This window comes from Acinonyx jubatus, chromosome B2 (assembly GCF_027475565.1).
Source record: "Acinonyx jubatus isolate Ajub_Pintada_27869175 chromosome B2, VMU_Ajub_asm_v1.0, whole genome shotgun sequence".
In the NCBI taxonomy this organism is placed as follows: domain Eukaryota; kingdom Metazoa; phylum Chordata; class Mammalia; order Carnivora; family Felidae; genus Acinonyx; species Acinonyx jubatus.
In genome coordinates, this window is record NC_069385.1 from 109,839,878 (window position 1) to 110,404,009 (window position 564,132).

The 564,132-nt window shown below is 48.9% G+C and overlaps 17 protein-coding genes, 3 long non-coding RNA genes and 1 other non-coding gene across 62 annotated transcripts; 12 read left to right on the plus strand and 9 right to left on the minus strand.

Annotated features, from left to right (window-relative positions):
- Window positions 1-476: 476 nt before the first annotated feature.
- TRERF1 (transcriptional regulating factor 1) lies at window positions 477-40,676 on the plus strand. Of its 8 annotated transcripts, none has more exons than XM_027057750.2 (14): window positions 477-2,067; window positions 3,533-3,579; window positions 4,436-4,586; window positions 5,644-5,943; window positions 9,405-9,792; window positions 10,484-10,550; window positions 12,456-12,595; window positions 12,724-12,827; window positions 14,340-14,415; window positions 22,543-22,631; window positions 24,498-24,608; window positions 30,909-31,112; window positions 33,660-33,907; window positions 36,952-40,676. In XM_027057750.2, the coding sequence occupies exons 1-14, from the start codon at window positions 628-630 to the stop codon at window positions 37,274-37,276; spliced, it is 3,690 nt and encodes a 1,229-aa protein (XP_026913551.2). In that variant the 5' UTR covers window positions 477-627; the 3' UTR covers window positions 37,277-40,676. The 8 variants fall into 8 exon arrangements, with proteins under 8 accessions (XP_026913551.2, XP_026913552.2, XP_026913553.2 ...); XM_027057751.2 differs by having other exon boundaries at window positions 33,696-33,907; XM_027057752.2 differs by having other exon boundaries at window positions 5,644-5,883.
- A 4,529-nt stretch (window positions 40,677-45,205) lies between these two features.
- Window positions 45,206-65,051, plus strand: MRPS10 (mitochondrial ribosomal protein S10). The gene is made up of 7 exons (XM_015071260.3): window positions 45,206-45,301; window positions 56,754-56,818; window positions 56,912-56,984; window positions 58,988-59,124; window positions 60,962-61,070; window positions 62,784-62,873; window positions 63,346-65,051. Exons 1-7 carry the CDS (start codon window positions 45,254-45,256, stop codon window positions 63,427-63,429), a joined length of 606 nt encoding a protein of 201 aa, XP_014926746.1. The 5' UTR covers window positions 45,206-45,253; the 3' UTR covers window positions 63,430-65,051.
- Window positions 65,052-71,385: 6,334 nt separating this feature from the next.
- On the plus strand, window positions 71,386-82,678 carry GUCA1B (guanylate cyclase activator 1B). Its single transcript, XM_015071150.3, has 4 exons — window positions 71,386-72,461; window positions 79,797-79,946; window positions 81,469-81,589; window positions 82,332-82,678. The coding sequence occupies exons 1-4, from the start codon at window positions 72,255-72,257 to the stop codon at window positions 82,457-82,459; spliced, it is 606 nt and encodes a 201-aa protein (XP_014926636.1). The 5' UTR covers window positions 71,386-72,254; the 3' UTR covers window positions 82,460-82,678.
- Window positions 82,679-84,212: 1,534 nt separating this feature from the next.
- GUCA1A (guanylate cyclase activator 1A) lies at window positions 84,213-91,696 on the minus strand. Its single transcript, XM_027057758.2, has 4 exons — window positions 91,352-91,696; window positions 85,924-86,073; window positions 85,453-85,546; window positions 84,213-85,175 (listed from the first exon to the last, which is right to left on the minus strand). The coding sequence occupies exons 1-4, from the start codon at window positions 91,550-91,552 to the stop codon at window positions 85,006-85,008; spliced, it is 615 nt and encodes a 204-aa protein (XP_026913559.1). The 5' UTR covers window positions 91,553-91,696; the 3' UTR covers window positions 84,213-85,005.
- Window positions 90,088-95,778, plus strand: LOC128315636 (uncharacterized). Of its 2 annotated transcripts, none has more exons than XR_008298611.1 (3): window positions 90,088-91,720; window positions 91,961-92,066; window positions 93,283-95,778. It is a non-coding gene; the product is annotated as an uncharacterized LOC128315636 (long non-coding RNA). The 2 variants fall into 2 exon arrangements; XR_008298610.1 differs by lacking the exon at window positions 93,283-95,778 and having other exon boundaries at window positions 90,088-91,448; window positions 91,560-91,720; window positions 91,961-92,787.
- Window positions 95,779-99,282: 3,504 nt separating this feature from the next.
- Window positions 99,283-105,595, minus strand: GUCA1ANB (GUCA1A neighbor). Of its 2 annotated transcripts, none has more exons than XM_053222797.1 (2): window positions 105,338-105,595; window positions 99,283-99,804 (listed from the first exon to the last, which is right to left on the minus strand). In XM_053222797.1, the coding sequence occupies exons 1-2, from the start codon at window positions 105,344-105,346 to the stop codon at window positions 99,475-99,477; spliced, it is 339 nt and encodes a 112-aa protein (XP_053078772.1). In that variant the 5' UTR covers window positions 105,347-105,595; the 3' UTR covers window positions 99,283-99,474. The 2 variants fall into 2 exon arrangements, with proteins under 2 accessions (XP_053078772.1, XP_053078771.1); XM_053222796.1 differs by lacking the exon at window positions 105,338-105,595 and adding an exon at window positions 100,506-100,639.
- Window positions 105,596-116,692: 11,097 nt separating this feature from the next.
- On the plus strand, window positions 116,693-150,708 carry CB2H6orf132 (chromosome B2 C6orf132 homolog). Its single transcript, XM_053222798.1, has 6 exons — window positions 116,693-117,116; window positions 127,362-127,468; window positions 142,720-142,795; window positions 145,226-146,910; window positions 147,061-148,466; window positions 149,123-150,708. Exons 1-6 carry the CDS (start codon window positions 116,972-116,974, stop codon window positions 149,238-149,240), a joined length of 3,537 nt encoding a protein of 1,178 aa, XP_053078773.1. The 5' UTR covers window positions 116,693-116,971; the 3' UTR covers window positions 149,241-150,708.
- Window positions 150,709-170,469: 19,761 nt separating this feature from the next.
- On the plus strand, window positions 170,470-175,444 carry LOC113598866 (uncharacterized). Its single transcript, XR_003419622.2, has 2 exons — window positions 170,470-174,240; window positions 174,275-175,444. It is a non-coding gene; the product is annotated as an uncharacterized LOC113598866 (long non-coding RNA).
- Window positions 174,275-193,352, minus strand: TAF8 (TATA-box binding protein associated factor 8). Of its 6 annotated transcripts, XM_053222819.1 has the most exons (10): window positions 193,200-193,352; window positions 192,277-192,433; window positions 188,190-188,288; window positions 187,783-187,845; window positions 186,616-186,740; window positions 183,031-183,178; window positions 181,503-181,645; window positions 175,597-175,773; window positions 174,987-175,126; window positions 174,275-174,681 (listed from the first exon to the last, which is right to left on the minus strand). In XM_053222819.1, exons 1-10 carry the CDS (start codon window positions 193,242-193,244, stop codon window positions 174,669-174,671), a joined length of 1,110 nt encoding a protein of 369 aa, XP_053078794.1. In that variant the 5' UTR covers window positions 193,245-193,352; the 3' UTR covers window positions 174,275-174,668. The 6 variants fall into 6 exon arrangements, with proteins under 6 accessions (XP_053078794.1, XP_026913563.1, XP_053078795.1 ...); XM_027057762.2 differs by lacking the exon at window positions 175,597-175,773 and having other exon boundaries at window positions 193,200-193,351; XM_053222820.1 differs by lacking the exon at window positions 174,275-174,681 and having other exon boundaries at window positions 174,983-175,126.
- A 1,086-nt stretch (window positions 193,353-194,438) lies between these two features.
- On the plus strand, window positions 194,439-290,767 carry CCND3 (cyclin D3). 4 transcript variants are annotated; one of them, XM_015071265.3, is made up of 6 exons: window positions 194,442-194,661; window positions 257,472-257,551; window positions 284,812-285,027; window positions 288,021-288,180; window positions 288,925-289,061; window positions 289,561-290,767. In XM_015071265.3, exons 3-6 carry the CDS (start codon window positions 284,857-284,859, stop codon window positions 289,726-289,728), a joined length of 636 nt encoding a protein of 211 aa, XP_014926751.1. In that variant the 5' UTR covers window positions 194,442-194,661; window positions 257,472-257,551; window positions 284,812-284,856; the 3' UTR covers window positions 289,729-290,767. The 4 variants fall into 4 exon arrangements, with proteins under 4 accessions (XP_026913579.1, XP_014926751.1, XP_014926750.1 ...); XM_015071264.3 differs by lacking the exon at window positions 257,472-257,551; XM_027057777.2 differs by lacking the exons at window positions 194,442-194,661; window positions 257,472-257,551 and adding an exon at window positions 282,159-283,948.
- On the minus strand, window positions 260,117-260,189 carry TRNAK-CUU (transfer RNA lysine (anticodon CUU)). The gene has a single exon. It is a non-coding gene; the product is annotated as a tRNA-Lys (tRNA).
- Window positions 290,768-291,875: 1,108 nt separating the features above from the next.
- Window positions 291,876-301,572, minus strand: BYSL (bystin like). Its single transcript, XM_027057770.2, has 7 exons — window positions 300,944-301,572; window positions 297,336-297,498; window positions 295,125-295,263; window positions 294,643-294,776; window positions 293,912-294,072; window positions 293,643-293,745; window positions 291,876-293,121 (listed from the first exon to the last, which is right to left on the minus strand). Exons 1-7 carry the CDS (start codon window positions 301,206-301,208, stop codon window positions 292,776-292,778), a joined length of 1,311 nt encoding a protein of 436 aa, XP_026913571.2. The 5' UTR covers window positions 301,209-301,572; the 3' UTR covers window positions 291,876-292,775.
- Window positions 301,573-301,605: 33 nt separating this feature from the next.
- On the plus strand, window positions 301,606-312,607 carry MED20 (mediator complex subunit 20). The gene is made up of 4 exons (XM_015071266.3): window positions 301,606-301,763; window positions 304,371-304,525; window positions 308,675-308,928; window positions 310,756-312,607. Exons 1-4 carry the CDS (start codon window positions 301,750-301,752, stop codon window positions 310,969-310,971), a joined length of 639 nt encoding a protein of 212 aa, XP_014926752.1. The 5' UTR covers window positions 301,606-301,749; the 3' UTR covers window positions 310,972-312,607.
- USP49 (ubiquitin specific peptidase 49) lies at window positions 311,107-415,595 on the plus strand. 13 transcript variants are annotated; one of them, XM_053222801.1, is made up of 9 exons: window positions 318,349-318,413; window positions 321,880-321,961; window positions 345,934-346,007; window positions 389,673-391,038; window positions 392,358-392,562; window positions 396,801-396,909; window positions 397,404-397,609; window positions 398,777-398,978; window positions 400,286-405,352. In XM_053222801.1, exons 4-8 carry the CDS (start codon window positions 389,701-389,703, stop codon window positions 398,965-398,967), a joined length of 2,049 nt encoding a protein of 682 aa, XP_053078776.1. In that variant the 5' UTR covers window positions 318,349-318,413; window positions 321,880-321,961; window positions 345,934-346,007; window positions 389,673-389,700; the 3' UTR covers window positions 398,968-398,978; window positions 400,286-405,352. The 13 variants fall into 13 exon arrangements, 12 of the variants coding, with proteins under 12 accessions (XP_053078778.1, XP_053078782.1, XP_053078781.1 ...); XM_053222810.1 differs by lacking the exon at window positions 400,286-405,352 and having other exon boundaries at window positions 397,404-397,458; window positions 397,541-397,609; window positions 398,777-398,954; XR_008298612.1 differs by adding an exon at window positions 415,460-415,595 and having other exon boundaries at window positions 318,350-318,413; window positions 398,777-400,409.
- TOMM6 (translocase of outer mitochondrial membrane 6) lies at window positions 405,353-406,790 on the minus strand. Its single transcript, XM_015071269.3, has 3 exons — window positions 406,519-406,790; window positions 405,901-406,005; window positions 405,353-405,676 (listed from the first exon to the last, which is right to left on the minus strand). The coding sequence occupies exons 1-2, from the start codon at window positions 406,644-406,646 to the stop codon at window positions 405,909-405,911; spliced, it is 225 nt and encodes a 74-aa protein (XP_014926755.1). The 5' UTR covers window positions 406,647-406,790; the 3' UTR covers window positions 405,353-405,676; window positions 405,901-405,908.
- PRICKLE4 (prickle planar cell polarity protein 4) lies at window positions 406,987-414,242 on the minus strand. Of its 7 annotated transcripts, none has more exons than XM_053222815.1 (7): window positions 414,107-414,242; window positions 410,867-411,010; window positions 410,228-410,335; window positions 409,385-409,522; window positions 408,904-409,128; window positions 408,114-408,303; window positions 406,987-407,591 (listed from the first exon to the last, which is right to left on the minus strand). In XM_053222815.1, exons 2-7 carry the CDS (start codon window positions 410,996-410,998, stop codon window positions 407,233-407,235), a joined length of 1,152 nt encoding a protein of 383 aa, XP_053078790.1. In that variant the 5' UTR covers window positions 410,999-411,010; window positions 414,107-414,242; the 3' UTR covers window positions 406,987-407,232. The 7 variants fall into 7 exon arrangements, with proteins under 7 accessions (XP_053078790.1, XP_053078788.1, XP_053078787.1 ...); XM_053222813.1 differs by lacking the exon at window positions 414,107-414,242 and adding an exon at window positions 413,472-413,562; XM_053222812.1 differs by lacking the exon at window positions 414,107-414,242 and adding an exon at window positions 412,898-413,037.
- Window positions 415,464-423,459, plus strand: FRS3 (fibroblast growth factor receptor substrate 3). The gene is made up of 6 exons (XM_027057766.2): window positions 415,464-415,603; window positions 416,893-416,981; window positions 418,064-418,250; window positions 420,683-420,844; window positions 421,706-421,863; window positions 422,140-423,459. The coding sequence occupies exons 2-6, from the start codon at window positions 416,916-416,918 to the stop codon at window positions 423,052-423,054; spliced, it is 1,488 nt and encodes a 495-aa protein (XP_026913567.2). The 5' UTR covers window positions 415,464-415,603; window positions 416,893-416,915; the 3' UTR covers window positions 423,055-423,459.
- Window positions 423,460-444,222: 20,763 nt separating this feature from the next.
- Window positions 444,223-452,672, plus strand: PGC (progastricsin). The gene is made up of 9 exons (XM_015071270.3): window positions 444,223-444,281; window positions 446,306-446,456; window positions 446,742-446,859; window positions 447,974-448,092; window positions 448,585-448,784; window positions 450,398-450,520; window positions 451,155-451,302; window positions 451,713-451,811; window positions 452,504-452,672. Exons 1-9 carry the CDS (start codon window positions 444,223-444,225, stop codon window positions 452,654-452,656), a joined length of 1,170 nt encoding a protein of 389 aa, XP_014926756.1. The 3' UTR covers window positions 452,657-452,672.
- LOC113598868 (uncharacterized) lies at window positions 444,948-455,574 on the minus strand. Its single transcript, XR_003419624.2, has 6 exons — window positions 453,255-455,574; window positions 452,543-453,056; window positions 451,803-451,958; window positions 448,015-448,207; window positions 446,751-447,204; window positions 444,948-444,984 (listed from the first exon to the last, which is right to left on the minus strand). It is a non-coding gene; the product is annotated as an uncharacterized LOC113598868 (long non-coding RNA).
- On the plus strand, window positions 454,365-508,666 carry TFEB (transcription factor EB). 5 transcript variants are annotated; one of them, XM_027057787.2, is made up of 9 exons: window positions 454,366-454,610; window positions 501,469-501,706; window positions 501,792-502,046; window positions 502,710-502,787; window positions 504,664-504,784; window positions 504,879-504,935; window positions 505,557-505,632; window positions 506,214-506,361; window positions 507,508-508,666. In XM_027057787.2, the coding sequence occupies exons 2-9, from the start codon at window positions 501,491-501,493 to the stop codon at window positions 507,994-507,996; spliced, it is 1,440 nt and encodes a 479-aa protein (XP_026913588.1). In that variant the 5' UTR covers window positions 454,366-454,610; window positions 501,469-501,490; the 3' UTR covers window positions 507,997-508,666. The 5 variants fall into 5 exon arrangements, with proteins under 5 accessions (XP_026913586.1, XP_026913588.1, XP_053078799.1 ...); XM_053222824.1 differs by lacking the exon at window positions 454,366-454,610 and adding an exon at window positions 456,213-457,358; XM_027057784.2 differs by lacking the exon at window positions 454,366-454,610 and adding an exon at window positions 477,074-481,184.
- Window positions 508,667-540,991: 32,325 nt separating this feature from the next.
- MDFI (MyoD family inhibitor) lies at window positions 540,992-557,173 on the minus strand. Of its 3 annotated transcripts, none has more exons than XM_027057790.2 (5): window positions 556,951-557,173; window positions 555,249-555,335; window positions 547,348-547,530; window positions 544,195-544,419; window positions 540,992-541,812 (listed from the first exon to the last, which is right to left on the minus strand). In XM_027057790.2, the coding sequence occupies exons 2-5, from the start codon at window positions 555,322-555,324 to the stop codon at window positions 541,556-541,558; spliced, it is 741 nt and encodes a 246-aa protein (XP_026913591.1). In that variant the 5' UTR covers window positions 555,325-555,335; window positions 556,951-557,173; the 3' UTR covers window positions 540,992-541,555. The 3 variants fall into 3 exon arrangements, with proteins under 3 accessions (XP_026913591.1, XP_026913592.1, XP_026913590.1); XM_027057791.2 differs by lacking the exon at window positions 556,951-557,173 and adding an exon at window positions 556,227-556,296; XM_027057789.2 differs by lacking the exon at window positions 556,951-557,173 and adding an exon at window positions 555,482-555,690.
- Window positions 557,174-564,132: the final 6,959 nt, after the last annotated feature.

Genomic DNA, 564,132 nt, shown 5'->3' on the forward strand with positions numbered 1-564,132 from the left:
GGCGGAGAAGTTGATAAATGAAGTGTCCTAAACTTCTTCCTATCCCCTGCAGGTCCTAGGATAGTGCTGGGCTTTCAACAGCCGAGTCCCAGAAGAATGGATGAATTAATCAGTGAGCAAAACAATGAATTAACAGATCAATAAACTAATGAGCCATTGAGCAATGGCTTGAAAGGAAGAGAGTTCATGTCTCACATGGGGGTCCAGATCTGCAGAATTAGTGTAAAGGGTGTGCAGTGTATGAAACAGGCTATTTCTAATCAAGTCTCCTGTTTTGTATTTAATTCTGTAACTGGTCGTGGTGGATGTAATTGCTCGCGCAGAGCATCCAAGTAAATCCTGTCCTGTGCTTTGCATCTTGTCTTGCAGGTGTGAGCGTCATCTCTTCGCCACGGTGGTGTTTGGTCCATACCTCAGCCCGGGTGAGGATGTAAAACCCCCCGCTCTGCACATGAGTGGTACAGGCCAACAGGAACATCTGGCTGCAGCCACGTCCACAGACATGTCAGCCGTGGAATAGTGTGGACGCCTCCTCTCAGCTTCTCAGGGTTTCAGTCCTTTTGGGTTTGTCTCATTGACCTTTTTTTATGGTTTTGTGGCTGGACGTTCACGACCAAGGCAGGCGCCATGGGGGATCAGCAACTATACAAGACCAATCACGTGGCCCACAGTGGTGAGAACCTTTTCTACCAACAGCCACCACTTGGCATCCACGGCGGGCTGAACCACAACTATGGGAATACAGTTGCCGGGGCTGGAATGGATGCCCCTCAGGCATCGCCCATCTCCCCCCACTTCCCTCAAGATACTCGGGATGGTCTAGGCTTGCCTGTTGGTTCCAAAAACCTTGGCCAAGTAGATACCTCGAGGCAGGGAGGGTGGGGAAGTCATACAGGACCCGGAAACCACGTCCAGCTCCGTGGCGGCCTGACCAACTCAAACATGATGTGGGGGACACCGGCCCAGGCTGAGGCCACCGATGGCTACCAATATACCTACTCCCAGGCCAGCGAGATCCGGACCCAGAAACTCACCAGCGGTGTCCTGCACAAGCTAGACTCCTTCACCCAGGTGTTTGCCAACCAGAACCTGCGAATTCAGGTCAACAATATGGCCCAGGTGCTGCACACCCAGTCGGCAGTGATGGATGGAGCCCCTGACAGTGCCCTCCGCCAGTTGCTGGCCCAGAAACCCGTGGAGCCCCCAGTACCGGCTATTTCTTCTCGCTACCAGCAGGTGCCCCAGCAGGCTCACCCTGGTTTCGCTGGCGGGCTGTCCAAATCAACTCTCCAGGTAGGGCCGCACCCTAGCCAAGGGCATCTGTATTATGACTACCAGCAGCCACTGGCGCAGATGCCAGTGCAAGGCGGACAGCCACTGCAGGCCCCACAGATGCTGTCCCAGCACGTGCCACAGATGCAACAGCACCAGTATTACCCACAGCCACAACAGCAGCAAGCTGGGCAGCAGCAGATGGCCATGCAAGAAATGCAGCAGCAGCAGCAGCAACAGCAGCAGCAGCAGATTCGCCCAGCACAGCCTCAGCAGCCGCAGCAGCAGCTGCAGCTACAGCAGCGGCAGGGTTCCATGCAGATACCTCAGTATTACCCATCCCAGCCCGTGATGCAGCACTTGCAAGAGCAGCAGCAGCAGCAGCAGATGCACCTACAGCCCCCTTCTTATCACAGGGACCCCCACCCGTACGCCCCAGAGCAGGCGCACGCCGTCCAGCTGATTCAGCTGAGCTCCATGCCCCAGTACTACTACCAGGAGCCCCAGCAGCCCTACAGCCACCCCCTCTGCCCACAGAGCCACCTGCCCCAGCACCAGCAGCGCGAGGACGGTCAGCCCAAGACTTACCCAAGCGACAGGCAGGCCCCGGCCATGCTGAGCTCCCACGGCGACCTGGGGCCTCCTGAAGCAGGAATGGGAGACCCGGCCAGCTCAGACCTGAACCGGCTCAGCAGTGCCCTCCCTCATCGGCCACTCCTGTCCCCCGGCGGGATCCACCTCAACAACATGGGGCCTCAGCACCAGCAGCTGTCTCCCAGTGCCCTGTGGCCCCAGGTATTCCCATGGGGGGAGTTTCTCTTGGTATCTCGGGGTGCTGCAGGGCCAGCCAGGGCTGAGTGTGTGCGGAGCCCCATCCTCTCTGCCGCCCCTCCAGTGCCTTTTGTTCTTTTTTTATTAGCCCACGAACGTTAACCTACGTGTGCCAGGTGAGTGAGATCCGGGCCAGGCATGTGGAATACAAAATCAATTTCAACTCAGTCCTTGTGACAGAGGTGGCCAAAATACCACGGGAGGTCCCGGATGATGTATGTAGCAGTCAAGGCCTGAGTCAAGGGTCCAGGGATAATCCAGCAGGGGTGTCTGGCCCCCTTCGATCTGAATCCTCAGGGAATTCCTTGTGAAATTGTTTCCCCTTTGGGAAGGAGACCACGTTATGACAGCATTGCTCAAAGTATATTGCTCTGAAGAGAACTACCATAGAACGTTTAATAGATATGGCTGGGGGGATGGGTTCTCCAGATGAATAAATGTGGCGGCAGGGGTGGGGGGGTTCTTAAAGTGAGTCAAGTTCTAGTGCTGAGGGGCTTCTCAGAGGCTTTAACAGGCCCATGTGCGCTGTGAATCTCCCAGAGGGAATACCTCCTGTAGCTTCAGAGATGAAAATCTTAGCCGCCCTCAGGATCCAGGCAGTTAAACTGAGTAAGCAAAATGACTTGTCAGGAGACCATCAGGGATGGCGCCAGCTGTGCTGGCCTGGAGGACAAATGCCCCATCTCTTGGCATTCTTATTCAGGACTTTTCAAATCGGTCTAGCCAAACAAAAACTGTCTGCAGGCCTGTGGGCCGCTGTCGCTAACCTTTGATAGTTTCCCAAATGGATTTGCTGCAAAACGGCCCCCTGTGTGCTGGGCACTACTCATGCCTTGGTATGTTCCAGGTGCTACACCCATGCTACTCCCAGGTTCACGGGAGAAGGGAGCCTTGAATGGGACCAGGATAGGTGGAGAGAGGGCTCTGATGGAGGTTGGAGGCTGGAGATGAACTTCCCTTGACCCTGTCTTGTTTGGCACTCAGGCCCAGTGGTAACTGAGAGCCTTTCTGAATATAAGAATAAGGTGACATAGCCAAAGCTGACCTGACCAGCAGGCGGCCTCCGGGCATGCTGCTGTGTCATCCAGCTCTCTGTTCCATGTCTCTCTTGGGAATGGAGCCTGTCTGTGCACAGAGTGGTGGACAGGGAGAACAGGAAGGAACAAGGTGGGGGACAGTCCTGGTGGGCTGGTGGCTGGTGGCGGCTCCCGGAATGGGCATGGTCCTGCGTTGGGGGGCTGGGGAAAGCAAGGGAAAGAAGTGTGAGGTGCACCCAGCATCCGGACATGAACTGCCAGCCCCTGTGAGCTCAGGAAGCATTCTAGAAGCGCAGACCCTGGGGGTCCCTCAGCTCAAAGACTCCTTCCATCAAAAACACACTTTTTTCTCTTTCTTTTTTCTTCCGGTGTTGTGCATGGCTCAAAATTAGATGCATCTACCTGATGGCAGAGCCCAGCCAGGGTCCCCCGAGTCAAGGTAGGATTGATGCAACGAGGCATGTGGGCATTTGGGGAGACTGGGAGGTTTTCCGGGATTGTCTCTCGAGATTCATTTTCCAAGTCAATTACTCAAAGAGGTTTGTAGGAATAATAATAGCAACTATTGTGTTTGAGCACTTACCATGTGCTAGGCACTCTATATTTTGTGTGATAAAGCCACTCAGTGAGGGTAGGTAGGATTACCATGTGCCTAGCGCATAGTAAGCACTCCGCCATTGTTAGCTTTATTACTATGACTTTACAGAAGAGAAAACAGGCTCAGAGAGCTTAGAGTTGTACGGCAAGTAAGTGGCAATGCTGGGATGGACTCAAAGGCCATGTTCTGTCCACTGTTCATTCGGTCAGTATTTAGTGAGTACCTACCATGTGCTGGGCATAGAGCTAAGCTTTGAGAATGCAGCAGTGAATAGTACAGACTTGCTCCCCTCATCATGGGCATGGTAAATACTGTGCCAGAACCTGAGAAACTGCTAAGTCTGGAGCCTGAACCAGAGGACTTAGACACGTGTCTCTAAGGGAAGGCTTCTGGAATAGGCGGCCCAAGCTGACCCTAGAAAGGTGATTGGTCAGAGGAGGAAAAAACCCAGCACTCGATGGCCTAGAACGAAGCAGGTTTTGTTCAACTCTTGCACGGTTTTGAGCAAGCCCTTTCCCACTCTTGAGCCTCAGTTTTCCTTCTGTAAATTTGGCTTAGTTTGGGACAGTACACGTGGGGCCCTGGGAGCACTAGATAAATGAAATGGGTTCATTGTGGGGTGTGAGGTCTTGTGATAAGTCGTTCTTCCTCTTTCTCAACGTGTGTGTCCTCTTCGTTTGGCCCTACCCTTGAGCAGTGGCCAACCAAAAGGAGTGTTTGGGGAGCAGTTTGATGCCAAGAACAAATTGACGTGCTCCATCTGCCTGAAGGAATTCAAGAGCCTGCCTGCCCTGAATGGCCACATGCGGTCCCACGGGGGAATGAGAGCCTCCCCCAGCCTCAAACAGGTTAGCAGGAGCCAGCCCCCCAGCCCTTCCCAGGCCATGTGCTGCTTGCTTTGCTTTGCTGCTGTCAGACAGAGAGTGATGTGAACCCCACGCGGGTACCTGGGGAGGCACAGTCCTTCCCTGACGGGAGTGCTTAAGCTTTGACGCTAGGAGCCGGCCAGGTCAAACAGACCCCGCTTGCACCAGTTCCATGAACAAGGGTCAAAATCAGAGGGACTAGAAGTCTTTTTTAGGAGATCCCAGTCTCCCCACCTCCTAGAAAAGACAGCAAAAGAAAACATGTAGATTTTTAACTTCTGCTGCTTGAGGCACCCAAGACCAGCGTTCTCTTGGGCCTTCCAAATTAGTAGCCAATGGCCCCGGGAAAGCTAACGTGACCTTCAGGCTCTCAGCCAGCATTTTCTATTCATTAGTGCACACTAGCGTTAGGCTGTAGCAATGGAAGGTCTTTAAATACGCTCAGGAGTATCCCGGGAGGATATCCATGTGGTGAACTATCCGTGCGGTTTTAGAGTTAGATTAAAATCCGACGAAGAATTTCTTAAATTCTTTGGATATTATTGATCTGAATTTAAGTCTGTGGGATTAACTCTCTGTTCTCCAAAATTTTGGCTCACCCAGGTCACTTCCATTGCCTGACCATACCAGATAAAAGAGCTTTGTCTTCCATTTGCCAGATGAGTAAACTGAGGCCCATAGAATTAACAGGTCCTACACAAGAGCTTATGTGTTCTGTTTTGTGCCTGATCACCAGTCCATATTCTTTTCTTTAAAAGCAGTGACAACAGATGTTTAATATCTGTTTTAATTATGCGAGTGATAACAGTCTAGATTTTTTAAATGTAGAAAATAGAATTGCATGGCCTTGTCCACTGCCAACTGGCATCACTTGAGCAAGGGACTCAGGGCCTTGCATCCTGAGTGCACCACCCTGCAGTGGTTCTCTGTCACCCACGCATGATGTACTAAAACATTTCGAAAAAGGCAAAGTGCATCCCCCCACCCCCTTGGGAAGGCTGCTCTCAGCCCAGGATCAAAGCCTTTATTGTCTGTGTAGGAGGAAGGAGAGAAGGCCCTGCCGCCTCAGCCCCAGCCGCCACTGCCTCCGCCTCCGCCGCCACCGCAGCTCCCTCCCGAGGCAGAAAGCCTCACGCCTATGGTCATGCCCGTGTCTGTCCCTGTCAAGCTTCTCCCGCCCAAGCCAGGCTCTCAGGGCTTCGCCAACAGCATCGTTGCCGCCCCCTCCACCAGAGACAAGCCAGCCAGCTCGATGTCGGACGACGAGATGCCCGTGCTCGTGAGGATGACCCTTTCTCCCCCACACTCACCCCAAGGGGCTGCCCCCCACCCGCCTGCTGTGAGTTGCTGCCCTGCCCCGCCCGTCTGGGGTGGGAACATCGCTTTGCTTTCCTGGAGATGGGGCAGCTCTTCCAGGGTCACTTGCCTGAGCTCCAATGTGGCTTGGCCTCTCAGGTTGAGCACCACCCCCCGCCCCCGCAATCATGGCTGCCTTGGGAATCCCATCCTTGTCCACACTGGCTGCTACCCAGGCAAATTGTCTGTTACTCTACCAGGCGAATTGTCTGGGTTAGATTCTGAGAGACCCGAAAGGGTTCCAAGATTAAAACAAAGATGATAACTCAGCTGGTAATCACAGCTATTAAAATACAGAAATACTGTCCCAAGTAATAAAAAGCTGTTGCTCAGGGCCCTGGCTCCTCCTTCGAGATCTTCGAGCCTCCTCAAATTCAGAAGTCAAAGATGTAACCCCTGGCACAGCAGAACCTCCACACAGCAGCCCTGGCATCCGTTCTGATGGCCAGCCTAACCAGATGCTTGATATTTTCGGTATCACACCTGCATAAATATCCTGGGAAGATATTTACTAAGGTTCCCAAAATAATTCCACTGAAAGGCACCCACCCCCAATCCCAGGAAAGCAAAGAGATTTGTGTTTCTCGCTCACTGTTAAATTCTCCTTCTCTCTCAAATTCCAATTGCTTCACCCAAGCAGCTTAGCGTGGCTCTGGGGCAGAGATCTCTGTCTCCGTCTCTCTCTCTCTCTCTCTCTCTCTCTCTCTCTCTCTCTCTCTCTCATTCGATCTCTTCCCCCCCCCACTTCCTTCCTTCCCTCCCTCCTTCGTTCTTTCTCTCTTCCTTCCTTCTTCCCTTTTTCCCTCCCCTAGGGAATCTGTAACCCACATGGTTGACGACATCAGACTTGTGTATGCTGGGTCACATTTGTCCTCAGAGAAGAAGTGGCTGCTGGGATACCAGGTGGCATGAGGGTGGAGGTTGGGCCATAATAGGGGTAGGGAGAATAATGAAGAGAACTAGAAAGGGCCAGAAAGAATATTCTTTGTTCTCTGTGTAATACCAAGGCCTCAGAAGAGGAGAAGCTAATGGGGAGCCTCTGGGGGTGAGGGTTCTCATAAACCAGAAGGACTTGGAGGCCAGCAACAGGCAGAAAGATGAAATGACAGAGCCGGGCTCCCCCTTTGCCCAGGGAAGTTCCTGATTTGGTAGGAGGGACACGGTTGCTACCCCTAGAGAAGTGTCAGCCTGAAGCTGGACACAGTAAGATGCCTAGTCACATGGGGATCAGAGCCCCACGCAGCACCCCCTGCTCCAATTCAGACAGTGAGAGAAAAGCCAGGGCAGAGAAGAAACCGTGATCCCCTACATGTGGCTGGACGGGAGCACCCCTGGGCAGCTAAAGTAACCAGGGGGCTGGGGAGGTGCGAGGGAGTTTGGTATGAGTTTGCTCAGCAGATAACCATGAGGACAGTTCTGAGCAGGGTTTTAAAGGCATTGATGGAGCTGGCTGCGTGGAAAAGGTGAAAGAGAACTCATAAGTAAGGAGATACGCTGAAGAAGAAGCATGTAGCTGGGATTGAGCGAACACAAGCAAGGTCCTGACACTTGACTTAAAGAAATTAAAATATCTCGGGAGGACCCCTGAGTTCTAATCCCCACTCTGCTACTAGCCAGCTGGGGATGCAGGCAAATGAAACCCTCCCCTCACGGAGCCTGGGTTTCCCCCCTGAGCTTGGGTTTGGACTCATCATCTCCCTGTTCTGGGGGAGCTTTTAAAACCTCTGTGAGTGGTCCCGCCTCCAGAGTCTGAATAGATTGGTGGAAGTGGAACCCTGCAAATGCTTCCTGTCAGGTGACATCCAGGTCTGACATTCTGGGTGGCTTCTCTTGCCCAGGTTCTCAGAGCCTTGCCTGGAGTTGAGAGTTGGAGTGACAGGACCAGAGGCTCAAGTAGAGGGAGCCCAAAAGGGACCTTTGACCCTGTGATCAGAGGTCTGGATTCCGGTGCAGGGTTGAAGTCATGCAAGGTCTGCATGTGCTCAGATGGCCTCATCAGTTACCCGGGAACAGGATATATAAAGCCTTAGGATTGCTTCCCAACTTGGGGGGCATAGATGTCCTCTCCCCATTCTCCTCAGACCTCTTTCTCTGCCTCAGCCTTAGATGGTGAGGAGCCCTCTGGTGGGGAGAGGAGACAGGTTGTGGCACTCTGGCCTAAGGAGAGCCCCCCCCGGGGGTGAGCTGGGAGCCTGAGCCGGAGGGGGGCGGGACTCTACCCCCTCTTCTTTCCTCACCTCTCAGTTTCTCTGGACTTCCTTCCCAGGGGCTGGGATAGCACTCCCGAAGACAGTGAAACTAAGGGACAAACAGGAGGGGTGGCAGTGGGAGCCCAGAGCTGAGGGGTGACTGGAGCATGTCAATGGCCTGCAGGCAGCTGGTCACATGACCATGGCCAGCCCTTCCCATCACCCCTTGCTGCCTCCTACTCAGATGCTACCCTGGGCACAGGAATTGCCAGGAACTACAGCTGTGACAGGCACTGGCCTGCAGGGCCTGGGAGGGTGCCACAGACTGTCCAGAACTTTTCTGCAGGTATCCCCACTGCCTCTCCCAACCCCACTGCGTGGCCTCCCCAGCCACACCCAGCTCTGGGTTCTTCTGGGCCGATGCTGGCACACAACCCACGTCTGTTTCTGTTTGGCTTTGGCATGCCCTGCTTATCTATTTGTGTGCATATGTTTACTTATTAGTATATATGTATCCACGTGGCAGATCTTCCTTCCAGACCATGCTTGGTGCCGCTGCCATAAAATAAACGAACGCTGCTGACAGGAAGCAACACAGGAGAAAGGCTTGCTGCAAATGAGCTACCAGGCCTGGGAGCATAGTGAGGGGTGGTGAGGGGGGAGCTCGACCAAATCCATTTTGAGGAGAGCAGAGGGCCTTAAAGACCATAGATGGCTCTCCCTCAGCTCGTTACCTCGCAGGAGAGCCTGGTGTGTGGGTCACTGGCCCTGGGAGCCTTGGCTAGGCCTGTCCCCCTCGCCGCAGCCTCTGCCCAGCTTCCCTGCGTGGATTATTCTTGTCCCCTTCTCAGAACATGTGTTATCTGTCCCCGATGTCTGTCCCCTGGGAGCGGTGGGGAATTAAAGGGCCCACTCAGGCTGGATTCCGCTCACCAGATGGGAATGCAGTGATAAGCAATAAAGAATGTGAATTTATTCTTTCTTGCCCACCCACCATTCCTTCCACCCCCATCTCTCCCCAGACATTAGGGATTTCCTCCCAACCCAGAGTTTTCTCCCCGGTCAAGCCACGGAACTCGCCCTGTGGGAGACGGATGGGGCTGCTTTTCAAGGGAGGGGATGCGGGGGAGGGGGGACGGCGGACAAGTGGACAGGCGGCCCCCCGTTAGCGCGGAGGGTCCCCTTCCCTCAACCTGTGGAAACGGCCTGCGGGGAAGGCCTGAGTGTTCGAACGGGCCCATTCTTTCCGTTCCAGGAAATTCCCAAGAAGCATCAGCCGGCCCCGGCCAAAGCCGAGGAACCCCTCAGGACGTTGCCGGAGAAGAAGAAGTTCCGGCACCGGCCCGAGCCGCTCTTCATCCCGCCACCGCCCTCCTACCCCGCCAACCCCGCCGCCGCCTCCTACTCGGGCGCCACCCTCTACCAGAGCCAGCTGCGCTCCCCGCGCGTCCTCGGGGAGCACCTGCTCCTGGACCCCGCCCACGAGCTGCCCCCCTACACGCCCCCGCCCATGCTGAGCCCGGTGCGCCAGGGCTCGGGGCTCTTCAGCAACGTCCTCATCTCGGGCCACGGCCCCGGCACCCACCCTCAGCTGCCCCTCACGCCCCTGACGCCCACGCCGCGGGTGCTGCTGTGCCGCTCCAGTGAGTCCCCGCCGCCCCTCGGGGCCTGGCCCTGCCGGGTCCCCGCCGCTGCGGGAGGGGCTCCCATCCTGCCGTGGGGGCGCATGTACCCCACCAGCTTTTGCCGTGGCCCCGCTCCATGCAGCACGCCCTGGGCCGGGTGCCAGGGGTAGAATAAGTGTGCGGCGCTTACCCTCGAGGCAATCCCAGTCCAGCTGGGGAGACCCCAAAGCCGTGATTACGGTCTCTTTGGCCTAAGCGGGTGGTTCAAGTGTGCACACGCTGCCTGAGCCTGTGCCGTGGATAATCGTCTGAGGCACCCCCGCATCATTGTACTAAGTAGATCTACGAATGGGGTTAGGTAGTATTTGCAAGGCCAGGCTTCCACATTTTCTGAACATGCTGTGTAAAGATCAAGCACCGAGAGCCCGGCAGCCGGTATGTCTTTCTAGGGTGTGAATGGCTTCCTAGAAACAGTGAGCTTGGCAGACCAGAGTGGGGCCGCTGGCTTCCTACCCTGTGTGAGAAATGAGTAACCCTAAGCCATTTAACACCACACACCAGCCAGTTCCTTGGAAACTGCAGGGGGTAACTCTGGCATGGGTTGGGCGCGAGAGGGGTCCCAGTATGACTGTTTAGGTCGCTGCTCATTTGCTTTAGTCTCTTCGGTACCATTTCTTGTTGACCGTTAACCTCTGGTTTTGTGCTTCAGACAGCATTGATGGCAGCAACGTGACAGTCACCCCAGGGCCTGGAGAGCAGACCATTGATGTTGAACCGTAAGAAAAAGCCAATTTTATTTTTAATGCTTTTTTTTTTTTTAATTTTTTTGACGTTTATTTATTTCTGAGACGAGAGACAGAGCATGAGCAGGGGAGGGGCAGAGAGAGAGGGAGACACAGAATCTGAAATAGGCTCCAGGCTCTGAGCTGTCTGCACAGAGCCCGATGCGGGGCTCGAACCCACGGACCGCAGGATCATGACCTGAGCTGAAGTCGGAAGCTTAACCGACTGAGCCACCCAGGTGCCCTTAATGTTTATTTATTTTTGAGAGAGAGAGAGAGAGAGAGAGAGACCGGGTCCATTGATGTTGAACCGTAAGAAAAAGCCAATTTTATTTTTAATGTTTATTTATTTTTGAGAGAGGGAGAGTCAGGGTGTGAGCAGGGGAAGGGCAGAGAGAGGATGACACAGAGTCTGAAGCAGTCTGCAGACTCTGAGCTGTCAGCAGAGCCCGATGTGGGGCTCAAACCCATGAACCGCGAGATTATGACCCGAGCCGAAGTTGGACCTTTAACCGACTGAGCCACCCAGGCACCCCCCAGTTTTTTTTATTTTTTATTTTTTGTTTTAGAGAGAGAGAGTGTGTGTGCGTGTGTGCACAAGCGGGAGGAGCAGAGTGAGAGAATCTTAAGCAGGCTCCATGATCAGCGAGAAGCCAGACACAGGACTTGATCCCGTGACCCTGGGATCGTGACCTGAGCTGAAATCAAGAATCAGATGCTCAACTGACTGAGGATGAGGAACTTTTTTTTTTTAAGTTTATTTATTTATTTATTTATTTTGAGAGAGAGAGAGAGAGAGATGGGCAGAGAGAATCCCAGGCAGGCTCTGCACTGTCAGCACAGAGCCCGATGCGGGCCTGGACCCACAAACCACGAGATCATGACCTGAGCTGTTCAACGGACTCAGCCACCCAGGCACCCCAAGGATAAGGAACTTTGAGAAGTATCACTTAATGAGAAGTTGTAGAAATTATAGGATCATGCTATTTCTCAAGTACTGGTGTTTCAAGGCTTTTGCCAAAGACTAACTGCATAATAAAAGCATGAAGCCCGGTATTCACTAGCTCTGAACCTCGTGTCTCTATCTCCGGCTGTATGAGCCAGTTGGGTTGTGGCCACATGCTTGCACATCCCCAGTGACATTGAGGCAGCCCTCTCAGGGTGCCCAGCTCTCTACAAGGCTCCATCCAAATGCCCTTGCTTTCCCATCCCCTCCCTAAGATTTTTGGCTGGTCGTCCAAACAGGCTTGTTGAGTACTTAAGTTGTGGGGTGGGTGGTGGGGGGTATAATGGAAGAGAAAGGTGCTGTTTTCATAGATGAGCACAGAACGTACCAGGCGGTGGCATGGTGAATACACTGAGTCAGGAATCAGAAAACCGGAGTTCCAACCCCATTTTGTTACTTGACCTTGATCAAGTTAACCTTTCTAGGCTTTAGTTAACTCACCTATTAAGTGGGAATAATTGTCACTGCCTTGCTTACCTCACAGGCGTTTGTGAGATTCACATGGGATAATTTAGGTGAAAGTGGTGTGAGAGGGATAACAGATGTCACCAGCACATTGTATTTGTTCCATTTTTCCTGGTTAAATGGTGCCATCGGCCATACTCTGGGCAGCTGTTGCCTTGCAATTAGCACCCTCCCTGTCTCAGTTACAGCATGCTGTGACGATCCAGGCGGGCTTCTCCCCTGCTCCCTGCAGTATCTCTTCCCGATCTTAAAGCTGTTCCTCATCCCAGTGAAAAGGCCATGCCTGGAATCTTAGGATCACACAGTGAGGAAATGCCCCTGCATTCTTCCTGCAGAAGGAATTGGTTTCCTTCTTTTTCAAGTTCCTGACAGTTGCTCTTGAGCTCAGATTGAAGACCACTCTGTTGTTTTCCTTCTTGTCATTAAAGACGCATCAACATTGGCTTGAGGTTCCAAGCAGAGATCCCAGAACTTCAGGATGTCTCCGCCTTGGCCCGGGACACACACAAGGCCACACTGGTATGGAAGCCCTGGCCAGAGCTGGAAAACCATGACCTCCAGCAAAGAGGTATTGGCCCATGGGAAGAAGTGGGAAAGGCTTGATCCTCTCGCAGGGGTCTCTGACTCCAGGATCATTCTGTTTGTCCATGAGACTGAGCTCTCTCTGATGCAGTGACTTCTCATTGTTCCCATCAGTGGAGAATCTCCTGAATTTATGCTGTTCGAGTGCGTTGCCCGGTGGAGGGACCAATTCTGAATTTGCTTTGCACTCTCTCTTCGAGGCCAAAGGTGATGTGATGGTAAGGAACCGTGGAAAGAGGGTTCACAGTTAACATTCTTCGTGTCAGAATTCTGGAAAGTATTTTCCTGAGTTTGTGTTGTCCCACATACCATAAAACCAGTTGCTAAGATCATGACCAGTCAACATGCCACCATGTTCGTTAGCTCGTTGAGTAGGTGAGGACTTAAAGCCTTCGGGGGAGACCTGCGGTTGGACTTCTGCTTAGACATCTGTTCCTAAGTAATAATTATGGTCACATCTGTCTAGAGAAATGAGAATTTCGTTTCAGCAGTCTTATAATTCCCATCAGAAAACTGGCCTCCGGTGATGGGAGGTAGAAAGACTTACTGAAACAAGACGTGACCTATTATGCCCTGCTGATTCTTCTTCCCTCCTATGGAGTCAGCCAGTTTGGTGTTCATAGAACTGTTTTCTCCCCTAACCAAAGTGAAATGTCGCCTGTGCACCAACTGGTGTCATTCTTCCCCCTTTTGCACAGGTCTTTGGTGTCCCCAAACCAGCACTTTGGTGCCATTTTCCTAGGATCCAGAGCTGTTTGCCTGCTCCCCCACCCCCGGATTCCTGGCAAGAGCACTCCGTCACTAACCTCAGTTTCCCCTTTAGTAAACACAGGGTTTTCGTACCAGATCTAGCCTCCTCCTTCTTGATTTTATGAAAGTGTGCAAGTAAACAAATGTCCCAGTCCTGTCTTCTCTTGAGATTATTGGTAGCCTTCGAGGATTTTCTAGAATGTTAGAGAACTCTCCTTAATCCTTTAAGCTAAGTGTGGCAGTAAAGCACTACTCGAACTTTCCACATGCACACAAATGACTTGGGTCATCTTGTTAAAATGCAGACTCTTATTCAGCAATTCTCAAGGCAGGGCCCAAGGTTCTGCATTTGTGACCAGCTCCGAGGGGAGATGCCTGTGCTGCTGGTCCACGGACCACACTTAGAGAAGCAAGATTGTAGACCTTGGCTCTGCCCCTAACCCATCTACTGTCCAACTCGATGTGCGCCATTTTTTTAAAAAGTCAACAAGGCTAAAGGAGGCATATTTCTAGGCTTCTCTGGAAAGACAGTGTGTAGTACAGTTATTACTAATAAAACTGTTTATGTTAAGTTGTAATTGAAACATGATTTTTCTGCAAAAACAGTTCCAAACCACCCACTCATTTCTGTGGAGCCTCTCCCCCGAGATTCAGTCTCCATTCAGAGGAGGCCCCACCACCTCTCAGAGGCCAGGGCCTTCACCAAGGAGGGAGCGGGGTCTCAACCACTGCCTGTATTTTTTTCTGACATGACCAACTGGCCGCAGGCACGGGCTGGGGGAGATGTTCGAGTGGTGAGCCCTGTGGGGCGCTGGCCTGAAAGGGAGCCTCAGTTAGGGGAGTCTCCCTCTGGGTTTTGCTTCTGGCACCCCAGCTCCTGCCTCTGCAATGCTGACTCCTTTTCCCTCTTAGGTAATGGACTTCCTAGGACACACAGCCCCGTTACTGACTTTCGCCTTTTCTCTCCCATGGGTCTGCAGGCTGCTCTGGAAATGTTGCTGCTGCGGAAGCCAGTCAGGTTAAAATGTCATCCTTTAGCAAATTACCACTATGCCGGTAGGTCGCCAGGAGCCTTGTGCCCCATTGCTTCCTGAGAGCGGGCTCTTTGCATGTGTGGTGGTGTTGCTTTTTAATAATAAGATAGACCAGTCCTGTCCTAATCGCCACTCGTGAGCTCAAGGCCCCCTGGGACGCTGCTGGCAGGACAGCTGTGTCTGTTGGCTGTTTGTCTAGGCTTGGCCCCGCATGGTTGTGCCAAGGGCTGGGTGATAGTGGTCAGTGCCTGCACGTGTGGCGGTGAGACTGGTGTACTGGGGAAAGGAACCACAGAGGGGACAGCACGGAGACAACCACACTCAGCAGCCCCTCAGCTTTGGAATCTGTAGACGTGGGTTCACATCTTGCCTTCTGGAACCTTGGCTTCCTCGCCCATGAAATGGGGCTCCTACTGCGTCCCTTGCAGCATTTTTTGTGACAGTTAGAGATAGTAGGTGTAGCACAATGCATGGCACGTTCTAGTAGCTCTTGTTAGTCATCTATTAATTATTGTTTGCTGTGTACGAGAAACTGTGCTAAGTGCTAAGATGAAACCGTGACTATGACAGACATAGACAGAGTCCTGCCTCATGCAGTTTGGGGGTCTGAGGAGGAAGCAGTCGTTCAATAACAGATCACACTCATGGCAGGAGAAAGCTACTATAAATATGCATATACGGTACATGTGCACACACGTGCGTGCATATGCACGTGTGTATGCGGGTACAGGTAATACGCACATTACAGGCACATATACGGAGTGTGTCCTCTGAGGGTATGGGTTAATGATGGCATCACCAATAACAGGGGAAGGAGAAAACACGTTTGAGAGTTGAGTGTAGTGAGAATCGTGAGGAGAGAAGGCAACAGATGGCTGGGGGGCCTGCGGTGACAAAACGAAGTTGAAGTCCACATCTTAATTTCCGGTACCTGGTAGACCCATCCATTCCGGGGGTCTCCACGAACCTGCCTGGGTTCTCTATTTCAGAGGGGGCTGAATCCTCTAATACTCCCTTGATAATCATTTGAAGGTTCCTTTAGAGCTTTGGCCAGACCCTGCATAGTTAGGTGCTAAGTCCTTAAGTGGGCTTGGGGACCTAGTCATACCTTTTCTAGTCCTTGGTCCCAGTGGCCAGATGTGGCCTAAGGTGAGGGCTGCTTTACATACCAGCACATTCTTGATGGGCCTGCCCCTGCCCCCCCAGCCACCTATGCCCACCACCTTTTGCCTCACTCAGTGTGCTTCTCCCATGAGCCGGCCTTCCTGCCTGTCATCAAAGCGGGGAGTGGCCTCAGAAGCCACCCACCTGAGCACAGACAGCCCTGGATGTCCGCCTGTGGATCACTGTCAGCACACAGGCCACTACTGGAACTAGACAAGCACAAAATGGACACACGGATAAGAAATCCATCATTTAATTGGGGCCTAAATGAGCCAGTTTCTTAATATTGTCTCCATCATTTCCTGCTTGGTGTCTGCCCCGAGTGTGGGTAGGAAGATGTGGGAGTTCTCTCTAATCTGCCATGGAAACAATTCAATCCTCTTAATTCCCAGCGTCATCTGCTGCCCATTAAACCCTGACAGGCTCTCCAGCCTCCTGGAGCCTGTCTCAAGCTTCTTTATATAGTGGGCGAGATGGTTGATGACAGGGAGCTTCCCAACCATCTGCTGCGACTGCCCTCGGCCCTCAGGGTGACCGGGATGGCCGTCACCTCTGGGCTGGGGCAGCTCCAGCTGTGAGCAACCTCATCTGAGACCCAAATCCCCTCCAGTTCTCCCCAGCGTACTAAGCAAGCATTACATTGTTTTATATGTGTCATGACATAATAAAATTTGGAAAGCTACGGACTAGAGGCCACCCCCCACCCGTGAACAAAACAAAATAAAAACACTAAGATAATAGTAAGAATTTTGAAACTGGAAGCCCCTCAGCTCTGCTAAGATTACTGATCTTTTGGGGTCCCTAGCTAACATGTTCCCCATCCACGGCCTCCTTCCCCCACAGGCAGACCAGGAAACCCTCTGTTGCCTCCTGGAATCTTTTGACAACTAGGGGCAAGAGAGGTGGAGCTGAGGTATGAAGGGTTGGTATTCCACTAGCTGTGTGTCCTCAAGAAAAAGGAACTCACCTGTATCTGCCAGACATCTGCCTTCTCCAGGAAGTGATCACAGACTGAGACCCAGAGAATCTTGTAGAACTTACGAGCCAAAAGGTCAGAGGTCACCAGTCTCTAAAGTCTGGCCTGACTCCATCCCTTAATAGTTTCCTTCCAGGCTACAGAGGAGGCCCCAGAGGATACCCCTAGTTACCAGCCACTACCTCCTTCCTTCGATTTGGTTCCAGGGTGTGAGTGAATCCCATCCCCATGGCCCTGTCCTGCCTTGACCTTTGTACCAAGCCCTGTAGGGTTGCTCTCTAGTAGGACTCTGTCAGGTCAAGTCAGCATCACCCAGATACTGTCTTCTGGATCGCCTTTCACTTCGGCTCCATAGCTATGGCCAGTGTCACCCCATCCCAACTCCCCGCCCTGGAGGCAAGGCAGAACGACTGAGCTTGGGGACAGAGGCTACAAGTTTGGGAGAGACAGAGACCCAGGCCTGTGAAAATCACTTCCCTTACTTCACTCCTGACTTCTCCCATCCCATCTCAAGCCATTCAGTAAGAAAAGGAAAAAGTGACCAGTGCTGGGGCCCAGGAGAGACTCCAGTGTGGGTGGGCAGCTCACCCGAATCGGGAGACTGCTTGCCGAGGCCAGGAGAGCCCTGTACAAGATCCGTGGAGGAAGGTGCTGTTGCGGGGGCTCCCGCACACTAATCCACACCCGAGCACTGGGCCCAGCCCTCTCTCAGCACCCTCCACCCATGTGTGGGTAGCAGTTTGCAGAGGCTCTCCCTGTCAGCAGTTGGATTGGGTGGGGACGGCTTGAGCATCGGGGAATCAGGGTGAGGAAGACGCCTGGTTGTGATTAAGGGGCTTGCTGCATCCTTGGTTTTTCCATCGAACTGGTCATTCTTGCAGATGGGTGTGGACACTGGCCTTAGGCTTCCTGGTAAGAGTGCAAAAGAGGCCACTGTCTGGCTCCCACACAGCCCAGGTGGGCCCCAAACACCGACCCAACTCCCGACTCCAGACTTGCAGGATGCCTTGAGGAAACACCCGCTCAGTTGGGGAAGGCCTGTTTGCAGTCTTGGAAGCAGTTTGACGAGAAGACAGAACTACGTACTCAAGAGAACACTTTGCAAGAAACACAGCTGTAATGCCATTTTCCAGGCATTCTTAGCTCATGTCTCTGGCTGGAGAGTGGTCACCTCAAGGACAGAACCTGATACTACTTGCCGGCTTTGCCTGATACAATCCTTACAAAGAAAGAGGCAGTGGACAAGCTTGAGGTCTGGATTCGGATGGAGGCCTCCCTTCCTTCTGCCTCCGGGGGGCTCTTTGGGGTCAGCCAACTACACCCTCCACCCCCGAAAAATCATTCATCCTTTTACCCACCGCAGAAAACCTTTCACAGAAATGAAGATCTGATTTAATTTAATTTTTAAAATTGTTTTAAGTTTTTATTTATTTATTTTGAGGCGGGGGACAGAGAGCCAGAGAATCCCAAGCAGGCCCCACGCTCTCAGCACAGAGCTGGACATGGGGCTCGATCCCAGGAACCGTGAGATCATGACCTGAGCTGCAACCAAGAGTTGGACGCTCGACCCGAAGATCTGATTTAAAAACAATCCTTTTCCTGCAGTGAACATGTCTTCCTTGTGTATGTACAATAAGAGCACCATCACAAAAGTTTTTTAAGTCTCGGGAGGATGACAGAAGGGCCCTCTTTAGAAGATTCTGTGCCCGATGCTCTCATCCCTCCAGTTCTCCTTTTAATTGCCCGGGTTCGCTATAGATCACCCCAAATTTAGCCACAGTCCAGAGCCTGTTTCCCAGCAACTGGAGTTCAGAATATTTTTCCTCTGGATACTGTTCAGCACCAGTTTCCTCAGTTAATTAGACCCCTTGTAATTAACCTTAATCGGCTTGTTAGGGACCCCTGCTGATAACAGCCCGATAGCCAGGAATCCCCAGGTAGTACAAATGTGCTGGGGGAATGTCAACCCACTGACCCTGTGTGCATGCTGACTGGACAGCAGGGATCCTGAAGAGGAAGAAAGGGCAGAGCAAGGGGAGGCTTAGAGGCAGCTCCCTGCCTCAGTTTCGCATTTTATCCTGGGCTTTGCCCAAGACACGGTATCCAGCGAGGGCTGGCTTAGAACCTTGTCTACAAATAAGAAAAGTGCTCCCGTCAGAGACTCCAGGAATGAGACGCCTGAGCCTTTCCTTGACAGGATTACAGAAGGAATTCAGGGACCGGGAGCGCCTGGCAGCCGAGTAAGGCTGTGGGATTACACGTCCACAGAACAAAGAATACCAGCAAGGACCCACAGTCTTCACCAGTGCCACTAATGCATGTCAGCAGGGGACAGTGCGTGTCCCGTAGCCGTGAGCTGACTTGGAATCTCCTCTCCAAGTGGCCGGTGGCATTCATTCTGCACCTACTTAGGACTGGACGCTGCAGCCCCAGTCACATAAGAGGAAACCGAGACCCAGAGAAGTTGAGTACGTTTGCCTGTGGCGGCAGGAACCGTGAGTGGCAGAACCAGATTTGCAGCCTGTGGTCCCCTGAGTAAAGCCACCCCTTTTTATCACACCACAGTGACCTTATCTGAGAAGAGCATACTCCGGTGTTCCCAGGCTTTGGCAAGGGTGGATTCCCGGCTCCATGGGCAGTCTCGTGATCAGGAGGTCATGAAGACGGAGCCCGCTCTCGTGTGAGTGTGAGAATGGACTTGCTTGTCTGGCCCTGCCTCTGCCTCTCACTTCACAGACGCCCTTGCTGGACAGACATCCGTACACAGCGCTATGTTGCGCACTCAAGCGCAGCCCCGAGGACTACTTAGAGGAGCCGTCTCTTTCTGCCCGGCCCCTGCGGCCCTCAGAGTGGGAAAGTGCAGCCCGCTTCCAAGCCAGGGCTGGTGGAATAGAACGAGCGCTTGGGTGGGGGAGACCAAAGAGCCCATCACAGAGCAGCAGCCCTAAAAACCACCGAGGAGTCAGCAAGACTAATTCCCTTCCTCCATGAGGCTTGGGGTCCCCCATAACAGATGGGCCAGGAAGCAACTTCATGTTCTGTGGAGTTGCAGCTGGCGAGCCATTTGGGGGCATGCAGGGATTTGCTTCCTAAAAGTAGATCTGGGCGGGGCACCTGGGTGGCTGAGTCTGTTAAGCGTCCAACGTCGGCTCAGGTCATGATCTCACGGTTCATGGGTTCAAGCCCTGCATCGGGCTCTGTGCTGGCAGCTCAGAGCCTGGAGCCTGCTTCGGATTCTGTGTCCCCCTCTCTGCCCCTCCCCTTCTCCCTCTCTCTCTCTCTCTCTCTCTCTCTCTCTCTCTCTCTTAAAAATGAACAGAACATTAAAAGTAGACCTGGTCATGTAACACTGCTGCTTGGGCAGTAATCACATGATGACTCCACTCGTGGTGTGGTGTGGTGTGGAAGGAAGTGTGTCCACCATAGAGACTGGGTGCTGGCCTGAGAAGGCTGCGTGGCCCTGTTAGTATCCCACCAGGTCTTAGAGGCACTCTAACTCTAAGAGATGTATAGTCTGGCTGAGAGCAGAAAGGATTCTTCTTGATCTAGTTGGGTGATTCCCCATCTGAGCTGCAACTGAGAGCTGCACGGGCTCTGGACCTGCAGTGGGATAGCTTATCTAGGGACAGCTGCTGTGACATGTCCCCATCATGATCCTCTTCCACCATTATATATCTTTTAAGTTTATTGATTTTGAGAGAGGGAGAGAGAGAAAACCAGCAAGGGAGGAGCAGAGAGAAGGGTGGGGAAAGAGGACCCTAAGTGGGCTCCGTGCTGACAGCAGAGAGCCCAATATGGGGCTCAAACTCACGAACTGTGAGATCGTGACCTGAGCTGAAGTCAGACACTTAACCGACCAAGCTACTCAGGCACCCCCTCCATCATTGTGTTTCTGATTCCTATTACCTCTTGGCTATTTTGATGGATATCTAAAAAGAACCTTGACTGCTCTTTGGCCATTCAGCTAAACTGTTGGTTAATCCTTTCTGTCTCTTTCTACCTTTGCTCCTGAGCAAGGGGAGCGTATGGGAGCTGGGACCCCATGGCCTTGAATATTAGACAGAATTTGAGGAACACTGATGGAACCATTCCAGAACCCCAAATCCCACTAACCTCCTCTGTTCATGTCCACTCCAGCAAAACTTCTCCAACACTCAAACTCTCTTCTCCTTCCCGTTGTGACAGTTGCACAACCGGATATGTCCCAGCCTCCAGAACTTGTGGAAGATGCTTCTTTCTGCTGGGGATTAATCAAAAAGCTGCTTTCCTTCCGGAAGTAAAGATAACTTTACAAACCAAAGAAATCAGGCAGTGGTGGCCCTGTGCTTTAGATGTCTGAGCCAGCCCAACCCTGCAGAGCATATTCTGAGTCTGGAGCCAGAGGCTCTTGGCTTGAGGACCTATCACCAAGTCACACAGGGAAGGTGTTTATTTCAGAAATCTGAGTTTCTGTTACTGACTCACACATTCTCTCCAGGAACCTGATTCACTAATTTTGGCTGAACCTTCCAAGGGAAGGAACAATTCAGATTTCCTGCAATTTCAGCTTCATCAGTCAACCATAGCAAAATGGAAATCCTGGGCTTATTCTGGTTAGGAGGGAAAGTACTGCAGTTTGGGGGATTATAGCTCTGAGAAGTGGAGGAATGTCAAAGTCAAAGGCCCAGCCATGCACCATCCAAAGAATCAGAGATGTGGCAAATTCAAAAAACCAGAAAAATGAAGCCAAGTTTTCTGCAAAACAGCCACGGGGACGAGCCTTCCCTGGAGCCCCCAGAAATAGGACTTATCTTAGGAATAAGCCTCATTTCTTATGCAACACAAGCCAGTACCACTCAGCGTGATCATCTGCACATCCTGCTTTCTCATTTATGGAGGGAAAAAGATTGTGAAAATCAAGTTCAGCCCCCAAGGCAGATGCATCAGCTCAGCACTGCGGGGGCCTCTTCCTCATCGGTCTGCAGCTCTCTCAGGGGCTGGTCCCGCTCACCTCTCCAGCCCCATCTGCTTTCTCTTTGTCAGAAGCCTGTAGTTGAACCCTACTGGATTACTGCTCATTCTCTGAGCACCCCCGTTTCCTTATCTGTAAAATGGGTAACAGTGATCTTGCAGGGTTATTGATGGAGCCAAATAACTAATGTCTGTGAAGTACTTAGAACCTGGCACACAGTAAGCACTTAGAGATGCTAGGGTTTTTGTGCTTTGTTTTTTTTTTTTCCTAGCTCAGCGTCTTGCATGTAGTAGACACCTAAAAATACCTGTTGAATGAATGAATGGATGCAACATCTTACTCTTGCCTCTCACTTTTGCCTCAGCCCCTTTTCCTCCCCAGAATTCCCTTCCATCTCCTCCTTGCCTGAATTGCTTCTTGGGGTCCTTTAAAACTCAGCTCAGGTGTTTTCTCTGCCTGGAAGCCTGGCCCTCACCCGAGCGTGATGCTGCTCCTTCTTTGTGCCCCGTTGGTACATGACCTCTACCTCAGAATCGCAGCCATCACTTTGAACACCGTGGCCTCCTGGTTTGTCTCCCCACTAGATGGTGAGCATCTTGAGGGTGGAGATGGCCAAAACTGCCACATTTCAAGGAGCACATGCTGCATGAATGCTTGCACCCGTGAACATCATAATTGCATAGAAACTGTAGCCACCACGTGTTGAGCACTCACTGTTTTCCAGTTACTAAGCTAAGCCTTCTTGTGGATTATCTTCTTTAACCTTCCCAAAGATCGCAAAAGCCGAGGGCAATTAGAATTGTTCCCCTTTGTAGGTAACAAAACTGAGCCTTGGGTTCAGTAACTTGGCAAGGCCAAGGCCCTAGCTGGGATTTGAACCCAGGTGTCAGGATTGCTAACCGTTACACTACGTTGATTTTTTTGTTCAAACGGGAGTTGGGAGTTGCATATGTATTAATATCACATGCTAACCAGTTGTGTTTTGGAACTTAACGAAGTAAGCCAGCACCGACAAGTAAGGAGAACTGTGCTCTGTTCTTACATTTGTTTTGTTGTAGGCTCAGACAAGTGGACCTCCCTAGAAAGAAAACTGTTTAACAAAGCACTAGCCACTTACAGCAAAGACTTTATTTTTGTACAGAAGATGGTAAGTATGCCTTTTCCCTTCGCTCACTTGAAATTGAATTGGGGAAATTATACACCTTAAAGACACACAGAAATACTTGGTTATTGGTTTAACTCTCAGGAAAAGAATGTCTTCCACTCATCTCTGGTGAAGGATGGTATTTGTTTCAGGGGTGGCATCGCCCAGTGTCAGGGCTGTGGGGGAGAAGGAGGACCTAGATTATTTGGACATGGTGGGGAGTTATTTTTATCTTAATAAAAATGTGTAATTTATACACTCTATCAGAATAAATAGAACTGAGGCTGTTGGTTTACAATGTACATGATTTATTTCGTGTATATTTGACAGATTTATCATGTTCTTGACAATTCTTTTTCTGAGACATTAGAGAAGGGAAGATAACGTGCCTTCCCCCTAGCCAGTAGCAGAGTTTCTGGAGTTGGGCCCCTAATCATAACGACAGTCATAATAAAAATAATAATACTTTGTATATACAGCATCTCACAGCAAAATAGAACTCTTGTACACAGATGAAGTAGCACTTTTCAGCAGATAATGAACTTAACAGGCCTTAATTGGCTGAGAGGTGGTTGAGGCTAAAAGTGAAAATGATTCAGTGTTTCAGAAAATCAATGAACAATGGAGCCATATTGTGTCATTAAGGTCATTAAAATGTTCAGGTCCACTGAGAACGGAGTCGCGGGCAACACCTCCCACTGGCTCTGGGCTGGCCCGATGCTACCCACCAGGTGCATGTCTCCTGTCCTTAATCTAGGACTTTCCTTGGTGGGACAGGTAGACTTTTCTCTGCTTGCCCGCCCTCTCCAGATCTGTATTCACCCCTGCCTTTCCCTACCTTGGAGGCCACCATGCTCTTTGCTGCCCTGTAAACTCAGTAGCCTCCGTGCTCTCGTGCTGTCCTCTTTCTTGAGTCCCCATACCCCAGGACTGATCTGCCCTGGGCCTCACCCCTTGCAGGCCTGCACCCTGTTGATTGGTGTGTCGTGCTTGCCAGGCGACACAGCCTTTCCATCAAGTACCCTCTGAGACAGTGTCCTCACTCCCTGAGCGACTAGTGTAGAAACTCAAGAAATCAAGTGGTGGAAAGAGGGGCACTTTCAGAAGGAGACAACTTCTGGCAGGACCTCTCTCATCTCACAGTTTGGGTGGCTGGTCTCCCACCTCCACAAGTATGGCCAGCCTTTTATCTGCCTCCAGAAGCCCACATTATTGAACCCCACCTTGAGCTTGGAGATCTATGAACTACACAAAGGCATTTTTTTTTCTCTTTAAAATACATGTACCTTTGCCCCCTTGAGGGAGGACAGGGCAAGGCTTGTTTCCTGCAGAAACTAAGCTCTTGTCATCCTAACTTTTGCCTTACATTCCTGTTCGATTACTAAGGAACATTTTTCATAAATAGATTTTGAAGGTCAACCAGTCGGAGAGCCAAGTACGCTCAAGCACATTAAATGAAAAAGCATGCTGCTCTATGGGTTAAAAAAAAGGAATGAGCTCTCTATGGGCTGACATGAAAAAAATCTCCAGGCTATATTGTGAAGAAAAAAAAAAAATCAAGGTGCAAAACAACGTATGCAGTGTGAGGAGAAATATATTCTCGTGTTCTTTAGTATGTGCGTGAAGAGATTCTGGAATGACACCCAAGAAATTAAGAAGAGGGTTTAGCTGTGTGACAGGGGTGGGGAGGGTGAGACCCAGATGGAGGGAGAACAAACCGCGTGGGAAGGAGGTTTTTCACTGTATACTTTTTTTTTTTAATTGAATCGCACGCACCTATTCCCTATTACAAAATTAAATTTTCACAAAAGCATGTGGTTTGGCACACTGCCCACTGCTGAGCTGATGTGGAGCTGGCTTTCCCGGCAGGTGAAGTCTAAGACGGTGGCTCAGTGTGTGGAATACTACTACACGTGGAAAAAGATAATGCGCTTGGGGCGGAAACACCGGACACGCCTCGCAGAAATCGATGATTCTGTGGTGAGTGAAGCCGCTTCCGTGCACCCAGCCCCCACCCTTCACCCAGGTTTGTAAGTGGCGGGTGTTTGGCTCGGCTTGGCTGCCAAGGTGACCACGGTGAGCGGGTGACAGGCTTCAACTTCCTGGCATAGAAATGCAGAAGGAAGGTGGCTCCGGGTTGGCCCCATAGCTCAACACTCCGTTAAGGAGGTAAGGGCTGGCCTGGGTTCCAGGGCAGGCAGGGAGGGAAGCCAGAGTGGTCCCAGCCTTGACTCGATGGCTTATAAGTGGGCACCCTCGGCCCCCTGGGACATCCTTTCTGATCCGTCCGTGTCACAGATGCTGCTGACCAGAGACCCGGAGCCCTCGGGTGTTACCACAGCTTCCGTTAAGCGTGACCATGGAGGAGCCTTGGCCTCTAGATAGTTCCAGGAACTCTCAGTTATCGAGGAACAGGTAGCAGCGTGTGTATTAGTCTAATCCTTGATCACCATTTATCCCCGAGACTGATTTCCTTCATTGGCCGATGATCCAAAGTTGTCTGCATGTCAAGTATGCACTAAAGATGCGACACGCTAAAGCTAAAGACATCGAAATCTCCAAATCCCTAGTGTGCGGCTTCAGTAATTACTATCACTTTGTCCTTGTGGTTAACTCTTTTTTTCCCTGGGTCTATAGCCAGGGAAAGTCTCCTTTCCACACATGGTGGAAAACGTTACCTGCCGTGCATGTGTATGTAAAAATGGCACGTCTTACAACAGATTAGTAAACTCTAGGCTGTCACCACTCGGGAAAGTGTTTAGAATTCATGAATGTGATGGATGTCTGTGATATACTTTCATTCCCAATTGTGCCACGGTTTTGTTAGCACCTGTGTGGGTGGTTTTATTTAACTGACACGTACATGGCACTTTCTGTGTTCCGGGCATCGTGCTAGGCCCTTTACCGATATTGACTCATTTAATCCTCAGAGCCAATCTGTGAGGTAGGGAACTGAGGCACAGAGCCTAAGTAACTGAGCCACGGTCAAATGGAGAGTGTGTGGTCTGAGCCTGATTCCCTGTCTAGTATTTAAGAGCATTCAAATGCAAATCCTCTTAGAGAAGTATAAAAACACTTGGACTCATTAATACCTCAGGGCCCAAGTTCCTACCTGGCCTGGGAGACCTAAGAATGATTCTAGCTGTGAAATATATGCACATGTTTGAATTTACATTTAGACCCACAGGTCAGGAAAAAAATCGACATCTGTGTCAGAGATGACGATGGTACTGTGTGTTTGGGGTCTCCTGTGACCCGGGCTTTCGTGTGAGTCGTTTAAGTAGCGCTGTCTCGTATCTGAATAGCATTGTTCTCACCCGTGCCTGATGTTTAAAAGAAACAACGTGGCCTCTCCTGGTTTAGTCAGCTAAAAGCAGTCGAGTTGCCGTGATGTAAATATCAATATGCGTGTAGTGCTGTGGGCGATCAGGGATGTTCACTGGCCTCTGTCCCCCCCGCCACCAGGAGCATATACTAAAGTTGGGAAGATGTGGCACACACAAGTGGAAGCTTTAGCATGAACCCCAAGAGTGTTTACAAGCAGTGTAAGACGAGAACCAAGAAAGGCTTGGATAGGGCCTTAGGGCCTCTCCCTCATCCAGCTCCATCATTTCACAGGCAGGAGGTTGAGGCCCATAGAGGGGAAGGGTTTCCCAAGGTTACACAGAGCATTGCTTTCCAGATGAGTGGATGGACAGTAAACAAGGAAGCATGAGGAATCCTGGCCTTGGAGACCTAGGACTTGTCTCCTAAAGCTTACTGACCTATAAAATGGGGCAGATGGTTTAGATGATTTGGAAAATCCCTTCCAGTTCTGAAATGTTCTGGGCTCTGTCAGAGTCATGTTTTGGAAAAGGGCAAAATCTGAGGATATGGCTTCCTGAGGCAAACTGATGCCTTTCCAGCTTGTGTGTTACCAAGTGCCTAGGACAGTGGCTGGCATAATATAGGCCTTCTAAATATTTGTTGAATTAATTGAGTGAACATCACTCCCAGATAGGAGTCACTGTGGGTCACAGCAGCAATCCCTCTATGAACTCAACTGCAGGGAGATGAAGTGCACAAGGGGATTCAGAGCAGGGTTTGCTGCTAAGGAAGATGTTACTACGCAAGGAAGAGGTGCCATCTTGGGCCAGCAGGGCTTTGGAGATGCATAGAAAGACCTAGGCTGGGACGCATGGCTGGCACAGTCTGTGGAGTGTGCGACTCTTGGTCTTGGGGTTGTGAGTTCAAGCCCCACATTGGGTGTAGAGATTACTTAAAAATAAAATCTTAAAAAAGGTAAGAAAGGCCCAGACCCGCATGTAGCCTCAGACTAAAGAGGAGAGGTTAAGACGATGCCCAAGGAACCACACCTTCTTGGGCTTACTCACCAGGAGCCAGTATTTAAGCTGGGTCAGGAGCATCCCCACCCTTGTTACCTTAAGGAGAACCAAAAGCAACATGCAGAGATGACTCAGGCCCACAAAAAAAAAAAAAAAAAGTCTTGATTTAAGGCCAGCATGTAGCTCAGTAACTCCCTTTTGGGCTCTGTGAAGGCACAGCCAGCCTCTTGAGGGAAGTTTGTAGAGGAGAGATGAAAACCTGGGACCATGCAAGAAATGGGGAGGGTGCAGAAGGCACAGTCCTAGGACAGGAGTCCTGCCCTTTGTCCTCGGGCCTGCCTGGACACTTGGGACCACTCTCCCGATCATAGGTCCTCAGTGTTTTCATCCCAGATGGAACATGATGGAACACGCTCAGGTCGTTCAGGGACTTGTGTGGGGAGACGGGAAGAAGACAGTTGGTGAGGAATGGCTGTTCTTTAGGTAGCCACAAGGCTAACACAACACAATAGCCTCCTCCGCTTTGGAGACTTCTACCCGGAGGTCATCATAGGTCCTTCCACCTTGGAGGCAAAAGAAGGGGACCAAGGTGGACTCCGTTAAGGATATGGGAAGGAAGTGTGCTGATCACATCTTCCTGTCCCCTGCCCGTGCTCATGCTCCCACTCAGGACAGATCTGTGGATCTGGTTTTGCCCAAAATTCAGCACAATTCAAGAAACCAAGTGACAAAAGTGACTGACAATGGAAGACAGCAGTCAGGACTCCGAGGGCAAAGCTCACCCACGGTCTAAGCACCTAAGTTACTCTAACACAGTCCACCAATGGGGCGGTGGCAGGGCGGGGGGGGGTGGTGGCGGGAATAGCCTGCTGCTCTCTGACATTGACCGGCAGCTGTTTCCAATGGTTGTGAGGGGTTTAGGATCTCCTGTCTTTGGGCTGAAAATCGAAACTATGTGCAGATGGACACACATTCTCCTGTGGACATCTGCTGCGGGGCCAATAGATGAAGAAGGCTGAGGTGTTGAAATCAGACGGTTTAGGTTTCAAATCTCAATTCAACTTCTTTACCAGCCGTATGACCTTGGGGAAAGTAGCTCGCTGGCCAGTTTCGTCGTTTGCTTAAAAAAGAAAAATTTGTACAGGGCTATCGGAGCACTAGAAATTATGTGTGTGTGTGTGTGTGTGTGTGTGTATGTGTCCACGTGTGTGTGCGTGCGTGTGGTACCTGATTCATAGCAGGCATTCAACATGCTTTCATCCCCGTCATCCTCCTCCTCATCATTAGTGATGGTGACACTCAGTTTTGTGTCTCTGAGTACATTTGGGCTGTTGAGAGTTTGTATTTTAACTTAACAAGTGTCTCACAATGCAAATTCCATTTGCATGCCTGAGAAATAAGAGTATCGTCCTCCTCAAGAAACCCTTATTGCAGACACTTAAGGCTTTAAGCACCATGTTAAATATATAACCACCTCCTCATCCCGTATTTGCCCACCTTCTACCAATTTTGGAATATTACTCAATGTTTCATTTCACAATACATCATGAAATGGCCAACTTGTTGATACAAAGTTGTACATCTTAGGATTTTTGTCCTCCTATCTTTGTATCTCTTAGTCACTTTGGTAAGCCCATATGGCTTGATGATACGTCATCTTGTGAACGTGTATAGATTGCCAGTTGAAATAAAACCTATCTAAATTCCAGAGACACGTGTAATCACAGTGCAGTATAATTTAATCTGTGATTTTGTGGCTCTATGGCATGTCTCTTCTATGAGTTTTTAAGCCCCCCAAAAATGGTGTTGTGAGAAAAATTGTAATTATAAATGGTACTGTAAAACAAATGCCATTGCCAGTGAAAGTTATTGGATAATCTAGTTTAAGTGCCACGCTGTAGGCCCTGACCTGCTTACTAAACTGATTCTTGAGTCCACAAAGTTCCATTTCTGTAAAGGAAGGGAGGGAACCATTAGAGTTCTACATACTGTGGTTTGACCTGAAACTCCTTGAGGTTGAAAGATGATGGATTCATATGGGAATGAGACCATTTAAGGAAAATCCACCTGTGTGTTCTATGCGAATAAGAGACCTACAGCTTATATATGATGAATCACTCTGTAAAATAAAGTGGGCCTACGTTTGTACTCATTGAAGTCTTTCAGCACATGTAATCATCACTACTTAATCGTAATTAACCCACTGGAAACTGAAGCCATTTCTCAGGTACACCTTGTTGCCACATCATCTCAAATATGCATGTATATGCTATCAAATGCAGACAACAATGAAACCATGATAGAGTGTTAAATGCCCCCTATTTACTGGCATTGACTTTCTCCCCTGCCCCCAATCCAAACTGGAGAGAGACAGCTTATTGCCTCTGGATCCCAGGATCCCACTATACTCTTAGAAATCTTCACCCTTAAGGCACCTTGGTGGCTCAGTCGGTTAAGCGTCCGACCTCAGTTCAGGTCATGATCTCACGGTTTGTGAGTTCGAGCCCTGCATCAGGCTCTGTGCCAACAGCTCAGAGCCCGGATCCTGCTTCGGATTCTGTCTCCCCCTGTCTCTGCCCCCTCCCCCCTCTTAAAAATAAATAAACATTAATTTTTTTTTTTTTAAAGAAAGAAATCTTCATCCTTTTCAGAAATTCTCCCTTCTGGGCTCTGACAATCATAGGCTGACCCAGAGTTTCATCACTGTCTGGGATCAACCAAACTGGAGCCTGTGTCGTGCTTTAAACAGAGCCTGGCAGACACAAATGACCTGCCAGGGTCAAGGGCAAGCAGGACATGCCATTTGTTTCCTCGTCTGTAAATGAGGGTGCGTCCATGTCATTCAGCGATCCAGCAAATACAAAAATGCTTTGTAAACTGTGAAGGGCTGTGAAATAGAAGCTGAAATGAGGTGGATGTAACCTAGAACTGGGTTCTAGCCCTTTCCCTGGTCCTCGGTCCTCTCTCAGCCTAGAGGAGCCAACATCTTTCCATTAGAACAGAGAGACCAGAGTAAGGTGGTTAAACAAGAAGTAGAATGAGGGCCTCCTCCGTCCCTGCCTTCCGTCCCAATCCACCCATAGTATGACACCAGGCTGCTCCAGTGACTTCCTGTCTTGGTAACCCTTGGGAAGGCGGGACCTTCTTTGTTCTCCACCTGCTGCTGTTCTGAAGGAGGGGGAGGGGACACAGTAGCCACAAGGATATTTAGTCACAGAAAATACTTTTCTTGGTCTTTTTCATAGAATGCCTGCGGAAGGCATTTCTCCAAGCATGTGATGACAGACCAAAAAATAAATAAATAAGGGAGGGGTCCAGGGGGGATATCCCTTTCCCCTTTCTCTCCTCAAAGTCATCGCACTTCACTCTTCCATTCTGTTTTCTGACAAGAGCAAACAGGGGTGCATCGGAGCACTGTGGGTCACATGCTTTCCACAGGCCACGGGTCAGAGCAGACATCTGGGGCATCTCGTGTGGAAGCGTGTCATAAGGCCTGTAGACAAATCATTACATAGGTCTTTAGTCCCTCTCCAGTGGGGTTTCCATAGTATCATTACTGCTTGAAAACCCTGCTCACTGCTCCGGGGAGACAGAGTGGCTCACAAGCGAGTTTTAATCCTTTTCAAGGTCTGCTGGTCTTGAACAAGGGGGAGAAAGTCTACACACAGAAATCTCTCCTCCCTGCTTTAGCATATTTTGTAGAAGTGGTAAAGGGATCCAAAGTGAGGCAGGGGGACTCTTTTGACCTCAGAGCCCCAAGCTCTGGTAGAGACCACCATAGCACTCCCCAGAGGACTACGTGGGCCGTTCCTTAGACAGAACCCCCATCCCACCCCCACCCCCACCCCCACCTCACATCCAGCACCTTTCTCCTCTCCTGGCTGGTGACTCTGTTCATCACTAAAAATGCTATTTGGGGCTGTCCCCCCTTTTGCTTTTATTGCCTTAACACCAGACGAGTGAAGAAGAAGAGGAGTTAGAGGAAGAGGAGGAGGACCCAGAAGAAGATAGGAAATCCACGAGAGAAGAGGAGAGTGAAGTGCCCAAGTCTCCCGAGCCCCCGCCAGGCCCCGTGCTGGCTCCTGCGGAGGGGCCACCCCTGCAGGCCCTCGGCCAGCCCTCCGGCTCCTTCATCTGTGAGATGCCCAACTGCGGGGCCGTAAGTATCTCTGCATCCTCTGTCCTCCCCAGGGAACCTGCGACTAAGAGGGCAGTGGGCTGTGCCTGGCTTTAAGGACCACGCATTTTAGAAAGGGTGCACTTTCCGCAACGAAAGCTTCACAGAGGGGATTCCGTGTTGCCGGGATTTTCTTGCTTTGTTTTCATTTACTTACTCAGCTCGCACACACTGCTATGCTGTGTGCTCAGGGGACACAGAGAAGATCCCTGCTCTCAGGAAGCGTGGGATCCAGAGCTCTTCAATGCTGCCGCACATGGCTTCGCAGTGAGCCTTGGCCTCCAGAACTTATGCCCCATGTTTCTTGGTGCCTCTCCACCCCTCCAGGCCCTGTGAGCATGCATTTTAAATGCCCCGAGTGGGGAGCCCACTGAGAAGGCTTCGCATTTCCTATCACATAAAGTGTTACTCATTCAAATGTCATTGATTTGAAATTTGAGAGAAATGTTACAAAGATTTGGCTAAAGTTTACCTGGGTACTTTTTGGGGAGAACAAAAAAATCTTACTAAGCAAATTAATCATGTAAACAGGCTGAAAGGGAGTCTGTATAATTTTTTAACCTAGTGCTTTTCAAGTACATGGGAAATAACATTTAGCTAAAATAAAACAAATTTGTTTCATCATTCTTAGCCCTATGGCAGGCCTTAGAGAGTCCGTGCTGGTCTGTTCTAAGGCTCCCAGTATATTTTAAAGGACGTATTTTTTTTTAAATTGTTAACTTTAGACTTTCAGTCCCTCGTTGATCCCCCTCGAGTCCAAATTGTTGACCTTTTCCTGAATCGGATTTCTTAAAGCCCAGCACACCTGTACAGGCAAATTCTAGAGGTGTTCCAAAGACGAGAATGTTGCTCCTTTACAAGAAGTCCTGTTTTTCCCAAGTTACTTGGGTTGATCTTTGCTTGTGCATTATACAGGACAATGGTGTCTTCCAGAGTGTATTGAATGCTGCTTAATGAGTCTGTCACGTAGGTGGAGAAGGCAATAGGCCTTATAATATTTAGATACTAACACAGAAGTTCACTTGATTTACATTTGATGAAAAAAAATGAAAAAGTAAGAAAAAAGGGATCTGCGTTTTGCATCAGCTTTGAAGAAAACATGAGAAATTGCTAGCTTGTTTCTGTCTTTGATGTTTAATGACCTGGAAGAGTCACTCCCTTATTTCCATTTTGTATAGAGCGCTTCCGTGCAGGGATGATTAAGATGTGACTTTAAATGACAGTATTTCTGGGTGAATTTGTTTAGAAATTGACTGTTGCCTCAATTCACAGTTTTGTGTACGGCAAATTCTTCACTGAGTGGGGAGTCCTCTTTCGCTTGTTTCGAATCAGAAATGCTCAGCAAGCTGGATATATTTTAATGATTTTTAAAACGCACAGAGAAAAAGCATATTGGTTTTATTCCTTGCCTAACCCTGAAGGTTTTGGTTGCTAAATCAGCCATAGATTTTTTTTTTTTCTCCCTGTCAGACCATAAACAGAGCTCATGAACTTAACACAGAACGAACCACCTGCAAAGCAGTGGGTACTGATGTGTTTCACAAGCTGGAAGTCGGGGCTCTTAGAACTCAAGGAGGTGGATTGCATCCCTTGTCAGCAGTGGTGCTCAGCTGGGAATGATTTTGCTCCTCAACATTTGGCAATGGTGTGGGGACAGTTAACGTCACAACTGGAGAGGTGCTGGTGGCTTCTCCTGGGTAGAGGCCAGGGATGCTGTTAAACATCCTACTCCACACAGCCCCCCTCCAACAAAAAGTATCCAGCCCCAAGTATCGGGAGTGCTGAGGTGGGGAGAGCCTACTTTATGGCAAGCTTCAGCTGTCATCCTGCAGTAAAATTTGGGAGTCTTCAACATTGCTTCAACAGTTGGCCACTGATGGAGGCTTGAACGTAATATACGGGATTTATCAGGTCAACGAATCAGTCTTTCCAACTGTGTTTCTTGGGGCTCTAGGACTTCCTGGGTGGGGAGATAGAGCTGAGCAAATGCACTTACTTCCAGGGTGCTGTCTCTATTTCAGCCAGAGCATCTCTGCTTTTAACTGAGAGCTTTTGAGCAAGACCCGATTTGTCATTTTTTTTTTTTTAAGTAAGGGGGGAAAAAAAAGGAGAAAAGAAAAGGGAGAGGGTAAAAACACCTGGAAGCCAGTCAACTCCCTCATCTTACAGATGGAAAAAAAGTAAGGCGTACAGAGGGGAAGTGGCCCAATGGCCTTCCCTCTCAAAGGTGCTGGGTCTGGCCCCCCAGTCCCCTGCCTCCTGGACAGTTTCTCTGTCCTTCATACTGTGCATCTCGTCCTCGGGTGGTAACAACAATGTGTGTGTGTTGGGGTTTTTTTTGTTTTTTTTTTGTTTTTTTTTTTTTTTTTTTATGGGCTCAGTGTTTGTGGTTGTAGTATCTGACCTCGGCTTTTAGCGCATACACCCAAAGTTTGCTTACGTAAAACCCCTGCGCCCCGTCATTAGACACTGTTTCAAATATCATGTGTTTTACCACTGAGTAACTAATAACCCTAATTTCCTTTTCAGGACTGTAGATGTCATGTCACTCCCTTTCTTCCCCAGGTGTTCAGCTCCCGACAGGCACTGAACGGCCACGCCCGTATCCACGGTGGCACCAACCAGGTGACCAAAGCTCGGGGTGCCATCCCCTCTGGAAAGCAGAAGCCTGGCAGTGCTCAGAGTGGATACTGCTCAGTGAAGAGCTCACCCTCTCACAGCACCACCAGTGGCGAGACAGACCCCACGACTATCTTCCCCTGCAAGGAGTGTGGCAAGTAGGTGACAGGGGACCAGGGACTGAATCTAAGTCCAGGATGAACAATTGCTCCATGGAGGCCAGGCCAAGATGGTCTGAGGTTTCTTGAGCGAGTAAAAGAACCTGGAGGTTCCAAAAACTCCCTTCTATCATCTTGGGGTCTGCATGGTGCCTCAGGGTGGGTGGACCTCGTCTCTGATTCAGAATATGGTCATTCTGATACCCTAAAAGCCCTAATAAGGACAGACATCTTCAGAGCAAACCTCTAGTGACAAAACTTGACTCTTTTTCGGAAATGGTGGATGGGACTCGGATTCCCACTTCATCCCTTACACCCAAACCACATCCACTCGCGTCGCTCTCTTTGCATTCCTGCTGAGCGATTTGACAATGGCTCCAAACACCTAACAGGAACTCTCCTTTCCCTACGGTTCATTCCTGTGCCCGGGGCAGACATCACTAACCGATTGCTACACTCCTCTCTATCATCTTAAAGCCTTGCCATCGGAATGCTTCAAGCAGGCACAATCAGTTGATCGGGGTGACCCAGGAGATGAAGCCTATCTGTCATCCCTGCCCTTTTAAGTATAATATAAAACAACTAAGAGAAAAAAACTGACAGTGGGTAGTAATAATAGCCAACATGTACTGAGCACAGAAACGCCAATACTGCTTTTATCCTTGTGATACAAACAAAGATTGAATGTTAGGTAAAATCACCTGCCCCAGGTCACATCCCCAATAAGAGCAGAGCTGAGATTTGAACCCATCTCAGCTCCTGACCACTGCTCCATCCTACTGGTTTGTTTATTTTAGGTCGAAAATATCACTGGTGGTAAGAGGTACAGGGTTCCCTCCCCCAGCCTCCTGTGTGGAATTTCACTCTGCTTCTCAGTGAGTCTGCCTGACTTTGGTTGTCATGACTGACTTCCTTTAGCATCCCTAGTTGTGCGAATGAGGCCAAGTGGTTCCTCTGCTTATAACATGCATCCTCATTAGGATATTTTAGGCAACTTACTAGTACCTGCCATTTATCAGGGCCAATTTGCCTGGCACTGTTTTAAAGGATATTTACGTGTATTGATTAATTTAACCTTCAGCGAAATATGGTAGGCACTTTGAGTAGCTTCTTTTTTCCAAGCAGAGAAAATGGGCACAGAAAGGGTAAAGTCTTTGTCACGGCGCCCATCCGAGTTTGGATTCGAGCCACGCAGGCTGACCTGGGGCTGGCACTCTCAGCCTCTGAGCGAACCTAACTCCTTTTGGTGGCTCTTGCCGCAGGGAGCTGGAACTTAGCAGCAGCACAGAGATCGGGGAGATGGCTTTTTAGGTATAGCTCCCCTCTGTGTTCCGATACCCTTCAGAGCCAGGACAAGATATCCCCTTCGTCTTACCACGGAAAAATGAGCCCCCAGATTGATCATGAGGCTCAGTGACTTGAAGTAATGAACCGTCCCACCTGTCCCCAGAGAGGAGCCAACACCTCCACTCACAGGGCTACAAGCAGGCCACGACTCCTTACTCCACCAGGTGGAGACAAAGAACATTTTAACAAACAAAAATTAGCATTTCGAGCTTTCTGGCTGTCTTTCAGTGACATCCATTAAGTGTTTTTCTTGTCTTGTTTTTATGTTGCTTGTGACCTTTTAATACCATAACTCCAGTTAAAATGAAGATATTTTCTGTGGTTTTCTGGGGTAGAAATAATAGGCAAATGTTTGCAGAATGCCTGTTTTAGCGGCTGAAATCATGTTCATCACATTAAACAGTTTCAATATGTGCAATTGTGATTCATCAGCTCTGCTTGTCTTAGGAATCAGAGTTGTTTTTTGTTTTATTTTGTTTTGTTTTCCCTTTATGGGCTCAGGAATGAATGCCAGATATTTGTATCACCCCATCTCTAGAAACAGGCAGTCTCACATCTGGGCAAACTGTTTCGGAAAAAGGTTCAGATAGAAATATTTTAGGCTTTGCAGGCCATACTGTCTGTGTCCCAACTACTCAGCTCTGCCATTGTGGCCAGAGACAATACATAAACAAATAGACTTAGCTGTGTTCCAGGAAAACTTTATTTATGAAAATTCAGTGGGCTGAATTTTGTCCACTGGCCATAGTTCGCGGGCCCCTTATCCCAGAGTTTCTCAACCTCAGCAGTGACATTTGGGTCTGATAAGTCCTTGTTTGGGGAAGATGGGCCACCCTCTGCATTATAGGGTATGTAGCCACATCCCTGGGCTCTTCCCCACTAGGTTGGAAAAATACCATGCCCCCCTCAAGTTGTGACGGTCAAAAATATCTCGCCAGTTGTCTCTGGGGAGGCAAAATCACCTGCAGCTGAAAACCATTCTTTCATTCTAAACCTAAAAGTAGGAAATTATAGTAATACGATTGCCAATAAGAAGGGGTCTTAGGTGAAAAGAAGTGGTGGGTGCAGCTCAGAAGTCAAGTATAGTAAAGACAGAACGGGGCTGGTGGCATTGGATTTGGCCACAGAGTTACTGGTGACCTTGAGAAGAGGGTTTGGGCTGCAGGGGAGGGGACAGGCGTCCAGTTGGAGAGGGTGGAAAAGAGAGGAATTTACCAAGTGTGTGATATACCAAAGTGAGAAGGGTCAGGCAGAGCCTTCAAGAATTTTGACTGCGGAAGACAGAAACCACAGGCAGGTGATGGGTTTTGTTACGAGTACCATCAGAGCTCGGCAGCATGAGTGGGGGATTCTTGGGTTGTGCTGAGAGAGAGGGGTAAGCTAAAGGACGAGAAAGGGCATGAGCTGCAGACCACAGAGGGACAGGAAGGCCTTTGAGAATCCATCCTCCATTGCCACAGAGAGGAAGCCTGACACCCTATACATGTGTTCCTGTCCCCATCCCCTTTCCCTTGTAATGCTAGGAGAGGAGAGGTGACAGGTCACAGGGGCAGGAGGTCCTAGGTGACCAGGGACTCTGTCAAAGCCACCCAAACCAGACGTTAGGCCACACGGCCCCTGGTCCCTGTAGGACGCCCAGATTTCCAAGAACTCAGATCTCCTGAATTTCACAGTGCTTCTTTTTTCTTCATTCTCAGAGTCTTCTTCAAGATCAAAAGCCGAAATGCGCACATGAAAACGCACAGGCAGCAGGAGGAACAGCAGAGGCAAAAGGCTCAGAAAGCAGCTTTTGCTGCTGAAATGGCGGCCACGATCGAGAGGACTACGGGGCCCGCGGGGGCCCCGGGGCTGCTGCCCCTGGACCAGCTGAGCCTGATCAAACCCATCAAGGATGTGGACATCCTCGATGGCGACGTTGTCCAGCAGTTGGGAGGCGTCATGGAAGAGGCCGAGGTCGTGGACACGGATCTCCTCTTGGACGACCAAGATTCGGTTTTGCTTCAGGGTGATGCAGAACTATAAAGCCCCGCTTGTCATGCGGAGACCGCGAACACCCACGACCTCCGTCTTCGTTAATCAGGAAACCTGGACTCCCTGCTCGTTTGTAACCATTTTAAACTACCTGTTTAAAAAAAAAGTGGTCGTTTCATTCAGGTTTAGAAGAATTTTTTTTCCAGTTTCTTTTCCTTTTATTTAAAAAAAAAAAGTTTTTGTGGGAGGTTGGAGGGAATAAATAATTGGCACAACTCTATTTAAGAGGTGTTTCTCATCTGGGCTACATTCCCACGAGCTCATTCCTGGCAGGGAATAAACCTGACCTTCATGTTCTTTGGCTTTCAGATGTCAACCATCCTTGTTGCCTTTTATCCCAAAGCTTGCCGTGAGCGTGTGTACGTGTATGTGTGGGTGAAGCAGGCTTACCTTCTTCGAGTGGGGGCCTTGGGCCATCCTTTCCCACTGAGAGTTATTTTTGTTCTGACCTCATTGTGTAGTTTGCAGCGAACTCGGAGTCTTTGCCAGGAGATTCTGTGCTAAGGGGGTAACTTTTCCAGGGAGCGAAGCAAGCCCTCGTGTTAACACGGCTTTCCTCTAGCACACGCACCGTTTGAAAAGTTGACCAAATGTGAAAATAAGTCTTCTCCCTGCCTCGCCTGTCACCGTTAGCCTGTTTCCAAAAGTACTGTATAATTTCAGGCTTTCACTCCCCGGCAGTGCTTTCCTGAGGACCTGGTTCAGAGAGGAAGTGCACCCTCTTCCGTGTTCCCGGGGGACCAGTGGCTCTGATTTGTGGATTGGCAGAGCCGTATCTCGGCATGAGCCCACGCCGGCTGGAGGTAAATAACCCCCACTATTAAGTTGCCAGGACTCTTTAGGGAGGGTGGTTGAGGGGCACCCATTCAGGAAAGCGCAGAAGCATTCTTCGGCCCAAAAACTAGACTAGAGGAGCCCCTGCTCTTTTTGGCAACACTGTGAATGGTTTTGTGGAGTTCTGAAATTACTTTGTGCCACTTGGAAGTACCATGAAACCTCATTCACTGGGGTTTTGCTGTTAATTCACCTTTGCCAGACTGTTTCCCAACACATTGGATAGCAAATACAAGTGCAGTAGCATTCAAGGCCAACAGAAATGGTTTCAGATACCACTTTAGCTCCAATGTTTGCATTCAAACAAGGAATGTATTCATTCAAGTCATTTACCAAAGCACTTCTAGAATTCTCCAAGCTACATCACTCTGCTCTGCTTCCTCCTGTCTGTTGTAGCAGGGTTGCTGTTTGTACTTGAAGGTAATAAGCCTGTAATCCTTCAAAAATGGCATTTAGCTCAGGCTTTTGAACTGAGTCAGACTGCCCCATCCCCCTGTTAGGGCAAATGAGCACGCGTCTCCAGAGTCTGAGTCAGTCAGCCGGGGCAGGGAGGACAGCCCCTGGCAGCTCCCCCTTGAGCTTTAAAGCTGCCCGGCTGCTTCGGAAGCAAGGGCTTTGAGGCCCCGCCCCACCCCGGGGAGGCTGGTTCCCCAGCCTGTGTAGGTGTGGCCCATCCCCCCAGGCAACTTGGCTGGCCCACTAATTAATAGCTTGACATTAGAGAGAATATCAGCAGAAACCAGAGGACAGGTCCTGAGCGTCTTTTAAGTTTGACTCTGGCAGAAGCATTTAGCACCCACTCATGGCCCACAGCAGCCCCACCTATAGGCAATGTTCTCTGAATCTCAGGAAAGCCATGGGCAGAAGAGAAATAATAAAGGTTTCTTTCCATTTCCATCATTCTGTTTTCAGACAAAGAGGTCTTGGAGGTTTCATTTCATCTTTTCTATTGGCAAAAAGGAAGGTTTTATTTGCTGCCGTTTTAGGTTATTCTCATAGGTTTTGAGTTAGAACTGCCTAGGCAGTGTGCATCAACTTTGTGGCAGGACTGTTCCAGAACCATTCCAGCGGTCACATCAGCTGACTGCATCTGTCCCGGTGACTGGTGACTGCTTCCCTCTGCGTGCTGGTGTCTGAGAGATGCTGGAATGGTTCTGCTATCGGGTCTATGAAGGCTTATCTATCAAAGGAGCAAACACCCAGAAACATGTTTATAAAGCAAATGTACTTGCTGCGTTTGGAGACTTGCCCAGCCGTTCCCGTTTTAAACATTAAAAATAAACCGAGTTGCCAAGGCAAAAATGTAATGCACAACTTAATTTTGATTTTTCATGCAGTATAACGTAAGCATTTTTGACTCGAAATAACCAAAGAACTCCTCCTTCCCGAGACAGTTCAAATTCCTGAAGTAGTATTTCTTGACAATATCAACTTAAAAGAATTGACTTCATGGTAAAATATTGCACTTACTTGTTTCTGAAATGATTCTGCCTGCATGTATGTGTTGTGTTTTTGCTTCCCTCACCCCTCCCCACCCCAAGAACTTCTCTTCCTTAAGATTGATGTCTTCAACACCATTACTGTTTACTATCAGATGGTTTTTCATTAGTGAATTTAGACCTCTTTGAGAAAGCTTGTATATAAAAAGTTAACAGATATATTTTATGGAAAAACCCATCTTATTTTCAAATATATTTAACTGCTGTTCTATTTTATTAGAGGAAGGTTGTAAATATTTTCTAGGAGTTCTATTGTAAAGAAAAGTATTTTTGAAAAAAAAAAGTAATGTAATAAAAACGAAAACATTTTTAAATAGTGATTGCTTCCTGTTCTGGCTTCGTTATGTTCTATTCTCAGCAAATGATTTGCATGCCTTCCCATTTCAGGATGTAATTTATTCAGGTTTGCACTATTATAAGTTGACATCATAATATTTAGCGTACTTAACTGTATTTTCCCCGGAATGCAGGTCCCTTGGTCCATATCAGAAGCACTATGTATAGCATCTTCATAATTGTTCTTTTGTAATGTGTGTATTTTTAATAAGGATTTTATGTAACATTTTGGCCAAAAGAGGACAGTATTTTCTAGTGAATTTTATAATACATTTTGCTAAAAATGTTTCTTCCTAGGTCAGTTTTTGTTAAGGTGAACCAAAAGTCTTATTTTACCAGGGGTTTAAAAAAAAGTTTGAAGCTTGAAAGCAAAGTTATATTTAAACATCATATGTAACAAATAAATAAAGATGTTTTATAGACTTGTCCTAAAAAGGTGCATTCCTTCAAAACAAAACTGAGGCATTCTAGGTTGGTTTTCCCCCTGAGTGAAAAGCATTTTTTTAAGTTACCACAATCCTTTTTTCCGAAAGAGAGCCAGAAGAATTTTACTTCAAAGGTTCCAGTCATTAGCCTTCTCAGAAGTTTATTACAGTTCCTATAGATAGGCCTTCATTAAATAGAGATGTAACCAAACAGACACTGTCCTATTTATTTGTGAAAACCTGATTCGATATTGCATCAGCTGCTCTGAAAATAAAATGTTATCTTTTTGAGTTTCATTTGGCTTAAACATTCCTTCTTTCTAGCCACTGAAGTGACTTCTCAATGCTGGATAAATGCTAACTTACCTGTTCGTTGGTTTCTGAAGAGCGATTTAGAGGTCTGCTGATGAGATTTAATGCTCGTTAGAGTGTCCCCTATGCACATCCTGGAGGCCAGGACATAACATTTCTGCTACGAAGGGCAGACAAGCCCCTTGGGTTGGCGGTCTCCACACCATACTTCGAAGACTGCAGCTTAGGGAGCTCGACATTACCCACGGGCGGCCCTCGGTGAACGCACCACGAGGTCCCATCCACCCTGGCGTACATGCATCGCTCGTCTGGATTTCCAAAGTCTAGACTGTGTTTACTTTCTGATGATTAAACACAAACTTTAGGAGAAATCTGAAATTCTGGGTTTCCCACAGAATTTGCTGTAGGGGGCGGGCATGCCTGTGCAAGGACCTTGATCTAGGTTCTTTTGGGGGCTTTTCACTCAACTATTTAGCCATCAGTTTTAGACAGTTCTGTATAAATAAAACAGCACTTCCTCTAGAAGCAGTGTGCATTAAGCCAGTCATTTAAATTCTGCTTCCAGAGGTTCACATGTCCAACCTGAAGACTTTTTCCTATGTTTATATGTATTCATTCAGTACTCGTGAGCCCCATGTGTACGACACTGTCCCACGCATACAGGAGGTGGGGACTTGATCTAATTCCACTGTTGGGAAGAGGAAAGGTCATGTTTTACTAATATTCTGAACCCCCTTATCACTACTGCCTTTTCAGGCAGAGTATATCGGGTACTTAGCAACTATTTGTTAAATTGGCTAATTACTACTACTACTAATTAATTAATTAATTAATTTCTTCTACTCTTCCAGGTATGCTTATCCGTGTGTGTGTGTGTGTGTGTGTGTGAATAAATAAAGCCTCTTGAGTTTACCTAAAGTCAGTTCTGAATTTCACAGATTCCCAGTCTACCTTCCCCAGCCATAGCCAGCCAGTTGTGGTGTTCTAGGAATAAGGATGAGTTTTAATGTTGACACAAGCAAAACACAATGAGGAAGGCATGTTAAAAATTCAGTAACGTCTTTCTAACTGAACCATACCCCAAGGTAAGTGTGCAGTGTTTCTGTTGGAGTTCTAAAGGCCAGAGCAGACATACGTGCTTATTTTGCATTCCAGCACACATATTCTTAACACACCACACCAATGTTTGCTTCGGACTGTTTTAGGTCATTACTTCCTCCGCTTGTGTGGCTTTATTTTTGGCAGGAATCGGCATTTTTAAAAGCCACTTCATTGAGATACCGATTGGCATATAAAAAGCTATACGTATTTAACATCTACGACTTGATGAGTTGTATCTTTGGAGATAAGTGTATACCTGTGAAACCATCACAATCCAGGGACAGGGGATGTCTTTTAAAACCGAACCGCTGGTGCAATCAAAATATGGTAGAAGTTAGAAATATATGGCACACATGCTTTTATTTTTCCCGGACATAAAGCAAAGTGTACTTGCATCAACTATCCAGAATCATCTGGCCTCCTACTCATCTACAGTAGATCAGATGTGTGGAAGTTTAGGTAGTAGGGAAGAGACCCATAATGGATAGGTCAAGCTTAAGAACACTGTCCTCGCCTACACGCCAGGGCGAAGAACCCTGTCTATGGCCCCACTGCTGGCCAAGACCTGGTTTTGCCCCTCACAATGATCCTCCCCGTTGCCCCCAGTTAACCGGGCCTGGGTTGGCACCTGACCCCATGCTATTAGGCCCATAGACTGGTGGCACACAATACCCACATTTGAGAGTATGAATGGAGACAGTGAGCCAAAGGCAGCGAGCAGTGACCATGTGCAAAGCAGAGTTCTGGGGGAGCAGAAACTATTCATAGGCAGGGAAAGCCCACCATTAGGGAGACCATATTTGGCCTCAAAAATGGAGTCAGTATTTAATCCCTAAGGTTACTTTCAACCCACTTTTTCAGTTCCAGGAGCAGTTCAGGCCACATGTCTTTAAAAATAAAAATAAGCCCTTGGGGCGCCTGGGTGGCTCAGTCGATTAAACGCCCAAATCTTGGTTTTGGCTCAGGTCACAATCTCACGGTTTTGTGACTTCGAGCCTCGCGTTGGGCTCTGGCAGCATGAAGCCTGCTTGGGATTCTCTCTCTCTCTCTCTCTCTCTCTCTCTTTCTCTCTCTCTCTGCCATACCCCCACTTGCACTGTCTCTCTCATTCTCTCTCAAAATAAATAAACTTAAAAAAATAAGCCCTTGTCTCTTGCTGAGAGGTGGGGGCAGTGGGGTTCTCTATTCCTCAAGTCCACAGAGACTTCAATAGAACTTGACCTCAGCATAAAGTCAGCAACAATCCACTGCAGGGGTAGAAAAGGGACTGAGCTGGGATTTTGAAGATTATTGGGATTATTGGTTCAGCTATAACTAACTCATACAACTTTGAGTGGGTCATTTCATCTCTGAGCCTCAGTTTCATCACCTATAAAATTAGGATAAAATTCGTGTCCTCCCGTGAGGATCAAATTAAGTAGCATAGGTGAAAATCATTGCCTGGCTATAATGTCACCATCATTGTGGCTGCAGAACCCTTACCCAGCTGGGACTACTCAAAGGGGGCAGGAGGCAGACTGAAAATCCGTCACAGAAGTGCCATAAGAGAGAGTGATGCAGGGGCTCCTGGATAGCTCAGTCAGTTGAGTGTCCAGCTTCAGCTCAGGTCATGATCTGATGGTTCATGAGTTCAAGTCCCACGTTGGGCTCTCTGCTGTCAGCGCAGAGCCTGCTTCAGATCCTCAGTCTTCCTCTCTCTCTGCCTCTTCCCTGCTCACACTCTGTCTCAAAAATGAGTAAACATTTATTTAAAGAGAGAGAGAGACTGATGCAAACTTCAGAAGCAACAATAGAGCTGGAGAGCTATTGGAGAACCCCTTCAGCTGAGAGAGACAACTTTGAATGTCATGATTCAGAAAAAGCTCTGAAAAGGGCACTGGGCAGCCTGCCAAGGTTGGGGCACAGCTGAGGACAGTGGAGGTGCACACAAGCGAAGTATAGTGTTTGCACAGTCTGATGTAAAAACACCTGCCTCTCTGCCACACCTCCACATGGACAGAATTCTGGTGAAAAGAGACCAGTCTCAGGGGCCAGAAAACTGGTGTCGGTTCCTTCCTATCTTCATCAATTTGTGCAACGTTGGGAAAGTCATTCTACCTCTTCCCTGGTTCTCTTGCCCGCAAAGTAGAGTAAGTAATACCTTGTGGGGGGAAATGTCTTTGCACAGTACTTTAATTAGACGGTATAAAATGTTCTCATAAACTTGATCTTATTATTTTTAATCTGCTCAACAATCTTAGAAGGCAGGTGAGGTAGCAGCTTTATGTTACAAATAGTGGATGACATTCATCTTGCATCATTATGTGCTGGGCATTATACCAAACATTTAATCTGCCTAGCAACTCTTTGAAGTGAGAACTATTTTATCATCTCTAGTTGATATATGAGAAAATTGAGGCTCAGAGTGGGCAAGATACTTGCCTGAGTTACTGGCAAGCCCAGTCACTCAGCTAAGTGGTAAGTCTGGGTTAAGAACCGAGATCTCCCAATTAGAAGTCCAGAGTTTTCCATTATGCTGAATTGCCTATGTGAAAGCACTTGGGGAGAATAAAGCTTAGAGAACTGCACAAATGAAATAAATTTTTACTATAACAAACCCAGGTTATAAGCCTTTTTACTTGCAGCTAAATTATGGTGGACATTAATAATGACATTTTTTGGCTATAATACTTTTTGGTTTCTGGTACTGGATAACAGCAGCTATTGTAAATTCTGAAATGCTACAGTAACACAAGGAAATGAAGACAGGAAGACTGGTAGGATGGTGATGTACAGGATGGCTGGGTCACAAAAATGTCATTTGTTGTGGGGAAGGAATGTGGGCTTAAGGAACACAGCAAGGCTATTTTAAGGAGGTAAAGGGATGGGACCTAGACTCAGTGCAGTGGTACATTTCCTTTTTTCTTTTTCTTAAGATTTCATTTTTAAGAAATCTCTACACCAAAGGTGGGGCTCAAATTCATAACCCCAAGATCAAGAGTCACATGCTCCACTGAGCCAGCTAGGCACCCCTGGTACTTTTCCTTTTAATGAAATAGAAATTTTGTTAAAATTTTGAAACATACAGAAATAGGAAAATAAATCAACCATTAATCCACTACCCAGAAATAACTGCTGCCATTATATTAACTATATACATTTTTCAAAGCCTGTGTTCTGTTACCTCCAACCAAACAGGAACTACATAAGCAAACACGATTTGAAGAGGAAACACTGAAGGAACTTGGTAACTATCTACACAGGGGCTGATGCAATGTGACCAAGACCCGGCGTCAGCCAAGCAGCCGACCCTAGGGAAGCCAGCTGGACTCTCAGTCCCACCCTCAAAAAAACGTGGAATGACGTCTCTATGGTTGTTCCTGTGCCGGAACGCAAGGCTACGCTCTCTCCTTTTGCGGAACTCTATGGTCTGAGGACGCGACTGTGCCCCGGAAGCAGTCCTAGGGGCCTGGGACGGCAAGATGGCGGCGCGAGCGGCGCTTGGGTCCATGTGCCGGCGTCTCTGGCAGGTATCTGGCGGGTGGGGGTACTAAGCTAGCTGACAGGGCAGGAGCCGTAAAGTCTTGTTGCCGCTTGTCGTTCCGACCATCTGGAGTTTCCCCCGGTATTTATTCCGCCCCTTGGCGCATTGTTTGCCGGAAGGTGGCGGGAAAGGGGCTGGTTTTATTTCGAATCCTCTCATGGGATAAAACGTAAGAATCAGGGCAAACACGGGAACAAGAAGAATCGTAGGATGTCAGAGCTGGAAAGAATGTTGAACAGCGTATGTCCCGCACCACTCTTTTCAGGTTTGCAAAATAAACTGAAGCTCAGAGAAGGCTTGCTTTGGTAAAAATCAGGGGCTGAACTGGTACCAGATCTTAGACCCCTCCCATGGAACCAAATTGGGATAGCTTTGATTCTGACATTAGATGAGAGTCGCGGAAGTGGTAGGAATGGGCTGTTCCCTGCGCCTTTCTTTGGAGAAAAAGCAAAAACCGTAAGCAGTGGTTCTCAAGTTATTTGGCCTCAGTATCCCTTTAACACTCTAAAACTGGTTGAGGACTCGAGAGAGCTTTTGCTTTTGTCGGTTTTAGCTCTGAATATGTAACTTTTTAGAAAATAAAACTGGAAATCTTAAAAATGCTTGCATTTAGAAGTAAGACCAAGAAGGGGCGCCTGGGTGGCTCAGTCCATTAAGCGCCTGACTCTTGATTTCAGCTCAGGCCGTCATTTCAGGGTTTCTGAGTTTGAGCAGTGGGTGGGGCTCTGCACTGTGTGGAGCTTGCTTAGTATTCTCTCTCTCTCTCTCCCTCTCTCTCTCTCTCTCTCTCTCTCTCTCTCTCTGCCCCTCGCTCGCGCGCATCTTCTTTCTCAAGAATAAATAAACTTAAAAAAATTAAAAAGAAAAGAAAAAAATAATGCATTACGTATTTTATGGAAAAATAACTAAATTTTTCAAAACAAAGTTAGTGACAAGAGTAGCAGTGTTTTATGTTTTTGTAAATCTCTTGTTAACCTTAAAAGTATATATTATTTTACCAGCAAAAATGAATTTCTTTGGGAATAACAGAATTGCGACTCGGGACAGGCAAGGTATGGCAAGACCATAGGTAAGTCCCCAAATAAAAGAAAGGATTGTTTTAGAAAGGAGGAGGAAGTTGAGAGGGGCTGTTTTGAGTGGAAGTGCTTTGGAGAAAATCAAGAGTTCAGGGTGATGATGGTTTCTCCTTGGCTGAGTTGCAGTGTAGTCAGTTTCTTGTAGAAGATTTATTATGCATCTTTTCCTTTGGGGGCCTGTAGTTGATCATACTTTCCTGATTCTGATTCTTCTCTTGAGGTCTGTAATTGACAGTTCTTCCAGTAATTGATGTTAAGTGATGTGGGACCCCCTTTTAGCCTCTGGACTCTAGTGAGGTTTCCTTTTATTTTTACATTTCCTCCTTTTGATCAAGATATTTCTCCAAAGGCATTACTAATTGGGAGTCAGGTTTCCATATTTAGTGGTTTTGTTCCTCTGTGCCAGGAAGGACTTTTCCTGGTTGTTGTGTCTTATGTCAGAGAGAAAATACAGATTGGAAGCATATTGAGAGGTTGGGGCACCTGGGTGGTTCAGTTGGTTGAGCATCCGACTTTGCCTCAGGTCCTGATCTCACAGTTCGTGGGTTTGAGCTCTGCATCGGGCCCTGTGCTAACAGCTCAGAGCCTGGAACCTGCTTCAAATTCTGTGTCTCCCTCTCTCTCTTCCCTCCCCTGCTTGCACTCTGTCTCTCTCAAAAATAAATAAACATTAAAAAAAAATTTTTTTTAATTGAAAGAAAGAAAGAAACATCCTGAGGTGACTCAAGTAACAAGTAGGGGTGGCAGGGAGAACTCTTAGGCACTTCCCATTTATCAAGACATAAAGCTTGTACCGATTGAAGATCATCTCTTTATTGGGTACATCATTTTTACAAAAGCTTGACAAGCTAAGTATAAAACTTTAAATAATTATACAAAAGAAGTAATGTAACAATTCCAAATTACATGGTGGTTCTAAACTTGTCCCCTAAGTCTGAAGGTAGCAAACTAAAATATTTATTGGCACGTATTGTGACTTGGGGGAGGAAACTTCCCCCCTACAGAGGCAAACACGGAGTCATGTATGCCTCCTGGAAGTCCCTGCTTAAAGTGGCCGTGAAGACAAAATAGTGAATATTGCAAGAACACACTGAAAGAATTAACTGGGTGCATTTTGGAAAATACGGTGTAGTTATAAACCTGAAGCAATAGCTAATGAACTTTTTGCAAAAGTAGCAAAACTCAAAACAATATTGGTATCTCAAAAGAATTGTTTGGAACCAAATGTAATCCAATAACACAGCACGTAAGGTTGCAAATTCACGCCATAAATCTGGATAAGATTCCAGAGTCAGTTAATAGTCCAAATGGAAAAAAGAGACTTGTGAATGCTGAAACCTCTCACCCTTCAGAAAAAGCAGGTGAAAGGTTAATTTGTCATAGGTTCGTGATAAGGCTGTTTTCAAAAGGCCATCATCAAAAGAAGTGGTTTCCCCCTTTCACGGGGTTTGGGAAAGGTGGACAAGGGCATTTTCTTTCTTCAAAAGAAATAGAAGTAAATAGTGAGGAAAAGATGTATAGGCCTGGTCTGGACATCTTGAGAAAGCTGCGTCTTCAGATGTCATCTGCTTCAGTTCTGGGAAGCCTTTACTTTTAGGTCATCAGATGGTGTGCAGGTCCAGTTACGGTTTGTCGCTTTCTTTAGATGTGTCATGTGAGTCTAGGATTCTGTCCCTTGGAGTTTGGCAGCACAAGGGATGGTTAGCAGTAGCCGATGAGGGTCCTTCCCACAAGGTTAAAGAGAGTCTTTCTGGATGTATCTTTTCCAGTAGACGAAATCTCCATATTGCAAGATGTGAAGGTCTGTCTCCCAGGTGCACTGTAAAGAGATTGCTCTACCAAAGCATAGTTGTTTTTAATGGAAATAATTAGGCCTTGGGGCCCCTGGGTGGCTCAGTCAGTTAAGTGTCCCACTCTTGATTTCGACTCAGGTCATAATCTCATGGTTCTGAGTTCAGGCCCTGCGTTGGGCTCTGCACTGAAAGTGCAGAGCCTGCTTGCGATTCTCTCTCCTCCCTCTCTCTCTCCCCTTCTCCCTCTTCTCTGCCAACCCCCCCCCCCCCATAAATAAACTTTAAGAAAAGAAGTAATCGGACCTTTACAGTATGAAATAGATCTCCTTTTATCAATTGTGGATCAAGGAGGCAAGGGCCAGGTGCATTGCACGTTCTGTGACTAGCTCAAAGGGTGAGAGTCTGAGTACCAAAGTGGGTGGATCTGAGAGTGAGAAGGACCAACAGCAATGCTTTCAGCCAAGGTATTTGGAGGGTGTCTACAAAATTTGTCAGTTTACTCTTAACCTGACATTAGTGAGTTTGACTAACCCTGAGGATTAAGGTTGATATATACAATAGAAGTGTTGTAAAACCAGCCACACAGCACAGACTTGTCAAAGCACCTGACTGGTAACATGGGTTCCCCAGTCACTATGAAGTTCAAGAGGAGTTCCCCGGGTAGGAATAATCTTTTCTAACAGAAGTTTAGCTACAGAAGAAACAGTAACCTGTGTATAAGGGAAAGCTTTAGTTCAGTGAGAAACATACAGACCATGACTAAAATATATTTATATCCGCAAGATGGGGGAGCTATATGAAATTTGTGCAAACCGGTTTCTTTACATTATACTTTGGACAGGTGGGATGAGCGGGATAGACACTGTTTGCAGCCTTAGTAATATTTCCCCATGAATATGGGCTCATGACACTGTCATTTTGTCAGTAGACATGTATAATGGTAAGTCATGGGAATGTTAAAATTTCTGGTAAGGCCCGATTGTTATTTGGTCCAAACCACAGTTCTCTTTATTGAGCCAACAATTACTCGATTTCCAATATTGTTTTTTCCTCTCTGGGGCCAATTGTTGGGTATCTCTGGTTAGTTTTTCCAAATTATTATTTGGAGGAACATCCCTTTGGACCATGACAGAGTTTGGCTATTGATTTCCTTGAAAGCAGCTCTTTTGGTGGAAGTAATAGCAAGGTGGTTTCCTTTTGGTACCCAGGGAGTTGAGTCTGGAATGCTTGGGAACCTTAGTAACAGCCAGTGCAGTCAGCCAAAGCATAGTATCGAATAAATTTTGGATATAGATGTTTTCAATTTTATCCCCATTGGAAACTTCTTGACTATTTCCTAACATTCCAAAATCATGAGCTACCCCAAAGGCATATTGACTGTTATAAATGTTTGCAGCTTTACCCTTAGCCAGAATTAAAGGATAGTTAAAGGGGATTCCGTGATTATTTCTTCAGAGGGCTTCAGTGCAGTGGCAGGAATGGTTAGGAATGCAGACGCTAGGGGAATATCCCCGTGCCACAGGGTCTGGTTGTTGGCTACGATACTCCATGGGTCCATGATGGTCCCCATGTTTTAGGGTGAGTACTCCAAGGGTGTTCCTCCCCCCTCACATGCAACGAGGGAAGTTGGTAATTAGGACATCTGGGCTGTGGGCTTTATTTATTAGGCTTTTCTTGAAAGTCCCCAAAGCTATGTCTTCTCGATTTTTCCAAATAATAGAATTAGGTTGGCCATTTCTTTTTATTCTTTAGTAAATCATATAGAGATTGAGCCATGAAAGAAGCTTCAAATCCAAATTCGACAGTAGCCAGCCAGTCCAAGAAAACCTCGTAATTGGCACTTCGTTTTAGGTTTGAGGAAGTTCAGGATGGCACGAAGCCTACCTGGATCCAGATCTGGTCCTCATTCTGAGGTCAGGTGCTCTAAGTATTGAAGCAGAGTTTGAACAAACTGCAGTTTTTCTCCAGAGACTTGATGTCCTTTTAATGCCAAAAGCTTTAACAGATAGGTGCTGTCTTACTGAGAAGGGATTTGAGAAGGGCAGCAGAAAAGCAAATTATCTACAGATTCTAACAAAGTAGAGCCTATAGAAAGTTTTTTATCATCCACATCTGTTTTTAAGGTTTGTAAAAAGTAAGGACTCTCTGTGCTGCTCTGGGGCATTATTGTCCAGGGGTCTTTCCATCCTTCCCAAGTGAAAGCAAAAAGATACTGGATATTTTTACACTACATAGATCAATTACAGTGACAAATCTGCTTTCAGTGGGAATGGATGTCAGTAACATATGGGGGTTAGGAACAACAGGGTGCCGAGGGATAGCAATGTATTGCTCAGAGGTCCTGGATAAACCTCCATCCTTGGCCATTGAGTTTTCTCACAGGTAAAATAGGCGAATTACTAGGACTAGTACAGGGGATAATGAGGCCCTGAGCTTTGTAATCTTCTGTTACCAGCTTGATGCCTTGCAGGGCTTCTTTATTTATAGAGTATTCATGCATTCTGGGGAGAGGTTTTGAAGGAGCTGTTGAATCTAAATGGAAAGTATACCTGTGGATTCTGCCAATCAGATGAAGATTTTGCCCAGAAAGAGGATTTGACCCAGTCCATCTGGGGACAGTGTCCCCAGATGCAGCTGTAGTGCTGTCAGACATGGAGCAAATAAAAGATGTCAGAAGGTCATTTAATCTCCCTGGTTGGCTATCTTGAGTACTACTGTCAAATTCTAGAATTACTTCCCTCTTTTTGGGAGAAAGAAATTCCAGCATGATGTATTTCTGAAAAATCTCTGCAATCTGTAGGAGCAGAGGAACTAAGGAGAAAAGGGTGTGTGTCTCCCAAAGGGCCTAGACTAAAGAGAACAGGGTCAGAGACAGGAAACTGGTGAAGTTTATTAGAGACCCCAGTGTTTGAACTGTTTTAATACTCCAAGCAGGGGCTGCTTTATAGCACTGGGGTCACGCACCAAGCGTGTAGTTCTTGTGTCAATAAGGAAAGAGAAAGATTTGTTCCTGATCTGAACAGTGGTTTCCCTTAGCCAAGTAAGAGGGAGGTTTGGGAAGAACTCCTGTGGTTTCCTGGAGGCCTGTCTTGGGAATGAGGAGGACATTGGAAAGGCTGGCTATAGAGGGCTGAAGGCAAGATGGTAACGATCTTTTTTTCCTGTGTTCTGACTCTTTGCAACAATAATAGAAACCAGGAAGTTTTTCGTCTTGTTTAAGGGCCTTCATTTGTTAGAGTGAAAAATTAAGCATTTTAGTGGTCTTTCTTTTAGGTGATTCCCCTAAGGTACTAGCAAGCTGGTTTGCCAAACCAACTAATCAGGAGCGGGCACAGTTTCCCATTCCATCATAGTCCTTTTAACTAAAAAAAGAGTTAGCCCAGTTCATCCCGTTAAGAAACATAGTTAAATGCTACCCCAATGGATTCAACATCAAAAGGAAGACCAGAATTTTCTTTGAAAACAATCTGAAATCAATTTTAATAGTCATGAATAGGTTCATCAGGCTTTTGTGTGCAAGACTGAATTTTGTTCCAATCAGCAGGCTTAGGAAAAGTCTACTGTAATTGCTCGGTGGAGATTTCCAGGGAATGTTCTAGCGTCTTGCCAAAAATCAGGGGTCTGTTTCTCTAAATTCTTTTCAAGATGTTCCCATTGGGCTACTTACAGCCAGTGTCTGGTCTGGCCCTCTCCAACATGAATGTGGACTAATTGCTAAAAAAATCTGAGAAACTGGGTTGGCAAGTTTGCAAAACTATGGGAAATGCTTCAGCAAACCTATGGGGGTTCTCAGTCATTACAGGGAAACTCTTTTTAACTATGGCTCGCAATTCAGCATTACTCCAGGGAACATAAGAAACATAAGAAATTTGGGGGTTATTTGGAACCTCAGAAGATTTAACTTTAAAGGAGCAGATTTTAGTGGGTTCAGGGAGGGAGCAGGGAGAGGTTTGGATGAAAAGGGAAGTTTGGTGAGAAAATTAAAATGGGGAAACTGAGGGTGTAGAGGGGATGGAAGCCAACAGGAGGGAAGGAGGATGATGTCACCACAGGTGGGGCTTGAGCATAGGTGGCTGCTACAATCCTGGGGGCCTGAGAAGCCTTTCCATCTTTGTCTCAGTCTAGAAACTATATTTTGCAGAGAACCAGTTTTAGATTAATTGGTAATGTTTGGAAGCTTTAAGACACAGGCATCCCATGAGAATGCAAGCTGGTGCAGCCACTCTGGAAAACAGTATGGAGGTTCCTCAAAAAAACTGAAAATAGAACTACCCTACGACACAGCAGTTGCACTACTAGGCATTTATCCAAGGGATACAGGTGTGCTGTTTCGAAGGGACACATGCACCCCCCATGTTTATAGCAGCACTATCAACAATAGCCAAAGTATGGAAAGAGCCCAAATGTCCACCGATGGATGAATGGATTAAGAAGACGTGGTATATATATACAATGGAGTATTACTCAACAATCAAAAAGAATGAAATCTTGCCATTTGCAACTATGTGGATGGAACTGGAGGGTATGATGCTAAGTGAAATTAGTCAGAGAAAGACAAAAATCATATGACTTCACTCATATGAGGACTTTAGGAGACAAAACAGATGAACATAAGGGAAGGGAAACAAAAAGAATATAAAAACAGGGAGGAGGACGAAACAGAAGAGACTCATAAATATGGAGAACAAACAGGGTTACGGGAGGGTTTGTGGGAGAGGGGATGGGCACTAAGGAATCTACTCCTGAAATCATTGTTGCACTTTATGCTAACTAATTTGGATGTAAATTTTTAAAAATAAAAAATTAAATTAAAAAAAAAAAAGACACAGGCATCCCATTCAAGTTTGACAAGTTTAGAGACATGGCTGTCCGGTTTGGTTTTGAGAAAAGTAAGTTTGGGGAGATCAAAACTTCCCATAATGGCCAATTGAAGTTCTAAATTACTTTCGATTAAGTCAGTCCATTTAGTTAGAAATGGGCATGAGAAGGAACCACAGTTTTTAAACATAAAACCAAGGTCCCAGAAGGAGTGCTGCCCTTAAAGCATTTTGATGACTGGGGTCCTGTTTCTTAGAGGTTTCTCTAGAGCAAAAAAAGAAAAATTCCTAAACAGCAGAGTTTCAACAGGAACATCCTGGTTCCAAAGGAATCTGACCAAAGGTCAGCACAGAACCAGTGGGAACAGCCCAGTTCTGGAAAGGAGGTGGACCAAAACTAACACAGTTCCAAACAGGGCACAGTTCCAACAGGAACTGTCTGGTTCCAGAAGGGAGTCAGACCAAAGGTCAGGCAAGTACTCTGAAAGGACAAAGCCTTAAAACAGATCCCAAATAAAGACTGGAGAGCTCAAAGCACAGAGAGAATAGAGCTCGAAGTGCAGGAGAAACTTAGCCTCCAACACCAGGAATGAGCTTACCAGAAAGCAGTGAGCTTAATTGCCTCTGTGGGCCCTGGCACCTGTTTGCTCACCAGCCTCAAAGCTGTTGGGGTTCATTTTTGGATCCCACTTCTGATCACCAAATAATGTTAACCTTAAAAATAAAAGTTATTTTACCAGTAGAAATTGGTTTATTTGGGAATGACAAAGAAATACAGTTTGGGACATGCAAGCTATGGCAAACCGTAGGCAAGTCCCATAAACAAAGGAGAGAAACATTTTATGGAGGAAAAGGAAGAAGTTGGGAAGTGCTTTGAATGAAGGTCCAGTGGAGATAAGCAGGAGTTCAGATAGTTTTTCATAGGCTGAGTCACAGAGGTAGTCAGTTTCTTATAGAAGATTCAGTGAACATCTTTTCATGTTGGGGCCTGTAATTGACAATTCTTTCCATAATTGACATTGAGTGGTATGGCTCCCCCTTCTAACCTCCCTGCTTCATGAGGTTTCCCTTTATTCATTTTCACATTCTTTTAATGTCTGGCTTCATGGAGGGCAGCTGGATTCTCATGTTTGTTTTGCAGTCTTGCTATATCAGCATGCAGCTTCTAGAAAACCTCACTGTACACGGTTGAGAGTGAGAGTGGAAAAGTTGCAAATAACGGCTATTATTAGGAAAATAGTTTTAATCTCTTGGACCCCTCAAGTCCTCAGACCACACTTGGAGAACCATTGCTCTTAAAGTCAGATGGTGGGGGTGCCTAGATGGCTCAGTCAGTTCAGCGGCCAACTCTTGGTTTCAGCTCAGGTCATGATCTCCCGGTTTTGTGAGTTCAAGCTCCACATCGGGCCCTGTGCTGACAGTGCAGAGCCTCCTTCGGATTCTCTCTCTTCCTCTCTCTCTCTGCCCCTCCCCCTCTCATGTTGTCTCTCTCAAAAATAAGAATAAACTTTTTTTTTTTTTTAACGTTTATTTATTTTTGAGACAGAGAGAGGCAGAGCATGAACGGGGGAGGGTCAGAGAGAGAGGGAGACACAGAATCAGAAGCAGGCTCCAGGCTCTGGGCCATCATCAGCCCAGAGCCCGACACGGGGCTCGAACTCACGGACCGTGAGATCGTGACCTGAGCTGAAGTTGGACGCTTAACCGACTGAGCCACCCAGGCGCCCCAAGAATAAACTTTTAAAAAAGGAAGAGTTAGGGGCGCCTGGGTGGCTCAGTCAGTTAAGCGTCCGACTTCGGCTCAGGTCATGATCTTGCGGTCCGTGGGTTCGAGCCCCTCGTCGGGCTCTGTGCTGACAGCTCAGAGCCTGGAGCCTGTTTCAGATTCTGTGTCTCCCTCTTTCTCTGACCCTCCCCTGTTCATGCTCTCTCTCTGTCTCAAAAATAAATGTTAAAAAAAAAAAGAACGAAAAGTTAGATGGTGGAAGAAGTTGAAACTTTGAACTACTAATACAGTGCACACTCAGACTCGGTTCTGTCCCTTAAAAAAACAAAACAAAAACCTTAAGAACTTCTTAAGGTTGATTTGTGGATATAACAGCACTTTAGGCTCCAGCTTTTAAAAGCAGAGGTTTATACTGGGAGAATATGACTGGGAAGTGTCCTGTTCCTTAGACCTGTGGTCCTTTTGCACAACTGGATTGTGGGGTCTCTGGCATACATGCAGGGAGGGGATTTCCTCTGTGATTGTGTGTGGGGAATGGCACTCACCTCCAGCTGCCTTGTATTGTGCCTGATTTCCTATCTTTTTGTTTTTCTCCCTTCATCCAAGGGCGAATATGAAAGTTTTGGTTTGCGTCCATCTTGGGTACAGAGGGAGGACAGGACAATAAGCTAAGAATAGGCTTTTAAAACATACTTAGGTGACCCTCAGTTGGTTTAAGTTTTACTTGTACTAAAGTGTTATTTTCATCTTCTAAGTATTTTTAGGGATCTTACTGTACTTCTCCTTTCTCAAGTTACATTTTTAAATCTCAAGATAGCTTAAGGGGAAAATAGAAGGCAAATTGCTATATATAATAGTACCATAGGTCTCCTAAAACTAGAAGTTTTGTCCACTAGGGGGAGCTGACAGTAAAGGATTTGGAAACACTGGATTGTTGGGAGTATGAAGTACAGCAGTGGTAGAAGATGGGTGTCAGTTTCACTGTGTATTTCGATTTATTTATAAACTAAGCTAACCCAGCCAAGCCAAGAAATACATATGCTAGAAAAGATGTAGGAAAGCTTCAAGAGAAGGTTACTTTAGAATTACTGTCCAGCTCTTGATTATAAAGAGACTTACTGTTCAGAAATATTCAGGCAAAATAAATATTATATTGAAGTACATTTAATCTATAAAAACCAATGGAAGAATGAAGTCACATTTTTTTCCTTGATGTCCACATATTTTATTTATTTATTTATTTATTTATTTTTAATGTTTATTTTTGAGAGAGAGAGAGAGAGACAGAGCATGAGCAGGAGAGGGGCAGAGAGACAGGGAGACACAGAATCCAAAGCAGGTTCCAGGCTCTGAGCTGGCAGCACAGAGCCCAACATAGGGCTCAAACCCATGAGCTGTGAGATCATGACCTGAGTCAAAGTCAGACACTCAACCGACTGAGCCACCCAGGGGCCCCTTGTTTTTCTTTTCACATATTTAAGTCATAGGTGTTCTTTTAATGTGAGAATTGCGTGTGTGTATGACAGAGAGAGAGAGAGAGAGAGAATTGCTTTTTTTTTTTTTTTTTTTTTTAATATTTGAGAGAGAGCACAAACAGGGAGGAGCAGAAAGAGAGGAAGAGTGAATCCCAAGCAGACTCTGGACTGTCACTATAGAGCCCGACGCAAGGCTCGAACCCACGAACCATGAGATCATTGCCTGAGCTGAAATCAAGAGTCAGACGCTTAACCAACTGAGCCACCCAGGCGCCCCAAGAATTCCTTGTTTGAAAAAGTTCTTACTCCTGAGCTTTAAAAGACACAAATTCTCTACTGTTTTGAGAGTCTTTTTTGATTATCCACTCTGTCGTTGTTCTCTTGTTTTAAAATGAAATCTAATCTGGCATTTTAGTTACCTCAGTGTCTTCATTTGAAATAATGAGATAGCCCATTATTTGAAGCATTGTACACCTTTTGATTTTTTTTAGTGGAAACTATGAATGATTTGAATACTGACTTTAATTCTAAAACATGCTCCTCATTTTTAGGGTTCCAGGAGTTTTTCTGTAAACAGTTCTAAGAGCAGTACAGCCAGAAATGGTGGCTTTCTCCTGTAAGTATATAATATAATTGGGTTTGCTAAATCGAATAAGGAAATGGGCTTTTGTGCTGTTTTACTTAGGTTTCTCTTTGTTTCCACACATAGCAGTACCAGTATGAAGTGGGTGCAGTTTTCAAACCTACACGTTGATATTCCCAAGGATTTGACCAAGCCCACGGTATGTACTCTCTGTTTCTTGGTAAGGAGCTATAATATAACTAATAGCAATAAATTTTCCTCATTATTTCCTTTGGGGCTGTTTCCCGAGCACTTTAGAGTAAAAATACTTTGTTTTCGAATACTGGCACGTGCACGGTGTGCCTGAGTAAAGTACTCTCTAATGTCCCTGGCTGCTTGTATTATGTTTCAGAGAATCAGGGAATCAATTATTTACCCCAAATAACTGTGGGAATAAGCAGTCGTTTGCTTTAGCTCAGCATAATGTGAAGGGTTGTCATAATTAATGATGCAGAATACTTGTTATTACATTAGGGAAATTTTTTTTCTCTTTTAGGCTTTCAGGTCTTTGTTTTCATGTTAAGACATTGAACCTGGGCCTGGACAATCCTTTATTGTTCACAGTGAGAAAGCACATTACCACAGTAAAGAAAATCTAGAAGTAGCTGTGTAACCTTTTTTCCTTTAAGTAAAAATCATGATTCTGTGAGCCCAGTTTTTGTGTAAATTTGTGGTTTAAAAAATCCTTACAAATTCTGAAACCTTTCATTTCCACCCCTCACAAATAATCCCCTTTAACGGTTTGTCATGAATCCTTTAGACATTTGTCTGTATGTAATCATCTTGTCTGTGCACATGCACACCAAAATGAAATTGTGTTCTACATAATGTACTGCTCTTTTGATTTTTCTTTCACTGAATAAATACTGGGTATATTTCCATGGCAATACCTATAAACTCTGGGTCTCCAAGTCAGATGTTTGCCTGCGCCAGGCCTGTAAGGAAAGGTGGCAGGGTGGGCACGGTGGCAGGCTATGCCCTTTATAAGCGAGACAGCTGCTACTTACTCTAGCCACTTGTTGCCATGTGGGAAATCAGACCTAGTGATGTCACATGGTCTCAAATTTTCCAAGCTAAACTGAAATCCAAATTTTTATTCAAGATCTCTTGATTTTTTTATACCACGACAGACTCAAACTCTCTTTAAAACCCTCTGAGGACCAATCAGAAACACCTCTTAGGGCTATATTCCCTCTCCCTTGTGCCCTAGGTTATGGTGTAGAATATCCGTGTACTCTGTTCTTTCCAGCAACCCTACCTAACCTTGGGGATAATTGAGAGTAAATGTCTAGCTTGCTTCCTGGTTAGTAAGTAGATTTCCTTTGAGGAGCAAAGTAATTTAACCCTGAATCATTGGATTAGTAAGATAAATTACTGATCTAATGGATGGATGAAGGTGAAGGTAATTCACCCCTTGGAGGAAAGTCAGAAATGTCAAACCCATTATTCCTAAAATCTTTAAGCATTAGAGTGGAAGAAGTACAAGTTAAATGTACAGTCAGTGCCATAACATTTTAATTAGAAATGAGTAATTTTTCCATTAGGGTAGGCAAAACATACATGAATAAAACTAATAAAAATATAAATAGCAATAGCTTCCCTTTGTAAAACAACGTTTTATGACTTATAAGCACTTTAATCTGTGTTTACATGTTAGCTCCCTACAGAAATGCCATGAGTGGTGCTGTGAGCTCTAGCATGGGTATTCTTCCGTTTTATGCATAAGGAAACTGAAATATGGTGAGATGGTATGACTTGCCCGTTGTCATTCAGCTATAAGAAGCAGAGTTTAATTCTCAATCCAAGTCTCCTGCCCTTCTAACCAGGCTACTTGGTTAACAGACCCCAGAATCCTTTCCCATGGTGTATTTGGGGCCCAATAAATATTAAGTTAGAAGGTCTCATTGGTGATTTTGTAGGTTGCTTGGAAGTCCTTTTGATTTAAAGTATATTTTAACAGATTGTAAGCGTCATTGTGGAGATCTGAATGTGTTAGTATCTAGCTACTTAGGCTAACAGTATTAAGATGTTGCTCAGCATTTTTCTCCCCATTTATTAGTAAACTCTGAAAGTGTTCAATTGAGGATAATATGTTAAATTTTCCAGTTATAAATATTGGAGGAACCACAACTGAAACTTTTCTTCTTGATTTGAAAATTTTAGATAACCATTTCTGATGAACCAGATACATTATATAAGCGCCTGTCAGTTTTAGTAAAAGGCCATGATAAAGCCGTACTGGACAGTTACGAATATTTTGCCGTGCTTGCTGCTAAAGAACTTGGTATCTCTATTAAAGTGTAAGTATTTATCTTTCCTAATCTGACCTTTTAGCTGCTGTAACATGATCAACCAGGAAAATGGTGCTCATCCCAACTAGGTGTGAGCTCTTTTTTTTTTTGAGCGTGTGGGGGAGGGGCGGGGGGGGGGGGACAGAGCATCCGAGGTGGGCTTCGTGCTGACAGCAGTGAGCCCGATGTGGGGCTCAAACTCACAAACTGAGATCATGACCTGAGCCAAAGTCAGACGCTCAACTGACCAAGCCACCCAGGCACCCCAGGTGTAAGGTCTTACAACAGCATAGAACCTCATGGTAGATAGAGCTTAGGTTTGTCATATTATCAGGATTCCTATCTACTAGAATTTTTAAGTATTAGAATGAGTGAAGAAGAAAAATAGAGGAAATCCTTTCTTTAGCAATTGCATAGACATAGGAGACCCAAGAAGCCCTCATGTCTGGGCTCTCCATGGGACAGGGAGGTGGATTAGGCGGACAAGCAATCCTTTTAGATTCTTTGGGTTTGATGGTCTTTGTCTAATATAGCCATTTTAAAACCAGCCTTCAGAAACACTAGTCACCCGGTAATTTCATGCAGGAGTCAGGTGAGCTTCATATGGCCTTGAAATCACTGCCGGGTCAAGTGTAACTATAGTTCTCTCCCCCTTACCTGTCTAGGATACTTCCAAGACCCCCAGTGGATGCCTGTAACGACAGATAGCACTGAACCCTATATGTACTGTTTTCTCCTATACATATATACCTGTGAGGAAGTTATTTATAAATTAGGCACGGTAAGAAATTAACAACTAGTAATGAAACAGAACAGTTGCAACAATATGCTGTAATAAAAGTTATGTGAATGTGCTGTCTCTCTCCCTCTCTCAGAATTTCTTACTGTACTGTACTCACCCTTGTGATGAGATGAGACCATAAAATGCCCACGTGATGAGGGGCACCTGGGTGGCTCAGTCAGTTAAACGTTGACCTCTTGATATTGGCTTAGGTCATGATCTCATGGCCCGTGACATTGAGCCCCATGTCAGGCTCTGCAATGACAGCATGGAGCCTGCTTGGGATTTTCTCCCCACTTGCGTGCATGCGTTCCCTCCCTCTCTCCCTCTCCCTCTCCCCCCACCAAAATAAATAAACGTTAAAAAAAAATTGCCCATAGGATGAGAGGAAGTGAGGGGAATGATGTAGGCACTGTGATATATGGTGTAATGTTAGGCTGCTACTGACCTGACTCCCTCAGAAGGAGTTCTCATCTGCTTCTGGGCCACGGTTGACCACGGGCAACTGAAACTGCTGAGAGCAAAACCGTGGATAAGGGGTGATTCCTGCAACCCTCTTCTCTCATCACCTGCTCCTGGTGCTAAACAAGGCCCATTTGGGGCTTTGCCAGCCTTGCCTTATAACAAAACAGAAGGAACCCACACGTTTCCCATAACAGACTTTAGTTTTGTGGTTATCAGTGTCTCTGCAGGTTTTTCTAAAACAATACACAAACAGTAGCACATGGCTGCTTCTCCTCACAGTTCATATATTTGGTCAGAAAGGGAGTTCAGGGTTGTAAAAGCTGCAGGTGCATGTGTGTGCCCTTGCATGCCAAGGCTCATTTTTGAGGCTGTGGAATAATGTTCCCATTGCTGTCTGGGGTGTTTGTTTTGGCCTGAGCTTTATGACAGCGGTTGTTACACAGGACATTCTTGACAAATGGAAGTCTGTAAATGGTAGCTAATGCCTGTAATTGAGTATGAGCCTGACCTACAAAATTGTGCAATCATGCTTTGATATCAGTGACTCAGGTTTTAACATCACTTAGCTTAAGCATGTTGTTTCGCCCATTAATTTTTCAGACATGAGCCTCCAAGAAAAATAGAGCGATTTACTCTTCTCAAATCAGTGCATATTTTCAAGAAGCACAGAGTTCAGTATGAAATGAGAACACTTTACAGATGTTTAGAGGTGAGTTTATTTCAGACATTCAAGCATTTTTGAAATATCTGGAATTTCACACTAGCACATTGTAACTTTCCCTTGATGTTGACCGGGTTGACTTCTTTCAGTCTGCCCATGACTGATAGTTGTAGAGAAGGTAAATGATAGGAAATCAAACTCAAATAAACCATCCTTAAGAGCAGTTCATACTTTAACTCAGCAATGCAAATTATGCTAATTTTCATACAATAATATGGCCTTGGAATAACTTTACTTCTATTTCAAAAATGCTAGGTAAGTTTTTATATACTTCTAGCGATCCTTTTTACATGCTAACTGGGTTTTCCATGTCTGTGCCGGGCAACATTAAGGTTTTTCATTCATCTGTTATTCCTTTGTGCATCCAGTAGGGTCAGCATAGTCTTGTGGTTAAGAAGAGTGAGCGTTCTGGAATCAGACAGATCCAAGTACTGGCACATACCAGTTGTGTGATCTGTACCTCAGTGCTCTCATCTGTAGAATGAGAGTAATAATGGTACCCATCTCATAAGGTTAGTGAGAAGATAAAATGAGATATTTATCGAAAGCACTTAGAATACTGCCATCACATAGTAAGTGATTAACATGGTAAAACCTTGGATTGCGAGTTACTTGTTCTGCGAGTGTTCTGCAAGATGAGCAAACATTTCTAATAAATTTACAATACAAGTAGTATGTGATGCCGAACATCACATGATCACAACTGAGCCAATGGTTCTTCTCTCTCTCTCCCTCTCTTTCTCTCTCACTCTCTCACTCTGGGATTGTGGGTGATCATCTCACATGCTTAGATGCTTGGTCTCAGGCTGCAGTGTTTGGTAGAAATCAGTGATTTTTCAGAACGTTGGAAGGTGCCCACAACTGGCACTAGTGTATGTTTTGTCCCTTCAAAGCACCTATGGACAGTCCTTTGCTCTTCCATACAAGAGGAAGCTTAGGAATGTTTTGCTTCATTCTTTGTCAGGCTGCCTGCACATATAGGCCCTTTCCTCTGCTGCCTGATTGCCAGTTACATAAATACAGTATGTGACAAGAGTTTATTAATACTGTTCTGTTGTCAACATCTGAGCATATACAGTGGCCCCCATGCAGAAGAAGATTCCACTGAGTCAATAGATAGCAGTGATTCCACTAGTGATAGTGAAAATCGTCCTACACAGTAACCCTCCTCTCTATTGTCTCCCTCACACCAGCCATGAAGGGTTTCGAAGGTAAGTGCAGGTGAATTTGTTTATTTTTCTTTGTATTTTGTATTTTCTTTATTATTTTGTATTCTATTACAGTATTGTAATTATTTTTATATGAGTATTTTTGAGGTAGAACGAATCATCTGAACTTCCATTATTTCTTATGGGGAAATTCACTTTGATATACAAGTGCTTTGGATTACAAGCATGTTTCCGGAACAAATCATGCTCACAAACCAAGGTTTTACTGTAAATGTTAAGGAAACAAATGCAGGTATACTGCTTTAACATCATGCTTGTCGGGTGGGTTCCATAGAGCCCTGATTTTAAGGTGTTCTATGCCATACTCCCCCTTCCAGTCAACCAGAGGATCTATATACTCTTTTCCTTTTAAATTGGAATTCTGTGTAAGATTTCATGAAGAAAAGGCTGTACTGCTTTTACTTAAAAACAAAAACTTAACATTTCTGCTTTAATGGCATATCATGAACCAATTTCATGTTTGACATTTTAGTTAGAACATCTGACTGGAAGTACAGCGGATGTCTACTTGGAATATATTCAGCGAAACTTACCTGAAGGAGTTGCCATGGAAGTTATAAAGGTATGATTCAGATTTCCACCTCTGATCGAGGGAGGCCTGTATTGTTTTGCCACATCGCGGGCCTGTCTCGGCCCACCAAGTAGGCGGGATGGCCCGTGGCAGGTGTGGAGGCAGAGCTGGGGTCCCTGCCCCTCTGTGCAGCAGTGGCAGCTGAGCGGAATCCCGCCACCACAGCCTCTTCTTCCTCCCCGAGCCACCTCTGGAGTCTTCCTCCCGCTTAGCAGTTGCCTAGATGTGGGGTCTATGTTAATTGGCAGTGTCCCTGGAGATCACCGGGGATCAGATCGACCATTTGTGAGAGTGTTTTGTATACCATCCGGTTTCCTTCTGTTTCAGAACCCTACAAAAAGGTGAGAGGGGTAAAAGGAAGAAAGAAGGCAAGAGGATTTGAGGGAACAGAGTTCATCCAATTTGTGGCTAAAGAGTTGGGTTAAGTCCACATTATGTTATAGTTTTGTTTTTCTCTTTTTAGACAAAATTAGAACGGTTACCAGAACACATCAAGGAGCCAATCTGGGAAACAGTACCAGAGGAAAAAGCAGAAAGCAGGTCCTAAGGTCTCAGCCAGTCTACTTGCACCGGCATTTGACCCAAGGGTGGCTCAAACACGTATGTTGAAATAGAGGCTTCCAGTGGGAACGACCGTGAGTGCACTTGACCACTCTGTTGAGCCCACGTGCCCTGATCAGCTCAAAGTGGGGGTGCAACTTTAACGACACACTGGACCACAGTGAAAACCACTTCACCTTACTCTTTTGTACACATCATTGTTTCAGTTCCGGTTTTAACAAATGTGAGCAAGCCACTTTGACTACTGTGCACCAAAAGAATCAGGTTTCTGTTTTGTCATTCTGTTACAGTTCAGTTATCAGTTTGCACTGATTTTAACTTGTGTCACTTCATTTGTCTGAAAGTGAATGTTTGAAATAACTCCTTACACACATTTTTTCCTTTTCAACTACTTAGAAGGAACCTTCAGTTAATCTGGTTAATGTAACAATGTAACGCCAAACAGTTTTTGATAATTTACCTAGTGCAAGCTGGAAAATCCTGGTGTGGAGGTGGTGACCTCCAAATTTCACCTCATTTAAGCGTGACATTCTTGAAAATGAATGTACTGTGCAGCAGATCACGTACACTTGTGGCCCACACTGAACTCTTCTTGTCGCCCAAACCCTTGCCAGGCTGCCAAGAAGGAGCACTGTAGTGGAATTTAAGCTCTCAAGAAATGACTGTCTGCATCACTTTTTTCATCCCGTGATTCATTCATTCAACAGGCTTTTATTTTGTTAGCTCTGTAACCAGCACTGTAGTAAATACCAAACATTGAATGGAAGTATGGCTTTTGAAAAACATGCAGGGCACAGATAAATATTTTTCCTTATTAAGTCCCACACGGATAAGGCCTCTTTGTTTTGGTAAATGGCATTCTTTTTGTTTCGAGATGGCTACTTTTCCATGAAATTAAATCTTAGTTAAAACCCTGAAAGAGGCAGGACTACAATGTGCTGAAACTGCTGGCGTATCATCCCCAAGGGAGTGATTCGTTTCCTTTTTTACAGCAGATCAGGTCCATGTCTTTTACGGTTTCCTTCACATCTTTGGGGTAGTTATGACTCCTCAGTTTTTCCTCCCTTAAACTTAAGCTGGAGTCCCTGTTCTCTTTTCCCTGACCTACTATCAGGTGTCAATGTTTTGAATGCATACTGCTTATGTATCAGACTTCCATTACTGTCATTAACATGAAAAGAATTACAGCCTGTGCCCTGTGACCTCACTCAGCTCACAGCTCAGTTGTTGACTGTGTCATTCACAAATGCCTAAAGCATGCTTATCCCAGGTGTAAACCTCGGGATTAAGAACTAGTCAATAAAACGAGCGATATAATAGAAGTATATCTTGCAAAGCAGCGATCTGTGACCCGTTTTTACTTTAAAAAAAAAAGTTCCTTAAATACATATCCACATCTAAACTTTTTTACAGACAGTATTAATCACTGTATCATAAGATGATTTATGCAAACTTGGCTTCCATTGACTCTCCATGTGAGTTCCTTTCAAGATGTGCAGCTGTTTTCAGACTGAATTAACCTGTAAACCAGATTACTTGGCACTTCACGTTATATATTAAAATCTTGTTTTAAGGTAAATATACAAATAAACTACACACACAACAGAAGCTGGTGATATTTCTGTGACAGAAGCATTTGGTATACTTGAAGCCTGTTTCCTGATAGAAACAAGAGGATTTCTTCATCCTGACAGGCTGAGAAATTCATTTTTTTTTTTTTTAGTTGGGTCTCCTGAGCAAAATGCATAATCTGAAAATGAGAATTAATGCCCAGGTACCACTTGTCCATGTGGGGAAGGGAGGTAATGAGAAAAGTGGATCTAATGGAATGAACTGGAAGGCACGTAGGAAGTGAGGTTATTTTTTTTTTTTACTGAGGTATAACCCTGAGTTCATCGTTGCTATCTCTGATTGAGGTATATTTTCTTTTCATGTGAAATAAAATAATGTTATGGTCTGTTTAAAATTATTGGTAGACCTCCACAGATGAAACCCATTCAAGGGCTTAGTCTTGATGCTTTCGAAGCAAATCACCTGTCTGTTCCTTTGGCCACTTAGACATGCCACAGTAAGTACAGACAGCAAATTGGGGCGCCTGGGTGGCTCAGTCGGTTAGGCATCCGACTTCAGCTCAGGTCATGATCTCACGGTTCGTGAGTTCGAGCCCCGCGTTGGGCTCTGTGCTGACAGCTCAGAAGCCTAGAGCCTGCTTCAGATTCTGTGTCTCCCTCGCTCTCTGCCCCTCCCCCACTCACGCTTTGTCTCCCTCCATCTCTCAAAAATGAATAAACGTTAAAAAAAATTTTTTTTAAGTACCGACAGCAATTATTTTAAGCCAGTATAATTTCTTAACACTTCTACTTGTTAAAGCTACTCTTGCTCCTTTCCTACATTATATTATTTAGTTTTACTGCAACATTAATGAGTAGCAGAGTAGAGAAAACAGACTTTGGAGTCAGGCCTGAGTCAGATAAGAGTTCAAAGTTAACTGATTTAAACTTGGGCAGGATACTTCACCCTGTCAGAGCCTCCGTTTACACATTAGTAAAATGTAGGAAACCTCCTACCTACTAAGGTTGGAGTGTTAAAATAGATAGCTTATAAAGCACCTCACACTGACCCCAGACAGATAATGGACTGACTAAATAATAGCCGGTAGTGGAGGCAATACAAATTGGGTGCTACTCCAGACGCTCGTGTGCTGTATGTACTGTTTAAACACCAGCTGGAAAGGACCTGAGAGTATCGCTAAGGTGTGGACAACCCTTAGAGCAGCTGCGAAGTTTCATTTACTTATTTGCTTACCGAAGTTGATGCGAAGCTTAATTGAGATGAGAAAACACATAACGTGCTTATTATAATCACCACCACACATGATGCCAAGCATTTTACATAGTCATTTACAGATGCTATCTTACTTCATCTTTATAACAACCCAATAAAGTAGTTATGATGATTATCTCCATATTACAGAGCAGAAAACCAAGTTATGACCAGCCCACTTAGTCACCCTTCCAGTTTACAGATGAAGCTGAGACAAAAAAAGGTGAAACTGATTTGTGTGTCAGTTAGAGGCAGGGACAGCCCAGAACCTAATTTCCAAAGGCTAGGAGGTACTCAGAAGTCCACATATATGTTTTTTTAATTTTTTTAATGTTTATTCATTTGTTTTTGAGAGAGAGAATGAGTATGAGCGAGGGAGGGACAGAGAGAGACACAGAATCCTAAACAGGCTCCAGGCTCCGAGCTGTCTGCACAGAGCCCGAGGCGGGGCTTGAACCTACAATCTGTGAGGTCGTGACCTGAGCCAAAGTCGGACGCTTAACTGACTGAGCCACCCAAGTGTCCCATTAACTTTTTTTTTTTTTTTTTTAAGTTTATTTTGAGAGAGCGGGAGAGAAAAAGAATCCCAAGCAGGCTCCACACTGTCAGCACAGAGCCCAGTGCAGGGCTCGAACTCATGAACTGAGCTCATGATCTACACCGAAATCAGGGGTCAGCCACTTAACCACCTGAGCCACCTAGACATCCGTCAGATGTCCCCGTATTCAGTGCAGATACTCAGACCTAAAATCCAGACTTACCTCCCCTTGCACTTGAGCAGAATATACTCGTTTCCCCTAAAGCTTAGAAGTAAAGAGATTGACTAGGGGGAAAAATATCTAAGGAATAAAAGACATGATTGTGTATGAATAAAGACAAGAAGCATAATACACAGTGCAATCCTTAGAGCCTCAGGGCTGACACTGGGCCTGAGTGTCCGAGGGGGAACAGGAGAGTTGAGGCTTCAGAAATGCATGGAGGCCCAGTCCCACAGGGTCACAAGAACAACTGGCACAGAGACGATTTACATTAAGACTTGGGGCCGAGGCTCAGCAGACTGGTTCCTTGCTCTCAAACATTTCTCTTCTCCTAGAGCCAGGCTTATGGCTGACCACCTGTGATCCCCAGGGTTCTCTATGCAAATCCCTGCTCAATTCCTAACCCTGCCCTCCTTAAATCCCCGCTATTATTACTCACTTCCGGTTATCATTTCTCCATATGGCTCCTAATCCTCTTTAAAATGATATATTTATACCTCAGTAGCTCAGCAATAATTAAGGGCAGGTCATGGGCAACTGACCCACGTGAAAAGCCAATTGATTTTTAGATTCCTTGGCCAGGGGCTACATCGAGTTCCATTTCATTCATACAGTTTCTTAACTTGAGCACGGGTGCTGTGCTTTAGTCACTCCTGGGTGTTGCTTAAGTATCAGTAGATGTGAAGAGACAGGGATGATGACACTTCCTCCACACCAAGCCAGTTAGGGTGCCGGTGGCACAGAGCCACAGCAGCTGCTGGGCGCATGTTGTCTTCCGGTGTGAGGAGATGGAGAAAAGGTTGGAACTCGTTGGGCTGGGAGATCTTCAAGGCCCATTCCGTTGCCATTTCACACCAACAGGGATCTGCTGGCCCAGGCACTCTCAAAGGAACCAAAGGATTGTCCTGTAAAATTAAGCTCTGATGGCTCTCATTCATTCAGCCCTGACTGTGTGCTGAGCTTTGTTCAGTTACTCAATAAGTATTTGAGTTCCTTGCCAAGCACTGTTCTGGACCCTGGGAATTCATTGTGTATGGTGAAGTCCTCTCCTCAAGGACGTTGGACTCTGGTGAAGACACAATAAATGGGGGGTGGGGGGGTGGGGGCGGGGAAGAATAAGATTTAGTTAAGTTCTGTGAATAAAATAAGATAGTGTCAGAATTACTTGAATGGCTACCTGAGGTGGGGTTGGGACATTTCCAAGGAGAGGAGAGTGGTCCAGAAGACAGCCATGTGAAGCCACGGGGGAAGAGCAGCGGGAAGGTCAATGGCACGGCCTCTGTGTGTGTGTCTGGGGACCAGGACAGAGGAACATGAAGGCCAATCAGGCAAGGACTAGATCACATACTGCATCGTGGCTGCGGGAAGAGTGCAGATTTAATTCTGAGTGTGACTGGGAAGCCACAGGAAGGTTTGGGGCAGGAGAGTGACCGATCTGGTTTAGGCTTTAGAACATACTACTGTCCAGGGGGCAGAAGCACCAGGTAGGACCTGCTGCTGGGGACCAGGTGTGAGGACATGGCCTAGGCGAGAAATGCAGTAACGGAGGCAATGAGAAGTGGCAGGATTCAGAATATGGTTTGGAGATAGAGCTGACGGAATGGCCTACTAGTAGATTGAAATGAGATCTAAGAGAAAGAAGATTGAAGAATGGGTCTTAGTTTTGGGACTAAGCAACTGGGTAAATGGTAATGCTATTGCTGAGGTGGAAAAGGGTTGGGGAGGAATCTAGGGAGGGAATCAGGAGTTTGATTTTGGCCTTGCCATGTTTGCAATCTGAGTAGAGATGTCTCTTCGGCAGCTAGTTGTTCTGGGGAGAGATCCAGGCTGCAGGTACAAATTTGGAAGCGATTAGCCTGCAAATGGTATGTAATGTGATGAGTGAACTCCCCTGGGGAGGGCATAGGTGGGGAGGTGAGAAGAGAACTTCCAGAACAAGCCTGGAAGCCCCAAGCACAAAGAGATTTGTTCAACAGGAGGAGGTGCTAGCAAAGGAGATGAATAGTCAGTGAGATTGGAGTGAACTCAGAGGAGTGTGGTTTCTTGAAACCTAGAGTGTTTGAGGAAAGAACTCGTTGATTGAACTGGGATGAGTCTGTTGACAGACTGAGTGAAAAAAAGCAGGTCTTTGGTGACCACTTCTCCATGGAATGACAAGGATGAGCATCCCACTGGAGTAAATTGGAGAGAGAATAAGAGGAGGACATGGGGCACCTGGATGGCTCAGTCGGTTGAGCGTCCGACTTCACTCGGGTCATGATCTCGCGGTTTGTGAGTTCAAGCCCCACGTCAGGCTTGTTGCTGTCGGCCTGTCAGTGCAGAGTCTGCTTTGGATCCTCTCTCCCCCTCTCTCGGCCTCTCTCTGCATGTGCTCTCCCCCCCCCCCCAAAAAAAATACTTTAAAAAATGTTTAATTTATTTCAAAATAAGGAAGGAAGGGGAAAAATAAAAAGGGGAGGAGAGAGGGAGGGAGGAAGGAAGGAAGGAATGGAGGAAGAGAGGTAGGGAAGGAAGGAAGGGGGGTAAGGAAGGAAGGAAAGGGAGGGAGGAAGGAACGAGGGAAGGAAGGAAGAGAGTACAGTCCAGACTGGATTATATTCATCTTTATACCAATGGGTGACAAAATATTTTTAATATTTATTTACTGAATATTTATTTTATGATTCGTGAAGGCAAAAGCATATGAAAGTCCCATAATGGGACCCTGAATGTGGAGTCAAGGAAGGAGTTTTGTTTTTTGTTTTGTTTTGTTTTGTTTAATAAAGGTGATATTAAGGCCGTTCTCAGGCAGAAATGATCCATTAGAGAAGGATAAACTGAGGATGGAGAAGAGAAAGGGAATAACTGGGAGTGAAGTGCTTGGATAGGCAGAGAGAGGAGACCTAGCTGACGAGCTTACAGGTGGAGAGGGAAAGGGCCACTGCTTCCATCAACCCAGGAAGAAGGTCAAGTGTGTGGGCACAGGTGCAGAGAAATCTCCTGGGAAGATGAAGTGGTCGTCTGATGCATCTGTTTCTCTGTGAAGCAAAGCTTGTAACAAGGTCATCAGCTGAACGCGAGAGTGAGTGAGGTCTGAGGGCAGGCGGCTTGTGGAAAAGTCATCTCAGGAGGGGGAGAGTGACATCAGCGGGGACTAGCATGTACTACCGTCACCTCCTGGGTGCAGGTGAGCTGTTAGCGAACGGTTAGTGGCTTTAGCCAAGGTTGGGTTTTGCCAACCAAGTACTTAGAGGGAGAGAGGAGCACAAAGGTCAAGGTCATGGCAAGGAAATGGCAAGAGCCCTGGGCCGTGGGTGAGGATAAGGAGGAAAGCGAGGATACGAACAGGGTGACGGATGTTAAAAAACAAAGAGATCAGCAAGTTGCAAGTCTCCGGCTGGTGCGTTGTTGGGTGAAGGTGTTAGAGCTAGAGGGAGGCCACGGTGATGTTTGAATGTTTCGGAGGTGGTTCAGAAATGCGTGACTGCGAGGCCTATGGTAGCGGTGCCCAGACGTCAGCGTGCGTTGGAAGTACGTGGAGGGCTTGTCCAAACACAGATCGCTAGGCCCATGCGCAGGGTTCTTGGTTCAGTAGGGGAGAGGAGACCTGAGAATTGGCATTTCTAACAAGCTCCCAGTTGCTGCAGCTGCTGCTGGCCCAAGGGCCAAAGTGAACGGGAGGCCGAGGTGGGGTGGAAGAAGAGCTCAGGGACCTTTGAGGCCGGAGCGTGGGATGGATCCACTATCTACCTGGATGTCACGTCACCAAGCTGGTGCTCTGAGACAAAGCAGTGAAGTCACCAGTCAGGGCAAGTGGGTAGAGTCACCCGTGGCTTTAAAGAGATTGGCATTTTTGAGGGAGAAAAGAGGAAAAAATGGAGGCAACAGTTAGGAGCAGGGAGGCGATGAGCCGTACTCTCCTGACCCCAAAGGATGTGGCAGAAAGATCCATGAGTGCTTGGAAGGATGACAGGAAGTGGGGCTCCTACTTCACGAATGGCAGTGAGGCACTGGGCGGCTCAGTCCCTTAAGCATCCGACTTCAGCTCAGGTCAAGATCTTGCGGTTTGTGGGTTCCAGCCCCACGTTGGGCTCTGGGCTGACAGCTTGGAACCTGCTTCAGATTTTGTGTCTCCCTCTCTCTCTTCCCCTCCCCTGCTTGTGCTTTCTCTCTCTCGCTCTCTCTCTCTGTCTCAAAAATAAAAACCTGACAAAAAATGTTTTTAAAGGAATGGCAAAAACTTAGAAGAACTTCAAGAGATTAGGGATGAATGGAGGTGGGGGGCAGGGGGGTACGTGCGCGAGGGAGTCAGGCCTGGGGGTGTACAGAACAATTCGGGAGTGACTAGTCAACGGGAGACAGGCAGTGTCACCCCTGAGATTACAAGACCCCCTGGAACAACTCCTAAAATCTAGAAAAGTGCATTCGATTTTCTGGTTTCTGGAAGGTATCATTTTAATATTACATTAAGATAAGCACGAATATATAATTGATTCGGAACAAATTCGCAAACATAAAAGTAAGAGCCTTCAGAGATCTTTTAAGCCGCGCTCACAGATCCTTCTCACATATTCACACTTAGGAGAGAAAGTAGGGAACGCCTTGTTTCTAGGTCTTGGGTGAAGGGTGTTGGAAGGAAGCATTTGTACTTTAAGTTGGAAAATGGAAAACTTGAAGACTCAGGGGTGTCTGGCCCTGAGCTCGGGGACGGAACTGCCCACCTGGAGGCCTTCACATCGTAGAATCTGCTGCTTCTCACTGGCCCATGTGAGTGAGGCCCAGGTCACCAGCGGGCTCTATCTTACGGGCTAGGAGTTGGTCTCGCTCCCTCTCTGGACTTCAGAGTCTCCTGTGTCTCCAAGATGGGCCTCTCTGGAACAGCACGGTGCCCAACTAATGGAACAGGGAGCATGTGTGAGATGGTAGGGTGTCCGTTTCCTGCCCTTCTCCCCCCTTGAGAATCTGCCAGGGTGGCGTAGTCACGGGGTTGACAAGAGTGAAGGGAGGGGTGAGGCTGGGGGAGCTTAGCTGACTGGGGGTCAGACCTTCCAGGGGAATCTTCTAATGATCTTAGGGCGCTTAGCTGGCCCGGCCCCGCCCCCTGCCGCCTGCCCCTGCGCTGCCCAGTGGCCAGGAGATGAGGAAGAGGCCGGCCAGGCAGAAGAAAGGGAGGAAGAGGGCCCCGGCCTAAGGCATCAATCGGCAGAAGCCCAGGAAGAGGCACAGACCCCCGACATCCCTCCAGGCCGCGATGGGGCAGCAGTTCAGCTGGGAGGAGGCGGAGGCGGCCGGCGAGATGGACGTGGCCGAACTCCAGGAGTGGTACAAGAAGTTCGTGGTGGAGTGCCCCAGTGGCTCTCTCTTCATGCATGAGTTTAAGCGCTTCTTCAAGGTCACAGGCAACGAGGAGGCCACCCAGTACGTAGAGGGCATGTTCCGAGCCTTCGACAAGAATGGGGTAAGGCACTGAAGGGGGTGCGGGGGACAGCTTGTTTCCCACTGAGCTGAAGGAGCATCACCGGTGGGAGGGAGCGGCCCGTCCCCAGTCCCCCTGCTCTGCTCTCCATTTCCTGCTCACGTTTCCTGTCTCTCTTTCCCCAAACTCTTCTCTCTCCCCATCATTTGGTCCCTTCCCGTCTTTCCTTCTCTCCTCCCCATCTCATCTTCTCTCCCCTGTCTCTCTGCTCTTCTGCCTCCCTCTGTCCACCTGCTGAGAGGAGGTGGGCTGGGCAGAAGGGCACACAGTCCAGTCCTCAATTGGTGTATTTTTGGCCAAGGCTCTACAGCCCAAGGACCTGGTCTCCCACACCCACCAGAGCCCCTGTCACTCTAAAGATAAGGAGCTAAAGAGCTGTCCCAAAAGGATGAGCTCTCTTGGTATAGACTGTGATCCCCCTTCGTTGGGGTCCTTGGAATTGAGACTGGTCAGGTCTTCCCTTCCAGCATGCTGGGAGGGCCTCCTGCACTGACCGGGCAGTTGAACGGATCATGTAAAAGTCCCTTACAACTCTCCAAGCCATGGAAGATTCCATGAGATCATTCCACCACAGGATTTCTTTAAGCCTTCCAGTGGCACCTGCAGCTGAGAAGATACTGCATTTTGTCAATCCACCCCTGGAAATAGAATTCAGAAATGGAAACCCGTTCGTTATTTAAGGCTTTCAGTCCAGGGCCTCCACGACCCTTCAAATCATTCGATTTGCCTCAAGTACCTACTTCAGCCCCCCCCACCGAGTTGAGGGGGGGTGGTTGTTGGACCTAGATAATTAATCTGGGGAAAGCCTCTGTACTTTTTATTTATTTTTTATTTTTTTTTAACATTTATTTATTTTTGAGACAGAGAGAGACAGAGCACGAACGGGGGAGGGGCAGAGAGAGAGGGAGACACAGAATCGGAAGCAGGCTCCAGGCTCTGAGCCATCAGACCAGATCCTGACGCGGGGCTCGAACTCACGGACCGCGAGATCGTGACCTGAGCTGAAGTCGGACGCTTAACCGACTGAGCCACCCAGGCGCCCCACCTCTGTACTTTTCCATGCGTGGAGAGCTTCACTTTCTAGGCTTAATCACTGGGAAAGCCTGTTAGTATCTGACCTTGTCCGGGTACCAGTTAGCATGCATCTGTAAGGGGATGGAGGGTGGGGTAGCGTCAGGGCAACAGAAACCTCCTTAGAGATAAAACCTATGGACTCCCTCGTGGGGCACAGAGTACATTCAGACTTCTCCAAGCTTCTCTTCTGCCCCCTCTCCTCCGAGCCTTCTGCAGCCCATTTAATGATCCAAATGAAATGAAGAGAAAACTGGGACAAGAGGAAGTGAGCTGATTTGCCCAAGGTCGTATACTCAAGGGTCCTGACTCCCAGTCGAGTGTGCCTGCTTAGAAGGCAGTTTGTTTTGTTTTGTTTTGTTTTTAAGAGAGAAAATGGTTTTAAAACAAACCAGATCACACACAAGATTTGCTATCATAAATGTATCAATCTTCCCCACATTCACCTAAAAATTCAGTAGGATAGCAACTCAAGATCCAAAAGGGATTGTCAAGGGACACCTGGGTGGCTCCGTCAGTTAAGCGTCCAACTCTCGGTTTCGGCTCAGGTCATGATCTCGGTTCGTGAGTTTGAGCCCCGCGTGGGACACTACACTGGCAGCATGGAGCCTGCTTGGGGCTCTCCCTCTCTCACTGCCCCTCTCCTGCTTGTGTGTGTATGTGCCCTCCCTCTCTCTCTAAATAAAGAAACTTAAATGGGGAGGGGGGATTGCCAAGCCTGTGGGCCTGGTACAGCTGTACTCCAAATTATATTCATTGTTGTTTTCCTTTCTTTAGAACTTTTATTTTTGATGGTATTTCAAATGTATACCAAGTTGAAAGAATAGCATAAGTAACTCCTATGTACAATTTGTCCAGTTGTACCTTTTGCCTCATTTGCTTGATCGTTCTGTGCGTGTGCGTGTCTGTCTTTCTTTGGAGGAAGTTGGAGACATCACATCCTTTTACCCCTAAGTATTTCAGTGTGTTCTTTCTAAGAACAAGGACGTGCTCTTAAATAACCTAATACAAAGATGAAAATCAGGAAATTCAATATTGACCCAATTCTATTAGCTAATCCATATTCAAGTTTTGTCAATTTGACATGTGATGTGTTCTCTATATTGCTTGCTTGTTTTTCTTATTTGGAGCGGGGGGCGGGGGGGTGGGATCTGATCACGCATTGCATTTACTTGTCCTGTCTCTAGTCTTTAATTGAGAACCTTCAATGCTTAGCTTTTGTCTTATTTGACGCTGACATTTTTGAAGATTGCAGGCCAGTTAATTTGGTAGAACATTCCACAATTTGGGTTTGTTCAGTGTGGCTTTGTGATTAGACTCAGGTTTTCCATTTCTGGCAGAAATGCCCCAGGAATGATCTCATGTCCTTCTCAGTGCCCCCTGTCGGGGGCACATGATGTTGGTTTGTCCCATTACAGGGGTTGGTTACATGATGTCTGCCAGGTTTCTCCCCCGGAAAGTTACCATTTTTCCTTTGTAATTGACAAGCATCTTATAGGGAGCTACTTTGAGAGGAGTCAATATCCTGTCGCTCCTCTGATTTTCATCTGCTAGCTTTGGCATCCATCGATAGTTTTCGCATTCTATCATCCCTTCTCCATTTATTAACTGGAATTCTGTTGAGGAAAAGCTTTCCAGAGGTGTGGTAAGTTCCTCTGTCAGGGACTGAGCCTTCTTTCTTTCTTTTCCCGCTTAGTTTCTGTCTCCAAACCCACACCCGTCTCCACTCCCCACATTGGCACCATCTTTAGGTTAGTGAGTCCGATTTCTGGGCAACTGGTCTGAGCTTTTGGAGACAAATGAAATCAGGAGTTCGTAGATACAGCTCACATGTCCAAATCTGAGGTGACAGCGTGGCGCCTGGGTGGTTCAGTGGGTGAAGCGTCCGACTTCGGCTCGGGTCATGATCTCACGGTTCGTGGGCTCCAGCCCCACGTCGGGCTCTGTGCTGACAGCTCACAGCTTGGATCCTGCTTCCGATTCTGTGTCTCCCTCTCTGTCTCCCCCCTCCTCCACTCATGCTCCCTCTTTCAAAAATGAATAAACATTAAAAAAAAATTTTAACCTAGGGTGATAGAAATGGGAGTTTGGTGGAGGCAAAGAGGCCAGAGCGCCTCATCCCTGCTACGCCTCTCCCTTGCCACACTCTTCTCTCCAGTGGTTGCCCTGCGATGCACTGGGATGGAAGCAAAGGGAAGGTGAAATCAAATGTCATTTGGGATCCTTATGTAACGTGCGCTAAGGCCGGGGCTGGTGCACAAATGCAGCCAATTCAGGGAGAAATGGGGCAGGTAATCCCACAGAGCAGATCACACGCCTGTCACTTCTGCTCCTACTCTTGAGTGGACAGAGGCATTTCCATCATCTTCCCATTGCTCTGTGGGTAATTGAAGCTGACGAGGGCCCGGCACAGAGCGTGAGATGAGTCCCAGCTGGGAGCTTCCCAGGACTCGTCCTGGGGTCGGAGCAACTTTACAGCTGAGGTCACTCCTCCGGAAGGGCTAACTCTAGTGTGCCTCATGGGAGGCAAGGGCTCATTGTGGTAACCGTGTCATGTTGAGGGAGGATGCTGTCAGGACAGAATGTTCTAGACGAAGAATGTGGGAGAATCCATAGAGCTGGAGAGGAAGGATTTATCAGTGGTTTTTGGTTTTTTGGTTTTTCTCTCTGTGGTGCTAGATACAAGGCTCTTTTTTTTTTTAATTTTTTTTTTTAATCTTTATTTATTTTTGAGAGAGAGACAGAGTGTGAGCAGGGGAGGAGCAGAGAGAGAGGGAGACACAGAATCAGAAGCAGGCTCCAAGCCCTGAGCCGTCGGCACAGAGCCCGATGCGGGGCTCAAACTCACGAACCATGAGATCATGACCTGAGCCGAAGTTGGACGCTCAACCGACTGAGTCACCCAGGCGCCCCAAGGCTCATTTTTTTTAGACAGTCATATACCTTGAGAGGAGTAAGAAAGTTCTCAACTTGAACTAGAAAAGACATGTAGCTTGAAAGGCTCTGCCATTTCCAGAGTGGGCTTCCCTTGAGCAACTTATTTAACCTCTCTGAGTCTCAGTTTCCTCATCCATAAAGTGGGTATAACAAACCTGAGAGAAATGGTGTGTGTGAAATAGACGGTTCCTACCAGCCATTTTGCTTTCTTTCTTTTTTATTTATAACCCTTTTTTAAAGTTTATTTATTTATTTTGAGAGAGAGAGAGAACACGTTGGGGAGGGGCAGAGACAGAGGGAGAGAGAGAATCCCAAGCAGGCTTCTCACTGTCAGCGCACTCGAACTCACAAACCGTGAGATCATGACCCGAGCCAAAGTTGGACACTTAACTGACTGAGCCCCCCAGACACCACTACCAGTCATTTTGCATACATTTTCCTACTCTTATTTAAAAAAAAACATAAGGTTAATTTTTAGCAAACTTAATAAGTAACAATTACTGATGAAAATAATCTTTTAAAGAACAACCAATCATCACGGCGTATACCTTAAACTTACACAATGTTCTTTAAAAGGCCATTAGGCAATTATATCTCAACAAAGCTTGCGGGGGAGGGGCGGTTGTTGGAAACAAGCCGGATAACCTTCAATGAGTGAGTAGAATAAACGGGGGGCTATTCATGCAGTGGAGGACCACTCAGCAATAGCAGGGAAGGGAGTGCTGATACACTCAACAGCTTGGGTGACTCCCCAGGGCTTTTTGCACTGAGCACAACAAGCCCACCTTAAAGGGCTACATACTGTGTGATTCCATTTGTATACCATTCTTCAAGTGGATACGCTATAGTGATGGAGATCAGATTAATGGCTGCCAAGTCTGGTCGGAGGAAGGAGGTAACTCTTAAGTGGTAACAGAGAGCGTCCTTGTATTGATATTTGATACTACTCATAGCTTCATGTGTGACAAAATCTCATAGAATGATAGACTGACACAAACAGCGGATTAAACACTAGTGAAAAAAAAAGAAAAGAACAGCCATTGCTAAGAACCTACCCTAAAGAAATTACCAGAGATATAAGAAATATATATATATATACACACACAATATATATATTGTAAATACATATATACACACAATATATATATTGTAAATATATATGTACACACACAATATATATATATTGTAAATATATATATATACATATATATATATATATACACACACACAAAGATGTTCATTGTGTAACATAAAATATTTAAACCAGGTTCATTCAGCACAAGGGACTGCTTGAGGGGAGTACCCCTCAAAAAGATAAAAGGTATGATTTCAATTAATTTTAAAGACATGGGGCATTTTAAGATAAAAATCCAGGAAATAACATAGCTACAGTCTGACCTCGATTAGGTAAATACATGGTGGGGGGTGTGGAAGACCAGAAGTAACCGCATAAAAGATGTTGAAATAGACACTTTGGGGGGCACCTGGGTGGCTCAGTCGGTTGAGCATCTGACTTCGGCTCAGGTCATGATCTCACGGTTTATGAGTTCGAGCCCCATGTCGGGCTGTGTGCTGATAGCTCGGAGCCTGGAGCCTGCTTGGGATTCAGTGTCTCCCTCTCTCTCTGCCCCTCCCCCATACTCTCTCTCTCTCTCTCTCTCAAAATAAACATTAAAAAATAACTTAAAAAATAATGATGGCCAACATGATATATATATGTATATATCTATATGTATATGTATATATGTATATATACATATATATATCATGTTATATATATAGCTATATATATAGTTCTATATATATATGTGACATGACACTTTGGGTGTTGAGGTGGGCTCGTTTTGTTTTCTTCTTGGTTTTTCCTTAGGCTTTCTAATTTGCCTCATGTTCTGCTGTGTTCTGTGGTTTACTTGTTGCTCACCCAAGCACCCCTTGATCTGGGGGTGGGGCCGCCTGAGTGGCATGACCCAGTAGGACAGAGGCGCTCTGGGCCAGTGATGTCATTTCTGATGACAAAGTCCTGTGAGCGACAGCCACTCCTGGGAGAGTGATGACTCAGCTTCTGGCTTTGGAGAGCTGAGGTCCCCACCCTCAGAAGACGGGAGGAAGGGACGCCTGGGTGGCTCAGTCGGTTGAGCATCCGACTTCGGCTCAGGTCGTGATCTCGCGGTCTGTGGGTTCGAGCCCCGCGTCGGGCTCTGTGCTGACAGCTCAGAGCCTGGAGCCTGTTTCAGATTCTGTGTCTCCCTCTTTCTCTGACCCTCCCCTGTCATGCTCTCTCTCTGTCTCAAAAATAAATAAATGTTAAAAAAAAAAAATTTAAAAAAAAAAAAAGAAGACGGGATGGAGCACCCATAAGCGGGAACACCCTTGTGAGGCTCACCCTGACCAGCCCACTGTGGACACCATCACCGCAAGCCTCTCCCCTCACACTCGACTGGCGTAGAAGGGCAAGAAGCAGGTGTGCCCCCTGCCTCTTGTTGACTGCTTTTCGAGTAATTGTTGCCACATTTGTGTTAGAAGGAGTTTCAGTGACCTGGTCAGAGTCGCCACAGAAGCAGACTGTGCCCGTCTCCTACCTCTGGGGAGTTAGCACCTGAGCTCTGTCTCCCGCCCTCCTTCCTGGGTGGGGACAGGGGGTGCCTGTCCTTCAGGGAAGGTAATGTCCACACGGGGCTGGAGCCATCGCCTGTCTGCCTCCCCTCGGGCTCGGAAGGTGTAAAAGGATAAAGGACATTTTTGCCATGAGCACTGCTTTCTCATCTTCCAGAGGTGCCTTAGTCCCAGATTGAAATTAAGTCAATCACGTATTCGTTGATTCATAAATACTTTTGAGACCCTGACTCTGCACATAAGTGGCGCCATGCTAAGCACAAAGGGGAGACAAAGGCAACGTAAGCCCCTCTTTTCTCCAGGAGCATATGTAGAATACAGCTCAAGAATGAGACTTACGAAACGGCCAAAAGGCGATGCCAGAATAAGGCCCAAACTGTGCGGATTAAAGTGTAAGTGTTGTGAATGTTAGAAGAGGGAGCAAGAGAGACAGAACACTGTAGGTGGTCAGAGAAGGAGGGCTTCCTGAAAGAGGGGACCCTTGAGCTGGGCCTTGAAGGACGGGTAGAGTTGAGTGATCACAGAGTGGGAAAGGATGCCGGGGTGGAGAACAGTACCAGCGAGGCCATTGAAGCCACATGGATGGCCAGAAGCAAAGCCTTGGATTTGTAGGCACGGACGGCCCAGCATAGGGCCCTCGCCTGAGCTCTGGGGAAGGCGGGAGGGACCTCACAGCTCCCACTCCCGCTGCAGGACAACACCATCGACTTCTTGGAGTATGTGGCCGCCCTGAACCTCGTGCTGAGGGGCACCCTGGAACACAAGCTGAAGTGGACCTTCAAGATCTATGACAAGGACCGCAACGGCTGCATCGACCGCCTGGAGCTGCTCGACATTGTGGAGGTCGGCATCCGCCCGTGGGGCCTGGGCGCATGAGCACTACTGGGCTCTGAGGCCCGGCCCCTCAAGTGGGGGCCCCCGGGGCTGGGGTGGGGGAAGGAGCACGGGGATCATTCGGAGGGTGCTTTCTGACAAAGGTCAGAATTAAGCTAGAAATCCACTACAAAAAGACACCTTAAAAAAATCCCCATCTGTTTGGAAATAAGGCGGTACACTCCTAACTCCTCCATAAATGAAAGACGTTACATCACATGCATATACGCACCAAGTGCACGGAGCCAGATTATAATGCTCACGTAACATAATCGGCTGTGGAGTGCGGCCGACGCTGGACTTGTAGAGCATTTTAGCGCCTTAAAAGGTAGATGTCAGAAAATTAAGAGGCTGGAAATCGCTGATGTTAGAAGTCATCTCAAGAAATTAGTAAAAAGAAGAGTAAATTAATGAGAGGCAATTAAGAGGTGAGAGGCATGAGGCATGAGAGGTGCCAATGAGAGGCACCTGGGTGGCTCGGTCGGTTAAGTGTCTCTGACTTCGGCTCAGGTCATGATCTCACAGCTCGTGAGTTCGAGCCCCGGGTCGGGCTCTGTGCTGACAGCTCAGGGCCTGGAGCCTGCTCCGGAGTCTGTGTCTCCCTCTCTGCCCCTCCCTGACTCATGCTCTCTCTCTCTTTCTCTCTCTCTCTCTCAAAGTAAATAAACATTACAAAAAGTTAAAAAAAAAAAAAAAAAAAGCAATGAGAGTAGAAGAAAGAACCTACTATAGCACAGACTGACCCCTGACCTGCGTCACCCTGTTACCGCCCTAGAACTGCACTCCCAGGGGGCGGTTGTCTGCCCATTTCACAAAGAAGTCGCCTCGGGGCAGTTCTGTGGTTTGCCCGAGTTCATCCATCCCAGGAGGCACTGCGGCTGGCCCTAGCCCCGGGGCTCTCAGACCCGGGTCAGTGGGACCCACATTGTGCCAGGCACTGCACTGGGCAGTGAGGGCCTAGGGATCGACAAGACAGGCTCTGTCCACGGAGCTCCCCATCAAGGAACTGAGGAAAACCCTCACATTTGTCTGTCTCTTCCCCATTTCACTTCACCAACGCCGCCTCATGGGGAGAGGAAACAGGGCAAGGCAGAAACCTGTCCTTTCCCTCGACCAAACGCCGGTATCCCCCCTCGTCCTGTTTTACACACACGTCCATAAGTATCCTCTTTTCCCCTCTGGGTCTCCATCTCCTCCTGGGCAAAGTGGACTTGGGAACATCACAGTGCCGGGTCCATCCCTCACTGAGGGTCTTGGGTTTCACTTTGACAGTCACAGGGCATCAGGGTGAAGTGGCCTATGAGGCCTGACACTCTTCAGCTGGAACTAGGCCAGTGGGACCCTGAGAGAGCAGCCTGAGGACAGGTGGATTTTTATTTGGGTCTGGGGCCTGTGGTCCTACAGTGCACAGGCTGGGGGGCAGCGCTGGGGACGCAGGGCTGAGGGCCTGGCAGAGGGAGGGAGGGAGGGAGCTGGTGGTTTTCTCTTGCAGGCAATCTACAAGCTGAAGAAAGCCTGCAGGGTGGAGGAGGAGGCCGAGCAGCAAGGACAGCTGCTCACACCCGAGGAAGTGGTGGACAGGATCTTCCTTCTGGTGGATGAGAACGGAGATGGTAAGGGGGCGGGGCTGCCCACGCCACAGCACCCCTACTTTCTGGCCCTGCGACCTTGGGCAAGGCCCGCCACCTCCCAGCCACTGTTATCCTCATCTGTGAGCCGGGTGCAGAGAGGAGGACGCAAAATAACAGGGGCGTAACTGGCACATGATGCGATGTTCGCCAGAGTGATTTAAGCCCCGGCCGGAGTTGCTGATGCTGGCCCGGCAAGCACAGCAAGAGAATAGGAGCTTTGGACTCAGGCAAACCATTTAAACTCCTAGCATGGCCTCAGTTTTCTCATCTGGAAAATAGGGATAAAAAATGCTCCAGAGGAATAAATAGGGTAAATGTATTTGAGAGATGGGCATAGGATAGCCCCCCCTGCCCCCCAAGGCTATTTAGGCCTCCTCCCTGCAGCTGGACGCACCAGCCCCAAGGCTGTGGAGGGAGGGAGCTGGCTGGGGACACACCCGGAAGAGCCCTCAGGACCATTTTGAAGGCACCGTGGGCAAAAGGAAAGCTTAAATTCCTTTGCAAAGCAAGCCCCTTAAAGAGACCCTTGAAGCCTCCGGGAGACTCCTGGAGAATTGGAGAGTTGACAAGCCCCGAGTTTGGGCCCTGGGACTGCAGGCCCGTTTGTATACGAGGCTTAGGTTTGTGCAAGAGGACGCGCCCTGGGAGGGAAGGCCTCTCCTCTCGCCCCCGACCCCATTTCTTCCACTCTCCCGCATGACCATCTCTCCTACCCCTTGCCCAGGCCAGCTGTCTCTGAATGAGTTCATTGAAGGTGCCCGTCGTGACAAGTGGGTGATGAAGATGCTCCAGATGGACATGAACCCCGGTGGCTGGATCTCTCAGCAGAGGCGGAAAAGCGCCATGTTCTGAGGGGTCTGGGGCCTTCGGGAGTCCACAGGCCCCTCCAAGACTCCGGGTTCACCAGGTTTCCAGAGTAGTGGGAGGGGCCCTGGCTCAGCCTGTGTATGCTCACTCTTATCTGCCCCCCCCCCCCATGAAAGGGGTTGGAACCAAGCAGGGGGTAGGGGCCGTTGGGCTGAAGTGGCCAATGGGAGACGGTCCACTGGGAGGATGTACTGGGGTGGTGAAGGGAACTGGTTTCCTCTGTCTCCCTTCAACTGCTTCTGGAACAAGTATGTGTTGGCGGCGGGGGGTTGGGGGGTGGGGGGGCGGTTTCCACAGTCTCCTACAGGGTTCTCAGCCGGAAGCAGGGGGATACTGGGAGGGTGGGGCTGGGGGGGTCCCAAAGACCAAATTAGCAACGAGAGTGCCCACACAGTGTGACACAGAAATAGGAGTCGGGGGGTGAGTGTGATAATAATTACACCCCTCCCCCAGGATCCTGAGGAGTTCATGGGGAGGGCTCTTGCCTCCCCCTCCCCAACCTGTCCTCACCAGGGGTGTCAACAAGGGAAAACTGTATCCTGTAAGGCCCTGGTCTTCCTGTCCTTGGAGGGGTCGGCTGTGCTTAAAGGGGCTGTTTCAGCTCTGCCCTGGTGCTGCTCCCCCAGTCCCTGCTGTCAACCCACACCCCCACACAGTCCTTCTGTCCCTGTCCCTACCCCTCATCCACACTCTGCACCCCCCCAACCACACCCCCAGCCCCCACCCCCCTGCCTCCTGCCCCCTGCCCCCTGCCCGTGCATGGACCTGCCAGGATTCCCAGCCACAAGCCGGATGTGTCTCCTTGAAGGCTGGGGAAACCTCTCTCTGTCTCTGGGGAGAACTGGTCGTAGGCCCGGCTTTGCCTCCAGCCGCTATGTGACCCAAGGCGACCATTTCTCTCTCCCTAACCTCAATTATCTCATCCGTGAGCAGGTTGGACTGAACAGGCAGTGCTCAGATAATTATTTGTTATAGATGTGGAATTGTTTTGTTATACAAACTCTGTATGCGACCCTAGTGTACAAACTAGATTTAAAGGGAGTCCCTCTGGTTGAAGAGGGGTGCTGAGGAACTCAGAACAGGAACTCGTTCGAATACATACGTTTTTATGTTGATGGAGGAAAAATAAAACTCACCTACTGAACGGCGATTTCATAGGTATGCCATTCATATAAAGTTTGTTTTAGAAACACATTTTAGGTGAAAAAGGGTTGATTAAAAAATAATAGCAACCCAAGTGGGACACAGATAAGTCTGCAAGTCATGAAGGTGGTATGTGACCGACTTGGGGAAATGTCCTAATTCTGTTCAAATACCCTCCCCCCCTCCCATCTTCAGGATGTTCCAAGAGGCAGCCACCCAGAGAAGCAGAAATGTCAACTCCCTTTTCCCCCCAGGCTGCCCATGACATTGATCTCCATCTTCTGTCCCTCCACGTCCGTGCTCAGGCCCTGGCTGACTTTCCAGCCTGGGGTGGCCCAAGTGATGGGTAGGACCCTCCCTTCCCCTCGTGGGGCTCTCCGCAAGCTGGAGCTCATTCCTCTTGCCCCTTGTTTTCTCTCTCCTACCCTTGGATTTTTACTCACTCCTTGTACTTCCCCCACACCCAGCTGATGTGAAGACGCAAAGCCCAGAAGAAAGAGCATCTTAGAAAAGATGATCACAACTGCTGCAGCCTGTGTCTCTCCCCAAGTTCTTGGACAGGTATTCCTAAAGTTGGGGTATGCAAAGAATGGGAATGGGGCCCACCTGTCCCAGACTGCCCCACTTCCCAACTGGTGTCACAGCCCTCGAGAGGGAGTTAGGTTAGACGAGGGACGGTCAGGACGCTGGCCACAGTCAATGAGTCACACAGCTGTGGCACCACCCCCCACTGCGGAGCCAGCAGGGGAAGTAAGGGTGTTGGGCAGCCTCTTCTGAATAGATACCGATTTCCTCCGGATAAATGAGGACTTTCTATAGTGCCATACCTTCTCTTAGCATGTTTTATTATAATGATGCTTAGCCTGTGAGTTCCTTGGGGGTAAGGACTACCCTTTTCTTGGCATGTCTAATATCTAGCATTCATACCAAGGAGGTGTTCAATAAATGCTTGTGGAAGGGAGGAACAATCAACGCACCACACAAGTAGGCTCCGGGGTTCCGGGGTGCGGGTTCGGTGTGTGATCGCGGCACCCACGTGGAGGCTGCGGCCACCGGGTCTGTAGGATTCCATCAGAGTCCGTGAAAGCCCAGCTCTGCGTCAGAGCTCCCCGCTCTAGAAGAGTGGGACTCGAGAGAGAAACTCGGTGGGAAAAGCTGGGCCTAGGGACGGCCCCAGGGCCGCCCAGCAGGGGGCAGTCACCACCAGCTGAGTCCTGCTCAGGGTTCAGGAACCATCCTTTCCGACTCCCACCCCGGCCCATCTGCCGCCACTGTGCACCCCAGAGGGGCGACCTGAGCTTTGAGTTCAGGAGCCTGTATCTAGTATGACAACAATGATGACCCCAGGCACCAACATGCATCCCCTCCCCAGCAGCCGGGCGGTGGGCTCAGCCTGCCGCCTCAGTCTCCCCGCCGCCGGCCCCTTCCCCCTCTTCTTCGTCCTCGCCGTTCTGGAGCCTGCGCACGATGCGGGTGAGGTCCAGGCTCCGTGTCAGCGTGTCCAGGAGCATCTGGTCCTTCTGGACGCCCTCGATGAACTCCTCCAGGGAGAGTTCCCCTGGGGCAGAGAGAAAGGGAGTCACGGGGAGGAGGTGCTCACGTCTCCCTGGCAGCGTTGTACCGGGGCCCAGAGCTGGAGTCTTGCGAGGGGGACAGAGCCAAATGCTAGGGGAAGTGGCTGCGAGGGGAGCAGGCAAAGCAGCCAGAGACCACAGTCCGGTCCAGGGGGCCCTAAAAGCCAACCCTTGTGGCTGGGGCAGGGGCGGCTGGAGGATGTGGCCTCCCTCTGCCCTCCCGCCCCTCTGCCCTGGCCGCCCCCGTCCAGGCCTCCTCACCATCCCCATTGACATCAATCTTGGAGAACACTGTATTGGTGAACTCTTCTGCACTCATGGTCGTGTCGCTGCAGGGGTTAATGGCTCGGATGGCCTGGGGAGAAAAAGAAGTGTGGGGGCCTGTCCTAGTTCTGTCTCCGCGGTACCCGAGCAACAGAGTGGGCACTAGAGGCAACGAGGGGATTTAGGAGTTTGCCTCTTGGTACAGATGGAGGAAACAGAGGCCCAGAGAGTGGATGGCACGTGCCCCGGGTCAGGCAGCTGGTCAGGGCCACAGCTGCTCCCCACCCCCACCCCCGGACCCTCAGTCCCAAGCCTGTCCCGTTGTGAGATTGCGGTTCCGCCTGCTGAAGTCCCAACTCGCCGTCCCTCGGGCTGTCAGCTCCGGGGGCGGGCCGCCCAGGGCGCGGCCCCGCCCTCGCCCCCGCCCCCGCCCCCGCCCCGGGCCCGGCCCTCTGCACCTGGAGTTACCCGGATGATGGTGAGCAGCTCGTCCCTGTCGATGCATCCGTTGCCATCGACGTCGTAGAGCTTGAAGTACCAGCGCAGCTTCTGTTCCACCTTCCCCTTGAGGACCAGGCTGAGCGCCGCCACGTACTCCATGAAGTCGATGTAGCCGTCCTGGGCGAGAGGGGCGGCCGCCTTGAGCCCGCTCCCCGGAGGCCCGAGGAGAGGCCGAGCCGCCCGCGCCCTTCCTGCCGGGGCCCGCCCCGTCTGTCCCCGACCCCTGCGCGGCCCTCCCCGCCTGCCCCAGAGGCTGCCCCGCCAGCTCCCGTAAACCAGCCCCCAGGGGGTGTCCACGGTGCTGCCGCCTCTTCACTGGCATTTCGGTGCCGGCGGTCACTGGCTGCTCCCATGTGATTCTCAAGCCTGAGCCCCTTCCAGCAGCAGGAAGGTGTGTGTAGGCGGGGGAAGAGAAAGCGAACCCCCAGGGAAAGGGGGCATGGTTCGGCTGAGTTTTTCAGAGCTGGGGAGAGGGCAGGAGGTAGATGCGGAGGCAAGGAGCACCGTTCTCAGTCTTCCCTTCATTCTTTGAACTTTACTGAGCACCTACTACGCGCTGTGATAGAGGCTTCGGAACCCAGTAAGACATGAACCGGCTCCCGATGGGAGCGCAGTGTTGGGGGTCCGGTTTGAATCCTGGCTTCACCCCTCTCAAAGCTGTGGAATCTGGGACCGAGGACCCGCTGTCTCTGTAAGTTCCTCATCTGTAATATTATAATACTACCTGCCTCTGTGGGACCGTGGAGGGATGAAACGAGTTTATGTAACTAAAGCAGGCAACACTGCCTGGCATATAGTAAGGGCTCGGTAAATGTTTGCTATTCCTGTCACTACCCTTACTGTGGTTCTTTTTACAAAGAGGTCACGATGCCATCACGATGTAATGGCAACACATCTGGACAGGACATTATGGAACAAGAACACACAACTCTGCTTGGGCAAGGGCCAGAGGAGAGGCTCGGGAGGCTTGCCCGGGAAAGGTGATGTCTTCTTGAGTGTCAGAGGGGTTGACCGTGGGAGAGGGGGGCACAAGACATGCCTGCAGGCTATTTCTCCAGGGTCCCCCCGGATTTCACAGGCCGCACCAGTGGGGTCAGGGAAGCACAGAACATAGGCCTGCCTCTGCCCATCTCACCGGCAAGCCCAGTATGGCTGGGAGAGGGAAGCCTGTGTTTTGCAGAAAGGCTGAGCATAGGACTCGGAGTGTGTGAACTTGGAATCCAGCCTCTGTTCCTCCATTTATTCACAGCCCTGACTCTGGAACCAGGAAGTTACCCAGAGGCACATTTGGGGTCAGCGGGAAGAACTCTAACAGGCATTTGCCCATGGTGGACAGGGCCAGCCTCGTGCAGTAATGAGCTCCCTGTCACTGAAAGCGAGCAAGTAGAGGCTGGAGCGCTGTTATTAAAGATGTGGCAGAGGCTGGGCAGGACGGCCTCTGAGATCTCCTGGCCCAGTGTCAGGCCTGGGCCTCAGGTGAGGCCTTGATGAGCCGGAGCTCACTGTGGAGCCCCACGGTGGGTGTCGTGATCACCGTGAACATTTGCCTGGTGCTTCTCTGGGTTGCTAGGCTTTCACATACGCCTTGGCTCATCCCATTTTTGCCCACCCCACCCCCCCAGGGGTGTCCTCAGAACAGAGCAAGCAACCCCCACCCATGCCACAATGCTCAGAGAAGCAAGCAAACAGCCAAGGAGGTTTCCCCTGGGCAAGAGGACACAGGGTGAGGATACTTCCGCTTTTCATGTTTTATCTCTCTGGATTGTGGGAAATGCTCACAATGAGCTGTACAAAATTACTTCCACAATTTTTTTGAATGGCTAAAAATAGGCAATAGAAAAGGATGGGAAAACAGTATGGAGGTTCCTCAAAAAGTTAAAAATAGAACTACCCTACAACCCAGCAATTGCACCTCTAGGTATTTACCCAAGGGATATGGGGGTGCTGATTTGAAGGGGCACATGCACCCCGATGTTTATAGCAGCGCTATCAGTAATAGCCAAGGTATGGAAAGAGCCCAAGTGTCCATCGACAGATGAACAGATAAAGAAGATGTGGTATATAAATGCAATGGAGCATTACTCGGCAATCAAAAAGAATGAAATCTTGCCATTTGCAACTACGTGGATGGACCTGGAGGGTATGACGCTAAGCGAAATTAGAGAAAGATAAATATCATATGACTTCACTCATATGTGGAATTTAAGAGACAAAACAGATGAACATTAGGGAAGGGAAACAAAAATAATATAAAAACAGGGAGGGAGATAAAACAGAAGAGACTCTTAAATACAGAGGACAAACAGAAGGATGCTGGAGGGGTTGTGGGTGGGGGGATAGGCTACATGGGTAAAGGGCATTAAGGAACACACTTGTGGGGTGTTATACGCAGGGGATGAATCACTGGAACCTACTGTTGAAATCGTTATTGCGCTATATGCTAACTAACTTGGATGTAAATTAAAAAAATAAATTAATCGATTAATTGATTAATTAAATTTAAAAAATAAAATAAACATTGGGAAAGACAAAGAAAGGTAGGGGCTCTTGTGCCAGAAAGATAATGGACATCTTAGGAGAGGTGTGGCCTTGAACAAGCACAGGGCCTCTCTGAGTCTCGGTTCCTCCCCCCGAAGCTGAATGCACACTTTTCAAGACTGTGTTTGGGGTGAGATTCAGTAATGATACTACAGTCATACTAACTTCTTTCTAGTGCCTCTCGTGCCGAGTATTTTCATTTGCTTTACTCATTTAATCTCACCACCATCCCTAGAGGTGGGATTTTTGTCCCCGTCTCCAGACGAAAGCTAAAGTTGAGAGGAGGGGTTAGACCAACAACCGATGAATGGCCAGACTTTGCCTAGAAACCGGGCCTCCTAAATCCTACCCGGCGCTCAGACGCAGGAGTGAAGATTTACATCGATTTGTGTGCACCTGCCTGAGTTCCAGGAGCGGCCAAGCCCAGGCAAAACTTTGAAGTAAGCCAAGTACCTGTTTATCCCCAGGATCACACTCCCACTCACACTGCTGCACCCCCCAGCCTCCCCCCCACCCCGGAACAGAACGCTGGGCCATAACTGCCATCTACTCAGGGGCTGGCAAACTTTATCTATAGACGACCAGATAGCAAATAGTTCAGCTTGGGCAGTATGTAAACAAGTGGGTGTGGTGCGTTCTAATAAAACCTCACTTATAAAAATAGGACCACGGGCCATCGTTTGCACACCCCTGTTTAACTTAGCGCACACTCTGGTGTCCCATCTCGTAGCCAGTCTGCTCTGTGCTCATGACAATGGGTAGGAGGCGGTATTGCCCAAAGTGTGGTTTACACCGTGGATGTATGCAAAGCCCTTTAGATGTTACAGAGATACTCTTCATTTTAATAATTATGTATTTAAATGAATGTGTATTGTAAAATACGTAATTAGCCTATTGAACTCATGATTGCTCATCGATCCATTCACTCGTATAACAAACATTTGTTCAGCCCCTACGATGGTCCAGGCACCGCTCTAGATGCTGGAGATACGGAAATGAGTCAGCCAGACAAAAATCCCCGCCCTCATGGAGCTCACACTCCAAGAGGGGAGACACAACAAACATAGTGGCCACGTGTTGTTCAGTATCAGTTGTCAGAAGATGAGGTACGCTCTGGGGGGCGGGGGAGGGAAGGTGGGACAGGAAATGCAGGGGTAGGGGCTAGTCCTGGTGAAATAGGGTTTCAATCAGGAAATCAGGGCAAGTGCCAGTGGCAAGGAGACATGTGAGCAGAGACTTGTAGCAGGGAAAGGTGTGAGCCAAGCAGAATTCTGGAGGACAAGGGTCCCGGGCATCACAAAGGCCCTGAGGCAAAGGTGTGCCCGGCTCAATCAAGGAAGTCAGGTTGGGGACAGTGGAGGTGGTGCTTGCAAAATCCAAGGTTGATGGGTTGTTCCTCCCTGGTGTCATATATGTGATTTTCGGGCGTCCCTTTGGAGATGTGTCTTGACCCAAAGGGTTTCCTTACAGGTGAGAAGCTGAGATACCTCGGTGTGTTTAGGTGTCAGGTGTTGAGGCTCAACCACTGACCCTTCTCCCTCCTGTTCAGGAATTATTCCTTCTCCTGGAGCATTGGGGGGGGGGGGGGGTGTCCAGCATGCTGATGCCATCCCTTCTGGTCTCCATGACACAAGCTCCAGTGCTCCGCTCCCCCGCGCCCCCTTCAGGAAAGCCAGTGGGCACCTTGAGGTTGGGACTCAGAGCCCATAATCTGCTTTGTCCCCTTAACCCTAAATATTAGTGAGTTTTAAATAGCCTCTGAGCCCCAGCTGTCCTTAGAAGCCCCGTCCGCAGTGATGTTTGGACCCTCCGGGCAGCGAGGGGGGCCGGGAAAGCTCTGGGCAGCCTCCCCCGGCTTGCAGTGGGCACATGGCAGGGTGACATCACCTCCTCATGCTTCCAGGTGAGCGCCGGGGCGGGGGTGGGGCCCAGCCAGGGTGGGGAGATGGGTTTGTAGCCTTGGGTTCCCCTCCCGCTGCATCTTGACTCAGTTGCTCCAAACAAACGGAAGATTTGCTCTTGGCACCAACAACTACCTTAACCCATGCTCTCAACCTCTGTGGCAGATGCAGGGCAAGGAGCAGAGCATGGGGGGTAGATCTTGGGCGCGAGGCCACCCAGCTGATGAGAGCTAAGGGCCCTAACTCACTGTACCCAGCACCCCCCCCCCCCCCAGCTGATCAGGAGTCCTGGTGATTACTCGGGGAGATGACAGTTCGACCACCGTGCAGACCTTCGGACCGACTTGAGAGAAGGTGAGCTGAGGTCATTGGGCATTTTGGAGTTGGGAGCAGTCTGGACGTCCCAGCTACCAGGCAGCCTTGTCTGTCCCCAGAGCACCGGGAGTGACCCATGTAACACGGGCCTGCCTGTGCCAGGCTGGCCAGGGCTACAGACTTATCACCCTGCTCTCTCCTCTCCCCTCCTCCTCCTCCTGCACCCCACGAGCATCCAAGGGCCTGGGCAAAAGCGCCAGGTATAGCACCCAGCACTCAGTAAGTGCCCAACAGCTGTCTTGTAAGTGTTTCCACTCGGTTTGGAGTAAACCGAGAGGAAGCCATTAGACTGGGCCTCTGGGTACACTAATCCGTGGACCCCTCTGTCTTCCCCTGGAAAAGTGAGGGCACGGACAGGCTCTGGTTCGTTTCTGAACCCCCAGTGCCTGATCACAGTAGGTGCTCAGTGAACATTAGATCCACGGACTCCCTAACACAGCCCCAGATACACAGAGAAGCGCGCCCCCTCCTCCGGGAGACGCCACTGTTCTGGCACCTGCTCCTCGCAGCCCCGCACTGGCCAGGCCTCCCGGGGCGGCCCTCCAGCGCCCACCCACCCCACCCCAGGCCTCCCTGCTCACTTTGTTGAAGTCAAAGGTCTCAAACATCTGCTCCACATACTGGCTGGTGGACGGGCTCAGGTTCTTGAGGCCGAAGAACTGGCGGAACTCGTAGAGGGTGAGCTGGCCGGAGGGGCACTCGGTCATGAACTTCTTGTACCACTGGTGGCACTCGGTGCTGCTCAGCTCCTCCACCGACTTACCATCCATCACGTTGCCCATCTCCCAGGCCCCACCTGTGGCCGGCGCCCAAGGTGGATGGATCCTGCTCCCCGCTGCCCCTGCACAAGGGAGGCTCGGCTTTCTAACAGCAGGCCCTCCTCGCTCACAGCCCGGAGTGGTCCAGAGCTGAGCAAAGAAGATCTGACGAATCAGACAGCACAGGAGGAGGTGAGCAGAGAGACAAAGGTAATGGGGGGCTGTGCAACCCCACGGCCAAGTGCAGGAGGAGCCAGAGAAGTGGTGTTAAGTCCCCACTAAACCCTTGCGGCCAATGGGGACTGCTCCTAGGAAAGAAGAGTGAAAATAGAACAAAGCTTAGGGAAGCAGAGGCCCAGGATTACAGCCTTGAGCTGATAGGTGAGAGGATTTTCTTACCCGTTTTGTAATCTCGTTATCCCTTCTTACCAGGGCCGAATAGGTGGCTGTTCTGATCCTGTGACCTCCATTCCCTTCTTCTCCTGTTTTCAGTGGGCTCTCAATGTTTTTGGTTCCTGCCCTCCGACATGGAATTGAGGTACGTCTGAGATAGAGCTGGTGCCTCTTCCAGAGCTGGACCAACTGTGGGCTTTTGACAGGACTGCTGTGTACGGTTATACATACTGTGCACTGCACTTGACCATCACAACTGAGGGCTTCCAGTCACACCGTGGGTAGTTAATGTATAAGCATGCCTGAATCATGCAGAGTTTGTGGGCTTCCAAGACGAGTCCTGAGTAGCTAGAGGGAACCCCCTTCTCCATTAAAGTGTACAAGTTCATGTAGCCATGCATACACACACACTCACTGGTCCTCTTCTGACCACATTCTTACATTCCCAGAGACTGTATCTCTCTCATCCCAGGAGGCTTGAATTCAACCTTCCATCTGACTCCACACCTGACACCATCAGCTCCCACGGGCATGGGGATAGGGGACGTTGAGCGTGTGCCTTATGGCCTGGGGTGTGTGTGTGTGTGTGTGTGTGTGTGTGTGTGTGAGGGCACCACCACACAGGTGCATGGTGAACTGCTACAGCTGATCCTGGAAAGTTCCTAGACCAAGCCTAGGGGCCTGTCGGTGACAAAGGTTGTCCCTGTCACACGACACTGCTGTGTACATGATACGTGTAACTAAAAGGAAACAACCAAAATGTGAACAGGGCTCTTTCTGGGTCATGACATCACCAGCGATAGTATAATCTTTGCTTTTTTTTTAATGTTTATTTATTTTTGAGAGAGAGGAAGACAGCATGAGCATGGGAGGAGCAGAGCATCGGAAGCAGGCTCCGAGCTGTCAGCATAGAGCCCGAGGCGGGGCTCGAACTCACGAACCGTGAGATCATGACCCGAGCCAAAGTCTGATGCTTAACCGACTGGGCCACCCAGGCGCCCCTAATCTTTGCTTTTTAAAACTTATCTGTATTTTTTAAATGATTCACAATGAACACATACTGCTCACAAAAAACAGAGGTCAGCTGTTTTTGAACAAGAAACCAAAGAAGACTGCTTTGCTTCTCCTCTACCTAAAGAGGTGAATGCAGGGCACACTGGGCAAGTGGCCGCTGGGGGCCGCCTGGCACATGGCTTGGATATGGGGCCAGAGAAGCTCCTCCGGTGAACTTGGGGCCCAGGCTCACGTCCTTGTCTTCGGAGTCCTCTCGGCTTTGGGGTTTGGACTGAAGGAGTCGAGGGTGAGGTGGCAGCTTATCTTTCCAACGCTCCCGGTTTATATCCTCCCCACTCTTCCTACAGACACACCCTCCTCCGAGAACCTTTCCGAATCTCAGCAGAATTCATTTTTCTTGCCTCGGCGCACCGATGGTTTGCTGATGTGTTATAATAGCTTTCTAGGCTGCTTAAACACTACCACAGAGTCCGTAGCTTCAAACTCTACACGTTTAGGGGCGCCTGGGGGGCTCAGTCGTTAAGCGTCTGACTTCGGCTCAGGTCATGATCTCATGGTTCGTGGGTTTGAGCCCTGTGCCAGGCTCTGTGCTGACAGCTCGGAGCCTGGAGCCGGCTTCGGATTCTGTGTCTCCCTCTCTCTCTGCCCCTCCCCCGCTCACACTCTGCCTCTCTAGCTCAAAAATAAACATTTTTAAAAATTAAGAAAAAATCCTACATGTTTATTATCACACAGTTTCTGTGGGCCAGGAGTCTGGCTCTGTGCTGGCTTTCACTGGGTCCTCTGCCCCAGGTCCCAAAGGGCTGTGATCATGGTGTCATCTGGGGTGCGTTCACATCTGGAGGCTTGACCGGGGAAGAATCCACTTCTGCCTCATTCAGCGTGTTGGCAGAATTCATTTCCTGGGTATAGGACTGAGGGCCCTGGCTTCTTGCTAGACATTATCTGGAGCCCACTCTCGGTTACTAGAGGCTGTCTGCAGTTTCTAGGACTTTCCAAAGTTCCTTATTACACAGGCTCCTCAGTGTGGCTGCTTATTTCATCAAGCCGGCAAGGAGAATCTCTCTCCAATCTGCTAAAATGGAAGCTTATATTGTGTAACTAACCAAGGAAATGCCATCCTGTTACCTTTGCCACACTCCGTGGGTTAGTGGTGAGTCACAGATCTCAGCCACGCTCAGAGGAGGATTGTGCCAAGGCGGGTACAGCAGGAGGTGGAAGTCATAGGGGTCACCACATCTAGGACAATGTTCACCGTTCTTTATTATTATTATTATTATTATTATTAAACATTTATTTATTTTTGAGAGACAAAGACAGACAGAGCAAGAGTAGAGGAGGGGCAGAGAGAGGGAGACACAGAATCGGAAGCAGACTCCAGGCTCCGAGCTGTCAGCACAGAGCCCGACGCGGGGCTCTCACTTACGGGACTCGATCTCACGAACTGTGAGATCATGACCTAAGCTGAAGTCGGACACTTAACTGACTGAGCCACCCAGACGCCCCAACAATGTTCACACTTCTATTTATAACATACATGAGGTTCATTGATTTCTCAAATTATACGCAGCTGTTTATTGTCAGCCTGTCGTCAGGAACTCGGGGTGGAGGCCTCTGTGTTATTCATCTCGCGCACCCTCCCAGCACCTAGTGCCAACGATTCCACATGGTCATGCGCTGGTTATCCCGTTGGCCCCATCCCCACCCATTCTCCACCTTCCTCTGTGTGCTCTGAGTGCCAGGAGGCTGACCCCTGTGGACTGGATCACTCGGGCTCCCCGGGGCCTCTGGCTTCTGGCAGGTCATCCCCTGGGAAGCAGTGGAAGGAGACTGGCTAGTAGGAAAAGAGAAGAGTCTGGGCGTTTGCTCCCCACCCTCCCTGCTGGGTCGTAGTTTGAGCCCTGATTCCTTCTACCCTCAGCCACAGCTCCCACGAAAGCCTTCTCTCAGCTGCGGTGACAAAGCCACCTCCCTGTACCTCTCAGGCTTAGAAGTAGGAAGGGCTTGCCTCTGTGGCCACTCTCTGGCCATGTCACCAGCCCTCAACTGTGCCCACTTCTCTGTAAACATGCTCCTCAGTACCTTTGTGAAGGTAACACTTGACTGACGGACTTGAGCCCAATAAAACACTGAGTGCGGGGCGCCTGGGTGACCCAGTCTGTTAAGCGTCTGACTTCGGCTCAGGTCATGATCTCACGGTTCATGGGTTCGAGCCCCACATCAGGCTCTGTGCTGACAGCTCGGAACCCGGAGCCTGCTTCGGATTCTGTGTCTCCCTCTCTTTCTGCCCCTCCCCAACTTGTGTGCTCTCTCGCTCTCTCTCAAAAATAAAAACATTTAAAAAATTAAAAAATAAATAAAACACTGAGTGAGTGAATGCGTACATGCATGACCGAAGGAAGAATTCAGTAAGGCTAGAGTAGGGTGGAGCTGTCATCCAATGTCTACTGTGTTCAAGGCAGCACGCTAAGCTTGTGGAATCGGCTTACAATAGCCCTGTGGGGGTGGTATTATTTCCACGTGACACGAGAGGAAGTGGGGACAGAAAAGTCATTGTGAGGTCCACAGAAATTCAAAGTGGTGGTACCAGAGTTTTCTACCTCATCACCAGGCTTTTGGCTTAAGCCTTTAAATCTCGAGGGTCCAGCTGGAGGGCCCCTCGAGCCCCTACTCCAGCATCTTCCCTGTGGCCCTTCTGCCTGGAAAATTCCAGCGACGGTGAGCTCAATCCCTTTGGAGGTGGCCCAGACCCAGGATGGGAATGGAACCCCCCAGCCTCCCAATCCCAGAGCCCAGCTTCTCCCTCTTCCATGGCCTCTCTCAGTCTTGCTCTCCATTCTTCTCCCAGACATGGATGGCCAAGTCAGAGAGGGTTGGGATCCACACCAAGAAAGGTATGGAGGAAGTGGGTGGACAGCTCGTGTGGTGGGACACGTCAGAGAGAGGCCGTGTGGCTTCCCCAGGCTGCTCTGTCTGCAGGAATCCCTCCTGGGATAGATCGCCATATACCAGCGTGAGAGGATCTACCTGGCTGAACGGTACCGAGGAGAGGGAGCGTGTGGGGCAGGTGTGCAGAGGTGGAAGCTAGGCTGGGAAGAGATGCGAGGGGCAGCAATCCCAGGCCCGACTGGTTCCCCTCCAGAGCTGCCCGACCCCCACTCTCCACCTCCGCAGAAACAGAACGGAGCTCTGAGTGCCAGGTCTTTGCCTCCTGGGACTATCCCACCCACACCGATGCGGGACTTGGGCCAGCTTCTTTAAAGGTTCCTGGAAGCTTCCATCAAGGCTGCTCTACCAAGGTGAACCTCAAGGGGGAGACCATTCTCCAAGGGAGAGGAGAAGGTGTCAGTTGGGGGAGTGAAAATGCCGGGCCCCCAACCCCACCCCCACCCCTCCCCGCAAGGTTCTCAGGTCTGGGAGGGCAGAGATGGTTGCAGCCTAAGGACCCAGTCTTCGGATGTTCAGCAAGGGTCTGTTGGATGATTGACTGGACATGGAACTTTTAGTTACACATACACTGAAAAATTTATCTCTGCTTTTCAAAATCCAGCTAAAATGGCAATAACGTTTTTTATTTTTATTTTTATTTTTTAGTGTTTATTTATTTTTGAGAGCGAAAAACAGAGTGTGAGTAGGGGAGGGGCAGAGAGAGAGGGACACAGAATCCGAAGCAGGCTCCAGGCTCTGAGCCATCAGCACAGAGCCCGCCGCGGGGCTCGAACCCACGGACCATGAGATCATGACCTGAGCCGAAGTCAAGACACTTAACCAACTGAGCTACCCAGGCGCCCCACAATAACATTTTTTAAGCCCACCAGTCCACAGAGACAAAGAGAAAGAAGGAAATAGGTGAGAGGTTCTAATAAAATTTTGGACAACAGAGGGCAGATGGACGACTGTAACTGTCTCAGCGCAGGAAGTGGAAACCCAAACACTCTGAAAGAGGAGGGTGTGGAGGATGGTACAGACGTGATGCCTATGCCTGCCACAGAACTGTGGAGGCTCAGACATGGGGCAGAAGGTGCCCTACAGAGTGGGGTGCAGGACAGGGGGCAGAAATAGGACGGGTGGAAAGCCTGTGTAAGGAGCCACGCGCTCCCCAGATGCCCTACCACACCTATCTCCTGCCTCTGGCTGGAGGTTATTCTGGACATTTGGACTGGAGGGCCCCAAGGAGAGAGAAGGGTCATTCTAGAAGCCGGGAGTGAAGGGAAAGTCTGCAAAGGAAGAGACCCCCCCAGCTCTTTCCCATGCTGGCTCCTCAAACACTGACAATCAGGTACAGATGCCAAATGGCCGACCTCCAGCCCAGGATCGCCAGGCAATTGAGGAAAGCCTCTGACTTTATTTTATTTTTTAAAGTTTATTTAGGTGCACCTGGGTGACTCCGTCAGTTAAGCGTCTGACTGTTCATTTCGGCTCAGGTCATGATCTCACGTGTTCATGAGTTTGAGCCCCGCGTGGGGGTCTCTGCTGACAGCATGGACCCTTCTTGGAATTCCTCTCTCTCTCTCTCTCTCTGCCCCTCCCCTGCTCTCTCTCTCAAAATAAATAAAATTTTTTATTAATAAAAAAATTAATTAAAAAATAATATATTCTGAATATATAAATATATAATATAAATAATATATAAAATATATTTTGATATTTTAAATTAATTTTTTATTAATAAAAAATTTTATTTATTTATTTTGAGAGAGAGAGCAGGGGAGGGGCAGAGAGAGAGAGAGAGAGAGGAATTCCAAGAAGGGTCCATGCTGTCAGCAGAGACCCCCACGCGGGGCTCAAACTCATGAACACGTGAGATCATGACCTGAGCCAAAGTCAAGAATCAGATGCTCAACCGACTGAGCCACCCAGGTGCCCCCAAAACCTCTGGCTTTTGGTTTTTTTTTTAATTTTTTTTTTTTACATTTATTTATTTTTGAGAGACAGAGAGAGGGGCGCCTGGGTGGCGCAGTCGGTTAAGCTTCTGACTTCAGCCAGGTCACGATCTCGCGGTCCGTGAGTTCGAGCCCCGCGTCGGGCTCTGGGCTGATGGCTCAGAGCCTGGAGCCTGTTTCTGATTCTGTGTCTCCCTCTCTCTCTGCCCCTCCCCCGTTCATGCTCTGTCTCTCTCTGTCCCAAAAATAAATGTTGAGAGACAGAGAGAGACAGTGTGAACAGGGGAGGGGCAGAGAGAGAGGGAGACACAGAATCCAAAGCAGGCTCCAGGCTCTGAGCTGTCAGCACAGAGCCCATGTGGGGCTCGAACCCATGAACCCTGAGATCATGACCTGAGCTGAAGTCGGATACTTAATCGACTGAGCCACCCAGGTGCCCCGCCTCTGGCTTTTGAAAGAGAGCCTCCAACAACAACAACAACAACAAACAGAAAAACCTAGACTCTATCTTGTGACACAACCTTTAGGAGGGCTCATGTCCCTCCTCCCTACTCACCATCTTCTTTTCAGAGAAAGGCGTCCGAGGAAGCGTGGCCAGTGCACTGGCTGCTTGTCTGGGTCTCCAGACATCCTGTCCCTCCATCCCAAGCCAACCCCAGACACTTAGGCTCCAAAAGTATGCTCCACTGAATACCCCACCCCAGCTAGAATGAGCTGTGAGTCCTAGAAATGGAACCAGCTGGATCCACCTAGTGGTGTGATGGCAGATATTTAACAATGAGCTCTCTGGAAAGAAGAAACCCCAGATGATGGGCGTTTGCTGGTTTCAGTGGTTACCAACACGAAGTCACTGGCTGTGGCATTGGGAGGAGATGCCCACAGTCGGATCCCTCAGGACCGCCTGAGCTGGCCCCGGCATAGCGCCGGATCTGCCTCTAGGTGGCGGCGACCGGGGACTCAGGCCACTGCTTTGGGTCAAGTGCCCTCTGCCTTCATCACCCGTCTTCATGAACCATGGCCCGTGAGCCTGACTAACCCGAGTCAGCTCTTCTGGACCAGAGGAGAGACGAGATGGGAAATCCGTCCCACCACCAACAAACGACAAGTCAGAAGAGACAGGTGGATGTGAAACTAGGGCTGGAGAGGAGGCCCCCCAGAGACTGCGTTGCCCCCTGTGCTGCTTCCCATTTTCCAGGGGTTGCTCCAACCCAGGCCACCGCCAGCTGACTTCTCTCTTTCTTGACTTTGGCAGGCTTGCCAAGCTTGGCCTATGGGGAGGGTGTGACCAGCATGGGCTTTGCTTGGGACTGAGGCCCTAGAGGGGGCTTGAGGTCACTCCTGGAGGTGGGGGTGGGGGAGGGGGAGGGGACTGAGAATCAAGTGCTTCTAAGCCTTGGGCATCTCTGGACGTGACCTGCCGTACGACACCCCTGTGGCCTCAGTTTACCCACCCACAGCCACCCATTCAGATGGCAAGGAAAGGAAGGACAAACTTTAATTGCTGCCGAGGACAGAGACCTCCCTTTGCCACTGGGCGCAGCACAGCTGTCTCAGGCCGGGCATGGTCTGCTCCTCCTGGAGCAAGTGCCCCTCCCCTCCTGGACCCAGGATTGTGGCGGGGGAGGGTGCAGGTGGCATCTCCTGACTGGCAGGGGCCTAGGAGCGCCACAAGACCAGGTTGGCAGGAGGCACGTCAAAGCGTTTGCGGGTGTGGTCCATGTCCCTCTGGTACAGGTAGCCACAGGTAGGCTTCTGCCGGGTGTAGAAGGGGTTCAGGGAGTTGGAGTACTGGGAGGTGTAGAACTTGAACCTAAGCTTGTCCAGGCTCTGCCCCTTCGGGTCTACCACCACCGGCACGTAGGCCGCCACCAGGGTCTGCTCACGGTCCCGCTTCCACGACTGGGACAGGGGAGGGCGTGGAAACTTCAGCTTTTTGCCCGACGGTGTCTTCGGCTCCTGGCTGGGTGCTGAGGGTTTCTTTGAGTCCTGTGGGGATGGAAAGCAGGCCAGCGCTGAGGCATCAGACACCGGGGCTTCCACGGCTAAACCCGAGGGTGGGAGCGGGGAAGGGGCCAGCAGCCGTCAGAAGCTTCCGGAGCCACCCCAAGACAGCTCTGCTGGCTGTGGAGACAGTCACCTCCAGGTGGGGGGCGGCCTTCGGGGCCCGACCTGACTCGTGCTGATGCAGACCTCAGCCTGCTTTCCAGAGGCCTCTGCCAGCTCAGAGGCTAAGAGCCGGGCTCATCTTCAACCCGCCCCCCCCATCTCCCCCACGTCCAGCTGTCTGTCTGTCCCTGTCCTCCAAGTCACTCCCATCTGGCCCTCCTCTGCCGCTGTCCCGCCAGGCCTCCCTCCTCTCTCCTGAAGGGTTACTCAGCTTTCTACCAAGCCCTCCTGTCCTCCTGCCTCCCAGCCTGTGCTCTGTTGCTCTCTACTGCCTAGACATCTCAAGGCCCCTAGCCTGGAAAGCAAGAACTCTGAGGACGGGGCTCCCCTCGCCCTGTGCTCTAGCCGGACCTTCCGCCGATCACCCCTGCTGGCAACGTGTCCTTCCAGGCCTCCTTGCCTTTGTCCGGGGCCGATCCCCCAGCCCGGCATGCCCTCCCTCCCTCCCTCCCATCCATCAGGGAGATTCTCTTTCCCTTTTGGCCCCGAGCACCTTCAGGGCCGTGCTCTCTCAACCTTACCCTTGACATAATGGCCTCCAAAATCCTATTCCTTGTTTTCCTCCAGACCAAGGCATTCAGTGCGCGCTCAATAAAGGCTGGTTCAATTGAACTGGGTTCTAGTAAGGGGTGTTCTTCCAACCAGCCAGCCCATTCTATTTTAGAACACCTCTCATTGTTACAAAGTGACAATGCCAGCTTTTCATAATCGCCATTCTTGGCTGACTGGGCGTGGAGGTCTACCCCTCGAGGAGGCCCCCAGTGCCACAAGGATCCCACTGTAGGGACATTTGTTTACCCCCTGGACTGAATTATTTTGTTCACCTTTGACCCCCACACCGTCTCCCAGGTACCAGATATTCATTTTACTAGGGGCCTTCACAGTCACAACAGCACAGCGCAAAGGACCGATGCCTCGGTGCCAGGCTGGCTTTGTCCCGCTCCTCCAGGTGACAGCTGGGAGGGGAACCCACTTCGGCTCGGCCCAGCCTCGCAGTCCTCCTGGCCACCCCGGGGAACCGGAACCGGGAAGGAGCCCTCGCTACAGAGCTCCTAGAAGTTGAACCCCTGCCATCTTACAGAAGAAATCCCTGGTACCCAAGAGAGAATGTACGTTCTTTCCTTCTGCATGTAATTTACAAACGCCATGCCCAACTCAAACCTGCCCAGGGCTTTCTTCCCAAGCCAGCTTTGCTGCCGTAGGTTCCTACCCAGAAATGTGTGTGCCCTCAGCTGTGTGTTTCAAAATTCTTCCTCTCCTTCCAAGCCAGCAGCCCTCTTGACACCTCCTCCAGGAAGCCTCTGGTGCTGCAGCCCCCACCCCTGTTTCACCCTCCTCTGGGCCTTCAGGCATTCCTCTTGGGACGTGATCCTTTGTGAGGCTGGGACTGGGGGGAGGCAAGTGCACATTTTAAAGAGGTGCGCCGAACCCCTTTTTACATCTTGCTGCCCTGGGTGCTGTGCTCGCCTCATGCCAACCCCAAATCCTGGTCCTTCCGGGCTCCTGCTAATGGTTCAACAGCCTATAAAACGCTCCCAGTGTTCAGGACCACATCCTAGTCCCCTTTGTGCCCCTGGGGCTTCACCCAGTGCTGGCACACAACCATGCTGGAGAACAGCGTGGAACGGCCTTCCCAGAGCCCTTGAGGCCTGGCCGTGGGGTTAGGAGCGGGGCGGACCACACAAGAAATGAGCTATGATGGCGGTAATCAGTGATCGTTCTTCACCATGGGCTCCAAGCACAGCACCAAACTCTTTACATGGGTTATCTCTTCTAATCCTCGCATTACCCTTTAAGGAAGGTATCGTCATGCGTCCTATTTATAGTTGAGAAAGCTGTAGTAAGGATGTCCGTCACAAGTTTAGGGTCAGGCGGCTGGTGAGGAGCCAGGCTGGGACTGAACTCAGGCCTGGCTGACCCCAGGGTCCACACCCTATACTCCATGACTCCATCCTGTGTCCACCGCCCTGGGAGGACAGGGGCTGCCAGTCTACTTTTGCCCTCATGCAGTCAGCTTGCTGAGCTCCTGATGGGGGTTCTGGGCAGCAGGAGAGCAGCCAAAGAGAGGGGCAGCCGGATCTCCCAGTTTGGCGGGAACGCTGCGGGGCCTTGAACGCTGGAGTCTGAAGTTACCATCTCCTAGCACAGCTGAGGATATGACATTATTTGCTTCACTGGTTCACTCGTTCATTCAAAATGATTCCTCTTATACGCCAGGCTCTGAGTGTGCAGGTAACAGACACCACAACGTAAACTTGTACAAATCGGAGCTTCCTGCCCTCAGCGCCACGGACACTGTGGGCTGATAATTCTTTCGTTTTATTAAAAATGTTTAATGTTTATTTGTGAGAGAGGGAGACACAGCACCCAAAACAGGCTGCAGGCTCTGAGCTGTCAGCACAGAGCCAGACGCGGGGCTGGAACTCACAAACCATGAGCTCATGACCTGAGCCGAGGTCAGCCGCTTAACTGGCTGAGCCACCTGGCGCCCCCAATGACTCTTTGTTGTGGGGCAGTCCTGGACATTGCAGGATGTTTAGCATATTAAGTATGATTCTGAGGATGTGGGGTTCCGGTCCTCTCGACACTGCAGAAGGGCTCAGCCCGTGGCCACGGATCTGGAGATGAGGGAACCATAGCGCATCCCCCCACCCCACACCCCGCCTCAGTCTTGGCCATCCGGATCCCGCACCTCAGGCTTGCGAGGCTGGTGTCAAGAGTGACAGAGGCACGTGCTTTCAGAATGGCTGGGGGTTTGACCAGAGAACCACAGAGGGAAGAGCGATAATGTTGCTCTTGGGACCGAGAATCTCCCCAGCTCCAGGCACTAGCCGCTCAGCTCTGCAAAAGCTCCTAAGAGCCATCTGAGGTGTTACTCCCATGTCTCAAATGTGGAAGATGAGGCTTGGAGGCATCGAAGCACGTTTAAGTTCACATCGAAGCACGAAGACCCCCCCCCCCCCATAATTCCCGCAGCTCCAGACTAGTTAGTGGGGGAACCAGGATTTGAACACTCCCCTCTCTCTCTGCCCCAGCCCAGGCCCTGACTTGGGCCCTCCTGGGTGTACCTGCCAGTTATGCCCCAGTGGCTGCTACGGCAACATTTGGGGCCTTGGGGTGAGGGGGACCCAGGCCTTGAGCACATCTAGGGATGAGGCCCTCACAGAAACTAGGGCAGAGGGACCGTCCCCGGGGAGGAGGAAGAAGGGGAAAGGGAGGAGGAAGAGAAGATTCAGAGCAAGGAGGAGGAAGAGGGGGAGGAGGAGGAAGCCCAGGCAGCACAGTTTTGCCCTGCCCCTTCCGAGGGCCCAGCCAGGCTCCAGGTGACTAACCCCAGAGGGCTGAGAACACCCCATCGCCTGCCCAGGGCCCAGCACAGCCAGCTCTGGGGGGGAGGGTGGGGCCCGGATGCATACTTTCCAGGTTAACGTCTGGTTTCATTTAACCGGCTCCTCCTCCCAGTCCTCCCATCAAGTGCAGGGGGTTGGGGGGCCGTGAACATTTGGCGATGCCTGAGGCATTTTTGGCTGTGGCAATGGGGATGCTACTGGCCTCCAGCGGGGAATAGCATCCCCATTGTCACAGCCAAAAGTGGGTAGAGGCCAGGGATGCTGCTGACCATCCTACAGAGCCAGGACCGCCCCGCAATAGAGAATTAGCAGCACACGAGTCAAGTGTCAAGGTGGAGATGCCTGCTTTAGAGCTTTGGGGAAGACCCCTAACTCCGTCCCTGCTTCCTGCCAGCCTTCAGGCCGGAGGCTTAAGGCCTCTGGGTCCACGGAGCAAAGTAGCCTAGAGGGCAAGTAGAGGGTCTCCCCAGCCCCTTCCCTCCCTTCCGAATCCCACTACCCTATTTCTCCTTGGGGTTCCAGCTGGAGCCAAAAGAAGGATCCCGAATAGACCTCTCCCTCTATGACCCCTCCACCCGCACCCCACAGGCATAGTGTCTGTCCTTGCTGCCAGGGCCTGGAAAGGGGATGGGGGTGACTCGAGAGCGGGGCTTTCCGAGGAGGGCAAGAATATCTCATATGCGGGTCTGGGAAGACACTGTCGCCTGGAACACTTCAGGCACAGCGCCTGCCATCCGCGCCTCACTCTCTGGCGGGGAGGCCTCGGGCCCTGTTGAAATGCAAACAGAACAGCATCGGGTGAGGCCCTTAAGCCTCCCAGGGCACCCGGTACTAGGGAATGTGCCCGGGCTTTGGAGTGTGAAGGCCTGAGCTCAGGGCCTCATTCTGCCCTACAGGTCAGGCAACCTTGGGCAAGTCTCGGAACCTCTTTGAGCCTTGGTGGCCTCACCTGCAAAATGAGGATAATAAGGCCATCTGCTTCACCAGTGTGTCGTGGGGGTGCGATGAGTGTGGGAACTTTCAGGGCACAATACAAATAGTAATTATTATCAGCCTCATCCGGCAGTTCCTTGCAGGTTTCCAACAAGCTCATCTGAACCTTTATGAGAGCCTGTCTGTGTGCGGTGGGGCAGAGGGGCCGGGGAGGGAGCAGATGAGGAGGCCGAGAGAGCTTGGCCTTAGCTCCCTTGTGAGGCTGTGTAGCCTGGGGGCTTGGAGTTCAAATCCCAGCTCCACCGCTCACACCAAGTGCCTGAGCTTTCAGTACTTTATAACACTCTGTACCTCCGTTTTCCCACCTCTCAAGGGGGAACACCTGAAGAACCTATCTCGTAGGGACAGGGCGCCTGGGTGGCTCAGTTGGTTGAGCGTCTGACTCTTGGTTTGGGCTCAGGTCGCGATCTCATGGTCTGTGAGTTCAAGCCCCACGTCGGGCTCTCTGCTGCACAGAGCCTGCTTAGGATTCTGACTCTCTCTCTCTCTCTCTCTCTGCCCCTCCCCTGCTCTCTCTTTCTCTCTCCCTCTCAAAAATCAATAAATAAACATTAAAAAACAAAAAGCTTGCCGCGTGAAACACTGTTCTAAATTCTTAAAAAAAAAAAAAATAGAATCTATCTCATAGGGTTACCACGAGGATTTAATGAGACATTCTACATAAACTGCCTATGCCTCTTGAGCACTCAGGAAGCTTCAGCTGTCACTGTTACTTGTCACAAGTTTGCCTAGGAGACTGGGAAGTGCAGGCTAGCAGCCCAAGAAATGACTCTGGGAAGTGAAGGGGCAGAGGAACGGGAGGAGAGGAATGGTGGCCTGCTTCCTGCTCCCTCCCCCGGGGGATTGGGGGGGGGGGCTCCACAGCAGCACTGGTCCCTAAGCCTTTTGTAAGAGGGCCCCAGCTCGCAGCCATGCAGGTGGGCCAGGCTGGGGCCTTCATACTCTCTCCTGTCAATCAGACTTCCTGTGACCTTGGGCTGCCTTGATGCAGCCCTGTAAGGTCATCCCACCTGGGACATCCTTGACCAGGGCCTTTCTTGTTGGTGAGATGGAACTTCTGGTGGTCAGGGGCTCCGGAGCTCCCGGGGACTCTTGGGAGGTACTGGGAGTGCCCAGGTGGGGAGAATTTGCGTGGGCTGGGGCATTGTGACACCCCTTTGACAGCACAGTTCCTTCTGTCTTCCTAAGGAGACACAGGGCAGGGCTGGGGGCTGAAGTCTCAAGGCCTGGAAGGGTCTTTTAACTTTGGCACTGACCCTGTCTGCAATTCCCTCTTCCCACAATCTCCCAGGGCCTGTGAACTGTGGGTGATGCGGTGAATAGAGAGAGGAGGAAATGATCCCACTTATTCAGGTACCTCCAGAAGTCCTAATTTTCCCCCCAGGGGTCCAACATGTCATAAGAAATTACTGGCAGGGAGGAAACATACCCAACCAACTCTCCATTCTCTCTCTCTCTGTCTCTGCCTTCCAAATTACAGAGATGATGGATGGAGGGAGGGAGAAAGGGATAGATGGATGCATGCATGGATGCATGGACAGACAGAGGATGCGTGGACAGAGTCGGTGGGCAGGAGGATGAGTGTTGGTAGGCAGACAGACAGTGGATGGGCCAAACCCCCTGATTGGAGCTCTGTTCACCTTTCTTGCCCCATTTCTTGCTATCTTTTCCCTCACTCTACGCAGTAGCTAATTTCTTAAGCATGCCCCGCTCTTTTCCATCTGAGCCTTTGCATATGCTGTTCCATAGACAGGTGTCTGGGTAGGGTGGCTGTGGGTGAATGAATGGATACATAGGTGCTCAGTAAATGGCTAGACTGGGGCGCCTGGGTGGCTCAGTCTTTAAGCATCTGACTTCGGCTCAGGTCACGATCTCATGCTTCATGAGTTCAAGTCCCACATCGGGTGTGCTTGAGGCCCACTTCAGCTGAGCTCAAGCTCCACTTCAGGTGAACGTGAGCCCTGCCTCTCTCTCTCCCTCTGCCTCTCACGCCCTCTCTCTCTCAAAAAAAAAAAAAAAAAAGGCTAGATTGGCGGGTGGTTGTGCTATAGAGGATGGGATAGCAGGCCCATATATATATATGATATATATATATAGTATATGTATATACTATATATATATATATAATTTTTTAAATGATTACTCATCCTTGAGGCAGAGAGAGCTGGAGAGACAGAATCCAAAGCAGGCTCCAAGCTCCAAGCTGTCAGCACAGAGCCAGACACAGGGCTCGAACTCACGAACTGTGAGATCTTGACCTGAGCTGAAATCGGACGCTTAACTGACTGAGCCACCCAGGCGCCCCAAGAGTCAGACTCCTTGAGCTTGACTCTGGCTCTACCATTTTACTCGTTGTGTGACCTTGGGCAAGTAATTGATTCTCTGTAGTTCCATTTGTTCATCTGTAAAATGGGTAGACTACAGGTCTCTACCTAATAGGGATGAGCAAAGCACTCAAGACAGTGCCTGGCACAGGGTAAACACTCAATAAATATTAGCTATTATTATGCGTGGGCAGATAACTAGATTAATGGGTAGGTGGCTGAATGGGCCATCCTGTCCCCATCTTCAAAAACCTGAGCCTCCCCCCTGCCCCCAACACCAGAGTTAGTAGCACCTTCTGGGAATGTGTCTGAAATCCCACATGCGGGAGGGATCTGAGCTTCTCTCTGGGGTCAGAGGAGGACCAGTGGAAGGGAAATAGAATGAGCCAGTGGCTTCCTGCCCTCTGCCACATTGGCTTGGGCCGGGCCCAGAACTTGTTTCCTTCCTGGCACTGTGTCAGCACTGACTGTCGGTTACGGGGTGGACTTTGGGGCCCTGTGGCAGATTGAGAGTTGGGGTGTTGATGACTTAGCACCGTGCTCAGATTTCACACCCTGATGGTAATGACCCCTAATTTCTGAGCTGGTGGGAGGGCCCAGGAGGGGAGTCTGGCAGGGAAGCGGGAGAAGGAGTGGCAATCAGGGCTGGCCTCGAGGAGGCTCTGCTCAGCAACTGCCAAGGCTCTGGGGCGATGGTATCTTGCTTGAGAGAGAGAGAGAAGGTGGGAATGTGGCATTCTGGAAGGCGTGGCCAGCTTTGCTGGCTCTGGGGAAAGTGGCTTGGCTCCCAGCCCTGGGCCTGAAGGAGCTGTCAGGAGGGAGCCCGGGAGGTGGGCAGGGACTTGGGGGGAGCGGGGGTCCCACAATTTAGCACACGCTACACCTGGTCTCAGCCAGAGGGGGAGGTGCTGGGCCGGTTGCCCCAAGACCTGAAACAAGTCCCATTGCCTCTTTGGGCCTCAGTTTCCATACGTGCACCGTGAGGATATCGGGTCTCTCCATCTTGGACATTTGAAGGAAGGGGAGTTGAATCTCACCCTGAGAACTTCAGATAGGGACCCCTCCCCTGCGACTGACCATAGGACTGGGTCCTGCCTGGTGTGTCCCCGGCCCGGACTGTGCCACCCTCCCCATGGGAACCTCAGGAGGGGTCATGGCTATGGAGACCTCCTTTAGGAAGGCCTGGCCGGTCAAACCATATCTGTCATATTTCTTTTGTAAATCACAGAATGGTTACGATCACGGCCTCTGGACCCCACTCTGCCTGGGTTCAGATCCCCCACTGCGACTTCTCAGCTGTGTGGCTTGCCTAAATCACTTAACCTGTGTGTGCCTCAGTTCCTAATCTGCAAAGTGGGGATAATAGAATTCACCTAGAAGGCTCGTGTGTGCCACGTGAGCTCAGAGCAGTGCCCGCTGGGAGGTAGGAGCTAGGAGTTACCTTGGAATTGCTGTTTCTAAATTCCAGATGACACTGATTAAGTCTTGCCTCCTGGAAGCCCCCCTTTCTCTGACTCCTCTGCCACGTTCCAAGCGTGATCTCATTTTGTAGGTCATCAAAGTTCCCGGAGGGTGAGGACTGACTTGCACCCCTCAGGGGGCATTTGGGAAGGACAGGGAGAGCTGGTGAGGGTCAGAGCTGACCTGGAGCACAGGAAACTCACCAAGCACACACCTTGCCACACACACAGCCTCCCCCCCTGCCCCCCTGCTGCTGAAGCATCCGGCTACCATATCACTGTAAGGAGGCCTGGTTATTTGGACACCCTTTCCACCCCTCCTTACCTACTGTGTGATTTGGACAAGTTACTTAACCTCTCTGATCCTGACTTATTTTTTTCCTTTGCTGGGCTTAAAGTACAGACAACTGAGTTATTTATACACCTTGGCTCATGGTGCATTATCCTCGTTGGTCTATGAAGCCTCGTCTCTCTCCTCTCGCATTCATTCTCCCCCTTTATCTCCAACCCCGTTCCCCACCCATCCTAGCCAGAGGCAACCATTCTAATGTACTTAAGGAGCCTCTTCTTGTGCATATGTTCTTGCCAAATAGATATATTGTTGCTTGCGTGCAGGTAGTTTTCATTTACATAAGTAGCACTGTGTGTTTTAGATCTCCCACTGTTGTTAAGATCCATCCATGTTGCTGTACCCGCATCTGGTTCCTTGCTCCCCATCACTATGTCCATGGAGTGTATCCACCACATTTGATGTCTCTGCTCCCCCCCAGGACCCCCAGGGACCTCCAACCCCCCCCCCCCATCCCCACAAACAACACTGCAATGATATTACACCCATGGCCCTCTGTGGACCTAGGTGGCTTCTTTGGGGAATATTCCTGGAGCAGAATGCAACAGTCATAGACCATGAGTAAATATGCCTTAAAGTCTCCTTTTCTCCATCCCTAAAATGAAGGTATTGCCCCATCCCTTCGCGGGGCTGATGATGGGAGTGGGTTAATGCATGCAATCCACTCGGCCCCATGCCTGACATAGAAGAGACGCTTGGCGGATGGGAGACGTGGCTGCTGTTCCTTCCAGACCTCAGGGAGAGCGGGAGATAAGCCAGACCCAGGAGGGCTCGCAGAGAAACGCACCCAGGGCTCAAAGTCCCAGCTCAAGGGTTGGTCTCCAGAGCCCGTGAGAAGTGTGCGGGGGGCTATGCCAATACCTGCAGGGTCTGGACTGGTCTTGAATGTCACAGGGCCTGGTGCAGGGAGACGGCTGTACCTAGGAAATGGCTCCTGCATCCCATTTCTCGCCCTTTCCTCAGAGCCAGAGTAACCTCACACAGGAGGTCCCAGACAGCTTTCTTTGTTGTTCTGCCTCCACTCTGCCAGCCACCGGGCATTTCAGCCAGATGTAAAACCACACCCGAGTACTGGGTCTCACCCTCCCGTTTTACAGACGGAGAGACTGAGGCTCAGGAGAGCTCCATGGTCTCACTGGAGATTAGTGGGGGAAGGGGCTCTAGAATCCGCATCTCCGTACTCCTTAAAAGAAATGCATTCCACGTTAAATTATGTTCTTATTATCTATGGAGTTTTCAGTTAAAGCAAATGACCAGCAGAGCACATTACTAAAAAGTAAAAAACCCCACATGTAGTCCTGGCATTCCAACTGAATCATCTCCGTGGTTCTGTTGCCTTCCAATCCCTGGCCATTTACAAATACACTTTATATATCTATAGTCCCAATCCACATGGAATTTTGTTTTTTGCTTTTTGTACTTAGCAACCTTTTTTTAAACACACAATCTCAGACAATGGGATGTTTTTTGCCTGGTCTTCAAGGTGACCTTGCAGACGCCTGCCCCACCCTGTCTCCTGGGCCCCGGTGAATTTTCCTTCTTGAGGTTCTTTTGTTGAATTGTCACAGCCCTCTTCCAGCCTGTCAGGGCTCTTTGCTGTTCTCTGCTTAGCCTCTCTATGCCCAAAGTCAGGGCAGGGAACAGGGGCAGGAGCAGGTAGGTACTAAACACCTACCATGAGTCAGACTCTCAGATACCTTAACCCACTATCTTGTTGAATCTCATAATAACCTTACATTAATAGCCCCTGTTTCACAGATGAACAAACCGAGACTCAGAAAGGTGGTAGCTTGGCCACGGTCACACCCTTGCTAAACAGCCGAGTCAGGATTCAAACCTGTTCCCCATCAAGGACCCTTCCCACTATGTCATGGTCCTATCAGTAGAGCCCATGGTTACCAAGGGAAATGAGTCTCTCCCCAGCACCCTAAAACACTCCACCCCCTAGCCAGGGCTGGACTTGGGTCTCCACACCCTCGGGCACCAGGTAATGACTTCCTCTGAGCCCCTTCTCAGGATGTGGGAGTCCACACCAGCAGGACCTCATCTTAGCCTGACCTCATTTCCTGGCACCCTCCCAGCTCAGAGGAATGTCAAAGTCAGGGGGATTGGAGCCCACCCTCCCCTGCAGGCAGAAGAAAACCATTTCAGGAGCTGGTCTGGCATAAGGTGTCTCCAGCCTGGAACCAGAGGCTGGACAAGATGCTCTGTCGCTCAGTAGCATATGGGAGTTGGGAGCACTGACCTTTGCCCCTGGAGAGCCAGCTGCAGAGACCTGGGTGGGGATGCAGGAGACCTCAGGACCTCTCAGCCTGCCCTTCCCCCATTCAGTGTATTCTCCCAGCCAGGAGTGCCTTGGCTTTGCTGGATGCAGGAAAAAGCCACAAACCTGACAAAGTCCTAGCTGGGTCTCTGGGAAGACCACAGCTTGGGGGCCCCAATCCCACCCCACGGACCAGAAGAGGCCAGTAAAGTCGGCTCGTGGAAGTTACTAAGTAATTGCTCAGCCAAGATTTAATTACAGGATTGGGCTTTGACTGTTGCGAGGGGAGCCTGTTATTTGGCTGTTTTCTCTTACTGGGGGAGCAGATTGAGATGTTGTTATGAGTGGAGTGGGGGCCCTGCATCAGGAGCACAGGGCACCCAGCCCAGCCGGACCCTCCCCAGGGGCACTCGGCCTCCGAAGCTGCCGGGCAGACAGGGTACAACGGTGGGGGGGGGGGAGACAGCCTGCTCACCATTGAACCCAGGCCTTCAAGAGATGCCCCCTCGCCCAGCTCCGCCATCATGGGACTGAAATCGGGGTGAAATGAGTGGGGGAAAGGCAGAGAGATCCCTCCCATCCAGACTCCACAGCCTGATGTCCTCCTGGTGCTTGTGATCACACCGTTCCCTCTCTTCCTCTATTCCCAGCCCAAACTAACTCAAACCGCAAGGGGACCAGAAGAGGGAAGAAATGAACAAACACTTCTGGAGTGCCCTGTGTGCACCAGGCCCTTTGCTGGCACTCCACCTCCATTATCTTACTGAATCTTCCTGTCAACCCCAGGAAGGGCACTATTCCTCCCAAGCTACAGATGAGGAAAACGGCTCTGAGTATTTTTTACTTGCCCTATATGCAAACTGCCCATCAAGACCTTCCTCTCTTCCTAAGAAATGTCCTGCAGACATTTTTCTACCTGTTTCTACCACCAGCACACTAGTCCTGCCCCTCTCCTCTCCCGCTTGTATTCATTAACTAAGGAACCAATGAACTGATCAGTTGAGCAGCAACGCTTAGCCCCTTAGCCTACACTTTCTTCTTCCCATCATCCTTCATCCAGCTGCCAGATGAAACCCTTAAAACACAGCTGTTGAGGCCCACCTGGCTGGCTCAGTCAGTGGAGCATGTGACTCTTGATCTCAGAGCAGTGAGTTCGAGCCCCGTGTTGGGCAGAGAGATTACCAAAAAAAGAATCAAAAAACAAAAAAACATCCACTGCTTTTACCAGGCATCAGTGCCTGCTCTGGTGACCTCTGACTCCAGGCCAGAGCTCCTCAAACCTTAACGTGATCCTGAGTCACCTGGGGCTTTGTCAAAACGTAGATCCTCTGCTGGGTACCTTAATCCTTCAGCTCACTGAATCTCATAACAACCTGAAATTAATAACCTGTTTTATAGACAAACAAACCAAGGCCCAGAGAGGTTGCCCAATGTCTGGGATGGGGTTTCTACAGTTCTAGTAGATTCTACAGTTCTAATAAGAGTCCAGGTGATGCAGCTGCTGCTGGTTCATGGACCATACTCCTAGACTGTCCTGCCTACTTATTTTTCTTTAATTTTTTAATTATTTATTTTATTATCTCACTTTTATTTTTAATTCTTTTTAATTTTTTGTAATGTTTATTTTTGAGAGAGACAGACAGAGTGCAAGCAGGGGAGGGACCGAGAGAGAGGGAGACACCGATCCGAAGCAGGCTCCAGGCTCTGAGCTGCCAGCACAGAGCCTGACGCGGGGCTCGAACTCACGGACCGCGAGATCGTGACCTAGCTGAAGTCGGACGCTTAACCGACTGAGCCACCCAGGTGCCCCTATTATCTTATTTTTAGGGAGAGGGAGAGAGAGAATCTTAAGCAGGCTCCATGCTCAGTGCAGAGCCCCACATGGGGCTCAATCCCACGACCCTGGGATCATGACCTGAGCTGAAATCAAGACTCAGACACTCAACTGAGCCACCCAGGCTCCCCTCTTTATTGTTAATTGAAGTGTAGTTGACACACTTTTTTCTCTAATTTTTAAACAGCAAATACATGTACATGGTTGGAAAATAAAAAAGTATAAAAAGGCACTCAGTCAAAACTCTCCTTCCCATTTTTGTCCCCCTCCTCTTTTGCGCAGTTACCCCCACCTCCACCCCAAGTAACCACTTCTGTTAGTTTCTTACATATCTCTCCAGTTTCTCTGCGCCGATACAAACAAGATCATACTTATCTTGCCCCAAATAGTAGCAAACTACACACACCATTTTGTCAACAGTTTATCAGTTTATCTTGGAGATAACTGGACACAGTCAACTGACTCATTCTTCTTTAGAGTTGCATTATTATTCCACTGTGTGGACGTGCCATAATTTATTTAACTAGTCATCTCCAGATGGACAACTTAAGTTGTTTCCAATCTTACCAACCGGTCTTTTTTTTAAGCTGTTTATTTATTTTTTGAGAGAGAGCACGTGCAGGGGAGGGGCAGAGAGAGGGAGACAGAGGATCGGAAGCAGGCTTCAGGCTCTGCGCTGTCAGCACAGAGCCCGACGCGGGGCTCGAACTCACGGACCGAGAGATCATGACCTGAGCCGAAGTCGGCCGCTTAACCGACTGAGCCACCCAGGCGCCCCGAAACTGGTCTTTTTAAGCGCATGACACTCTGGCCAACTTTGCTGTGACCTCCTTCCCACCCTCCAGTTCCCAGCTCCACCATGCTGAGTTCCTGCAGAATCCTTCACGAATCCGAATCCTGAGAGTGCTCCCCAGATGCTCCGGCCCATCCTGACTGCTGCTCCTCTGAACCTTGTCCCCTTAGTCTCCTTCTCCTCATTTACTTCCCCTTTTCATCTCTCCACGTGTCTCTGTGTCCAAAAAGGCTAAAGCAACTTGAACTTTGATGCCATGTCTTTGATTTCTCTGGATCCCTCACAGCTTGTTACAAAAGTGGAAGCTGCATATGAATGAAGCCACTCCCTGGTGGGTCTGCTGGGCTGGTTGGGGGGGGTGGGGGGTGGGAAGGGGGCGGGGGACAGCTACCCAAGGTGGGAGAGCTTCATGGCTCCAAGATCTCCAAGAAAGAAGCCTCTATTTGGTGCCGGAATGTCTAGAGCACTCGGGCAGGTTATGATGATGTCCAGGGCACAATGGGGCATCTGGAGTTCCCTTGTGCCCTCCCTGTGTAGGCAGTGGGAGGAGCCATGATAGGAGCCATAATAGGTATGTGTGCATACCCTAGAATGGCTCCTTCCCTTCTCTATTAACATCCTTGTCATCTTCCACAGACCAGCTCCAGTCTCAATTTCCTGGACTGCTCCAGCCCTTGCTGACTTCCTCCCCTCTGAATTCCTGTTATGTGTATGGACACCAATCACCGTTCTGAACTTAGTCATCCGTGGCCTGCCACCTTGAATCACGTAATCTTTATCTCCCTCATGGAAGAAAGAAGACTTCTGTAATTCTCTTATTTTCCCATGGACCCCCCTCCGCCCACACGTAGGCAATTGGGAGAGCCTCCACAACTACTCCTTGAATGAACAGCAAGAGGTTCCAGGAGTGCCGTGGTAGTGGGTGGGGTGGGACAGGGTTGACCACAGGCGTGTCTCCAGCCAAAAACATTTGGGGAACACAAGTGTTTCTAAAGATGCTCCTGCCTGCCCCCCCCCCTCCAGTCTGTTCTTCAGTCCCTCCCCTCCTGCTGGGGAATCAGTGACCTCATATCCACAAGCCCTGACAGCCCAACTCATCCTGTCCCTTAACCTGGAACAAGTAAAAGGAACTTTTAAAAAATGTCACCCTAAGGGGTGCCTGGGTGGCTCAGTCTTTGAGGGTCCTACTTCGGCTCAGGCCATGATCTCATAGTTCAGGGGGTTCAATCCCTGCGTCGGGCTCTGTGCTGACAGCTCGGAGCCTGGAGCCTGCTTCGGATTCTGTGTCTCCCTCTCTCTCTGCCCCTAACCCACTCGCATTCTGTCTCTGTCTCTCTCAAAAATAAACATTAAAAAAAATTTTTTTAATGTCACTATCATGAAAAACAGGGGCGCCTGGGTGGCTCGGTCGGTTAAGCGTCTGACTTCGGCTCAGGTCATGATCTCATGGTCCGTGAGTTCGAGCCCTGCGTCGGGCTCTGTGCTGACAGCTCGGAGCCTGGAGCCTGTTTCGGATTCTGTGTCTCCCTCTCTCTCTGCCCCTCCCCTGTTCACGCTCTGTCTCTCTCGGTCTCAAAAATAAATAAACATTAAAAACAAAATTAAAAAAAAAGAAAAAACAGGGGATGGTACTAAATCAGAGATTAAAGGCACCTGACAAGCAAATGCAATGTGTGAATCCTGATTGGACTGTGGATTGGAAAAAAAAAAAAAAGAAACGAAAGTGACATTTGGGGGATAACTGGGAAATTTTTAATGCTCGAGTGTGATAACTGTATCGTGGTCATTTAGGAGAATGTCCTTATTCTTAGGCAATGGATATTGAAGTATTGGTGTGTGTGGGGAGATGGGCCACGATCTCTATAAGTTTCCACCTTCAGCAAAGTGGAAAAAAAAGTGTGTGTGGAGAGAAAGCACAGAGCTCATGCGCGGAAGTGTGGCAACCTGTTCACAATGGGCGAAGCCAGGAGAAAGGCGTACAGATAGTCATTTTACTAGTCTTCCAAATTTTTCAGAATTAAAAGTTGAAAAGAATCACCTTTGGTACCTAAGAGCCATGCCATTCCATCTTCTGGGGACCTCAGGGAAACCATGCCGACTCTCTGTGACTGGTCCCCTCCACCCAGCTTCCACTCCTGCTGCCAGGAAGCATGAAAATCTAACACCTTGACCTGGCTCTCCTCTCCTCTCAGCATCTCCCAGGACCCTCTGGGGGCAGTTATCACGTCCCATGCCTGCCCCTCCAGGATTGTCCTCTCAGCACCTTGAAGGGCCACCGCCCTCTCTCCCTGGAAAGCAAACTGAACCCTAAGCAGGACAAACCTGCCTTGAGTTTTTAAAAATTCTGTTTACTGAACTCACCTTGAGTTTATTTTTTTTAATTTTTAAATTTTTTTTAACACTTATTTATTTTTGAGACAGAGAGAGAGAGAGAGAGCATGAACAGGGGAGGGTCAGAGAAAGAGGGAGACACAGAATCTGAAACAGGCTCCAGGCTCTGAGCTGTCAGCACAGAGCCCGACGCGGGGCTCGAATCCACAGACCGCGAGATCTTGACCCGAGCCGAAGTCGACGCTTAACAGACTGAGCCACCCAGGCGCCCCTCACCTTGAGTTTTTAAAAATCATATTCACTTAACTTCATAGAAAAGAAAAAGAGAATTTTCAAAAATCTATTTATTTTGAGAGAGAGAGGGTGTGCCTGAGCAAGTGAGCATTCAAAAGTTGGGGAGGGGCAGAGAGAGAGGGAAAGAGAGAATCCGTGCTACATCACTGCAGAGCCCCAGCAGAGCCCCAGGAGGGATTGGAACTCAAGACCCTAGCATCATGACCTGAGCAGAGATCAAGGGTCAGACGAGTTCCACCGATTGAGCCACCCAGGCATCACCCCAAAAGAATCTGATGTAAACAAAACTGCCAAGATTTAGTCATCCCACGATTCTCCTTGGAGCTCGGTCACTGTGGATATTTTTCCATCTTTGTCATCAGATAGGGACACTCGTTCATTGCTTTCCCCCCTTTACCTTTTTTCCCATGGGCACCTCCTTACATCCATCGAGGGCTCACGGCCCACATTTTGGAGGGCCTGTAGGACCCTGCAACCTGCTGGCTTTGGCCACCCGTTTCCCCCAGCTTTGGGCACCCACGTTGACCTGGTCATGAATCTCTTTAGAGGCAGGAAACTTGCCCGCCTCCTCCTTTCCCCAGGAGGAAAAGAGGTGGAGGAGGAGGGCCAGGAGGGGGACCTGAGGGAGGCCGGTGGCTCGTCTTCCAGGCTGGGCGTGGGCTGGGCGAGGTCCCCAGCCCACCGGGCCGTGCCAACAATGGCCTGTTGTAGAAGGAGGCAGGCAGGAATGCGGCCTGGGGAGTTGGGCGGCGGGGCGGCCGCTGCGGCGGCGGGGCGGGGCCGGGTCTCAGCGGCAGCCTCTTACCTGTCCAGGTAGCTCGCATTTCCAGGCGAGCGGCGGCGCCCGCAGCACCTGTCGCCGGTGCGCGGGCCGGGAGCCCGGCGGGGGACATGGCCTGGTAGCGGCCCCTGGGGGAGACGGTGCGGAGTTCGGTCCGGGACAGGGCAGGCCGAGGGAGGGGAGGTCCTTCCCGGGGCCGCGGGGCCGCAGGCAGCATGAAAAAGAACCAGACGGTGCAGGGCACCTTCAGCAAACTCTTCGGCAAGAAGCACGCCAACCCCCCCAGCACCTCCCTCTACGCCACCAACCCCCCCTGGATTTTCACCCAGGAGGCCCCGGAGGAGGGGATCCGGGACTTCGGTAAGCGGGCCCGGGGTGGTGGCCCGCGGGCCGGCAGGCGGCCCGCGCGGCGGGAAGGGCGGGAGGCGCGGCTCGGCGCGGAGGGAAGGAACACGTTGCAACCTGTGGACGGGCCGGATAGGCGCTGCCGGGAGGGGGAGGCGGCGCGGCCCGGCTGTCCTGGGAAAGGGCCGGCGGGGCAGAGGTGCCGGGAAGGGGGAGACGCTTGCCTCTCGCAGCGGACGCTAGCTCCTCTTCCGAGGTGATCATCCCCTCTCATCCCCTCTCCCCCTCCCGGTGGAAGTTAGGTCTGTGTTATTGTCAGAAAGGCTTCCTAGGGTTTGTAGTGCCTACCCTCCCCTGGCAGCGCTGTAGAGTCAGAAACGTACCCCCCCCCCCACCCCCACCCCGGGCTCTGGCTGTGGGTTACCTTATCTTTGCATCTTTTTGCAATTTGCATCCCCTGTAACTGAGGGGAAACCAGTGGGATGGGGACAGGAATTGGCTTCTTGTGTATGGGCTGAGGCTCTGGGCCCAAAGAAGACCCCCCATCCCTGCTTTAGCTCACCTGCCTTCATTGTCACCCCGTTACCTCCACTGACCTTTATGGCCACTATACCACGGCCCACAGAGGAAGTTATAGCCTGGGCCCCTGCTGTTGGATTCCGCTCAGCACCCAGGTTGTCATAGCTGAGACACAAAGCACCTGGACAGGAGCAGGACAAACAAAATGTCACCTCTTCCTGGCCCAGCGGGGGTAAACAGAGCTAACCATATGCCATTTAGCCCTTTCTGAGCCTTTGCTATAAAAAATTAGGTGCCTAAGGAGCAGAGGAGAGAGATGACCTCTGATTGGAACTAGCATTTGAGCTGAGAGGGAAGGGCATCCAGTATTTTGCAGAACAAACAGCAGGAGGAGAGGCTAGAAGGGGCAGAGTGGTCTGGAGCCGCAGCTCAGGAACTTACTAACACCTCTGCAAGCCTGTGTCGCAAACACTGACCCCTTGTCAGGTGCAAGGTACCATTCTAAAGTTCTTACGTTGTTGACTTGTTGGACCCTCATCTAGGACTCCCCATCTGGTCAATGATACAGGTTTAATAATTCCTGTTTGTCAGATGGGGAGACAGAGGCACGGCCAGATTAAGTAACATGCCCAAGATCACACAGCTTCACGTGGCCGAGCCAGGATTTTGTTAAGTGTACATCTCAATGATTATTAGTAGATTTACTGAGTTGTGCAACCATCACAATTCGATTTGAGGACACTTCCGTTACCCCAAAACTTCCCTCAGGAGGCAGAGCCGATATTTGAACCCAGCTGTTGTGCTCCAGAGACCACACTCTTAGCCGGCTTGAAGAATTTATTTAGTGGGAGGTGAATTTGACTTGAGGGGCACCTGCTGGAGAACGTGTTTCCCACCATGCCTCCCCCACCACACTCCTTTTCTAAGGGGAGACCTCAGAAATGCCTTAGACACTTCCTCTATTTTTGCCTGCACTGCTCAGGCTGCTGGTGGGGATGGGTTGTGCTGGTGAGAGAAGTGGGGGCATCATGCCCAGGCTTCACCAGCCTGGGCAGGGCTGGAGTGCAAGGGGGTGGGGGGGCAGCTCCTCCCATCCCCAGGACAGGGCAGGGCCTCCAGCTGACTCAGCCTGGTTGCACCCTGCATGTAGAGGCGTGGAAACAAACGTGCCCCCAGCAGGATGGCTCCCCAGTGTTTCCGGGGGTGTTCCCCAGGGTGCTGGTGGGTGTGGCCAAGGTCCTCTTCCCTGCTGAACAGGACAAGTGCTTAGAGTTGGGACAGGAGGGGCCAGTGTTGGGGATTCCTTGATGGGATGGAGATATCAGACCTGCCCTACAGTCATGCCTCCACCCACTCCCTGGGCCTCGGTTTTTTCTTCTGTGAAATGGGGATGATGGCCAGCCTGTCTACAGAATGGCTGCTTGACGTTTGTACACAGCAGTGCTTTGAAGACCCTTAAAAAGAAAAGCCCTAAAGCAAAAACTGGCAAATTATAGCCCTGGCTGAAATCTGGCCCTTGGCCTGTTTTCATAAATAAAGTTTTATTAAAACAGCCAGTCATGCCCATCATTTACATATTGTCTAAGGCTGCGTTCATGCTACGATGGTATTTTCTAGTAGCCTCAGCAGAGACTGTATGGCTCACAAAGCCAAAAATATTTACTAGCTGGGTCTTTACAGAAAAAAAAAAAGATGACACTATTACATGCTTTATTATTATCAGTTATCAGGTCATCTGACTCCGAGCACTTCCTGCTGTTGCCTCCTTTAGCTCCTCTTCCTAACACTGCCGTAGACCAGAGGAAACTGAGGCATGAAGTGGCCACCTGAAGGTCTCAGAGGGCTTGGGATTCGTCTTCCATAGCATCCCTAAGTCTGTAACATTCTCTGCGATGCAGGTGGTATTCGGCCTTAGAGAGCCGGTGGAATGGAGGGGCAAAATCAGTGTGGAGGGATGTGAGAGGATTAAGGCGTAAGTGATTGCTCTGTGACTACAGCCATGTAAAAATCTGTTGGCAGAAGGGTAGGCACGGTGCAGTGGGTAGAATGCAAACAGTCATGTGAAGGTGGTGACCGGTGTGTTTGTCTTTAAACAGTTTCCTTAATGTATATTCTAATAACTATCAGGAGAGTTTCACTTAATGCAAATGCAGTCCTAATTAAGCCTACTGCCTCCCCACCCCCACCCCCCCAGGGATCCTTAAAGGACACACAATTGTTTTTTTAAGTGTCTGAGACAGCAGAGATGTGGATCTTTGCAAATTCCTTGATTAGGGTTGGACTGCAGCAGCCAGAAAGAAGGCAGTCTTAGCTCTTGGATTAATTAGCCAAGCTTCTTTATTCCCCACCCTCACCCACCCCACGCCAGACAGCAATGGGTCATTCCACTTGCTGGAGGACTCTGTTTCTTGCTTTGTTCCTCTAAATGTAAATTGTTTTTGTGACAACCACCTAGGACACTTATTTAAAAATGCAGATTCCTCGGGGTCCTAGTCAGGCACACAAGTCAGAATTGCTGGGCTAGGGCCCTGGGTCTCGATGTTTCACCAGCTGTCCGGTGATTCCTTTGTACAGGGAGACTTGAGATTTGTGGGGTTTCCTTCCCTAGATGGGGCGCGGCTATTCTCTTTCCCCTTAGGACTTTCTGCAGGTCTAAATAAATGCGTAGGGACTGTAGCCAGCTCCTTGTCAGGAGAACCCTAATGCTCCCTACTGTGGCTGCTGGTTCCGGCATCCCTCTCCTGGGGTCCCCTGACCTTGTGTCTCAGGCCAGACTAAAAGGTAGGAAGCCATGAACCCCAGGATCTGAGTACATACTTCCTGTTGGGCCAGGCTGGCACCAGGCTCCCAAGAGCTGACCTGAGAGTTGACCTGTGCCTTGCAGGGGTGTGAAGGAGACTGTTGTTTACGCCTGTCCCCTGGAGGTGTGTGTAGTTTGCTGGTAGGTCAGTGCACACACACACACACACACACACACACACACGCCCATTATATAAGCTTCTCTTGTCCCTGTGGTTCAACTCCAGAAAGCCACAGTAGACCAGCTACGGGGTGCTCCTTCTCTCCCAGCCAGTGAATTGGTAACAATAACAATAATGTCACGATGATGATGATGATTATTTACTGACCTTACTTGAGGAAAAATGACACAAAGTCATTTCAGCTCAGGGCAGCTCAAATACTAAAGCGCATCCAGTCACCTGGGACCTTGTTAAGATCAGATTCTGATGTGGTAGGTTTGGGATGGGGGGAGACTGCATTTCCAGCGAGTCCCCAGGTTTGCAGACCTTACTCTGAGTAGCGAGTCCTAGCTAGGAAGCAGAGGGCTGGCCCAGGTGCCGCCCCCTCCAGTCCCCAAGGCCCCTCCCTCTCTGTCCCCCGCTCCTCTACCTGTGGCTTCCTGCTCCAGCCCAGCCCAACCTTCAGCGTCCCCTCTGTCCTTGGACAAAGGCCTCTCTCTGGTGCCTGGGTCAGGCCTGCTGGGGCTTGCTGGGGCAGACTGGCCTTTTCAGGTTCCTGTCATGTGGACCTGTTAATTAGCAAGGAAGGGGCCTCATTAACGTCATTTGTGGGTTACCTTTGTGGGGCCCACCTGCTGCTTCCCTGAAAGGCTGGGGGTCTTTAGTGGCCAAGGATTGGATGCTCCACCTCAGTGGGGCAGAGGAGGGGGGTCTGTTTTTGGGTTCTGGATTATTCTGTGTCAAGGCAACAAACGCCCTCAGCTACAGCCCCACCCTTCCTAAACCTCTGGGATCAGACCCGTGCCAGTGTTCTCAGGGCCATTCGGGGGCTCCTGGCAATTTGGAGCCCCGCACCATCACTCCAGCCCTCCTCTCGTCCCTGCCAGCTCCTTTCCCTCCTCTGATTTTGGGAGGCTTCTTGCAACATAGGAGTAATGATCCTCATTTGACACGTGGGGAAACAGCCTGAGAAAGGGCTCAGAAGTCCTCAGGCAATACATAGGGGGGCTGCCTTGTGACCCCAGACTGATACCTAGGTCCATTTGTTTCTTTTAGGCGGCACTGCATTTTGAGTCTCTGGAAAAACAGGAGACAGAGGGAAAAGATGCTGGATCCCTGCATTCTTTCCCTGCTGTGCTAGCTGTGACCAGAGGGATTCTACAGTCAGGTTGCCTGGGCTTGACTCACCAGCCGTGGAACCTCAGGCAGGGACTTAGCCTCTCTGAACCTCAGTTTCCTCATCTGCAAAATGGGAATAATAAGAGTGCCTCCCCCAAAGCTTGTGAATGGGCATGTAGAATCATGCCTAGCTTATAGACATTTGCATTTTTATTATTAATTTTACCTGTAGTTTGGACTTGTCTGGGATTTGGGGAAAGAGAGAAATGGTGGTCCCAAACCTCGCCTTCATAGAGATCTCCAGGCAGCTTTGGGACTAAGGGAGGAAGGGCATTTTACCAGGCTTTCAACCCTGAACTCCATGAGCGAAGAAATGCCAAAGAGCCAGTGAGAGGCTGCTCCTCTGGGCAAGAATGGGAGAAAGCGAGGCCTGGCAGGGAGGCAGGAGCTGTGCCCAGCCCGCAGCTTCCCCAAAGCTGGCCACCCCGCCTCCACCCCACTGCGCGGGCACGCGCACACACATGCACACACACGAAGAGAACCAGTTTGGGGAGAGGCAGCAAGCCATGCGAATGTAAAGCCCTGCATCATTTGTGCCCCGAGCCCAGCGCTACAAGTCAGGCACCTTGTTTGGGTCCAGGCATCACTGATGATTCTGTGACCCTGAGCCAGCCCCGCCCTCTCTGGGTCTTCCATATGCAAAGAGCAGCCCCAAATGTCTGGACTCAGAATTCTCTTCAACAAGAGAGCAAAGGGCCACCCTCCCCGTGGCTGTCACCCATGGATACAGGTTATTTACCCTTAATTTGCCAGTGACACACCCTGATTCAAACTCAGAGCCAAACCCTTGGTAGAGCCAGCTAAGGTGGGGCAGAGGGAGTGCCTTGATGCTAATAGTGATGATGATGATGATGATGATGATGATGATGGTGATGATGGTGATGATGATGGTGATGGTGATGGTGATAGGCAGCCCTCCCAGTTACTGAGCAGAAACGGTCTGCTAGGTGCTGTGCTAACCTGTTACACAGTTTATCTGTCATTCAGCCTTACCCCAGCCCACCCGGCAGGGATCATTGCTCACATTTACAGACATGAGGAAGCGGCCTTGGGAGATCTAGCGACATGCCCAGGGCCCCACAGTTAATAAGGGACGGAGCAGGGACTGAGTCACGTTCATCTGGGCACTAAACCAGCAGCCTGGACCCCACACCATTCTGCCTCCCCCTCCCGGCTGAGGAGCTGTGGCCTGCCTGGGTGTCTCCTTGCTTTGCCTTGGCCTTCTCAGAGCCCAGGCAGCCTCAGCCCCATGTAAATACCCCTCGGCCCTAATGGCAGCGTCGGGTTCTTCTAGGGGGCGCCGTGGAGAAGGGGAGCTGCCGTCCCCGGGTTGATGTCTGAGGGGAAGTCTTCCTGCTGAAACAGGTGTGGCCACCCAGAGTTATTTTTGAACCAGGTTTTTGGATATTAGGTGGTATTTACGTGAACTCAAATCCTTGAGGAAGTGTAAATGAAAAGCTGCCTTTGTTTCCTGTCAATCTGTGAGAGAGAAATGTAACCAAACGCAAAGGGATCCCGTGTCCAATCTTCTTAGAGGCTTTCATTTGGAGGGAGGCTGGGACTGTTTTCATGATGAAGTCTGGGTACATGGAGGCAGATCGGAATTTCCTCCTTTATCACTTGGTTCTCTTTAGAGGAGTTTGCCAAACACAGAGGCTTGTTTGTATCTTGACAGGGCTGTGGTCCACCTGGGGCTCAGGCTCTGCTCAGAGCCTGCTCCCAGGGTCTCCCAAGGCTTCCTGGCTGCTGGAATTGCTCCTGGGGTTTCCTGAAAGTGCCCCCTTTCTCTGGAAGCTTCTGGGTCTGTGGTGGTTCTCTCCACTTTCCTGCCTTCTGAGTCCCACTGGGACTCAGGTGTATCTCTGGGCTGTGACCTCCGCGATCCCCAAAGACTCTTCCAGTGGGTAAGGGATCGAGTAAAAAGACAGACAGGGAGTTTCCAGGTTTCAGGGGGGACAAGACCCTAGGGTAGCATCTTTTCTTATTGAGCAGTCTCATTGTGTCTTCAGAGGGCACGTCGTCCACCCTCCTCTTTCTCACTCCCTTCACCTCCTCACTTTCCCTTCCTGCTTCAAGAGGTAGCCTGGCCCTCCTTTATCTTGTCAGTTGATGAGGGGGCTGCTTCTCAGGAAAGCCCATTCTAGCATCACCGATACTGTGATTAGAGCCAAGTTCATTTACTTCAGAGGAAAGTCCCCAAAGTTGGACTCAATTGTCCTTCTGTTTAGTTTGGACCTTGACCTTGAGGTTTGGAAAGGCCTAGCCCTGACTTGAACTCGTGGAGGGCCTAGCTCATGGTGGTGGCCACTCTTGCTTCACCTGCTGGTGGGCCTTTACCAGTCAGGAACGGAGCCCAGGTATGAGGGCCCCAGGGAAAGTCTGTCAGATTCTAGCCACATCTCTCTTTTTTTTCTTAAAACAACATAAATTTATTATCTTAAGTTCTGTCGTCAGAAGTCTGACAGTGGTCTCACTGGGCTAACATTAAAGTGCCCACAAGACTCTTCCTTCCTGGAGGTTGTAGAGGAAAACCTGTTTTCTCAGCTTCTCCAGCTTCTAGAGGCCGCCTGCCTTCCTTGGCTCGCGGCCCCTTCCATCTTCAAAGCCAGCAATGGCCAGTGGAGTCTTTCTCACATCACACCGTGCTGACTCTGCTTCGGTCACCACATGTCCTGCCCTGACCCCAGGCACACTTCTTAGAACTGGGGAATCCAACTGGATTTCCAAGAGGTGCCCCAGTCTGGCACTTGCCTCCAGCCCGCCTTGTGAAAACAACCACAGACCAAGACAACAGTGCCTCCCAGTCAGGGCTGAGTCATGGAATCTATGAGGTAGTTAGAGCCGTGGAATCTGCGAGGTGGTTAGGGTGTCTGCGCCAGAGTCCGCGTGGGGGTCAGATTCGGCTCGGCCCTGGCCTGCGCATGGCCGGGGGCAAACTCCTTCACCCCCAGAGCCGCTCCGGGGCTCCAACCAAGCCTCCCTTACCCTCAGATAGCCCCGTGCCCCTCACAGCCTGTCCTCCCATCCACACCCTGTACACGCAGGATTAGGATTCCCTGCTCTGCAAGCAGTGCCTGTAATGGTTCGGAGATCAGCCCTGGAACAGAAACCCCCGCTTCACCACTTACTCTGAGACTTTGGGCAAGTGATTAGACCTCTCTGTGCCCCAGTTTCCTCATCTGTAAAATGGGGATGATGATTACCAATTGCACGGAACTATTTTTAAAATTAAGTGAATTAATGATGAGCAAGATGCTTAGAACCGTGCCTGGCCCATTAAAATTGCTCTGTAAGGGGCTCCTGGGTGGCTCCATTGGTGAAGCATCCGAGCCTTGGTTTCAGCTCAGACCATCATCTTATGGTTTGTGGGTTTGGGCCCCGTGTTGGGCTCCTCGCAGAGCCTGCTTGGGATTCTCTGTCGCCTTGTCTCTCTGCCCTTCCCCTGGTCGTTCTCTCTCTCTCTCTTTCCATCTCTCTCTCTTTCAAAAATAAATAAACATTAAAAAAATGAAATTGCTCAATAAGTTTTATCTAATATTATATTATTACGACTATTACAGTGATCTTGCCAGGTTGCTCCCCTTCTAAAGCTCCCGGGCACACAATAACACTAGCCACCGATATCCTGATAATTCAGCTGTAGTGAGGAGGCTGCATAGATCCCAACACGAGTGCAGAGATGAAATGATTAGAAAAAGGTCAGCCTGTGAGATGCCTCTCTCACTATCCCTGTGTTAACCCCACCCCACCCCTAGTCCTATTAAGGGCCCAGCAGCCATATCACACACGTGGAATTTAGAACTTTGGTGTCCACACAGCACTATCTAGGGAATGTCCCAGGAGATCCTAGTGTCAACACACAGACTCTCGGAAGCCAGAGAGAATCAGGCGGGCTTTAGTGGGAGCTATTGAGTTTTCCCATTATCTCTACTTCTCTGGTTTCTGACTGGGCCAAACCTGCACTCTTATCCCTCCTCTCTTTTCCCCCCACCTGCTCCCTGGGAGCTTCATCTCTGGTCTCAGGTGTGGAGTCTGGGAGGGAATAGACAGCCGTGTCTGCCTGGAGGGTGTGGGGCAGGGCACTGCTGGGAACTGCAGTTTCTGGGACATGCGGGGCGCGCAGCACAGAGAACTCACCATTTAGACCCCTGTTGAGAGGTGGAGAATCTTGAATGCACCAGCCACTCTCTGCCTGATAGGGCGGCACCCCAAGGGCTCTGTGTCAAGTTCCTGTGACATTCTCAGGAGCCTTTATGTCACATTCAAAACCCAGATCCTCACATAGAGACAGGGCTGTGGCTGTAGGTGTTGGAATTTGGGGTGAATGTATTCTGATCTCGGGACCCCCCTGAGAAGCCCAGTCTTTCTTGAATAAATCTTTTGGCCTTCTTGCAATTTTTGCCCCTGAAGTCAAGTGCAAAGGGAAAAGTAATCACAATTTGTTCAAAGTTCCAGTTGTAGGATTCTGGTTACTCAGGATTTTGACCTTTCTTCTCTTTCCCCTTTGGCTGTAAGAGGAACAGAAGGTCCCTCGTGCCCCCTTAAATGGGTGAAAGCCTTCCTTGCTCATGACCGACAGAGTCGGGCGTCCACAGGGACCCCTGCTTCTCAGAGGTGACAGTGTGAACCTGGGGTAGGCTGTGAAATCCTTTTCTTTTTTTTTTTTTTTAATTTTTAAAAAAAATTTTTTTTAACATTTTTATTTATTTTTGAGACAGAGAGAGACAGAGCATGAATGGGGAAGGGGCAGAGAGAGAAGGAGACACAGAATTGGAAGCAGGCTCCAGGCTCTGAGCCATCAGCCCAGAGCCCGACGCGGGGCTCAAACTCACGGACTGTGAGATCGTGACCTGAGCTGAAGTCGGACGCTCAACCAACTGAGCCACCCAGGCGCCCCTGTGAAATCCTTTTCAATGAGCATTAAGGGTCATGAGGAAGGTTGGTTGAGAAAATATGAATGGCTTCTCACACCCTCCCCACTGCTACAGAAACAGCCCAGAACACAGACCCAGGAACTAGAGGAAGAGAAAGGCCTTTGCAGCATCTTCCTACAGGGGAAGGGACCCTGTCTGTTGAGCACTTACTATGTGTTGACCACACCGACTCCTCATAACAGTCCTATAAGGTTGGCACTAACATCACTCCCATTGCACAGGTAGGAAATCTAAGGCCCAGAGAGCTTAAACAACACTGCCAGAGAGTGGCTGAGCTGGGGATTTGTACTAGGTCACATGGGCCCTACTGTCTTTCTGCCCTGACCTCGACGGTAAAACAAATGGAACCATGGTCACACCGCTGATGGTTTGGGGTTAGGGCTAAGGAAATCTTGTGTTAGAGGACCCCAGAAGGTGGGCCCCAGCACCCCAGTCCAGAAGGTGCTGGGGCCACTGGGGACAGCAGGTGACCTCACCTGCTCTGCTGGTTCCAGATTAGAAGTTCAAACACTTGACAGGATCTTGTTATGTAAGAGGTGCTGAGCTGAGTCAGATGGGCCAAATGCAGAGCCTGGCTCTCCTCCCTCGGAACTGCGGGGCAGGCTGACTCAGTTGTCCCACATGCCTTTGATCTCCAGCTCACGGCCTCCTGCACTTGTCTCCTCCAGGTGGGATCTATTATGGAGATAATCGGTTTGACTCTGTGAGTGAGTCAGGGACAGCCACGCTGAAAGCTCGGCCAAGAGTTCGGCCCCTGCTGACCTTCCTTCCACTTGTGAGTACGGTTCTGCACTGGGGTGTGGGGGTCTGCTCTGGACGGGCCACAGAGGAGGCAGCCCCACCTGCCCTAGCCCAAGCGGACATCAGCCTCACCCTCTGTCCATTCGCTTCCTTCCTGCTGCCAACCAGGGTGGCTTCTGGGAGGAGGCGTGGCTGAGACTCATAGCAGGAAGGCTGAGATTGGGGCGGTGGGTCTGCTCCTCCATGTTGAAACCCAAGGAGAGGTTACGGGGACTTTGTGTGCAGTGGCAATGCAGAGATGGGTGCCTCTAGCCAAGCAGGATTCGTATTCATGCTCTGCATCGACCACTGCCTGCTCCGTGCCAGGCCTTGCATTGGACGGAGGCACACAGAGGTGACTGAGCCAGCTCTCAGGGAAGGACAAGAATGAGTAAACATTGTTGGAACATAGGTCAGAGAACAGGCAGCCAATCCAGCCACAGGTGGTCAGGAGGACTTCCCGGAAGAGGTAACACCTGAGCTGTCTTAAAGGGCAAAAAGCAGTGACCCTTGGGAGAAGGGCATCGGGGACAGAATTGTTTGTGGGTCTGCAATCACAGGAAACCAAAAACTCCCTTCTGGAGCCGTGGTTGGGCTCTTTTTTTTTTTTTTTTTCCTTTTTTCCCAAGAGAGATAGATTCAAAATAACTGCTGACTGGTTCTATTTACTGTGATACAAGTTCCTGGGTTTTCTGGGAAAGTATAGACCAGCACTGTCCAATAGAAATATAACGCAAGCCCCATATGTCATTTAAATTTTTCTAGTAACTGGGGCACCTGAGTGGCTCAGTAGGTTAAGCGTCCGACTTTGGCTTGGGTCATGATCTCATGGTTCATGAGTTCGAGCCCCGCATTGGGCTCTGGCCTGATAGCTCAGAGCCTGGAGCCTGCTTCGGATTCTGTGTCTCCCTCTGTCTGCCCCTCCACTGCTTGCACTCTGTCTCTCGCATGGTCTCGAAAATAAATAAATGTGAAAAAAAATTTTAATAAGGTTTAAAAGAATAAATGAATAAATAAATAAAATAAAAAATCAAATGTTCTAGTAACTGCACTGAAAGTAAAAAGAAATAGGCAAGATTAGGGGCGCCTGGGTGGCTCAGTCAGTTAAGCATCCAACTTCGGCTCAGGTCACGATAACACGGTTTGTGAGTTCAAACCCCGTGTCGGGCTCTATGCTGACAGCTCGGAGCCTGGAGCCTACTTCAGATTCTGTGTCTCCCTCTCTCTCTGCTCCTCCCCCACTCATGCTCAGTTTCTCTCTCTCTCTCAAAAATAAATAAACATTGAAAAAAACTTTTAAAAAGAAATAGGCAAGATTAATTTTAATAATATATTTAACTTAATCCAATATATTCAAAAGATTGTCATGTCAACATTTAATTGGTGTTAACAAATACTACTGAGATGTTTTACATTCATTTTTTCATACTAAGTCTTTGCAATGATGTACTACACTTAGAACATGGGGAGCCTGGGTGGCTCGGTCAGTTAAGCCATCACTCTTGGTTTCAGCTCAGGGCATGATCTCACAGTTCGTGAGTTCGAGCCCCGCGTCAGGCTCTTCACTGTCAGTGTGGAACCTGCTTGCGATTCCTGCCCCCCCCCCCCAAACCCCCGTCTCTCTCTCTGCCCCTCTCTGGCTCAGGCTCACTCTCTCTCTCAAAATGAATAAATAAATTAAAAAAATATATATATGCATCCCACTTCTGACTAGTGACATTTCACTGGGGCCAGTGGCTACTGTATTGGACTGTAGTATAGTGGCCCAGGTCTAGAACCTTAACAGCCCCATGAATTCCAGGTTGGCTCCTGTCCGTCAGGACTGGTTCCTGGTTGGGGCAACATTATCACTGCGGGCCATGAGGATTCGTGCCACGGAGACTAACAAGGCATCTGATCGCTAACACTTCCTGGCCAACTACCTCCCTCTCCATCACCTGATTTTTTTGGTTTGTCCAACCTTACCAACCCGACCCTGAGATTCTAGGTGGGAGAGACCGAGTCTTATCCTCCTTGCGGCAACCCCAAGGCCTGTATGTGGAGGGCTGACTCACAGGCCTCTGAGAATACAACTTTAGGTAATTTATTTTCTGCAACTTGTGGACGTTATAGACAAATATAGGAAGTACAACACCACCGACAAAAAGGTATAAAGCAAATGAGTCAGCCCCTATGTTTCTAGAGATGCATAAAACTGTCTACAGGGGTCATTGCCCCCATAAATGCAGATGAAATAATTTTGAGATCTTCGTTGCTGATGGTGAATTAGATCCTCTCCCCTCACCCACCCCCAAGACACAGACCCACCCATACCCGTTCTGGTTGTTAAAATACTGAAGGAAATGACTGTTGCCCATGAGGGGCTCCAGCCACTGAAGAGTTATAGTAAATGCTGCACAGTGAGTTTGTTCTGATTGGCCGAAAGCCTCTACCCGACACACCCACTTCCGGTCCTTCAGTAATAAGGGCGTGTCCCAGCCGTTCTGCCCGCCTCTCTTCTGGTTTGGGCCCTCCAAGGCGTGCCGGGGGACTGCAGCAGACCTCAGGCTGAGCCGAAGGCTGGGGGGCATGGGAGGAGTTGATGGAGGGCAGGGGGAGGGGGAAACACTGGAGTGGGCTTGGCTGGCTGGTCAGGCCTGGAGATCCAAGACCGTTTTCTGGGGCCCAGTCCTCCAGGCCAGGCTAAGCCAATCAGGAGACGGGGTGGGGGACTTCTCCCCAGCAAATCCACAGCCCCTAGCTGGTGAGGGCAAGAGAACAAAAGTCCTGATGAGTTGACGACAGAAACTCATCGGGTCCACACCAGCCTCATTTCACAGAGGCAGGAATTCAACCCTAAAAGGGGAAGTTCACTCCTTGCCTTCAGTGCCAGCTGAACAGGCAAAAGCAGGGGAAGCAGCTTGCGAGGTCCCATCCAGGGGCATGACCGTGTGATCCGGGCTAATACCCCCCGCCCCCCCCCCCCCCCCAGCACTTACGGTGTCTCGGGCACCATTTCAAGTGTCTCCAGTGTGTTAACAGAGTCGACAGAGCCACCCCGTCAGGAAGGCGCTGTTGTTAATTCCCATTTTACAGATGGGGAAATTGGAGCACAGAATGGGAAAGTAACTTGCTTAGGGTCACACAGCTCATGAGCGGCAATGCTGGGATCTGGAGCCCCACAGCCAGGCTCCAGGATCCAAGTTCTATTCAGGCCCTCCTGTTCTGCCCTCCACCCACAATCTAGAAGCTTTTGTCTTCTCTCCCAGCGCCAGCCTGCAGGCCACCTGCATCTCCCCTGCCTGCCTCTCTGAACCCCTGTCCAGCATCTGGGGCCTGCTGGACACCAGGGTCTCTTGCCTCTTTGGGGTCATAGACTCCTTTGAGACCTTGATGAGTCTGTGGACCACATAAGTGCAATTTTGCTTACAATTTCAGCAGAGGCCCCTCTGGGGCCCCCAGAAGCCCCCCCAGTGATGAACCTCTAGATTAGGAACCCTTAGCCTGATGGCTCATATCCTGGGGACATCCCTGTGCTCCTGATCCAGGTCACAAGATAACAGAGCAGCCTCAACCTAGTCTTTCATCATCTGCTCCTGGATGCAGGGGCACCCAACTCCTCTCCCTTAGGCTCTGGACACGGTCGTTTGCTTTCTTCCAGCTGGGACAGGAGGCTGTGAGAATGAGAACCAGGAGGACGAGGTCCTCGTGGGTGTGGGTTCACACACAGATACACACGTGTGCACAGCCCGCCCCCACAGCCCCACCAAGTCAAGGTGGGTGGGGAGTTGGGCCGGTGCCCAAGCCCTGCCTGACACTGTCCCGGCCAGGCGGGCCTCACCACTCCCCAGCTTCCCTTCCCATACTCAGAGGGCACCTCCTAGGCCAGGCTACCCCGGGGCAGGGGAGGCACAAGTCAGCAGTGCCCAAGAAACCAGGTAACAGGCCCAGCAAGGCCCATGCTCTTCCTGGCGTTTCCTCACTCTGCTTGAGACGGAGGGGCAGAGAACTAAGGAATACTTTCGCAGGCAGCTGGTAGCCAAAAGCCAGTTATGAAAAGCACCTCTGGATCCCTTGGTGACTGGGATGGGACCCAACTGATCCTCGAGTAGCTGGCACTGGTCTGGCTCTGCCGCTGGGCTGCAGGAAAGGCCGAGACCTTCCTCTTCCTGGGCCTCTGGCTCCTCCCCCATCAATGGGGGTTATACCACGTGGTCCTTCGGGGTCTCCCCAGCTGTGACTTTCTGTGTTAAAATAACTCCTAATGGTGATGCAGGAGGCCCCCCCCCAAGAAGCCAGGCCCCTCACAACACATGGACCACTGCTTGAGCTCTGTTTCCACTGCTGAAAAGTGGGTGTTCCAGCCACCCTGCTTCCTGCTCTGAGAGCCCTGAGATGTGGGTCAGTATCACCAAGCTTCAGGGGTGCCTGGGTGGCTCAGTCGGTTAAGTGTCCGACTTCTGCTCAGGTCATGATCTCGTGGCTCGTTTGTTCTAGCCCCGCATTGGGCTCTGTGCTGACAGTGTGGAGCCTGCCTGGGATTCTCTCTCTCTCACTCTCTCTCTCTCCCCCTCCCCCATCTGTGCTCGCTCACTCCCTCTCTCTCAAAATAAATAAACTTAAAAAAAAAAAATCACCAAACCCCAGAAGCGGGGAGGACCCTGGCACTCATCAGAATGAGAAAACCTGGGGCGCCTGGGTGGCTCAGTCAGTTGAGTGCCCGACTTCAGCTCAGGTCACGATCTCGTGTTTGTGGGTTCGAGCCCTGCATCAGGGTCTGTGCTGAAAGCTCAGAGCCTAGAGCCTGCTTTGGATTCTGTGTCTCCCTCTCTCTCTGCGCCTCCTGTGATCATGCTGTCTTTAAAAAAATAATAACAAATAAAATAAAATAAAATAAAATAAAATAAAATAAAATAAAATAAAATAAAATAAATGAGAAAACTGAGGCCTGGGATAGGGAGGGTCCTGCCCAGGTTACACAGCTCAGTAGAGGCAGAAACGAAACCTGAGCCTTGGTTTCCTCCCAATCCAGTCCTGTCCATGCCACCATGGACCTGGGCTGAGTGGAGGAAGGATCCTTTGTCTCCACTTACTGCTACCCCTGAGGGGAGGCTGGACCCAAGACTCAAGCCAGAACTTGCCCAAGCTTTCCAGAGCTGAGCTGATCGAACAGCCAGTAGTGAGAAGCTTGTACTTCTCTCTGGGGCTCCCTCTTGCCCTCCCCTAGTCTGAATCAAACCATCTCCAGGGTGACGCATATGAGGAATTAAAAATTAAATGTCAGTGTGGCAAATATAGGGAAACTGGCTGGACAGGTCCCCAGGGGTGCCCCAGGCGGTGAGAGCTTCCTGGGTCACTCCACCCTGTGAGTCAGGCAGGCCTGGCTGTGCCTGGGGAGGTGTCAGGCTGGGCTCAAGGGAGGAAGCTCTACCCGCTCTGGGTCCCTCCCCCCTCTTCCCCTGCACCTGGAAGCTCAGAGTCAGCTGGATTTCTGCTTTCCACTCTGCCCCCCTTTCAGCTCATCTCTGAACTCAAGGCCCAGGCTCCCTTTGGGGTTGGGGCTTGAGCTCCTTGGGGTGAGCCTGGCAGGGCAGTCATGATTGGTTTTTGGCTGATTCATGTGGCTGATGTTAGCTGGAAGGATTTCGAGGTGAGGGAGGACTATTTGGGTGGGGGTACAGGATGGAGCCTCCCACGCCCATGGGAGCCCACTGCCTCCTCTACCCACCTGGCTCCTTCCCTCACAGTGAGGGCCTTGCCCTGAACCTTTCCACCCCCCTCCTCCCCACAGACAGCACCCCCTTGGCCACTTTATGGGCTCAGGGATATGCGTAGCCCCCACTTGGGCCACACTCAGGAGAACTAACTGGGGAGGAAGCCTAGAAGTGGACTCGGGGCCATTTAAGTGGGCATGGGGGCGTGTCTAGGGGCCTTTGTGCCTGGAGCAAGGTCAAGATGGGGGTGGTATGGGCTCCAAGGGCATGTCCGCCTGATCCCATGGACTCTTCTCCCTGTAGAGAACCAAAGCAGGGCCCCCACAGCACAGAGTCTAGGGGCAGGACCCTGCGTCCAAGAGCAGTTTGGGATAGCTGGTAGGCTCAGAGAAAGATCACCTCGTTAGTAGAGATTCTTCTCTGACCCCCAGGAGGGAGTTTGAGCTGTGGCAGAAGGTAGAGGCCACAGTGGAGGAAGAAATCAAGCTCTTTTAGAAAATGCTCACTGGCGTCCCACTTCAAAGAAGCGTCTCTGTGGAGAACACACAGTTGACCTTCTTGACCCTCTACGTCCTGCCCCTGGCCAGCACCCCCTACCCTCACACTGCTGGTCAAAGCCAAGCAGCAAGTAGCTGGGCTTCACCAGCTGGGGGCTTTGGGTACCCGGAGGGGGTTTCCCTATGGCTCTCACTCTGGGGTTCCATCCCCCTGCTCCCGCAGACAACAGTGGTTCCCTCAGTCGTGGCCGACTCTAAATCTGACTCAGGGTCATTTCCCTTACCCCCTGCAGATCCACACCCCACTTGTTAGGTGCCCCAACCAAGCTCCAGGAGCACTGTGGTGAGGAGGTTTGCATTATTACCACAATGTGCAGCTAAGACTCAGAGCTGGCCCACGCCCAAGGTCAACCATGTGTTGCCCATTGGCCAAGCCCTTGGTGACCCACCCTTGGGGTTTGGCTGGATTTTGAGGAATCCCAGGCATGAGGATGTATGTGTCCCAGGCATGAGGAGGGCAAGAGGGTAGGGCTGTAGCCGTCAGTGGGGCGAGCCCTGTCCCCCTGAGCCCTTGGTGGGGCTCTGACTCCCTAAACCTTTAAAGGGAAGATAACCTACCCTCAAATAGTGAGTGTTTTTCGCCCTTCCTCCTTCTCAACTCTGAAACATTTGTAGTCAAGGGTAGTAGGGGACCCTAACCCAAGGGAAGCACCTGTCTCAGGATTCAACTAGAGACACCCTGGAGGCTGTGCCTGGAGCAGTCTCCAAGTTCTTGGGCTACCGCTAACCCCTGAGCTATGTTAGGACCTGAGAGAGGAGAGGCTCGGGGAAATTACCTTTCTTGACTACTAACTCTGCAGGATCTCTTTAGGTATGTGGTGGCCTCTGGTGTCCTAACAAACCCAAGGGAAGTGGGACATCTCCATCTTACAAATAAGAAAGCCGATCCTTAGAAGGCGAGAGAGGGGCACACTTATTGAGCACTGACCGTGTGTCAGATACCACCTTTGATTCCTTTGAGATGATGGAGTTAAATTAAGATTGCCAGTCTGGTCTGCCTGACTCCAAAGTTTATGTTATGTTTTTTGTTTTGTTTTGTTTTGTGTTGTTTAAGTAGGCTCCACTCCCAACATGGGGCTTGAACTCATGATCCTGAGATCAAGAGGTGGGGGCGTCTGGGTGGCTCAGTCGGTTGGGTGTCTGACTTTGGCTCAGGTCATGATCTCGCGGTTCATGAGTTCTAGCCTGGGTTGGTCTCTGTGCTGACGGCTCAGAGCCTGGAGCCTGCTTTGGAGACTGTGTCTCCCTCCCTGTCTCTCTGCCCCTCCCCTGCTCATGCTCTGTCTCTGTCTCTCTCAAAAATAAATAAGCATTAAAAAAAAAAAAAAAAAAAAAAAGAGTTTCATGCTCTACCGACTGAGCTAGTCAGGTGCCCCGAGTTCATATTTTTAAAAAAATAACTATTGTATTGGATTTTTTTTTAATTATGAAGGAAACAGAAGTTCATTGTTAAGAACTGAGAAATAGAGACACGTATAAGGAAGAAAAGAAAAAGAAATATTCTTGGAGTGGTGCCCCCGCCCCCAGCCTCCCCGGCAACTAATCATTGCTGGATAACTTTCCAATATACTAGGCTGTGATGCTTTGGAAAGGGCTGCTTGACTGAGCCACGGAGCTGACTTGCACCCTGTGTGAACAGGGCGAGTGAGATGATCAATGATCTTAGCTTCTAGGCGTTGTCCCGGTGTTGGGACAGGGAGGGGCTGAGGCCCAGTTTCAGGTGGAATGCCCCACCTGGCAGAGCCAGGGCTGGACTCTGCCCCAGGCATTAAAGCGGGGACCACTCTCAGGCTGCTGAGCAGGGAGGGGCGTGGCCATGACCGGGGGGCGCGGTCACGCCGGGAGGGGCGTGGCCATGGCCGGCTGCCCGCGGGCAGAGGTGCTCAGAGGGTCTTTCGCCTGCCTCTGGTTGGTTTCTCCGCACACGAGTCGGTGTGCCCCTCTCTTGATGTGGGCTGCCATCCTCGAAGGGCCACACGCCCCTCTCCTCCGTGTATGTTTGAGACGCATGCCAGCCTCCAACGTCAACAGCACCCTGGGGCATGGGCCTGTCATTTTCTCAGGACCAGCTCGCCGAGTGGCGCGTGGCCAGCTCAACTGACTGCCGCAGTCAAAGTCCCTTGTCTGAGGTCAGCGGTGACCTCAAGCCCAGCCCTGCCCGCTTGGCCTCACCCTGTGGCTCCAGAACTCCTCCTTTATTCCAGACGGAGAACCATCTGGAGACAACGGCGCCTCCTGTCATGGAAATGCGGCCCCGAGTGCCTAGGCCACTGCCCACCAGGCGGAGGGTGAGCCGAGTCACAGGCAGGACACCTTCTGGGCCTGCATTCGGAGCACCATGGTTGAAGCGACCCTTAGCAGCGGTTACAAACGAGGCAGGGAGGCCCAGAGACAAGTGACTTTGCTCGGAGTTGAATGGGGGTAGGGTTGGCTCCAGAACACAGGCTTTCCACCTCTCCTGCACTCTTCCGACCTTTCAGTCATGTAACAAACTTGTTGCGTTGTCCATTCTGTGCTCAGCATGAACAAAGAATTAGCTGTTACTTGACCCAACAGGAGACTGGGCTTGGACAGCAGAGACTACACTCACCTATGACAGGTTCCGTCTGTGCTGGAGAAGCGTGAGGGCAATACTATGGTGGCAAAGAGGGTAGGCCCTGACGTTCCAGTTTTGGCCCTGCCGCTGACTAGCTGTGTGACCTTGGGCAATGCTCTTACCCTCTCTGTGCCTTAGATTCCTCTTCTGTAAAATACAAACAACCTGCCTCGTAGGGTCACCATGGGGACTTACTGGGCTGCTACATGTGAGGTACTCATAATCATGCCTAGCACATAGTAGGCACCTAAATAATTGTCAGCTGTGATAATAGTGCACACAGGAAGACACGGGGTAGAGAAATTAACTCCAAGGAAGGCTTCATGGACAAGGGGCATTTAATCTGGGGTTTAAAGGGTAACTAGGAGTTTTTCAGGCCAAGAAGAGCATCCTAGGCAACGTCAGGGCAAGAGCAAGGCTCTTGCTCTCAGGAGATCCAAGAAGACATGGGAATGAATCCCAAGCAGCTGCAGTGGTTCTCAACAGGTGGGGGAGGAAGGTGTGACTAAATCATCTAGGGGCTTTTTCAAGCTATTCACCGTCCCCCAGAACCTCCAAAGGGTGGTGTCTCTGGCTTACCGAGGATCCCTGCTGCGAGGAGCCCACTTGCTCATGAGTGAGTCGGGTCCCCATGTGCACTGGAATGGGAAAAGGATGAGAACCACTAGCTGGAGCCCAGGGATTGTGGGGTAGATGGGGAGAAGACGGCAGGAGCTGCAAAGGGGACAGCTTACGAAAGGTCTCAAATGCCATGCGAAGGTGCTTGAATTTCATCCTCTGGACCAATGGAAGGCTTCTGAGCAGGGAAGCGGCTTGCTTTGAGATCCATTTTGGAAAGAACATCCTGGCATCAGGTTTGAAGAATGGAGTGAGGCAGAGGCCAGGGAAGTATCTGGAGATGATGACAGTAGTCTGTCTATCTGTCTGGGTAAGAGAAAGACAGTGAGGACTGAAGAAGGGATGAGCTTGAGGGGTGGCAAGAGGGAGGGCCCCAGGAAGTGCCTGGCAAAGTTGGGTGACAAGCGGGGTGTGTGGGTGATGACTGGGTTGCCTGGAAAGACAGTGATATAACTGGCTGTGTGTCCTTGGGGAAGTCACTTAACCTCTCTGTGCCTCTTTCCTTTTCTGTAAAACGGAGGGAGCAATAACAGCACCTATGTCATCAGGTTGTGATGGCAAGTAAATGAGTCAAGAGACAGAAAACACAGAACGGGGGCATCTGGGTGGCTCAGTTCATTGAGCATCCAACTTCACCTCAGGTCATGATCTCACAGTTCCTGAGTTCGAACCTCACCTCTGCGCTGTCAGCGCAGAGCCCTCTTCCAGCCCTCTGTTCTCCTCACTCTCTCTGTCTCTCCCCCATTCACAATCTCTCTCTCTCTCTCTCTCAAAAATAAATAAACACTTAAAAAATACTAAAAAAAGAAAACACAGAAAGAGCACCTGGTGCAGAGTAAGTGCTAGGAAGTCAGCGGCTGCTGTTATTATTGCTGAGACTGGAAGGACTGGGGATGGTGGGAGAAGGTGTGAGGCGCTGATATCCGGTGGATAGAGATGCTCTGAGGCCCTCTCTGCACCTTCTCTTTTTGATGGTCTTATCTTTGCTTGTAACTTTTTTTTTATTTTAAATTTTCTAAGTTTATTTATGAGACAGAATGCAAGCATGAGCTGGGGAGGGGCAGAGAGAGAGGGAGACACAGAATCCAAAGCAGGCTCCAGACTCCCAGCTGTCAGCACAGAGCCGGACGCAGGGCTCGAACTCATGAACCCTGAGATCATGACCTGAGCCGAAGTCTGACGCTTAACTGACTGAGCCACCCAGGCGCCCTTTAACTTTTTTAATTGTGAGCTACATCTAACATAAAAGTTACCATTGCATTGGCAATTGGTTACCATTGCATCACTGGCATTAAGTAACTTTTTCTTTCAACCAATCCTAGTGTGCGGAAAAGTTGCGGGAAGAGTAGGAAGAACTCTCTAGAGCCTCCGCCCAGATTCCCGCATTTTGCCAATTGCTCCCTCCATCCTTGATGTAGACACATTGTTTCTTCCTGAACCATCCAAGAGTAAGCTGAGACATTGTGTCCCTCCGCTCCTAAATACTTTAGCCTGTGTAGCCTAAGAGCAGACATTTTCTGCACAACTACCAAATTCAGGAATTTAATATTGATATGATACTATTGCCTAATGCATGTTTATATTGTTATTGCCAATCCTCTCGATAATGTTCTTCAGGGCACACACTCCCCACCCCCACCCCAGGATCCAATCAGGATCACACACTGCACAGAGGTGTCACCCGCAAGCCCTCTTCTTAAGGAGGCTTTTCCTCGGTTCTCACATCGGGGAATTCAGCGCCCACGGAGGTGGATGCTGTCTACACCTGTGCATTTATTTGCACACTGAAACAGGGCACCATCCAAGCTGGGGCACTCAATGCCAGCTGCCTGGGTCTTCCTGGGGAGAAAAGGGAGCTCACCTCCTGGGTCTGTTTTTCTAGGATGAAAGTTAACATGGGTTTGTATTTGCCTCTCCTGGACACGCATGGCTGAGTGAGCCTCTGGGGCTATGTGGGCGTGAGTGGGAAGGGGCAGGGCCAGCTGGGGCTTGGAGCTGCTGGATGGAGATGAGGTTGAAGTCAGGCACGTGCCCTAGGGTGGTGAACAGTGAAGGGCCATGGCACCTGGAACGGTGCAGTGAGATGGTGGGCGTGTCCTGGGACCCCCATGTCGGTGGGAGCAGGGGGACCTGAAAAGCCAGACCTCTGCCCGCACGGCTGTTGCCAAGGCTGCTCATGAGACAGGCTTTCATCCTCTGGTCTTGGGAGTCTAATGCATTTCCAGAGTCCCTGAAGATCGAAGGGTAGGGTGGGCAGTACTATCTCTGGCCCATGAAGTCCGCCCATCCCCCTCTTCTACGCACAATCATACTTAAGCACCTGGCGTGACCCAGGAGGCGTTTCAAGGATTCCAGAAATATTTGTTCACAATTTGTTCACGTTTGTGGGAGAGGAGGATTGGAAGACATAGCCCTTCAACTAACCCCGGCTTCCTGGGTTAGGAATATTATCTCATTTGATCCTCAGAATGCCCTGCAAAGGAGGAAATATCTCCATTTTATAAGCGAAGAACATGGGTGATCTATAGAAAAGGTAAGTCGGGAGGCCTAGGTTTGCACCCTGGGTCTGTTAAGGGACTGGAGATAACATAGGTAAAGCTCCTAGTGCTGGCGCACCGTGGGTGCAGAAATGATGGTTGGATATTGCCGTCGCCACTGCTCGGCCAAGGTCACACCCCTGGCAAAATTCAGAGCACAAATGGACTCTCGGGCTTTCTATGCCGAGTCCCCATGTCTTTTTATTTTTCAATTATATTCAAAAGAGTAAACAGAAGTCTCAACCATGGCTTTTGAAGGTCTGGCCCCCACCTCATCAAAATCAGAGGGTACATCCTTGGTGAAGGTTAGTAGACAATTGGTGGTGTGTGTGTGTGTGTGTGTGTGTGTGTGTGTGTGTGTGTGTGTTGCATCTCAGAAGGTCTTAGGAGACACTCCTCGGATGGGCTGGCCCCCGTCCCTGCCCCGGGTTCGGATCGCTGGGTTTGAGAGATGTGAAAACAGGTGTGTGGCCGTGTGAATCAAGTAGAGGCAGAAAATTACCAAGAGGCAGACAAGAGATGATGGCTCAAGGTTATTTCAGCTTCAGAATTCTTTGAGAATGAGATGAGTTGTTTGTGGCCCCCAGATGGCCAAAGGGTAATTCTGAGATTGCCCTTTGTAACCCAGGTTCTCATGGATATTTTCAAAACATCTTTCTTGAATCTCCTGTCTTAGATCTGAAGCTATTAGGTCATTAAGCCCAGAGAGTTAGCACCATTGGCTCATCAGTGAGTAACGACTTGGCTTACTAAGTGTCCAGCTTTGGGGGATTCACATTGGTCACATAGGTCCCTGGGCTCCAAGGTCAACCTCACCTCACCTCACGAGAGAGCAAACAAAAATCTTCCTTTGAGGGGCTTGGCTGTAGGTTGCTCCGAACAGCATCAGGTCAGTGAGGGCTCCTGGTGGTAACGTTTGCTGGGCTCACATTTAATGGGCTTTCGCTACACGCCAGGAGCAGAGTGCTTTTTGTGTGATCCTCCCACCTGCCCTGGAATAGGTAAATTCTATTTTTATCACTACCTCATAGGGAAACTGAGGCACAGAGAGCTTAACCAGTTGGCACAGTTCTACAGCTAGTTGGTGGCAGATCTGGAATTCAAATCCAGACAGTCTAGCTCCAAAGCCAGTGCCCTTAGCCCCTTTCACCTCTGCCATCCAATCGGAGGCACTCAGCTAATCCTTGAAGAATGAGAGATTTTAGAGAAACAAAATACCGAGGGATGGGAGCACCACAGACCTGGGGTTGGTAGTGCTAGTTGTGTGACTATAGACAACTTAGGAAATACTTCTGAGCCTCCGTGTCCTCATCTGGTAGATGGGCATAGCGTCTTCTTCATAGAGTAGTGTGGTGGAGATAACGTGTTTCGAGCATGGAGCAAAGGGGTATTATTGTTAGAAATGGAGGGTGGGAGGAGGGGCACAGCCTGACCAAGCATTCGGGATGAACATGAACTCGTGTGTGGTTTGGAAGGACGGTGGAGAGGGAGGTGTCCAAGCTAGAATGTGAGATGGGTGTAACAGGTGAGTGGTACGTAAAAGCTGGGGCTGGGAAGTGCAAGGCCAGGTTGTTGAGGGCCTTGGAAACTACCGTAAAATGCTACACAGCTCTCCAAGGCACAGGTGTGTGGACTTTGTCGATGTATGGAAATGTGTGTTTGGGGGAAAAAAAATAGAACGTAAAATAGTATGTTCTAACCGACAGTTGTGCATACACATTGTGGTCTGTTAGGCTTAAGATCAGAAGGGCATCTGCAGCACTATAAATATTCCAGTTCACCACTTTTAATTAATTTAGTTTCCTGGAAATACCTAATGAAAACCAAGAGTGAACAGGAGGCCAGGCTGAGGAATTTGGCTTTTAGCTTGTGGATGTGCCTGGGCGCAAGGCAGATTCGTTTGTTTTGTTTTGTTTTGTTTTGTTTTGTTTTGTTTTAATTGAGATAGAATTCATAGACAGTCGATTCTCATTATTTGCTGATTCTGTATTTGCGAATTCGCCTACTCGCTAAAATGTATTTGTAGCCCCCAAAGCACTACTCAAGACACTTTGGACATGTGCACGGCTGTGAAAAATTGGAGTCACCTGATGCGCATGGTCCCGGCTGAGATCAAACGAGACATTTTGCCTTCTAGCTTCAGCTCTCATACTGTAAATAAGTGTCCTTTGTTCTTTAGTGCCATATTTTTCATACTTCTTTGTTTTTTGTTGGTGATTTCACTATTTAAAATGGCCCCCAAGCATAGCACCCATGTGCTAACATTCCTAAGTGTAAGAAGGCTGTGATGTGCCTTACAGAGAAAATATGTATGTTAGATAAGCTTTGTTCAGGCTTGAGTTATACTGCTGTTGGCCCTGAGTTCAATACCAATGAGTCAACCAAACATTAAATAAGGTGTCTTTAAACAGAAACACACATAAAATAAAGTTATGTATTGACCGGTTGATGAAAATGCTGTGATGGAAGTTTGCAGGAAACTAATCTGTTTCCCTTGGGGCACTGATTCTGCATTTTCTTTCTTTTCTTTTCTTTTCTTTCTTTCTTTCTTTCTTTTAAAATTAATTTATTTTTGAAAGAGAGAGAACACAGGTGGGGGGAGCGAGGGCAGAGAGAGAGGGAGACCCAGAATCCGAAGCAGGATCCAGGCTCTGAGATGTCAGCACAGAGCCCGACGCGGGGCTTGAACCCACAAGCTGTGAGATCCTGACCTGAGCTGAAGTCTGACGCTTAACTGACAGAGCCACCCAGGTGCCCCAGATTTGGCGTTTTCTAAATCAGTGTCTGAAGCAACTTTAGGAACCATAATTTGTGCAAATAACAAGACTCACCTGTACATAAGATTCACCCTTTTAAATTTTTTTTCAACGTTTTTTATTTATTTTTGGGACAGAGAGAGACACAGCATGAACAGGGGAGGGGCAGAGAGAGAGGGAGACATAGAATCGGAAACAGGCTCCAGGCTCCGAGCCATCAGCCCAGAGCCTGATGCGGGGCTCGAACTCACAGACCGCGAGATCGTGACCTGGCTGAAGTCGGACGCTTAACCGACTGCGCCTCCCAGGCGCCCCAAGATTCACCCTTTTAAATGAGCCCTTTTATATTTTAGTATATTCACAAGGCTATGCAGCCATCACCATCACTGCTGATTTTCGAGCAGTAAAATGACCTCCGAGAGCAGCAAGTTAAGAATTATTTATTTTGTCTGTCTTTCCCCGTTCCCTGATCTCTCTGCCCTCTTTCAGAATGCCCAGGAGAACCATGGACTGGCTGTGCCCACCCCCTCTGTCCCAGGAGACTTTGCAGACAAAGAAGTGACAGGTAAGAGGACTGTGGGTTTGGGGCTTCTCCCATCTTTCTTTCCTCCTTTGGCCCAAGCATCTGACCCACCCCAGCTGGTGATAAAGCCGGAGTCCCCAGGCCTCTTGGCTGCTGGCTGCAGCCAGTGGGGGTTGAGCAGAGCCAAGGCTGGCTAAGGCCAATTCCAGTGGGGGGAGGATGGTGAGGGCCAACACCAGAGCAGGGTCAAGGGCAGCAAGAAGTGGTGGAAAGAACCCGGAGTCAGACCCACCTGGCTTTCAATCCCAGCCTTCCTACAGATGAGCTTTGTTCCCTTTGGGCAAGTCATTTAACCCCTCGCACGTCTGTGTCTGCAAATGAGCCATGGCAAACCTAAATCCAGTTCTGGAGGAGGCAGTGACATACTGGATGGGACTTTGGTCACTTCTTGTCACACTGAGGCTCAAAACCCACCAATGACTTCCCATGACGCTCAAAGCAGAGGTTCTTGCCAGGACTTCCCGAATCTGGCCTCACCTGGCCTCATCGCCTGCTTTCTCTCCCGGTCTCACGCTGCTCCCGCCAACCCGGTATCCTTGTTGCCCTTCAGCACCTGCACATTTCCACCCCGGGGTCTCTGCGCTGCAGTTCCCTCTGCCTCGGCTGCTGTTCCCCTGTACACGTGTACAGCTCCCTCCTGCCCGAACGCCCTCTGTGCTCAGATGCCAGCTTCTCAGTGAGGTCTCCTCTGACCACGCTATTCAAAGTGTCACCCCAGCACCCCTGGGCTGTTCCCACATATCACTCATCATCTGATGTGTGGCAACAATTTATGGATGTATTATGTTCATTGTTTGTCTCATTGTCCCATTAAGATGTAAGCTTCAGGGGCGCCTGGGTGGCTCAGCCGGTTAAGTGGTCGACTTCAGCTCAGATCATGATCTCACGGTTTGTGAGTTCGAGCCCCACAGCATGGAGCCTGCTTGGTATTCTCTCTCTCCCTGTCTCTCTCTGCCCCTCCCCTGCTTACACACTCTCTCTCAAAATAAATAAACAAACTTTATATATTAAAAGAGAAATAGTAAGCTCCAGCAGGGCCAGTATTTTGACTATTTTTGTTTTGTTTGCACTGCTGTCTCGCAGCTCCTACTGCTTGGGTGCTTAATGAATGTCAGTTTTTCCTCCTCCCCACTCTCGTTTTGTCTTGAAGTCAGACAGCTGGGAGGAGCCCTTCAGAGCTTCACATTCCCCGGGCTTGTGCTACGAAGTGGAAGGAGGGAGGCAGAGGACAGGCCACCTAAGAGAGAAGTAAGCAGGCCTGTTGGTGGCCTGCAGACTCGGGGTGTTGGGGGTGGGGAAGGGCTGGGAACCGGGTCCAAGAAGGGAGGGGTATGAGCCGCTGGGGCCAGAGGTTCTCAGCATCTGTCTAGTGCCCGCGACTGTCGGTCAGGTCACCTTCTTTCCACATACCCCCATCCCGCCCCGCAGGCCAGACTCTGTTCCAGGAGCTCTCTGTGAGGCGGAGAGCTGGCTTCTAGGTAGACTCGGGATCTTTGGAAAGCAGGGGTTCCATGTTTTCCATGGAAAGACCATGTTCCCTCCTATGAGTCTTTCACCCAAAAGTTTCTACTGAGAACGTCTCCAGGCCCCTGACCCACGACTTCCCGTCTTCCTCCCACTTGTCCTGTCTTACAACCTAAACAGTTCGGTGCAGGTGGTTAGTAATCCGAGCAGTCGCCATTCATAAGGTGCCTACTATGGGCCTAGCACCATGGTAAGCCCTTTACGTCTTTTTACACGAATCCTCTGGTTATTCCTCCCAACAGCTTTACGTGGTAAGCGTTGACATTATGCCCATTTTACAGATGATGAGACTGAGGCTCGGCAAGGTTAGCTGGTGTGTCCAGGGTCACACATCTGGTTAAGCAGTAGGGCTGGGATTTGAACCCTGGCCTTTCTGGCTGTGTATCAGCCAAGGCCCCCGTGAGAAACAGATGGCATACTCAAAGGGTTTAACGAAGGGATGATATGCAAGGAGGGGGGCAGCGTTCGGGGACTGGAGTGGGTGGTGACACAAGCCCCAGAGGCCGAGGGAGCAGTGGGGAGCTACTCCTGTATCTTTGAGCTGTGGGACGGGGCTAACCTGCCAGGAAGGCAGCCTTTGGCGACGTGGCCCGTCAAGAAGGGAGGGTGGGGGGATCGATGCCCTGGCCTCTCTGCGCCCACCCTCTGATTTGCCAGCAGCTCCCATCGGCTGAACCCACCTGGAGCCAGAGGATAAGGGAGCCCCCGGGCCAGAGCAGGGCAGGAGAGAGTGAAACAAACGGAGAATATTCAGTGCAGGCTCCCGAGGAGGCCGAGCCCAGGATAGGCAGGGGTCCCCTCCCTGGAAAGGAGAGGCTCACTCCCAGGACAGCTCAGGACCTCATGGCCTCCCGGCCTCCCTCTTCTTTTGCTTTTCCCTTCTTTCAGGTACCAGCTCACTCGTCAACGGCAACCTGCGCCTGTACAGCTCTGTGGGTGACCTAAGGCCGGGGCACTATGGGCAGGACCAACTCATCCCTCCCCCTCCCCCAGGCCCGGCCCCGGGGCCACCCCCAGGCTTTTCACAGCTTCGGGAGGAATCCCCCCCACCTCCACCTTCCATGGCTCCCCCACCACCTCCCCTGCTGCTGGAACCCCCACCCCCACCCACCACGGCCCCACCTCCGCCCCCAGTATTGGGGGCCCAAGCCCCCCTATCCACCCTTTCCTCCCCATCCACACCCACCCCTCCTGACTTCATTCCTCCTGCCCCACCCTTGGCCTCTCTAGCCCCACCTCCACCCCTTTTGCCGGCCCCAGCACCCCCAGCATCTCTTCATACGACGGGGACTCGCTTCTTTCCCCCTGGGGGTGTCACCAAGTGGAAATCAGAGGTAGCGCTGAACGGCAGGCAGCCGGAGACCCCCAGAACCAGCCCCCCCCAGAGCCCAGCTGAGCCAAAGGGGAGCCTTCTGAGGCCTAAGCCAGAACCCCACCTCACTTTCCCCCGCTCATTCAAGGTGCCTCCCCCAACCCCAGTCAGGACTTCGTCCATCCCAACTCAGGAAGCACAGGGGACGCCTCCAGAGGAGGAAGGGGCCACCAAGAAAGCTCCCAATCGACTCCCACTGCCTCCCAGCTTCCACATCCGCCCCGCGTCCCAGGCCTATCCGGACAGGGCCCCTGAGCCTGACTGCCCAGGGGAGCTCAGACCTGCAGCACCAGCCAGCCCCAGGCTGGGCCAGTCCCAGTCCCAGTCCCAGACTAAGGAATGTACCGAGACTCCTCCGCCAGCCCCTCCCCTGCCCCCTCCTGCACCCCCACTCCCTCCCCCAGCACCGCCACTTCCCCCAGCTGCCCCTCCTTTGCCCACTGCTGAGAAGGCAGCCCCTCCACCTTCTAGGTTTACAAAAAACCCCAAATCCAGCCCCCCAGCCCCCAACCCCAAACCTAACCCCCCCAGTCCGGAGGACACAGCGTCTTCAGCGCCTGTGGACTGGCGGGATCCCAGCCAGATGGAAAAGCTGCGGAGTGAGCTGGCAGCCTATCTCTGTGGCTCCAGGAGGGAGGACCGATTTGTCAGCCACAGGGCAGGCCCAACAGCGGCTTCGCAGGAAAAGGAGGGCAAGAAGGGCCCCAGCCTGCCAGAGAAAGAGGCTCCCCCCAGCCTGCCAGAGAAGGAGATCCTCCCAAGCGTTCCAGAGAAGAGTCCCTCCAGCCTGCCAGAGAAGGTGGCTGCCACCAGCCTGCCCCTCCCCCCTGTGGACTACATCTCCCAAGACCCCCCAGCTCCCAGTGTCCGGCAGATCCGGAGCGAGCTGGAGGCCCGGCTCTCCTCATCAGCAGAGAAGGAAGCCAAGCCCAGCATAGGGTCTCTGCCGCCCAAGCCTCGGCTAGAAGCGGGAAGAATCTTTGAACATACGACGGATAATGGCGAATTCTCTAAGCCTGTGGCCAGGAATCTGCCGCCTCCAACCACCACCCCTCTGCCAACCACACCACTACAGTCCAAGGCCACATCTGTGCCCGCCGCACCACCTAAGCCCACACCTGGACCGGCCACACCACCCAAGGTCACGCCTGCGCCAGCCACACCACCCAAGGTCACGCCTGCACCAGCCACACCACCCAAGGTCACGCCTGCACCGGCCACACCGCCCAAGGTCACGCCTGCACCGGCCACACCGCCCAAGGTCACGCCTGCACCGGCCACACCGCCCAAGGTCACGCCTGCACCAGCCACACCGCCCAAGGTCACGCCTGCACTGGCCACACCACCCAAGGTCACGCTGGGGCCAGCCACACCATCTAAGGCTGTGCCTGAGCCAGCCACACCATCTGCAGCCACAACTGTACCCACCACATCATCCGACCTGACAGCAGAGAAGAAACTGGTCCCCGCTGGGCAGTGGGAGAAGCCAACCCCCCAGGAACTTACAGTGGCCCCCCAGACAGAGGCAGAAGGGCACCCCTCAGAGGCCAGTAAGCCTCCTGCACTGGGAGCCCTCTCATCTCCAGCCCTCCCACCAAAGAGATCCCTGGGTGGCGAAGGGGTAGCATTTCTCTACAAGCCCCATCGCAGCCAGGAAAGCCCCAGCCAAGAGGCTGCTGTGGCAGTGGGCGCGCTGGCCACAGGGTCGGTGGGAGGGTCACGGGAGCCTGTGGAGGTGAAGGAGCCCCAGGGGCTGCCAGCTAAACCCCCAACCTCAGCCCCGCCTGTCGATGAACTGCTCAGGCACCCGGTGACCGGGGAGGTGGTGCAGCCCGGCTCCCCCATGGCTCTGCTCCTTGCGGCCAGGCAGAGGGCACAGAAGGGAAGGCCGGGAGGGGCCGCCCTGGGCCGGTCCTCCCTGCCAGGGAGTCTCCGGGGCCACGGCAGCCAGCCCCAAGCAGGCTCTGACAGCATCTTCCACAAGGAGGGCCAGCCCAACTCCTTCACTGTGGTCCCCAAGTCACCCAAGGAGGCTGAGAAGGACCCCCAGCCGGCCTCCTCAGCACAGCCTCCGGTACCCAGTCAGTGGAAGCCCCAGCACCCCGGGGACCCAGAGGGCACTGAGCCAAACCACAGACAACACAACGGGACAAAGGCAGGGGCAAAGCCGGCGTTCTCCATCCTCCCCCAGGGCCGCCTGCTGCCCAAATCCTTCTCGTCCCCCCCTTCTCCTTCCTGCAAGAGGGAAGAGGAGGAGGACGACGACGACGAGGGGGAGTTCTGCTTTGAGGTCATCCCGCCGCCGCCAGAGTTCAGCAACGACCCGGAGCCCCCCGCCCCGGCCCTCCGGTATCTGGGGCGCCGGGCATCCCCTCCCCGGAACAACTTCTTAGACTTGGGGCAGCCCTTGGCGCCTCGGGGCTTCTCGCGCTTTCCAGCCGGGGCGCACCACGCCGGGGCCGGGGGCCTGGAGCGCTTCGCCGGCGGGGGCCGGTCGCTCATCAAGAAGCGCCTGTACGTCGGGGAGCCCCAGCGCAGCCCCGGGCAGCCCCGCGGCAGCACCGCCCGCAGCCTGAGTTCCCCCAACTGCTTCGGGCCGCCGCCTGGGGGCCCGGAAATGCGGCGCGTCAACTCGGCGGGCCGCGCGCCCACCGGCGGCCTGCACGCACAGAGGCTGTCCATGGAGGGCGCAGCCCGCGGGGAGGCCAAGTTCAAGGCGCCCGGTGGAGATTATGGCTTCTCCCCTGCGGCCGTCAGGTGAGTTGGGAGTGGGGCGAGGGACGGACCTGGGGTGGGAAGCCAGGTGAGGGAAGGGTCCGCCCTCGAGCCACAGAGAAGCCCACCAGGCCATGGCCACCCGTCCCGCGACATTGGGTTGTCTCCTCTCTGGTTCTCTGGACAGAGAAAGGAACACGAGGAGCACTTTACCTGGAAAGGGTTTCCCTGACCTGCATCCTTGTTTCCCACCATCTCACTTGTTCTCTCTTTCCCCATCCTCCTGCTTTCCCCACCAGCTGGCTCCCCCTCTTCTGCTTCCTCTTTCCCATCCCCCAGAAGCTCAGGGCTTCAAGCTAAGAGTGGTGTGGGTGGAGACCTGAGTGGTCCTTGGCTGTGGGGATTTCCCAGCCGCACAGAGAAGGATCCAGACTCAGGCTAGGAGTGAAGAGTTCTGAATACAAGGGTATTAGGCAAGTACTCTGTGGCCAGCCAAGCCTAGACAGGAGGAGGAGCCCTGTGTCTGTTGAATCAATACTGCTGGACTAGGGTTCCACCCTGTCCACCGGGGCTTGTGTGGGCAGATACCATAGCACTGAGCTATATCTTTCCCTCTCGCGCCCGGAAGGAGATGGGAGGGCTGTTGGTTAACCAGCTGCAGATATTAACCTCACCTCTCTCCCGCTCCCCCTCCCCAGGTCTCCCCACGGAACCCCCCACTATGGAAGCCCCATCAATACATTCACCGTGAGGCCTGGGACCCGCCATCCTATCTCCTATGCCTACTCGGGGAACCACCGGAAAGCCCCATCCTGAGCCCAGGGTGTTCTCAGCTCTACTCCAAGGGGTCAGACCTGGGCACTTGTTTTTTGCGGGGGTGGGAGGGACGCAGCAGGTGTTAGGCGGCCTGACTTAAACATGCAGGAGTCTTTGTTACCCGAACACAGACGGAGGACGAGTGAGGAGCCGTGGGAAGATGCACAGTGGGTTTCTGTTTCCCAAAGCACTGGCGTGGCTGTGGACTGTCTGCACATGGGGATGGGAGGGGGAAGGAGGGAGGAGAGGAGGAACCTTTAAGGGCCTGGAGACCGAGTTTCCGCTATCTGGTACTGTTTGCTTTAGCACGACTTAAAGCAGTTTTACCAGCGTGGACTCCTGAGCAGGTCCTGAAAGCAAGGGGTGGGGCACTAAGTCTGAATGGGAATCCATCCCAATGGCTGTGATTGTCTGTCCAGTGCTCCCAGAGGGCTGAGGCCCAGCTCCATCTGGGTAGGGGTGTGGGGCACTACACGTTGAGCTCTTTAGCCTCTGCCGGCCCACCACTTGTCACCCCAAGAGGTGATTCCTAGGTTCCTAGCATAGAAGCCACATTGAGGTGGGACCAGGAATGTGCACATACAACCTGTGGAGCAGGTACTGGAACAGAGGTCTTTGCATTGGCCAAGGGTGGGGATAGCGGGGTGGATGGTTCATTTTCCCTGGCTCTGGCCCTTAGCCACAGGGAAGCCTAGAGAGAGAGAAGGAAGACTTGGCAAGTACAGGATGGGAGACAGAGGATTAAGTCTTGTTTTCCTACGCAGACCCAGACAGCCATGATTTGGGGGATTGGGCCCAAGGAGCCAGAAGACCTGGGAGCTGGACACCAAGGCCTAACCTAGGCAGAACCCATTTGGGATTTGGAGGGGGCATCCTACCCAACCACCCCTCCCAATCCCAACACTACAGGTCCCCAATATTATTGGGCTTCAAAATGCATAGCGAAGATGCTGAAAGATGGGGAGTGGGAGGCGGCAGAGATGGGCAGGCCCAGACCCGAATTCTTGGGACCAGTCAAGGCAGGCTGCCTCGGTAAGGAGGAATGGGAGGGAGTGGCCACCCTCAGAGAAGCAGGCCGGTAGGACAGCCAGGAAGCAGCACCCTGTGGGGGCACAGTGTTGGACCTTTAGGACTTGAGGTCACTAGCCAAGATACAGGTTGTGGGGACAGCAGGAGAGCCACTTCAGGGAAGGACAGCAGGCACCCCGATGGCACAGGATCTGGTTACCTGTGTTCAAGAAGCGAACCCCGCCCCAGACCAGCACTGGCCGTCTATGTATGTATGTGTTTTCCCTGTACAATGTTTTATAAAAGAGTTCACTAATTTATCTGCTGTGTAAGGTTTGAAGGGTGAGGCATGGGCTCCCAGCTGTATGTTGCTCTGGAGTAGGAGGGGAAGGACTGGCTGTCACTTGGCTTGGGAAATAAACAGGCCAGTGTGGACTGGCCTCAGCTCTGTGGCTGTGGATTGATGACTGGGAGCTACCTCGGTGTGATGAGAGGTTGGGAGAGCTCTGCTGGGGAAGCCTGAGCACGGGGTGGGGGGGAGGGGGGGTGTGCCTGACCGGGTGAGCCATTTTGCGGGGCCCACGCTTTCTCTTCTGAGCCTTAGGTTCTCTCTCAAAAGCCTTCAAGGGGAAGAAGCAGAGTTACAGTCTGGTGATAACAAACTGTGTCCTTGAGCAAGTCTCTTGGACTCTCTGAACCTCAGTCTCTTCTTCTGTGTAATGGGCATGATGATAACGTGGACCTAACAAGGCTGCTGCGAAGATCAGAGACAGTCGTGCGCTCATTAACGAGTATTTGAGTGACTCTTGGTGGCAGACGCTGTGCTTAGCGTGGATATACATGACTCCTGCTCACGGCAAGTCTGGTGGAGGAGGGAGGGGCTAAAAAGAACACCCAGAAGCATCACACATTGTAATAAGCGGTGGGAGGAAAAGGGACAGGGTGCGTGAGAATAACCAGAGGGCAGGGAGAGAGGAGTGGATCTACTTTAACCCGGTGGTCAGGGAAGGCCTCTTGAGGTGGTGACATTTATGCCAATTTGGGCAAAACACCCAGCAAGTGTCTGGCGGTCAGTGGTTGCTCAGTAAATTGCATTTTTGGCTCATGACTCCCTTACGTTTGTGTGGGCCCTTCCACAGTTTCCCGTAAAGCTTTGACGTGGTACCTAAAGCTTTTCCAGAAAACAGAACCAGAGTCGTCATCTCGAGACAGTGTCCGAGAGAGAGTTGTGTTTCCTCCTCTGTCTGAGTCCTCTGTGGCAGGTGGGGGGCAGGGGAGACCAGGAGGGGTCTCCCAGGCCTCCCCTATCCTGGGGCTTCCTCCTCCTCCTGTCCTTTGGCCGTGAGGCCCTCATCCTGGTAACACAGAGGACAGGGGCCCCCACTCCCAGTAGGACTTAGGGCTCTGCCTCTAGCTGCTCACCCCTCCCTGATCTTCCTAACTTTTCTCTCCCCTCACCTGACATGGGAGGGGCAGAGGGGAGTCGTGGAGGGGCCCTGGTCTCCCACCTACGGCACTCCCTCTGACAAGCTGTGTGACCATGGGTCTCAGCTAACTCATGTGAAAAACGACAGGACAGACTTGTGCTGCGTGTGGGTCTTAGACTTTGTAGGGACCCAGACTTCTTTACTCTTTATTTTTTTTTAAAGAGAGAGAGTGTGAGCAGGGGAGGGGCAGAGGGAGGGGAGAGAGACTCTCAGGCAGGCTCCATGCTCAGCGCGAGCCCAATGCAGGGCTTGATCCCACAACTGCAAGATCACTACCTGAGCCCTCCCACATGAAGAGTCGGATGCTCGGGGTGCTTGGGTGGCTCAGTCGGTTAAGCGTCCGACTTCGGCTCAGGTCATGATCTTGTGGTTCACGAGTTCGAGCCCCGCGTCGGGCTCTGTGCTGACAGCTCGGAGCCTGGAGCCTGCTTCCAAATCTGTGTCTCCCTCTCTCTCTGACCCTCCCCCCATTCATGCTCTGTCTCTCTCTGTCTCAAAAATAAATAAATGTTAAAAAAAAAAATTAAAAAAAAAAAAAAAAAGAGTCGGACGCTCAACACATTGAACCACCCGGGTGCCCTGGGACCCAGACCTCTTCAAAAAGCTGCTGATGGGAAAGAGAAGAAAATAGAAATAAAATAAAAAGCTGCTGAGAGCTATGGATCCTCACCCCAGAGAGACGCTCCCCACATGCATTTTTACACGTTATTTCAGGCAGTCCCCAGATGCCCTCCAAATAGGGCTCCACAAATTTCACTCCTGAAAACTCCTGATGTAGCAGCGGTCACGGAAACCAGCAACACTTGACCTTGACAGTTTGAAAAGTTCTTTCATTCTCTGTTTATTCACAATCCTCTGAAACGCATTGGCCTTGTCGCGCTCCTAATTCCATTGCATCGATGAGAAAATTAAGGCTCCAAGAAGAAAAGTGAGTTGCTCAGAATAGCCCGCCAGAGTCCAAACTGCAAACTTCATTACAGCCGCCTCCCTTCCGGCTGTATCCACTCACCGCTCCTCCCTCGCCCCATCATGCCACGACCCCAAACCTATGTCTTTCTAGCAGAGCAGGGGGTGGGAGGGCCTGGGGAGGGAACAGTGACTCTGGTGCCAGAAAAGGTTAATTGGCGTGGGTGGCACGGGTGTTCCTGGATCAGGTTGGCCACACCTTGGTTTCTGGAACCTCCCAGCGGCTCCTTGGGTGTGGCCCGAGCCCCAGTGGCCAGAACCCCACCTCTCCTGAGAGGCCCTGCCCGGCCCGGAGCAGCAGCAGGGAGGCTGTGCTGGGAGTCTGGGGCCTGCCGTCAGCAGAGCATGAAAGCTCTATCCTCTGCGATGCAGTACAGCTCTCCCCAGGGCCCCACTTCCTTACGGGGAAAGGCTTCTCCCCCCGGGGGAAGCTGTAGGACAGAGGTGACTTGGGACCGCTGGGTGCAGGAGAGAGGCCACCCCAGTGCTGGGCTGTCAGGCAGAACTGCCCCTGCGCTCACCCCACCTGCCTACCCACCCCCCAGCAGCCGGTGGCCACTTTCATCTCCGCAGCTCAAAGGCAATGCTGGCGTCCCATCATTAGCTGTCCAGGACGGGCAGCCGCTGATACGAGGCAGAGAACCCGGGCCTCCTCCTTCCAAAGCCCCAGGGATGGCTGGCTAGCTGCTGCAGACCTGGTGTTGGGGCCTCTGGGGATATTTTTAGCCAGGAAGGAGAGAGAAGGTGCACTTCTGGGAGAGGGGTAGAGACCAAGAGAATGCATTACGAATGCTCGCTCATTTCCGTGAAGAATCCCATGCTCCCCTGCCAATTCCCAGAGGCCCGAGAAGCTTCCTTAACATTTGGCACAGAGGAGCCCCTCCCCCTTGCCCTCCTGGAGAACCGTTCTCTCTCTGAGCTTCTTACGGGCTTCTCTGTCTTCAGGCTGGCCCCCTTCCTCCACCCAGGTGTCTCAGCACCCTGACCTTGGCCTCCAGTCTGCCTTGTCTATAGTGTTCTTCTTCAGAAGACTGAGCCGCTCTGCACCACGTTTCCCATATGAAATTGCCCCCGTGGACATTTCCATGTGGATGCCTGGCCTGCCATTCCAATTCGGCCTTTCCAAAAGGGATTATTTTTCCCTTCCTTTCTTCTCACACAATCGTGAGACCAGAGCAGCCAGGCCCATGGCCCCGCTATCCCTAAATCCTGATTCTGGCCTTGCTGCTTCTCTTCGCTCTTCGGCTTCCTCAGGCTGACTCCAGATTCAATAAGAGCTCCCGCAGGAAGCCCCTCGCAGCCCTGCGCTGCTCAGAGATGCCTCCCTCCGCTGTTCTGCACCCACTTCCCTTAGCTGGCTCTTTCTCATCCTCCAGGCTCAACTCAGACATCCCTCGCCCCCTAGGCCACATCGGCTCCTCCTAAAGGCTCCCGGGGCCCCCTGGTCCCTTCCCGTTGGCATTACTCGCTCCTCATCTCCCTCCCCCTGCAGCTGGCAAGCTTCAAAATGCAAGGACTGCCGGCCTTATTCAGCACGGTATTGTTGAACGAATACATGTGAGTATTTAATCAAGTTCTGTCAAGCACTCTTTAAGTTCCTTGAGGGCAAAGGCCAGGTCTCCCATGGACTAGTGACCACATAACTGTCTTGTTTCTAGATGTGTGTAACCTGGCCTAATGCTGAGGTTCTCGGGTGGCACAAAGTTATGGTTTTAGAGATGGCTTGGGTTTCAAAGGTGTCAAGATGCCTTGGAGCAGCTCCTGCCTGATAGGCTGAGGCACCCTGCCCTCTAAGTGGAGACAGGAAGAGGGACGCCTGGGTGGCTTAGTCGGTTGAGTGTCTGATTTCGGCTCAGGTTATGATCTCACGGTTTGTGAGTTCCCGCCCCACATCGGGCTCGCTGCTGTCAGCGCAGAGCCTGCTTTGGATCCTCTGTCCTCCCCACCCCCTCAAAAATAAATAAACCTTTGGGGGGAAAAAAGAATTCTATAAGTGGAGACAGGAAGAGCTGGGGGTGGGGGGGGTGGGGGTGATGCTACCAGGTGAGGCCGTTCTGGTCCTTAAAAAGGGCCAGGATGTCAGGCAGTCCTCTTATCAGGTCAGGGCCCCTGCCCTCCCTGCGAGTGGGCCAGCCTCGCAGGGAGCTGTCAGCTCCCAACTATCCAAAGGACTCTCGCTCTGCATTTACTCGTCTTTTGATTTTCTTTAGTCTCCAGTAATGTTATTTGGACCTGCAGCCTATCCTGCCCATGTATCAGGGACCAAGGGCAAAGGTTCTGCCCAACTTGTGCCAGAGAATGAGAAGGAACAGCACCTGTTGGCCGGCCCTCCCCACCGGGAGAGCCCTCCCTCAAGAGGAAAGCCTTACAGTCGCAGGTCTAGTCTTCCTTCAACAGCCAGCTGCCTGCGCAGGGTAGGAGGGATCTAGGAGCAGAGTGGGGACCCACCAGCCTCACTCTTTTCAGTTTCTTCCACTTCTGCGTTGGCATCCTTACCCCTACCTAGTGCTACTCTGGGAGGTGAGGCACAGCCTGCACTCTCTGCGGGACGCGCCCTACTCATTCTCCAAAACGAGATTCCTTGAGTCACGTCTTCTGCACACCGAGCCTCCCCGTTCCTTTCACCTTTCCTCACGGCCCAGGTGTATCTCCTGCCACTTCCTGTCATTGTTACGTATTTTCTGAGCTACTCGAAGAAGATTTGGTAGGCTTCGGTGCTCGTTCTCTCTCTCTCCCTCTTTCTGTCTCTCCCCTACTCTGTGATCTTTTCATGTTTGGGCTCAAATACCTAAGGTTAACACAAAACTCAATCGAGTCCATTCAACACTGCTAGGGGGCGCTCTTCAGTACAAGCCAAAGAGCCTGGCAAAAGGCTCACAGTGGAGTTCAGGAGACACACACACACACACACACGCCAGGAATATAAAGCAGGAGAATACAAAGTTCTCCCAGCCAGAGAGCTGGGTGGCCAAACAGAGCAGGTGACCACATGGGACACTGTTGGCCTAGCATTGTGGGTGGCCCCTCTTGCTGGCCTATGACCAGGTCATCAAGGCTGCTCTCAGCTCTGTGACCCCAGTGGGAGCACATGGATAAGCGGGGCAGAGGAAAAGTGGCTGCCATTTGTTTGCTTTTCCCTACAGAGTGTTCCGCACCCAAACCCTCCGTGAGGAGTACTGTTATCACCGACTCACACACGCTGCTGTTGTCTTTTGGTCACCTCTCTTGGCCATTGAAAGCTGCCCTAGACATTCGCTTTAACCCGATTTCTCCAGGGAGCATGGAGGGGCGTGAGGAGAGGACGTCTGTGGAACGGGCCCTGGTGTCCCCCACGGCCTTCCTCGCTCACGCGCGTAGCTCTCAGAGCGCGAAGCTCCGTGCGGGAGATCCTTACGCGTGCACGCCGGCCGTCTGTAACCAGCAGGTGGCGCTGTGCTCACAGGGGCCTGACCTCAAGCCTGGCAGGTGGTCCGAGCTCAGGTTCAGACTGAGCTGAGATTGATCTGGCTCCTCCTAGGATCCAGGCTCAGAGCTAAGTGCTAGTTGGCGCACCAGTAATTCTCAAACCTGAGCGTGCAAGTCCTGGAGGCTTTGTCAGAACACAGATTCCTAGAACTTGTTCCCAGAGCTCCTGATTCAGTGGGTTTGGGATGGGACCCGAGAATTCACATTTCCAACAAGTTCCCCGGTGGGGCTGCCCGTCCCGATGGCCCAGGGACCACACTTTGAGACCTGCTGCTGTGCAGTATCCCATTTAATCCTCTCTCCCCACTCTGGGTTGACAATACCACTCCCAACATACCAAGGAAGAATCTAAAGTCCCCACAGGCCAAGTGACCTAGCCTTGGTCTCACGGCTGGGGCATCGTGGCCAGGGTGGGCGTGGCCATGCCTCTGGATTCTGCCTGCCCACCCTTGTCCCAGAGGGCAGTGAAAGATTGCGGGCTTGGGATAGTAGGGTACTGGGAGCGGGCATGGGGCACTATTAGTCTGGCACTAATTCCTCAGATGTCCACAGTGATTTAAAAGCACTTTAGGGGCACCTGGGTGGCTCAGTCTGTTATGCCTCGGACTTTGGCTCTGGTCATGATCTCTCGGTTGGTGAGTTCCAGCCCCAAGTCAGGCTCTGTGCTGACAGCTCTGAACCTGGAGCCTGCTTCAGATTCTGTCTCCCTCTCTCTCTGCCCCTTCTCTGCTCTCTCTCTCACACACACACACTCTCTCTCTCTCTCAAAAATGAATAAACATAAAAATTTTTTTTAAAAACACTTTAGCTTTGGGGCGCCTGCGTGGCTCAGTTGGTTGAGCCTCCAACTTTGGTCAGGTCATAATCTCCCGGTTGGTGAGTTCGAGCTCTGCTGCCTGTCAGCGCAGAGCCCGCTTGGATCCTCTGTTCCTCTCTCTCTGCCCCTCCCCCGTTTGCGCTCTCTCTTCTCCCTCTCAAAAATAAATAAACATTTTTTTTTAAAGCACTTTTGCTTCTATTCAAATTTAGTCTCACAATCCTGGCCAATGTGCACTCTCCCCCATGGAGGTTGTGCTGTGCCGCACCCCACCCCCTTCTGTTTTCAGGACTGAAGTTCACTCATCTGAGTCCCTCCCTGGGGATGGTCCGTTCCACCAGAGAGCTATCTTTGCCCAAGGTCCCACCTGCTCCATGGGGGCAGCTCACGTTCACTGATGGAGGCGTCCCACCCACCAACTCAGGACAACTCAGAAGGGTCACCCTAGCTCCGGGACTTCTGATGGCCTCTGTCTCGAGCAAGCTCAGACAGCCCCGCTTCTCCCCGCCTTTCCTCCACCCGTGTGCATTCTGAAGGCACGCCCCAATAAACTTCTGCACACAAAAATCTTTGTCTCCCAGGGAACCTGTCCTGCAACGACTCGTCATGTACTGTTCCAAGCATTTACATGTATTGTTTCATGGGAACCTCGCAACAGCCCCAGGAGGTAGGTATGTTTGTTATCCTCAGTTTATGGATGAGAAACAGAGGAACAGAAAGGATAAGTAGCTTGCCCAAGGTCACAGAGCTAGCAAGCCAGCAGGGCTGGGGTTCCTGTGCAGTGGTCAGACTCCAGAGCTCCAAAGTATTACATAACACTGTCTTCCAGAACATTCCTGTGGTCTAGCCTCAGGGAAGTTAAACAAAAGAAACAGCTGAAGATACACTCTGATTTGAACAGAGGAAAACCTCTGTTGTCCCCAGTTGTTTTCCAGCAGCCTATTGCTGGTGCCTAAACATACACTGCCTTGGTGCTTAATTTTAGTCCAAGTGTTCTCATCTGGGGGCAATTTTGCTCCCCAGAGGGCATTTGTCAATGCCTGGACACTTTTGGTTGTCGGACCTGGGGGAACTGTAAGGGTATTTAGTAGATGGAAGTCAGGGATGCTACTCACGTCCTACAACACACAGTGCAGCCCGCCCCCCCCCCCCCCGCCCCAAATCCAGCCCAAAGTGTCAGGTTGAGAAACCCTGCAATCTACGTTAAAGCCTGGTCTCCCAGAAGTCCCAGTGAAACCAGGCCTTGGTCAAGGTGACCAGAGCTACTTGAGTCTGGGGGTTGATAGAGAGTTTGGAGGGCAAACCTCCTACCTTGCAGTCCTTGAAAAACATGTATTATCCCCAGTTAACAGGTGAGGAAACTGGAGCATCAAGAGGGTATATGAGTAGTGAGAAGAGAGGAACATGTTCTTTCCCTCCTTCATAAGTTAACCACAGGTCAGCTCAGCAGGCCCAGGTTGGTTCAAGGAAAGATCACAAGGCTACAAGACCCCACATGATCCACTCATCCTTCACCTTTGACCTTCCTCCTGCCACTCTGTCCCTTACCTCTCCCTGCTGGCCACACTGTACTCCTTAACATGCCAATGCCACTCCTGCCTCAGGGCCTTTGCACCTGCTGTCCCTTCATCACTGAATAGTCTCTTCCAGCTATCTGGTCTCAATCCAAATGTTACCCTCTTGGAGAAGTAAGGCCTCCCCTAACTGCTCCACAAAAGGGCAATAATACCCTGCCTCCTCCTTATTCTCATTACCATGTGTTATTTTTTCCTCAGCACTTATCACTATCTAATGTACAATAGATTTATTTGTTTATCCTCCTCTCCCTTACCTCCGCACTGATTTATTTTTATTATTATTATTATTATTTTTAATGTTTATTTTGAGATGGAGAGAGACACACACACACAGAGTGCAAGTGGGGGAAGGGCGGAGAGAGAGGGAGACACAGAATCCAAAGTAGGCTCCAGGCTCTGAGCCGTCAGCACAGAGCCCGATGCGGGGCTTGAACTCAAAAACCGCGAGATCATGACCTGAGCCGAAGTCAGACGCTCAACCGACTGAGCCACCCAGGCGCCCCCACACTGATTTATTTAATGCCTTTTTCCCACTGGTCCTGTTTTTTTTAATCTTTTTATCGTTTATTGTGTCTGTTATCAACCGTCTCTAATCCATTGTGGAATAAAAAGAAATACAAAAAGGATCTAGCTCGTGATCACATGAACCATTCATTAGACTAATCCTTCTAATATTTTTCTATCAAGATTTCCAAACAGCAAAGTGGAACAAACAGGATGCCATCCCACCTTCTCAAGCTTTAGGGGAGAAGCCTGAAGCTGCCACTAAATTTCCTGGGGCACCAGGGTGGCTCAGTCGGTAAAGCATCCGACTTCGGCTCAGGTCATGATCTCACGGTTTGTGAGTTTGAGCCCCGTGTCCGGCTCTGTGCTGACAGCTCAGAGCCTGGAACCTATTTCAGATTCTGTGTCTCCCTCTCCCTGCCTCTCCCCCACTTGTGCTCTGTCTCTCTCAAAAATAAATAAACCTTAAAAGAAGGAAGGCTTAGTTTATTTATACTGGGTATCTTCTTCTACCTTTTGAATTTGGTGCTGTGTCCACTTATCATTTCTTTTTCGAAGCCACTTTTTTGGGGGGCGGTGGGGAGAGCAAGCATGAGTGGTGGGGAGGGGCCAAAGGAGCGAGAAGAGAATCCCAAGCAGGCTCTGTGCTCAGCACAGATCCTGACGCAGGGCTCGATCCCATGACCCTGGGATCACGACCTGAGCCAAAATCAAGAGTTGTACGCTCAACTTACTGAGCCACCCAGGTGCCGCATAAATATTTAAATAGTACCTGGCCCATAGTAAGTACTACAGAAGTACGACTTACTGTCACTCTTATTTAAAAATCATATAAAATTATTCCGAGGGGGGAGAACTTGGGAAGGAAGGGAGAGCAGAGCTCAGGCTGTGGGGGTGGGGGTGGGGGTGGCCCAGTCCGGGTGGATGGGTTGCAGATGGCGCTACAAGGAGAGCTACTGGGGGCAGCGGTGCAGGGTGCTCCTGAGAGCTCAGGAAGGATGCAGGCTTCCCTCGTACAAGCTGGGGACACACTCCCTGGCAAGATCTCAGAGTTTCCAGAACATTCCATGAAGCCAGAGGAACACTTCAGGGGAGACAATGAGACCTGGTACATTCGGGCCTCTGAGAGAAGAAACTAAGTACTTCAGAGGACACAGCAGGACTAGCCTTGGGCTCCTTGAGGACGGGGTCTACATCCTCTGGGTTGGTTTCCAGAGGGCTGTTGTTGGTCTTGTCACCTGGGCGATCAAGAGAGGGCCCAAGCCCAGGAACCGCTGTCTCTCACAAGCTTGTGGTGACAGTATCCTCCACCAGCAAGGGTTGGAAGGAGTAGAAAACTCGGGCTTGCTTACATGTATGTCTTTTTTGACCTTTTTGTTCTCCTGGAGACTGGCCAACTTGAGAGAACTCGGTAGCTTAGGACAATGTCTAATCATTCTCCAGAATGTACCTGGCCCAAGAAACATGGAAAAAGGGAGAGGAAACACTGCTTTGGTAATCCTATTTGGATTTTCAGGGGAGAATAATCAAGGAAGGGGGCAGCTTCTGGCGTTGGAGAGGGATGGACAATGTAGCTGGGGGCAGCAGCTAGGATGATTTATATGGAGTATCCCTCCCTCTGAGAATGCAGAGTTTCAGAGAGAATTCTCGCTTAACTCCTGTGCGTGCATGCACACCAGGACGATTTGTAAATCGAAAGGACTGACAGGTGTCCACAGCAGCTCAGGGACAGTGGAGAAAGCTGTGTTCCAGAGAACATCTTGGGTCCCTCCTCAGCAGGGATGTCGTGCTGGGAACACTGTATGCTAAAATCCACCATGGAGGGGCTCCCGGGTGGCTCAGTTGGTTGAGTGTCTTACTTCGGATCAGGTCATGATCTTATGGTCTGTGAGTTTGAGCCCCACATCGAGCTCACTGCTGTCAGCGTAGAGCCTGCTTTGGATCCTCTGTCCCCTCTCTCTCTGCCCCTCCCCCATTCACACACACACACACACACACACACTCTCTCTCTCTCTCTCTCTCTCTCTCTCCCTCTCTCTCTCAAAAATAAAGCATTAATAAATAAAACAAAATCCACCATGGAAAAGTTTACCTCAGCTATAATAGAAACGGAAGCTAAAGCTATTCTAAAATACCGTTTTTTCACGTAGGTTGGCAAAAGATCAAAAGTTTGATCACACACATTGTGTTGATCAGGGTGGAAGGAAGCAGCCTCTTTTTCCCTGGAGGGAGGGTAAAATCCCTGTGGGAGAGCATTTGGCAATAGCTACCAAAATGCTAAATGCATATTGTGGGCTAGGAGCACCGCTTCTGGGAAGTTCAGCGACAGCAATCCCAGCAAAATGACATCATGCCATGGCAGCATTGTTTGCTGGAGAGAGTCTCAATTTCCCTAAATAAGTGGCAATAAATTAGAAGAAAACAACACAGTGGCACGCTCTACAGCCATCAAAACCAACAAGGACGCTCTTTATGAACCGATACGGAACGAATTCCAAGAGATATTAAATGGGGGTGGGGAACAAATGCAGAAAAGTGGATGCAGCATGCCAACATCTGTGTGAAAAAGGGAAAGACGCGTGTCTGGATTTGCTTGATGCGCACGGAGATCGCTGGAAGGCAATTTAGACGGCGGGAACCACAGGCCGCAAGTTGGGAGGGGGCCTGGTGTCCTGGAGCTGCCTCTGCTCCCTGAGAAGGTTCTCGTCCCCTTCAGGCTCCACCCTTCCAGGAAAGAGCCCAGCCTGCGGCTCCCAGAGGGGGCAGACAGAGGTTGGGAAGGAGCAGGGCTTGAAGCCCTTGTAGCCACTTGGGAGTCTGGGGACCTTACCCTCGTTCTTTAACCTCTAAGCCTCTGTTTCCTCTTCTGGTAAGCAGCGAGAATGATGGTGCTATTAATAAATGAGGCGGGACGTGTGTAAGCAGGGAGGATAATTGTACCACCTTATCAGGCTAGTGAGAGGATGCACAGACTAATCCAGGCGAAGAGCTTAGCACGGGTGCCTGGCCCTAGCACTGTGTCAACGGATTGGTTCCAAAATATATCTTGGTTTCTCATTGGCATTCTGACCCTTACAGGATCAAAAGACACTCCTCGGCAAGGCCAATGAGGCCCTTAGGGTCCACCTTACTTTTAACCTTCATTTCCACATTCAGCCTCGCGTCCCCCTCATAGGAAGTGGTCTCTGTTCTCTCTGCCTGGAATGTCCTTCCTTCCTTTGCTTGACTTGGTCAACTTTAAGGGCCAGCTCACGTGTCACCCTCCCTGGAAAGTCTCAGCCCAGAAGGCGTTTGTGATGCCAGAGTGCCTGGGGTGCCCCTCGGTGGGCACCATCACACCGCATGGTGATGAAGCCCCCGATCCTGGCTGGTACCCACGCACTTGCTTGCCACGATAAAATGGACAGGAAAAGATACTGAAGTCCACTCAAACAAGCCACAGCAAGACACCATCTTCTACCGCTCGGACTGGTGAACTAACCCCAACAGGTTTGGAGACACGGGAGGTGGATCTGTAAAAGGCAGGCACGGAGGCGAGAGCGTAAGTTGCCATGACTCGCGGGGCAACCGGGGACCCCTGTCCACATTTAGCAGGTGCGCACAGAGAAATGACCTACGCACAGATCTGCTCACTGCATCCGCGTGCAACAGTAGAAGGCTGGAGACTCCCTACGGGCCCATCCCCTGGGGACAGGTTGACTAAGTTACGGTAGAGCCACACTATGGAACACCACGCGACCAAGAAACAGAACAAAGAAACTTTTTATTACTGACATGGAACCATTGCCAAATGATACACTGAGAAGTGCCGGAGAAAGCATGGATAGTTTGTATAGTATCCGCCACTGGGTAAAAAGAGGAGCGAGTATATACAAGCATTTGCATTTGAAACACAGACTATTTCTGGAAGAATAGGTAAGATAATATTGATACTAACATACTGGTAGCCTCCAGGGAAGAGAACTGGGAGTCTGGGAAACAGGGAAAGAAGGAGATGCTTAGTCATCACTTAGATCTTTTTCCTGTCTTTTAAATTTTATACTGTGTACATATATTTATTCAAAATTAAATAAAATAACTTTTTTAGGAAAGAAGGAAAAGCTAGTAATAAAATGGAGTTGAGGCTAAGCCACTCGCTCCAGGAGGAGGAAAAATACCTTGAACGTGTCTCCAGAAGCGAGAATGTCCATGGGAAATCATTCCCTCGGGCCGGCTGCCCCCTCCACCGGCAATGTGAGCTGACGTTCAGAGAATTAAGAACCTGTTTCAGTATGAGCCTGAGTAAAACAGAAGAACGATAAACTCACGATCAGTAGTCAAAGAAAATTCATAAATGAATGCATAATGAAAACCTAAAGAAATGAAATTAGAATTTGCCCCCCCCCCCCCGCCCCCCCGCCGCCCCGCCAGCCCCGGCCACCGGCTCTTTCATGATGGCAAATAACAGGCAAGGCTCAGCTCATGCTTCTTTTTTTTTTTTTTTTAAACATTTATTCATTTTTGAGAGACAGACAGAGCACGAGTCGGGGAGGGGCACAGAGAGAGGGAGACACCGAATCTGAAGCAAGCTCCAGGCTCTGAGCTGTCAGCACAGAGCCCAACGTGGGGCTCAAACCCAAGAACTGTGAGATCATGACCTGAGCTGAAGTTGGACGCTTAACAGACTGAGCCACGCAGGTGCCCCATCAGCTCATGCCTCTTATACCCAGGGCACAACTAGTCCTAAGATTCTCTGAGCCTCCTGATCCTTCTATTAAGCCTCACAGATCATCAGGAACTCACTGGGTAAATGCGCGCGGGAGCAGGGCCCCCTTCCAGCCCCAGACCCCACCAGTTCAAATGACCCCTTTTCTGGGGAAATACTGTTGTAGAGCTGGCAGACATGTTCCCAAACCCAACCTACTGAGCTGGGGTGCTACCTGAGGACCAATGCCATGGAAGAGACCTCTGCCAAGGGAGAGAACTGGTTATAGCTGACACCAAACTAGCCTCCAAAGACATTACAGGAGGGGCACAGGAGCCTGGGGTGGGGGTGCTGTGCAGGAGCAGGTGGGGCTTTGGGGATGGTGGGGACTTGAGCACCTGAGTGCTCTCAGGCAGGGTCACCTGCCCTCCCGCCTTCCCTCAGGCCATCTGGGCTCTCCCCTGTCCCTTACTCACCTCTTCCAGAAGCTTCACTGGCCAACCCACCCCACACGGGCAGTCTTCAGCCCTCAAGTCTATCCCTGTCCTGACAGTTCCCCCATCTTGAGTTAAACAGGTTCTCGTGTTTCTTTGTCTCCCTGACTACAGCGTGAGCGCCTGGGGGAAGGGAGTTTACTGTGTGTTTGTTTCCTCCCTCTCCCCTCAGTCCAGGACTCTGACGGCAAGGGAGAGGTCACACTCAGCCTTGTTGGCTCTCTCGGGGCCTCCAGTTTTGGGGGGCACTGGCTGTCCCTCCAGTTGAATCATGTATGCTCCATGCCAAACTTTGCAAACATAACTAAAGACAAGTAGTCTCATGCCCCTCCAGCGGCCAGAATGAGCCTGACGCTCCCTCTTTACCGATCTCTGAATAACACCCAAAGCCCTTCCTCAGGCTTGGGAGGCTATGTGCCAGGTGACCCCTGCTCTTCCCCAGCCTCTCTTCCTTCTGCAGGCACACAGCCTCTCACTGCCCGGGGGCACGGACACTCCTGCCTCAGAGCCTGCATGCTTGCTTGCCTTTCCCTCTCCCTGGAATGCTTTTCCATGGGTGGCTGGCCTCATGGATGCATTCAGGGCCCTGCTCAGAGACAGCTTTCCTCCCTCACCTTTTCTAAAATAGCCACCCCTGAGGCGCCTGGGCGGCTCAGTCTGTGGAGTGTGGGACTCAGGCTCGGGTCATGATCTCGCGGTCTGGTTCGTGGGTTCGAGCCCTGCATCGGGCCCACTGCTGTCGGCCTAGAGTCCGCTTCAGATCTCCACCTCTCTGTCCCTCCCACGCTCATGCGTGTACTCTCTCAAAAATAAACAAAATGTGACCCCTTCAGCACCTAGGTCCTCTCATTTGCTCCTCCAGATCCACTCACTCCCACCTTCACCCTGCGCTGTGCCCTGGGAGGCTGGCCCTCTGGCTTCCAGCTTCCATTGGGCAGAGAATGGGCAGAACACTGGAAGTTTGGAGGGAGGAGGCTGGGGTCAGGCTATTAATTTCCCAGCTGGCTCCTTCCCTGCAGGGTTGCTGTGTGTGACCTGGCACCTCAATGACCTAAGGCCTCGGCTCTTGGCAGAAGGTGCCCACACAGGCCTCTCTCCGGGTTCTGGTAGCTGCTCCCCCCACCCCCCATCCCTGTCATCCAGGAAGTACACCCAGGCTAGTGGCGCCCTACCCTCTGCCCACACTGTTGGAGGTAATCCCTTTATTACATCTTCTTTAAATCACCCAAAGTACACTCTCGCTTTCCCTGCAGGCCCCCACTTCACCACCCGACATTACATGCCTCTTGTTTGTGGGCTGTCTGTCCCACAACTGGACCACGATGTCAGAGGAGGTAACGGCTTTACTCTGTGCTGTATCCCAACGTGTGGCTCAGCCCCCGCACGCCGTAAGTAGCTCGGTTAAAGTCTGCTGAACGAATGAATGAGGAAGGGAAGGATCAATATAATCCGGAGAGAGGATATGGAGACTGGAAGGACAGGTAAGATTTTAGGAGGTGGGAGGCAGGAAGCACATAAATGAAGGCCCAGGGGGCAGCGGTGATGAGAATGGCCTTCCCCCTTCAAGGCATAAAGACCCCCATTAAGTCCTTCTCCACTTTTCTCCACAATCTCTAATGCGATGGGTTTTGTGTCGCTGGAATGAATGCCCTGGGGGCAGGGGTCATGCCTGTCTTGTTTACTGTGGAATCCTTTGAGCCTGGCAGTCTCTGGCCTACACCCAAGGCACTAGGTCGGCCTTTGTTGAATAAATGAAAGCGATACTCGTTATCCAAAAGAAACAATGAACTGACACTGGACCTGGGAAGCCAGATTGGGCAGGCTGGGCTTGGGGTAAAGAGCAGGGTAGGGAAGAACTACAAGGCGTCCTGCAGGGAGGGGAAGGGCTTGTAGGAAGACGGGCCTTCAGGGGACGCAGGCTGGGGGAGAGCAGGGAGGTGCAGCATCAGACTGGCCAGGAGGGGAAGGGGTGGCAGAATTTGGTGACCGACCGGATGCAGAGGAAGAGTGAAAGCTCCATAGTGTTTAGCCGGGTGACTGGCAGGATGGGTCGATGCTGTGAAGCCTGCCATCATGGCCCAAGGCAAACACTAAAGGGCCAGGTGCTCTTGGCCTGTTTCTAACTTCCTGCGGAAGTGGGAAAACTGGGGAGCGGATGCGGTTTGAGGAGACACTGAATCAAATGCAATCTGTGTGGCATTGGGAGTATGGTCAGACAGCTCGGTGGAGAGCGAGCTACAGACAGAAGATGCTGAGGACCCCTGGGGGTATCAGCTGGAGGTGGAGGAGTAGATGAGCCACCTCCTTGTGAAAGCAGAGGACCATTTGGGACCGTCCATAGCTGGGTGGGTCGGGAGGAAGAGCCGGCAAAGAAAAGGGAAACCCGGAGGCAGACTAACAAGGAAAGGACAGCGATGTCATGGAAGCCAAGGGAACAACTCTGAAAGAAGGGGCAGCCAACAAGGTCACAAATCAAGGGCGAATGCTGGGTTAGACTTCACTGAGGGCCCCATCCTAGAAGAGCAGCTGACTGATGGCCTCTGGCCTGGCTGGGAGAGCCCAGGGTGCCAAGTCAGGTGGCCTCCATGTTCGGGAAGCGTTTGTTGCCTGTCTCACCAAGGCATTCCCCGGCACACGGCCTCCGCCTCATCTGTGGCAGATTGCCACTTGTCCTCCAAATGCATTCCTTTGTTCTCTCCAGGGGGGCATAGCTCCCAAATTTTACCCAGCCGCTCCGCTGAAACCCACATTTCCTCACTTCCCTTGCAGTTCGGTGGGGCCATTGACTAGGATGGGGCAGCTTCTGGGTGTTGAGTTCTCCTTTACATACACCTCCTGTCGCCTCCTTCCCCCAGGCTGCAATGCACACCCAGCAGACAGGGTGGCAACGGCCTTCCATCACGTGGGTGTGAACGTCACCTGAGGTGATGGAGGAGCCAGGACAGAAGGACAAGATACCATCAGGCCATCAAGCCAGACTGCACCCACCTACTCAGGCTTTCATAGAAGGCATACTTTTCTGTCTTACACCACTGTATTTGCGGATTTTTTTTTTTTTAAGAGCAGCCCAACTCATATTGGAACACATCATTTAATCCAGTAGAAATACCACCTTAGGTCACACCAAAAGTTTGATCAGGGCCGTGAAAGGTGCTACAGGCACTTCCCCCTGCCTAAGATCCTCGTTCTCCTCATGCCAGGGCATCCTTAAGTCTCCTTAATAATCTGTTACAGATCCATCTATTCATAAACTGCTCAAAATCCTTCATAAATGTTTTTGACCCTTGGTCTATTCATCAAGGAATGGATAAGAGCAGTGATTAGCAGCCTCAGCCTGCCTCACTGTCACCCTCTCTGCCACTGGTTGTTTCTAGCTCCCTCCTCCCCCCACCCGCAGGCCAACGACAGTGTGGGTGTGCGGTGGGGTATCGCTTCGTACAAAGTAGTGCTCAATGCATTTGAGGAACAGAGGCATGTAGGGTCAAGAAGCAAGAGCGAAAGGTAAAAAGCATGAGCTTGGGAGGAGAATGCTGGGCACAGACTGCAGCTTTGTGACTCAGCAGCCATGTGGACTGCGTTGTCACCGACCTCCCTGGACCTCCATGTCCCCACCTGAAAATGTAGACGGTAAGAAAATCTGCTATTGAGGTAACCGTGAGGAGTAAATGAGTCAATACGTGTAAAACAGTGATCGGCAAGAGTTAGGATCCCAGTTAGTATGTTTTTTTATTTTTTTAATGTTTATTTTTGAGAGAGACAGAGCATGAGCAGGGCAGGGGCAGAGAGAAAGGAACACACAGAATCCAAAGCAGGCTCCAGGCTCTGAGCTGTCAGCACAGAGCCGGACGCAGGGCTCAAACTCATGAACCGTGTGACCATGACCTGGGCTGAAGTCAGACGCTTAACCGACTGAGCCACCCAGGCGCCCCAGTATCAGTTTTTATGCGTAATTTTTAAAGCAACAGAAAAAGGAAAGGTCTGGCAATGGAATAATAGTGTCATTTATAAGCCACAGTTACAGACATTCTCATTACACCTTCCTGACAAGGTATCATAATTATCCCATTTTATAGAAACCGGTTTTGTAGTTTAGTGATTTGCCCAAGATTTCACAGCTGGCAAGTTGAGGGGGCCATAAATACAAACGTCAGCAAGGTTTGTTCTACTGAGTCATATGGCCTCTTAGAGCAACTCTAGGATTGTAGAAAAACGAAGCTTAAGTCTGTCAGTTCTTTTACGCTTGTTCCCCGAGGCCAGGCCATGTTGTTACTGGTTTCTGTTTTCACTGCTCACTATGTAACTACCCCTTAGTCAGAAACAAAGACAAGGGGACTGCTGAGTGTCCCTGCCCCCGCCTAGACTGGGGCTGCTGATGGAGGTGGGGTCGAGGAAGGGGTATACTTCTCAGTGAACAGTTGAGGGACTGGTGTATACTTAAGAGACGAGAAAACCTGAGGTGCCTGGGTGGCTCAGTCAGTTAAGCGTCTGACTTCGGCTCAGGTCATGATCTTACAGCTTGTGAGTTCGAGCCCCACATCGTGCTCTTCGCTGACAGCTTGGAGCCTGCTTTGGATTCTGTGTCTCCCTCTCTCTCTCTGCCCCTCCCCCACTCACACTCTCTCAAAAAATAAACATAAAAAAAAAAGAGAGAGATGAGAAAACCAAGTGCAGTGTGTGGATCTTATTTTGATTTTTTTTAAATGTTATTTATTTTTGAGAGAGAGAGAGACAGTACAAGCAGGGGAAGGTCAGAGAGAGAGAGGGAGACACAGAATCTGAAGCAGGCCCCAGGCTCCGAGCTGTCAGCACAGAGCCTGATGTGGGGCTCGAACGCACGAACCGTGAGATCATGACCTGAGCCGATGTCTGATGCTTAACTGACTGAGCCACCCAGGCACCCCTTATTTTGATCTTGAGTCAAGCAAGCCAACTATTAAAAACAAACAGAAACATTTTTTAGACAACCGGAAAAATCTGAATATGAACTCAAATGAAATAATGAAATCACTGTTCATTTGTTAAGAATGATATCGACATGGTAATTATGTTTTAAAAAAAGTTTGGGGTGCCTGGGTGGCTCAGTTGGTTAAGCATCCAACTTTGGCTTAGGTCATGATCTCGCGGTTTGTGAGTTCAAGCCCCACATCAGGCTTTATGCTGACAGTTTGAAGCCTGCTTCAGATTCTGTCTCCCCTTCTTTCTGCCCCTTCCCTGCTTGCGCTCTGTTTCTTTCTCTCTAAAATAAATAAAATACAAATAACAAAAATAAAAACAAATAAATTAAAAAAAGTCTATCAGGGCACCTGGGTGGCTCAGTTGGTTAAGCGTCTGACTTCAGGTCATGATCTCATAGCTCGTGGGTTTAAGACTCCCATCGGGCTCTGTGCTGACAGCTTGGAGCCTGGGGCCTGCTTCGGATTCTGTGTCTTCCTCTCTCTCTGCCCCTCCCCGCTCACACTCCCTTTCTCAAAAATAAACATTAAAAAAAAATTTTTTTTAAATAAAAGTCTACCAACCCATACAAAAAAACTAATTTTTGACAAAGGTATAAATGTAATTAATTCAATGAAGGAAAGTAGCTTTTCAACAAAAGGTGCTGGGTCAATTGGACATTTATAGGCAAAATAATGAACTCAAACTTCATATCTTAAAAAAAAAAAGATATGAAGGGTTTGAGTTCATTCTTTAAAGATGTAAAAAATATTATTTTTATCATTTAATACTTTAATATTTTAGTATTTAAATATAAATACAAATTTATAAATATATAAATATTCATAAAATTATTTATATTTAAATTTAAATATTTATGCATATATTTTATATTAACATTTATAATTTGTTTAAATATTAACATTTAAATGTTATTTAAATATAAATTTACAAATGAATATAATATATAAAAATAAATACACATATCTTTTAAAAATATAAATATTAAAAAAAAAAATTTTTTAACGTTTATTTATTTTTGAGACAGAGACAGAGCATGAACGGGGGAGGGTCAGAGAGAGAGGGAGACACAGAATCCTAAACAGGCTCCAGGCTCTGAGCCATCAGCACAGAGCCTGACGCGGGGCTCGAACTCATGAACCGCGAGATCGTGACCTGAGCTGAAGTCGGCTGCTTAACCGACTGAACCACCCAGGCGCCCCTAAAAATATAAATATTTAATATTATTTAAATACTTTAAAATTTTTTAAGTTTTTTTTTTTTTTTTTTTTAATAATCTCTGCACCCAACATGGAACTCAAACCCACAACCTCCAGATCAAGAGGTGCATGGTTCACCGACTGAACCAGTCAGGTGGCCCTAAACCTCACATCTTAGATAAAAATATACTCAAAATAGATCAAGAACTAAAATGTAAAACATAAATCTATAAACACGTTACAAAAAAATAGAGAAAGATTTTTGGGAGCTAGGGCTTTGGTGAATAGATTTTAGACCTAAAAAACTCAATATGCCTAAAACCTAAAACCTTTTTATACAAAAAACGAAAAATACCCATAAAGGAAAACACTGATAAATTGGTCTTCAAAATTAAAAACTCTGTGCTTTGCTGAAGAGCCTGTGGAGAGGACGCAAAGGCAAGCTGTGGAGTGGCAAAGTGTTTGCAAACCACACCTCTGACAACGTTGTTGTATCTAGAATGAGGAAATCTCAAAACAAAGAAACAATCCAATGAGATAGTTCAAATTCAACAGGCAAAAGACTCAAATGGATTCCACCAGCTAGGAAATAAGCACATCTAGCCATTAGAAAAATATAAATTAAGGTCACAGTGAGATATTACTACACACCTATCAGAAGGGCTAAAGTAACTAAAAAGTGTAACACCAAATATTGGTGAGGATGTGGAAACTGGATCACTCATACACTGCTAGGAGGAATGCAGAACGTCACAGCTACTCTGGGAAAGAGTTTCAGTTCTTTTTAACGTTAAGTGTGCCGTTGCCACAGGGCCCAGCAATTGCATTCTTGGATGTTTATTGCAGAGAAACAAAACTTATGTTTACCTAAAAACCTATACACAAATGTGCTTAGCTGCTTTATTCATAATAGGCCCAAACTGGACACAAGTCTCAATGTTCCTCAAAGTGCAAATGGTTAAACAGACTGTGGTATATCCATACCAGGAAGTATGACTCAGCAATAAAACCAAAGGAACTACTGAAACACACAACCTCAGATGGCTATCTTACATGCTGAGTGAAATTAAAAGGCTGTAACTTTATGATTCCATTTATATTAACAATCTTTTTTCCCCCAGTAAACTCTATGCCGAACGTGGGGCTTGAACTCACGACCCCTGAGATCAAGAATTGCATGCTCTGACTGAGCCAGCCAGGTGCCCCCATTTATATATTAATAATCTTTATATAAAATTATAAAGATGAACAGAAGAGTAGCCACCAGGGGTTTGGGATGGGGGAGAGGTGGATGCGGTTATGGAGAAGCAGCATAATGGGAGTAGTGGTGTTGACAGAAATGTTTTGCATCTTGATTGTGGTGATTGTTAATGTGAATCCACACATAACCAAACTGCACAGAACTGTGCACGTGCGCGCGCGCGCGCACACACACACACACACACACACACACACACACACAGGACAAGATGGAATCCGAATAAGCTCTGTGGGTTGTACCAATGCCAATCCCCTGGGTTTGATTCTGCACTTGTTATACAAGATGCTACCGCTGGGGGGGAACGGGGCAAAGGGTACATGGAACCTCCCTGAACATTTTTGTTTGTTTGTTTGCTTGTTTTTGAGACAGAGACAGGGGAGGGGGGCAGAGAGAGAGGGAGACAGAGGATCTGAAGCGGGCTCTGAGCCGACAGCAGAGAGCCCAATGCAGGGCTTGAACTCACAAACTGGGAGATCATGACCTGAGCCCAAGTTGGATACTTAACCAACTGAGCCATGCAGGTGCCCCTGAACATTTTTGTTTTTGCCAACACCCTGTGAATCTGTAATTTTAAAAATAGAAAGAAAAAAGGTCCATCAGAGTGAGATGCCTGATGACCTAAATGACATAGGTCTTGGGTTTGCTTTAAAAAAAAAACCTCTAGTTAGAAAAAATAAAGGAAAAACAAGTGGGAGAGATCGATGAAACAGAACTGAAAAGATGTCAGTAACTGTTGATGCTGGGTGAAGGATATTCAGGGAAAGCATATATACTTTCCTCATTCTGTATTTGAAAATTCCCAAAATAGAAGTTTTATATAGTTCCCAGGAGTACGTGGTTCAACAGAAGGACTAAACCTTATCTGTCTACAGTCTTACTCATTGCTGGAATTTCTGAATACAGATTAAGTTCAAAGTATATCATTCTGTTTCATTTGCAAAGTTTTTATTAGGACTTTTTATTTATGACGTTTAGAGCTCATAAATCACATTCTTAATCTGGCTCTGCTTACTACTTTTTCCCTCCAAGAAGTCTCCCAAAGTTATAAAAAAAATAGAAATTTATAAATACACATTGAGAATTATGCACAGTTTTTACACAATAATAGTCGGGTCAATGTTTCCAGCTGTCTAATCATCTCCCAGGACCTCTCATCCGAAACAGAATGACGGACTCCGAAATCTCTACAGCAGAAATGGCAACTCTGGCCCCAACCCACCATCCGTCCTCAGCATCACGGCACTGGGCAGGCACTGGGCAGGTGTTGGTTTTGGACAGTCATGGCAAAACAGGAACTGCAGAAATGCTAGTTGGGATGGCGGCGCTGTGAGCAGAGGACAGGAAGCCGGGAAGGTTTCAGCCCTGTATCTGCCACAGCTCATACCTGGGACTGTATTTAAACTCCACAGCCCAAGAATCGCCAAGAGCTGAACCACAGACTCAGCATAGGCCCAATCTGACTGCGGCCAACTGGAAGAGTTCCAGGCCATTACAAACCTGAAAAACGCTTCCTTGGTCCAGAGGTGGGGAACCCAAATGTCTCCTTAGTCTGTCGTTTTCAGTCACTAACAAGCAGCTCTTTCCTTCCAGACAATGGGATGGAGTGCCTGGGGCTACAGTGAGGCCAGAGGGACATGGTGGCTGCTGTCAAGTTCAAGTTTTCAAATTCACCAAGAGCATAGAAAATGGAGAGATTACTCTGGAAGAGGAGCATAAGGAAAGTTCAATATGGACCTTAGGTCACTAACCCAGGGAACGCCTTGGTCATCCTGTGTTAACTTCCAGGTGTCACTGGCATTTTTCTTCTTTGGACTTGATTTTTAAATCTCTTCCTTTGGAGACCAGCCAAAGGGTATCAGCTTGCCCAGCATCTTCCTTAAGGAAGATTTTTTTTTTTTTTTGGTTTGTAGGGTACATCAAGGATAAAGTCTTCTCTCCCCAGGAGGAAAGGAGGTTGGACAGATTCAGACCTGCTTCTGGAAGAACACCCTGGCTTGGCCTGCAGGCTCCTCTGAGCCCACCTCCACCATAAGGTGGGGCCACAGCCTTCTGAACACGCCAGCCTTCCAGCAGACTGGCCAGGCCCATCCTTCAAAATCTCACCCTCCCCTGACCCCCGCCATCAAATCCCTTTCCTATTGCTTACAATCGCTGATTCTTCTACAAGTCACAGTATAATATAGCCACTGATTTAGGCTCTTGTCAGAGAAAACTTCTTTTCCTGAGATGGGGCAGGACTTGGCAGTTCCCAAGCATGCATCCCACAGAGGGACAATAAGTGACAAATCTCTCAGGAGAGAGTGCTGCCCAGCTTTATGGGGGCGTTCAAGTGCCAGTGAGAGTCAGTGCTGCCCTTATTCTCCTCTGCCTTTAACATGCCTGCACACGCCTCCTGACTCCTGCCAGCCCCAGATCAAGACTGTGATGGGTGGGCCTCCTGTTTCCAACGGGTTGAGGGAGGACAAAGTCACCTTCCATCAGCTCGCAGGGCACTTGGAGCCCAGGTGAGGAGAGAAGTAAGATTGAGGTTCTGGGGCAATAAATTGGTGCCACAAGTTATCTGTGAGTCAGTAAGAGGGGTCCAGGTATCCTGAACTACAAACGAGGCGAGGGGTCCAGGTATCCTGAACTACAAACGAGGCAAGCGGTCTTTCTGGCAGTAAGCACAGCAGGCAAAGAACCCTTTCTTTCCTGCCACCTTCCCTGGCCTTCCAGGTTTCAAAGGAATCAAGTCCTGTGATAATAACTGAAGTCACTGGCTGTTCCTGCGCCCCACAGCATGGCCAGGTTGATTAGGAGAAGCTGATCATTACCGTCCCGTCTTCCTCCACCCAAATATCCAGTGAAAGTAGGTAATCTTAATATTGAGTTTGCTATTAAAATCATGTCCAGTCACATCCGGCTGCCTGGGCTTGACCTCGAGGAGGCCACCCTCTCTTCTTCCTTGAGTGGCTTTAACGGCCCCGAGAGAGTGGTGTCCGCGTCTCTGTACAAGGCAGGCTTCCTTCTCGGCTCACGAGAGGGACCTAGAAAGAAGAAGAATCCATGGAGCCTGCCCGGTGGGGGCCCCACCTGCTTCTTCTAAGGGGGACGGCTCCAGGGCTGTGAAGGCTTGTCCCCCAGCTGCAGGATGCTCAACCTCTTTGCAATAAGAGGTACATTGGGGGAGGGGGGATGAGTGAGGTGAGGAAAAGGGAAAAGATTTCCTCTCGCCAGAGGAGCTTTCCCCACGTTTCAGACCTGCTGGGGAGCCTCTCTTTCCTGCCAAGGAGGAGAGAAGGCCACCTCGGTTGGCCAGACAAGCCTCTCTGCACCCCAGCCTCCAACTCACTTCTTCCTGCGAATCTTGGGTTTCTTCACAGGTCGCAGATAAGGGTTATCGATGATGTTCTCCTCCCCATTCCGGCTTCCCGACAAAGAGGGGTTCTGCTGCAGGACAGAGGTGTTCTCCTTCTCGGCTCCAGAATCATCCTTTGAGCAGAAGCCGAAATAAAGCAAAATACCAATGGCATAAGGAAAGAGATCATGCCCATCGTAGGAACTACTATTAGCATCCCTTTCGTCAAGAAATTAGAAGCCCAGGGACTTCTTGCTAATGTACCTATCCCTGCCCCAGATGAGATGAGGCCCAGGCAGGGGCCGGCTATCAGAGGAAGACGAGACCAACCGCCTGGACACAGGGGAGCACAGAACCCAAAACTCTGAGCCTCTCGAGAAGACAGGGACATGAGTTAGAATAGAGTCTTGGCAGGGAGTCAGGGGCTAACAGTTACATGTTCAAGGAGGAAACCCAGTCTGTGGGGAGATAAAGACAAAGAGAAGTGACCCCTGATGCTTTGCAGGACACAGGGCCAGAACAAATCATGTGCACAGGGAATCGCCCGGACCAAACGGAATGAAAATCATGATCAATTTCCTCCATATTCTCAAATGTCTGGTACCTGCAACAGGTACCAATGATCATATTGCAGCAGAGGCCAGAAACTTCTTGAGCCCTGAGGGTTCCGGCCAAGGCAAAGCAGGGCATATGCAGGAACCAACACGGGAAGAGCAACGATAATCCCCATCAGTGACCTGTGGGTCAGGTCTTTCGTTGTTTGCTTTTTGAGGAAAGCGATCTGGGAGAAAAGTTTATAGGTTTACATGTATCCAACGTGATCCCAATTAAAACATTTTATTTGTAATGTGTGTAGACATAGAAAAAATAGGTTGAAACATTTGAAACTGGTTCTAGGAATATGGATGATTGATTCTCTTTTTCCTTATTTATACGCTCTTCTATTTTCCAAGTTCTTTAAAATGAGCACAGGCTGTAGGGGAAGGGGGAGAAAAAATCACACAACCATACCGAGGGCATGACCTAGAACTCAGGCCTGAGAGACTGTAAGTGACCAGAAGTTGGTGGGGCTGCGCCCCCTGGTGACAGGCCAAGGGTTCTGCCGCTGAGGTTCCTGTCAGGTAATGGAGGCAAAAAGAGGGCCTGACCTCAACCAGGAAATTCTGTTGTCAGGAGACAGCAGGGTAGAGGACGCTGCGATTGGATAAAAGGAACAGCAGGCTTTCCCACAAGGGGCAGGAGGCCTAGGACAGGGACTCCTGTCCAGGTTTAGTGAGCCTGAAGAAAACGGCTCACTTCTAGGTTCGGCTGCTCACCCCTCACTGTCCCGCCAATTCTGTTCTCCCCGAAGACCCAGTTCCAATCAGGGTCCCTGGGCTTTCCCTCTCCAACACCTGGTCTGGTGGGACCACAAAGTGACCCAGAGCCACTGTGGACCTTCTGGAGGCTCTCTTGAAAGCTAGTGCTCCAAGGTCAACCTAGCTCACGCCAGACACAAGGTCTGACCATGACCAGACCTGCCTGGGATGTTTGGCTCCCAATCTTTCTGAAGTTCTAAACAGCTTGATTTACTTCCCTACTGTCCTCTCTTTACTGCAACCACTCTATCCTCAAAGTTGCTGAAAGTTCACTTCAACGCTGCCTTAAAGTGTTTCCTGAGATAATATGGATGGAAGGGGAGAGTCACGGGCATGGAAAAGCCAGCCCTGGGGACCTCTGCTGGAGGCCACTAGGCCCTCTCCACGCGGCTCACTTGTCTCACAAGGCCAGGATGTGGGTCCCGAGTCACGGGACAACAGCTTCTCTTCTCCCAAGTAGAGCTGGAAATGCCACTTTCTTGCCTCCTTCAGGGACAGGCAGCCTTGAGATAGGGAGGGACAGGAGTAGATAAAAGTAAAGTACCAAACTGACTGAGATTTGCTTAAAAAAGGTAGGAGCGGAAGAGTCCCTCGGGAGCCTGCGGAGGCCAGAGCACGTGAGCTCCGGTGAGCCCCACACGTCCTGGGGGTGACCGAGGTGCCTCTCGCCTTCCAACGCCGTGTCCACGCCAGCAACTGCCACATGGGCCTCTCTGCCCTCGCTGCTCTCCTGACTCCCAGGCTGGCGTAGCCACCTGCTCCCTCGACATCTCCACCCGGTGTCAAGGACGCACCTCAAACTTCTGTGCCAGAAACTGAACTCCGGCCCTTCCCCTGTGCCCGGTCCTCCCACAGTCCTCCAGGGCGACTCCATCCTTCTAGTTGTTCAAGCCAAAACTCCACAGTCATCCTTGCTTTTCTCAGACCCCCCGCACATCCAATCTGTTAGGATAACTTGTTGGCCTTACCTTCAAAGTAAGGCTGACTACCACCACCCTCTCTACTGCAGCTGCCCTGCTGGACCCACACTCTTTCTCTGAGACCACTGCAGCAGCGTCCTAACTGACCTCCCCATAGTCAGCGATCCCTAGGGAAGTCAGACATGTCCCTCACCTGTTCCACACCCTCCCACCACTCCCGTCTCACCCAATTAAAGACCAGCTCTTAAAGCTGCCTGCGGGGTCCTACCTGGTCTGACCTCTGCCTCTCTCCCTCTGCCTCCCTCAGCCGCAGCCACAGCCACACTCACCTCTGTGTTGTTCCTCAGGGCCTTTGCACTGGCTGCTCCCTTTCCAGAACACTCTTCCCCAGATATTTACAGGGCTCACTTGCTCACTTCCTTCAAGTCTCCTGTCAGATGTGTCCTTCTCAGTGATGTCCACCCTGATCACGCTATTTAAAACTGAAACTTCCATCTTTCACCCTGGATCTTTCCCTACTTGGTCCCCTTGCGCCGACAATAGCAGCTTCATCTTTAATATACAGTAAATGATTTATTTATATATCACGTTTATTGTTGTCACCCCACTGCCGACACACGGGCTTCCAAAAGGCAGATGTTTTGTTTGCTCTGTTGGCTGAGGTCCCCCAAGCACCCACAACACTATCGGGCACACACCTGCACTAAGCAAATACTTGTTGAGTAAATGAATGGCACATTGTTCGTAAAAGAACAAAAGTTGAGATGTTGGTATCTGGCGTCGGCAGAAGGCCGCTAGTTCAAACGTACAAGAAGAGAAAATTCTCTTATACACTAATTTAAAATGAACAGTCCCTTTATGTTCAAGCAGATGGGAAAAACCAGAACCAGGTTAAAGGAAGCAACTCCCTGGCAACAGTCTTTGAAGGAAGTGCCGCCCTTGACACGTAAAAGAATAACTTACAATACTAGCTATTTAATGCACTGTAACAATGTCTGTAAACGCTATTGACGGAAAACATAGATGTGTATAGGGAGCTGGTTAAATTCGATGGTTACATCCATTCAATGGAATATGTGAAGCCATAAAGAAACAGCCTGCTGTACACAGATGGAATGATCACTGAGATACAGCGATAAGGGCAAACAGGAAGGGAAAACCGTTCGTGGTTTGCTATTTGTGTTGATAACAATGAGGAGACTATGTCTCTAGAAGGACACACAAAGCTGGTGACACTGGCAGCTTTGTAGGAGAGAGAGTGGATGAACAGGGAACACGGATGGCATAAAGAAATTCTTACCAAACATTTTTTTCTACATCGTGAATTTTCAAACATAGGATTATGGGCGCCAGTTCAACAAAGTAACACTGACAAGTCCAATCGATTGTGTATAAATTGTTGCTAGAATCCTCTCCTTGGGGTCTTCTTATTCATGTATTTACTTTTAACAGAAGAGCAAGTGTTTGTACAGCCTAAAACAGTGGGGGCGGGGTAGGTGGTGAGGGAAACAGCGAGTGCCGTGAGCTGAGCTGCTGGACACCTGAAGTTCATTGCTGAGTTAGGTGTTCCTATTCCTGCTTGAACTTGTGAGGAAACAGACTCACGTTAGGTAAGGCCACCAAAGTCACAGTCTCTGGAAAGCAGCGCGGTCTGGATTTGAAGGCAGGCCAGTCTTTGCTGTCTGACTTGACCTCTCGGCCACCCCGCAGTCCACGGGCAGCTCCCAGCATTCTTTCGGCCCCGGTCCACTCACTGCCATGACCTTGTCTATGTCATGACCTGGGGCGTCAGATAACACATCTGCGGGCCCTTTTAACTGCTTTGTACTTACAAAAGGATGGTGGTGTCTGCTTAGAAGATTCCTCCTTCTCCTAGGGTGAACCTCATTTGAGTCCATGACCCCATCACCATATCTCAGACCAAATTAACTGAGTCCAAGACAGAAGTGTAGAATATCAAGTTCCTCTGCTTTATGTAAAGCCATGGGCTTCCAGCCCTAATTCTGAAAGGAATAATCCAACATTAAAGAAACGTGTGTCCAAGCAAGGAGGCCCATCGGCACATCACAGAGAGACCGCAGGCACCTTGCCCCTGCATTCTGGAGCTGCTGGCTGCCACAGGCCTCACGGAATCTTAGAGAGCACGGGGAATGCCTGGTCCAACGACAACCGCCAAGATATCCTTTGCTCCGAAGCCAGGGCCAGTCTTAAAGGATGGATGTGACTATGGTAGGCTGACCACAGGGTCCCGCAGGCCTTAAAGGCATTTGAGCTCCCAGCCCTTCTTTGGCTCTACTTGGCTCTTTCTCGCAAAGATGCAGGAACACGAGTGGGGTCTCAGCCTCTTATGTGCAGAGCACAGCACACGGCTAACCAGATGAGAACACCCACAAGCTCGGAGGAGCACATCTCACCTGCCTTGGTCTCTGTGCCCACGCACTCTCATCTCCTCCCCTGGAAACAAAATGCCCGTAACCAGGCCAACCCCGCCACCGCGCCTCGTCCCCTAGGTCCCTTACCCTCTCACCTACCAAAGGACATCACTCCAAAATGTTTCCTTCTCTCCTGCATCCACTTTTCCTCTCTACCAGACCATTCCCGTCAGCGTACTGACATGCTGTTGTTTCTTTAATCTTAAAGAAACAAACAAAAATAAATAAACCTCTCTCAACTCCTTAATGTTTCCCCTTTGGCCACCACTCCATTCTTCTCCTTCCCTTTACAGCAAAATTCCTTGAAACGCTTGTCTATATGAGTGCTGTCCAGTGGAACTTTCTGCAATGACATAAACGTTCCCATCTGCACTGCCCTGTAGGCTAGCCATTAGCCACAGGAGGCTATTTGAAAAGTGGCCAATGTGACTAAAAAACTGAATTTTTAGTTTTATATCACTGACATTAAGTTTCTTTGTTTGTTTACTTATTTATTTAGATTTTATTTTTAAGTAATCTCTATACCCAACATGGGGCTCGAACTCACAACTCTGAGATCAAGAGTCACACACTCCACAGACTGATCCAGCCGGGCGCCCCGAATTTCAGTGTAAGCAGACGCGTGGCTACCGTAACAGATGGCACAGTCTATACTTACAGAGTCCAATTTTTCTTGTCCTTTTCCACCTCACCCACACCCAAGGCGCTCTCATGGTTTTAAACACGATCTACACGCTGATGACCCCAAATTCCCATCTCTAGCCTTAACAGCTCCCCACACAGCAATCCCTATATCCATCTTGCCACCCGACATCACTGCCTGGCTGTCTAACAAGCATCTCAAAGCTCCCCTGTTTAACCAGAACCCATGCCTTTTCCCCATCCCTGTCCCACCCAGGTCTTCCCGATCTTGGCTGAAGGCAACTCCATCTTGCCTGTTGTTCAGGCAAAATACCTTGCATTTCTCTTTGGCTCTCTTTCTCACACATCTCACACCCAAACCATCGCTTGGCTCTGCCCTGAACATAGTCTAGAATCTGACCAAATCATCTATCTGACCACGTCTCATTATCTTCACTTCTACTACCACCTTTCCGTTTACTGCGGAGCCTCCTCACTGGTCTCTCTGCTTCTGCCCTTACCGTCCACAGTCTATTCTCAACATAGCAACCCGACTGACCCTGTTAACAAACCTACACCAGACGCCTACCCTCCTCTGCTCAGCATTCCCAATGGCTCCCACCTTACTGAGCAAAAGCCTAGTGTTCAAGACAGCCTTTAAGGCGTGGCCCCCTCCCCCCCCCCCCCCCGGAGCTCCCCTTTGTTCATGCCACCCTGATGGCATTGCTATCCTTCAACACAACAGCTCCCACCTCAGGGCCTTTGCATATCCTGTGCCTTCTACAAGGAGTACTCTACTCCCTGATCTGTACAAGCCTTGTTCCCTTCAGGTCTTCACTCTGATGTCACCTTCTCAGGTGACCTTCCCTCATACTGTACTACTTCCTATCTCCTAATTTATAATTTTTCCTTAGCTACATGAGGGCAGGAAATGCTGTCTATTTTGTCTCCTGCTACTTCCCCAGCACCCGGAACTGTGCCTGGCTGGCAGACACTTGTTCAATATTTGGTGAATGAATGAATGAATGAATGAATGAATGAATGAATCCCCAGGGCATGGACTTGTCTCTCAAGCAAGAGATCATCACGAGCCTGATCTCAGGCTTGCAGGGTGACAGGCTGAGGGCAGCACGGGCAACTTTTGGGGGTACCGTGAAGTGGGTAGAAGGCAGGACCCACCGTGCTGATGTGCAGAGGGAGGTTCTCGGTGTCTGTCTGCTCATCCTGCTCCGAGGAATCCGTCTCTTCCATCTGTTGCATCTCCAGCTCCGAAGGAAGGAGGGCTGTCAGGTAGGGGATGGTGAAAGGCCTAGCAGCGATCACTGGGAAATCGGAAGAGGGGCACAATTCCAGTCACGGCGCCCTCGCAGTGGGCCGAGAGCCTGACAATCCCACCAACAGCAACGAGTAACAGTAATGGCTAACGCGCTCCAAACACTCAGCGCGGGCCATGCCGAGTCCTACACGTTATCTTTAATCCTCGCCTCCACCCTATTGAGTACAATTGCCAGCCCCGAGGCATGGAAAAGCGACCTCCTCGAGCACACAGAGAGCGGCAGAGCGACATCTCAACTCGGGCAATATGACCTCGGAGCCCACTTTTACCAAGTAGAACCAGACTCAGACAGAAATGGGGCTGCATCTGAGCAAAGAACCAGCTTAGTGATCTTATACCCCAGGTCAGTTAGCCCCGCTAAGCCTCATATCTGGGCAGGGATATCGATCTCTTCACCGGAAAGGACTCAAGTCCAAATACTGGACTTGAGAACTCTCTGCATGTAAGTATATCCACTGAGATAACAGTAAGCGAGCATTCCACTTCTTCCAAAAAGCATTGATGAAAAGAAATTTTTAATAAAAAAAAAAAAAGAAAAGAAACCACCTATGTGTACTTCTATGGCAGAATGTGATTAGCAGAAGACACTCTAAGATTATTTTGGCTACGGCTCAGACGTGAGGTCCTGTGGTCCAAAAGAGCTAGGTTGAATTCTATCTACCAGCTGTGTGACTTGGGGCAGATGACCTCATTTCTTTTCTCTATAGGCCTCGGCTTCCTACGATGGTGGGGACAACAGTTCTGAACTCATAGGTTGGCTCACGAGAGGATTTAATGAGATAATATAAGAGAGATGACTGGCGCAGCGTCTGGCCCTTATGAACTGTTAGCAGCTAGTACTCGAGGGCCAGGCAGGCAGCGAGCACTCAATAGGGCTCAATAGGACTAACTGAACCAGTCGCCCAAACCAATCTCTCTGTTCACCTCTGAGAAAAGCGAAGCCTGTGGAGATGAAGTAACATGGGCACACGGTGTCATGACCGTGCGGAGATGAGAACTGCAGGGACATGAAGGGCAAAGACTGGGGGAGGTTCTGTAAGTGCCCCGCTCCTGATGCCAATGTCCCTTCTACTACAAGGGCTGTTGCTTCTACTGTATGAGTCTCTCTGATATCTGGGGCTCAGAGTCATCCTCGAGGTAGCTTAAACTCAACCTCAAGCAGCTGATCCCAACAGAGGCCGTAACATTTTGCATTTATCAGTTAGGGACAGGCCCTGAAGACCTGGGAGAAGGAGCCAGAAGTGCAAAGAACAAGGGGCACCTAAGACAAAGCCAGGGCCTTAATTTCTTCCTACCATGCCAAGAGAAAAGGAAGATGGTGTGATTATTTCAAGTGACAAGACAGGGTCCACAGAGGGGAGAGACTCTCACATGGAAACGTGCTGACGTCGTCTTTGAAGAGACTCTGGGTCTCGCCTGTCTTTGCCATAAAACGGGTGAGTGCCCGCTCCACGTCTCGTCTCTGGGACGCAGCCTTCTCCCGTAGGACCTGGTAGTCTGACACGGGCTCGCGGTACGTCTATAAAGAGAACAGCAAAGACACTAGATTAATATCGATGGACCATCCTTGCTGCTGCTATGTCCTTCCACCCTCACAATGACCCAGTGACGTCAATGAGAGCCGAGACACCCCCCCCCCCCAACCAGGGGCAGAACGAAAATGATGAAACTATCGCTAATTTATTTTGAAGTTTAAAAATTAGAAACATATGAACATTTACTATAGTGATTGCCCCTGGACCTTCACTTAGCTGCTGTGACATAAGGCATAGGAGACGCCATCCTGAAGGAAGGGTAATCCCCACAGGGAAGCCCTGACAGGGAGCACCCAGCCCCACAGGTGGAAGGTGACATCCTACAGGATGTGAGTGGCTGCTTCAGTATCCCCTTGTTTTCTTAAAGCAAACCTCACACAATGGATACGCTGTCCCAAAAGAGTCCCTCCAAGAAACACTAAGGATATTAATGTAAGTGTAAATGAACAAGAAAATGGTGGGCTGACACTCCTCCTGCTCCTAATTACGAGCTCTTTGGCAATCACATCACACAGTGAAAAATGACCAAGATCCCATCAGAATGAGAAGTTAGCCAAAACATTTTAAATTGTAATGGGAAAGCTGACATTTTAATAATGACCAAAAAAGCACCTACTTTTCGTGCTATGGAGAGAGGATTTTTAAAAGAGGCATTGTAGGGGCGCCTGGGTGGCGCAGTCGGTTAAGCGTCCGACTTCAGCCAGGTCACGATCTCGCGGTCCGGGAGTTCGAGCCCCGCGTCAGGCTCTGGGCTGATGGCTCAGAGCCTGGAGCCTGTTTCCGATTCTGTGTCTCCCTCTCTCTGCTCCCCCCCGTTCATGCTCTGTCTCTCTCTGTCCCAAAAATAAATAAACGTTGAAAAAAAAAAATTAAAAAAAAAAAAAAAAAAAAAGAGGCATTGTAGGGGCACCTGGCTGGCTCAGTCGGTTAAGCGTCCGACCTCGGCTCAGGTCATGATCTCACAGTTCGTGATTTCGAGCCCTGCATCAGGCTCTGTGCTGACAGCTTGGAGTCTGGAGCCTGCTTCAGATTCTGTGTCTCCCTTTCTCTCTGCCCTTCCTCCCTCCCCACTTGTGTTCTGTCTCTCTGTCTCTCAAAAATGAATAAACATTAAAAAAAAAGAAAAGTCACCTGCTCCACTGACTGAGCCAGTCAGCTGGCCTCTATGGTGTTTTTGGTGGTTTTATTTATTTGGTTTTTTTTGAGCTCTGGGTACTAGTTCAACATGTATGTGCACTTTTTAAAACTTCACCAAACTGTATATTTATTATTTGTGCTTTTCTGTATATTTGTGATACTTCAGTAAAAGTTTACTTAAAAAAAAAAGGTATTGGAATCATTCCCACTGTTGTCAATGTTAATTCAAGTGCAATGTTAATTCAAGTTAATTCACCTATATGTGCAGTTCCCCTGTCCACACTTAAACACAGAAACAAGTAAAAAAAAAATGAGTGGATTGTGAACATACTTGTTAAACACATTAAAATGCACGATCCCACAATTATTTAAGTGTTTATTTATTTGGAGAGAGAGAGAAAGAGACAGAGACAGAGAGAGAGAGAATTCCAAGCAGGCTCTGCGCTGTCAGCATAGAGCTCGATGTGGGGCTCAAACCCACAAGCTACGAGATCATGATCTGAGCCCAAATCAAGAGTCAGATGCTTAACCGACTGAGACCCCCCCACAGGAGCCTCAAGATCTTACAATTATTTTTAAGATGACTGTTTGACATTCAAGAAGCTGGACATTTAATAGGAAGCTTTAAAAGAGATTCTTGAAATAATTTGTAGATGAGAATGAAAAAAATTAGTTTTATGATTTTTTTTTTTTAAATGACTTAGATTTAATCATCAGAAACAAACTAAGTGGAAAGTTTACAACAGAGAAGAATTACACGTCAGCGCCTTTTGCAAACCGAGCTGGGACAGAAAGGGGCTGGGGCTGCCTCTCAGCCTTCCAAAGACATCCACAGTGTCCCTGGCAGTTTGGCTCAGGGAAGAGGGAGCCTCTGCTGGCTCTGTGCACTGAGGAGTTTTATGATTTCTTAAGGGCAGCTGACGATGCTGCATATCTTTGTAGTGTGCCCTTTTCAACCATGAGAGCTATGAAAGTACCAAAACAAACTAATTTTAGAATCAGACCTCCAGGGGGGCCTGGGTGGCTCAGTCGGCTGAGTGTCTGACTTCGGCTCAGGTCATGATCTCATGGTTTATGAGCTTGAGCTGCACATCGGGCTCGCTGCTCTCAGCACAGATCCTGCTTCGGATCCTCTGTCACCCACCCCTCCCCTCAAAAATAAATAAATATTAAAAAAAAAAAAAAGAATCAGACTTCCAACTTACTGGTCCACCAAGTATTAAAGATTTCAAAAAATAAAAAGCAGAGGCAATCCCATGGTTGTCATTATAAAAGAGGTAATACATTTCCTGAACCTTTAATATGGGTGAGATAATCTTTTAATGTATATTATTTTGGTATAGTGTTACATTATAATATTTGTGTAATAAGCAAATACTGGAATATATACTTAATATTTTTACTGACCGAGATATACTATAAAAGAGTGAGGGACTGCTGTAGGTTGAACGGTATTCTCCCTTAAAAAGAGATTTGTTGAAGTTCTAACCCCAGTACCGCAGAATATGATCTTATTTGGAAATAGGGTCATTGCAAGATGTAATCAGTTAATGTGAGGTCATACTGGAGTACAGTGGTACTAATCCAAGGTGACTGGTGCCCTTATAAGAAAATGGCCATGTGAGGAGAGATCCAAAGAGAATGCCACGTGAAGACAGTTGGAATGATGTATCTACAAGTCAAGGAACGCCACAGACTGCCCACAAACCACCCAAAGGTAGGCAGAGGCAAGGAAGGATTCTCCTACAAGGTGAGCCTGCTGACACCTTGATTTTGAACTTTTAGCCTCTCGAACCATAAGACAATGTATTTCTGTTGTCCTAGGCCACCTAGTTTGTGGCACTTTGTTATAGCAGGGAGCCCTAGGACACTAATACAGAGACTTCCGGTCAAGGACAATGGCTGTGTTGCAATGGTGGGTGGCTGTCTATTCCTAAGGTGTGGAGAGATGTTCTGGAGAACTTGCCCCAACAGCCTGCGTGATGGCCACATTTGCATTAGTGTATGATGTGGAGGGGAGGACAGAAGAAGTATGTGAAGACCCCTGGGCACATCACACCTTCCCAAGGGGAGGTGAAACTGCTAGTGTGGCAAATGAAAACACATTCGAACGCTGGAGACCATAATTCTCCTTTGCCAAATTGTCTGTCAACGAGGAAGGACATTCTGAGCTCCGAACTACCCTTTGCCAACAAACTTTTGGACTCCAGTCTGACAGTCAGGAGGAACTGACTACTTTTGCATCCGCATTGGCCCCTGCCAATAGGGGGGTCAAATCACTCACCGGAGTTTTGATGTAGGTGTGAGGGTCAGGGAACTCGGGAAAATGGCTGGGGATGTGCGGCGGGTGGGGTCGGTTCTGCCCCGCAGTGAGGGCCTTGGGGGTCACTGGTTGATTGGTCACTGGAGCTGCAACAGAGTCACAAGCGGTTACTCCTCCGCCCCAGGCCGCGAGTCTCTACCCCGTCCCTCCTTTGCTCAAAGTAAATGCTGGACCTCAATGTTCTCCTTGTAGAGCAGACACTTTATATTTCTATCTATAAAAGTCCTTTCATGCCTTGAGGACCTAAGAAGGTCACCCCCACAATGCCCGGCCCTGCTGTATGATCTGCGTGGGGAGACAGTCCCACATACAGCCATCTGCCATCATGCCTCCTAGGTAGGTGAGTGGGTGGCTGTGACAAGCACTATATAAGGAAGCACGCTGAGGAACTAAGGAAGTTGGGTGGGCTAGGAACAGTCTTTTCACAGAACCCAGATAACAAAGACAGACACTGGGCCAGGGTATGTCAGTGTGTGCTAATGGAAGCAAGAGGGGATTGAAAATGGCCTCTTCTAAAAGGGTGCCAGCATGAAAAGAGTGCTGAAAAAAAATCTAGTATATTCTCCCTAAGGTCCTACAAGCCCAAACTAGTTACTCCCAAGTCAGTTTATGGCACTCAGTTTAGTGAAGACAGAGGTCTTCAAACTTTTTGCACGAGGAACAGAGAGTAAATATTTTAGGTTTTGCAAGCCATATAGTCTGTGACGACTGCTTAACTCTGCCATGATAGCATGAAAGCCACCATGGATGATACGTAAACATGGCTGTGTTCCAATAAAACTTTATTTACATAAACAGGCAGTGGCCCACATTAGGCCTACAGGCCATCGTTTTCTTGATTTACGGAAGAATGAGAACTTTTGCATTTTTCAAACGGCCCTCTTCTGGAGCTAAAGCACAAGAACCACAGCAACACCTCCAAGATGGTTTACTTTTCTGGTGACTGAATTTTGCACCCTAATCCTGTTAATCTAAATAGAGATCATATTGCAGGCAGCCCCAGATAATGGAAGGGAGCGAGCCTGTAACAAGCAAGTAGCTACAAAGCGATCTCCATCCTATTCAATTAATTCATTCCACGACTATTAATTGAGCACTTGCTGAGTACCTCAGTTCACAGGCACTTACGGGCAGTGATGACCATTCTCTGAGACCGTTTTGCATAAGCAGGGAGAGTGTCCACGTTGAAACCTAAGAAACAGGAAAGCTAAAATCACTGCCCAGACCACTGGCTATTGACCATGGAAGGGGAAGTCATACAGCAGTGGAAAAGGTTCAACTCCCAGCTTGAGGGCTTTGCGGCCACTCGAAAGCAGCTCCAGCAGAATCCTCCAACAGGGAAGAAGGGGATCTGTGAAATGGGTTCAGAGGAACCCTCTTTTGAGAGAGCCCTCTCTCAAGCTAAGAGCAAACCAGGAGACTCACGAGGGAACTCAAGAACACTCGGCAGACGTGGCTGACTCCTGGGGACTCTTCTTTCTCTCCTAACTCCAACTCAGTTGCACTGAAGAATTGGAAACTGGAGGTGTACTCACCCATCTCGACCAGCGTGACCACAATATCTGACAGTGTGGGCTGGGTCCGGGCTGTGTGCTCACAGTAGGACTTGGCACTCCTCCCAATTTCTGAAATGTCTAGGAAAGGATCAAAGGCATAAAATCTTACTCTCAGTTCCCAAGAAATTAAGTACAAAATTATCATAAGAGCCAGTAGTTCCACTCCTGGGTATACACCCAAGTGAACTGAAAACAGATATTTGTGCACCAATGTTCACTGCAGTATTTGCAATGGCCAAAAGGTGGAAACAGCCCGTTACTCATCAGCTGATGAATGGTTAAGCAAAATGGGGTCCACACATACAATGGAATATTATTCAGCCTTCAAAAGGAATGAAATTTTGATACATGCTACATGGACAAACCTTGAAAATGTTATGCGAAGTGAAATAAGTCAGACACAGAAAGTCAATTTTTTAAGACTCCACTAATATGAGGTCCCTAGAAAAAAGAAAATCCACAGACATGAAAAGCGGATTCGAGGTTACCAGGAGCTTGAGGGAGGGAGGAATGTGGAGTCAAAGCTATGGATACAGTGTTTCTGTTTAGATGATGAAAAAGTTCTAGAAATGGATAGTACTGACAGTTGTACAGTTGTACATGTATTTACAGCTGTGAATGTATTTAATGCCACTGAATTGTTCATTTAAAAATGGTTATGGGAGTGCTGGGTGGTTCAGTTGGTTAAGCATCTGACTTTGCCTCAGGTCATGTCTCGAGGTTCATGAGTTCAAGCCCCGTGCCCGGCTCTGTGCTGACAGCTTGGGAGCCTGGAGTCAGTTTCAGATTCTGTGTCTCCCTCTCTCTCTTCCCCTCCCCCATCCATGCTCTGTCTGTCTCTCTCTCTCTCTCTAAAATAAATAAACTTAAAAAAAAAAAAAGAGTTAGTGGAACATTTGGCTGGCTTAGTTGGTAGAGTATGCGACTCTTGATCTCAGGGTTAAGTTCAAGCCCCACGTTGGGATTAGAGATTATTTAAAAATAAAATCTTAACGGGCAGCTGGGTGGCTCAGTCTGTTTAGGCATCTGACTTTGGCTCAGGTCATGATCTCGCGGTTTGAGCCCCATGTCGGGCTCTGTGCTGACAGCTTGGAGTCTGGAGTCTGCTTCAGATTCTGTGTCTCCCTCTCTGTCCCTCCCCTGCTTGCACTGTCTCTCTCTCCCTCTCAAAAATAAAGAAGCGCAAAAAAAAAAAAAAAAAAAAAAAAGAACTAAAAGTTAAATAAAATAAAATCTTAAAATAAAAACAAACAAACAGAGTTACACCAAAGTCCTTCAGGGAAAAGGGGAGGTATGAAGCTGGGCTCCATAAATGGGCTCTGGAGGTGGGTGGGTAATTCCATCAAAGCTCTTGAAATTGTGCTGCACTTTACCTACAGAAAAGCCCTTTTCCAGGAATGGGTCCACAGATCTCACTCTGCCTGATGCTTATTACTAACACGAATCCTAAAACTTTGTATCCAGAGCTCTTTTATCTTTATTTTTTAAAATTTAAATTCAAGTTAACATATAGAGTAGTAGTGGTTTCAGGAGTAGAACTCAGTGATTCATCTCTTACCTATGACACCCAGTGCTCATCCCAACAAGTGTCCTCCTTAATGCCCATTCCCCATTTAGCCCATCCCCCCACTTACCTCCCCTCCAGCAACCCTCAGTTTGTTCTCTGTATTTAGGAGTCTCTTAACTTATTTTTTATCCTTTATCTTATTCCTTTCCTTCCTCTATGTTCATCTGTTGTGTTTCTTAAATTCCACATATGGGTGAAATCATATGATATTTATCTTTCTCTGACTGACTTACTTCACTTAGCATAATACCCTCTAGTTCCCTCCGTATCCAGAGCTCTTGACAACATGGAGGTGCCCAAGTCTCAGCAAGACCCCGGCATAAGCCATCTATCCTTGGTATTCCTTGGAGTGAAGCAGCAGACTTTTATGCTCTTTTCAGACCTTTTAGTTTCAATATTCACATTTTTCCAACACAGCTACTTCAGCTTCATCCCTCTCAGTGGCAACCATTTCTTCTGAGAGGAAAAAAAGGCCTCTTGCCCAGTGGTATTAGAAAGAACGACCTCAACCATGATGACCTTTAAACTCTGAATTCCAAGATCTTTTCAAGAACTGAATTCTCAGGGCGCCTGGGTGGCTCAGTCAGTTGAGCGTCTGACTTTGGCTCAGGTCATGATCTTGTGGTTCGTGAGTTTGAGCCCCGTGTCAGGCTCTGTGCTGATGGCTCGGAGCCTGGAGCCTGCTTTGGATTCTGTGTCTTCCTCTCTCTCTCTTTGCCCCTCTCCCACTCACGCTCTCTCGCTCTCAAAATTAAACACACATTAAAAAAAAAAAAAAAAGAGAACTGAATTCTTCTCTGTTGGGAACTATTAGTCCATTCCTTTAGGACAAAAGTTCTCAACATGTGGTCTGGGAATCCCCAGGCAGCCCTGAAATCCTTTCCAAAGTCCACAGGCCAAAACTATGTTTATAATAAAGTGAAGACATTCTTTGACTTTTTTACTCTCATTTCTCATGTAGTTTTCCAGAGGCTATATGGCCTATGATGATGATATCATGGGTCTGAGGGATAATGGAATGTGGGCCTGCATATGTATACGTTCGAAATTTTCTCAATTTTACTTTCTAATGTGGCAAAAATCTCTCAACATAAAGCCCATGTAGACAAAACTCCTCAGGTCCTCGATATTTAAGAGTCTAATGAGGTCGTAAGACCAAAACATTTGGTATTTAAAAGTTCCAAACATCAGCTGCAGAGAGCCACCTCACCCCAGACCACGTCCTTCCTGGGGCAGCCCACACTGAGTGCCTGATCAAGATCTGAGTACAAAGGCAGGGCCTTTTCAGCCTGATGTGGCCTACTCTGATGGAGGACAATTGCTCCAGAGCTCCCCAGTGAGGTGACCAATTCTTTATTTGGCCTGAATTGCGGTTAACTTCTCCCCCTGCCTAAACTTTTCTCTCACATTCGTAAGTGTTGATCTCTCAAAAGACACCTTAAATACCCTCATCTCTCATTCCATCCTACCTCATCCCTCCCACCCGAAATAAAACCCAAGCAGGGAAATACATGGCATACGCAGAAAAGGCTATGTGAGACCATTCCAGGCTCTTAAACCTCAACATGTTTCCTTTATTTATTTACTTATTTTAATGTTTTTACTTATTTTTGAGAGAGAGAGAGAGACAGAATGTGAGCAGGAGAGGGGCAGAGTTAGAGGGAGACACAGAATCTGAAGCAGGCTCCAGGCTCCAAGTTGACAGAACAGAGCCCAACGCGAGGCTCAAACCCATGAACTGTGAGATCATGACCTGAGCCGAAGTCAGAAGCTTAACTGACTGAGCGACCCGGGTGCCCCAACATGTTTCCTTCTAAAAGTGTTTTTTTCCAGAGGTGTCTGGGTGGCTCAGTTGGTTAATCATCTGGCCCTTGATGTCGGCTCAGGTCATGGTCCCCACGTGTGTGGGATTGAGCCCTGCGTCAGGCTCTCCACTGACAACATGGAGCCTGCTTGGGAGGCTGCCTCTCTCTCTCTGCCCCTACCCCCCCCTCAAATATAAATAAAAAATAAAAGTGTTTTTCCATTCTATAAAACTTCTTTACCGTTCCTCTTTGAATCACATACTATAGCATTTGATTATGCAGTGTGTAGCATCTATTTCATGGGAATTAATCATAGCTCTGCAACAAAACTATAACTTCTTTGAGCACAGAGAACAGACAGCAGTAACAGCACCTACAAATCATCATGAGCTTACAATATTCCTAACATCATGTTTTACATATGCACCTCATTTATACTCACAACTCCATGAGATACAAATTATTATCCTATTTCACAAATAAGGAAATTGAAGTTCAGGAGGTTTAGTGACTTGCTCAGGCTATGAAGGGGCAGAGCAACAACTTACACCCATGTCCATCTGATTCTAAAGCCTGTAAGTCACTTTACTGTGTTCTTCTTATTCCTAAACCCTGCCTTACACCATCACATTGCAGGACACAGAACAAGATGTCTGGTTGACTTGAAGAGGGCCGATTGTTTCCTGGTACTTACAGCTCTGCAGCATCTCTGTCAATGTTTCCACAGATGCTTTCTCGGCACTCTCAAACCCTGCCTCTGTCAACAAGGAGCTCACGACCACCTGAAGGGTTCGCCTCCGGGCTAGATGGTAGTTATCAGCAGGATTAGTGGACTGTTTACTTCCTGATCTCTGCAAATCAGTACCATTAAAATAAATAAATAAATAAATAAATTTCACCTACAGGACAAGGATGCAATGAAGTAGTTCACATATCATCAATGGTAAGCAAAAGTTCTCTTGCTAAATATTTATTTATCAGTGCTTAATGAAAGGTAGTAACCTCTGGCGTTTAGACTTACAAATCTCAGCCAGCTGAGTAATCAAGTACCAAGGGGCTACCCTAAACTTAAAATTCCAATAACACAAAATATCCATTTTTTACTATTTTAGCAGATTATCAGAATATATAGCTGAAAAAAAATGCATGATGGGATTGAATTCATGTCTATCTCTTAGAAAAAAATGCTCTATTGTTCCTCCCATCACCACACCATTTCACTAACAATAAACATTAAAACAGCACCAGATGACGCTGAGGAGTGGAAGGCAAGCGACAACAGCACAGAAAAGTAGAAAAGCTAAATATTTTGAAACGGGAATCCCTCCCAAGTTTGGCTGGCCAATAAGAAGGCGAAACTGGCGTCTTCGAGCCAATCAGGAGGTGTTCCGGGTTCCCAACCCCCAACAGGAAGGGAGCCAATCAGTACACAGGTCGGCGAACTCAGGAGGCCGCCGCCAAGTCCCAAGGAGGGGCGCATGTACGGCCTGAAAGACCCTCCTCCACTTGGAGCTGAGTGGGACTGGATTTCTAGCTATGAGATTGTTGCCCACACTAGGGGGGAATTACAGAATGCCCAGACTCTCTCGGCTTTGGCCCCGCGCCTCCCGCGCTTACCGTTCCGGAGCCACCGGCCCCGGCAGTGGCCGCCGTGTCGGCCATCTTGCTCTGGCGTAATGTGCGCGAGCGCAGGGCAGGATGGGACTTGTAGTCGCAGAGCGGGGAGGGCGTGGAGCGCGCGGAGAGCGGGGAGGGCGGGGAGAGCGGGGCGTGGCGGCGTGCACCCCTCTGGGCTTCCCTAAGCCTAGGCGGGTGGGGTGTGTGTAGCTGAGGCCCCCAGTTCACGTGACCTTCTGTGAGTGGTGGGTTCTTGCCTACCCAGTGAGCCTCTGATTTGGCCAAGAAGATGCGTCCTCGGTCTCACACCTGTTTTTGGTGAAATCGTTTCTCATAAAGAGCACATTCCTGGAACGCTCCAAACTTGGCTGATTGTTAGCAACACCTAGCTGGATCCCATTCGGTCCCACTGACTCACTCCCTTGGGGAAGGGGCCTGGAAATCGGTATTGTGAAGCTCTCCAGGTGATTCAATTTGGGGAAACCCTATTTTGTGCTGACGGCCCCGCAGCCCGCCAGTGGCCCACTTGGAACTAGAGCCTTACGATCAGATAGCCCGGGTCTTCCTCTGCATCCCGCTGCCTTCTCCCCCTCAATCCGCAGGTATTTGCGGGGCAAGCCGGGAGGCGCAGGAGGCGGGCATCTGTCCGGTGCCTGCCTCTTTCCCCAGAGCGGTACGTCCACGCGGTGCTCGTGGTTTTCTGTGTTGTACTCGCTCATCAGCCACTTCTGGGTGGGGGTTCTCCGTGTAGGGACGGGGGACCGCACCGCGCCTCATTTTGCTCCGTCTGCGAGTACCTGGGAGGGCGCAGACGCTGGGTTTGAAACCTAACACCCACCAGATGTGAGTCAGGGCACATTACCTAACCTTACTGTGCCTCAGTTCCCTCTTGTGAAACTGGGGTGGGATTGATAGAAAATAAAATGAACTAATACACACAAAGGGTCTGGCCCGGTGCCAAACATATAGTAAGTCAAGAAGCAGCACATAAAGTTGCTGTTCATTTCCTGCGCCACGCGTGGACGAAAGGCGCACGCCTAGAAGGCAGAGATCTGGGAACCTGCGCCACACTCGCCCCATCAGCTCACCTGAGCCTGGGGGCGTTCCCCGCCCCCTCACCTAGGGCACGTGGGTCGGGGTCTGCAGGGCGGGCCGCGCGCAGCGCGGGGAGGAGTCGGGGCCCAAACTTTAGCTGAACCCAGCACCCAGCTCCTTTGTCTCCCCCGCCCCCTCTTCCCCACTTCCTGCCCAGCTTTAAACTCGGGATCTGCCGCGCGGACTTTGTAAACACGCGGCGCCTGCGGGGGTGGAGACTGGTTGTGTTGAGGCGCCTGGCGGAGGGGTGCACGCCCCTCGGCACAGCTGGAGGTGGCGACCCCCAACCCCCCCCAAAGACGGAAGCCCAAGGCGGCGGGACAGTGAGGCCACAATCCTTGCTCCGGGGGGCTCACCTGCTATGGAGGTAGGCTTGAAGGCTGGCACAGCCTAGATAGATGGGGTGTCAGCGTCTTCACCTTTCTCTGGGGCCTCCAAACTCAGGCTGGGCGCCTGGGGTAGGGGTCCGAGATGGGTGGGTTAAGGAGGTCACCGCTCCGTCATCACCTCCCCGTTGTTGCCCTAAAGGTAGACTCACTTTCTCTCCGAGTGAGCCGTTCTGTACGTATTTGAAGGGCAGAGTAGCCCCCCAAAGCCCCAAGCTCTGTCCGTGCAGCCCCTCTCCAAGCTGATGTAGAAGCCCAGTGGCCTTCACTGAGTTGTCGTTCTTCATACTTCATACTTCAGACATAGGGGCGGGAGGCGAGTAGGAAGGCAGAACCAATGTGGGCAAGGAGCCTTCGAGTCCTTCTGCCAGGCAGAACGGAGAGGGGAGGTCAGAGGACAGGACTGGAAGGAGGGAGCCCTCAGTGTTCGTCCCTCTGGTGTGTCTGATGGGTACAGAAGCCTCTTCTGTGTCTTTTAATGTATTGCCAAGACAATTACCTGCAGGAATTGGTTACCGTTACTAAGGAAGCATAATGGTTTCATTTGCGAACACTGAGCACCTCCTCTGTGTCTAGGGTTTATGGAATGCTGAGGGGCGCCATGATGTTATTCTTCTATAACTAGTGTGGGTCATGGAACAACCGAGACAAAGCACCAAGCTGTGCTGGCTAGCAAGACTTCAGAAAGAAGAGGACATGGAGTTAGAATCTGAGTGATGGATAGTCACCAGGCAGAGAAATGGTAGGAAGTCTTTGGGGGGCACTTGTTCCTTCTGCAGAGCTGAACTGAACCCTGACTGTGGTGTTGGGCATTGGGATACAATGAGGACCCAGAAGGCATTCCTGCTGTTTTTAACCCACCATCTAGGCATGAAGAAGAGGTGGGAATGAACACGCTGAGTTCAGGGAAAGGCATGTGTCTGAGCTGGTCCCTAAGAATCCATCCACACAGTGTTGGGGTACCCACTCCTTATCTTTGGACTCTAGGGCTGTTTCCACTGTTTCCCCTATGCCCCCCGCCTCAGTTCTCTTAGGGACCAGACATGGGTGAAGAGAACTGGATCTCCCAATGCATTCCTGCAGAATCTTCTGTTCTTTCAGTCCCTGGGCTCCTTGGAGGGATGACTGACACATCTGATGAATTCATTCACCACCTGTTTGCTATGGTCATACTCTGTCTGCACAGGCTAGATGTTGGGGATAGCAGAAGCCAGAACTTCCACTTTGCCTGGAATTTGGAATCAAAAGCATGTCTGAGAATTCCAGTAGGGTCCTAGTCCTTGAGACCATGATCTCCGTGGTCCTAAGTGCCTCCTCTTTTCTGTTTCCTTACCTGAAGGGTTCAGAATACCAGTTAACACTTCTATAGTACTGTCATAATATAGTACTAAATGTTTGGGGTGTAATGTCTCATTTAATCATAAGTCCTATGAGGTAAGCAGTAGGCTTATCTCCATTGTATAGATGAGAAATCTAGGCACAGAGGAGATAAGTCATTTTTCTTTCTTTTATTTTTTTAAGTTTATTTATATACTTTGAGAGAGAGCGTGAGTGGGGGAGGAGCAGAGAGAGAGGGAGAGAGAGAGACAATCCCTAGCAGGCTCTGGACTGTCAGCACAGAGCCCGATGTGGGGCTCAAACTCACGAACCATGAGATCATGACCTGAGCCAAAACCGAGTTGGACGCTTAACGAACTGAGCCATCCAGGTGCCCCAATAAATCATTTTTCTAAAGAGTACACCAGAGGGATACCTGTGTGGCTCAGTCAGTTGAGTGTCCAACTTTGGCCCCGGTCATGATCTCAAAGTTCGTGGGTTCCAGCCCCATGGCGGGCTGTCTGTTGTCAATGCAGAGCCCACTTCTGATCACCTATCCCCCTTTCTGTCTGCACCTCCCCTGCTTGCTCTCTCTCCCCAAAATAAATAAACATTAGGAAAAAAAAGTACACGAGAAATAAATGGCAGAGCTGAGATTGAAACCCAGGGCACGTCACCTGGGAGCCCCTGTACCTAACCACCAGACTAGCCTGCCTCCTTGATTGACCACATAGAATGTCCACTTGATGGGTCGCCTGGGTGGCTCAGTCGGTTAAGCGTCTGACTTTGGCTCAGGTCACAATATCGCAGTTTGTGAGTTTGAGCCCCGCATTGGGCTCTGTGCTGACAGCTCAGAGCCTGGAGCCTGCTTCTGATTCTGTGTCTCCCCCTGTCTCTGCCCCTCCCCTGCTCATGCTCTGTGTCTCTCAATAAATAAATGTTAAAAAAAATTATTAAAAAAAAAAAAGAATGTCCACTTGAGCCAGGGACTTAGGAGTTTCCAAAAGGTCCTGTGTCTTGGGTGGTACAGAGGAGAGAAACCTTTTAGCTGAGCATTGGTGCTGGTAACGGTTTACCTGGAGCCCCTGCAGGTCTGGAGTAGGTTTGTAAGGACTACACAGAGCTGGTATGCTTTCCTTATGGCCCTGTGTGTGTGTGTGTGTGTGTGTGTGTGTGTACGCACACGAGTGCATGTGATTTCTTGAATAAACCTCACTCACTGAGAGGAACAAACAGGTGTGATGCAAGGAAGAAAGCAACATGGATGTGATGTGCCAGAATCTGGGGATGTGGGAAACCAAGATACCTCTTTTGCTGGGAATCTTTGAGAATAGCAGAGACTTTTATATTTGAAGATTCCAAGAGGAACAGTCCATCTTGGTAGCTGAATAAGGAACATGGTCAAGTAGCAGAAGCAGTGTTAAGATGTTCCCCTGTCTTCCCCACAGAGGCCGTATCCCAAAGCCACATCTGTGTATCTGACCCCATCCCTCCAAGCAGGCTGGGACCTTGCCCATGATGGGAGCCAGGCCACAGGGCAGAGGTTCCATGGGATTCCAGCCACGTTTCCATTACCTTTCTGAAACTCTAGGTTTTTCACTAGAGTCTCTGCACGGATCTGGGGAGGCCTGAAACGGTCCCCCTATGCCTGTAGTCAAACCACCTTGTGCATCTGTCTTGGGGGGGGGATGGGTGCTGATGCTGGCAGTTAAGGGTAGTGGGTGGCTACATCAAGATAACAGGTAAGCGGGTTGTGACATTCAGAACTATATAGACCTCCAGGCGACTTTTCTGCCACACATACTTTTCTCCCTCGTCACAGGGTAGGGTGCAGTGGAACCCTTGGCATGCCCAGCCCCCTGCCCCAGGCACTTTCTTGGCCGAGGAGAACAGGTTGTACTCTTGAGAAACCACAAGAGGAAGTTTAGGGAGGGTTGGGGGTGGGGAAAGTTCTGGGGCGTCTGCCAAGTTTCCCTTTCTCTGTTCAGAAGTAGGTATGTTTATTTTGGTGTGTTTCTCTTGCCCTCAAAGACATTTAAATTTTAAACCCTCCGAGTTTCAAAGAGTTGTCAGGACCTGCCCCTGTTAACAGTGGTGGTGGCGGTGGGGCGTGAGGGAGGTTGGCCAGAAACCTCCCAGGAAATGGGACTAGAGCAAGGTACCCTTTTGTTGGATTTCACCTGGGATTCCCACTGGTTGGTAAAGGCTGAGTGACTTCAGAAGGCCTTCTTTTCTCCTTTTCTCTGCCCTTTCACCTCTCTCTTTCCCAAAGCATTCCCTCCAGCCCTAAACTCAGAGAAATGTGCTTATCATGGCCACCTAGGAGCTGCATTATTCTACCAGGAACGGTCCCAAGTGTTTTACTTGCCTTATCTCATTTGACATTCAGCACAACACCAGATGGTAAATACCTCTAACCCCATTTACAGACGAGGAAATTGAAACCCAGAGAGGCCGAGAAACTTCACCAAAGTCACACAGCTAGTAAGTGGCAGAGCCCGGATTTGAACACTGGCCTATTTGATTTCACAGCCTGTGCTCTTGACATTTAAATTAACCCCCAAATCAGAGCATCAGCGTATATCAGACCCTGAAGAGTAGGAGGTTGAGATCCAAAGAGGCTTTTAAAACGCTGTTGCTAGGGGAGGGGTGGCTTAGGTATAGAATTGGAAGCGATTCCTTGGAAATTAATATATTAACAAAGGATCACCATGTGAAGAAAAGATACAGTGGGTGAGAGGTTGAGGTCAAACTCTGAATGGTTGAATAAGAAGATTTAGGAGGGATATTATGGCTGTGTTCAAATATTTGAAAGGGTGCCTTTGGAAGCCCCCGGGTAGGGGGTGGGGGACTGGTGGAGGCAGATTTCCAAAAAGCATAAGAACTTTCTAGCAAATAATTGCCTAACCCTCGTCTGAAGAAGTGAGCTCCTTGTCTAAGGGAGTCTAGGGCACATGCGTAGGAGGGGCTTCTGTTAAGCTAGGAGAAGACCTCAAAGCTTCTAACACCTCCAGACCTCCCATGTGATTATTCACCGGCTTCCTTCCCCCTTCTGGGTCATCCCTTGGCTGGCTGTGCTCCTTGGCCCATGATGGTCCCTGTCTGTCCACCAGGTGGGGCTGTTGCCCAGAGTGTTGTCCACGGACTGCTAAAATTGTGTAAAGAGCGCCATCTGGTCCTTTAGCCGCCAGCTGGTTTCATGGGTCCTCTCCCCAATCCCATCCCCACCCATCTACACACCAGGGCCCAGGGAGCCACTTTTGACCCAGTGCAACCCCCATAAAATGCACTCTTAGTCTCCCACCCTGGAGCACCTCTCTCCCACACCTTCTTTTCCCTATCCCTGACCTTCCTTTGCCCTTGAGCTAGAAGGACCCATGCCTTGAGAGCAGGGGGCCAGGCCAGCAGCCCTCGTGGGCATGGCCTTTCATACCCTTCAAAGGCATGCCATGTCGTATCCTTTCAGGGGCCTCAAAAGCTGTGGCCCTGAAACCATTTGCCCTCAGTGGCCACTTCTCCCACCCTACTTGAAATTCCCCGGAGACAGCCATCCTAAGATGAGAGAACAGAGGCCCAGGCTTTGTCTAGGAACAAGGGGTAGGAGAGGGGTTGCTTGGTGCCCCCTTAGGCCCTTAGAAAGGCGTAGAGCCAGTGGCCTAGGCACCAGCAGGCAGGGCCCAGTGTGCACAGGGACAGAGTGCAGTTACAAGCCCTGTGGCCAGAGGACACCATGGAGGGCAGGCCCAGAGAAAGAGGCCATAACAGGTAATGTTCAAAATATTTCATAACTCCTGTATCCCCCTCCAACAATCTTATGAGGCAGGATGCCCACTGTGTGGATGAAGAAAGCAAGGCACAAGGGTTAAGCAGCTGGCTTCTATTCATACAGCTGGTCAGGGGCTGAGCTGAAAGTCTGACTTGGCCATTTGGCTGTAAGGTTTGTGCACAGAACCCCTCCTCCGTGCTTTCTCTCGTGGAGTGGTCAAGACAGCCAGTACCCATTAGAAAAACCACACCGGTTTGAGTCTGAGCCTGGTTCCTTCCTGCTTGCGTGAAACTGATTTCCTCATCTGTCAAGTGAGTATGACTCTAGTCCCTACCTCGCTGGGTCATTGTGGGGATTAATAATGGCTGATATTGGGGCTCCTGGGTGGCTCAGTCGGTTGAGTGTCTGACCCTTGATTTCAGCTCAGGTCACGATCCCAGAGTCGTGGAATCGAGCCCTACGTCGGGCTCTGTGCTGAGCACGGAGCCTGCTTAAGATTCTCTCTCTGCCTTTCTCCCCAGCTTGTGCACTCTCTCTCTCCCTAAAAAACAATAAAGTAAAAAATAATAATAATAATGGCTTATATTCCTTGAATGCATACTATATGACAAGTAGTATCTTTTTTTGTCCTCACGGCATCTCTGCGAGGGAGGCACTATTATGTCTTTACAGACAAGGAAACTGAGGCACACAGTAGTTATACAGAGTAAGGAGCTGAGGCTTCAGAGCCCACCCTGTGCACTAGGGTGCGGACCACATGTATACATCATGCACACAAAGCCCTGCCGAGTGCCAAACAGGTCATAAGTCCCCATAAGTGACACCTCCATTAGGATGTTGTCCTCCTCATCGTCCTCCAGCCTGAGCTGCTGGCAGTGGGCATGGGGGCTATCCCAAAACAAAGAGACAGCCCTGGTTCCTTTCCTCACTGTCCTACCTATGACTCCATTTCATCCTTTCTTCTGCAATAAATACCAGCCCACAAGTTCTGGCCTGTGGTCAGACAGTTGGACAGAATACTTGAAATTGGGACTGTCCCAGAAACTCCCAGTTCTGGCCCCAGCTTTGTCTGCTCCAACTCGCCCTCCCTCCTGTCCTCTGTTCTCTTCCCTCCAGGCTGCTCCTCCTGCCCCTCCCCTGGGGGCTCTGAGTTCTGGGAAAGGAAGCAGAGCAGGGCCTCAGATGCAGACCTTAGGCTCCAGCTGGAAGTGTTGGAGGCTATGGGAAGAGGGGCCGGCGCGGGGGAGAAAGGATGGGGGTGCAGAGGGCCCCCAGGCTGCCTGTCCCCAGGAAGGCATCTGTCTATCCTTCACAGACTCTTTCCTAAGCTCACTGCTGGGGGCCGAGGAATCCGCTCTGGATAAGACCCAGGGGAGGGTTTACGCCTCTCTGGCAAGTGGCTATCACAAGCTGTCTTTGGATTATGGAGAGGAGGGCGGCCTGCTTCCTCCCAACACCAGGCCCCCGAGAGTCAAGGCTGTGTTTCCCCTTCCTTCCAGCTCCATCCCCTTTTCTTTAAACAGTATCTATTGCAGAACCACAAACTTGGAGGCTGTTCACATGTGCAATCTATTTTCATCACAGTGAGAGAGGATCTTGGGGTTACAGACTCTCAGAAGTACCGGGTAGCTGAGCATAGGCCAGAGTGTGGAACACTCTAGTTTTTACCAGGCCCTCTCCCTTTTCCTTCTAGTCAGCTGGTGCTGGTACCTGCTGGTGCTAGAGGCAACCTCTATTTTTTCCTGGAATTGACTTGATTCCACCTCTAGGACCAGGCTGAGTTTTTCTCTTGGGTCTCTCTGTCTCCAAGGAGACAGTCTTTTTCTGCTTGGGCCCAGCCTCTTGAGTTCTAACTCAAAAAAACTCTTTGCAACCACTGGACATGAGCTTAGTGCCTCCTGGGTCGTCCTCAGAAAGTCCTGCTTCTTCCCTGCCTTTCCTCTGACACAGTTTCTGGGAGTCATTTTTGGCATTCCTTGCGGGAATCTGTTGTGTGGATTTTCTCTGAACCTTCATTTCTTCCCAGGCACATGGCAGCAAACATATTGCAGATAATGATATCTTTTGCACAATACTTCCATATGCCAGGGACTGTTGTGAATGCCTGTGGAGAGAATGTACCGTTAGTAGGTCAGTACGTTTATAAAAAATATGCGTGTTTATTAACTCATTTCTCACTCTCCCCAAGAATCCTGCGAGGTTCCCTTATTTTACAGATGAAGAGACTGAGGCACAGAGGTTAAGTAACTTGCCTGAGGTCATACAGCCAGTCCATTCTGAGAGCCTGGTAGCTGAAAGAACTCCAACCCGAGTCAGACTTCTCCTGCACATTGTGTGTGCTTGTGTGTGTGCACTTGAGTGTGTGCCCACCCGCCAGAGGGAGTGTGAGAAGACCCCAGGTTCCCAGGGGGAACCCCAGGTCCTGTTGAGATGTTGTCTTGAACACAGCGTCAGGACATACAGAGCAGGCTGGTACATGCCTGGGCTGCCTCCTTGTGTGATGGTGTATTTGTGTGTTGCACCTCTGTGCGGAGCTGTGATGGTGTGGGTACATGTACCCCAGGCAATCCCAGGGCCTTCTCCATCCCTCAGTGCTCTTGGCCGGAGCTTCAAGGTTGTCTACTAAGCCAAGCGAGAAGGAAAGGAAGGAGCAAGAATGACCCAGCCCTGCCCCAGCAGGCAGGTCAGGTGTCACACAAGATCCAGGAAGCAGGAGTGGGTGGTGGCGATATGAGCTTTGCTAGGTGGGGCTGGGGCCCTGACCTATCTGGGGAGCCCTGGATGAATCAGCCCGACCACAGCCGCCCCATCTGCGGTGGTGGTGCACACCAGTTTTTCCTCCAGCTCCTCCTCCAACGCTCCTTTTCCTTTCCTTTCTGTCCCCCAGTCTCAGGCTTTGATCAGGGTGTGGCTCCAGGGTAGTGGCTGAGGGCACATCTCTGGAGTCAGTGGTTAAGCTGCATCCTTGTGCTGGCCCTGCAAACTTTACTTTCGAGATACCCCACCCAGAAATGGGCAGCCACCCTGGCCCAGGAAGGATGCCACATGCTCTGTGCAGAGGACAGGCTTGCACAGGCCTAGGATCCTGGGCTCACCCACCTGGAATGTCCCTCCAACAACATCTGTAAGGCTCAGAGGTCTTGTTCGTTCCTCATTTATAGCAGAGCCACATTCTATGCAGTGCTGGGTTCAAGGTCAGTGTAAAAACAAATCCACCTCAAAATTATTATTAAAGTCTCCTTAAACTGCTCATAAAACACAGGATACATAGTTTAGGCATTCTCCCCCTCATCTCTGAGAATGTCCAGCATAGACAGTTATCATTGGAACAGATGGCCATGTCCTTGGTAGAACATGATGTTGAGCTTGAGGTAAGGGATCACATTGTATAAATAATACCTAAGTTTCTCTGGTTGATTAGTATCCCTTCCAGTGGATATAATTGAATTTGTGATAGTTAAATTGGCACATTAAGGAATTCGGTAGGCATTTGCTCCTGGGTTCTTATGGGCTCCCTGGGCCACAGGAAAGGTTTGAGTGGCAGTGCTGGGGGAATCTGGAGGAAGGAGCAGTTGCTTTTGGGTGGATTAACCAGAAATTTCTTCTCAGAGATACCATTTGAGAAAATAAAAGAGGACTGGACTTCAGGAGAAATGATTCAGGAGCTGTTTTCTTTTCTTTTAAAGTTTATGTATTTATTTATTTATAGTAATCTCTACATCTAACGTGGGACTCCAGCTCACAATCCCAAGTTTAAGAGTCGCACACTCTCCCGACTGAGCCAGCCAGGCGCCCCAGGAGCTATTTTATTTTATTAAAATAAATTTTTTAAATATTTACTTATTTCTGAGACAGAGAGAGAAGAGCATGAGTAGGGGAGAGGCAGAGAGAAAGAGGGAGACAGAATCAGAAGCAGGCTCCAGGCTGTGAGTTGTCAGCACAGGGCCTGATGCAGGGCTCGAACTCACAAACTGTGAGATCGTGACCTGAGCCGAAGTCGGTTGCTCAGTCGACTGAGCCACCCAGGCGCCCCATCCCCAGGAGCAATTTTAAATGGTGTGGTTTTTGTAATTTTTTACTTCTTTGAATATCTGAGTTTTTTTACTGAGAGCCACACTGTAGAAATAATCATTTTTCGATTCCTATTCCTATGACAATCATTAGGCTTACTTATTCTTTGTGTTGTGGTTGCTTCTTTCTAAAATAGTGGCTATTTCTAGAATCACTATTATTTTTATAACAAGAATTATTTTTACTATGTCACTTCTTGTTATTATTATTATTTTTTAATGGTTTAAAGACTCCAGAGAGGTTGAGACATGAATGGCTGTAAAGAATGGAGAGGCTTAGGGCGCCTGGGTGGCTCAATCGGTTGGGCGACCGACTTCGGCTCAGGTCATGATCTCACACTCCGTGAGTTCGAGCCCCGCATCAGGCTCTGTGCTGACAGCTCAGAGCCTGGAGCCTGTTTCAGATTCTGTGTCTCCCTCTCTCTCTGACCCTCCCCCGTTCATGCTCTGTCTCTCTATGTCTCAAAAATAAATAAACGTAAAAAAAAAAAAAAAAGAATGGAGAGGCCTGGGGCATTACACCCTTACAGATTATTGAGAATCCCAAAGAATTTTTGTTTTTGAAGGTTGTGGTTATTGACATTCTAATTTTAAATGAGAAATTAAAAGGATATGAATTCATTTAAAGTAACAGTAAAAAAAACTCACTGCCTGTGAATGTAGCATCCTATTTTTTTATAAAATAATTATATTATTATATTATTAAAAATTAGTGGAGTGGGGGCACCTGGCTGGCTCAGTCGGTGGAGCATACAACTCTTGATCTCGGGGTCATCAGGGTTCATGAGTTCAATCCCCATGTTAGGCATGGAGCCTACTTAATAAAATAAAAATTAGTGAGAATTGTGGCTTTATTTTACATTTTTGCAAATCTCTTTAATGCCTGACTTAATAGAAGACAGCTGGATTATCATGTCTGCTTCTGCTTTAATTTGTTGCAGTGTGTTATTTTGGTTGATATATATGAAGAAAACCTGGCCTCAGATACGTGGTTGGAAAGGGAGAATTTGTGAACTGGTTTAGATCCTGTGGCCCTAGTGGAACATAGAATGATTGGTGAAGAAGCCAAATCAACAGCATTGGGTTGGGGACTTTGGACTTTATTTAGTAGGTAATGGGGAGCCACTAAAGGCTTTTGAACAAGGAAGTGACATGATCAGGCCTTTTTTTTTTTTAATGTTTATTTATTTTTTAGAGACAGAGCACACAAGCAGAGGAAGGACAGAGAGAGAGAGAGGGAGACACAGAATCTGAAGCAGGCTCCAGGCTCCAAGCTATCAGTGCAGAGCCCCATGTGGGGTTCGAGCCCATGAACCGTGAGATCGTGACCTGAGCTACAGTCAGACGCTCAACCGACTGAGCCACCCAGGTGCCCCTGGACTGTTTTTTGTTCTGTTTTTTTTTAAGTTTATTTTTTTATTTTGAGAGAGAGAGACAGATACTGTGAGTGGGGAGGGGCAGAGAGAGAGGGAGAGAGAATCCCAAGCAGGCTCTGCCCTTTCAATGCAGAGCCCGACACAGGACTCATTAACTGTGAGATCCTGACCTGAGCCGAAATCAAGAGTCAGACACTTAACCCTACTGAACCCCAGGCACCCCGGTCAGACTGTTTTAAGATGATTTCTAGGGCAGTAATAGAATAGAGTTGGCAAGAAAGAGTCTACATGAGATGTAACAAGGATTGAAACTAGGGTGAGGCCAGTAGATATGGAAACAAGGGGGTGATTTGGCAAAATATTTTGAAGGTAAAAACAACAGAACTTAGTAATTTTTTGGTAGGAAGGTATGAATAATCATCTGCCCTGTGAAATTGCTCTGCCTTCCCCAGTTGAGCACCAGGCATCCTTCTAAGATGAAGTATGTCATAGTTTTCTGCTTGCAGGCCGTCTCTCCTACTAGGCTACCATGGATGCCCGCAATAAATGAGAGTAGTCAGGACCACCCCAGAATGTTTCAGCCCATGTGGCTGGCAGAATGTTGGTGCCATTAATAGAAATGTAAAGCTCAGGAGGAAAAGATAGCCGTTATCATTAAGTATTACTAAGTAAAGAAGAAAAGGGTAAGAGAAGATGTCAAGCTGTGAATAGAGAGAAAGTAGTGGGTGGGTCTTGAAATATATCATTCTGTTGGCAAGGAAGTACATTTTCCTGGGTACTAAAGATGTGGGGAGAAATATAAAAACATCTAGGAGAGATCGCTCCACTCTTTGTTCTCAAGTAACTCAAGTTCAGTTGGGGCACTGTTTTTCAAAACTAGAAATGTTTTCATTTTAACCCATTTTATATACCCACGTACAAACACACATGTATGTGTATATCAAACAAACAAGTTCCACTAAGCAATACTTACCCTTACTTCAGATAAGGTCTTGTATTTTGTTTTATTCTGTTGTTTCTTTTTTCTTTCTTTCTTTTTTTTTTTTTAATGCTGGTCATGATTAGCTTCATGACTTCATGACCTGGTACAGTGTCCTAACTTGCAATTGGAAAAACACGAAGTGGGCGAGGTTTCACTGAGTATTTTCAAAGTTCTGTTAGCAACAGAAATAGATCGTCAAATATGAGGCAAAAGGAATTTATTGGAAGAAGGTTAGGAACTCAGACACGCCAAAAAGGCTTGAAAAGCATGTTTGGAAATGGACAGAAACTGATAAAAGTGCCTGAGGGCTGGGCAGAGGGTCCTGCAGAAAAATGAGTGGTTACCTCTGCCTGGCCACGCATGGTGGGAATGGACGGGCCGGCCCCTCCCGTGTCTGTGGTGCAGGGAGGCAGGCTGGCTCCTGGATTTGCATTAGGGAAGAGGAGGTCCCCCAAAAGGAAGTGGCAGTGCTGTAGGAAAGAAGGCTGGATGCTTGACAACCAAAAGAGAAGAGTCTAGAAAAGGCATCATGGCTTATGCTCATAATAAGATGTCTATCAGTGAGTGAGTGGTGTCCTTGCACACTAGTTGACTTACATGGTGGGCATGTTCTTGCCCAGCTGGTGGCCTTGGCATGTGGTGAACTTTCCTTTCAGAAAGCAGTTTGACTACAGGTATCAGAACCACATGCCTCCTTTGGGGGAGAGGGCCCATGCTTCCATGATATTCTGACCCTCTGCCTTAGTAATTCTGCTTTCCAGGCTCTGTCCTAATTTTAAATAATTCCAAATGTGGAAAAAAACCTTTGTGACAATTTTTATCAAAGTGTTATAGACAGTAACACTTAGGTACAAAGATTTGGAACAACCAACATGCTTCACGATAGAACATGATTAAGTAAAGTATGGCATATCTAATAAAGAGAATATTGGGTAGCCATTAAAATGTCAATTGCAAAAATATGTGATACCACAAAAATTACTTTTGTGGTAGTATTAAGGGAAAAATCAGGATGCAAAATTGTACAAACAATATAGTGCAACTATATTTTACACGCACACATATACATGCACACACACACACAAGAAGAGACTAGAAGAAAATATACTGTAATGTTAGAGGTGGTTGTTGTTTTTGTTTAATTAATTTATTTTAAGAGAGAGAGAACGAGCAGGGGGAAGGGCAGAGAGAGGGAGAGAGAGAATCCCAAGCAGGCTCCCCACTGCCAGTGTGGCCTCCATGGGGCTGGAACTCTCGAACCTCGAGATCATGACCTGAGCTGAAACCAAGAGTTGGACACTTAACCAACTGAGCCACCCAGGCACCCCAGCAGTGGTTGTTTTTTGAGGCAGTAGAACTATGCATGCTTTTTTTCCTACTTTTTTCCCGTTTTTCTAAATGTTCTGGTTCTGTAATAACATGAAAAATGTGATGGTCATGAGTCATGTTTCCCTAAGTATATAGAAAATCAGTTTAATTTTTAAAAAATGTTTATTTGTTTTTGAGAGAGAGAGATGGAGTTTGAGTGTGGGAGGGGCAGAGAGAGAGGGAGACACAGAATTCGAAGCAGGCTCCAGGCTCCGAGCTGTCAGCACAGAGCTCGACACGGGGCTTGAACTCTTGAACTGCGAGATCATGACCTGAGCCGAAGTTGGACGCTTAACCAACTGAGCCACCCAGGCAGCCCCAGTCTTATTTTCTTAGTGTCTTCTCAGAGATAGTAGATGCCAAGTAAAAAGTTGCCATGAGGAACCTGGTGTGACAGCCCAGGGGAGATCCTGGTGTGGCCTGGGGAGTGACCACTGCCTCTGCCTCATGTTCCCAGCAAAGCACTGACTGCTGACCCTTCAAGTCCTGTGGCACCAATAAAACTGAAATATCCAGGCAACTCTAGGGTGGCCAACTCAGGTTGTCATGGTAATTGGGGGGGGTGGTCCTTGATGTTAGACAACTCACTTTCAAGCCCCCGTCACCCATGGATGGGCACACAGTGGCTCTGAAGTGTGGGACAGGCATTTCTTTGAGGGACCTGGTTTCTCCTTGTCTATTTGAGCAGCTTGGGGCAGGGGCAAGGTAAGGTAGTGAGCGCAGGGAGTAGGGCTGTATCCCACAATATCTGCCTTCCCCAGCTCAGCAACAGTGAAGGAGGTGGAGTCTGGATTGAGCCCCAAGATAAGGAATATGCAACAGCTGACTGGGAAGATCAAAATAAACAGCTGTGCCCCCAGGAGAATGAACTCCACATTCCATTCTCTGATCCCACCCCCAATTCCCACTTCTCCCAAGCGCCTTCCCCCAGCCACCCCCATGCGTGCACACTCAGCATCCCCATCCGCTAGAAGGGCCTCCCCTCAGCCTTGGCTTAGCTCCCTTAGAACCTTCCCACACCCCCCCCCCCCTTAACCAGAGACTCCGGGGCGCTCTCCAGCTGTCTGGAAGGGAGTGAGTATTCAGGACAGGTGGCCGGAGATGGATGCAGAGGGGCCTCATCCAGGGCCCAGCTCCACCTGCCAGCCTCGGCCACCCTCAGACTCACACGTGGGCCCAGGAACAGAAGAGGGCCGGGCTGTGGTGGCGAGTCTGAGGAAGCTGAGGCAGGATCTGGGATGGTGTGGGGTGGATGGGGAGGAGGATGTGCATGGGTGCTAATGGCCCGGTCTGCAAACATCTATCTGGTCAGCCCTCCCTCTGGGTGGGGCCTGCCCTCTGGGATCTCCCAGTCCAGAAGGGGAGCAGACAGCAGGTATGAGATGTGCCTCCTGAGGTGGTTTTTAGAAGCTCTGGGGGATGATTCCTCATCATAATGCTCAGGAGTACCTCCAGCTCTAAGGAACCCCTGCAAGGCCCCATGTCTCTTGAGAGTTCCAGTCACAGCCTCAGACCCCTCAGGCTACTTTCCAAACACGCTGACCTGGGATTTTAGATCAAGGCAATAGAAGGAGCAGATATTTTCTATCTCAACCCAACCCCTTGGGCCACCCAGAGCAGTGATTCACACCTTCCTCTCTGTCACTCCCATACTAGTCCCAACCTGAACAGCAGGACTCAGCTGGACCTGGGCACTGTGGGGCTTCAGGGCAGCACTGGTTCCCATCATATAGTACTTTAACAGCCCAAAGATGTAGAGATTCTCGACAGAACTCCCATACTCCTGAGCATGTACATGGCCTCTGAGCTGGGCATCCAGAGTATCAAATCCAGGGGCCTGGGTCGGTGCTCAGCCCGAGGTAAGCCTTCACCCTTGGTCAGGGGATGGTTGGAAGAGGGAGGTAATGGTGGGTGCTCTGGAGGCTGCCCCATTGGCCCGGCTGTCTGAGGAGAGGGCACTCCTTCTGCTCCAGTGCCCAGTGAGGGTATATATGGGGGGGAGGTCTCACTACCCTAAGTCTAAGTGCTGGCAACCTGGCGGGGACCCACATCACTGTACTTAAATGTCTCCCCTGAGTCCCCGCGGCCCTCCAATGCCCCCCAGCTCCAGCAGACTGCTGGGCCTCTCCTCCCTTCCGCAGCCACCTCCTCGGCCAGCAGACTCAATAAATAGATGCTGTAATAGCCAGGACCAACTACATAATTAGCAGAGCCCTTTGTTAAAAAATTATTGAGACTTTTGGGGTGCCTGATTGGCTCCCTGTAGGTCAAGCACGTGACTTGATCCCGGGGTTGTGAGTTCGAGCCCCATGTGGGGCACAGAGCTTAAAGTATGAAGACTTTCAAGATGGTGCCGGTAGAGCATTAAACCAAGCGGGAGGGCCCTTCTGAGCATGGGTCTCTGTGTGACCTCATAGGCCACATGCCCACGAAACCAGCCCTGAGGGTAGCTAACGTATATCGGCCACTTGCCACCTGCTAGGCACCTGGCCAGGCGCTCACCATGCGTGGTCTCATGCCTTCCTCTCAGCAGCCCGACTATCCCTATTGTGCAGACAAGGAAATTGGGGGATTAGACAAGCCACATAACTTGCTGAGGTCACCAGCTCTTAAGGACCAGAGCAGGGGACAGAACCCAGCCTGACTGGCAGCAGCTCCTGGGCTCTCAACCACCACCCTGGCCGCCCCAGCCTGTAGGGTAGGGAGGTTGCTGGGCAAAACAGCTGCTTCCCGTCCCCTTTTCTGCCCTATCAGGGGCAGGAAGGAAGATGAGGCAAGAAACAGCAGCTGATGGTGTGGTGACAGTGGTAGCAGTGGTGAGGGTGGCCAACCCCGGCAGAAGTGCTGGGTGGAGCCAGGGGAGATGGGGCACAGGGACCGCGTGAGCTGGAGGCAGCTGATAGACAGCACAGCTGTGCCCTCCGCCCTCTCCCTGCTCTGCCCTGCTCTCACCTTCCACGCTGCCTGTCTCCCCCATTGCTTTCCCAGCACCCCTCACCGGGGAGGTGGGTCAGGCCCCTGCTCCAGCTGTGCCCTCGGTATTCCCACACTTACCTCCGTAATAACAACAGCCACAGATCACCTGCTACGTGCCACGCGTGGCACCAGGGACTTCACACGCGTGTAGCCTTGGATTCCCTCCACAAACCTGTGAACAAGGATTGTTATCCCACGGAGGCCCAGAGAGGCTAAGACATTGTGCAGAGCCACACAGCTGAGAAGCGGGAAAGCAGAGACTCGGGCCCCAATCTGAAGCCCAGGCATCCCCAGCGCCTCCTCACCGTCTTCCTCATAGGACAGGGTGGACCGGACAAGGTGCGGTGGTCCCCTGAGTGTGGAAGAGCCTTTTCTCTCAAAAGCAATGGATAGTTCGGGAAATGGCCAGTTTGAGGGAAGAAAACACTGTATTCTGAGGGAGGGAGACAGACGTTCACCTCCTACCTCCATTTTGCATTAAACGGGCGGGGATCCAGGGTGCCTTATCTACCTGGAAGGGCCCCTCTGGCACTTGGGCAAGCAGACTTCATGGAGTTAGGTGATTGGAGCTGAGGGGCTGAGGACATGCACGAGAAAGAAGGCCCCTCACACACCTTGTACCCATCAGCACCCTGGCACCAAAGAATGGACTCGGACAGGTCGGGGGGGGGTGGTTAGACTGCTGTAACAGAGACCCCCAAATCAGGGGTTCGAACAAAATGGAAATTTCTCACATACAAGTCTGGGCAGGTGATCTGATCTCTTGACAGTGTTGAAGACCCAAGCTCCTCCCATGCTGTTGCTTCTCCACGCACTGGGACGTTGAAGACGGTGCACCACCCCATCTCTTGGGTCTGGGGTCCAAGATCTTGCCAGTGGGGAGGAAGGGGAGGGAGGGGCACTGCCCTTCCTTTGCAGGACATGACTGAAAAATTGACAGATCACCCACCTATCCCTGTGGCCAAAAGTCGGCCACCTGCCACGCTGAGCTGTGAGAGAGTTTGGGAATCCTACATACTGGGGCTTCTAGTACAAAAGGTGTAGGGATTGGATTTGGGGGGTCGGGCAGTTAACAACCTTTGTCAGTGGATGGAGAAGGGCTGGATGAGAAAGCTGATGTCACATGATGAGGATGGCTTTCTACGGGGAAGCTCTAAGAAAAGTGTTTTCAGATGGAGTTCTCTCTGGGTGAGGAGTAAGGCGGAGAGGCTGATATGCTGTGCCCTGGACTGCCTCATCTCTGGTCAAAGGTAGAGGGTTCGAGTCTCCCTTGCCCTCACCAATAGCCCTTGGAGGTCCTTAATGGAGCCTTGTCCCACTAGCACCATTGGAGGAGGGCGAGGTTCAACAAAGAGCACCATATTCACCTCTTCGGGGGGCCCATCTGTTCTGGGAAGGGGTAGAGGAGGGTCATATCCTCACGCTTCAGCGAGAGAATCATTATCTCCAGCATCAGGAAGTGGAGACATCAAGAGGGTAAGAGACAGAATTCCAGAGCTTTCAAGGCCAGTGTCAGTCTGAGACAGATGGAAAGTGAGCAGAGTTGTAGCAAGAGGTCAAGCTTTGTCAAAAATCATGTGACTCTCCCAGCAGCTTGATGCCAGAAGGCAGTCTTCTGGATCCAGTGCTCCCTCATGCACCCACCCACCCACCCACCCACCCAGATCTGTGTATTAGGTGCCTACCAGGGATGCACCCAGCGTTGTGCTCTGTGTGGGCAAAAGAGAAAAGAACAAGGCAGGCACAGTTCCTTATCTCATAGAGCATATAAGCCCTCAGTTTCCCCTGGTCCCCACTGAGGACAGACTAGGTGATCATAGCTCTTAAGAGAGCCAGCTTTGTGGCTCCGAGCTAAAAAGGCCCGGTGGGAGCCCATGGAAACATGTGGCAGGCCCTCACCTTAGAGCTGGATGCCTGCCATCTTGGGGGCAGCAGGGAGCACTGTGGGCTGGGTGAAGGGCGGAGGTGCCAGTGGGGAGGGGGTGAGCAGCATTGGAGTTGGGGTTTCACTTCTCTCTCACATACCAGTGTGGAATCTGCGTTTTCTCAGTTGGTGAGGTTTGTGACTTCTCACCCAAGCTGAGGGGAGATATCTCCTGTCGCCCCCTCCTCTGACCCTGGCTGTTCCTCCAGTGCTCCAGTTTGGGTGGGGTCCCTCCCAACTGGGGGCCTGTGACCCCAGCTCACCAAATGCATCTCTTTGCTCCAGAAAAGGGGGTAGTGTGAGAAGTGGAGATCTGTGTAGGGACACTTCCTCTCTGGGGCCTTTGGTCTCTGAGGTTCTTCTCTGGGCCCCTTTTGGCCTTGCTGTTCCCCCAACTAGTCCAGGAAGAGAGGCACCATGCCCCTGCCCCCTCACAGCACTGCCCTGGCTCCCTGGCCTAGTTCAGGCCCTGCTTGCTCTTGCCTGGCCCTCTGAGTGGCCTCCCAGTGTTCCTTTTTGCTGTCTTGCTACTGGACAGTGCCAGTGGCATGGCAAAGGAGAGGGACCCCTCTTCATCAGAGGACAGGCTGAGGTCCTCACAGGAGGCAGTCTGTCTTCTTCTTTTTCTTTGTTAATGCTCATTTGTCTTTTAGAGAGAGAGAGGGCAAGAGAACACGAGCAGGGCAGGAGCAGAGAGAGGGAGACAGAGGATCCAAAGCAGGCTCTGCACTGACAGCAGAGAGTCTGATGCGGGGCTCGAACCCAGGAACCGTGAGATCACTCACTACCTGAGCCAAAGTCGGATGTTTAACCGACTGAGCCACCCAGGCGCCCCCCCCCCCTTTTTAAGTTTATTGATTTTGAGAGAGTGAAGGGGGAGAGGGGCAAAGAGAGAGAGGGAGAGAGAAACCCAAGCAGACTCTGTGCCTTCGTTGTGGAGCCCGACCCAGGGCTCCAACTCACGAACTGCAAGATCGTGACCTGAGCTGAAATCAAGAGTTGGATGCTTAGCTGACTGAGCCACCCAGACGGCCCTGCCGTCTGTCTTCTCACCTTTCTTGTCACTTGGCAGTGACATAAACCCCTCTGTCTCTACCTCCCAGTGGCTGTGTAGTCTGGGTGAGTTTTTAACTCTCTACACCCCCCGCCGCATGCTTCAGCATCCCTATCTGTGAGATGAGGAAAATGCTAGTACCTCACACGGTCCTTAGGGGGCTTGGTGTGCACATAGTACTCAGAACAGTCCCTGACACACAGCAAGTGTTCAGCTCTTATTATGATCCAGGTGTTTGCCATTATGATGAAAACATTGACAGGAGTTTTTTGTTTTTTGTTTTCTTTAAAGTAGGCTCCACACCCAGTGTGGGGCTTGAACTCACAACCCCGAGATCAAGAGTCGTACGCTCCACTGACTGAGGCAGCCAGGCGCCCCAAACATAGACAGAAATTTTAGGCCCCGACACCAAACCCAGGGATCTAGGCCAATTAAATACGTAAAACCTTTTGAGGCACGTGCCCCTACCTCTGTGGTCGGTGAGAGGGCAAGGGCCTTGTTGGCATTCTGTATTTTTGGTTTGTAGTGTAGGGTTTTGTACTTAGCGGGTGTTCAGTAGATGGTGGTAGATAGAGAAGATGTCGACTAGCATCTATGGGTACCCAAAGATACGGCTGCCCAGTTATTATAATCCTGAGGTATGGTCAGTTCTCGTTATTCATGGTAGTTAGGGTCTATAAAGTTGCTGCAAACACTCATCTAGTGAATACTGAGCCATTGCTCCTAGGGGAATACAGGCTTGGGTTCCTTTGGGCCTCTGGTCACAATGTTTTCATCAACTGATACAATACCCTGTGTGTGTGGATGTGTGTGTGTTTTAGAGACAGAGAGCCTGAGCAGGGGAGAGGGGCAGAGTGGGAGACAGAGAATCTTAAGCAGGCTCCATGCTCAGTGTGGAGCCCACCGTGAGGCTCGATCCCACAACCTTGGGATCATGACCTGAGCCAAAATCAAGAGTCAGATGCTCAAATGATTGAGCCACCTAGGCGCCCGATTGAATGCCTTGTTTTGTGTGTGTTCCTATTTAAAGACACTACTTAAAAGATAATGTTGATTCGTTAACATCAAACTCAACAGCCAGTGGCACTATAACTCATGCTTGAACAAAGTTTATCCAACGCACATGTTTTCTCTGGAAGACATATCACAGCCTTCTTGTGCTAAGCATGGTTAGACAGCACATCAACCTTATGCTTGGGGGTCATTTTAAACAGCGAAACCAACAAAAAGACAAAAAAATGCGGGGAAAGTGGCACTAAATAGACTGAAAAGGATACATTTTTACAACTTGGGAGCTGAAACAAGAAGGCAGAGTGTGCCCTGTGTGACCTCAATTAAGAACCTGAGCGTCAGGTGACTCGAATTTTTCATGGCTCCATGCGTGTCCACAAATGACTTGCGAGAACAGCACGAGTGTCGATTTGGGAGTTCCAAATAAATCGTAGCGAGTAGGCAAATTTGCAAATAGAAAATCCACGAATAACGAGGATTGACTATACCTCTTCGTGGGTTGGTATATACCCGCTGCCCAGCAACTCCCTGCAACACTCAGCACCTTCAGGGTGGCTTGCCTGGCCCAGCAGGGGCCTCCAGCACCCTGTGCCAGCTCTTAGGCCAGCGTCCTTGCCCTGCCACTGTTGACTTGTTTGGATGGGTGGGTGCCTTTTGCTGCCCAGGCCTGTACTGGAGGAGGAGAGAGGAAGCCTTGCCCTGCCTTCCTCCCCTCACCCCACCCCCTACTTCCCCACTGCACGTGAGGCCTCTCCGATGAGCGAGACCCACACATGCATAAAGGGAGGTAGGGTGACATGAGCAGGCAGCCACCTGTGACTTTTGTCAGCCAAGTGCTGCATCAACACCTGGGGAAGACCCCCTGGCAGTTTGGGGGGGGCTTGTTTTGACCTGATCTTTATTTACCCCTCACAGAGGAAGTAAATAAATAGCTCCCTGTGTGTCTGTGTGTATGTGCGTGTGCCAGACTGTATGGGCCTCACTGCACACTGTTAAAAACCGAGACCCGGCCCCAGAGGAAGTGGTAACAAAACGATTGTTTGTTTTATTTTCCATTTACCCTTACATCTCTTCCCCACCTCCACCCTTTTGATATGTGCCAGGAGGCTTTCGTTACCACCCTGGGATCCAATCATTTGTTCATTCGTTGCTTCATTCACTCATTCTAGTGTGTACTGAGCCAACACAGTGCTAGATGCTGGTGAATATAACAGATCCCTTTAAAAGAAAGTGGAGGTGGAGAAAGGGTGCTTTGGCTTGTGCATTCACATCGCTTGGACTGCTTATTAGCAAGGTGACCATGGGCAAGGTAACTTGTGGGATCACGCGAGCTCATCTCACAGGACTGTTTCAAGGACTGAAGTCAGTACAGTAATGATGTGCTCACGGTCAGCACTCAATGCCAGTGAGTTTCTTCCTTTAAGGATGCTCTGTGCACGTGGGAACAAGGTTTGCGATTTCCGCTCTGCCTCTCTTCGCTACTCCTGTGGCTGCCTGCCTGCCTCAGACCTTCCTGAGCACCTGCCTGGATCACTGTGCATTTCCACAGCACTGCTGCTCAAAGACCAGCAGAGGCTTCCCAGAGCCTGTGAAATCAAATTCAACTTAGCGTGATGCTCTGGTTTTCCTAGCCTCTGGGCACAGCCCACCTTTCTAGTTCCTTGACCCACAGTCAGCCTTTACAACCCAACTCCTGCCACCTGGCATGCCTGACCCATCCTGTGGGGCTCTGGCTTCTATCACATTGCTCTCATTGTCCTCCCTTCCTGGAATACCCCTGGTCTTCCTCCCGTCTACCCTATCTGTCCAAACGTGGCCGTTTTTCAAGGCTCACTTTTTTTGTTTTTAAAGTTTATTTTGAGAGAGAGGGAGTGAGGGAGGGGCGGAGAGAGACGTGGGGCTTGAACTCATGAACCGTGAGATAATGACTTGAGCCAAAATCAAGAGACGCATAACCTGCTGAGCCACCCAGACGCCCCAAGGCTCACTTTAAATCCACTCTGCTGCTCCCGCCACCTAACCTGCCTCCTGGGGGGTTTGTCCTAGTCGATGTTAAGTGTGGGTACTGCTTCTTGTCCTTTCTAGACTGTGAACTGCTTGAGGACAGGCTCTGTTTCTTGGCCTTCCACCCTTTAACTCAGCCCATGTGAAAGACGACCGTCTTGTGCCTAACACCTTCGGGCCCTGGTCCTTGTGTTCCAGCAGTGCCCGTCACTGCATATAATACTCTCTCAATAAAGATGGGTCCAACAAACGAGTGAGGGGAAACAGAACACGCAAGTATGAAGTCTTGGAGTCCAGACTCTCTATGCTGTGGGCATTCTGAAGCAAGGGACAGTCACAAAAGCTGGGGGCAAGGGGAGGATTCTGAGAGCTGAGCAGTCTTTGGAGGCAAACAGGTAGATTTGGGGGCATTGGAAGGCAGAGGCCAGGGTGGGGTGGGAGCCATGCCTGTCTTGACCAGAGCCCGCGATTTCTTGCTCCAGCCCCCCACTGCCACACAGGCATCCAGATCTGGGGAGGGCCCTGTGGACGGAGGATTGAACCATGCACATCTGTGGACAGGGTCCTACCAAGGGAGCAAGGGAGGACTGAGAGATAGCCAAGAATCTCCTGCATGTGGGATCAAATGTGGACTCAGAGCAGGCCTTGGGAAAGTCATGCATTCATTCTTACATTCATCTGTTCATTCAGCCTTTATTTTGAAGGTTTTGAAAAAATGAGAAAATGAATACTTGCTCAGAATAGAAAAGTTGGACGATATAGAAAACTGGAAAAGTTAGAAAAATCATTTGTAGTTCTTACCACCCAAAGACAGCCCTGGTTTACATTCTGTGTGTTTCTTTCTGGTCTTATATCGTTATTATTGAAATAATTGTCATGCAGATATGTAAACAGCTCTTTAAAGCTCTTTAAGTAGCGAATTTTTATATTTAATTCTGAAACCTATTAAATAGTGAAGAATTACAACAGTAAAACAAGCTTTATCATTTTACAAATACGTTGCAGGAGCGCCTGGGTGGCTCAGTCAGGTGAGCGTCCTACTCTTGATTTTGGCTCAGGTCGTGATCTCAGTTCATGCGTCCGAGCCCCACATCGGGCTGTGCACTGAGCACAGCGCCTGATTGGTATTCTGTCTCCCTCCCTCTCTGCCCCTCCCTTGATTGCTTTCTATATCTCTCCCAAAATAAGTAAAAATTAAAACTTAAAAATAAAAATTACAGACAGGAAGACGAAGAGGTAAAGGTGCCGATTCCACCCCACCCTCCCAAGTCCCATCCCTGGGGAAAACCAGTATTAGGAGTTGGTATGCGTCCTCTGAACCATTTTTTTCTGTGCATGTACACTCATAGGTGTATTCTTTTGCAATCAGACCATAGAATATTGTTTATGTGTAACCATTTTTATTTTTACAAAGTTAGGGTCGTTTTGCACGCCCCATGTTGCATTTCCCTTTTTTTGGATACGTCATTTTTTGTACTGTGTAAATTTATTTAAATATCTGACATTGTATAAAACAAATCCATACCAATGATACACGGACCAGTTATAGGCTGCAATTTACAATGACTGCTTGGAGATCTGGAGTACTGTGCCTGAAAATCTAATCTGTACATTTTGGAACATGACTGAACTATCTCATTGATTAATCAAAATGATTTTAAAACCTTAACGTTTAATATGTAGTTAAAGTATTTTTAAAAGTAATCTCTACAGCCAGTATGGGGCTTGAGCTCATGACCCTGAGATTAAGATTCGCATGCTCTACTGACTGAGCCAGCCAGGTGCCCCTCTAGTTAAAATATTTTTAAAAGTAATGGGAGATAGCTCTTTTATTTTGTTTTGCATATTTAAAAAAAATAACTAAAGGAAAAATGCATTCTTAGATTTCTCAAGTCAAATGAAATTTCCCTCTCAACTGAACATCTTATGGCTGAATTATTATTGTTATTTTGGAAAAATGAAAAATTCCCAGGCTTTGACTTCTACCTACAGAACATTTTAACAAACAGACTTCCCTGTCAATATATATATTTTCCAATGCCTGAGTAATAGTCCACCCATATTTTACTTACTTGTTGCAGGATTCCCACACCGTTTCCTAAGCTTTGTGCTAGGCCCATGAGACAAAATGCCTGCCTTCTGGAACTCCCAGGCTGAGCAGTTTCCACTTAATGTAATAAATAGCAGGGGTGGATTCTGTGCTACGTGCAATGGAAACTTGCAGGGGGTAGGGAGTGAGGGCTCAGTCAAGGAAGGCTTTGTGGAGAGAAGGCACTGTTGCTCTGGGTCTTGAAGAATGAGCAGGAGGCCCCAGATGCAGAGGCTGGAGGACAGAATGGAGGGGCCCCCAGTTGCAGTGTGACTTATTATCAACCATCACCCCGGCTCTGGTGGTTTGTTTCTGCTTTTCCTTTACAGATGACAGATTCTGCGACCAAGGACTCCAGCTGTTTATCAGGGGCCATCCCAGGGGCCCGGGCTCCCACTCCCTGCTGCAGAGGCTGTGGGGCCCTGATTAAGGAAACAGCTGAAGCAAGGGACCCAGGGCAGAGAGGACAGGAGAACCAGAAGGCCACAGTGAGGAACAGAGTCAGAGGGCTGCCAGAGAGGAGCAGGCTGCAGAGCAGGAGAGAGCCAGGGCAAGGGACAGGAACAAACCTGGCCCTTTTTACGTGCTTCAGGGCATCACCTTGCCCTCCTCTACCTCGTGAAATGCTGCTCTATCAAGGCCCCTTCGGATGGCGCCTCCACTGTGATTCCATTAATTCAGCAAACATGTCCTGATGGCCTCCCTTAGAATTAATCCCTCTCCTTTGCTCACTTAGCAGGCCAACCTGTTGCAGTTGAAAGAGCGTGAACTTTGGAATCAAGAATCATGCTAGCAGTAGGGGCGCCTGGGTGGCTGGCTCCTTGCTCAGTCGGTTAAGCATTCCATTCTTGACTTTGCCTCAGGTCATGATCTCATGGTTCGTAGGTTCGAGCTCCACATTCAGTTTTGTGCTGAAAGTGTGGAGCCTACTTAGGATTCTCTCTCTCTCCCTCTCTCTCTGCTCCTTCCCTGCTCACTCTCTCTCTCTCTCTCAAAATAAATAAATAAATAAATAAATAAATAAATAAATAAATAATCTTTAAAAAAATAATCATGTGAGGAGTAACTAATATTTATGAAATATTTAAAAATTAAAAAACATTTTAATGTTTATTTCATTTTTGAGAGCGAGAGACAGAGCATGAGCAGGGGAGGGGCAGAGAGAGACAGAGACACAGAATCCGAAGCAGGTTCCGGTCTCTGTGCTGTCAGCACAGAGCGGATGCAGGGCTCGAACTCACGAACCGTGAGATCACGACAGAGATGGATCCGAAGTCAGACGCTTAATGACTGAGCCACCCAGGCGCCCCCATTTATGAAATATTTAACATACGCTAGGCACGACAATGAGTGCTTTTGAATCTGTTGTTCTCTTTGAATCTGTTGTTTCTCACTTTGTACTCCCCAACAGTCAATGAGGTAACAACTGTTATTATCCCCATGTTGTAACAGAAGGAACTGGAGGGCAGAGGGTTTAGTAAGCTTGAAGCATAACAGCAGAGGTCCAGACCCCCGTCTGAGTCTCAGTTTCCTCATTTATAGCAGGGAGATGAAAACAATTTCTTTTTCCCAGAGTAGTTTTGAGAACTATATGAAGTCATGTATATCAAGCACCTTTGCTAGTATAACCCTCACTCCTACTCATTTGTTGTCATCATTCCTTGGGAGCTGCTAGTTTGAGTTTGTAGAGCACAGTGGGGTGGTTAAGAGCTTCCATTCTGGAGCGAGATCGCCTATGTTCAAAATCCAGGCTCAGATCCATGACCAGGCTCAGATAGGTAACCTTGAGTGAGTTAGTTTTACCTCTCTGAGCCTCAGTTTCTTTATCCATACTATGAAGGTGATCGTGGTACCTTCCTCATAGAGTTGTTTTCGGATTAAAGTGAATGCATGCAGGGGCACCTAGGTGGTTCAGTCCGTTAAGCAACTGACTTCGCTCAGGTCATGATCTCGCGGTTCGTGAGTTCAAGCCCCAGGTCGGGCTGTCTGCTGTCAGCACAGAGCCCACTTCGGATCTTCTGCCTCTCCCCGACCCCGCGTGCACGTGTGCTCTCTCTCTCATCTCACTCTTTCTTTCAAAAATAAACATTAAAAAAATAAAGTGAACGTGTGTATATATTTGTTACTGATATTAACTAGAATGGAAACTTTCTGAGGGCAGGGATAATTTCAGGACAGTGTCACCTGGGTTCTCACTGCCTTAGTGAGGACATATGTGGCCCAGTCTAGATAGTGGTATAACAGTGAGGGCAACAAATACCCATATATTGGAACTCTTCCTGTACAAGAAATACTTGCTTATTCTAGAAATTCTGGAAAATATAAAGAAGATGAAACATAATCCTACGATCTAGAAATGATCACTGTAAACATTTTGGTATATTTCTTTCCAGTCTTGTTTCCATGTAGACAGTTACTTTCCTATAATCGGGATCGTGTTGTATGTAAGATGAGCATTTTCCAGTGCCATTAAAATATTTTTTGAAATAGGGTTATTATTGTTGTTTTGTTGTATTTTGTTTTACTGATAAAAAAAACTGTGCACTGAGAGGGTTAGTTTCTAGACTGGTGCCATTCTGGAGGAAGGGAGGTCTGTCCCATCTTGGTGGCATACACATTCCTAGGGCCAGAGCAGTTGCCCATTCATTCATTCATTCATTCATTCAGAAAATATTTATTGAGTATCTCTTACGTGCTGTGTCCTTGGGACACACCAGAGAACAAAACAGGCAAAAAAATCTTCCCCTTGTGTAGCAAGGGGTAGGAGTGTGGTAGGACAGACAGCAAGCGCTATGCACAAAAATTAAGCAGAGTCAGAAATTCATTAAAAGGTAATAAGAGTGCCCCTTGTTCATTGGTGGCCTGGTGAGCCTGCCCTTAAGGCGCCTGGAGCAGACTTGTGGGAAAGGCTTTGCCATGGTCCGGGGCAAAGAAAGAGCAATGAGACACAGCTAGGCTGGGAAGCTGAGCGCCTTCGCTTGTTCTGAGCAAACAGAGGCTGTCCCCTCTGTGTCCCCTCCTGGCCCTCCCTTCCAGTCAGTGTTCTGCCCCATGAGGCTGGCTCTGAGAAGGCCCCACCCTGCCTCACTCCTGCCCAAGTTGGGGTGGGGGCTGGGCTACTCCCTCCTGTCCACCTTGGGGTGGTTTCCCAGGGGTTGCCCAAGGCTCAGTCAGACCCATTTTTTACTGGTTTATATTAAGGTTCTAATTTTTAAAAGTAATGCTAACTTAAAAAAAAAGGGGGGGGTAATAAGAGATGGGTGCCTGGGTGGCTCAATTGGTTAAGCATCCAACTCTTGATTTCGGCTCAGGTCATGATCTCACCATTTGGGAGATTGAGCCCTGTGTCAAGCTCCACGCGTATGGCGGGATTCTCTCTCTGCCCCTCCCCTGCTCTCTCTCTTTCTCTCGCAAAATAAATAAACTTTTTAAAAAATTTATTTAAAAAACATTTTTTAATGTTTATTTTTGAGAGAGAGAAAGAGACAGAGCACGAGCAGAGGAGGGGCAGAGAGAGAGGGAGACACAGAATCTGAAGCAGGCTCCAGGCTCTGAGCTGCCAGCACAGAGCCTGACGTGGGGCTCGAACCCACGAGCTGTGAGATCATGACCTGAGCCGAAGTCGGACGGCCAACTGACGGAGCCACCCAGGCGTCCCCAAAATTAAAAAAAATAAAAGGTAACGAGAACTATTGACAAAGTTAAAATATAGAGCTGGGCAAGGGTGATAGTGCTGGAGATGGTGACATTTTACTGTTTAAATAGGATGGCCAGGGTGAGGTTTCCTGAGAAGACAGCATTTGAACGGTGGTTTGAAGGTGCAGAGCTGGGTGATGTAGCTGGAGCCGGGGCGTGCAGCAGAGGGAAGGAATAGCCGAAACAAAGGTCCTGGGACTAGAAGAACCTTCCTGGAGTGCTTGAAGAATAGCAAGGAGAGCAGGTGGCTGTAGTGGAGGGTCCTCTTGAGTGAATGGCTTGACACTTGGAGGGATAGCTGATATGTCGGTCGAGAGAGCCGGGAATCCCAACGGGCTCCAACTAAGGATGTAAATTAAAAAATATATAAATTCCAACAAGAACAAAGTTTACTCTGAAGTTAAAAGTCCTCTGCAAAGCAAATACCCTCAAATTCCTCTTGTTAGTGGACTGGGTGTGAATGGTAAATAAATTATGCAAATACAAGATGAATGCTCTATGCTTTCCATATTGTAGATATGCTGAATTCATGTATTCATCATATGTTCATTGAATGCTGTGGGCCTGGACTCATTCTAGGCGCTGGGGAGTCAGAACAAGACAAAACCCCTGCCTTCATGAAATTTACATTCTCATGGTGGAGACTGACTGACCCTGAGCAAACTCAGACACATAATGTGATGTTGGATGGTGATAACCAGTAGCTGTTAACCATGATATACCAGAGAAAACTGTGGTTTAAGTAGGGTCTAAATTAATTGTGAGTCAACTGTGTAATTCGGTTTTGAAAAAGCCTGATTCCATCTGAGGCTGTGTGAACAGAATGCCCAGCAAGCACCCTCTGCCTTCTGGTTGTCAAGCTGGACCTGAAGCATTGAATTTATATTCTAGAAGGACTGTGGCACACCAGAGCTCATATGCCATTGTGTGTCAGGAAGGGAGGTTCCAGCTCAGTAGGCTGAGGAATTTTCTAATGGTCAGAACTGACCAGTAATGGATTGGGCTGTGAGAGAGGGTGAGATTCCTTCCCATTTCGAAAAGAGTTTAAAAAGAGCCTGAGGGGCGCCTCGTGGCTCAGTTGGTTAAGCCTCTGACTTTGGCTCAGGTCATGAACTCGTGGTTCGTGGGTTCGAGACCCATGTTGGGCTCTGGGCTGACAGCTTGCAGCCTGGAACCTGCTTCCGATTCTGTGTCTCCCTCTCTCTCTCTCTCTGCCCCTCCCCTGCTCATGCTTGTCTCTCTCTCTCTCTCTCTCTCTCTCTCTCAACAATAAACAAACATTAAAAAAAAAAAAGCCTGGATTCACCTGTCTCAGGATATTAATGAGGATATAATCAATGTAGTAGAAGCTTGGATCACAAATGTCTGGCTCCGTCCAGTCCCAGGTAAAACTGAATGAGAAGAAGAAGAAAAAAATTTTGCAAATAACTTGTAACATAAGGAATTCCACATTAATTAACCATGTTGTGTTTTTAAAACATTTTTTTAGTGTTTATTTTTGAGAGAGAGACACACACGTATAGCGAGAGTGGGGGAGGGGCAGAGAGAGGGAGACAGAATCTGAAGCAGGCTCCAGGCTCTGTCAGCACGAACCCACGTGCTGGGCTCGAACCCGCGAACCGCAAGACCAAGACCTGAACCCACTTCAGACTCTTACCCCACTGAGCCACCCAGGTGCCCCTATTAACCACGTTTTAGTAGCCAGTAACCGCCGAAGGCATAAGTAGAATCCCAACACATAGAAATCAGAAGTTCTCAGAATTCTTTCTCTCATCACATTAGTTCAGTGTTTGGGCTCTAGAAATTTTAGAGGGTTAGAGAAAGCTCAGAGAGTCACAGGATCGGTCAACGGACTATTTGCCCCTTACCTTTTTATTTTGACAATTCCAGGTAGAGAAAGGTTGCAAGAATTGTGCAAAAAATCCTCATACAGTCTTCACTCAGATTTCCCAAATGTTAGCATTCCATCACATTTGCTTCATCATTCTATCGATTATATATATATGATATTTATCGTATATGTATACATACACACACACATTATTTGAATGTAAGTTGCAGACATAATGTCCATTTACTCCTAAATAGTTTAGTATGTATTCTTAAAATAAGGACTCCTCTTACATAACCCCAATAGAATGATAAAACCCAGGAAATTAACACTGACACAATGCTAGTGTCTACAGTCCTCATTCAATATATCATAGTCGTCCCAATGAAATGCTTTTTAGCCAAAACAAAACAACAAAAAAACAAAGGCCCAGATCATGGGTTATATTCAGTTATTATGTCTCTGTAGGTTTCCTTTAACCTGAAATGGTTCCTTAATTTTTCTTTGTCTTTGATGAAGCCAACATTTTTGACGGTTGGACAAAGGACTTTTAAGCAAAGGCTTATTTAAAAAATGAGGTAAGGGGCACCTGGGTGGCTCAGTTGATTAAGCATCTGTCTCTTGGTTTTGGCTCAGGTCATGATCTCGCGATTCATAAGTTCGAGCCCCACATCAGGCTCTAGGCTGACAGCATGGAGTCTGCTTGGGATTCTCTCTCTCCCTGCCCCCCCCACCCCTCCCCTGCTCAGGCTCCCTCACTCTGTGTTTCCTTCTCTCTTTCTCAAAATAAACTTAAAAAAAATGAGCTAAGACTGGGAGCAGGTTTTGATATGAACCCTCATGTTTCTTTGGTTTATTCATCAAGAATGATTTTACTGTGGAAGATGCCAGAGTGGTTCCATGTTGCTCATCACACAGAATACAAATGCTCCCTGTATTCATTTCCTAGGGCAGCCATACAAAGGACCACAAACTGAGTGACTTAAAACAACAGAAATGTACTCTGTCACAGTTCTGGAGGCCAGAAGTCCATGTCCCTTCAGCAGACCATGTCCCTTCAAAGCCTACAGGGGACGATTCTGTTTCTTCTACCTTCTGGTATCCCAAGGTGTTCCTTGGCTTGTAGCTGGGTCATTCCAATCTGCCTGTGTCTTCACATGGCCATCTTTCTTCTGTGTCTCTTCTTCTTATAAGGACACCAATCATATTAGATTAAGCCCACCTTACTCCAGTATGACCTCATGTTGATTACATCTGCAACAAACCCTATTTCCAAGTAAGGTCACATTCTGAAGTGTTGGGGATTAGAACTTCAACATATTGGGGCGCCTGGGTGGCTCAGTCGGTTAAGCGTCCGACTTCGGCTCAGGTCATGATCTCGTGGCCCGTGGGTTCGAGCCCCGCGTCAGACTCTGTGCTGACAGCTCAGAGCCTGGAACCTGTTTCAGATTCTGTGTCTCCCTCTTTCTCTGACCCTCCCCTGTTCATGCTCTCTCTCTGTCTCAAAAATAAATAAATGTTAAAAAAATTAAAAAAAAAAAGAACTTCAACATATCATTTTGGGGGACATAATTCAATCCATAACACCCCCACCTCATCGTTCCACCCTAATCCTGCGTTTCCTTGTATGTGGCCCCTCTGTTCACCTGCATTATTCATCCTCAAGACGACACTTACTTTCTCCCAGACTCAGGGCTTTCTTCTGGACCTTTCCATTCCCCTCTGCCAGTCCGGGCCCCTCTTTGTCCTAACAGTGACAGCTTTCATTTAGTTAGTGCTTATTATGTGCCAGGCACTACTCTAAACTCTTTACAAGTAGTGTTCTTTTAACCCTACCCGGTAGGGACCATCATGAGCCCCATTTTGCAGATGACGAAATGGAGGCACAGAAAGTTTATCCTGCTCAAGGCCTCACAATAAGATGATTCTCAGACATTTTCCTGGCTTATTTCCTCCTCGCTCTGAGTCTTTGCTGGTCTAGAAGGGATCTCAGTGGCATGCGCATTTTAGTAAGTGATTTTCAGGGCCTGTGAGCCCGTCTTTCCCCACTGCCTCAGTGTACATTAATCCATATACTGTGTCCTCAGTTCTTGGGCTGGGGGCGGGTGGGATTTGGATTTGGGGTTGTTTTTTGGGAGGGAGGGTGAATTTGGGTTTTTATGTTCACTGCTTCCTGCCTTCCTATCAGGGCCTCTGGCCCCGTACCCTGCACCAATCCTGGGTTTCTCAGTATGGGGGCCAGTGTGTCAAATACGTCAACATCTCCTGTGGAGTGTGTCAAAAATATAAAAAATGCACAACCCAGGGTCTCCCTCCATACCTCCTCAATCAGAATCTCTGGGTGGGAGATTAAGAGCCTTCCTGGTTAATAAACCTCCTAGTGATTCATAATAAGTTTGAGAAAGCCCCCATTGGATGTGTGTAAAATGATAGATTGATTGACTCCTTCAGTAAACAACTGCTGTACGTTTCTTGGGGTAATGACCAAGAGGAGACTCTTAAAAATTTCTTGTCAATTTTCACAGCTCAATTTTTCTGTGAACCTAAAACTGTTCTATAAATGAAGCCTTTTTTTTTTTTTTTTTTTTTTTTAATGAGAGAGAGAGACTCGGGGAGAGGGCAGAGGGAGAAAGAGAATCTCAAGCAGGCTCCATGCTCAGTGCAGTGCTAGACTCAGGGCTTAATCTCACAACCCTGAGATCATGACCTGAGCTGAAATCAAGAGTTGGATGCTTAACCAACTGAGCCACCCAGGTACCCTGTCAATTTTGTTTTTTAATGATGGTCACTGCCCATAAAGTGCTAAAGAATATCATGGAATGTTGTAGGGCTTAGCAACAGGGAACCTACTCTATTTGGGCATGGACTGTTTTTCTATTGAGGCTTCCCTCTCTGCAACGATGTCCTATTCAGTGTCCGAGGGAAATCTGCAGGTCTCAGACCTGGTCCCCACCTGCCCAACCCCCCTCTAAAACTCTGTCCTTGTCCAAAACTCTGAGAACCTGGGGGTGACAGTAGACAGTTGCTCTACCCCCTAGAGGAGCCCAGCTGTTTCCTTTAGCCCCTCATTTCAGCCACCTGAACCCATTCACAGTTTTCCTGTCAGTTAACCCGGGCCCCAAGACAGTGTGGGAAGGGGCCCCTCTAGACTGGGTGGGGCTGTGTTTCATTTACTGGTGTCTTTCCTCAGGCCTCAGCTGAACAGGTGCAGGCAGAAGCAGCTGGGTGAAATGAGGACATTCTTCCTCTCCCTTCCTTTCTCTTCTCCCTCCAACTCCCTCCCCCAGCCCAGCCACACCGAAGCCACATCCCATTTCCTCCCCAACTTTCAAAGCTGCTCTCCCCTCTGCCTCCTCCACCCTCCATCCCTCGAAGGGCAGGCAATGCCCCAGGGGAGGGGTTCCCTTAAACTGGGAGGGGACACAATTAAGGGAAAGTGGAAAGCAGTGGGTTTGCACTGCCACCCTCCCTTTCTGTCGTGGTGGGTTTTTTTAAAGGGGGGGTGATGGTGAGATGGAGGTGGTGTCACAGGGAGGGGAGGGCAGTTCCAGAGTCTACCTAGGTCCCTCGATGACTTTGCCTACAGCCTCTAAACTCACAGACCTGTGAAGAAGAAGTTGGCCTCATCAGGGCTGACTTCTCTGCCTCTCCTAGGAGAACAGGGTGGGATGGGTCAAACTCAAAGCCACATTCTAGAACAAAGGTATTCAGAGTTGCCCTCCTGACATCTGCATCCCCTGGAGGGCTCCTTAAACAGGGTTTGCTGAGACCCACTCCCCAGGAATCTGATTCTGATTCTGAGGCCAGAGAATTTGCATTTCTAGTCTCTTCCCCAATTGATGCTGCTTCTGCTGGCTCTGGGACCACACTTAGAGAATGGCTGTTCCAGGGCTCCCCTTAAGATTTCTGATAAGTGGGCTCAGGCTAGCCCCCACTGGGGGAAGTACAGATCGCTCAAGGAAGTTGGGTCCCCAGCAGTGGCCTTATCACTTGGGCTCAAATCACAACCCTCCCCCTGCAGTTCTGTGTGGTTTAGCTAGATTTGGATGGGACTCTGGCTTAAGAGAAGGGGGCAGAAAGAAAAACCTCTCTGTTTGCTTGCTTCCTGCTCCCAGGGCTAGTCTCCCTCCAAGCAGTGCCTCCCGCCATCTTCAATCTTTTGTCTCTGTATCTCCTTCCCTGCCAGTTGTAGGGAAAACGATGCCCTTGTGTTCTCTGAAGCTTACCTTTCAGCTGTATGACGTGGGATATTAGGGAGCTATTCAAGCATGAGGTTAATCTCTGTGTGGTGACTTGGGAGTGACCCATCATGACATATTGTAGAGTGAAACCGCTCAACGACGGGTAGAAAATGTTCCTGCTTTTGTACAAACAACCAGTCATAAAGCTATACATGTATATATACATATACGTAAACATTTACATGCACACAGACAAAAAAAGTCTGGAAGGACACTTCCCCACAGAAGTTAGCTCTGGAGGATGGGAGATTTCTCTGTTTACTCCCTCTCATGCTCTACTTTAGAAAGCCTGTCTCACTCTGTAATTAAAAACCAGTGAGCTGCATATAATAGAAAATGGTACAGCTCTGGAAAGCTACACTTAACTATTAACAGTGGGGGGCAGGGATGGGGCAGAGGGTTCTGTCACTACACACACGCGCGCGCACACACACACACACACCCCACACTTCTAGGCTGAATTTGTTAAAAGGAGGATTATTAATTTTTTAATTAAGAAAGAAATATCAGCAATAAAGGAAACAGACGGCATCTCCCTCTCCTCCCCATCACCAGCTGTTCTGCTTTCTCATTCCTTCCTGTCACCATCAGATTTCTCCACTGAGTGGCCTCCCTTGCTCCCTCCATTTCTTCATCAGCCTTTCTTTTGATTTTTTTTTTTTTTTAATTTTTGAGAGACAGATCATGAGTGAGAGAGGGGCAGAGAGAGAGGGAAACACAGAATCTGAAGCAGGCTCCAGGCTCCGAGCTCTCAGTGCAGAGCCTGATGAGGGGCTTGAACCCACGAACTGTGAGATCATGATCTGAGCCGAATTCGGACGCTTAATCGGACACTTAAGCGACTGAGCCACCCAGGCACCCCATCCTTGTTTTGATTTTAAAGAAACATTACATGTTTTTGTTTGTTGATTGCCAGCATTCCAGAAAAGAAAAAAAAAAATCCCCTAGCCTTCAAACAGCCTCCACAAACATGACTTGATCTTGTCCAATTCTGTCGGTTCCTCACAGCACACGCATGTCCTTCATGATTGTGATCTGCACAAACGCTATCTTGTGTCCTGAAATTTTTTACGTCACCTAACTTTGTAAGCCCGTCTATGTGTGGACGCAGCATCATTTCTTCTATGAATGGTGCTATGGTTGTTTCACCAGGCCCTGATTGTTAGGCCTTTGGGTGGTTTCCAGTTTTTTGCTATTTATTCATTCACGATTTAACCCTCTGCTTTTGGGCTCCGCCTCCTGCCAGCCTATAAAAACTGCCCTCTTAAAGGTCACTGCTATCGGTCTTCCCTGCCCCCCTCCCCAGATCTTCCAGCCTCTTCTCAGTTCTTGACTAAGCCCTTGTCCTGACGTTAATTGGACTTGGCCTTATTAACCACCCTCACTGCCACCCACCAGCCCATCCATCAAACCACCCAGCTTCTGTTCATTGGCTTTTGTTTCTTTCTTTAATCATTTTTTTTCTTCCCGATACAGAATTTTCACATTTGCATGGTAAAAGAATAGAACAACTCATCAATGTGTAATATAGAAAGTAAAAAGACATTTTATTTAAACTTTTAAATTGAATTATGAATTCTGTGATACAAAAATATGAATGCGTATGTCTGAATACATGTGTGTATATATGTAAAAATTACGAAGCAGTGTAATAAAACTGAACCTGTCATATACCCACCCTGCAACTTAAATACAACATCAGCAACCCCGTGGACACTTCTTGTGTCTCCCTTTTGGTGTCATCCCTCCAATAAACACGACTGACATCCTCTGAGTTTTGCTTGTCATTCCCCTAATTGATATTAGTGATTTGTGGATTCGAAGAGGTTCTATCCAAACAACCACATCATCTCTTAATAATGACATCCCTGTTTCTGTCTCATTCTATACTTTTGTTTTCTTTTGCTTTCTGCTTTTGCTAGGACCTCCAGTGTAATGTCAACCCAGAAGCAGGAACAGCTGGCCTCCTTGATTTGTTCCTGAGTTTGAAGGAAATGCTGTTTCTTTTCTTTTCTTTTCTTTTCTTTTCTTTTCTTTTCTTTTCTTTTCTTTCTTTCTTTCTTTCTTTCTTTCTTTCTTTCTTTCTTTCTTTCTTTCTTTCTTTTTCTTTCTTTTAGATTATTTATGTATTTATTTTAGTAATCTCTAAGCCCGTGTGGGCGTCAAACTCAGGACCCCGAGTTCAAGACTCGCATGCTCTTCCGACTGAGACAGCTGGTCACTCCCTATTTTTTTTCGTTGAAGTATGCTTGGCACACAATGTCACATTAATTTCAGGTGTACAACATAGTGATTTAATGGGTTTATAGGTTATGTTATGCTCACCACAGGTGTGACTACTATCTGACGCCATACATCACTCTTACAATATCATTGACTATATTCTGTACGCTGTATCTTTTACTCCCATGGCTTGTTCATTCCATAACTGGAAGCCTGTATCTCCCACACCATGTCACCCACTTTGCCCATCCCTCTACCTGCCCCTGTCCCCTCAGAAGGAAGTGCTTCTCAGGGTTTACTACTACTACCAATGATTGCTATAGGTTTCTGGTAAATACTTTTTAAGAGGTGTTGAATTTTATCAAATGCTTTCTCGACATCTATTGAGATGATTCATGGGTTTTCTTTTTTTCAGTGTAAATGCTATAAATTATTTTTACTTTTTTCATTTTATTAGAAATTTTTTTTTCATTTTATTTATTTTAGGAAAAGAGAGAGAGCAAGAGCATGAATGGGGGAGGGGCACAGGAAGAGAGAGGAAGAATCCCAAGCAGGCTCCACACTCAGTGCAGTGCCCGACTTGGGGTTCGATCCCATGACCCTGGAATCATGACCTGAGCCAAAATCAAGATTGGACGCTCAACCAACTGAGCCACCCAGGCACCCCTACAGGAACATTTTTATGTTAAACTTTCTTTGCCTTTCTGAAACAGATTGAATTGGGACATGATATATTATCTTCTTAATATACTGCTGGATTTGCTTTGGTTTGGTTGTATTTTGAACCAGCTTGATCAGCATCTATGCTCCTAAGTGATATTAACCTGTAAATTTTTTTTCTCATACTATATTTGTCCATTTTAGAATTAAGATTTTATTAACTTCATTGAATAAGTTGAGAGTGTTTCTCTTTTTTAACCTCTAAGAAAAATGGCATAAAATTGGAATTGATGCTTTTGTGAAGGTTTAGCTGAGCATTCCTAGGAAACCTTTTAGACCTGGTATCGTCTTTGTTAGAAGATTTTACATTTTGCTTATGGCTATAAGTAAAGTGACCATACATCCTGGTTTCCCTGGGCTGATGCCAGGTTTTGCCTATTCCCTGGCATGTCTATTAATAATAGACACTTTTAAAGATGTCTTGGTTCATTGGGGCACCTGGGTGGTTCAGTAGGTAAAGGGTCCAACTCTTGACTTAGGCTCAGGTCATGATCTCACAATCATGAGATTGAGCCCTGCATCCAGCTCCGTGCGAGTCGTGGAGCCTGCTTGAGATTCTCTCTCCTTCTGCCCCTTCCCCACTTTCATGTGCTCTCTCTCTAAGAGAGAAAGAAAGAAAGAGAGAGAGAGAGAGAGAGAGAGAAAGAAAGAAAGAAAGAAAGAGAAAGAAAGAAAGAAAGAAAGAAAGAAAGAAAGAAAGAAAGAAAGGAAGAAAGAAAGGAAGAAAGAAAGAAAAAGAAAAAAGTAATCCTGGTTTGGATAATAAAATATGTGGTTATTCTGCATACAGAACTATATGGGCTTTTCTCTTTTCTTCTTGGGTTAGTTCTGATAAGTTATATTCTTTTGTAATTTTGTCTAGCTTGCTTCAAATTTATTGGCATAAAGTTCATATTTTTCTCATTTTTAAAAGTCAGCTGTAGCCTTAAATATATCACTTTTTAAATCTCCATCATTGTTTATTTGTATCTTTTTTCTTTTTCTTTTTAAAATTTATTTATTTCTATTTGGGGGGGAGGGGCAGAGAGAATCTTGCCGCACAGAGCCAGATGCGGGGCTTGATCCCACAACCCTGGGATCATGACCTGAGCCGAAATCAAGAGTCAGTCGCTCAACCAACTGAGCCACCTAGACGCCCCTGTGTCTTTTTTCTTGGTCAATATTACCTAAGTTTTGTCTATTTTATTTTGAACATACAACTTTTTCACTACTATTTATTTTCCATTTCATTAATTTTTACTCTTATTGCTTTCTCCTTTCTTAGGATTTATTCTGCTGCTCTTTTTTTAACTTCCTAAGTTCTGAGCTTGGTTGACCAATTTGGAATCTTTTTCCTTTCTAATATGTATGCTTAAGGCTGTATGTTTCCCTATGTTTATGTTGCATCCTGTATGTTTTTTTCCTTCCTGACAATACATATCATAAAATGCACAGATCTTAACATCTTCAGTTTTTTGAGTTTTAGCAAATGTAAATACCCATGTTACTGTCATCCAAAGATGCAGGACATTTCCATCATCCTAGAAAGTTCCATGGGGCTCATTATGGATTGTCTGCCCTTCACCCCTGGAGTTAATCTGTTTAGAACTGTACTTGGCTAGAAGTTCATCTAAATGGAATCGTACAGTATATTCTCTTTTGTGTCCAGCTTTTGTCACTCAGCACATGTTGTGTATATTAGTTAATTTGTTCCTTTTTATTACCCACTTTAGTCCAATATATGGATGGATATACACTGTTTATTCATTCTCTCTTGAGGCACATTTGGGTTATTTCCAGTTTGGGGCTATTATGAATGTAGCAACTGTGCACATCCTTGTACAAATCTTTTGTGGACATGAACTTTTATTTCTCTTGGGTGGGTAGGTACCTGGAAGTAGAAGAGCTGGGTCCGATTGTAGGCATCCCATAGTTTTACAATCTAGTATTTTCATTTAGTTCTAGATGTTAAAAATTTTCCATTAAGGGGCGGCTGCGTGGCTCAGTCAGTTAAGTGTCAGACTTTGGCTCAGGTCATGATCTCACGGCTCGTGAGTTCGAGCCCCATGTCGAGCTCTGTGCTGACAGCTCAGATCCTGGAGCCTGCTTTGGATTCTGTGTCTCCCACACACTCTCTGCCCCTCCCCTGCTTGTGCTGTCTCTCTCTCAAACACAAATAAATATATATTTTTTTGAAGTAATAACTTAATTTTTAAAATGAACATAGTATCAGAATAGATATTTCTCCAATGAAGACATACAAATCACCAGTAAGCGCATGAAAAGGTGTTTGACATCACTAGTTATCAGAAAAATATGTATCAAATCCACGAGATACTAGTTCACACCGTTAGGATGGCTAAAATCTAACAACCTGTGTCTTTGGGTTGAATTACCATTTTTTTAATTAACTTGTTTTATTTTGTTGTTGTTTTTTTTTAATTTACATCCAAATTAGTTAGCATCTAGTGCAACAATGATTTCAGGAGTAGATTCCTTAGTGCCCCTTACCCGTTTAGCCCATTCCCCCTCCCACAACCCCTCCTGTAACCCTCAGTTTGTTCTCCATATTTGTGAGTCTCTTCTGTTTTGTCCCCCTCCATTTTTATATTCTTTTTGTTTCCCTTCCCTTATATTCATCTGTTTTGTCTCTTAAAGTCCTCATATGGTGAAGTCATATGTTTTTTGTCTTTCTCTGACTGACTAATTTCACTTAGCATCATACCCTCCAGTTCCATCCACATAGTTGCAAATGGCAAGATTTCATTCTTTTTGATTGCCAAGTAATACTCCATGGTATATATATACCACATCTTCTTTATCCATTCACCCATCAGTGGACATTTGAGCTCTTTCCATACTTTGGCTATTGTCAATAGTGCTGCTATAAACATTGGGGTGCATGTGTCCCTTCGAAACAGCACACCTGTATCCCATGGATAAATGCCTAGTAGTGCAATTGCTGGGTCATAGGGTAGTTCTATTTTTAGTTTTTTGAGGAATCTCCATACTGTTTTCCAGAGTGGCTGCACCAGCTTGCATTCCCAACAAATAAATATACTTTTAAAACATGTATTAAAACTCTTACCCTGATGTGGATTTATCAGTTTCTCCTTACAGTTTTGTCAAGTTTAGCTTTATATGTTTTAAAGTTTTTTAGTGTGGGATATATAGATTTAGAATATTGTATTCTAGGAAACAAATTATAGCACTTTTTAAAATGTTTTTTTAATGTTTATTCGTTTTTGAGAGAGAGAGAGACAGAAACAGAGCATGAGTTGGGGAGGGACAGAGAGAGAGGGCAACACAGAATCTGAAGCAGGCTCCAGGCCCTGAGCTGTCAGCACAGAGCCCAATGTGGGGCTTGAACTCACAAACCTCGAGATCATGACCTGAGCTGAAGTTGAATGCTTAACGGACTGAACCACTCAGGCGCCCCCATGGCACGTTTTCAAATCACATGGTGCCTATCTTTTATAATACTTTTTGTTTTAGTGTTTTTTTTATCCCATGTTTTTGTTTTGTTTTTGTTTTTAAGTAGGCTCCATGCCCAATGTGGGGCTTGAACTCATGACCCTGAGATCAAGAGTCAGATGCTCTACCGACTGAACCAGCCAGGTGCCCCTCTTTTATCCCATGTTAATATTTGGCATAAACTTCTTTTCATTTAGTATTTATTTAGCATATTATTTCCATCATTTAACTTTCAGCCTGTCTATGTATACTTTCTTTTCTATTTATACTTAAAAAAAGGTGTTGTTTTTTTTTTATGTTTATTTTTGAGAGAGAGAGCATGCAGGCACAATGGGGGAGGGACAGAGAAAGAGGGAGACACAGAATCTGAAGCAGGCACCAGGCTCTGGGCTGTCGGCACAGAGCCCAATAAGGGGCTCAAACCCGTGAACCGTGAGATCATGACCTGAGCTGAAGTTGGATGCTCAACCGACTGAGCCACCCAGGAGCCCCCCTCTACTTATGCTTTTAATGATGCCTGGATTAGAAGTCATAAGACCCCCGTTCTAATCTTGATTGTATCCTGGAGTCTTAGGTTCCTCATCTTTCAATTGGGTATCAAAACACTTGCCTTCCCCATCCCCCTTCATCGTGTTGTGAGAATCAAATGACGTAAGATATGTGAAATCACTTTGCAAACTGTGAAGTGTTCTGCAAATTATTATCTTTCTAGCCTTTAATAGTGAGTGTCCCCAAACGCTTACTTAAAGCTGTAGTGGTTAAGAGCTTAGTTGGTTAGTAGAGCTATATACTTTTGCATTTGTAGATACTATTTATAGGATGGTTGCAAGATATAAATGTATTAAAAGTACTAAATTAGGGGCACCTGGCTGGCTCAGTTGGTAGAGCACATCACTCTTGATCTCAGAGTTAGGAGTTCAAGCCCTATGTTGGGCGTAGAGTTTACTTAAAAAAGGTACTAAATTATTTGGGGCATCCTAGGTATTCACTAATACTAACCTGAGAGTCACCTGAGGTGGCCCAGTCAGTTAAAGGTCTGACTCTTAATCTCAGCTCAGTCTTGATCTCACAGTCATGAGTTCAAGCCCCACATTGGGCTCATACTGGGCATGAAGCCTACTAAAAAAAGTGTTTTTTTAAATTTTTTTTAAATTAAAAAAAAAGTAAATCAATGTCTTTATGATTATGATTATGCTTATTGTGTTGCCCTTGCTTGTATCTGAATTCTAGCTTTTCAACTTACCAGTATGTGACCATTATAACCTAAGTCTCAGCTTCCTCGCCTTTGAAGTTGCAATCATAGTAACTACTTCCTGGAGTTGCTCTGAGAATGGAGTAAAATAACGATGAAAAGAGCTCGGCACAGTGCCTGGCTACCATGATCTTGAGCTCCAGGATCTCTTCTGCTATTAGAATTCTCAATGTTGACACTTTTTGACATTCCAAAGTACCTCTAACCTCTTACCTGAGCCTGAAGCCCTGATTTAAAATGCTAGTGGAGGGGTGCCTGGGTGGCTCAGTTGGTTACGTGTCCATCTCTTGAATTTGGCTCAGGTCATGATCTCATGGTTCGCGAGATCAAGCCCCTGCTTTGATCTCTGTTAGCACAGAGCCTGCTTGTGATTCTCTCTCTCCCTCTCCCCCACTCGCATGCACATGCACTCTCTCTCTCTCAAACAAATAAACATTAAAAAAATAAAATGCTAGCAGAGTAGGATCACTTGGGTATCTTATCATCAGTTTAGATGTTATGTCCAAAGCTACATTGTTCTTCCTTTCTCCCCACCGAATCATCTCAGTTTCTTGAGCACCTGAGTGATGGGCTTAACTTAAGCCCCACCCTTAAGGAGCTAACTGTCCAATAGAAGGCTGACCCTGAAACATCCACTAGAAGTGCCATTGTAGAAATTCAAACAAGGTGCTACAGAAGAGATGAGCCCTGTGGGGAAGAGGGTGACCAAGGTGGGCTTCCCAGACCGCGGGAAGCCCATTTCCACAGTTCCACCGAACATACCAGAACTGTTGTCTGTCATTCTCCCAACACGACAGACTTTACTGTAACAGGTTACATAACATCGGACAGCTGTTTTCACCTCCGAACCTCCAAGGAGTGGCTCAGGGATCCAGGCCCCTTCCATCTTGTGGTGTCAGTGTGTCTGAAAGCCCTCTATTAAGCATCTCCTGTCTCAGAGACATTTTTACATCAGCCACTCCTGACCTGTTCCTAGCTTGGAAAGGCCTGGGCCATGGAGCAAAGGGGAGTCCACCTCAGTCGTCCCATGTGTTTCATCCCTGCTTGAGGAGACCCTCAAATTTTTCTGCCATCTTGTTTACTGTAATAATCCTTTCAGCCCCAAAATTATTTTGGCACCTAGACCAGTGCTTGGCACATAGTAAGTATACAATAAGTATCTCTTTTATTATTTTTTAAAATATTTATTTATTTTTGAGAGACAGAGAGAGACAGAGCAGGAGCAGGGGAGGGGCAGAGAGAGGGAGACACAGAATCCGAAACAGGCTCCAGGCTCTGAGCTGTCAGCCCAGAGCCTGATGTGGGGCTTGAACTCATGAAGCATGAGATCATGATCTGAGCCGAAGTCAGATGCTTAACCGACTGAGCCATCCAGGCGCCCCTGTATTTTTTTTTTAAGTAGGCTCTACACCCAATGTGGGGCTCGAACCCATGACCCTGATACCGAGAATCTCATGCCCTACTGACCGAGCCAACCAGGCTCCCCTACAATAAGTATTTTTTAAATACCTGAACTTCCCTGGGCTCCAGGAGTTGCTTAGAGGTTATTTGCAAGGCTAAACTAAACTCAATGGCTGGGTAGGCTGATACAAGGGGAGCTTTTGAATAGGACACAGTTAGGGGTGGGAGGATCTCATTTTCTTTCTTTCTTTCTTTCTTTCTTTCTTTCTTTCTTTCTTTCTTTCTTAGAGCTTGTTCATGGGTCACCTTTAAACGGTCCTGAAGGCAAGTAAAAATCACCTCAGTGCTCCAGGCTTTCCAGCCCTTTTGCTTCCTCCTGGAGAACCAGAAAGGAAAAGCGAAAGGGCTGAGCAGAGGCCCCAGGGGCCTCATCTTGGAAGGGAAGATCTCCTTGTGCCCTCTTAGCACTTGGGGAGCAGTCGGCGTGGCTGGGCACAGGTTCTGATAGGTTCACACTTTAGGTTGTCCACGTCTGGGTGCGGGAACTTGGACAAGTTACTTAATCTTTTTGTGCCGGTTTCCTCCTCTGTAACATAAAGATAGTGATACCAATCTCTTCTGGTTTTTTAGGTTGATCAAGTTAATACAATGAAAAGCATAGACCAGTGGCACTATATAATTGTGGATATCGTCATCATTAGGGACAGAAAAGAAACGATCACCTGAAATCCTAAAATGACAGATTGAGACTGTTCTTGGTGTCCTGCTTGGTTCTCCTACTGCCCCTGGGTTTTGTCTCCCACTGCGGCTCTGAGCTCTTTGGTAAAGCAGGTGAATTTTATTTTATTGGTCTCCCGAGTTTGGGCTGCCCCAATCCAGTCCCTGCCCTCCTACCTGTCTTGCCCCCAGTCTGCCTCATCTACCCAGAACACTCACACTGTTTGTTCCCCACCAGCCAGATCTTTGCTCTGCCCCCACCCCCACCCCCGCTCGCCACCCCACCTCAGTTTTCCTATATCTCTGTCCCAGGGTCAGATTCTGCATGTTAGTGCCAACTATTTAATCTGATAAATGGATTTCTCTGAAAATACTAATTGGAGCCAGTGCAAAGGTTGCTTCTTCATACAAAGGTGCATTATGACTGGGGCCCTTCTGGAAAAAAATGCCCTGCCCTTTGTGTCCCGGTCTGTGGGAAGGAGACATGGATCAACAGTCCAGCTAGGAAGTTGGGAGAGATTTAGGCCATTAAACTCCCCTAAAAGAAGGTGGATCCTCTTTGAGCATTCACTGTGTTGGCTGGGGGGAGGGCACACGAAGACACTGGCCAGCGACATTTAATAAGTAAATTTCTTTCTTTCCTTCTTCCTTCCTTCCTTCCTTCCTTCCTTCCTTCCTTCCTTCCTTCCTTCCTTCCTTTCGGTTTACTTATTTATTTTGAGAGAGAGAGAGAGAGCGAGCAAGAGAGGGGCAGAGAGAGAGGGAAGATCCCAAGCAGGCTCTGCCCTGTCAACACAGAGCTGAGGGGGGCTCAAGCTCAGATCATGACCTGAGCCAAAGCCAAGAGGCAGATGTTTAACCGACTGAGCCACCCGGGGGCCCCGGTGAATTTCTTGATACAGAGCTAGAATATAAAAAAGGGTAAGACTCATCTCTGCTTGCAATAAGTGAGGGAAATGCAAGCACACTGTTAGTAAGCATGGAGGAAACTATGTCCCATGCTAAAACAGACACAAACAAGAGCACAGGCAGAGATGAGAGACCCACTGAAACTGGAAGATTCTGCAGAGAGTCTGTTGGTGGCCTTAGAATGGATGCCTGAAAAGGATGATTTTGTTTTATTACTAGTTTTTAGTTTTTTAAATTTTGAGTAAACTCTCTGCCACACATGGGACTCGAACTCACGACCCCGAGACCAAGAGTCTTGTGCTCTACCGACTGAGCCAGCCAGGCTCCCCTAAGAGGATTATTTTAAAGGACATTAAATTTCCTACTCCTGGTAGAAAATCTACAAATAGTAGAACAGAAAGAAAAGAAAATCACCCACTGTCTCACAACTGAAGGTGATCTCTCTTACCTCCAGGATATGGGGTTCTGGGTGATTTCTGTTTGCTATCGATTTCTGTGTTTTTAAGTTTTCTCTCCCAAGTTTTACAATAAAAAGAATACACATTTGGGGCGCCTGAGTGGCTCAGTCAGTTGAGCATCTGACTTCGGCTCAGGTCATGATATCACAGTTCATGGGTTCAAGCCCTGCATCAAGCTCTGTGCTGACAGCTCAGAGCCTGGAGCCTGCTTTGGATTCTGTGTCTCCCTCTCTCTCTCTCCATTCCTTCCCCACTCATGCTCTGTCCGTCTCGGTCTCTCAAAAATAAATAAATGTTTAAAAAAATAAAAATAAAAAGAATACACACTAATAAAAGCAAAATTTGAAACCCAAAGACAACTTGCTGCTAACATTGCAGCAGGTTACTCCTGGACTTTTTGCAATGCATGATTTTATCATTCCATTCATACAATTATATATACCTGCTTTTTTTTTCTTTAAATTTCTTGGCATTTGCCGTGCTCATTATAAATACTTCACAGCTAGAACTGAGTGGTCGTGGGATGTAATTCCTATAACCGTTTCTCTGCCTTCAGGCTGTAAGATTGCTTACACGTTTTTGCTATCACAAATAATCAAAGGGTTATATTCCTATGCATAAGTAATTTTTTAAATTAATAAACTTGTTTTTTAGGTTCACAGAAACACTGAGTGAAAAGTAGAGAGAGTTCCTGTATGTTCCCTGTCCCCACCCATATACAACCTCTCCCACTATTGACATCCTGCACCAAAGGGGCACATCTGTTCTAATCACTGTCCCATTATTATCATTATCATCCAAAGTCCATGGTTTTCATTAGGGTTTACCATTGGTGTTGTACCTTCTATGGGTTTTGACAAAAGGTATAATGACACGTATCCACTGTTGTGGTATCACACAGAGTAGTTTCACTGCCCTGAAAATCCTCTGTGCTCCATCTATTCATCTCTCCTTCCCCACTAGCTCCTGGCAACCACTGATCTTTTCACTCTCTCCATAGTTTTGCATTTTCCAGAATGTCATGTGGTTCAAGTCATACAATATGTAGTCTTTTCAGATTGGCTTCTTTCATTTAGTAATCTGTATTTAAGTTTCCTCCATGTCTTCTCATGGCTTGAAAGCTCCTTTTTTCCCCCTTAAAAAAATCTTTTATTAATGTTTATTTATTCTTGAGAGAGAGAGAGACAGAGAGACAGAATGCAAATGGGGAGAGGCAGAGAGAGAGGGAGACACAGAATCTGAAGCAGGCTCCAGGCTCTGAGCTGTCAGCACAGAGCCCGACACGGGGCTCGAACTCACAAACTGAGATCATGACCTGAGCCGAAGCTGGCAGCTTAACCAACTGAGCCACCCAGGCGCCCCTCCCCCACTGGATGTTATTCCACTGTCTGGATGAACCATAGTTTGTTTATCCATTCACCAACTGGAGGACATCTTAATTTCTTCCAAGTTTTTTGCAGTTATGAATAAAGCTGCTGTAAACACCAACAGGAAGGTTTTTGTGTGGACGTGTTTTCAGTTCATTTGGGTAAATGCCAAGGAGCACAATTGCTGGAATTATGGCAAGAATGTATTTAGTTTTGTAAGGAACTGCCAAACCGTCATCAAAGTGTCTCCACCATTTTGCATTCCCACCAACAATGAGTGAGAGTTCCTGTGGCTCTGCACCATCAGCATTTGGTGTTGTCAGTGCTCTGGCTTTTGGCCATTCTAATAGGTGTGCGGTGGTGTGAAATAACAGAAAAAATACATATTGGTCTCTGTCCCTCGTTCCTGGCACAGAGCTCCTAAACCCCTTGTAATTTCCTGACATAAGAGTGCTAGGAGCATCTTTTGTTCTGATATTTGATTTTTGACCCAGGTTCCTGACATAGGGATCTTACATCCCCCTTCGAATTTCTTGGGTGATGCGAATGCCTTTTGCTCTAATGAGGTGACTCTGGGTGGGCTCATAGATGGCTTCTGGGTGGGAACTGGTCACTATAAAGACCATGGTTAAAAGCTTAGCATTTTCAGCCCCATCCCCCCATTCTGTAGAGAAGGGAGAGGGGATAGAAATGGACTTAATGATTAGTGCCTCCATGAGGAAGCCTCCACAAAAATCCCAATAGTATGAGGTTTGGGAAACTTTCAGGTGGGTAAACACATCCACATGCCAGGAGGGTGATGCACCCCAACTCCACAGGGATAGAAGCTTGGGACTCTCCCAGACCTCACCTTATGTATCTCTTCACCTGGCTGGTCGTCTGTATCCTTTATCATATCCTTTAATAAACTGGTAAATGTTGGTAAATATATATTCCTGAGTTCTGTGAACTGTTCTAGCAAATTAATCAAACCCAAGGAGGAGGAGATCATGGGAACTTCGATCTGTAGACAGTTGGATAAAGTTGTGGGTAACCTGGGTACCTACGACTTGTGATTGGCATCTGAAGTGGAGGAAGTCTTGTGGGAGTGAGCCCTTCACCTGTGGGATCTGACCGTATCTCCGACTGGATAGTGTCAGAATTGAGGTAAATTACAGGACACCCAGTCGGTGTTGCAGAATTGCCTGGTGTAGGGAAAAAACCCCCACACATCTGGTGTCAGAAGCATTGTGAGTGTGGTAGTCATGTGAGAGTAAAGGATAAATATATAGGACTGTGAGGTTTTTCCTATACAGGTGGTATCTCATCTTTGTTTTAGTTTTAATTCCCCTGCTGACATACGATGTTGAGCATCTTTTCGTATACTTATGTGCAATCTGTATATCTTCTTTGGTGATGTATCTGTTCAGGACTTTTGCCCATTTTCAATTCAGATTATTAATTTTCATATTGTAGAGCTTTAAGAATTTATATATGTTGGACAACAGTCCTTTATCAGATGTATCTTTTGCAAATATTTTATCCCAATCTGTAGCCCATCTCCTCATTCTCTTGACATTGTCGTTTGCGGAGCAGAAGTTTTTAAATTTTTTAAAGTTTATTTAAGCAAACATTTTGAGAGAGAAAGAGTGTGTGCACACAGGCATGAGAGAGAAAGACAGAGAGAGAGAGAGAGAAAGAGAGCAGGGGAGGGGCAGAGAGAGAGAGGAGACAGAATCCCAAGCAGGCTCTGAACCCTCAACATAGACCCTGAGGTGGGGCTCAAACTCTTGAACCGTGAGATCATGACCTGAGCTGAAACCAAGAGTCAGATGCTCAACTGACTGAGCCACCCAGGGGCCCCCAGAAGTTTTTAACTTTAATGAAGCCCAGCTTAGTAATTATTTCTTTCATGGATCATTCCTTTGGTGTTCTGTCCACAAAATCATGACCTTATCCAAGGTCATTTAAGGTTTCTCCTATGTTATCTCCTAGGAGTTTTATAATTTTGAATTTTATGTTTAGGTCTATGATCCATTTTGAGTTAGTTTTTGTGAATAATGTAGGTCTATATCTAAATTCATTTTTTTGTATGTAGATGTCCAATTGTTCCAGCACCATGTATTGAAAAGAATTTTTTTGCTTCATTGTATTACCTTTGCTCCTTTGTCAAAAATCTGTTGGGTGTGTGTGTGTGTGTGTGTGTGTGTGTGTGTGTATACACGTATATACATACATATACATATATATATGTATAAGTTTGTTTGTTTATTTATTTATTTATTTATTTATTTATTTATTTATTTATTTTTGAGAGAGAGTGCAAGCAGGGGAGGGGCAGAGGGAGAGGGAGACAGAATCCCAAGCAGGCTCTGCACTATCAGTGGGGAGCCCAACGTGGGGTTCGAACTCACGAACTGTAAGTTCATGACCTGAGCCGAAATCAAGAGTTGGACTCAATTGAATGAGCCACCCAGGTGCCCCCGACATCAGTTGGTTATATTTATGGGTCTATTTCTGGATTCTCTGTTCTGTTTCATTGACCTTTTTGTCAATTCCTTCACCAGTACCACAACTGTCTTGAAGTTGGGTATTGTCAGTCTTTTGACTTTGTTCTCCTCCTTCAATACTGAGTTGACTACTCTGGGTCTTTTGTCTCTTCATATAAACTTTAGAATCAGTTTGTTGATATCCATAAAATAAGTTGCTGGAATTTTTATTCGGATTGTGTTGAATCTACAGATTAAGTTGGGAATAACTGGCATCTTGACAATAGTTAGTCTTCCTACCCGTGAACGTGAAATAAATACCTCTCTATTTAGTTCTTCTTTGATATCTTTCATCAGAGTTTTATAGTTTTTCTCATTGAGGTCTGTTCATATGATATTTCTTTTTTTATTAAAAAAATTTTTTTAATGTTTATTCATTTTTGAGAGACAGAGAGAACAGTGTGTGAGCAGGGGAGGGGCAGAGAGAGAGGGAGACAGAATCCAAAGCAGGCTGTAGGCTCTGAGCTATCAGCACAGAGCCCGACGTGACTCGAACTCACTGACTGCGAGATCATGACCTGAGCTGAAGTCGGACACTCAACTGACTGAGCCACCCAGGAACCCCTGTTCATATGATATTTCATATCAAGAATAAATAAATGTTTTATTTTGGAGCAGGTGGCTAATGTAAGTGGCAATTTCAAATTCCACTTGTTCCATTTGCTGGTATATAGGAAGATGATTTGCTTTGGAATATTAACCTTGTATCCTGCAACCTTTCTACAATTGCTTATTAATTCGAGGATTTTTGTTGCTGTTGATTCTTTCAGACTTTCCGTATAGGCAGTCATGTCATTTGTGAACAGATACAGTTTTGAATCTTCCTTCTTAATCTGTATCTCTTTTATTTCCTTTTCTTGTCTTATTGTATTAGCTAGGACTTCAGGTAAAATGTTGAAAACAGTGGTGAGAAGGGACATCTTTACCTTGTTCTTGATCTTAGTGGGAAAGCTGAGTTTCTCATCATTAAGTATGATATTAACTATAGGTTTTGGGTAGATGATATTTATCAAGTTGAAGAAGTACCCCTCTATCCCTAGTTGCTATGAGTTTTTATAATGAATGAGTGTTGGATTTTGGCAAATGCTTTTTCTGCATCTGTTGATATTATCATGTGATTTTTTTCTTCTTTAGCCTATTGATATGACATTTTATATTAATTGAGTTTTGAATGTTAAACCAGACTTGCATATCTGTGGTAAATCTCACCTAGTCATGGTGTATAATTTTTATACATTGTTGGATTCAATTTGTTAGTATTTTGTGGTGGAATTATGCATCTATATTCATGAGAGATTTGGTTTGTAGTTTTCTGATAATGTTTTTGTCTGGTGCTCGCTTCGGCAGCACATATATAATGTTTTTGTCTGGTTTTGGTATTAGGATAATGCTGGCCTCATAGAATAAATAGGGAAGTATTCCTTCTACTTCTATCTTCGGAAAGAGATTGTAGAGAACTGGTATAATTTCTTCCTTAAATGTTTGGTAGAATTTGCCAGTGAACCCATCTGGGCCTGGTACTTTCTATTTTGGAAACTTCTTACTTATTCAGTCACTTTTTTTAAAGTTTATTTATTTTAAGAGAGAGAGAGAGAGAGAAGGAGAGAGAGAGAGAAAGAATGAGCGGGGGAGAGAGAAAGGAAGAGAAAGAGAATCCCAAGCCGGGCTCAAACTCATGAACCTTGAGATCATAACCTGAGCTGAAATCAAGAGTTGGACACTCAGCTGACTGAGCCACCCAGGTGCCCCTGATTCAATTTCTTTAATAGATATAGGCCTATTCAGATTATCTATTAGTAATATTTTTTAAGGATAGATTTCTAGGGGCGCCTGGGTGGCTCAGTCGGCTGAGCATCCGACTTCGGCTCAGGTCATGATCTCATAGTTCGTGAGTTCGAGCCCCGCATCAGGCTCTGTGCTGATAGCTTGGAGCCTGGAGCCTGTTTCAGATTCTGTGTCTCCCTCTCTCTCTGCCCCTCCCCCGCTCATGCTCTGTCTCTCTCTCTCTGTCAAAAATAAATAAAAAATAAAAAAAAAAAGCAAAACACAAGGATAGATTTCTAGAGATAGGATTCCTGGTCTAGGAATCCTGGTCTAGTGTGTGTGTGTGTGTGTGTGTGTGTGTGTGTGTGTGTGTGTGTATGTCTGCGTGTGATTCTGAAAGTAGCACATACTCTATGTTAAATAAATAAACTGTGAAGAAATATACCAATTAAAAAAGTAAAAGTTCCCTAACACCTCTTTCCTCAGACAGACTCCACAAAAGTGATCACTGTTAATGATTTCCTGTGGATTTTTCCCAAACATTTTCTATTCCTGGTTTGAATATTTAAATTAAAATTTTTTTAATGCTTATTTATTTTTGAGAGACAGAGCATGAGTGGGGGAAGGGCAGGGAGAGAGGTAGACACAGAACTGAAGCAGGCTCCAGGCTCTGAGCTGTCAGCCCAGAGCCCCACGTGGGGCTCGAACCCACAAACCACGAGATCATGACCTGAGTCGAAGTCGGCGCTCAACCGACTAAGCCACCCAGGTGCCCCTGAATGTTTTTAAAGGCCTTGATACCTATTAATAAATTGCTTTGCAAAAAGCCTGTAATAAGGCATGCTCATTTCTATTAGGAGTGAGGTTTACAATTTTTTCACTTTTTTGTAAATATAGAAATATAGTGGGGTGCCTGGGTGGCTCCGTCGGTTAAGCTGCTGACTTTGGCTCAGGTCATGATCTCATGGCTCACGAGTTCGAGCCACGTGTCGAGCTCTGTGCTGGCAGCTCAGAGCCTGGCGCCTGCTTCGGATTCTGTGTCTCCCTCTCTCTCTGCCCCTCCTTGCTTTCACTCTGTCTGTCTGTCTCTCTCAAAAATAAAATAAAACGTTAAAAAAAAAGAAATATAACACATTATTTTAGAAAATATAGAACATTTTTAGAAGAACAAATTAAATCACCCATAATTCCACCATGTGGAGATGACCAATAGTAATGTTTTAGAAAATTTCTCTCTGGGCATAAAACAGGAACACGAATCACTGGTGTCCTGTGACACGCACAAAATGCCAGATCGAGAGACAGAACATGCCTCCACTCCCCCACTGCCCCGTCCCAACCATGCACTGATTCTTTAATGTAGTGGGAATTAATCTTCTCTAGCCAGGTTGGTTGGTTGGTTTTGGGTTTTTTTAACCATCTTAACCCTTTTTTTCTACTCAGATTTGTTTTTTTGGTTTTTTTTTCTTCTCTCTTCTGACTTAATATAGTGAGCATTCCTCCATATCTTTAACAGTTATGTATAATTTTGAGATGCTTACCCAAGTAAATGTAATTATTCTTCTCCTCTGGCTCCCTTAGACTAGATTCCTAGAAGAATATGAGGTTCTTTAAAAAATTAGTTAATTAAGTTTTTAATTTACATCCAAGTTAGTTAGCATATAGTGCAGTAATGATTTCAGGAGTAGATTCCAGTGACTCATCCCCTATGTATGAGCATCTAGTGTTCATCCCCACAAGTGTCTTCCCTAATGGCTCTTCCCCACTTAGCCCATCCCCCCACCCACAACCCCTCCAGCAACCCCCAGTCTATTCCCTGTATTTAAGAGTCTCTTATGTTTTGTCCCCCTCCTTGTTTTTATATTATTTTTGCTTCCCTTCCCTTATGTTCATCTGTTTTGTATCGTAAATTCCTCATATGAGTGAAGTCATATGACTTCACTGACTGGCTAATTTTGCTTAGCATCATACCCTCTAGTTCTGTCCACGTATTTGCAAATGGCAAGATTTCATTCTTTTTGATTGCCGAGTAATATTCCATCGTATATATATACCACATCTTCTTTATCTGTTCATCTGTCGATGGACATTTGGGCTCTTTCCATACTTTGGCTATTGTTGATAATGCTGCTATAAACATTGGGGTGCATGTGCCCCTTCGAAACAGCACACCTGTATCCCTTGGATAAATACCTCGTAGTGCAATTGCTGGGTCATAGGGTAGTTCTATTTTTAATTTGTTGAGGACTCTCCATACTGGTTTCCAGAGTGGCTGTACCAGTTTGCATTCCCACCAGCAGTGCAAAAGAGATCCTCTTTCTCTGCATCCTTGCCAACATCTGTTGTTGCCTGAGTTGTTAATTTAAGCCATTCTGACTGGTGTGAGGTGGTATCTCATTGAGGTTTTGATTTGTATTTTCCTGAGGATGAGTGATGTTGAGCATTTTTTATGCGTCTGTTAGCCACCTGGATGTCTTCTTTGGAGAAGTGTCTATTCATGGCTTTTGCCCATTTCTTCACTGGATTCTTTGTTTTTTGGGGTGTTGAGTTTGATAAGTTCTTTACAGATTTTGAATATTAACCCTTTATCTGATATGTCATTTGCAAATATCTTCTCCCATTCTGTCGGTTGCCTTTTAGTTTTGCTGATAATATGAGGTTTTTTTACATTTATTTACTTTGAGGGAGAGAGAGTGAGAGAGAGCAAGTGTACTCGAGCAGGGGAGTGGCAGGGAGAGAGGGAGAGAGAGAATCCCAAGCAGGTTCTGTGCTATGAGTGCAGAGCCCGACGTGGGCTCCATCCCAGGAACCACAAGATCATGACCTGAGCCGAAATCAAGAGTCAGTCGCTCAATCGACTGAGCCACCCAGGCACCCCAAATATAAGTATTTTTTTAAACACTTTTTAAATGTTTATTTATTTTTGAGAGAGAGAGAGAGAGAGAGAGAGAGAGAGAGTGTGTGTGTGAATAGGGGAGGGGCAGAGAGAGAGGGAGAGAGAAAATCCCAATCAGGCTCCAGGCCATCAGCACAAAGCCTGACGCAGGGCTCAAACCCATGAACCATGAGATCATGACCTGAGTTAAAGTCAGACACTCAACCAATTGAGCCACACAAGTGCCCCTAAATGTTTGGTGCTTACAGTCCAACTATCTTCCAGAAACATATCAAATTTATACAGGGAGGGAGTTGGGGAGGATAAGAGAGAGGAATAAAGCTAGGTGATGCCCAGCATGTCACATGGCCATTGTTTATAGTGACTTGCTGAGATGTGGCCAGCTTGATGACTGGTGGCTACTACCAGCAGTCAGGGCCCTCAGCTTCGTGGGTCCATCCATGGCCTGAACATTCATTTATTCTTTCAACAAATATTATTATTTAAAAAAATTTTTTTTAACATTTTTATTTATTTTTGAGAGACAGAGACAGAGCACCAGCGGGGGAGAAACAGAGAGAGAGAGGGAGACACAGAATCTGAAGAAGGCTCCAGGCTCTGAGCTGTCATCACAGAGCCCGACCCGGGGCTCGAACCCACAAACCGTGAGATCGTGACCTGAGCCGAAGTCGGACGCTCAACCGACTGAGCCACCCACGCGCCCCTCTTGCAACAAATATTATTAAGCTTCTGCTTGCTCTGCATTGTTCTAGATACTGAAAACACTGCAGAGGTGAGGCACACTTTCTGCCCTTGGAGAGGTTACATTCTGATAAGGGGTCACACCCTAAGCATATGAACAAATGAGTACGTAATGTCTGACTGTAGGAAAATTATGAAGAAAGAGAAAGCAGGACCTGGGCATAGAACGTGAATGCCTGGGCGTGATGGAGTCCTTTGAACGGGGCTGGTCAGGGAAGGCCTTTCTGAGGCGGTAACGTTCCAGCTGAGACCTGAGTGAGGATCCGTGAGAATATCTAGAGCTGTGGTGGTGCTCAGTCCTAGCTGGACATTAGAATCGTCTGAGGGAGCTTTTAAAAATCTCAGCGCCCAGGCAACACTCCATGCCAATCAAATCAGAATCTCTGGAGATGGAGCCCCGGCACCAGTATTTTGTAAGTTCTTTAGGTGATTCCCTGGCTGGGTGGAGAACCAGTGTCCTGGGGCAGCTTTGCCAAATAGAAATGCAAGGCAAACCACATGTATAATTTTAAATATTCTTGTAGCCACATTTTAAAAAGTAGAAAGAACAGGGCACCTGGGTGGCTCAGTCGGTTAAGCGTCCGACTTCGGCTCAGGTCATGATCTCACAGTTCCTGAGCTCAAGCCCTGCGTCGGACTCCCTGCTGTCGGCACAGAGTGTGCTTCGGATTCTGTGTCTCCCCCGTCTCTACCCCTCCCCTGCTTGCTCTCTCTCTCTCTCTCTCTCTCAAATAAATAAACATTAAAAAAAAAAAAAGAAACAAGTGACATTAATTTTAATAACATTTTATTTTTTAAAATATTTTTAAATGTTTATTTGCTTTTGAGAGAGAGACAGAGAGATAGAGCACGAGCTGGGGAGGAGCAGAGAGAGAGGGGGCCACAGGAATCCGAAGCAGGCTCCTCCGAAGCAGGAATCTGTCAGCACAGAGCCCTGACACAGGGCTTGAACCCACAAACCGCGAGGTCATGACTGGAGCCAAAGTCAGATGCTCAACCAACCGAGCCACCCAGGCGCCCCTTAATAACATTTTATTTTACTTAATACATCTAAAATATTATTTCATCATGTAACCAATAGACAAATTATTAATGTGATATCTTGTATTGTTTTTACTAAGCCTTTGAGATCTGGTGCGTATTTTACACTCAGAAGCACATCTCAGTTGAGAGCAATCACGTTTCAAGTGTTCAGTGGATACATGTGGCCACCATTCTGGACAGCACAGCTCTAGGGGAAGAGCTTTCCAAGCAAAGGAAGTAGCAGGTACAGAGCAGTTAAGACCTGAATGGGTTATTGAGTTTCCGGTACCGCTAGGAGGCAAATGTGGCTGGAGGGTAGTAAAGTAGGAGTGGTAATAAATGAGGTCAAGGAGATGGGGTTCAGCCTTTTGGATTTTATTCTAAATATGATGGGAAGCCATTGGAGACTTTTGAGAGAGGGAGAGAGAGAGAGAGACAGAGAGAGAGAGAGAGAGAGAGAGAGAGAGAGAGAGAGAATATGAGTAGGGAAAGAGGGATCCCAAGCAGGCTCAGTGCAGAGAACTGTGAGATCATGGCCTGAGCTGAGATCAAGAGTTGGCCACATAACTGACTGAGCTACCCAGGCACCCCTAATTCACTTTTCTAAAGAACCCTTTGACTCCTGCCTCGGAAGCAGCGTGCATGGAGGCCAGAGTGAAAAGCAGGGAGGTTCTAGATATAGGCTATTACATTCGCCTGGGTGACAAATACGGGCAGTTTGAATTTAGGTCAGGGGGCAGGTGCTGCAAAGGGAGGTATTCCAAGGCAAAGCCTATTGAAGTTGCTAATGGATTGGAATTGGGAACCCTGAGAAAAAAAGGAGTCACGAATAACTCCAAGGTATTTGCCCTGAGCCAATGATGGTGGAGGTTGGGGTAGGGAAAGGGTGAAATAAGGGTTCGTTTTCAGCATAGAACGATCAAAGTGGATGTGTCCTTTAAAATCTGGAACTTGTATCAGCAAAGGCCCAGCGGGTGGGTGTAGGGAGAGTTCAAGCAGTGGAGATCCCATATGCTAAGAATATGTGTTGGGGCGGGGGCCAGGGTATGGGAAAATGGGAGGTAAAACACACTGCAGTAGGGGCTCCTGGCTGGCTCAGTCTATGGAGCGTGCAACTCTTGATCTCAAGGTTGCGAGTTCAAGTTCCACGTTGGGTGTAGAGATTACTTTAAAATCTTTAAAAACAACAAAAACACTGCAATAGGTTATAGAGGGCCTTGAATGCCAAACTAAGGAATTTGAAATCTACTTGATAGGAATGGGAGGAGCTTTGGAAAGGCCTTGAATGCCAAACTAAGGAATCTGAAATTTCTTTGATAGGTATGGGAGGAGCTGTGGAAATTTTCGAGCAACAATTAAAATGACCGGAGCTTAACCTTACATTAACGGCTTTCTGTTTAATAATGTGAAAAATGCCCACAAGTTTCACTAAAATTATAGATTTAGTGTGGTGATAGCCAAGTTTTTGAAAAAAAAAAAAAAATCTCACGTATGGATAAAAAGGCTTCATGTATTACAAAAGAGAGACTGGAAGGAATATTATCAAAATGTTCACAGAGGGGTTTTGGTGGTTGGTAAGGCTATGAATAACATTGGATTCTTTTTGTTTTTCTTTCTGCTTGTCCGTATTTCCCAACTTTTCTTTAATCGCGCGTAACTACCTTTATGTGGAGAATAAGTTTAAACCAGCAACTTAAATGTGTGCGAGATTGGAGGGAGTACATTCGATGCAGAGAGTGGAGGCTGGGATATGGGTTGGGTTTACTGTGGCCATCCAGGGGAAATGGAAGGAGAAGTTGAACTGGGGCAGGGGCCACGGGAGGAGGAGGGATGTGAAGAATGTATTTCTTGCCTTCAAATTGGATTTGTCAGGAAGCCTTCCTACAAGTACCATAGTTAAGAAGGATGGGCTCTGGGGGCACCTGGGTGGCTCGGTCAGTTGGGCATCCAACTGCGGCTCAGGTTACAATCTCACGGTTTGTGGGTTCGAGCCCCACATCGGGCTCTGTGCTGACAGCTCAGAGCCTGGAGCCTGTTTCGGATTCTGTGTCTCCCTCTCTCTCTGCCCTCCCCCACTCACACCCTGTCTCTCTCTCTCTCTCAAAAATAAATAAACATTAAAAAAAAAAGAAAGAAAGAAAGAAGGATGGGCTCTGGAACCTGGCTGGTGGAGCTGCAGTGTGAACTTGGCCATTACTTGGGCAAATTATTCTTTGTGCTTCCTAAAACTCCGCAAGGAGGAATAATACTTATACCTACCCCATGAGGTTGGTCTAGGAAGTAATTGAATGAATACATATTAACCCCATAGCAGTGTTTGGCTCATAGTGGGCACTCGGGGTTTTAGCTATTATTCTTACTACTCACCTGGCCTCAGTGGAATTGGTGCTGCAGGTGGTTGCAGAGTATGGAGTGGAGTGAAGGGACCAAAGTTACTGAAACATTACCCCTAACAGATTAATTTTTTATAAGAATGTATCTTGGGGCACCTGGGTGGCTCAGTCGGTTAAGCGTCTGACTCTTGATTTTGGCTCAGGTCATGATCTCATGGTTCGTGGGATGGAGCCCTGTGTCGGGCTTTGTGCTGACAGCGCGGAGCCTGCTTGGAATTCTCTCTCTCTCTCTCTCTCTCTCTCTCTTTCTCTTTCTCTCTTTCTCAAAATAAATAAACATTTAAAACAAAGAATATATCTATATATATGTATATATTTTTAACGTTTATTTTTGAGAGAAAGAGACAGAGCACAAGCAGGGGAGGGACAGAGAGAGAGGGAGACACAGAATCTGAAGCTGGCTCCAGGCTCTGAGCTGTCGGCACAGAGCCAGACGTGGGGCTGGATCTCATGAACCGAGAGATCATGACCTGAGCCGGAGTTGGATGCTTAACCAGCTGAGCCACCGGGGTGGCCCTATTTGTATATTTTAAAAAATCTTAGTAGTGAGAGTTTTTGGAAAATAAGTTGGGCCATCTCAGAAATAGTGAGCTCCCACCACTAAAGAAATTTTAACAAGTGCTGCACGGATCATTGAGGGGCTGGTACAGGGCTGTGATTCCAAACTAGTTTTCATCAGAGGATGTACTGGATTTTTTTTTTGTATAACTAAATGCATTCCATTGAAAGTACTATCCTTTAGGGGCACCTGGCTGGCTCAGTTGAAAGAGCATGCGACTCTTGATCTCAGGGTTCAAGCCCCATGTTGGGTGTAGACTTTATTATTTATTATTATTATTATTATTATTATTATTATTATTAAAGATTAGGTTAAAAAGAAAGCATTATCCTTTAATCTGAGTCCTCTCAAAGGGTTTGGTATTCAGGCAGTCTTTGTTTTATGAAATATGGTATATATAGATTATAGGTTTTTTCCCTAATAACCTTACTTGGCAATAGTCTTACTTTTTGGTCTCCAAAATTTTGGGGGAAATTTTATTGGTCTTTGAAATGTAAATTTCTGGGAACTAGGGTTGTGGGGAAAGTGAATAATTTGGGTAGGCAAGTAGGTGCCTTCGAATCCCCTTTTGACCCTGAGATTCTCTTACTTCAGGGCCACAGTTTGGACCCCCTCATCCCAGTGAGTCATTCTGCAAATGTGAGCTTTTAGGTGGGGGACTGGGTAAAGATGTGAGCTGTTCCACTCAGCTCTGCCACCTACAACTGTCATACAGTTCTTCCAATATCCCCTCTTGGCAGGCAGACCCTGCAAGGAACCGCTGCCCCGTGTCCCCAGCTTCACCCATCCTTGGATTCCCACATGCAGGCATGTGCGGAAGGCTCCTGATGGGGAGGCTCTGTGCTCCGTGCCACGGGGCCAGGGGGTGTTACTGACGTCAGCCCCCCCCCAGGGTGTCTACCCCAGAGAGCGTATGGCGTGACACCCTTCATCTACAAAGCACGGTTTTGTTATCACGGCTTCCTCATACATAAAGTGAGGGTCATAATTCCATCCAGCAGCCACGGAGATGCATCTGTCCCCGCTCCCCTCACCTGCACCCAGAGCTGGAAAGAAAAGTCAGACTCTGAGAAGCTCACCATGAGATCAAAGCAGAATGGGTGCGGCAGGGGTGTGCACAGCTTACCTTAAAGACAATGGCGTCCAAACCAAGAGACCTGATTGTCCCTGGACCAAAAACTAACACATCTACAAAGAAAGGCCCATGAGCTGTGGGTACTTAAAAAAAAAAAAAAAGCAAGAGGCGACTGAGTAGAGAGGGGGCCTGACCTGGCCTGGTGACTTTCCCTTTGGTGGAAAAAGTCACCTCTCCCAGCCCTTGCCCCCGACATAGGAACCTTTTTTGGCCCCCTCCCTTAAGTTTTGCTCCCTTACCCACCACACCGCCTCTGCTTTGCCTCTGATTGCCCTTGGGGAAGGGCCTGCAAGGACAGACCACGCTGGCCAGAGGCCCCGGGTGCCTCTGTCCTGTCCACTGTGTCCACTGTGTCTCCCAGGTGGGTTTAGACTTGGCTGTGTGGCATGTGTCCCTGTGTCAGGGCACTGTCTACCTTGAGTTTCCCCCCAGAAGCGGAGGCCCCTGCAGACGTGCTGGCAGGTCCTAGTTTGGAGCCTCAGACGCTGAGGAGGTAGGCCCAGCTCTCGCCGAGGTCAGGCCACCCTTGTATTGCCAGGCAACATGCTGTACCTCCATTGGCCTTACCTTTTTCCCCGATCTTGGAGCTCCCCCAGTTCGGCTCCCAGTGTTCTTGTGAAGATGAGGTCAGTTAGTGGAGGGGAAAGGGCATCCTAACCTGTCCAAGCATTATTCATATTAGATGATGACCATCACCTTCTAACGGGATCATGTGTATATTAACCCTTTGCAAAGTGGAACGGGACATGTGAACTGTCCTAGTTCTGTTGGGAGTCAAGAACCATGGGAAATTGACAGTTAGGCTCAAGAGAAATGGCAGATTGGCCACCCACCCACCCCCCTTTTGAGGGTTAAATTGATAATAGTGCCAGGGTTTACCCAGAGGAAGAACTAAGATGGGAAATGAACTGTGCTGTGGTTCAACAGGTGGCTGCCTCTCTGTGACCCCCCGGCTAAGTCGGGCTGTTGTGGAGCGGTAACCGGGGCACTTGGGACCCTCCATCAGAAGCCCTCTGCAGACAGCCGGTGGGTTTCCAGTAAAGCTCAAGGGCAGCGCGCACCATCACGTGGCTCACCATGCTCTGAGCTCAGGCTGTTGTTTTCCCACCGGACTAAAGCGAGCCCCAGCACCCTCCAGCTGCTCCTGTGAGAGGGAAGAGGGCCAGTGCCTACTTAACCCGTTCTTACCTCTGACAGACACCCCTGCCAAGGGGCCCACGTGGGCTGGATACAGGTTGATGTGGCACATCTGGAGGAGCTCAGGTGTTCTTTTTCAGGGTGGTATGTTCTAGGCAGTTTGGATGTGCGTTTATATTTAGGAATCACTTGGCGGGCGAGAGAGGTGGCGTGGCAGCAGGGGGATGATAAACATCATACCCGCCGTGCGGAGTACTCTTCTAAGGATTTCACCTGCTATCTCACTTAATCCTCACCCCCCAAAATCCCTGGGTGGTAGACCCTATTTACAGATGAGGAAACTGAGGAACAGAGGGCTTCATTAACCTGTCCAAGACTGCACAGCAATTAGGAAGTGACAGAGCCAGAAGTTAAACCAGGCAGGAAGTCTGACAGCGGGGTCAGAACTCTGTTTATTATTCTTGTCATTTTTCCGTTGCACACCTAAGGCAGAGAAAGACTTGTCAAGGCCACACAGCTGGTGTGTGACGGACCTGGTGGTCAGACCCAGGTCGGTCCACCTCCGGGGCTCACACTGGTAACCACCACTCCATTCTACAGCTGTGGTCGCCCTTGGTATTCAGTGGTAATGTGTAATATGGTATTATATATCATGTAGTACGATATTCTATCATAGTACCTTACCGTATTAGAGTATAACCTATTACAAGGTTACAGTTTATTTGATGAGTTCTCTATTGTTGGACAGTTAGATTGTTTCCATTTTTTCAATATTAGAAATAAATGCCAAGTTTTGTTTTTTAAGAGAGAAATGGTAGGAATGTTGTTTGGTTTATCAGTTTATTTGTTTCTTTTCAAGGATTTAGAGCAGATGGGCTGAGCTCTCAGATGCTGGAAGAATTGGAGGCTTTGAGTTGACTGCTTGAATGGAGAATGAAATTCTGATTAGGAATGGTGCCAGGTGGAGAGAAGGAAAGAACAGACTCTGTGCTGTAGCCCAGGGATTTGGCATTGCCCGCTGAGATAGAAAATTTGGGATGCATTGCAGAAATATCTGTAATTCCCACTTTGGATATTTTAGCATTCTCTAGCGTTTTCCAGCCCAGTGTCTCATTGACATTGCCCAGATACACACGGGTGGGGCTGGGCAGAGGCTGAGCCATTTTCTTCCCCAGATCAGCCATGTGCAGCCATCTGGAGTTACACCATCTGTCCATCCCGTGTCCCTTGCTCCTTTGGCCCTTCCATCTCAGTGTGTCTTTGAGGTTCCCCCTTCGGTTCTTATGTCCCCGGTCGAAAGCAGAAGAGGAGGCCTGAGCACATCGTACACAATGATGACCATAATGGCCTCCATATGCTGAGTCCCCAGCACGGTAGTGAGCCCTTTCCAGGCCTCCTCTTTTGTATCTTCACAGCTTTTGGGAAGGGGACCGTTATGAAACTACCATCTTATGGAGGAGGAAAAGGAAACTTCAAGAAGTTAAGGGCTTGCCCAAGGCCATATAGCCAGGGACTGGTGGAGCTGGGATTCAGAGCCAGGGCTATCTAAACTCTGTGGCCACATCTCCTTTGCAGCCTTCGTGATGCACTATAAAAAGAAGACCCTCTAGTTCTCGGTGGGGAATCTTCAGAAAATCAGCAGGAACATGTTCATTACCTGCATGTGTGTTTACCGGATGGACTCACTTAGAGGATGTTGGGATAGTAAAGGATCCTGGAAGTATCTCTTTCCTACCATATTTTTAAAGTGCGTCAGATGAGGTCCAGAGAGATCAGCAGACTTGCCGAAGGGCAAGATGGTGGACCAACCAGATTAGAACCGAGGTCTTATGACGTCCACCCTGTGGTTCTTTGAGAGGCAAACAGCTCTTTGTTCTACTCTGTTGGGAGCATTGGGATCAAAAGCATGTGCCAGTAGGACAGATATAGAGAAATAGGAGTAGTTTGGTGGGGCTGGGCAATGCTAAGGTCCATGGAGACAGGGAGTCACAAGAATCCTCTGATTGTCCGTGCCTATTCCAGAATACACCCAAATCCTAATCCCACCGTATAGAAAAATACAAGTGGGGGCAAGTGGCAGGAAGGCAGTGTGGCCCAATGATTAAAGGTCTGGGCTCTGGCATGAGACAGACCAGGAGTCACATCCGGGCAGGGTGCTGTATCTCCCGGAGCCTCAGTTTCTTCATCCACAAAATGGGAGTCACAACTGCTTGTTACGTGGGACCACTGCAAACATGAAATGAGACAAGGCTTGTGAATAAACTGGCACACGTTTGTGGAAAAAAAGAGAAGAATCTTGGGATTGTTTGAGTTGGTAGAAAAAGGAGAACACAAAACTGGTAACCAAATATGTGATTTCAACAAAAGGCCAAGTATTTCTTAATTTCATCTGATTCATTATTTCCCACAGGCTCTGTCAGAGGGGTGCTCATCGCACATTTCTACATGGTGGCGAAAAGCTCTGTGACCTCTCTTTGGTGAAGAACGCGGGTGAGCTCAGTGATAATACAGGATGCTTTTTACTTCCTGTCTTGAAAGGGGTGGGAGATAAGAGAAAGGAAGATTGTTAATATAAACTTGAAATCCAGATTCTTTCTAAAGTACGTCTCCTCAGCTGGGTGACCTCAAATGAACCTCTCACTGTCTCTATTGTCTCTTTACCACAAGGTCATTGTGATGGCCACATAATAGCCACTTTACATGCAGTATCTTATGTAACCCTCAGAGAAGCCTACAAGACAGATATTACCATTCCATTTCTAGATAAAGGAGAAGAAGACAGTTCCGGGAAGTTAAGTAACTTGTCAAAGGCCACACAGCACACAGCCAGCAACTGGCAGAGCTGTGATTTTTTTTTTTTTTAGGTTTATTTATATTTGTTTTGAGAGAGAGAGGGGGGTGGGGGAGGGGCAGAGACAGTCGGAGAGAGAGAGAATCCCAAGCAGGTGCTGCACTGTCAGCACGGAGCCTGACACGGGGCTTGATCCCATGAACTGTGAGATCGTGACCTGAGCTGAAATCGAGAGTCGGGCACTTAACCGACTGAGCCACCCCAGTGCCCCAAGATCTGTGATTTAAGACCAGGTCTGACCCCAGAGCCCACATGCTTCCCAGTATACCCAGGGTAGATTCAGATTTTGTTGGGTCTAAAGCTTCTGCAATTTTAGAGGCCCTCTTTAAGAAGGACAGTACAAAATCACAATACTAAAGATACCAAAGTGCATATTTATTTAGATTTTGTGATGAAATCACAACATACTAGGAAACAATGTTAAAGCCCAAACATCACAAAATCCAGAAAAATAACATAATATTTATGTGAATTGCTTGATGCTCCTCTATGACACCTTTTGTATCCTCTTTGGTTGCATTCTCCTATGACAATGATTTTGTAATCTTTACCATGGAGCAAATAAAAAAGATAACCCAGTGTTTCTCTAGCATAGTTGATTGGAAGTTTTTTTTAAAAAAATTATTGATAGTCTGGAAAAGTTTCATTCAGCTTTACAAATCATTATTGGTAATGTCCTATAAATATTGGGATAATTGTCAATTTTGGAAAAACCTCCATCAAAGTTTCTTCCATATATGAGCCATAAGATTTTAGGGCATTTCGTGTTTTCTGGTACAGCGATTCATCTAAAATCATCTTTGACGGGCTCCTGGGTGGCTTGGTTGGTTAAGTGTCCGACTCGTGATTTTGGCTCGGGTGGTCATCTCACGGTTCGTGAGTCCGAGCCCTGCACGGACGGTGCGGAACTTGCTTGGGATTGTCTGTCTCCCCCTCTCTCTGCCCCTTCCCTGTTCACTTGTGCACACACGCTCACTCTTTCTTTCTCAAAATAAACATACATACATACGTACATAAGATTTTTAAAAATTAAAAAAAATAATCTTTGAATTGGTGACACTTCTTACCCTATTTTCTGTCAGCTAAGTGTTATCTTTGTTATCGGAATCTTGTGTTAAATCGGCAAAAAATGCTCATCTTTTCTAGTACACCCTTCTGTCTTCCACCCCCTAGGATGGAATGAGGATGGTTATGTTACTGAAAGACTCATAAATAAAGTCCTTTGTCACAAGTCTGTGACCTTTTCAAGGGAATTCATTACAAAATACCGGATGTGAAAACATCGGAAGCATTTGGATGATTTGGCCTGGAAAGGGGAGGGCTCGAGGCAGCAAATAAATAACCACCTTCAAGGATATGAACCTTAGTGGTCATTAGAGTCAGCAGGGTGTATCTGAGCCTGATTCTGAGATCTGAGGGGAGGAAATGGGGGGACTCCGTTAGCTGTCTAGTTAACAGGGTTCTGCGAGTCACTTGGAGCAGGTAGCCCTAAAATGGATACAAAGAATAGTAGAAAAGTAGGTGAGTGACAACAGCTAAAACTGCCTTGCTGTGGACTCAAAGTGTGACCCATGGTCTGGCACCTGCTGTGGGAGCTGGTTCGAAGTGCATAATGGGGCCGGTGGACTGGGCTGCTCCTGGCTGGCTCAGGATCTCAGGTATCTCAGGATCAGAAGATCAAGCCCCACGACGGGCCTGGTGATTACCTAAAAAAAAAAAAAGAGAGAGAGAGAGAGAGAGAGAGAGAGAGAGAGAGAGACATACCTAATATTGGGCCCCACCTACAACTGTTGAATGGGAATCTGCATTTTCCCAGAGCTGCGGGTGATTGAGAAACCCTGGACCAGAGACTTTAGTTGGAACTTCCGGGCGTGCCCACCCAGGCTTGGTGGCTGTCATTTGCCTCTGTGTCCTTGGCCTTAGGAACTGGCTTCTCTTCTAGCTTCTGGCAGTGTGGATTCATTACATCTCTGTTCCCCTCCCGCCAGACTGCAGACTCCTACAGGGTTGAGTTGTATTCCTCTTTGTTTTCTGGCCCTTTACAGTGCCTGGCACCCCGAGATACCACTTGTGGACTGTCCACTGCATGCCAAGAGCTTTGCTCTCTCTTACCTCATTTGCCTCTCACCTCAAGGTTGTAGGCTGAAATAAATATCCCCATTTGATGCATGTATGTATGTGTGTATGTATGTATATATTGTCTGTGCCCAACGTGGGGCTCAAACCCACGACCCTGAGATCAAGAGTCTCATGCTCTAACGACTGAGCCAGCCAGGTGCCCCAGAAGTCCCCATTTTATAGCTGAAGAAACTGAGACTCTGTCACTTGTTTACGGTCATAAGTGGCAGAAGCCAGGAACCAAACCCCAGGGTGTCTGATTCCAAAGCCTTCATTAAGAGGATCGGTAAATGTTTGTTGAGTCACTTACTTATTACTTCGTTATGATTCAAGCGTTCATTAATGTTCTTATTCATTGAGGAGACTCCTGGGAATTTGAGGACGACAAGCAGTAAAACTGCTGCTTCTTGGTGAACTTTTTCTAGAATGGGAGCTGTCTGGCATCAACCTTCCAGAGGCAGGGAGCTAGCTGGGCTGCAGAAGCCCCCAGCCTGTCCCTGGGAGTGGGGAGGTGGCAGTCCTGTATCGCCCCCACGCCTTTCATAATGTCCTCCATGACTCAGCAAAGAAACCCTGGGTCTGAAATCAGAGATGAGGCAAAAAAGCAAAAAAACAAAACAAAACAAAACAAAAAAAACAAAAAAAACAAAAACCCAAAACAAACAAAAACCCAAAACAAACAAACAAAAAAAACCAACAACAACCAACTACCCTCAAAAATGTTTTCTTTTCCTGGAGGAATTTCCCTTTCATGTTCCTCATAACTCTGCCAGGGAATCCAGGAAGCCTTTGGCCTGGGGTCAGCTGTGACCATCCCCCCCCACCCCCCAATCTAGTTTCTCTGGGACTTGTCCCTCCTCCTTCTGATTCCTCCGTAGGCCTGGGACAGTATCAGGGGCCGCCTTCTTCCGTGGTCTCGGATTCTGGTCCACCCAGCCCAAGACTCCTTACCTTATGTTAAATTATTAATCCTGATCCTGGACCCAGATTGTTGGAGTTCCAAGTTCTTGCCTGTACCTTTTACACTGTGTGACTTTGGGTAAGTCACTTCACTTTCCTCTTCTGTGAAGTGGGCACAACAGTACGTTTGAGGATTAAAATAATTAATGTACGTAAAACACTTAGAACAATGCCTGACACAGTGATTACTATCTAACTGTTCATGTTGTTATTATTCATTATGGAGCAGTTATTAATACCCAGAGGAGACCTGGGTGAGCTCGTGTTGAACTTCTATTTCTTTCTCTTTCTTTCTTCCTTGCTTACTTGCTTGCTTTCTTGCTTTCTTCCTTGCTTGCTTGCTTGCTTGCTTTCTTGCTTTCTCTCGATAGGGAGAGTGAGTGCATGTGCCAGGGAGACTGAGCCAGGGAGGGGCAGAGGGAGAGGGTGAGGGAGACTCTTAAGCAGGCTCACAGGGTGGAGCCTGATATGAGGTTCGATCTCACAACTGACCATGAGATCGTGACCTGAGCTGAAATCAAGAGTTGGACCTCAACCCACTGAGCCACCCAGGTGCCTCTGAATTTCTCTTTCCGTTTCTTCTAGCCCCACCCCAGATTTTGCCTGAATTCCCAATTATTCATGCTGTAGAGAGTTTAAGGGGGCAACTGCAAATGAGTGAATAAATTAATAAATTAGAAAGCTCTGGGTTGCTCTCTGAAAATGAGATTATTTTAATGGACGAAGAAGCCTGAGTCAATAGAGTTGACTGGGGAAGAACCACATTCCATCCAGGAGGAGGGTGGCCCTCTGAGAATTTCCGATCACGGGATAGACCTGCCTACTAAGGGGCAGTTTACCGATAGACTGATAAATTCAGTATGAAGATCTCTAGACAACAGGGGAAGGAGAGAGTGATTCCTGGTTAGAGGCCAGCTTGTAGCCCTCAGCCCTGGACAAACATACAGAACCTGGGCCCCACACTTAAAGATTCTGATATCCACATCTGGGAGTAGAAACAGGGGCATCAGAACTCTTTGTTTGTTTGTTTTAATTAATTTTTTGAATTTACATCCAAGTTAGCATCTAGTGCAACAATGATTTCAGGAGTAGATTCCTTAATGCCCCTTACCTGTTTAGCCCATCCCCCCTCCCACAACCCCTCCTGTAACCCTCTGTTTGTTCTCCATATTTAGGAGCCTCTTATGTTGTGTCCCCCTCCCTGTTTTTATATTATTTTTGCTTCCCTACCTTATGTTCATCTGTTTTGTATCTTAAAGTCCTCATAGGGGCATCAGAACTCTTAAGAAACTTGCCACATAATGAGGAATGAAGTCCAACAGTAAACAGAATCAACTTAATAATAGAACAGCACATTACTGTAAATGAGTAGGTACACTTCTCTCTCCTTTGTAACCATCCCTCCAAGGTAGTTTATATTATCCCCATTTTATAGGTAAGAACACTGAGGTTTGAGTACTTTAACAGCGCCATTGTGTAATGCAGGCCTGATGTAATGTGCTGCATTCCACACCGCAGGAGGTCAGCCTGGAAGAAACTTCCCAGAAATTGAAATTAAGATTGTTCCCTCTGATGTAAACTATAAAATCAAATCGATACATAATGGGTCAGAGCAAAGATATGCAAGCTGATTTGAACAGACACAAAGGGTCCCAGAGCCAGGGAATGCTCAACTTTAACCACTGGCCTCTATTAACATACCTAAAGAAACAATGTGCCAATGGAGGTGGGAGGGTGCTTGGGCCCTGTGGGTCTGACATTCCGTGGGCTTGAGGGAGGGGCCCCGGCCCAGCCGACCTCTGACAGCATCGTGATCTGGCTTCATTCAGCTCTTCCCCTGGGCTTCCTTCCGTTCTCTCCTGCCCTCTCGGACTGTTGTTTCCTTCCATGGTTGGTTCCTCTTTCTCCACCTGCCCCTTAAATGTGTTTTCTGCATTCCATTCATCTGACATACCCCAGGTGGCAGCACCCAGTCCACAACGGGGATGCCTGTGCTGCGGACATCACAAGTGCATACTCCAGGTGTCCAGACTCTAGGCACCAAGGTGAAGGTGGGGGAGAGGGGAGGACGTCGTCAGACATGACCGGAAGGTCACATCCCAGCTGGGCTGCTTGCTGGCTGTGGGCCTTAGAAATTTCTTTACATTGTTTTTCAGTCTCAGTTTCCTTATCTGTGAAATGGGTTGTTAATGCCTACTATAAATGATTGTTGTGAGAATGAAAATAGACACTAGGCATTCCAAGCCCTTGGGAAGGACTCTATAAATGGTGCCTATTTATTATGTCCAGCTGGTATGGGACTTCTCTGTGGGCACTTCAAAAGCAACATGTGAAACAGAGAACCCTTTTCCCCTAAATCTGTTTTTTCATTTGGACTCCTAATCAGATTCCACCCAATTGTGGCCAAAGCCAGAATCCCTAGTCATCCTTGGACTGTCCCTCCCCTGTCATCCCCTCGGCCACTGAACTCCAGTTTGTTTCCTGCATTTCTTCTATTTTCGTAAAAAGCCACCCTTGGAACTTCTCGTTTGGTTATTGCAAGAATCTTCTTTCTTTCTTTCTTTCTTTCTTTCTTTCTTTCTTTCTTTCTTTCTTTCTTTCTTTCTTTCTTATTTATTTATTTATTTATATGTAATCTCTGTACCCAACATGCGTCTTGAACTCACCACCCCGAAATCAAGAGTTGCATGCTCTCCCAACTGAGCCAGCCAGACGCCCCAAGGTTGTTGCAAAAACCTCTTGACTACCTTTCTCTACTTACTCCCCCCCAAAGTCCAACTGCTTATGTACCTAGGTTCTGATCCAGATTAGCCCCTTTAATGGCAGTCCATTGCCTTTAAGGCACCACTCAAATTCTGCTGTGGCCACAGGCTCTTCCTGATCTGCCCTGCTTTCCTGTCCAGCCCCCTTTCCTGGCACTGTCCTGTCTTGCATCCTCCCTGTTGGCAGTGCTGAGCCACACCCCAAATTTGCCAGGTTCTCATGCCTCGTTGCAGCACCACTGAGTTCCTGCGGCTTTCGTCTGTCTTTCCAACAAGGCTGAGCCCCTTGAGCCCTCAACTCCTTTTGGGCATCCTGGTATGGGGCAGGCTCTCTCAGTAGGAGGCTCTCCTAATAAGGTTTAACATTTTCGCATCTTTGATGTTGGCCAAGCCCTGTTCTAAACACTTCATCTTCTCACAACTCTATGGGGGTAGGCGTGCTTCATTCATCCTTTCTGGCTGTACCTACAGATCATTCCCTCTGCCTAAGCCTTGGTCCAGGCACTGGGGATATGGCAGGGCACCCAGGATGGGGGTTGCTTAGAGATGAGGGGAGGGGTTTCTATTTGATCCAAGAAGATCAAGAAAAGCCTCTCTGAAAAGGTGAAAATTGAGCCAAGACCTGAGGAAGAATGAGAGGGGGCTACCTGAGTATCCAGGGGAAGAGTGGTCCAGGCAGAGGGAATAGCCAGGACAAAGGGGATCATTAGCCCCATTTGACAGATGAGGAACCAAGAGTCTAGGTAGGTTAATCAAAGTCGCCGAATAAGTGGTTCTGTAACTACTAACTCAGCCATTACTCTACACTGTCTTTTGAGGGATACAGTGGGTGCCTTGGCTGTGGGCAGGCCGGGTCTCTGTGTTCACCATGCGACCCTCTAGCCGGAGCTTGCTCCCTGTGTCCAGGAGAGCCTGGGCGGATCAGCTGGCCCTGTATTCAGGTTTTCCTGGTGGCGCTGTGTTTCTGAAGTGTGTATCTGTTTCTGTGGCTTTCATTAGGAACAATTAGACTGCTTGGACTCTTCAGGCGGCCTCAGAAAGCATACTTCTCCTGCAATGCTGAGGATCAGACCCTGAAATATGGTGACTCGGCCAAGGCACACTACCCCTCCCTGGTCAGTAGTCAGAGTGGCCTCTGTGGGCAGTTGCTGTACTTCACCCCCTTCCTTCCTTCACACTTCAACAGGAGGATCTGAGGCAAGTGTCTGCGGAGGTGGTATTTGAGCTGGCCTTGAAGGGCAGGAAGCATCACAAGAGAGGCACGGATGGGGCATTTAGGCAGAAGGAAGTGTGTGAGCTAGGCCAGAGCATCCGTGCTGGATGGTCTAGTGTATCTGGAGTATAGGTATGTGGAGGGTGTGTTTGTTGGGAGAGGGGAGAGACAGCTGGAGGGAGAATTTTAGGGTAGATCATGGCAGCCTTTTTTTTTTTCTTTAAGTTTATTTCTTTATTTTGAGAGAGAGAGTGCATGGAGAAGGGGCAGAGAGAGGGAAAGAGAGCTCCCTGTGTCAGCACAGAGCCCAATGTGGGGCTCAAAGTCATGAACCCTGAGATCGTAACCTGAGCTGAGGTTGGATGCTTAACTGGCTGAGCCAACCAGGCATCCCTAGCCGTTTGTTGTTGTTGTTGTTGTTGTTGTTGTTGTTGTTGTTGTTTGGGGTTTTTATGGGGTTTTTTTTTTTTTTTTTTTTTTTGGTAATGGCAGACTTTGCATGTCCATATCAGATAGGTCTGGATTTTATCTGGGTAATCCTAGGGATTTTAAGGTTTTAAGAAGCAAAGGAAGCATGTGTGCATTCCTGATGTTTTTGAAAGAAGGCTTGGGCAGTAGTGGGGAGCAGGGGCTGGAGGGGGTGTGTGGAGGGAGAGAGGCCAGTGAGAAGAGAGAGGATTGCACCAGTCCAAATGTTAGGTGGGAGTGCCTGAGCGTTGAGTGGAGGGGCCAGATTCCAGAGCCACTCTGATGACAGAGTCTGCTTATAGGTTAACTTGGACAAACTTGGAGCAAGAGGCACTAAAAAAGACTAGAGTCAGCGTTTTTAGCTTGGGTGACTCAGGGGGTCGAGGTTAACTGACACCGAATACAAAGGAGGAGAGACAGGCTTTGAGCACTTTGAGTTTGAGGAGGCATCTGTGTGACATCTAGGTGGGGGTGTAGGCTGGGAGTTTGGGATGGAGGTTAGAACTGGAGAAGCATGAAGAACTGAGGCTGAAGGAATAGAGTGGGGTCTCTGATGTGTGTGTGAGAAGAGAAAACAAGGGCCTCGGCTTAAGCCCTGGAAGATGTTGACAGTTCTTGAGCCTGATGGAGGACGAAGGACCAGGGAAGGGATTGTGGAGGAGTGTTTGGTTAAGGCATCTCTGGGACCATTTGACATATCACATCAGAAGATGGTTGAAGGTGGGGCGCCTGGATGGCTCAGTTGGTTAAGAAGCCTACTTAGGCTCAGGTCATGATCTCGTGGTTTGTGAGTTTAAGCCCCGCATCGGGCTCTGTGCTGACAGCTCAGAGCCTGGAGCCTGCTTCAGATTCTGTGTCTCCTCCTCTCTCTGCCCCTCCCATGCTCATGCTCTGTCTCTCTCTGTCTCTCAAGAGTAAATAAACGTTAAAAAATTAAAAAAAAAAAAAAAAAGAAGATGGTTGAAGGTGATGGAGGCCACATCCTGGGGGGAACACACAGTTAACCTAGCCTGGGTTGTCTGCTCAGAGCCACTCAGAGACCAGGAGTGCTTCTGGTCAGCCTGAGTTTGTTTACGTGGCCTTGTGTGTGCTGTCTTGTCCCTCCACACATGTCCAGCCTCCCACTGTTGAGGGGACTCTCTTGAAAGTGGAGATCCTGACTTCTCCCCCATTATTCTCCAGGAAGCTCAGCCTAGGGTTTTTCACATTGTGGGGCTCAGAACACTAAGGAGGGGGCTGACTGGCCAAGCAGAATGGGTGGCTGTGGTGAACTTGGTCCACTGCTCCTTCAGTTCCTTTTTTTTTTTTTTTTTTAATTTTTTTTTCGTGTTTTTATTTATTTTTGAGACAGAGAGAGACCAAGCATGAGCAGGGGGAGGCAGAGAAAGAGGGAGACACAGAATCTGAAGCAGGCTCCAGGCTCTGAGCTGTCAGCACAGAGCCCGACATGGGGCTCGAACTCACAGACTGTGAGATCATGACCTGAGCTGAAGTCGGACCCTTAACCGACTGAGCCACCCAGGTGCCCCTCCTTCAGTTCCTTTTTAAAAGAACATCTTATTTTATGGACTGAGTATAATGTGCTCTCTGAATCTTGAGTTGCTTCAGGCTTGCTCTACCCTTTGGTCCATCCATCTGCCCGCCCATCCATCCATCCATCCATCCATCCATCGATCCATCCACCTGCCCACCTATCCACTCATCCATCCATCCATCCATCCATCCATCCATCCATCCATCCAGTGTTAGACTTTTGCAAGTGTAGATACCTACTAAAAGCTGAGCAACTTGCATATGGAGTTGGGGGATCCCCAGCACTTTTCATGCATTACCTCACATTACAACAATCCTCTGAGGTAGGCATGACTACCTTGTTTTGCAGATGAAAAAATCAGATAATTTCCCCCAGGTCACACAACAAGTAAGTGATAGGTTCAGGCCTAGGTCTCTCTAACTCAAAAGTTCCTATGGTCTCAATCACGATGGTAAGGGCTCCCTGGGTAGGAGGTGATCATAATTTATTATCCAAACTGGAATGCTTTTTAAAAGGTTTGAGTGAAATATAATTTTCAGACCATAGAATTCACCTAAATGAAGTGCACAAGTTTTTAGTTTTTTAGTATATTTACAGAGTTGTGCAGTCATCACCATAATCTAATTTTAGGACATTTTCATCACCCCCCAAAGAAACTCAGTTCCCATGAGCAGTCAGTCCCCATTACCATCACCCCCCCCACCCCAGCCTTAGACAACCACTAATCTATTTTCTGTCTCTATTGATTTGCCTATTCTGAACAATTCACATAAATGGAATGGTATGAACTGTGCTTTTTTGTGGTTGGCTTCTTTCACTTACCATAATGCTTCAAGGTTCATTCAGGCTGCAGGGTGCATCAACACCTCATTTCTTGTATGAATGACTGAGTGATACTCCATTGTATGGACGTACCACATCATCTTCATTATATTTGTTCTTGCATCGATAGACATTTGGACTGCTTTCATTTTTGGGCTATTATGAATCATAATCATGCTCTGAAATTTGTATACAATTTTGGGGGTGGAGGTATATTTTTATTTTTCATGCATATATACTTAGGAATTGAATTGCTAAGTTATATGGTAACTCTTTTTTTTTTAATATTTATTTTTTGGGAGAGTGCAAGCAGGGGAGGGGCAGAGAGAGGGGGACAGAGGATCTGAAGCAGGCTCTGCACTAACAGGCTGACAGCAGCGAGCTCGATGCAGGGCTTGAACCCATGGGCCGTAAGATCACGATCTGAGCCAAAGTCAGGTGCTCCACCGACTCAGCCACCCAGGTGCCCCTGTAGGGTAACTCTATGTTTAACATTTTGAGGAACTACCAAACCGTTTTCCAAAGTGGCCGCATCCTTTTACGTTCCCATCAGCAGTTATAAGGGCTCCAGTTTTTCCACAGCCTCACCAACACGTGTTATTCCAAACTGGGACCCTTTTGATAGTGAAAGGGTACACCACTAATAATTATACCAGGACAATCAGTACTAACTGGAACATATTTTAACTCTACCTACATACCAAAAAAAGTGAGAAGATTCAATTCCTGATTTCAGGGAACTTTCTGGCCACATGATGAGTCAAAGCCCAAAAACCCCCATATTTGAGTCAATGAAAGAATCAAGTAAAGGTAATTATTAAGAAGGAAAGCAAAGCACATTTTATTTCCCCCCAGGAGATTGTGTCCTCTTTAAAAGAAAAGAACTATCTTATATTTGTATTATTTATGGCTCCAGGAGTATCTTGGCACTTCATAGGGTCTCAGTAAGGATCTGTGGAATAAATGAATGAATGAGAATGAATGATACACAGTCTCCAGGAGGAAAAGTAAAAACAGAAAAATAGAGTGAGTCACCTGGCCCAGATTTGTGAGTTTGGGGGAAGTACGGATCTCTTCTAAAAGTGTATTTGTTTTTTGCTCAGTGTGCTAACAACACTAATGACAATTTTATTTGTTTATTTATTATTTTTTTAATAAATATTTAATCATACTCTTTTTTTTTTTTTTTTTTTGAGAGAGGGAGAATGTGCGTGGGGGAGGGGCAGAGAGAGAATCCCAAGCAGGCTGTTAGCTGTCAGCACAGAGCCCAGCACAGGGCTCCCATGGGGACCTGAGCCCAAATCAAGAGTCCGATGCTTAACAGACTGAGCCACCCAGGTCCTCCACTAGCGACAATTTTAAAAGGAAAAAAGTAAAGGGGTGCCTGGGTGGCTCAGTGGGTTAGGCGTGTGACTTCAGCTCAGGTCATAATCTCGCCGCTTGTGAGTTCGAGCCCCCATCGGGCTCCGTGCTGACAGCTCAGAGCCTGGAGCCTGCTTCGGATTCTGTCTCTGTCTCTCTCTGCCCTTCCCTCGCTCATGCTCTGTATCTCTCTCTCTCTCTCTCTCTCTCTCTTTCACTCTCTCTCTTTCTCTCTCAAAAATAAACATTAAAATTTAAAAAATTAAAAGGAAAAAGTAAATAATCTACAATGAGAGGACTCTTAAACTGGATTTTGCAAGTGTAAATGGCTGACAAAGGTGGAAGAAAGACATTTGTGAGCAGGGGAATTGCCTGAACAGGGAGTCTGGAACCAAAGTGCACGCAGCTTTATGCAGAGCACCTCCTACAGCAGGCTAACCAAATTTGGGAATAAAAGGATGTGGTACCTACCCCCAAGGGTTTCCAGTGTTTTATTCACAGGAGACAATGGAATAGTTGAAAAGGACCCTGAACCGGCTCTGTGCCCTTGGGCAAGTCAGCTTCTCTTTGAGCATCACTGATCCTTCTGGCTCTAAATTTTCCTGACTAGTCACTCCTACACCCCTGGAAGCTTCATGGAATTGGTGGGCCAGGAGCTAGGCCTGGCTAGAGCTAGAGCTGGATTTGGAGAAAGAGGCAAGATGCCAGTGGTGGATGATAAGGCCTCGAGGCGGACCAGAGTGCTCTTGCTGAGATAAAACTGGATAGGGTAATTGGGGCCTCTTGAAGGAGAATTTTAAAAGCTAGGCTGGTTGACTTTAAAATATGACCTGATAAGCAGGTCCTTGGACTGGAGATGAAAGAGTGTCTATGAGAGATTAATCTGATGGCTCTGGGCCATTGATCTGGATCTATCTGGAAGCAGCGTGAAGATGGAGAGGCTCTCAGGGAGACTTTTGCAATAGTCATGTAAGCCCAGCCTTTCAAAAGAGGGTTTGAAACTCCTGCCAGCCTTACTGTATACATGGCTTCCTTAGAGTTCAATTTTCCTTAACCATAAGTAACTTAAACCATTATTTTTATATTAAAACAATTATGGGTATATTATACCCCAGAATCCTAAATGTCTATACATTTCTAAGGGAGCATGTTAGACTTTAAATAAATTTCTGGTTTGCAGAGGGTGATTTTGGGTCATGCTACCAGATTCCCCAGAGAGATTCATTGTCTCCTCTCTGCTGTAAAGGGTTTACTTTGGTGGCGAGTTTTGAGAAATTTGCTAAAAGACCACCAGAGGCTGGTAGGAAGGGTGAGATCTTAGTTTCAGGAGTGGTTTTTGTTTTGGGCCAGGTAAGTGATTGGATGTAGGAAACCAAAGAAAGAAATCCAAGATGGCGCTAGAGTTTAAAATCTGAGGACTCAGAAGAAAGATGGTGGTATTCATAAAAATGTACCTACTGAGAGAGAGGCGGGAAGATGATGGTTTACCATGAGAGCATTGGGAACACGTGGCTTTGCTAGTCTCAGGAAAGGACTGAACAGGTTGGACGTGGAGGAGGAACTGGTACTTACTTCTTGGTCTTTCCCAGCCTTTGCCCTCGAAGTTCTCCCACTGGCCTGGATGTTTGGCACTTTTCCTGCTTTACTATCAGTGTCTCGCTATGAAACAGGATGTTTACCGTAGGGTTTTAGTAGATCCCCTTTATCAGACTAAGGAAGTTCTCATTTTTGCTCCTTTGCCAAGAGTCCTTTTCTTACTGGGATGTGATCATCTGGGGTTTTTTTGTTTGTTTGTTTGCTTTTTTACCCTTTAATCCTTAGTGTGATAAATGACGTAGATTCAAAAAAATAACCCAACCGAGCATTTTGGCCATAAAGTCAACATAATCATAACAGAGTACCCTTTTAGATATTGTGGGAATCCATTTGCTAATATCTTGCTTTGGATTTTGCATTCATGAGTGTAATTTTCTTTTCCCATACTGTTCTTGTTTGGTTTTGGAATCAAAGTTAACGCTAAAAATAAACTGAGAAGTGAACCCTTTTTTAAATATTCTCTGAAAGACTTTAGGTAATATTGAAATCACTTCTCTCTTGAAGTTTTGGTAGAATTCTTTGCCTGTTTGCTATTGAAGGTTGTCCCATCATGTGGGTGATAGTAGAGAAAGGAGCTTTTACTTGGGGAATGAAAGTCAATTAAACAATAAGGAAAATCTGTTACCTCATACGTCACAAAAAAGTCCAGAAGGAGGGTGCCCCAGCATTAGTTAATTCAGCGATTCAGGGAGAGAAATTTATTCTGATCCTGTAGACGTGTCCTTGTCAAGTGTCAGCTCCTTCTCTTAGTGCAAGATGGCTGTGGCTGTCTAGGCATCACAACACAGTGGTTAAGAGGGGTGGCGGTGGGGGGGGGGGGTTTGCAGCTAAACCTGGTTCCAAATCCCGTAGCTATATGACACTGCGTAATTGCTTAACGTCTCTGGAAAATGGGATGGTAATAGTATTTTACCTCAAAATTTTGATACTATATGGATTAAACGAATTAGGGTTTTTGTCGTTGTTGTTTTGCTTTGTTCTGAACTCTTAGACTAGTGCCTCACACTTACCCAATCGTGTACTCTTCCCTGGCCTCCTTCCCTTTCCTGTCTCATTTCCCGGCTCCCTTTTGGGTGCTTTCTGGAACCATCGCCCAGGTAAATTACTTGCCTTGAATCCTTGTCTTCGAGACTGCTCGGGAGCCCAAACCAAGGTAGCCAGCCATTTGCTAGTTGTAGGACGTTGGCGATACCTAACTTCTAAATGTGCTTTTTTTTTTTTTAATGGTTTCTATGCCTAACGTGGGGCTTGAACTCCCAACCCCGAGATCAAGAGTTGCACGCTTCAGGGACTGAGCCAGGTGCCCCTGTGATATCTACCTGCTTTGTGTCTCTCTGTTTCCACCCATCATATGAGGACAGTACCAGCACCTATAACTCACAGAGCAAATGTGGTAAAGCGCTCAGTGCCTGGCTGAGAGAAAGTGCTTAGCAGGTATAAATTATTATTATTATTACCCAAAATTCTGTGGGGTGGCGCCACGGGTGGTTGCCCCACAGTTGAGATGCACTACTCCTTGCCTCTCCCTTCTTCCACCCCACTTACTCTCTGAGCTCCTCCAGCCCTGCCTCTCCCACCGCAGGCCGTCTCGTGTTACTCAGGTGACTGGCACCATCAACAGCCACCACCCCCAGTGCAGCCCACCCTTCCCATCACGTAAAGCACCCTACCTGCCCCTGGTGGGTGTTGCAAATACCCAGGTAAAAAGTCTTCTGCCTGAATGACATCTCAGGATTTCTCCATGATGCAGGATCCTCATAGTTATCTGCTTAAATTGGAAACTCTTCAAATGGAAGCTTCTCATCTATGACTCATGTCCAGCACATCCTAGGACATCTTAAAGCCTTCCTGAGGCCTGGGGCAGGGAAGGCTTTTTTTTTTTTTTTTTTTCCAAGTAGGCTCCATGCCCAATGTGGAGCTTGAACTCATGCCCCTGAGATCTAGAGTTACATGCTCACCACCTGCACCAGCCAGGCACCCTGGGAAGGCATTTGTTAAATGTGGGTTGTTAATGATCACAGCTTTTGCACCACTGAGCACTAACTATGATCCTGGCGCTGTGGTAGATATTTTGTCCACATTGATTTTTGCCACCACCCTATGAGGTAAGCGTTATGACTGTCTCCAGTTTGCAGATGAGAAGCCTAGCACAGAGAAGTTAAGTAGCCTGCCCAAGATCACACAGCTGGCAAACGGCAGAGCCAGGCATCCTCCTAACTCTAGAGCTCACTTACGTAATCATGATGCTAAACCAATGCTAGGACTATTTGGTGCTTCGAATGAAGCATGCTGGCCTCTTTGCTTCCTAGCTGAGAGCCCAAGGACAGGTCTCTCATTGCCAGGTGTTTTGCTGTAGGTGACTTGTCCACACTTGAGGTCCCCATGCTCGTCTTACCCCTCGCTGTTGAACAGGAACCTCAACAAGAGTAATAGAACAGGAGAGCTTCATTTATGCAGAATCCCAGACAGCCAGAAGGAGGGAGAAAAAGCAAATATGTACATATATAGCCTGTATTCTCATTTTATGATAAGGAGAGACTAAACAGGTTCAGGCTAGTACCTGAGCTTTCTTTTCACAAGCAATTTATGCACTAGAGATTGCAAACTGCCTCCGCCCCTCAGATCCAATCCCTAGAGCATGATGTGTGCCTTGAAAACAAAGGGCATGTGCAGCAGGACTCATTACCACTGCGTGGCCGAAGGCTGGAGCTGAGCAGCTAGTTACCTCCCAGCTTTGGGTGCGACAGGTGCCGCCCCTGTGCCCAGCCCCACGCCTCCGCACCAGCTCCTTTACCTGGAACAGGTTGCCATTTATTGTGAGGCTTATGTTGGCATTTTTCTTACATCCAGTTTGTTTCATTCATTTATTCAAAGAAGGGTTTGTCTGTTTTTTGTTTTTTGGGTTTTTTTTGGACACCTACTATGGATCAGGTGCCATTCTGTTTTGGTGGGGTGGTGAGGGAGTGGACAAACTATAAACAGATCTAGGATGTTAGTGACACATGTCGTGTCTGTTCCAGAAATAGCTGAGTGTGGGGCGCCTGGGTGGCTCAGTTGGTTAAGCCTCTGACTTTGGCTTAGGTCATGATCTCATGATTTGTGAGTTCAAGCCCCGCGTCGGGCTCTGTGCTGACAGCTGAGAGCCTGGAGCCTGCTTCGGATTCTGTGTCTCCCTCTCTTCCCCTCCTATGCTCGTGCTCTGTCTCTCTCTCTCTCTCTCTCGCTCTGTCTCTCTCAAAAATAAAGAAACATTAAAAAAAAATAGCTGAGTGCATGAGAGAATGGTGGGAAATGGGGTGGGAGCAGATCACGTAGGATCTTCAGGGCACCATGAGGGCTTTGGCAGTCACCAGGAGTGAAATGGGAGCCACTAGGGCACCACTGTGTCTAGATGAGGGCAGTGGGGGGGGGGGCGTAAGGGTGGATTAGGGACCCCCGTTGGGAGGCTATACCACAGTAATCCAGCTGGTGCAACAGTGCCAGAGTGGTGGCAGTGGAAACAGAAAAAAGGGAGGGATTGGAGATGTATTGGGGGCATAGAATCAACCAGAAATAGGTGATGGGATGGATGTGGGGGACCAATAAGGACAAAGAAGAATTGAATTTGGACCAGAGAGGTAGCAGAGGAGAAGAGAAGAGGGTGGTTCTCGAGATGCTTTGAAAGTAGCGCGTCTGTGTTCTGCTGGTGGACGGATGTGGGATTTGAAAGAGAGGCGTCAGGGGTGACACCAAGTATTTTGGCCCTTGTTTTGGAAGGATGGAGTTGCCATTTGCTGATAGGGGGAAGCCTGTGGGAGGAGCATTTTTGGTGGGGGAAAGATTAGGATCTCAGTTTTGGAGAAGTTGAATTTAAAGGTGCCCGTTGGACATCCCGTGGAGTAGCCAAGAAGGCAGCCTCCGATGTGAAACAGAAACAGAGAACAGGTCACCTCACATGCCAGCTCTGATTTCTCTGATTGGTAATGATGCCCGCAAGTGCTGTGTTGAGACTTTGTGTGGTTTTTTTTTGTTTTTTGGGTTTAAAAAAAATTTTTTTTTAACGTTTTTATTTATTTTTGAGACAGAGCATGAACCGGGGAGGGTCAGAGAAAGAGGGAGACACAGAATCCGAAGCAGGCTCCAGGCTCTGAGTTGTCAGCACAGAGCCCGACATGGGGCTTGAACTCACGGACCGTGAGATCATGACCTGAGCCGAAGTTGGACGCTTAACCGACTGAGCCACCCAGGTGCCCCTCTTCTTCTTTTTAATGTTTATTTTTGAGAGAGACAGAGACAGAGCACAAGCAGGAGAGGGGCAGAGAGAGGGAAACAGAAGCAGGCCCCAGGCTGCTGTTAGCACAGAGCCCAACATGGGGCTTGAACTCATGAAACATGAGATCATGACCTGAGCTGAAGTCATTTGCTTAAAGGACTGAGCCACCCAGGTGCCCCTAAAATGTCTTAGTATGTTCTATAATGGGCATGATATATTAGAGTAGCAGGTATGGGCATTACTTATAAATTATTCTACGTAGGAATGATATGCTCAGTTTTTACTGAGGAATGGACAAATACTTCTGAAGATTACCAATTTGAAATATTGTACATCAGGTGCTCAAAATTGTGACCTGAAATACTGTATGTACCCTGAAGTGTCTCCTGAATCCTTTAAGGAAAAACAAAATTATGTTCAGTTTGGTGGGGCACCTGGGTGGCTCAGTTGGTTAAGTGTCAGACTCTTGGCTTCAGCTCGGGTCACGATCTTGTGGGTCGTGAGATTGCTCTGACAGTGTGGAGCCTATTTGGGATTCTCTCTCTCCCTCTCTCTCTGCTTCTCTCCTGCTCACACTCTCTCCCTCAAAATAAAAAAGTAAACATTTTAAAAATAAGTGTCAGAGACTGTCCTAGAGTAAAAGAGATCGAAAAGTTAGGGTAACCTGTGCACCTGAGTGGCTCAGTCAGTTAAGCGTCTGACTTCAGCTCAGGTCATGATCTTATGGTTTGCGAGTTCGGGCTCCGCAGCAGGCTGTCTGCTGTCAGCACAGGGCCTGCCTCTCTGTCCCTTTCTCTCTCTGCCCCTCCCCTGCTTGTGCTCTCTGTCTCAAAGAAGAAAAAAAAAAGATTTAGGGTAACAATGCGAACATGATCCTTGATGGGATCTTGGGTTGAGAAGGAAAAACGCTACAAAAGAATATTAGTAAGAACAACTGGGGAACTTTGTATATAGATTGTTTATGCTGTTGTGTTAGTGTAAATTTGTTTTGTGGTCATGTGGGAGACTGTTGCGTTCTTAGGAGATCCAGGCTGAAATATTTAGGGATGAGGAGTCATGATGTTTGTAATTAGGTCTCAAATGGTGCAACAAAACTGGCAGGGATTTAGGTGAAGGGCATGTTAGTGTTCACTGCAGCTTTTCTGGAGGTTTGAAATATTTTGAAGTAAAACGTTGGGAGGAAACAACATTCATTTCTCAGAAAACTAGGAAATGCAATAGTGGCATATCAGATTGTGTTTATTTTATTTTATTTTATTTATTTTTTTATTATTTATTTATTTTTAAATGCTTATTTATTTTTGGGAGAGAGAGAGAGAGAGAGAGAGAGACAGAGAGAGAGGGAGACAGAATCCCAAGCAGGCTTCAGGCTAGGAGCCGTCAGTGAACCTGACACAGGCCTTGAATTCAGGAGTGTGAGATCATGACCTGAGCCAAAGTCGGACGCTTAACCGACTGAGCCACCAGGTGCCCTTATCTTATTTTTTAATTTTTTCCCTCCCTGGCCCCTGAGACCGTGTTTAGTATACTAGATTGTTTCGTTGACTGGAACACTGTCTTCTTCACCCTTTCTGAGGCAAAGAATTTGCCAGATCTTCACTGCTATAGCAATCCCTGGCATGTTTTATTTTCTAGCTGCCTCCACATACGTTGTATTACATTTATTATCATAAATAGTCCATATGGGTAAAGAAGTTTGTGCCTTTGGGGCGCCTGGGTGGCTCAGTCGGTTAAGCGGCCGACTTCGGCTCAGGTCATGATCTCGCGGTCCGTGAGTTTGAGCCCCGCGTCGGGCTCTGTGCTGACAGCTCGGAGCCTGGAGCCTGTTTCGGATTCTGTGTCTCCCTCTCTCTGACCCTCCCCCATTCCTGCTCTGTCTCTCTCTGTCTCAAAAATAAACGTTAAAAAAAAAAAAGAAGTTTGTGCCTTTAAGTGCCACAGTCCCAATTAACTTTTTTAATGGCTCACCATATGTCAGGCACTGTTCTATGTGTTTTACACATAAGAGCCTGTTTTCAGCCTCACAGCTGCTCTGTAGGGGAGGTGCTACTATTATCCTCATTTTCAGAAAAGGAAACTGAGGCACGGATAGGTGGTATAGAGGGAGTGCCGAGCAGCGTGGCCCCAGGCCGGGCCCTGCAGTATTTACCAACCCTCCCCCCACCCCATACACTTCACATCACGAGCTGGGTCATAGATGTTTGCTACAGCTTCCATACCGGGAAGGAGGAGGGCTTCTGCCGCTCAGACTTTTGCTTTTCTCTGAGGGGTTCTGGGTGCATGTCCATAGCGGAAAGGGTGCTCCTGGAGAGAGGCCAAAACAACGACAACAGAAACTACTGCTTTTGAGGGCTCACTGTGTGCCAGGCAGTGTGAGATGGTTCGTCCTCAGAATCTCACCATGCCATAAGAGCGTTATCCTCATCAGACAAAAGAGGAAACAGAAAAAGAGCGGTTCCAGTAACTCCCTCAGAGTCATGAGGCTTTGAACTCCAGCAGCCTGACTCCAGAGCCTTCCCCTCCCCCAAGCCTGCCTTGCCTCTACCTGTCCTCTGAATGGGTCTGAAGGTAACCGAGCCACAGCCTGGAGACCAGAGACAGGCCGGGTTGGGGGGGGGGGGTGGGGGGGAGCTGGGCCTCACCCATCACTTTGTTCACCCCCTCAGTTCCCAGATGGGGACATTTCAGTGGCAAAGGGGAGGAGGAGTGGGAGAAGAAGAGGAGGAAGAGAGCATTGTAATGCTTCCTTCTTGGGGCTTTTCATCGGGCCTGTGACATTCCATTCCCACCCCTCCTCTAACTGGCCGTTTCATTGAGTAACTTTTTCTGATTGAGTGCACCTGGGCAGAAACTCCTCCCATATTGGCCCTGGTCATTGCTATGTCGTGTTTTTTTGTTTTGTTTTTTTTTCCTTACAAAAAACAAGGGGAGCCCCTATTCCTTTGAGGTAGAGGTGGTTGTTGAAGTGCCCAGGCAGATCAGCCAACATTCCAGGAACCGCTCTGATCTAGTGCTCACCTGCCCCTTTAGAGGACAGCCGGCTCGTCACTGACTAGCTCCTGGGCCCTGGAGGTTCAGGATGACTCAGCTCTGGGCATGGCAGTCCCAGCCAGGGGCGAGGCCGAGGTATCCCTCAAAATGCCCTGCTCGCCAGGAGCTCCCTTTCCCAGGGTACAAGTTCACACCCTTACCTTCCCGGACGGGCAGTCTCTGTGTGCCTCTTCCTCAGTAAATCAACAACTCGTAAATCAACACACCCTCTCGGACTAGCACGAGAGGCAGAAGAAGGAATCAGTGAAGAGCAGGGACTCTGCAGCCAGACTGCCTGGGTTGAATCCTGCTCCCGCCCCTGACGTCCTGTGTGAACTTGGGCAAATTATTTAGCTGCCCTGAGTATTAGTTTCCTTTTATGTAAAATGGGGGGAAATAATCATATACTTCTCATAACGTTGATGGGGAACATGGGATCATTGAATACCTACTGGGTAGGTACCCAGGATACAGTGAGCTCTCCACAAAGGACTGATATTATTATTATTTTAATGTTCATTTATTTTTGAGAGGCAGAGTGTGAGTGGGAGAGGGGCAGAGAGAGAGGGAGACTCAGAATCCGAAGCTGGCTCCAGGCTCTGAGCTGTCAGCCCAGAGCCGGACACGTGGCTCGAACCCACGAACTGTGAGATCATGACCTGAGCCAAAGTCAGACGCTTAACTGACTGAGCCACCCAGGGGCCCCAAAGACTGATATTATTGCTGGTGGTCACAGCCCAGTGCTAGGTCTCGTAGAAGAGACACACATAAAGGACACGGTCCCCTCCTTAAGTAGAGGCAGCATACAGTTAAAAAGTGTATGGTTTCGGGGGAGCTAAGCGGACCTTCAGTACGTTATTTAATTCCATTGGTACGTCAGTTTTCCCATCCCCAAAACAATTCTTAGAGGGTGAGATGGTGGATGATAAACACCCTGCCCGGTGCCTGCCACATTGTTGGCTCTCAATACATATGGATTCTCTTTCCCTTTCTAGGAGCTACACTCTGGATAGGGACAGAGAGCAGATCCAGAACCAGCCAGCCAAATGTTTAGTTTTAGGGCATGTACAGTTGGATCCACAGAAGTTTGGAGGCCAGAGGATTGGTTCCTGTAGTCGGATTGTTCTAGGAAGGTTTCTTGGGAGAGGGTGGACCCTAGTTGGGTCTGAAAGGATGACTAAATAAATGGAGCAGAGAGCATAAACGGGCTGGCCAGTGGTAGAAGGGGGATTGAAGAGATAAGGAGGGCAGTGAGAGGTCCGGTCGTGTTTGTAGAGGTCTGCATAGAAGAAGATTGTTTCCTTTCTCATATTGTCTAACTGGAATTTTCTGTGCTAACTTACATACCTCTCGCTGTAGTTGAAGACAAGTTCTCTTAGAAGGACCATGGTTATTTCAGACTAAATGAGCTTTTGGTGTTTTTCTTAAGCACTTTTGTGCTTGATATTGGGGTAAAGACCAGGTGAATTTCCTTAGATGCAAGGTGAAGGGATTCTGAGGGCCAATTCCCAGTGAAGTTTTTTGACCCTGAATGTCCCAAATAAGCCATACTGTGAAGTGCAAGGACCAGGCCAAGGGGTGCTTAGAGCAGAGAAGTGGGTGATAAGGAAAGAACTGATTGTTAAATCAGTGTCATGGACATTTGGGTGATAATTTGGGAAAAGTAAGGCAACAGCCCCACTTAATAAGATGTCATGAATAAATGTAGGTCACAATTTACACATCATAAAAACACCTGGAGCACCTGGGTGGCTCAGTGGGTTAAGTGTGCGACTCTTGATTTCACCTCAGGTCATGATCTCAGTGGTTCCTGAGGTTGAGTCCCATGTTGGGCTGTGTGTTGCAGGCTCTGTGCTGACAGCTTGGAGTCGGCTTGGGATTCTCCCCCCTCCCCTGCTCCTCCCCTGCTTGCAGGCTTGTGCAAATGCGGGGTCTCTCTCTCAAATAAAACAAACAAAAAAACCCAACAACCCAACTTTATAGTATGTACTCTTGGAAATGCAGATTTTGGGGGCCTCATTACAGACTTGAAGAATGAAAAGCCCTGAGGCCGGGCCCAGAAAACTGCATTTTCAACAAGTTCCCTCGGTGATAAAAAAAAAAATCACCTATAAATATTTCCTATGCTTTCTTGTAATGCTTCTATAATATTAAGATGGGCAAAGCATGATTCAAAGGCATAAGTCATTACAGAAAATATCAATAGATAAGGCTATATAAAATTAAAACCTATTTGTAAAAAAAAGAAACAGAAAAAAGAAATCTACCATGAACCAAAAATAAAAGGCAAATGATGAACCAAAAAAAAATTTTGCAAAATATATGATAAAGAAAAAATATGAAAAGGGGTTAGTGTTCTTTCAATGTAACGAGCACTTATAAATCAATAAAAACAATTCCTATAAAAGAATGGGCAAAGGATATAAATAGGTAATTTACATAAGAAATGTAAATGTCTAATAATAGTCAATATTCTTACTGATATTCCGCTTTTTATCTTTCCAGTTTTTCTCCATAAAGAACATGTGGCATATGTATGTGTGTGTGTGTGTGTGGGTGTGTGTATAATATATATAATGAAAGATCATTCAGCCATAAAAAAAAATCCTGCCATTTACAACAACATTGACAGACCTTGAGGGCATTACATTAAATGAAACAAGTCAGACAAAGAAAGATAACTACTATATGATCTTATTTTTTTTTATATATGATCTCATTTGTATGTGGAATCTAAGAAAACCAAATTCAGACACAGAGAACAGATTGTTGGTTGTCAGAGGCAGGGAGTGGGGAGGTTTGGGGGGCTGAGGGAAGTGGCAAAAGGTGGTCAAAAGGTCCAGACTTTTAATTATAAGGTAGATGAGTTCTGGAGATGTAATGCACAACATGGTGACTATAGTTAACAATATTGTGTATTTGCAAGTTGCTAAGAGAGCGGATCTTAAAAGTTCTCATCGGAAGGAAAAAATGTAACTATGTGAGGAGACAGATGTTAACTAAATTTATTGTGGTAGTCATTTTGCAACATTTACATATATCAAATCCCTCGGTTGTATACCTTAAATTAATATAACTAATATAACTAATATATATGTCGATTGTATCTCAATAAAACTGGAAAAAATTTTAAGATAAAAAATAATGGTGATTTGCTGTCTTATCAAAGGTACAGTTTTCTTATCTCAATAGTCCTACGCAGTAATTCTAAAAGTAAAGAAACACCTTCCTTCAGGACAGATCTAGTTTCTGGTTCTGTACTTATTTCAAAAGCTATATGTTTTTAGTTCTCCTGCACCCTAAAAGCTTCTTACACTTCAACATCTTTGTTCCTTCCATAACTTCATACCTAAACTTTTTAATTTTAAATGTATTGTTCTCTTTAATGAAAGAGTGCATTGCAATGAATAAGTAGCTGAAGAAACTGCATGTTTGTGTTTTTGAAGACAGGAGTAAAGGACTTACAAGATCACACAAGGCACATGGCACAGATACATGTTGATACAACAAGGGTTCTTGAATTAAAAATATATGTAATTGTTAATATGCCATTTTCATCTCTCCAGCTGGTAGTGTTCGTTTTTTCTTCAAGTTTTCTAATGTTTGTTCATTAGATTGGCTCAGCCTTTCAGCAGGAAAATTTGGTAATAAGAACTGTATCAAAAGCCTTGGAATGTTTCATAACCTTACATTGAGAAATTCCACTTCTAGAAATTAATTCACTTCTAGAAACAATCATGAGTATGCACAAAGATACCACAAAAGCATTTTGCTGTATTGTTTTTAATAGGGAAGAACTAGAAACACGTTAGATTTCCAATAATTCAGCTTTGGTAAAATGCATTATAATGCATTCACCAGTGGCATACTACGTAGCCATTGAAAATGTACACTATTTAGGGGCTCCTGGGTGGCTCAGTCATTGAGTGCCCTATTCTTGATTTTGGCCCAGGTCATGATCACAGGGTTGTGGGATTGAGCCCTGGGAAGGGCTCCACACTGAGCCTGGAGCCTGTTTGAGATTCTCTCTCTCTCTCTCTCTCTCTCTCTCTCTCTCTCTCTGTCTCTCTCTCTCTCTCTCCCCGCCTCTCTCCCCCGCTTGCATGCTCCCTTTCTCTCTAAAATAAATAAAATTTTTAAAAATTAAGAAAAAATACATAGAATATTTAATGACATGGAGAAGTCCTAACAGTATTTTTTTTAGTGGGGTGAAAAGCCAGCTTACAAAACAGCTTGCAGTGATCTTATTCCTAAAAATATGTGTTCATTCACAGAACAATTGTAGAAAAAATAAACATTGACATTTTGAGGGGTCTTCTCTGGAGAAATTGTAGGTAGCTGTTACTTCCTTTTTTGTGTGTCTTATCCATATTGTCGAAGTTTTCTAGAATGTAAACGAACATTTCCATGATATGAAAATGACGGTAAAATGTATTCTATAAAACGGAACAACTCACTGAGAGAATGTTTAGCGTAGAACTTGCTGTAACAGTGTCCTGTCTCTTAACAAGTCACTTCTGTGGCTCCTTCCTCGGGAGGGCCCCAGGAGAGGCAGGGATCCCCAAGGCCTCCTCCCATTTGAAGCCTTACTGGAGGCCTGTGGTCTGCCTCTTGGTCATGTAGAATCCAGCTTTGGGGAAACTGCAAAGTAACCCAAAGTTTGGGAAGTAGGTTTATAGAGTCTGAGCTAGAAACTCCTTCTCAGAGGATCTAGTTTCTCCGCCCACGTTTTCCTCAAACAGAAACTAAGGCCGACTTCGGGGCTTGTCCAAGGCCACACAGCCAACTGAATGACAAGGTGAGGCCTTGAATCCTTGGCCTTTCCGCCCGGTTGTATTTGTGTAATATGCAGATTTAGACCGGCCCTTCTCATACTTTAATGTGCACGGGGATCAGCAGGGATCTTGTTGAAATGCAGATTTTGATCCGGCTCGTCTCGGTGGGCCACTTCTAACCAGCTCTCGGGGAGTGCCGTTTTTGTTGGTCTGGGGATCGCAGTTTAAGTAGCAGTGGTGTAGAGCACAGATTCTGGAGCCAGACTTCAGCTTCCAGGTCCTGGCTCTGCCACGGGCTAACTATGATTGTTACCCGCGCTGTGCTTCAGTTTCATCATCTGCGAAATCAGTTTAACACCTGAGAGTTTTCGTGAGGAGTTAATAAGTTGCTACACGTTAAGTGCTTAGGTCGTTGTGCACTACGAAGTGCCCAGTCGATTATCATTCATATTGCCCAGAGCAATCAGCGGGTGAAGTAGGGTTTGTCGAATGAATGAATAACCTTTGGAAAAAAGTTCTTTCCCGGGAGGCTAGCGTCTGAGAAGCAAAAGGGGAGGGCTCGTCGGAGGGGAAGAGGCCCACCTCCAAGGAGCTTCTCTCCCGCGGGTGGTCAGAAGGGCCGGGAGCGCCCGGAAGCCGGCCGGCCCGCGCCCCGCGGACCAATGCGGCCGCCCGGGGGGAGGGGGCGGCCAGCCAGCCCTTTCCGTCTGGGGCTCCGGCGGCCCCGCCCCTTGCGCGTTGAGACGCTCGCATTCCACGGTTGCTACATCGTCGCGAGGGGCGGGGCGCCTGTCAGGGAAGCGGCGCGCGCGCCGGCGCGGGCGGGCTGGGGCTCGGCCGCGCAGTGCCAGCGCCAGCGCCAGACCCGCGCCCCGCGCAGTCCCGACCGCCGCCTGCGTTCTGGCTCGCGAGCCCCAGCTCCCGCCCGCCCGTGCGCTGCCCGAGTATGGAGCTGCTGTGCTGCGAGGGCACCCGGCACGCGCCCCGGGCCGGGCCGGACCCGCGACTGCTGGGGGACCAGCGTGTCCTGCAGAGCTTGCTCCGCCTGGAGGAGCGCTACGTGCCCCGCGCCTCCTACTTCCAGTGTGTGCAGAGGGAGATCAAGCCGCACATGCGGAAGATGCTGGCGTACTGGATGCTGGAGGTATCTCCCGGAAGGGTCTCCCCTCCCCCGCCGCCCGGCTCCGGACATCTCCGGGCCGCCCTGTGGGGACATCCTGGTCTCAACAACAATGAGCAAGATGCTTCGGTGGCTCAGATCCCCGGGGCCTGGTCTCTCACTCGGGCACCGCAGCCAGCCGACTGCCTCCGTGGTGTCCCTTTCCCTTCCCCAGCCCTAACTCTGACTGCCGGTCGTTCGGCACCCTCCCTAACCCTTCCTTCGGGCCAGGAAAGCGGGACCGGGGCCACCCTCTCCCCTCCGGCTTCTCTCAGCGTCTCCTGCTTCCCTCTCCCGCTCGGATTGCTCGGGAGAGCGCGCCTGGAAAACCCTGGGCTCGGCCGCCCCCGCCCCAGAGCCGGTTCCTGTGTCTGTCGCGGGGTTCTGGCGGGGAAGACAGTGGGGGTGGCGCGCGCGCTGTTCCGGCAGTCAGGGAAATGAAAAGTGCGGGAGGCAGCGGCTGGAGTCTCCTCCCTTCCCTTTGGGTGTGTGCAGTGGGTGGTGGTAATGGGGGTAAGGTCCCAGTTCTCTGCCCACCGTGGCTAACTCTTCCGTCCCTCAACCCCCTTCTTGCGATGGGGGAGGGCAGTCTCAGTTTGGAATCCTTGAGGAAGGGAGCCTCTGGCGTACCCCCACCCCCCAGGGGAGGGGGAAGGAGGCAGGCTACGCGGAGGAAGTGGGGGGCGTCACCTTAGGGAAGGCGCATCCTCCGTATTAGTCCTTGTCTCAGAAGGTTACCCCCCCCCCATTTTTTTGCCCCTCATCCACTTCCCTTCAACGCCCCCCCCTTTAGTGCTGCTGCGTTCCCCATGCCCCTGCCCTGGAAGTGACTGTGCGCCCTCCCCCAGGTTTGTGAGGAGCAGCGCTGTGAGGAGGAAGTCTTCCCCCTGGCCATGAACTACCTGGATCGCTACCTGTCCTGCGTCCCCACCCGAAAGGCGCAGTTGCAGCTCCTGGGTGCGGTCTGCATGCTGCTGGCCTCCAAGCTGCGCGAGACTACGCCCCTGACCATCGAAAAACTGTGCATCTACACCGACCACTCTGTCTCTCCCCGCCAGCTGCGGGTGCGTGCATAACTCTCCCCACCCCCCTACATACTGTCACCACACTTACCAGGAAAAGGAAGGCCAAGACCTCAGAAACTTTCTGCCCCTGGGGAGGGTAGCAGAACCGATTTTATTTTATTATTATTACTTTTTTTTGGACAAAAGATACGGCAGTGTGGAGGACAGTCAGACGGTCAGGGTAGCTAACCGCGGCCTCCAAGCTTGAGCTGCCAGCATGAATTGAATCCCCTTCTCCTGACCTCCAGGGGGTGCCATTCCTTCCTGGTCTTTCCCCCAGATAGCAGCAAGTCAAACTGCATGTCTATACTCACTAGTACTTTGCCTCTGGGTTTACACAGCCACCATGAGTTATTTATTGGCAGCAAAAGGACATGCCTGCACACCCCCACTGGAGTGGGGGAGTGGAATGTGCTTCATGTGGGGGAGGGGGCTGCCTTGGTTGAGTCTTTATCCCAGTGTGGACTTTGTGATTGAAAAGCCTCCTAGAGCCAATTAAAGTCAGGCCCCGATTGCTCTCAGGAAGGGCCAAGGAGTTGTCATCCCACCTTCTTTCCTTCCTTTTCTATCCCAGAAGAGCTAGCTCCTTCCAGGTCCTCGTTCTGAGGAACTCGAGCAGCTGCTTCAGGCCTGGTGGGATCACCTCTCCCTTTCCCCCTTAGCCAAAGGCCAGAGCTGGGGGATAGCCCGGGAGCTGAACTGCAGCTGCTTCCGATGTGATAATGATGCCCCCTCCCCTGGCCCACCCACTCTGACCGAGGTCTTTCATAACCCTGTGGGGAGCTGCTGTCACTCCTGTGGTTTGGGAAGTGGCTCCCTGGGCCCCTTGCTGGGAACTTGGGCTGGGCTCTTCCCGAGGCAGGGCAAGGGAGTCAAGGCTCTCTTTCCCCCACTGAGCCTGGAGAGGAGGTGGGGAAGCCGCTTGGATCTGGAAGAGGTTATTCAGGGCAGGCGGATCATCTCCTGGGGGGCCTGGGGGAGAGGATGGGTGAGCTGGCACCTTCCTCCACCTTGCTCCGCGGCGGCCAAGTCTTCTTCTGACCCTGAGAGGAGTCTCTGGGCCCCATCTCCCGGGGAGGAGGGCAGTATGCAGGCTGCTGTGATTGGCTGGCCGGGAAGCCAGGGTACTGGGGCCCCCGACTGCTGCTTGTCGAGGAACAGGATTCCTCTTCCTGCCAAGTAGCTCTCTGAGATGGGAGTAGGAGGCCAGAGTTGGGAATCCGGGAGGCCCCAAGGCTCTTTGTGATGAATCTGGTAGTTTTTGGCAAGTCTGAAGGTGGAGCTGGTTTCCAGGGCCAGCGAGCAAGATGTTTCTGGAGGGGTTTGGGCTGGAAGGTAGAAGGGTACTTCCTTTTTGTGAAAAGACTGGCATGGTGTGTGTGCCTTTGTGTGAGGGTAGTCTCTCAGAACAGGCCACAAGGACTCTTCATCTTTTCCCTGTGCCTGAGCCGGGGGTGGAGTGTGCAGATGTCTTCTTACAAGGACAGAGTTGGAAGGGACTGCACAGAACTCCAGTCAGTCCAAACCCTTGTTGCAGCAGAGGGGGTCGAGGCCCAGAGAAGGAGGGAAAGGTCCCCGTCCTGCCTCAGCACTGCACTGAAGCGGCTGAGGAGGGTCTGGGTCTGGGTCTCCAGGCTAGCCCAGGTGGCCTTAAAGCCTACAGATGTGATACGAGCTGCCAGCCACCACCACTAATCGCTCCCAGGGGTGTGTTCCCCACCAGGCGAGGGCTGAGATTCTCAGGAGTTGCCCAGATACAGGGTAGGGTGGCTGCCTTCCCTCACATGGGACCCCCTCCTTCCATGCCTCCCCACAGGGAGACCCCCATTGCAAGTTGCCTTCCAGATCTTTCCTTGGAGGGTAGGTGCTTTCTGATCACTTCTGGGTTAGGAGCTAGAGAACTGGGGCAAGCATGAGTAGAATGCTGGCTTCTCGGCCCAACTTCTTTTGGCTCTGGGCCAGGCCCTTTTCTGTAGGGCCCTGTGAGAGGCTTGGGGCTGATTTAGGAGGATGACACCTAGGCGGGGGCCGGGAGAGGGACAGCTGTGACTGACGGCCTGGAAGAGGTTGGGTGGGGTTGCCATTTCTGCCTTAGTAAGGGGCCAAACCCGAGAGTTCCTTCCTGTGATAAAACAGTGAAGAAATCCTCATGTGTGCAACTCAGAAATGGGGCCAGGACTAGGAACCTCAGATGAGTGGATTGGGTGGGGCGCCCAGCCTCCCCCAGGACGTAGCTGTGGGCAGGTGGAGATGCTATTTGGTCCCTCAAGGATCGCCTGGATCCGTCCTGCCTAGCTGGGCCTCTGCTTCGCTTCCTGAGATTTCAGTGACGCTAGCCACTGTGGTTCCAGGTGGCGTGGGGTGCTGTGTCTCAGGACTCACCCCCAGTGTCCCACCAACACTGTGGGATGTGGCTTAGTTGGGCAACCTCTCCTTTGAGGAACCTCAGGGTTGGTTCAGTGGGTGTGTCACAGGAGGCGCGGCCTCACGCTCATTTGGGTGTCTTCAAGAGGTGCCGACTTGGCTGGGATGCAGGACTGGAGAGGCTAGTGGTGATCTCCCCTTTCACAAATCCTTGGGATTACGGAGAGCCTTTCTGCTTCACCCCAGAGGAGGCTCAAGGTTGTGATGCCTGCCGCTGCAGTCTTTTCGTTCAACCTTGGCCGGAGAAGTACTCCGAGCCCTGCACGAAGTCAGGAGAAGGCCTGGCTTATTGGCCCCCGAAAGAGAACCAAATAGGATTGAAAGAGACAGTTCATATCAAACACGTAGTTCTGGCACCTTGTAAATGAGCAGTAGATGCTCAAAGCAAGTGCCCCCAATTCTTCCGCGCCCTGGACTCCCTACTCCACAACGCCGGTCCTTAAACCCAGAAGCAGAACTGGGGCCCTCGCCTTCAAGTTTGATGGGCTTCCTTCCCTGTGACATTTCTGCTTTACTCCCTACCCTTCCCTTCTTCAGCCACTGACTCCACCCTCTTTCCCAAACACCAGGACTGGGAGGTGCTGGTCCTGGGGAAGCTCAAGTGGGACCTAGCTGCTGTGATTGCCCATGATTTCCTGGCCCTCATTCTGCACCGGCTCTCTCTGCCCCGTGACCGGCAGGCCTTGGTCAAGAAACATGCCCAGACCTTTTTGGCCCTTTGTGCTACAGGTAAGAGCCCTATATACATTTTTGCCAGGTGAGGGAAATACAAATACTTGGAAGGGTGGGAGGTAACTGGATTCTGCTTCATACTCCTCTCAAAATTTGTCAATATTATCTCTCTTCTGGAGGCTCAGAAGAGGCAGCAGAACATGATCAGAGCTGTATGGGATTTTTTTTTTTCTTTTTAGTGTTTATTTTTGAAAGAGACACAGTGTGAGTGGGGGAGGGGCAGAGAGGGGACACAGAATCTGAAGCAGGCTCTGAGCTGTCACACGGGGCTCGAACTCGTGAACCAAGAGATCATGACCTGAGCTGAAGTTGGACACTTAACCAACTGAGCCACCCAGGCGCTGCAGAGCTGTATGGGATTTTAGAGACCACCAGTCTGTAAGTGGCTTGGAGAAGTGACTTGCTCAGGGTCTCACAGTCATTAAGTTGGGAGCACAACCAAGGTCTCTTGACCCTGGTTTTGTTTCCACACCAGGGAGAGACTCCTTCACCCTCTGGTCCCTGGCACACCGACCACCTTGGAGCAGACACACTTGTGCAAGTTTCCTGTTCACCCTGGTCCTCTCTAGGAGAGGCCCCTTCCTGCCTTTCTCCCTCGTTGCTCTTATAGTACTCACTGCTGGGGTTTCTGGTATGCCCTCAGCTCTATTCTCGCTGCCTGGCATTTTTGGAGCAGTAGGAAGTCCGTGCTGGCTGTGATCTTTTAAGCCTTTGCCTCATGGTTCCCTCTTCCTTTCCAAGATTACACCTTTGCCATGTACCCACCGTCCATGATCGCCACGGGCAGCATTGGGGCTGCAGTGCAAGGCCTGGGCGCGTGCTCCACGACTGGGGACGAGCTCACAGAGCTGCTGGCAGGGATCACAGGCACAGAGGTGGTGAGTGCAGGGGCACCGGCTGTGGCCGGTCAGCACTTCCTCAAGCAGTGCAATTCCCTGAGCCTCCAGCAGAGGGAGGAATGCATCCCTAGCCTGGTCTCCACTCCTGGTTTCAGGTGCCCCACCCCTGGGGCTTCTGTGGCCTTCTGTCTTGGTCTGGAGAAGAGCAGGTGGCTTGGGTGGGTTGAAGGGCACTGTTCCTGGGTGCCCTTTTCCTGCCAAATGATGTGCAAGAGTGAGGGTGGGGGAGCTGCTGTCAGATTATTGGGCTGCTCTCACACTCCCTTGCCACATCCTCTTGCCAGTTTCTTAGAACTGAAGGCTGATTCCTGGGGCTGGGTTGTGGCCTAACCTCCCAACTTCCCTGTGTGCTGGAAGGTGTCCCTCACCCGCATCTGCTGCCAGATGCTGTGGGGGTGGGAAGCAGACCCTTCATTCCAAAGGGGACCTTCTGCCCTCCACCCAGCAGTCACTCTTTGCTGTTCCCCCGTGTTTGCAGGACTGCCTGCGGGCCTGTCAGGAGCAGATTGAAGCTGCGCTCAGGGAGAGCCTCAGAGAAGCCGCCCAGACCTCGCCCAGCCCGGCGCCCAAAGCCCCCAGGGGCTCCAGTAGCCAGGGGCCCAGCCAGACCAGCACTCCCACAGATGTCACAGCCATTCACCTGTAGCCCCGGAGAGGCCCCCTCCAGTGGCCACTGGCAGCAGAGGAGGGGACACCGCCACCCCCCCTCCCTGCAGGAACGAACCACGCCACGCCACGCCACGCCACATCGGAAGCCTGAGGGGGCCCCCTCCTGTTCGCCCCTCGCCAAGATGAAGGGGGCAGGCCCTACCTATCCCTGCAGTGTGCACTAAGGGGCCTGGCCAGCCGTGTTTGGGTGGCCCGCCAGGCTCCTCCTTTTCCCTGCATCTGACCGGCTCTGCTCTTTCCCTGATCCTAGCTGGCGGTGGGCCAGGCTGGTCGGAAATGAAATTGAAGTAGGTAAAATACATGCACCAGCGTTCCTTTTTGAGGCCCCCTTATTTCTGGGGCTCTCGTGTTCTCAAATGCCAAAATGCCCCCAGTGCCTTGTAAAGGTGTTGCACCTTCCAGAGTTCGTGTATTTGGATTGGGGTCTTTCTGAAGAGATTTCAGAGATGATGATAGACATGTGTGACGGGAAACAGTCTGGACAGCTCCTCCTGACACGCTTTGGAGGCCCCAATATAATCTGTGCGCGCAGCTGCTCCTAGAGGGAGGGACCAGGCCTCTGTCCGAGGGGCGGGCAAGAACCAACCAATCCCTCCTTGCTTTGCTTTCCGCTCAGCTTCTCCTGTGTGAATGAGGGGGGTTAGTGCTGAAGGAAGAAGTTGTTTTAATTTATTAATTGCTTTGAGGACAACTGAAAGAGGGTGTGGTGGGGCCCATCGACCCCACACGCGGTGGTAACCCTGGTGGTTGCTGCATCCCTCCCCTCTGCTACTGGCTGGAGGATCTTTGTGGCCAAGGAGCTGCTACAGCCTGGGGTAGGGCCATGCCCTCCTCTCCCTCTGGCCCTCTGCCCCATTCTCTGGGGGTGGGGGATGGAGTAGGGATAAACTGGAGGTGACTGAGCCCCTGTCTGGAGAGGGAGGCGAGCCCTGTTGACACAGGTCTTTCCTACAGCCACAAGGTCCAGGCTGGTGGCCCGGGACCATCATGCTACCTTAATAAAGATTCTGGAATAAGCCTGGCTTTGGCTTCTTGGATTGGATGGTGCTATGGGGAAAAGCCGTTTCTGGGCTGCATGAGGGAAGCAGGGCAGAAGTCAAGGGTCATCATGCAGCGATTACCACAAGCCATTTCTGTAAGGGGCCAGGAAGTAAATATTTCAGGCTTTGTGGGTCATTTGGTTTCTGCCCCAGGTATAGTCAGCTCTGCTTTACAATGGGATGTACACATTCCTAAAATTCACTGCACCATGCAAAATTGCACAATAAAAACCACAGGGCTCATGGGAAACCGGGCTTGAGGCACAATACTCAAAAAAACTTAATGAGTGACACATTTCTTAAAGGAAATAAAGTGGATAATCCAGTTTTCAGTTTGAAAGGTTAAGAAACCTATACTAGGACACAGCCCTTTTATCTTGGAAAAGACCTGAAGTATGTGGAAGCAGAGGTCAGAAGGCTGTGGAAGGGGAGCGAAGCCACCAGGTGTGGGTGTGGCTCTCCATGCAAGGTGAGCAGAGGCTGCTCTGGGTACTTGTCGGAGGCACGTGCAGGTGGTGTCGCCTGGCTGGCCTCCGCTGGGCAGTTCCCACCTAGTGTTTCTTAGAGAAAACTGCATATAAACGGGAAACTTGTGATCAACTTCTTCCCAAATGCATTAACTGGGTTGGAACGAATTCACGTTTTCAAAAGCAAATAAGCAGCGTTCTAGCAGGACCGTACGGCTGACTCTTGGGTAACGTGGGCTTGAACCCTGCAGGTCCTCTTCTGCACAGACTTTTTTCCAGGAGACATATAAATGTATGGTATTCATACAGTGTGAATTGTGCTCTAAACGTATTTTGTGATTTTCTCAACATTTTCTTTTCTCAGGTGTACTTGATAGAATACTATATATGTGACGTAACCTACAAAACATGTTAATCCACTGTTGATGTTACCAGTAAGGCTTCCAGTCAACAGTAGGCTACTGGTAGTTAAGTTTGGGGAGTCAAAAATTACATGCAGATTTTTGGCTATGTGGGGGGTTGTGCCCGTAAGCCCTGCACTGTTCAAGGGTCAACTGTGCTCAGTTCTGCTGCTGGAGCATGAAAGCAACCATAAAAATCAAGTGGCTAGGCACGGATGCGTCCCAACACAACTTTACTTATGGACACTGAAATGTGAATTTCATAGAATTTTCATCTCTCACAAAATATTATTAATTTTTTCCTAACCATTTAAAAAATATAAAAATCATTCTTACCTCATGGGCAATAAGAAAATGGGCATATGACTCTAGTCTGCCAATCCCTGGTCTAAAACTTTAAATTAGCCAAGAAATTTAGAAAACCTGTCTGGTGGGGACTCTGGATCTACTCCTTCCAGGGCCTGATTTTCTTTTCTCTGTAGCCTCAGTCTCCCCTAGGGACTTTCTCCTGCAGCAATCCACCCACAGAAGAGACAGGACCATCTTTTGAACAACCTCCAAAGTAGCCTCTGCCTCAAGTTGAAGGCAGAGGATGCCTCAAGGGGCTAATAGGGTGGGTAGGGTGTGGAGACACAAACTTGTAGAATAAGGAGATGGGGGTATCCTCTGTAAACTGGCAAGAATCCACCCCTCGACAGGAACAGAAGAGCTTCCCTCCAGCTAAAGAGGGAAAGCACAAAGATCTTCATCGATCACATCAAAACACAAAAGTTCAATAAATACCTCCCTTTGGTTTTTATCCCCATCCCAGTGACTTGACACAAGAGCCTGAGAAAAAGAACCTATTCCAAACCCCAGTCAGGGAGTGGAGATGCTGGCATGTGGCATCTCAAGTCACGTCTCACAACCGAACAGGGACGAAGGCCTAGGATGGAAGAAGGGCCCAGCCAGACCCTTAATCCTCCCTGTCCGGTACAGGGAGCCACAGATGCCTGGGACCTCTCTCCCTGCCCTGATCTGGGACTTCAGCTGTAAAATCTCAGTGTCCCCAGCAGGGATCCTGGTGTCCCCCCCCCCCCCCCCCCATGCCCCTCAGACCAGGGCGAGTAACCTTCCTCACTCCATGGTGACAGGAACGTCTTCCACGTCTCGGGGCACTGCACTCTGAAGTTCACGCCTGATCTCAGGGGACAGCTGTGGATGGGGCTGCAGCCGGAGCAGTTCCAAAAGGGCCTCCTTCTGATCTGTGGCCAGGTCTGCCTTGTAGCGCTGGACCAAAGTCAGGAGGCACTGGTGCCAGAGCACGGGCAGTTCCCGCCTCTCTGTCCGGAAGCCCAGGAAGTGGAAGACCAGGGCGTCCAGCACCCGGTAGGGCAGTGCGTACTTCTTATCCAGCAGCAGCCGAAGGAAGATGCTGTTGGCACCGCTGTATTCCATCTCGGCAATTTTCAGCATGGCTGCACTGGTGAGGAAGGGTCAGTGGTGGGGGAGATGCTGGAGGCAAGATCCGCCCTCTCCCCTGCCTCTTCCCCTCCCCTCCTCTGCTGGCCCCTGCACCGTGCCTATTCCTAAGGGGGCCATCTCAGGCCTCCTTCTCACCTACCCCAGCTTCTACTCCTCAGCCTCAGTCACCAGCTGTATACACATTCACCCCAAATCCCTACCTCTGGTTCAGCCTTCTCGTCTCAGTACCTGGCTAGAATACATTCAAGCACCTGAAGATCTCCACCCCTAACATCCTTTCTTCTCATGTTCCCTATTCGTTCATTCAACTATTTACTGTGCCAGGTGGGGATCCTGTTTCGGGGGAACTTACATTCTGTTGGTGTAGTAACACACCCAACAGCTTAAACAACCCACAGATCCAGGGCTGCTCCTAGCTCCTTCCTCACTCTGTCCATCCCCTCCAGCTCCAGTCCTGGGATTCTCCTATCTGGATCCCTCCTGACTCATAGTCCTCTTCCCCCCTCCCCCCAACACTACCTGGAGTGCAACACAGGGATGGAGCATTTGGTGATGATGCTACCCACGATGATGGCTTCCCGGAGGGTACAGGTGCCAGACTCACACAGTGGGATCAGGATCCCTGGGGAGGTCAGAGGGGAAGGCACTTTGAGCCCAGGGTGAGAGGAGAGAGCCACAGCAGGAAGCACCCCCCACCCACCCGAGACAGTCATCTCCTGTCAGGCTTGTTGCTTTCACCTGCAGGTGCTCTAGCCCCTCCCTCTCTTAGTGGCCTCCCAGGTTCCCACCTTTAAACCAGGCTCCGGGCTTGAACAGGGCCTTCTTGAGTGCCATGTAGAGGTGGAAGTTGAGTCGTTTGTATTCAGCGATGTCATCTCGTACCCGGGGAAGCAGGACAAGATTGTAGAAGCGCTGGGCCATGCGTTCCTTGAGGTTAGAGGCAAAAATCCTATTTTGGGGAAGATATGGGGGAGACTCCAGCTCACATGATAGCCCAGAACTGGCATTTTAAATACACTGTGGACAGTGAACACTGGAGACTCGAGGGGTGTGCAGAAGTGACCTGTGTGCGCCTGCTACACCCGCCACGTTAGGAAGGGAACGGGAGGGGCTACGAGGGGTACCTAAACGGAGTCAACGCTCTGTCCTAGGGGAGCCACAGCTCTCCTCTGTTCACCTTCCCTCCCCGACATGGATTCGTTCTCTCCACCCTGGTGTCGCAGGGGACCCGAGCATGCCCAGGGAGCCACAGGCTTTGGAGGCCACTCTGACACCCCAGGGGCTGTGCTCCAGTAGTTATAAGCCTTTCTCCTGGAAACTCATCAGAGGAGAGTCTCAACAGGGTCCCGGCCCCAAAACATGGAAACAGGAAAAGCTGGGAAAACAGTGACCTACAGAAGCACAAGACAGAGCTCTGGGGCAAAGCTCAAATGTAACGGCCAAGGCAGAGAAAGCCTGTCTCCCCACAACCAGCATTTACCTACAGACCCCAGGCCACCCGAACCCCCATCTACTCCACCTCGTGGCTTGGTACATGGCAGCTGCTGTCCAGGCCTCGGGCTCTGTAACGTAGAGGATCTGCTCCCAGTTGGAGAGTGCGGGGATGATCTTGAAGGCCTTGGGCAGCTTCCCACTGCGGTACTTAGATAACACCTGCGGAGGCGAGTGCAAATCAGCACGGTCAATGACACGTGCGCGGTGTGCCAGGTCCCCGTCTGGGTGCTTTTCACAGATTAGCTCAATCCTCACAACAATTCTGAAGGGTATGTCATCAGCACTCTCATTTTCCAGATGGGGAAACCAAGACCACAGTTAAGTAATCTTCCCCAAGGCCACCAAGTCCCTGAGTGGCAGAGCAGAAATCTGAACCCACGCACTGGGGCTCTTAACCTGCTCTTGGCCACCATGCCTCATTTGTACAAGACGTGGGCACCCAAACCCTTAGTGCGAGCCCATGGCCCCTGGGAGGTATTTCATCATGGCTCTCCACTCGGCTCTTACCTCCCGGACCCCTCTGTAGACCTCCAGAACCCGGGGGTCCAGCTGCGGCATAGGAAAGCCTGACACCTCTGACATGACCGTCTCAACTTCCGTCTGCTTCTCGGTCAGCTTCTCCATGATGATGTCAGCCAGGGTGCGCCTAGGAGTAAGGAAGGTGCGGGAGGGAAGCAGGGAGGGCTGTGGCCAGTCCAGGAAGCTCTATACTCCCCCCACAGTCCCTTGTGAGCTCCAGTACATCTGTGATCCCGCTGGGATGTGCGGCCCCAGTCTCCCTGGGTCTTACTGCCCACCACAGAATCCCCGCAGGGTGCAGAGGACCCAAAGGTCATTCGACCTGGGACAAAGCTGATGGTTGTGTGGAGGTGAAGAACCAGGACTCTGTAATCAGTCTGCCTGGGTTCAAATTCTGGCTCTTCCTCTCCCTACATGACCCTGGGCATGCTCCTTGGTCTCTCTATGCCTCAGTTTCTCGTCTGTGAACCAGGGATAATAACAGTACCTCCTCATAAAGTTACCATAAGGATTACATGAGTTAACGTATGTCCAGTATTTGGAACTGTTGGCACACAGCAAGTATGTAGTAAGCGTTGTCTGTTTCAAACACGTTCACCACTCGCCGATAATATGTTGAGGACTCTCCAATTACAAAATTCTAGTCTGACCTCTCTAGAGACACCTCTCAGTTTTTTACCAAGATTTCAAGTAGCTGGAGCCATTAAGGGGGTGGCTGTGACACAAACATCCCCTCAATTTAACTTATTAAAATTTATGGAGATATTTCTAAGAGTATGATGTTTCTCTCAGGCTCCTTCCACAGAGTGCATCAAACATAACTCTATCACGAGAATTCACAATTACTGTCACAGTGTGCTTTGGTAAAATAATGCTAAGGTATTTTTAAAATGGCTCCTGTTTTTTCAACACCAGGCGCTGAAGCAGGACTGTCCAGATGTTATTCCATGTAGTCAGTGCAACATCTGATAGAAGTGTCATTACCGTCATTATTCAGACACAGGAACTGATACCCAGACAGGTCAATAACTCAATCAAGCTCTCAGAGCTCTTAAGTGGGGAGAGTCAAACCCTGGTCTTTCAGGTTCTCAAGTTCAGGTACTTTTATACAATACTGAGCCCCAAACTAAATGGGCCTCTGCTGAGTTCACGTGGCTCTGGATCTGCTTTCGGAAGGTGCCAACCATCAATTCTCAAGACTGTCAGGAGCCCCTGTTTCTGGTAGCATTACTCTTTTATTTACTGCAAGCTATGAAATCATCCTACCCATCATGTCAGAGTGATGTGTTATGGGGGCGCCTCAGGGACTGTCAGTTAAGCGTCCGACTCTGGATTCTCAAGTAAGCAACCACGGAACTTAATCATTCAGCTTCCCTGTCTTTCCTCGGTATTACCAGCAATGAGAGATACATCAGCCCCGAAAAAGCCCAAGAACCAAGAACAGTGTCATGTTAAGTGTCACAGGGTCGGAATGAACTAGTTGACGGCCTTTATCCTTTAGACTCCCCTCCCCTGGATCAAAATCGAGGGGCGTAAGAGTTTGATCACAGGAGCTTAAATGCCTGCATGTTGTGGAGCCACCATTTAGTATACACGACAACAAATTGTGCTTCTAACAGGAGGTGATTGTGCCCATCAGGGAACATGTGGCAATGTCTGGAGACATTTTTTGGTTGTCGTGATGGGGGAAAGGTCACCAATGGTATCCAGTGAGTGGAAGTCAGGCATGCTGCTAAACATTCTACATTGCACAGGACAGCCTCCACAAAAAAGGAATTATCCAGCTCCAAATGCCAATAGTGAGGAGGCTGAGAAACCCTGGATGAAATGAAGCTGAGAGTACGAAAGAGATCTGGCCAAGGAAACTGAACATAGCAGTAAGACAACTGAGCATGCCAAGACCAAAGGCAAAGAGATGGGTTGCCCCACAGGCCTGAAAAAAGGCCCTGCAGCTGTTTCCCCAGGCAGTCCAGGCAGTTCTCCCACAGGCAGACAGACAGATGGGCAGGGGGTCTAGTTCATTCTCACTCAGATAGGTCCTTTGAAGATGGGCCAATTTTGCCAAGTTGGTTCCCTACAACTAGCTATGCTCGGACCCTTCCCAAATGTAGGGAATCAAAACTGCCAGGACATGTGCTTCCCTGTGGAAAGCTGCCACCAGGACCCGACACCCCTAATCGCAGGCCACGCCAGCTCTACCTGGCAGGAGGGTTCTTGTTCATGAACATCTCAATGGCACGCTCATCCTCAGGGTCCACAACCACTTCTGCATGATGGCCTGCCCCTGTCATTGTGGCAGCCTTCTCCAGGGTGGGCCACTCCTCGTCCTCGTCATCTGATCCATCCCGCGGGACCCCTGGACCTAGAAGAGGAGATGAAATGGATAAGCAAGGCAAGCAGCGGCTGAGGGATGTAGAGGTCAATTCAACTTTACCCATGATGTGCATGCAGGCCTCACATGTGCTTGCAGCAGGTACAGATGGGTGCAGTGGAAGTGATGAAGCGCCCGCTAGCTTCCTGTTCCCAAGGGCTTACATCTTTTCTTTTTTTTAATTTTTTAAAAAATGTTTTTATTTATTTTTGAGACAGAGAGACAGAGCATGAGCAGGGGAGGGGCAGAGAGAGAGGGAGACACAGAATCCAAAGCAGGCTCCAGGCTCTGAGCTGTCAGCACAGAGCCTGACGCGGGGCTTGAACTCACGGACTGTGAGATCATGACCTGAGCTGAAGGCTGACGCTTAACCGACTGAGCCACCCAGGTGCCCCCAAGGGCTTACAGTCTTGAGGAACAAAATGTACAAACGTGAACCAAGGAGACAGCGATGCCAACGAGTAACTGCTGACATGCTACACAGTCAGTCATATAGCAGGAACTATTCTAAAGACTGTACATAACTTTCCTAACACCAAGGGAGGTGCCCTCGTTCTACCCAGTTTCAGATGGGGACTTGGAAGTACAGGAAAAGGAAAGTTAAGTAACTTGCCTAAGGCAGGTAGTCCGGGTTTAGATTATGCATTCTTCACCCCTGTTCTACACACATTGTAGGGCTTCGTGACAGGCCAAAATGAGTGGTAGAGACAAAATATACCACAGGCACACAGAAGGGGGTGAGAGCAGAGGATGGTTAGGCTCTGGATAGGCAGTAAGGGAGATGGAAGAGTGTGGTCCAGACCTGGGTAACAACACTGGCAGGAAGGCTTGGTTACGAGAGTACTGATAGGCAATAGCAAGAAATAAGATTAGATGGGTAAAGTAAAGCCGGACTGTGGAGGGCCTTGACGCCAGGCAATGGAGTTCAGATTTCAGTGAAACAACCCGTTTTTATAACTGATTCTTGGATGACTCCAGCCAGCTGGCCATTTGGAAAGGGATGTAACAGTCCACGCAGAAAAATAAAATGCTACACATGACCAGCTCCTTAAGAACAGAGGCAGCGTGTGACAAAAGCTAAATGGGAAAGGGGGGGTGCACCAGACGTTTTGCCTCCCCATGCTGACAAATCTCAAATCTGGGCTTGTAGGTAGATTTCCCTTTACCCCAGATACTAACTCCAGCTGCCTCCTGTATGGCAGCTTGGGGATGACCCACAGGCGATTCAAATCTCACCTGTCATCAACTGAACTCACTCCTTCCCTCCTAGGTCTACACTATAGGTCTACACTACTGTGTTCCATGTCTAAGTAAAGAGCACTACCATCCACCCATTGCTAAGCCAGAACCTGGCAGGCCTGCCTCATCCCCTCCCTTCACCCCCAAGACACAATTACCAAGTCCTATTTAATTCTACTTCACACACTATCTCTCAAATCCTTCACAGCTTTGCCTAAGCCTAGATCAGCATCATCTCTTGCCCGTGTTAGTTCAACAGTCCCCTAACAGGTCTCCATATTCTCCATTAGCCTCCCAGTGTTTAGGATAGCTTTAAATCCTGAACCCAGCCTCCAAGTCTTTTGTAGATTTGGCTCCTACCTAACTTACTATCATTAACCCATTCACTCAGCAAACACTGGGCGCCTACTATATGTGAGGTACTGTTCTGAGTGTTGAAAAAAATCAGTGTAAAAGAGAAACTTATGGGGCTTATGTTTTAATCAGGGAGATAGACGATAATAAATATCAAAAGAAGACAAGTGTTACGAAAAAAGACATAGGGCAGAGCAGAGAAGTTGGGAGTGTGGAAACAGGGGAGGGGGGTGTGTTTCCATTTTTAATGGAGTGGCTAAGGCAGCCTCTCTGAGAAGGCGAAGAATCAGGGGAATTAGCCTACAGGGTTATGAAAACAGAAGGAATAACCAGGGCAAAAGCCCTAACTTACTATGTTTAAGGAACAATAAAGCATGTATGGATGAAGAGGGCGAGGGGAAAGTAGAAGAGGCCAGACTGGCAACAAAGGCAGATCATGTAGGTCTCTGTAGTCCTCTAGCTGTTGAGTTAAGAGCAGACTGGAGGGGGTATGGGAGACTAATGAGGAAGCTACTACAATGATCCAGGGGAGAGATTACGGTGGCTCAAATAGGACTGTGTTCTGAGGTGATGAGAAGTGATCTAACTCTGGATATATTTTGAAGGGAGAGTCAACAGGATTTCCTAACAGATCAGATGTGAGGAAAGAGAGGGGTTCGAGGTTTCTGTCTCGAGCAAATGGAAGGAAATCATGCTACTATCTGAGACGAGGAAGACAGTGGGAGGAGCCGGTTTGGAGAGAAGATCAGGATTTCTGTTTTGGACATACTGATTTGAGACGTCTATTAGACTTCAAATTGGAGATGCCAAATAGGCAGTTGAAATAGGAGAATCTGATTTTCACGGAAAAGATCAAGGCTAGAATACAAAGTTGGGAGCAGTCACCAAATAGAAGATACTTAAACCGAGAAACCGACGACAGCAACAGAGAAGTGTTGTGAAGAGAAGAGGTCCAAAAACTGAACCTTGTGGCACATCAATAAGAGGGTGAGGACAAAAGAGGAGCCAGCAAAAGATGCTGAGAGGTGAGGAAGTAGTAAAGCAGGAATGTGATGGCTTAGAAGCCAAGTAAAGATGCTGAAGCCAGGAGACCAGTGTTCAACTGTTGTCAAACACTGCTCTCAGGACAGATGAAAGATGAGATCTGAGAAACAGATTAAACAACTGGGAAGACCACACTTCCACCCTAATAAAAAATACTGACCATCTTCTAATTAGTTTCTCTTCCTCTTTGGCTCCTAAACAATATTGTTCTTTCTGCTCAGAGCACTCACCACTCGGTTTTCAGGTCTCAGGCACGAAGGTCATGCAGTCTGGGAAGCCTGACCCTCAAAAGTAATGCTACTGTTATAAGAGAAGCTATGTTTTCGTTGTCGTGAAATGTATTATCCTAATAGTTGTCTCTCTGTTGGGCTAGACTGAAAGATCTTGAAGTCAGACACATGTCTTTCTTGTTTTCCTCTTTACCCAAACCATGTAAACTCCTAGCGCAGCGCAAAGCACAGGCTAGACATCCCACAAGTATTTATAGAACAAATAGACAAATGTTAGGAGTTCTTTGCGGCGTGAGCAATTACTTCCTGTTGGTCTAACTTCGGGGATGCCCAGAAGCGAATACTTAAAAACTACAAGTGGGCGTGGAGGGCTCTGACTACTCTAAATCTGCTCCAGGACTGGGGAAACCCTTTGCAAGAGTCATTACCTTTGCAAGGATGTAATGCGGACCCCTTATTTTTTTTATTTTCTCATTCCAAACTCCTCCCTGCCGGATACCTTTCGGCCGTCTACCTCTCTTCCCCACAACCAACCACCCTATTCCTGGCACACACCCCCTGCCACTCACCCAGCCGCGTGGTGCGCTCCCGTGGTGCTGCGGGCTTGTCCCCAGTCCCATGCTCGGCCTCCAGCTCCTCCTGCTGCTGCCGCGCTTGTTGCAAAATTCGTCGGGTCAGCCTGGGCCCCACGTACTCTTCCTCTTCTCCGGTCCCGCGACCCCGCCGCTTTTCCCGGGACCCTGCTCGCACCGCGTCCCCAGCCAGGATCTGCTCAGCCAGGGGCGCATGTTTTTCCTGACCTGCGGCTCCGCGAGCCGCCTTGAATTTGGGCATTTTCCCGGAAAACTTTGCCGGAAAGGTTCACACGTGGGGCCAGAGGAAAAAGCCTAAAGTGCGCTTGCGCAACGAACTTCCAGCTCCCAAGAGCCCCCCCCCCCCCACCGCCCACGGAGTTCACGGCGCCACCTAGCGTTCGGAGGCTAGGATGCCATCAGCGCCGCCACACCCCCTAAAAGAGCTCACGGGTCCTGGATCTGGACTTCGGAATGATCTCATTGCACTTAACGCTGACTTCTCGAAGTTGTGGCAGTCCGAGCCATGACTTTCTACCTTCATGGATCGTTTTTCTGTGCCCAGCAAAACGTGAACTTGGAGCTGGGAGCCAGGACGTCACCGGAGGCGTCACCCAGGAGGTGCCTAGACCCGCCCCTGTTCCTCTTGAGCGCGTCTGCTGGGCGCTCTGTTTTTACGTCATTTCCGTTGCACTCCCTCGGGCGAAGCTTGCGTTGGGCGGGGGGGTCTTCACTTAGTGTGTGTGGCAGGAGAACGCTGCGAATCAACTGTTTGTTCCTGCCAACCTTGCTGGTCCGATACCATGGGAGTGACTTGGTAGGACCCCAAGGGACTTTGTAGGGCGGCGTTTGGGGTCGGGAAAGGCCCTCGGAGCCACCCGGGAGGAGGAGCGGGACCAGGGTCTGCCGCCCCGCACGAGCTGAGCAAGATGTCTTCGGAATGTGTGGGTGAGGGAGATACTGTAAGGGCTGCGGTTTTTCCGGCCTTGTTTGCTTGGAGATGCTCCGGTGCTTCCTGGAAGGCGGCAAGTGAAAGGTTTTATCCCAGGAGCCCATCGGTGGTTGTGTACCTCCTTCCCTTTTTCTTCCTTCCCATGAGGCCATAGGGCTGCCCGGAGTGAAACTTAAGGGTTGGAAATAGGATGTCCGGACTAGAACTCAGTCTGCCGGCGAAGCTGGAGGGGGTGGGGGACAGGCCACGGGGAAACCATCTTTTTTTAGGTTTTCTCCTGCTGCTTCCTACAGCCGCCTAAGGCAGTTAAGACCAGCCCGTGTCTGGTTCTGGTGTGGTCGTTTTAAGCTAGTGGGTCTAGAGAAAAAGCTGCTGGCAGTTAGATTGGGGTTCAGGCGCGTCACCTCTTGGGGATCCGTCTCCCTCTGTGTTTAATTACGCGGTCTAGTTTTTATGGACTTTTTATCTCTAACATGATATAATTCAGGGTGGCAGAGGAAGGTATGGGCCTACTGCTCTTGCAGGCCTTAGTTCCAAAATGCTAGATTTCAGGGATTGCTTTGTTTTGTTTTGAATATTTAGTATTAGCATCTTTCCAGTCAGAGAGAGCTGGAGGTTAGGATATCTGAAGTCACTGGTTGGAAGCTTCTTGCATAAGAGCCTGGGGGAGACCACTCTTTCCTGCAGCTCAGGTTCTTGTCGGTTTGTCCATGATGTCACCTTTGTTGTTTACAGTGGACATCATGAACCTTTTACAAATCCTCTAGTGCAAGGGGGATGTGTGAGGAATGGAATGAAAAGTTTGTAGCATAGTGGCTGGGAACCCTGGGAGCCCCTGTTCTTTCAGTAGAAGACAGAAGGAATGGGCTGTCAGTCTGTTGGGACCTTTAATCAAGTTTTTCACACTCCTGGGACTTCTGACTCCCCCCATAGTATCACTTTTACAATGTTTCACAATAAGGCATATCATCATCCTTACTTATGAGTGCTTTTTCTGATGGAGAGTAGTGACAATTTTTAGTTACAGGACTCCATTCTTATACCTTCATTTAGTTGATCATAAAGTAATGTAGTATCTTCCAAAATTCACTAACGTGGTTTTTATGTAGTTAGGTACCACCTGTACTATTTATTAATGTTTTCTTTCGAATCCATTTATTTTCCTTAAAAATATTTTAAAAGGCAATTACAACCCTAAGGAAGCGGTCTAGTGTAGCACAGACATAGAGCCAGCTTGCCTGGCTTTGAATCTTGGCTACACTACATCAAGCTATGTGGCCCTTCGCGAGTTACTCAACCCCTCTCCACTTCAGTTTACTCATTTGTAGCAAGGAGATAATTAACAGCTCATCTTATAGGGCTTTTGTGAGGATTCAGAGTTAATTCATCTAAGGGCCTTTGGGAATGGTCTGGCACATGGTTTGTGCCTAATGATTGTTACCTACTACTCTAAAGGGGGGGCTAGTTTTACTTACCATAGAAGGAAATCTTGAACATTTTTATTTCATTGTTTGGATTAAATTTGTGTACATACTGTTGCCTCTCATTCCTAAAGATTATAAACTTGAGGCTTGCTTTCTCTTTGATCCTGGGGCTGTTGAAAAGAAGTTGCCAATGACAGAAATGTTCTATAACAGCATTGTCTAATACACTGGCTTCTAGTCACATGTGGCTTTTGAGCCTTAGAAATGTGGATAGTGCAGGTGGGGAGTTGAATTTTTAAAAACTTTTTTTTATTAAAAAAATTTTTTTTTCTTTAACATTTATTTATTATTGAGAGACAGAGAGACATAGAGCGTGAGCGGGGGAGGGGCAGAGAGAGAGGGAGACACAGAATCTGAAGTAGGCTCCAGTCTCTGACCTGTCAGCACAGAGCCTGATGCAGGGCTCGAACTCACAAACTGCAAGATCATGACCTGAGCTGAAGTTGGTCGCTTAACCAACTGAGCCACCCAGGTGCCCCGGGGAGTTGGATTTTTAATTTAACTTAATTAGTTTCAGTGTAAAAAGCCACATGTGGCTTGTGGCTACTCTACTGGACAGCGCCCGTTCAAAGTGTTAGAGACTTGGTAAAAACATACCCCAAATTGAGGTTTTCCTGATATAGTCAGAACTGAAGGAATTGCAAAGGATGTTCTTTTCTCATATGACTTAATGTTAGGGAATGCTCAGTCTGTGTGCCACCTAAAACCTCTTGAACGTTGGCACACATGTCACACTTGGGAAAGCAGTGTGATAGGACGTTCACTGCACTGGTGTGAGTGTCCTCAGACCTGTGCTGTAGTTCTTAGTGGAGCTCTCAGGGACTTGAGCCTCTCTCTCCTTGTCTTTAAAATGAGAAAGAGGATCAGGGTAGGTGGTCTCTTAAGGTAACTCCTGGCCCTGAAGAGCTGTGAGTCTGTGGGCAAATGAGTGGCTCAATGAGTGCACATGTGCTTCTGGATACTGATGATTGGGTCCTCTCCCTTCTAGTGTGTCCCAGATGCCTGTGGCTGAGGGCAAGAGTGTCCAGCAGACCGTGGAGCTCCTCACCCGGAAACTGGAGATGCTTGGGGCAGAGAAACAAGGAACATTTTGTGTGGACTGTGAGACCTACCACACCGCCGCCTCCACTCTTGGCAGCCAAGGTCAGTGAGATGCAACCTTGGCTTGGAGTTGATTGACATTCGGGTTCACTGAGTTCTTTATGCTCTTTTGCAAAGGGTGGTATTCTCGAACATGTGGCAGACGGTGTTTCTGAGTTCGTTAATTCTTCGTCCTTCATCTCTTATACGGGGCCTGTGTTTTGGTGTTTTTGCACTTCTCACTTTTAGAGCTGCGTTTCTCGGGGGGATTGGTCACTGGCTAACTGCCTCTGCATCTAATCACCTGGGTTACTTGTTAAAGGTGCAGAGTCCTGGCCCTGCTTACTGACTGGACTGGAGCTACAGGCCTCAGTTACATTTCAGCCAGCTCCCTTGAGGATCATTAAGCACCCTTTTAAGTTTGAGAAAGACTCCTTTTAGGCTCAGAAGTCTTTGTATATGATTCTTTCGCAGCTTTAGAGTGTTTAGAACTTTCTACAGAAAGGCTTTCTGATTCCCACACCTAGCTAGTAGTCTTGGATACCTCATTGGCATAACCTTGACCAGTGAATCAACTTTTATTTTAAATGTATTGAGAGGTGAGATGGACTGTGGATGATTGGTGGTGTTGGTAGAGAGACAAAGAGAATCTTTTTTTTTTAAGTTTATTTATTTATTTTGAGAGAGAGAGAGAGAAAATGCAAGTGGGGGGAGGGGCAGACAAAGAGGGAGAATCTCAAGCAGGTTCTGCGCTAACAGCCCCTTGTGGGGCTGGAACTCACGAAATCGTGAGATCGTGACCTGAGCCGAAATCAAGAGTCAGATGCTTAACCACCTGAGTCACCCACTGCCCCAGGAGAATCTTTGAATGTGAGTTAGGGAACCTGGGTTCTCTTAGTCTTGGCTCTGCAGTTACTTGACTTAGGACAGTTCCAAAGCACAGTGATCATGGAACCAGAGAACTGAGTTCTGGTCACATACTAGCTGTAACTTAGGGAACTCCCACAACCTTTGACTGTTGCTGTGCTGGTCATTTGCCTATTTCTCCATGGATCCATTACCCTCACCTCCCCTTCAAACATTTGCTGGCCCCTTTTTAGTTACCTTTGGCCAGTTACTACACTGGGGAAGGTTAGAGGACAGAAGAAAGGGAGAGCACAATATCTCCTCCTCTCCCTCTGCTTTGGGCCGTGTCTCTGGGTCTCTGGCTGTGGCAGTGTCTCTTCCTTGGTTTTAGCTCCTGCTGGGTGGCGCTCTTGTCTGGCTCTAATGACAGCACATCTTCTTTTTCTCTTTCCAGCCTTAAGGATAGTAGTACATCCCTGTGTTCCTAATATTTGGGCGGCCTCACCATTTGTTTTTTCAGTTTTTCCAACCCCTGTATTTTGTTCCCTGTATTAAATCCCTTCTGATGAAACTATCTGCTATGGGCTCTGTTTCTGTACCTTCCCAGTACATTTCTGTCATTTGTACAGTGAAAATATCATAGTACTGATCTCCTAGTGTTGTTGTGCTAATTAAATTAGTATCTGCAAAGCATTTAGAGCTGAGGTTGTAAATGTAATAAATATTTGATAAATCAGAGCTCTATGGAGTTTCAGCATCAATAAGATCACAGTGTTACTCTTAGTTTTGCCTTCAGTAGGAAGGATGTAGGAATTAAAAGAGAATTGTTGTGAAAGCATTTGGAAACCAAAACATTTATGCATAGATATAAGATGGCATACTACGTCGATGACACTACCTGTTACGGGTTTTGTTTTCCTAATCTGACCTTTACTGTTCAAGGAGGTACAGTCTAGTTGGGGAGAGGACACATTCATGGCAGACAGCGGGGTAGAATGGAAGGAGCAATAAACTTAAGGTCAGAAGGCCTGGATTGGAGGTCCAGTTCTGTTCCTTACTGGCTCTGTGCCTTTGGATCACAAGTTCTCATAGGGACCAGCATTAACATCACCCAGAGGGCTCAGTCACAACTGATTGCTGGGCCCCTCCAGGGTTTCCCACTCAGTAAGCGTGGGCTGGGACAGAGAATCTGCATTTCCATTAAGTTCCCAGTTGGTGGTGCTGCTGCTGCTGGTCCAGAACCCATTAGCTTCATTTTCCTTGTCTGTAACAGGGGAACAGTGACACTGGTTCTGCTTGCTTCACAAGTGTGTGCAGATACGAAAATACTCTGTTGAGATTTAAAACATGCTATTGTCAGGCACCTTCGTGGCTCAGTCGGTTGAGCATCCAACTCTTTTTTTTTTTTTTTTTAATTAAATGTTTATTTATTTTTGAGAGAGAGTGGGAGTACAAGGGAGGGGTAGAGAGAGAGGGAGACGGAATCCCAAGCAGGTTGTGCACTGTCAGCACAGAGCCTGATGCAGGGCTGGAATCCACGAACCGTGAGATCATGACCTGTGCTAAAACCAAGAGTCGGATGCTTAACCAACTGAGCCACCCAGGTGTCCCGAGCGTCCAACTCTTGATTTCAGCCCAAGTCATGATCTCACGGTTCATGAAATGCAGTCCCTTGTTGGGCTCATCACTGACAGCCAGGAGCCTGCTTGGGGATTCTCTGTCTCCCTCTCTCTCTCTGCGCCTCCCCTGCTCTTGTGCACGCACTCTCTCAAAATAAATAAACTTAAAAAAAATTATTGTTATAAACAACTGGCAGTGCCTTCATTAAAAAAACCTCAGTTGACTGTCAAAATATTTTCAAGACAGTAAGAACACTCTCAGATTACATAGTTATGAATTAAGTACTTACAGTGAGTTTGCATAAGAACAGAATGACAGATCAGCTTTTGGTCCTTTTGGAGGGTTGAAATGTTTTGCACTGGATTTAGCAGGAGGTGAAATGTATGAATTGGCAACAAGCAGTGAGGAGGGATGTGGGGGGAGGTTGGCGCAGGGCCTGAGTTCCGGAAGTGGCAGCAGAGTAGAGGCCTGTATAGTGGCCCCTCCACCCCATCTCCTCTTTTCCACTGTTAAACTCTCATCCTTGTCTAGAATATCTTTCCTTCTCAGTGTGGCTGAACTCTATCCTCTCTTCATAGGGTACGTAGTCCTCTTCTCCATGAACATGTTTCCTGCTGACTCTTGCCCACTTTGATTTCTTCCGGCTCTGTTCTTCCTTCCAAAAAGACTTCTGGTCTATTCCACATAAGCACTTTGGTCTTTCCCCTGTTGCCAGTGAGAGTGTCAGCTTCCTGAGGCCAGCTGCTATGTTCTCTACTTAAATCTCTTAAACCTGCCTCTTAAACCCTGGCACGATGTTGGGGATAGTTAAGTACTTAATAAATATTTGAATAGGTAAATCTTAAATACTTGGGATTGTCGTTGTCTATCCATTGACTCTTGTAGTATATAAGGGGGGAGTGAATCTTGCTTTCCGTTTCTTAGTTAACCAAATATATGTAGCTTTCCTTCCTTCTTGCAGAAAAATCTCTAGTGTAATCAATGAGAAAGCTCATTTTTCAGAAATTGGAAGGGGTGACTGGGGCTCGAAAGTAAACCTTCTGATTCCAGATCCTGAGTTCTTTCTGCGATTGTGCCGATTGCTTCCCAGGTCAGCTGATATCTTAAAGTACTCCAAGGGTTCATCACTGCCTTCAGGGTAAAGTCCATACTTCCTGAGGCTTGGAAAATAAGACTTATCACAGCTTCACTCTGGCCTACCTTTCCAGCCTCAAGCTCAGATCCTCCCCTTTGCTGCTTCTGTGGGGCCACCTTTGTGTCTCAGGGAGGAGGCCAAGGGAGGAAGGGATGGACAGAAAAGAGAGCATTTGCGTCATTTGGTATACTCAGGTGTTGTTAATTTTACTTCATTGTCCCTAGTCTGCAAGAAATGATCATACAGAAGACTGTATGTGAAGTCTGTGTGGGTCATCGATCATCATCATTGATCATCATCATTAAACATCCATCTGTGAGCCCATCCCTCTTAAGAACTTAACTAAACTGTTAGCAGTTGCTATCAAAGTTCCCTTGTGCTCCTCACGTTTTCTGTGGGGTGAGGTTTTACCACGTGCTGCCTTGCCTGCCATTCGTCTCCCTTCCTCTCTGGAAAAGACTGTTAGTGAGGGGATTCCCCCCCTGCCCCATCTCCTTCCAAGATCGCTGAGGTAATGGCACAATGCCATCTGGCCTTGTTCCATGCCTCTGACTCTGTCCTGGGGTTTGCAGATGGAGGTCTTGATGCCGATAGGATCTCTGTCCCTGCAGGTCAGGCTGGGAAGCTGATGTACGTGATGCACAACTCAGAGTACCCTTTGAGCTGCTTCGCCCTCTTTGAGAATGGCCCTTGCCTCATTGCTGACACCAACTTCGATGTGCTCATGGTGAAGCTCAAGGGCTTTTTCCAGAGTGCCAAGGCTAGCAAGATTGAGACCCGGGGTACCCGTTACCAGTACTGTGACTTCCTAGTGAAGGTGGGCACAGTTACCATGGGGCCCAGTGCCCGAGGCATCTCCGTAGAGGTAAGACTTTGGGGAAATAGCAGTATGTGTTAAAGGGCTCTGTAGATTTCCACATCCCTCTGAATGCAAACAGGTGTTTATATTTCTCCCTGATCCCTGTCTCCAGGGCATCTTTTAGCCTTTCTTTAATCATTCAGGCTGTGGCTCAGGGTGGGAATGGGAAGCTGGGGTCACAACAGGGAGAAAGCTTAGGAAGGCAGTCTTGCTGGAGAAGGGAAGGGATAGTCAGGGGAGACCAGTGAATTGTGATGTGGAGGGACTGGTCACCCATCACAAGGACTGGAGCAGACCAGGACAAGTTTTGGTGCAGGTAACTTTTGAGAGGTGGGCCCTAAATCGTGTGCCTGTACGCCTCTCCACAGTACCCTGTAAGATAAGTCTGGAAGGCTGTGTAGCATTGATGAGCCTTTCCTTTTGACATGCTGTCAACTTTCATGATGAAAAGAGGTGTGTGTGTGTGGTGACTTCATCTCTGGGGTATATATTGAAGATGACAAAGAGGGAGTGTGGCAGTAGCTGGCTTTGGGACCAGTGAAATTTCTCAATCTGTTGTGCCCAGCACTGTGTGAGATAAAAAAAAAAAAAATAGGTAAGCTACAGGGCTTGCTTTTTGAAAATGTGTAATTTAGTAAGCTAGCGAAGCTGAAACACACAAACTTTTTATTATTGTTATCATTTATATTTGAGAGAGAGTGTGCTTGAGTGGGGGAGGGGCAGAGAGAGATGGAAACACAGAATCTGAAGCAGGCTCCAGACTCTGAGCTGTCGGCAAGCCCCACAAGGGGCTTGAACTCACAAACTGTGAGATCATGACCTGAGCTGAAGTCGGACACTTAAACGACTGAGCCACTCAGGCGCCCCCACACAAACTGTTTTTGAAGTTAGTCTTTAAGAAATGCCATAAAAAAGGCCCAGATTGCTCTGGGAATTCAGGCCAATGAAAGCATTGACTTTGGGGATTGGGATGCTTTCTGCAAGAGTAACATGTAAAGAGGGACTTAAAAATGTAGAGATGTGGGGATAGATAAGGCCCACAAGGCATTCCAGGTAGAGTAAAGGGCCTTAGCAGGAATTACTACTTTGATACTCCAGGGACCTCTGGGGCCAAGATTTCCTGACCCCTTTCAGCTTGTGATACGCCTTGGATTTGCTGAGATCCACTGGGAACCCACTGTTCGCTTCTCCTTTATGTTTCCAACTTTGTGGTACAAATACATCTCAGTTATTTCTTTCCTCGTTTCCCCTTATGTTACTAATTATTTTTTCTGCCATCTGTCTGGTAAAAAATTAGGAGAAAGGAATGAGAAAGTCTAAGATGTATAATCTTTGGCCCCTGCCACATTGTTTGGGAAATTACTTCTTAGGGTCAGGTGGGGTCTATTTTGGGAGTCATGTTTGGTCTTGAAAAGATTTCAAATATGGATATCTACTTTGCACACTATGGATATACACACACACACAGACACACAATCACACTCACACAGACATATAAACACATTTTCCTGAGCTCTCCTGGGATCTTCATGCAACATACCAGAACATACAGTTCTGAGATCACCAGAAGGGGCCTGGGTCTTATGGGTTGGGCCGTGGCTTGGTAACTCCCAAGATGAGAATGTCTGAGATGCCTAAAGGGAGTGATGCTGTGTGTGTCGAATCCCTGGTGTTTGGGTTGACTGTTTCCTATGGATCAACACTGTGTTACAAGGTGTTTGTCTTTTGCTGGGGTTTGGGGAACATGGGAGCAGGGTGCAAGAGGTGCAAGAGAAGCAGGAGACCTTGTCCTTGCCCTCACTTACCTTTGTTCTCTGTTCTTTTGGTCTCCAGGTAGAGTATGGCCCCTGTGTGGTAGCTAGTGACTGCTGGAACCTGCTGCTCGAGTTTCTACAGAGTTTTCTAGGCAGCCACACACCAGGGGCTCCTGCAGTGTTTGGGAACAGACACGATGCCGTCTACGGCCCGGCAGACACCATGGCCCAGTACATGGAACTCTTCAACAAGATCCGCAAGCAGCAGCAGGTGCCCGTGGCTGGCATTCGCTAGTGGCTGGCAGCTGCCCAGCTGAGCTCTGCCACCAGGGGGACTACACAGGAGGAGCAGGTGCCGCCCCCCAGAAACCCAGGGCAGACATGGAAGCTTCCCTCCCTCTTCCCAGCTGTGACTTTTGTTCTGGGGATTTGGACTCCCCTCCCCTGACCCTCACACACAGCCCCCCAGCAGCTGCTTCACCCCACGCCTTACTGGACTTGGCCTGTTCTCAAGAATGGTAATTATGAAGAGTGGAGAAGTGTGGAGCTTTCCTGCTTTAGGGGAAAAGGTAGGACAGGGCTGTCCCTGCCTAGTGTTGGTGGGGAAAGCAGTCTGTATCTCCAGCTGTTGAGGATTTGGCCAGGGCCCGCAGTGGACAGGCTGGGCCGGGCTGTAATAAAGGCCTCTTCCTCTACTCCAGGGATGCGGTTGGGCCTCTCTTGGAGAAGGAGTAGAAGGCATAACTTAGTGTGATGGCTATCATTTTCTGATCTGTTTGCTGAAGTGAATTGTGAGTTGACTTTTCTAGGGTGTTGCCTGAGTCCTTGGGAATCTCCCTCTGACATCTTTCCATTCTGTTGTGAATTAGATTAAGCCACAGGCTAAGCTGCTATAACAAAGAGAACCAAAAGTACAGTGGCTTTTAGCAGAAGTTTATTTTTTGCTCTTCAAATAGTACAGATGTAATCAGATGGTCCAGGACAGATTTAGCTGTACGAGGTCACCAGAACCTCAGCTTCCTTCTGTCTTGTTGTTCAGCCAGTCCTGGGTGTTGACCTTGCCCTCAAGGTCAAAGCAGGCTCTTCGGCTCTGTGTCTACTATACACCAGGGAAAGAGAGAACAAAGCAGTTTTTTTCAAAGGCTATGACCTGGAGTCTCTCAAATCAGTGTGGCCACACTCTGCTGAAAGGGACGCTGGGACACAAGCCCATTATTTGGGTGGCCATGTGTCCAGTTAAAACTCAGGAGCTTCTGTGACTAAAAGATGAAGGAGAAAATGGATGTGGGGGCCCAGTCAGGGCCCTCTGCTATGTGGAGCTCAATGGATATGCCCAGGAGTGGCTTTGGTTGCTATTTTGGAGAGCACCCCGTGTAACTAAGCCATTTGTTTACGAATTGCATTGGGATAGGGCTGATGCCAGAGTCGCTTTCGTGTTTAGCTGGCTTAGTCACCCTGGGCAGTCAATTCTGCGCCCCTCACCTAAGGGTTCACAGTTTCCTGAGCTCTTTGTCCTCATCTCATTTGAGCCTTCAAGCTTCTCCTTTGACTTACATTACCTGCTTACCTGACTCCTACCACAGAAATGTTCAGTTGGGCCAACATTGATATATCCAGTCAGGGACGGCCTTAGGACACATGTTACTGTACATACTACAGAGTTGTCCCCAAGGATTCTGCCCCTCATTGAAGGTACCAGAGAGCCATTATTTCAGATCTGAAGCCTCTACAATAAGAATTAGGTAGTGGTCATGTTTCCCTTTTAGCTTTGGCTGGCAGGAAGCTCAGTTTAACTTTGAAACTGCAGGACCTGCCATCTGCATTTTTTGTTCTCCTCCTCTGGCTTTTTTGTTTGTTTCTTTGGTTTTTGCTTCTTTAAATTGAGGTATGTTTTAGATGTCATTTACACACAATAAAATGCATAGATCTTCTGTTTTTGGCCTTCTGATTTATATTTGCTCTTGTCCAGCTTTATCTTTGTATTTTTCTGTAGGCTATCTCAAATCTTTTTTGAGATAGCATTTTGAACATAATGTTTTTGTTTTTTTTTTTTAACTTTTTTTAACATTTATTTTTGAGAGACAAAGAGAGACAGAGGACAAGCAGGGGAGGGGCAGAGAGAGAGGGAGACACAGAATCTGAAACAGGCTCCAGGCTCTGGGCTGTCCCCATGAACTGTGAGATCATGACCTGAGCTGAAGTCGGATGCTCACTTTATAAATGAGAACTTAAATGCAGCCAGTAAATGGAGATGCGATATTTTGGGGTTTAAATCTGATGTTTTTCTTTCTATACCAGCCTGTCTTCCTAAATCTCCTTCCTTTGCTTCCAGATGCTTTGCCGCTCTCCCCATCTGTAGCCACCCCCAAAAGAACATAAACTGGGAAATTTCTGGGACCCTGCTAACATGTCACCTGGGTGGGTACCTTTGCCAGAGCCATGTAGGAATCTGCTAACCTCAGCTGTCAGAGCTATGCAGGGCAGCTGTAGGGCTCCTTTGGTTTTCCTTTACCATGAAATGGGGAGGTGGTGGCTCCCAAAGAGGTCACGCTGAGATGAGGCTGGAGTTGGGACCAGACTTCTGACTTGGGACTCCTGGCTACCACGATATGTCAAAGTGAGGCACCTGGGTGTCTATGGTGCCATGTCATTCCTCCAGTGTATATTGGACAAAAGCAGAACTAGCACTTTATTCCCTGGGATGAGGTTCAATTTTAAAGAAAGAGTCCCTTTACAGGAACCATTAAGTTCTTCCACAAGCGATGCCTGCACATGGCAAGATGTGTGACAGCAGAAGGCAAAAAAAGCAGAAGGGATTTAGGGAAGCCCGTATTCCACTTGTGTCTAATCCATCTCTTGTATTCGTTAGTGGTTCCTGCTCTGGCTGTGTTTTCCACTGGGCTCCTGTGCTGTTGTGATTCTCTGTTCCCCTGTTCCCAGGCTGCCTCCCGCTTGCTTGCTTCAGATCTTGAGTACCAAGTGGTCATCTCTCCTCCACCATCTATTGGTGTCCCTGCTCCACTGAAGGAATACCTAGAGACTGACCACTCCTCTCCTCCGCCAGGTCTGCCCCAACCTGGTGTGTCCAGTATTCATTCCTGAGGCTCCAGGAGGAAGTAGTGAAATTCTCTCCAAATCCTGGATGGTAAGGGGAGCAGTTAGAAAGTCCCACCTAAGCATGCTCTCGGGTGTCCAGAGTTGAGACTCTGAGAACTTAGGAAGGGCAACAGGCTGAACATTTTCAAGATCTGGAGCTAGGCAGGACTGATATATGGCCTCACTGTCTCCCAGGTGCACACCTGGAATTCCCAATATTGCCTTTCCCCTGTCACAGCCTCCCTCTCTGTACCTGCTGCTGTCTGGTCTCCATGGGCTGCAGGCCCCAATCACAAGTGCCATGTGGCATGGCTGAAACCAGTTGCGTTACAAGTGTGGTCCTCTCCTGGGGGTTGGTGTCCTTGGACTTTGAGCAGTCTCTTCTTGAGGGTGGACTCTCCCCCAAGGTAGAGTTTCTGCCATTGTGTAGAACATTCCAAAATCAGTCTGTTGGGTACAAAGGACCCTTTAGCTCACCTAGTTTGACCATCGTTCAGGACTCAGGACTTTACATTATCCCCCCAGAGTTCATGCAACCTTGACTTGGCCTCATCTAGGGAAATCCCTTCCCTGTGTATTTATTTCATTTGTTTTCTCAGTGACTGAGACAGAAATGGAACAAAGCAGAACATACCTGTCCATTCCTTCCTGGATTGTGGAGACTGTATTGTGCTTAATGAGGGAGTTTATTATTAGTGCTGGAGTATGAGCAAATGATAACTCTGAAGTAGCAGTACTAACTTCCAACAGCCTAACCGCCCCCAACGGCAGTCCTGAGAGGCCTGAGATGCCTTGAAATCAGACACGGTTTTGTGTATATATATATATATGTGTAGTTTTGGGGGACTAGGATTTATAGGGTTCGTTAGAGTATCTCAAAGATCTGTGGTCCAAAAAAGGATCTCTAAAAGAACAGCTTTTGAAAGGAAACATGAAGGCCAAGGTAAAGCAGATGGGAAATACGTCCTGCTGGCTTATTATGTGCAAGATCTTCCCCTGCCACTCGGACCTCTCCTCTGAGGTCTCATCCAGGGGTTTCCCTCCTTCATTTCATAGACCTTCAGGCCTTTCGGTCAGTCTGGGAAGCAGAACTGTGCCTATTCTTACCTTTCCTATTGGTTCCCCATTCTCCTTTTGTCTCTATGTACACATGCACACAACCTTTTAGAAGTGGGTAGGAGTGAATATGTATGAAGAATCTTTATAGCTTTCTCTGTGGCCCCAGGAGTTACTCTTCCATTATAACACACTCTGTGGGATCTGAAAATTATTCTGTTGTAATGGAATTTTGGCATAATGAGTATATTTTCATTGTTCAGAATGATGTGATTGATGAGGCAGAGAAATAGTTTCTCGTCTCTGTGATGAAATTAGCAAGTAAAAAAAAGTTCTTGGAACTCTTAGGGCAAAGATTCCTAACTCTCTTGCATTCTCTGTTTTATTTTCCATCACATACCTTCCCCATCAGATGGCATAGACCTGTTTTTTAAGGTTAATATGAATTCTGCTGAAATTTCTTTGGGGGCTTTAAAAAAGAGAATTTAGGGAGCACATTTATATATCCTAGACTGTCCCAAGGCAGAATTCAATATTAGAAATCTTTTGTTGTGTAGGAAAAGCAAAGCTAGGGATGTGGAGGTGACGGGTATTCTGAGGCAACTACTAAAGGAGAGAGAGCACCACTTTAGGACACAATTGGCCCGGTGCTGGCCATAGGACTGTTCTGAACTTACCAGGCAACTCCAAGTCAACTTGGCCTTTCTGGGTCTTATCAGTAAAGTGGGAAATAATGATGCCTACATTCCATGTTTCATAGGCTTGTTGAGGGGCTCAAGGGAGAATAGATGTCAACAGCTTTGTCGGCAAGGAGATGCCCTTTTTGCATTAGCGTCTTTGTAATGGTGCTGAAGGTACTGGTGTTTGGTTAGGATGGCTAAGATGGGATGTTATGGGGGTGCCTGGCTAACTCAGTAGGAAGAGCATGTGACTCTTGATCTCGAGTTGTGAGTTCAAACCCCACATTGGGTGTAGAGATTACTTAAAAATAAAATCTTAAAAAAAAAATAAAAAGATGGGACGTTATGAGGTCATACTGCTTGGTGGCAGGTTAAAATTCTCCCCCAGTGGAAAGAATGCTATTACAATAGAGAATGAGCAGTGAGGGAGGGTCCCAAGAAGGTATACATAGTACAGGTATATTTTTTGTAGCCAGATCAGCGAGCACAGTTGTGTTGCCCATCTCTGGAGCATGGAACTCTGTTTTTAAAATTTATTCACAGTGATAAGATTTTACTTGTTCTTCTACAACCTGAAGGAAAAGAGTCTGCTTAGGAAAAAAAAAATGTTGAGGTACAATTGCCTATATACTCTTTGTGGAACACATCCATCCCTGTTTCCCCTCGGCTCCCAGGTCTTGGTTGTTCCTGTCTCTGAACTGTTTTTGTGTCGTACCATGTGTGTTGTGATCACATTTCATTACCAGTTGTGTCTTTAATGGAGGCTCAGTGCTCCTGATTCTATTTTGCATTCCTCATTAATGAACCACTGAAGCACTTAACTCTGAAGCTACACTAAAACCTTGTTAGCTCTGCTGCCGAGCCTTCTCATATTTGAATATCTAAAATAACCTTCTTATTTCTGCTTCCATCTAATATACAATTCTCAAACTTTTTAGTCTCAGGACTCCTTGACACTTTTAAAAGTTCCAAAGAGCTTTAGTTTATGTCTATCTATTGATAGTTGCCTTATTAAAACTTATAACGAGGGGCTCCTGGGTGGCTCAGTCCATTAAGCATCCAACTCTTGATTTCAGCTCAGGTCATGAGTTCCCATGGTTCATGAGATTGAGCCCCGCATCGGGCTATGACTTCCAAAGTGAAATGAGTATTTTTTTCAGTGAATGGCAGCGAAGAGTACTTTGATAGCATAATTGAGTGCTGTTGACTTGAAATGTGCTCATTTTTGCCCATTGTTACTTTTGTATCATTAGTGCAAATACCATAGTGGTGACAAAAGCAAATAATGTCTTATTATGAAAACAAGTTTGGTAGGGACCCTGTGGAAGAGTCTCAGGGCTCCACAGGCCACACTTTGAGAACCAGTGATCCAATACATGCTCAGGGCATTGAGAATCTTTACGCCCTAGACTATGCTATTCTGAGAACACCCTTTCCTTTGGAAGTCTTAAGTGGCTCTGAAACCTTTCACTCAAAAGCACCTGTTACCCATTAGGCACTTTGTTAAGGAATTAACATTGGATAAGATACAATCTAATCTCCAATAATTGGAGGGGGTTGCAGAGTAAGGGGAGAAAAATTGATAATCGAGTTACAATGTAAGGTAAGAATTTTAAAAAGAAATTAAAGACAACAAAAGGAATGCTAAATTTTAGATTTTACTTTGAGCTCTTGAACCACATGGCAGATCTTCACCAAATCAAATCAATCAAGGTCCTTTCCTTCCATCATCAAACCTCTTTAAAATGTCCAGGGTAATTACCTTTGAACACGTTTTTACACTTAAGCACGCTTGGCTGCAGACATTGTGGTTTCATGCTTACACATGCAGTCGCTGTTTCTCCCTTATTTTGTTCTTTAGCTTTTGTGCTTCTCTACTTCATATTGACAGGTGTGCAGCCTTGAACCAGTGTAGCTGATAACCCATGTTTATTTCTTTTCCTTGTCCTTCTATTTACATGTAAGACTTTACCTGCTTTAGCCTTGTGTTGGGTGATGTAACCGTGTTGGTGTGTTGTTTGTAATTTGTGCGGGGGGGGGGTAACGTCAGAGCAATGCAGCCTCTGGAGCAAGCCTTTTTAGAGGCAGAAAAGCCTAGTAGAAATCGTCGCTGTTGTTTTCTTGTGGTCTCCGTCCCGACAATCTGCTGAACTTAAGTCTTTGGCTGTGAACCTCTTCCTTGGGGGATTTCCATAAAACAGCTGGGTCCCGCCTGGGTCATCAGTGGCAAAAGTCAGACACGTGCTTACTCGTCTGGGAGCCAATAGTAACTTTTGCAAACGCTGTCTCAGGAAACCCCCAAGTTCGGAGGCTGCTTCTTTTGGAAAGGCACAGTTAGCAATAACTTAGTCTTTTAACATAACAAAACAAAAAAGGAGACCAAATAGTGAGAAAGGTTTCCCCCCTTGGCAGTGGGGACAGATGTTAAAGGAGCTTCAAAAAATGTGCGGGGAACTAATGTAGAATTCCTTCACTGCTCCGCGGGCTGAAGTGCCGTTGAGAAGGGGGCGGAGATGGGCTCGGAGAGTCGCTGGCCCTTTAAGGAGGAGGGACAGCCTTAAGACTCTGTACCTTTAAGAGTCTCTTTGTCTGGAAACCTCCTTATTTACCCTTCTGTGCTTCAACCAAACTTCGACCCGCGATTCACAACGCCCCTCTACGCCGCCGCCCGTTACGCCAGGCTCAAATTGGCCGCACGTTGGTGGCTAACCCTAAACTTTGCGCCCGCGGCGCGAACCCTCGGAGAGGCAGTCTGTGTCGTGGTCGGGGCCCAGCGCTGCGCCGTTGGCGCAATGCGGGGCCCGGGGGCGGGGCTCCGACGGGCGGGCCAATGGGAGGGCAGGGGGCGGGGCCGGGTTCGGTTGTCTCGCGCCCTGGTGACAGCTCGCGCGTGCTGATGATGGCGGTAAATAGAGGGGGGTCAGGGAGGGGGCGGAGGAGGTAGGGAGGCAGCCAAGGGGGTAGCTCCAGGGGGTGGGGGACTGGGACCGGGGAGGACGCGACGGCCAGGGAGCCCATTCTAAGACTCGGAGGCGGGGACAGGAGTCTCCGGCACACTGGCCCTCCCCTTTAAAGAAGCCAAATCCTCACACACCGGGTGAGGGGCGACAAAGACGGCGCGCGCCTTGCGGGCGGGAGGAGCGGCGGCAGGGGGCGGGACCGCGGCGCCGGCGGGCTGGGGGGCGCCCGGGGCGGGGGCCGGCGGAGGCGAGAGCCGGCAGACGGGGCGGGCCGGCGCTTTATTTTGGCGGGGTGGGCGAAGACTGGGTTGAGGGTTAAAAAAAAAAAAAAAAAAAAAAGGCTTGAGGGGAGAAGCGAAGGAAGGCTCGGGGGCGGTTGGGGGGAACGGGTCTAAGAATGAGATGAGAAGGATTAAGGGGAGAAAGGGTTAGAAGGCTGGGAGAAGAGGAGTGAGAAAAAGCCAGCCAAGGAGGTAGGAAGGAGGCAAAACCCAGGGTGGGTGTTCAGGAAGCCGGCCGGGAATGAGGTTCGGCAGACCGAGGCTGGGGTTAGGTGTTAAGAGCACAGGTTGGAGGAGGAGAGCTTTGTAGGGGATCGTGACAGGGTGAGGGTGCTGGGGTAAGAGTTGGAAGTGGAAGGCAAGGAGGGGCAGAGCTGGGGTGATAGTTGGGAGTAGAGGAGAGAGAGTGATTAAGAGCCAGACGTGACAAGGGTGTGAACTAGTGCAGAGCGAGAGGAGCTGGAGGACTAGGACCCGCGGTGGGGTGGGAATCGTGAGGTTCTGAGAAAGGTATGGGTTAGTGGGTGGGCGATGGGTGTAAATTCTTGAAAGTGAGGGCGGGTGAATGAGACACTGGACGAGTACCAGGTGGAGTTAGGAATAAGCGTAGTGGAAGGGTGAAAGGAAACCGGGATGAGAGGTGGGGCGTTAATAGGACAATTCTGGGACCAGACAAGCTGAAAGGAGAAGAGAGTAAGGGTGTAAAGAAGTGATGGCGGGCTGGGACAGGGTGACGGGGGAATTGTGTTAATTGACGAGGTTTAGCCAGATCCAAGGTAAAAACAATGAGGTGGAGAGACAGGGCTGAAAGCGGATGGTGAGAGGAGCAAGGAAGAGCTGGGCCCCGGGATTTCAAGGATGAGATGGGGTGTAAGGGAAGAGAACAGGGTTAAGGGAAGCTGGAGAAGTCCTGCTGGAGGAAGAACTGGGCTAGCCTGCACAGGGGTGGGAGTCAGATGTGCATGTTGTGGGGAGATGCTACGGAAGGTCTGCATGGGTCAGGGCACAGGTGCTGTAGTGAAGGACCAAGTGTAGGGAGCCTTTGGTGCAGAAGAGGAGGAACTATGGTGAGTGAAAAGAGACCTAGAGATAGGGGTAAAAACTGGAAAGTCAGAGTGGACATGGGGGGGGGGGGTCGTGTGCAGGAAGGGAATTCTTTGTTGAGAAGAGAACTGTTAAGTGTGTTGAAATTGTGAGTTCTTTTGTCCATAAAAGTAGGAAATTCCAGAAACCTTTTTTCCCCTTCAGGGTATCTTGAATCTGCTTCTACCCTTCATTGCTTTTAATTCGACTTTCATGTCCACTTTGAAAAGATGAGACCCATTTTGATTTGATTTTGTTCTTCTGTGAATGATGAAGCGTCAGCTCAGTGCTGAAAACCTCTGCATTTTGCTAGTGTTGTGATAATGGGAATACGGGTTGTATTTATATACAGTGTGGCTGTGCCTATGTGGTGTGATAGTGTTATTGTAGGAGGGTTGTACCTGACAGCACTGGGCAGAGTGCTTTATCGACAACATTTCCATTTTCAATGGAGAGCCCACTGTTGTGGAGATTGAGAAAGATGAACATCTTTTTGTTTTGATTAATCAACTAGATTTCTGCGTAATTGTTTTTTGGTGGCTGGAGAATATTGAGAAATCATTTCAGAAGAAGGCAGATAAACCAACCGGGGAAGTTTGCTGGGGAAGAGATTTAAATCCAGACTGTGAGGGCTTTGAGTTCCTAAGCTGCCTTTAGCTTTATGTGGGACATTTCACACTATAGTAAGTAACTCACCCATTTAACTAAATGGAGTAAAGAAAGGGAGATTTGTAGAATAGTGGAGGATTTTAGAGTGGGACTTCTTTTCTAGGTTAAATAATGAGTTTATAGGTAATTTTTATCATGAAAAAGCCTCTATATGGTAATGCAAGCTGGAGCCCTGGACAGCTCCACTGGCTCTCCTGTTTTGTGGTTGTGAAAAAAGAAGGCCGTATTAATATTAATTTCCAAGAAGCTTTTGATTTTTAAGACACTTCTGGAAATTAAAAGGTAGTTGAGAAATTTGGGACAAAATTTAGATTATTCCTACTGTTTTGTTTTGATAACTTTTATTCTGAAGCTTTTACATTTAGCTAAGAATATGACCAATTATTACTTTTTATTTGATGGTGCTGTAATTTAGGATAGCTATCATTAACAAGGAAAAATGCAAACTGATCTTGAGAATCTTACTTGAGGTTATTTCATTAGTGTCAGATACACAAAGAAATTTTTTTTCAAAGTTGTGTAAATTTTGAATTACCACTGTTTTGTGGGTGTCTGTGTAAATAGCAATGATTAGACTGGTGGCATTTGTAACAGCAAAATTATGTTTTGATTAGTGGGTATCAGAAACACTGGTTATTAATCTATGTCAATAACTCAGAACCTAAAATCTATTTGGATTCAGCTGCTGTGTTCATGGAATCTGGATTCTCGTAAGCAGATGTTCAAGATGACTCCATTGATTTTGTAATTTAACAGGAAATTTTTAAAAATTACTATTTTTGCTGCTCAATTTCAAGAGGATCAGTCTGAAATGTGAAGTTTCAAATTTAAGAGTAACTTTTCTATGAGGTAACTGTTTCTGTAGGATGTTCGCACATATTCCCTTGCTGTCTGCATTATGTTTGGCATTACTATTAGGTTTCACTCTATTTATGGTATTGACATTTTTATAGCGTAGTTGTTTTATACACTATGTCTTTATATAAATTATTTTAGACTTATGTGATGTTGATGAAAAAGGAAATAGATGAACTATACGGTCATCCAAGGGAAAGAGTCCATTAGGGTCCTGTCTTTTGTTTCTATATGCTGCTATAGTGTGCTAAATCACTAATTCTCATTGAGAATGGTTATTGCTCTGTTGATATTTCTAAAACTGAAAATGGATAATCTTTTAGTTCAAATAATACTGTTGATCAATAAGGACTCCCAATGATAAATGTAAGCTTTATTTTCATTTGTTTATCAAGTAAATTCTACTCAACTGAACTTTATTTTGGTCATAATCTTATTTGTTAAGCAAAAAACGTTTAAGTTATATGTTTGGATTTGAATGAAGAGGTTGTATGTACTTAAATGTTTTTCTGATTAATCGTAGATTCTTTGGATGGGAAGAGACCTTGAAAGGACCTCTAGTTTATCCTGCAACTTCAGTCAATATCCCACTTAAATCATCCCAGGTAGATAAACATTTATGCTATTTTCATAAATCTTCAGAGATAATGTGGCAACCTCTGTAGCTAATCTTTTCCAGTATTTAATTATTTTCTCTATTAGGACAATCTGCCTTCTAGCTAGCATGCACCTAATGCTGTAATTTTGTTTGTTCTCTGTTGCCTCATTCTCAGTTGAGTAAAAATATTTGCTTACTATAATATTAAGTAGACTCTAGTTCTTCATAAACTTAATAACAGTAGCTGCCCATGCATATACTTTTATGCCAGCCACCGATGTAAGCTCTTTGCAGACTGTAACTCATTTACTACTCGCAGCAATCCTGTGAGGTTGGCACTATCACTGTTCTGTTTTACATGTGATGAAATAAAGACTCCTTCAGATTAAAGGACTTTTAATCATTTAATAAAACCTCAAGGTTACACTCAGACATTTCCTTCCTTCCTTCCTTCCTTCCTTCCTTCCTTCCTTCCTTTGTAGAATTCTACCAAGTGGTGGGCATAAGATTTGAACCTTGGCATTTTGCAGGCAGTCTGTGCTCTGGTATTACCTCTACTTGACTGTTGTGAGGTGATCCGTCAGCATGCTCTTCTCCAGATTAAACAGTGTTAGTTTATTTTATCCCTTAAACTGTTTTGTTTGCCAATCCTTAAATTATCCCTGTGGTTCTGTTATTAACCTTTCTTCAGTAGCTTTCTAGGTGGGGAAACTGGGACAAACACCAGAAGGGCTATATCTAACGCAAAGATTATATCCGGATTCTTACATGCCGTTGTGTTTTCATTAAAAAGTTGCATTCATAAGACAACCCAAAACCAATAAAATGCCTGACTGCACTGCAGATAAATGGTTAGCTATCTACCTTTTTCACATAAAAAAAGGACTTGTTATAAACCATACAGGTTTGCAGTTGAGGGATTGTTGCCCATTGAGGAAAAGCGGAACTCCAATTTTAGTGCAGATATCCATAAGCAAAATCTGTTCAGACTCTGGTTTTTCACTGTCTTCTCTTTATGCGTGTCTGTGTAAGTAATATATTATGTAATATAATATGTATATATTAAGTAATATATTATGTATGCTTTAATTTGGTTAAACAAATTGGACCACTCTTTTTTTTATTAAGACTTTTTTTTTTTTTTACTTTTGAGAGAGAGAGAGAGAGAGAGAGAGCGCAAGCAAGCGAGCGCGACTCGGGGAAGGGCAGAGAGGGAGAGACAGAATCCAAAGCAGGCTCCAGGCTCTGAGCTGTCAGTCCAGAGCCTGATGGCGGGGCTCGAACCCATGAACCGTGAGATCATGATCTGAGCTTAAGTCAGATGTTTAGCTGCCTGAGCCACCCAGGTACCCCAGGACTTCGTTTGTTTAGAGCAGCTTTAGGTTCTTAGCAAAATTGAGAGGAAGGTGCAGAGGTTTCCTATATACCACCATCCCCACACATACAGAGCCTCCCCCATTATCAGTATTCCTCACCAGAGTGGTTCATTTGTTATAGTTGATCCACTTATTTTTTAAAATAAGTAATAATTAGTGTTTACTAAATGCCCAGCATGAGCTAAGTATGTGAAATGTTTGAAACTCTCAACAGCCCTGTGAGAGAACTTCTCTTGTTAATACACTGTGTGTGTGTGTGTGTGTGTGTGTGGCTTGTGATAATTTGTACAATGTTTCAAGCTTATGGAAAAGTTGCAAAGATGCTACAAGGAACTTCTCTATACACTTACTCACATTTACCAATTGTTTTCATTTTGCCCCATTTGCTTTATCATTTTCTTTCACTAGAGTATCTTTCAAGCAAATTTGAAAAAAAAAAAAAAGTGGATAGGAAGGCCTTAATTTTCAAAAGAAAAGGGAAGAATCTTTGAATGTATCAGCAAGTTAGTATGTTTGATTTTAGTTAATCTTCTGAGGCGAAGGAGTCTCAAGGTTGGATTGAGAGTGGATTTGGGGGGTTTATGGTTTATTTTCTTCAGTGTGTTTTGAAAAACATTCTTTTACCTGTGAACAACAAGTTTATAGGCCCCTCCCTCATCAGCAAAAACCGTGTCTTGGTGTGCAACTCTGTTGGGGACCTTCTTAGTACCTGGCAGGTTGTGTTCACACACAAGGGCATCCTCAGGATGTGATAGCTTTTAATGATGTATGGGTGATTATTATGTGAAGACAGGAGCCATCATCACCATGACTGCAACATATTTAGGTGAAATACGTATACTGAGGATCTTTACGTAGCATCAAGGAGCTGGAAGAAATCTAAGTACAAAATGCACTTCCTTAAGAACATTGTTTGCAATTAATACAGATAGATGTGCCTCATGGTAGAGGGATGAATATAAATATCTTAACATACTATTACCTTCACCCAAAATAAACTCAAATTTTGGTAGTCATTTCAGTTGTCATCGTATAAGGAGATTTAACTGACCCCATCCCTGCTACTATCTTCCAGCTCATCCTCAATTGTTATTAAAATGGTAGCCAGTCCATTTCATAAAAGCATGAGCTGCAAAATGAGGCCTGTTCAATTTCAGTGAAGGGACTATTAGCTGTATTCTGATGTATGTAAAATACAGCACTTGTCGGCTCCCCACCCCCAACTCTTTAAATGATCATCGAAGCTATGAGATATAGTTCCTTATTAAAGCTGATTGTAATAATTAGAAACACTTAGCTTTCATAAGGATGAGAAAATTACAAATTATTTGGAAAGCATTCTTTCCAGTCATACATTATTGTTTCTGAGACATGGGCAGTTTTTAAAGACTATAATACTGTTTCTTTGCCATTTACATGTTAATAGAAGTCTGAAAAGTAAGGCACTCTTCTGAAATTTTCAGGGTTGTTTTTATTATATGTCAGGCTGTAAACAGCATCCTGTGACAGGTATTTTCTCTCTTTGTCTTCTATTGAGCTAATTAGTAATTTACACTCTAGGAGCATCTCTTCCAGCCTCACTGTGTGAAAATGCCTGCTACTGTGTGCCTTCCGTGCAGCCTGGGCTGGCAAATGATTTGGGGGCAGATGTTGGTTACCACATCAGAAGGATCAAGGATAAAATGTATTTTTATCTTATGTTTTTATAAATGTACAGGGTTTTGTATATGCACTGCGACCGTCTCACTGGCCACTCCGCCCCCATTCAAAGAGGAATGTTATAACCTCCTGTAATCCAGAGCTACTATCCTTGATTCAGTTTTGGATTGTTGTCTGTTCTGTCCCCCACCCCCACCCCAACATTGTGGGATTTGGGAAGGATTAGCAGGACAGCCTGGCAGAGTTCAGAGCCCAGGAAGCTAGTCTTCATTCCTCCCTCCCATTGTCAGAATACAGAGCATCTTGTTGCCTTTAGAACCCAGCAGTGCTTCTCTCATTGGGCAAGTTGGGTGAGGGGTGGGAGCGCAGCTCTTTTGTTAGTGAGTTAGGGAGATGCTTTCATATGATACTTGTATTCCTCCAAGGGAAGGATAGGTCCTACCTCTGTGTCAGCTTTTCAAAATGCAGCCACGAGTGACCAAAAGATAATTTATAGCCTGGCTTTAGCACTTTGTCACACTGGTGTTCTGCTCTTTCCTGCCCCCTGCTCTATCTCTTTCTGCCAGTCTCTGACATGGGAAAGAGGATGTGTGGTATCTGTCATGTGCTTGTGGGTCCAGGCCATGTGGACATAGTAAAGTAGCAAGAGTTTTTGACTTTGAAATAAAGTCTTAAGTATCAGTTTGTTCTATGAAGAATATAAATTTTATTTTATTATTTAAAAAAATTTTTTTTGACATTTATTCATTTTTGAGAGATAGAGAGAGAGCATGAGCGGGGAAGGGGCAGAGAGAGGGAGACACAGAATCCAAAGCAGGCTCCAGGCTCCGAGCTGTCAGCACAGAGCCCGGCGCGGGGCTTGAACTCACGAACTGCGAGATCATGACCTGACCTGAAGTCGGATGCTCAACCGACTGAGCCACCCAGGCACCCCACGAATATAAATTCTAATTGAGAATTAAAGAAAGAGTAGCGAGGGGTTTACTGATACATCAGTTTTGAGCCAAAACCTTTCTAGAATGCTAGATAATTTGTGATACTTAGTTTTGCAATTATAGATACTAATTTATCAGGATAATAAGGTCTAAGTCAGTGTTAGAGCTAATTAGAGTCTCTCTGACAAAAATTGTTTCCTGGAGGTGGCCACAAAGAAAATTAGGTAAGAAAATGTGTGAATAGCTCACTTCGGCCATCATTGCTAATAGCATTATAATCATAGACATCTAGCCCTTGACAGTGAATCGGCATTCATGAACAGAAGACATCACATTTATGTAAGCATTTATAGAGTATTTGGGAGCTTCATTAGTGTTTTGTTTTCACAATCTAGAATGTTTAGAATATCCCTATGGATGGGCCATTGCTAACATCTACTTCTCTTACTCCTCTTTCTGTGTTCTAATACAATTACATATATTAGTTGTCTTAATTATATTGGATGTTCATGGCTAGACACTAATTATACTCTTGTGCTTTAACCTCTAAAAGAGGTCGAAGGTCAGATTGATAAGCAACATTTCATATAAAACAAAATATCATTGAAGTAGGCATCACACACAGGAGTGTCATGAGTAAGTAAAGATGACAAAGTGAATACCTGACTATGGAATTAAATATACCCTTAAAAGAAACAACATTTCTGAATATATGACATAGCTTGAAGAAATGATAACTGTATTTCAAGTGAAAGGTAAGTGTGCTTTAATGGAGAGATCAAACTCATTTGTGATTGGCATCATTGTCTGTTCCACGCTTAAGGCCCAGATTGGTCAAATATTACCAGTCTCCCCAGTTCCTCTGTTAATGTGCTTCTTGAATTGTTTTTCTCCATAGTTAGTTCAGCTTAGCCTATAACTAATAATAAATTCAAAATCTATTTAAGCTGTAAGTTCAGTAATCCTAATCATTTAAATAAATATAAAATAAAACATATAATTGCCACTTTTTACCTATCAGATTGGAAGGTTATGGTAACCAGTAGTGGATAAGGATGTGGGGAATTTGGGGGGTGCCTGAGTGGCTCAGTCGGTTAAACATCCGACTCTTGATTTTGGCTCAGGTCATGATCTCATGGTTGGTGAGATTGAGCTCTGTGTCGGGCTCTGTGCTGACAGTGTGGAGCCTCTTGGGATTCTCCCTCTCCCTCTCTCTCTGCCCCTCTTCACGTGCTCTCTTTCTCTCAAAATAAAGAAATAACTTAAAAAAAAAAAAGGATGTGGAGAAGTTGGAACTCTTACACACTGTTGATGGGAATGTAAGTTTCCTTGGAGGTAAATCTGACAAGTCTATTGGAATTTAAAATGTGCTTACCCTGTGACCCAGCAATTCCACTTCTAGAAATTTGTCCTGTGGATATATTCATACACTTGCATGAAAAATATGAATACAAAGTTTTTCTTTATAGCATTGTTTGTTATAGCAAAAAAAAAAAAAAAATGACATGTGATGGTTCCACACAATGGAATACCATTAAGCTGTTAGGAATGCAGTGGATCTCTGTTTGCTAATATAGAAAGACATCCGCTATTAAATATTATTTTCTTTTACTTATTTATTTTAAATACACTTAGAAGCTCTTATTTAGGTATGTATGTGATCTCTATACCCAGCATGGGGCTTAAACTCATGACCCTGAGATCAAGAGTCGCGTGTCTACCAACTGAGCCAGAAAGGTGTCCCTGTTATATTTTTATTTATATTTATATTTTTACTTTTTAAATTATGTGTGTATGTGTGTATTTAAAATATTTATTTATTTATTTTGAGAGAGAGAGTGAATAGGTGAGGGAAGCAGAGAGACAGAATCCCAAGCAGGCTCTGTGCTGTCAGTGCAGGGCCCGACACGGGGCTCAATCTCAGGATCTGCGAGATCATGACCTGAGCAGAAGTCTAGATTTGGACACTTTGACTTAGCCACACAGGCGCCCCTTATTTTTTTAATGTTTATTTATTTATTTTGAGGGCATTTTGCTAATTGTTTTCTGTAGGTCTTAAAGCTTTTTTGTCCCTCATTTCTCTTCCATCTGTTTTGTTGATTTTTGTATTGCTATGTTTTATTCCTTTCTCATTTCCTTAACTCGCTTAATTTTCCTAACTTTGCTTAACTGACTGAGCCACCTAGGCGCCCCTAAACTATATTTTTTAAAAAGTCATGTTACAGAACAGTATGTGTAGAATATTTCTATTTTCATAAACTGTAAGGACTGTTATTGAGGTATTCCCTTTTTTCAGAGAAGGTATTCACTTTTTACTCTATATGCTTCTATAATGTTTACTTTCAGTAAGCATGTGAGGAAGGGGTTAACTGAGAACATCTCCATTTGAGAATTTTCTGTAGTAGTAGGGGAGGAGAAGGAAGCTGGGCAGAGAAAAGAACCGCTCCATTCATATGAGATATATCAGTCAAGTTTTTGAGTCAGAACTGAGGCCTGGATTGGCAGAAAGGGAGATATAATGGGATTGAGACCATTTTGTGGAGGTTTTAAAGGCAATGATAAAAAGCCTGCATTTGATGTGAAAAATGATCTATAAAATGGAAATGATAATGGTACCTAGTCCATTGGCAGTGACTGACATACAGTAAGTGTTCATTGTTCGCTATTATTATTGAATAAAAATGCATTATCTTTTGTAAGCCTGAATAAATTAATGTGTGGTCTTTTATTATGTGTGCTGAAGATTCTGCTGACCCCTCTGACAGACCGCGTAGCTTGTGTGTTTTTCCATTGGTGCTGATGGTTGGCTCAACCATCAGCGTTCTTCACCGTTCATCCTCCCACCTACCAACTGTTAGTATCAAATACTGAAGGGCTACAATTTTACCTATTTATTTACTTTAAATGTTTACTTATTTTGAGAGAGAGAGAGGGAGGGTCAGGGAGAGAAGGAGAGAGAGAATCCCAAGCAGGTTCCATGCTAACTGTGAGATCATGACCTGAGCTGAAATCATGAGTCAGACGCTTAACCAACTGAGCCACTCGGGTGCCCCCTGACAGTTCACAATTTTAGAGCTTTAGACATAGGATGCCCTCCAAGTTGCTTTTGGTTTTGTTTACCAGTGTTATCTTGTATACTAGTTAACATTTGGGGGTTGGAAAAAAAAGGGGGAACAGGTAATTTGGGTGGAAAACATCTTTTCTATGCCCATGGGATTTGGACTAGATAATGTCACTTTGCACTGAATGTGTTCATCAGTTTTTGTTAGCAGCACAGGGTAAATGAGCATATTAGCTACAACACCTACATTGGCAGCCAGCAGTCTGCTTGTGAATTCTTTTAGAAAATGGAAATCTGGCAAGAAGTGTTCCTGAGCAGTTGAAATATCTTTGGAAAAATTACGTAGAACAAATAAAGTAGAAAAAAATTCTCCTCCAAAAAAAATTGTTTCACCACTGAAAGCCATGAGAAAAGATGTTTTACTTGTGGATTGAGATGTGACAGTGTAATTTGGTAGGACTTCAGAGTTCATTCTGTATTTCAACCTTTCATATAAGTTTGTCATTTAAAGAGTTTGAAGGTATATTCATATTTCATGAAAAAAATTTACAAAACTATTTTAAGAACGATGAATTTCTCACTTTATAGTATACATATTCTAATGTAAATTCTTTTTCCTTTCCACTTCCAGTTAAAATGTATCTTAAAGCATATGTCTTTTTGAGGTTTTAAGATAAAAACCTTCAGCAGAAATAACAAGAAAAGTTTATATTTAAACACAGTACTTGGCACTTAAGAGGTGTTCAGTAAATTTTCATTAAATAAATTAATGTGGCTCCTGGGTGGCTCAGTAGGTTGAGCGTCTGACTTTGGCTCAGGTCACGATCTCACAGCTCGTGAGTTCGAGCCCCGTGTTGGGCTCTGTGCTGACAGCTCAGAGCCTGGAGCCTGCTTCGGATTCTGTGTCTTCCTCTCTCTCTGCCCCTAACCCACTCGCATTCTGTCTCTGTCTCTCTCAAAAATAAACATTAAAAAAATTTTTTTTAAATAAATTAATGTGTGCATGAATGAAAAATATCTTGAGTCTGAACTTCATTCCCTATGATTTGGGCACAGTCTAGCATTGGTGTATAAAGGCCTTTTGTTCAGCCCCCATTTCCATGCCTATTTTCCTCTCCCACCCCACAAGCACCCTCTCTAATGTGTTTGATGTATGTCCTTGATTCTATATGCATCTTTCTAAAGTGCTTAGTGATTTAAAAAAAAAAAAAAAACAATAAAAAAATGGGGCACCTGGGTGGCTCAGTCAGCTAAGCATACGACTTTGGTTCAGGTCATGATCTCCTGGTTTGTGAGTTCAGGCCCCGTTTCGGGCTCCGTGCTGACAGCTCAGAGCCTGGAGCTTGCTTCGGATTCTGTGTCTCCCTCTGTCTCTGCCCCTCCCCCACACTCATGCTGTCTCTCATAAATAAATAAATTAAAAAAAATTTTTTTTAAATGCTTAGTGATTTGGGGCGGCGGTGGGTACTTATCATTCATTCTAAAATTTTTCACCATACTTCACTGTTGCAGAATTTGGCTATAGAATTCTCCCTGTAAAAATGCTTTAGTTCTGGGGCGCCTGGCTGGTTCAGTTGGTGGAGCATGCGGCTTTTGATCTCAGGGTTCTGAGTTCAAGCCCCATGTTGGGTGTAGAGATTACTTAAAAATAAAATCTTTAGGAGCAAGCTGGGTGGCTCAGTCAGTTAAGCATCCAACTCTTGGTTTCAGCTCAGGTCATGATCTCAAAGTTTGTGGGTTTGAACCCTGCATTGGGCTCTGTGCTGGCCGTATAGACTGCCTGGGGTTCTCTCCTCTCCTCTCTCTGCCCCTTCTCCACTTGTTCTCTCTCTCTCTCTCAAAATAAATAAACTTAAAAAAAAGAAAAAACCAAAATCTTTAAAGAACTATGTTATAGCTCTTACTCTGGTTTTACTCTTCTCACTCAGCCCTGTTTTAAGATCTGGGAATGTTTTTGGATGTACACTTAGCTAATTGCTCCAACCTGCAGCATGCTGTTCCATGGTGCGCATCCATTCCCATAGTGATGGATGCCTAGGCTACCGTAAACAGTGCTGCTAACAGCAGTCTTGTTTGTGTTCATTATGGACACGTGGAGAATGTGTTTGGGATACAAACTCAGGAGTGGCATTGTAGCATAGATACTGACAGGCTGCTGAATGGTAGATCAGCACATACCCCTCACAGGCCTTGCATTCTCCACCTCCCAACACTTGCTATTGTCCACGGTTCGAATTTTTGCTATATAATTATGTCTTATTTTAATTTATATTTTCTATTTACTAATGAGTTTGAACATTTCTTCATATTTTAGTTAGCTGTTTCCCTTCTGTGAAAGAAGCATGAAAGGATAAATGTAATAAAATTTTTTAAAACTTTTTATTGAAGTATAATTGACATATAACATTATGTTAGTTTCAGGTGTATAACATGATTTGCTATTTGTATATACTGTGAAATGATCACCTACAATAAGTCTAGTTGACATCACCATACATTGCTATAATTTTTTTTTTTCCTTGCAGTGCAGACTTTTTCCTAATGTCTTGCTAATTTGCTTTGAGAATAGATCTGGACATAGTATTTTATTATTATTTTAAAGCTGGAGGAGCTCTTGGTTATGCATTATATTTTATAAGCTATTATGTGTTTTCTCAAACTTCAAAAAGAACATCATACTTTATGCAGAAGCTGAAAGTATTGTTTTCTTCTTGATTCCAAGAGACTGAAATGAAGGTGTTTCTTTATGCATTCAACTTGAAGGCTGTATAGTATGCTACAGTTAAGCCAGCTTGCAAATTCATCTCTTCCATTGCCTTCATTTATGCCAAAAGGAGAGCAAGTGTTTTTACCAGAGTAGATTGGGTGGGAGAGTGCTTCATTGCAGTAGTTTAAAAAGGACTCCCTGGCCACAAATCAGTAGACTATCACAGAATCTTAGATCCAGCTATTTTCCATGTGTGCAGCCTCCCTAGATGTCAGAAAACTGAGTAAATGGTGGGCAGTACCCTCTCTAATTGCCTGTTTATTGAAGAGCCCAATACTTGATTATAAGTATGATCTTAATATCCATGAGATAGAAGTAGATAGTATTAAATACGATGAATGAATACTATTTTAGGTGCATTTGCTATGAGAGGGCAATAGAAAATCTAGATGTTTTCATTTTTGCAGTATTTGGGGATAGAGAAGAGCATATTTCCTGAGATGCCATTTCTTAGGGGCTTATACAGAAGGCTGGGCAACAGTCATTTCAGGTTTGCTGGTGAATCCCACTGCTATTTGTTTCAGTCGTTAGGAAAGGATAAACGACCCTGACACAAAATGTTGACTTGTTTCAACAAAGCTGCAGTATTTGCGTTTTCCTGAGGAAACAGTTGTCTCTTAAGCGTTTTCACTTCTTACCAGTATGTGATGTAGTCAAGTTATTCTTTTAACTTTGATTTAGCATCTGCTTGAGTGTGTGAAAAAGTAATCTTAATTTGTGAAGTGTTTGATGTAACCATAAACTATGAACTTTCCAACCATACCATAATATGTTTAAATTTTTCCTTTTTTTTTTTTTTCTGGCTTTGTGATTATGACTTTTGAGTAAGTATCTGTCAGCCAAACATTGTTTCCTACTCATCATAGTTTTCAAGCAAAGCCACACTCTCTGCTAAGGTGTAGTGTTTTTCAAATAACTTGATTTTGCTCTGCCTTGAAAATTACGTTTCTTTTCTTTATCATTTTGTTTTTCCCTTGGAAATCTTGCTTGGGAAATCATGTTTTTTTAGATGTGGTTTTAAAACATTCTCTTTGGGGCGCCTGGGTGGCTCAGTTGGTTGAGCGTCCGACTTCGGCTCAGGTCATGATCTCACAGCTCGTGAGTTCGAGCCCCGTGTTGGGCTCTGTGCTGACAGCTCAGAGCCTGGAGCCTGCTTTAGATTCTGTGTCTCCCTCTCTCTCTGCCCCTAACCCACTCGCATTCTGTCTCTGTCTCTCTCAAAAATAAAACATTATAAAAAAAACATCAAAAATAAACATTATAAAAAAATTTTTTTAAACATTCTCTTTAACCTTCTGAAGAATCTTTTAAAATTTAATATTTATCATGGGGCGCCTGGGTGGCGCAGTCGGTTAAGCGTCCTACTTCAGCCAGGTCACGATCTCGTGGTCCGGGAGTTCGAGCCCCGCGTCGGGCTCTGGGCTGATGGCTCAGAGCCTGGAGCCTGTTTCCGATTCTGTGTCTCCCTCTCTCTCTGCCCCTCCCCCGTTCATGCTCTGTCTCTCTCTGTCCCAAAAATAAATCAACGTTGAAAAAAAAAATTTTTTTTTAAAAATTTAATATTTATCAATGCTAAGCTGTGTGCAACATAAAAAGTACCCTGCCTGCTTTCCCTCTCCCCAACATTTGACCTCTACAGGGACCCCCATTTTCTGTTCTTCCAGCTGTTTCTTTTGGCATTTAATGCCATACTTTTAGGCAGTAGACTCATGCTGCTATTTTTTTAAAGTCTGTATAGATCGTTCTCTAGACCTGCACAGCTATCATCCTTGGATCTACCTTTCTATATAACAGTTATTTCCTCCCTATGTTGGGACTCCCTGCTTCCTGGATGCCACATCTTTCCCCTTTGCTGTTTATACTTAAGCAATTCTTCCAGAAGGTTCCTAAGAAAAAGGTGCATAGGATGTAAATTTGAGAATCTGCATGTATGAAAATGTCTTCTTTTTCTTTCATACTTGATTTGTAGTTTACCTGGGTGTAGAATATAGAATAATTTTCTGAGTTTAACAGGAATTGTTCTATTGATTTTTAGCTTCTGTTGTTGCTAACGAAAAGTCTGATGATGTTCTGACTCTTTTTTTTTTTTTTCTTTCCCCTCAGTTGGAGGTGGTTTAGGAGCTGATCTTTGTCTCTGATGTTCTGAAATTTTATGGTAATCTGCCTTACTGTGAGCCTTGTTTTATCTGTTGTATAGGGCACACTGGGGGCCTATTCAATCTGGAAACATGCATTTTTCAGTTCTGGGAGATTTACTTGAATTCTTTAATTCTAACCAGCCTCCACCTTCTCTCCCCCCACCCTTTTTTAAAGTTTTTATTTATTTACTTTGAGAGAGAGAGTGCATGTGAGCATGTGAGCAGGGGAGGAGTAGAGAGAGAGGGAGAGAGAGAATTCCAAGTAGGCTATGCACTGTCAGCATGGAGCCAGATGCAGGGCTCAAACCCATAACCCTGCGATCATGACCTGAGCTGAAACCAAGAGTTAGACAGTTAACCAACCGAGCCACCCAGGTGCCCCTCCCTCTTCTCTCCCTTGCCCCTGGTTTTCCTCTTCTTTCCCTCTTGTATTCTTATTCTTTGTGTTTGGAATGTATGGACTGATGGGTCCTTTAATTTGCCCATTTTTTTCTATATTTCATCTTTTTTGTCTCTGTGCTCTGCTTTCTGGAAGATATCTTGAACTTCATCTTCAGACACTTCTAATTAGGTTTCTGCTATCATATTTTTAAGTTTCAAGTTTTTTTCTCTGAATGCTGCCCCCCCCCCTTTTTTTTAAGGTTTTACTTTTATGTAATCTCTATACCCAGCATGGGGCTTGAACTCAGAACCCTGAGATCAAGAGTCGAATGCTCTACCAACTGAGCCAGCTAGGCGCCCCTCAGCATATTGCTTTTTTTTTTTTTTTTTTTTTTTTTAGTTTATTTATTGTGAGAGAGACGGAGACAGTGCGAGTGAGGGAGGGGTAGAAAGAGAGGCAGGGAGAATCCCAAGCAAGCTCCGTGTGCCAGCTGTGGAGCCCAACAGCTTGATCCCACGAACCATGAGATCATGACCTGAACCAAAATCAAGAGTCTGTCGCAACTGAGCCACCCAGGCAACGTGAATGTTGCTTTTTAATAGTTTTCTATTTCTGTTTCATGGGATAGTTCTTCTCTCAGTATGTTAATTGTAATTACATTTTTTTCCTGCAGTTTCCTGTACCATCTGTTTCCTTAAAATACCTTTATTTGATCATTTATTTTAGTTTTTCATTTAGGGGATTTTTCTTAAATGTATATAGCCTTGGCTGTCTTACTCATGTTCCACAATGAGCCACTGAAAAACTGAAAGCTGGGTTTGACAGAGTGGGGGCTTCTAAAAGTTGGCTGGTGCTATTATTCATTATAAGATAGTTAGGATGGGGCGCCTGGGTGGCTCAGTCAGTTAAGCGTCCAACTTCGGCCCAGGTCATGATCTTGCGGTTTGTGAGTTCGAGCCCTGCATCGGGCTCTGTGTTGACAGCTCAGAACCTGGAGCCTGCTTCGGATTCTGTGTCTCCCCCTCTCTCTGCTCCTTCCCAGCTCATGCTCTCACTCTGTCTCTGTCAAAAATAAATAAACTTTAAAAAAAAAAAAAAGATAGTTAGGAGGTCACCTCTAGTAGTCAGTACTCGTAAGTGTTTTTCTGTGGGGCAAATTCATCTCCAGAGAGAATGCTCCCATCTTTGGCTTATCCCTGGTTGAAACATTTGGGGAGCTGAATGAAGAAAGAGCTGGGGATTACCTTTCAGGATATCTACTTTCCCATAATCTCCATCTTTTTAGACTGCTAGGCCTTCCCCCAGTTGTGTTTAAGTGCAGAGTCTCTCTAGTTTCCAGAATAGGCTTCCCATCTTCTGACCAATGGCTGCTTGGGGTTAGGGTGGGAATCTTGGATTAGAACTTTCACCCTGTTCTTTTTCAGCCCTGTCTGCTGTCCCCACTTGCAGAGGTATTCTGAGCTTTTTGGTGTGTCCCAGCACAATTCAGTTTGCTCTGGGCTTCCCCTTAATGTGCTCTTAGGTTTTACATTCTATGCTAAGTCAAATAACCTACCCATCTGCTTTTCAGCTTCCAAAAACTTGTAGTGGTTTCCTCTCCTATTCTTTTCTCTTGTAGCTCTTGTTTTTACTGTTGTTCTAGTGGAGTTACGGAGAGGACAAAAGAGGTAAATGTGGGTGTTCAATGCATTGTGTTTTATCGAAAATCCAAACTTAGTTCTCTAATGCACTTTTTCAGTGCAAGACTTAGAATGGCTTGTTTAATTGTAAAATTTTGCTACAGTACAGAATTCTGGATAATGTAGATTCATTTTCTGTTTTGCTACCCTTATGGATGAATGCCTAACACGTAGCTTGCTAGAAGATAATGATATCTGAGTGGCTTTAGGAAGTTTACAGATAGAATAATAGAACGTTAGGTCATCAAGTAACTTAATGTTACTTTTACGGATGTGGAAACAGAGCCAGGGTGCAGAAGTGGCTTATTTATGTTTGCTAATCTATCTAGAACTGGAAGTGAGTCTCTTCTCCAGTTGTCTTTTCTTTACCAGTATGGCTCTGTTGTCTCTCATTAAAGTAGCTGGAAAGAGAAGCCCTTTATCCGTTGCTCATGGTACCCACATGTCCTGTTAATTTTATGTAAGCTTTAAGGTTGCAGTCCTGAGTGTGGAGGGATTTTTTAAAAATTTTTATTTATTTTGAGAGAGAGCAAGTGCACAGAAAAGCAGGTGAGGGGCAGAGAGAGAGAGAGGTAGAGAGAATCCCAAGCAAGGCTCCATGCTGTTAGCATGGAGCCCAACATGGGTCTCCAGCTCACAAATCGTGAAATCATGACCTGAGCCAAAATCAAGAGTCAGACGCTTAACCAACTGACTCATCTAGGTGCCCTGGGGGATTGTTTTTAAATGTTTTTCTATTAATTTGGGGGGTCCAGTTTTATTTTGGTGAACTTCAAAACTTAAGAAAATGAGTATTTACCATTTAAAGATGTTTCTGTTTTGAAGAATTTATATTAAACATTTAAAAAGGTTTCTTTTCTTTCTTCCTACTGTTCCATTCTCAGTGGGTTCCAAAAGTTCTTTGAGGGGGAATGTGGATATGTCTGTTAAAATTTGACAGTAATGTGGAAAAGGGAAGCAGGTGTAAAAAGATCAACAGGTTTCTTTGGAGAAATCCTAGAATGCTTTCTTTATCAGCTCTTCAAAATTTAATTCCCAGTTCTTCTCCTCTAAGACCTCTGTCTCCATTTTACCCCGTGCAACATTAATCTTTTGTCTTATTTCCCTATTCCCTCCTGTATTCTGTACATTTGCCCACAGCACACTACTGAATTCATTATATGATGACATAGAATTCTTTGGTGATTTTCTTTTATATGTAAAATATTTGGGGCAGAACCGCTGCTTTGTACTTTTGACTAAATTCACTTACGCACATGTTTCCAGAATGCCTTCTTTGACTGAGGCACCAGGCTCCTCTGTAGGTACTGGCATCTGTTGGGGTACATATTAGGTCTAGATTCCTGATGGTTGGTATAAATTCACCTTTTCTCTAGTCACTGTTTCAAAGTAATTGAGAAAACAGGATCTGCCCCTTTGTGTCACGTTGGTGGCTAGCTGCAACAGCTGGGAGCAGAGTGGGGAAACCTGTTATTTGGAAGCGAAGGGGTCTAACGTTCCCTTGTGTGGAAAGTGAACATGTTGTAAGAGAAGCCTTCTGACATTCCTTACAACCTCCAGGTTTTATGATCATAAAGACGTGCTCCCAGGGAATCAACAATACCCTTCGTAAGAACTAACCCACAAAGAAAAATAACGTCTCATACGGTTGAATGGAGTCTTTTGGAAATGTTTCCATAACTGAGCTAAGCTGTTGCATACATAATCTGAAGTAATCTAGAACACTTAGAATGATACAGCATTTATTTTATTTTTTGTTTTTTTTCCTCTCCCCCTTTTCTAAGATTAAAATGTGCTTTCTCATTATACTTTCGAAATGTTTTAACTTATTTTGTCTAATTTATTTATTGTGAAATATTATATATGTGAGATATATTTTAGGACATACATTTTGTTATATTTTTAAAAGATTTTTAAAAAGATTTTATATTTATTTTCTTTTATTTTTCGTGTTTATTTTTGTGAGAGAGAGAGAGAATGAGAGGGGGAGGGGCAGAGAGATGGAGACAGAGGATATGAAGTGGGCTCCATGCTGACAGCAGAGAGCCGGACACAGGGCTCGAATCCACAGACCAGGAGATCATGACCTGAGTCAAAGTCGGACACTTAACCAACTGAGCCACCCACGCACCCCAAGCTTTCATTTTTAAGTGATCTCTCTACCCAGTGGGGCTCAAGAGTTTCATGCTCTACTGATTGAGCCAGCCAGATGCCCCAAAACATCATGTACATTTTAAAGACCAAGGCACCTGGATGGCTCAGTCGGTTAAGCATCTGACTTTGGCTCAGGTCATGATATCATGGTCCGAGAGTTCAAGCCCCATTTCAGGCGCTGTGCTGACAGCCTGGAGCCTGGATCCTGCTTCCAATTCTGTGTCTCCCTCTCTCTCTCTGCTCCTCCCCTGCTCACACTCTGCCTCTCTCAAAAATAAATAAACATTAAAAAAATAAACATAAAATAAAGACCAGTGAAACAAAAGCCGGGATAACCATCCCGTGTAAGTGTAAAAGTTCCCTGTCTGATCCTCCCTTATGCCCCACCCCAGGTTAATCACCACCCTGACTGCTATCAAGAATGTTAGGATTTTGCTTCTTTTTCTATGGTTTAAAAAAAATATTCATTTACTTATTTTGTGAGAGAGCACACACACTTGAGCTAGCGCCAGTGGGGAAGGGCAGAAAGATAGGGAGAGAGAGAATCCCAAGCAGGCTCTGTGCTGTCAGCATAGAGTCCGTCAAGGGGCTCAATCTCACAAACCATGAGATCATGATCTGAGCAGAAATCAAGAGTCTGACGCTGAACTGACTGAGCCACCCAGACACCCTTTTTATTATGTTTTAAATTCTAAACTTGGAAACAAATTAACTCAGTAATGAGAGGCCTTAATTTCTTTTACATGTATGTTTTATTTATTTTTGCTTATTATTAAATGTTTGTTTTTGAGAGATGGAGAAGGGGGGCAGAGAGAGGGTGTGGACAGGATCTGAAGCAGGCTCAGTACTGACAGCACAGAGCCAGATGTGAGGCTCAAACTCATGAACTGCCAGATCATGACCTGAACCGAAGTTGGACACTTAACCAACTGAGCCACCCAGGTGCTCCCTAAACCTGCTTTCTTAACCACAACACCTAATTAGGGTGGTGTTTTATAACTTGATACAGTTTTATATTTTTAAAATCTAGGTTTATTTTGTATCTTGGAATACTATAACCAGATAACAATGTAGCCATCAGGCTTTTGCTAGAACCATTTAGTTGGAAAGCTCTACAGGGTTTTGATTCTTGTCCAAACACTCCTAACATGTCATTGCTTGGTACAGATATATGGTCCTAAATCTTTTTGTATCATTAGTACTGTCCATTTTAGAGCCCTTCTAAAATGTTTATTTTATAAATACCTGTTGTTTTTTTTAAATTTTTTTAATGTTTATTTATCTTTGAAGGAGAGAGACATACAGAGCTTGAGCGGGGGAGAATCAGAGAGGGAGACACAGAACCCAAAGCACTCTCCGTGTTTTGAGCTGTCAGCACAGAGCCCGATGTGGGGCTTGAACTCACTGGCCGCGAGATCATGACCTGAGTGGAAGTTGGACGTTCAACCAACTGAGCCCTTATAAATACCTGATTTTTTAACGGGAATTTTCAGAGAAAACCAACAATATCACTGTATAGTATAGCAGATAGTGATATGTAGGTTAGAGTTAGCTTTTAAGAGATTTTAAGAGCTGTGATTATAGGAAGCATTTTTCTAATATTCAAAATTCTTAAAATGTTTTCACGTTTGTAAGTAATTTTTGGCACTTATTTTGATATGATTTCCAAGAGATAGCTTCTTTACAAAACAGTTATTGACTCTAGTGAATTTATATTTCTTTTGCAGAGTTATCTCTGAAAAGAACTAGTTGCAGTGATGTCTTTTTTTTTTTTTCTTAAGTAAGCTCTGCACCCAACGTGGGGCTTCAACTCATGACCCCAAAAATCAAGAGTCTCATGTTCTACTGACTGAGCCAGCCTGCAGTGCTAAGTCTTTATGTTTAAAATTTAAAATCAGAAACTGTTTCTACGGAAGGAGTGCATATTTACAGTTCAGTCTCTTCTTGAACAAGATATGTAAAGTGTCTCAGGATATTGCTAACTGCCAACTAAATTTTACCATGGCACAAAACTTTACTTAATTAAACCTCATGTTCTTTGCCACTGATGTAGAGTTACTGAATTGCACTAATTATCTTGGGGCCTAGGTACTGCTTTTTTTTTTTTTTTTTTTTTTTGCTGTGTGATCCTGGACTAGTCATTTAATAACCAATTTGAGTGTCCATTCTTCATCTGTAAAGTGCCACTGACACCTACCTCGTTTGTGAGAATTAAATGCACAAATATATGCGAAAACACCTCACACAGCACGGTATCTAGTAGGAGTATAATAAATTGTTCATAAATGTTCTCTTCCCATTAAAATTGCTGCTCTGTGCTGACAAAATTGTTGTATGGTATTTATAAAACGTGCTTGGTAATGACAACTAATGTTTTTAAAATGGTTTGAATGTATGCTGGCAGGCTGAACTCTACCAATTAATAGTATTTATTATATGTGGGGAGTATAAAAGCAGCATTAGATTTAAGCACAGTGATGAAATACCAATTCCGGTGTGTGCTCTATGGAAGGCTGTTTTCGTGGCTGTCACTGCTTCTCTGCACACTAAATGGGATCTGGTATTGCTTTTGTTTGCATGTATTTATCTTGGATGACTGGGGAGAATGCAAGCATACTATGCTATTGCTTTTAAGTGCTTTTATATTGGGGGGCGCCTGGGTGGCTCTGTCGGTTAAGCATCCAACTTCGGCTCAGGTCTTGATCTTGTGGTTTGTGGGTTCAAGCCCTGTCGGGCTCTGTGCTAACAGCCCAGAGCCTGGAGCCTGCCTCGGATTCTGTGTCTCCCTCTCTCTCTGCCCCTCCCCCGCTCATGCTCAGTCTCTCGTTCTCTCTTTCTCAAAAATAAAATAAACATTAAAAAATTTTTAAAAATAATAAAATAAGTCATTTTATTTTTTGGTGAGAAGAAATCCCCAGTGTGGCTAAGATCTTATGCCTTTTAATCCCTATAAGTTGGTAGGTAAGACCAAGATGTTATTTAACTAAAAGACGCAGATACCAAATACATTTTAGGATTCTTGCGCTCCACATGAGAGATCAGGTTCTTTTATCCTAGCATGTCCCCCCCAAACACCTGAAATGTTCAAATATCACTGTCTCTTCTCACCACAATAATGATCTAAAGTCTCTGCTATTTTTGGTAGCAAAGGAAAGAAGACCTAACCCATGTGCAGCCCTTGTCAGTTTACAGTGCACTTCCACACACGTTTTCTTGCCTGATTGATGCAGCACCCTTGGAAGGGAGTAGAGCTGATGTTGTATCTATTCACACGGGAGACTGTAGAGATTCCCAAGACATCAGTGAACTGCCCAGGGTCACACTGCTAATACGAGGATTTGCTAAGGCTCTTGCAGTCTCCTGTGTTCTCATGCCCCTTATGAATAAACAGGCCCATCTAGTGTCTTATTAGATATGGAAATCAATCAACACAGGTAGACTTCTAGAACTTTTTTGATTCTAACCACCACACAGGAATTTAGGGGGAAAAAAATTCTAATGTGTCACTTGACCATCTTTCTAATGTGTCGCTTGACACTCTGGATCTCTTATACATCATTGTATTGGTCCCAATATATTTTTATTTCAGAAGGCTGAAACAACGCGCAGCGTTTTATTCTAAAACAAATGTGCATATGTAGAGATGAGAAAAGTTATGGCTTACAGTGGCAAATGCCATATGAAGTTTTTAGTTGAAAATACTTTGTAAATGTTAGAAAGCATAATGCCTAAGAAGTAAAATTTGAGATCAAGGCCAGTTTAAAAGAGGGGGTCCTCTATCAGCAGTTCATGCAACCAACAGTATATATTAAGTCAATAGGACACTAGAATGAGAAACGACCTCTTCTCAGAAAGTTCATAGTCTAGGTTGATATCCCATGTACACTGTATAACATAGCTTCATAAACTCATGGACCATATTTCTGTTTAATGGTGAAAAAACATTTCTTTTTAGTTTATATATTTATTTTGAGAGGGGAAAGAGAGAGAGAGCAGGGGAGGAGCAGAGAGAGAGGGAAAGGGGGAGGGAGGGAGGGAGGGAGGGAAGGAGAGAGAGAGAGAGAGAGAGAGAGAGAGAGAGAGTGTCCCAAACAGACTCCATGCTGTCAGCACAGAGCCCAATGCTGGGCTTGAGATCATGACCTGAGCCAAGATGAGGAGTTGGACTGAGCCACCCAGGTGTCCCGAAAAAGCACTTTAATAAACAGTTTGTAAGAAATCAATTCATTTGGCAAGTGAACTTAGATTTTGCCACCTAGATTATTCTTTTTTTTTTTTTAAGCTTACTTACTTAGAGAGAGTGAGAGAGAGCAAGCTTGAGTTGGGGAGGAGCAGAAGGAAAAGGGAGAATCCCAACGTGGGGCTTAAACTCATGAACTGTGAGATGATGAGCTGAAATCAAGAGTTGGACACTTAACTGAGCCACCCAGGTGGTCCCACCTAGATTATTCTGAATCATGGTCAGAGTGTGTAAGATCAGTCCTAGCACCTCTTGTATTTCACAGAAAATCATAAATCTGTTTTGCAGTTTCTGTGTGGAGATCCTAAATTCGAACGTAAACCATTAGAGCCATTAATGGGTGAAACCCATGGCAACTAATAACTTAGAACAGTAAAATCAACAGATCTTGAAGCTTTTGTTCATGCTATGCATACTGTGCTCTGAAATGTAGAGTTAAATGTTTCTTTTTACATGATTATTTACTCTGGGCGACATGTACAAATTGTGGAATTTCAAATTTGAGTGGGCCTGGAGATCACAAAACTCTTTAGTAATAGAGTGTGGACTGAAATCTAGGCTTGCTGATATCCAGCCTAGCTTTCTCTCTTCCTGCCAGTCGAACCCAGACTTCCTAATTTGGCATCCAAGAGACATTTAATTATGGTGTTCTTATAATTTTCCATGAGGTTTCTCTATTTAGTGGTGGATGAATGTAAAATTTTTCCTTATTGTATGAGTTTAGTCTGCCTTTGTATCTCCTAAGGCTTTTGGCCTATTTTTATTTTGATTAGATATGACTGATCATTCATAATTTAAAAAGTTACTTATGAAATTGACTTAAAATTACAGAGAAAGCATCTAACTCAGGTTCTAAGCCATTGGCTCTTCAGCAGTAACAGTGAAAATACGTTTCCACTTCAAAACAATCAACATTAGATGTAGCTTCCTGGCTTACCACACCTGCCTTGTCTGCTCTCAGCGTTGTCTTCAGGCACCTGAGAGGTATGCTTGGAAGCACCTTGAAAACCATAGAGTGCTATAACAATCTGTTGCATGCATGCATTCTTGCATGAGTCTTCTGATTAATTAATTGTATACTTGAGACTTTTTGTAGTAAAACATTTTGCTATATGAGCTTATAGATTGGAATAGGCCAAAAATGGGACCAGGTCAAAGAAAGCACTTAAATCCAGCAAGGCCTTGCTGGTACTAAAATCATAGAGTGGATGGGTGGTTGGAAGTAAGCCTAGAGCGTTGGTGCCTTAGAATGTGAATAGAAATGACAGATGGATTTGAAAATTCTCTTTGGGGCGCCTGGGTGGCTCAGTTGGTTGAGCTTCCGACGTCGGCTCAGATCATGATCTCGCAGTTCATGAGTTCGAGCCCTACATTGGGCTCTGTGCTGCCAGCTCAGAGCCTGGATCCTGATTCAGATTCTTTGTCTCCCTCTCTCTCTGTGCCCCTCCCCCACTCGCACTGTCTCTCTCCCTCTCTCTCTCAAAAATAAATAAACATTAAAAAAAAGAAAAAAATTTTCTTTGTTTAATATCCAGCGTGTTCTTTCATCAGTATTTATTGAGCGTCTTGTAAAGACTAGGCACAGTTTTAGACATTACTGATGTTCACAGTAAGTAAGAAGAGGTACTATTGTTGTCCTGCAGGAGTTTACAGGGGAAGATAGTTACAGACAAGTATAGATAGGATAACGAATGTTTGTATTTTGGAATGTACCATGTAACTGACCTTGCCAAGAAAGGCATAATCTTGGTTAGATTTTTTTTCAGATTTAAATTTATTAATATTCTCTTGATGAACTTTCTAAACTTTAGAAAATATGTTATAAAATACATATTAAAAACATTTTGAGATACATAATATACAAATTATATTTTAAAATATAAGCTATATATAGTATAGTTTGTATATTAAATCTTAGTTATATTTAATATTTAGTTATATTTATTTTATATGTTTAGTTAACTTTACCTAGAATATGAATCTATTCTACTTGGTAAGCCATCTGAACATTACCTGTCTGACCACATTAATATTAGAGAGCTCTTCAAGGAAGGGCATCGCTGGTCTCATTTGGATGTTAGTCCTTGGTGCTAGTATTTCTTAAGAGCAGAAGCCTGATTTTGAATCCTAGCTCTGCCCCTTAGTAACTGTGGAACTTATTTGTGCCTCAGTTTCAATGTCTGTGAAATGGGAATAAAGATAATACTTAAGTCATAGTTGTTGTGAGAAGTGAATGAGTTAATATGTGCGAGAGTGCTTAGATGAGTGGCACACATTAAAGGCTACATACGTGCCGTGGGCAGCTATCCTCCTCCTCCTCATTATCATCATCATTGTTATTGTTATTACTTGATGGAGTAAAAATAAGGTTTTCAAGAATGGATTTTCTCCTTCTCAAGCCCTGAAAATTGCTCTAAAGGTAGAAAGATAAAGGAAGGAAGCTAAATCTTTATTGATCATCAGCTATGTGCTAGGTAGTGACCTAGCATTTTACCTACATTCTCATTTAGTCCCTATACCAGTGCTGTGAAGTATATGAGAAGACAGGCTCAGACAAATTAAGAAACTTGCATAAGGTCTTGTACTAGTAAGTGGACATCATGATGATAACTGGTCTCTGTTACTCTGCATCCTGTACTCTTGCCTTGCATAATACCAGAAAACCTGAGAACTCAGCAAGTTTCACTAGGAGGTAAGCTTGAAATTCGTTTGTTAGGGACTTTATTTTTAATGACCATTTAAAAGGATGTCTTCTGTTAGTTTGTTCCTACTGTAGCGATTTATTTTATGTATCTGTAATTCCACTCTTCCCACTCAAAAATATATTGCAGTAGTTTAGGGGCACCTGGGTGGCTCAGTTGGTTAAGCGTCCGACTTGAGCTCAGGTCACAATCTCACGGTTTGTGAGTTCGAGTCCCGCGTCGGGCTCTGTGCTGACAGCTCGGAGCCTGGAGGCTGCTTCAGATTCTGTCTCCCTGTCTCTCTACCCCTCCCCCACTTGTGCTCTGTCTCTCTCTCTCTCTCTTCAAAAATAAATAAATATTGAAAAAAAAGGATATCGCAGCAGTTTAAATGCTATAAGTAGAATCTACATGGAAAATATTTGAACATTTGGAGTCTTATTAATAGTTTTCAGAATTAAGCCAACTTATAATTTCCCAGTTTTCAAGATCATCATCATAATTATTGAGGTCATTACTCCTCAGATTAATAGCTGTTTTACTGAGTTTTTTTTTTAAATTTTTAATGTTTATTTCTGAGACAGAGACCGAGCATGAGTGGGGGAGGGGCAGAAAGAGAGGCAGACACAGAATCCGAAGCAGGCTCCAGGCTCTGAGCTGTCAGTACAGAGCCCGACACAGGGCTCGAACTCACAAACTGTGAGATCATGACCTGAAGTCGGTCACTCAGCCGACTGAGCCACCCAGGCGCCCCAAGTTTCATTGAGTTTTTAAACCTAAACTCCATGTAGTCATATATCATAGGTACTGATCCTTTTTATTTTGAATTTATAAATAAAATTCAAGAAATTGCTTTTTTTTCTCTTGCTGTATATTAGCCCAGCCTTATGGATTATTTCCCCCATAGGTAATAGAGAAGAGGAAACCTAATCAATGGCTGTGGAATAATATGGAAGAAGATGGAAAAAACTTGTTTAATGGGTAAGAAAAAAACTGTAATAGTATTATGTATGGCCAATCTGTAGTAAGTGGTCAAGGTTGGTATCCATTAGGGTGAGTGATCAGTCCCTATATTTGTCTTAACCCCATTCTGAACTTTGACCATCTCTTTCCTTCTTACTGTTGTGAATTTTTCAGTACTATGAGCTGACTTAAGCTATGAGGGGACATAACCATATTTGAAGACAAAAGTAGGACCTATAGATCAGCAACCATACTAAAAAACAAGTCTAGGGTGGGTCTTGAAGCTTACTGGTGGCTAGATAGAGACCACATACGTCACGACCTATCAAGGGTATTAACCACCCCTTCTCATTTTCCAAATACTGCCAGCCACTATGATGTTAGGCTCACTGTGGCCATCCTGTTCATTTAGGCACGTGCACATTATGTCAGTGGAATTCCACGGAAAGCCCAATAAAATGTGTGGCTAATTTATGAGAGATAAATTTTTTTAATCATACAAGTCCATACATTCTTATTGTCAATAATTCAAATGTCATAGATAACCAAAATCCTCTTCCTAAACCTTAGCCCCCCACCCCTACCCCCCAGGGTATATGAGTGTATGATATGTATTTGTGCAACCTTCTATTTTGCCTAATGATTGAAAACTTGGGTTTAGAAGCCAAACTGATTTTGACTAGCTATCATTAATTTGACATTTGGGCAACTTAATTTTTCTGTGCCTCAATTCCTTGGGTGTAAGTGGGGACAGTAAAATTCCTGTTTAATCGTGATGTTGAGGATTAATTAGATAATACATCTAAAACACTTGGAATAATGCCTGGAACATAGTAAATGTTCAGTAAAAGCGTTAGCTATAATTTTCCTCTGTATCCCAGTTAGCCTTTTTATGTACCAGCCTTCCACAGATGAATCTTTTTCTGATACACTGCAGGAGTTAAGCCATCTTATGATAAGGTTAACCATGGTGGCATGGATTTTTAAAATTTTTCGTGAAAGTGTTCTTTTTGGTTTCAAGCTTCAGTTCCCTCCAAGTATGCTGCTAGACTGTATGTGAGAATAGAATTAGACACCTTCGGCTCTTATTGCATATCTCATGGTGTACATGATGCTTACAGGGACACATGCATAAAACTACCTTCTGGCTGGGATAGTCTTATCTTGCCCACAGAAGTATCTGTTTTAAAGCAGAATGCATGATTCTCTTGTTTCTAGATAGGTATGTCAAATTTTCTGTTAAGACTCTTCCAGTCTATTTTGAGGGACAAGTCTTTTTGAGGTTTTTTTTCTTGTTTCACAGAATTATAATAATTATGAAAATGTCTTTGATATCTTTTCCATGGCTTGTCAGCACTTTCTTAGGTAGTGCAGACAATTACCTATTTTTAAGAAGGAAGGACACTAAGATAGTCATCTCTCCTTAATATTTTCCTCCTGTATTGTTCTGGGGCTCTATTAGATTGTTATGGACTGTTCTGTCTGCTCTATTTCAGAAGACTAATATATAAAAACAGAGTTACCATTTACTAAGTACTTTTTTCCGTGTTAGGCACTGTTTTAAGTGTTTACCTATTTCTTCATTATCTCATTTAACCCCATCATGTACTTATGAGGCAGATGCTGCTGTTATCTTTATTTTAAAAGTTGAAGGAACTGAGGCACAGATTAAGTAACTTGTCCAAAGTCACATTGCCAGTGGCATCTTTAGGATTCAAACCTAGATCGTCTGTTCCAGAGTTTGCAACTGCTGGCCTACTTTATAAACTCATAAGGTTTGTTAAGGTGGGTATAAATTTAAGTGAGATAACAGAGCCAAATATTTCCTGAAAAAGTCACCATAGCTAATCTGTTTTTGCATGACTGTGGGAAGGAAAATTTGAAATCATGTATCTTCTTAAGTATGGGGAAAAGGATGGTGTGAGAAGATAATCTGTAAATAATTATTTGTCTTGGACCATACTTAAATGAATACAGCTGTTTTGCTTTTTTCTGAATCGTATGTAGTAGATAGAAAATCACTTGCACCTGGCTAAGGACCGATATGTACATGTTTAAAAGGGATTAGAGTGAGTTGCTTTTGTAGATTGCCATTTAGCTGCTATTTGTAGAAACGGGCACTCAGAAAGATTGAACCGTGCAGCATTTTGGAGCTGATTAGTGACTGGAAATTGTTCTTTTGTTCTGTTAAATAATATTTGAATGACAGCAGAAAGTTGTGCAAGGAAAGGCAAGGCAGGAGAAAGGTGACTTATGTGTCTTATAATTAGAATGTCACTTAGAAGTGATGGTCTAAACAGTAAATATACATTAACAATCAATATTTGTATAGGAACTGTAAGGAGTTAGAGTACGTGGGTTTTGTTCTGAGGTCTGTCTTGTCAGGGAGAAACATTGGCTTTTCCTCACATAGCAGTTCATTTCCTGTTGAAATATGGTAAAGTACAAAGGGTAAGCAACATTTAAGGTAATAACAACACTGATAAAATGTTTTGGCTTTCTTGTAAACTGTGATCATATGTAGTCAGTGATGTTTTCCTGTCTCCTTTTTTTTTTTTTATTTTATTTATTTATTTTTTTAAATATGTTTTCATTAAACTAGTTTATTTATTTTTTTTCAACGTTTATTTATTTTTGGGACAGAGAGAGACAGAGCATGAACGGGGGAGGGGCAGAGAGAGAGGGAGACACAGAATCGGAAACAGGCTCCAGGCTCTGAGCCATCAGCCCAGAGCCCGACGCGGGGCTCGAACTCCCGGACCGCGAGATCGTGACCTGGCTGAAGTCGGACGCTTAACCGACTGCGCCACCCAGGCGCCCCTCCTTTTTTTTTTTTTTAATGTTTGTTTTATTTATTTTGAGAGAGAGAGCGCACACACAAACAGGGGAGGGGCAGAGAGAGAGAGAGAGAGAGGGAGAGAATCCCAAGCAGGCTCTGCACTGTCAGCTCAGAGCCCAGTGTGGGGCTCAGTCTCATGAACCATGACATCATGACCTGAACGGAAACCAAGAGTTGGCTGCTTTAACGGACTGAGCCACCCAGGTGTCCCATCCTCTCTATCTTTTTTAACTCCATTTCCTGTTTGAATCCCTTCCACGTGTTGATCAGTTATGGCTGTTAGTATACATACCTTTTACAACAGTGTCTTTAAGAGTCGTTTAGAGGTCCCTGAGACTCTTTCAGGAGTCAAAACTATGTTCATGACAGTACTAAAACATTATTTGCTTGCAAGTATGTAGTGGAGTTTTCCAAAGGCTACGTGATGAATAACCAACTGAATACAGAAACAGATAGGAGCATATAACTGTCTTCCTTAATCCAGGAAAGACTTGCGGAATGTAAAATAAGGCTACTCTTCTCTACATTTGCAGTGAGAAGGACTAAGGTTTATTTCTATGTTAGAACATAAAAATGAGCCCAGTGTGAACCAGAAAGTCATGGTGCCCTGTCTAGTGATTGAGTGGATTATGGGTGGTCACAGGTGGTGCCCACCACACAACATTTCCCTATACATTCTAGTGACATCCTGATAGACTGAGGCTGTGCCCCTGGTCGAGAGAAATGAAACTTCTGCTCCTTTTTCATAATTGTGCTAGAGGGTATATTCCAGATTATAGTCTGGAGAAATCTGGAGAAAGAAGGGCTTGATTTGAAGTGGGAATACTGTCCAACCTTGCCAATGACCCCTCTGATATGTGCCACAATTGGAATGTGGGAGCAACCAAAAGGACCTTTCAGGACAATCTTTTATTTGACAATATTAACTGAGCATCTAATACGTTCCAGTCCTGTTCTAGGGGCCGGAAATAAGTCAGTGCACAAAATAAAAACAAAAACGCCTCTACCCTCATGGAGCTTCCATTCCAGCCTTGGAGTCCTTTGGTCTAGGCACAGCCCCCTCTTCAGGGGAGTCTCAGAGTTGGTGATGGCTGCTGTGGGTCTTGAACAATGACTGTTGTTTCTCAGTGACTGACTGCTGAGGATAAAGTGGAAACTGCTTAACATGTTGTGATTTTATTTTTTATTATTAAAAAAAAAACAGGTACAAGTGGTTTGGGATTTTTCAAATCATACATGGAGCAATAAAGGTAGCCTATCTTATCACCCCTGTTGTGGCTGTTTTAATCTTGTTTTGTTTTCAAGTTGGCGCCGCTTTTGTCAAGAAATTTAACTTTAAAAAATTCAATACCAACCGATGTTAAATTTATTCTAATTGTTTTTCATTATTTGAAGAAAAATGTTCATACATCCGTGAGATTTTCCTTGCCTGGTGAGTTGCTCCCAGGACCCTGTAATTTGTTTAATAGACTTTTATACAGAAAGAGATTACTTGGCTCATTAGATTGAGTCACTTAATAATGACTTGAAGGTTAACTAATGCGGCCATCAGACTCTGCTCACTGGCTGGATGTCTATCATATCACTCACTGACTTCAGTCATTTCTAAATGCAGACAACTAGGAATACCATTAGAATATTAATGGAAAAAAAAACTGACATTCAAAATATGAATGACCAAAAATTGCCTCTAAAGATTATTTTAATTTTAGGATACACTTGAATAGAAGCTCTTTTTTTTTTTTTTCTTCCAATTGGGTGGCATTGTGACCTTAATCAGAATGCACCAAATGGCTGTTGTCTATTTAGCATTGCTACCTGCCAGGTGCCCATTTCTAGCCATGCCTGGTATACTAAAGACCAGAATGTCTAGGGTTCACATAAAATCCCAGTCTTCTGCCAGAGTGGGAAAGACATAGCCACTTGGCTGCTTAGGGCAGAGATGGGGGAAACTGTAAGGGATCATTTCAAAGATGCCCAACCAACCTCTTTTTTTGTTCTTTTAAATCCCTTAAATCCCACACCTTAACCTCTACCTTCAGAGATACATGGAGTCTTTAATTCCTGGGCCTTCCCAGGTTCTGAAGTTCTGACCCACTTGCTTGTTTGTTCACCCTGATGTGGGCAGCATTTAAATTTTAGCATGCCCTTGTCTGTTACAACTTTCCATTCCTCTGTTTACTTTCCAGATTCCAAAGTTGTGATATCTCTCATGTACTGTTCTGTCATTTGCCACTCTTTGTGTCCCTATGAATTTATGCCCTTTATTGCCCTTTACTGGGATTTTAATGGGATTTTGAGAGGAAAGGAGATAAACATGTATTCATTCTTCCATGCTTTACTGGAAGCCCAAGTTGTAACATATATTATCGAGTACATGCAACATCCCAGGAGTTGTGTTAGACACTTGGTCTTTTCTGTCATTTAAAAATCCATTCAAATGTTATTGAGGTTAGAATATTCATTCACATTAGTGCTATTCACCTGGTATTTTTTGAGCACCTCCTATATGCTAGGCACTGTCACATAAATTATTTCATTCAATCATCGACATCCACTCTGAGGCATATAGATATCATACCTCATTTTAATGAATATGGAAACAAATTTAAAGTTGCAGGCCTAGTAAAAGGTAATGCCGTGTTTGAGATAGATTTTTTAAAATAAATATGCTTTCTGTGTATCAACTATCTATTGGATGTTAGATAGATAATTATTGTGGGTTTTGTTTGTTTTTTATGTGAGCTCTATGCCCAATGTGGTGTGGGGCTTGAACTCATGACTCCAAAATCAAGAGTTGCATGTTCTACCAGTTGAGCCAGCCAAGCACCCCAACCGTTGTGGATTTTTTAAGCAAGGGAATATAGTCTAGGGTAAAAACGCTGTTTTTGTTTAATACAGTGATAATAGTTAAGAGATATGGTAGATCTAAAAAGATAGGCATCAAGATCAACTAGCACTTGAAGTAGTAATAACACAGGCCTGCAGTGTTAAGAGCCTAGACTGAGGGGGAGAGAGTAGCAGTAGCAATGAGGAAGGTAATTAGGTTTAAGAACCTTGGGGGTGTGGGGTGCATTTGATTCCATTCTCTTAAATGAGCTACTGTAACAAAGAACTTAGCCCTCAGTCTTATACTCTCATTTCTGAATACAAATTAGTAGGCGTTGGTAACCTGACTTGACGGTGACATGAATAAGGTGTTAAAGAGAATGTCAGGTTTTCAAGTCAGGTGAATAGGAGTGCCATATCTAGGCCTGAGGTCTGGTGGGAAGAAGTGCAAGTGGAAATTAGTAGATTTGAACAATAATTACCTGGGAATGTCATGGTTTCTTGGAGATATGAATATCTGATACGTCTTCTGTATTCCTTTCTTTGTTTTTTGACATTTATCTGAATGCCCTGTAATCATATCATATACTATTACAGAAAGTTGACTTCACTCAGTCACATGATTTCTTGGTAGGTAATATATATTCATGTTTTTAAGCTAATCTTTAGTATTTTTAAATTTGTAATTTGAGGGCCTTTTTTTTTTTCCTTTTTGGAAGCACGTACTCTGATTTTATTAACACACAAAGTGTTTTTACATGTCAGTTCTAAAGAATGAAGAACCCAATGTAAAAGACAGGAATGGACAATTCACATAAAGAGAAGAAAGATCAATAGTCACGATAATTAAAGGCACACAAACAAAATACATACATATATATATATGTGTATGTATATATATATATAATTTTTCAAATGTGAGATTGAAAATTATTTAAGGATGTGTCAATCCCCAGTACTAGGGAAACACATTTTCAATTACTACTGATGGGAAGTGAGGGAGGGAGTATAAATCAGTGCAACCTTCTTGGAGGGCAGCTCGATGATATCCAAAAATTTAAATGCATATATCCCTTGACACAGCAATTCATCTTCTGCAAATTATCTCATAGACACCCTTGCATAAGTGTCTCATGATAGATGCCAAAGAATACCCATGGTGCATTGTTTGTAACAATAAAATACTGAGGATAGCATAATTCTTCATTCGTAGAAGAATTAGTTAAATGGGATTATGCAGTCCATATCATAGAATATGATATAGACTTTAAAAAGAGTGAGGTAAAGCCAGATATATGGGAAAATGTCCAAGGTATGTTAAGTTTAAAAAAAAAAAAAGATGTAGAATAAGATGTATGATAAAGTTTGATTTATGTTAAAAATTAGGTTTCTAAATGCATAAGATATTCCTGGAAATGTGCTCCAGAAGAATGCGCAGTTAACAGTAGTTACCTCTAGAGAGGCAACAGGGTTGGAAACCAGAGAGATTTACTCCTGCAGTTTTTATATTCTGTACACATATTAGTTTTATTATTTTTTTTAACTTGGTTTACTTTTGAGAGAGACAGAGTACAAGTGGGGGAGGGGCAGAGAGAGAGGGAAAGAGAGAATCCCACTGTTAACATGGAGCCCGTCTCGGGACTCAGTCCCACGAAGCAGGAGATCATGACCTGAGCTGAAATCAAAAGGCTTAACCAACTGAGCCACCCAGGTGCCCTAATTTTATTTTTTTAAGTGTATAAAATTAATAAGAAAAAACAGGACTCCAGTTGTCCTTTGCTAAACATTTTTTTTAAAAACTCTACCCCCAAGATGGGGCTCGAACTCACCACCCCAAGATCAAGAGTATTACGCTCTACTGACAAGAGTCAGCCAGGTGCCCTTCCTTTGCTAAACTTAAAATGAACCTTGCTTTCCATAATTAAAAAATTATATTATAGAAAATTTCAAACCTTATCTATACCCCTTCCCTCTTCCTTACCTTAGTCCTGGATTATTTTGAAACAAATCTTAGACATTGTATTATTTCATCTATAAATAGTTTATCATGTGCCTCTAAAAGAGAAGAATTATTTTTATAAACCTAACCACAATAATTATCATGCATGTAAATATTGACAGTAATTCCTTAATGTCACCAAATATCTATTAGTCAATGTTCAAATCTCCCCAATATTTCATTTTTTAAAATAGTTTGCTCGTTTGAATCAGGATCCAAGTAAAGTTCAGACATTGCAATTAACTGAGAGTATCTCTCTCTGTCTCTTGCCTCCCCCCACTCTTTTTCCTTGAAATCGATTTGTCCTATTTGAAATCATTTGTCCTATAGAACTTTCTTCAGCCTGAATATTGGTGACTGTATCCCAGTGTCAGTTAACCATTATTAGGTTGTTTATTATGTTGTCTGTAAATTAGTAGTTAAATCCAGAGACTAATTAGATTCAGGTTTTTTTTTTTTAAGTTTATGTATTTATTTTGAGAGAGAGAAAGAGTATGAGTAGGAGAGTAACAGAGAGAGAGAGAAAGAGAGAATCCCAAGCAGGTGCCACGTTGCCAGCACAGAGCCTGATGGGGTTCTCAAACTCACGAAACTGCAAGATCATGACCTGAGCCAAAACCAAGAGTCAGACCCTTACCCCACTGAGCCCCCAGGTGCCCCAGTTTCTATTTTCGAGGAAGAAATGCTTGTGAGTGTTCGTATATATTTCCATCATGAGGTACTAATGTCTGGTTATCTTTTCTGGGTGATATTGGTAGCTTTTGATGATCCTTGCTTAGGCCCACTAATTCATAAGAATCTTCCATAAATGGAACGATTAGCTAGTGTTGGAAGGCTCCCCAGAGGAAGGATAAGTAAGAGCCAGACCAAGGAAGCAGTGGGTAGCCAGAGCAATGATGAAAATGTTCTAGGGGAGGGAGCAGCTTGTGCAAAGGCCTAGAGGTGAGAGCAAGCTGTTCCATAGGGGAACTAAAAATAATTTAGAACAGTGGGAGCATAGCTGTGGTGTGAGGAAAGTGGGATGGGCTAGAGAGGTTCAGGACCAGACTGTGAGAGACATGATGGGCCATAGCAAGGAGTTTTGGGGCTTTATCCCCAAGTCAGTGAGAATGACATATTTGGGTTTTAGGCTGAATTCAGGAAAGCCTGTTGAAAAGCAGTTTCAGGGGTGCCAGCCTGGCTTAGTCTGAAGAGCTGCAACTCTTAATCTTGGGGTCATGGATCTTAGCCCCATGTTGGGTATAGACATTACTTAAAAATAACATCTTGGATAAAAAGAAAAGCAGTTACAGTATTGTGGGCTAGAACTGATGGTGGTTTGAATTAGATTCGAGGCAATGGAGATGGAAGTAGTTTTGTCCATTCTTTAAGAAAATGATTACTGAGCACCTGTTTTTGGTGGGTGCTGTTCCAGGCTCTTGGGAGTCAGCAATAGCCAAAATAGTCAGAACTCCCTGCCCTCATGGAGCTTACACTCTAGTGGGAGAAAGACAATAAATACGTAAATATATACTATGCTTACATAGTGGTAATTGCCAGAGAGGAAGATAAATCAGGAAGGGGGATGAGGATAAGGAGTGTTATGTGGGGAACAATTTTTTTTAATGTTTGTTTGTTTATTTAGTTTGAGAGAGGGAGAGAATGAGTTGGAGGAGGGGCAGAGAGAGGGGGAGAGAGAGAATCCCAAGCAGGCTCCGCACTGTCAGTGTGGAGCCCAATGCGGGGTCCCCTCTCATGAACTGCGAGATCATGACCTGAGCCAAAATCAAGAGTCAGAGGCTTTACTGACTGGGACACCCAGGTGCCCTGGGAATAATTTTTTATGTCAAGTGATAAGTGAAGGCTTCACTGAGAAGGTAACATTTGAGCACATATCTGAATGACATGAAGAAGAAAGCCATGTGGACTTATCTGAGGGAAGAGCATTTGAAGCAGCAGAAATAGAATTGCATGAGTCTTGGAATCGGAGAGTATCTGGTATGTTGGAGGAACAGCCAGTGGCTGGAGAGGAATATGTGAGCAGGAGAATAATGGGAGCTGGGCCGGAGAGATAGCCTTATTGGTCATTGTGAAATTGTGATGGAGGGAAATAGAATCAAGATTCAAATGGAAGAATCAGTAAAATTTGGGGATCGACTGGATATGGGTAGTGGTAAGGAGGAAAGAGATAGGGAACACAGTAATCTTGTAACATGAATATTTTGACTTCATTTAAGAGAATAAAGCAGCTGGAGCAGATAAGCTTAGATACCTATTATCATGCAAATCTCTTTTTTATTACAACATTGGGAAAGAGGTAATATTGATTATACCCATTATGAAGGGAAAAAGTCTCATCATAGAATGGATTTTCCTTTGGTTTTGGTAGTTCTCTAATTAGGGACAGACTTGACTGTTCAGCAGCCAGGAGAATGCCTGAATAATGGGGTAGCAGTGTTAGGCTAGATATGGATGGAGCCCTTAGGGTACTGAAAACTGCCCCCCGACACATTACCACATCCTAGATACGTAGACACACACATCCCATTTGCGTTTTGTTCTTGCAAGCGTTAACATATCTGCCAAATTCCTAGTTGACATTAACCTAGTTCAATAGTATTGCAACTGATTCTACTGAGAGAAGAGTCATTATGATTCTGTGTCTGTTCTAAGCATGGTTTTAGGAGGTGCATCCATTCCTTGAATCCTCATTTACTGATGATCTGCATAACTGTGTGATGCCTGAGTTACAAAAAGGACAATGACATGGTCATTGTGCCAGGTCTCGAGGACTTCAAAATCTAATAAGGTGGACAAAGGAAATCAGGGACCACAGGGAGGCATGCCATAATATTGGGTGTGAGGAAGGTATGATGGGGAGACCAGGGAAGGATTCCTTAAGCTTTGGGCTGAGTGAGGCAGATTTCAAAAAGAAGAGGAGAACTTCTGAATCCATGGAGTTCTCATTTGCTGCCTAATCTGTTTGTAACACTCCTACTTCTGTCCTTTCCAAGTCCCTCAGACCCATTTTCCTAAGGAAAGTTGTGTTTACAGGTCCCTGAATGACCTTCCTTGTTCTTTCTCAGTATTCTGTAGACTGTAATAGCCAGAAGGAAACAACTACAGGGTCAGTTAACAGAAGGCAAGTAGTATACACAGGTTCACATGTAGTTTATTTTATATCAATTCATAATTAAAATTAATAATACTATCGTACAAATAGAACTATATGGAAGTAGCGTTAAAAATAAAGTGGCTTCTATCCTGTAGAATAGCATTTCTCAAACTTACGACATTTGTATACCACTGTTATGATTTTTGTCACATACGGGTAAAAATCTGTAGAGTTACTTAATATTTTTCTGTAAGCCAAATTACTTTTTTTTTTTCTAACTTAAAAGCCTACTCACCTTAAAAATATTCATGGAGTTACGGGTTTTCTGTTCTTTTATCAAGCACATTAAAATAATATGTGACTACTTATTAGAAAATATTTGCCCCTGGAGAGTGCCATTTCTTTCTTTCTTTCTTTCTTTCTTTCTTTCTTTCTTTCTTTCTTTCTTTCTTTCTTTCTTTCTTCCTTCCTTCCTTCCTTCCTTCCTTCCTTCCTTCCTTCCTTCCTTCCTTCCTTCCTTCCTTCCTTTCTTTTTTTTAGTTTATTTATTTATTTTGAGAGAGAGTGCAAGTGGGAGGGAGGGTGGCAGAGAGAGAGGGGGAATCCCAAGCAGCCTCTGTGAAGTCAGCACAGAGCCCAATGCTGGGCTCAAACCCACTAACTGTGAGATCATGACCTGAGCTGAAATCAAGAGTTGGATACTTAATTGACTGAGCCACCCAGGTGCCATGAGAGCTCCATTTCTAGATAAGACAGAGCGTAAACACACTCTCCAGTCTCTCCCACTGTACGCAGCTAAAAATCTTGGTAGAACACATGGAATAACAATTCAAGGACTCTGAAAAGTCAGTAGTAGCAGGTAGATTAGAGAAGACCAGGATTTGAAGTACCACCATCCAGGTGGGAGTTTCCCTTTTTTAAAAATTTCTAGTGTCCCTTGGCCTGGATTCCATGCAGCCCAAACCTAGAAGTGGGCACCTGGCAATAACAGAGAGAGCTCCAGGATAAACCCTCTGGTTCTGACTTAAGTGGAAAAGGAGACTCCGTGCACTCAGAGAGAGTGGTAGAAACTGCCCCCTTTAAAAAATTTCTCTGCATTCTCTCGTGCCCCAACCCCCAGGCAATCTTGTGTTGGTGCTGGCAGTGACATCAGTGGGGGCTTACAGATGCCTAAAGCTCTAAAGGAGGGGAAACTTTCTCTCCATTGGAGAAGCTGTAGTCCTAAAAAGGTGGGGTGAACACCCATTGCTTTTTTTCTTTCTCTTCCTGCTGCCTAGCTCCCAAATTATGTGGGAGAAAGAGATAACAATAGCCCCAGGCTTCTGGCTGGAAGACAGGAAAGGGGAGCTCCAAGGAACTGAAAAGTACCCAGGACACAATGGAGAGGGAGGAGCTCAGGAAAGCAACCCCACAAGGTTGTTTGTGAACTCCTGGGCTCACCCCCAAACGGCACATGTGTGGATCTGTTCCCAAACAGCACACCAAAAACTTCTGAGTATTGAACTCTGAGATGAATCACTGTTCAGGCCCTAGACTGGCCACTGGGTTGTGCTCATGCCAGACATATCTGAATAGCTTTGCAAAGGCTTCAAATGTGGAACTGACATTTAAATCACACCCCACAGCAGGTTGGTTGGAACTTGGAACCTGAATGCAAGCAGGTCGATCGCCCGCTAAAATAAAAATATCAACATTTTCCATAGGATTTTAATAAGATGCAGAGTCTCATAATATTAAAAATGTCCAGGGTAGAATATAAAATTATTTAGCATACCAAAAAAAACCAGGAAAATCTCAACCAATGTGAGACAGCCAATAGATGCCTACACTGAGATAATACCTCTTCTCCATGTGTGGACCATGCCCTTCATTCAATTTCATCGGCAAGCCCAGGCCACAGGCCCACTGTTGGACTAGTGACCATTGCTAGGGAGTACCGTGCACAAATTGGCTGAGACTTCTCAGGGCCCACCTCTGGAGCTAGTGCTGAAGTCATCTACTCCTGATGCACATGGCCCTATGGAGGAAGCATGGCTACTCAAAAGTTAAGAAACAAAAACCAAAAACTCCTACTTCCAGACTTCATAAAAACTTATCTAAGTCAGGTTCTCCGATTTTAAGAGACTTTTCTATAGTGAGGTACAAAGAGGACTGAAAAGAGATAACCTGTCAGGTGGCTCAATACAAATTTTATTAAGCCCTTTGTGTGTGTTCCCTTTGTATACGATTCTATTTTTATTTTTTAGGCAGATGGGTAAATATGCTTCAAGGCCAACTGTTATTTTAGCACTGAGATAAATAACCAGTTGAAGAATGCAGATGTAGGGAGCCACACACGTTAGCCTTTGTAGCTGAAGATGACAGCCGCTGACCAGTAATTGCTATCTCCCAGCGGGTCCCCACCAGCTGCCTGTACTGGTCCGGGATCTATAGCTGCAGACTCCATGTACTGAGTTTGGCACAATTTGCACCTGCTCTCCTCTCTTCAGAAAGAACCATTCCAGGTGCTCACCCGTGCTCCCTAGGTTTATCTGTCACTGTGATTTCTGTGAGTTCCCAGTGGTGCTATATCATTTGAAGTTCTGCTTTATGTGTCTTCAAAGTGTTTCTTTTTCCTATTCTGCTAGAATTATCTCTGTTCAGCTCATCACACATCAGCTACTTAGGAATGCAGAGCAGAGAATTTTAGAAAGCATGCTTGAGAGAAAGCCTGCTGAAAGTGGCAGAGCTTATTAATATTACAAGTTTTTTAAAAAAAAATTTTAGTTTATTTATTTATTTTGAGAGAGAGAGTGCGCACAGGGGAGGGGCAGAGAGAGAGGGAAAGAGAGGATTCCAAGCAGGCTCCCCACTGTCAGCAAGGAGCCCGATGCAGGGCTTGAATCTACAAACCATGAGATCATGATCTGAGCCGAAATCAAGAGTCGGACACTCAACTGACTGAGTCACCCAGGTGCCTCTTTTAAAATTTTTTTTAAGTTTATTTATTTATTTTGAGAGAGAGAGATACAGAGAGAGTACAGGAGGGGCAGAGAGAGAGAGAGAGGAAGAGAATCTCAAGGAAGCTCCACACCATCAGTGCAGAGTCTGATGTGGGGTTCGAACTCACAAACCATGAGATCATACCCTGAGCTGAAACCAAGAGTTGGACACTTAACCGACTGAGCCACCCAGGCGCCCCAATATTACAAGTTCTTAAAGCCGTAAGTGTGTCAAGCTTCAATTTGCGCAGGGATAAAGGGGTCAGAATGAAGGTAGTTTTAAATTGTGAACAAACTTACAGCGATCAAATGGCAGGATCAGATTTTGAGGGACTAACTAGTTCTATTTTACTTGAAGAGCTGAGTATTAAGAACCCAGAGTAATAATTTGCCCCAAAGTAACCTCTACATTAACTTAATAACATTTGACCAATGGGAAAGGGGAGTTTATGGGAGTCAGGTAGAGAGCAAGCTAGTCACAGTCCTCCCTTTGTTGGCAGTGTCAGCTTCTGATCTGGAGCAAGTCACAGGATTACTCTGTATGCTGACACTCATTTCTAGAGTCTAACTATATGCCCAGCACTGCTGTACGCATTTTACATGTGCTAACTCGTTTAATCCTTACAACAACACTATGAAATAGAAACTGTTATTGTTCTCATATTATGGATAAGGAAGTTGAGGCCCAAAGAGATGATTTGCCCAAGGCCATATACAACAAGTAAGGACAGAGCTAGAATTCCAAGCCAGGCAATATGGCTTGACCTTTTAACCACTATGCTATATTGCCTCTCATGATACGTTAAAAATACCTACTGTAACTATTTTACAGAGTTGTAGGAAGCCGAAATTATAATAAAAGCACTTTAGTGAGGAAATAATGCTCTCCAAAAGAAAACTATAGCATAAGAACCCAACACCGGTGCTGGCAATTACTATGAGAAGCCCTTCTCTAGCGAATTGTGACACGGAGAATCAGAATCATAAGGTTAAAAGGCTCTTCAAGGCTATGTTCTAAGAAGGCTTTATCTGCTAAAGTAACCACTGTTTTAGTAGTTCTCAGATTTTTAAAATTTCACAGATCTATAAAATACACACTTGCACACACATACACGCACCCCAACCCAAACTACCATCTGCTATCATCACCATTACAGAAAGGGCAGTTCATACCAGGAACATTGGTGAGATAGAATCTAATAAAGAACAGTGTTCCATGAACAAAACAAATAGGAATTTTACCCTGCTCAGTGAGATTATTAGTCTGAAGATTAGTGGTTAGGGAATTCATTCATCTGGACTGGTAGGTATAGATCCTGTTGGGTTAAGAAGTTATCTTGGGGTAGAGTGACCTCCCAAATGATGGCATCAATCATATCAATTGGAAGCATGTTCAGGTAAATACTAGTTGAACTGCAGTTTACCTTGCTTCTTAGTAAAGTGTTTAGTGTTTGCCTTGGCAACCTTACCAAGATGCCCTTACCTATCTAGGTTCCATGTGTTTATTTCTTATCTTCCACATGAGATTGTGAACTCTGAAGTGTTGAGTCTTGTTTGTGTTGAACAAACATTTTAGTGCTTTTTTTTTTTTTGATGAGGTAAAAAAATTATATGAAATTTACCATCTTAACTACTTTTAAGTGTACAATTGGTTAGTGTTAACTATATTTACTAGTTAAACAGATCTCCAGAACTTTTTCATCTTGCATTTATCAAACACTGTACCCATTAAAGAACAATTCCCCTTTCCCCCCTCTCCCCAGCCCCTGCTAACCACCATTGTATTTTCTGTTTCTATAAGTTTGACTAGTTTAGGTATTTCATATAAATGGAACCATACAGTATTTGTCTTTTTTGTGACTGGTTTATCTCATTTAGCCATAGTCCTTCCTCAAGGTTCATCCATATTGTACCATATGTCAGAATACTTTCCTTTTTTTTTTTTTTTTTTTAAGAGGGTGAGGGAGAGAGCATGCGGAGGCAAATGGAAGAGGGGCAGAGGGAATGGGAGAGAGGAGGGAGAGAATCTCAAGCAGGCTCCATACCCAGCGCCAAGCCCAACACGAGTCTTGATGTCATGACCATGAGATCATGACCCTTACCGAAATCAGGAGTCAGACACTCAACCGACTCAGCAACCCAGATGCCCCCAGAATACCTGCCTTTTTAAGCCTAATATTCCATTGAATGAAGATACCACAGTTTATCTATACATCTGTCAGTGGACATTCCTCTGATTAGTGATGTTGAGCATCTTTTCATATATTGTTGGTCATTTGTATATGTCATTTTTGGAGAAATGTTTATTCAAGTACTTTGCCCATTTTTTAATTATTTTATTTTAACTTTTTTGTTGAGTTGTAGGAGTTCTTCTTTTTTTAATTTTTTAACATTTATTTGTTATTGACAGACAGAGAGAGACAGAGCATGAACATGGGAGGGGCAGGGAGAGAGGGAGACAGAATCCAAAGCAGGCTCCAGGCTCTGAGCTATCAGCACAGAGCCTGGCACAGGGCTCGAACTCACAAACTGCGAGATCATGACCCGAGCCAAATTGGACACTCAACCGACTGAGCCACCGAGGCGCCCAAGTTGTAAGAGTTCTTTATATAATTTTATATAAAGTTATCAGACATATGATTTGCAAGTATTTTTTTCCATTCTATAGGTTACTTTTTTACTCTGTTGATTGAGTCCTTTGATGCACAAAAGTTTTAAAGTTTGATGTAGTCCTCTTTGTCTATTCTTGCGTTTGTTGCCTGTGCTTTTGGTGTCATATCCAAGAAATACTCACCAAGTCCAATGCCGTGAATCTTTTCCCTGATGTTTTCTTTTAGGAGTTGTATAGTTTTAGGTCTTACATTGAGGTCTTTAGTCCATTTTGAGTTAACTTTTGTCTGTGGTGTAAAGTAAGAGTCCAGCTTCATTCCTTTGCATATGGATGTCCAGTTATCCCAACATCATTTGTTGAAGAGACTGTCCTTTGCCCACTGAGTGGTCTTGGCAACCTTGTCAAAGATCATTTGATCGGGGGTGCCTGGGTGGCTCAGTCGGTTAAGTATCTGGTTTTGGCTTAGGTCATAGTCTCATGGTTTGGGAGTTCGAGCTCCACATCGGCTGTGTGCTCACAGCACAGAGCCCTGTTCAGATCCTCTGTCCCCCTCTCTCTCTACCCCTCCCTGGCTTGCATGCGCTCTCTCTCTCTCTCTCTCTCTCTCTTTCTCTCTCAAAAATAAACAAACTTACGGGGCGCTTGGGTTGTTCAGTTGGTTAAGTGTCTGACTTCAGCTCAGGTCATGATCTTGCGGTTCGAGTCCTGTATCGGGCTCTGTGCTGACAGCTCAGATCCTGGAACCTGCTTCAGATTCTGTGTCTCCCTCTCTCTCTGTTCCTCCCCCACTTGCTCTCTCTCTCTCTCTCTCTCTCTCTCTCTCTGTCTCAAAAGTAAACATTAAAAAAATAAACTTAAGAAACAAAGATCATTTAACTTTATAAACAGGTTTATTTTTAGACTCTTTGTCCTATTCTGTGGTCTATTTGTCTTTATGCTATTTGATTACTGCAGCTATGTAATAGGTTTGAAATCAGAAAATATGAATCCTCCAACTTTCTTCTTTTTCAAACTTGTTTTGGCTTTTTGGAGTGCCTTGAGATTCCCTATGAAGTTTAGGATGATATTTCGGCCAAAAATGCCACTGACCTTTTGATAAGGATTTTATTAAATCTGTAGATCATTTTGGGTAGTGTGGACATCTTACACTGTTGTTTTAATATTGTTTTCTGGGGCACCTGAGTGGCTCGATTGGTTAAACAGCTGACTCTTGATTTTGGCTTAGGTCACGATCTCACAGTCCTTGGGATTCTCTCTCCTTCTGCTCCTTCCCCGCTCTTGCTCTCTTTGTCTCTCTCTCTAAATAAATAAATAAACTTTAAAAAAAAAACAATATTTTCTAATGAACATGGGATATCTTTTTGTTTGTGTCCTCTTTAATTTCTTTCAGAATGTTTTGTAATTTTCAGTATACATGTCTTTTACTTCATCGGTAAGGCTTATTTCTAAGTATTGTATTCTTTTTTATGCTCTTGTAATGGAGTTGTTTTGTTAATTTACTTTCAGATTGCTCAATGTTAGTGTATGGAAACACAGTTGAGTTTGTGTGTTGATTTTGTATCCTACAACTTTTCTGAATTTGTTTCTTCTCTGTGTGTGTGTGTGTGTGTGTGTATAACCTTTAGGCTTTTCTACATATAAGATCATGTCATTTGTGAACACAGGCAATTTTACTTCTTCTTTTCCTTTGTGGATGCCTTTTTTTCTCTAATTGCTCTGCCTCAGACTTCCAGTACCATGTTAAACAGAATTGGTAAACACGGGCATTCTTGTTCTTCCTCTTAGAGGAAAAGCTTTCAGGTTTTTACCATGGATTATGTTAGCCATGGACTTTTCGTAAGTGGTCTTTTTTTTTTTTTTTAAGTGTATTTATTTTGAGAGAGAGAGAGAGAGAGAGAGAGAGAGAGAGAGAGAGAATTCCAAGCAGGCTCTCCATTGTCAGCAGAGATCTCACAAATGGTGAGATCATGACCTGACCCAGTATTAAAGAGTTGGACATTTAACCAACTGAGCCACCCAGCCACACTGATAAGTGCTCTTTATTATGTTGAGAGCATTTCCTTCTGTTTCTAGATTGTTGAGTGTTTTTAATCATGAAAGGATTTTGAATCATGTCAAATGTTTTTTCTGCATCAGTTGAGATCATGTAGTTTTTGTTCTTCATTCTGTTAAAGTAATGTATTACATTGATTTTCATGTTGAACCATCCTTGCATTCCAGGATAATTCGTACTTGGTTGTGGTGCATAGTGCTGTTGAATTTGGTTTGCTAGTATTACATCAGTATTCATCAGGAATATGGGTGTGTAGTTTTCTTGTCTTTGGCTTTGGTATCAAGGTAATACTGGCTTCATAGAATGAATTCATAGGAGTTTTAGGAGGATTGATGTTAATTCTTTTTTTTTTTAAAGCTTATTTATTATTGAGAGACAGACACAGAGCGTGAGCAGGGGAGGGGTAGAAAGAGGGGGAAGCACAGAATCTGAAGTAGGCTCCAGGCTCTGCTGTCAGCACAGAGCCCGACACGGGGCTTGAACTCACAAACCATGAGATCATGACCTGAGCTCAAGCAGGATGCTTAACCGACTGAACCACCCAGGTGCCCCTGATGTTAATTCTTTCAATGTTTGGTAGTATACTCCAGTCAAGCTATTTGGTTGTGGGCTTTTCTTTTTTTGGGAGATTATTTGTTTTTATTGAAGTGTAGTTGGCACACAATGTTACATTAGTTTCAGGTGTACAACATAGTGACTTAACAAGTCTGTGCTCTGCTGACCACAAGTGTAGCTACCCCCTGTTACTCACCATACAACCAATGTTACAGTACCATTGACTATATTCCGTTGGGAGGTGTTTTTTAAAAATATTTATTTACTTTGAGAGAGTACACATGTGCATGTGACTTAGTGGGGGAGGGGCAGAGAGAGAGAGAGGGAGAGAGAGAGAATCCTACACCATCAGTGTGGAGCCTGCCGCATGCTGAAATCATTCCCTCTAATGCTTTTTATTTTTAAAACATTTTGCTTATATTGGTGATATAAAGCAATGATAGCTTCCCTGAAGTAATTGATTGTCCAAGAATCAAGATTTATAAATTAAAAGTACCAGTATTTGGTAGACTGTAATAAGTGCCCAACATATAAATACAATAGGAGGGGCACCTGGGTAGCTCAGTCAGTTAAGCATCCGACTTCGGCTTAGGTCATGATCTCATGGCGTGTGAGTTCGAGCTCCACGTCAGGCTCTGTGCTGACAGCTCAGAGCCTGGAGCCAGCTTCGGATCCTGCGTCTCCCTCTTGTATCCTTCCTCCACTCATGCTGTCTCTCTCAAAATAAATAAATAAACATTTAAAAAAAAATAAAACAAATGCAATAGGAGCTTGGAGTAGAACTTTATAATTACATAAATCTTTTTTTGTTTATTTATTTTGAGAGAGAGAGAGCGGGGAGGAGCAGAGAGAGAGAGGGAGGGAGAGAATCCCGAGCAGGGTTCACACTGTCAGCACAGAGCCTGAGTGGGGCTTGAACTCATGAACCGTGAGATTATGACCCGAGCCGAAGTTAGACACTTAACTGGCTGAGCCACCCGGGTGCCCCATAAGTATGTAAATCTTGAACCTAAAATTGGAGAAAGCTCCAATTGGATGGTAAGCTCCTTGAAGGCAAGGGCTATACCTTTTGTTTACTATAATATTTCCAGGGCCAACAGAATACCTAAGAGTTATTCAAATTATTTACTGAACAAATGAATGAGCAGATGGGAGTGTAGGGGCCCTTCCTAGAGGGGGATAGTATGAGCAAAGGTGAGAAGGCAAGGGTGTGTTTAGTGTGTCTGGGAGGCAGACAATGGGTAATTTAGTTTGTCTACATTTTGCGGAGCTTACAGAGATACCCAGAAATAGTTGGAGAGGACAGCAGGGGCCAGGTGGTTAAGTCTTAAATGTTAAGCAGAAAATAGTAAGATGCTATGGACATTTTGAAGCACTTACTTATGGAAAGGACCTTTTGGGTAAGATTGAGTAGAAATTATTTTCCATCATGAAGGGAGAATTATTAAGATACAGGTGTTTGGCTTGGTGTGGGTCCATAGAAGGTAAAGAAAAAGAAGGAGTCCTTGATGAGAGAGAACTTTTCCTTCTTGGATAAATGGGAAAGTGATGGTGCTACTACTCATGGAAATAAGGAGATCAGAGAATAGAAATGGTTTTGTTTTGTTTTGTTTTGTTTTTTTAATTTTTTTTTTAACGTTTATTTATTTTTGAGACAGAGGGAGACAGAGCATGAACGGGGAAGGGGCAGAGAGAGAGGGAGACACAGAATCGGAAGCAGGCTCCGGGCTCTGAGCCATCAGCCCAGAGCCCGACGCGGGGCTCGAACTCACGGACCGCGAGATCGTGACCTGAGCTGAAGTCGGACGTGCAACCGACTGAGCCACCCAGGAGCCCCTGGTTTTGTTTGTTTTTATAGGAAAAATTTCCTATTCCTATTTGTGTCTTATTTCAGGTCTTTTGGTTTCTGGTTTGTGAAGAAAGTGTTCTCTCTGAGCCAAAAAACCTTCTTGTTTAGCTGCCTGCCACTTCCTCTGTCTACTTTTGTTAACTTCCTTTTTACCCATTCAGTTTGTATCATTTCATAAACTTTTCTTTGCCTATGTTTTGTTAAATTGTATTCTCAGTTCTTAAAACAGCAGTTGTCTGTACATCCCACTGCCTTCCATTTTCCACACATGAGTAACCTAGCAAAACTAAAATTGCAATCAAGTTGGCTCCCATGACTGCATTTCAGAATCTTGTAATGGACATGTTTCTTAAGTTTATTTATTTTTGAGCAAGAGATTGCAAGTGGGGGAGGGGCAGAGACAGAAGGAGAGAGAGAATCCCAAGCAGGCTCTGCTCTGTGAGCGTGGAGCCCGATGCAAGGCTTGATCCCACAAACTGTGAGATCATGACCTCAGCCCGAATCAAGAGCCGGATATTCAACCAACGAGCCACCCAGACGCCCCAGAATCTTGTAATGGACATGTTAATGGCAGAAGCATTACTTTGAGCTGGCTAAAACCTATCTTGCATGCTAGATGTGTATTTGTTTCCTTCCATGTATTCATCAGCTCATCCGTAAGGTATTGTTAGGCCTTTGCCACCCTGGGAGATACCAACTAAGTATAAGACAAAGCAACCCCATAGTAAAGCTGTGTTCTCCAACCTAAGGATTGCACCTTTGATGGTGGGTAAAGACTGAGATCAAAGACTTTAGCAGTGGTTTGGTCTTGGGATGGTGCATCTCCCCAAGAATCACCACCATTTTCTCTTGCCACCCTCTCCCTATTATTACTATTACATTCACTTTTTTCCTTCCTCTATCTTGAATACAGTCAAGTGTTACAAAACTTGAAGATAGGCAGTACTACTTTTGAATCCTGGCTGAATTCTTTTCTGTGTGTTCTTACGAAAGTAATGTAATATTTAACATTTAAGAAAGCCTCAGGTTCCTCATATATCAAATGGGAATAATAGTATCTTGCTGTTTTAGGCCTAGAGAAGTTGTGAATAATATTTGATACTTCACGTACCTTAATTTCTACTGATATTATTGTATAACCATTATTCACAGTTTCTCAACAGCATGAGAGCCCTCTTACACAGTATTTGATGTTATGTTAGAGTGAGGTAAAGTAGGAGAGTCTTAGGAATGAAGTGGGTAGTTATATACTTGAGAATCATAGGGTCAGATATCTATCTCAAGGACACGGAAAACCCAAGAATGCTCTATACTACAGAGAAACCCATGAAGACCTAAGATAGGGCACATTTTGGGGCACCTGGGTGGCTCAGTCAGTTAAGCATCTGACCCTTGATTTCGGATCAGGTCATGATTTCACAGTCATGAGATTGAGCTCCACATCTAGCTAGCGCAGAGCCTTTCTTGAGATTCTCTCTCTCTCTCTCTCTCTCTCTCTCTCTCTCTCTGTCTCTCCCCCCCCCTTTGTCTCTGCCCTTCTTACACTCATGCACATGCGTGTGCTCTCTCTTTCTTTCTCTCTCTTAAAATAAATAAACTTAAAAAAAATAAGGTAGGACCCATTTCCTTTAGTTGCCCACATTGATTTCTTCCTAGTGATGGGCATGCGTGTTTAAATATTTTTAGCTATTCAGATATGTGAGCATTTGACTTTAAAGCACTGTTTGTTGATATGCTAGTAGACCTGCTAATATATTCAACACAGTCTTCCAGTTCTGCCTCATTTTAGCATCATTGGCAGTGTTTTGTGAAGAGGGCAGAATTCTACAATAGCTTTTGAGGAGACATTGCCAACACCATTGAAAGCAGATACTGAATAGTCTGGGTCAGGTTAATAAATGAACTGTCAGCCACTCTTTATCACTTGGCCCCTTGTAGCATATAGAAATCTTGCTACTATTTCTTCCATTTTCCTTAAATCTATACTGTAATAATCTTGTCCACATCTGCCTTATTTGAGCCCGTATTCTCACCTGCGATGTATGGCAGGTTGTAAGGAGACTCTCAATCATACCAATAGAGCTAGAGAGCTGTGGTTTTCATGTGGAATTTTTTTTTAATGTTTGTTTATTTAAAAAAAATTTTAATGTTTTCTTTATTTTTGAGAGAGAGAGAGACAGTATAATTGGGAGAGGGGCAGAGAGAGAGGGAGACACAGAATCTGAAGCAGGCCCCAGGCTCTGAGCTGTCAGCACAGAGCCTGATGCAGGGCTAGAACCCATGAACCACAAGATTGTGACCTGAGCTGAAGTTGGACACTTAGTTGACTGAGCCACCCAGGCACCCCTAATGTTTATTTAGTTTTGAGAGAGAGAAAGAGAAAGAGAGTGTGTGCATGCACACAAGCCAGGGAAAGACCGAGGGGTGGGGCCTCAAACTCCAAAGCCCCGAGATCATGACCCCAGCCAAGGTTGGATGCTTAACCAACTGAGCCCCCCAGGTACCCCTCATGTGGAATTTTTTGTACTTCTTTTCACGTTTCAAACTGGAGTCACTTTCCAAAACCTTATATTATTAGAGTGTGGAGGAACCTTTAGAGCAATGTTGCATGTCAGTGCTTAAACATTTATCACCTATTATAACTCCTAAGTTATTAATTTTTATTTCAACTGTGAGAATTAATGAGGAAACATTTTATATTCAATAAACAACAAAAATTTACTTCCCTAAAAATAGATCTGAATTTTTCATTAACTAGAATTCAACTCAAAGGCAAATCCCCCACCCCCAAAAAAGGGAGCGGCAGAAAAGGTAACTAGAAATACCACATGATCTTTAATCACAAAAGAATAAAATATTGAACTATGTTTTTTCTACTGTTTTAAGACAACAGAGTAGTCAATCATCTGAGTTCATTGATATTTTATAATGTTGCCAATCCTATTTTCACTGGTTTCTGTGCCAAAAGCATACTTCTTGATACATCATAGGTGAACTATCAGTAAATATTATTGACTAATTTTTAGTGATCAAGTATTTGTCACCAAAAATGCCCTTTTATGGAAGCTAGTATCTGAATAGCACAGCCCCTGGTAATAACAGTTAGTTTCTAGTTGAAAGAAACTAACTTCTTTCAAATATGTCACTTTGTTGGGAACCATCAAAAATGTCATTCTTGAGGCGCCTGGGTGGCTCAGTTGGTTAAGCGCCCGACTTAGCTCAGGTCATGATCTTGCGGTTTGTGGTTCGGGCCTTGTGTAGAGGCTCTCTACGGCCAGTGAAGATCCCACTTTGGATTCTCTGTCTCCCTCTCTTTCTGCCCCTCCCCTATTCACGCACATGCTGTCTCTCTTTCTCTCAAAAATAAATAAACATTAAATAAAATAAAATAGGATAAAATGAAATAAAATGTCACTCTTACTGTGCTTGTTCTCTCTCTTTGTAAGAAGCACACCATGTGTGTGGACCATCTAGAAAGCCAATTCTTTTTAAACACTTGACTTTATTGCCTGCACATACCCAGTTTTGGTTATACTAGGACCTAGGCATTTACCAGTACATACATATGTAGCTAGAAAAGTCCTGTAAAGTGTCCTGCAAAGGAACTGGAACTGGGGAAGAATCAGTGATGTGAGCAGTCGTCACAGAATTTCAGCAGATGATAGTCTCTGCTTAATACAAACCCATTAAAATTACCTATTAAAGTGGTGGAGCTCCACCTAGGATTAAAAAGCAAGACTGGCAACTAACTTGAGTAAAAAGTGCCCAGGAAAGATTTGGGATCAACTTCTTAGTTCTTCTCTAAATGCAGAGCCGTGGGTAAGGAGTGGTAAAGAGTGGCACAGCCTTTGCCTAAGGGGCTTGGAGTATGGTTAGGAAACTAGGTAAACAACTGAGGCTGTGAGCAATGAGGCACTCTTTGAGGCTTTAAGGGGGAGATTCCGTGTGCAGTGAAGTGGCCAGGAAAAGCCTAAATATAGAGGAGACAAGATAGCGTTCCAAGGAAATGAGTATTCTCAGCATTTTGAGTAAACGGTGAGTAGACCAGTCTGACTGGTTGTTTACATGCCAAGAAAGGGTAGGAGATATTAGAATCTACTTTGGGGTCAGATTGTTTGAAATACAATAAAGGTCTTATAAAGGTCTGGCTAAGGGACTTGGACTTTATCATACAGGTAATGGCAACCTGTTAAAGGTGGTAGTTGTGGGTTTTTGTTGCTGTTTAATCAGGAGCAATGGTTGATGTTAAGCATGGATTTAGAAGCTCAGGAGGGCTAGTGGTGAAGGGAAGTGTTCAGTTGATTTCAAAAAAGTAGCATCACTTTTTGTAGCCCTAATGTAGGTAATTTTGTTTGTAGTTTCTTGTCATACTCTGAAGGTCAGTCAGCTTGCAGAAGTAGCACCAGCGTATCAGATTCTCCTGGCTAGCTGGCAGTAGTGCTGCATACTCCTTTCAAAAATATTAATTGCTTGCAGATCTTTTCTGTTTACTTCACTATTTCCCTTTCTTTAAAATTTTTTTTTAATTATTTATTTTTGAGAGGGAGAAAGACAGTGCAGGCAGGGGAGAGGCAGAGAGAGAGGGAGACACAGAATCTGAAACAGGCTCCAGGCTCTGAGCTGTCAGCACAGAGCCCAACGCGGGGCTCGAACTCACAAACCCAAAGATCATGACCCGAGCCGAAGTCGGACGCTCAACCGACTGAGCCACCCAGGTGCCCCACTATTGTTACCCTTTCTATCATGAATTTACTATTTACTTGAATACTTTGAAAATATAAACCAACAAGGAATTTCTATAGAGGTTAAGGTAGACACTGGATTCCCAAGACAGACATTCCCAAAGCTTGAAGACCTGTGATCACTGGGAGGATCTGTGGGTCTCACTTTTAACTTAGCACCATCCACCATGAAAACAATCCTAAAGAAGAGAACCTAGAAGAGACAGCTGTACAGGTAAGTTTTACTAGAACTTCGTGGGACAGATAAACTGTGGAAGAATTAAACTTTCAGAGAAAAGATAAAGAGGGAAAACTGCCCATCTCATTTTTTGAGGTTAGTGTAATTTTGTTACAAAAATAGAGACATGATAGAAGAAAATGAAAGACTAATCACACTTAAGAATATGGATGTGAAAATTATAAATGAACTATTAGCAAATTGAATGTATCATCAAAATACAAAACATTATGACCAGATGTTTTTTGTTTTTTTTTATCACTGTATGGAACGATGGTTCAATAGCAGAAAATCCACCACTGACATGATCCACTATATTAATTTTTAAGGGGGCATGGTCATATAATTTTCTTAATTAAGTTCAGAAGAAAATATTAGATGGAATTTAATATGTAGTCTGATTAAAATTTTCTTTTTACCAAACTAGAAATAAAAGAGAACTTCCATAACCCAAAGTTAACTGCAACCCCCTATGATAACTATCCTACTTAATACTAAAACTGTGGACCCGTTCCCTCTAAAGTTAGGAACAGGCTATAGTGCCCACTATCATCCTACTATTTAGTAGTGAACTGGAGTTCCTGGTGAATGCCAGAACACAAGGAAAAGAAATAAAAGATACAGATAGAAAAGAAAGAACAAAGCTATCTATATTTGAAAAAGATGTGATTATTCATAGAAAATTCAAGAGAACTGACCAAGTATTGGAGCTGAGAACAGAGTTCAGCAATTTTTTGGTTGAACCATATGAAATATTTTTTTTGGTAAAAATAATTACTTATCAGTAGTTTCATAGGATTCAACCTAATATGAAAGTCACATTTTTATACACGAGCAATCACTACTTAGTAAATGTATATTTTTAAAAAGATCCCATTCACATAGCCATAAAGATCCAGGAAATATCTAAGATTTTTTTTCTTATTGAGAGAAAGAATGAGAGAGTTTGAGTGGAGGAGGGGCAGAAGGAGAGAGAGAATCTTAAACCGGCTCCATGCCCAGGGCAGAGCTCAATGCAGGGCTTGATCTCACAACTGTGAGATCATGAGCCAAAATCAACAGTCAGGTGCTCAGCTGCCACTGCCACCCAGGTACCCCTCCAGGAAATATATAAATAAGAAATATGTAAGTCTTGGGGCTCCTAGGTAACTCAGTCAGTTGAGACAGGTAATGATCCTGGGGTCATACGTTTGAGCCCCACATAGGGCTCTGTGCCGACCACAGAGCCTGCTTAAGATTCTCTCTCTCCTTCTACCCCTCCCCCCTGCTTGTGCGCTCTCTCTCTTTCTCTTTCTAAAATTAAAAAAATACATATATATGTAAGTCTTGTGGAGGAAACGTATTGAAAGACCTGAATAAACAGAGTGATACCATGTTTGTGGATGGAAAGAGTCACTATCGTAAAGAGGTTACTTTTCCCCAAATAAGGTTTTAATTCAATGCAATACCAATAAAAAACTCAAAAGGATTTGTTTTAATAATTTAATTAGCTTACTCTAAAGTTCGTATTGGTAAAGAGGCAAAAATGGCTGATCTAAGGCTGCACTGAAAAATAATTGTTGAAGAAGGACAGTATAGAATGGCAAAATTTGTAGAACTTGTCTCTGTAGTAATCAGAACAGTGTGATCATGAAAAGGGAGACTAGTCAGATAGGCCAACTGAACAGAAAAAGAAAATAAATTCAGATCCATTTTAAGAACCAAAGTGTAAAATTTTAAAACTTTTAGAAGATATTATAAAAAGACTATCTTTACTACCTTGAGTTAAGAAAGGATTTCATAAATCGGGGCAGCTGGGTGGCTCAGTCAGTTAAGCATCCGGCTTCGGCTCAGGTCATGATCTGGCGGTTCGTGAGTTTGAGTCTCGAGTCAGGCTCTGTGCTGACAGCTCGGAGCCTGGAGCCTGCTTCAGATTCTGTGTCTCCCTCTCTGTCTGCCCTTCCCCTCCTCGCACTCTGTCACCATATCAAAAATAAATAAACGTTAAAAAAAATTTTTTTTTAAAAGAAAGGATTTCATAAAGCATAAAATCCTAAATTTCATCATATGATTGCAGTAACTACATCGTATTCACTACAAAAGATACCTTAAAAGACAAGAAGCAGACTGAGAGAGGATATTTACAATACATCTAATCAGCAGAGGTCTTGTGTCCAGAATATATAAAGAACTCTAATCATTTTATAAAGAAAAGACAAACAATCCAATCCAAAAAATGGCAAAGGTTAGTTGATCTCTTAGAATATGTAATGCCTATTACTTTGTTTCTGCCAATATTGGATATATTTCTGTTGATAGCACTTTCAAAGCAATTTAGTTCTTACTGGTTCTGAAAAGTTCTTATGTGAGTGCTGTGGTGATTGTATGTTTTGTCAATTCACAAAAGAGAAAACAAAATGGTTAATCGTTTGAAAAGACGTTCAACCTTGGGCTAGTAACTAAGCAAATGCAGACTAAAACAATGAGCTAATCTTAAGTTCTGACAGTAGTCAGTCACATTTGGTTAAAAGCCAGCTTTCAGGGGCGCCTGGCTGGCTCAGTTGGTTGAGCGGCCAACTACGGCTCAGGTCACGATCTCGCGGTCCGTGAGTTCGAGCCCCGCGTCGGGCTCTGTGCTGACAGCTCGGAGCCTGGAGCCTGTTTCCGATTCTGTGTCTCCCTCTCTCTGACCCTCCCCCGTTCATGCTCTGTCTCTCTCTGTCTCGAAAATAAATAAACGTTAAAAAAAAATTTTTTTAAGCCAGCTTTCAAATCTGTCTCACAGCTGAGCCATGTACCAGCAGTGTGACCTTGGATAGGTTTTTTTACCTCTCTGAGCCTCTTTATTCTTTTAAAAATGAGTTTAAAATCAGTTGTCAGAAAGAATCAATGATGTGCATTAGGTTTTAGAACAGTGCCTGCGGGGGGCGCCTGGGTGGCTCAGTTGGTTAAACATCTGATTCTTGATTTCAGCTCAGGTCGTGATCTCAAGGTCATGAGATTGAGCCCTGCTTTGGGCTTTGCACTGAGTGTGGAGCCCGCTTGGGATTCTCTCCCTCCCTCTCTCTGCCCCTTCCCTACTTGTATGCACAAGAATGTGCACATTCTCTCTCTCTCTCAAAAAACAACAAAAAAGGCAGTGCCTGGATATAGTAGTGTCCAATAAATGATAGTTTATTTATTTATTTTTTTATTAAAAAAATTTTTTTAATATTTATTTTTGAGCAAGAGAGAGAGGGAGAGACAGAGACAGAATGCAGGGAGGGGCTGAGAGAGAGAGGGAGACACAAAATCCGAAGCAGGCTCCAGGCTCTGAGCTGTCAGCACAAAACCCGACGTGGGGCTCGAACTCACGGACCATGAGATCATGACCTGAGCTGAAGTCGGACGCTCCACCGACTGAGCCACCCAGTTGCCCTGATAGTTTAATTATTTATAATGCAAGTTAATTATAAAAATACTGAAAAGTATGTGGCCCTAGCCAAAATTTGTCCAACTGTGTTCTACTTAGAGAGATCCTAAATAGAGACCTACCCCTGAAATTGCGGATAGCTAGCTTCTCGCCCTCCCAGGTGGCATTACCTTGGTGAAGTCATAACTAGGTTCTAGACGTTAACTCTGAAGGTTCAGAATCTCAATTTTGTGAGCACATGATAGGATGCCCAGTTTCTTAGGAACTGACTCATGTGGTCAAAATAATTAGAGTGAAAATTCATTTATAATGAGAAATACCACTGTTAAGCATGCTAGTACTTGAACTTGGTGGTTATTACATTCTCTCCCTGAAGGCAAGCTACATGGAAAATCAATTTTAGTTTTCTGTTCAAGAAATTAATGCAAAGGGAGTTTGCTGAATGGTTTTAGTGACTAATGGTATCTGGCCCTTATGTGACACCACCAGGCTCAAGTAGTTGTACTTACAAATTGGGGGCTTGCCTTAAGCCATGTAGAAAGAGTACTGTCTCATTATTACTCTGAGGATTCCCGCCCTCTCTTACCTGTGGTTTCCAGTCTGTGGTCAGGCACAGGCTCATATGTCAAGGACATATTCTCCCTGGCTCTCTGAGGTTATACCTGGGTCACTTTAATTGGGTTTGGGGACCCTAGAACTCTGTAGTCACTCAGACCTCAGGGTTTTGGTATTTTTAACAGATGGATTATTGTGTTTACTACTGTTTTTTTTCTTTTCTAATTTCAATCTTAGAAGATAAATCCATATCTACTATTTTGGAGACTTGATCCTATTACCATGTGAGAACACGAAGTTCCTTATTTCCTTTGTTTCGTGATTTAGTTTAATTTAAGAGAAACATTTTTTAAGTTTATTTATTTCGAGAGAGAAAGACTAGGGGAGGGGCAGAGAGAGAGGAGGGAGAGAGAGAGAATCCCAAGCAGGCTCCACACCAGCAGCACAGAGCCCAACACAGGGCTTGAACTCAGAAACCATGAGATCATGACCTGAGTGGAAACCAAGAGTCAGATGCTTAACCAACTGAGCCACCCCGATGCCCTTGTTTTTTAATTTGAGAGAGAGAGAGAGAGAGAGAGAGAGAGAGAGCACACATGCAGGGGAGGAGCAGAGGTAGAGGGAGAGAGAATCATTAGCAGGCTCCACACTCAGCACGGAGCCTGATGTGGGGCTTGATCCCAAGTGAGATCCTGGGATCATGACCTGAGCTGAAATCAAGAGTCAGATGCTCAACTGACTGAGCCACCAAGACACCCCCAAAGTTCCTTATTTCATGAACCCACTCAATGACATCAATACCTTAACGGTCCTGTCCTCCTTTCTATTAAGGTCCAGGCTGTATCTGGAATACTTTTATGAGGCATTTTCCTTACAGCAGATTCATAAGCTGGATTCTAATTAGAATTAGTAATGCATTAAATGGTTTCTTAGAGGTCTGTTGGTTGGTCTCGTAGAATATGTAACATTTATTATTTTGTTTCTGCCAGTATTAGACATTTTTTATTGATAGTTCCTTCAAAGCAGTTTAGCTCTTACTAGCTCTGGTAAGTTCTTTTATGAGTGGTAGGTATAGTGATGATGTATATGTTTTTGATAAGTTTGCTGTAGTTGAGGTAGGTGATTAGTTAGGTGATTTGATGGGGACTTTATCTACCCTAAGCTATATAGCCTGTTAGTGACCATTAACTTAAAAATAACATACTGAAATTTACTGAGAAGTTGGGTTCAGACAACACATGTTCAGAAGAAATAAAAGATTTAACTTTAGAGTAATTACTTTTCTAATTATTCGTACGTATGAAAAGCTGAGGAGTTGCATACATTCCTTGTTTCATTATGCCACACTGATATAATTTGGTGGTTATCTACAATGTTCAGCACAGTTACCACAGGCATCATGGGAGTGTTGCTGGAAAAACTTACAAAACTGTGAAGCTTATTTTTTGTGTGTTCTCATATTTTGTTTCAGGGACCTCTTTCCTTGGTGTCCATTACCCCCTTTGGGCTCAAGTCTTCCTTCTGTGGGGTCTCAAGCAGATTCAGACTTTCTCTCCCTCTTTAGTTTCTTCCTCACTATGCTTACCTACACAGCACCCTGTCCCTCAGAGCTCTGCTTTCCACTTCCTGCTATGGTAAATTAATCTGCACTTAGTTGTTAGCCATTGATTGGCTTTGTGTGTTTCACTCATAAGATTCTTTATTTGCCTTTAACGGGGGATGTCAGTGTCTTATTCCAAAAGGTGTGGAACTCCCTGGCAGGGCAGGACGGTTGGTGTCTTTAAGACAGGAGCAGAGGTGGCTGGGGTTTGTGGGATTTAAACTACATGAAGTTCATTGCTGGGGTGTGCACCGGCGCTCTTTCCTCTTGTGTCTGCTTACTATAGTTAAGTTCCCAGAAGCACTTCTGCTTTATTCTTATACGAGAGATGAGGGTTCATGCACAGTTCATGTCTTTGAAAAGCCTTCTATGCCTTAGTTGAAAGAAGGCCTCTTTTATATTTTTGCCATGCAGCACATTCTGTGGGACCTGTAAATATTCAATGGGCATACCCCCACTGGAGAGAAAGCAGAGACTGATTCTGCTTCTTTCATCCAACTGCATTTTATGGTGCCATGGGTTTGTTTTAACATCTTAATTGGACTTTTATTTTCCTTGCATTGCTTTGCTATTAAAGGTCTTAAACCTAAGAAAAATAGATAATATTAGAAAAAAACTTTAGTTTGCTTGGGAAAAAGAGTGATTTTTCTCATTTTTAATATAAAAAATCATCTAATTTTTTAAGAGTATTTTATTATGAATGCCTTATTAAATGAAACTATCTGGGTAAAATCAAGATCAGACAGTTACTATAAACTGCTCAATTAGCCAGCCTGATTTTAGGCCCTGTGGAGACAAAAATAAATGTTTTCAGGGATAGGTGACCATGTGGCCAAGTCAGCCAGTACTTTGCTTAGAGGCATGCACTTTCAGAGTGCAGTTACATGGCCATCCCATTTGAGCCTCCCTCAAGAACATCTCCTTGAAGTAGATATTATTGCTACAGACCAAGAAACTGAGGCTTTTAGTGTGCCTTTTGTACTTGGAATAGTATGGAGGAGGGTCCTCCACTGTTCAGCCAGTTGCCTTCACCACCCCCTAGCACATGTGCACTCATACTCACTCTCCTTCAGGGAGGTTGGTTGGGTGTGGAGAGATCTAGTTTGCTGACCAGTAAACTGGAATAATGCGAGGAGCTGTCCCATGAAGGAAGGGAATGTCTCCTGAGAGTTGGGAAAGGAAAGGAGTCTGCCCACGGAAATCACTTCTATGGACAATTTTTGGTAGTGGCCCCTGGGGAAGTAGAGTAGAAATTACCTTGGTACTTTGGCTGATATGGAATTTCAAATGATTGACACTTGACCGACGGAGGCTCTGCTATATTGCCACTCTGCAGTACATGGAAGAGGTCTACACTTCGCTGGTCATAAGCTTATGGAGAAGAGTGAGGGGGGTTCCCTGTGCAATGATTAGTGCTACTAAAATATAATTCCTTAGGTTCTCCATGCACCATAAATATCATCTGGCTGCCTATCTCTGAATCTTCTTTTCTCATGAAAACATAATAAACCATGTATGCTCTGTGCTTATCTTCAGTCATCTTGCTGATGCCTGAATTTTTAAGACTGTTGAAACAGTCTCCTCAGTGCCATATCCTTTTTAAAAATAGATAACACATGATTTCTTTTTCCCAGAAGGATCAAAGGTTGATGAATGAGTGTCCTCTCCATCTCCACCCCCAGATTGCCACCACAGGGTATGCGATGTTACCAGCTTCTTGTTTAACCTCAATGCATGTAAGAGAGAGAGGGAGGTTGTGTGTGTATAGTTGTTGTTGTTGTTGTTGTTGTTTTTGAACAGTCATGATGGTATATTATATACACCATTCTGCCCCTTTGTTTTTTTCACATACTGTATTTTGAATTGTTGTGCAAATAGGTCTGCCTCTTTATAAAACGAAGCAAAACAAAAAACAACTGATGGTTTCTGTTGTAGGGCCAATTTATAATTTATTTAATCTGTTCTCTATTAAAGCGCCTGAGTGTTCTTTGTAGCTTCCAGTTTTTCTCCTTTTGTGTGTATGTAACAAATACCCCTTTGTATTTGATCCTTCTTTCTAGACATTTGTCGTCTTCTGTGCTCTTGAAATAAAGTGCTTAAAAATTGTGTCTCCACTCATGCAAAATATGATGGGCCTTTGTCCTAAAAGATGTGCTTTGGTGTATTGATGGGGGAGGCCTGGAACTAAATATACTGCTATCATTTTAAGAAACAGGACATTAGGAAGAGGAGGTTCCCATTTCTTGAAACAGCCACTGAAATAACCAACACAGGCATCTAATCCTCACAATCCATTTGTAAATTCTAGTCAGATTTATTTTCCATTCACAGAAATTGTTCCCTTTTTTCCTCTACAGGCAGTTCGTAACGTATATATGTGTCTTCCATACAAATGACCATGTGTGGAAAGCCCTCTTCAGCCATGTGGGGAAGTGGGAGGAGGGAGATTTCACAATTTCACTGCCAGGGCTGCAGCTGGGAGAGTAATTCTTGGCATTTCAAGTTGAAACTTTGAATCAATTTTCTCAAAATAATACATTTGATAGTTAGCTTCGTGGTGGCGCTAGTATTCTAGTACTGTGCTATAGATACACGATGGGCTTTAACTGGACCAAGTGCTATTTATAACATCGTTTCTCGGAGAAGACCTATCCCAAAGTCTCAACTGGAAAACAACCTGTTGGTTGAGGTTTGTGAATATCGGATCGGATCCATGTGGCCAAATGTTGCTTTGCCAGACGTGGACTGGGAGTAACGTGTGTCCGCCTGTGGGGTCAGAGGTCTGTGCTCTTGTTTGCTGAGACCACAGGGAGACTTAGGAAGGCACAGGATGGGCTCCTTGACACCTAGATGATCAGAGTTAGTGAGGGAGGAGCAGAACTTGACCAAATGAGGGATTTTTCTTTTCCAATAAGGGAAGAAGTTCAGAGAGAAGCTTTAGACCAAGCAAGAGCATTTCAACAGACTGATTAAAGTGGCGTTGTGACCCCCAAAGACAAAGATACCCAGGAAGTTTTTGTGGGCAGAAGTATTTGAAAGAAACTTTGGGGGCCAGCAAAGAAGTTGCCACCTGAGCCTGAAGGGTATATTTGAGGCCCAGACCAAAGGGTATTTTGCCAGCCATCTTCTGTGACTAACACTGCCGAGAACTGCTTTTTTGATTTGGTGCGTTCGTTTCAGGTGGGAGGGTGTGTTTCACAGTAAAACTAGACGTGATGGTAAAATGATGATAGAGAGTGAAAGGTTCTCACAGATTGTCTAATTTGTGATATTCTTTTGCTATCAGAATATATTCTTTACTTTTTTGTCTTAAAAAATTTTTGTGGAACTTTGTAAGCATATTCTAAAATAAAGAGAATAGTATAAGGAGTTCTATGTACCCATCAACCAGCTTCAACAAGTATGACTGTTTTGACAGTGTTTCATCGATCTCCCTGCCACTCCCCCCAGAACAGTTTAAAGCAAATTCCACACATCATAATATTTCACCTATAAATACTTGAGATACTTCTAACATACAAAGACTGAAAAGGTATAACCACTGTATCACTGTCACACAAAATAGTTACTTAATGTTTTCTAATACTTTGTGTTCAAATTTCTCCAGCTGTGGACTTCGGGTGGTAGAGAGGGAAGGATTACAAAGAGGCAGAAAGAAATCTCGGGAGTGATGGGTGTGTTCAGTCTTTTGATTGTGGTGATTTTATAAGTATATACTATATGCCAAAACATACCAAATTGTATACTTTAAATATGTATAGTTTGTTGTATGTCACTTATATCTCAATGAAACTGTTAAAAAAAATAGTGAAAATAGCTAGAGGCATACAATATTTTAAAACATTTTTTCCCAGTTATCTGCAAACTGTCTTTTTATAGTTGGTTTGTTCAAATCAAGATTTAAATATGAGCCACACAGGGGTGCCTGGGTGGTTCAGTCAGTTAAGCGTCTGACTTCAGCTCAGGTTATGACTTCCTTGCTCATGTGTTCAAGCCCCGAGTTGGGCTCTGTGCTGACAGCTCAGAGCCCGGAGCCTGCTTCAGATTCTGTGTCTCCCTCTCTCTCTCTGCTCCTCCCCTGCTCACACTCTGTCTCTCAAAAATAAATAAACATTTTTTAAAAATTAAAAAATAGATACATTTGAGGCACATTGAATGCGGTTGATATGTCTCTAGGTTTCGTATAATCTATAGCAGATCCATCCCCACCCCCTTTTTCCTCATGTCATTTATTTATTAAAGACTACAGATCATTGAGCCCATAGCATTTGCCACACTCTGATGTGGTAATCTGGCTAATTGCAGCCTTGTGGTAGCATGTTCTGTCACCCACATTTCTCATACCCTAGTGGTTAGATCTAAATGCTTCACTGGACTCAGATTCAGGTTTTTCAGCCAGAGTACTTCATAGGTGATGCTGCTGTGAGCCCTTTATTACATCCTATTAGGGAAGCATGTAGTGTCTGATTCTCCTGCTTTTAGTGTAAAGCTGATCAGTGGAGTCAGGTGTTACTGGTGTTAACCATTCCTGATAAAGTTTCATGTCAGTTTTCACCGAGCAGTATAAGAAGCTGCTGCCTCCATCTATTCATTAGGGGTAAATTGTTCGCTGGGTGTGTGTTTGTGTAATTTTTAACAGCTCTACTAAGGTGTAATTTACATACAGTTAACCGCACATACTTAAAGCACACAATTCAAGAAGTTTTGGCACACATACAGACTTTGACATATGTATACGTTGTTGACGACTGACTGGCTGCTGTGGAGAGCATACTGTTTTAGAGGCATACTGCAGGGACAAACTACAATTCCTGGGGTCGAATTTTTGAAAGGTTAACCCTGATTCTCAGTGTCAGAGATTTTCCATATGGCAGTGGAGTAGAAGAGGGAGCCTTTAGTTTGGACCTTGCTTCAACACTAGCTTGTCAGGGAGACAATGCTAAAACATTTACACCAGGTTGTAGCAAACAGGCCCCTTTGATCGGGCAGCAGCATAAATTACAGTAAAGCTGTGTTTCATGTTTATACAGCAAACCTAGTTATCCTCTACTCTTGGCTACCATTTCTCTGCAGAGTCACAGGTGACATTTCTAACAGTGTGTGTGTGTGTGTGTGTGTGTGTGTGTGTGTGTGTGTGTTTTCCACGTGGATTCAGAATTTCTTGTGAGCACTCTTTTTTGGCCACCTTTCCCCAGTCTACTCTCCTCCTCGACAAGGTGTTAATAAGTTTTAGGCACAGACCTCTTTGGCAAGAGTATTAGGTTAATCAATCAAAAGGTCAGATCCCTTGAAGGCCAGCTAGCTTAGCTTTGTTCCACAGATGGCATCTCCATAACCCCCTATCAGTCATCTTATGTATCTTGATCACCTGGAGACCTGCATGAAACTGTATATATCTCGGTGCCTGATCATCACGGCTACTAAGCAAACAAAAAAGCGCAAAACATGTTCAATAGCTTCGTCTTGCAGATACTATTAATAGTCGTATACATATTGCAAGCATCCGACTGAAAATCCAACCTGAGACTGAGACTCTGCAATGAAATGGATTTTATATTTCAGAAGTTCTTGCGGGACTCTGAAAATACTAAAAATTGTGGAGTTGTATGCTTTAAATGAGTGAATTTTATGGTATGTAAACTATCTGAATAAAGTGCTTTTTAAGAAGTATTTGTGAAAATTAAAATACATTATCTTGGGGTGCCTGGGTGGCTCAGTCAGTTGAACGTCCAACTCTTGAATTCTACTCAGGCCATGATTCCAAGGTTGTGGGATCGAGCCCTGTATCAGGCCCCGTGCTGAGTGTGGAGCTTGCTTAAGATTCTCTCTCTCTCCCCCTGCCCCAGTCCTCCACTTTTGTTCTTTCTCTCTAAAAATTAAAAAAAAAAAATAAAATATATCATCTTGTACAGAAATGATACTCAACATTCTAGAAATAGATGAAATCACTGAGAAGAGAGCCAAAGACAGAACCTTGAGGAAAGCCTACATTTCCAGGAAGAGAGACACAAAAACAGGGAAGGTATAATTACAGATATAGGAAGAAAACCAGAGAAGAACAGTAGCCTAAAATTCAGGCTAATGAACTTCGCTATAAGGAAATTACTAATGACCTTTGAGAAAATAGTTTCCATGCAATGGATGTGTTGAAGAGTGAACTGTGAGGGAAGATGCAGCTGCACATGATCTTGCCAGAAATAAAGTAGGCGGAGGAGAAAGTGTCTGTATGCCTCTCCTCTGTCTAGACAGGAGAGACTTGGGCATATGTGTACCTGGAGAGAAAGGTGAACAAAAGACGGCAGAGACTGAAGGTACAAAGGGCGTAAACCCAATTCCAGCTCTTACTGTGGTCAGAGAGGTTGGTATTTGGTACAGAGCAGAGCATTTTTTCCGTGCTGGTTGTGCTGCCCTTGTCATGTCCCTGCTGGGCCACAGGTACGGCCCCTGCCATGGGCAGAGCAGGGTCATGGGCCTGGCCCAGCTTCCTACGTGAACCCTACTCCTTTTTTACTGAAGAAGGCAAGGCCTAACACAAGTGAGAGAGACACATGGGCGTAACCTAAATCTGCTGTCACCAACGACAGTCATTCCTGAACACTGGTAGACTACTGACACCAGGTGAGCAGGAACACAGCTCACAAGGCTTGGCACACCCAGCGTATGAGTATGCCATTGCCCGTGGCTCAGGGTCACTGCTTCAGTAGTCAGCCCTGTCCTCAGGTCAGAGGTCAGAACACATTTAGTCAGTGCTTCTGAAGCCCTTTCAAGAGAATTCAGCCTCTCTAGGAGTCTCCGAGCAGTGCTCTGACCTATAGGTTACCCTCCTCCCCTCCGGTCACCCCCATATTCAGGGAGGATGGGAACCCAGAGGGAGGGGCGGGAGGAAGGGAGCAGCAAGGAGTGGGGACACTCCACCCATTCAGCCCCCTCCCCACACATACACTGCCTTAGCAAAGGGCTTCTGAGCACTCTCACCAATGTCATCCCTCTCAGGCTCTTCTCCTACTTTTTTTCTTATTTTGTATTTTTATTGTTTTTGCCTTACTGTAGCCGTAATCTAAAAATGCAAAAGGCTAGTTTCATTGTGCTTATAATACAGCCTGTTAGAGCCCTGCATAATACTCTAGAATGTAGCGTTCTTCCCTTTGGGGTTATTAACTGTACCTTCACCTTTTCCTTAATTGTATGTTGGTATTAAATTATATTTTCCCATATCTTTTGGAAATAAAATGTTAGCTGAAAATAAAATTCATTTCCAGTACTTATTTAGAAAAATGTATTCACCGTGTCTTTTCAAGCAGTCTTTGCGAGTTTTGTGGTACATGCAATTTAGGGTACATTTAGTAAGTTGAAGGGTTAAAATACCCTGTGCTGTCGCATATGGCAGTGAGCAGAATCGCAGATGTTGATGATACCACGTAATTAGTATTCTTTTATGTAAATGAAGGCTGTCAGCATGTTACCATAGTGTCTACTCTCTCTGAAGCTGGAATTTATGCCACTTGGTCTCACTAAGACCAGGCAGGATTATTCCACTGTCCTTAGTTAAGAACTGAGAAGAAATCACTATGATGAGGGAGAGAGAAGAAATGGGATTCTCTCCAAAGGAGATTATTTTTTTCCTATTTGGTTTTTGTTGATTCCCCCCGCCTTCCCTGCAGAAGTTTTATTCTGGTGATGTAGTTAACACGTTTAGGATCAGCTAAGAAATTTGCTACAAGAGAACAATTGGAATGCCCCAATTAAAAGACAATCGTATTTTTAAGCTATAGATTTTTGAAAGATGATTGTAATGTTCGGTCATCTCATACAGAGACTTTAAAAAAAAAAGAATGGGATAAATCTAGAAGTTCCTAATTCAGAACAAAGGCATGAGTTGAAGATTTCATTACCTTCTTCTAATTTAATATTTAGTGGCATTAACTATAGTGGGATGCTTTTAAATAGTGATTATGTCTTGTAGTCGAGTTGATTCATATTTTTAAAATAAAACTATGGTAATTAAAGAAGCAATAATATTTTGTCAAGTTTATTTACCCCATGTGTAGACCAATCCAGGGTGTGTAGGACATTCATTTAAAGTTGCTCATCTCCTTATCAATGGAGAACTGTTAAAGCACATCTTATTCTTTGCCAGTTACACTGCAAGTTTAGCTCTGGGATGTTGGGTGTCTGTCACACTGGGTGATGCAGGTTTTAAGTGGAAGTGTTAGGACTATTATGGCCTTTGGGAATTATGAAGGAAAAGGTGTACATATCAGCAAAATGTAAAATAGAATCCTTTACACTTATGGGTGTTAGGCCTGGTTCTTAATCAGAGTATGTATGAGAGGTATGTTAAACCTTGCCTCTCTTGAACGGAGTATACCTGGATTGTGTTCTCTTTATTCTTTATTTTGTATGTTGGTTAAAGTGGCTTTTTTCTTTTGTGTCACTTTTGGGTGGTTTCCATTTCATGGTATGTTTTTTCCCCAGAGAAGCCAGTCTGCCTAGCTTAACTCAGTGTGGTGAGGTACAAGGTAGCCCTGTGTTTTCCTGAATGGATTTACTCTGCCATATGGCAGGTTAGTGAGTTGCCACGACAGATTTGTAATGGGGAAAGGGCTGTGCAGGAAAGGATGTGCGTGATCAGCAGATTTATAGATCAGAAAATGAAATCGGAAGAAAGAATTTCCAGAGTGCCCTTTCCATTTGACAGCTCTTCACGGAGAGGGTGTGGAATGGTTCTTTGGTGTTTTTCTATTTGGGCTTTTGGCTGTTCAGTATAGGCCTTGATTTTGCAAGGCATCAGTGTTCCGAGTGTTGTGTTGCTGGCTTCCTGTTCACAGAGATATTCTCTTTGTAGGATTTAAAGCTGTGCTGAGTTTCATGTGATAAGATCTCTGTAGCAATTAAATTCCTGAAGACACATCAAGGCTCCTGTTGGCTAAAATGGGGATTTGCCAGGTTTTGAGTCATAAGAAGAGGCTATTCAGATACGATTCAGTGAGTACTGAATCTTTCAAAGGAAAGAAAACAAAAAAGCCGAGTGAGCTAAAGATTTATATGTCCTGGTGTATTTAAGTCTGTGCTATCCAGTATTGCAGCCACTACCCATATATGGTTATTTAAATTTAATCAAAATTAGGAGCACCTGGGTGGCTTAGTCGGCTAAGTGTTAGATTCTTGATTTCGTCTCAGGTCATGATCTCTAGGTTTGTAGGTTTGAGCCACATATCAGGCTCTGTGCAGACAGCACAGAGCCTGCTTGAGAGTCTCTCCCTCTATCTGCCCCTCTTCCGCTCTCTCTCTCTCTCTCTCAAAATAAATAAATAAACCTTTAAAAGTTAAATTAATTGAAATTAAATAAAACTAAAGGTTCAGTCCCTTATTCTCACTAGTCACATTGCAAGTATTCAATAGGCACAGGTGGCCAGTTAATACAGTATTAAGCAGCACAGATAAATTATATTTCCATTATTGCTGGAAGTTCTGTTGGATAATTAATGTTGGTCGAAGTAGAAGATGTCGAGAAAGAAAATTCTTTCTTTGATTTCCATGAGGACATCTTCATCCCTATCATTTACTGGATTAGTGCAGTGGTTCTGAGGTTTTAATGCACAAGCGAGTCCTCTGTAGGGCTTATTTTAAATGGAGACTTGAGACCCCTCCCCAGATTCTGATTCATTAGGTTTGGAGCTATGACCAGAAATCTGTACAAATAACAAGTATCCTAGGGAATTCTGATGCTGGTAAGTGGCTCAGAAACTACATTTTGAAAAATATTAAGTGAGGAACTTGAGACTTGCCAGTCTCTTGATTTTGCTTCCCCCTTCGCTCTGTAATTATTGACTTTCTTTTGTGTCCCCAGTAATTGGTTGCAAGCACCATGCATACTCAACTTCAACTTTTGGTTGGTAATAAATAGCAAAAAGAAAATTCATTTATTTACCATCTCATCTTTTTAATATATGTACGTTTTAATTTGGCTGTGCCCTACAAAAAGTAAAAAGAAATGGTTAATTCAGTGCCATTCTGGACTGTGTGGGAAGGTAAGTCTGACAGAACACCTCTGACCACTAAGAGTTGAGTACCCACAAGTTGTGAAGCTATAAAGGGGTGAAAAAAGAAATATAACACATGATCTTCTCACCAAAGAAGATTATATCTAGTTAGGAAATACATCCAGAGACTTACAGGGCACTTAGTAAAACAAATCAATAATTAGAAAAATAATGTAGGAGAACCTAAATCCTGAAAGAACTCAAAGGAAAAGCATGATCTGACTTGATTGAAGATCACCTAGGTTGCTTTCCTTTGTATGACTCAAGGGTTTCTTGTCTAGGGACATGGCCTTTGCCAATCTGGAATGGGCAATAAAAAATAGGAAGGATCTCTCATTTGGTCCTGTGGTATATAGTTGTAGGTTTTAGCAATAGGACAAGGTCAAAAAGGGCATCTGGAAACCAATTAAAGGAACTACTCAGAATATACTGGATTTAAAACTTCTCTGGGTGACTCCATAATCATGCAACTTCATTTGCTCACAGAAATGAAGGTGTAGAAGAAATGGGGTTGAAGGAAGTTTATAGGAGGAAATACCTTTAGGAAATTTAAATATTGGTACTGGCAAAAAAAAAAAAAAAAAAAAAAAAAAAAAAAAAAACTGTCAAGGTTCCAAAGAATAAAGAGTTTTCTTTTAAATTAATTGTCTAGCCTCTTTTCCTTAGAGAAATTGCCCATTGGCAATTTGGAAGAACAATATGGAAGAAGCAATGTTAGGAAGACAGGAAGAAGAAGAAAAAAAGCTCAATATGTTGCCACTATTTTAAAAAGCATTTTCATGTATATCATCTGGAAGATTTGCTTTTTTTTTTTTTCTTTTTTCTTTTTGCTTGATAGTTTGGTTAAACCAGTAGCCACTCCATCACTTGTCCTAAGAGATCTAATTCGGTACTTACATATACTTTTAGTAACGAAAGTAAAAGTTTTCCCACCGTTTCTACAAGATGTACATGTTCTTTTCACATTGTCTTAGTCCCTCAGGGTTGCTATAACAAAAATACCATGACTCGGTGGCTTATAAACAGCAAATGTTTCTCTTAGTTTGAAGGCTGGGATGTCCCAAGATCATGGCACCAGATTCCATGTCTGGTAAGGACTTCCTGATTCACGGCCATAAGACTGGCTTTTCACTGTGTCCTCACGTGGGTGAGGGGTGAGGGAACTGTTTTATAAGGACACTAAAATCCCATTCCTGAAGGCTCATTCCATGAGGGTCAACCCATTCATGACCTGATCATCTCCCAAAGGCCCTGCCTCCTAATACCATCACCTTGGGCAAGGGGCATTTTAGCACATGAATGGGGGTTACACAAACATTCAGACCATAGTGGACATAGAAAATGTTATTTAGATTGGGGTGCCTTGCTGGATCAGTCGGTAGAGCATGCGACTCTTGATCTAGAGGTTGTGAGTTTGAGCACCATGCTGGGTGTAGAGCCTACTACAAAAAAAAAAAAAAAGTTATTTAGATTCAGACTCACAGACTATCTCCTTAGCCAGGTTCTTTGGACCCAAGAAAAGAAAAATGGCACCTTAGGGACACCTGGGTGGCTGAGTCAGTTATGCATCCAACTTCAGCTTAGGTCATGATCTCAAGGTTCATGAGTTCAAGCCTCGTGTCAGGCTCTGTGCTGACAGCTCGGAGCCTAGAGCCTGCTTCAGATTCTGTGTCTCCCTTGCTCTCTGCCTCCTCCCCCCCCCCCCCCCCCGTTCGCACTCTGTTTCTCTCTCTCTCAAAAATAAACATTAAAAAATTTTTAAAGAAAAATGGCACCTTGTACTGTAGAGGACTTTCTCTCTTACCTTTACCTGTCCTGTTACCTCTATTTTGAAATACATTGAAACTGACCTAAGATTGCCTTTACATTTGAGGGTCTTCATCTCTCACTGGTATTTGAAACATTATATCTCTCCTCTCCTGTCCCTTTGTGCATACAACTAGGATCTTGATCAGTACAAGATACAGAGGACATGATCAGTTCAAAGATGGTTCAGAATACAAGTTTCTTTCCCCTGGTGGCCAGTTGGGTGCAATGTGAATGAACTAAGGGTAATGACATTACCTAAGGAATACAAATCAGCCTCACGTAAAAATTAGCTGATATTCGGGAATTTATACAAGCTTAGAAAATGTAAAGATTCGACTTGGTGCCAAGCCCTCCCCCCAAGACAGTATTTTATTTCTTAACTTCCTTCCAAAGGAACCAATTTTGAATTGAAAACTAGTGAGCATTGAGTTGAAAACGGCGGTTGCAAGCCTTTTTCTAGGAAAAGATTTTGCTGAAAGCTCTCTCTCTCTCTTTTCTGGGGCTCTGTCGTGCCAGGTTGAAAGACTGGAGCCTTCTATAAGACATGGATAGATGCAAACATGTCGGGCGGTTGCGGCTCGCCCAGGACCACTCCATCCTGAACCCGCAGAAGTGGTGCTGCAGGGAGTGCGCCACCACCGAGTCGGTGTGGGCTTGTCTCAAGTGCTCCCACGTGGCCTGCGGCCGCTACATCGAGGATCACGCCCTTAAACACTTTGAGGAGACTGGGCACCCGCTAGCTATGGAGGTCCGAGATCTGTACGTGTTCTGTTACCTGTGCAAGGACTATGTGCTCAACGATAACCCCGAGGGGGACCTGAAGCTGCTCAGAAGCTCCCTCCTGGCGGTCAGGGGCCAGAAGCAGGACCCGCCGCTGAGGCGCGGCCGGACGCTGCGGTCCATGGCCTCGGGCGAGGACGCCGTCCCGCCGCAGCGCGCTCCTCAGGGACAGCCGCAGATGCTCACGGCTCTGTGGTACCGGCGCCAGCGCCTGCTGGCCAAGACGCTGCGGCTCTGGTTCGAGAAGAGCTCCCGCGGCCAGGCGAAGCTGGAGCAGCGGCGGCAGGAGGAGGCGCTGGAACGCAAGAAGGAGGAGGCGCGGCAGCGGCGGCGCGAGGTGAAGCGGCGGCTGCTGGAGGAGCTGGCCAGCGCCCCTCCGCGCAAGAGCGCGCGCCTGCTGCTGCACGCGCCCCGCGCCGCCGCCCCGCGCCCCGCCCCGCCGCGCGCGCCCGCCGGGGGCCGCCCCCAGCCGCGCCGCGCGCCCGCCATAGCGCCGGGCGTCACGGGCCTGCGCAACCTGGGCAACACCTGCTACATGAACTCCATCCTGCAGGTGCTCAGCCACCTCCAGAAGTTCCGCGAGTGTTTTCTGAACCTCGACCCTTCCCAGACCCAACAACTGTTTCCCAAGGCCCCCAACGGGAAGGCTCCGCTCTCGGGCAGGCCGGCCGGCAGCTCGGCCACCGAGCTGACGGCCAGGAGCGACCGGGCTGAGTCGTGCGAGCGGGAGGGCCTCTGCTTCAACGGCGGGGCCTCCATCAGCAGGAGCCTAGAACTCATCCAGAACAAGGAGCCGAGCTCGAAGCACATTTCCCTCTGTCACGAACTGCACACCCTCTTCCGTGTCATGTGGTCCGGCAAGTGGGCCCTGGTGTCACCCTTCGCCATGCTTCACTCCGTTTGGAGCCTGATCCCCGCCTTCCGGGGCTACGACCAGCAGGATGCGCAGGAATTCCTCTGTGAGCTGTTGCACAAAGTGCAGCAAGAGCTCGAGTCCGAGGGCACCACGCGCCGGATCCTCATCCCCTTCTCCCAGAGGAAGCTCACCAAACAGGTCTTAAAGGTGGTGAACACCATATTCCACGGGCAGCTACTCAGTCAGGTAGGTTGGCCCACCCTGACCCCTACACTGCCCATCGCACTGCAGGGAGGCTTGCTGGTTAGAGTTTGGGCTTCCTGTGAGTGCCTCCCACAGGTTATCTGGGCGGACTAGGGTAGCCAACATTTGCTGTAATTACGCATAATGGAGGGTGGCCATTGTACCTTTCATTGTGCTGTACGTTGTGTTGGCCTCGTTGGGGAACTTGCCTCCTCTTTCTGGGCAGGTTTTTGATTGAATTTGCCATATCGTTTCATTTTCAGTGAATGTCTTCAAGCTTTAATGACAATATAGGTAATATCTCATTGTTATAATTAAGTACCCATTGTTGGCATGCCATCCCTAGATCAGTTTCAGGAAACTGAACAGGTTGCCTATAACCCTGGTTCCACCCTAGTTTGAAAGAGCATTCTTCCTTCCAGGACATGCTTTACATAAAAGGAAGGGAGGTGGCTAGGAGGATGCCCAAGGCCTAAGCAAGCTTCCCTCCTGTTCCTCATTACCTCTTCTTTTCTGGATTGTTAGCATGTAGGGACATAAGCCAAGACTCATAGATAGAACTTTGTGCAGAAAGAATTTTTAGAGTTAAAAAACTGGACAACTTAAGAGATTGAGGTGAAACTTCTACATTATGCTACTGAGGTTTGTGTCTTGGTGTTTTACAGTTTTAAAAGAGTGATGAATGGGATGGAAGAGAAGGTTTATTTAGGCTTTTTTTTAGCATGTGAAAGGGGAAGTATTTATGGGCACTTCCTCTACACCCTGAGGGTCCACAGGAAGAAAGGTGCATCGGGAAGGTTATGGGGGAGAGGAGGTCTAATAAGGTACCCTGAGGCTCTTTGAATACAAGGATCTGTGTAGGGATACTGCAAGAAACAAGGGCAAAAAAGAGAGGCAAGTTGGAGTGGGTGGAAGGAGCAAAGTCTGGATGAAGAAGTTGTGAAGATGAGAGAAGCAGACAGGAATCTGCCAATTCTCTATCTCAGACCAATCTGTGAATGATCCCATGATAACTATTGGTCTGTACTACCATAGCATTGAATGGTAGAGCATGCTTTGGGAGAAGAGAAGAGAGAAAGGGGAAGGTAATAATAACCTGTGCTGTGTAGTTTATCAGTTCCAGCTAGCATCATAGTTAGCAATGTATACCAGAAGTAATATGCTCTAATGCTCTTAAAGTTATTATTTTAGTATTACAGTGAAAGATTTTTTTGAAAACTACACTTAGTTTTGGTAGGTTATGTGTTTTCTGTAAATCGAGCAAAAGTGTATGTGGGAAGCATGGAGATTATATAACCTGTGAATCAATCTTTTCATTCTAGGTCACATGTGTATCATGCAATTACAAATCCAATACCATTGAGCCCTTTTGGGATTTGTCCCTGGAATTCCCTGAACGGTATCACTGCATAGAAAAGGGGTTTGTCCCTTTGAATCAGACTGAGTGCCTGCTCACTGAGATGCTGGCCAAGTTCACAGAGACAGAGGCCCTGGAAGGGAGAATCTACGCTTGTGACCAGTGTAACAGTGAGTGCTGGGAGGTGGAAGTGGAGGGGGAGAGGTGGGTGTGCACCTGAAATATCAATTTAAGATGCTGCTTTTGCCCTTTTCGTCAAAAGTAACAATGATAATTCTGAGTGGTTTTAAAGCATCTTTTAAAGATTTTTTTTCCTCCCATTTTCCTGAAAACAAGCATGTTGACGTCGTCATATGTTAAAAAACAAAACAAAACCTAGGTGTTGGGCTTTCTTTGACTCCTGCTGTGATTGACATTAGTTGTTATCTTGGGAGGCATTGAAAGGGATCCTGAAATGGGGACTCTAAGAATGTTAGTACTTGCTTCCTAGTGCTACAAGGGTCCTACTTAAATTCATGAATATAGATTTGACAGTTCTTATTTCATCTAAAGTCAGGTGGCATAGCCTGTGTGAGGGTTACGGTATCAGAAATGTGTATTTTTGTACCGAATTTGTAGATTTCAAGTCTGTCAGAATTGATGCTAAAGATTGGTAGGAGACCAAGAAAGCAAGTCGTAAGGTGCATCAGCTTCATGGTTACTTTCTGCATTTGTTTTCACATGCCTTCACATGCCATGCATTTGGGGAAGTGGGGGAAGGAGGTCATAAAGTATCTCTGCCATGGCTCTAATTTAAAGTGGAACTCTTTCCATGTAGTTACGTAGACATCTGACGCAGACCTCCTTCTGTCTTGCCACACTAACACTCAATGCTTTTGCTAACCCAGCACATACAGAGGGAATACAGAGCAAACTTGGAAACTCATGTTTGGGTTTTTTGGCATGTCAAGATTTGGAAGCTAAAATTAATGGATTGTGTACATATCTTGAAATCAATTTGCAGCCATAAAATAATTTGGACTACAAGTTTTGGGAACCACAATCTTATGATGACCCTTCTTAGTATGTTTGCATATCGTCTTTAAAATAGTAAATAGTGGGAAACATGTTGCCCCTGAAGAATCAGAACAAAAATCAAAAGTCATACTTGATATAATTTATTTTTTTTTAACTTATTTTTTTAACTTTAACTTATTTTTTTTTTTAACATTTATTTATTTTGAGAGAGAGAGAGAGAACACATGAGCAGCGGAGGGGCAGAGAGAGAGGATGAGAGAGAACCCAAGCAGGTTCTGCGCTGTCAGTACAGAGCCTGACATGGGACTCGGTCCCACGAACCATGAGATCATGACTTAAGTGGAAATCAAGAATCAGACATTTCACCAACTGGGCCACCCAGGTGCCCCCATTTTGCCATTTTAGAATGCTGTACTTGGTTGACTATAGAGTCACCTGCCCTGTTCCTCATTGAGATATAAAGATAGTGACCTAAATTATCTTATTAAGAGCAGTATCTATTTGGTTTTCTTTTTTTTTTTTTTTAATGTCTATTTTTGAGAGAGAGAGTGCAGCAGGGAGGGGCAGACAGAGGGAGACAGAATCTGAAGCAGGCTCCAGCCTCCAAGATGTCAGTACAGAGCCCCATGCGGGCTCAAACCCACGAACCACGAGATCATGACCCGCGCCTAAGTTGGACAGGCAACTGACTAAGCCACCCAGGTGCTCCCTATTTGGTTTTCTTAAGATAGTGATTCTTAAAGCTTCTTACTTGTAAGGAACAGACGGATGTTAAAAGCTGAACTTCATCATTCTCAGACATGATAGATTAGGTAAGAAATATTTTGTATTTATTTTTGCAAGAAAGGCATGTTTTTCTGGTTGCCAGATGTGCCAATTTCCAGGATTTCTCTAGGCGAGTTCAAATAGGGAAGGGAATCTATGGCGAAAGTACAAGATGTATTTTTGTTGTTTGTGAAGTTTCAAAACTATCAGTCTTCTCCCTCTCTATGTGGCCAGCTTAATCAAATGGAGACAGAACTGATCAATCTCCGTTGAATCAGTCATTTCTTTTTCTTTGTGAATTTCATTTTAGGGAAACAAAGCCAGTTTCTATATTGTGTTCATCTTAGCTCACATACTCCCTCTGCTGAGAATGGCAGTCGCTGCCAGGGTTCCCAGGCAGAGCTGCAATAATTTTTGAAAATCTGCTGGTGAATCAGAATGTAAAATAAGGCCAGGCCCCTCTTTGGATTCTTTCTGTTCATGCCCCTACATGTCATGACCACCAGCCCTAGTCAAAGGTCCTATGGCACGCTCATTCTGCTGCAGTCTGTTGTGAAACCAGCAGCTTCACATCCTGTTGTCACAGGAAGCTCTGTGAAGCGTCATCTGGCTGTGATCTGCTACCTTTCATGAATGGTATAGGTACAACTTAGAATCAGATGTCTGGCTCTTCAGACATTGAGACCATGATAGCTCAAAAACAATTAGCAGGCACCAGAGTGGACCACTAATTTTATATTCCCATCCATTCACCAGTCTAGTTAATATAATAACTGAGTGGTTGTCTATAAGTGGTTTCAGAGAAGGCTTCTGATGGAAATTAAGAGAACTTTATTTCCATGGTTTATTTGATGTGATGTATTATTTTTTTAACATTTGTTTTATTTTTTGAGAGAGACAGAACACGAGCGGGGGAGGGGCAGAGAGAGAGGGAGACACAGAATGTGAAGCAGGCTCCAGGCTCTGAGCTGTCAGCACAGAGCCTGACACAGGGCTCGAACTCACAAACCGTGAGACCATGACTTGAGCTGAAGTCGGACACTTAACTGACTGAGCCACCCAGGTGCCCCTATTTGATGTAATTTAGAAATGCATTCTCCTCGGGGTACCTGGGTAATTCAGTCAGTTGGGCATCCGACTTTGGCTCAGTTTCTGACTTCAAGCCCCACGCTGGGCTCGCTGCTGTCAGACTGTCAGCACAGAGTCCACTTTGGATCCTCTGTCCTGCTCTCTTTGCCCCTGCCCCGCTTGCACTCTCCCCAAAATAAATAAATATTAGAAAAAAAAAAAAAAAAGAAATGCATTCTCCTCACAATTCAGTAGCTTCAGAAACAAAATTAGAGTCTGAGCACTGGTTCTGCTTTGGACTGGATGAATTTGGCCAGCCTGTCCACCTTGTCCTACATGTCCAGCAATGTGCTTATCCAAGAAAATGTTTCAAAAACTAGGTATAGCATAAAACTATAAAACCAGCAGTTTCTTTTCTAAATGTTTATATATGCCACAAACAAATCATGCTGAAAAAAAGAACCTGTTAAAATATTCTGTCCTGGGATGCCTGGGTGGCTCAGTCAGTTGAGCATCCGACTTCGGCTCAGGTCGTGATCTCATGGCTTGTGAGTTCGAGCCCCGCGTCAGGCTCTGTGCAGACAGCTCAGAGCCTGGAGCTACTTTGGATTTTGTGTCTCCCTCTCTCTCTGCCCCTCCTCCACTCACACTCTGTCTCTCTCAAAGATAAACAAACATAAATAAACAAACAAATATTCTGTCCTTTGGTAATCCTGTATCATCTTACGTTTTTTCCTAAGCCTGAAATACATGCATTATTCCCCATTTCACAGGAGAGAAAAACGGAAGATAGAGTTTTGAATGGCATAAAACCACCTGTGAGCAGGAAACAGAATTAGACCTACCTGAGGAAAACAAAAACCTTTAAAAATTACATTTTGGTGCATCCTAATTTAAGTTATAAGCCCATATATAAAGGCACAGAACCCCAACATATGCATCTACTCTGTGTGCCTATTGTTGCAGTGACCTTCCATTATATTCCATTAATGAATATATGGTATCAGGAGTATACCATCCTAAACCTGTATCAGTTTTGGAGGTTGCTGATGCAAAATCTTAGAAGTGGATATATAAGGATTAGGTTTGTTTTTCAGTCAACTGAAACAATAATGACTTGAAACAAGTTTTAGTTGTTTTTTGGGTTTTTTTTTTCTGTTATGTAAAAAGAAGTCTGAAGAATATTCAGGGGCCAGCATGGCAGCTGCATGGTCACTGGGGACCCAAGCTCCTTCCACCTTTCAACTTGACTAGGGTTTCCATCCCCGAGGTTACCTGTTGGTCCAAGAGCAGTTTGGGCAGTTGCAGTCATCCCAAGGGTGCCACACAATCATCCCTTTCATCTCTGGCAGAACTGCCGTGGCCACACCAGGCAGGCACAGGAGGCTGGGTTATGCAGTCTTACAGAGGGTCACATTGCTGTCCCAAATGAAACTGAGGTTCAAATACTGAGAGATAAGGAGAATGCATATTGAGTGGCAAGTCATTATCTCTGCCATAGCTAGGAAAGAATGAGACTCCTCACAATCTGTGTCTTCTACCTTCCCAAACCGTATAGGCAAACGACGAAAATCCAATCCAAAACCCCTTGTTCTGAGTGAAGCTAGAAAGCAGTTAATGATCTACAGACTACCTCAGGTCCTCCGGCTGCACCTTAAAAGATTCAGGTGAGCTTGCTCTGGGGCCTTCCAGGTGGCTGTGAGCTGTGGGGATAGCTGCTTCAAAGGCTTTGGTATTGGGAGGGGAAGCCTGTTCCCTAGAGACCTTGCACTTTTCTGTGGCGATTAAATGTTGGAACCGGGGACAGGGCTTTAGCCCTTACAGCCCTGCTTAACCAGCTAGCCTGCACTGGGTGTCCATGCTTAAAGATTTTCTAGCCTCCCTTGGGCTTACATAGAGTCATCTTCAGAATCTAGCGTGATATAATCTGAAAAAAAAAAGGCAGGCAGTAAACTACAACAAGGTTATTTTAGGGATTTCTAGTTTCAGAGTACATCATGGAACATTCACAGGAAATATATGTGGATACTGATCACTGTTTTATTGATGCAAAAACCAAATCTGGAAGGTTAAGTTTTCTCATTTCTCTTGTTTTACCTTCCTCTGCCTATGATAGCATATGCTATTTTTTACTAGTAAGAAATTTATGTCTATGTTTTAGGTGGTCTGGCCGTAATCATCGAGAGAAGATTGGGGTCCATGTCGTCTTTGACCAGGTATTAAACATGGAACCTTACTGCTGCAGGGACATGCTCTCCTCTCTTGACAAAGAGACCTTTGCCTATGATCTCTCCGCAGTGGTCATGCATCACGGGAAAGGGTTTGGCTCAGGACACTACACAGCCTATTGCTACAACACAGAGGGAGGTGCGTGCGCTTTACTCTGTGGGGTGGGGGACACGGAAGAGGGTTGGTTTGTCCACATTCCATCACTTTCCTTTTATTTCATCTTTAGAGGGATATTGCATACATTAAAATCCAGTGGAAAAAATTATGAAAGTTGGATTCAAATTTTGGATATATCACCAAGTGACAACATAAGATTGCCCTAAGAATTGACAGGAACTGACACATGTAAAAGTACTTAGCATGGTCCCTAGCACATAATGCTCAATTAATGTTAGATGTTCTATTATTTTTAAAAAAATTATTTTTAATGTTTATTTATTTTTGAGAGAGAGAGAGAGAGAGAGAGAGAGAGACACAGAATTCAAAGCAGGTTCCAGGCTCTGAGCTGTCAGCACAGAGCCTGACACAGGGCTCGAACTCACAAACTGTGAGATCATGACCTGAGCCGAAGTTGGATGCTTAATCGACTGAGCCACCCAGACGCCCCTGGACATTCTATTATTAATGCTTCTGCAGACCTGTTTCCTTCGTGGTTATGCAGAAATGCTATGGCTTACCTAACCTCATGGAGATAATGTATGAATCTCATTAGCCCCAGCTCATAATAAAGCTGAAGACATTTAAAGAGTGCTTACTATATCCTTACCATGGGAGGTGTGGGGATACAAGGGCTCTCCCAAGGAGCTTTCAGTCCTCGTACCCAGAGCACAGTCTCCCAGGTATTGTACTGAGGCACATGGGCTGCGGATGTGTTTTCAGTAATGAACCCCTTAGCCCTTGAGGCAGCCAGAGTAAAATAACTTTTTATTGCTTCTAAATTTTCCTTTTATCGCTCCTCCATTTGCATTTCACTTCTCCTCCTCCTCCTCTTCCCATCTCTTAGCCCCTAGTCTTCAGTCTGTTTTTGTAGAGGCCCTAACGGACAATGGAAAAGCCTGAATAAAAGGAGGACAAAAATTACAGTCAGTCAATATTGTTAGTATTGTGGTGGGGTTTGATGGGGTTAAAGCCAGTGGCTGCAGGGAAGTCTGTTGGTTTCATTTACCTGTCTTTCCCCACCACCAACAATCGGGTTGGCTTTATTCAGAACTCCTCTGTCCCTTTCTTCATCTCCTGGTTTTGCCTGCTGACTGGAAATACAAGTTGGATAGTCATTTTCTCTCTTTCTTTCCTTTGGTTTCCTAGGTTTTTGGGTCCACTGCAATGACTCAAAGCTGAATGTATGCAGTGTCGAGGAAGTGTGCAAAACTCAAGCCTACATCCTTTTTTACACTCAAAGAACAGTTCAGGGCAATGCAAGAATTTCAGAAACCCAACTCCAAGCTCAGGGGCAGCCCGGCAACAACGATGAGGGCAGACCACGGACCTTCCCCTGAATGGGAGGCATGTATCAAGGACTGGCTTGCTTTTAAACTGTTGGTGTTCATACATCTTTCCTCTTATAGGAAATAAGGTTTAGTGCAGGAACAGATTGCTAGGTTTGCCTCACTGGGACTACAGCAGACGGTGCCAGGTGACTTCCTATCCTATCCTAAAGTCTGTAGTCACCTTTCTTTTGAATGGATTTGGGAATTCCCTCTTTGATAAATCAAAAGGAGTAACTTCTATGAAGATTCTTTCATCAGTTGCTTCTGAATATAGAGGATCTGGGTGGAGGAAAGAGGGAGAAAATTGATCATATGCAGCGAGGAGAGCAGCCATGTTTTCTTTCCATTCTGTGACCCCCACTAATCAGGACCTCCTGCAACGCCAGAGGAACCCTCCTGTTGCGAGGAGCCCAGGACAGAGCACATGAGGTGGGGCCCTGGGCTGGCAGCTTGCTGGATGAGATTGGTTCCAGGGCAGGAGGTGAATAATAAGGATTTGTTCCTACAAAGGAAGTAACCATCAGGGGTTCAAAACATGCAGACTTCCTTTTTTAGAGGATAGCAGTGGAAGAGTGGAATGAGATGCATAGAGCAAATTTCCCCCATGCAGAATGGGAGATTTTTCCAGTGTCCGACCCTCCCTGGCTGCTACTGCTGCTGTCACTTAATCATTCCACATCTTCTGAGACTGGTGTGAACAACCCTCTATTCTAAAGAAGGAGCAGTTCATATGGGGAAGCAATACATTGTCCCTGACATGTTCTTTCTTGCATGCTGAGCCTAAGGGCATTCCTGGCTACCCAGTTCTGTAGCACATCCCTGGTTCAGGTGTAGGGCAAGCACATGGTTTGGTTTAAATTGGTGTTTAGGTCAGTTGTCTGAGGCTTTCTCAGAACTCGGTTGAGGAGAGAGGCAGGGATAGCCGGTGGTCCAGGCCGTATCTGAATGCCTGTCACCTGCCCTCACCTCCATGCAGCATGCAGCTTTTCTTAGCCTGCAGCTTCTTTCTGGCACCTAGAGGGCTAGAACATTTTTGTTCAACACAAGGTTTGGGAATTTCTGCTTTCCTAGGGCTAAGGAATCTGCCCCCATAGGTCCGAACAGTTCACTGCTGCTGGCCCTGGCCTATTTCCTCCTAAATCTGATAATCCCTACTGTTTCTTTATCTAACTACACTCAATTCATCAGAGAAAAAAAGAGTGCCCTGTCCTTAAGTGCTAGTAAAATACATCTTTGTTTTTATACTGGATCAGTTTAAAAGTGGAATGATGGAAACCCTCCACCCCATCAGGCACCACTGAATTTCCCTTCTCAATCCTTCAGTTAGACTCACCAGTAAAAGTGAACGTAAACGAGAAGTCTCATCGTGGGGGCTGCTGAAGTCTGCCTCAACCTGTCATTATGAATGCTCATCTTTTGACTGAGTGTATCATACGAACATTTCAATTCAGGTAGGAATACAGTTGTCACTTGAAGGAAGCAGATGTGGAGGGAGTTTGGGGAAGGGTGGGAGGTTGGGACAAGAGAGGGTAAAGAATGAGGGTTGTAGCTTAGGGGTGTTGGTGAGCCCCATTTCCAGAGCAGGTCTGTAGCATTTGCTGTTGACCTCTTTTGAGATGAACTCTCCCGTAGGACCTGACAGACAGCACTGAGACACGGAGGAAATTCAGACAGAAAATGGCTCACCCTGATAAGGGGGAGTGACTATATATTTTAAATTAAACTTGCTTTTTCCAACACTGTGAGGTTTCTGTAATATTTAGCTTTTATTTGGAAGCGATAGCGTATGGCATTTTTTATGCTGTTTGGTTTATATTGTCTACTGCAGGCTTTTTTGTATAAGCTTGGCCCAGGGCTCACCCTCTCCTGGACACTGTTTTAAAGTGTCACAGCTGCCCTTGCTGCCAGAGGCTCTGATGTAAAGGTATACTCTCTAGATCCACATTTTTTAAGTTGGCAGGATTGGTGAAGACTTTTTTGTGGCAATGGAAAAGCCCATTAACTCAAAAAAAAAAGAGAGTAAGAAGGAAAGGAAAATATAAATTGTGCCTCATCTTTCTTTGAATGCTGTACTTATTATTCTAGAAAAAGAGAACTTACAAATGGAAAAGAACTAATAGAGCAGCTACTTCATCCCTCAGGCTGTCTAGGGGGAAATACTTCAGAAAAATGAACATTTAATGGAAAATTAAAAGATCTTCAAACTTAATTTTTAAAAATAGTTTTATACCAAATATTTATAAGAATTATTAAGCAGATTTAAGGATTTTGTAAAGTAAGTGCTTAACTTAGCTGAGCACCCACATATCAAATTAATAAAATGGTTTAAAGGGAGTTGGACCAGAAACCACTAGAGTCCTCGCTGAGCTGCAAACTCTCGAAGGTGCCCCTGCAGTCACAGACACCTCAGGTACCCAGAGGCAGCAGCACTAGACGCTGTTGAGAAGTTAGTATTTATGGAGATTTTTATTAAAGAGTTCCCTGCTGCATAAGCCGATGGCTATTGTGAGGGAAGTGTCCCTTTGCCTTTAATTTATTTGCATATTGGAAGTAGATGGATTTCTTAGTTGCATCTTACTTTAAATCGAAACATTCTAAAGAGAAGAAAATAAGAACCAGGTAGAAGTTGACTAGATGCTGCCAAATCAAACCCAAGATCTCCTAACTGAACCTTACGGGCCTGCTTCTCCCAGGCAAGTAGTTAGAGTCCCGTTCCAGGAACCCTTTGTAGTTGGCTGGTGTGTTTACTTCCTGCTGTAGCCAGCCAAGATGAATGCACCCTGGCCCTCAAAAAGGATCTTTACCTCAATCTAGCTTGACCCTCATCCTTGTGGTTGCCTCGGAGATGAGCATCCATGCTTAGTGTTAAAAAAAAAAAAAAAAAAAAAAAAAAATTAGGAATGCCCTCAACAGCCAGGAACTGAAGCTCTTATTAAATGGCAGGCAGAGCTCTTGCCAGCTTTGATCCAGTCCCCTCTCGGGCTGAGGGGGGCAGTGCCACACTGTAAAGAATTTCCAGATGTCTCTTAAAATGTCATGAATAAAATTAGAAACTGTAGAAGTGTTAATGTGTCCTATGGACTCAATAGCAGAGTTTATTTTTGGTTTTAATGGCAAGGCTTCTAGCGTCAATGATTGTACAAGTTCCCTTCTCTGGCTGTGCTTCCAGTTCCATCCCAGTGCAAGAACTAGTGAAGTGGGTTGGCCTGGCAGTGGGGCATGGCCCTAACCAGGCCCCAGAAGCCTGAGAGAGGTCGACAGTAGGACAGAATGAAAACTTGGTTGGGTGTGGGGGGTGGGATGTGGGTGGGCAGGCAGGGAGGGGGAAATGGAGTTTGTTCTACTTACTGATAAAGCTTTGTGAACTAATTTTATACAATTCATAACATTTGGTGCCTTGTACCCAGTTATGGTTTGCATGGGATTGAAAAGATTAAGTAAGGGAAAGGATGCCTCCGTATCATTTTAAGTGGCAAATGGGTCTGTACAGTGTAAAGGACAGTTGGTATCAGACTTTGTAAAAGCATTTCATTTCATGTGTGTAAAAGATAATTATTACCAGCAAATTCTGAAATTTTACTCTAATGTCCAAAATCTTTGGATTTGTCACTATTCATCAAATGGCTGCTTTCCAAGGCAGACTATGTCCTCTATTCTTTTTCACCACTCCTTTTATGTTCCAAACATTAACTCGGGCCTTTTCGGGTAGGCTGGGAGTGCTACCTCTTCCTAAACATATACTATATACCCTTGCCGGGTTATACCTTATAAGTGGAAGGGTTGCTTTCCAGCTGGTTGGGAGAGCACAAATGTTCAGAAAGGGCCTTTTTTTTGTAATGCTGGGCAACTTAGGGTAGAAGTCAAACAAAAATGATTCCTCCTGAGGTATTACTTTCATTAGTTCTGAAGTTCTTTGGCACAAAATTTCAGGAAGCAGTGTAGAACACAACCTCCTATATGTGAACCTTGAGACTGTAAGGCAAGCCAGTGCACTGTGTAATATGCAAAAGAGAAGGCTCAAAGAACCTGTCCCAGCCACCCCCGCCCCAGCCCCTTTCCTGGCAGGTGCTGACTAGAATGGTGCTGAGTGGCTGTGGAAGGGGAGAAGACCCAGTCTGCTCACCTGCAGGGCTGTTTATAGCCTGTTCCTTTTACTCTGACCTTAAGGTTTCCAATGAGCTCATGAGACTTCACCAAAGGGTGTTTAGAAAGCTCACCACTTGAAGCACATTTGATAACTGGTTCCCTCAGCCTAATTACTGGCCTAATTAGGTGAGGAGGTTGTACCTTTGGAGCAAAATCTCCCATGGCAACTTAGTTTTTTTTTTTTTACCGGGTAAGTATGCACCTCCCTGGTGGTGGTTCCTTTTTTTCAAGTCAGCACTAAAGCTAAAAAGCGCCTTCTAAATATGACTGTGAGTTTAGTTTTGTATCTTCCACCTTTAACCATTCTCTTGGTCTAGGGCTTTGACTTGAACCAAGTGTTACTTTATTCTTTCAACCCACACATTGCTCTAAATACACCATAGCCACTAGGGCATTAAGGCAAATGGTCATTTTTGTGGACTCTTTCCTTACTTCTGCTGGCATGTTTCCATTTAAAATCTAAATAGGTAGTAGAAGAGATTTTCATAGTACTGTTAACCAGCCAGGGCTGAATATCACGTCACCGATGTAAAATGGACTTCCCTTGGGGAGGGTGTTGTGTTGGAATGGTAAAAGCCAGCATTTTCATTTACAAAATTAATGACTGTTCATCAAAACTTTGGGAAATTGTAGACTTGAGAGCTTTACTTGCTAAATTCTTAACACTTGAGGAATGAAGCCAGTTTAAATGAAACTTTACCATGCCAGTATTATGGCTTTATAAACTGACTAACAGTAAATGAAGCTATAACATTAAATTTTGAGTGAAATGTGAATTATGCTTTTGGAAGCTGCCATGTCATCATTGCTGGATTTTTCTTTTCAACTTTAAAAAACCTTTTAAAATAGACTTTTCAGTTGTGAGTGGGATCGGGTTGCCAACTTCAAGGATCTGTTTCCTATCAATGAAGGACAGGAGGTGCTGGTATTTGTCTTAGTGGTCTGATACAGATATGAATGGGCTTAGAATCTATGCTGTGGCTTAAAAGTTTCCTTCCTGGTCACCATTTGGGAGGTGATGGCTTCAAACCTAAGCCTTGCTCTCATGTATATGACCCTTCCTCATCTTAACACCCAGTAAGTTACAAAACTATCAAATCATCTGTGGTCCCAGTATAGATAGATTCTTAGAGAGTGAGGGCTTCGTGGTAAGCTAGCCACAGGCCTGAATTCACAGCTCAAACTCTTCCCTAACAGGTGGGACCTACCCAATCAATACAAGAGAATGGTGCTTTTTAAAATACATATACAATCTAATTCTCAATCAGATTTCTTAATGAGATTTATGCCGGTAGGGTCAAGAAGGACTGTTTTGTCCTATTGACCTTTTGTGAACAGATTGCTCGACATCTGTCAACTCTAACAATTAGGCCACTGTGGTGCATTCATACTGACCTCCCTTTCCAATTCATGTCCTTTAATCCCATACTAGTTCCACAGGAGACTTGGCATGGAAAAGCAGGATTTTTAAAAATGCCTTGTAGATGGGGTGCCTGGCTGGCTCAGTTGGAAGATCATGTGACTTCTGATCTCGGGATTGTGAATTTGAGCCCCATGTTGGGTGTACAGACTACTTAAATAAACTTTAAAAATAAAACAAAATAATAAGGATAAAAATACCTAGAATAAATCAAGTAGAAAAAAATGGCCATGGGGAACTTGTCTCTATTTCCACATCTTTCTGAGCCTACATGAGTCTTTTCCATGCCAGTTCCTTTCACATTCCATTTCCAAAGAACTCCAAACTCCTGGACAGTGGCACTACCATGACTTTTAGGGTCAGAAAACATTTCCTTGGGAAGAAAGCAGCTTCCTCAAGCAGTTTCTTTAGTGCTCACTGCCCAGGCTTGCTTACACCTTGCCTCCACCTGCACATCACTGCCCTCTTTCTACCAACAAATCCCACTCTATTACAGCAACAATGCCCCCTTGGTGCCTGGAAAACCCACTTGGTGCACTAAAATGCTATGCAACACCAAATGGCTTCTTCCTCTAGTTCTGCTCAAAAATGGAAATTCCTCAAAAATAAGTTTCCTCTTATGTTCACATCAAGTACAATGGCTACAGTTTCCTTTTTTTTTTTTTCTTCAATATGAAGCAAACCACCTCTGTTACAATCCATGTTTGAGGCTTGTTCCTGTCTCTTTTGAGTGTGAAATATAAATCATGTTTTTATGATTTTTGTAAATCTTGACTTTTTACACCTTGTTTTTGTAAGCCGAAGTTTCTTATTAAAAGAATAAAATGATTTGTCTTTGCGTGCAGTCTTTATTCCAAATATTTGTTAAAATACCATTAGGTTATTCCTCAGGACAAGAGCAAAAATCCCCCCCTGCAGAAACTTTGGACCTATGTACAGAACTTTATAGAACAGAGGACAACACTTTGGCTGAAGCCTGACTGCTGACCAGAGAATGGAGTTCTGAGTGGGCTCAACGAAGAAAAGGCAATCGGGAAGGGAAGGTGCCCGTCTGAATGAAACTTCAACTTCCATCAGGGAAAGTCTTGTGATGGTCAAAGATTGGAGGCTGTTTTTGGAAGGTTCGAGTACAGCACAGGGGGTTCCATGTGTCTGCAATCAGACGACAGGACAACGGGTGGCATTAGAAATGTAAAAGCCTGAAGGGAAATTAGGAAGAGACTCAAAATTTCTTGCAATGTCTGTAAACATATTTAACTAGGAGTAGCCAAGGGCCTTATGTCAAGTCTCTCCATTTTATAAACAGAAGATAAAAATTATTGCTTCTCTCTGCCTTTAGGGCTCCTAGACACGCAGAACAGTAGTTAAGTGCTTACCTATTTGGCTATACCCCTGGCTGAGGGGCCATTAGATCAATGTCACTCAAATTCCTGGCCAGCCAAACGCCTGCAGCAAAAAGTCCCAAATTGAGGATCAAGTTCCTGGAAAAAGAATATTTGATTAACCTTGTGCTGAGTCACTTGTCTTTAATGAAACATACCACGAGTAAAGGTTTACCATAACCACCCTGGAAAAACCTCCCGGGGGCACAAAGACTGTTCTAGAACTGCAGGAAGGTAGATCTTTACGAAGGCAGGTTGCCCACGACCCACGTGGTTACTTGCTTGGCAGTCGTTCCTGTGTCTAACGGGATCAAATGCAAAAGCCAATTAAACACTCGCCCAGGGCTGAAAAGCCTGTGCGCTGGCGCCTCTTCTTCCCGGGTCCCCCTGGTCAGGGTGAGATTCTGTAGACAGCCCAGTAACTGAAAAGATCGCTTTTGCCGCACGGGAACTCTCCCCGTCAAGGACCTCTCCAAAGCACAGCCAGAGTCACTGCGAGGCCAAAACGCTGGCAAATGTAAAGGCGCCAGGTTGGGCGAAGATGGGAAGTATGGGAGGTGTGTATAGGGGAGCGGAGGGCCAGAAAGGGACAAGTTCCCGGGCTTCAGTTACCTCCGGAAATCGTTCCTGTCGGTGGCGAAGCGGTAGACGCCCCGAAGCCAATCTCCCACGTTGTCCGGAATTTCGGGAGCTTCATTCGCCGCGCCCGGGGCGCTCACGCCTACCCCACTGGAAGCCATAGTAGTACCCTCGGGATCCACAAGGCCTCGCCCGACGCACAGTGTCGGCGCCGGAGAATACGCAACTTCCGGTCTCGCACTTCCGCCGGCTACGGACCGGCAGGGGGCGCAGCTGCTCCAGAGAGGTCGGGCGTCCGGGTGGGAGAACTCCCGGGCTGCGAGTCCCCGAGCTCCTCAAGGGGAGGAGCGCGGCCTGGCACTACAGTTGCCTGGACGCGACCCGCCTCTGGCTCCCTCTTGGCCTTCTGCTGGCCAACCTGTCACTGCCACACGTGGTCTCTGAATGATCACTCCATTGGCTCAGGAAGATGATGAGGATGGGGCTGTCCCAGCCTGCGGGGGTGGGGATAGGGGTTAGCTCAGCAGGGGATGCGTAGCTTTGGGGGGTGGGGTTCCCCAAGAAAGTCTCCATCAGAAGTCATAGAATACGCAGGCTTAAGAGGGAGCACTCCAAGTTTGTGGTATCGCCGCCTCTCCCAGGCGTGCCCTTGACTGCGTTCAGTCTAGGATTTTTATAGGGGGAGGAGGGCCTCGTTCTCCCACCTCACAGATCACACACCCCCTCCCCCGTCTCCGGGCTGCGCCACTAGCAAATGGTGCAGTGCTTCCTGGAGGTGTCGCTGTCCCCAGCTTGGAGGCTTCTGGGGGTCTTCCAGGGCCCGGGAAGACGCTGGCCTAAGAAAAAGCCTTCGGGTTCCGAGTCAGAAGAAGAGGAGCAGGTGGGGCAGGCATCGAGGGGCGTCTCCAGGCGGCCCTGCTCCCGCCCTGTGGGTGCCTCCACCTTGTCCCCCGTTCGACGCTGCTGCCTTGGACTGGATCCAAGCAGCTCCCTCTGGGTTTCCAGACTGGAGCGGGGGGCAGCGGCGAGAAGGGCAGCTCGGGAGACCGTAGCGGCATCCAGCGGGGTGCGGTCCCTTTCTTCAACTCTGTCAACACCCGCCTCCCCTGTTCCGGGCCGGGTCAGAAACGCCCATCTCAGAGTCCCGACTCTCCAGCTCCGGGATCAGAGAGGGGCGGGCCCCAGAAGCCAGTCCCCGTTGGGGCCCGGCCCCCCCGCCCCGCCCCGCCCCGCCCCGCCCCGCCCCCGAGCCGTGCGCGCCGCCGCCGCGGACACGACTTCTCTACCGGGCTCCCCCGCCCCTCCCCGCCGCCGCCCACCAGAGGGCGACCGCGTCCCGAGTCCGGGAGTGAGTCCCGCGCCGCAGCCCCAACGGTGGCGCGGGGTGGGTTCGGGAGGCCCTCGGAGCGCTCCGGCCAGGGACGCGCGGTGAGAGCTGCGGGCCCCGAGGCTCGGGTCGGGGCGGGGGGTGCGGTGGGGGGGACGGGGGCGCTGCTGGAGGGACGGGACGGCGTGGGACCGGGGCGAGGGTCCCAGTCCGGGAGAATCCCCTCCTCAGCCCAGCCCAAGCCGCTGCCCCCTTCCCCTTTGATCTGCACTTTCTCCTCCCTTACCGGGGGACGCCCTACCTTCCAGTGTCTGGGCCCGGCTCGAGCCGGAAACCGAATAGCGACTCTCAAAGCAGCTGGGGCAGCAGGGGCCGCCCCCCGGCAGGGCATAAAGTCCCCCGCCCAAGGGCCCGGCGCAGTCCTGACAGCAGAAGTGGTTCTCGTGCCAGCGCCGTCCCTCCGCCTCGGTGCAGCGCCGGGAGAAGATCAGCTGGGAGAGGGAGGGAGAGCAGTTCATTCATTCATTCATTCATCCACTCGCTCATTCATTCACCCAATAACCACGCCTTATACCCAGTTAACGCTAAAGCACGTCGTCTACAGACATCCCATCTGATCTACTCCACCACTCTCGGATGCAGGGAGGGCTGATTGGCCTAGCCAGGATCCCGCTAGCAGGTGGCACAGCCTGAAGAAGTGCGACCCTGGTCGCTTGGACTCCCAACCCAGGGTTCCACTCTGCCTCATATACTGACAGTATGGCAGTTCCTCGCCTGATCAGGCAAGCACTGGGCACCAGGAAAGCTGAGATGAACGTCTGTCCGACACTCCCTGCTCCGGAGAAATTCTTAGTCCACGAAAATCTGGGGGACTCTGCTTGCGGTCGGGGAGGGTACAAGACAAGTCTCCATGCCCAAAGCTCAAGAGAGAACATGGGGAACACAGAAGTCCCAGGCTGGTTCTGAGTTCTCCATTCCTGAGTGCTGGAAGAGGTGTCCCCTTACATCCTGCCACGTTGGACCCTAGGCAACCCTCCCAGTTCTCCCCCAGCGCCTCCCCCCCCCCCCCCCCCAGCCTTCGGGGGCTGTACCTGGTCACAAGCCGGGCAGCGCGGCCGCAGCAGCTCTGCGTGATGGCGGCCGCAGTAAAGACTCCCGTCGTGGTAGAAGTAGATGAGGTTTATCAGGGCCTGGCCGCAGGCCTGGCAGGCAAAGCAAGCCCGGTGCCAGTAGCGCCGCTCCCCTGCCCGGGCTGCGAACACTCCGTCCTCCCCTGGCCTCAGCCGCTCCCTGCACTGCCGGGCGCGGATGCTCAGCTGCCCAGAGGCCGCATCATGCTCCTAGCTTCCCTCCTGGCGCTTCCATCCCACCCCCCACCGAACTGTTCTCCCCCCACCCCTGGCAAGCCCACCTCCACTGCAGGCGCCACTGGAGAACCCCTAAACTTGGTTTCTTTTTTTCCTCAAGTTTTCCAAGCTGTCCATCCCCCCTTTTCCCACCCGAGTCCCTAGAGCTAGCCCCTTCTGCAGAAGTGAGAGGGCAAAGGGGAATGGGGGGGGGGGCACTACGTACCTTCTCGCAGGTGTGTTCTGGCAGCTCGGGAGGTACCAGGAGGGCCACCCCCTGTCCCAGGGCCTCCCGCCTCCTCTGAGCACAGAAGAGCCGCAGCTCTGCCAGCTCATCCTCCCCAAGGGCCAGGCAGTAGCGCTCCTGCAAAAACAGGCCTCCACTGTGAGTGGGAGAGCCCCCAGCAGGCAAGACTGAAGTTCGATTGGAGAGAGAAGGCTTAGCCGCTGGGTCAGAGGAAGGTTGTAGAACCTCCAGGAGGTGCAGAAGATAACAGCACAGAAGGGCATTGAGAAGGAGAGGGAAAGAGGGAAGAGAGTTGGAAATAAGTCTACATCAGTCTCACTTTCCCCCAGGAATGGCCACCACTCAGGTCCTGACAGCCCACAGCACTGAGCCCTGTCACCACATATTTAGATCCTTGCCCCCCAGTGAGCTGTAGCTCACTATCGCTTTCTGTTGTGTTTTTCCAATGTATTCCACATTTCTCCTGTCTTGCCTCCCCAAGTGAACGGGTAAGCCTTTAGTCTGGGCGCACACAGGGCCTTAATAAATACTTAACCATACTTTCTACATTTGTACATTCCATTATCGGTTTCAAAAGTCGTTCATGTCCATTTTCTCATTTGCTCCTCAGCTAAGCATTGTAAGCAGAGGGGATGCTATCTCCTCCCCCCGCCCCTCCCCCGCCCCGTGTGGACTTGGAAACTCGGGCTGGGGCCGGAGCGGGATGGCTTCTTCAATTACTAGCGTAGCTAGGCCCTAGATCCGTGTCCTCTGGCTTCTGGCCCCACAGTAAATAAAGAGAGGGAGGTGAGAAAGAGGGATGCTGGGGAGAGGGAGACCCACGTCGCTGTCCTGTGGAGGCAGCTGCTGCAGGAGGATCCGAAGCCCAGGCTGGTTGGGGGCCCAGTTGGTGTCCAAGCCAGGAAGCCCCAAGCTCAGAATTTCAGGGTCCTGAGGAGATGCGGCAGGAGAGGGGTGGTTGGGTGTGCCTTCCTCTTCTTTCCTTCTCTCCTCACTGCCACCCCTTCTCCAATCTGGAACAACTTCCAAGCACCCCCTCCTTCAAGATCAAGACAAGGACAGGTGGTCTGCTCCTGCATTTGTGCTCTGATGGAGGCAGGTTGGGGAGGCCCCGCTCCCCCCCCCCCCAATGGTATCCTTTCTTATGCTTTAAGTCACCCCTTTTACTGCTTAGGGCCAAAGCCTAGAGTCTGCCCGGACAGCACAGACCCCCTAGAGGAAGTAAGGTGTATTCATGTGAAGAAGTTCACATGTATTCATGTGAAGAATGTGAAGGTGGCGGACCCCTATATCCCGACGCAAGGGGGCTGTAGAGACAAGGATTATTCTTGCAAAGAGAAGAGGGCCACTGGAGGTTGGGCAGAAAGGCCAACACCCTTCCAGGTGGTGGAAAGGGGAGGAGGTCAGTCTGTAGGATGGAGAGCATGTTGGGGCCAGAGGGAAGGGCAGGGCTCCTACTACCTGCTCAGAAGTTTCCTCAGGATCCTCCTTGGGCAAGTGGCCTGGGTCAGTGTCTGAGTCGGCTGGCGGACCTAGCTCCCAAGGGGTGAGGCTCTCCCCTCGGTGGGGCCAGCCAGAGTTCAGCACTGACATTGGTGACAAAGTCTGCCCAGAAAACAAGAACACTTCCCATTAATCAGGCCCTTACAACATGCCAGGCAGTGGTAAGTGCTTTGCAGGCATTGTCTCCTTCAGTTCTCCCAATCACCAAGTGAGGTGGGTGGTCTTCTTGACCCCATTTTGCAGATGGCCAAACTGAGGGTCAGAGAGGATAAATGCCGGAGGTCACACAGCTACTAAGTGGCAGAGCCACATCTTGGAAGCCAGGCCTTCTGGCTCCAGAATTTCTGAAGCTCAAACTCTGGGGTTTCCCAAGACCCAGACATAGGAAAGAGGAGGCCCATCGTGGAAAGAGAGGGCATTCTGCCTTTCTAGAGAGCCCCGCCTCCCCAGCCTCAACTCCCACCCTTCCTGACAGTGCACTGAACACCCCAGTGAGCCTGCTTCCTCCACACTCCCAACACAGGCCCTCCTTTTCCAGCTGTAGGCTCAGGGCAGGTAAAAGGACCACTTCACCAGGAACCCCTTCCCAGCCCCTCCAGCCTGTACCAGCTCTCCCTTCCCTGAGCTCCAGAAGTAAGTACATTCCGCACCCTGAGAGATTTAGTATCTGATGTTTCTCTTTGTGCCCTGTGCCCCTCTCAGTTCCTCATCTAGTCTATAAGCCCGAGGACAAAAGAAAATATTGTGCTTGTGGATTCTACCTAGAGCAGCAATTTCCAGTTTCATCGGATAATTCTAAATACATCTCTTCAGCCCTCCTCTGGGCCAGACCTAGCAGGACCACAGTATCTTGAGGGGTGGGGGTGACTACTGAAGTAGAAAAGGAATGGGCCCTGCCCTCAAGGAGCTCATGGCCCAGTGGGTAAGACAGAGATGAGACCAGGGAGAACGAGGCCAGAGCTCTGGGCAGGTATGTACAATACCCTCCGAAGAAAAATAACCAGAGCAACTTTTCTATGACGTTTACTCTGTGCAAGGGACTATATTAGCATTTTACATAATATTATGCATCCTCATAACAATCCTATCAGGTAGTTTCTGTTACCCCATTTTCCAGTTGAAACAAAGAAACAAACTGAGGTCAACCTACCTAAGGTTACATTAGAAAACTAAGGGATATTCTAGGAAGAGGCTGCTTTGGAGATCTGGGATGGAATCTGACTGCAGCTGGGCACAGGAGGGCCTCACCAAATCTCAGTCCTCTTTATAAGACCCAGCTTTGCGGTTGGGAACAAAATTTGGACTGTAACAGTTATATTGCTTCCCAGCCCTGCAAGGCACCTCCCAGCCCCCTTCAGAAGTCCTGCGCCACCCAGCCCTGCTTCCACACCCATCTGCTTCCTTCCTGTTCTGTCCCTCTGGTCCTGTTTCCTGTGGAAAACAGCCAGTGTGGGCTAAGAGTAGCCACTAACTCTAACACCAATGCCCCTGCCCCAGGCAGCAAGAGGCCCTTGGGGGAGGGTGCGAACAGGACAGGGGCCATCTGGGATCTCAGAGTGGATTGGGACCCTGTTTTCCGGGTTATAGTATGAAATTGCCCCCCACAGAAACAACACTCAGAAATCAGCCTTCACCCCTCACCCTCCCATACTCCCACCTCCACTCAGCACTGGACCCCGTCTTACTAACATGCTGGATTCCTTCAAGAATTCTCGTCTCCTCCTTGGATAAGGGCTGAAACCCCTCTCCCGCCCCTGCGCAGGTGCAACCCGGCTCAAGGGCAGAGCCTGAGCGGCCCCTAGGGACTGGGGAGGTAAAAGGATGGGAAGGTTTTCCGCGGACAATGGAGGGAGAAGTGTCCGATCCCGCCAAGAGTCTTCTCGATAGATCCCCAAAGTTTTTTCTTGGACTTCCCCAGGAGTCAGTTGGGGTCCCCAGTCTGGCTGTTGGGAGTTCAGGGGAAGGAATGGGACTCTGCTGGGGTCTCACCCTCGCTGCGCGCCGGTGTCCGAGCCGTTCTTGACAGACCCCGTCGTCGGGCCTCCACTTAGTCCCCACCCCGAGGCCTCAGCGCCTGCCCCTGCCCACCCCGGGAGTGCAGCCCTTCCTCCCCGCCCCCCCCCCCCCCGTCCCCCGCAGTCCCTGCCCGCCCCTCGGGGACTGGTAGAGCCAGTGGCTCGGGAGGGGCCTGGTGCTGCAGCCAGAAGGAAAGCATTTGGGGGACCTCAGGGTGGAAATTGTGCAGCCTCCACTGCCCCTCTCCCCACTCCCAGGTGTTTAGCGCCGGCACCGCGCCCCGCGGGCACTGGGCCGACACTAGGGTGCCGTCGTTTTGCCGGGTCTTCTCTCAGTCGCTCCCGGAACACAAAGTCTCTCGGAGCCAGCATGTCCCCACCCCCCCCCCCCCGACCCTCCCTCGGGTCTCCTAGCTCCGCCCCTCTCTGTCTGTTCTCACCCCCACCCAGTTGCCTTTCCCGGTCCCCAGCCCCTTTTAGGGATCCTTCGCCTTGCGCTTCTCCCGACCCTTCAGACCTTTCCCCCATCTTTTTTGTCTCTCCCCTACCCGGGTTCCTTTTCTGATCCCGGGAGTGGAAACCTCTGGGTCCACCTCTGTTTCCCTCTTCAGCCCCGCCCCTCGTCCCGCCCCCGCCCAGGTTCCGCCCTGCCCCCGCGGGGCTAGCTTCGCTGCTGGCCCGGAGCGCCCTCTGGCGTGTGCGCATGCTCCCTGCTCCTGACTGCAAAGTCCTCCAAAGGGACCTTCTAGGCTGCGCGCCTGTCGCCCCCGATCGGGTCCGCCCGCCCGCAGCGTCTCGTTGGTGTTGCCGGTGACCTCCGACCCCGCGACCGCGGGGCGGGGCGGGGAGGCCTTAGCTCCGGGCGGGCGGCGGCAGCTGCAGCGGGACCCGGGAGCGGGGCCCGGCGCCGCCCGGGCCGCGGGGCGATGTGAGTCGGGGCGCGGCGGGGCGGGGACGAGGCGGTTCCACCGAGGCCGCACCGCGCCGCGCCGCAGTCTCCGCTCCCTCCAGAGGAAGCCCAGGGCGGGCGGGCGGTGGAATCCCGGGGCTGGGGGCGGGGATCCAGGGACTGCGCGCGGCCCCGACCTCCCCCATTGCTTCCCAGTGTCTGTAGAAATTCCCCTGACAACCCCGCAACCTAAATCTGTCGCTCACGCCCCAGAACCACCCCACCCCCACTCACCTCCGGACACACCTTCGCTAGTCCTGGAGCCCTCAGAACCCCCTCACTCTTGCGAATTCTGTTACGCCCGCAGAGCCGCCATTCTCCGGGATGCCCCCGAATGCTTCCAGAGCTCTGTGGCTCCTCTGATCCTGCATACGCCCCATTCTCCTTGCACCATGCTCAAATGCAAAAAAAACTTGCCCACGTTTCTCTGAGCCCTCTTACATATTTTGAGTCCCCATAATCCCTGACACTCCGCATCTCCAATCCATACGTATCCCAGACCTGAGCCCCCTCTTCCTGTCTCAGCCAAAGTAACCCCCTTCAGTGAAGTGTCATGATATGTCCTGATACCTTAAAGACAAATGAAGGGGACAGAAAAAGATGCAACACCCTCCCCCATCTTGCACCCTGTAGTTCTTGGTTTCACCCTCAGACTCCTTTTTGATGGCTCAAGCCTCGGTATTTTCCCAGCTGCCCGTCTTTAGGCTGTGTACATCTCCCTGAGCCTGCTTCCTTCTTCCAGAGAATAAGCCAGACCAGGGGGTGAGGGTCCTTTTATCTGGGAAGTTGTCTGAGGAAGCAGAGCCCAAGGGGCCCTGGGAAAACATACTGCTTCTGGAAAGCAGGAGGGTGGGATTTCAAGGATCTCCAAGGTCCTGGCTTGTCAATTTGTCCACCTGGGGCTCTGATCTCTGAAATTTTGATTTATTGTTAGCATGTATGTTAAAAATTTTAAGCCTTTCAGAACTTGGAGAACAGAAAATCTATCAGGTTTCCAAATGTGAGATTGAGGGAGCTTGTTCTGGAAGAGGCAAATGTCCATTTTAGTGACGTTTTTCCTATGCACTTCTAGAAGTTATTTCAGCGAGAAACTCTGCAGGTTACAGATGTTTCCCTTGAAAACTAAGGCCTTGAGGTGGGAGGTGGGAGGTTGACTTGCCAGAGTCTCCCAGATGCTTAATGGCAACAAAACAGACTAGAAGATTGGTTTTCTGAATCTTAAGCCGGCCTTCTTTCCCATACATCATAGTGTCCTTTTGAGAAAGCTCTCTGTAAAGTTCCCCACAAAGGTTTTGGTGTTGGTTGTAACAGGATTCAGATGGGGTCGGGGTCTAGAGGTAACTTAAAAGGTTGCCTCAAACTCAAACTCATTGCTGCTGTGGGAATCAGTCCCTCTCAGCGCCTGTGGGGCTTGGAATTGGTGGCCCCTTTGCCCTTGATCTCACTTTCTTCTTTGTGTTTCTGTCCCCTTAGGACCTGGAACAGATAATCCAGGTGGGATGGACTGACAGCAAGTGAGTTTCATTAACAATTGGGGGCGAGGATGAAAGGTTTCCACTAACCTGTGGTCTCTGTCTCCTGTGCTAGGTGAGCCCCAGGTGTGTCCCAGAGGGATCCAGGTGACTTCTCTGCAGACTGCCTGCCATGATGCCCCACCAAGAACAGGGGGAATAAAGTGGGGGTCCTTCCCCATGCCCCTCCCATGGTCAGCTCCCCAATGGCCTGGGTGAGGTGAGAGCTGTTTATAGGAGCCACTTTTCTGGAGTTTTCCAAGTTGGGAGGAATGGGGGATATAGGTCAGGATTGTTCAAGGCTCTACACGTTCAGTGGGAGTTCTAGAAGGATATCTAATCCTACAGGTTCATTTCTTGTATCGAGTTGCAACCCATTCTGGTTGGGATCGTTCTGTGCATTTGCTTGCTCCCGTAGGTCTTTCAAGCTTGGTGGTGTCCTCTCCATTCTAGACAGAGGCCCAACCATTGTGACATATAATCCAAGTGCCATAATCCTGGAGGGAAAAGCCAGATAGTAAGTCCTCTGGTCTCCCCTTTAGATGAAGGAGAGAAAACCCAGCATTTATTTTTTTCCATGAAGAAATAGCTAATCGAGGTTATAAAAATTGTGCCCTAAGTTCAGTCTTCTTACTGTATCTTTTGGCCATAATATAATACCCCATGGAAGAGAACATCAAAAAGATAAATTTGAAGTAGATGTTGGGATGGTAGTGAGGGGAAAAAAGAGAATTTGGGAGATGTGGGAAGGGTGAGGTGGAAAAGAAGACCAAAAAAAAAATAAATAAATAAATGAAAGGTCCAGGCTAAAGTGTCGGGGACTGGCCAGTTACAGTTTGTTTGCTAAATCTGAATGAGGGCCCCAAACTAGCACCCACCTCCCCCTGAAGCAAATCACTTCTTCTGGTTCCCTGCTTGTATCCATTCCCTTCTTTTCCTGCAGCCCAGGCTTCCCTTCGCTTTCATTACATCTGTCAAAGTCCTACTCACTTCTCAAGGTCACGGTCAGATGGTACCTCTGAGAAGCTCTCTTCCATCCCTCTGTCAGAATTAATCTTTAACACATCCTCACTTGAATTAATGTTTATCCAGTGCATGCCTGGCCCTGGATTGAGAGTGTGAATTTCTTAAAAAAAGATTTTTTTTCCAATGCTTATTTATTTTTGAGAGAGAAAGAGAGACAGAGACAGAGAGACAGAGTGTGAGTGGGGGAGGGACAGAGAAAGAGAGACACAGAATCTGAAGCAGGCTGCAGGCTCTGAGCTGGCCGCACAGGGCCCGACGTGGGGCCCGAACTCACAAACTGTGAGATCATGACCTGAGCTGAAGTCGGACACCCAACCAACTGAGCTACCCAGGCGCCCCGAGAATGTGAATTTCTTCAAGGAGGGACAGTGTCCCACTGTGCCCAAGAGTAGGTGATCACAACGAGGTCGTTCTGCCAGAGTCCCCAGAGTGAGGCTTTTTGGAGCTGACCTCGGTGACCTTATCCCGTATGTTTTTCCCTAGGGCGGACTGGCTGCTCTGACACCATGGGGAGCTGCTGCAGCTGCCTGAACAGAGACAGCGTCCCAGACAACCACCCTACCAAGTTCAAGGTACCCACTGCCCCCTCCTCTCCTGAGCTCTCCCAGCATGGCCTCCTGGGCTCGGGCCAACCTGTTGAGTTGCCTCTGCCTCCCTAGAGAAGGTGAAGGGACAGGCTGAGGTTGTGGCTCACTAAGATGCCTCAGAGCTGCTGAAGTGGCCTGGGGAGCGGGGCCCAGGCTGCTGCCAGTGCTGTGGTTCTCCTACACCGTTACTAACTACAAAGAATGAAGAAATACTGTGATGAAAAATCGTGCTTTTAGAACATTCATTCCTGCCAATTTATCTTTGTAGCTTTACATATATATGTGTGTATGTGTGTATATATGCATATATGTATGTATGTATATGTGTGTATGTGCGTGTATATAAATGTGTACACACACACATACACGTATGGTGGTTTTTTTGGAGAAAACAACAAAAGTCTCCATTAATGGGTTATTATACATAAAGTATTTAAAGCAGTGCATAACACCTGGAAGCCCAATATTAGTGTTTGCTGTTCACTTTGGGAAGGTAAGGCCGGGCCCAGTGGACCTGTGCGCCCCTGGCCACCTGCCACCTCTCACCTCCCTGTAGGGGGAGCCCCCTCCCCGCACTCAGCTTGTGAGGCACAGGTTTCTCCTGCTCACCAGAAGAGGGAGCCCTTAGCAAGGGCCTGGAGTTGGGGAGGGGGTGGAGGTCTGTGTTCTGTCCTGGGCTTGACTCTCCCCCGGGGGTCTTAAGATTTTGAACTTATAATCGAACCCCTTCCTCCATTAGCATCTGGTCCTTGGATACAAGCGGTGGACCATCCGAGGTTATGTAACCTTGGCCGTCAAACCATCTGACCTTGGAGGTCAGCTAACCACCCCTGCCTCACTGCCCAGATGACAAAGCAGAGGCCTAGAGAGCTGCTGTGGGTCCTTGGCACTGCTTCATCCGCTTAGTCTCCCAGCGATCATTTGGCATCTCCGGGGAGTCTGGTAGAGGCAGGCGAGCCCCCTGACCCCCCAGCCCTAGCCCTGCATTGGCCTGCCTCCCAATGGCTCTGGGACCCCTACATACTTGATGGGCTCACTCAATGACCCTTCTGTTCCCTGCCCCTCAGGTGACGAATGTGGATGACGAGGGGGTGGAGCTGGGCTCCGGAATCATGGAGCTAACACAGAGCGAGCTGGTGCTGCACCTGCATCGGCGCGAGGCTGTCCACTGGCCCTACCTCTGCCTGCGGCGCTATGGCTATGACTCCAACCTCTTCTCCTTTGAGAGTGGCCGCCGGTGTCAGACGGGCCAGGGTGAGTACCGCCCCTGGGATAGGGGCGAGGGGCTGGGGCCGGAGGTCATAGCTCAGGGGACCATGGGGAAGCCTGTTGGCTTGGCAGGTGTTGCCCAGAGAAGGGAAGGTTGATGGCCAAGAGCACACAGCATGTTGATATGGAACTAAGTGGACTCCCAGGCCGGTGCTCCTTCTCTTTGGTCACTGTGGCCCCAGCCTGGGACCTTCTGTGGGGGCATTTGTTGCACAGCCCATGGGAAAAAGCCAGTGCTCCCGAGGCCAGAGCCTGCCTGGGAGAGCAAGCAAGTTCTTTTCCCTCTGTGACCAGTTTCGAGGGACCCTTGTCCACTACACAGGAACAGACTTTCTTGTGAGCCCCCAAGTCCTATACCCTGGAGCCATGAACAGTGAAGGGTCAGGGTCAGGGTCAGGCTAGAGGCTCTGATTACCTTGGGCCTGCATGGCTTGCGAATGCTAGGCTTGGGGAGGCCAGACTCTTGTGTCTCTGATATACAGAGTAACCCTGGAGAAGTTCATCCTTGTCTCCTGTCACCTGTGGGCAGCAGAGTATGATATGTTCTCCCTTCCTGCCCTTTCTCCCTGCAGCCAGGGGTCAGAGAGTAGTGATCACTCCATGAAGTCAAGGCTAGAGCCCGCCCTGGCTCTTTGAAGGAGTAGCATGGTCTCAGCTTATCTTGTAGGACCCGGGCCTGAGTTCTGCAGAGAGAACCTAGTACGGGCTTGTGTTGGATGCAGTTGGGGTTGTGACAGCAGGGTTGCGACGAACGACCTTGTCTGATGAGGCCACCATCACAGCAGTGAGCCTCTGATGTCCTGCTGGCTGCGAGCCTTCTCCTCCACACATCTTACCCTTTGGTCGTCTGAGGTAGGGGATGTTAAACACTGGCTGAGCAGAGAGAGGACAGGAAGGGGCTTCTCCTCCTCGTGGTATTTAAGCAGCAGTTGGGATCCCAGAGGGGTCGCCCTAGGCCCCCACACCGGGTTCTCCTAAAACTCCAGGCTTTCCCAGCCTTTTGTAGCCCCTAACATGTCTTGCCAGAAAGGTACTTTTCCTTCCCCACCCCCCTCCCCTTGCTGTCCGTCCCATCCCTGCAAACCTCAGTTGTCCCATACCCCAGCCTGGTTGTGGTGCTCACACACACCCCAAGTAGCCTCCCCTGAGCCCTGGACCCTGCTGTTGCCAGGTTGGGGTAGAATTCCAGGCTGGCCCAGCACCCCAGGGACATCTTTGGAGCCCTTGAGTCACGGGTACTCAGCCCAGGCCTGCCGTCCCTGGGACTGTGAGCTGATGCATTGGAATCTGAGGGGCCGTCAGGACAGCTGCATTGAGGAGACACAAGATGGCCTTGCCATGTGTGTCCTAGAGCAAGTCTGCTCGTCCTTCCTTCCTTCCAGCACCAGAGATTAAGTTCCATGAGGCCAAGGGCCCATCCAGAGTAGACATTCCCTCTCCGGCTAGGCAGTGGCTAAGTACCCAGGGAACAGGCAACGAACAGGACAGCTCTCCTGCCCTCGTGGAGCTTGGAGGTGGTTGGACTGGAGCCGAGGCTTGGTGCCCTGGGTAGAGCTCCTTTTTCTGGGGAGTGACAGGCAGAGGGAGACAGGGGCAGCATGTGAAGTGTCATCTAACACAGTCCAGCCTCTTACCCCTTATCTTCAGGGCACAGCCCCAGTGCGTGCTTGAAATCACAGATAGTACTGAACCCTGTATTCACCATGCATTCCCTTATACATACGTGCCCGTGATAAGGTCTCATGTATAAATGAGGCGCAGTAAGAGATGAACAACTGTTACTAGTAATAAGGCAAAGCAGTTATAACAACGTACCGTAGGAAGAGCTAGGTGAGCGTGGTCTCTCCCAACATGCCTTACGGTAGCGCCCCCACCCTTGTGACGAGGCGAGATGATAACATGCCCGCGAGGTGGGAGGAGGTGAGGGGAGTGATGCAGGCGCTGTGACCTAGCGTGAGGCTGCTACTGACATTCTGACAGTCTGTCAGAAGGAGGCTCATGTGCCTCTGGACCCTGGTTGACTGCGGGTGACGGAAACTGCAGAAAGCAAAGCCGTGGATAAGGGGCAGCTGCCATCCTTTTCTGCTTTGGTGTTTACTTCTCTTCCCCTCACCTGTGTTCACACACATCCTTGTGAACACGATTTAACCGTGGGGGAGTATAGGTGAGGTATTAGATCTCTAGACAGTGGTAAGGGATAGTGGGGGGGGACAGGAAGGGGCCTGGGGCCCAACTCCTCCCGGAACTCTTGGATTTTAGAGTGTGCTCAGGATGAGGAGGGCACTTCCCGTCCCCTGCAGGCCTGGGACCGGCATTCAGGGACGTTTTCCTGAGCTTTGTGCGTCCGTTCAACCTCTCTGGTCCTTTCCTACTGGTACACGGGCAGAGGGGCCTCACTTCTTCCTCTCCTTCTTCAGGGATATTCGCGTTCAAGTGCTCCCGGGCCGAGGAGATCTTCAACCTGCTTCAGGATCTGATGCAGTGCAATAGCATCAATGTGATGGAAGAGCCAGTCATCATCACCCGCAACAGCCACCCGACTGAGCTCGACCTCCCTCGGGCCCCCCAGCCTCCCAATGGTGAGGAGACCCATCCTTGGCACCTCAGCCTCCACATCTGTACGCACAAGCACAGGCCCAGGCAGTGCCGGTCTTGGAGGCACGAGTCAGGCAGGCAGGTGGGATGGCTGGGCGATCCATGCTTCCAGGACAGTTGCTCACCATCAGATGACTCTTGGGGATGAACAAGTCCCCGCCTGGGCCAGTCAGGTGACTCATGCTGACGCTGGGGAGTCCTGGGCCTTGTATTGACTGATGGTCTGGGAAGCAGACGGGGAGACGTTGGGTTTCCATGGAAACAGCAGTCTGGAGCTATTTTGCTTCCTTCCGTCTACTGGGTCATACCCGGCTTGGTTCAGGCATCTTTGCCCATGACTGATTTCTGGAGAGGTTCCCTCAGCTTCTACTTATTTATTCACTGAGTCCACACTGAGCCCCTGCTGCATATTTTGCTCTCCATGAACTGGCCCATGGTAGGGAGCGGGGGACGGTGCCGGGGGGGTGGGGCAGTGCGCAGAAGAAATAGAAACGCGGCCCCTGATGTCTGGGCGCTTCCCTGAAGCTCACTGGCAGAGCTAGAATGAGATGAAGGGACAGTGACGACAAGGTGGCCTTAAGTGTTTCAGATAAGGCTGTAATGGGGGAAATGGGGCTCACACTGAGCTTTGAGGGAAGGGGTAGGGTTTGAACCACCGAGAGGTGAAAGATAACAGGGGCTGCTGGTTCAGTAGAGCTAACCATCTGGGGCCCTGGGAGCGTGTCCCCTCCCGTTGGAGGACTCCCAGGACACCACACATGCAGTGGCAGGTGGTTGGCAGGTGGTTGAAGTACCCCCCCCCCCCACCACCACTGCTGACCTGGGCTTGTCTCCTGTGTGCCCAGCTCTAGGCTACACTGTCTCCAGCTTCTCCAATGGCTTCCTTGGCTGCCCAGGGGAGGGCCCGAGATCCTCAGCACCCCGGCGCCCCTCAACGAGCAGCCTGCGACACCCCTCGCTCGGGGAAGAGTCCACTCATGCCCTCATTGCCCCTGATGAGCAGGTGAGCAAGCAGCTGCCCTGCTCCTCCCCGTCGGTCTGGGTGGGGATGGGGGACCGGGAAACAGGGTGCCTCGTAAGGATCACGGGAGGGGAGGAACGTTGATAGGGTCCCTTACTGTCCCAGAAAGGGATGCAGCTTCCCTGGGAGGTGTGGAGGACAAGGAAGAGGGGGAAACTCCAGCACTTTTCCCCTATGCCTCTCTTATCCGTTCCCTTCTGTTCTCTCCTCCTTCCCTGCCCTCGGGCCTACCTGCTTCCCTTGGACTCTTTCCCCCAGTCCCACACCTATGTCAACACGCCAGCCGGTGAGGATGACCACCGCAGGAACCGGCATTGCCTGCAGCCCCTGCCTGAGGGCCAGGTGCCCTTCCCCCCGCAGGCCCGGGGCCCTGACCCACGGGACCCCCAGGTGTTCCTGCAGCCGGGCCAGGTGAAGTTTGTGTTGGGCCCAACCCCTGCTCGGCGGCACATGATGAAGTGCCAGGGCCTCTGCCCCAGCCTGCATGACCCCCCGCCCCACAACAACAACAACGAGGGCCCTTCCGAGTGCACTGCCCAGCCCAAGTGCACCTATGAGAACGTCAGTGCGGGGCTGCGGCCAGGGGCTGGCTGGAGACTGAGCACGGAGGAGCCAGGCTGGAATGGCCTTGCCCACCGCCGGGCGGCCCTGCTGCACTATGAGAACCTGCCCTCCCTGCCCCCTGTGTGGGAGAGCCACGCCCAGCAGCTGGGGGAGGAGGCTGGGGATGACGGAGACTCGAGGGATGGGCTCACTCCCTCCTCCAATGGCTTTCCTGATGGTGAGGAGGATGAGACCCCGCTGCAGAAGCCCACCAGCACCCGGGCTGCCCTCCGTAGCCATGGCAGCTTCCCTGTGCCGCTGACCCGCCGCCGAGGCTCCCCGAGGGTCTTCAACTTCGATTTCCGCCGGCCGGGCCCCGAGCCCCCCAGGCAGCTCAACTACATCCAGGTGGAGCTGAAAGGCTGGGGTGGAGACCGCCCCAAGGGGCCCCAGAACCCCTCGGTCCCCCGAGTCCCTGTGCCCACCACCCACCCTGCCCGCAGCTCAGACTCCTACGCCGTGATTGACCTCAAAAAGACCGTGGCCATGTCCAACCTGCAGAGGGCGCTGCCCCGAGACGATGGCACTGCCAGGAAAACCCGGCACAACAGCACCGACTTGCCTCTGTAGGGACTTCCTTCCTCACGCTCCGCCTCACGCTCCTGTCCCCTGAACCCACACCCTGGGGTTCAAGGTTGCTTTGCCGAAGGGCATTGAGGTGGAACCAGATGCTTCCCTGCGCTGGCTGGGGTCCCCAAAGATATCAGCCACTGAGTCTCCTGGTCTCCAAGTTGGGGAGAAGAAGGGTGACCAGGCGAGGAGGGAGCTGTGACGTAAACTGTGAAGGGTTCCTGTGATGCATTTAGTGCCCTCCCGTTATGTCCATTTGTCTTGTCTGTCGTCTGTGTGTTTTCTTTAGTTGAAATTTGGAAACATTTTGTACCTGTTGATTTTATTTATCAGTTTATTTTTCTATTTATTGTTTTAAATGTAATTTAACATATTTATTATTAATATAATTATTTTTAAATTCTGGCTTGGTGAATGATGTCGCATTCTTAGGGAATCTCTTCTGGCATGGTTCTAGGTGGCAGCAGGGGAGGGCTTACGGAGGGAGGGGCTTCGTTCTGGGCAATTTGGGGGTGGGTAGGGTTTTTATGACACGTCTGTGACCGTTTCTTTCTCCCCTCTGAGAAGCCCTGGCCCAGAACCTAAAGTTGCCAGGGACGGACGTGCTGGCAAAGGAAAGCGACAGGACAGCTGGAGTGCTGGATGCACAAAGGGGGTCTGGAAGGAAAACTGCCCTAATGGGAACACCCTGACCCTCCCAAGTTGGCAGGGGCGGGGGAGAGGATTTCGTGGGGGTGGGGCTACACCAGGTCTAGGACCCCTCACCGATGTCCCTTCTGCCACCAGGCAAGTCCCAGGGGAGTACTGCTCTCCTCTTAACACCCTGGCCCAGAGGTGGACCCTGGATCCCCCTTGGCACCCGCAGCATGGTTAGATCAAGGCTGGAGCCTTTAAACAGGACTTTACTAAAAGCCCAGAAATAGCAAACGTGAAAAACAGTTGTCATGTGTGACTAATCATACTTCCCAGAGAGCTGCTCCCCAGGAATGGACTCTTTGAGGTGCTTCTTCCCTACCACAGGGGTGGGGCCCTGGCAGAGCTACCACATCTGAGCACCTGCCTGGAGCCCGGGGTCTGCACAAGCCCCTGCCTGGTTCAGTATTGCAGGAGCTTCCTTGTCCTGAGGCTGCCCCTTCCTCTTCCTCTCTGGCCTCTCAGCCTCCAAGACTCCGTTTCTAGCTCAGACCCCTGAATGGTTAATCTGAAGGAGATCCAGCGTCTGCGATAAGCCACTCAGGGCCTGGGGGAGGAGTGGGAGCAGGGTTTGCCCAAGACTTAGGGACACACCTTCTTGTCTCTGGTCACTGCTTGTGCCCCAGCTCCCTGCCCTGTGGAGCGAGCAGACCGATCCCCCTTACCAAGGAGACCGGCCAGGGTAGGGCCTGCCCAGTTCCCTCTCCTCCTGCCGTCCAGACTTCAATTCCGGGACCGCCCTCTCCCCTGGGTGCGGATTGAACTGACTAGCTTCCAGACTTCTCCGCCCTTGGATGTCACTCTCCTGTCAGTGCAATGGGCAAATGGAGAACTGGCCACAACAGGATGTGAGAGAGTCCCTTCGCCTGGGGCCCGGCAGGGTCCAGGGGTACAGCTGGTGCTACCCCAGAGCTGACCCCAGACCCTTCCCTCTACCTTCTTCTGATCTCTGGGCCAGAGGGAGGACTGCTGAGGCCAAGTTTGTTGCGCTGTTTCCACGGTGCACTACGGGATGGCATCCTTTTCGCAGCCCCCCCCCCGCCCCCCCCCGGGGGCTCCATCCTGCTTTCTCCATGTCCTCTCCAGTGTCCTACACTGGTCCTGCTCCTCCGTTTGGTGCCCATAGTCAGAAGTGGTGGTCTCTCCCACCAGGAGAGCCAAGATAGGGGGCGGGTATCACCGTGCCAGGACAGGATGAGGGGCCCGGCCATGCCAGTGACTCATGGGTCCGTTCAGGCCCCACCATTGTGGGGGAGCCATGCTTGAGTCAAGAGACCGGGTTCTGGTTCTGACTTGGCTGTTATCTCTGCTCTCTTTTTTATCTTATTATTCATTATTATTTTTAATGTTTTAGAGAGAGACAGACTGCAAGCGGGGGAGGGGCAGAGAGCGAGGGAGACACAGAATCCGAAGCAGGCTCCAGGCTCTGAGCTGTCAGCACCAAGCCCGACGCGGGGCTCCAACCCACAAACCGGGAGATCGTGGCCCGAGCCGAAGTCAGATGCTTAAACGGACTGAACCACCCAGTGGCCCCTATTATCTCTGCTCTCTTGAGCAACTGGTTGCCCCCGGTGGGTCTCAGTTTTTGTACCTGGAAAACACAGAGCTAGTTGTGAGAAGTGGCCAATGAGATGATGACCACGGCACCAGTTTGGAAGGTAGACAGAGCGGGGCCAGCTGTGTTAACAACCCAGCTGCTCCAGAGGGAAAATCTACTGGAAGTCACAGCTCTTCAGTCCCCGAGACCTCAGGCCTACGGCTGCTCCTGTGCCGAACAGTGCAAGGGACAGTTAGCTTCCTTCTCTGGGGTCACCCCAGATTAAGTCAAAATAGCCTCCAGCGTGCGTATTTGTGGAGCCTGGGGGTCCAGAAGACTCAGCCCAGGAACTGGTTCCCGGCCCATGGTGGCTGCCAGCCTTCCTGCTCCCCTCCCCAGGTCATTGCCTCTGACCCACGAGATCAGCCGCAGGAATTTTCCTCTGGCGGGTGGGTGGGGTGTGAGTGGACGGCTTTCCAGGCGGAAAGCGGAGGGTGGGAGTGAGGCCCGGGAGGCCGACCACTGCTCCCGTGTCGGAGCGTGCGCCCTGCTGATGGCGGGGCGTGGCGTCCTGATGGAATCATTTCAGAGATCATCACCAACATCAGGGAATGTTTGCTGAGTGCTCAGTTCTCTTCTTTAGAAACAGGCCCTACCCACCCCCTGGGCTGCCCTGAGGAAAGGACAGGAGCCAGCATCCTGTCCAGGAGTGACATTTCAGGTCAGACCAGGAGGGGCCCTCCCAAGCCCACCCCTGGGTAATAACAGCGCTGTCTAATGGTATAAACACAGTCGGCTTTCCATAGGCCCCTATAGACCATTTATCTCTTCAGGCTCGCCGGACAGGCTCGTTATCACCACTGTGCAGAGGAGGAAACAGGCCAAGAGGCAAAGGGACTTGCTTCAGGCCATGAAGGTAATTAGTGGCTTGAGCTGCGGCTGCATGCCAGACGTGTGTCTTTCCACTCTCCCACCTGCCCAACCCCCCACCCCTCCCCTCTGGCAACCATAGATTTGTTCTCTGTATTCGTAACTCTGATTCTACTTTTTGCTTCTTCATCTTTTCTTAGGTTCCACTTAACGAGTGAAATCATACGGTATTTGTCTTTCTTAGTCTGACTTATTTCACTTGGCATTATATCCCTTTAGGTCCATCCACGTTGTCACAAATGGCATGATGGGATCCTTTTCATGGCTGTGTGATATTCCGGGGTGTGTGTGTGTGTGTGTGTGTGTGTGTGTGTCTGTGTATGTGTATACACCACATTTTCTGTATCCATTTGTCTATTGATGGCCACGGTCTGCCCCCTTTACTCCTTCAATGCCTTGGGATGACTCCCGCTCTGGAGATGGGTGTTTGGGAACCCTCTGCCCTCTCCTGACACACATCTCAGCTTCGCAGAAGGCTTGCTTTAATTAGGCCAGGGCTCCTCTGAGCTCTGGGGTGCTCTGTGGCCAACACCTTAAAGGGGAGTCATCCTCACCGGGGGAGGGGGTTTATAATGAGGGATCCCTGGGACTCCAGAAAGGAGACTGAAGCGAAGAGAGAGCTATAGCAGGGGCGGAGGGCCTGTGTGGGGCCCCAAGGGCTCTGTACTTGCAGAATCAGAGTCCAGGATAGAATCTCGTAGCTCAGCTGAGCTAAGAGCCATTAGACTCTAGCGAACCTTTAGACAGGACTCTTGGAGATGCCGATCAGGTTTTTGCTCACATGCTTTCCCGGAGGGGGAGATGGCTATCTCTAAAGGCCTCCACGAAGTCGGTCTTATGATGTCCCTAAATGCCTCTCACTGGGGCCTAATTCTCCTCACGGATCCACACATGGCTATCTAGTCTCTGCCAATGGTGCTGAACTTCAGCACTCGGTGTCACCACTTACTCACAGCTGGACCCCTTTGTGCTTCAGTTTCCTCACCTGTGACATAGAAACAATAACAGTCCCTCCCTCCCGAAACCGTGAGGATCAAATAAGAGAATTGTCTGCCCAGCATGAACCATGGTGGCTGCCCCATAATAAGTGCTCAGTAAATGGCAGGTGTTTCCACCAGGACGTGGTTCTTTCTGGCATAACCAGAGACGTATCCACCCCTCTGTTCACCCCCTCTGTGATCTAGTTCAGCCCAGAACTGAGCGCATTACCCAGGCTTGACCCTCCCCTTCCCCTTGACTCAACACCTTCCTTGTTCTAGACATTATACTTCTGTGAATGCGACCCACGTTAGCGCTCCTTTTACTGGCCCTTCTGCCTCTTGAGACCACAGATGTGGTCTGAAACCATCAGGGCTTTCCATGTGAGCACCTACAGTGCTCCTCGCCCTCAACCGCCATCTCATATTAGAGTCTTTGGCTTGTTACTTCAAAGTCCAAACCGTCCATGCATTCAGGTGACATTTCTTGTTGGTAGTTGGGTCTGTCCTGGAGTTTAGAGGCACTAGTTCTTGCCACAAACATGGAAATGACAGGAGACCAGAGATGGGGACTGGGAGCGTCAGAAAGAAGGGTCTGGGAGGGGCTTCTCCGTGGGCCATGGATCATGAGTTTTGCTGCGGCACTTGGGGCCCTCAGCCTAACTCTTCCAGAAGCTTCCCTGCCACTTGCCTCATTCACTGGGTGAACCCCTCTCTTGGCCTCTCTGGGCCCAGTTTCTCCAGAGATGGATATTGCTAACCTACAGCCCTGTGGAGGCCTATGGAGAGGGGTTGGGGAGGTCAGGCGTGTGAGAGTATTGGCTCATGCTGCAGGTGGAGGTTGTCATTAGGCTCATTCTTTTTATTCTTATTATTTTTTTTTTTTGAAGGAGAGAGAGAGACAGAGCATGAGCAGGGGAGGAGCAGAGAGAGAGGGAGACACAGAATTGGAAACAGGCTCCAGGCTCTAAGCTGTCAGCACAGAGCCCGACATGGGGCTCAAGCTCACAAACTGTGAGATCATGACCTGAGCCGAAGTCGGACACTTAACCGACTGAGCCACCCAGGCGCCCTTCATTAGGCTCATTCTTACGGGATCATTAACATAATGACAGTTAATGAGCAGTGCGGGGTGCCCCTTAACCCCACGGGGGCCTACTGATTGATGGGGGTGTTTCCTCCCCCATCTCTTCTCCCTGTGGGCTGCCCCTTCAGCTAGGGAGGCATGGTCCCTTGGGGGTCTCATTCTGTTGCCTCCCTCCACCTGCCCTTTGTACCCTGGCTCGGTTCCCCTCTGGGCGAGAGGGCCCCAGAAGAAGTGTGGCCAGGACATGGTGTGGGGGCAAGGAGAAGGGTACTTGGGGACTGTGACCCTCGGGGGAAAGGAACGAAATGCAGTGCACCCGGGATTTGGCCTGGGTGCTGGGGAGAGCTGGGCAGCCAAATCTGGGAAGGGCTTAGAAGGAAACGGGAGCCTGGATGGAGGAGCGGAGGGCATTGGGCATAGGGCTGGGTAGGGGTGGGAAAGAGTTTCCAGGTGTTTTCTGAGGCTCTTTGCCTCCCTAGCCTAATACGATGGTTCTGGCCTCCTTCCTATCGAGCTCCATTCCCCCTGGGACTAAGGGGCCTGAGGAATGTATCAATGTATTGATATATCAGGGGTGGGGGTGGGGCGGGGGAGGTCACAATGCACCATCACATAAGTCTAGTGGTCTTGATTTCTCAACAAAACACTGGCCGCAGTGGGTCCAGGATTCGGAATCTGGGTTGTGTGGGCTGAGTCCTGACAAAGCCCCGACTCTCCAAATCTTGCAGGGGGAGAAGTGAAGCTCATGCAAGCAGGAGTATGTGGGATGCGTGCCTCTGCCATCTGATAGCTGCGTGAGCTTGGGCAGATCACTCTCCCTCTCTGAACCTATGTCCTCATCTATTAAGGGAAATTAATAACACAGTGTTGTGTGTTAGGTGGGAAAACGCACATAAATCCCTCAATGGGTGCTTGGCATAGAGCCAAGCTTAGCTCTGTTATGGGTGTCACAGCAATAGCCAGTGATGGAGGAAAGCTTGCTGAAGAAGGCAGGCCATGAAGAATGAGGAGGACTTAGGGGAAGTTCAGCCAGACCCTTACCAGACCTCCTCAGAACCTGGAAAAGGGGATGGTCAGTCAAAAAAGCAATAGAAGTAGTTTCCGGGAGTATCAAAGGCTTCTGGATCCTTCCTCTCCCCCCATCATGAAGTGCATGAGGAATCCCTGGGGCTTTGGGTCCCCCTTCCTGCTCCAGGTCTTGGTTTCCCCGTGTAGTGGTCCTGGGAAGCCAAGACTCCAGGTGTCAAAGTGTTGGGGAAAGGTGTCCACACCCGCTGAAGGAGGTCCTTACCGAGGTTTCCTGTCCCCAGTTCCCTGTCCTGGGTCCCAACCCCCGCCTTGCCCAGATGGTCCACACAAGGAGCCCTGAGGAGAGGGAAAGCCCTAGCAGGCTGTGCACTGTCACTCACAGACCGACCTCTCCAGAAGCTGAATTAGATTGACCGGGATCTGGGCAGGGACCACAGTCCCAGCTCCAGACATGGAACTTCCCGGATCCATTATCAGTGTTTGGTTTGGAACTTTTGGAACGGTCTCCAGTTCTCATTCCTTATTCTCTGATTAGATTCCCTGGCCTTTCGGGGCACCTGGGTGACTCAGTCGGTTGAGCGTTCCACTTCGGCTCAGGTCATGATTTTGTGGTTCTGTGAGTTCGAGCCCCACATGGGGCTCTGTGCTGACAGCATGGGTCCTGCTTCGGATCCCCTGTCTCTTCTCTCTGCCATTCCCATGCGTGCATGCTCTCTCTGTCTCTCTCAAAAATAAACATTTAAAAATTAAAAAAAAAAAAAAAAAGATTCCCTGGCCTTTGATATGCCCAAGCCTGCGACATAGGACTCCCCCACTCCCTGCCTCCTAATCCCCAAACCCAAGCACTCTCCTCTCACTCACGCAAGGAGACCCATGTGTGGCTAAGTCTAGCAGGGTCCAAACAACCCCTCCTTGAAGCCTGTCTTACCTGCTCAGCTCCCCACTGCCCCCTCCCCATAGGGTCTCAGGAGGACATGGGCACAGGAGCATGGGTTCCTAACCCCTCTGGACGGGCCTGGAAGCTTAAAGGGGAGACCAGTCAAGAACCAGAGGGAGACTCTGGAAGTTCCCAGCCCCACTGCCAAGGTGGGCCACTCTCTCCGGGGGGAGAAACCGAGGCCGTGCACACCCACAGGGTGACCGCACGAACAGGGCAGTTGGGACTGGCCCGATGTCAAACGTCTGTGTTCAAGTCAGGCCACTTGTCCTCATTTCTGCCTTGGGGAATACAGTCACATATAGGACCTTTCCTGGATCTCAGCTGGGCTGAGAGGTGGTCTTGGGCTGCCCGGCTGTTGTTCAGCAAGGGCTGAGGGGGGACAGCCCCAGCGGGGAGGGGGGTGGGCAGGGAGGGAGGGGCGGAAGAGGAAAGGGCAGGATGGTATGGAGGAAGAGAGGAAGTGGGGGGAAGGAAGGGAGGCGTGGGGTGGGGGTGGTGGATGGCCAGGAGGAGGATAACAGGGAGCTCTTCCTTTCTGCCCTGTTCGGAGGGAGGTGGGTCTGTGCACATGGAAATGCAGCTGCCTCTGTGGGGAGCAGGGGCTCGCGTGCAGCCCGAGGCTGGATGTGAGCACCTCTGTGCAAGCGCATGCCTCCCCGTGGAGGTATGTTTGTGTGTGTGCACCCGGACAGTGTGAGTGTGGGGTCCTTTCAGCATTTTGCCTCACGAGCCAGGATGCACAAGCGCACACACACACACACACACGCATAAAGCCCCGCATAGCTGCACTATGCTACAGAACTGACTGGTCAGTTGCATTCCAAAAAGAACCCTCATCAGGATCTACCTGCCTGACTTCACCACCCACTAACGAATGGGATGGGCAGCATTTTTTTAAATAAGTCATCTCCATCCCCAACGTGGGGCCTGACCTCACGACCCTAAGATACAGAGTCCCACGCTCTGTGACTGGGCCAGTCAGGGGCTCCTGGACAGTGGTTCGAAAGGCCTTTGGCATGAGGGGGTCTGCACACAACGTGAGCCAGGTTTAGGAGATCTTCTACGGTTGCACTTGCGATATGTAGGGAAGAGGGAAGCTGAAGCCAGAGTGGGAGGCTCTGAAGTTATCTTTCAGCTGAAGTTAGCCCCTTGCTCTCCCCCAGGCGTCCCAACACAAGGGCACCTGCAGCCTCAGTGCTGCCTCGTACGAACACAGTCACACACTAGACTCCTAAGCTCACCAAGGCCACTGGATCCAAGGGTCTCACACTCGGCTAATCTGCAGCCTTTTCAAGGTCTCTCCTATTCCCCAGCACCCCCTCCCCGCTCCAGTAACCCTAAATAGACCCTGACTTAGCCCACATTGCCCCCCATTCACATGCCCCAGTCAGAGGGGCAGGACAGAACTCCTTTCCTCAGGGATCCCAGTCTGAGGGGGGAGACACACCCCTGCCCTCGGGGAGCCCTAATCCGTTTGGAGACACAGCCCTGCCTCAGGGAACCTAGAGTCTGAGAGGGGAGACACAGGCCTGCCCTCAGGGAGCCCCAGTCTCATGGCAAAAGCTTCGCCCCTACTTTTGAAAGCTTTCCTAGCCAGAGACAGGAGACTCCCACTGGAAAGCCCAGAACACCTGCAAAGCAATGTCCAGACAGAAGGGATATAAAGCAGTCTCCTTGGGCGCTGAATCCTCAAATCCCGGGAACTAGTCCCGGGAGCAGGTACTACCCTCACTCCCACAAGCGATCACTCAGCCTTTTCTTAACCCTGAGACGTGGGAGACTTGGCACTTACTGCTTGCGGGGTGTCTCCATTCCATTGGCCCAGGGAAAGGGGGTGAAACCAAAGTAAGAGGCATGGTGGTCTTCGTCAGGTTCCTGCACCTCCAAATGTGCTGGGCTGTGCCCCTCTTCTCTCCCAGCCCTCACCCTGCTCCTAATGAGCAAAGATGCATCGAGCATCCTCTTTGACTCCACCACAGGACACCCAGGAAGGAGGAGACACCACCCTGCTCTCCCAAAACCTGTGATGAGGGGTGCCTGCATGGCTCAGTCGGTTAAGCGTTTGACTTCGGCTAAGGTCATGATCTCACGTTTCGTGGGTTCGAGCCCCATGTCGGGCTCGGTGCTGACAGCTCAGAGCCTGGAGCCTGCTTCGGATTCTGTGTCTCCCCCTGTCTCTACTCCTCCTTCCCTCATGCTCTGCCTCTCTCTCTCTCTTAAAAATCAATAAACATTAGAAAATATTTTTCAAAAACTTGTGATGAACCACTTATGTGTGAAATGGCAGCTGAGTGTGCAACACTGTGTGTGTGCACGTGTGCTTACGTGGCCTCAATGACGTCTACATCAGTGTTTTTCAAATTGCAGTTCACAACCCATTTGAAATCAAATTTGATTGGAACCAGTGCTTTATGAGGAAATGAAAGAGAAAAATTAGGGTATGCACATATACTATGGATTGGAATTTTGTAGGGGGCAGTGAGGCTTTTGTGTTAATTATGTATCATATGGATGCATGTATAAGGTTATGGTGTAAAACATAGTTCTTTTTTTAAAGATTTTATTTTTTTAAGCTTTATTTATTTAAGTAATTTCTACACCTAACATGGGGCTCAAACTCATGACCCCGAGATCAAGAGTCACCTGCTCCACCAACTGAGCCAGCCAGATACTCCATCTACTAGGGATTTTTTAAACTCTCCACTTGTGAAGCTCTTTTTATCCTCATATAAATTTAAAAGTTTGTCATTTAAAAACAAGAAAAAAAAAACAAGTCAAGGAATTAAAACCTTTATCAGAGGGATGTTTCCCCCAGTCAGTTCTAATTATTTTTCACATTTTAGATGTGTTGGTTACACAGTTTCATTTTAGATAGATGTTCTTGGTTATTTGTTTTGTTTCCGTGTTTTCTATGGCATTTTAAAACTGCTGATGTGCTTGCGTTATTTACAAGCTAAAAACCTAGCAGCATAGAGCTGTCTGACAGAGCCTTTTAACACTAAGTTTACAGTTGTCAGAGTTGTGGTGTCTTTGTCACAAAGGCCATCATATACGAAAGACCCAAGGCTAATAACACCCTCAATGGGGAAAAACTGAGAGCTTTCCCCCTAAGATCAGGAACACGACAGGGATGTCCACTCTCACCACTGTTGTTCAACATAGTGTTGGAAGTCCTAGCCTCAGCAATCAGACAACACAATGAAATGAAAGGCATCCAAATCAGCCAGGAGGAAGTCAAACTTTCACTCTTTGCAGACAATATGATACTCTATGTGGAAAATTCAAAAGACTCCACCAAAAAACTGCTAGAACTGATATGTGAATTCAGCAAAGCCGCAGGATACAAAATCAATATATAGAAATCGGTTGCATTTCTATATACCAATAATGAAGCAGCAGAAAGAGAAATCAAGGAATAGATCCCATTTACAGTTGTACCAAAACCCATAAAATACCTAAGAATAAACCTAACCAAAGAGGTAAAAAAACCCATACACTGAAAACTATAGAAAGCGTATGAAAGAAATTGAAGGCACAAAAAAATTGAAAAACGTTCCATGCCCGTGGATTGGAGGAACAAATATTGTTAAAATGTCTATGTTACACAAAACAGTCTACACATTCAATGCAATCCCTATCAAAATAACACCCGCATTCTTCACAGAGCTAGAACAAATAATCCTAAAATTTGTATGGAACCAGAAAAGACCCCGAATAGCTACAGCAATCTTGAAAAAGAAAACCAAAGCAGGACGCATCACAATCCCGGACTTCAAGCTGTATTACAAAGCTGTAATCATCAAGACAGTATGGTACTGGCACAAGAACCGACACTCAGATCAATGGAACAGAATAGAGAACCCAGAAAGGGACCCACAAACGTATGGCCAACTAATCTTTGACAAAGCAGGAAAGATTGTCCAATGGAAAAAAGAGTCTCTTCAGCAAATGGTGTTGGGAAAACTGGACAGCGACATGCAGAAGAATGAACCTGGACCACTTTCTTACACCATACACAACAATAAACTCAAAATGGATGAAAGACCTAAATGTAAGACAGGAAGCCATCAAAATCCTTGAGGAGAAAACAGGCAACAACCTCTTTGACCTCGGCCACAGCAACGTCTTACTTGACATATCTCCAGAGGCAAGGGAAACAAAAGCAAAAATGAACTATTGGGACCTCATCAAAATAAAAACTTTCTGCACAGAGAAGGAAACAATCAGCAAAACTAAAAGACAACTGATGGAATGGGAGAAGATATTTGCAAACAATATATCAGATAAAGGGTAGTATCCAAAATCTATAAAGAACTTATGATACTCAACACCCCAAAAAACCCCAAATAATCTAGCGAAGAAATGGGCAAAAGACCTGAATAGACAGACACTTTTCCAAAGAAGACACCCAGATGGCCAAGGGACACATGAAAAAATGCTCCACATCACTCATCATCAGGGAAATACAAACCAAAACCACAATGAGATACCACCTCCCACCAGTCAGAATTGTTCAAATTAACAACTCACATAATGGCAGATGTTGGCGAGGGTACAGAGAAAGAGAAATCCTTTTGTGCTGTTGGTGGGAATGGAGACTGGAAAACAGTACAGAGGTTCCTCAAAAAATTAAAAATAGAACTACCCTATGACCCAGCAATTGCACTACGAGGTATTTATTTAAGGGATACAGGTGTGCTGTTTCTAAGGGGCACATGCACCCCCATGTTTATAGCAGCACTATCGACAATAGCCAAAGTATGGAAAGAGCCTAAATGTCCATCGATGGATGAATGGATAAAGAAGATGTGGTGTATATACAACGGGTCATAAATTTGGGTTAAAAATATTTTTAAATGTTTATTTTTGAGAGAGAGAGACAGAGACAGAGCACAAGCAGGGGAGGGGCAGAGAGAGAGAGGGAGACACAGAATCCAAAGCAGGCTCCAAGCTCTGAGCTGTCACCACAGAGCCTGGCATGGGGCTTGAACCCACAACTTGCAAGATCATGACCAGAGTTGAAGTCGGATGCTTAACCAGTTGAGCCACCCAGGCGCCCCATGAATTTGTGTGTATTTTTTAAAGTTTACTTTGAGAAAAAGGGAGAGAGAGTGCACGCACACGTGCTTGCACAGGGGACGGACAGAGAGAGCAAGAGAATCCCAAGCAGGCTCTGCACTGTCAGTTCAGAACCTGAGGCAGGGGTTGAACTCAGGAACCATGAGATCATGACCTGAGCAAAAAACCACGAGTCGGATACATAACCGACTGAGCCACCCAGGTGCCCTGCCCCTTTTTGTATTTTTATTTATTTATTTATTTATTTATTTATTTATTTATTTTGAGAGAGAGCACAAATGGAGGAGGGGCAGAGAGGGAGAAAGAGGGAGAATCCCAAGCAGGCTCTCTGCAGTCAGTGTGCAGAGCCCAGCTCGGGCCTGGAACTCACAAATGGTGAGATCATGACCTGAGCCTAAATCGAGTCCGACACTTAAACAGCTGAGCCACCCGGGTGCACCCTCCACCCCTTTTTCTAACTACAAGACTGGAAAAAAGTGCTAAGTCATTTGGCACCCCCTTACAAATATTTTTCATGGTCATATTCATTAAATGTTACTACATGTCTGAATTTTTGAAAAAATGTATTTTATCATACTAGAATGGCATTATTATAAAGAGTTTGAAAATCTGACATGGTCAATTTAGAAAAGGGACTGAAGTCTGAATAAGGTCGTCACATTTAAAAGACACACACACACACACACACACACACACAGTGCCTGGGTGGCTCAGGTCATGATCTCACCGTTCATGAGTTTGAGGCCCCGAGTTGGGCTCTTTGCACTGTGTTGAGCCTGCTGGGGACTCTCCCTGTCTCCTTCTCTGCCTCTCCCCTGCTTGTTCTCTCTCTGTCTCTTTCCCTCAAAAAAAAAAAAAAAAAGAGAGAGAGAGAGAGAGAGAGAGAGAGAGACATATATATATTTGATTGATGAAGGAGGTGTGACTTTCATTGTATATATAGGTCTTATAATTCATAAACATATCCTGTATCTCAGAATAAAAATATTTGCTATAGGGGAACCTGGGTGGCTCAGTTGGTTAAACATCCGACTTCTGCTCAGGTCATGATCTCAAGGTTCGTGGGTTTGAGGCCCGCGTCAAGCTCCGTGCAGACGGCTTGGAGCCCGGAGCCTGCTTCGGATTCTGTGTCTCCCTCCCTCTCTTCTCCTCCCTGCTCCCACTCTGTCTCTCTCTCTCAAAAATAAATAAACATTAAAATTTAAAAAATAGATACATTTGTTATATAGTTGGAGTCACGCATGGTAAGGAGTGTGCTTCAATTGTTACAAACAATAATGCATCACAAAAGACTGTGCTGATCTTGTGTAACTAGTACTATGAATGAATTTGGTTGGTATTTAGTGTTGTGCAGCCCACGTTTACATACTCAGTGCCCTAATTTCCCCTGAGGGAATCGCCTTTTGAGTGGCCCTTCGTTTTAGGGTTACTTTATCACAGAGCTCCTTGGTTTTTGACTCCTGCACTTAATTTTTTTAATACCATGATGATGATGGCACATTTTTCTCTATCGCTTCTAGCTAAGGGCGTTCATTCCACCAGTAACTAAGGTCACGTGTTAGTCAATGTCCACAGCACCAGCCTTCTATAAATACTCAATTCTTCCTGTCATTTAGCACAGTGCTGCTGGCGTCTGTCTTCATGCTGGCATTAAGATCATAAGCCCCCTTTTCTCCAATAGTGCAGGCTTTGAAAACTTTTATTAAGTGATTGATGCAATTTGATATTTTCCCATCATCTAGGTTTCGGCAAAATTTGATCATGACATCGTCTTTTCTAAATTCATCTCCGTTAAAACTTGCCCTAAGCTATCACACACGGCTTTTGCCACCGTTAGCCATGGTGCGTGTTTGTACGTTTAATTTACTTTCACAGTAAACTGTGTAGTGAAAAAAATACGTATGTTACAGTCACAGTCCATAGCTGTGCAAGAAGACGTGCTCCATATTGTCCCTGATGGCATCTCTACTTCTCTGCTACTGGGGACAGTGTTGTCGCAGGGAACCTGCCTTGTCCCCATCAGGTGGGAATTCCCTGAGCAGGGACAGCCTCCCTCCTTCATTTTGGGGGTTTTCCAAGGGCAGGTGTTCGGTCTCCTTTCTTCTCTCCTTTCTCTTTCTCCTCTTCCTTCTGTTTGAGATGTGACTTTATGAAACATGAATCAAAGCACAATATGCATCCAGAAAGGTGTACATATCGTGAGTATACAGCTCCCTGACTTCAACAGACCTTGGAACTGGAACTCAGGTCAAGAAAGAGAACATTCTGGGCACTCCCCAAAGTCCCTTTTCCTCTTTAGCCCCTGCCTCCAGCCCCTGCCCCATTAAAAAGGGCGATTCTGACTCAGCTGACGGTTATAGGGGGCTTGCCCATCCCCCTCACCGGCACTCTCACAATTGTGACCTTATTGGATTACTGCAGCAACCCTGTGGGGATGATATTATCCCCATTTTACAGTCAGGGAAATTCAGGCTCAGAAAGGGTGAGTGATGGTTGGGGTCAAAGGGTCAACAAGGGGTGGAGATTGGTCTTCTAGAGTCAATTGCATGTCACATGTCACCATCACACTCCGTAACTTGTGCAAAGAGAGGTGAGGAAGAGTTAGCGGTAGGGTCCACATGTCATCAGAAATGCACGTGCATGGACATTTCTGAGATCTGCCCAGAAACATCCCATACCTCCTCTGGGGACTTTGCCTGTCTACACTCTACAGAATGCTTCCCGAGGGAGCCTCCAGGTTGCCTTGGGCCCTGCTGCTGGCCACAGATGGCTGGTCCAGGAGTGGGTCAGGAATTCAAGGCATTCATCAGGGAACTCTGGTTTCATTCTTTCTCTGGAAGCGTGAAAGTCAGCTGTCTGTGGTCAGTAATGTGGAGAAAGCCAGCACGTAGTGAGAGGGGGCGGTGGGGGACAGAAGCAAGGCAGGGATGAGAAGAAGCCAAAAGGTCCTAGTGGTGTCTCGATTCCATCTGACCCCGAATCTCTGCCCCATCCTTCCCCTTCCGGCAGCTGGGGTGCAGTGTGAAATGCCCTGCCCCCGTCTAATGCCCCCCGCCCTTTCCACCTAAGCCAGACAGACAAGCTGCGGTCTGGGAGCAAAGGTATGTTAATCAGTAGACCAGAGGAAAAAACCATCAGTCTATTTCTCCACTTGTATACACGGAGCTCAATTTCTAGTTGTTTGAGACACAGATGGATGAAATGGACTCCGTGTAGAATGGGGATAAGGTAACCCATCTTACGGGATTGTCGTGAGGGTGGCCCAATCATCCAAATATAAAATGCCCAGCCCAGCATACCTTCAGTGAGGGGATATTTTGGCAGGTAAGGAAGTGTCCAGTTTAAAACCTTGAACCCAGCTCTTGCTTACAGTAGAACTCTAAATAATAAATCGGAAGGAGTAAATGGATACAGAAAAGCCCCACCAGGCAAACACCATCAGGATGGATAGTTACAGGCAAGAATCAGTAACATGTGAAACTAGTGGGCTGAATACCGATGAGAAACAGTATTACATAGTCTTAAAGTATCTCCCGGAAGGTACTCACTAATTATCAAGGGAAAGGTAGTGACTGTACAGTAGAGAAATCTGGTAGACCTCGCCTGAAACAAGTTATTAAGGTCAAATCCCCAGTATGAGCCACATCCATAGCATGTAGGTCTCACATCATGCACTGACAAGGGGGTATCTCCTCAGTGCTTGCTGCCCCAAAATCCATGCCCTCAATCGCCTCATGAGAAAACATCAGAATAGCCTCCACTGAGGGCCATTCCACAAAATGGTTGCTCAGCGCTCTTGACGTGTGGCAAGGTCACAAAAGACAAAAACTGAGGAACTCTCACAGACTGAAGGAGACTAAGACACGGAAACAGAACACAGAGTGGGGACCTAGATCGAATCCTGAATCAGAAAACGGACCTTAGTGGGAATGTTGGTGAAATTAGCATAATGTTCACTGATTGGTTTTCAGGGTAAATTTCCTGGATTTGATCACTGCAATATGGCATGATGTCAGATGGTAACATCAGGGGATTTTGCATAAAAGGAATATGGGAGCACTCTGTACTACGTTTGCCACTTTTCTCTAGGTAGAAAATTATGTCAAAATAAATTTTTTTTACAATGCATAAATTCTTGGGGCGCCTGGGTGGCTCACTCGGTTAAGCGTCCGACTTCAGCTCAGGTCATGATCTCACGGTCCGTGGGTTCGAGCCCCGCGTCGGGCTCTGTGCTGACAGCTCAGAGCCTGGAGCCTGTTTCGGATTCTGTGTCTCCCTCTCTCTCTGCCCCTCCCCTGCTCATACTCTGTCTCTCTCTGTCTCAAAAATAAATAAAAACATTACAATGCATAAATTCTTGAACTTGAAAAAAAAATGGACCAGTATGTCCCCAGTAGATTTTATTTGTTTTTTGTTTTGTCCCCAGTAGTTTTGATTAAACTCCCGACATAAGAATAAAACAGATTTAAAAAAGAAAGAATAAAATAGATACAAAACTTAAGGAAAAACCAATATAGCAGCTGAAGCCGTAAGTAAACTTCATTAGACAGGCTGCCAAAGTCTTCAAAAAAATTATTTTTAATGTTTATTTATTTTTGAGAGAGACAGAGACAGACAGCGTGAGTAGGGGAGGGGCAGAGAGAGAGGGAGACACAGAATCCAAAGCAGGCTCCAGGCTCCGAGCTGTCAGCACAGAGCCCGACGCGGGGCTCAAACTCAGGGACCGTGAGATCATGACCTGAGTCGAAGTTGGACGCTTAACAGACTGAGCCACCCAGGCTGCCAAAGTCTTATAGAGCACCTGTGCCCAGGGCTGCAGTGAGGTCATTTAGCTGTGTGGGCTTATTTCAGGGGATCGAATACAGAGAGAGTGAGATGCCTGGCCCAATCTTCCACCAGCTGCAAGAGACTCCTGAACCACTACGTCTTAAAAGGTACCCTTTAGGGGCACCTGGGTGGCTCAGTCAGTTGAGCATCCAACTTCGGCTCAGGTCACGATCCCATGGTTCGTGAGTTTGAACCCCATGTTGCATTGGGCTTGCTGCTTTCAGCATGGAGCTGGCTTTGGATCCTCTGTCCGTCTCTCTCTCTCTGCCCCTTCTAGACTTGTGCTGTCTCTCAAAAAAAAAAAAAAAAAAGATACCCTTTAGCTTCTGCTTAAATGACTCTGATAATGAGCTCATAACTCTCTTCTTCTGGATAATTATTTGATTCTGAGCCCAAGTGCTATTGATAGTGATGAGAAATTGGAATGAGCCCAAATTAATGGGGCTAAGTAATCCCAGCAATGAGGACGGTAGCACACTCAATGCATACAGCCATCGAAAGTGATAAGAACGTGCTTTTCTCACTGCACGGAAATGTGTACGCAGGAATCTTCGTGACAAGAGCAGAACAGAAGCAGTGTTTCACACTGATTACAGCTATGTTAAACCTAAGTGTGTACATTCACAGCGAGAGGCTAACTTGGAACAGTGCAAAGAGTTGTAGTTTCAAGATGCCTTGATTTTTAAAAAGTAGTATGTATAGGACGCTAAGTGAAACTTAGTGTCAGATTTAAGGGGAAAAACCCCCCACCCACCCTCCATTAAAGGGCTTGGGGATTCTCATTTCAAGATCGATTAAGAATGGCTGAATGGGGCGCTAGACTGGGAAGGATCCTAGAGCCTTGGCTCAGCACTACGGGAAAGAGTGATACGTTTGATTAATGATGTCTGCCGGGGAGGAAGGATTAGCATGCGAGTGTGCACCCCGGGTCCTTGCCATTTGTTCCTGAGACACTCCCAGCAACCAGTGTCACTTCTGTAGACATTCTGAAAAATGAGCTCTTGAAGGAAGCGTGTTCAGGGAGAGACCTCGTCTGTAGTTACGGGTGGTAGGATAGGGGGCGAGTCACTGGGATAGAAGACGGTACGCAATAAATACCATACGGGAAGGAAAGGCAAGGTCCTCCATAACAGGGGCCAGGTTGCGTGTAGGTGGGCACAGTGGGGAAGGCTTTGTGGCGTTTGTACTGGCTCTTGAAGGAGGAGGAGGTTTTGCAGGTGCAGATGCTTAGGAAGGCATCCCAGATAGACGGCACGGCATGGATAAAGGCATGGAGGTTGGCAAATAAGATCCTTGGGAGAAAGCCAGGTGGTCTCTTTGGCTGGAGAATAGAGCATGTGTAGGTTAGTGGTGGAAGATGAGCACGGAAATGGGAGGAAAGCACCAGACTCAGCGTGACCTCAAGGCCAGGGTGATGAGATTGGGTTTCATTCAGTTAGCCACAAGGGGCCTTTGATGAGTTTTGAGGCAGGTGGTGCTCAGAAGGAGATGAGACCAGAGGGTGCTGAGAAAGTGCCTCTGTCCTGGGAGATAATTGCTCTGAGAGGATGCCAGGTCCTGGATTTTGACAAGATCCCTTTGGAGCGCGTGCGTGTGTGTGAGGGGGGAATCACAGTGTTGGGATAATGGGGCGGGGGAGATAAACCACGTCCCATCAAGGACAACCCCTTGGATTCCAGCTACTGTTCAGCACTGCCTGAGCTCTCGACCAGGCATAGGGAGGTACAAGTGGCAGTCTCTGTCCTCTGGAAGCTTCTAGTCTAGGGGGAGAGGCAAACATATCCCAGGAAACAACTGCAACTGATCTGAGACAGTGTGAGATCCAGCACCAAGGGGAGAGCGTCAGCTGGATGTGCAGCATTTAGGGGCAGAAGAGAAACGCGGATGGAGCCACCGGGGCCAGGGGGCTTCTGTCCTGGGTAGAAAGAGGTGCCCTCCAATGCACATCCCTAGATGACTTCTAAGGAGTTCTCAGACTGTGGATCTCTGGCTCTGGAGGACAGAACTTGAAGGATGAGCAGAATTTGGACACATAGAAGGGAGAGCTTTCCACATATGGGAGGCTGGGTCTTCGGGGTTGAGACAGACACAGATGAGGACTTGGAATGTCTGAGGAGACTGGCTGAGCTGTCAAAGATCAGGTTGGGTAGGTAGGGGGTGCAGACCCCCCAGGGCCTGGCAGCCAAGAAGGGAGGCCTGGCTTGAAGCAGTGGGCCAGGGATGCTCAAAGGGATGTGGTGTGGCTGGGGTTGGGGGGAAGGTTAGCCTGGCAGGTGTCAGACTCCTGGGGTCCTACCAGATAAGGAAATGGTCCCTGGCGGCCCCATGCTGGGGAGTCTGGCAGGCCTCACAAGACTTAGGGGATCCCATAGGTTCTGGTGTATTCATAGGTTTTGTCAAGATTCCAATGAACCTATGCCTTTCTTTGGCCTGCTCTTCCAAATCTTCGGGTCCCCTGCTCTGGGGAAAACACTTCTTCATTCCCTTGTCTTCCTTCCATCTCGGACTCCTGGGGACCCTGGGGACTGCAGGGACACTATTAGGCAGGTGCATCCCATTCTGGGCCGGGCCTGGGAAGACCTCTAGTGCCCTCTTCCCCTCCCCCATCGTAGGACTAGGGGAGGCTCTGGGGCTCTGGCTGGACGGTGGATGCTGGTGGCCAAGGAGAAAACCTCCCACTGGCTGGGTCATGTCAGTGTCTGCAGGCCCGGTTGTGGCCTTTGGTGTGGGGCTTGAGGGCCTGACAAATGTGTTTGGGGCCCTGAGTGTGCGCTACAAGGGGGCATGGAGCGTTTTGACACGGGGATATTTTTCTACTCACCCCAAAGTGGGCGCTCTCTTGTGCCAGGCTGGTGCACACTGGGCCAGCTCCGGATCATCTCAGGCAATGAGAAACTTGTAGCCAGGAAGCAGGGAGGGCCAGCAGACGAGGGAGAGAGGCCTGGGTTGACTAGACTCAGGGGCAGAAAAGCAGCACATGACAGCCCTGGGGGACACAGGCATTTCAGGAGCGCTAAAGACAGGGGAAGTCTAATGGGGCCGGAGAAGAGAGACAATGAACAGAGGCAAGTTCTGGCTGTCACCTCCTCCTCTGCCTCTGCCCCAGGCCTCCCTTTGTTGCAAATCAGTACAAGTGGAACAGCCAGGGGCCAGTGTAATTTACATCAGGGGTGTGTCCCCAGCACCTGCTGAACCATGATGACAGTCTCTCCATTTGACCCCCTTTTGCTGCAAATAGCTCTGACCTCAGCCACTGGCATCTCAGCCCCAGCACCTGCTTTAGAGCTAAGGATATTGCCGTCATCGTCACCATCAACACCGCCCTCAATACCACATGGTCATTACCATCATCCCAGGTACCGACCCCATCATCCCCCAGTCAACCAAATTGCATCCCACGAGGTCTTGGGGGGTGCTGGAAACCAGGATTTGGCCAGACTTCCGAGTGCATCGTGTCCAGACCAGGGATGCTCAACAATTTTGCCCCTTAGGTGGACACTGGGCCATGCCCTGAGACATTTTTGTTTGTCACAACTAGGGTCCTGCTGGTGACATCCCGTGCATAGAGGTCAGGAATACTGCTAGACATCTACAGTGCACAGGACAGCTCCCCGCCCGCCCCTAAAAATTATATGTTCCAAAATGGCAATAGTGTTGAGGATGTGAAAACTTGCCCGTGGAGGCCCTACGGCCCTCAGTCTACCTGACTCTGGCCCTCACCCCAAAATGCGCACATCATGCCACTGTTCCTGGACAAGAAGAAATCCTCACCAGCCCATCTTATGGCAACTCTTATGCACACTTGTTTGGTGTCCTCTGCTTGTATTAAAAAGTGAAGAAGAAAGTGCTCTCTGGCCACCCTCCAGAAGGAAAACGCACAGAAACCACAGACACCCGGAGCACAGGGTGCACTCGGGATTGAGGTCACACTTTTGCCTAGGGCCGGGAGGCAGGGACTGGGCTCGATCCCGGGGGGTATAAAGGCAGAAGGAGTGCTCAGGGCCTTCCCTCCACTGCAACAGTCAACTTGGAGTGGCTCTCCCTCTGTGGCCAGCTGGGAACAAGAACCATGAAGTGGATGGTGGTGGCCTTGGCCAGCCTCCAGCTCTTGGAGGCCGCAGTGGTCAAGTGAGTCTGGGGCCTGGCTGTCGGAGCAGGTGTGGGTTGGGGCGTCCGAGGCAGAAGGGGCTACAACCTTTGCCCTCAGGAAACGTCTACAACTGAACCAAAGGAGAGTTTGTCCACTAGATGCCCAGCAAGCCTTTACAACAGACAGACACTGAGCATTCACAGTGAAGAAAGATAGGCTTCTTTACTGGTGTTACACCACTCAGAGAACGGGGCGTTAATGTTGAACGCAGGGTAGGGGGCTGAGAGTCGTGGGTTCTTCTGATGGGTCAGGGATCGGGTCAACTTCAGGACTGATTGACTTGTCTTTCCGGCCCTGGTCTGTCCGGTTTCATCAACTGTGACTGGGTGGTCATTCCCTTCCCTGGTCTGGATCTGCAAAACATCTCAGCAATTTGTGTGAGTGATGCTATCTCTGGTAACAAAAGCAGAGGCCGCACACCTTGTGATTGCGCGGGCTAATTCATTTCTTGTTCTCCTGGGCTTTGTTTTCATTGTCTTCAGCATCCTGGGGTTTTCCCCTGTAATCTTTAACTTGGGGCCACATGCCTTTCTGCAGACTTAATTCTGTTGGTGGTTGCACTTTTGGGCAAAGGGAAAAGCAGAAGCTCTTTCTCCTCTGATGAGAAAAGAAGGACCCGACACAGGGTAGTAAGGGTGACTGCTGTCCAAACAGACCCCGGATGGCAGGATTGCTTTCCTCCTGCAGAAAGGAACGATTATTTCTGGATAGGCAGACATTTGCTAAAAATTCCCTTAAGGCCCAAAATTTATAGCGCAGATGGCACAATCATTGAAGCAGAAACAGCGGTAAGGTGATGTCTGCATGCCAGGTAAGGTGTCAGAAGAAAGGGAGAAGGAGGCGTGGCGTCCAGGACCTCCAGAGCGCTCCTGGCCTGCACACTGCTTGCTATGTGACCCTTAAAGACTGATGCCTCCAGCTCCTCTGAGAAATCTGTTTGCAATATGCAAATTCTGTCGAGATGGTGAGCCAAGCAATCGTCAGTTTTCACAGCTCAATGTGAATGGCTGTAGCTAAGAATTTCGGAAGAATGAGGGGTCCTGACGGAATGGGGATTCAGATGGGGAAAGAAAAGAAAGAAGCAGCACTTCTGGAGTCTGGAACGAGCCTGGGTGGACCCACAGAGGCCCCTTATGTAATGACAGCAAGCTGGTCTTGGAGGAGGACAGCCAAGGGGATGGGGGCAGAAGCCCAGAACTCAGAAGTTCCAATTCCAGAGCTGATCTGGGCCCCAGACCACCCAGGCCAACTTCCGCATTGCCTGGTGTCTGAAGAAGAGCAGTGATGAGCCCCAGGCTAGGGGATTAGCAGTGTGGGCAGACCTGGGACCCTGTCTTCTGAGTCCCAGTCTAGTGCTGTCCCCTCTACCCATGCTCTGTCACATCAGCCGGGATCAGGTGCCTGAGGACCACCATAGCAGAGGATCTGGGGAGAGCTCTGCCATCTCTGAAATCTTTCTTATAAATGCACATATCCTGGGCTGCCTGGCTGGCGTACTCAGTAGAGCACGCAACTCTTGATCTCAGGGTCCTGAATTCAAGCCCTACGTTGCACGCAGAGCTTACATAAAAGAGAAAGCGTATATCCTGCCAAGGGTAATGGCCGAAGTCCCCTCCCCTTTCTGGGAAGGAATTTATGGGATACCTGAGAACAGAGGAGCCTTGAGATGAGATGTGGGCAGGCATGGGTGGAGGTATTTGTTTTCTGAATCTTGGAGCAAGTCCTGAGAAGATTTCTGAAAGAAGAGAGGGAGAGGCAAAGAGGGAGGCAGAGGGAGAAAGAGACAGAGGGATAAACCCAAAGAAAGAGACAGAGACAGAGACAGAGAGAAAGGGCCAGAGCTGGAGCCAGAGCAGATGGGCACACGGGACAGAGGAGCAGGGAGTCTGGGGCATGTGGCTGGAGATGGAGAGGCGGGTGGGTAGGGGGGAGAAGGGACTGGGACCATCAGAGGTGCTGTAGGAATGAGGGCGGCCCCGTCCTGACCCCAGTCCCTCTGCAGAGTCCCCCTGAGCAAACGAGAGTCCATCTGGGAGACCATGAAGGAGAAGGGCTTACTGGGGGAGTTCCTGAGGACCCCCAAGCACGACCCTGTGCAGAAGTACCACTTTGGCAACCTCAGTGCCGTCTACGAGCCCCTGGCCTTCCTGGATGTGAGTCCTGATGCCCTCCCTGGGGCTCCCTCTCTCTACCGGCAAAGTCTGAGGCCAGGCCCTGGGGGTGTGCTGCACCATCTACTTTGCACCCTCCCATAAAGCCCCTGGGGCCTGTCAGACGGGCCTGAAGGGCTCTGTGTTCTGGGAAAGTACGGGAGCTAGGCTCGGGCCTCTCCCTCTGGTGTGGGTTATAGGGCAGGGGCTCTGTCCATGGAGGTCTGGCTGGGCCTGAGGGTCCCTGGATCCCTGCAGAGCTAAGAGCCTGCCCCATGGCCCCCCCAGAGTCTCTACCTTGGTGAGATCAGCATTGGGACTCCTCCGCAGAACTTCCTTGTCCTTTTTGATACTGGTTCCTCCAGCCTGTGGGTGCCCTCTGTCCACTGCCAGAGCCAGGCCTGTGGTAAGTGCTGGGCTTGCAAGGACAGGTGGCCGGTGAGGGACTGTGAGACCGGGGCACTTCAATCCTGAGAGTCAGGAACTTGGCCAGGATCAAGGGGCGTGTGCAAGACAGAGAGGAGAAGAGGCCGGCCGTGGAGCTGGGTGATTACTTTGCCTTCCCTCTCACCCACACATGTGCAGAGGGTTCCTTCACCTGCTCCAGCCTGACCCTTCTGCTTGATCCAGCCCACTTCTCTCTGCTCCATTCTGTTCACTGCAGATAAGGCCATTCCCTCCCACCAGCATCTACAACATTCTTTCTCTTCCACTCTCTCCACTCTTCACAAAGTTCTCATTGAGAGTCTCCCTAGACACATGGGACAACAGTATAGGATGTGGTCCCTGTATTGTAGTTGTATTTCTTTTTTTTTTTAATGTTTTTATTTATTTATTTTGAGAGAGAGAGAGAGAGAGAGAGAGATCATGCATTCAGGGGAGGGGCAGAGAGAGAGGGAGGGAGAGGATCCTAAGCAGGCTCCACACTGTCAGAGCAGAGCCCGACCCCAGGCTTGATAGCACGAACTGTGAACTCATGACCTGAGCGAAAATCAAGAGCCGGATGCTCAACCAACTGAGCCACCCGGGCACCCCCTTGCAGTTATATTTCAAGACAGGCCAGGTTCCCCTCCTTAAGGCTGCCCTGGTCCCTGCCAGAGCTTTGGGGTGTGGGTCCTGACACTTTTTCTCCCAAGAATGCCTTGTTGGCCTTGTTCCTAATCTCTCAGCTTCCTGGTATGACCAGTTTCTTGATGGGGCGAGGGTGGGGGAGTGCGGGCATGCCCTGGGGTTCACCTGCTCCTACAGCTGATGGGGGTGGGGTGGGGATATAAAGGGAGCCAGGGAGGTGGAGAGGGATTCTATGCATCCTGCCCCGGAGGGTCACGGTCAAAGGGCACCCCAAGGGTCTGTAAATCAGAGGGGGCTTTGAGGCCAATGCTGGGAACCCCCTTGGCTGGCCACCCCTTGACTCCGTGGCCAGGGATGCTGAGGCCCCAGGATGTGAGCACAGGCTGGGACAGAGGTGGACCTCCCTCCCCCTGCCAGCCTGCCTCCCCAAACCCTCCCTCCCACTGCAGCCGGTCACTCCCACTTCAACTCCAACGCGTCCTCTACTTACTCCAGCAACGGGCAGATCTTCTCCGTGCGATACGGCAGTGGCGGCCTCCGCGGCATCTACGGCTATGACACTCTAAGGGTGAGCCACGTGGCAGGCTGCTCCCTGCCCCGGGACGTGGGGACTGTCCCTGGGGCTCTGAGCCGGGTTGGAACCTCACAGACCTCACCGTCTCATGGGAGGTCAGACGGAGATGCTGGAAAATATGGGAAAACTCCTAGTGCTTTACTGCGTACAGGCCGGGAAATCAGTACCCCCCCCCCCCCCCCCCGCCCAGGGCTCCTTCGTGCAGTCACCTGGCCCTCCCTGACTGCATCATGTGCCAGGCACCCAGGACACCTGGTCCTCTCCTTAAGAGGCTTAAAGCTGGGGGAAGATGAAGGGCGGGGGGGGGGGGGGGCAGCAGTGCTCAGTGAGGCCATTTGAGAGTGAAAGTGGTTCTTGTGAGACCTGTCAAGAAGACAAGGGGCAAAGGCGATGGAGGGATGCTCAAGGGAGCCTCTGCAGGGGGGAGGTTTGGGGGAGGTGGGTAGAGTTACACTTATCACCTCTCATCCCCCGCGCCCCCTCCAGGTCCAGAGCATCCAGGTTCCCAGCCAGCAGTTTGGCCTGAGTGAGCTTGAGCCAAGTCCCTATTTCCTCCATGCAAAGTTTGATGGCATCATGGGCCTGGCCTTCCCTTCCCTGGCAGAGGGTAGGACCACCACCCCCCTGCAGGGCATGCTGCGGGCAGGTGTCCTCTCCAGCCCAGTCTTCAGCTTCTACCTGGGCAGGTAAGAAACTGCTTGCGTGTCCTTAGTTCCCAGGCAACTCCCTCCATTTTCCCCCAGACCCTGGAAAAGGGTGAGGCTCAATGCTTTGGGGTTTGGAGGGCTCCCATCAGGGAATGGCTCCAGCTACTCCCGTGTCTAGCATTTTCTTCGGGCTTCTTAACATTGATTTTTGAGAGACAGAGTGAGACAGAGCACGAGTGGGGGAGTGGTAGAGAGAGAGTGGGGACGCAGAATCCGAAGGAGGCTCCAGGATCCGAGCTGTCCGCACAGAGCCAGACACGGGCCTCGAACTCACAGACCGCGGGATCATGACCTGAGCCGAAGTCGGCCGCCTAACTGACTGAGCTACCCAGGCGCCCCTTCTTCCTGGGCTTCTGAACTGTCCCTTACTCCACACCCTTTCCCCCATCCCTGCGTCTGTCCCCAGCCCACTCTGACTTTTCTTTGCATCTCTAGTCCAGGTCAGAATCTTTCCCTCTTCTGGGTGAACTTAGCTTTGAGTGTGGCTGCTGATTCTCGATACATCTTGGATTTACCTGCTGCCCAGAGCCTCCATTAGCTCATTGACTTCTGAGCCAATATTTTCTACCTGGACACTTCTTTTGTATAATAATCGATAGCCTCATCTCCTTTGATCTATTGTTCTAGCCACATTCTGGAGCCTTCTGGTCTACCTTCATCATTTGCCCCTGACAAGTTGTTTTCCTCACAACACACAAGCGATGGCCCAGGAGCCAGAGGGTGGGGGCAGGGGTGAGTGGCCTGGAATGGACTTTTCTTCTTTTCCTCTCCAGAGCTAGTCAGCCACCTTCTGGAGATAGTCAGCATCTGCTATCTGGGGTTTAATCGCTTGACTCTGACTTTCAACATTACTCTGTTTCTAATGTTGTGGACTTTAACTCTCTACCTCTGATTACAATTAGCTTTGAGTTTAGCCCTTAGGAACTCTGTCCAATTCCACACTCAGGTTCAACCACCAGGGGAGGCTGAAACACACACGAAAAATCCTCCCTTCCTCTCTGCCAAGGACCTATCTCCCTCCGGTCCCAGTAGAAAAATGACAAGTGGGGCTCAGTGTCAGGCTCCCACTGACATATGACACCAAGCAGCAAGAAGCGGAAGGGACAGGAGAAGGGCATGTGGGGTGGGGGGGAGGGGGGTGCACAGGGAACCTATACAACCGGTGGCTTTCCCTGAAGCAGGGCCTTGTGGGGCAGCGGTATCTGGAACCTGAGGCATGGGAATGCTGAGGGGCTCAGCTTGGAGCTATAGTCAAAAAGGGGGACAAAAATCCCTTCCCTCAGGCTTCCACAGTGTGAGGGTTAGACACAGCATGGGGAGTCCCATTGTGATGGGCAGACACAGCCCTGCCTTCGGGGAGTCTGATGGGGGAGACAGAGCCAATCTCAGGGAGCCCCAGTCTGAGGGAAGAGACACAGCCATGCTGTCAGGGAGCCCTAATCTGAGGGGGAGACACAGACCCACCTCGGGGACCCCCCCCCCCACAGCCTGCAGCCAGGGCAGGACCTCTATTTCCCTCTGAGAGTGATTACTCAGTAGGAAATCTTTTCCATAGTCATTCCCTGACTCACTCTTCTCTTTGCCTTCTGCAGACAGATGAACCCTCAGAAAGGAGCAGTTCTCATATTCGGGGGGATCGACCACAGCCTGCACAGGGGTCCGATCTACTGGGCCCCCGTCACCCAGGAGCGCTACTGGCAGATTGGCTTTGAGGAGTGAGTCTATGGTGGGGTCCCAGGCATGTGGGCAGGCTTTGAGGCATTTCATATCACACACACACACACACACATACACACACACACACACACACACACACAAATACACAGAGATGGACACACACAGGAAGGTACTGCTGGCAGGTGGGGATAGAGGACCTCTGAGGCCTGTCCCCACAAAGCTACAGCTGTCCTCTGCTGGAGATCGAAGGTCCAGCTCAGCCTGGAAAAACGGGGTGGGGTGGGGACGACATACAGGGTAGGTCTTAGAATTCCAAACATAGACCCTGTGGTCCAACACTATGTGCTTAGAGATTAGAAACTGGGATGTATGTGGGGGGATCAATGTGCTCAACGTACTCACAAAGAATCAGTGACCCCGGCTTTCAGTGTTTCTAGAACCTTCCTTGGAACTGGTAAGAAAGACATTCCATGACCCGTTAGGTGGCTTTGGGTAGAGTCTGGTACGGTGTAAGTCAGGGGGATGGCTGGATTGATCTCTGCAGAGTCCTACTTTTCTGAGGTGCACCTTGATTCTACGGCTGTAGCTGTCTGTCCCTCAGTGGTGGGGAAAGCCCACTTCCCAGCTGCCCTGAGCTGGGGGTGCTGAGGGGGTTCATCTCTTCACCTTCAGGTTCCTCATTGGTGGCCATGCCACCGGCTGGTGCTCCCAGGGCTGCGAGGCCATCGTGGACACAGGCACATCTCTGCTCACGGTTCCCCAGCAGTACCTGAGTTACCTTCTGCAGGCTACAGGGGCCCAGGCGGACCAGTATGGACAGGTGCGTCTGGTGGAGACATCCCCCTTCTTTTAGAGAGACCCTCCAGGAGGCATTTATGATCCTCCTCCGGCACAGGAACAGCCCGACTCTTGGCCTCCATGCTTCTAGCTGCCCCGAAGCACTGGAGGTGGGGGGCTCTGGGATGCCTGGGGCTGTGGGCCCGGAGGCGGATTCAGGGGCGGCTGGCACCTTGTCCTGAGGGGACATGGGGAGGTTACTACTCAGCAAAATTTCCTTGGAGCTTCAGCCCCTCAGAGGAAACTGGTTCAACACTTGCCAGGCTTGGGAGTAAGAGCAAGAGAGCTGGAATGTGGGGCCGAGTGGGGGAGGAGGGCCGGGGTGGCTGAGGTGGGGCTGGCAGGTCCTCTGATGTGGACGATGAGACCCTTGGGCTCTGTTCCTCTCTGCAGTTTATGGTGGACTGTAACAACGTCCAGAGCCTGCCCACCTTGACCTTCCGCATCAATCGTGTGCAGTTCTGCCTGCCATATTCCTCGTACCTCTTCAGAGTAAGTCTGCAGGGATGTGACTGGGCGTGAGGAGGGGTTGGGAGCCGGAAGCGCTGGGTCTCCTCACCACGTGCCATTTCCCAGCTCCTGGCAATGCTGCCTCACGTTGTCCACCCACCGATTCCAAACCCCTTCTCGGGCACGAGGCTGTGACACAGAAGAGTGTCATCTGTTATTCATTATTATTATTAATCAGTGTGGAGGGGCACTGGGTTGTTTGTGGCGCACTAGCTAGGGTCAGCCCTGTTTGCCTACGCTGTCCCGCCGGAATGTCACAGCATTCAAGGAGGCAGGCGCTAATTTCTATTTTACAAGTGAAAACTTGGAGGTTCAGAGAGGGTAAGACACTGACACAAGGCTCCACAGCCAGTCAGCGTGAAGCTAGGTTTGGCAGCCACGTTGGGCTGGCTTCAAGGCTTTGCCAACCAGGCTGACCTACTCCAAATGGGGAGCAAAAGAGAGGCGGAGGGGAACCTGGGGAGAGGAGACTATAGATGGTTACCGCAGCGTGCATTTACCCATTCCAGACCTCTCTCCCACCGCCCCAGCTCTGGGGGCTCAGTTGGCCTGTGAGCCCTCAAGGGCAGAATGTCTGGCTCACTCATTTCTGTGTTTGTGCTCCCGGCCTGGGGCTCAGGGCTGAGCAGGGCTCTGTCCATGCATGAGTGAATGTGTGCTACCCTTCTGTGCAGGGAAATGACATTTGTGCCATTAGAGTCCAGGCCACCTACCTGCCCTCTAGCAGTGGCCAGCCCCTGTGGATCCTCGGAGACGTCTTCCTCAGGTCCTACTATTCCATCTTCGACATTGGCAACAAGAGGGTGGGCTTTGCCGTTGCCGCCTAGACTGAGTGCCTGGACGCCTGGGCTCCCTTCTTCCTCTAGATCCCCCACCCCAAGCTTCTCTGTGTGCTTCTTCTCTGGACTCAGCCTTCTTTTTCTAGATTTTGGGTTTTCTCTCACAATAAATAGTTCTTTTCCATGTTGGCCAGCGTGTTGTTTTTAGAGGGCAGTTGTGGCCTGCAAGGCAGCTCCTATCACAAGAATGGGGGGGAAGAGTGGGAGTCAGGCGTAGATTTGCCTCTACTGGACCATGTTCTCCCTGAGCGGCTAGGAGGTTTGTGGTGGCCGGGGGTGGGAGGGGGGAGGAGGGTTACTGAGATTCTAAGAGGGATGGGGCATGAGGTAGGGCTCGGGGAATGGTCCCTCTACCCCTCAGAGCTTGGAGTCTCTTCACAGCTTGTCTCTGGAGAGAGAAGACAGTGGTAGTTGACATTGAAGCAGGGCATTCCTTTGTGATGGGTCAAGGGGCCTTACCCCAACCACCCAAAATGCTCCGCTGACTTAATTGACCGAATGACCACCAGAATCACCCCAGGCAAGTTTTCTAGCACTGTGACTGGGGTTTCCAATGCATCCTACACCTAGGCCTTTGGCTCCTCACCTGTGATCAGGTTTGCACTGGGAATTTCTGAGAGATGCTGGATGCCTGTGTGCACTCGTGGCAATCATGGGTCCTTCCGGGAGGAGGGTGATGCTACCAGAACCTGTTTCCAAGAGGGCGTCAGAAGGTCTGGGTTGAGTGAAACTGATCATATTTACACCTAGACCCTTACGCCCCAAGGGTCTGTTTGAAGAAGGGCTGGCCCTTAATTGTGGACAAGAGCAATAGCTACTTGGAATCACCGGGAAATCAAGCCCATTTGTTGTAACGAAGTGAACAAGAGATGTTTTCTCCCTCTAGATTTCATTCCTGTTCTCCTTAGGAGCCACCCGCCAAAGACCCACAGATCTGGGGCTACGTGGTACTGGGCAGAGGAGGAAGTGGGGAAAGCAGAGAAGGGTAGCTCAGAGCTATGTAACTTCCAACAGGGGAATGATATGAAGCAGATCTGAAAAATGTTTCCCTGTAGCATGGTGGTGGGGGTCACCAGCCAGGTAGGACTGATGAGGCTTGAGGAGGGGTATAATTGGAAAACTCACAATGGGAGGGAGGGAGGCTCCTTGGACATCTTTTTCCATGCTGTCCTTGATCAGCCTGACCCCAGCCTTGTCCCTTATGTTCAGGTGCAGGGGTGAAAGCACGAGATCCAAGTCTGGCATTCCACTCCCAAACATGAGGGAAACTGAGGTTTGCCATGCAGTAGTTTCTATAGCAACAGCACACTATCTCGGACCCTATATCCTTCCTAGACTCCAGGCAAGACAGCCTCCTGCAGGCCTCTCCTTGGAGTCAGAGAGGCCACAGGGTGTACATAGGGAGCTGGAGTGCGTGGCATCACTGACTAAGAAGAGAAAAAAACTTGCAAAAGGGGCAGAAACGAAGTGCGACATAAGTTCCAAGTTAAATGCCAAGTCCCCCGTACCCAGGCCAGGGCCCGCAGAGTGGGACTACAAATCCCGGCGTGCCTGGCAGAACCGACGGGAGGGACTACATTTCCCCGCGGGCGCCGCGGTAGGCCCTCGAGGGGCGGAGCAGGGCGGGGCGGGACCGCGGGGGGCGTGTGCTGCCCTCTGCCGGGCGCGGCGGGAAGTGGGTGCGGATTGACAGTGGGAGCCCTGGCGCCGGGCGCGGGGCTCGGTGACAGCGGAGGCGGCGGCCGCGGGCTGGACATAGGGAGCGGCGGCGGCGCCGACGGCAGCGTGAAAGGGCGGGCAGGGCGGGCCTTCCCGGTGGCGCGGAGCCGGAGGAGTCCGGGAGGGGGCGGCAGGCGCAGCTCGCGGGCCGGACACCTGAACTTGGGACAAGTTGCCGGAGCCGCGGGGGACAGGCGGCGGACGGATTGACCTTCAGAGATAGGTGAGAGGGACCGAGGGCCAAAGGGTGAGCGGAAGGCTGGGAACCCCGGACCCAGGCTCCCCCGCCCTGATTCTGTGGGTCCGGGAGACAGGTGGGTGGATGGGGGTGCCGGCTGAAGAGGGGACAGGGAGTGTGTGCGCCGCCCCGCCACCCGCCCCGCTGTCAGTCTAGCCCGAGACGTTGGGCACATGGCCGGAGCGGCGCTGCCCGCCGAGCCCAGGAACTCCTCCGGCCCCTCACTGCAGGCCCGGGCCGGGGGCGGCTTCTCTGCGACCTTATGTAACCAGGCGGGAGGGGCCGGGGCGGGCATGGGCCTTCCCGGCTCCGGAGCTGGGAGTCGAAGGGGCGGGAGGCGTGGGAGTGAACTTGCAACAAGTTTGAGGGACGTGTGGGCCTTGCGCCTACTCCTTCTCCACCGGAGGCGGTTGGGGCGGGTGGTACGGGGGACGGCGCCGGAGGCCCGGGAGGTGTGCGGGGGCCGAGTCTGGCCCGGCCAGGCCCAACCTGGATGGTCCGGGGGAGTGGGAGGGCCGGGGCGGCGCCACGCCCCCGGGCTGGAGGGGGGCGGGTGGAAGTACCATCCTCCCCACCCCCCTTCCCGTCCCTTCTTCTCCCTCGGTGTCTTGAAGAAGCCGCCGCTGCCCGCGTCCCCTGGTATCCCTGAGCTCTGTCTTCTTCTCCTCCTTGCATTATTCCCCGACCTGTGGGAGCCCCAAGCGCAGAGCTCGCCCTCCGCGCGCCCCTCTTTTTACTTTCCCGGGAGCTCCCGGCCATCTGCCCGTCCCCGAGTACCCCCCACCTTCTAGGTCCCGAATCCCGGAAAACACGCCCCCTTCCCCTTATTCCCTTAGTTCGCACCGCCCAACCCCATGCTGCCCCGCCCCCTAAGTCCGCGCTCAGTCTTCTCCCCACCTCCCCGAACCCGGGTCAGCTACGCGGGCGCCGCGCGTGCACTTCCCTCCTTGTAGGGAGGGGGTTGATGTCAGCTCCGTTCCCGCCCCTTGGCCCCTTCTCGGCCAGGGGTTCTGGCTTCACGCACGGCTGCCCCGAGCTGCTCCGGTTTGCGCGAGCAGGTTCGCGCCGCAGCCGCCTGGCGTGCCCCAGCCCCGCGCACAGGGGGGAAGAAGGGAGGGCGCCCGGGGCGGGGCTCGTCTGCACGCGCGTCCGCACTGCCCGGAGCTCCCCTCCCCGCTCTCTGGCGGCCGCTCCACCGCGGAGCCCTTCCCATCACAGTCCACTCCAGCCCGGAGTCTCTCGCCCGTCTGTTCTGGGGACTGTTCGTCGCGAACGGTTTCGGACTGGCGTTGAATGCGGTGCTTTCTTTGGCATTGCGTCCGCCGGAGAAGTGTTAACTGCCGCCCAGACCCCACCCTGAGTGAGGGGTCTTAGTTGAGCAGGGAAGGGGCAAGGCCGATGCAGGCCCTTAGTGATACTTCTCCGATGTGGGCTCGGGCCCCTGCACCCTCCCGGTCCAAGATTCCACTGGCCCAAGACCTGGCAATTCTTGGGGTGGGGGAGGAGGTAGCTCTGGTTTCCTCTTGGGCGGCCAGATGCGGTTGGCTCAGATCAGAACGTAGTTCTTGGCTCCTTAGCCTGTTCGCGCTGAGGCTTTCTCCGTGCCCAGCCTGGTGGACAGCCTCTAGGCCCTGCCCTCAGGCAGATCACAGTCGGGGGGGAGAGATGCCAGCGATAAAGGCCAGTCTTAGACACAATGGAGGGGAGAGTCCTGCGTGGTAGTCTGCTGGTATGCTGGTGCCATGCCTCAGTTTACCCAGTCATGGGTAAAAGCAATTTACTTGGTCACCTTCTTTCTGCCTGCCCCCCCCCCCCCGCCCCCGGCTGCTGGGGTGGGAGAACTGGGAACTAGAAAGTGTAAATGAAGTGCCGTTTGGGTGACTCTGTGCTCGCTTCTCTGGAAGGGGGCCAACGTTACTTACAGTTTACAAGGCCTGTTACAGCTATGGTGCTATTTTGCCCTCTGCGAGGTGCAGACAAATCAGAATCCTATTCCAGCTCCCACGGAAGTGGTGCAGGGCATGGGGCAGGGGACATCCCCTCAGGTGAAGACTACATTCATGGAAAACTAGCTGGGCTTCCGAGGGCTGATGGCAGGGTGACTCACAGTCAGATGGACAGGGGGTGGGCTAGGGCAGGCAGGAGCCCATCCAGGGGCCTGGGATGCTGGGATACCCAATGCCCACCTCCATTGCCATTGAGGCCCCCTTTCAGCCTCCCACCCTTCAGGCCTGGCTGTCCTTTGAGGGTCTGGCTTCTGGCCCTGATTCCTCTTGGAGCTTTGTTTATGGCTGTAATTGTATCATTAGCTGGAGTTTATAGAGTTACTTAGCACCTGCCCCCACAAGGAGTGGCTCAGCCACCCCCTGGCTTCTGTCTCTTCCTTTTCAAAGTCAACTTGGTTTCTGCCGGCAGCAGGCAGCAGGGGGGTTCCCCAACCGCAGCTGGCATGAAAGCCAGGTTGGGCCTTTGTCCTAGGGATGGAGGGCAGTCAGCACTTGGGGCCCAGCTTGGGGCTGCCCTGGAGATGACCGTGGAAATTGGGTTGACCTCCTCTGCTCCAGAGGGAGGGAGTTCGGGATTTCCAGTGCTGCCAGAAGTGTCCACGTCCCAGGATGCAGCAAGTGCATATGCATGTAAGGTGTATATCCTCATCTGAAAAAAGAGAGAGACAAACACACGCTCCTTCTGGGCTCTTGTGAGGATTCAGGGTGGAGCAGTGCCTGGTACATGGTGAGTCCATAGGGTTGCTGTGTGTTCCACTGTGGGTGAGTGAGATTGATACGAGTTTTGTGTGTGTGGTTATGAGATTCTAGGTATCTAGATACGTGTGTACAGATGAATTGTGTACGTGTGTGTCTATGAGAGTATCACACGATATTATATTAGAATATTCATCTCGTCTCTATGCTCTAATAGAACAATATCCTAATAAAGTTATAAACAATAGTTGCCAACATTTATATTGTGTGTTTGCTCTTTGGAACGAAGTAGGGATGATTGTTTTCATTACATAGATTCAGGGAAGTTAAGCAAGTTGCCTGAAGTCACACAGCTTCAGAGTGGTAGAGATTCTAACCTGGGCCCAAGTGACTCCAAAATCCATGTTCTCAATCTCTAAAGAAGACCACTTCAGGGTTTCTTAGGCGTTCTGTCCGAAAAGGTGGGCAGAGGGTGGTCTGGCAACCTTCTCTTCCCCAACAGGGTGTCCTGCTCTGAGCAGGGGTGGGAGCTTGCTGAGGCTTCTGCCCCAGGACTGCACCTGTCTCCTGGCAGTGCTGCTGAGCTGCTGACACAGGTGACCAGAGTTCTGTGCCGAGAGCTCTCCCGACCTGCCCAGGGAGAGGAGTTCAGACCAGGCTTCCTGGGTCTCCTTGGTAACCTCACACATTAACTTACAGCAAAGCCCTCACTAGGCACGTGTTTACTCAGATGTGGGACAAGTCTGTAGCAGCTATGGAGGGAGAATGAGCCGCGGCCAAAGTCGTGAGCCTACTGGTGTCCTCTCACTGACAGGCTATGTGTCTGGGGCAGGTCCCTGCTCCTCTCAGCCTCAGTTTCCACATCTGTGTACCTAGATCATCTGTGGGGTGCCCTCCAATGTGAACCCTCTACCTATCTTTGGCAAAGGTACCTGGACAGGAGAGGCTTCCAAAAGGGAGGGACGTGGTGTGTGTGTGTGTGTGTGTGTGTGTGTGTGTGTGTGTATGGTGGGGGGTGTGGTAGGGGGTACTGCTGAAGTCCACTCAGTAGAGTTGTAGCTATAGGCTGGCCCTGGTGGTGTGACCAGCCAGTTTTTCCTGGGACATAGTCACAGCCAGCATGTACTGAGCACTAGCTAAGTGCCACCTAGCCAGGAGATTGTTAAGAGCATGAGCTCTGGGGCTAGGCTGTTTGGCTTGGAATCCCACCTCTGCCACTTACCAGCTGTGTGGCCCTGGGCGAGCTGCTTAACCCTGCTGTGCCTCTGTTTGCACACCCAGCCTAACAGTGCTATAGTGAGGGCTAAGTATTCTGCTGCACGCTGCATGTACAGGACCTCGAATGGTGTCATGCTCAAAAAAGTGTTATCATAATGGACTCTTATGGCTCATTTATTTCTTTATTTCTCATTTCCAAGTGAGGAAATGGAGGCATAGAGAGCTCCAGTAAAGAAAAAAAAAAAAAAAACCTGTGGGTTGCAAACAGGATTCCGCCGCACATCTGACATCCTCAAATGAAATGCCTTACGGGGGGTGCTTTGTGGCTTCCTTGGCCGCAACCCCCGCTGTTCCCTGTTGACCACACCTGGTCTCTACATTTGACAAGGTAGCAGAGGGAACTTGGCAATGCTTGCAGCATCTCTGGAACCCCTGCCCCACCCTGCCCTGGCCCTGGCCCTGGGGATTCCTTGGGTAGCATCTGGCTTGGCCACTTACTCCCCATTCCTGACCCATGGCTTTCCCCTGCACTTCTGCTGCCTGCCCCTCCTCCCCTCTGCACCAGATGTACAGATCCCCTTGGCTGCAGTGTGACCGAAGGCAGCCATGATATCCCAGCAACAGGGCAGGATCTGGGACTTGTTGTGCCCACAGGAAGTGCTTCGCTGTGGGGCGACAGGGCAGGGGGTGACAGCAGAGGGTAGCTGAGAGGGGCAGAAGCAAGAGGCAGAGTCATCACCAGCTTTCTTTCCTGGCCCTTAAGTGTGGGCATGAGGAGGAGGGGAGAAGGGACGTCGGACCATGCCTGCCCCCCTCCAGCTTCCTTGGGGGCAAGCCTCCTTGTTGGCTTTTATCCCAATGGCAGAGACCCTAAAGTAAAATGTGATGCCATGGGGATTAATCCCTAATTCCAGCAGACTTGCCAGAAATCCATAGTCCATATTTCCTCCTCCCAGCCCTTGTTCATGCTGGTCCCTTCTCCTGATACACGCTCCTCTGCGCCCCTCCCCCTGTCCAAATCCTTGGTCCATCATATATATATATATATATATATATATATATATATATATATATATACACACACACATATTAGTGCATGTGATTCTTGAAGGAGGAGCTTTGGCATCAATATGTTAAAAATTCCCCAAATGGGAGTATCTGAGTGGTTCAGTTGGTTGAATGCCTGACTCTTGATTTCAGCTCAGGTCATGATCTCATGGTTTGTGCAGAGCCTGCTTGGGATTCTCTCTCTCCTCTCTCTCTGCCCTCTCTGTTCATGTGATCCCCCTTTCTCTCTCAAAATAAATAAATAAAGTTTAAAAAAATTCCCCAAATGATTCTGATGCCCTTTCTCCAAGGCTGTGGCTCTCAAATTTGGGCATCAGAATCGCCTGGAACAGTTGTTAAGACACAGATCGCTAGGCTTTACCACCAGGGTTCCTGATTGAGTAGGTCTGGAATCAGTAGGTCGGCAAATTCCAGTAGGTCTGGAATTTGTATTTTGGATGAGTCCTTGGGAGATAGATGCTAATGTTGCTGGTCCCCAGACCACACTCTGAGAACCCGCTACTTTGTAGCTACCCAGCCAAGAGCTTTCTGTCTCCTGGGTCTCTGATTGCTTTGGGACTCTTAGGTCTGTCTCCTTTCTGAAGCCAGGTCCCACGAGGCAGGGACCACTGTGAAACCATTTGGTGACCGCCAGTCCCTGGTATAATCGGCCTCCCTTGCCCACCCTGCCTCCCTGCCCCCACCTCCCATTAAACTGACCACTGTCCAGCCTTGTGGTCTTGGCACAAGACCCTCTGGGACAAGTGCTCAGAAAATCATTGCTGCTTAAGTATGGTGGGATGAGGTGGACAACAAAGGACAGCACTGTCCCCAGGAGTCATCAGAACACAGGGCAGGGTCTAAAGCTCCTCCTGCAAAAGTGCTTGGAGCCTGAGTGGCATTGCTGGAATACGGGGTGGGGGGGGGGGGCATCCAGAGTGGCCCTTGACTTTGTTGCAATGAGGCTATAGAAACACCCATCATGTTATTTTACTTTTCTACCCCATGGTGGGCAAGTATTGGATCACTGTTTGAATTGTGTTTCTTGCTAAAAAAAAAAAAAAAAAAAAAAATTGATAGGGACGCCTGGGTAGCTCAGTCAGTTAAGGGTTCAACTTCAGCTCAGGTCATGATCTCACGGTTCGTGGGTTCGAGCCCCACATCAGGCTCTGTGTTGACAGCTTGGAGCCTGGAGCCTGCTTCAGATTCTGTGTCTCCCTCTCTCTCTGCCCCTCCCCCTCTCATGCTCTCTCTTTCTCATTCTCTCTCTGTCTCTCTCTCTCTCTCTCTCTCCCCCCACCCAAAAATAAATAAATGTTAAAAAAAGTTAAAAAATGATAAAACATGCACAAAAAGCAGCTGTTCCCTTCTCCTTTCCTCAGACTGGAGATGCTGGGAGGGCGGAGGGAGGAGGAGGTGTCACTGTTGGATGTAAAGGTGTCTCCATCATCTTCTAGGAGGACTTGGGCCTTCAGGACAGCAGATAGTCAGGCCACCTTGGGGGTTCACCCCTGGGCTCTTGGGGCAGTTCCTTCCTTGGAAGCTGGACAAGCTGGGGCAAACCCCAGTGGGAGGCGAGAAGAGGTGCCCTATCCCCAGTGCTTAGAAGAGAACCCGGTATACAGTGGGTGCTCAGTAAATCTTTGTGGAGTGAGTGAGTGAATGGGTGTGACTTGAGCCCCATCAAGTGCCCAGAAATGAGGACACAACAAACACTTTACTCAGGGTCTCTGCCCTGCAGGCAGGGTATCAGCTTCATGTACTAAAACTCAGGGACAGGTACATAGCTGGACAAGAAGGAGCTCTGCCCCCAGCCCCCGTCCTCCCCAGGATCCAGGTCCAGCCTCACTCTGGTTTGGGGCTGACCATCTGTCTCTTCCTGTAGAGAGTTTGCCAACAGCACCTCCCTGCCCCCCCCACCCCTCCCAACCCCCCTTCGCCACCCTCCCCCACTGCCAACCCCTCCCCCACCCCCCACCCCTGGTTCTACTAGTGGGTCTGTGGGGTGGGGCTCTGGTTTGTTTTCTCCTGTTTGCCAAGGGAAGTCACAGCCTGTCCTCTGCCTTGTTTATCATTGGTTTGGGGACAGCACCTGCCCCAGCCCCCCTACAGAGGTATGGAGTGGCCAGGAGGTGACACACTATCCTGTCCCGCCCCTGTTGCGTCTTGTCCTCTCCTGGCTCTAGCCAGGTGTGTTCTCAGCTGCCCCTGAAGCATGGTGCTGGCTGGCTTTGCCGTGGGCCGACTGGGGCTGTGAGGCTGGGAGGCTTAGTGGCCAGCTGGCTACTACTACCCCTATATTTTGGAGAGTAGAGGACTGAGGCCTGGGGAGCGTGAGGGAGGCTCTCTGGCACCCCATGGCCTTAAGCACCTCCTGGGTAGCTAACACTGTGCCGGCCAAGCAGGGTCGGTGGGAATAAGAACACAGCTCCTCCCTCAAAGCTGACAGCCTCACTGGGAATTTCACTAACCACAGAGGACAGAGAAAGGCAGATTGGTGTTAAGATAGAACAGAATTACATACTAAATGAATGTATGCTCTTTGCCCTGAAAAGCATTCTTCCTTGGTCTAGAGAGTTTACAAAAGGGCTCATGCAAGCATGGAGACCTTGGCTCAGCCCTATGCACCCTCCAGACACCCAAAAGGGCAGCTCTGTTGCTCCCTGGGTCCTCTTACCTGGGAGTCACCTCTGCAGACATGGGAAGCCTCAGTCCTGGACAGAGTCCTTCCTTCCAGGAGGACTAGTGGCTGCTGAGTGCAAGGGGGAAGGAGCCACAGGGAGGTGGCTGGCCACCCACCTGCACTCGGAAGCCCTGGGCCATGGGGGATGTGGTGCTCAGCTGGGCCCAACCACTCAGACCTCTTTGGGTCTCCCTGTTGCTGAGCCCCAAGACTTGACCAGGAACCTGGGGCAGTGATTCTGCTCCCCCCGCCTCCAGCGTCATCCCTTCTTCCCCCTTTCCTCTGCTCCCCACGTCCTCATCCCTACCTCCATTGACTTCCACTGCATGTGGAACATTGGCCCTCCATGCATGTATGTCTCTCTCTCTTGCTCTCTTACCCCTTCTCTCCCTCTTAATTTCTTTTTTCTGCCTCCCTCCTTTTTGGTGTATTCAGAGGGCTCCTTCAGTGCCTCCCCAGTGTGAATCTCTGAGCCCTGCTGTCGGGGGGCAGGGGGGCGCCCAGAGGAATCTCACCCAGGGCAGAGTGATGTGGGTGTGAAGGCACCCAGCCTGAGGTAGCCCCCTGCCCTTGAGGAGCCAGGGGCTTGCAGTGGCTGGGACACCCCAAAAGTGATGGTGGGGAGATGCAAGGAGCCAGAGCTGGCTCCCTGGCCAGCTGGGGGAGCCCCTCCACGGACATCTCCGGATACTCCCGCCCCATGACTTAGCTATAGATTCTCATCCAGTTTGTGGGGCCTAAGTATAGTGGTTCTCAAAGTCGGGTGTGAGAAGATAATAGTAGAACTTCTGTTTCTGTTTATTTATATCCCACCCTTGTCTCCCCCTTTTGTTGTGAAATACACCACGAGTGCTGATAAGCACGTAAACATACATGCACACCGTAATAAGTCATTGTAAAAGTGAACACCCAGGCAGCCACCACCCCAGTGAAGAAACAGAACGTAGCCTGCACTCCAAAATCAGCTGGTGAGCCTCGCCTCTGTCACAACCCCTTCCCCCCCCCCCCCCGAGGTAACCACTATCCCGATCTTTCTGGTAATCAGTAATTGCTTTTTCTTATCACGTAACCACCGATGTCTGCAATCTTTATCAAAAGAGTGTAGCTTTGCCTGATTTTGAATTTGATACAGCCAGAACGACGCCGAACATGTTCTCTAACGTTGTGTCTTGTCCACTCAGTGCGTTTGTGAAGTTCGCCCACGTTGCTCCGCGGAGCCCACGTTCACGGCTGTACACGCAGTTCATTCCACAGCATGCACTTGCCACCATGTTTGCATCCGTCCTGCCACTTGCGGGCATTTGGTTTGCTTTCCTTCCTTGGCTACCGTGAGCGCTACTGTTAGGACTATCCTTGTACGTGTTTCCTGGTGCGTCGGTGCGTGCCCTTCTCCAGAGGGCCGATAACCCCGAGTGCAATTGCTACAGCACAGGGTGTACAATGCATATTTCACCTTTAGGAAATGTTTTGTTAAGTGGCTGTACCAATTTATTCTTCACCAGTGGCACCTGAGAGTTCCCGTTTCTCCATATTGTCGCCAACACTTGGTGTTGGCGGACTGCTTAATGGCTGTCGTGCTGGTGAGTGCGTAACAGAAGCGCATTGTGGGTATCACTTCTCATCTCAATCCCCTTCTCATCTGGTTTGTAGACCTGTTTTTGTGGATGCTGGCTGACCTGCACGATATATCCATACGTTGGTATTTATCAGCAGTTTGTGAGGAAAGAAGCAGGCACTGGGGGTGCCCGTCATTTTTTCCTCATAAGAGTTTGTGACCAAAATAGCCGAGAGACTATTATAATACTGAATGCCAGCGAAGGGCTGGAGGTTGGAGGGGTAAGAAGATGGTCTTCAGAGGAGACCCGCAATGGGGCAGCCTCTGCCCAGAGGGTACTAAGCTCACAGAGGACTCAGGCCCTCTTGCCCAACACATCTGGCCAAGGAGGAGGAAGGCTATAGGGCTAGAGCCCTCAGAAGATACCATGCAACTTAGAATTGGCAGGTGCCTATCCTTCCGGGTCCCCTAGGGCAATAGTTCTCTACCGGGGGGCGATTTTGCCTCCTAGGGGACATTTGGCAATGTCTGATGACATTTTTAGCTGTCACAACTCAGGAAATGCTGCTGGCACTTAATGGGTAGAAGCCTGGGATGCTGCTAAATATCGTACAATGCTCCGGGCAGCCCCCTACAAGGACTTCTCTGGCCCCAGAGTGTCAGTGTTGAGGTTGAGAAATTCTGATCTGGGAACAGAGCCAGGAACTGAGATTTGCCATAAACTTGCTACATGGCTTTGGGGAAGCTACTTCAGTGCTTCAAGCCTCATAGGGAAAATGAGGGTGTCGAGGGGTCCTGCCCCCGCCCCTTCCTGAGGCTGTGGTCAGGACTCGGGGGAGGGTGGCTGTGTAGACACTTTGGGAAGCATCCCTGCAAAGGGGCCTGCGCTGGTTGTTTTCTTTGTGGTCCCAGCCCCTCCCCCTTGACTGTGCTCCCAGTCCCCTGAACTGGAGGTGTCAGGTGACCAGCTGTGGGCTCGCCCTGGTTCCTGCTATTCCAGGCCTCAGGGCTGTAGGGGAACTGCTCTGAGGGCTCCAGCCTTTTTGATGAGGGCAGCAGAAATGAGGGGCTCACTGGGGGAGCCCTGGGGCCCAGGTAAAACCATTTCTGACTTTGTCCTGAGCTGGGTGGGAGTCCAAGGTTGTGTGGGGTGATAAGAGGTGCCTATCACACTCTTTATCTGAGGCCCCGTTGTAAGTCTGGGCCGTAAGGGATGGGAGTCAGAGGTCATTCTTGGGGGCTCTGTGCACCCAGGCCCGTCTCCTGCTCACCGTCTGTGCCCTTCCAGAGTTGTTATGCCAGAGAGGGCCCAGGGTTGGGTCAGAGTCTGGGTCAGAGCTCCCTGGGCCCCTCTGACCTCCCTGTTCTGGGGCACGCTTCACCTTAGTGGCATCTCCTGCCTTCTCCAGGGGTCACAGCCAGCCTGATCTTCTTCCTACTGCAGTGCCTCTTCCTGAAACATACTCTCATTGAAAGGGTCTAGTAAACTCATCCACCCTGAGGTCTAGGTGACTGACAATGGCTTAATAATTGCCAGGCTTTCTTGGCAAGCAACGTTACCTATCAAAGGTGGGACTCCCTTAGACACCAGAAAGAAGCGCTAGCGAAATGTCAAGTTTCTTTGACAGGCTGTGAGAGAAGTACTTTGGGCGTGAGGAACCCCTGAAGTCACGTGTTGAGCAAGAACATTTTGTCACAAGTGAAAATTGTATGGCGGCTCCTATCTTCCCAGAACTTCATAGAATAACCTTGGTCTCAGGGTCCATTTCAAGGTGGGGCTATATAGCAAGACTGTGAACTGGGTGTCTGGAAGCCCTGGGAAGGCCCAGGACCAAGGTGGCAGATATGTGGTCAGTCCGGAAGGTGGTGGACTGTGGGGCTTTGGGCTGAGAGGGTACATGTCTCCAGGAAGGGCTGGGAGGGTGTATAGGTTAGGGCTGGGCTTGCATTGGACCTAGTAGGCTTCCTGAAAATTCTCCCTGCTCTGTGCCTCTCCATCTTGGGTGGGGGGGGGGGGGCGGGGCAGGTGCAGCAGGGCCTATGCATTTTGAGGCCAGGCTGTGTGGGTAGTGGGGGGCTGTCAGAGGCTCAGTCTGGGAGGAGGGAGCGCACTGTAGGGGTCCTGGAGCCCAGAGTGGGGGAGATGGGGTGAGATGGAGCTGGGAGCCCGTCTGTGTTGGGTAGCCTTGTGGGTATGTGAAGCCTTTCCGGGCGGGCGTGCGGTTCCCTCTGCGCCGTGAGTAATCCTCGGCCACACTTGCAGCTCCCAGGGGATTGTGCAACTTCCTCTCAGGCTGAGGTGCAGGGGGCTGGGTGAGAAACAGCACTGGGGAAAATGAGGAAACTGGGGCCTGTGCCGGGGCAGGGGCACGGGCCTGGGCTCTGGCCCCTCAAGTTGCTGAGCTTTCCAGGGGGCCTCCTTCCAGGGGACTTCCGTCTCCCAGGTCTGAGGGAGTGTGTGCACATGAATGTGTGTGTGCGTGTGTGTGTGTGTTGTGTGTTGTGTCTTTGGGGAGGTAGGTGAGTGGGGATGAGGCCCCAAGGGCTGAACTGGCATTGGGGTATCTTTCGAAGAGGAACGGGAGATACCGAGTAGGGTCGGGGTTGGGGAAGCAGGTGGCACAAAGGAGGGGTCCCTGGGCCAGGCTCGGGGGGGAATGGGGATGGTGGAAAGTATGGGAAACCAGGATTCAGAGGAGCTGGCTGCCAGCCCCACTTCTGAGGAGCTGGGCAGCCCTGGGCAATTTAAGCACTCCCTGCCTCGTCCTCACATCTCCAAGCTCATTTTGAGGCTCGGGTGAGGCCACAGTAAATACCTCCTTGCCTCAGGGATTGGGAACAGACACTCTGCGGGTCCCCCTGGGTTCGAATTCTGACCCTGCCACTCTGCGGCTATGTGATCCTGGTAAGCTACTTAGCCTCTTGGTGCCTCAGTTTACTCATCTGTAAAACAGAGGTGACAATTATAACGCCTACCATGTGGGTCCGTTCTGGGGATTAAAAGACCTGATTCATGTAGAGTGCTCAGAGCAGTGCCTGGAACCCAGCAAGTAAGGGCTCTGCACAGGCAGACGCTTTCCTGGTACCCAAGCATGTTTGTAAACAGCAAAAAACTGCCCAGTGTTCATGTGACTATTTTGGATGGCAGGGATTTGAGCTGGCACCAGGGATGATGATAATAAGAGCTCACATTTCCCAGGCCTTACTTCATTTCAGGTACTGTGCCAAGTGCTTGACCGGCATCAGCCCCTTGAGCCCTCATAGTCACCCAATAGGGTGGGTGCTGTCATTACCCCATTTCACAGATGGGGACATGGAGGCACAGAGGGAGGGGTCTGGTGACTTGCCACAGGGCAAGTGATATCAGTGAGGAGGGACAGCAGAATGGTCCATGGGAGCCCTGAGTCAGATCCTCGGCCCCCAGCCCAGCCCCTTTCCTGGGTTCTGCCGGAAGTGGGTTGGGAGGAGGGAGCAGGGTCAGCTGTGAAGGTGAGAAGCCTGGCCGCCAGGCCTGTGGGCTCCGGCCAGTCTCCGATCAGGTAGTCAACTAATATAGAGTTGAGTTAACACAGGGAATGGCTTTTTAGAAGTTGGCATTGGAGTGGACTTCCTCGGGTGTCCCTCCTGCCAGTGTGTGGACTTGAGAGAGGGGCTGAAAACCTTCAGCGGGTGGGCGGTGTGGTGGGCGGTGAATGTGGCTCCAGATTCAGATATACCTGGCTTTGAATTCTGCCTGAGCCATTTACTGTGTGATGTTGGGCCTCCGTTTCTTCACGTGCAGAATGGGTGTGGTAAGTGTCCCTACTTCTCAGGGTGATGACGAGGAGAAATGAGATGCCGTGTAAAGTGCTTAGCACAGGCCTGGCCCAGAGTGAGTCTGACGAATGGATGACTTTATTAGACACCTGTTGTAGAGGCGGCCATGTGCTGGGCAGGGAGTATAGGCCACATGGATATCCTGAGAGGGCTATAATTTGGACTGTGGATCAAGGCCATTAATTGGACCCTAATTTCTGGCCATGAAGTCAGCTTAGGGGGTCTTTTTTTTTTAATAACAAAGAATAAATAGAACATCCAAGTGTTTTGCACAGTATTGGCAAGCGTTGTCTAACTTTTTTATTTTGTGTTCATGTGCATGGGTATATGTGCTAGGGGTGTGTGTGTGTGTGTGTGTGTGTGTGTACTGGGCCAAATAAGATATATTTTTCTGTAGATCGTGGTATTTGGGGTCACCTCCTTAGAGATTATCTCCCTCTTGTGCAATGCTTATGGGGCACCTACTGAGTACACCACATTCTGGGGGCCAGACTAAGATTCTGGGCCCAATTCTTAGCATGGCATTTGTGAGGGAGCGGGCCCTGTGGGGGTCAGCAGAGGCAGAGGGGGAGCTGGTTGGGGAAGGCTTTCTGGGTGATGACAAGCAGTGGATGGGGACGGTATGGGGTGACAGTGGCCGGGGTGAATGGTTGACTCGGGGTCTGGAGCTAGAGAGCCTCGTTGGCAGGTGGAGGCTCCCAGTCAATGGAGGGCTGTAGGACCAGACCCATGCAGGTGCCCATGCTAGCTAGAACAGAGGGCTGGGTGGAGGTCATCCCAGGGCACTGGACAACGGCTGTGCCTGTCTCCTCTGGCTGTGGCAGGGTGGGCAGAGGAGGACTCTGAGAGGAGGACTCAGGGTTATTGATGGTCCTCCAATCGCCAGGACTCACAGGATCTACAATGACTCAGTGAGCCCCAAGGCCCATGACTTAGCCATTTCCCCCTTCCCCTGGACCTTGGGAGCCTCCTGAGCCTTCTCCCTTCTGCTTCCCCAGCTGGCTTGAGTGAGTCTGACCTGGAACCTGGATAAGTCAGCCCTGAGCCCTGGTCCATGGTCCAGAAGTCTGTTACTTAGATACCTGCCCAGGGTCAGCCGGGGCCTCAGTTTCTTCATCTGTAAAGTGGGCATACTAACCCTGGCCTTCTGGTTGGTGATGCTAATCTTGTGACCTATTGTGGATGAGGTGGCTGTAGGAAGCGTGAAGGGCTCTGGGTGGGTTGTCAGTGTTATCTCTAAGGCTGAGAGAGCTGGGGAAGGTCACGAGGACATCAGCTGCCTGACTGGAGAGCCCCCACCTCCCCACCCTGTGACCTGGGGCCATGGGGCTGTGATCGGGAGAGGCCTGTGACCCGTGGTGAGCTGGGACTATCCCTAGTTCTGAGGGGGAGGTGGCCTTTTAGGAGCCTCAGAGGATGAGACCCAGGTTTGACCTGGGTCTGGAAACCCCGGTTCCCAGAGTCCTCCCCTACACGAGGTCCCCTGGGAGCCCCAGCTTGGAAGTCTGTATTGCCAGGTGAGGGGGCAGTGCTCTGGGACTGACTGGCAGAGGCCAAGTTCCAGGAAGCCAATGGGTGGCTTCCAGCCTGCTGTGGCCAGAGCCCAGAGGCTCAGGCGTGAGCTCCCACGGTGGAATATGGTGTTTAATGGTAGCTCATATATATTGAGCACCTGCTCTTAGGCGCTGTGTTAAGCCCTTTTGTATATTTGCAAATACAATCTACACAATAAGATCTGATGCACAGGTCTTTCTGTTATCCCGTTTTATAGATGAGGAAACTGAGGCCCAGAATGGTTGAGCCTCTCACCCAAGGTGAGAGTGAGTGACAGAGCTGGGCCAAGGGTGTGAGTTGTGGATTCAGGCTGTCAGGGTTGAAATTTGGGTGGTACCACTGACGAGCTGTGTGACCTTGGACACAAGTGACTGAATCTCTTTGACCATTAGTTTCTTGCTCTGAGAGCTGGGGATTACATCAGGGCTTTACTCAAGGGTGGTTGTAAGACTTATGTGAGATAATGGAGGTGGCCCGTGGCACATGATGAGGGCCCCAGTAAGTACCATCTGCTTCGTCACCGCTCCTGCTGGCAGCAATAACCTGCTGGGTGACCCTGGGCCGGTTGTGTGACACAGGGTACTGACCCCTTCCTTCCTTGGGCTGGGGGAAGGGGAGGACTTTTCCCTTCTTTCCTTCTAGCTTCTTTGGCTAGCCTAATAATTAAATTAACAGAAGATAGATCACCAGAAGAACATTTAATTTTTGTGTGAACAAGATCCCCAAAGATAGGAGGCTCAAAGAAGCGACCAAAGCAGGCAGCTTTTATACCATTTGGACAAAGAAACAATACATTTGTGAAGAATGGACAAAAGAAAGAGGTTTGGGCTTGGGGGAGCTAATTAACAAAGAAGTAACAAGGGTTGTTTATATAGCCTTCTTGGCCCCGAATTCCCTGTTTCTGGTGATGAGGCTGCCTCTCTGCCTCTTGGTACAGGGAGGGCACCTTTCACACGGGGGGATTTATTTCCTGCTCCCACAGGCATGAAGGAGGGTCAGAGTGTCCTTCTTGCACCGCTGTTCCTTGAGTAACTTTAATTCAACATAATCAAGATGCCAGAGTGGCCTATTTTGGGGTGGCATATTTTGTTCCTCTTCATTTTCACCTGTGAAACTTCAAGAAGTTTCACGGTCGAAAAGCTGAGCCGGTGGAGTGCCCCATCGTTTCACTGAGTTAATGTTTTAGTCTTGGAAACAGATCAGTTCATTTAAATGGTTGTGTTTCCTTTTAGGGGGTGGTGATGCACCTGGGCTCCCAAAGTTAGGCCTCTGTTGTGTGAGAAATCAGGTGTTTAATAAGGCACTTTTATGGACAGAAAAGAAAAACCAAGGTTAATGATCAGAGCAGACTATGATCCCAGTTTGTGAGTTCTGAAGGCAGCCAGCTGAGATTTCTGGATGTCAGGCTCAAAGCCTCTTCAGATGGAGTGAGGGCACACAGTGGCAATCTGACAGATTTTCCTGGTTTGCAGTTTGAAAGTCTCCGGTGATCTTTTCTGCATGGCGCCCTCAGCAGTAGGCACATGAGCTGTTGTGGTGATTTCTCTGAAGTTTCTATCAAGTTGTTCACACTCTGCAGGGCTGAAGGGAAGAGAGCAGCTTTTGCTTTTAGTGATTCTATGTTAAGAGTAGAAGAAACTTGGGAGCGTTAGTTTGGAGAGCAGTAGCCAAATATTGGGGGAAACTAGAATTCAGAATCCCGTTGTTCTATGGGTAGAAAACAAGACTTCATTGATAATTAACAGCACTAGAACCTGATATCCAAAAAGTGTACTATAATTTTTCGTTGAAACAACTTTTTTTCTCGACAGTTACCCCCATTTCTATCAAAGATCATTTGTTTGCAAAATAGACTGAGGTTTAGTGAATTTAACTTATTTATATAAATGCAACAAGAATTGCAATTGACTGTATAAGCATCTTTTCATATGCTTTGTAGGAACTTTTCACAAGGAATCTCAGGTTGGACTTTTAAAAGCCTCTAGAGGCTGGGAAGCTGAGTCCAGGACTTGTCATCAAGCTTTTCCCGCAGTCACTCGAGATTTAGGTGAATTCCTCTTTTCTCCAACTCTCCCAAATATAGTGAGGTTTTTGCACCTGCCAGGAAGTGACTTTCCTTACTCACCTGGTGAGGCTGCTGGGAACCCTGTAAGCACGATACCAGGCTGATTTTTCCAAGGGGCTTTATGGGCTCCATAAAGTCAACCTTAGTTCCTTAGAGCTCTCTGGTCATACCCAGTTTGTGCATTTCTCCCTCAAATATGACGTTCCAGTCAAAGCCTTGGTTTCCAAAGCCAATGTTTCCAATTGTGTCTTGTTACTAGGAGAATAGATTTTTATTGACCTTGTGTAAATAGCTATATTGTCATGAAAATAAAAATACTCACTAAGAGTTTTCGAAGTCTGGAGACGTCAGATAGGGAGAAAAAGGTAAACATTTCAATTCTAATTACAAAAGTATAATTTACCAAATTGCTGTAAGTCATGGTTAGCTTAAGAGAAAAAAATGTGTTTTTTTTTTAATCTGGAAAAAATAAGCATTAAAGATCCAACAATGTTTTAAGTAAACAGTTATAAAAATGATAATCATCTTTATCAGTTAATTCCGTTTCATGTAATTAATCCTTGTTGATATTGACCTTTTGTTAACAATTTTATGAATCCAGTTTTTCCTTAGAGTTCTGTCAATCACTTTTTTAAAAAAATATTTATTTATTTATTTATTTATTTATTTATTTATTTAGGGAGAGAGAGAGAGGCAGAGAGAGACAGAGGCAGAGAGAATCCCAAGCAGGCTCTGTGCTGTCAGCACAGAGCCTGACACAGGGCTCAAACTCGCGAACCGTGAGATCATGACCTGAGCCGAAATCAAGAATCAGACACTCAACCATCTGACCCACGTGGGTGCCCCAGAGTTCTGTCAGTTCTAACCCAGTTCAGGGGTATAATCTGAAGGTTAGTAGAAAACCGTATTCTAGAGTACTTGTCAGAGTCCCTTCCATGAATCTTTCTGAAAATGAAACACTTTTGTAAAAGTATCAGAATAAAACAAGAACTTATATAACTGACAAGACTTAAAAATGCCTATGGTTAAAGATCTGATGAGAGCTCATTACAATGTTATTGACAAGGATATTTGGTTATTGCTGAGACATAAATCTTATGATAATAGCTAGAATTAGACTATATTAGGACATATCAGATTTCTAGGAATTTTATACAATTTCTGGAACACCTAAAACATATTCCTATACAAATACAACATAAAGAAGGCTTAATTTTATTTGAGAATGCTTCCCATGTGATTTAACATAACAAGTAGGTCTAATTAGTTTAAAATTCCCTCCCACCACCTCTTACGTTTTGTTGTAATTGTTTTTGTTTGTTTAAAAAAAAGAAAGAGAGAGAGAAAGAATGAATCTTTCAGATGTTCCAGAGACCCTCTGGAAAGTCCCAAAGTCAGTTTGAAGTCAAAAAGACTTTATTTAGAATTTGATCTGGGGTAAGTTTGTCAGAAATATTAAAAGACTTGCATACTTGCCAGAAAGATCATAGATCATCATCAAACAATACTTACTTATCTAGTTAACCAAAGTGACAATAAAAGGTTTAAAAGGCAAATACAGAAGATTCTATAGTTGTGCGCAAAACTTGGCTCTTTTAATATTGAGAAGACTTAGTTTTCTTAAGTAATCAAAGGTCTGATAGTAAAGACAAACTTAAAAGGTTAAAAAAAAAAAAAGACCTTTTATAATCTGTTATCAGGAGCAGACCAAAAGTCAGAGAAAACTTTGTCCTTTTAATGGTCTTAGTTTTATAATAGGCAAGCTATTGATATTAAAGTTTATTTAAAAAATTTTAAAACAATTTATTTACCTTTGAGAGAGAGTGAGAGAGACAACAGTGCAAACTGGGGAGGGTCAGAGAGAGACAGAGACAGAATCTGAAGCGGGCTCCAGGCTCTGAGCTGTCAGCACAGGGCCTGACGAAGGGCTCGAACCCACAAACTGCAAGATCATGACCTGAGCCGAAGTCGGACGCTTAACCAACTGAGCCACCCCAGGCGCCCCAAAGCTTATTTTTAAAAACCCTTGTAATATCAATTTGATTTTAGCCAGCTTGGTCACACAAGGTAAAATTTTCTCTCACTCTCTCTCTAACTTTTTATATGCATTCAGTTTGTTCATTTTCTTCTATCCCATTGTGAAAAAACTTAGCTCTACTTTAGGATAAAGTCACTTTTAGTTCCTTCAACAAAAATGTATCTTCATACCTCATGCCATTTCTAACCAAAATAGCCACACCCTACTCTTTTTTGCATATAGTTATTTCCCTTACTATTTCTAGTAGTTTTTAATTACATATATTAAGATTTTTAACCCTTAAAAATTATAACTTCTAGTGAAAACTAATAAGTAAAAAATGATGAACTGTATGTTACACCAGCATTCTAAATAGCAAATAGCTATTAGTAAAATAGTAGTAAATAAATAGTAAATATATAATATATAGTAAAATAGCAAATGTATAAATATATTTTATAATTTCTAGAAACACGTACCTTTTTAGTAGTACAAATCTTTTAATGTCGCCAAGACATGCTTATTAACAGACTCAAATATCTTTAGTTCCTCCATAATGGGAAGATAAAATTAGGTAAACTAATGTTCCATAATTAATGTTTAATATTTTATCTCATTTGGAAATGATCTTGATATTCAATGAATTTCTATTATTTAACTTAGCAAAAGTAAGGGTAGAAGTTATCAAAAGATTTGGGAAACTATTTTTAAGTAGACATAATATAAACCACAATTCTTGTTGGAAAGTTTACCTAAACACTTTTATCTCCTTCATCTATTGAAATTACTTGTTTCAAACATTACGTTCAGATTACCCACAAAAACTTCATGAGACGTTAGACAAACTTAGACATCATCCCAAGCTATTTTTCTTGCTGACAAATGTTGTGACAGGGAAAACACAAACGTATTTGACCAGTAAACCCTGGTAGAATAAAAGTTGTATGTTTGCATCGTATTTAATGCTAATAACTCTGAAGACATGTCTATTTTCACTAAACCGACAAGCTTTAACAAGCTTTTATTTCCCAAAGATTATCCCAGATCAATGTGAACTTAACACTTAAGATTTTTCATTAGCCCAATTTTCAAATCGTTTCATCCTTCTGATGAATGACTTCTCCCTAAAGTTTGCATTTCAAAGAATGGCTCTTAGGTGCTAGAGAAGATGGGAATAGAAATTCTATATAACGAAGGCACAGAAAAAGTATCTAAGGTGGGGTGCCTGGGTGGCTCAGTCAGTTAAGCATCTGACTCGATTTCAGCTCAGGTCATGATCTCACAGTCCTGAGATCGAGCCCCCATGTTGGCTCCACGCTGACTGCTGACCGTGGTGTTCCCTGCTTAGGACTCTCTCTCCCCCTGCCCCTCCCCTGCTTGCGCGTGCTCTCTCTCTCTCTCTCAAAATAAATCAATAAACATTAAAAATAAAAGTATCTAAGTCTTTTCCAAGGAGTTTTGGGGTATATTTGCCTCTTATCAGAGGTCTAGAGTAATTCCTAGTTAAAATTTTCCTGCTTTTTCTTAAGTGCAGGATAATTCTATTTCCAATGTCCTGGTCTTTTACAATATCACGAGCATTTTGAGATGAAGAAGTGAGGTTTGGGGACTGGCAAAGACAGGTGGGATTTGAAGTGTGTCCAGAGCCACATTTCTGGCTTTGTAGAAATTTGCAAGATGTTTCCAATTCCCCAAGGACTAGACTGCAGCCTGAATATCAAGGGACTGATCTGCCCATCCACCTAAATTTGCTGCTTTATATCGGGCTGATCTCCAACTGAGATGGAAAAATTTCTACTTCTAGAGATTCAGGGTTTAAAACAGTGTGTCTAAAAGTCTACCTGAAGCATTTAAGGAAGGCCCAAAAGTGTATCTAAGGCATTTAACAAAGGCCTTCTTGGACCAATTCACCTTAGGAGGGAAAGCCTCTATTATTGTTCTCATTATTGAACATTGGCCTCCAGCTGATTCATTTCCTGATCATTTGTAGGAGGGCCTGGAAGAAATTCTGGTCATCTGTTTTCTCTGTGAAGGGGGGAGGGGTGCTTTTCCCCAGGAGGCCATCTGGCTTGTCTGATAACTATGGTGTAATCATGGCTGGGAAGATCGTTCCATAGCAGCCAGTTGAGGTCCCTGTGAGTGGGGTTGTGAATGACCACTAATCCTTCAAACTCTTCTTTAAATTTGGTAGGATCTTCTCCAAGTAGAGACAAAACGGGCTTTGTAATTTCATGCTGTTAAAGAAGTCCTTAAGGCTAGCCACCATATTTCTTTGTATCTTCTTTTTAATTTGCTCTATCCATAGGTACCAATAAGACATTTATTTAGAATGAGAGCTCTCTAATTTTTTTTTTTTTAACATAGGTTTGTCCAATTCAAAGAATCCATTGTCATTGACGAGGAGGATCTTATATTAATCTTAATAGTGACTCAAACCAATAAGCCCTTTCATGGCTTTACATGGACATTAGAGATGTTCCTAAAGAGGGTGCAAAAGTCACAGCCCTTGCAAGATCTAGAAAGTTCATTCCCAGAGTTACTCTAAGAAAACAAAGATCTCTGTTGTCGTAGGTGGTAGTAATGATGTAGTGAAAATGGAGTCTCTGGGAACGTTAGATGTCTCTAGTAACAGACCTGCTGATTTGTGACACCAGGTAGGTGCTACTGGTATGAGACTTTTCCAGCACTATTAAGACAATGCAGGTTGAGATGACTGAGGCCTTTAATGGATTGGGACCCCCTTGTGATTCCCCCGAGAGTTGGTATTGTCAGACAAAGAGAGTGCTGCTTGTGGCCTCATGTCTTGGAACCCCAGTCTGTTCAACAGGCCATCAAATGTATGACGGGCCATGCATGTCCCTGCTGGTTTCCACCAGAAAAAATATTCTCCTTGGTCACAAAGCCAAGCTCTTAGGATGTAGAATAAGAGGAAAGGAAAGGAGACCCATGGTTCTCCTCCTTATGACAAACGACACAAAAGACAGAGACAAAAGAAAACAATGACAATCTCTGGTTGAAAGAGGATCAATAGAAAACAAAAGTATTTACAACACACTTTTACCAGAGTCCCTATACCTAAGGAACTAGTTTACACAAATATTTAGAAATGAAAAGGACTTGATCACTTTTGTTTTCTCCAGACCCAGCCGGCAGAGATCTAAGAGACTGACATGGTAAGAAAATTTATCTTCTGCTGGCTCCTGCTCGAGGTCCCAGAGTCTCTCAGCTGCTTCCGGAGTGAGCACTGTCCAGCCAGCGAAGGGCCCATGCTGGACAGCAAAACTGTAGGGGAAGAAACTTTCTCCTTCTACACTTCTAGGTTCTTTGGCTGGTCTAATAATTAAATTGACATAAGATAGATTAACAAGAAGAAAAACAAATTTAATTTTGTATGTACCATAGCCCCCCAAAATATGAGGCTCAAAGAAGTGACCAAAGCAGGCAGCTTTTATGCAGTTTAGATAAAGGAACAAATTGTGAAGAATGAACAGAACAAAGGGGTTTGGGCTAAGGGTAGCTAATTAGTAAAGAAGTAACAAGATTTGTTTATACAGCCTTTTTGGCCCTAAATTCCCTGTTTCTAGAGATAAGGATGTCTCTCCACCCTCTGGTACAGGGAGGGTACCTTTCACCTGGGAGATTTATTTCCTGCTCTCAGGGGCACGAAGGAGAGTCAGAGGGCCCTTCTTGTACCTGTTTTGTTTTTTTTTAACTTTATTTTTTTTATTACTTTAAAAAAAATTTTTATTTATTCTTGAGAGACAGAGTATGAGCAGGGGAGGGTCAGAGAGAGAGAGAGAGACACAGAATTTGAAGCAGGCTCCAGGCTCTGAGCTATCAGCGCAGAGCCTGACACGGGGCTCAAACTCACCAACCGCGAGATCATGACCTGAGCCGAAGTCCGATGCTCAACTGACTGAGCCACCCAGGCGCCCCTTCTACCTGTTGTTTCTTAAGTACCTGTAATTCAAAATAATCAATATGCCAAGTGACATGTTTTGCTTTCTTGATCTTGCCCCTCTTAACAGGATTGTTGAGGAACAGTTGGGATCAAAAGCCTGAGTGGGTCCTGAGGAGGACTTCATAGAACAGAGGTGCTAAACTCCCTGAACCTCCCCCACTCCCTGCCCCCTCCAGAGCTGCCAGGAATTTTTTAGGGCTTGCAGCTAACTTCAAAGTCCTGATGCATTTTGTTTGGGCCTGCTCCAAGCTTTCATGTTTCCTGCTGGCCTTGATTGGCGTTTGAATTGGTGGCCCCAAATCTACTCCAGGGGACCCCAATCCTACTCCAGGATTTCCCCAGATGTGTTCTATGGAAGGATTTGGTGGTCAAGCAGGGATGGGAGAGTGGGAGTCAAAAAAAGCAAAACGGTTTTCTTTGCTGGAGGACTTGTCAGAGCCTTTGATATGCTGATATTCATTGTGTACCTCTAACACGGGGTCTCAACATCCTGCAGGATAGCTCAAAGGGCTGGTGTCCAAAGCTCCATTTTCCAGATGGAGAAACTGAGACCTGGAGTGAGGCCTAGGAAATGATTTCCCAAGATCATGCAGGTATCTCTAGTAAAGCTGGGACTAGATCCCAGGGCTCCTGGTTTCATGGCCAGTGCTCTGCCCATGACATCCCCTCCTTCCTGTGTTCTTCTCAGAGAAATGTTGTATGTAGTGCTGCTCCCTTCCTGAAGGCTCCTCGCCTTTTTCTGGCCCCTCCCCTCTGGCTGCCAGCGCATTAGAGGGTGTCCTATTCCCTCTGGGCATCCATTGATGGGAGACGGGGCTATGCCCAGCACACACGCTCCAGGGAGTTACCTGCCTGGCTAATGGATGGCAATAAGGCTGCATCCTAGCTGTGGGGCCCAAGTTAATTGGGTTTCCTGGGTCCCAGTCTCCTCAACTGTATCATGAAACTTCATCACCTGGTTTATCACCTGGAGCTGTTGAGAGGTTCAGCTCTGACACCATATGTGATTGTGCTCTATTCATGTTCAACTCATGTGCGGATACCCATGAGTCTAACTATTCCTATCATTTCTGGGGCACAATGAGGGAAGGACAACGGGAAATCCGAGCAAGACCCTGGGCCATGGGATCTGGCATGTTCGGACTCCTCGATTCTGACTTAGCCCCCACACTGGATATCTGCCCTTTACTGTGCCACTGTCCTCTCTGGTCTCAGCTCCCCGGTCACCTATGAGGTAGGCCAGTCTGGCTGACTCTGGGACCCATTTTGCAGGTGAGACATAGGGGAGGGAGCTGGGGGCACGGTTTCCTAGTTTTCTGTGGGGAAGTTGGTGTTCAAGTTGGGGAGAGAAGGTCAAAGCATCTTGGGGCACCAACACAGGTCTGCCTTGAGTCGGGTAGCCTTCTCTAGCCCTCCCCACCCCTTTGATAACCCCCAGCCTTCGCCCAGGGTGGCTGGCCACCGGGCCTGTAGGGTAGGAGGGCGTGTGAGTGCACCCATGTCCCCGTCAACTCAGCAGTTGGGAGTTTAAGTCCCCTGGACCCTCTGTGGACTGTGGTGGGCTCCAAAGGAAAGGCCGGGAGGTGGGCCAGGCTGGGTTGGGAGGTAGGAGGAGTGTCCTCTCCCCGCCCCCACCCCCAGGGCTGTTTGCCTGAGTTATTCTTAGCACTGACTCATTATAGAGTCTATTTTTAGCCTTGTTTCTAAGTGTTGCCAACATCTGGTGCAGCCAGTACCGAAGGGGGTAGGGATGGCAGGGGCGACCCCTTTGGGCATTGCCGGGGACTGGAGCCATTGGCAGGAGGGCGAGGACAGAGCCCTCTATGTCCCGCACCTGTCACGACTTGAAGCCAGGCACGCAGTAGGTGTCCTATTTGTGCTTGTGCATTGATTGCTCTCCCACTGTCTCATCCTTTCCAGGTCCAGCCCCTGTGGGGGGCAGGGAATGAGTGTTACCTGCCCCCCAGCAGGAGCTGATGGTACTTACCAGGTAGGCTTTCCCGTGTCCACCACTCAGAAGTTCCAGCTGGCTTCTGATGCCCGCAGAGAGGGACCTCAGAGGAGGGAGGCAAGCCCCAAGCCAGGGCCCCTGTGACAGCCACCACCAGAGGAGACGCCGGCAGACGTTACAGGGGAGGAGTGTGGCTCAGTGGTTATGGGTATACAGCTGGACTGCCTGGGGCCCAGGCCTGGCTTTGCTACTTCCTAGCTGCGTGACCTTGGGCAAGTCGTCATCCTCTGTGTACCTCAGTTTCCTCGTCTGTGGGACAAGGATGGGAGTACAGTGTTTTGAAGACTAACAGAATAACGTGTGAAGTGCTATATAATAAGGAGGTGGTGGCCTTCTTACCACTTTCGTTGTTGTTATTACTAATGAGAAGCTCTGTGTGTGCCCCCTCTGTATGTTGGAGTGAGTTGGGTAGGAGGCTTCTCAGCTTTTCTCTGCGTGAAGTGAAGCTAGGGGTGGGGCCCGGAGAGAGTGGTTATAACCCCGGCATCGTGATGGCGATCCCTGCAGGGCTGCAGCAAGGGATAGAGAGTGTACAGGTGGGTTGGGATGTGGGCTTTCCCCTTCATGGGTTGAATGAGTCACTTAACTTTTGTGACCATCCATTTCCTTACCTACAAGACAGATATGATCACAGGCCATAGAATTCTTGCTGGGCACACGGTGGGAACTGAATCTGTGAAATTTTGTGGGGGGCGGGGCGCATTGCTGGGTCCTTTTCCCGTAAGGGGGATGGGGTGCCATTGCCTTGGGAGTCAGGGAGGCTTGAAGAAGGGGGGCTGTGATCCTAGCTCTCCCTCAGCTGTGTGATCTGCACACATTTCTTGCTTCCCCTGGGCTTCTGTAACACAAAGAGGTCAGAGAAAGCTGGTCTTGAGACTTCCTCAGAGCCTCAGGGAGTGATCTGGGGACTGTTTGAGCGCATGGGGGAGGCCCCCAGTTGGAGGCCAGGTGGTCTGGCCACCCCCCTCAGCCCCACAGAGCTGCTTTATTCTCATGCTTTACATACATATTGAGGTTCTAGGTAAAGTTTATGTGAAAACAGGGCTCTCCTGCTAGAAATAGCCCAGGAAATCTCTGGTGGGTGACTTCCCAGGCCTCTTGTTATCTGATGGGCATTGGCTCTTGGAGGTGACCCACGCAGGGGGAGGTGGTAGGGCTGAGATGGGGCAGAAGGGCCCCTGCCCCACCGGCACATAGCAGGTACTCAAGAAATATTTGAAATGAATGAATGGAGTGGCACCGGGGCAGTATCCCAGAGGAGCAGGACCTCTGATTAGGTGGCACATCTTCTCCTACCCTTTCCTCTGTCCCCCGCTTTGGCCAGCCTTAGGCTCCCTCAGCTCTGGGGTCCAGGTTCAGCCTTCCTCACTCAGAGTCCCAGTTTGTCCCTTGATAAAATGAGCGGGATAGGCTCAGCCTCAGAAGGTCCCTTCTGGCTCTCAGCCTCGGTTGTCAGGGCAGGTCACACGCATCCACACACGCATCCACACACACGCACGCCCGCACACAGTTCCGTGACGTGGGCCTGGCTCGGGGGTGGGGGGCTCCTCTTCCCCTCCCCACTTCAAGTTCTCCTGAAGTGAAGGTTGGGGTGCTGCAGGTCTCTGGATGGGGCCCCCAGGAGATGATGTGCTGGAACTGGGGCTCGGCCTGTGGGTGTGAGAGGAAGGGTGGGCATCTGACTGTGTCCTCTGGGCTGCAGCTGCCACCGTGACCTTTGTGTGTGACCTTCTGGGAGTGTGGGCGGCTGCCCACAGAGCACATATTTGTGTCGTTCTGCCTGGGTGTGAGGGGGTGGTGTGAATGGTGGCAGTGAGGGAGCAAGGGCAGTTATCTCCTGTTGCCGGGAGCCGCCAGGGCTCTGAGAAGAATGGAAAGTGATTTCATGCAAAGGAGCCCTTCCGTCTCTGCCTTTCGGCCACAGGCTGAGGTATGGGGTGGCCTGGCTTCCTTCCTTTCCCCCACCTGCCTGCCAGAGGCCCCTGTTCCCCCTCCTCCTGCCTCAGGGATAAGGGACTGCCTTGATCTGCAGTCTGACACCCCTCTCAGGGGGTTTTCGGGAGTTGGTCCATACCCGCAGCTATAGGAGTCGGTGTGGGGACCAGGAGGGCATCTAGGCCTCGATTCCTGGCACTACGTAATCCCCTAAGCTGGAGGAAGTAGCCTGCAGAGGCCCAGGCCGGGATGCTGTGGTCATGACCCCATTACCAGCCCAGTGGTTTTCCAGCTTGAGAAGACCTGCCAGGGAGGGGAGGGGAGAGGCCCCACCTGCCCACCGGCTCTGCCATCCCAGCTGCAGCCCTGCTGGTGACTCATGCCCCTGGGGAGTGAGCCGGCTTCTCTCCCCTGGGGCACCCGGGGCCTTGGTGCTGAGCCCAGGGCCCCAGCAAGCTGGTGGCGGGGACGTGGGGAGGTGTGGTGTTGGGATTGAGGCCCTCTGTCTGGGGAGAGGTCGCAGCAGATTTTTCTTGCACCTTCTCCTGGCCCCGAAGACTACCTTCCCTTTGCCCACAGGGGAGGCCACAGCCCCCCAGTTACATAATGGGTCCCAGATGCCTCCTGAGTGAGCAGCCCAGTGGGGCAGCTGGATCCAGGAGTCCCTGTTCCCCAGTGCCCGGCACTGGGCACGACCCCATTCCACTGCCTGGGCTCACTGAGGGCGTGGGTGGTGCCTGCCTTCCTACGCAGCCCCCAGCAGGGCTGTGCCGCCTGGGAGGGATGGGGAGGCCCTCTCCAGGGAAATGAATTCCTGGCCTGACCCCAGATGCCGGCCTGCCCAGCTCTGCTCCAGGGTAATGCTGGGTGTACACACAGCCCCATTGTATGCCTGGGCTCTGTGCCCGCCATGGGCCTGGCACCAGCTCTATCAATAGCAGTGGCTCCTCAGTTCCTCGGCACCCCCTGCCAGGGCCCGAACCACTGGGCCCCTGGTGGGGAGGAAAGGAGGCCTAGTGATCGGGGTGGTGGGTGTGTCCTGAGTGGAGGGGCCGGGACCATTCGGCCCCTTGAGGAGCCAAATGAATACATTTGCTTTTCTCACCAAGTGTGAGGTACAGGAGCAGGGAGCGTTATCCCCCACTCATATGAGGAGACCGTGGCATTGAGGGGCAAGGTGACTTCCCCAAGGTCACAATGCTACCAAGCGGTGGAGCTCAGGGCTGAGCCCAGGCGGCCTCGGGACCAGAGTTGGAACTCGCTTCCAGCTCGGGGTTTAAGAAAAGGCAGGCCTGCCTTCTTTTCACAGCCCAACTTTGGGGACTGTGGCAGGCCACTTCTGGAAAGTGTATGTTCCCAGGGTGGAAGGGGGCCCAGGAGCAGTACGGTCTGGAACCCCATGTGCTTGGGAGAAGCGTGGTAGTTAATTTTCAAGGATGATGTAGGTGGCTGAGTGGGCAGAGCAGGTCTCCAGATCTAGAAGACAGCTCTGTGCCTCAGTTTCCCTCCTCCACCTGCATCGTGTATCTCCTGTGCTTCTTGGGAGGGCCAAGGAATGTAGAGGTGAGACGTGGCAAGGGCTGGGGCCTAGAGCCTCACACTCTTTTCCTCTGCTCCACAGACCGGTGGGGAAGGCCCCCTTCCCCAATCTAGATGCCCCTGGAGGCGGGCTGCCAAGGCATCCAGGCGCTTCTATTCTGAGAGTCCGTCCTGAGCTGCCCCATCTCCTCAGGTTTCCCAGCCCGAAGGGACCTCTGAGGCTGTGGGCAGCTTGCAGAGGGGCAGCCTGGCTCTAGGCTGTGAGGGGGGTCCCGCTTCTGCCCATGTCCCTCAGGGCAAGATGGATGGTGACCAGATACCACTCTTATGGGGTCTGTCCCATTTCTCACTCTCTGGGGCTCTACCTCTACCCCACGAGCCACGACCCCTGGGGCTGGGCAGAGCTGAAGCTCCTCCCTTCCCTTGGCCCACCCTCCTTGTCCCCTGTCGTCCTGGGCATGCGGCCTGGTCCCCTCCTTCAGTGCCACCTCAGCCCTCTTAAAAAGGGACAGGGCATTCTGCAGTGACCACAAGATTGTGTAACGCCATGGCTGGGCCGTGGGGACAGGTGGGGAAGAGAGAAACTGGAAGCTCCCTTTTCCACCGCCCCCCCCCCACCCCCTGCCCCGGAGCCTTGTCTCCCTCCCCACTCTGCTGGGGCTCAGCTTTCTCTGTTTATGCCGCTCCCACCAACCAGCCAATACAGCTCCGTCCGAGGCCACAGGGGTGGACACGTCCAAGGGCTTCCGGAGATGAGCGATGTTTGGACATTCTGCAGAAGGAAGGGGGATGGGGCGGAGGAGAGGGAGCGAGGAGGCCTCCTCAGCTGAGCCCAGAGCTCGTGGTGGAAGGGCATCCTGGATGCCTCCAGGCCTGGTAGGGAGTTTGGACTCTGGAGGACAGCGGGGTGCCATTGGGGGTGATGGAGCAGGCGATGACTTTTCTTTGTTGCTCAGCCCATTTTGTGTCCACTCCCTTGTTCTCTCAGGGCTGTTTCCTTTCTCTGTTCCTCCAAAGACAATAAACCCTTCTCTCTGCTCTTCAGCCCCTTCTCTCTGATTCCTGCTCACCCCCTCCCACACGTCCCACACGTTCTTGGCGTCCTCTGCTCCACCGTCTTGGCCTGTTCCCTTGCCCTGCTTTGTCTGGCCTCCTCTCCCTCTCCCCAGCCCCCGACCCCCCTTCCCTGGGGTAGGGCTTGGGTGGAGTTGAGCCTTTGAGGAATGGGATATGGGCCTGGCGGGACCACACAGGGTACTGGCGCGATGGAGAACGTCTCCGGAGGATGCTCCCTGTTCTGACATGGCTCTCTACACCCTTCAGAAAACGACTGGGTCCCACAGTGTGGCTCGTCAGGAGGATCTTACTTGTAATTTGTCAACCTGATACACGGAGATACAGATTTGTCTAGCCGATAAATCAGAGAGTGGCGGGCCTTCGTTTTCTTGTTGTTAAGTTTGGCAGAGAGGATATGGACCCAGATGGGAATCAGACTGCAGACAACTGTTGTTTCCTCCCCAGCATCCATCTACCTATACACGTACGCACGCATCCGTTATATCCCCATGCACCTTGTCCGTGCTCTCATGCATGCATAGCCGCCCGTTCATCAGATACTTACTGAGCACCTGTGTTAGGTGTTTTACATTTAATCCTTACAGAAATTCTCCAAGACGGGCATTCTCAGCATTTTGCACATGAGGACGCCAAGGCCCCGTGAAGTGAAGTGAGTTGCTGAATGCTGCACAGACAGTAAGGGACACATCTGGAACGTTCAGCTCTCCATGCCTGGAAAGACAAGCTCTTAGTGTGGTATCAAAGTGGCCCCCCCGACCCCGGGTGTTCCCAGTGCATAGTTCTTAGCATGGAACATCACAGCTGTGCTATCGAATGAATGGGCCTGTCGAGGTTCTGGAATGCTGGAGTTCTCTAGCTCCATCTTTGGTCCATCCCGGGGTTGGGGGGCAATGCAGGGCCCCGAGCCCTCTTGGCATTTGCCACCAGTAACCACGTGTTGGCATGACCACCCCTGGAATGGATGCTTCTTTGTCATAGAATGTGCCAGGCGCTGGCGCATCCTTGTTTCTTCGCTCCATCTTGCCAACTCTGCTTCCGAGGGAGGTCTTACCCCTAGCAGGTGGGAAAGTTCTAGGTGCACGCTTGGCCACTGCACCCAGTCTCCCCCAGTGGCTGGGCTCTCAGGCTGGCCCTTTTACTGGCCTTTCTTTCTAAGCTTTTGAGTTAGCTGCTCCGTTACAGGTCCGAACCTCCTCCTCAGGGCCCACTGGCTGAGACAAGGATGTGGGTACAGGTAGTTTACTTGGGAGGTGACCCCAGGAAGAGCCCGCAGTGGGGTAGGATAGGTGGGGTTGGATAGACAGGGAAGGGAAGGAAGCCAAGAAAATGTGTGTTTGGGAGCAGGTGACTGCTGTGACTTCTGAGGCTCGGGCTCACTGGGGGCCCCTGTAGAACCCCAGGACGAAGTGGGGTGAGGGAATGGGTGTCTCTTCACTAGCCCTGCAAGGTCTCTGGCTAAGAGCTGCTGGGGGAAGACGGGATGCTGGCTCTGACATGGAAGAGGGTGCCAGCAGCTGGCAGGGGGTGTGGCCGGAGCCCTGATGGCCTCAGCAGCACCCACCGAACCCAGGCCTGGGAGTCCCTTGGAGTATGCCTCTTGTCAAGCCCCGTGTCCCTAGCGCCCACGAAGGGACGCTCTCTCCAGGCCCACGAAGCTGCCACGCTCAGCTGCCCCGGGGCAGACCCTGCCCCCTGGAGCCAGTCGCCAGGGCCACCTTCGTTGTGTTCAACAGATACTTAAGGAGCTCCTACTGTGTGGCAGAGGAAGCTGTTAGGATCCCTCCGGGCACTCACAGCAGAGGAAAGGGACCCAGCACACACGAGGTCCTTCCCGTAGGTCAGACACCGGCAGCCATTTCCAGGCCCCATCCGAGGCAAGTGCACTTCTCTGGGCTCCGTCCGCTCCCAGAGGGCGGGACGGATGTGCTGGGTGGCACGGAGCCTGGAGCCACCTTTGAGTCCCCTCCCAGCCCCAGCATCCTGAGACTGTGATTGTAGCGGTTTCTCTGACTTCCTTTTCCTTTCTCTCAATGCCCCTGCCTCTTCCCCTCCTGGGGCCACTGGCCCCATGGCTGCCACGTGGTTGTCTTCTGGTGCCCTCCCTCTGTGTCTCTATGAGGAACAGGATGCAATTTGCGGGGCAATGGGAGGGGGGGCATTTTATTCAAGGGCATCCTTCTGTGTCCCTGGTGAGGGCTCTGCCCGGCGCCTGCTTCCTGGAGAGGGGCCTCCTCCCTGCTGACTCCTGCTCCCACCGTGCAGATTCGCACAGCAGTCCGAAGCCTTATGGGGCTGAGGGCATGGGAAGAGTTAAGAGAGGGAAGTGGTGCGTAGGTAAGGCTTGGGGGTGGTGGTGGGGGGAGGGCAGGAGGCGAGCAGGGGGCAGGTGCTGGGCCCGGTGGGGCGCCGGGCGGCAGGTGGGCCTGCCAGAGCCTCGGCTCCTTGACCTCTCTCTCCAGCCGCCACCCTCCGCCTTTCCCTCCAGGTTTGGTCGGGGCGCAGGTGTCAGGGTGGGCCGCAGGAGTTCATCTGCCCGTGATGGCTAACCTCACGACCTTTGACATTCTCTCCTCGTCTGCCATGCACCTGCCCCGCTTGCAGAGAAAGGTGGCTGCGCTCTTGGGGCTGGTGCACTGGTGTGACGGCCGGGAGGACAGACGCTGTTGGCGTGGGCCCCAGAGGTGGACTTTATGATGAGGCTTTCGATGGGTGGCTCGGGTTGGAGCTTAAGCAACTTTGGTCCAGGGCGGAGGTATGAGGCGTCTCACCTCCCCAGGAGGGAAGCTGGGGAGGCACAGGACGCGGTGGTTGGGAGATCACGAAAGGGCGAGAGAGGAGGGGTGTGCCCCTCCCCCATCCCGACAGGCACAAAATCCAGGGCACTTGGTTCCTCTCTCTCTGCCCCGCTGACGGCAGGGTGCTTCTTGCATTTGAGGACAGAAACAAAAGTTAGGCAAGCTGCTGTGCGAATCTGGAGAGTGAGACTGGGGTGTCCCTCCCATACCTGCGTGTGTGGCAGAGACGGGGCAGGGGCACGAAGCTTACTCCTCCGTAGGTAGTCACGGTGGAGTCGCCACTGAAGACATTTCACTTGTGGGGGGCGAGGCTGGCTGGCGGGGCATCTGCCAGTTGGAGGAGGGGTGGAGGGGCCAACTGGAGTGTCCCCGGGGCAGGACAGAGGTGAAGCTGAGTTTGCGGTCTGGGGCAGCTGCCAGCACCGGGGAGGCCCTGGGGTGGGCAAGGGCTGGGACAGGACCCAGGCGAGGGAACCCCTGGTTTTGTGCCCCACTCGTGTCCCCAGAAGCCCAGCCTGGGGCACGGGCAGGGGAGGAGGGCCAGCGGGGTAGGTGCCTGTAGTGAGCCGAGGAAGGTCTGTGGCTGTCCCGCGGCCTCTGTCTGCGCCGCCGGCCGCCCTGTCCTGCCTCCACCGGGTGTGAGTCAGACCGAAAGCAGAAGCTGCCAGACATTGCACAGGGTGAAGCGAGACAGAACCAGCCGTGCTATTTTGGAACCTGGTTAATTCCCCTCCTGTCCCCCACCTCGCTTCTCTCAGGGCTCCTGCCCCCTCCTGGTCACTAGCACTTTGCCTCCCTCGAGGGGACAGTTGGGTTGGGACTTGACTTCCCCTGGCATGCGGGGTGGGGGTGCTTAATGTCCCTCCCCTTGCTGGACCCCCTTCCCGGCCAAGAGGTGCTGGCTTCTAGGAAGCCAGCCTTCTGGTATTGGGGGACAGAGTGCCCCCTCCTGGCTGGAGCTCAGAGCCCTTGATCAGGACACCCTGGCGAGATGATGGTCTGTCCGCACGCACCCTCCCCCGCCCATCTTTCACCACCCTCAAGCCAACTGTCAGTTGCCTCTCTCTCTCTGGAGCTGTGAGCTACAAGGCCTTCAGGGGACAGCCTCTCCCAGCAGGGACTCTTAGAGCGTCGGGAGGGATTTCCGGACCCAGAGTGGAGATATTTTGGGGCCAAGGGCCTTTCCAGAACCCATGACATCACATACCCTGCAGCAGCCCCAACTCATCCCCCTAATCTATGGGTCTTTCTTGGGCATCCTAGGCCTGCTTGAGGTTCTGGCCCCACATTTTAGGCTTTCTTTGGAGCCCGCATGAGCCTGGGGGCCCCTGGCAGTCCAGTCTGCGGTGGCGAAAGAGGTCAGTAGGGTGTGTGTTTCTGAACTGAACGTGGAGGTGTAGAGGTGAGAGCTATTACCCATCTGTGGGCAGGGTGGACAGGGGTCCCGCCCCCACCTGAAGCTGTGTGGCGGGACAGAGGGTGGGCTTTGCGGTTGCCCTATGAGAGTGTGTGCGTCAGAGATGGGCATGGCCTCCCCTGTGTGTTGCTGCCTCTGGGGGGACCCTGAGGTCCGAGCTTCACCCAGCAACCTGGGGTGGTAGATTTCATGCTTGGGCGGGGGGGTGGTCAGCAGGCACATTGCAGGTGACCAATTACTGCAGTTGACAGGGATGTGGGTCCTGGTCAACCTTAAGAGAGCAGGACTCAAGCTTCTCGTTGCTCAGATGGATTTGGGGCTTAGGCAGTTGAGAGCAAGGCTAAGGCAGTCAGGTCTCCTAGGCCGCCTGCAGGGGCTTCGGCACGCCCCCTGCCTTCTATACAACACATAGCAATGAGTTAAATGCACAGCCAGCCCAGAGCCCAGGGCCCTGTGATCCTGCCTCCACCTTGGCTCCTGGCCCCGAGAATCAGGGCTGTGCGCTCAGGGTCACCGTGGGGCTCAAGAGAGCCCTGCTGTCCCTGCAAGTATGTCTTCCCGCCAGGGGCCTGCACCTCCTCACTGTCTCCACCCGTCACCCACTTTTATACTTGGAACCAGGTGACCAAGCCCCCAGAAGGCTGCAAATGACTTCCCCCATCAGATCTCCTAGAATGCTATGTGAAGAAGCAGATTCTGATTCAGTGAGTCCGGGCTGGCCTGAGAGAGCCTGCATTTCTAACCAGCTCCCAGGGGAGGTGATGCCTGGGGGTCCTGCTTTGAGTGGTGAGGCCTAATAAAGCCCTGTCCCATCTAAACTCCAGCCAGATTGGCATTGCTCACCTAGCTGGGGAACTAACACTCATGGGCCACCCCCTAGGTGCCAGGAGCATCACACACTTGAGCTCCTTGATCCCTCCTTCACCTACTCTGAGGGAGGTGGCATTATCACCATCCAGTGTTACAGATGGGGAAACTGAGGCTCTGGGAGATTAAGTTCCTGTCCCGGGTCACACGGCTGGTGAGTGGCAAAGCCAGGCAGGGACTGAATGGGGGATAGTTCTGGAGGGACAAAAGCTGAATGAGGCTGGCATCCTGTCTCACCTGCCTGCCCCAGGGCCCCCCTCCACGAATGGGTTTGCCATCACCTGCCTCCTCAGGCCCTTTCCAGACAGACTCCTCAAACGGGCATCTAGCACACTGCCGTGGTCCATGCACTCACGAGCCTGGGCCAGAGGCTGGGTGTGCAGACTTCTAGACCCCTACCAGCTGTGTGACCTCAGGCAGATGGTCAGCCTCTCTGTGCCTCAGTTGCTCTCTCTCTCTAAAATGGGGGCTATATTGCTACTTCCTCACAGGTGGGTGGGCTTGCTTTGAGGATTAAATCAGAAATATATTTCAACTCAGAACAGTGCCTGGTGCATAGGAAGCGCTCAGTACAGATAATAATGAACTCCCGTTGCTTGGTACCTGGGAGACTAGAGGCCACCCTCTCTGTACATTCACGCCATGGCCACACTCGTAGGTGTTTTCCTTCCTTCTTTCCTTTCCCGTCCCCTCTGCCACTGTCTCACTGGACACTTCAGTTACAAAGAGATTGTTTCCAAAGTAATCAGAGGCCGATTCAGCGCTCGAAGAGGAAGTGAACGGTGGTTCGTTTGTGGCATACAAGCCAAGCCACAGGGCATTGGAGAGGCTGGGGTGGGGCTGGGGCGGCAAGGATGCAGAGGAAGCCCCCCCAAGAGCAGGGGCCGGAGCCAGAGCTGGTGGGTCGGGCGTGCCGTGGACCCGGGCCTAGGGCAGGGAGGGCAGGGGTTCAGAGTCAGATGGGAGGCGGGAGCCACTCCGTGTGCTGCCCGCACGCTGCCCCGCGCCTGCATCCTCTCCCACCCGGAGTCACAGAGCCTTCCTTGCCCGCGTTGAGGGCAGAGCGCTAGGGTGTGCGGGTGGGTGGGACTGCTGTCTCCTGAGCAGAAAGAAAAGCAGAGGCCGGACCCCCAAGGCTGCCACAGGCCTGGAGAGGGAGTTCGTGTGTGTGCGGCAGCAGTGGGAGTGAGAGTGAGGAGCGGTACCTGGCTCTCCCGCTCCCGGCCCCGCAGGCTGGCTCCGTGGGCACTTGGCCTTGGCTGTGTCCACGCTGCCCGGAGCCTCAGGGTGCCCGGACAGAATAGGAAGGGGCCTGCCAGGGATCACGTCCTGCCCTCTCATGGTATCAGCCAGGGTCCAAGGCCCAGCGAGGGGCAGGACCGGCCTGAGCTCACAGCTGGGCAGTGGGACAGCCAAATGCAGGTCTTCTAATCCCACTGTGCCCTTGGGAAGCGTCGGACGCTTTGGTCCAGGGCTGAAGGAGCCCTTTTGGAAGAGACTCATTCCCAGGCGTCAAAACCGTCAGGTCTCCTCTTCCTTGCTGAGGGCTGACCTAGCACCCAACAGAAGGTCAGCTGGTCTTCCTTCAACAGGGAGAGGGAGGTGGGCTGGCTAGCGTGGGCAGGGGAGGTCAGGGGCTTGGGACCCTTGGCGTCCCAATCTTGAGTCCGTGCCCTGGACTTTCGGCCCCCTTTGGATCTGGGGGGCCCCTCCTGCCCCTGCTGCAGTCCAGGCCAGACCTCTGTCCATGTAATTGTGTTTCTCTCCAGTCAGCTTGATATACTCTCCCCCTCCCCCCATTGCCCCCTCATGGCCCATGGTAACTGCCTCCGTGAGATCCAGATCTCTCACCTTAGTCTCTTGAGCCCCTGGGAGTGGATCAGTCTTAGCTATTGAGCAAAGAGAGTTTTCTGTAGGCGGATGGGGTCTGGCCTGCATTTGGGGGCTTCTGGGAGGGGTGTGCAGGCCTCTCTGGGAACCCTTTGTAAGATCCACTGAGGGTAACTGCGGGCGGGGGCATGGGGCAGTGCTGGGAGTTTAGGGGGACAATAATCCACCTACGTGGACCTTCGCTATTGGCCCCTGGTTTCTTCCCCAGGAAAGAAACTGGTGGTGGTCATGCACCTCAGAGAGACCCGGGCTTGCATGCCCACCTCACCGTGTTCTCCCTATGTGACCTTGGACAAGTCACTTAACCTTTCTGAGTCTTGGTTTTCTTATCTGCCAGAGATGCTATTTGTCCTGCGAGATGTTTGTGAGGGACAAATAATCTGATGTGGGTCACATGCTTAGCTCAGTGCCCTGTCCAGAGTAGGGACTCAAGAGTGTTTGCTGAGTGAGAGAACAGGTGATAATTGAGCATGCCTTGGGTCACTGGGCAAGCAGCATTCTGGGGCCCTGAGTCTCGTTCTGGGAATTCCGATGGGTGGGATGGGGTAGAGGTTCAGAAGAAGAACGCTGACTTCTGGGGTGCACCTGTGTGGCTCACTCAGTTAAGCGTCTGACTTGGGCTCAGGTCATGGTCTTGAGGTTCACTGAGTTCTCTGCTAACAGCCTGGAGCCTGATTCAGATCCTCTCTCTCCCTCTCTCTCTGCCCCTCCCCGACTTGTGTGCGCTTGCTCTTTCTCTTTCTCTCTGTCAAAAATAAATAAACATTTGGTGTGCATGCGTGGCTCAGTTGGTTAAGTGTCAGACTCTTGGTTTCGGCTTAGGTCATGATCTCGTGGTTTTGTGGTTTGAGCCCTACATCGGGCTCTGCACTGAACAGCACGGAGCCTGCTTGGGATTCTCTCTTCCTCTCTCTTTCTGTGCCCCTCCCCCACCTGCGCTGTCTCTGTCTCTCTCAAAATAAATATACTTAAAATAAACAAAAAAAAAAAAAAAAGAAAAGAAAAAAAAAAGAAAGCTGATTTCTCTGGAAGCTTCTTTGTACCTGTGGAGACTGGTAGGTGGCCAGGAAACAACTGGAGAACAAAGCAGTGTAGCCACAGGCAGGATGCTCAAATGGACCAAGTGTCAGCCAGAGGAGATGGGGACAGGGGAGCCAGGGAAAGAGAGGAGAGAGACAGCTGCTCACTGAGGGGGCGGGGTGAGGGATATGACCATGTGTGTGTGCATGTGTGTGTGTGTGAGAGAGAGAGAGAGAGAGAGAGAGAGACAGGCAGACAGAGGGTCTACATGTGTGGCTGGGCTGTATCTGTGCATAACACAAGGGCAGACCAGGACCTTTCTAGTTTCTTCTCTCCATGCTTCCCAGTTACTCATCCCTCAGTGGCAGTCTTCCTGGGGCAGGCTTCATGCCAGGGTCTGGCTGGTGCCTTTGGGACAGGATTGGCGCCTCTCTGGTCTGGGATCGCCTTTGAAGGCTCTCCATTTGCAGCACAACTGCTGTGCCTTGCCCCCGGCCAACAGGCGGGCCAGCCAGGAGGCACCAGCTCCCACCCTTTCCTGTGGGATGTGCGCTGGGACGTGGGGCTGATGGGCCTGAGCTGCAGGCACGGGGCGGCCACTGAGCAGGCCAGGAGCTGTGGCTGCCCTTCATCTCCCCTCTCCTTCCTTTCCCTCCTCCCTGCCTCCTGCCCCTATTCAGAGATTTAAAAACAAGCCCCTATTCCCCCCTCCCCCCACCAGCCCTGCAGCCTCCTGCAGTGGGTTCCCTAGAGGCAGGTTCTCTGCATGCCAGAATCAAGTACATCCTGGGTTTGAGTTTGTGCCGCCACTCAGGTGCTCCGTGCAGACCACCCTTTTGGGGCTTTAGTTTCCTCCACTGTTTGTTCCCCGTCTTTACTGATCACAAACTGAGGACTGGCCAGCCTGTGCCGAGGCTTGGCACTTGGCAGAGCGATTTTGTTGCATGAGAGACAGGGAGAACCACATCCTACATAATAGTCTTTATGTCTGTCCAAGGTGGGGGGGGGCACTCAAGCCAAGGGATGGAGGTGAGACCAGACATTCCCTCTAGGGGAGGGTCCTGGAGGGAGCTTTCCCGGGTGATGACAACGCTCTCCATTTTGGTCTAGGTGGTGATTACACAGACATACACACTTGTAAAAATGCATCAAGCCTTACGCTTTAAACCTGTGCATTTTGCTGGGCTAAAGGGGAAAAGGCCAAAACCTTAAGATAAAAATGTTAAAAGCGTGGACCACCACCTCACTCTTGCTTCTGGTACCAGATACCTTCTGATCAAACAGTGGACGGGCCCCACTTTGGCCTCTCATGACATGTAGAGAACCACTGGGCCAGCTTCAGACAAACCACCTGAATTATGAAGTATCTCCAGTGTGCTGGGCACCGTGCTAAGTGCTCTGTCTGCTCCTGGTCTCTTAAAACCTGGAATTAGGATCATTATTACCCACCTGTCTCTCCCATAGCACTGCGGTGAATTATGTGATATACAAGCTTTGGAAAAGAAAATCTTATAAAAGCTGGCCCAAGGCCTTCCCGCCCTAGTCCCATAGGGGTCTTGATATGTTGTGTGTGTGTGTGTATGTGTGTGTGTCCCTTTTCTCAAAAGAAACTTAAGAGGAGCAGTAAGAGAAGACAGTTCAGGGATGCCCTAGACAGGCATGGACAAAGGGACGATGAACAGTGACAAAGTGGTGACATCTCTCCCCTGCCCATGTCTCCTCTGCCCTTGCCAGAGGTTTCTATACCCAGCATCCCAACTTAGATCCCAACTGTTCTGGGAGAGGTGGCTCCAGCTGGTAAGCCCCACTTGATTGATGGGAAGACTGAGGCTAGGCTGAGACACTGAGTCAGGCCCGAGGCGGGGACTCACATCCACGCCTTCGGATGCCAAGTTCTCACAGCATCTTGCGGGCAGGACTGCCGGCTCCTGGGAATCTTATGACATCCGCCCACCCCTAGTTCTCTTTGAGTCCAAGCCAGTTGATGACCCCCAGGCCCTGCAGGGACCCGTGACCACCTTGGTAATTTCCAATGGCCACGGCCCAAGGCACGGGGATCGTGGTGCACATCCTCATTCATCAGGCCTTCCTTTGCCACTGCCTCTGCCAGAGGGAGCTCAGAGAAGACAAAACAAACCCGGGGCCTGGAATCTTCCCCCCTCTTCCCTTCCCAAGGCTGAAAGGTTACGCAAGAGGTCATGGGGTCCTTCCCCCTGCCTCCGGGAGCCTCAGCACCTGCTCAGTAGGCCTTCCTTTAGTGGTTGGTTTGATTTCCCTCCAACTCCATGGGGCAGCTCCCGCCCAACTGCTAGTTTGTAACAGCCTGGATCAGAAGAAAGCTTCTTCCGACCACAGAGGCACAGAAAGTAATAAATGGCTTAAACAGGCATCCCGGCCTTTGGGCTCCCATTCTTTGTTGTTTCAGCCACCAGACATGTGTTTTTCTGGGAATACAGGAAATTATCTCTGCCCTTTGAGGAAGGGCAGAGTTTTCTCTGCTCGTGTTTGGGGATTCTAGACCATTCCATCGTCCCAGACACCCTATAGCCCCTGGGCTGGGCAAAAGAGATCAGCTAGTGAAACCCTTTGATTGTAGGGGACTTCTTCAGTGGGAATCCCTAAAATAAAATGTGGCAACTCCTACCCCCAAGTCCAGGACAGAGGGGCCTAACTGAAAACCCCAGGGTCCAGCCTCCCCACTCATTAGCTCTGTGACCTTTGGCAAGTAACACAAACTCTCTGTGTCTGTTTCCTCATCTGTAAAGTGGGAAGGGGTGGGGGCTGGGAGAATACTGGTACTCAGGTCATGAAGTAATTGTGATAATGAAATAAAAGGTGCTTCGAACACATCGTCTATAGTAAGTACACCATAGGCGTATTTCTAATTATTAGTATAAAATATTTTTTCCTGATTAGAAACACATACGTGTTCATTATAGAAAAAGAATAACATTCCAGAAAGTAAAAAGAAAATCACTCATGATTGCATCACCAAAAGAAGTCCATGATACTTTTATATATTTCCTCCCCAGAGGTTTTTCTACGCATATTTGTACATGGTGATGATCAGATTTTAAAAAAATGTTTATTTATTTTGAGACAGAGAGAGAGAGTAAGCAGGGGAGGGGCAGAGAGAGGGGGGACAGAGGATCTGAAGCAGGGTCTGTGCTGACAGCAGGGAGCCTGACGTGGGGCTTGAACTTGTGAACTGTGAGATCATGACCTGAGCTGAAGTCAGATGCTCAACTGACTGAGCCACCCAGGCGCCCCCAGATCAAATTTTATATACAACTTTGCATCCTCCTTTTTGTCACCTGACATATCCCCATGTTACTCACTGCAAACAAAACAATCCACCAGGAAGAATACCACAGAATTTATTTGACCATTTGGTATCCTGACACAGGAGATGTGTCTTGCCTGCGTTTGAACTTCACAGACATTGAAGGTGCCATACGCATTTTTGTGGCTCCTTTTGTTTAACAGACATGTTAAACACCCATGTCTGTTTGCAGACAAAGAGGCGTCTGTGCCGTGTGTAGCAATAGTGGGCTCACTGTCATTCCCAAGTAGCATTCCAGTGGTGATGTACCGCAGCTCCCTTCTCCATTTCCCTGCTGATGGACATCTGGTGTTTTCCGGTAGTGCTGCTGAGAACGTTCTAGCGCGTGTCCTCCGGTGAACACATGGATGCTTTTCTGTTGGGCATTCACTTCAGAATGACGTTGCTGAGTCATGGGGTATATGCTTTCTGCTTCCTGCTCCAAGTTTTATTTTTATTTATCATTTAATGTTTTTTATTTATTTTTGAGAGAGAGAGTGTGAGCAGGGGAGGGGCAGAGAGAGAGAGGGACAAAGGATCTGAAGCGGGCTCTGTGCTGACAGCAGTGAGTCCGACGTGAGGCTCGAACTCACAAACCGTGAGATCATGACCAGAGCCGAAGTTGGATGCTCAGCCGACTGAGCCTCCCGGGGGCCCCTTCCTGTTCCAAGGTTTCAAGGATCGCCTGGAAGGCAGAAAAATCCCCAGGGAAGGTCAGGCCCCACAATTAACGGAGGGGTCCCGGCTCAGCGAAGAGCAATCTGAGGGGTGCTGCGTGATCACGCTCCCTCTGAAGGCACACGTCTGGGGCTGTAATGGGAAGTGAGCTGGACCCCGGGTCCTGGCCCTTCAGCTCCAACTGGCATGTGACTTCTGACCCGCTGGTGGCCACTTGGCGTCCTCACCCAGGGTCCTCGGCTGGCCTAACAACCATTGCATTGAGGAGGGCAGGGCTCAGGCCAGGCTCTGGGTGGCACCGAAGGAACTGTATCTTTATATGTGACTGGAAGCAGGTCGGGCTCCTCACAAACGCTGGAAGCTGCCTGCTTTCTTTGCCCCTTGTAGTAAAAGAATCACACAAGTAGCACACAGCCACCCTGTAAGACTTAAGTGCTTCAAAAGTAAGAATGAGAGTGGGGCACCTGGGTGGCTCAGTTGGTTAAGCGTCCGACTTCGGCTCAGGTCATGAACAAACGGTTCGTGGGTTCGAGCCCCGTGTCGGGCTCTATGCTGACAGCCTGGAGCCTTCTTCTGATTCTGTATCTCCCTCTCTCTGCCCCTCCCCTGCTCACGCTGTCTCTCTCTGTCTCTCAAAAATAAATAAATGTAACAACAACAAAAAAAGTAAGAATGAGAGACTAGAAAAAAATCCCTGTTTACTACTCCCTACCCCAAAGGTGACTGCTCTGAACATTTGTGGCGGGGGGTGGGGGGTGTTGGGGGAGCCCAGAATAGAAGTTCAAGAGTGGTTGTGAACCAGGCAGCCTGGGTTATGTCCATCATGCTGCTTAACAGCTGTGTAACCTTGGGCAAGTGATTTCACCTCTCTGTGCCTCGGTTTCCTCCCTGGAAGCTGGGGGGCAATGATAGTAGCTACCTCATAGGGTTGTTGTGAAGAATGGATGAGTTGACCTGCGAAAGCACATAGACCATCCCTGACCCAGGGCAGGCATTCAAGAAACCTTCTGATCCTTCTCTAATCTGTTCTGTATGTTTACCTACGTCCTGTCTAAACGGGCTCAGGCTGTGCGTTTAATTCTGAGGTTTCCTTTTCCAACTCAATGCTCTATCTTTGAGATCTTTTTTTTTTTAAGTTTGTTTATTTATTTATTCATTAAGAGTGAGAGAGAGAGCACGAGCTGGGGAGGGATAGAGAGAGAGAGGGAGAGAGAAAATCCCAAGCAGGCTCCACACTGTCAGCGCAGAGCCTGATGTGGGGCTCTGTCTCATGACCTGAGCTGAAACCAAGAGTCTGACACTCAACCCACTGAACCACCCAGGCACCCCTGAGATCTTCTTTCTCTCTGAGGCTCTCCTGTGCTGGGATCCTCTGTCTCCTTGCCTATCCCTCATGATTTTTCCCTGTCTCTGCCCTCCCCCTGTCCCCTTTCCCTCAGGAAAGGTTCTGAACCTGTTCATACTAAGGTATAAATGGCTGATGAGGGAGGCCCCCACATAGGCTTACATGAAACCAGCCCTGCCCTGACCAGAGACGTGCCCGGCCTTTGAGGGGGAGCCCAGCGCCTGTCTGTTATCAGATGCCTAAGGGCATGCTAGGGAGTTCCACGCACCCACGGTGTCTCCCTGAATCCTCACAATAACCCAAGTGGCAGGTGCCCTTATGGGCTTCATTTGGCTGAGGAGAAAACCAAGGCACAGAGAGGTTAAGTGGCTTTCCCAGTCACCCAGCCAGTATGGGCACAGCGGGTGGATGGGGGTTGCTTCAGCCGCATCTGTTGTACGGGGAAGCTCATTTTGGTCACACTAAGCTGGAACCCAGACTCAGCTTAGGGCAGGGGTAGTTACGTGGGAGGTTCTGGGTGAACAGCGGGAGGGGGGTGGTGGGGAACGCCCGTGGGTTCTGAGGGCGCAGAGAGGGGCGGCTCTCATTGTCTTGGCTAAAACTTCAGTCCCTGCCACATTTTCTATAGGACTGGGGAGAGGCAGGAGTTCTCTGGGGCATTAGACCCCCCTGGTCCCCTCAGGAGGAGGGTGTTACTCGGGGGTGGAGGCAGGGGAGAAGATTCTTCAGGGAAGCACGTAGCCCTGGTGTCTGCAGACAGCTGGCACTCCAGGCCCCTGGTGTTACCGAATGCATGAATGGTGGACCCCTTCCCAGGCCTGGTGGGTCTGGAGGTCAAATGGTGGGGAGGGTTCGGGGGTCATTTTTGGTTCTCCTGTGTCCCTACTCCCGGTTCTTCCCGGCCAGACCGGGCAGCGGCGCGGGGTGGGGGTTGCTTATGAATGGCTTTGAGAGGGAGCAGGTGTGCTTGAGGGCTGGGCAGGGAGTGGTTAGCATGCCCAGGGGCTATATGGGCCACCTCCGTCTGCCCTCAGATCCCCTCAAGTCCCTCCCTTAGCCCTGTACCCATCCCACCCAGGCCAGGCTCAGAGTCAGAGTGACCCAGGCAGGGTCAGGGGAGGAGGCTGGGACACGGAGGGAGGAAGCAGCCCTGTGACTGGGGTGACAGCTTTGACAACGGGGGTGGGGGAAGGGGAAGGCTCACTCTGCCGGTGTTCGAGCCACCCTCTGTCAGAGGACAGTGGACAGGCTAAGGCTACAAGCACCTTTCACCGCCCAGATGCCTCGCGGGTTGCCATTCTCCGACATCCCCCCCAGGAGGCTCTTCCTGCCTCCATTTCACAAATGAGCAGACTGAGGCTGGCGCAGCCAGTGAGAGACCGAGCCGGCCTTAGCCCAGGTTCTCCTGTAGCAGAGCCAGCTCTGGCTCAGCCTGGGATGGGCACCCAGCCCTTTGTCGGAGCAACAAGGGGCTCGTTCTCCCCCAGTCCTCCCCGTGCCGGCTGGCACTGCCAGGCCCCGTGCCGCTCCCCCCGCCCCCCAGCAGGGACCAACTGAAGTCAGATTGTTCCCGAGGGGCAGGCTCCCCAGTGCTGCGTGGGTGAGCATGCAGGGGTGCAGGGTGTGCAGCTGCGGGCAGCGGGCGGGGCTGGGGTTGGAGCCTGGGAGGTCTGCAGGGCTGCAGTGCGGGGGTGGGGGTGGGGGTGGGGTGGGGTGGGGAGTTGGTGATGGGGAAGACAGGCTACCACTCTTTAGGAGCACGGGAAAGGGGTGGAGGCAGCAGCTGTATCCCCGCTGCAGGACAGAGAAAGGGGGGAGCGGCGGGGGTGGGGGGTGGTGGTGACTGCTCTTTTCTCCTTGGGGATGGTCCTGTTGGGAGCTGGAGAGACGCTTGGGGCTAAGGCAGCCCCTTCGCTAATTCCTGGCCGGGTGGCGGGGGTGGGGCAGAGAAGGGAGGAAGGAAGGTGAGTAAGGGTCCCTGAGTACGCAGAGCTCTGAGGCGGATGGCGTGGACCCACTCTGCAAGGAAGCATCCATGGTGGTAGAGGGAGCCCTGAGTTGGGGGTCATGTGGCTTGGGCTCCATTCCTGGCCCTGGGCCAACCAGACGTGCAACGGGGGCCAGGCTGCTGCCCAGCTCTGCACAGACACAGCAGTCCCCTCCGCCCCCGCCCATCCCCGACCCCTGCCCACACGGGCTGGGGAGCCAAACTGGTTGGGGTCCCATCTCTGTCTCTGTCAGACACGTAACTTCCCTGGGCCTCTAGTTTCTCCTTATCCGTAAAAGGAGAATAATAACCAAGGCTGCCTCATGGGGCTGTTTGAGGTTAAAGTGCTTGGAACAGCGCCCAGCGCCCAGGAAATGCTCAAATAGATGCAAATTATTATTATGTCCATGATCCAGTGATTTTCGCTGAATATTTGCCAGTACCTTCCACTAATGCCGACTGAGTTCATGTCTGGCATTAGGCTATGCTGCTTTCTTTTGCTACCCTCCCCTCTCAGAGCTCTGGGTCTCATTCTCAGGATCCTGGGGTGCCGCTCTGGCCTCTGGTCTACACTACAGCTGACCCTGCCAGCCTCGTGTGATTATTCTTCACTCACCCACTCCGCTTACCAAGTGCCACGCACTGTGCAAGACACATTATCTTCATTTAACATGCCCCTCAATCTTCTGAAGTAGAAACTGTTTACAGATGAGGACGCGGAAGCTCAGAGAGGTTAAGTGACTTGCCTAAGGTCACACAGCGAAGCGGCAAAGCTGGGATTTAAGCTCGTGTCTGCCCTGTTTGCTCATGCTTGCTCAACCACGACGTCATACTGCCTCTTGCAAAGACCCCGGAGATGGGACCCTCCGCCAGAACCTTTATGGAGTTGGGGATCCCTGGAGGCTTTGCACCTTTCAGGGAGTGTTTTAGCGGGGCGGTGGGGCTTAGAAATCATTTGGTCCAACCTTTTCATTTTGTGCACAGGGAGACAGAGGCTGAGAGGAGAAGGGAGGTGCCAGGGTCCCTCGGTGAGCTAGGGACAGAATGGGCCCAGCTACAGGACTCACTCTGTCTTTTCTTCCCTGCTTCCTCACCAGGCCTGGGGGCCTTAGCCCCCCATCCTACCGTGACCCATCAACGATCAGGGCCGACATGCTAGGTGGAGGAAGCCCTCCCTGGACTCTTACAGGCCCCGGGTTATAACATTCACTGGACCGTAGACTCCATGAGCTCAGGGACTACAGCTAGCTTGTCGCCGCACTGCCAGTGCCTGCTTCATAAATAGTAATCATTCCCTGTGCGCGTTGGTGGAACAACTACGTGTTCCAGGCCCTGGGCTAAAGGCTGAAGGCAGAGCAGTGAACAAGACAGAAAAAATTCCTGCCCTCAGGGGAGTTTGCATTCCTAGTGAGAGATAGACATTGAGTGAAAGAACCAAGCAAAAATGCATAATATTTAAGATGATGATAAGTGTTATGGAGTAACACAAATAAGGAAGGGGCATAGGGAATGGAGGGGGGAGGGAGGGAGGAATTTGGCAGTTTCAAACAGGTTAGTCACGGAAGGTCTCTGTAAGGTCACATTCGAGCCTTGGAGGAGGTGAAGGAATGAGTGGTGTCTGGGGGAGGGGCATCCCAGACCCAGGGGCATCCCAGTGCAAAGGCCCAGGGGTGGGAGCGTGAGGTGTTTGAGGCTGGTGGGTGTGGCTGGATCAGGCCGAACAAGTGAGAAAGTAGGGGAAGATGGGGTCAGAGGGGCCCATGATGTGCAGACAGATCACAGAGAGCCTTTTAGGGTGGAACTTCAGGTTTTACTCTGAGTGAAGTGGGAGCCATGGACAGTTCTGAGCAGACAGAGGGACAAGATCTGACTTAGGTTGAACAGGATCCCCCTGATTCCTGAGTTGCAAGTAGAATGTTGTGGGGCCAGAAAGGAGGGTGTCTGAACATTGGGAGGCTCTTTTGAGGAAGCCAGATAAGGCAAGGTCCAGGCTGGGCCCACATGGGGCAGGCAGGTGGAGGTCAGATCTGCCAGGATGCAGTGTGATAGAAAGAGAGGAGTCAAGGTCGGCTCCAACCTTTTGGGGTCGACCAGCTGCAATGAACAAAGAAAAGAGGGTCTCCATTTCTGGCCCAGGAACCAGGACACTTGGCTTCAAGTCTCGGCTCCGTCACTCTCCTGCTTGGTGGCCTTCGGCAAATCCTTTCTCCTTTCTGGGCCTCAGTGTCTGCTCCTGTACAACGGGTGCGACCCCCTCCACCTGGCCTCCCCAGTTCCCCAAGACCCGGGGCTCCGAAGAGGACGCGTGCCTCACAGACTTGCCCCCCTCCCCCTGCCCACAGGGAGCCAGTGCCAGTGGCCGCCATGGCGTCGCGCATCGGGCTGCGGATGCAGCTCATGCGGGAGCAGGTACAGCAGGAGGAACAGCGGGAGCGCATGCAGCAGCAGGCCGTCATGCATTACATGCAGCAGCAGCAGCAGCAGCAGCAGCAGCAGCAGCTGGGTGGGCCGCCCACCCCGGCCATCAACACCCCCGTCCACTTCCAGTCTCCACCACCTGTGCCTGGGGAGGTCCTGAAGGTAGGGCGTGTCCCGAGGTGGGGCCTGTCCCCTCCCACCCTGCTTCTAGGAGCCCTAGAACCCTTGCCTTCTCCCCCCCTCCCAGGTGCAGTCCTACCTGGAGAACCCTACCTCCTACCACCTGCAGCAGTCCCGGGACCAGAAGGTGCGGGAGTACCTGTCCGAGACCTACGGGAACAAGTTCGCCGCCCACATCAGCCCCGCCCAGGGCTCCCCGAAGCCCCTGCCGGCTGCCTCCCCGGGGGTGCGGGCCGGACACGTGATGTCCTCCTCAGCCGGCAACAGTGCTCCCAACAGCCCCATGGCCATGTTGCACATTGGCTCCAACCCCGAGAGGGAGGTGAGTGAGAAGTTGGCCAGGGGCTGCCATGAGCAGAGCTGGTGCCAGGTGCTGTGCTCCTGGGACTCCTGGTCTAATGGCAAGGGCAAGGTGCTGCTGTCAGGGTCCCTCCCAGTCTGAGGGGGAGGTCCTGCTCTCTCAGGGACCCCAGTCTGAGTGGGGGAGACACAGCCCTGCCTCAGGGACCCGAGTGTGAGTGGGGGAGACACAGTTCTGGCCTCAGGGAGCCCCAATCTGAGGGGGGAGACACAGCCCTGTCCTGAGGGAGCCTCAGTCTGAGGGGGAGACATAGTCCTGACCTCAGGGAGCCCTAGTCTCATAGGAAAAGCCTCGCCCCTACTTTTGAAAGCTCGACTAGGGAGAAACAGGACCCTCCTACCGGAAAGCCCAGCACACCTGCAAAGCCATGTCCAGACAGAGGGTATATAAAGCAATCTCCCTGGGGCAACTTGGCTCTTTGGGAAGAGCCCTGGCCTTGGCCTTGAGGCCTGTGGGACCTGGACAACTCATCCTCTCTCTGAACCTTTTTCCTTCACTCCACCCAAGATGAGTCAGTTGAGTGAGGTGGGCTCCAAGGTCCCTTCAGATCAGTGGCTGTCCCGGTGCCCCTTCCCTGTGCCTTTCTCCAGGTGGGCCCTCCCCAGATGGACTTTTCTCTTTCAGTTTGATGTCATCGACAACATTATGTGTCTGGATGACGTCCTGGGCTTCATCAATCCTGAAACTCAGATGCCCAACACGGTACTGCTGGCCAGGGTGGGGTGGGTGTGTCAGAGGGAGAAGGTAGAGGTTCTACAGTGGCTCTGAGCCTGGACAGAACTAGAGACAGGGCTCCCCACCACCCCCCCCCCGACCCCCGGCCCCAGGCAGAGCCATCTTGCTGCAGATGACAGTCGCCTCCATCAAATCACATGACCAGAGCCCAAGGCTGAGCAGAATTATGAATCCAGAGAGACGTGTCTAGCCTGTGTGCACGAGGCGGGCTTCAGTGGGGAGTGGTGGCTGGGCAGTTGGGAAGGCTTCCTGGGTGGGGTTAGGGGAGGGGGCAGGAGGGACTGGTGCCGGGCCTCAGCAGAGCAGGGAAAGCATTCCTGGAGGGGAGCAGTGTGGCCCTGAGCTGATGAGTTCCTTTGGGATCTGGGACATCCCTCTTTTGCAAAGCCTAGGGCCAGCGGGCACAGGCCTGTGTCCCTCACTCCACGGGACAAGTGATAGGGGGCTGGCTTTGTCCCCTCCCTCCAGCAGCCTCCTGGAGTGTGAATGCTCTCTGGGCCTCCTGGACAGGGGTGAAGAAGCAGATGGGAAGGAGCCAGCCTTAGAATCAAGAGGCCTACCTTCTGGCTTTGGCTGTGACCTTGGGAAGTCCCTTAACTGTTCTGAACGCCAGTTTTCTCAGCAGCAAAATGGGGGTGATGCCGTCTACCCACAGGATTGTGGGAAAATGAGATAAGGCAGGAAATTGGGGGCTAGCTCCACACAGGGTGACACGTTTACACGGAACAGGTGGAATTGTGGGTGTCCCCACCCCTTTTTGGGAGGTCCTGAACCTCAGCTGCTTGCTCCTGCTCCTTGGGCCTGACCCTATGACCCTGATCCTGGCCCCAGCTTAGGACATTGAGGGGAAGCCCCCAAATCTTTCAGCGGGAAGTCAGAGTCAGTCCTTAATCCCCACTGCCCTGGTGACATTGCCCAGTGGCTTAGCAGGAACTGGTCAGGGCCAGTTGGGTCTGAAACCTACTGCCAGCAGAGCAGGGAAGGCTGGGGAGAGAGAGAAAGCCAGACTGCACAAGTGTCCGGTCCCTTTAGGCCGGGTATCTGGTAGGGCACCTGTGTGCCCACCTAGGGTTCTGGACCTGTGATTTGCTCTGTGTGTTCCTGTGGCAGGAGCTGGGGTGATCATTCCAGAACTCAAGTCTGTCCCTGTCAGGCCTCTGTTTATCCCCCTACTGGCTGCCCATTGCAATATGCCAGGGTCTTTGCAAGTCGAATCTAGAACTCCAGGGTGTATCTCCTGCCCTGCCCACATCACGCTGTCTACTCTTGCAGCTCAAGCTTCTACTTGTGACAGCCCCCCCCCCCCCCCCCCCCCGCCCCAGCTCTGTCTGTCCAGCCCCGTGTCTTTGCTCAGCTGTCCCCCTGCCGGTCCAGCCCTTCCTCACTTCTTTGCTCAGGACTCAATTCAAGTTCCATGCCCTCCAGAAACTTTCCAGAAACTCCAAAACAGATTAGGTGCTCCTCCCCTGGGCTTCCAAATGCCTGGGACGACTTCATCCCCTCCCCTGTCGGCCCTTAGGGCTGTTACCTGGTCTGATCACTCTGCAAGGATTCTAGCCACTAGGCTGGTGGCTCCTGGAGGGCAGGGGCCACACCTTATTTAGTTTCCAACCCTACAGACTTCCAGTAGAATTGCCCAGTGAAGAGGCCCAGGGTGGAGCCTTGACATCCTGGTGCTGGCTGCAGACCCTGTGAGCTGAAAGCGTGGCCGGGGAACATCAGTACAGCCTCCCCTGGGCATCCCTGGGAAAGAAAGGCTGTTCCTGGGATGATGGGCCCTGGGCAGGGGCCCCTGTGGAGAGGGGACTGCTCACCGGGTCCCTCTCCCCACCTCACCCCACAGTTGCCCCTGTCTAGCAGTCACCTGAACGTGTACAGTGGTGACCCCCAGGTCACAGCCTCCCTGGTGGGCGTCACCAGCAGCTCCTGCCCCGCTGACCTGACCCAGAAGCGAGAGCTTACAGGTACCACCTCCCTGCCTGCCTGTGCCTTGGCTCCCTACTCCTCCCTGTCCTTCTCCCTCCCTCTCAGCTCCTCTCTCCTTTCCCTGGCCTCCAGATGCTGAGAGCCGGGCCCTGGCCAAGGAGCGGCAGAAGAAAGACAATCACAACTTAAGTGAGCCCCCCACACCCCCCACCCCCACCCCCTGGGTTCCTGCTCCCTGCCTCCCTCCTCCTCACTCTCACCTGAGCTACCCAAAAAGCCACCTGGACCCGAGCCCTCATTGGGGCTTTAAATTTTTTAATTAAAAATGTTTTATTAATTAAAAAAAAAAAAGCCACTCTGACCTGCCTGGGTTCTACACAAGACCTTAAATCTGCGCTGGGATGACTGTTGGGTTCAGCCCTGCCTTCCTCCCACTGGCCCTCTTTGGGAGATAGGGGTGGGAGAGGGGCTCCGGAGAAGAGACATTCATGAAATCCCCAGCACTTCAGAGTGAATGGGTTTATCATGTCGTATTGTTGTCTTTAGGGCGTGCAGCCTGGGAAGCCAGGGAAGGTGTTCTGGGTCATGTGGGCAGGGACTCCTACCCCCAGCCGGCTTTGCTGCCTTGCAGAGCCGCTGGGTTGTATCCATCTGCACCGGGGCCCCTCCTTCCCATAGTGATCCCATTCCCTTCCTCACCCATTACTTCCCAGAAGGGCCAAGTCACCCCCTCCCTGGGCCGGGCAGACCCTTCTCCTCCCATGGGGTCCCATCCTTCTAATTGCTCCCTCCGGGATTTGTTACCTTTAGTTGAAAGGAGGCGGAGGTTCAACATCAATGACCGCATCAAGGAGCTGGGAATGCTGATCCCCAAGGCCAACGACCTGTGAGCAGTTTCTAAGGGAGAGGGGGTGGCGGCGGGCGACGCTAGGGGCTGGGGGCGGGGCAGCAGCGGCTGACCTGGTTGCCCAGGGCAAGGGCTGGGAAGAGAATCCCTTGGTTGCTCCCTTCTGAGAGCTTATCATCTATTTGGGAAAAAAAGATCCCTCCCTTATCAGGACAGCTCCAGACGGAGGAGCAAAATCCCAGAAGTGAGGCAGGGGTGGGGGCTTCCTGGAGGAGGTGTCATGCTGGGATCGTTTGGTGAGGGCTTTTGGACTGGCTTGGAGGGGTCCAGAGAGTTGAGAACTGACGTGGGTTTGGGCGGCCCAGAATGGAAGGCCTGGGGAAGGAGGCCGCTTGGCATTGCTTGCTTCCCTGGGATTACCGGGGTGGGCGCTGGCAAGAGTCACCCGCGAGGGTCTGTCCTGTTCAGATGGGAGCACGGCCTTCTCCACAGATGGGGGCGGGGCGCGTCTGGGGTTCCGTGGGCAAAGTTGGGAGACCTGCGGCATCGGCTTCTGGAACCAAAGCGGGGTTTTCCTTCCTCCCGCTGAGCCTGCACGTGTGATTCTGCCTGGCCCGCAGGGACGTGCGCTGGAACAAGGGCACCATCCTCAAGGCCTCAGTCGATTACATCCGGAGGATGCAGAAGGACCTACAGAAGTCCCGGGAGCTGGAGACCCACTCTCGGCGCCTGGAAATGACCAACAAGCAGCTCTTGCTCCGCATCCAGGTGCGGCCCCTGCCCTTGGACTTCTGGAGGAGTTCTGGCTCCTGCCGCGGACCTGGCTCCACCCCCGGGGGGGAGGGGCAGGGCTTATACTTCCGGAGTTGGAGGAATGAGAATGGAAGGAACGCTGGCTAACGAGCAATCCCCAGCAACTTTAAGCAACAAATACCAGCTAGAGATTCTGTTCTGTGAGACCCTCATTTAGAATTTATTTATTTTGAGTGGGAGAGAGAGAGAGAGAGAGAGAGAGAGAGAAAGCGCGCGCGCATGCGCGTGAGGGAGGGGCAGAGAGCGAGAGAATCCCAAGCAGGCTCCACGCTGTCAGCGCAGAGCCCAACATGGGGCTGAATCCCACCAACCATGAGATCATGACCTGAGCCCAAGAGTCAGGATGCTTAAGGGACTGGGCCACCCAGGCGCCCAGCCACGTAGCTCTTATGGTGACACTGTTGCCCCGGCTCACATTTCCTTAATCAATGCAAGTACATACCTACACTTAACCTCAAGGGGGCAGGGAAGTGCAAGCCTACCTCGTGTGGAAGGCAGAGAGCTGGAATTATTTGGAATGCTAAGTCTCACCACTGGAGAGAAACTACAGAAGGCTTGGGAGAGTCACTCCTACCATCTGGAGTGGAAGGTTCTAGTCTTGGCTGTGCTCAGGGCCTCTGTCCTCTTTGGATCTGAGGCTGCTCATCTACACAAAGGGCGGTTGCATGGCAGCTTTTAAACTTTTCTATTTCTCATAGGAGGTAATACCACTGACATTACAATCCAGCACACAGAGCCACACTCCAAGTGAAAAATCAAAGTTTCATGAAAGAACCCTCCTTCTTAATAGATGCAGTGCATTCTGGTAATTTCTATTCTGGTCTAGTCTAGGCAAGTCTATTTCAATTAAAAAAAAAAATAGAGGGTGAGCTGGTCAAGAGGCACTACAGTGGTTTCACAACCCGCTAATGAGTTGTGACTTGTAGTTTGAAAAAAACACTGGTCTAGACTCTAGAAGCCTATACTTGCTTCCAGTGGAGCCATTTTGTGGTCTTGGGTGCAGCCAGGGGAAGGGCAAGGGGCTGCGGCAGGGGGGCCCCGGGGAAGGGCGGCTGGGGCCCATGAGTGTGCCCCCAGCCCTCTCTCTGCCTCACCTTGCAGGAGCTCGAGATGCAGGCTCGGGTGCACGGCCTCCCCACCACCTCCCCATCGGGCGTGAATATGGCCGAGCTGGCCCAGCAGGTGGTGAAGCAGGAGCTGCCCAGTGATGAGGGCCCGGGGGAGGCCCTGCTGTTGGAGGCCGAGGTCCCGGATCCTGAGCCACTGCCGGCTCTGCCCCCCCAGGCCCCCCTGCCCCTGCCGGCCCAGCCACCTCAGCCACCCTCCCCATTCCACCACCTGGACTTCAGCCACGGCCTGAGCTTTGGGGGCGGGGGCGACGAAGTGCCCCCAAGCTACCCCGAACCTTTGGGGCCAGAGCACAGCTCCCCGTTCCCCAACCTGTCCAAGAAGGATCTGGACCTCATGCTCCTGGACGACTCACTGCTACCGCTGGCCTCCGACCCTCTCTTCTCCACCATGTCCCCCGAGGCCTCCAAGGCCAGTAGCCGCCGGAGCAGCTTCAGCATGGAGGAGGGCGACGTGCTGTGACCCTGGCTGCCGCCATGCTGGGGAACGGGGGCAGGCCTGGGGGCTGGGAGGCCCGGGGCCGCCTCCCTCCCACCCTTTGGGCTGCACTTGTGTGTGAGGTAGCAAACTGGCCTGCCTCACTCCTTCCTGTTGGCCCCTGTTTGGACTTAGTGCCTGCTTGGCAGCCTGTGGGGTCAGGAGAAGCCCCCCCCGCCTGGCTCAGTACTCCCCAGGGACAGCCCTCTTGATGGGGTTGGACAGGAACAGGACTTCAGCCTGGCTCCTGGAGGTGAAATCATGAGGGGAAGGGAGGGGACGGGTGTGCTAGAGGTAAGAGGAGGTCCTGGGTGGGGTGGGGGGGGTGTCTCATCTTCTGAGTCTGATCCCCACCCCTGCCGGTGAAGGAGGACATGTTGGAGCAGGGGGCTCAGGAAGTTCCTTTTCTGAGGCAGCGACTGGTCCAGGGGGTGCCCAGGCCTGCCTTTCTGGGACTCAGATGGCAACAAGTCTGTCCTCCAGCCTGGCACCCCCACCCCCCTTTGGTGCTAACAGCTCTCTACCGGGTGGTGTGAGGGCGGGGGTGGCTGGAAGAGGGGGCGCTGGGTTCAAGTTAGAGCGTGGGGTCACTGCTGGAAGAGCAGCTCCCCCCAGGCTCCCCACTTTGTGCCTTTAGTAAACACTGTGCTTTGTACCTGCTTGTCCTCTGTCTCTTTGGAGTGTGTGTCTGGGGCTGACGCAACAGGATTGGGAGGATTCAACCCAATGCGCACCATTATGGATTTCGAATTCCAATGCCCTTTATGGGGATCGGGGTAAGGGTTACAGAAAGGAGGGAACAAGCCCCATCACCTGGTTCCCCCCACTTCCCAGACTTGCCTCCAGGGGAGCTGGAGATGTAGCCTTACTTAGGGAGCTTAGGGACGGAAGGGGGACAGTGTCCCTCCTTGTGGCCACAAGATGGCACTGCAGCCACGCTGGTCCCACGCCCCAGCTGTGGCCTGACACGGCTGAGCCAGATGATGTGGGGGCCAGTTGCTATAAAGCAAGTCTTTTCTTCTTAGCTGCTGCTTAGGCTGCCCCTGGCCCGGGGTGGGGGACATGTTTCTCTTGTTCCTGAATGCCTGTGCTAGTGGTGACCTCTCCAGATTTTTCTCCCTCCCTGAGTGGGCTGACACCTGCTTGAGAAGGTCAAGCTGCCTGCTCCGTGGAGGCAAGGCCAGCCCCTCTGCTCTTTGACAGAGTCTCTAGCAGGAGAGGCTCCCTAGTCACTGAGGGGCTGAGTCCTTGGGTTTGGGGAAAGAGGGACCCAACTGAACTAATTTGGGTACCAGACGCTGGGTGGAGTCAGGGACGGGGAGTGGCCCTATTCTCCACTCTGGCAGTGTCTGTCTGCCAGGGCGGCCTCGGCAAATCCTTTCCTGTCCCTGGGCTTCTGTTCCCTGGCCCCAGAATAGTTCCCATGCACCTCTGCTCTCAGATCCTGGGATTTTACGACCTCATGTGGGATGGGAAGACAGACTTGGGGCAGTGAGGGGCAAGGTGTCGGGGAGGGAGGAGAGGGTCTTTTTGGGCTTTGCCTACTTCTCTCTCGACTTCCCACAGTCTTCAGGCAGAGACCAAAATGGCTTTCTCCTCCCGGGGCCCTGGGAGGCCGAAGGGGCCTAATTAAAAAAAAAATTTAAATCCCAGGATGAAAGTGGCTAAGAGGGCAATTTCCTCTGTGCAGAACTGGAGATCAAATCAACGTTGGAGCAATTAACGCGTGAGGGGGGAGGAGGAAAGGGAGCCGGGTGTGTGGGTGCTGAGGGTGGCGGGGCTGGCGGAGGCTGTAGGATTAATCTGAAGGTCAGATGGAGCTGTGGATGACCTTGGAGAGGTTGAACCAGCCCTGGAGCGCTGGCATCTCCTTCCAGTTCCAGGCCTCACCCCGCAGCCTTGGGAGCCCAGGCCCTCCTGGGGCAAGCCCTGGACTCTGGGGGATAGCTGATGGGCGTAGGCTTGGGTCACGCTGACACTGGAGCGGGTAGGGGTCTGGGAACTTCCAAGCCTAGTCCTTAAGGCAAAACTGAGAACTCTCTCCTACCCTGTTTTCCTTCATCCTAGGGATTCAGTCAGTGAACTGGGTAGCTGCCCTCCTGCTTCCTCATGCGGCCCCTCAAGACGGCCTGTATTCCCCCCTCCACCTGCCTGCTGGCTTCAGGTCCCCTAGGTCCTTCCCACCTGCCGCTGGGAAGCAGGGCCTTTGGGCAGGACTGAGGGTGTGAGTGGAGTTCTGGCCACAAGAGGGCGCCGCAGAGCCAGGACCTGGCCGCTGCGGGCGCCCACTGGTGGGAAATTGTGGAATCTCAGCTTCATTGTACATTCCAAGCTGTCTGCCTGGGGGCCCTGCCAGCCCAGTGGGTTTGGTTAAGGCAGGCCCAGGTGCTACCTCCAGGATCTCAACAAGCCACCAGAAAGTGTTCGTGTATCTGAGACTGGTCTGCATGACCCTTAGCTTGTGGCTGCAGTAGAGTCAGGCCGGCAGCTGCCAACTGGTGGTTATGGACATCTCTGGTTAAATACAGTAAGAGGCGTGAATGCTTTCTTCACTCGCGCTCTTTATTGTAGGCAACACCCTTCCAGACTTCAAGGCCTCACGAGGGGGAAATTAGTTTTTTCAAGGGGGAGTGGGTAAACAGGCTGGTGTGAGAGCACAGATGGATCCATCTGATCCCCTCATTTCACTTGAGGAAGCCCCCGAGGCCTTGAGAACAAAGCAAAAGTGTGAAGTGGGATTGGGGTCTGGGAAAGGAGTCCAAGCTAAGTAGGGGGAGGACAAGAAACCGTTGCACCCTTAGGTCGCACGAGGGGCCCCAAAGCTGGAGGCAGGGCGCTGGACGTGAGGATCCCGTCATCCTCAGCTCCCTTTCTTGTGTCTGTCTCTTTCCCCCCGGCCAGCCGCTAGATTCTCACCTCCTTGTACCATGAAGGAGTGGAGATCTGAGCCCCACAGACCAAGATAGACACCTGCACTGGTGTGTATACACAGGATGGTGGCCTTTCACCCCTGCCTTCCACGGAGATTTCCCCTCCTGGGCGTTTGGACAGACAGCCGGGAGCGGATGTGGGCATTGCTGAAGTCCGGCCGGGGCGGCACCGGCTCTGTGTTCCTTAGTGCCTACCTCCTCAGTGTCCTCCTTGGGATTTCCGTCACCCACTGCTCCTTTAAATCGAGATTCTTGGGGCGCCCGGGTGGCTCAGTCGGTTGAGCGTCCCACTTCGGCTCAGGTCATGATCTCTCAGTTGGTGAGTTCGAGCCCCACATCGGGCTTGCGGCTGTCAGCGCGGAGCCTGCTTCAGATCCTCTGTCTCCCTCTCTCTCTGCCCCACCCCTGCTCACTCTCTGTCTCCCAAAAATAAAGAGAACATTAAATCGAGATTCTTCCTTCATTGTTTGGAGCCACTGACTTGGATGAGAATCTGATATACACTCTGGATCTTCCCCCTCCCCCCCGCAACACATAGTCCCCTAGAAAGGAACCCCAAGTTTAACATTCCTGCTCCCAACCCACACCCCCTTCCCTACCTCAGAGCCCATTCTCCTCCCCTGCCTCTCCCAGCCACCTGGCATATCAGCTGGAACAGCTAGAAAGAGCCCCTTGGAGTCACCTGTCCCTCACCTGCTGGGACCCACACTTCTCAGGGTCCAGCCCCTACTCCCCTCCCAGGCTCCTTTAGCCTCATCTTTTTTCTTTGCTCTCTCTTTTCCGAGGGGGGCAGTGGAATTTATACAATATTTAAGCAGCCAGAGCCGAGTCCGGGAAGATATTATTAATGTAAAAGGGACGGGCTGCAAATGCTTTTGGACCTGGTTACAATTAGAGGGTGATTTTTCTAAAGGTCAATGAATTCAGATAATATCCACAGGGGGGAGAGAAATTTAATACCTTTTTAGTGAATTAATTAATTATAATATTATATCGGCTTGGGGTTCTTTTCCAGAGTGATTAAGGGAGCGATCCGTCTTCTGTGAGGCCGGGGAACGGCGCCTGCCGCCAGCGAGGACCCTGTCTCGGGGCTCAGGATGGGGCCCTTCCTTCTCCTCTCACCCCTGCAGCAGCCAGGGAGCTGGAGGGGCTGGTGGGCAGCAGGGGAGGCACGCCGGCCCCGGTCCGGATGAGGGCAGGCACAGAGACACAGTGCCCTTTCCCCTCAGCCTGTGTCCACAGGCCCAGCCCTCCTCTTGCTGTCTTATCACAGGAGAGCTGAGGCATGAGCTATGGCCTCCTCCTTTCCATTTGGAGAAACCGAGGCCCACAGGAGTCAGAGACCTGCCCCGAGCCCTACTATGAGTGAAGGCAGACTGAGGTGGCACAGCTGGCTGGAAAGAACGAGAAGACTCCCTCCACCACCCTGCCCCCCCCCCCCCATCCCCACCTCCCAAACCAGGCCTTCTGGAAAATCTGTTCCACTGGCCAGCGGCCTGTGGGGCCGCCTGTGGATTCCTGGTCAGAAAGAGGATCTTCAAGTGCGTGGCCTGTGCCCAGGCTCAGCTCCTACAATGAAGATGGCCCGCAAGGGCTGATAGGTCAAGTAGCCTCCAGGCTTTGGTGAAGGAATAGCTACATTTCTGTCCCTGGAGGGACCAGAGACAGGCACTTTCCACCCGCTTGGTCATTCACTCAGGTGTTCGATCATTCATTCATTCAACTCACCTTTTTGGCACGCCCGCTCTTGTGCCCTCACTGACCGAAATAACCCTTCTCGAACCCCCCACCCACCTCGTCCTGAGCCCCACTGCTCGTTGGTCTTTGCTTCACTCAGCACTCCCTTTGAGCGGCCCCTTGCTGGGTGCTGGGGACACTTGGGTGGCGAAGGGGCGGCCCCTGCTCTCTAGAAGCCAGTCTCCGAAGCAAGTGGGGGCAGGGAGACAGAGGCAGAAGCCGTGGGGAGGACTCAGCCAGGGGTTGGAAGCTGAGCCGTGAGGAACCAGGCTGACAAGGAGAGGGAGGGGGCATTCCAGACACAGGGCAAGGGCACAGTATGAGGAGGCTGCCCCTGCCCTCCACCCACGGGCCCAGGCATGCTAACCGGAAGACCATCCCAAGGGCCGCAGGTTCTGGGTCCAGGAAGGGAGGGGTGGGTAGCAAAGCCAAACAGACCTGGTTGTGGGCTCTGTATGTCATGCAGGCGACACGTCTCTGTGCCTTGGTTTCCTCTCTTGTAAGGAGGGGGGGATATACCTCCCGAGAGGATACAGGAATAACTGAAAGGAAGCGCTGGGCCTAGCATCTTGCCCACGATGTGTCTTCCGGCAGCACAGCCTCAGACGGCCCTTGAAGGGGTGGGTGGGTCAGGGCCCTGCCCTGGTTGTGCCTTCGATTCCTTTTCCCTGGGGTCGGGGGTGGACCAGCAGAGGTCCTGGCCTGGAGACCTTTCCCGGCCAGGAGGAGACCAGCATTTGCCTGCCCTCCTCGCTCAGCCCCCTTGTTCCCCTCCCTTCTCCGTCCCTTCCCTCTCCGCCCCCCCTCAGCCCCGGCTGCCCCTCCAGCCCGTCCCCCAGCCTCTCCTCCCTTTCCGTGTGCAGCGGGCTGGGGAGGGCCTTCCCATTGTACTATCTTTGGGCCCTAAATTAAAATTGATGACATCTTGAAATGAGCAGTGAGGGTAATTTTGCTTCTGAGCCGGGATGCTAATGAGGCCCCTTAATGGTGCCAACGCGGAGCTGACGGGTCGTGTGTCACGCGCAGCGGCGAGGGGGGTAATGGCCGAGGTAAGTGCCGGTAATTACACCCTGTCTCGCTGTATTTTGGCAGGCCTGGTGGGAGAGCGGGGGCTCAATCACCACCGGCGGGGCCACCCCCCACCCTCCGCGGGCCTGACAGCCAGAGATACCCCCCTCAACCCCACCCAGAACCAGGGGCCTGGGGCACAGCCCCTGCGCGCACATACAGCGTGGGACACGGCACGCGCGGTCACACACGCTACCATCACACCACTGTGCACCCCCACCGGCTCACCCCCACAGCTTGGGCACCCCCCCACCCCCATCCCGGGTGTGCGCTCAACACTCACACCCATGCTCTCCCGTCCTGCTCCCCCCGCGCGGTCCCCACTCCACACTCTGGCCACACACGGACACACGCTCAGGACACGCACACGTACAAGTGCGCACAAACACGTCCTCAAGCAGCGTGCCCGCATCGCGCGCGCCCGCTGCGCGCCAGTCTGTTATCTCGACTCCTCCTGGCCCTCCTTCCAGGCAGGCATCCTTACCCCCTCCTTGCGGTTCAGGAACAGCTTTGGGAGACGGAGCCTTTGTGCCAGATCGCACAGCCGCAGGGGCTGGGCCTCCTGCACGTGGCATCTTGGCAACCACACTTCCTGTTATGTACACCCGCACATGTGCCTCTCAGTGTGCACGCACGCGCGTGTCTGCACGCGTACACGTATCTACCGCACACAGATCCCAGAGTTCCTCTGGGCACGCACACGCACGTCTCAGTGCGTGTGCAGGTATTCACCAGAGCACTGTGGGCACACACGTACGCACGGGGGTGCTTTGCAAAGGCAGATACACGCACGAGTGTGCCGGCGTGGATCACATGATGTTCACACACACACACACGCAGTGCACTAGCCATAAAACCACTCCAGGCTCCAGCGTCTCGATTTCTTAAATGTTTATTTATTTTGAGAGAGAGAGAAAGAGAGAGAGAGTGTACGCGAGTGGAGAGAGAGGGAATCCCAGGCGGGCTGTCAGCGCACAGCCTGACTCGGGCTCGATCCCACGACCCTGGGATCATGACCTGAGCTGAAAACAAGAGTTAGACGCTTAACCGACTGAGCTACCCAGTGGCCCCAGCAGCACCTCAATCGCTAAGAAGAGGAAATAAGTCCTCTTCCATGTCCTCTGCAGTATTTGTTGTTAAGACAGACCAACAGCCACACAAAGGAGTGAGATGTCCCCTCCCACAACCCCCCTGCGGAAACACACACACACATCCTACACGTGTGCACACACACCGAACACGTGGTGTCTAAGCTCTGCATACGCGCAACGTGCAGCCTTTAGACACATCTCCGCACACACACTATACGTGTGCAAGGAACACATGCTCAGCCCTGGTGTAGAGCCCCAAGTGTACCTACCGGTGAAGCTGGAGCCCGTGGGTACTTGTCAGATATATATCCTGCCCACCGCCCCCCTGCCAAACATTTATCAACTTATAATTACAGTACGGGGTAAAAGCATGGGCTTTGGAGTTTGACTGCTTAGGTCTTTGGCCTGGGCCCATCATTTTCCTTGCTGTGTGACCGCCAGCAAGTTACTTAACTTGTCTGTGTCTCACTTTCCTCCTCTGTAAAATGGGGGTAGTGATAGTGAGCCTGCTAGCATAGGGACGTTGTGAGGGTCAAAAGAGTTAACAGATTGTAAAGCACTTAGCGCCCCAGTAAATGTGGAGGCGATGTGTCTGGTTATGACAAAGGGTGCATGTCAGGATAGGACGAGCACCGAGGAGCGGGCGGCGAAGGCAGAAGAGGCTGTGCCCACCTCAGGCTGGGGTAGTCAGGGAGGGCTTCTTGGAGGAAGAGAGATTTGGGCTGGGCCTTGAAGAAGAACCGTAGCCACTGTTTATGGAGCACCTACTCTGTGCTGGGCCCGGTGCTATGTGCTTTGTATGAATGAACCCCGTGAGTCCTCCGCGACCCCCAAGAGGCGGGTACTGCTGTGTCCACCTTATGCCTAGGGAGAAAAAGGCACAGAGAGCCTTGACAACTTGCGCAGGGACAGGAAGGCTTAGGGAAGAGGGACGCAGGGCTGGGGGATTCCAGGTGGGAGAGCGGCATGTGACAGAAATAGAGAAACAGATGGTAAAACACCCCAGAGGGCCTTCCTTGACACACTGTAACAGTTTCCAGATAATGAGAAGCCGGTGAGCATCTGGAGGAACGTCCTGACCTACTTGCTGTGTCTCTTGCAGCCACACCAGGGACCTGGGGGGGGGGGTGGCGGTGTGGGTGGCTGGCACTGCCCACAGCATGCCAGGACAGGGGCAGTGCTGGGCATCGTCACGCTCTCGCCCTCCAAGGACCCGGTTAGGGAAGGCGTATGGCATCTGAGCATCTCGGCCCTGGAGACCAGGCCTGGCTGTCTGGAAGGGGACCTGATGAGGACTCGGGGAGGGCCAGAAGCTGTGGGAGGAGGCGACAAGGGGCAGTGAGCAAATCTCTGCCCATCCCATCCCGAAGCCAGCATGGTCGTGCCCCAGGCGCTGGCTCCCCAGGACTCCTCAACGAGGAATAAGCTTCTCGTCAGAGTGTCCAAGGCTCTCCTCAGACAGGCCGCCATATTCCTCTTGGCCTCATGTCCATCAAACTGCCCCAGGGCCTGACAAGCTGTCTACTCACCATCCTTGACAAGATCACAGATGTTTTTCTCCCTCAGTGTTTGCACGAGCTCTTCCTGCTTCTGGTGTGTTTTTCAATGCCCAGCCAATGTGACTGTCCCAGCCTCTACGAAGCTCTCGGCTCAAGCATCGGGGGACCCTGTCATCCTGGGAGTCTCAAGTCTTTAGGCCAGTGGCAGAAAACAGAGAATGGAATACACCGCCTCTGGTTGGGTAGTTCTTTGGAGAGTTGGCCTCTGCCCCTGTTCCCTGCCCGTCTATAGTTTCCTCTCTCTCACCTGCTCCCAATCTACTCGTCACCTGTACAACCTCCGCCCCAACAGGCGGCCTTTACCGCAGACACCGAGGTGCTGTTCCTGCAACACGGGTCCCTTGGCCATGCCTTTGCTCATACTCTGCTTGTATCCCAGTGGGTCCCAACCCCGCCCAGCTGAGACCCAACTTGGAGGCCACACTCCCGCACAAGTAATGTCTGCCCCTCCTCACCCCGTGAGACCCTCCTATCACAGCACCCTCCTCCAACCCCGAGGAGCATGGGAGAAGCCTGGTGGGGCAGGAGAAGTGTGGGCTACTGAGCACCAACCCTCACCGCCACGTGGGTTAGCGTCCCAACGCCTCCCCTTCCTTCCTCTCTCCCTTTCTTTCTGTTTGAGGCACTTTTTTTTTGAAGTTTATTTATTTTGAGAGAGAGAGAGAGAGAGTGAAGGGGCAGAGAGAGAGGAAGAGAGAATCCCAAGCAGGCTCCACACTGTCAGTGCAGAGCCTGGCACGGGGCTTGAACTCACAAACCGTGAGATCATGACCTGAGCCGAAGTCAGATTCTTAACTGGTTGAGCCACCCAGGCACCTCCCAGCGCCTCCCTTTTCTAGTGGTGGAGGCTTGGGGAAGTCCTCCCTCACATCTCCACGCCTTTGTTTTTCCCTCTTCCTGTTGGGACAACCCGCCCCCGCCCCCTCCCAGCTGAGGACCCCCAAGATTGGCGTGTGCTGCATCTGGCCCATGGCAGGCAGGGCAGGGAGGGTCCACTGTGGGGTCATATCATCTAGAGTCCAACCAGGGCACTCTAAGAATGGAAGAAGTCACTGTTAATGACACGAGGACAACAGATGAAAATGGACTGTTCTAGAAGAAGCAAGATGTGTGGTTGCTATATCCACACACAGTGTCACTCCCCTTCCTGTCCACACCTCCAGATGTGGATGAGCTGGGGCCTGATAGGCTTGGGCACCGAGAAGGCCTGCTTAGGATCCAGAACAGACTGGGGCAGGGGAAGTGTATAGAAAGGGTCACATCTGGGGGCAGAATTTTGGAAGAGGGAGGTGACAGCTTGGAGACAGGGAAGCTGGAGGTCTTAGGAATGGCCAGACAGTGGCCAGGAAATCTGAGGGGTGGGGGACCTCAAATCCCAGGATGCTCTCCTGGAGGTACCAGCAACCTCCATCACAGAAAATAGTAACGGCTGCCCTTGTGAGTGCTGGCTCACAAGGAAATTTTGGGGTTCTTGTGTGCTGTGGGTTTTGCTTTCCCTGGCTTAGATTTTTACAGCAGGTCTTGGAGTCTGGAATTCCTGGGGTTTAATCCCAGGTCTGCCACTGAACTGGCTGTGTGATGGTGAATGAGTTACTTAGCCTCTCTGGGCCCCAGTTTCCTCCTTTTCCTCAAGGGAGAGCAGCTGAAGTTACAGGTGTGGAGAATGGGGTGCAGTGCCTTAAGGGCCCACTTTCACAGGATCTGTGCAGGGGAGTGGTGACTCCTGGGTGACCAAACCCTGGTAGTGAGGCAGGCCCTCCCCCAAGCGCTTTCCATGCATTAGCTCCAGAACTCACAACCAGCCTGCAGGGGTGGGGCAGGGTGGCGCTATCCTTATCCCCATTTTACAGACAGGGAAGCCGAGGCACAGAGAGGTTGAGAGTAAGGTGCCCAATGTCACGCAGCTGGGAAGGGCAGAGTTGGGATTAGAACCCAGGCAGCCTGTCCCTACTCCTCAAGGGCCCTGCTCCTGGCTCTACAGACAAGTTAAGCTGTGTTCCTGGGGGCAAATGGATCCAGGAGCGGCACCTTTCCGCTCGAGGTCCCGATTTGGAACATTGTGGGAACTGGAAAATTCTGCAGGAGGGCCACAGGACCAGGGGGAAGTGGCCTGGCTTCAGAGCCAGACCCAGGTTTGAAGCTGGCCCCGGCACTCAGCAGCGGTGAACCTCCTGGGTACATTTGCACCCCAGGGAGCCCGTCTCCTCGTCTGGAGAGCACCTGCTCTGTTGGGTGTCAGACGTTCTAGATACTCAGCTGTGGGAGGTGATGGGCACAAGGTGGGCACTGCACGAATGCTGGTTCCATCTTCCCTCACTGCCCAAGCTGGGCCTGCCTTGGGGTCCCCTCACCCCGAGACGGCTCCAGAAAACACTTCCACCCTGATTTGGGCCAGGGGGTTTTAAACAAGAAAGGCTGCAGGGTCCTGAACCTAAGGGGCTCAAAATGGTAGCAGTTGGTGTTGTCTATATTATTATCAAAGGGGACACCTGACTTCAGGCCAGGCCAGGCCAGGCCAGTGCGATCTATTCCAGCTGCCCCCCCCCCCCCCAGCACCAGAAGGCATTCAGGGGCTAAGCTGGGGGCGGGGGCTGTTGCCTACCATAGGCCCCTAGGGTGCCTTAACTGGTAGGTCCTAGAAAAGGGGAGGGGGAGGGGGAGGGGGAGGTTGCTTCCTAATGAACAATTAATGTCTGCTGTATGGCTAATCATGTGGTTCCGTGTAATTAAGAAGCTAATTAGTGCTATGTCAATTAAGCCTTAATTAGTCCCCTCTTTGGAGAAGCCTGAAAGACCCTCATGCTGGAAGCTTCTGGAATGGAAGGTGGGGGGGAGTGGGAAGGTGGAAGCAAAGAGGGACGAAGGGTGCAGAAGGGAGCCCACTTCCTCTTGTACGTCCTCCAGTTTTGGGGTCAGTGACATTGCCGCCTGGCCCTACCCCCACTGGCTCTGGGCACGGAGGTTTTGGGGTCCTGTGAGGCTCTCCCTCACTACCAGGGTTTGGTCACCCAGGAGTCACCACTCCCCTGCACAGATCCTCTGGAAGAGGGCCCTTAAGGCACCCCATTCTCCACACCTATAACTTCAGCTGCTTCCCCTTGAGGAAAAGGAGGAAACTGGGACCCAGAGAGGCTAAGTAACTCATTCACGGTCACACAGCCAGTTCAGTGGCAGATCTGGGATTAAACCCCAGGACTTCAGATTCCACGACGTGCGCTGAAAGTCTAAGCCAGGGAAAGCAAAAGCCACAGCGCACAAAGAACCAAGCGTGATCCTCGGAGCCCTTGTCTTTGCCCATGCTGCCCATTCCCCCAATATCTGTGAGGCTCATGCCCTCCTTCATTCAGGTCTCTGCTCAAATATCAGAGAGGCTTCTGTGATCGCCCTGTATGAGATGTCACCCCACACCCCCATCACTTGTTCTTTCGTGGCAATCATCACCACCTGACATACAATACATTTACTCTTTTGCTTGTGGCCCCTCTCCCATCCTTGCAATGAAAATTCTGCGCAGTAGAGACTTTGCTGCTCTCTCCCCAGTGCCTGGCACTGAGTAGGTGCTCGCTAGGTATCTGTTGACTGAACGAATGAACAGCCCCGTCGTCATGCGTACGTACAGTGACCCTAAGCATGCTCGCCATAAAGAAGGTGATGGATAAGCACTTCCTTCCCCTTCCTCCTTTGCTACCCACCCACGCCGGGCTTCCTTTGGGACGCCCTGGCTCTCAGCCCTGGAGATGGAAGGAGCGAAGGCTGGAGAGGGTTGGGCGGGGCTCCCACCCGCCCCCTTTCCAGAGACTTCCATTGCGCTTCCTTATTTCTCTCTCCTCTGGCCACCCCCCTCAACACACCCACCTGGGCACCCCATTTTCCTCTGTCACTCAACCATGACCTGGCCCGACGGCTGGATACATAGCAAGGCTGGTTACCCTCCTGCGGACAGGAGGCTGTGGGTAGAGCTGCCTCTGTGCCATGCTGGACAGTGGGGCCCTGCCTGTGTGTCCATAAGGAGGACACTTGGACAATGGTCGTGTTTGGAGTGTCGTGCTCAGCAGGTTTCCCTGTCACCCTTCAGCTTCCAGCCAGTTGTTTCCCAGGCTCTCCAGTCCCTCCCCCCACACACCTTGTTTCACACCCTTTACAGAGGGGTCCCTTCTGCAGGACAGCATCGTTTTGTGCTGGGGTCCGGAGCTGTCCATGGCCTTTCCTCACAGTGTGCAGAATCCCCCTGCCTTGAACCTTTCCCTCCTGCCCTGTTCAAAACCTTTAACAGCTTTACTAAGATATAATTTACAAATCCTAAAGGTCACTTGTTTTATATATATTTTTAAAATGTTTATTTATTTATTTTGAGAGAGAGCATGAGCGTGTGTGAGCACAAGCAGGGGAAGGGCAGGGAGAGAAGGAGAGAGAGGGAGACTCCCAAGCACTGTCAGTGCAGAGCCTGATGAGGGGCTCGATCCCACGAACCGTGAGACCATGACCTGAGCCAAAACCAAGAGTCGAACGCTTAACTGACTGAGCCACCCATATGCCCCAAATTCACTCATTTTAAATGTACAATGCCATGGTTTTTAGTATATAGAAGGGGTTGTGTGACCATCATCATGGTCTAATTTTAGAACATTTTCATCTCAACCCTGGATCTGTTAGCAATCACTCCCTGACAGCCACCCATCTGCTTTGTGTTGCTATAGGTAATCCGGCCATTTCATAGAAATGGGATTGCTCATTAGGTGGTCTTCTTTCATCAGCATAATGTCCCCCCCGCAACTCTTTTTACTTTTATAAATAATACCGTGATGGACATCAGACCTTCGAGACCGTCAGACTTTGAACATAAGACCTCAATCTTGAAAAGTTTGAGGGTAAATTTCTAGATGTGAAATCGCTCAGACAAATGAGGAGGCATTTGGTGTGATCTACTTGTCTACGTGTCACTTGATCTACTTGATCTCCTCCTCCTGATTTTGTCATGAGTGCCAACTCCGGCTTCAGCTTCCAGGAATGCCTTTGCTGGCTTGTTCCCCGATGCTTGTGGGGAGCCTGGGTTCCTTGGCAGCCTTTCAAGCTTTATTGCAGCTCCGCCCCCCCCCATTTGTTCATTCCTTTTTTAAAAAAACTTTTTAAATGTTTATTTTTGAGAGAGAGAGGAAGAGAGAGAATGTGATGGGGGAGGGGCAGTGAGAGAGAGACACACACACACAGAATCCGAAGCAGGTTCTAAGCTCTGTCAGCACAGTGCCTGACTTGGGGCTCAAACCCACGACTGCGAGATCATGACCTGAGCTGAAGTCGGAAGCTCAACCGACTGAACCACCCAGGGGCCCCCTTCCTTCCTTTCTTCCTTTCTCCCTTCCTTCCTCCCTTCCTTTCTCCCTTCCTTCCTTCCTTCCTTCCTTCCTTCCTTCCTGGAGCACCTCAATAATTCAGCCAGCCTGGCCCCCTCACCTACCTGAGCTGCCCGCCTCCGACTGTCTGGATGGCTCCTGTTGGCTTTGCCCCGGAACTCCAAATTCCCAAACCAAATGCCAGCTGCTCCATGCAGCTTTCCCTGACTCCTCCACCCAGAAGGACTGTCTCCAACTTCAGAGCGATGCAGAATGTAGGATGCTGGCTAGGATCATACCTCCTGCCGGACTTCCTCTGCCGGATGCGGGCAGGATGGTGGTTTTCTGGGCTAGGACAGGGTAAGCGAGGGTCAGGCTGTAGGCCTCCAGCTGTGCTTGGATGGAGACACTCCACCCCATCACTCTCAGTCATCATTGCATTTCAACAGTCCTTTCTCAGCATTTTCTGGAAGCCAGGCCCTGGGCTAGGTCTGGAGACAGGGAGATTAAGGACAAAAGGACAAAACTTTCCCTGCAGAGACCCTACAGTTTAGTGGGAGAGGAGACAAGTAAACAGGCCCTTGGAAAACAAGGCGGGGAGAACCCTGGGAACACAGCGGGGGCCCCTAGTGCTACCCCCCCACCCCCCGGGGGGCTGGCGCTAGGGGAGGGCCCAGGGGAGCCTGCCACCTTTCACCTTTCTGCCTTCCTACCACATTGCCAGCAGCTGGAGTAGCAGGGAGGCCCGATGGCGGGGAGGGGAAACGGAACGATTAGGCTGGGAGAGGGAGGAAATGGAACAGAGAAGAGATAATTGTTCCCGTTTGACAACTTTTTCTAATTAGGGACCAATTATGTCCTCAGGTATCTAAATGGGGTCCTGGTAGATTCTCCAATTTGCTAGGTAATTACTGGCCAGTAATTCTGCCAGGATGAAATTTGGGGAAGAAATACATTATCTCAACATTTTGGTTTTCTGTGTCCTGGGGGCTTTGCCCAGAAAACAAGTTAGGTGATCTGAGCTCTCTCTTCTGCCTCCCATCCCTCATGCCTTCTACCGGCTGGGTGTCCCCCTCGTGGTTCCTGAGCTCCAGGAGCTCCTTGGAAACCACTGGCCAACACTGCAAGGATATAAGGGTCGGGGCACCTGGGTGGTTCAGTCGGTTAAGCGGCCTGCTCTTGTTTTCGGCTCAGGTCATGATCTCAGCAGTTTGTGAGTTTGAGCTCCTCGAAGGGCTCTGCGCTGACAGCTCGGAGCCTGGAGCCTGCTTCGGATTCTGTGTCCTCCTCTCTCTCTCTGCCCTTCCCCTCCTCGCCCTCTGTCTCTCTCTCTCTCTCTCAAAAATAAATAAACATTAAAAAAAAAATTAAAGACATCGCCAAACAGTTTTCCAGAGGAGTTGTATCATTTGACATTCCCACCAGCAACCTATGTGAGTTCCCGTTGTTCCACTGCCTTCAGAGTCTTTGGTATGGCCCGTCTTTCATTTTGGCCATTTTTTGCTTATTTTATGCTTATTTATTTAAAAAATTTTTTTTAATGTTTATATTTATTTTTGACAGAGACAGAGCAAGCATGAGCGGGGGAGGGGCAGAGAGAGAGGAAGACACAGAATCTGAAGGAGGGTTCAGGCTCTGAGCCGTCAGCACAGAGCCCGACGCGGGGCTTGAACTCACAGACTGTGAGATCATGACCTGAGCCAAAGTCGGACGTTCAACCGACTGAGCCACCCAGGCGCCCCTTTATTTTTTTTAAAGTTTATTTATTTATTTTGAGAGAGACAGCGACAGCACAAGTTGGGGAGGGGCAGAGAGAGAGGGAGACAGAGAACCCCAAGCGGGCTCTGAGCTGTCAGCATGGAGCCCGATGCAGGGCTCAAACTCACAAAACTTAAGATCAAGAGTCGGACACTCAACCTACTGAGCCACCCAGGGGCCCCCATTTTGGCCATTTTTTAATCAGTATATAGCGGTATCTTGTTGTGATTTTAATTTTAATTTCCCTAATGACTAATGATGTTGAACATTTTTTTAACTTTATTTATTTTGAGAGAGAGCAAGCACGAGCAGGTGAAGAACAGAGAGAGAAGTAGAGAGACAGAATCCCAAGCAGGATCCTCACTGTCAGTGCAGAGCCTGATGCGGAGCTTGAACACGTGAACCGTGAGACCATGATCTCAGCCCAAATCAAAAGTCAGACACTTAATGGGCTGAGCCACCCGGGTGCCCCAGGCACATTTTTTGATGTGTGTATTTGCCATCTACCTTTTTTCTTTGGTAAAGTGTCTGTTCAAATCTTTTGCCCGTTTTTATTGGGTTTCTTTTCTTTTTATTGAGTTTTAAGAGTTCCTTATTTATTCTACATACAAGTCCTTTACCAGATGTGAATTGCTAATATTTTATACCAGTCTGTGGCTTAACTTTTCATTCTCTTTGTGTGTCTTTTGAATAGCCAGAGTTCTTAATTCTGATGAGGCTGAATTTATCAATTTTTTCTTTTATGGTTCATGCTTTTTTGTTTGTCCCGAGAAGTATTTACCAGACCCATAGTCGTGAAGATTTTTATCTTATGTTCTCTCTTGAAATTTTTATAGCTTTAGGTTTTATATATTTAGGCCAATGATCCTAATTAACTCAATTAAATTGAGTTAATTTTTAAAAAATGTTTAAATGTTTATTTATTTTTGAGAGAGAGAGAGAGTAGGCAGGAGAGGGGCAGAGAGAGAGGGAGACACAGAATCTGAAGTAGGCTCCAGGCTCTGAGCTGTCAGCACGTAGTCTGATGTGGGGCTCGAGCTCACAACTTGAGCCGAAGTCGGACGTTTAACCGACTGAGCCACCCAGGCGCCCCTTGAGTTAATTTTTAAATATAGTGCAAGATATGGGTCGACATTTATTTTTTTACAGAAAAAATTGTCAAAAAATTGTTTTGTTCCAGCATCCCTTGTTGAAAAGATGATCCATGTCTTGGCACCTTTAAAGTCTGAACTGCTTTGGCACTTTGTTGAAAATGAATTGGCCATACGTGTCAATTTCTGGACTTTCTAGTCTGGTCCACTGACCTGTTTGGCTGTCAGTTCCATCAATCTATTTGTTTGCCTTGGTCACTGTAGATTTATATCAGATAGTGTAAGTCTCCAAACTGTCCTTCTTTTGCAAAGTCGTTTTGGCTATTCTAAGCCATTTTTTTTCTCTATACGAATTTTATGTTTATTTTTTATTTTACAGAGAGAGAAAGAGAGAGCAAGAGCATGAGCAGGGGAGGAGACAGAGGGAGAGAGAGACTGGGAATCCCAAGCAGGCTCTGCACCGTCAGCACAGAGCCTGATGAGGGGCTCAATGCCATGACCCTGGGATCATGACTTGGGCTGAAATCAAGAGTTGGGAGTCTCAACCAACTGAGTCACCCAGGCGCCCCCGCTCTCATATGAATTTAAAATTTTTTTAACGTTTATTTATTTTTGAGAGAGAGAGAGAGAGAGAGAGAGATACAGAGTGTGAGTGGGGAGGGGCAGAGAGAAGGAGACACAGAATCTGAAGCACCTCCAGGCTCTGAGCTGTCAGCACAGAGCCCGACTCGGGTCTCGAACCCACAAGCTGTGAGATCATGACCTGAGCTGACACTTAACCGACTGAGCCATCCAGGCGCCCCACCATATATGAATTTTAGTATCAGCTTGTCAATTTCCACATAAAAGCCTGCTAGACTAGGCTTTGACTGGGATTACACTGAATCTATAGATCAATTTTGGGGGAGAATTGACAGTCTCACAATATTGAGTTTTCTGATCCATGGACACAATATAACCTTCCATTTCTTCTTTGATTTCTCTCACAATGTATTTTAATTTTGCCGTGTACTAGCCTTGTGAATCTTTTGTTAGATTTATCACTAAGCATTTCATAGTTTTCAATGCTATTATAAATGTGTTTTTGGTGATTTTGGATTGACTAGAGGTTTATCAGTTTTATTGGATTTTTCTTAAGAAATCAGCTTTTGGCTTTATTCATTTTCTTTATTGTTTTCTATTTTTTATTCCATTGATTTCTGCTCTGTTCTTTTTTTTTCTTTTAAACAGGATGCCTCTGCAACTTTATTTATTTATTTATTTATTTATTTATTTATTTATTTATTTTTCAAAGTAAGCTCCTAGGACCAATGTGGAGCTTGAACTCATGACCCTGACATTGAGAGTTGCATGCTCCACTGACTGAGCCAGCCAGATGCCCCAATTCTCTGTTCTTTATTCTTTCCTTTCTTCTGCTTATTTCAGGTTTCCTTTGCTTTTTCCTAGTTCCCTTGGGTAGGAGTTCTGATCACTGATTTGAAATCTTTCTTTTCTACTAAAGACGGGTAGTGGCATAAATTGTCCTGTAAGAACTGTTTTAGCTGCATCCTACAAATGTTGACATGTGTTTTCATTTGCATTCAGTTCAGAATATTTCCTGAAGTGTGGTGGTGGTGGTGGTGGTGGTGGTGGTGGTGGTGGTGGTGATGAGGTTAGGAAGCCGTGAGAGGGCCTCCCTCCCTCCTGGCCCCAGGCTGGTTTCATGGGCTTGGCCTCCTCTGCACGATGCTTTCTGCCTTCTGGGCCGCACAGCTGGACGCTCCGCCGTGGGCTTCAATCCTGTCAGCTCAGGCCAGGTCTGGAAGGAGCAGCAGCTCAGATTCCCAGAAGTGCGGGGTGCCAGGCTGAAAGGCTGTACAGTGAGGAACTTTCAGAGGATCATTGTGGGAAGCTCAGGAACGTGCAGATACAGATGGGTAGTCCTTCAGGGACTCTGAGCTCCTGGCACCACGATGTCAGCAAGTGGCATGAAAATGATCTCTGGGGGCCTGCATTCTTCCCAGGAGAGAGGATCTGATGGGGCCAGTTGGCCATTGTGTCTATCATTTGCCTGTTTGTCCTCAGATCCATTCCTTGTCCTTACTCTGTTCTGCTCTGCCTCACAGGGATGATGGCCTTTGCTGCTCGTGTTTCTTGGGCTTCATCTTCCCTGCTGAGTTCAGCCAGTGGGGACCACTGGAAGGACATTGTGTGGCAGAAGAAAGGGAGAAGTTAGGGTATTTGTCTCCCTCTCTGTTTGCCTGGGGTGGCCTCTCCAAAGGCAGTGTGTCTTCTCTGTGCCTCCAGCTCACCCGGGCAGCCCTCCTCCACGGGCTCAGCTTCTGCCAGGCAGCCCCTGCAGTGGTTTATCTCCTTCCACGTGGCCCTGGCTTCTGGGCTCTGGTAACACCACCTCCTCCTCTTTTCTCTCCATCTCTTCCTAGTGTTACTAATCTCTGGGTGCATTCCCACTGCATTGGCTTCTCAGTTCTCCCACCACCCACCAAACCCATTCCCTATATTATTTTTTAGAGAGAGAGCATGGACCCTCATGTGCATGAACGCACACAAGTGGGGGAGGGGCAGAGGAAGAGCGAGAGAGAGAATCTTGAGCAGGCTCCATGCTGAGCAACACAGGGCTCAATCCCACAACCCTGGGATCATGACTTCAACCGAAATCAAGAGTCAGACGCTCAATCGACTGAGCCACCCATGTGCTCTCACCCATTCCCTGTATTAAATCTTCCCTCTAACTCTCCAAACACACTCACAATTTGCAATACTCTGAATTGTCCTATTGGTCCTGACTCACAGAGCCGTCATCCAAAATGGAGTGGCCCCTTTGGCTAGAGTTTTAGGACAATACCCCAAGAGATGGCTGTCTTCCTTCATGGCTCAGCCACCCATCCTAGTCCAACCAGGCAGTATTAAGTTCAGGGCTGCCATAGAGTGTCCAGCTTCAAGGGGCACCATTCACCCAGAATTACAGTGAATAATGGCCCCTGGAGTTTTCAGTAGGAAGCCCCTCTCTGGGCCGTGACGTTGGTTTCACTCAATGTACAGTAAGGTGCACAGCAAGTTTTAGTAGAACTTGGAGACTCTCTTCTTGAGGGCATAGGTTATGTCTTACACACCTGTCTTGTTATGGCTTCCCAGCAGCCTTTCCCTGCTTCTTTGGAAACAATACCCCCGCTTTGGGAAACTGTTCCTCCTTCCCTGTGTGTGGTTCTGATGAGACTCTCAGTTACTACGGGCCCTCCCCAACAGAAGTAAACAGACGACCCCCACCTGATCAATCAGTGTGTCCAATGCGCCTGGCAACAGCGATTCATCTAGAGAATGGACATATGATCCAGGAGAGCCATCAGAGTCCTCCCCTAGGATTGAAAAACTATACAAAGAGCCCTTTTCCTGCTGGGGATGTGCTGGTACCTCTGATTCCTACCTGCCCTCCTCTCTCCTCCATTCACCGATGTGGAGAAGAATCGTCTGCAATAGGAGACACTGAGGAGCCCCAGGAATCCTTATACAAGGAGTCACAGAGATGAAACAGAAGGAAGGAGAGAGAGTGAATCCTGATGGCATTGGGTCTGCTGCTTCCACTAACTGCTGAAAATCTTTCCTTAATTTTACAAATACCAGAGTGTTCCTTACAGCTATGAGAGCCAATAAATTCCTTTGTGGCTTAAGCTGGTTTGCATAGGATTTCTGTCACTAGCATGGTAGACATAGAGCTTCTTTCTCACCAGGCAAGTGAGATTTGGGGGTAACCTCTCCATTCTCCTCATAGAACAACGAATGCCAAGAGAAGGGAAGTAGATTAGTCAGTATGGGTTTTTCCCCCCAGTTTTATTGAGAAATAATTGACATACATCACTGTATGACATTCAGTGTGATAGTTTGATTTATATATATGGTGAAATGATTACTGCAATAAGTTTAGCCAACACCCATGATCTCGTATAGACACAATAAAAAGAAGGAAAAAAAAACCTTTCTTCTTGTGATGAAAACTCTTAGGATTTACTGTGTGTCCTATATATCACACAGCAGTGTTCGCTACAGTCCTCATGTTGTAGCTTACATCCCTAGCACTTATTTATAACTGGAAGTTTCTATCTTTTGACCACCTTCCTCCAATTCCCCCTCCCCCACCCACTCCTTCTGGTAACCACAAGTCTGATCTCTTTTTTTATGACTTTTTTTTTTTCAGATTCCACATAGAAGCGATCATAAGGTATTTGTCTTTCTCTGACTTATTTCACTTAGTGTAATGCCTTTAAGGTCCATCCATGTTCTTGCAAATGGTAGGATTTCCTCATTTTTTATGGCCGAGTAATATTCCATTGTTCATATATACCGCTGCTTCTTTATCCATTCATCCATCGATGGATAGTTAGGATGTCTCCATGTTTTGGTTATTGGACATAAGGCTGCAATGAACATGGGGGTGCAGATATCTTTTTGAGTTAGTGTTTGTTTCCTTTGTATATATTCCCAGAAGTGGAATTGCTAGATCATAGGGAGTTAATTTTTTGACGATCCTTCATACAGACTTCCATAGTGGCTGCACCAATTTATAGTCCCATCAGGAGTTCACAAGGGTTCACTTTTCTCCACAGTGACCCCAGCATTTGGTATCTCTTGTCTTTTTGATGATGGCTATTCTAACAGGCATGAGGTGATATCTCATCGTGTTTTTTTAAAATTAATTAATTTAGGGGTGCTTGGGTGGCTCAGTCAGTTAAGCGTCCAACTCTGGTTCAGGTCATGATCTCATGGTTCGTGAGTTCGAGTCCCGCGTCGGGTTCTGTGCTGACAGCTCTGAGTCTGGAACCTGCTTCAGATTCTGTGTCTCCCTCTCTCTCTACCCCTCCCCTGCTTGTGGTCTGTCTGTCTCTCTCTCTCTCAAAAATAAACATTAAAAATTAATTAATTATTATTTTTTTAAATTTTAGAGCAAGGGAGAGGGGCAGAGGGGGAGAGAAAGAGAGAGAGAGAGAGAGAGAGAGAGAGAGAGAGAGAGAGAGAGAGAATCTTAAACAGGCTCCACACTCAGGGTGGAGCCTGATGAGGGGCTGGATCTCATGACCCTGGGATCATGACCTGAGCTGAAATCAAGAGTTGGATGCTCAACCAACTGAGCCACCAGGTGCACCTCATTGTGGTTTTAATTTGCATTTCCCTAATGACTAGTGGTGTTGAGCCTGTTAATATACCTGTTAGCCTTTTGTATATCTTCTTTGTGAAAACATCTATTCAGGTCCTTAGCCCACTTTTAAATTGGGTTATGTTTTTCCTTACTATTGAGTTGTGTGAGTTCTTTTTTTTTTTTTAAGAGATAAAGAGAATTTTTATTTTTTTTAAGGTTCATTTATTTATTTTGAGAGGGAGAGAGAAAGAGAGGCAGAGAGAGTGGGAGAGAGAGAATCCCAAACAGGCTCCTTGCTGACAGCGTGGAGCCTGACCCAGGGCTCAATCCCTCAAACCTTGAGATCATGACCTGAGCTGAAATCAAGAGCTGGACGCCCAGCCAACTGAGCCATCCAGGCATCCCTGAGTCCCTGAGTTTGTGTGTGTGTGTGTGTGTGTGTGTGTTTAGTTTTATTTAAGTAATCTCTACACCCAACATGGGGCTTGAACTCACAACCCCAAGACCAAGAAATTACATGCTCCCCTGACAGAGCCAGCCAGACATCCCTAAGTTCTTGTGTGTGTTTTAAAAAACATTTTTTTTAATGTTTATTTATTTTTGAGAGAGACAGAGACAGAATGCGAGTGGGTTAGGGGCAGAGAGAGAGGGAGACACAGAATCCGAAGCAGGCTCCAGGCTCTGAGCTGTCAGCACAGAGCCCAATGCGGGGCTCGAACTCATAAGCTGTGAGATCATGACCCGAGCCGAAGTCAGACGCTCAACCAACTGAGCCACCCAGGCGCCCCTTGTGTGTGTGTGTGTGTTTTTAAAGTTTTATTTATTTAAGTAATCTCCACACCCAACATGGAACCCACAACCCCGAGACCAAGAAATCACAAGCTCCCTTGAGTGAGCCAGCCAGGTGCCGCTGTATGAGTTCTTTATATGTTTTGGATATTAACCCCTTATCAGATATATGGTTTACAAATATTTTTTCCCATTCTGTAGGTGGTCTTGTCACTTTGTTGATGTTTTCTCTCGCTGTGCAGCAGCTTTTTAGTTTGAGGTAGACCTGCTTATTTCTTTTTTATTTTGTTGCTTATGCTTTAGATGTCATACCCAAAAAGCCATTACCGAGACCCATGTCAAGGATATTTATTCCTATGTTTTCTTCTTGAAGTTTCATGATTTCGGGTCTTACATGTAAGAGTTTAATCCATTCTGAGTGGTGTAAGATAGGGGTCTAGTTTCATTCTTTTCCATGTAAATATCCAGTTATCCCAACACCGTTTATTGAAGAGACTCTATTTTCTCCATTGAGTATTCTTGGCTCCCTTGTCAAACTTTAGTTGACCATACATGCTTGGGTTTATTTCTGGGCTCTCAATTCTGTTCCATTTTGTTTGTTTGTTTATTTGTCTGTTTTCATGCCAGTATCATTACATTTTGATGACTATAGCTTTATAGTATAGCTTGAAATAAAGGAGTGTTCTTTCTCAGGATTTCTTTGGCTATTTGGGGTCTTTTGTAGGAATGTCTTTTCCTACTTCTGTAAAAAATGCCATTGGAATCTTCATAGGGATTTCATTGAATCTATAGATGACTTTTGGTAGTATTGACATTTTAATAGTATTAATTCTTCCAATCCATGAACATGGGATATCTTTCATTTATTTGTGTCTTCTTTGGTTTCTTTCATCAATGTCTTATAGTTTTCAGAGTAGAGATCTTTCACCTCTTTGGTTAAATTTATTCCTAAGTATTTTACTGTTTTCAATACTACTGTAAATGGGATTGATTTCTTTATTTCTTTTTCAGAAAATGTCCTGTTAGTGTATAGAAATGCCACTTTTTCTGTATATTAATTTTGTATACTGCACCTTTACTGAATTCATTGGTTAGATCTAACAGTTTTCTGTTGAGTCTTTAGGATTTTTTATATATAAAACCAAATCATCTGCAAACAGAGACAATTTCACCTCTTCCTTTCTAATTCTGATGCCTTTTATTCTTTTTCTTACCTGATTGTTTTAGCTAGGACTTCCAGTAATATGTTGAATAGGAGTGGTAAGAGTAGAAACCTTTGTCTTGTTTCTGATTTTAAACGAAAAGCTTCCAACCTTTCACCACTGAGTATGATGTTAGCTGTGGCTGGTCATATATGGCCTTTATAGTGTTGAGATATGTTCTTTCTATGCCCAATTTATTAAGAGCTTTTATCACGATGAATGGATAAAGAAGATGTGATACACACACACACACACACACACACACACACACACACCATGGAGTATTACTCAGCAGTCAAAAAGAATGAAATCTTGCCATTTGCAACTATGTGGATAGAACTAGAGGGTATTATGCTAAGCAAAATTTGTCCGAGAAAGATAAATATCATATGACTTTACTTATATGAGGATTTTAAGATACAAAACAGATGAATGTAAGGGAAGGAAAGCAAAAAGAATATAAAAACAGGGAGGGGAATGAAACATAAGAGACTCTTAAATATGGAGAACAAACAGAATTGCTGGAGGGGTTGTGGGAGGGGGGATGGGCTAAATGGGTAAGGGGCATTAAGGAATCTACTCCTAAAATCATTGTTGCACTATATGCTAACTAACTTAGATGTAAATTTAAAAATAAATATTATTGAAAAAATAAAATAATAAAAATAAAGAAAGGAAAAAAAGTTTTTATCATGAGTGAATGTGTGAATGCTGAATTTTGTTAAATGCTTTTTCTGTGTCTATTGACATGATCATATGATTCTTTTCTTTGATTCTATTAACATAGTGTATCACATTGATTGATTTGTGTGTGTTGAACCATTCTCTCACCCAAAGGATAAACTTCTTTTGATCATCATGAATGATCCTTTTAATGTGCTGTTGAATCCTGTTTGCTAGTATTTTATTGAGAACTTTTCATCAGGGTTATTAGCCTGCAGTTTCCTTTTCTACTAGTATCCTTTTCTGGGTTTTGGTATTAGGATGATTCTAGCCTCATAAAATGAATTTGGGAATGAGTGTTCCCTCCTCCTCATTTTTGGGGGAAGAGTTTGGGAAGGATTGGTGTTAATTCTTCTTTAAATGTTTGGCAAAATTCACCAGTAAAACCATCTGGTCCTGGACTTTTCTGTATCAGGAGATTTTGATTACTGATTCAATCTCTTTACTAGTAATTGGTCTACACAGATTTTCTGTTTCTTTCTGATTCAGTCTTGGTATGTTATATATTTCTAAGAGTTTTCCATTTCTTTTAGGTTTTCCATTTTGTTGGTACATAGGTGTTCATAAGTCAGTATGTTTTTAGCTACAAGTATTAGGAAGCCCGATTAAAGTGGCTTAAATAAGAATTACCATAAGACGATTCTCTGAACAGGTAGTATTTACAGGTAGTGTGGTGGCAGGGTTGGTTAATCGAGTGCCTCAAAAGTGTCTTAAGGAGCAGATATTTTTCTTCTTTCCACTCTAGAATTTTTGGGAGGGTTGTCTTGACCCTTAGACTGGCTCCCTTCACACTCCTAAGGTGACTCTTTCTGCCTAGGTTACAGGCAGGCAACAATCACTAAGGCAGAAATGGGAATATTCTTGTCTTGTGTCCAAGAGCCTTTAGAGACTTGCCTTCAGTTCTCATTGGCAGAGATGGTATCATATGCCCCCTTTTTTTCCCCCAATATGTGAAGTTTATTGTCAAATTGGTTTCCATACATCATATGCCCTTTTTAAAGTAAATCATTAGCAAGGGAGTGAGACCACATGACTGGCTTTGATCAATCATAATTCACTCCCTGGAGGTGAGGGCTGCTTTCACAGAAGCTCATCGTTGCTTGGAGGAGAGTGAACTAAATTAGGGATCTGTTAAAAAAAAAAAAAAAGGGAAGAAGCTAATGGCTGTTGGCTAGGGTAGAAACAGCTAGCCATCCCCCAATATCCATTCTCCATTTTTTTTCTAAATAGTAGAAATTTCACCTGGGCATAACGAGTAAGCTAGAATAAAGAGTACACTTCCCAGCATCCTTTGCGGTGGAGCATGACCATGTGACTAAGTTCTAGACAATGGGAAATTAGCAGAAGTCGCACACAGCAGCCTCCAGGAATCTTCTTTAAGAGGCATCTGTGGCATGTGCCCTTTGCTCTCTTCTTTTCTCCCCTTGCTGCCAGGAATGTGGACGCCACCATAGTGGACCATGAGAACAAGGGCCATAGCTGAGCAATGACCTGCAAGGAGCCTGGGGCTCTGGGAACCTCCAGGCACAGAGCTCTCTGGCAGTTCTCTACTACCATCTCCAGACTTATCTGCAGGAGGGAGAAATGAGCTTACAGCAGACACGGTCCTAATGAATAGAGGCATCTGCTATAGGAAATGGTGGCCCAGGTGTCATAGCATGTTAACAGAGAGCCTATACCGTAACCCAGGACCCCTGACTCCCCGCACAGGGCACATTCTTCTTTCCAGAAAGCAGCGTGGTGAAATGGGACAAATACAGGCGTTGACGCCAGAAGTGCCGTGCCTCACTGGGGAATCAGCCTGAAAACATTAGGTAACGTCTCCACCTCCTGTTTCTCATCTGTAAAAGAGGGATCATGAGCCCTGAGCACTTGAGTGAGCCTGGCATGCTATATAGAAACTAGAGGTGCATTTTTAACAACAACCGAATGAAGATTAAATGGGCTGTGGACCCTGGTTCAGAGTAAATATGGTAGCCAGCTTCCAAGATGTGGGGGACTCCGAGGCCAGGTCATAACGGACATTGTGGCTCTTGCCCCCTACTCATGGGGGGAGTCAGCTGCCCATGGTGTGAGGACACTCAGACAGCCTTCTGGGGGATACGCACGCAAGGGCCCCTGCCAATGGCTAGCACAGACTTGCTGGCCATGTAAGGGAGCCACCATCCCGTCAAGCTCGCAGATGACCAGAGCTCTGGTCAACATTTTTTTTTAATTATTTTTTTTAACGTTTATTTATTTTTGAGGCAGAGAGAGACAGAGCATGAACAGGGGAGGGGCAGAGAGAGAGGGAGACACAGAATCTGAAACAGGCTCCAGGCTCTGAGCGGTCAGCACAGAGCCCCACGCGGGGCTCGAACTCACAGGCGGTGAGATCATGACCTGAGGCGAAGTCGGACGCTTAACCGACCGAGCCACCCAGGCGCCCCTCTGGTCAACATTTTACTGCGACCTTAAGAGAGGCCCTGATGCAGACCCCGCCTAGCTCAGTCTGTGTCCAAATTCCTGACCCACGGAAACAGTGGGGAAGAATAAAGTCTTCATTATTGTTTCAAGCTGTTAGGTTTGGGTTTATTTGTCACATAACAATAGATGATAAATGCAGTACTCATTTACTAAATATTCCCTCTTCTTTTTTTTATTAAAAATTGTTAATGTTTATTTATTTTTGAGAGAGAGAGAGAGACAGAGCATGAGCAGGAGAAGGCCAGAGAGAGAAGGAGACACAGAATCCAAAGCAGGCTCCAGGCTCTGGGCTGTCAGCACAGAGCCCGACGCGGGGCTCGAACTCACGAACCGCGAGACCATGACCCGTAACCAACTGAGCCACCCAGGTGCCCCTAGTTCCCTCTTCTTTCTGGGAAGACCCTTCTCTTCTGCACTACCCTCTCCTGCCCGGTGAGGAAGGCTGTGGGGAAAGGCTGGGGCGACCCCATGGCAGCCCCCCCTACCGGCCGGCCCCCTTTCTTCCAGCCAAACAGTGAATCCAGATTGGTCTGTCCGCTTGTCACGTCAAGCCTAGCGCCGGTGATGGGGCCCACCCATCCGCTCGGGCCTTACCAGTGAGAGAAAGAGTTCCTTGGCCAGCTCTGCCTGCTTGCAACTCTACCCCTTTGCCAGGAAGGTTCCTCCAACAGCGCGACTGGGCAGAGACTGCCAGAAAACTGCCGTTCCTCTGGGAACAGCCCTCAACCAGTGACTGTGGGTTTGGTGTATAAACACCTCAGCTCCCTTGAAGGCACGTGTCCTCCAAGATTGGGTGCCAGTCGCCTGCAGTGGTAACCAATTAACACCCCCTTTGTCGGCTGCCTTCCCTCCTGGCTTCACTCCCTGCTCCCCGACTGATGTTTCCTGAAATCTGCTTCCGAACAAACTTACTTGCACTCGAAGCCTTGTCTGGGGCCTGCTTCTGGGGGAACCCCACCTAGGACCCTATGGGACCCAGTCTGGGCGGAGTTAAGTTGACCTGTGAGGAACATCTGGAAATGATCTCCTTCTCCTGATAAAAGGTGTGAGAGGAGAAGGCCTCCTTTACCCACCTGCCTTTTTTTGTTTGGCATGGATGCTGTGCGTGGGCTTGATGCTTGGGGCTATGGTAGCCACTTTGTGAGCGGGAGGGGAGACAGGGACCGTATGCTGAGAATGATGGAGAAGAAGGAGAGAAGCCAGGCTCCTCAGTGGCATCTTTGAGCCTCTTGACTAGCTCAGGATCACCTACCTCTGTACTTCTAGTTAAGGAGACAACGCATGTCCTTTCAGATTAAGCTGTTTATAGCCAAACGCATCCATTACTGATACAGGCTTGTCCCAGAGGCGTTACTGTTGGAATCCACATCCCCCCGACTATCACCATGAAGTTCCCAAAGGTAGCACGTGAGAAGGGCTAAGAGACAAGCTTGGGGTGGGGGAACGGGGAGGCCACAGGCTTGAACTCCACAGGTGGCTGAGGACCTGGTGCTGAAGACCAGGGGGTCCCAGAAGGGAGAGGGACATGTGGGCGGCAAGGACAGGGGGTGGGGAGGACAAGAAGGCACCCCCATTAATCTGGCCAGGGTGAGCATTGTTATTGTTATTATTATGGAGCATCTCAAGGCTCACGCTCGTCCTGGCCTGGCCGGGGCCCCACTAATGGCCCTATAAATCCCAGCCATAAAGAGTAATGGGGGGAGACAAATGAGATAATTAGGAATAAATCTCACCGAGGTCTCTATTCAGCAGCGCCCCTGGCCAATCTTCCGAGCCATTAGCCAGCCCCTAATGAATGCCAAGCTGCCCAGAGCTGTGGAGGCTCCAGGCACCGGAGGGACCCAGAATGAGGGTCACCACTGCCCCCACAGCCCACGGCCGGTGACCTTGGGAGGAGCTGAGGGACGGGGCCTGCAGCCTGCCTGCGTGGCTTTTCTGTCTCCAGGACCTTGCAGACACTTTGCACTGTCCGCTATCTCCCCTCCACCTTCCATCTCTGCTTCTCTCTCATCAGCTGGCCGCTGTCTGCATTGTTGAGCCGTGGAAGGTCTGAGTTAGCGGGAATTGAGGGGGCCACCTGACACAACCCCACCATCTGCTCCGCTGCCACCAGTCCACCCCAAGGCAGGGACCCCATCCACACCCCTCTTCCCCCAGAACAGTCCTTGGAACAGGGAGGCCCCACCCACCGCCGTCGCTGGCCGCTGTCCTGAGGGCAGTTCTCACTGCTGGCTCTCCAGCTGGCCCTCTTTCCTGGAGCCGGGAGCTCTCTCTCCGTATGTCCACCCCTCGGTCTTCCTCTGCCTGTTGGAGCCTGAGAATAAGCCTCACTCTCCTCTCAGGCTTCAGGGATTTGAAGGTCACTGTCTTTGACTTCTCTTCTCTGTCCAGATGCCCTGAGCTGCACTTGACCATTCATATTTTCTGGCCAGGCCTCCCCTTCTGGACCCGCACGCAGTAGTCTGGGCCCATCGTGACTTCTGTTGTTTTCATCTGCCAGACCATCCCCCCCTTTTTGTTACGGCACCCCTACTTCTTCGAGAAACTTCTGCTCCTGGATTCCACATGGTTCTGGAGGGGCAGCCAATTAACCCACTGTCCCTGGCCACAGAGCCCTGGCCCATCATAGCCCTCCATCCCCTGACGCGGTGACTGGCCCAGGGATGAGGAGGACCCCTGGGGCCCGAGGTGGCAAAATGAGAAATGTCAGGTAGACACAGTGCATGAACACACCTCCTTTTCCCACCCCTCCCCCCCTCCCCTGACTGTCACCCTCCCCGTGTGCAGTAGGAGGGAATGAGCTTGTAACCTGGAGAGAGGCACAGCCAGAGATGGGAGGCCTTGCGGACTGTAGAGGCTGCTACAGGGCTGGGGAAAGGTAATAAAACCAGAAGAGGGGCAGGGAGAAGGCCGGGAGGGGGCTTTCCTCTGCAGGAGGTGAAGGGGGAAGGGATGGCTGGGTCAACAAGAGGGCTGTGCCCATGGGACCACCCCATGCTGCGTCTCCACATCATCCCAGAAGGGTCAGAATATGGAGAGAAGCAACACATGGAGGTGACAAGGGGCCCGGTCCGTGATCTCTGTCCCCTCTGCTGCCCCCACGTGTAGCCTGAGGCTCCTGTCCTGCTTCTTCCCCACCCCTCCTCACACAGGCCCAGTCCTCAGAGCCACCACACCGCCTTCCCACTGCTCAGCAATGGGGAGTGTCTGGAGCTACTCGAGAGGCTGAGGGGCCAGCCCTCAGTCCCTTAGTCTCCCTGGTTGGGGAGGGGGGTGTTGGCACATGTCCCAGGGCACGAGTGGCCGCAGGCAATCCAGCATCCAGGCTGCTTACAGGTGTCCCATCCTGGCAGCCCCAGAGCCATGGAATGGCAGGGCGTGTGGCTGCGTCCGCCCAGCCATGGGTACCAGCCGATTTAATTGGGTTGCTAATGAAATGTGCTAAAGAATGGGGAGAAGCTGATAGCCGCTATGCAGGCAGAGGGGCGGCTGCCCACCCCTCCCCTCATTAGCCAGCCCCTCGTTATGCTACTTGCTCCGTCATGGGGCAAAATCTTTTGAGTCTGGCACACAAGATCACCTGGTGGTCTCGGGCAATCCTGGCCAGAGACAATTGAACTTGGCCTCACCAGCTTCTCTGCCCGTCAGTGTGGTAATGCCTGTCTTGGGTTAGACGGCTCAGGACATGATGCGTGCCCAGTCAAGAAGTCTCCTGGGCCACAGGGGGCTGGTCTCCTGTTCCAACCCTGTGGTGACCATTAGATTTCCAGAGTCTCACTGATGCCCCATTGTCTACATAAAGAAAGTGAGGCCAAGTGAAAGAGCCTCTTCCCTGGGGCCCGCAGCAGAGGTAGTGCTGGAACCCGCACCCGCGGGAGTGGACACTGGGCTCTGCAGCACAGCCCCAGGCTGACCAGGGCTGGTTGTGGCTGTGGGCTCTGAAAATGTGAAGAGCCTGAGTGCATATACATGTGGGTGTGGTGTGCATGTGAGTCCTGTGGCTTTGCAGAACGTATGTGGGTATGTGACTGTAAGGAGAGTCTGTGAGTGTGAGTGAATGAGTGAGTGAGTGTGTGTGTGTGTGTGTGTGTGTGTGCTGGGGGGAGGCTGGCTGAATCCTGCCCCTGTCCCGCCCCCATCCAGCTCAGCCTCTCAGGTTTCAGCCACTGTCCTAAAGAAAACAGCCCAGAGTCTGCAGCAGGAAATCGATATTTGGATAGCAGAGGCACCTCTTCCTGCCACGGTCCCCATGAGGGGCCAGGGCCAGGGAGGGGGCCTTCCTGCCCACCTGGACCAGACCTCAAGTTGGTCGGGAGCACCCCACCCCTCCTCCCGGCCTCCCTCACATCCCTCAGACCCCAGCCTTCGGGAAGACCTGAGGTTGAGCAGGGACTGAATGGGAGCCCCCCATCATTGTCCGCCCTCCTCAGGACAAAGAGCCACAGCAGTGAGAAAAATGGCGCTTCTGTGGCCATGGAGGGCGACGGAGCGGCCGTGTCAAAGTCACAGCAATCCCACCTTCCAAATATTCTACAGCCACGGCTTGTTCACGGAAAAGGGCATGTTAGTGCATGTCCTTGTTTGTGGCAGAGAGATAACTGGAAGGGAGTAAGCAGGAGCCGGGGAGCTGGACGGAGGCTTGTCCTTCAGTGGAATTTCAGGCCGCTTTTCAGTGTGCTAGGAAGGTCCCCGGGACAAATGGTCAAGGGATAAAAACAGTGTAGGACAATGTGTCTAGAACCTTGACATCTTTGTAAAATAGAAAAGAAAGAGAGAAAGGAAGGAAGGAAGGAAGGAAAGAAGGAAGAAAATAGGTGTAAAGGCTTGTATGTGCACAGGCTAGACTTCAGAGACTTTCGTACTTTGGGCATGCAATAACTAAGCACAAAAATTCAGATACACAGATAAATAAATGAACACTGGGGGCCAAGCAGATGGGGTTTCTCTCTTGGCTTCCATTTTGACTACGTGACCCTGGGTAGGTCCCTTCCTCTCTGGGTCTTGAGTTTCCTATGTGGTCCTAGAGGTCGGGGAAACCTTGATATTGGGAAAGTGAGGGCTGTGTACCTGTGCATGGGAGGCAGGGGTGGGGGGTGGGGGGGTGGCGGGAGCTGGTGTAGGGGAGGCCGGCAGGGAAATCTTTCTCACCACCTCTTATTACCTCCTCCTGCTACAACTGTACTCCCCTCCCAAAGTCATGGGCTGCTCCTTCGTAGGACACTCCTTAAGAGAGTTGAGATTTCATCTGGCCCTTTTTCTGAGCTCCTTCCTTCCAGAATTCCTCTGGGCCATTCCAGCCTTTGTTCCTGGAAGCGGTGCCCACCCATTTCTCAAGTTTACAAGGCCTTCTGCAGCCCTGTCTTCTCCTCAAGATGGTACAAGTCCAACCACAGGATGTTCTCTCTCTCACTCACCCTGGGCCCCTCCTGACTCTCTCCTGGTCGGGAATGGGGTAGGGAAGGCTCAGCCCAGCCAGGCCTCCCCAGTGTTGGAACCCCCTCCTGCAGTGCTCAGTGCTGTCCTGCCTTGCAGACACGGAGGGCTCTGGCCATGGGGCCTCCCAGGCTTCTGCTAGTCCTGCCAGTTTTCTTCTTCCTCAGGCCCCCTGACAATCAGGGGACTGGAGACTGGGCTGAGTGACCCCCATGCAAGCCATGCTTGCTTTCCGGGGCCAGCCGGGGGGCAAGCCCAGGCTGCGCCGTCCTGAGTCGACCCCTCCCCGGACACTGCTCTGCCACCGACACAGGCGGCACCCAAGCCTCAGAGCCATCACGGAAAGGGCTTCGAGAAGCAGGAGTCAGCAGGAGATTAATTAATCAAAACCCGAACACATCTGTTGTTAATTAATTCCATGCCAAGGGTTAACTCTTCCCACCCTGGACTTCCCCCCTTCCCTTTGATGGGAAGAGGGAAATAATGGTGGGGAGTCTGTACCCTTGCTGCCTTTCGGGGGACCGTGAAGGAGGGAGGGGAACATGAAGAGAAGGGACCCCAGAAGGAAGGCTCATCCATTTGGGTGCTGTGTGTGTGTGAGGGGGGAGGTGGGTGTTTGCTTCGGAGTCTCGGGGTCCGTGGACTCGTGAGTAGTCACGAGAGCCGAGGAAATCTGAGCTGGACAAATAACTTTATTTACAGGAACAAATAGAACAGACCCTCCCTCCATTCCCTCCCTCTCCCCCCTTCCAGTCGTCTCTATACCGTTCCCGTCCCTTCTGGCCCAGCCCTGCCCTCTGGGGGACTTCGGGGGTCACCGCAGGGGTCAGGCCCCCACGGGTCCCAGGAAGGAGACTGGGGAGGGGCTTGGCCCAGGGCGGGCTGGGGTGTCTCACTTCACATTTTGCTGTCCTCGGAGCCTGGGCGGCGGAGGCGGGCGCCAGGGGCGGTGAGAGGTAGAGGAGCGCACCGCCCGCCGACCCCGCCTCCCCCGCGTCCCTGCGCCCCACGTTCACAGTGTTCCGCAGCCCAGGCCGCGGGGCCAGGCGCGGCTCCCACCCCAGCCCGCCCGCCAGGTGTCCGGGGCCACCGTCGGTCCCGGGAACCGCGAGGAGGCGGCGCTGCAGCGGCCCCGCCCCCCCCCCCCCCCCCCCCCGCGCCGCCTCCGCGGAGGTGGCCTCGCGCGTCCCCGCCCCCGGGCTGCGGGCGCGAGAGACCCTGCGGGGGCGGCGGCGGTCAGGAGGAGAAGCAGAGGCCGCAGCACTCCATGCAGATCTCCAGACAGTCGGCGGACTCGCAGCAGGCGTCCACGATGCCGCAGTCCAGGTCGCAGGGCAGGTCGCAGTCGGCGCACTCGCCGGAGCCACAGCAGCAGCAGCAGAGGCACGAGTCCTCGGAGCTGCAGGAGCCGCACGTGGCGCAGTCCAGGACGATGTTGCACAGCGTCAGGAACTCGCAGAACAGGCAGGACAGGATGCAGTGGACGCAGCAGTCTGCGGGCACGGGTGGGGGGACAGGGCCGTGAGACAGCCAAGGGGCCAGGGACCCAGCCACAGGGGGCTCACGAGCGCTCCCCTACCCTCCCACAGCTCAGAGAAATGGGGATTCTTTCCAGGGCATGACCCCAAGGCACAGAGAGTTACATGCACCTGCCCCGTTGGCTTCAGAGCCAGGGTCTGAGCCCAGGCGGTCTGGATCCCAAGGCCCGCTCTTCGACACCCTGAGTCATTTATTTAACACACGCACCGAGTGGTAGCCCGTCCCAGGCACTGTTCTAAGTGTTGGGCATGGATGAAACTCATTTAAACTTGCAAGGATTCCATGAGATGGGGCCACTCTTAGCCCCACTCTACAGATGAAAAAACTGAGGCACAGAGAAGTCACTTCAAAATAGACCCACCAGAATCCTGCCATTCTGCTGCTCTCTCACTGGTCGCCCCACTCCCCGCCTTTGACTACCCCTCCCTGCACCCACTCCCCACACAGTAGCCCAGAGGGACCCTTGCAAAACCTCAGTGGAGTCCATCCCTCCTGTGCTCAGAGAGATCTCACAGTGGCCCCCACGGTCCCACGTGACCTGATCTCCTCCCACACTCTGTCCCCCTGGATCACTCTGCTGTGGCTTTCTACAACCACCATCTCTGTGACCTGCTGGCCGCACCCCAGCTCCTTCAGCCCCGCCCCTGGCCTGCTTCGCCTCCTCCCCACCCCCAGGACTTATCACCTTCCATGGCTCTGCACAGCTTTCTCCTCCTACTAACATGTAAGGCAGGCGTCTTTGTCCGCTGTAGTCACTGGCATGTTACTAGTCCCTAGAAGGTGCCTGACATCGAGGTAAGTAAATGGTAGCTGAATTAATGCGTGAGCCTACCCTTGGGCAGCCAGCGGGGAAACGGTTCAGCTAGGAACCCAAACCAGGCAAGCTGGTTCCACTCAGTGTGCTGCCAGGATTCTGAGCTGGCATCCCTCCCAGGGGCTGGGCACGCGGCAGGTGGGCCCCTGGCCTTCCCTCCAGAGAGTCTCACACCACGGGGGATCTGACTCTCCCGCCTCATTTCTGTGTGGAGGGACTGTGTGGAGGGACAGCTCGGAGCCCCTGCAACCTACCTACAAACTGAACGAGGGCGTTCTCTTCAAATGCAGATCCGATGGAAGTCACTACCTTGTTTAAAACCCTTCAATGGCTCCCAATTGCCTTCCAGATAAAGTCTAGGTCCAGGGTAGAGTTAACCAGGTGCCTCCCACCCCCAGAGCCCCTGCCTTTTTGGGGTCTCACCTTTCCCCATTCCTTACATAATTTCCATGATCTAGCCAAACTAGCCATTTCTCACTTCTGTGTTAATGCCCCTCCTGGCTAGATACTCCTACTCACCCTTTAAAGCTTGCTCAGACACCTCGGGAGCCTGCCCAGACTGGTCCTCCCCAGCTTTCTGGGCTGGTGTGGGGTCCCCTGGGGTTGTTTGCATAATCTCCAGTGTGTGGCTCTGTCAGTGTATTTATCACCCCATATGGTGATTACCTGTTTGTCTTTCTCATGAGAGCTTTAGAGGCCACGGACTGGTTACCCAGCACAGGGCCTGGCTCGTAGCAGATGCACAGTACATTTTAAATGAATGAACACTTCCTTCATAATTAAGACTGTTGGGCAGAATCTGTTCTGTGGGAAAGTTGGTGAACACATTACGTGCAAATGTGCACATTGAATCCTGTTTGCAGAAGACCAGGCCGGACGGAGTCCCCCAGAGTGGACAGGGCTCACTTAAAAATTCTGGGGTGAAGGTCAAGTACCACTGAGCTACAGGGGGGCATCACCCATGCTGAACTGATGCCTCATGAGGCGGGAAAGCTGGCTGCCCAGGGCGGCCCTGCAGAGGCCCCTCTGCATGGCAGGAACGATGGCTGGCGTATCTGGGTTCTCTGACTTCCCGCCGCACCACGGCACCCCCCTCACCCCCGCCGGAGCACAGTCCTCGCTGCACCCCCATGTGAGTATCTGATGATGGTGCCTCATTTTATTCTGCTGGGTGTCCTGCTCTCACTAAACAGAGGGTCCATTCCTTGAGGGAAGCTGTGTTTCCAGAAACGGGGTGGCTTACACAGGCTCAGCCCACATGGTTTTCTTCCTTGTTACAGTAACTCTCCGTGAGCAGAGATGGGGAGGGGCTGGTCTTGAGAACGCAGCCGTGCCTCGATTTACCCACCAGGTGTAGTTGGCCAGATTCCCAGGCCAGTCTCCTGGGCCCTACCCAGATGTTCAGAGCCGGTAGGCCTGGCGTGGGGCTGAGACTGAACTTCTAACGAGCAACCTGGTGAAAATGCTGCTGCATCATGCCTTCGGAGGCCTCTCCCAGGGAGAGGTGGGATGGGGTGCTTACCTTCCTGCGCCTGGAGGGGGATCTGGGAGGCAGCAGATTTGGTGCTGCTCTTGCCCTTCTTGCTGCCCTGGCTGGCGAGAGACGGGTGCGTCTGCAACTTCCGGTGGGCCTTGGGGCCACCCAGGGCACCATTCCCCGCCCGCCTGGTGCTGCCCAGCTCCAAGGGGTGGCCTGAGCCATTCGCCACTAGAGGGGTGCAGCCCAAGGGGTTCCCCTGAGGCTGGCCTAGAAAGATAATGAGAAAGGTTAATGGGGGACCCCGGGGTGGGGTGGGGAGCCACAACCTCCCAGAGCTCTGGCCCGGTCCTTAGATACACCACAGGCCAACTAGCCGGCCTTGTATTCTGCAGATGGGGAAACTGAGGCCCAGAGAGCAGAACTGACATGCCCGGAGGCACACCAGGAAATAGCAGAGTTGAGCCTGGCCCATGACTCCCAGGCCAGTGCTCCCTCCAGAAAAGACTGAGGTGCAAGGCAAGAGGAGGGACTCAGAGCCCTGGACCCCATCTTCTTACCCCATATGAAATCCATTCTCCTGCCCTTGGATTCCTGGGGTTTTGGCAAGAGGGACGGTGGTCAGGGGTAAGGACTGTTTGGCTGGGGTGAGGAAGGACAGCAGCGAAGCAGTTAACCTTCACCTCAGCCCCTGCCAAGCCCCCAGCTGTTTTTGCCCTTCGTGTGCTGGGTGATTTATTGGAAACATCTGTTTGGAGATGAACGCCCTGGCCCTGGACTCCAGGGGCCCTCACAGCCCCTCTCTTCCCCTCGGCTCCCCTGCCCTGTCTGCCTCTGTGGGGTGGCTGGCAGAGTCTGCTGTGGGGCCCTGGGGGTCTGGGTGAGAAGGGTGACAAGGGAAGAGAGGCCAGCGGTGGGGGAGGGGGGGTCCCCGAGGCCAGGAATTCTCTGAGTCCCCATCTCAGGCTGAGGGACCAAACTTCAGCTTCATCAGTGGGGTACAGGGAAGCTGGGTCTGGGGATCCCCCCAAAGCACCCAGTCCCTTTCCTCACCTCAGGTTTGCTCACCTGGATGGCATGGTTCTGTTCACAAGAGATGAGGGGAGGTGTGTGTGTGTGTGTGTGTGTGTGTGTGTTTGGGGGAGGGGAGGGAGAAGCAGAGCTCTGGGACCCCTCAGCCACTCAGGGCTGCTGATCCCTGGGCAGGACTCTGTAAATGTGTAAGTGTGGGACATTTCCATCTCTACGAACTGGGGTCTGGGTCCCCGAGTCCCGGCAGGCTGAGGAGAGGGGAAGATGGCCTCAGAGCGTCCCCTGACTGGGGAAGCGTCCCCTGGTTGGGCCTTCTAAGAAATGGTGGCGGTCACATCCAGTCAGGGAGCACTGACTGCTCGCCTCCACCCTTCTAAGCACTTGTCATGCTGATTCTCTCACCAAAGCCTCTGAGTATCTCCATAGGGCAGGACCCACCTTTCACAGAGGAGGAAACGGAGTCCTAGAGGAGTACAGTAACTTGTCCAAGGTCCCACAACTAGTAAATGTCGGAGGTGGGCCCGGCCTGGAGGCTAAGAGCTGGGGCTTGGGACGCAGAGGCAGGAAGGGAGCAGAGGCTGGGAGACGGAGGACTGGGGAATAGGCTGCTACATCACAACCATCACTAGTCTCGGAACTAGTAGCTTACGCGTGGAGCTGTGATGAGGTACCAGCACCGTGCCGAGAGCTTTCTGTGTCATAGTTGTGACAGATCGACTATTACCGGCCCCATTTCACAGATGAAAAAACTGAGGTGTGGAGAGGGTAAAACCTACCCAAGATTCCACAGCGAGGAAGTGGAGTGGGGAGGGGATGGAGGCTGTGAGAAAGGAGCCGAGGACCAGGTGGGGAGTCAGGAGAGGATGGGAGCAGGGCTCTGGAGCAGCTCCACGCTGGGAGCCTTTGGCCCTGAGGTGTGGCTGGTGCCTGCATCTGGGTAAACAGGGGTAAGGCCATGGGAAGCAGCCAGGCCTGAATCATCCTGCTCCCACCTCTTGGCCCCGTGGTGGCGGGAGACCGGCCCGAGTCCTTGGCCAGCTTCCGTGCCCCCTGCCCTGATGCCTAAACATGGGCACAGTGACCAGAGGGCGGGAGTGTGTGGTGAGCTGAGGGCCCTGGGAGGTTCGGGCAGACACAGAGCTTGCCTGTGGCCATAGCCGTGGGGGTGGCCGTGGGGACTGAGTCACAGAGCAAACACTCGGGCCCATAGACACAGAGGTGTCTGTCCGACTCCCATCCAGGCCCCCTCCTCTGTGGCCACGGCGCTGACCTCTTTCTCTCGATTCTGCGGGTGGGTGTGTCTAGAGGAGGCTGAGGGCAGTTCGCTAGCAGGATTTAGTAACCCCGACTTCCAGGGAGTCCAACTTAGCCCCAGATGCCCTGGCTGAAGGCAGCTCCCTGCTGAGCCCTGCCAGCTGGGCAGGAAGGCACAGGGAGAGCACTGGGCTGGGAGACCTGAGTTCCCCAGCTGTGTCCAGGCTGAGTGGTTCTGTGTGCCTCAGTCTCCTCATCTGTAAAATGGACTTGGCAAGAGCTATCCTGCTGCCTCGCTACAGGCTGCTTTGAAGAGCTCGTGAGATCCTTTAGGGAGAGAAGGTTGGAAAGTACAAATGTGTCTACAGATTTTGTGGATCTTATTATTAAATACAAATGGCTCTGGCTGCCCCTCCGCCTCTCTCGAGAGCGAAGGGGAAGAATTCCCTCCCTCCAGGACCTCCTCGGAGGCCTCCTCGGGCCAAGCCTGGGGGTGGGCTCCCTTCTGCCCAGGGCAGCTGGGGGCTCCTCTCCTGCCTCTTCACCCTTGACGCCCGGAAGGGTGGGATCCAGCGGGGCTCTGCTCTGGCTCCCTGCCCCCAGCACCCCCAGCCCCCTTCTTCCCTTCATACGGCCACACGCCTTCTTGTCCTGAACCATATCGCCTGGAGCCTGTCCACACTCCTTGTGAACTGATCTTATACCAGTCATTTTGTCTGTGGCGGTCTCTTTCCTAGACAGAAAGGACAGTGACCACGTCACAGGCCTTTCCGTCGCCCACCCCTCAAGGTCCTGGCCCTGTGCTAGGCTCCCGCGGGCGACGGCTGCGTTTCCGCCAGCCCGTATGAATCAGATTCCCTGGCGCGACCCCTCCATGTTGCCACCCGCATCCCCTGGCTCCCTAGGACTCACGTGTCACAGCTTCTGTGGGGCCGTCGAGGTCAGTGCTGTCCAGGGCCTGAGGGGCCCCAGGGCCATCGCCTTGGGGCATCGGGGGTGCCGCCTCTTCCAGGGAGTCCTCCTCCAGCGCTGCCTCCACAGGGTGCGTGGATCCTGTTACTACCTCCAGCTCAGGCAGGAGGGGTTGGGTCTGGGCTAGAGAAAAATCAGACGACGAAGGTATATTTTCCTGGTGCCCTCCTGTCTGCCCAGCCCTGGTCCCCTTCCCACAGCCCAGAATGCCATGAGCCCTCATTCTCTGTCTCTTTGTACCAGCTACCCAGCCCTTACCCTATCTGGCAACAGTGCCAGGCTCCAAAATAGAAAGTTCCCAAAACAAAATCCACGAGTGATCAAGGGTGTGTGTGTGTGTGTGTGTGTGTGTGTGTGTGTGTAAGTGCACGTGAGTGCATGTGTTTACATGTGTCCGTGTGGTTGTCAGGGAAAGGGGCCAGAGATGTGCAGTGTTTTTTTTTTAATGTTTATTTGTTTATTTTGAGAGAGAGAGAGAGAGAGACAGAGAGAGAGAGAGACAGAGAGCACGAGTGGGGGAGGGGCAGAGAGAGAGGGAGCCCGAATCCCAAGCAGGCTCCTTTCTGTCAGTGCGGAGCCCGGTGCGGGGCTCAGTCCCACAGACTGCAAGATCATGACCTGAGCCGAAATCAGGAGGCGGACGCTCAGCTGACTGAGCCACCCAGGCGCCCCAGCGATGTGCAGTATGAAGGGAAGTGGGGAGAGGAGGCAGAACCACGGAGCAGGAGAGAACAGACAGATGGTCAGTGATGGAGAGTAGGGACAGGCATCGAGAGTGATGGGGGTGGGGGGCTCATGACTTCAGCTCAGGTCATGATCTCGTGGTTTAGGGGTTCGAGCCCTGCATCAGTTCAGAGCCTGCTTGGGAGTCTCTCTGCCCCTCCCCCACACTCACTCTCTCTCTCTTTCTCAAAATAAATTAAAAAAAGAAAAGAGTGACAGGGGAAGAACCAAAGGGACAACGAAAGGGAGAGAGAGAGAGAGACAGCATCAGAAGGCAGGTTTGGGCACCGAAAGAGGGAGCCCCCAGAAGCCCCATGACAGACAGCCTGGGACAGGAGGGAGGTTCAGTAGAGAGAAAGTGAGGGGGAGGCAGGTAAGGATGGGGACAGAGGCAGAGGCGACAGAGAAGGGAACATGGTTACTGGAAGGGCGAGAGTGACAGATAGGGCGAAGCCCGGTCAAATAGAGAGGATGAGAGCAGGAGAAGGCATCAGAGACCTGGGGGTGAGGAGAAGGACGGGCCTGAGGCGGAGGGGCCGGGCAGGAAGAGAGGCAGGGAGCCGGCCCAGGAGGCTGGGAAGAGGCGGACCGCAGCCACATGTAATTACAGTGAGGAGCTCAGCCCCTCAGTGCAGGGTGGGCGGAAGGCAGAAATGGAGCAACCTTCAAACCCACAGCTCCTGAGGTGGCAAGACTAGGGCCCCCTGGGCCCAGGGCAAGAGGGTTAGGGGGATGGGAGGTAGGGGAGGGCGGCAGAAAGGGGCCTGGACTCCCAATCCCCCCCCCCCCGCCCGGTGCCACCCCTGGGGTGCGGGAAGGCCTGACTGAGGGTACGCTGGGAGCCGGGAGGGTGAAGTCGGGGGTCATGGGGCCCCGGAGCCAGGTGGGCAATTACAGGGTACAGGGTGCAGCCTGATCCTGTCATCAGACCACCGGTTGTGTATTCAGGGTAACAGGGGCTCAGAGAGGGTGCTCCCCGCCCCCCCCCCCCCCGCATGCCATGTTGGAAGCAGGAGAGACATAGAAACAAGAGACACAGAGAGACACAGAGACCACGAGGGCACAGGGAGAGGAGAGCCACAGTCAGAGAAGGAAAAAAACGGGCAGAAACCCAGAGAGTAAATGATCAACACCCGCCTGTGCCCACCAAACAAAGTGACCGAGAGAGACACGCCCAGAGCGACCGAGAGATAGACAAAGACTAGTCTTGGAAACAGAGACAGACTCAGTCACAGAGAACACAGGGGCATGCATACGCTGTCCTTCTCTGTCCTTCTCCAAAAGAAGGGGGTAGGGAGAGGAGGGTGATCATTAGAGGAGTCGATGAGGGCTGGGCATGCAGGTCTGGGGGGTGGGAGCAGCCGGAGGGGAGGGATCCATCCAGGGGCTCCGCTGCCTCCCTGGGCCCCGAGCAATCCTTGTTCCAAAGATCCTGGTCCCCGTGGCCAAGGGGATGAGGCCCCGGGAACCCAAGTAAACAGGACAGACAGCACTAGACCGAGGGACGTGCTCACACCTGCCTGGGAAAACCACAGGCCCTTCGAAGAGACAGGAGCCGGGGCAGGAGGGGGGCGCAGGGCTCCTGAATCTTTGGAGGGCAGCAGAGTTATGTGTTGGGCGCCCCTCACGGTGACCATGGCTGCTCCAGGGAGGCAGGGGGAGGGTTCCCTCCAGCCCCACCCACTCTTTGGGCCCGGTGAAAGCCCCCTCACTACCTGGGGTAACGAGAGCAGAGTCAAATGCCTTCTGGAAGATCATACGGGTGGGACAAGAGGAGCAGGTGAGCACAGAGACACCCGGGGAGGAGCAATGCCTACCAGATGGCACCTCTCCTAGCCCTGAGCCTGGTCTAGACAACAGCTCAGACACGGCTCCTGGGGGCTAAGACCAAGCTGGCATGAACATGGAGGTTCAGGGTTTGAGTCCTAACTCCCAGGAAGGGAGGAGCCTGACCCGTTCCAGCCTTTGGCCCTAGAGACACCGCGCCATGGCCCTGACAGCCAGCACTGTCCCTCCCATGTGGTGTCATGAAAAAGGCCTGAGCATGGAGCTGGAAGACCCACGCCCTGGCTTTTATCAGTAACCAGCTTGGGCAAGTGACCAGAACTTGTGTTCCCTTGTGTGTAAAGACAGGTCCTAGTGCTTATCCCTCAGGGTTTCAAAGAGTAGAAGAAATGTTCAGCAGTCCCCTGGCATGTAGGGGGCCATTCATGAACCTCTCCTCTCCCTTCCTTTCCTTTCCTCCCTCCCTTCCTTCCTTCCTTCTTCCTCTCCTTCCTCCTTCCTTCCATTCTTCCTTTCTCTCCTCTTCCTCTCCTTCCTTCTCCTCTCTCCTTTCCTTCCTTCTTCTCCTCCTTCTCTTCTTCCTTCCTTCCTCGCTTTCCTTCCTCCCTCCCTCCCTTTCCTTCCTTCCTTCCTCCCTCCCTTTCCTTCCTTCCTTCCTCCCTCCTTCCCCTTCCTTCCTCTCTCCCTTCCTTTCCTTCCTCCCTCCCTCCTTTCCTTCCTTCCTCTCTCCCTCCCTTTCCTTCCTCCCTCCCTCCTTTCCTTCCTTCCTCCCTTTCTTTCCTTCCTTCCTCCCTTTCTTTCCTTCCTTCCTCCCTTTTTCTTTCCTTCCTTCCTTCCTTCCTTCCTTCCTTCCTTCGTTCCTTCCTTCCTTCCTTCTTCCCTCCCTCCCTCCGTCCCTTTCCTTCCTTCCTTCTTTTCTCCCTCCCTTTCCTTCCTTCCTTCTGCCCTCCCTCCCTCCCTCCGCCATTGGTTTAACATTTATTAAGCAGCTATAATGCAACTTACAATACGTCAAGTGCTGGGTAGACCAAAATGAGACAGACCAGGTCACTGCCCCAGGAGTTCTCTGTGGGGGGTGGGGGGCGGTCACACACACTGAGGGGCAGGAGGTACGCTAGGCTGTGGAAGCACAGAAGATGGGCACTCATCCAGGGGTGAGTGTGCGTGCTGTGTCTCTAGGACATTTCCCGGAGAAGACAACGATCACACTGGGTCTTGGATAATCAGCAAAGAAGGGGAAAAAGACATTTCAAGAATAGCAGCGGGAAGCCAACATCCCAGGGTGAACGGTTACATCGTGAACAAGGGAAGCCACAGTCATTTGGTGGCGTTGAGGCTGGTGAGCCTAGAGAACTGGGGCCTTGTGGTCGCTTCCCAGGCTTTCTCCTGAGGTCACTGGGGTGCACCGGGATGACACCATCCGTTCTGCCACAGAGGAAGCCAGGACTGCAGCTCCCTTGGCCCCCCTCCAGGGTTGGAAAGGGATAAAGGTGAGAAAGCGGGGTTAGGGAGACTGGTCCCCATTTCTGCCCTCCACCCCTAGTGTCGCCACTCTCTGGCGGTCTCTCCTTGTAGGTCACCTGTGGGGCTGGTGACCTCGAGGCCAGTGCAGACAGGAAGTTAGACAGCCCAGCCCAAGTTCCGAGGAGGCCCTCCTGAAGGAAACGGGCCATTCTGGGGCAAGGCTCAGACCTGGAAGGTTATTAGGGAGGAAAGACAATCCACTCCAGTCATCGTGACCTGGAAACATAGAGGACAGGCCTCCTGGAGTGAGGAGGGGACCCAACAGACGCGACCCTGAGGGCACAAGGAACTCGTGCTGAGTGCCCAGAGACACGGAAGCAAAATGAGGAGGTATTAAGAAGTGGCGGGGAGACCTGAGCTATGACCGAGATACTACCCAGATGGCCCAGTGCCCAGGTGCTGGACCAGGAAACAGCTTTCCCTAGAAGCCCATGGCGCAGAAAAGTCAGACGAGAGGTGGAGCTCAAGTGCTCAACCAAGAGACCAAGCCCCAGCCCTGCATCTCTCTCTAGGGTCTCCATCCACAAGAGGGAACTATAGAAAGGCAGCAGTCCCTCTGCCTTGACACACTTTCTTCCCTGACACAGGATAGGGTTCAAGCCAATGCCCTGAGTTCTGGAAAGGCCTCCCAGAAGGGAGCGGAAAAGTCCCCTTTAAATCTGCAAGCCCAAGAGGGAAGGTAGGGAGACCCACAACTTCAGCAGGAGCCCTGGGGGCTCCTTCCTCCTGCCGTCCTCCAAGGTGAGGGGTGCTCCTGGACCGCAGAGTACGGGGAATTTCTTTCGGTGGGATGGGTTCACTCTGGGGCCCTTGTTCCGGAGCTCCAATGCCTGGTCTCTCAAACCCAGCCCTCTCCATTATCTTGTGAGCAGTGGATTCAGGCTGCTCCCCCTTGGACTTCTGCCCGTCTCTGGAGAGGGACAGGATCTCTCTGCTCAGAGGGTAGGGACTGGAACCTCGGACCCCAGTCTCTACTTGGCCTGGCATTCAAGGCCCCTCAGTCTACATCTTCAGCCTGATGAATGGACAGGGATTCTGTTTCCAGGCAGCCGGACCTCTCCATGGTCTCAGGCCACCACCGAGCCTTCTGACCAATCCATCCTTGCTTACACACTCCTCTTGACCGGAAGGCCCTACCCCTCCCTTCTCCCACTCCTCCAATCCAACCTATCCTTCATGGCCCAGCTCCAGCTTCACCCTTTTCTCTAGAAAGCCTTCCCTTGATCTTCAAGCCAATAGTCCCTCCTTAGAGTGGCCCCTCTCCTGAGAACTTAGGACCCATTTAACACCTGTTGTTACTTATATCTCACAGTGAGGTCACAGCTCCTTGACCAGACAGACCGCAGCCCTCCCCAGCTTGCTCCCGTGGTGTCACGGTTCATCTCTGCACCCCCAGTGGGCACTCGACAAATATTCCATTGGTGAGGACTGAGTCCTGGAATTTGGAATGCCCCAGGTCAGGGGCAGGAGGGAGAATGAGGGGGTGAGGATTAGGGGTAGCACTTGGCTCCAGACTCCAAGAAGGCGAGAATGTGAGCTCACTGGATGCACACTTGTGACACATCAGTCCCAATCCCAGCCACCAGGCTGAGGACTGAAGACAGCCTGAGCTGGCCAGTTAGGCTGGGTCGGGTTGGTTTTATTTTAGGTCTGAAGGCTCCAATTCCCCAGGAAATTCAATTTAGAACCAAAAGCAGGAATGTGACGCCCCAGTGCTGGACAGAAATCTGCCGTGGGTAAGGAAGCCAGGCTCTCCGGGGCTCACAGGGGTGGGTGGGGAGGAGGTACTGGGGGAGCCAAGGGTGTGGGGGCTTGGCCACTTGCCCCAGCCAGAGCTACCCTGAGTCCCCTTGCACCCCGTCTGCATCTTGGGTGGCTGAGGGAGCGGGGGGAACTTGCTCCGAGGCTGTCCTGCCAGCAGGGCCCCCAGAGGCAGCGCTCTGGCCTTGCTGTTCTGTCAGCCCTCAGCAGGGAGTGTGGGGGATTCTGGTCTCGGCGTCTGTGGGGTTTTGGCTGGGTCTCCTGCGGTTTGGGCTTCCTGGGCAGCAGGGTTCTTTCTCCCAAGGCGGCAGAGCCAGGCCTCCTCGAGTTATGAAAGCCACATTGTCTGGCCCAGCTCAGGCTGGGGAGGGGGCTCGCTGGGGCTCTGGGTCAGGGGAGCCTTAAGTTACAGCCTAGAGTTTACCCCTCCAGGTGGCCCACCCTCCCTGAGCACATCCACCCCCCTCGGCTCCCTGCTAGCACTCGGAATGGGTCACACAGGAGAGTCGAGCTTGCAAGGAGGTAGTGGGGGAGAGAGCGGAGAAAACGGATGAGCAGAGAAAGAAGGCAGGGCGGGAGAGAGAGGGTGGGAGAGAAAGAGGAGAGGCCCAGAAAGTGAGGAGGGGTGAGAGAAGCCGAGAGGGAGAGAGGTTCCCAGACACAGAGAAAGATCCTTCCTGGCCCTCGCCCCAACCTCTCTCTCCAGGCTGAAGAAGGAGTCCACTTCTTGGAGGAGCTTATTCTCCAGAAGTCTCTGCTCCAAGGGCCCCACAAAGAGGAGAGAGAATCTGAGGTCTAGTGGGGATACTCAGCAGGCACATAAGTCCCATCTTCGCGCTGGCCTTTAGCCAGACATCTCCCACTTGCCCTTGCCCCACTGAAGTGGCCCTGGGTGTGCAGCAGATAGACCTGGGGAGGTGACAGCCTCTCCAACAGGCACACAGGCCCCTATGGGCAGAGGTGGAGACTGAGGCCAGAGAAGGGAAGGAAATTGTCCAAGGCTATGCAGGGAGTTGGTGTCAGAGACCCAGGACCAGACCTTCTTTATTCAGAGTCTCAAAGAGGGGAGAAAGGGAGAGTGGGGGTGGGTGAGAGGAAGGCAAAAGAATATGAGACTAACCTAGAGCTGAAGTCCTGAAATCTGGGCCTAGATTCTTGTTCTCCGCCACACTGCCCCCCAACAAATCCCCACTTCTCCTGGGCCCCGCGTGCCACTGTGAGCCTCAGTTTACATCCGCACAATGAGGAGAATGGACTGAGAGCCACAGCCTCAGGGCTCCCACCCCGTATCTCTCTGGGAGTCGCAAAGCCTTCCTGGGGTGGGAGGCTCCCACAAGAATCCCAGAGAGGTTACAGACCCTGCGAGGTGGGGGAAGGGGCATTTCACTCCAGCTATGGGCACTTGGTTGGAGTGTGTGTGTGTGTGTGTGTGTGTGTGTGTGTACGCGCGCGCCTGCAGGGTGGGAGCGGCGAGGCCCGGGTGGGGAGGAAGACGAGGGAGACAAGATGGCAAGGAGGGGAGGGGCCGGGTCCTGTAGCAGCTTTCGGCGGACAAAAGTTTTCTGGAAGCGCTAGGCTCTCGTTGGATTGGGGGAAGGGAAGGAGAGAGAGACTCAGACACCCCAACCCCAGCCTGAGGCCCCCATAAATATTTACACACTGGGCAGAAACGGTTGGGACACAAGTCCCAGACGGACAGACACCGCGGGGTGTGTGTGTGTGTGTGTGTGTGTGTGTGTGCGCGCGCGCGCGCGCCTGGTGTTGGGAGTGGGGGTAATTGGAGCCAGTTTGGCGCAGCCGCGGTCTCCATTCGGCCCTGCCCCCATCACCCCAGCCCTCTACTCTCCTTGGACCCAGTCCCCATACCCAGTCTCCTCACCCCCACCTCCACCCAAGCTCCCCGGACCCGTCTCCCCGCGTCTCCCGGAGGAGGAATGAGAATTAACAAATCCCCCCAACCAACTCCCCCACCCCCCCCACCCCTCCTTCCCCCGGCTTGGCCGCCCACCCCGCTCCCTTCCAGTCTCTCTCTTCAGCCGCGGTCCTACCTGGGCCCGGGGCTGCGCTGGGGGCTCCATGGGGCGCGTCGCAGTGAGGGGGGCGCTGGCCACTCACCTGGGACATCGGCCCGGGACCTGCAGAAAACAGGGCTCAGCAGGCGAGGCCGACCTTCCCCTAGCGCCAGCAGGGGAGGGGGGAACGCGCAGGGGCGGGGGGGGGAGTATTCGGGCCGCAGACGCGCGCCTCCCCCCTTTCCAGCGCGGCCCCCCGACCAACTTACTCGTGCAAGCTGCGCGCTACTCGTTCAGCCGGCGGGGATCACGGCGCGGAGGCTGCCATGCGCGCCTGCGGAGGGCGCCCCAGCCGAGGGGCCGCTCGGCTCCCCGCCGCTCGCCCCGCGCCCCCTCCCCTCTCACTCGCTCCTTTCTCCCATTTCGGCGCCAGCTCGCGCCGCTCGCCCCCTTCCTTCTTCCTTCTCCCTCTCCAGCCCCCTCGCTCCTCCCCCGCTCGCCTCTCCCCTCCCTTCTTCCCAGGCCCACCCTCTTCCCGCCCCCTCCCCGGCTTCCCCGTCGCCCCCTCCCCCCCACCCCCACGTCCCTTCCCCGCGCCTGGCCGGGCGCTGCCAGGGCCGGACACGTCTGTCCGCGGGGCGCCGCGGCCGGAGCCCCCACAGGAAGCCGATTCCGCGCGTTTCCTCCGCGACTTCGGGGCTGGGCCCCAGTCTCCCCAAATCTCCGCCCGCCCCCAGGCCCAGCGCCCCGAGGGGCCGCACCAGGGGCCGCGCCCTCGCCTTCTCCTGCCCTAAACTCTGCAAAAGTTTTCGGGAAATCAGGAGAACGAGAGAGAGAGAGAGAGAGAGAGAGAGAGAGAGAGAGAGAGAGAGAAACCGCTGTGACCACAACCACCTCCAGCCAATGGTCTGAATAATTGTGGCCCCAAATCTCGTTGTCCCAAAGATGGGAGTGATCAAGGCCCTCGGGCACCCTTCGCCCACCCCCTCCGCCTGGGGCCTGGGGCTCACAGACCTCGTGCCCACTCCGCCAGAAGCTGTCCCTCCGGGAAATCCGGTTAGTGACCATCTAGCCTCCCGCGTCCGGTAGCAGCCCCGAGCATCCCTAATCCGCACCCCCCCACCCCCGCCCCCTGCCCCGGCCCTGCCAGCTGTGCGTGGGAATTTGTGTCAGAAAACCAACTTTGGAGGCAAAGAGAGGTTCTCCGAGTTGAGCCCTTCTTTTGGCTCCAGACCGGAGTCTGAGGCCTTCCAAACTGCGGGTGTTCGGGAAAGAGAGAAGGGGCCCCTCCAGGCAGGGACAGCCCGACAGCATATCTGGAATCGCGAGCTGAGTCCCTCCTCGGGGCGGTGGGGACAGGAAGGAGCCGCCATCAGACAGCCCGAGGTGGGGGGTGGGGGGCGAGGACTTTCAGCGTGACCCCGGGACCAGGTCCCCGAGAATGGGGGAGGGCTTGGAGCCTGCGGCCCGCTGGGCGTGCCCGTGGGATGATCCTCAGGTGGGGCCGCCGCTGGGGTGACAGCGTCTGGGCCACACTTGACCCGGGCCGCCTCGGAGCCGAGTCTGGGCGCCCCACCACGCCGGCCAGTGAGCAATTAGGGAGGCGGCGGCGCCAGGCCAGTTCGCCTAATCCCGCCTTCCAGCCCGGGCTTGAAGCAGGGGGCTGGGACACCGGGAGCCGAGTGAGTGACTCGGGGCCTCTCCTCGGCCTCCTCCAGCCCCCGCAGTCGCTACTTACGCCGCTCGAAGGCCCCTGCGGCGCCGTCGCGGCAGGGGCAGGACTGCCGTGGCCCCACGGCGCTCGCTCGCCACGCTCTCGCCACCCGCGGCCGCGTCCGTGTGATGACCCCAGGTGGCTGCGACCGGAAAGGGGGGGGGGAGGGCCTGGAGGAAAGGTCCCGCTCCCGGGGCCGGGCTGCCTGCTGCGGGGCCCGGGCCTGGCGCCCCGGGAGCCAGCCCGGACCAGGCTGCGGTCTGGGAGCTCTGGAGAGCAGAGTGAACTCCCCCTTCCTGGCAAGGGCTGAGTCACCGGGACGCACCCGCGCCCGGCTCGGCGACTGCTGCATTCTTACCGGCTTACCTGGGCCAGCGGCGTGGGCCTCGCCCTCCTCCAAGGGGGTGGGGGGACGTTGTCTCCAGGGACCGTCTCTGTCTGCCCTCTCCTGCACCACAGGGCCCCCTCTTCAACCACACCCCCTAGATGGGCACCGTTTCTCCCTTCTCAGTCTCTATCCAGGGCCCCTAAACTCTGGATCAGTCCAGTCCCCCGACCTTAGGGTCCCAAGTCTCCTGCTTGAGCCCAAGTCCTAGGAATCTGGCCCAGGACTAGTATGTTTGTTTTGTTGGAAATGTAAAATAGGCTTTGAATCGAATCCCCACATGCTGGTTTTACAGGTGTGCTCAGTTTGTGAAAATTCAGCAAGGTGAGCGTTTCAGGTACATGTGCTTCGTTGTATGTTTATTATACATGAATAAAGGTTTAAAAAATCAACACTCATCGAAATCAACATTCCAGGACAGAGCACAGTAGGATGTGATGGCCAGGTGGTGGGCCTTGTCATGGGACTACAGTTCACATCCCAGCCCCACCATCCATATGTTTCCCTGGTGAAATCTTTGCATCTGTCTGAGCTTCAGGAGGGATGAATATTGGGGCCCTCGGTGTCGAACTCAATCCTTTCACCATTGTCCAGGAGCAGGACTAGGGTAAGGTATACGGGGCACTTGGCTGGGGTGCAAAATTTAGAAGGATGCCAAGATACATCACGTTTTAATCCAATTATTTTAGTATTTAAAACACCCAAATCAGCAAATTCCAGCCCTGCCAGCTAGCTGCCTGTTTCCATAAATAAAGTTTTATTGGAACCAGGGCTGGCGTTAGAGTGAAGCCAGGGAGACAGGATCGTGCAAGTTCAGGGTTAGACCCTGCATTGATTTACAAAATGTTGGCATTTTGTGCACCGTGGATTTTTTGCATTAATTTTGATTTTTAGATATATTGCAGGAAGATACTGTTTATTGTCATTACGGTGTTTTCTTCTTCTTTTTTTTTTAAGTTCATTTATTTTGAGACCAAGAACAAGTAGGGGAGAGGCAGAGAAAGAGAATCCTAAGCAGGCTCCGCCCTGACAACGCGGGGCTCCATCCCACAACCGTGTGAGATCACAACCTGAGCCAATACTGAGAGTCAGACGCCCAACAGACTGAGCCACCCAGGCCCCCCTTCATTATGGAGTTTTTTCTGATGCCCCTTGACGTTTTTCATCTGAGCCAAGTGCCCTGATCACTCTAGGCCTTACACACCACTTTCCCCGAAGGACCTGGGTAGGACCCCAGGGCAAATGAGTGGAGGTTTAAGATGCCACTCCTGCCCACTCACACACACCAGGCGGGCTCTGCTCCCCTTGTCCTGGCCTGGCTCTCCTGGGGCCCACTGATCGGTTCAGAGTAAAATGCCGAGTGCTTAACAGTGGCCTCCGGGCTCCGTGAGATGGGTTCTTCCTACCACCAGCCTAGTCTCCCTCGCTTATTCTCTTCCAGCCTGGCTGCTTCCTGAGTTCGTGTTTTCTCCTTGCCTCACGTGCTGGCCTCAGGGCTTCTGCTCTTGCTCCACTCCCTGCTCAGAATGTGCTTCCCCTAGATCTCCACACGGCCCCCTTCCTCACTTCCACGTCTCCTCTGCTTGTGTCACCTTCTCAGAGGCCGTCCGGGACCCCTCACTGCCCCCTCACACCACTTTCTTTTTCTTCACGACCTTTTCGCCATGTGTTCTCTTCCACGTGTTTGTTTATCGGCAGGAGGAAAGCTCCGGGAGAGAGGGGACTCTGTCTCATCTGCCAGTGTATTCCCTGGAGGGCGTCTGCCACAGAGAGCTCAATAGATCAGTTTCCCAAGAGGCCGGAGGGGGAAGGGGTGGATTGCATGTCACACAGTGAATGGGTTGAAAAATCTTACTAAATCCCGGGTGTCTAGACTCCCAAACCAGTGCTCCTTCCAGCCTCCTGGGGCTTATCAAATCCCCTCCCCCCACCCAGAGCCCTCCGGGCAATGAAGGGTGACCATGACCCCATGGAGCTCTCCCATCTAGTCCTTTCTACACAATGCGCTCACAAGTCTGGCCCGGGCTCAGCCCCTGGTGTCCACCCTTTTCCAGTGTCCGGCAGCCATGCACAATTCTTCCCGGCTTCCTGTCTCTGGCTCAAGGCCAGTCGGGAGCGGCTGGGCCCGGTTCCGCAGCTGGATCGCAGCTGTGGTCTCTGCTGTGCCCGGGGGAATGGGGGACGGGACACTGTGGCGCAACCTCCCGGCAGAGGGCTGTGTAGAAGAGGGTGTGTTTGTGTGCAGTGGGGGCTGCCGGATTGGAACTGAGAACCTCCAGCTCCCCTCCCTGGCTCCCTCCCTGATGGGCACCGTGTGGAGAATGGAGCTCTGATCCACGCCTTCCTGAAAGAGATGCCATGTGAGCTTGGACCCCAGGCCTGATTCTGTCCCCCAGGCCTCTCTTCTGTTCTTGGTGGTAGGTCACATTCAGTAAACGCGCACTGGGTATGTCCTGTATGCCATCCCCTTGCTAGACATTTCTAGGTTTGTTGCTTCCTTCAAAATCCGCGCCGTCTGCCTAGTTATTATGCCCATTTTACAGACGAGGAAACGGAGGCCCAGGTAAAGTGACCTGCTCATGGCCACACAACTAGTAGTGGATGTAGCTGGGACTTGTGCCACATTTTCTGAGGCCACATGCAGTGCTCATTCCATTCCAGGCACAGCCTTTAGCACGTGGAGGGAACTGTGATATTCTTCATGATGTGTCTGTCACCTCCAAGCGGCTTGCCGAATAGGGAGACACGACCCTCTGCACCTCTCCTCTGTCTCATTGGTAATCGGGGTACCCGGGCACTTGGCAGAGTGGAAATGAGTTGGTTGGGTGTCATGGAGACCCGATGTGCATCTTGGTTCGGTCGCTTCCACTGAGCTTCTAAGTTGCTTCTGCAACTTTCTGAGTGTCCAGTTCTGGGAGGAGAGTTCCCACCTCACAATCGGGGTGGGGGGGGATTGAGTGAGCGCCCAGTACAACATGGTTGTCTCTCAGTAAAAGTTAACTCTCTTGCCGACACTTCCCTCCCCAACGCTTTCTCCGCAGCAGGTGCGGCGGGGGGGGGGGGGGGGGGCGTTCAGAGGGCCCCGGGGTTGCTGTTCCGGGTGATACACAAGTGCTTCCCATGCGACAGGCACAATGAACAGCACTGTGCGTTAGTTCCCCGGTTTAATGTTCCAAATAGTAAATATCGATTAATGCTAATACCGGTATTGCCCCCATTTCACACATGGGGAAACCAAAGCACAGAGAGGTTACGCAACTTGCCCTAGCCCCGCGACCCTCCGCAGGTGCCATCTTCCCCGGGAGAAAGGAGGTGGCTTGGGTCATCACTGCTGCTTCACTCTCACATAGAACTTCTTCCCCTCCATCCCTTCGCCGTCATCCCTATGGTGAGTTAACTCTGAGCTGTTATCCACATATAAATGTCCTCTTGCCGTGACCTCCAAACTTTTTTTTTTTTTTTTTTTTTTTTAGTAATTTAACTTTATAACAATGATAAATTGACCTGTTAAAATTTTTCTGGACAGTGCCAGATTTTGGATTTAAAAAAATTTTTTTTAATGTTTACTTATTTTTGAGAGAGAGAGGAAGACAGCATGAGTGGGGGAAGGGCAGAGAGAGAAAGACACACACACAGAACCCGAAGCAGGCTCCAGGCTCTGAGCTGTCAGCCCAGGACCCGACGCAGGGCTTGAACCCACAAACTGCGAGATCACGACCTGAGCTGAAGTCGGAGGCTCAACCGACTGAGCCACCCAGGCGCCCCAGGATTTTTTAGAGCAGTTTCAAATTCACAGCGAAACTGAGCACAAAGTACAGGGAGGTCCCATCTACCATATACCCGTATATCACCCCAAGTCCAGAGTTCACATCGGGGTTCACTCTTGGTGGTGCATGTTCCATGGGTTTGGACAGATGTATAATGAGCATATATCCACCACTGTGGCATCAGACAGAGTTGTTTCACTGCCCTAAAACCCTGAGCACCACTATCCTCTTCAAGTTTTGCCTCTTCAAGAATGTCATGAATGTTCATGTACAGGTTTTTGTGTGGACATAAATTTTCAACTCATTTGGGTAAATACCAAGGACTGTGATTGCTACATTGTATGGTAAGAGTATTTTAGTTCTGTAAGAAACTGCCAAACTTCTTCCAAAGTGGCTGTATTGATTGGGGTGCCTGGGTGGCTCAGTTGGTTAAGCGGCCGACTTCGGCTCAGGTCGTGATCTCGCAGTCGTGGGTTCGAGCCCCGCGTCGGGCTCTGTGTTGACAGCCCAGAGCCTGGAGCCTGCTTCGGATTCTGTGTGTGTTTCTCTCTCTGCCCCTCCCCCGCTCATGCTCTGTCTCTCAAAAATATATAAACATTTGAAAAAACGTACAATTCAATGATTTGGTGTATATTACGTTATTAGTTGCTTTAAGTTGTGGTAAAATATATATAACACAAAAAAATTGTCACATTATTTTTAATCGTGCAATTCGCTGGCATTCATTACATTCGAAATGTTGTGCCAGCATCACCGCTATCTATTTCCAGAGCTTTTTCATCACTCTGAACAGAAATTCTGTAACTCCTAAGCTATAACTCCCTGGGTTTGCTTCCTAGGGTGGTCATGACAAAGTACCAAAAACTAGGAGGCTTAACACAATAGCGGTTTATCGTCCCCACAGTTCTGGAGGCTAGGAGTCTGAAATCAAGGTGTCCACAAAGCCACGCTCTCTCTGACAGCTCTGGGCAAGGCTCCTTCCTTGCGTCTTCTAGCCTCTGGTGTTTACTTGCGGTCTTTGGCATTCCTTTGCTTGGACACACATGGATCCGGTCACATGGCCTTCTTCTTCCGAATTCACATCGTCTCCCCTCTGTGTATGTGTGTCTCTGAGTCCAATTGCCCCCCTTTATAAGAACACCAGTCATATTGGGTTAGGGCCCCCCCTATGACCTCCACCTCGTTCAATCTGCACGGACCCTATTTCCAAATAAATAACGTCACATTCTCAGGTATCAGGGATTAGGACTTCAGCACATCATTTTGGGTTGGGGAGATGCAATTTAACCCATAATATTCCCTGTTCTTTCTTCCCCCCCTACCCCTGATAACCTCTGATATACTTTCTGTCTCTACGAATTGGCTTATTCTAGATATTTCATGTAAGTGAAATGAATACAAGATTTGTCTTTTTGAGTCTGGCTTATGTTACTTAGCATAACTTTTTTTTTTTAATCTGTATTTTTGAGAGAGAGACAGAGTGTGAGTGGGGGAGGGACAGAAAGAGAAGGAGACACAGAATCGGAAGCAGGCTCCAGGCTCTGAGCTGTCAGCACAGAGCCCGACGCGGGGTCGAACTCACGAACCGTGAGATCATGACCTGAGACAAAGTCAGACGCCTAACTGACTGAGCCACCCGGGCGCCCCATCAAGGTTCATTCATATTGTAGCATATATCAGAACCTCACTCCTTTAATGGCTGAATAATATTCCACCGTATGGATAGACCACATTTTGGTTACCCATTCACGTACTGAGGGACATTCAGGTTGTTTCTGTCTTGTGGCTGCTTTAGACAACGCTGCGGTGAACATTGGTGTACAAGCGTCTGTCTCAGCCCTTCTTCTTCCAAACTGTTTTGACAGGGCAAATTAAAAAAAATTTTTTTTAACATTTATTTATTTTTGAGACAGAGAGAGACAGAGCATGAATGGGGGAGGGTCAGAGAGAGGGAGACAGAATCTGAAACAGGCTCCAGGCTCTGAGCTGTCAGCACAGAGCCTGACGCGGGGCTCGAACCCACGGACCGCGAGATCATGACCTGAGCCGAAGTCGGCCGCTTAACCGACTGAGCCACCCAGGCGCCCCTAAAAACTTGAGCATCAATCCCGATGTGTGTCTCTTTACTTACAAATTATATGCCTGTGCTACAGACTTAATATAACATGTATGTAAGAATCATCATCCAAGTAGAAAAGTAGAAAGGGGGCTGCGTGTCTGGCTCAGTCAGTAGAACACGTGACTCTTGATCTCAGGGCTGTAAGTTCAAGCTCCATGTTGGGTATAGAGATTCCTTAAAAATAAAGTCTTAAAAAAATAAATAGGGACACCTGGGTAACTCAGTCGGTTAAGCATCCGACTCTTGGTTTCGTGCCATTCAGGTCATGATGGCAGGGTCATGAGGTCAAGCCCCACAATGGGCTCCTTGCTGGGTGTAGAGCCTGCTTAAGATTCTCTCTCTCTCTCTCTCTCTCTCTCTCTCTCTCTCACTCTCCCCCTCTAACGCTCATGCTTGTTCTCTCTCTTTCTCTCTCTCTCTTTAAATAAATTAATAAATAAATACATAAATAAAAATTAAAAAAACAAAAGTAAAAAATGTGAGACAAAAAGTAAATATGAATGAATCTGAGACAAATAGAAGTAAATATAATTAGGCATTCCTTCCCGAATCCCACTTTGGAGGCAATGATGTACTCCTCTTCCTGAAGGAATATATGTGATTGACAGACAGCCTTGTCTGTTTGGGAGATTCATGGACTCCCAGAGAACCTCATTAAAAGCTTATCTGACTTAAATCGGAAGGACCACTCTGGGGTGGCGGTTCAGGCACCTGCAGGCAGTGGTATTTGGAGGTAAGGGAGCAAAGATCGTATCCACCTGTGTGGCCATGTTCTGCGTCTGTAGGCCTTTGAGGGCAATCTTGATATTATTGAAGAGAACAGAGAAAGCAAAATAGAAGGAAGGCATAGAGAGTGGGATTGAGGCAGGTAATCAGAAAGCACTTCTAGGGGTGCCTGGGTGGCTCAGTCGGTTGTCAGACTCTTGATTTTGGCT

Coding starts and splice junctions, on each gene's coding strand:
- PGC (XM_015071270.3), top strand. CDS start 444,223: ATGAAGTGGATGGTGGTGGCCTTGGCCAGCCTCCAGCTCTTGGAGGCC. Junction 444,282..446,305: donor TTGGAGGCCGCAGTGGTCAA/GTGAGTCTGGGG, acceptor GTCCCTCTGCAG/AGTCCCCCTGAGCAAACGAG. Junction 446,860..447,973: donor CTGCCAGAGCCAGGCCTGTG/GTAAGTGCTGGG, acceptor CTCCCACTGCAG/CCGGTCACTCCCACTTCAAC.
- MED20 (XM_015071266.3), top strand. Junction 304,526..308,674: donor CTCCACTCTTGGCAGCCAAG/GTCAGTGAGATG, acceptor CTGTCCCTGCAG/GTCAGGCTGGGAAGCTGATG. Junction 308,929..310,755: donor CCCGAGGCATCTCCGTAGAG/GTAAGACTTTGG, acceptor TTTGGTCTCCAG/GTAGAGTATGGCCCCTGTGT.
- MDFI (XM_027057790.2), bottom strand. CDS start 555,324: ATGTCCCAGGTGAGTGGCCAGCGCCCCCCTCACTGCGACGCGCCCCAT. Junction 547,531..555,248: donor CAGCGCAGCCCCGGGCCCAG/GTAGGACCGCGG, acceptor ATTTTTCTCTAG/CCCAGACCCAACCCCTCCTG. Junction 541,813..544,194: donor CCCCCTCCAGGCGCAGGAAG/GTAAGCACCCCA, acceptor CCGTGCCCGCAG/ACTGCTGCGTCCACTGCATC.
- BYSL (XM_027057770.2), bottom strand. CDS start 301,208: ATGCCCAAATTCAAGGCGGCTCGCGGAGCCGCAGGTCAGGAAAAACAT. Junction 295,264..297,335: donor AACAAGAACCCTCCTGCCAG/GTAGAGCTGGCG, acceptor CCTTACTCCTAG/GCGCACCCTGGCTGACATCA. Junction 293,122..293,642: donor ATCCCTGTGTTGCACTCCAG/GTAGTGTTGGGG, acceptor CTTCCTCACCAG/TGCAGCCATGCTGAAAATTG.
- TFEB (XM_027057787.2), top strand. CDS start 501,491: ATGGCGTCGCGCATCGGGCTGCGGATGCAGCTCATGCGGGAGCAGGTA. Junction 505,633..506,213: donor ATCCCCAAGGCCAACGACCT/GTGAGCAGTTTC, acceptor CCTGGCCCGCAG/GGACGTGCGCTGGAACAAGG. Junction 506,362..507,507: donor AGCTCTTGCTCCGCATCCAG/GTGCGGCCCCTG, acceptor CTCACCTTGCAG/GAGCTCGAGATGCAGGCTCG.
- TOMM6 (XM_015071269.3), bottom strand. CDS start 406,646: ATGGCTTCCAGTGGGGTAGGCGTGAGCGCCCCGGGCGCGGCGAATGAA. Junction 406,006..406,518: donor GACAGGAACGATTTCCGGAG/GTAACTGAAGCC, acceptor TTCTTTTTCCAG/GAACTTGATCCTCAATTTGG.
- CCND3 (XM_027057777.2), top strand. CDS start 283,751: ATGGAGCTGCTGTGCTGCGAGGGCACCCGGCACGCGCCCCGGGCCGGG. Junction 283,949..284,811: donor TGGCGTACTGGATGCTGGAG/GTATCTCCCGGA, acceptor GCCCTCCCCCAG/GTTTGTGAGGAGCAGCGCTG. Junction 285,028..288,020: donor TCTCTCCCCGCCAGCTGCGG/GTGCGTGCATAA, acceptor CCCAAACACCAG/GACTGGGAGGTGCTGGTCCT.
- PRICKLE4 (XM_053222815.1), bottom strand. CDS start 410,998: ATGTCAGTGCTGAACTCTGGCTGGCCCCACCGAGGGGAGAGCCTCACC. Junction 410,336..410,866: donor CTGAGGAAACTTCTGAGCAG/GTAGTAGGAGCC, acceptor GCATCTCCTCAG/GACCCTGAAATTCTGAGCTT. Junction 409,129..409,384: donor CAGAACACACCTGCGAGAAG/GTACGTAGTGCC, acceptor GCCTCTGGGCAG/CTGAGCATCCGCGCCCGGCA.
- CB2H6orf132 (XM_053222798.1), top strand. CDS start 116,972: ATGAAAAAGAACCAGACGGTGCAGGGCACCTTCAGCAAACTCTTCGGC. Junction 117,117..127,361: donor GGAGGGGATCCGGGACTTCG/GTAAGCGGGCCC, acceptor TGTCTCCTCCAG/GTGGGATCTATTATGGAGAT. Junction 127,469..142,719: donor TGCTGACCTTCCTTCCACTT/GTGAGTACGGTT, acceptor GCCCTCTTTCAG/AATGCCCAGGAGAACCATGG.
- GUCA1A (XM_027057758.2), bottom strand. CDS start 91,552: ATGGGCAACGTGATGGATGGTAAGTCGGTGGAGGAGCTGAGCAGCACC. Junction 86,074..91,351: donor AGACCTTTGACTTCAACAAA/GTGAGCAGGGAG, acceptor CCTCTCGCCCAG/GACGGCTACATCGACTTCAT. Junction 85,547..85,923: donor AGCTGCTCACCATCATCCGG/GTAACTCCAGGT, acceptor TTTTCTCCCCAG/GCCATCCGAGCCATTAACCC.
- USP49 (XM_053222803.1), top strand. CDS start 389,701: ATGGATAGATGCAAACATGTCGGGCGGTTGCGGCTCGCCCAGGACCAC. Junction 392,563..396,800: donor CGCTTGTGACCAGTGTAACA/GTGAGTGCTGGG, acceptor CAAACCGTATAG/GCAAACGACGAAAATCCAAT. Junction 397,610..398,776: donor TTGCTACAACACAGAGGGAG/GTGCGTGCGCTT, acceptor TTGGTTTCCTAG/GTTTTTGGGTCCACTGCAAT.
- TAF8 (XM_053222819.1), bottom strand. CDS start 193,244: ATGGCCGACACGGCGGCCACTGCCGGGGCCGGTGGCTCCGGAACG. Junction 181,646..183,030: donor CGACGTCAGCACGTTTCCAT/GTGAGAGTCTCT, acceptor CCGATTTCCCAG/TGATCGCTGCTAGGCCTTTC. Junction 175,127..175,596: donor ATCATTGGTACCTGTTGCAG/GTACCAGACATT, acceptor TTCTGCTCAAAG/GATGATTCTGGAGCCGAGAA.
- TRERF1 (XM_027057750.2), top strand. CDS start 628: ATGGGGGATCAGCAACTATACAAGACCAATCACGTGGCCCACAGTGGT. Junction 5,944..9,404: donor CTGCCCCCCACCCGCCTGCT/GTGAGTTGCTGC, acceptor TTTCCGTTCCAG/GAAATTCCCAAGAAGCATCA. Junction 12,828..14,339: donor AGGCCAAAGGTGATGTGATG/GTAAGGAACCGT, acceptor ATGGGTCTGCAG/GCTGCTCTGGAAATGTTGCT.
- GUCA1B (XM_015071150.3), top strand. CDS start 72,255: ATGGGGCAGCAGTTCAGCTGGGAGGAGGCGGAGGCGGCCGGCGAGATG. Junction 79,947..81,468: donor AGCTGCTCGACATTGTGGAG/GTCGGCATCCGC, acceptor TTTCTCTTGCAG/GCAATCTACAAGCTGAAGAA. Junction 81,590..82,331: donor GGTGGATGAGAACGGAGATG/GTAAGGGGGCGG, acceptor CCCCTTGCCCAG/GCCAGCTGTCTCTGAATGAG.
- FRS3 (XM_027057766.2), top strand. CDS start 416,916: ATGGGGAGCTGCTGCAGCTGCCTGAACAGAGACAGCGTCCCAGACAAC. Junction 416,982..418,063: donor ACCACCCTACCAAGTTCAAG/GTACCCACTGCC, acceptor CCTGCCCCTCAG/GTGACGAATGTGGATGACGA. Junction 418,251..420,682: donor CCGGTGTCAGACGGGCCAGG/GTGAGTACCGCC, acceptor CTCCTTCTTCAG/GGATATTCGCGTTCAAGTGC.
- MRPS10 (XM_015071260.3), top strand. CDS start 45,254: ATGGCGGCGCGAGCGGCGCTTGGGTCCATGTGCCGGCGTCTCTGGCAG. Junction 45,302..56,753: donor TGTGCCGGCGTCTCTGGCAG/GTATCTGGCGGG, acceptor CCTCATTTTTAG/GGTTCCAGGAGTTTTTCTGT. Junction 56,819..56,911: donor AGAAATGGTGGCTTTCTCCT/GTAAGTATATAA, acceptor TTCCACACATAG/CAGTACCAGTATGAAGTGGG.